This window comes from Seriola aureovittata, chromosome 8, assembly GCF_021018895.1.
Source record: "Seriola aureovittata isolate HTS-2021-v1 ecotype China chromosome 8, ASM2101889v1, whole genome shotgun sequence".
NCBI lineage: Eukaryota > Metazoa > Chordata > Actinopteri > Carangiformes > Carangidae > Seriola > Seriola aureovittata.
Window position 1 is genome coordinate 12497006 of NC_079371.1, and position 537995 is coordinate 13035000.

The 537995-nt window shown below is 40.1% G+C and overlaps 33 protein-coding genes and 8 non-coding genes across 71 annotated transcripts in view; 20 read left to right on the forward strand and 21 right to left on the reverse strand.

The window, feature by feature from the left end:
- Nucleotides 1-33136: 33136 nt before the first annotated feature.
- Nucleotides 33137-42143, reverse strand: ubl3b (ubiquitin-like 3b). 2 transcript variants are annotated; one of them, XM_056383355.1, is made up of 6 exons: nt 41985-42143; nt 41300-41410; nt 37349-37457; nt 36730-36816; nt 35058-35135; nt 33137-34684 (listed from the first exon to the last, which is right to left on the reverse strand). In XM_056383355.1, the coding sequence occupies exons 2-6, from the start codon at nt 41324-41326 to the stop codon at nt 34632-34634; spliced, it is 354 nt and encodes a 117-aa protein (XP_056239330.1). In that variant the 5' UTR covers nt 41327-41410; nt 41985-42143; the 3' UTR covers nt 33137-34631. The 2 variants fall into 2 exon arrangements, with proteins under 2 accessions (XP_056239330.1, XP_056239328.1); XM_056383353.1 differs by lacking the exon at nt 41985-42143 and adding an exon at nt 37585-37725.
- Nucleotides 42144-44892: 2749 nt separating this feature from the next.
- On the forward strand, nt 44893-53826 carry foxo4 (forkhead box O4). Its single transcript, XM_056382266.1, has 3 exons — nt 44893-48547; nt 49748-51275; nt 51935-53826. The coding sequence occupies exons 1-2, from the start codon at nt 48107-48109 to the stop codon at nt 51245-51247; spliced, it is 1941 nt and encodes a 646-aa protein (XP_056238241.1). The 5' UTR covers nt 44893-48106; the 3' UTR covers nt 51248-51275; nt 51935-53826.
- Nucleotides 53827-56898: 3072 nt separating this feature from the next.
- sesn4 (sestrin 4) lies at nt 56899-69895 on the reverse strand. Its single transcript, XM_056382267.1, has 9 exons — nt 69687-69895; nt 62625-62822; nt 62204-62386; nt 61624-61869; nt 60598-60712; nt 60280-60404; nt 59329-59495; nt 59055-59199; nt 56899-58913 (listed from the first exon to the last, which is right to left on the reverse strand). The coding sequence occupies exons 1-9, from the start codon at nt 69750-69752 to the stop codon at nt 58824-58826; spliced, it is 1335 nt and encodes a 444-aa protein (XP_056238242.1). The 5' UTR covers nt 69753-69895; the 3' UTR covers nt 56899-58823.
- A 4641-nt stretch (nt 69896-74536) lies between these two features.
- Nucleotides 74537-78143, reverse strand: zgc:92907 (uncharacterized protein LOC436733 homolog). The gene is made up of 4 exons (XM_056382187.1): nt 77954-78143; nt 76421-76583; nt 74896-75034; nt 74537-74800 (listed from the first exon to the last, which is right to left on the reverse strand). The coding sequence occupies exons 1-4, from the start codon at nt 78032-78034 to the stop codon at nt 74689-74691; spliced, it is 495 nt and encodes a 164-aa protein (XP_056238162.1). The 5' UTR covers nt 78035-78143; the 3' UTR covers nt 74537-74688.
- Nucleotides 78144-82016: 3873 nt separating this feature from the next.
- Nucleotides 82017-86005, reverse strand: rap2c (RAP2C, member of RAS oncogene family). Its single transcript, XM_056383397.1, has 3 exons — nt 85002-86005; nt 83899-84184; nt 82017-83315 (listed from the first exon to the last, which is right to left on the reverse strand). The coding sequence occupies exons 1-2, from the start codon at nt 85272-85274 to the stop codon at nt 83906-83908; spliced, it is 552 nt and encodes a 183-aa protein (XP_056239372.1). The 5' UTR covers nt 85275-86005; the 3' UTR covers nt 82017-83315; nt 83899-83905.
- Nucleotides 86006-87000: 995 nt separating this feature from the next.
- Nucleotides 87001-120106, reverse strand: mbnl3 (muscleblind-like splicing regulator 3). 8 transcript variants are annotated; one of them, XM_056382919.1, is made up of 10 exons: nt 119824-120106; nt 111369-111711; nt 110685-110931; nt 103343-103507; nt 102617-102820; nt 102281-102523; nt 100981-101134; nt 97921-98031; nt 95557-95651; nt 87001-94007 (listed from the first exon to the last, which is right to left on the reverse strand). In XM_056382919.1, the coding sequence occupies exons 3-10, from the start codon at nt 110856-110858 to the stop codon at nt 93990-93992; spliced, it is 1164 nt and encodes a 387-aa protein (XP_056238894.1). In that variant the 5' UTR covers nt 110859-110931; nt 111369-111711; nt 119824-120106; the 3' UTR covers nt 87001-93989. The 8 variants fall into 8 exon arrangements, with proteins under 8 accessions (XP_056238894.1, XP_056238896.1, XP_056238895.1 ...); XM_056382921.1 differs by lacking the exon at nt 119824-120106 and adding an exon at nt 112085-112189 and having other exon boundaries at nt 110685-111711; XM_056382920.1 differs by lacking the exon at nt 119824-120106 and adding an exon at nt 111802-112057 and having other exon boundaries at nt 110685-111711.
- A 44-nt stretch (nt 120107-120150) lies between these two features.
- Nucleotides 120151-132222, forward strand: zgc:153018 (Transmembrane protein 179-like). Of its 2 annotated transcripts, none has more exons than XM_056382927.1 (5): nt 120151-120284; nt 127370-127898; nt 128874-129011; nt 129395-129473; nt 130180-132222. In XM_056382927.1, exons 2-5 carry the CDS (start codon nt 127576-127578, stop codon nt 130375-130377), a joined length of 738 nt encoding a protein of 245 aa, XP_056238902.1. In that variant the 5' UTR covers nt 120151-120284; nt 127370-127575; the 3' UTR covers nt 130378-132222. The 2 variants fall into 2 exon arrangements, with proteins under 2 accessions (XP_056238902.1, XP_056238903.1); XM_056382928.1 differs by lacking the exon at nt 120151-120284 and adding an exon at nt 123863-123999.
- On the reverse strand, nt 121437-123927 carry hs6st2 (heparan sulfate 6-O-sulfotransferase 2). The gene is made up of 2 exons (XM_056382918.1): nt 123350-123927; nt 121437-122861 (listed from the first exon to the last, which is right to left on the reverse strand). Exons 1-2 carry the CDS (start codon nt 123925-123927, stop codon nt 122033-122035), a joined length of 1407 nt encoding a protein of 468 aa, XP_056238893.1. The 3' UTR covers nt 121437-122032.
- On the forward strand, nt 124492-124564 carry trnaf-gaa (transfer RNA phenylalanine (anticodon GAA)). Its single transcript has one exon. It is a non-coding gene; the product is annotated as a tRNA-Phe (tRNA).
- Nucleotides 132223-132887: 665 nt separating the features above from the next.
- Nucleotides 132888-138244, forward strand: si:ch211-107m4.1 (heterogeneous nuclear ribonucleoprotein U-like protein 2). Its single transcript, XM_056381980.1, has 11 exons — nt 132888-133516; nt 133745-133821; nt 133945-134169; nt 134302-134414; nt 134521-134787; nt 135362-135484; nt 135600-135701; nt 136025-136193; nt 136947-137174; nt 137262-137314; nt 138074-138244. Exons 1-11 carry the CDS (start codon nt 133023-133025, stop codon nt 138149-138151), a joined length of 1929 nt encoding a protein of 642 aa, XP_056237955.1. The 5' UTR covers nt 132888-133022; the 3' UTR covers nt 138152-138244.
- Nucleotides 138245-138340: 96 nt separating this feature from the next.
- Nucleotides 138341-142609, reverse strand: nudt22 (nudix (nucleoside diphosphate linked moiety X)-type motif 22). 2 transcript variants are annotated; one of them, XM_056381982.1, is made up of 7 exons: nt 142526-142609; nt 141774-141944; nt 140580-141285; nt 140406-140504; nt 139650-139747; nt 138816-138909; nt 138341-138665 (listed from the first exon to the last, which is right to left on the reverse strand). In XM_056381982.1, the coding sequence occupies exons 2-7, from the start codon at nt 141860-141862 to the stop codon at nt 138519-138521; spliced, it is 1233 nt and encodes a 410-aa protein (XP_056237957.1). In that variant the 5' UTR covers nt 141863-141944; nt 142526-142609; the 3' UTR covers nt 138341-138518. The 2 variants fall into 2 exon arrangements, with proteins under 2 accessions (XP_056237957.1, XP_056237958.1); XM_056381983.1 differs by lacking the exon at nt 142526-142609 and adding an exon at nt 142347-142482.
- Nucleotides 142610-144140: 1531 nt separating this feature from the next.
- On the forward strand, nt 144141-149932 carry dnajc4 (DnaJ (Hsp40) homolog, subfamily C, member 4). Its single transcript, XM_056382284.1, has 8 exons — nt 144141-144225; nt 144753-144814; nt 145428-145549; nt 145695-145785; nt 146190-146371; nt 147063-147239; nt 148412-148498; nt 148626-149932. The coding sequence occupies exons 3-8, from the start codon at nt 145458-145460 to the stop codon at nt 148720-148722; spliced, it is 726 nt and encodes a 241-aa protein (XP_056238259.1). The 5' UTR covers nt 144141-144225; nt 144753-144814; nt 145428-145457; the 3' UTR covers nt 148723-149932.
- A 994-nt stretch (nt 149933-150926) lies between these two features.
- vegfba (vascular endothelial growth factor Ba) lies at nt 150927-167291 on the forward strand. Its single transcript, XM_056382283.1, has 8 exons — nt 150927-153273; nt 157740-157791; nt 157881-158077; nt 158170-158243; nt 158357-158392; nt 160680-160760; nt 162313-162576; nt 163052-167291. The coding sequence occupies exons 1-8, from the start codon at nt 153196-153198 to the stop codon at nt 163071-163073; spliced, it is 804 nt and encodes a 267-aa protein (XP_056238258.1). The 5' UTR covers nt 150927-153195; the 3' UTR covers nt 163074-167291.
- Nucleotides 167292-172361: 5070 nt separating this feature from the next.
- stx5a (syntaxin 5A) lies at nt 172362-179953 on the forward strand. 3 transcript variants are annotated; one of them, XM_056382281.1, is made up of 12 exons: nt 172362-172457; nt 172948-173191; nt 174762-174832; nt 175227-175282; nt 175389-175459; nt 175590-175706; nt 175973-176029; nt 176158-176239; nt 177502-177588; nt 177739-177842; nt 177947-178068; nt 178549-179953. In XM_056382281.1, exons 2-12 carry the CDS (start codon nt 173129-173131, stop codon nt 178706-178708), a joined length of 990 nt encoding a protein of 329 aa, XP_056238256.1. In that variant the 5' UTR covers nt 172362-172457; nt 172948-173128; the 3' UTR covers nt 178709-179953. The 3 variants fall into 3 exon arrangements, with proteins under 3 accessions (XP_056238256.1, XP_056238255.1, XP_056238257.1); XM_056382280.1 differs by having other exon boundaries at nt 172368-172457; nt 172974-173191; XM_056382282.1 differs by lacking the exon at nt 177502-177588 and having other exon boundaries at nt 172368-172457; nt 172974-173191.
- A 1474-nt stretch (nt 179954-181427) lies between these two features.
- zgc:162144 (RD3 domain-containing protein) lies at nt 181428-182988 on the reverse strand. Its single transcript, XM_056383628.1, has 2 exons — nt 182613-182988; nt 181428-181805 (listed from the first exon to the last, which is right to left on the reverse strand). Exons 1-2 carry the CDS (start codon nt 182918-182920, stop codon nt 181433-181435), a joined length of 681 nt encoding a protein of 226 aa, XP_056239603.1. The 5' UTR covers nt 182921-182988; the 3' UTR covers nt 181428-181432.
- Nucleotides 182989-188693: 5705 nt separating this feature from the next.
- On the forward strand, nt 188694-207867 carry si:dkeyp-115e12.6 (centromere protein F). Of its 2 annotated transcripts, none has more exons than XM_056383013.1 (17): nt 188694-188855; nt 189142-189338; nt 190043-190146; nt 190446-190510; nt 191282-191546; nt 194086-194279; nt 195126-195251; nt 195483-195611; nt 197656-197778; nt 198680-198815; nt 199274-200781; nt 201593-202432; nt 202745-203067; nt 203247-203346; nt 203852-204443; nt 204762-204893; nt 205738-207867. In XM_056383013.1, exons 1-16 carry the CDS (start codon nt 188694-188696, stop codon nt 204878-204880), a joined length of 4983 nt encoding a protein of 1660 aa, XP_056238988.1. In that variant the 3' UTR covers nt 204881-204893; nt 205738-207867. The 2 variants fall into 2 exon arrangements, with proteins under 2 accessions (XP_056238988.1, XP_056238989.1); XM_056383014.1 differs by having other exon boundaries at nt 191285-191546.
- Nucleotides 207868-208068: 201 nt separating this feature from the next.
- kcnk4a (potassium channel, subfamily K, member 4a) lies at nt 208069-228845 on the forward strand. Of its 4 annotated transcripts, none has more exons than XM_056383501.1 (8): nt 208069-208696; nt 211290-211490; nt 212651-212971; nt 221204-221321; nt 221955-222124; nt 223214-223400; nt 224493-224629; nt 224734-228845. In XM_056383501.1, exons 3-8 carry the CDS (start codon nt 212783-212785, stop codon nt 225811-225813), a joined length of 1881 nt encoding a protein of 626 aa, XP_056239476.1. In that variant the 5' UTR covers nt 208069-208696; nt 211290-211490; nt 212651-212782; the 3' UTR covers nt 225814-228845. The 4 variants fall into 4 exon arrangements, with proteins under 4 accessions (XP_056239476.1, XP_056239477.1, XP_056239478.1 ...); XM_056383502.1 differs by having other exon boundaries at nt 212664-212971; XM_056383503.1 differs by having other exon boundaries at nt 212685-212971.
- A 6621-nt stretch (nt 228846-235466) lies between these two features.
- tgfb5 (transforming growth factor, beta 5) lies at nt 235467-245423 on the reverse strand. Its single transcript, XM_056383475.1, has 7 exons — nt 241833-245423; nt 240038-240201; nt 239203-239335; nt 238991-239101; nt 237739-237919; nt 237190-237343; nt 235467-235969 (listed from the first exon to the last, which is right to left on the reverse strand). Exons 1-7 carry the CDS (start codon nt 242188-242190, stop codon nt 235811-235813), a joined length of 1260 nt encoding a protein of 419 aa, XP_056239450.1. The 5' UTR covers nt 242191-245423; the 3' UTR covers nt 235467-235810.
- Nucleotides 245424-245766: 343 nt separating this feature from the next.
- trmt112 (tRNA methyltransferase activator subunit 11-2) lies at nt 245767-249638 on the reverse strand. Its single transcript, XM_056383477.1, has 4 exons — nt 249450-249638; nt 248749-248850; nt 248372-248464; nt 245767-246185 (listed from the first exon to the last, which is right to left on the reverse strand). Exons 1-4 carry the CDS (start codon nt 249522-249524, stop codon nt 246084-246086), a joined length of 372 nt encoding a protein of 123 aa, XP_056239452.1. The 5' UTR covers nt 249525-249638; the 3' UTR covers nt 245767-246083.
- A 223-nt stretch (nt 249639-249861) lies between these two features.
- On the reverse strand, nt 249862-274090 carry atg2a (autophagy related 2A). The gene is made up of 42 exons (XM_056382268.1): nt 273577-274090; nt 273013-273175; nt 271881-272030; nt 271577-271679; nt 268369-268513; nt 267595-267816; nt 267319-267418; nt 266429-266593; nt 265823-265965; nt 265475-265553; nt 265149-265398; nt 264668-264809; nt 264338-264436; nt 263840-263995; nt 262884-263157; nt 262324-262396; nt 261919-262093; nt 261669-261811; nt 261236-261357; nt 260931-261088; nt 260594-260726; nt 260273-260457; nt 260111-260191; nt 258796-258902; nt 258602-258694; nt 258348-258418; nt 258107-258183; nt 257644-257814; nt 257189-257315; nt 256085-256308; nt 255732-255961; nt 255487-255622; nt 255028-255255; nt 254769-254870; nt 254221-254305; nt 253802-253955; nt 253481-253550; nt 253254-253336; nt 252938-253059; nt 252666-252820; nt 252113-252271; nt 249862-251884 (listed from the first exon to the last, which is right to left on the reverse strand). Exons 1-42 carry the CDS (start codon nt 273745-273747, stop codon nt 251648-251650), a joined length of 6063 nt encoding a protein of 2020 aa, XP_056238243.1. The 5' UTR covers nt 273748-274090; the 3' UTR covers nt 249862-251647.
- Nucleotides 274091-275425: 1335 nt separating this feature from the next.
- nxf1a (nuclear RNA export factor 1a) lies at nt 275426-289320 on the reverse strand. Of its 5 annotated transcripts, none has more exons than XM_056382271.1 (23): nt 289170-289320; nt 288874-288964; nt 287031-287090; nt 286253-286463; nt 284367-284541; nt 284192-284275; nt 283862-283966; nt 283525-283605; nt 283044-283113; nt 282644-282732; nt 282374-282481; nt 282161-282270; nt 279655-279691; nt 278688-278756; nt 278448-278503; nt 278171-278278; nt 277883-277941; nt 277367-277482; nt 277222-277264; nt 277042-277120; nt 276058-276240; nt 275901-275961; nt 275426-275804 (listed from the first exon to the last, which is right to left on the reverse strand). In XM_056382271.1, exons 2-23 carry the CDS (start codon nt 288938-288940, stop codon nt 275766-275768), a joined length of 2010 nt encoding a protein of 669 aa, XP_056238246.1. In that variant the 5' UTR covers nt 288941-288964; nt 289170-289320; the 3' UTR covers nt 275426-275765. The 5 variants fall into 5 exon arrangements, with proteins under 5 accessions (XP_056238246.1, XP_056238245.1, XP_056238244.1 ...); XM_056382270.1 differs by having other exon boundaries at nt 288874-288975; XM_056382269.1 differs by having other exon boundaries at nt 288874-288985.
- A 912-nt stretch (nt 289321-290232) lies between these two features.
- si:ch73-22a13.3 (inositol-trisphosphate 3-kinase A) lies at nt 290233-295778 on the reverse strand. The gene is made up of 8 exons (XM_056383565.1): nt 295691-295778; nt 294613-295532; nt 293647-293731; nt 292886-293099; nt 292093-292297; nt 291852-291953; nt 291390-291461; nt 290233-291190 (listed from the first exon to the last, which is right to left on the reverse strand). Exons 2-8 carry the CDS (start codon nt 295486-295488, stop codon nt 290939-290941), a joined length of 1806 nt encoding a protein of 601 aa, XP_056239540.1. The 5' UTR covers nt 295489-295532; nt 295691-295778; the 3' UTR covers nt 290233-290938.
- Nucleotides 295779-295992: 214 nt separating this feature from the next.
- LOC130173602 (seipin-like) lies at nt 295993-301232 on the reverse strand. The gene is made up of 9 exons (XM_056383016.1): nt 301155-301232; nt 300093-300348; nt 299901-299979; nt 299585-299728; nt 298581-298715; nt 298379-298476; nt 297616-297745; nt 297359-297437; nt 295993-297219 (listed from the first exon to the last, which is right to left on the reverse strand). The coding sequence occupies exons 2-9, from the start codon at nt 300341-300343 to the stop codon at nt 297074-297076; spliced, it is 1062 nt and encodes a 353-aa protein (XP_056238991.1). The 5' UTR covers nt 300344-300348; nt 301155-301232; the 3' UTR covers nt 295993-297073.
- A 738-nt stretch (nt 301233-301970) lies between these two features.
- On the forward strand, nt 301971-304632 carry rnaseh2c (ribonuclease H2, subunit C). Of its 3 annotated transcripts, none has more exons than XM_056382520.1 (5): nt 301971-302079; nt 302867-303021; nt 303224-303336; nt 303648-303767; nt 304382-304632. In XM_056382520.1, exons 2-5 carry the CDS (start codon nt 302868-302870, stop codon nt 304403-304405), a joined length of 411 nt encoding a protein of 136 aa, XP_056238495.1. In that variant the 5' UTR covers nt 301971-302079; nt 302867; the 3' UTR covers nt 304406-304632. The 3 variants fall into 3 exon arrangements, with proteins under 3 accessions (XP_056238495.1, XP_056238493.1, XP_056238494.1); XM_056382518.1 differs by lacking the exon at nt 301971-302079 and adding an exon at nt 302125-302153; XM_056382519.1 differs by lacking the exon at nt 301971-302079 and adding an exon at nt 302125-302153 and having other exon boundaries at nt 302867-303012.
- Nucleotides 304633-305560: 928 nt separating this feature from the next.
- Nucleotides 305561-311104, reverse strand: zbtb3 (zinc finger and BTB domain containing 3). The gene is made up of 3 exons (XM_056382514.1): nt 310968-311104; nt 309473-310299; nt 305561-308899 (listed from the first exon to the last, which is right to left on the reverse strand). The coding sequence occupies exons 2-3, from the start codon at nt 310294-310296 to the stop codon at nt 307843-307845; spliced, it is 1881 nt and encodes a 626-aa protein (XP_056238489.1). The 5' UTR covers nt 310297-310299; nt 310968-311104; the 3' UTR covers nt 305561-307842.
- A 370-nt stretch (nt 311105-311474) lies between these two features.
- trpt1 (tRNA phosphotransferase 1) lies at nt 311475-315231 on the forward strand. Its single transcript, XM_056382517.1, has 8 exons — nt 311475-311573; nt 311692-311772; nt 311971-312052; nt 312943-313112; nt 314076-314253; nt 314348-314404; nt 314510-314620; nt 314730-315231. The coding sequence occupies exons 2-8, from the start codon at nt 311713-311715 to the stop codon at nt 314750-314752; spliced, it is 681 nt and encodes a 226-aa protein (XP_056238492.1). The 5' UTR covers nt 311475-311573; nt 311692-311712; the 3' UTR covers nt 314753-315231.
- Nucleotides 315232-315452: 221 nt separating this feature from the next.
- fermt3b (FERM domain containing kindlin 3b) lies at nt 315453-330951 on the reverse strand. Of its 3 annotated transcripts, XM_056382510.1 has the most exons (15): nt 330756-330951; nt 329230-329402; nt 327335-327568; nt 323157-323273; nt 322528-322696; nt 322033-322135; nt 321802-321909; nt 321057-321191; nt 320449-320495; nt 320087-320211; nt 319420-319526; nt 318733-318954; nt 318279-318403; nt 317508-317649; nt 315453-316204 (listed from the first exon to the last, which is right to left on the reverse strand). In XM_056382510.1, the coding sequence occupies exons 2-15, from the start codon at nt 329351-329353 to the stop codon at nt 316025-316027; spliced, it is 1938 nt and encodes a 645-aa protein (XP_056238485.1). In that variant the 5' UTR covers nt 329354-329402; nt 330756-330951; the 3' UTR covers nt 315453-316024. The 3 variants fall into 3 exon arrangements, with proteins under 3 accessions (XP_056238485.1, XP_056238486.1, XP_056238487.1); XM_056382511.1 differs by lacking the exons at nt 327335-327568; nt 329230-329402; nt 330756-330951 and having other exon boundaries at nt 323173-323273; XM_056382512.1 differs by lacking the exons at nt 327335-327568; nt 329230-329402; nt 330756-330951 and having other exon boundaries at nt 323099-323215.
- trnaw-cca (transfer RNA tryptophan (anticodon CCA)) lies at nt 323717-323788 on the forward strand. The gene has a single exon. It is a non-coding gene; the product is annotated as a tRNA-Trp (tRNA).
- Nucleotides 324092-324163, forward strand: trnaw-cca (transfer RNA tryptophan (anticodon CCA)). Its single transcript has one exon. It is a non-coding gene; the product is annotated as a tRNA-Trp (tRNA).
- trnaw-cca (transfer RNA tryptophan (anticodon CCA)) lies at nt 324448-324519 on the forward strand. Its single transcript has one exon. It is a non-coding gene; the product is annotated as a tRNA-Trp (tRNA).
- trnaw-cca (transfer RNA tryptophan (anticodon CCA)) lies at nt 324797-324868 on the forward strand. The gene has a single exon. It is a non-coding gene; the product is annotated as a tRNA-Trp (tRNA).
- On the forward strand, nt 325152-325223 carry trnaw-cca (transfer RNA tryptophan (anticodon CCA)). Its single transcript has one exon. It is a non-coding gene; the product is annotated as a tRNA-Trp (tRNA).
- On the forward strand, nt 325501-325572 carry trnaw-cca (transfer RNA tryptophan (anticodon CCA)). Its single transcript has one exon. It is a non-coding gene; the product is annotated as a tRNA-Trp (tRNA).
- trnaw-cca (transfer RNA tryptophan (anticodon CCA)) lies at nt 328459-328530 on the forward strand. The gene has a single exon. It is a non-coding gene; the product is annotated as a tRNA-Trp (tRNA).
- A 1296-nt stretch (nt 330952-332247) lies between the features above and the next one.
- On the forward strand, nt 332248-442483 carry macrod1 (mono-ADP ribosylhydrolase 1). 2 transcript variants are annotated; one of them, XM_056382516.1, is made up of 11 exons: nt 332249-332814; nt 333779-333877; nt 335203-335310; nt 397792-397821; nt 408976-409092; nt 427272-427393; nt 429989-430019; nt 432526-432599; nt 436242-436323; nt 438423-438452; nt 442001-442483. In XM_056382516.1, exons 1-10 carry the CDS (start codon nt 332397-332399, stop codon nt 438425-438427), a joined length of 1086 nt encoding a protein of 361 aa, XP_056238491.1. In that variant the 5' UTR covers nt 332249-332396; the 3' UTR covers nt 438428-438452; nt 442001-442483. The 2 variants fall into 2 exon arrangements, with proteins under 2 accessions (XP_056238490.1, XP_056238491.1); XM_056382515.1 differs by lacking the exon at nt 438423-438452 and having other exon boundaries at nt 332248-332814.
- Nucleotides 356145-391162, reverse strand: flrt1b (fibronectin leucine rich transmembrane protein 1b). Of its 4 annotated transcripts, none has more exons than XM_056382508.1 (3): nt 391047-391162; nt 363065-364172; nt 356145-360107 (listed from the first exon to the last, which is right to left on the reverse strand). In XM_056382508.1, exon 3 carries the CDS (start codon nt 360086-360088, stop codon nt 357890-357892), a length of 2199 nt encoding a protein of 732 aa, XP_056238483.1. In that variant the 5' UTR covers nt 360089-360107; nt 363065-364172; nt 391047-391162; the 3' UTR covers nt 356145-357889. The 4 variants fall into 4 exon arrangements, with proteins under 4 accessions (XP_056238483.1, XP_056238482.1, XP_056238481.1 ...); XM_056382507.1 differs by lacking the exon at nt 391047-391162 and adding an exon at nt 385084-385623; XM_056382506.1 differs by lacking the exon at nt 391047-391162 and adding an exon at nt 384716-385054.
- Nucleotides 442484-454182: 11699 nt separating the features above from the next.
- On the reverse strand, nt 454183-496018 carry ccdc88b (coiled-coil domain containing 88B). Its single transcript, XM_056383500.1, has 28 exons — nt 495841-496018; nt 494478-494626; nt 492879-492987; nt 486335-486404; nt 486084-486142; nt 485121-485204; nt 484130-484270; nt 482222-482367; nt 481728-481809; nt 480593-480751; nt 478461-478607; nt 477931-478117; nt 477576-477691; nt 477151-477219; nt 475250-475936; nt 474515-474694; nt 472345-472685; nt 471980-472139; nt 471120-471518; nt 469316-469477; nt 468150-468427; nt 467739-467882; nt 466080-466266; nt 462928-463073; nt 459056-459163; nt 457418-457569; nt 454742-455086; nt 454183-454400 (listed from the first exon to the last, which is right to left on the reverse strand). The coding sequence occupies exons 1-28, from the start codon at nt 495898-495900 to the stop codon at nt 454363-454365; spliced, it is 4905 nt and encodes a 1634-aa protein (XP_056239475.1). The 5' UTR covers nt 495901-496018; the 3' UTR covers nt 454183-454362.
- A 2211-nt stretch (nt 496019-498229) lies between these two features.
- rom1b (retinal outer segment membrane protein 1b) lies at nt 498230-503097 on the reverse strand. The gene is made up of 5 exons (XM_056383566.1): nt 502951-503097; nt 501456-501698; nt 500765-500952; nt 499877-500123; nt 498230-498460 (listed from the first exon to the last, which is right to left on the reverse strand). Exons 1-5 carry the CDS (start codon nt 503095-503097, stop codon nt 498230-498232), a joined length of 1056 nt encoding a protein of 351 aa, XP_056239541.1.
- Nucleotides 503098-504985: 1888 nt separating this feature from the next.
- On the reverse strand, nt 504986-513498 carry si:ch211-276i12.4 (uncharacterized). Its single transcript, XM_056383567.1, has 7 exons — nt 513422-513498; nt 511922-513350; nt 509984-510012; nt 509341-509469; nt 508504-508570; nt 508148-508255; nt 504986-507307 (listed from the first exon to the last, which is right to left on the reverse strand). The coding sequence occupies exons 1-7, from the start codon at nt 513496-513498 to the stop codon at nt 506642-506644; spliced, it is 2505 nt and encodes an 834-aa protein (XP_056239542.1). The 3' UTR covers nt 504986-506641.
- Nucleotides 513499-525238: 11740 nt separating this feature from the next.
- Nucleotides 525239-535087, forward strand: scyl1 (SCY1-like, kinase-like 1). The gene is made up of 18 exons (XM_056382952.1): nt 525239-525431; nt 526061-526201; nt 527185-527307; nt 527443-527669; nt 527924-528014; nt 528416-528571; nt 528924-529082; nt 529292-529399; nt 529831-529944; nt 530069-530224; nt 530360-530548; nt 531099-531174; nt 531394-531585; nt 531746-531894; nt 532031-532120; nt 532282-532602; nt 533097-533175; nt 533476-535087. The coding sequence occupies exons 1-18, from the start codon at nt 525324-525326 to the stop codon at nt 533598-533600; spliced, it is 2604 nt and encodes an 867-aa protein (XP_056238927.1). The 5' UTR covers nt 525239-525323; the 3' UTR covers nt 533601-535087.
- Nucleotides 535088-536798: 1711 nt separating this feature from the next.
- LOC130173564 (phospholipase A and acyltransferase 3-like) overlaps nt 536799-537995 on the reverse strand; it is a 2644-nt gene continuing 1447 nt past the window's right edge. For 2 of the 3 annotated variants that reach the window (XM_056382954.1, XM_056382953.1), the window contains exons 3-5: nt 537870-537995; nt 537296-537576; nt 536799-537031 (exon numbers count right to left, since the gene is read on the reverse strand). The exon at nt 537870-537995 is cut by the window's right edge. In XM_056382954.1, the coding sequence (XP_056238929.1) occupies nt 536894-537031; nt 537296-537576; nt 537870-537995 (545 nt within the window). In that variant the 3' untranslated portion in view covers nt 536799-536893. The remainder of the gene's footprint in view (nt 537032-537295; nt 537577-537869) is intronic. The other variant, XR_008828453.1, reaches the window with a different exon arrangement.

Here is a 537995-nt window from a genome sequence, read left to right on the forward strand (position 1 = left end):
TTTTATGCCTTACTATACTATGACTTTTTTACCTTACTGTACTATGCCATTTTTTATGCCTTACTATACTATGACTTTTTTTGCCTTACTGTACTATGCCATTTTTTATGCCTTACTATACTATTACATTTTTTTTGCCATTTTTAAGCCTTACTATACTATGATGTTTTTTTCCATTTGTATGCCTTACTATACTATGACGTTTTTTTTTTTACCATTTTTATGCCTTACTATACTATGATGTTTTTTTCCATTTTCATTCCTTACTATACTATGACGTTATTTGCCATTTTTATGCCTTACTATACTATGACTTTTTTTTTTTTTTTTAACCATTTTTATGCCTTACTATGCTATGACATTTTTTGCCATGCTATACTATGACCATTTTTTCAATTTTTATGCCTTACTATACTATGACGTTTTTTGCCATTTTCTTGCCATACTATACTATAATGTTTTTTGCCATTTTTATGCCTTACTATACTATGACGTTTTTTGCCATTTTTATGCCTTACTATACTATGACGTTTTTTGTTAACCATTTTTATGTCTTACTATACTGTCAAATTTTTTTGCCATACTATACTATGACGTTTTTTGCCATTTTTATGCCTTACCAAACTATGACATTTTTTGCCTCACTATACTATGACTCTTATTGCCTTACATTACTATGATGTTTTTATGCTTTACTATACCATGACTTTTTATGCCATAATACACTATGACTTTGTATGCTTTACGATACTATGATGTTTTTTATGCCTTACTATAATATGACTTTTTATGTCTTACTATACTATGATGTTTTTATGCCTTACTATACTATGACTTTTTTGCCTTACTGTACTGTGATGTTTTTTTATGCCTTACTATACTATAATGGTTTTTTTTGCCTTACTATACTATGCCATTTTTTATGCCTTACTATACTATTACTTTTTTTGCCTTACTGTACTATGCCATGTTTTATGCCTTACTATACTATGATGTTTTTATGCCTTACTATACTATGACTTTTTTTGCCTTACTGTACTGTGATGTTTTTTATGCCTTATTATACTATGATGGTTTTTTTTGCCTTACTATACTATGCCATTTTTTATTCCTTACTATACTATTACTTTTTTTGCCTTACTGTACTATGTTTTTTATGCCTTACTATATTGTGACTTTTTTGCCTTACTGTACTATGCCATTTTTTATGCCATACTATACTATGATGTTTTTTATGCCTTAATATAATATGACTTTCTATGTCTTACTATACTATGATGTTTTTTATGCCTTACTATACAATGACTTTTTATGCCGTAATACACTATGACTTTTTATGCCAAGCAACAATATGACTTTTTTGCCTTGCCGTAATAAACTATGACTTTTTTTATGCCTTACTATACTATGATGTTTTTTATTCCTTACTATAATATGACTTTTTTGCCTTACTATACTATACCATTTTTTATGCCTTACTATACTATTATGTTTTTTATGCCTTACTATACTATGACTTTTCATGCCGTAATAAACTATGACTTTTTATGCCTTACTGTACTATGATGTTTTTTATGCCTTACTATACTATGATGTTTTCTATGCCTTACTATACTATGACTTTTTATGCCATAATAAACTGTGACTTTTTATACCTTACTATATTATGATGTTTTCTATGCCTTACTATACTATGACTTTTTTGCCTTACTATACTATGATGTTTTTTATGCCTTACTATACTATGACCTTTTATGCCGTAATACACTATGACTTTTTATGCCGTAATACACTATGACTTTTTATGCCTTACTACACTATGACATTTTATGACTTACTATATTATGACTTTTTAATGCCTTACTATACTGTGATGTTTTTATGCCTCAATAAAGTATTACTTTTTATGCCTTACTATAATATGACTTTTTTTTTTTTTGCCATTTTCATGCCTTACTATTCTATGATGTTTTTTGCCCTTTTATTGCCTTACTATACTATGACGTTTTTTGCCACATAATACTGTGACGTTTTTTGCTAGTTTCATGCCTTACTATACTATGACGTTTTTTTTTTACCGTTTTTATGCCTTACAATACTATGACGATTTTTACCGTTTTTATGCCTCACTATTCTATGACCTTTTTTTCCATTTTTTTTCCATACTGTACTATGACGTTTTTTGCCATTTTTATGCCTTACTATACTTTATGATTTTTTGCCATACTATACTATGACGTTTTTTTCTATTTTTTTCCATACTATACTATGACGTTTTTTACCATTTTTATACCTTACTATACTATGACGTTTTTTGCCATATATTACTATGACGTTTTTAGCCATTTTCTTGCCTTACTATACTATGACGTTTTTTGCCATTTTTATGCCTTACTATACTATGACGTTTTTTACCATTTTTATGCCTTACTATACTATGAAATTTTATGCCATACTATACTATGACGTTTTTTGCCATTTTTTGCCATATTATACAATGAAATTTTTCGCCATACTATACTATGACGCGTTTTGCCATTTTTATGCCATACTATACTATTACGTTTTTTGCCATTTTTATGCCTTACTATACAATGATGTTTTTTGCCATTTTTATGCCATACTATACTATGACGTTTTTTGCCATTTTTATGCCTTACTATACTATGATGTTTTTGCCATACTATACTATGACGTTTTTTTCCATTTTCATTCCTTACTATAGTATAACGTTTTTTTGCCAATTTTATGCCTTACTATACTATGACTTTTTTTTTTTTTAACCATTTTTATGCCTTACTATACTATGACATTTTTTGCCATACTATACTATGACGTATTTTACCATTTTTATGCCTTACTATACAATGATGTTTTTTGCCATTTTTATGCCTTACTACACTATGACATTTTTTGCCATACTATACTATGAGGTTTTTTGCCATATAATACAATTATGTTTTTTGCCATTTTCATGCCATACTATACTATGATGTTTTATGCCATTTTTATGCCTTACTATACAATGATGTTTTTTGCCATACTATACTATGACGTTTTTTGCCATTTTTATGCATTACTATACAATGATGTTTTTTGCCATACTATACTATGACGTTTTTTGCCATTTTTTGCCATACTATACTATGACGTTTTTTGCCATTTTTATGCCTTACTATACAATGATGTTTTTTGCCATACTATACTATGACGTTTTTTGCCATTTTTATGCCTTACAATACTATGATATTTTTTGCCATTTTCATGCCTTACTATACTATATAATTTTTTGCCATACTATACTATGACGTTTTTTGCCATTTTTATGCCTTACAATACTATGATATTTTTTGCCATTTTCATGCCTTACTATACGATATAATTTTTTGCCATACTATACTATGACGTTTTTTGCCATTTTTATGCCTTACTATACAATGATGTTTTTTGCCATACTATACTATGACGTTTTTTGCCATTTTTTGCCATACTATACTATGACGTTTTTTGCCATTTTTATGCCTTACTATACAATTATGTTTTTTGCCATACTATACTATGACGTTTTTTGCCATTTTTATGCCTTACAATACTATGATATTTTTTGCCATTTTCATGCCTTACTATACGATATAATTTTTTGCCATACTATACTATGATGTTTTTTGCCATTTTTATGCCTTGCTATACTATGATATTTTTTGCCATTTTTATGCCTTACTATACTATGACGTTTTTTGCCACATAATACTGTGACGTTTTTTGCTAGTTTCATGCCTTACTATACTATGACGTTTTTTTTTTACCGTTTTTATGCCTTACAATACTATGACGATTTTTACCGTTTTTATGCCTCACTATTCTATGACCTTTTTTTCCATTTTTTTTCCATACTGTACTATGACGTTTTTTGCCATTTTTATGCCTTACTATACTTTATGATTTTTTGCCATACTATACTATGACGTTTTTTTCTATTTTTTTCCATACTATACTATGACGTTTTTTACCATTTTTATACCTTACTATACTATGACGTTTTTTGCCATATATTACTATGACGTTTTTAGCCATTTTCTTGCCTTACTATACTATGACGTTTTTTACCATTTTTATGCCTTACTATACTATGAAATTTTATGCCATACTATACTATGACGTTTTTTGCCATTTTTTGCCATATTATACAATGAAATTTTTCGCCATACTATACTATGACGCGTTTTGCCATTTTTATGCCATACTATACTATTACGTTTTTTGCCATTTTTATGCCTTACTATACAATGATGTTTTTTGCCATTTTTATGCCTTACTACACTATGACATTTTTTGCCATACTATACTATGAGGTTTTTTGCCATATAATACAATTATGTTTTTTGCCATTTTCATGCCATACTATACTATGATGTTTTATGCCATTTTTATGCCTTACTATACAATGATGTTTTTTGCCATACTATACTATGACGTTTTTTGCCATTTTTATGCATTACTATACAATGACGTTTTTTGCCATACTATACTATGACGTTTTTTGCCATTTTTTGCCATACTATACTATGACGTTTTTTGCCATTTTTATGCCTTACTATACAATGATGTTTTTTGCCATACTATACTATGACGTTTTTTGCCATTTTTTGCCATTTTTTGCCATACTATACTATGATATTTTTTGCCATTTTCATGCCTTACTATACTATATAATTTTTTGCCATACTATACTATGACGTTTTTTGCCATTTTTATGCCTTACAATACTATGATATTTTTTGCCATTTTCATGCCTTACTATACGATATAATTTTTTGCCATACTATACTATGACGTTTTTTGCCATTTTTATGCCTTACTATACAATGATGTTTTTTGCCATACTATACTATGACGTTTTTTGCCATTTTTTGCCATACTATACTATGACGTTTTTTGCCATTTTTATGCCTTACTATACTATGATGTTTTTGCCATACTATACTATGACGTTTTTTTCCATTTTCATTCCTTACTATAGTATAACGTTTTTTTGCCAATTTTATGCCTTACTATACTATGACTTTTTTTTTTTTTTAACCATTTTTATGCCTTACTATACTATGACATTTTTTGCCATACTATACTATGACGTATTTTACCATTTTTATGCCTTACTATACAATGATGTTTTTTGCCATTTTTTGCCATACTATACTATGACATTTTTTGCCATACTATACTATGAGGTTTTTTGCCATATAATACAATTATGTTTTTTGCCATTTTCATGCCATACTATACTATGATGTTTTTTGCCATTTTTATGCCTTACTATACAATGATGTTTTTTGCCATACTATACTATGACGTTTTTTGCCATTTTTATGCATTACTATACAATGATGTTTTTTGCCATACTATACTATGACGTTTTTTGCCATTTTTTGCCATACTATACTATGACGTTTTTTGCCATTTTTATGCCTTACTATACAATGATGTTTTTTGCCATACTATACTATGACGTTTTTTGCCATTTTTATGCCTTACAATACTATGATATTTTTTGCCATTTTCATGCCTTACTATACTATATAATTTTTTGCCATACTATACTATGACGTTTTTTGCCATTTTTATGCCTTACAATACTATGATATTTTTTGCCATTTTCATGCCTTACTATACGATATAATTTTTTGCCATACTATACTATGACGTTTTTTGCCATTTTTATGCCTTACTATACAATGATGTTTTTTGCCATACTATACTATGACGTTTTTTGCCATTTTTTGCCATACTATACTATGACGTTTTTTGCCATTTTTATGCCTTACTATACAATTATGTTTTTTGCCATACTATACTATGACGTTTTTTGCCATTTTTATGCCTCACAATACTATGATATTTTTTGCCATTTTCATGCCTTACTATACGATATAATTTTTTGCCATACTATACTATGATGTTTTTTGCCATTTTTATGCCTTGCTATACTATGATATTTTTTGCCATTTTTATGCCTTACTATACTATGACGTTTTTTGCCACATAATACTGTGACGTTTTTTGCTAGTTTCATGCCTTACTATACTATGACGTTTTTTTTACCGTTTTTATGCCTTACTATACTATGACATTTTCTACAGTTTTTATGCCTCACTATACTATGACTTTTTTTTTTTTACCATTTTTATGCCTTACTATACTATGACATTTTTAGCCATTTTCATGCCTTACTATAGTATATAATTTTTTGCCATGCTATACTATGACGTTTTTTTTTTTAACCATTTTTATGCCTTACTATACTATGACATTTTTTGCAACATAATACTGTGACGTTTTTTGCTAGTTTCATGCCTTACTATACTATGACGTTTTTTTTACCGTTTTTATGCCTTACTATACAATGACGTTTTTTTCCATTTTTTTCCATACTATACTATGACGTTTTTTGCCATTTTTATGCCTTACTATACTTTATCATTTTTTGCCATACTATACTATGACGTTTTTTTTTACCATTTTTATGCCTTACTATACTATGACGTTTTTTTATCATTTTTATACCTTACTATACTATGACGTTTTTTGCCATATATTACTATGACGTTTTTAGCCATCTTCTTGCCTTACTATACTATGTTATTTTTTGCCATTTTATGCCTTACTATACTATATAATTTTTTGCCATACTATACAATGATGTTTTTTGCCATTTTTATGCCTTACTATACTAAGAAATTTTATGCCATACTATACTATGACGTTTTTTGCCATTTTTTGCCATATTATACTATGAAATTTTTTGCCATACTATACTATGACGTTTTTTATCATTTTTATACCTTACTATACTATGACGTTTTTTGCCATATATTACTATGACGTTTTTAGCCATTTTCTTGCCTTACTATACTATGATGTTTTTTGCCATTTTTATGCCATACTATACTATGACCTTTTTTGCCATTTTTATGCCTTACTATGCTATGATGTTTTTGCCATACTATACTATGACGTTTTTTTCCATTTTCATTCCTTACTATAGTGTAACGTTTTTTTGCCAATTTTATGCCTTACTATACTATGACTTTTTTTTTTTAACCATTTTTATGCCTTACTATACTATGACTTTTATTGCCATACTATACTATGACGTATTTTACCATTTTTATGCCTTACTATACAATGATGTTTTTTGCCATTTTTATGCCTTACTATACTATGACATTTTTTGCCATACTATACTATGAAGTTTTTTGCCATATAATACAATTATGTTTTTTGCCATTTTCATGCCATACTATACTATGATGTTTTATGCCATTTTTATGCCTTACTATACTATGACATTTTTTGCCATACTATACTATGAAGTTTTTTGCCATATAATACAATTATGTTTTTGGCCATTTTCATGCCATACTATACTATGATGTTTTATGCCATTTTTATGCCTTACTATACAATGATGTTTTTTGCCATACTATACTATGACGTTTTTTGCCATTTTTATGCATTACTATACAATGATGTTTTTTGCCATACTATACTATGACGTTTTTTGCCATTTTTTGCCATACTATACTATGACGTTTTTTGCCATTTTTATGCCTTACTATACAATTATGTTTTTTGCCATACTATACTATGACGTTTTTTGCCATTTTTATGCCTTACAATACTATGATATTTTTTGCCATTTTCATGCCTTACTATACGATATAATTTTTTGCCATACTATACTATGATGTTTTTTGCCATTTTTATGCCTTGCTATACTATGATATTTTTTGCCATTTTTATGCCTTACTATACTATGACGTTTTTTGCCACATAATACTGTGACGTTTTTTGCTAGTTTCATGCCTTACTATACTATGACGTTTTTTTTACCGTTTTTATGCCTTACTATACTATGACATTTTCTACAGTTTTTATGCCTCACTATACTATGACTTTTTTTTTTTTTACCATTTTTATGCCTTACTATACTATGACATTTTTAGCCATTTTCATGCCTTACTATAGTATATAATTTTTTGCCATGCTATACTATGACGTTTTTTTTTTTAACCATTTTTATGCCTTACTATACTCTGACATTTTTTGCAACATAATACTGTGACGTTTTTTGCTAGTTTCATGCCTTACTATACTATGACGTTTTTTTTTTACCGTTTTTATGCCTTACTATACAATGACATTTTTTTCCATTTTTTTCCATACTATACTATGACGTTTTTTGCCATTTTTATGCCTTACTATACTTTATCATTTTTTGCCATACTATACTATGACGTTTTTTTTTACCATTTTTATGCCTTACTATACTATGACGTTTTTTTATCATTTTTATACCTTACTATACTATGACGTTTTTTGCCATATATTACTATGACGTTTTTAGCCATTTTCTTGCCTTACTATACTATGATATTTTTTGCCATTTTATGCCTTACTATACTATATAATTTTTTGCCATACTATACAATGATGTTTTTTGCCATTTTTATGCCTTACTATACTAAGAAATTTTATGCCATACTATACTATGACGTTTTTTGCCATTTTTTGCCATATTATACTATGAAATTTTTTGCCATACTATACTATGACGTTTTTTATCATTTTTATACCTTACTATACTATGACGTTTTTTGCCATATATTACTATGACGTTTTTAGCCATTTTCTTGCCTTACTATACTATGATATTTTTTGCCATTTTATGCCTTACTATAGTATATAATTTTTTGCCATACTATACTATGATGTTTTTTGCCATTTTTATGCCTTACTATACTATGAAATTTTATGCCATACTATAGCATGACGTTTTTTGCCATTTTTTGCCATATTATACTATGAAATTTTTTGCTTTACTATACTATGACGTTTTTTGCCATTTTTTGCCATACTATACTATGACGTTTTTTGCCATTTTTATGCCTTACTATACAATGATGTTTTTTGCCATTTTTATGCCTTACTATATTATGAGTTTTTTTTTTTTACCATTTTTATGCCTTACTATACTATGACTTTTTTCTGCCATTTTCATGCCTTACTATACTATGACGTTTTTTGCCATTTTTATGCCTTACTATACTATATCATTTTTTTCCATACTATACTATGACGTTTTTTGCCCTTTTTATGCCTTACTATACTATAACGTTTTTTGCCACATAATACTGTGACGTTTTTTGCTAGTTTCATGCCTTACTATAGTATGACGTTTTTTACCGTTTTTATGCCTTACTATACTATGACGTTTTTTGCCATTTTTAGCCATATTATACTATGAAATTTTTTGCCATACTATACTATGACGTTTTTTATCATTTTTATACCTTACTATACTATGACGTTTTTTGCCATATATTACTATGACTTTTTTAGCCATTTTCTTGCCTTACTATACTATGATGTTTTTTGCCATTTTTATGCCATACTATACTATGATGTTTTTGCCATACTATACTATGACGTTTTTTTCCATTTTCATTCCTTACTATAGTATAACGTTTTTTTGCCAATTTTATGCCTTACTATACTATGACTTTTTTTTTTTAACCATCTTTATGCCTTACTATACTATGACTTTTATTGCCATACTATACTATGACGTATTTTACCATTTTTATGCCTTACTATACAATGATGTTTTTTGCCATTTTTATGCCTGACTATACTATGACATTTTTTGCCATACTATACTATGAAGTTTTTTGCCATATAATACAATTATGTTTTTTGCCATTTTCATGCCATACTATACTATGATGTTTTATGCCATTTTTATGCCTTACTATACAATGATGTTTTTTGCCATACTATACTATGACGTTTTTTGCCATTTTTATGCATTACTATACAATGATGTTTTTTGCCATACTATACTATGACGTTTTTTGCCATTTTTTGCCATACTATACTATGACGTTTTTTGCCATTTTTATGCCTTACTATACTATGACGTTTTTTGCCACATAATACTGTGACGTTTTTTGCTAGTTTCATGCCTTACTATACTATGACGTTTTTTTTACCGTTTTTATGCCTTACTATACTATGACATTTTCTACAGTTTTTATGCCTCACTATACTATGACTTTTTTTTTTTTACCATTTTTATGCCTTACTATACTATGACATTTTTAGCCATTTTCATGCCTTACTATAGTATATAATTTTTTGCCATGCTATACTATGATGTTTTTTGCCATTTTTATGCCTTGCTATACAATGATATTTTTTGCCATTTTTATGCCTTACTATACTATGACGTTTTTTTTTTTAACCATTTTTATGCCTTACTATACTATGACATTTTTTGCAACATAATACTGTGACGTTTTTTGCTAGTTTCATGCCTTACTATACTATGACGTTTTTTTTTACCGTTTTTATGCCTTACTATACAATGACGTTTTTTTCCATTTTTTTCCATACTATACTATGACGTTTTTTGCCATTTTTATGCCTTACTATACTTTATCATTTTTTGCCATACTATACTATGACGTTTTTTTTACCATTTTTATGCCTTACTATACTATGACGTTTTTTATCATTTTTATACCTTACTATACTATGACGTTTTTTGCCATATATTACTATGACGTTTTTAGCCATTTTCATGCCTTACTATACTATGATATTTTTTGCCATTTTATGCCTTACTATACTATATAATTTTTTGCCATACTATACAATGATGTTTTTTGCCATTTTTATGCCTTACTATACTAAGAAATTTTATGCCATACTATACTATGACGTTTTTTGCCATTTTTTGCCATATTATACTATGAAATTTTTTGCCATACTATACTATGACGTTTTTTATCATTTTTATACCTTACTATACTATGACGTTTTTTGCCATATATTACTATGACGTTTTTAGCCATTTTCTTGCCTTACTATACTATGATATTTTTTGCCATTTTATGCCTTACTATAGTATATAATTTTTTGCCATACTATACTATGATGTTTTTTGCCATTTTTATGCCTTACTATACTATGAAATTTTATGCCATACTATAGCATGACGTTTTTTGCCATTTTTTGCCATATTATACTATGAAATTTTTTGCCATACTATACTATGACGTTTTTTGCCATTTTTTGCCATACTATACTATGACGTTTTTTGCCATTTTTATGCCTTACTATACAATGATGTTTTTTGCCATTTTTATGCCTTACTATATTATGAGTTTTTTTTTTACCATTTTTATGCCTTACTATACTATGACTTTTTTCTGCCATTTTCATGCCTTACTATACTATGACGTTTTTTGCCATTTTTATGCCTTACTATACTATATCATTTTTTTCCATACTATACTATGACGTTTTTTGCCCTTTTTATGCCTTACTATACTATAACGTTTTTTGCCACATAATACTGTGACGTTTTTTGCTAGTTTCATGCCTTACTATAGTATGACGTTTTTTTACCGTTTTTATGCCTTACTATACTATGACGTTTTTAACCGTTTTTATGCCTCACTATACTATGATGTTTTTTTCAAATTTTTTCCATACTATACTATGACGTTTTTTGCCATTTTTATGCCTTACTATGCTATATCATTTTTTGCCATATATTACTATGACGTTTTTAGCCATTTTCTTGCCTTACTATACTATGACGTTTTTTGGCATTTTTATGCCTTACTATACTATGACGTTTTTTGCCATATAATGCTATGACATTTTTTGACATTTTTATGCCTTACTATACTATGAAATTTTATGCCATACTATACTATGACGTTTTTTGCCATTTTTTTGCCATATTATACTATGAAATTTTTTGCCATTTTTATGCCTTATTATACTATGACGTTTTTTTGCCATTTTTATGCCTTACTATACTATATAATTTTTGCCATACTATACTATGACGTTTTTTGCCATTTATATGCCTTACTATACTATGACGTTTTTTGCCATTTTTATGCCTCACAATACTATGACGTTTCTTGCCATTTTCATGCCTTATTATACTATGACGTTTTTTACCATTTTTATGCCTTACTATACTATGACGATTTTTGCCATTTTTATGCCTTACTATACTATGACGTTTTTTGCCATTTTTATGCCTTACTATACTATGAAATTTTTTGCCATACTATACTATGATGTTTTTTGCCATTTTTATGCCTTACTATACTATGACGATTTTTGCCATTTTTATCCCTAACTGTACTATGAAATTTTTTGCCATACTATACTATGACGTTTTTACCATTTTTATGCCTTACTATACTATGAAATTTTTTGCCATACTATACTATGATGTTTTTTGCCATTTTTATGCCTAACTATACTATGACGATTTTTGCCATTTTTATGCCTTACTATACTATGACATTTTTTGCCATACTATACTATGACCATTTTTGCCATTTTCTTGCCATACTATACTATAATGTTTTTTGCCATTTTTATGCCTTACTATACTATGACGTTTTTTGTTAACCATTTTTATGCCTTACTATACTATGACGTTTTTGCCTCACTATACTATGACTCTTATTGCCTTACATTACTATGATGTTTTTATGCTTTACTATACCATGACTTTTTATGCCATAATACACTATGACTTTGTATGTCTTACGATACTATGATGTTTTTTATGCCTTACTATAATATGACTTTTTATGCCTTACTATACTATGATGTTTTTTTAATGCCTCACTGTATTATGATGTTGTTTATGCCTTACTTTACTATGACTTTTTTTTGCCTTACTGTACTATGATGTTTTTTATTCCTTACTATACTATGATGTTTTCTATGCCTTACTATACTATGACTTTTTATGCCTTACTATACTATGACTTTTTATGCCGAAATACACTTTGACTTTTTATGCCGTAATACACTATGACTTTTTATGTCATACTGTACTATGATGTATTTTTAATGCCTCACTGTATTATGATGTTGTTTATGCCTTACTTTACTATGACTTTTTTTTGCCTTACTGTACTATGCCATTTTTTATGCCTCACTGTACTATGATGATTTTTATGCCTTACTATAATATGACTTTTTTTGCCTTACTGTACTATGCCATGTTTTATGCCTTACTATACTATGATGTTTTTTATGCCTTACTATACTATGATGTTTTTTATGCCTTACTATACTATGACTTTTTTTGCCTTACTGTACTGTGATGTTTTTTTTGCCTTACTATACTATGCCATTTTTTATGCCTTACTATACTATTACTTTTTTTGCCTTACTCTACTATGTTTTTTATGCCTTACTATACTATGATGTTTTTCATGACTTACTATAATATGACTTTTTATGTCTTACTACACTATGATGTTTTTTATGTCTTACTATACTATGACTTTTTTGCTTTACTATACTATGCCATTTTTTATGCCTTACTATACTATTATGTTTTTTATGCCTTACTATACTATGACTTTTTATGCCATAATACACTATGACTTTTTATGCCTTACTGTACTATGATGTTTTTTATGCCTTACTATACTATGATGTTTTCTATGCCTTACTATACTATGACTTTTTATGCCATAATAAACTATGACTTTTTATGCCTTACTATACTATGATGTTTTCTATGCCTTACTATACTATGACTTTTTTGCCTTACTATACTCAGATGTTTTTTATGCCTTACTATACTATGACTTTTTATGCCGAAATACACTATGACTTTTTATGCCGTAATACACTATGACTTTTTATGCCATACTGTACTATGTTGTTTTTTATGCCTTACCATACCATGATGTTTTTATGCCTTACTGTACCATGACTTTTTTGCCTTACTACTCTATGACCTTTTATGCCTTACTACACTATGACATTTTATGAATTACTATATTATGACTTTTTAATGCCTTACTACACTATGACATTTTATGACTTACTATATTATGACTTTTTAATGCCTTACTATACTGTGATGTTTTTATGCCTCAATAAAGTATTACTTTTTATGCCTTACTAAGGTATGACATTTTCATGCTTTATTATACGATAACTTTTTTATGCCTTAAAATACTATGACTTTTTATATCTTATTATAGTATGCCTTTTTTATGCCTTACTATACTATGACTTTTTTATGACTTACAATAATATGACATTTTTATGCCTTACTATACTATGACTTTTTTATGCCTTAATATAGTATTACATTTGATACGCCTTAATATACTATGACTTTACTATGACTTACTATACTATGACATTTTTATGCCTTGCTATACTATGACATTTTTTATGCTTTCATGGGGGCAGTACTAGGACGTTTTATTCCTTACTATCCTGTGACTTTTTGATGGAACGCCACGTTAGTAGAGTTGTTAGAACCGTTGCCTCACAGTGAGAAAGTTCTGGGTTTTAACCCCGGCTCTGGGCTATTCTGTGTTTAGCATGCTAATATATGCCAATTAATACTAAACACAAAGTACAGCTGAGGCTGATGGGAATGTTATGTGTTTAATCATTTGGTCAGAATCAACCATGTTCCAATAATACATTGGTGGAATCAACATGCTAACATATTAACATGTTAACATTCAAGATACTCTAAGTAGGTATTATGTTTACTCTGTGTTCCCATGTTCATGAGATCATAGGTTAGTGTGTAGCATGTCAATGTTAACTGCAAATCTGTGAACTTATAGAGCAAGAGAAACCCACAACCATTTATTAATGAATTACCACTGTTTATTACTGCATTGCATCAAAATATAAAGGATACAAGCAAATGGGATTTTCTACAACAGGGCAACCCAAGGGTGTTTTCGTGTTTTTAAATGCTATATCATTAATACATTTTCAAATTGGAATTGGTTAACTCTCTGTTAACCAACTCACTAGTCAGCTTAACTACATATTAATTTATTTAGCCAATTTAAGTTCAATCACTGGGTTTATTACAGAACTTTTACCTAACTTCAACTTGTTCAAAGCTGCAAGAAAACTGCTTTTCTTCCGAAATGTATCATACTAATGCATGTTAAAGGCATTATACTGTCATACTTTGCAAATTAGGTCTCGAGCCACCGCAACATTTTCAGTTTTGCTCCATTATGGCATAAAGATTTAACACCCAACACAATAAATAAGCATGGCAGATAACTGCTTTTCCTTCTCGGTTACAATTCATAAGTGTTACGTTTCATCATATCAGGCATTTGGCACATACATCATTAGCCTAAGGTTACTCCCAAGCAAGAAAAGTCTTGTTTCTGGCAGTAGTGCATTCCGATTATCATGTGTGCCAAGAGTCATAATAGATACAAATGACAACCAACCCTTAGCTGGCAGGCAGATGGACTGTTGGGGCTTGTTCGCCACAGAGTTTCCCTCATCCTCTGCTGCCTGACCTTGATCTCCATGAGGTCTCTGCTCTCTCTTTCAAGATCTCTGAGAACCTGTGGAATTTGGAAAGCCTTGCAGTGATGCTCCCATTGGGTTTGTTGCAGCTGCAGGGGTGCCGAAACAGAGCTCCCAGTCACAGCGATAGTGTTTTTAGGAATGCTGAGGAATCTCCCAACAAGGACACAGGTCAGGCTGTCAGCACAGTGTGACCACTGTTGTCTTCAGAACAAATGTCACCCCAGAGGGGACACCTACCGAACCTGCTCCTCATCCCTGTAATAAAATCTCCACTAGTAATGTTCCTGCACTGTGAATGGTGTAGTGTTGACAGATTAATTGTAAGGCATATTCCCTCAGAAATACAGAAGGAAATCATTGTGGATGGGAAGGAAGGTAGCAGGCAGAACGCCAGAGAGGTGTAAACGTGTAACTCTGTAAGCATGCTGTGCGTGATAATTGTATCACTGCCTGTCTCTGTGCTATAGGGAGTGAGCACAAGACATTTCCTTTGTTTGTTGGCATGAAGCAACTTGGCCTCTGTTTCTCTGTGGATTCCTCTCTTTCCACTCTCTTTTCACTCTTCCTCACAAAAAGTTCTGCTTCTTTCCTCTATGTTCTGCTTAGGTTATTCATTTAAAGCCTGTATTTTGGCAAACTGTATTAAAGCGTCTTACACAGGATGGAAACTTTCCAATACAATTTGTCAACCTGTATGAATTGATGTGTATATGGTAATATGTCAAAAGAACAAAAAACTTTCATGGTACAAACGGTCCAGTGCTCCACCTGCTTCCTGTCTGTTGTACGGTAAATTAGCAGTTCCTTGTCTAACACGTGTTTCTAGGTTGATTCATGTCTCAGTTTTCAGAAGAGGCACCTGTAGTATATTTGACTAGCTTAAAGGAGAAAATCTGCTTTAAAACTGTGAAAAAACAGCTGTTGGTAGTAAATCTTTCATTTCCAAAACCATTTGTTTTCTTTGACAATGTTCATTCAGTTGTTCAAGTCCCAGGTCACAAGGGGCTAGAGCTTAGACGCAGGTTGGTGGAAAAGTGTAAATAAACACACAGTCGCAGACAGTTTCTACCACAGGATTTATGCAGACCCTCACAGTCCACACTTGAATTGCATGTCTGTGGCATTTGGGATGACACGCAATTGAACTCAGGGAGAACATGTCAACTCCAGATGAAACAAAATTCCTGGACTGGGGATCGACCCCGTGACACTGACACACTGCTGCCTCTGTTTGATGGTGTGATTTTTTCCCATTGCAGACCACGCGCTCCACGTCAAAAATTCTGCTCATTCATACATGGACACCAGGTGGGACAGTTTTTTTTATTGGTCACCCTTTGGCGATTTAGCATCTGGTCAACTGAGCAAGCCTTCTGGTTGTTGAACAGGCCAGATGTGGACATGTGTTTTGTACTTATTTAGCAGCAATCCCGGGAATATAAAGACTTAGCTTTCCCTGCATGATGATTATAAGGCTGTTATTAAATGGCTATTACTTTTAAAACTGTTCATCTTGAATGATGAAAGCACAAATGTTTGTGTCCAATAGTCCAGATGACAGCTTATGTGTAAAACTAAAACTACAAGACTAGGAGTCTACAGCTATGCTTGCAGATAACTGACCAAACATAAATGACATGATGCTATATTTACATATTTCCAGTGCATGGATGACACTAAAGATATGCAGAGTTTTCAGTAATGGCATAAACCAGAGATGAATACTACAACTTCACTGCTGTTTTCTCAAGGTTGTCAAAAATGATTATCAGGAATGTAGACAGATGAGGCATGTTGATGAGAAAAAAAACTAAACAATACCTCTTCACAAAATAACTCTGGGAACACACTGAATAGTGAACAGTGTGTATTTTCTCAACGTCATGCCTGTCTCTTTAAAACTAAGGTCCTGAAGGTCATTAACCTTCCTGCTAAACCTCCGACCCCCCAGTCCTCAACAATCTCACTCACTTTCTCTGACCCATACCCACACTCACACTTTCCAAGATGATTCATTTAAGAAAACAAAAAAGTGGCACCAAGACCCCCCCACCCCCCACCCCCACTCCCCCCTGGAGAAATGGCTGTCGTGTTCATTAACATCTGACCACTTCTCACGGGAGTGAATTATTAGTCTGTCAGTGTATAAAGGGCAAGAGAAGAAAACAAATGAGGGAAACTAAAAATGAAAGCCATCGGGTTACTGGCCATCTGTGTCACTTGTGTTTGACGTTCCTCATAATTATTCAGTGTTTGTGCAGGATTCTCTAATACATCTCATAACTGGTAGCTTTCTGGGCTGTTCAGCCTGGAGGAAACCAGTGTGGAGGATTCCAGATGAGTGAGTTCACGCTGGGTCTGTGTGAGCAGACATACCTTAAATTTCCATGGAAATGTTGCTGTGGCACTGAGCACAAGTCAAAGCCTGTAATAGCTCCATTGTACAAACAGAGTTCATCCCTTATATATGTTTCCTCATGTGCAAATTAGACTGAGTTAAATACATCTTTACATTAGGGTGTTGAACAAAGACGTGGTCCCTTCTGCCCATTATAATGCCAACAAGGTGGGCCTGGGGATCATGACTTGTGTGACCATTCAGCTGACAAGCTGCGAAGGCTCCATGGCAGTTTCTCTAAGCAAAGTGGGATTTATTAACAGGATCACTGGGCTTTCTCTGGACTCTTTAATCTGATAATTGGCTTCAGAGCCTTATAACAGGAGAATAAACCTTTGGTAAGAATCCTGTTGCTCTCAACCCACTGTCGGCGGGACCCTCTCGTCACTTAGAAACTGCAGAAACTGGAGCCTTTTTAAAGTGAAGTTCTTTAAAGAGCAGGACCGTGAACACAAAGAATGTCCCCTTTCTTCTCTTCAGCTTATGCCTGAGTGTTTTATGTCCCCCTTTTTTCTATCTAGATATATTTATAGCTTCTTCACTCTGTCCCTTTTTTTCAAAGCCCTCCTGTTCCATCTGTCTGTCCTCTATCTCTCCTCATCATCAGGTCAAAACAGAACAGATATTTTCCACATTTGTTCATCTGTCCCAGAAATGACCTTTTCAGACATTAGATTTTCCTCTCGGATAAATATCTCATCCTCCTGTTGAGCAGATACCGCTCCTGCCTTTGGTCCCTGGTTCTCCTGCAGGGCCTTGTGGGTACGTATTCAGCCCGGCTTCCCCTCAGCATGATGTCATTTCAGTTTGGCTGCATGAACTGTAAGAAGAAAAGAAAAAAAAAAGAAAAACACAGTTAGCAAAAACAGAACTAAGGAATGCAAACTGACTGACTGAGATGAAATCCATCAGGAGAGAGGTGGAGAGTGTGTCTCCTCATATCTTTAACCAGTCTGGGCAGAATGAAGTGTAGAAAGGAGTCTGCTGCTGAGATTAGAAATCGTCCCAAAAGGTATTCTGTTGCTCCAACCTCTGGCCTCCCATAACAACCTCAAAACATCACCTTGGCCTGGATATATGGAAAGGAGAAGGGCATCTGTTTGCTTAATCAAATGATTCCTAGGAATTATGGTCCCAAAAAGCAAAATAAAAACTGGCATATAATTTTTAACTTGATCCAGAATCATACATTATCTTGAACTATCTTGTTTGTTTTTAGTTGAACTTTTATCACTAACATTATTCTTGTTACATTCATCATGACCTTGAACAAAGCTTGACCCTGGAAACAATGCCATCCAACAGGGAAATGAACAAAAGCAAATAAAGTTTATGTCCTCAGTTTCTCATGAAAAAATACTTTCCTTACAGCCTCCCTGTACAATGAAAACATCAATGCCACAATGCCTCATAGAAATTCAAGAATATGCACCAAAGTGTGGATTCAATATTTGGGTAATGGCTAAGTGATAGCAGAGAAAAGAAATTACTTAAGGAATGCTAGAAATGTTGTGATATATGAGTTGTTTGTTGAGACCAGAGATAATACAGATTTGCCACTCCATCTGTGATCAACAGTAACAACTGAAGTGTAAGTGTCTGCAGGCAAGACCCCCATGCAGCTGTTACACATTGTGGAAAAATGCAAACATGTGAGCCTCCAGTAGACTGACAGGCCTGATCACTGCAAAGCCTCCAAAAAAGCAATATGGTTTGAATATCGAGAAATCATCAAAAGAGGCTATGATAGAAACACAACGCCAGCGACTGCAAACTATCCAACCACATGAGCTAGATTAAACTTCCTAAAGCTGTTTCTGTGAAAGCGACACAGACAAAAAGCATTCAGGTCATTTGAGCGGAGGAACAAATCTGCTGTAAAGGAGTTGGTAAACAGACCCAAATATTTACAGCCTCAGAGCGAACATTCCCGCTGACACTCGCCATGTGGTCTCTCATTCGTAAGAGACAGTTAAATTTTATTGATGAGTTTGCTACTAAAGATATCCTTACCTCTCACCTGCATATCTTTGTTTGACCATTTAACTATGTGACTATGATTCTCTGGCAAATCCCAGTGTAGTTGCACTAAAAGCTGGAATCTTCCTCCCATCCAGGAAAAATTCTTCACCTATTCTTTAACCACCTTTGACCACAGATTTTTTTTTTATGGTTTAAAAGAAAACTTTAAAAAGTTTTTAAATAAAATCCATTAGTCCATGACAACCTAACTTGTCACCTCATCACAACTGTAATCACTGATGTAACCCCAATCCCAATTAATAACTTTCATATCGATTAATCATATTTTATGTATAAACATCTTTCACATAAAACTTAAAGGAAATTGTGTTATTTAAGGCTCAACTAATTGATTATGTGGCCTCTTGGAGGCAGCATATCAAGCTGAAATTAAGTTGTTAAGGTTAATGTGTTAGCAAACAAGTGTGAATTTACAGTTATGGAGTAGCATCTATTTTGAGTTGTGTTCTACCTGATGAATGTAAGTCCATTCACTCTAGCTCTAGTTTGGTCTCCACCAACTCCTGAGAAGAATATGTGGTTTTTTAGCTGCTAAATGCTCCATTATGTTTATAAGCTAGCTAGCTTTGTCTGCTATTTCATGCTAGGATGGTGGTGTACAGTGGGTTTCTTGGAGCTTTTTTGATGAAAACAGCCTGCTGCAGCTGCACACAAGTGGGCTGAGAACAGATTTGTAGATACCAAAACAATAAGCTAGAAGACGTCACTACCAGTGACCATTTTCACATTACCTATAGTAATTTGATCCATTGTTAATATAGAAAATATCAGTTAGTGCAGCTATAACAGATATAGTTTTACTTTATATTTTATTTTACACTATGCATGTTGGTTATGATAAGATTTTACTAACCTTCCTCAATAATTTTTTGCACAGATGTCACATCCAAATAAGACGTTTGGATAAAGGTATCAATTTAAGACAGGCTAGTTTGATTAAAATTTTTGCTCTTTTGCCTCTTGTATCAGAGTAAACAGCTCTACACACAATCAAGCCTGAAGGGGCCTGAATGGAATGTTCAGGAATGGTCTGGAATGTTATCACCACAGTTCTTTGCTACAGAGAAATGACAAAGGCCCCACCCACAGGAACAACACGGTTGCCAGGTAACAAAAAACCCTTGATAGTGGCCACAGTGTAGTATGTCTGTGTGTGTGTGTGTGTGTGTGTGTGTGTGTGTGTGTGTGCGCACGCGCGTGTGTGCGTGCGTGTGTGTGTGCGTGTGTGCGAGAGAGAGATAGAGAGAGAGAACATTGACCCTAGCCCTTGAACACAACAAAAAAAAAATCACCTTTGAGGAATAAAGCCGTTGCACCAGCTATTCATAAACCCATCACTAAGATTGAATCTAAAGTTTTTAGTAAGTATCTAGTTTTGGATTAATTCACTAAATTAGGTTGCACCATTAAAGTTTAAGAAATGTCTCTGCTCGTAAAGACTTCAGTGACATGTAAGTTGCTAAGAAACATTTATAGCAGACTCCTGAAGAGCATTGGATATTGTAAACAGCTGCAAAAAATTTGTCTTTTCTTTGTCATCTTTTATAAATATGGTTATTATTTTGTTTTATTTGTGCCTGCATACATAGTGAAATATGGGCTCAGAGTAAGAAGTATTCATACAGTTTAGACTGAATCCGAGAAATGTCTAATTGACATCATTTAGGCATCTTGTGAAATACCTTTGGCATAATGTTTCATAAATTTTATGTACATTGTGTTATTTTTGTGAAATATAATTTAAAATCTTCAAGATAAGTTGACCATATTTATATTACCTCTTTTAGTTTTCATTCTAAACGGGTCAGTTAGACATACAACAGTTACACTGGACAGGGTGTAAATATTCCATCACAGCTATTTTCTACTTAACAACATAAGAGGATTGTGTGGCTCATCCTGTTTCAATTTAGTGACACTAACTTACTCCACTTAGTAAACACTAATGTTAGAACTAGGCCGAGTTTTTTACAAATAGCTGGTGGAACTTGCTCCTGGCAGGAAAATAGTATTTCAGATTATGGCCAGTTTAATTTGTGTGTTTATTTGTATGTTTTTTATTTGATTATATCATTGTTTTTCTTTAATTAACCCCTAAATTTGTGGCATTCGTGTCCGCAATGCCCCGCATGAAGTTAAAAGATCCAGAGACAGCTCTGGCAAACAGAGCTGGGAGGCAGCAGGCTTCCAGATCTTTTCACTCTGTCCTTATCTGCAGCTGCTAATCCTCACAGTTACATGCAGTCTTGATTTGGTGGTACTGCTCCTCAACACAAAACAAATAGCAGTGTACATAATCACTGTCAGGCTCACTAAACAGACACTTCCTAGGCAATATCCTAAACAACTTGTCTGTGAATAAAGAGAAACAAGGCTAGCTTTTTCAGCCAGACACACCCTGTCACTCTCTCCAAAAAACAAATTGAAGATCCTAAGAAGGGGCTAAATAATAAGTTCATTCCCACAGTGAAATTAAGGCATGTTTCCCCTGCTCACTTCTTTCCCAAAGACATCCAGGGAGCTTTATGATTCTGAGTCTGCCAGAGCTGTGCAAGTTGAATGAGGAGCTGAGCAAGCCAAAAGAGTGCACTGGAAGATTTTCATGGTTATGAAAAAATATCTAAAAAGGACGGGAGCGTGGCTTCTCTTGCTGCATTCTTTCCTTCATCAGGAATTCACTGAGGTTTGGCCACGCACTTTTTACTGGAACCTTTTCCTGTTCGCCTGGGAATAACAAGGCCGTCCATTTTTTTTGTCCCTGTGCACTTTGAACAGAGAAGCCGCAGACTGTGCTTCAGAGCTGTCCAAGTGCTCGGAGCAACTCCACACCCACTGTTTAATCCTTTAAACACTGCATATCACACAGAAACAAAGCAAGCCCCCATTCCCAGTGTCCGAAACTAGACCCAGAGAGCCGTAGAGCTCATTTTCCTGAGAATAATGCTTTCCATGCAGATCAGCCACAAGCTCCGGTTCAGGGTTTTGTCCCCTTGACTGGTTCTCTTTTCAGCTGCGGACAGATTGATGAAGCAATGACACTCATAATTGGATTCCAGCATGGCACATCTCTGCTCTGTGCTCAGCTGGAGCTTATTGTTTTTGACCAGCATTTAATCCACGGTTGATTGGGGTCTATAAATTCAACAGACAGGAGATGGCATGGGGATTTACAGCTCCAAAAAGACATCAGCGCCCAGACAAAACATTCCAGTGACAACTGTTTAATTGTAAACTTATCTAAAGGTTATCCACAGCCAGATGAACAAAAAGCCCAAAAGATATGAGTGCCTGTGAATCTGGGATGATCACAAAAGCTTTGCAAACGCATGTCTGTTTATAATAAATGGTAGAATCGAAAAACACCTCGAGCAGAGCCAAGGAAAACTTGGAGAAAAACTTGCGTGATACCAGAGAAGCAGTTGAAGGATATTTAGAAAGAGACGTTCTGTACCAGCAAAACCAGTAAAAACAGTTAATAAGAAGAAGTCTTTCTTCTGTTGGCTCACCAAACATCTTAATCAGAAAGAAAAGATGCACAAAGGAGGAAAAAAATACAGAGTGAAAGGGAGGGATGTACTCTTTTATTTAACAATTTCACTTCTGCTTTCACTGTCCTCTCCTACCTCACTCATTAACTTGTTGAGAGAATAATCATTGTGTAAATCCTGATAAAAATTACAACCCACTGTAATCATTTTAACACACACTAATCCAGCGCATCTGACATCTAGCACCAATTGTTCCTGTTTTTCCATGAAGCACGTGAAGAAGCACAAATGTCTGGCGGCTCAGATCAGCAGTGGGATGAGCGACAACAGTCTGTAATCACACACAGTAAGAGAGAGAGAGAGAGAGAGAGAGAGAGACATATGAGGTGGCCGAGGTGGCCAAAGCCTGATCTCAGTACAGACGAGGCTGCGCTGCAGCTGTGTGTCCTCACATTCAACTCCCATCTAGATCCAGATTAGTAACACCATTACTCAGCCAAGACCTGCTCCCTCTGACTCTTGGACATGAGTAAACACAAGGTCGAACCCTTTATCTTTTTATTGACGCATTTACATACATTACATTACATCATACATCACATCTAATCACATAATCACGGGTCTTACGTGACACACATTCCTGCCAAATGCCAAATGCAGAAGACATTATTGACAACTGGTAATATTACAACATACCATAACAGGTGGCAGAGCACCATTAAAAGAGGAAAAGCAGAAGACCACAAGCTACAGCTGGGTAATAATTTAATATTATTAATTATTGACCTTCAGTTGATCTGATTCCAAGCAAATTGTTTTGTCTGATTTAAGTCATAATGTGCAAAAAAGTGCAACAGTTCACTGAAGTGAGCGTCAGTTTGAATTTAGCGTGAAAGGTCATTCAAATAATCCTAAATACATCTTGTTGTCTTATCATACAATATGATTGAAAGCTCCAGAAAGAAAAACTGTGTGATTAAGCACATGGTGATTTATATTGTTATCAAAATAGTGTAGAAACTTATTGCATATTATAGTGTTTTATTACATATAACATTGATTTTTAACCATCACCCAGCTATATCCCAAATCTAATGTAAACAAAGCAGGCTTAAAAACATTCAAAAGAAGTCTTGCAATGTTTATGAGGCTGAGAACTCATTCAGTATGAACACAAGGCCTTTAAAAGCAACTGTCACCTGTAAATCCTGTATTTGCTGACCTCGCTCAGTGATGTAGAAGTGTACCACAGGTTGCGCAAAAAAAAATGCTTTTACTGTGTTTAAGTTGTCCTTTCAGGGTTTCCGTGAGAAATGTTTATTTTCAATAAAAAACTTCCCAGGGTACTTCAATGTTATCTGTATATATATTTTCTCTTTTATATCTCTCATAAAGTCAAGGCCATTTAATGTCTCTCTACTAGCGCCTGTGCTGCGTACAGTATTTGTGTTGCTGTCACTTTCTCTTCGCCTGCAGGGGCCATGTAGCCAGAAGGTGTTATTGAATTATGAGCCTGTGACTTGGCAGGGTGTTGAATGACTGTCAGCTCACAGAGCGTCGGTTCGCCAACTCCACCGCAGAACTAAAGGAACTCTACTCAGCCGCCAAGTCCCAGATGCCCTCTAGTCACCCACAACAAACACCCTGAGGACATGTGAAAACCACAGAGGGTTTAACCTGCTGTCATTGGGTCTCCTAATATTTAGATTTTTTCTCACTTCCTACAAAAAACAAAACCCTGCACCCTTTTATGATTGCATAAAAGCTTTACCAAGAATGTGCTTTCTTTTCCAGCACACTGTTTCACAGTCACAGTTTTTACATTTTACAGCTGCTTATTATAGCTCCCACATGCAATAAGGAGCTTCACTGGAGCAGTTTGAGGGAGAAGTGCCTTGTTCAAGGTCATTTCACATCTGACCACTGATTTTAGAGATGCAAACCAGCAAATCTGAAACCACAAATCTACTTCTCTAACTTTTAAATGCAGTTGAAATAATTAATCGATTAATCATTTCAAGTAATTTTACAAGCAAAAACGCCAAACATCCCAAGTTTCAGCTCCAATGGAAGAGAAAATAATTAATCAATCGACAGATTTATTAATAATAGAAAAATCAGCATTAAAAGCTGCAGTGTCCTCAGATTACATTTGGTACAGAAGTAAAAGTAGTGGAGACTGTGCAGGACACAGGCTGCTGTTGGCTGTTTCCCATCTAAATCAAATCTGTCCCTTCCTGTGTATAAAACAAAAATATGGAAACAGTGAGTGGGTTAATGCACCACAAACAGTGTGAACCTGCTGCCCATAAATCAGAGACCGGACAGCTCTGTAACAATGGACTGCACCTGACCTTTCCTTGTTGCTGTTCTCAGCACTAGAAGCTGCTGCTGCTGCAGGGCGGTGTGAGTCTGAGGATCTGTACGACCCAGCAGGACAAGAGCACCACTGTTACAACACAAAATAAGTAGAAAAACAAGTAGCAGTCACTTCTAACTGCATGTCTGGGTGTGCTTTATTATATCTGTCTGTTTAAGTTGGCATTAACACAGAGAGGATGTACAGAAAAAAAAGGTGTGTGGGAGCAGCAGCAGCAGAAGAGGTGGTACTGGTGGTGGAGTTGATTTCATGCGGCCTCTGGTTACTGAGCTGTGTTGTTGCTTTTACAGAGTCGCCCAGATGCCATGTGACAGACAGATGGAGCGTGAAGTCATGACTCACATTGATACTCGGTTTAGCACTGCAGTGACCAAGTGTGACAAAGGTTTAAAATAGAGGAGAGTACAGAGACCAAATCTGAGACCCTACACTTTCTTTTCTTTTATAATATCTTCATTTTCTAAGCCAGTCTCCTCCTTCACAGTTTTTTTCTCACTCCTCTCTTTTTAAACACCTACACAAAGAGACGTGGAACTTATTCCACCCTAAACTTTTTATTCACTCTCCAAGTTAAGCTTTTCTCACTCCGTTCTCTTTCTTCTACTGTTGCTGTAACGCTGGGAAACTCCAAAACATATCCAACAATGCCACTCAAGTCAAGCAGGGTAGAAAGTTAACATTCAGCGACGTCTCTCAGGCCTGAGCGGCTCCCAGCTCTCCATCATCTGATACTCTCTCACTGAGTTGCAAACGGTGTCAGATTCAACTGGGTCAAGCCGTGGAGGGGCAGAAATGGTGCGCAGAGAAGGTGAATACAAGACAGATTACTGTCAGTCTGGGTGTGAACACATGTTAGTCTCCCAAACACAGATTTTTGTAGTTTCTTTGAGTATCTAGGGATGTAAAGTTTGCTGCAGCAGTCTGGGCATGTGCAACATATTTGCTGCGCCCCACATGGTAAACGGCGCGTGGGAGCGAGGCCAGGTATCTTAATCCCCATCACCCTTGGGATTCCCCACCAAGAGATCCCATTAGTGAGGATAAAAGCTGTAATGTAGTCCGGAGAGGCTCGGTGTACTTGTGGTGTGCTGCAACCCCCACAGGCCAGCAGTGACCTCCATCTGATCCCTCACTAACTGGAATTACAGCTCCGGCTCCAACAGGCAGTGTAAAAGAGCAATGAACTGTAAAGCATTTTGATGTCTTAATGAACAACATACGCACAGCAACAAGTCCAATAAAGGGCACCTATAAATTGGAAAAGAGCAGCAGTATTTGCAGATGCCGTAGAAACCACTCCAAACACTTGGGGGCTTGCAGTGTAAAGAGAGGATGGAGTTTCACCCTCAGAAACACTTTAAAAACTAGTGTCAGTTGTTTGGAAAACGGCTGCACGATGCCAGAGTGTTATAAACTGGCAAGAAATAGTAGTAACATGTTTCTAAATGTGAGTCTCAGATATCAAAAACAAAGGAAATTGAAAGGAGGAACCTTGTCTACATTCTTCTCGGACATACAGTACAGTACATAGCCCTGGGTCAGCATCTGGTGTCACTGAGCAATAATCACACACAACGAGAACACGTGAAATAATTCCACTACCAGATCCGGAGATCAGGAAATTTATTCACTTTAATGATGTCTGGAGAGCGATCAGAGCAGGTGTCAGAGCGTGAAGATGAAGAAATTGGAGACACCTGAACATAAATCGCAACCTTCATCCTGAACGTGAGCGAGGAAGCAAAGAGAAACGGACTGATCACGTGTTGAAGCAGATGGAGTCAGTTAATGATCAATTTTCATATTTGCAAAAAAAAAACAAAAAAAACACTGATTGTAATGTAATGATCACTGTAATAGGCACGAACCAGATCCAATTTGTTATATCATCACAGGTACACAAACAAAACAGGTCTGTAATCAGTAGGAGGGAGTGGGTAATGAGCGAGCCTGAATTCCTCTGGACTGCATTCACCACGATCTGGCCTCAGTTCTGTCTGTAATTACTTTAGTATGTTTCCCTTCATAGTTTATTTTGTTCTTTTCGTTCAAATTGAAACTCGAGGAGGAAAGTTTGTTCAGAAGTCATTGCCCTCAAGTGACCACTTGCCCCATAACTAAACAATGAGGACACAGTTTACTGAACAGAAAAACCTGACTGTAATTTTTTTTTTTCCAATTTGTGATGTGTATGCATCATGTATGAGTTATGTGTGTAGAGAATTCGCAGCAGAGATTTGCACTTTACTGCTGTTCCTGTCACCTTTAACCTTTCAGACTTGAATCATTATTTTTGGTAACGAGTAGGTACACTAGGAGAAATATGTAGATATGGGAAGGGTCTGTGTGTTTAATAGGGATTTGTACAACAAGTGAGTAAATTACTGGAATATATTACACATTTAGTACCTTTTTTAATTTTTACAAAGCGTAATACTATTATTACTGGATAACAAGGCAGTAAAAATGGGGTAACAGTGCCAGTACTGCAATGAAATTAGTTGAGGTATCATTAATTTCAAAATCATAATATACTCAGATTATGTCTGGGAAACGAGACATTAGCTTTTAATGACCTAGCTATTGTGAAAGGATGTTTAGACCTGATTAAATATGTACTGGGTAATTTACACTGTGGTCTAAAGTGTTTGCCTATTTTCAAATTCTTAGCTCCAAAATAAAATTCTCCAACCTCTGTGTCCTACGGCAGTGCTAAGGGAATATGGTGAAAAAAGAAGGATTAGAAAAAAGAAGCATGAACATAACAAATACATGTTTGAAAAAAGGGCCCAAGAGAAAATATATACAATAATGAGGGCAGTGCAAAGTTATATGTTCTAGACCACGTTGAAAATGATGGCCTGAAAAAGAAAGAGTCTCCTGAGTCTCTATGTGCCAAAACGCAGATAGAAGCTGGATTTATGTATTGCTGGGTTGGTAAGGTAATATTGACACTTCCCGGCTTCGGCCTCCCGGTTTCTTCTTCACAGGAAGCAGTGGAGGTCTCCGATAGCAGTACATTTTGTTGCAAAGGCCCTCAGTTTTCCACCCCTGCTCCACAGTAACGCTGAGAAATATTTGATCTTGGGTATGAACTCTAGAAGTTTCCATTTCTCCCTCTCTCCAGTGCACAGAGCTGATATTGTTGTCATAGCCGCGGCTCTTTTACAGTGGCACGTTACAGGCAACAGGAGACCATCTGGGAAAATAAACCGTCAAATAAAAAGAGGTTAACAGACCCCGCCCTCACTCCTACACGCTCCTGTTGTAGGTTGATTATGGAAATACTAAGGCTGTAACACTTCCTCCTCCTTTACACACACCTGGTCAAAAGTCCACATCCCTGGCCCTCCTGGTTATGATCCCTTCATCTGGAAACAAACAGCCATATAAACCAGTGTCATTTTCCCAATTAGGAGAAGAAAGGAGGTCTGGAGATGAAGAGAGACAGCAGCAGCTTCTGGAGTCAGCATGAAAGCTGCTCATTTGCTAACACCCTGCTGGGTTAATTCAACCCCTGCATGAGTGTGTATGTTTTCACACTGGCCTACTGAACTCTTTCATTTCAGGCCATCGAAGGACCTCTGGTGTGGACAAATAGACTCAAAGGAATGAACACATGATAGAGCCGTGACCGCACATTCACACCATCTTACACACAACAAAACATATCATGAAACGCAAATTAAAATGTTCATCTCTATTGCTTTTGTTGTGCCTTTAGATTCCTTTAGCTTGGGGTATTTTCAGTGATTTAAAGACATATATAGGCACAAGAATGAGTCGCAATAAAATCACTTAAAATATAAATAGACTTTATTATAGTTTTATTTCTTACATTTTACTGCTGTATTTGTGTGTGTAAGTAGTGAAACAATATTTTTTACAACCCTGAATTGTACCATAATGATAATTTGATCATGTGGGTGAGGACAGTTTAAAAGGTGCTAAACAAAGTTAAAATGATAGACAGGAAGTCAAAGTCAACCTGGACTCCAGAGAGTTAAAATGACAGCAGTCAGTAGTATCAGTAGCCTTCAGTCTACTGTATATGCGTTCCTTTGTGTGTGTGTTCACAGCTGGTTTCAATATTGGAAGAACTGGCGAATAAGAAAATGGTCAAAAGCAGTGAAGGGAAAAAGGGATTTGGAGCTAAATACCATAACAGAAAAAAACACATATGTTACAACCCCCTGTTGAGATAGGTATTTGGTATTTTCTATAATCAATCCATTCCTGTCTCTGTATGTGTTTACACTGAGAGCTGAGACGCTGTGAAGAAACTGCAGCTTCTTCACTTTATCAACGTTTAGCTCCTTAACTACGTCTCACATTTGTTCTGAGCTATATTTCAAATGAATGCATGGTTCCATCCATCAACAGGTTTCCACTCATCTCATACAGTATGAAAAACAATGAGCAGATTGGTGTAATCCACCACAGTGAACATCAGGTCTGCATTAAAGTAACTGTCTGACATTCTGGGAAATAATAACAGCATAGTTTGCATTGTTTTTATTTTTGTCAAATATCCCAAAGAATTTCAGTTCACTGCCACAGACAAGTACAAAAACCAACAAATATTAACATTTGAAAAGCTGGTTCTAGTGAGGTTTTTTTTTAATTTAAACAACTAACCAATTAAACATCTACTCAGTGCAGGTAGTGTAAGAGTGATTAGGAGAAACGAGTTAAAACATGAGAGCTATGGTCCTTTAACAAAATATTGGAGAGCGTTGGTAAGGCGTAAGCATGCACACACGTTAGTGGCCTATTCACAGTGTAGAATTAAGTATCGCTTAGTACAAGCTTTTGTACTATAATTCAACAGTTTTTAAACCCAAGCAATCCTACTTGAATACAGTTTGACTCCACTAAGGGCACGTCTACGTGCTCTACACAGCAGGACATACTGCTGTCAGAGTGGGAGTTAAGACCTTCATGTCAGGACTAGTGTAGGCCAGGTGGCTGAGAGTGCAGGCCGCCCTCCTGGGACAGACAGACCAGCAGTGTATGTTGGTTGGACCGCAGCCCACCCATGAAACTGGCTGCACACGTGCTTTGAGTCATGTCGACGGCAGACAGCAATTCATCCTGCAGCAGCAGCTCTGAACGCACTGGACTTAAGTAGCAGAAATTTCAACAGCTTCTCTCCCTGGACTCTCAGTTAAAGACTCCTGATCGCCTCTGCGGTCAGCTCGACGCTTCTGTATAGACTTCACTTTCCACTAACCTCTGTCGAACCCCACTGACGGCATAACACGGTTCAGATAAGAGCAAGTGGAAAATGTGAAGAGACACAGAAGGACAAATAGTTTCAGCACAATAGCAGGTTTTGGAAGTAGTGTATGTTGAGAAAGATGTGGGTTGACTGCACTTTTCCTAAGGTACACTGCCAGTGTCAACTGGAAACCTGGACTTCTTGCAGCTACAGGTCAGGAGCAGACTCCTGAGAGAGATGGGGGGAGAAAGCTGCTGAAAATCAGCTCAACACAAAGTCATGACCCAATCATAACAACAAAATGACTATTTCATCTGAACTGAGTGAGGCTGGGAATCTGTGTCACTAAACTGTGCAGAGATATATCTAGTTTCCTTTTAGCTTTGACAGTTTTAAGTCAATACCTGGTGTTGAAATAGTAGTTCACAAATTATAAACTTATGGTTCTACTTTAGTTCCCATCAATGCATTAGGCACAGCCAAAATAAACTCACATATTCCCATCCGCTTTGTATTTGTACAACACTCCAGCAGCCCATGATTACCCCCACTCATTAGGCTTACAGAGGAACACTGCCACCTGGAGGTCAATGCATAAAACTACATGTAGTTGGATCATTGTGGGCCTCAGAAATAACAGTAAGAGAAATAAAATTCTTTATTCTCTTGAACACTAAGTGGATTTTGTGCTACGAATGTTTTCTCAAAGTACATGCAGTTCATTTTAACTGTGCCCCTACTGCATACTTTTTTTAAATAATTCTATGCAGGTGTTGACTGCGTAGTCCCCTCATGTATAATTTATAAGCAGGACATTTAACACGCGGTTTATAACACACTGTAATGTAGTTGTAAGCAGATATAAGTGTTTATTAATATATTTTTAACACCAGTAAGAGGAGGCTGATGTATCAACAGAAATTAATGTCAATATAATAAAACACAGTTGTAATAACAAAATATCTCCATAGAAGTTAAATTGTTAACAAATTCTGTACACTAATAAACACTTACATGTCATTTTAGCTGCATACAATGACATTATAGTGTTATTAACCATTTATATTTTTTTTATATACTGCTCATAAATTATATAACTAATAGATAGATAATACATAGAGGGACTTTACAGTGTTAACACGAAATTAATGTTCCCCTCCACTCAAAAACATTTTATTTATCATTACTTGACACGGATGTTTGAGCTTCAGAGTTTGTTTTCACATTGATCTGCTGAAGGAAAGTTTCTCTACACTCACTTTAAATCTGAGTTTAACTCATGAACGTACAAGCACGAATTCTGAATCTGGCATCACAACTAGTCATGGTCCAATATGAAACTCATAGACAAGTGTGACCTCTGGTGCACCGACACTGAACATGGACTTCCCAGTGAAGAAAGAAACATTATCTACAGTAATTAAATAAACAACTTATTTTTCAATGAGGCAGGAGAACACCAGATGTAATTTTAAGATCATTTAACTTTTTTTGTGGCAAAACCATGAGACCTAAATTACTGTTCAAAGCACAGTGTTCGTATTCGTCTAGAACATGTGTGGACAGGATCTTGTGACTTAAAACAGAACTAATTTAGATTTTTGAGTGTGCTGTTGATGAACACTTCTGTCCCACGATGCCATGCGCAGAGGAAAAGTTGTCCACAACTAAAAAACTTTTTCATAAATTATGGACGGAGGTGAGAGAAGTACAGAAAGAAAACAAAAAATAAGTATTAAATCTGTTCAGAAACTCTTTTGCTTTCTCTTTGTGAAGTTTAGGTCACAACAAAATCACAGATTCTCTTGCATATAACTGCAACTGTAGACCACTGATTTATTTCAATTATTTAATTACAATTTACATGCATGTAATTACATTTACCTGCAACCACTTTGATCATGAATTTAACATTTGAGCCAATTTTTAAGTAAAAAATACAAAAATTCTGTGGTTTCAGCTTCTTAAATGTGAATACTCTCTAGTCTTTAGTGTTTAGTGATAGAAAATTAAATATCTTTGGGTCTTTGACAGCTGGTCAGACAGAGCAAGACATTCGAAAGTGTTACCTTAAACCTGGAAAAAATAAATGAGTCTATAATTAAAATAATCTTTAGTTGCAACTCTGCAACTTCTGTCTTTTGTTGCCTTTTGAGAAATAGTAAAAATGAATCAAAAGATGTTGCCTTATTTAAAGATTTATTAATTTATAATACAAGCTTTTATGTAGACCACATTGCATTTTAGTTTTTACATTTATTCATACTGAGCTAAACTTCATAGCAGTGACATTGATTGACAAAAACACAAACCAAATGGACACTCAATGGAAGGAATCAAAAGGTTTCCGACTGTTTCTGAAGAAACCGCAGCCCATCAACGCTCCCAGTGCACCACCTTGTTTTTTAAGACCACATGCCCTCACTAGTCTTCACACAGTATGCCACGTGCATCACACACCCTCAGACACACTCACACACAAACTCACCCACACTAAAATTCAACAAATACCTATACACAAGATAAAAATTGATATATTTAAATTTCAATATTAATGATATTACTGAATTCCACAATAAAAGGCAAACAAGAAGTAAAGACAGCATCCAAATGAAAAGGAGGTGAAACACCACCAAAATTTTCCTTTTTACTCTTTATCCCAGTGGGAGATATCTCTCCCCCTGTCTTGTTTTCTGTGTCCAGTAGAGGAGGGTCTCACACCGACCACACGCCTCCCCTCCCATCTTCAACCATCTCCTTCTGTCTGCGTTTAACTGGCCCGCCATGTTGGCTCCCATTACGAGGGAACGTTGACAGTCTAGTCAATAAAGTCACCACCACAAGTGTGAACATGACACCCGGTGGCACACAAGCCAATCCATCCTCCATCTTTGCATGCCTTGATGGGACTCTGTTCCTGTTGCTCGTGGACCTGTGCGTCCCTCAGGTGTTTATGCAGATCCTCCTATCAAAAAGTCTTTTCTCCATTGGTCCTTTGCCAAGAACAAACAGGGTGTAGGTAATGGCACTAACGCCACTGGTGCTGATACAGACCAAACGGTTCAGTTAATAAGAGGCAGAAACAGTCTATGAGGAGGATTGCACGTTTTCTACCACGTGGGGAATTAAGGTCTGTTCAAAGAAAAATGTCATGAGGGAAGTCAGGATGACACAATAAACACTTCTGAATGAACAAACTGGTTAAGTGCAATGAGAGGGTTAACACCATTGAGTAAGACCTGGGGAAACATCCATGTGACTAGGAGGGAAGGGTTAAAGCCCACGCATCCTTTATAGCACTTCTGTGTCCATGAAGAGCGACGAGTTCCTGGGTGTTTTTCACTACGTACGACAGCTCTTTAAAACTTGTCCAGCAGCAAAGGGATTGTTTAATGTCATGATCTTCAAATAAAAAGGAGTAACAACAGCAAATTCTGTCGATAAAATAAAAGTTTGGGGGCAAAAACTGAATATATTGGCACAAAAAAAGCCTCAGATTGGACAAGAGTTCAACCAAAGCAGGTAACAGCCTCCAACCAGACTTCCTGTGATTTAATCCAAATCCACAGCTGATAGGACGACGGGCAGGAGAGAGCAGAGTGTGTGTATGTTTATATTTGTGTGTTATGTGTGTGTTACGTGTGAGGTCATGGTTGAGGGGAGGGGGCCGTTTCTGTTGCTTTACAAGAGGAGACAGCAGTTACTCTCTGTGGTTTTTTCTCTGTTCCGTTGACCTACAAAGACAGGACACCAGAGACGTGAGGTGAGATAAAAACAACCAGCTGAAACTAGAAGAAAGCACAGTTACAGGCGCTGTGTGGGACGAGGCTGACGTTGGTGGCAGAAGCGACAAAGGCTCACCAAATGATATATGCAGCACGTCACGTATTTGTGACCTAATACGTTGATATTCGTGGCTCATTTTACTCAAATAAATGTAAGAGCAGGAGAAGGCTACAACATTTAAAGTACATCATGAAATGTTATAGTCAGGATCGACCTATAATAGGGCTAGTACAATAGATACTACACATGATAACTAGTTTATAATGTCTGCAAATAAATAAATAAATAAGTACATAAATGAGTGAAAGAAAAGATGCTCACCATGAGAGTTGGGCTCTGGAAGAGTCTCTCTGGCAACCAAGTGCATGACGGTCGTTCGGCCCGGTGGCAGCTTTAGAGCTTTAAACACAGAAATATACCTCATGATTCATCATAATTTCTTTGCACTGAAGAAATTTCTCTGTTTGTCTCCCTCATCAGAACATTTCCACCATTTCTGCATTTCTGTTATCATTTACTTTTATTTCGCAGTTTATTGTTTTACAATTTTGTGTTATAGTACTATTTTTTAACACTTTAACACTTTTTATTTGTATACTACTGTTTCCCCTGTACGAATAACAGTTTCCAGTTTAACCCAGTTTAAATGACTGAAGGAGAACGTCAGCCAGTTTGAGAGACGGGGTGGGATTGACCTTCATTTATTGATATTTTTATTTAATATTGTTTGTTTATATTCTTTTTTTTATAAATTCAAGCAGCAGAAAAGAAAGGATGCTGAGTGGCTGCAGTGAGTGTAAGGACAGCAATAGAGGTAAATAACAGTCAAGTATCAGATAAGAAGCTGTTTAATTAACAACAGCTGTCAGCCTGCTAACAAAACTGTTTACGACCTAACCCACTCTATTTCCTGTCCCACCTTGTTTTCATTAGACCACGTGAATTTCGGTCTGACTGCAGCTTCAGAAAAGAAAAAGAAAAGCGTTTTGTGCACCAGTGGTTGGCCCACGTAGTACTGAACCACTGAACCAGCCCATCTGATTGGTCGTCGGTAAATCCCAGTTGTTGATGGCACAAGTGCAAGCCAGGTACAGGGCAGAGAGTCCATGAGGTCAGAAGTTTAACAGGATTAAAATAATCAAATCAGACGTGGTGCTTACACTGCTTTGTTTTGACTCAGCTGCTCATTTGTCAAACTGTGTACACGTCAAGTTTAGGAAGACTGTGAGGTGAAGGGAAATGACTTCACTCCACCAGCACCTGTCACTATGACAACAAATGTGTTAATTTTGTCATATCGTGAACCTGTGATTCTGGGTTAGGTTGTTACTAATGTGGTTGAAGTTACGCTCTATTAGTGCAGTTATTGTGTAAATGTATGATGCAGTCACAAAAGGAACTTAGCTGCTAGTAATAAGTACTTTTTAACTGGGGGAGGACTTCTGGTGTGATTTGAAGTACAAACAAACAGTGTGACCTGAGTTTTGAGAGAGTGAGTGAGCAACTCACTCAAAAGTATTTGGCCAGGAACAAGTTTCTCTCTCAGATTTTAATTATTGAGGCACACACGTTTCTTCCATGATATTACTACATGTAGTTTATAACATCTCAGAAATAGTAACTGTCTAGATCACATTGAGTAAAATAAAATTCATATTAAGTGTGAAGTAAATAAGACAGAAATGTTTCACAGTATTGTAAGAATCTACAGAGCTGAGTTTGAAGGTTCATTATTTGTCTTGGAAAAGGCAGCTTCACAAATTATCCTTTGCACAAAGTCCACTTACTGGAATTTTTTCTGGAGCTTTCAGCCATATCTCACAGCCTTAATGACAGGATAAAATTACCTTTTAACTTGCGATTGAAATTCCATGCTTAGGTCACTTGATAACAACTGAACCACATGATAACTGAGCAAACTTCATTCACAATGTGGCTGAAGTTTGGCCAGAATTGTCTTTGTGATGGTGTCTTTGTTCAGAGACGGTCTTACCTCCCAGGGTAACATTGCCATGAAGGAAGCGTCCCTGGAAAATGAGGCGCAGTATACTGGGGCTGCTCACCCTCTCCTCCTCCCATCCTGTCAGAGAGCAGAGAAACAAATGTATCACTTAATGTATAGTCACATTATGTTTCTGTTCAGCCAAATTCACATGCACTCAGCCCTGAAAATTCTTATTCTTCTCATTATCATCATCATTATTGTTGTTATAATCATTATTTGGTAATCCAATCATTGTTGCTGTTATTGACTGCACGATTACACCTGTGGGTATTACTATTATTTTCACTATAACGATCAACAGTATATACATCATTTCGGCACTCACTGCAATGCCTTGTTACATATCTATCAATGGCAATGTATCTGTTATAAGCTAATATTGGAAGTGAAGCCTGGCCTATTTATCATTCTTCACCATAATACTGTTATAACAATGATAATAATAATATAAACATTGTATACAAGGTTTTCATCACATGCATGAAGTAGTGATGGGCCAAAATAGGAAATGAAATGAAAAACTATTGGCAGAAACTGAGAATGTGTGTCATCAAAGACTGTGACTGAATCAAATGGGCACACACAAAATAAATCCTGCAAAACATACCTGCAGGCCAGTTCTCAAATACATGCTTGGCGATGTCTGTGGCCGAGTCATTTGGGGAGAAAGTAAAGTCTTGCGTTTTCCCACTGACCAGGATGAGGCGGAGGTGCACCTAAAACAACAAATAACAACAGTCTAATGTTAGTCCATTGAAACGCCACATCAGACAACACAAACACCAAACTTGCATTAAAATTCTTCTTAATAAGTTGTGGTGGAATCCCTCCACATACTCTAACCTCTTCAGACATGAGGTGACCTTCAGAAGGCTGTGAAGAGACGGGCATTCCAGTCTAATTAGATTTATCCACACCAGATCTCCACCCTTTGACTGGGCGACTTCATCCACTGAGGGCTTACACTGAAGTGAGCCCCTGTTGCTGGGGACGACAACAGATAAGGGTGGGGCTGAGGGGGAGAACACTGGCCCCTTAGTTCCAGGGTGCTGCGAGCTCCTCTCCGGGCTGTCGGCCTAATGCGATAACCCCAGGTGTCCCAGACAGCTCTGGGCCATGTTATTAAATTTACATGGCCAGTGCGTAGCCCTGAGGGCGACTGTGCATATGTGTGTGGGAGGATATTTAACAATGGGGCTTCCTCAAAATTTTATCCTCTGAGCAAGTACGCAAACCAATCTGTCTGAAAAAAAACACTGAAAATAAAAAGGAGCTGCTTGTCTAAGATGCCTCGAAGGCCTAAATATTACACTAACATCAGGAAATCCACATGGGACACTCCATACACATTCTACAAGATTTTAAAATTTCACAAACATAATTAAACAGCCTATTCAAGTAGTGCTGACACAATAAGTTGATCAAATAATCAGCATAAAATGATTCTGCAACTATTTTGAAATTCAACATGAAAGTAAAATGCCAAACATCACACCTAGTAGCAGCTTGTCAAATGTAATGATTCCCTGATTTTCTTTGTCTTACATAGACTTTTCACAGAGGAAAAAAACAGGTGATATAAAGATGTCACATTGACTTTAGGAAAGTGTGACATTTTATAGACTAAATAATTAGAAAAAATGATTGGTAGGATAAAATCATCAGTTGCAGCCCTATATTACCATACATGTATAATTGTACGTATAATGTATATAACATTAATGATTCATAACATGACAGCAACAGAACACAACAATGTGTTTATCTTCTTTGCACTGAAAATAAACACTGACAAATGTACAGACTTTCAGCCGTAAAACTGGATTTATACTAGGAGTCTGCTTTTCAGTTCTTTCAGTTCTATGTGTTATCAGACCCCATCAGGCTTTATATTCCCCTGTGTTTACATTCTTTAATTTACTTTCCAATACAGAGCAACAGTAAGCTACAAACTTACATTTATAGAACTGGATTTTCATCCAGGTAACTTGTTATTTCACTGTGTCTCATCACTAAACAGTGTAATGTTGTTACATTCATTCATTTATACAGAGCAGTGATCACAGTGAGCAGAGGGTTTGCAGTGTAATCAATTTGTTAGATGTTAGTGAAAAGGGAAGACCATTGAAAGCCTGTCTTTAACTTCCTTAATGTTGTCTTTACTCTCAACAAACTCAACCGGCATCAAAACATGTAGGGGGAAACACAAGCAGCCAGTCACAGTTCTTGCAGTAGCCACATGGCATCTCCGTCTACACCATAGTCCAGAATCAATCTCCTGACCTTAAAGAAGCTGAAGACCAGTCTGAAGACAAAATTCCCCTGACACATGAAATAAGTACAAACAGTGTCAACTTGAAGATGGTGGAGCATCCATCAAGTGGATGTCTATGGGTCACAGATTTCAGATATTGATGAAAAGAATAACGACCGCACATTGACTCCAAACCTCTAATTTATCTGAATAGACCAGGTTTCGATCCCAGTTGGATTTTCGTCAAATTAAAGTGTCTAAAAGTGGATGCCACACCCATGTACGTGCTGTACCAACAGGCTAACAGACTCTATGATGGCAGGAGTGGTTAACCAGACAATCAGGGAAGGGTGATAAACATCATCATTGTTGATGTTAATGTTACAATTATTCTGAACATTTCTATTCTAATTAGATGTTTCTCCTTCTCGCAGATTTCAGGCAGTGAAGGATTTGAAATCGTGATATAATGATAATTTTTCCACTTATTTTATATTGCCTGCAGGGTCAACTCATGGTCAGGAGTGATACATCAATCTGAACTGAATTATTGATCAGTTTTGGACTTTAGCTGTCTAATGTATGCTACAGCAAGTACTGTTCCTTATTAATCCATTAATCTATCATCTCTAATCAATCATGTTGGTACTCCAAAAAATTACTCTGGAGGAAAAAAAATCCAATCAACCTAATCTTTCTAGTAGGCCACCTCTCCTCAAGAGTAAGAATTGATAAATCGGAATTAATTTTCACCGACATTTGCCCTTCCTAAAAAGGTCGAAGATGAACTTTCTTTGGTTCACAAATCACAGAGGAAAGAACAAAGAGACTTAACCACGAGGTGTGACGTCAGTGAGGGACAACCCCACTCTCTGATCTGTTTACAAATACAATCCTCCCTCGGTGGTCCTCTTCCCTCCCCTCCCCCATCTGAACTGAATAACCTCAATGTGGGGTTACATACCCATGTCATCATTAACAAGCTTTGTCTCCATCCCTTTCACCCCCGTACAAAATAAAAACAAAGTCAAATCTGCCTGGTTACCCATGGCAACATCCTGCATCACAACTGTCCTCTAGGTTGTCCAGTCCAAGGAAGACATTAAATTCTTCAAACACTGTTATGACTTTTTTAAGGGTTACCATCGCTATCGAAGGCTTATCCATTCTTAATGTTGGTCAAGTTTCCTAAAAACTTAACCAACCACAAACTAATGCCCCAGAATAGTTGCCAAGAGGGATGATCCACCAAATTGCATTTTGCGTTGCTGTGGGCTTTTACTTGATGTACGTCTCCTACATAAAACATTTAACAACATTCTTGTTTAAATATTATTTTGATGTGTACAACAAATACAAAGGTGCTAGTGTTTGTGCTGCAACTATAAATTCTATATAATATTGGGAATGATCTGAAAATTATTTTCACAATCAAGCAAATGTTTGGTTGCCAGAAAATAATATAAAAACATCCATCACAGTTCCCAAGGTGACATCTTCAGATGTATTTTCCATCCGACCAACAGCCTACAACCTGATATATATTCAATTTATAATTATATAAAACAGAAAAAGATGAAAATTGTCAAATAGGGAAGTCATAGCCAACAAAATCGAATTATCACTCAAAAAATGAATTAATTGATCATCACAATTGTTGCAGAATAATTTTCTGTCTACAGTAAATGCTTCCCTATTAGCACTAAAACAATTGATTGTATAATTGTCTTTGAAAAGTGATTAAATGGTTAACTGTATTAATCAATTACCAAGCAAATCCTCACAAAGATCTGCTTGTTACAGCTTCACAAGTGCAAAAACTCAGTCACCTTCCTTTGTCCAACAGTACTATACAGTGACTATTTGCAGGTTAGAAAGCCAGCTGCCAGGAAATCTTATTCTCTGTAGAACTTATACTAACATTTCTGATCTAAATGAGTGTTGTGTTGTCCATTCCTATGGTTGGAGGAGGGGGTGGGGGGTAGTAAGAGGGTACAATCAATTGGCGTCTAAACCTTGAAAGGAAAGTAGGGCAACGTTTTAACTGAGATTAGACAGATGGCGTTCACAGGAACAGCAGTCACTGCCCAAGCTAAGTGTTTGTGGTCGTTGGCTAATCCATGATCCCCTTCCTACTCCCACCCCTAACCCTAAATCATTTTAATTTGGGGAAACGTTTATGTAATGTTATCAGCATGATAATATAATGTCTTAGTCCGTAGCTATATCAAAGCAGCAGCAATAGGTGTGACAGACTCAACGGTTCTTTGTGACATTAGAAAATAACTTCAGACCCTCACTCACCATATCAAGATCCCTCTGGGTGGTCATGGCTCAGGGACGAGGACGGCCGTGGACGTGGAGCAGAGAGGACAGGACTGGTGTGCTTCAGCTGCTGGAGACGGGGCCAGAGCCCTGACACAAACAACACAAACACTGTGAGGCTGCTTCCCACAGCCTGGCACCGCAGTGGCACCGCACATCTCCCCTGATCCATCGAACTGATATGTCGCTAACATCAACACCTAACAGCACAGCGATATAAATCAAACGCCAAACATGCACATGATTGATTAGTTACCTGAAGCTATATAGGCAGTGAGCAAACTGGTTCACTTCGCCGTGGTTTAGCTAATTAAAAATAACAAACTGAGCGTAGCAGCTTCAGCTTTTCCAGGTTAACAGTTAACGTAAAGCTAGCGGGCTAACACTGCCTACATTTGTTAGATTCAACCACCGCTGCTAATGAGCTACCATGTAGTATTGAGGCAGTGTTTGTTGTTAAATAGCTAGAAAAAATGTCTCCCACGAACTATCATCGAGTTTCGTTTTGACAGATGTCGAAACTGAGCCGTGCTAATAGAGAATGCTTATGCTAATGTTAGCATTAGCTGCTGTGTTAGCTTGTGCCAATCCTGCTATCGCTGGCCAGTTGCGGGCGAGCTAGCTAACTAAATGTGCAAAGGCGATTTTTGGTTGTGGACCTCACCTGCATCGGATGAATATGATGAAATTTTGCATTCAGTTGAGTTGACGAATCAGCAGGGAGCCCTTTTCGTGGGGAAAATATCGAGTGTACACGGATATCGTAGACTGTGGGTATCGGTGGCTAATGGACGGGAAGATGCCGGATGTCAGCTGGTTGTAAACACAGAGAACGACCGCAAACACTTCTGGGAGTTGAAGTGCAGAACGAGTAAGCACCTCTGTGACATCATGGCCTATATAAATTAGAAAAACCTTTATGTCCATTAAATACTGCATTCAGTATGACACATAATTACTAATTTGATGTAGTCCCCATGTATTTATGTCTGAGAGGTTCAGGGGTGGAAAGTAACTATGTACATTTACTCAAGTGATGTAGGCTATGTAAGTATTTACATACTTGTACTTTTGCAAAGAAAAAAGAAAACAGTCCATAAAACGGCCACAGATTTGTGTAGCAGTTTGTTTTTTCTTCCTGTCAACCCTCATTAATCATCTCATGGCACCTCAGATTTATCTGGTGTCCCTTTGGAGGGGCCCAACCCCCAGGTTGTTAACCACTGAACTACCAAACTGTATATAAAGTAGTAAGTACTCCCTCCGCCTCAACCAACTAACTACATCAGTAGAATGCTGCTTATAAATTGATGCATCTGTATTAATAATCTAATACGTCACATATATCACACAGTCTTCATCTGTAGCTTGAGTTTGCTCAGTTGCCATGGCGATGATCTTCATGGCAACTGAGCAAACTCCTACAGTTGAGATTGTTTTGTCAAAGGCCGAATATCGTTCAGAATCCACAATTGTGGACAGATCGTGAGACATGGGGCCCCAGGACACAGACACGGCAAGGCCCCCACCCTCCTACACAGGATCAAAACACTTTTTGTTTCTTTCTTTGTTTCCGTTTTTTGTGTCTCTTTGTGGATGATAACATCTCTTTGTGGTTATTTTAATTTTCATCACATTAAGGTTGTTTTGTATCTTTTTGTGGTAATTTTTCATCTCTTTGTGGCTGTTTTGTGTCTCTCTTTGATTGTTTGACTTCAGAGCAAGAAATGGGAACAGCCACATTAAAGACAGGCTATGGTAGGCCGACTCACCAACCTTTCCAGGCCCACAATGTTGTGATGTAGCTTAAAAGCAATGACTCCAAGATTTAACATTTTACTTTACTCATGTACTGCACAAAAATCCTTCACTAGCAGTTGACACTTAAAAGTTTATGCTCACACCAAATACATGAATACACAAGCCACATCACACACAATGTAGTGCACACACACAGTAAGTGCCTTGACTTCTGTGGCCTTTTCAAGATTAAACTTACTGACTCCATGTTAGCATCTGAGGAAGAAACACAGGTGGTTTCTGTTGTCTGCAGGTCTATCGGCTGTCACGTCATCCACCCACAACATTCTTGTGGTTTCAAAATGCTCCAAAACTCAGTCCTCCTGGTCTTAGTCAGGTTAAGTGTGAATCCCAATCTAAAACAGTGCTGTTTTACAAAAATTGCCTTGCTGATGCAGTTTGGCCAGAGGCATCATTTGTCTGGGCTAATGATAATATGATCATTTGTATTGTAGAATGAAGTAAGAATATTATTTGTTACACTTCACTGGGAATTATTTGCCAGGAGACGTGTCTGAAATTTTTGCGTCATGAGTCACAAAAGTTATTCTGAATTATATCTAAATATATAATGAGGGACAGATGGCTTATGCATTGTGCAAAAACAAAAGGGATTCAATAAAATGGCTTTTGACTTGTTGCTATAACCTCTCGCCATAAAGAAATTATTTCTAAGATAAGATCTGAATAGTCTGGGTGATTAATAAGTTGCTTCCATCCAGTTGCACGAATCTTCATTTGCTACTCCAAATAAATAAAGTTGCATCAATAGTACTTGTATACATACAGTATATATAGGCTACATAACATCAGTACAATAAACAGTTTAGCAAACAGATTGAGAATTTAGACAAAACAACCAAAAGGTTCAATACACTTGCAGCATTTAAGCATCAAGACTGAAATTTCCTGCTCAACCAGGTTATCAGATTTTAGTCTTGTGCAATACTGACTGGCAGTAGACCAAGGGATTAAAACAGGCGGGATAGAATAAGTTCAGGACAGGATGAAATCTCACTGAAGAGCCTTTTCTGACTCCTTTCATGTGCACCTTTTAAAATAAGCTGCAGGCTCAAGGCTCAGCATCTTCATCAAATCCGTTAGTCAGTTTAAGCAGCTAAATTAAATTGTTTAAATCTCAGTGTTTGTCTATTTAACCTCAGTCTAAAGCCACTGATTTTCACCCAGCCGAGCCCATATCACCTGATGTCACATATCAGTGCCCATACAACGATCCAGTTCTGGGGACATGAGTGCTAATCAACACAGAGGAGACCGCTGCAAAAACACCGCACAGCATTGTGGTGGGTCCTGCCTAGTTCCTGGTTACCTGCAGACAACACATGCTCTCTGGTTCCTGATGTTGATCCCACACCCTGAGCCATCAGGTTAGTCATAGTGGAGCAACAGGAAAATTGGGTCCACACTATCAGACACCTGGAGCCATTGCAGCATTTTAATCACGATGCCAGCGTCTTCTTAATCTTGACTCAGCTAATGAGGAACAGTGCCAGACTGAAAGGCAAACTTTAGAGCTTGAAATAGAGATTCAGGATTTATAAGCTTGTTTAATAAATGGTTTACAACATACTAATGTAACTGTATATAGATGTAAGTAACACCTAACTACAACTACTACTAACCATACTTAGAAAACCACTTAATGAACAATAAGTTAACCCTTTGCTGTTGATACAGTACAACGGTTACTTAAGTTTCAGACATTGAACAAGGGTTTGTTTCGGTCCAGGTTTTCTCATTTATTTTTCATATCTGCTGCATATTTTGATTTCACTGTTCCCTGTTCATCAGGCCCCGGCAACAAAAGACAACATACAGAAAATCATGGGAAACCCTGTCAGGTCTGAAACACTGGTTTCTGGATAAGACCATAATTAACTGACAATCAAGTATTACGAGTTGACAAGTTAACAGTACAACTAAATATCTGGAGTCCTTCAGTGAAATTAATATTTAGTAGCAGATTTAAGTTTTTTTTATTTTGCTCGCACAGTGCATTTTCCAAAATATCATGCTTAATCAAATTACTGTAAATTAAAACCAGGACATATCCCTGGACCAGCAGTATGTGGTTCCTTTCTGGGTCTCTTGGTGATTATTTTTATTTATTTTTTAAACAACAACAACAATAATAATAATAATAATAATAATATTAATAATAATGGGAGGTGGAGATTGATTTCTCTACCTGAGTTCAAATTAAATTCAGATTTTCCCTCTCAACTCAAGAGGTCAAATTATTCAATATACACAGTTTAGAGAGAAGTAAAATGCTACTTAGTGAACATATTAAAGGACAGGTTCACAGTTTTCCAAGTCTGTCTAAAAACAATAGTCAGGTGGCCAAACAAACAAATTCTTGCTATAATCATTCCTCATGTTCAAACTGGCCCTTCCCAATACCCCCTCAATGGAAGTGACAGGTGAATCCACAGTCCCTATGCATTTAACAGGTATTCCTAGTCTAAAGTTTTTTAGATAATCAGATTAATTGGATGTCTTCCAAAGATACAGTCTTTTATTAAATTATGTAATATAGTAGGATAATTTAAAGCAGGAAATATTGCACTTAATTTGTCTGATGACTAAAGCTTCATAGACAGACTTGAAAAATTGTGACCCTGTGACAAAGTATTGGGGCTGGTGTGTGGATAGAGTGGACAGTGACGTTATAGGCATTACTCAAGACATGCGGGGCGCTATATTTAGATAGTCTGACATAAGATAATACACATCATCTTTTTAAAGTTCTGTGAGTGGTGGCCAAGGCATCCCCCTACTCTGAAGCACGGGCTGGACATAGCTGAAGAGATATATGATATGGAAAAACACACACATGTTCTGAGAATTGACAATTGATTAAAAATGGGGAAATTAGACTGCTTCTAAAACCCATGGCAAAGGCACTACTAAAACCTTTATATGGGGACTGAGATATTTTAAGTTGTGTGCCTTACTTACGACAAGTGTTTTTGTTCTGTAATAATTATATGAAAGACAATAAAATAACAATTTGAAATACAAAAAGAAAAAGTGTAAACTTATCCTTTAATGCAACAGTACTACTAATGTAATAATTCAATATATAATAATATATCAATTAAAGGGGACGGCAAGTACTTTTGCTGGTGCTAATAATATGTCTGTATTGTTAGGCCTTCTTGAGTGGGATTTTGAATGCAGGACTTTTACTTGTGCTGGAGTTTGTTTGTTTTTTTACATTGTTTGATACTAAAGTAGAAGGTCTGAGTACTTTTTCCAGCGCTGACCGGTAATACCTTAAATGTACTAAGTGTACCTGGGGCTTAGCACACATTCATAAACCGTTACATAATGCCCCACAACAGGTACATGTTGACACCCTGAGCTGCTGATTTGTTTACGCCTGTTCGCTGTCACATGAATTACTCGGTTTCCCAGAAGTCCTCTCGGCGCAGGCGCAGAGCGCGTTGCCTGACAGTGGTAAACAGACGTCAGAAGGGAGTCTTCGCCTCGAGTCAAAACAAAACAAAACAAAACAAGTCAAAAAGACACTGAAGGAGTGAATATTTGGACAGCAACGACGACAGGAACTTCTACAAAACTCACCACTGATCAAAAACGGCAACTTGGAGGGAGGTATGTGCGGGTTTTCGCGGACTTTTTCACGGATTGTAAACTCTGGAGTAGCAGGAGCTTAACCAGCTAACGTTACGGAGGCTGTCGTGCTGTTTTCAAAGTGCTGCGAGTGGGAGCCGACAGACCTCCGAGGCGACCCAGCTTCACCCAGCACCCGGGGATCCGCTTCGTAGCTCGTCTAACGAGACTTCGGGCCGACGATCGGCAGAGCTGCGGGCCGCGGTGGAAGGAGGGTTTTTATAACCGCTTCTTGGAGCATCGTGTGCCGCGGCCGGAGTGTGGAGAAACATGGCAGATGGTGACATGCGCCTGGCCGCAATGTGGCGGACCGTGCAGACCTGAAGCACGGACTTTTCTTCCCACATTTCTCTCGCCCCCACACTTTTATCAACTCAAACACTATTAAGCCGTTACCTAAATCTATCCACACTTTAACTTACAGGCCACAGCGTTTCATTCCGTTTTTGTTTTTTTTTTACTTTTAGACAGTCGATGAACAAAACCGCTGCTTGGATAATCTGCCGTTTTTACACTTTGATCCACCGGACTGGTTTGTGGCTGTTTGGGGGTAATTTAGGGATTTTTTAAAAACTTGGGTGGAGGTATTTTGTCTTGTGGAGAGCCCAGACATCACATTGTTTACAAGTGGAGGCGGACAGGGGCTCTCTTGAGAAGCTCCTTTGTAACCATAGCCAGCTAATCCCTGTTTGTAGCCTTCATAGCGTTACAGTAAAAAAAAAGTAGGTTTGAATCAGAAAATGTATATTTAATTTGATAAATTTGGTACGAAATAAAACTTTATATTGGTTTTTATCTTAAATCATTGCCTGGTTATACTTTCAGAAACAGTTAAAAGTACACTTTTGTGACATTTACTCTTTGACAAATATTTAAATTGAGTGTTTATTAAGAGGAATGGCATTATTGTATATCCATATACATTAATGAATTTGTAATTCATTTTCAGGCGAGCCTAAACCTCTGTAGATCCAGATGTTTTGGTGCTCATTGCCACTCTGCCACTTTTGTTTTTATTTCATTCAAACAAAGGGGCTCTCGTCTCAGCCCTCCTTCATTCTATATAAATCGGAAGGTTTATGATAGTTACTATTAAGGAGATTATTTGGGTTCCCTAATCTCCAATCTGAGGATTAACCGAGGCTATTGGTGTGTCCAGATTATTACGTCTCTTTTCTAGGCCCCTCAGTGGGTGAAGACTTGTTTTTGTGTCAGGATTTTTTTTTTCAACGCATCATCCGTTCAAAGTTAGACTAACTTTAAAGTTTAAAGGTAAATGTTTTAAGTGGTTCCCATCTCTGTGGTTAAGTGGAAGTTAAGCGGACCGCCATGGAGGAGTCATCGGTGCCCCCGATTGACCCAGATTTTGAGCCGCAGAGCAGACCCCGCTCTTGCACGTGGCCTCTACCGAGACCCGACATCTCCGCTGTCAAACCGGAGGGGGGCGATGGCACCGAGTCCGCCGCAGGTACCCCGCCCGCCGACGAGGATAAGCCCGAGCCGCAGCAAATCACGTCCGAGCCAGAGAAGGCTTCGGCGGCGGCCGAGGGCGGGGTCGTGGCCGGCGTGGGCGGAGCCGGTGCGACGCCCCGCAAAGGATCATCCAGGCGCAACGCGTGGGGGAACCAGAGCTACGCGGACCTGATCAGCCAGGCCATCGAGAACTCACCTGAGAAGAGGCTGACTCTGGCGCAGATCTACGAGTGGATGGTGAAAACAGTGCCTTACTTCAGAGACAAAGGAGACAGCAACAGCTCAGCTGGCTGGAAGGTGAGTATGTGCGGTGTGTGCATCTTTACTGCATCTTTACTGCATCTTTACTGCATCATTGAACAAGGTGGATTGTAATACTTTGAGTGCCATAAGTCATACATTTATAGCTTTACAGTTCATGTTACATCATAGAAGCACCGATTTAAAAGCCTAAAGTGGTGGTGGTGGGGTGGCTGTATACATAACATCTGTTGCACTACTTATCTCCATGTAACAATGTTTATCTGTATGGTCCATCCTAAAGAAAATATCACAGCAGCCAGAGGAACTTATCCCAATATTAAAGTATATCACATTAGTATTATTAATATTACTTTTATTACGATTATTATAATTACTTTATTTTAGGTTTGAAAAATGATCTCATTGAATCATCACGCACATCTAATATGAAGAACGTCAAAGAAAAACTTTATTGATGAATCTGCCATTTATTTTATTAATTGTTTGGTCTAAAAAACATCAAAAGATGGTGACAAATGCCCATCTCAGTATTTTACGACGCCAGGTGACATCATTAAATGTCTTGAATTGTCCAACAAACTGAAACCCAAAAATATCAAATTTACGTAAGGCAAGAAGACTCTACTATAGCAGCGCTTTGAAAGTCTTCATTTGTCTTATGTTTTTATTGTGGTCATGCATTTATCTTTTTTTATGTCTTGTGGGGCAATAACGATCTGATCTGAACTGACACAGTAAATACTTTTGTATTAGTTCACACCAGTGGCTCCCAACCTTTATTTAGCTTGTAACCCCAAAGCTATAACTGCTTGTGACCCATCGTCACAGTTTGCATTTGTCTTTTACTTTTTACCCCAGTTTTGAGATACAAAAACAAAAACTTATTATACTGTAATTTAAGAATGTAAAATTATCCAATGCGTCACAAAAAATAAGTAAACATATGAGGAAAGTCTGACAAAAGTGTTTTGTGTTTTCCTGTCCTTGGGTATCAGTAGTTTAGACGACAAAATTCTGTGTCATGATTCTCCAAAATGAAAGTATCTTTTAGTGTAACTTATTTCCAGGTGCATCCGTGATTTAGTTTCAGTAGGATAACTTAAACTTAAGCAGTATGTTTGCTAATAGTGATGAATCAGTAATTTAAATAATGTTTAATGAATAGAAGTCGACTCTTCATCTGCATAACCTACATTTTTCACAATTTCCTTTTTTCTTTCTCCCTGTTTTCAGAATTCCATCCGCCACAATTTATCACTCCACAACAAGTTCTTGAGGGTACACAATGAATCGACAGGAAAGAGCTCCTGGTGGATGCTCAACCCAGAAGGAGGGAAGACCGGGAAAGCTCCTCGCCGTCGAGCCGCATCCATGGACAACAGCAGCAAACTGCTGAAGAGTCGCATGAGGGCCAAGCAGACCAAGAAGCAGGCGGGAGCGGCCGCCGGAGGGTCACTGCAGGGTGATGGCAGCACGGGGTCAGCGGGCGCAGACAGCCCTAATTCGTCCCAGCAGTTTCCCAAATGGGGGGTCAACAGTAGTAGCCCTTCATCCCGTGGCAGCCTGGACGACACTGACATGTGGACCACCTTCCGTCCACGCACAAGTTCCAACGCCAGCACCCTGAGTGGACGCCTGTCCCCCATCGCTCCTGGACAGGAGGACGACGACAACCTCCCTGAGGACGGGCTGCTGGGAAGATACACTGCCAGCAGCTTGACCCCCACCCTCACCGAGACCCTCATGGAAGAGCTGGATCTGATCGATGGCCTCACGTTGATGACTGGGCAGCAGGGAGGGGCCAGCCCCAGCACAGCCCCACCGGCACCTCCCACTCCGCTGCCCTCTGCCTCCACCCTGCTGCCTCGAGGCTCCAGCTTCTCTTCCTTCCATCAGCTGCAACCATCCAGTCTCCCGCAGGCCCCCACCCACAGTGGGACCCAGGCCTCCATCTCTCAGTGCGGACCCAGCAGCAAGGAGCCATCGACCTTCAGCAACTCCCTCTTCAACCCCATGTCGAGCTCCGGGTCTCGTGGGAGTGGCCACTACAGCACACATGTGCCCTCCAGCCTGGAAGCGCTGCTCACCTCTGACTCCCCTCCTCCCAGTGATGTCATGATGACCCAGGTGGACCCCCTCATGCCCAGCCCTGGAGGGGTTGGCCTGATGGGTTTGGGCACATCTGTGGTGGGTGTGAGGTCCAAACCCAATCAGCTGCTGTTGGGTAAAGGGCTGGAGCAGAACACGGTGGCCCCCATGGCGCTGCAGCCTCAGATGCAGCCTCAGCAGCACCACCTTCACCAGCAGCAGCAGCAACAGCCACAACAACAACACCAGCATCACTCTCCGATGGGGTTGGGGATGATCCTCTCAGGTATGTCTCAGGACCTGTCGCAGCTCTCAGCTCTCAAAGCCCAGCATGCCACGGTGCCGGCTGTGGGCTCTCATCACGGAGGGCCCGTCGCCTCAGCCAATCCGGGTGCAGGTCTGCAGGCGATGGGTCCGTTTGGAGCTCCGTCCTGCTTCCCCACCGGTCAGGACCGACTGCCCACAGATTTGGACATAGACATGTTCACAGAAAACCTGGATTGTGACGTGGACTACATCATCAACAGTGACCTCATGGACGGAGACGGCCTTGATTTCAACTTTGACCCCATACTGCCTGGAGGCCAAGGTTACACGGGCCCGGCCACCACACAGGGCTCCGCTCACAACTGGGTCCCCAGCTAATTCCTCAGCTGACCACACAGTTAGCCAGGTACGCTGATCACACAGAGATACTAACATGCAACTAATGACTATTTTCATTACCGATTGATCTACTATTGATTATTCTTTTAGTCTGTAAATGTCAGAAAATTGTGAAAAATGTCCAGCACATTTCCCAGAGCCTGAGCTGTCGACTTCAGATGTCTTGTTTTGTCCGTCAAAAACCCAAAGATATTTAATTTACAGTTATATAAAACAAGAAAAAAAGCAAATCCTCACATTCGAGAGGCTGAAACGCAGAGAATATTTGGCAGTTTGGCTCAATAAACAACGTAAATAATTTAGAGCTGAAAGTTGTTTAGTTCAATTTTCAACAATTTTAAGCTAAATGTTTACTAAATGAGTACTTGTTGCTTCTCACTGTTTTATATCATTGTAAACTAAATGTTCCAAAGTTTTGGACGGTTTGTTGTTACATGTTTGAAGACGTGACGTTCAGCTGTGGGAAATTGTCGTGAGCATTTTTCCAGACACACCAAGAGAGAAAGATCGATTGATACTGAAAAACAATTGTCTTGTGTGTTCTAGCCCTAAAGTGATTATCAAAATATCTGCTACAGCAGGTGGTTTTGATTTAAAAATGTAAATGTAATTTTATTTTTATTTTTTTTACACCAATTACATAATTTCCATCGTCTTGTCTTGCAGGAATTGATCTCCAATCAAGATGACCTCACTATATTACAAAATAACCGGTGCATTCCTCCTCCCTGCTGGCTGATTTTCAAACACGACACTTCTTTTGGACTTTAAAGACAAAACCAGACCTCACTCATGTCATGTGCCAAGGCATGCAGAGGACAGGGAGGAGATCCAGGCTACTATGCACAATTTTTCTCCCTTTTTAAAAAAACAAAAAACAAAAAAACAACAACACTTGCAACAATTTGGCTGCTAGCCATTTTTATCTTTTAATCCAAACTGATGATTTTTTTAAGACGTGTGAAATAATGTTTTTAGAGTGAAAAGACAAATCATGAACTCCCCTCTGCTGGGAGTTTATATCACAGTTATGTTTCACCAGAATAGCTTTAGGGTCGATACGGTACCCCTGATCTCGATGGCTTTGGTAATGAAGACTTTTTTTGGAGAAATGGCCAGTTTTTCCATCGTCACTTGCCAGACCAAACGCTGTGTGATCGTCTGAACGAGGTGTAGCACTCTGCTGCGCCAGCGCCTCGCCTCAAGAGGGAAAGTTTCATCGTAGAAGTCGGTAAAAACCTTGAGGACTGCGAGTGTGTTGTGGAGAGGTAAAAGATAAAGACTGGACGATTGGAGGTATAAAATGTTAGATTGAACATCGGCTACACATCTTGCCCAATTGTGTACTTGGACTATGATTATATGTACGATAAAATTTCTCACTTAAGAGAAAAAACCTTAAAAGATGATGCTTTTTTTCAGTTATATTTGGTGATTCATTTAAGAGGGTATGTATTTGCAGTTTGGCATTTTTGACTTCAATCCAGTGTGTTATGGTAGATGTCAGTTAGATGGTGTTTTTTTTTTTTGTTTTTTTTTTAAATCCCTGATGTGCAGTTAAACTAACAAAATGAAGAAATGTGATTTGTGACATACACAGGGCATTCAAGGGTAAATTTATTTGCCAACAAGTGATTGGTTGGCCAAGTATTATATTGTCTTCGACAACAATATGCCTCCACTGTCAGTTGGTCTACCTGAGTTTTTTTTTTTTTTTTCCTTCCTTCCTTTTTATTTTCTTCTTCTCGAGCCTGTGCATTTTCAAAGCACTTAGGTTTCCTGCGACACAGGGACCCCAAACTAAGAGAATACATCCACATTAGGGTTACGCCATTTCATTATAAAAGAGTTTAAATCCTGTAAAAAAAAAACAAAAAAAAAAAAAACATGTAATGTACACGTTGCACATGTACATGATGACACACTATGCAGATTTATCAGGAGAACAAAATGAAATCTTGAAGGAAATTTTAAAAAATCACTTCTTGAAGGGTTTTGCTATTTAACATTTTCCTGATATTTTGTCGGGGGGGGTGTGGGTGCTTAATGTCAGAAATCCTCTCACACTTTAATTATTCAGTACTAACATTCAAGAAATTAATTCAGTGTGAGAAGTACAAAAAAGAATATATTTGATTATAGTTTTAATATACAATTTAGATGGAGGTAATAAATGAGATATTAATACATATGAATATATTACTAATGACAAGTGATGTTTTTTTACATTGGAGGAAGCATTTTCAGATAATTTTTAACGGTAATTTTCTATACGTTTATTTTTGTAAAGGATGAGATGCATGTAGATTTTTTACATAACCAAAGGAACACTAATATTTGCATTCGCATGGCATTTAGGGAGCGCTTGAGCCTGACACAGTATCTCAGTGTACATACGCTTTGCAAAAGACGCCTGTAACATGAAATCTGACTTTGAACGAGGCAAAGTGCATCAATACTTGACCATTTTAACTAAAAATTCCCAATGATCTGCCTCATCATTTTCTGCATTAATTGTGAATCCAAGTAAAAAAAAAAAAAAAAAAAGAAAAAAAAAATCTGCGCTGAAACGTGGCACGAGGAAAAGAAAAACCTCCGTCTTGCCGCTTTCTCATCTCAAAACGAGACTAATGCAACCGTTAACCTCTCAGGGTCACTTGGAAGAAAAACAACAGGAAAACAACTCTGCACAGGCGTAATCACAAAACGTGGCAATAGCAAAAAATGTTTATATTACACATTTTTCTCTGTTTCGACAGACTGGAAACCAACACGCCGCATCTTCGTTTTGTTTTCCTGGAGTCATTTCTGTCATGAAAAGAGTTGATCTCAAATTTGACTTCCCTTTCTAGAGAAAGTATTTTAGCTCTCCAGCCATGTTTATCAGTGCTAGCCTTTCCTTTGTTTTTGTTTGTTTTTTTGTTTTTTTTTTTGACTGCCAATATTTAAAACACTATAGCATGATGTTACTCTGTAGCAGGATGGACTTATTTTGTCATCTTCCCCCCTTAAAATTCTGTGTTTTGTGTTGTATGTAATTATTTCGTTCATAATCGTCGACTTTTTTGTGATCAGAAATAACATCCCAGCAATTTAAACTCGTAATATTCATCATTTCACTGTAGATATGTGGATATTTTAGCCTCTGATTTATATAAAGCACTCTTTTTTTTTTTTCCACAAATATTTTTTTTTATTTTATTTTTTTTTATTAATGGTGCTAGATGTCATTTGAGACGTATCCTGGAGTACGCCATGATGCAACGGGTGCATATCAGGGCCCTTGAATCTTTGAATTTTCTGTATTCAGCACAAGGATTTTGATTTATTGTTATGGCAAAAGTTAGCACACAATCAACTGTCCTTTCCCCTCTTTTTTTATGTATTTATATACATGATAATCCCCCCCAACCTGGTCACTTGAAAAGATCTGGAAACAAAGGACCACCTTGTTAAAACTGCATGATTTTTCTTATCATTTTAAATCATAACATGTAATTATCTTAGGAAGTTGTATGTGCAACAAAGCCCCTGTTCTTCACTAATGGTAAGGTGTTGGAAAAGTTATTAACAGTTGATAGTACGGGCTGCAGCATGTAAAGGTGGTTGGTTGGTGAGAATCGGCTGCACCAGGCTTTGATGTCTCTAGTTTACTTTTACCGCCTTAAAAAGGGCAGGTGTGGTGTTATTACTTCCCTTATATCTCCCCCTCTATGTAATTACAACTATCTACATATTTTTTCTTCAGTTTTCGTTAAGTAGCTGTTAGTCCCTCTATGTTTGCTTTGAAATTTAAAATTGCCCCATTTGATACAGTATTTTAGTATTCAGCGAGGGTTATTTTGGGGTTTTTCTCCCATGGGGAGGGTGGGGTGGACGGGGAATGATAAATTGTGCATAAGCCAATTGTGTTTATGATTTTTGATTAATGTCGATAGTTTTTCTTATTCTTCTCCCCCCTTCAGTCTTTTTTTTTCTTTACACATTGTAAAGTCAGCCAGAGATGACAAACAGTTCTGAACAGCAGAAATAAATTCAATAAACTGTTTAACCCACTTTGTCTGAGCTGTTGATGCAGAGTTAAGAGTGTTGATGCTTCAGACTTGAGGTTTTTTTTTTTTTTTTTTTAAATGTCAGACTGTATTTGGTTCTGCAGGTCTGCCACTAGGGGGTGCTGCTGTCCAGGAATACTGCTGCTAAGTATTCAACCAAACACAAATACACTAACTACATATATACAGTCGCACATTAATGTACTTTGTACTGTATGTTATTAAAACATGTTAGAAATTAAACTGGAGCATTCAAGTTCATTCTTGGCTTTTGAACTCGCGGTCCACTTACTAGCTTATTTTCTGTTTTAGGTTGGTTCAAACTCCATCTGCAAAGTAAGACTGAGATGTGGATGAAAGCTTGAGAAATGTTACTTAATAGACTGAAGTTGTGAAAATATAAAATTGAAGTACACTTTAAATATTTCAAGTTTTCCTCCTACTACATGTGCTGTATGAACTCTACTGATTATACACTTTTTTTTTGCCAGTTTTGGCTTATTTACAACAAATCCTATATATGTTACATACTGACAAGTGTTTAAATTTTTAAGGACAGGTTCACAGTATTTTCAATCTGTCTTGAGACAATACTCATGCTCATGTATACAGTCTTTGGTTGCTATGATTGTTCCTCCTCTGTGAGGAGATCTTTTCCTAATGTAATTTCGGTGTCAACGATAGAGGACAAAATCCTGTTTGTGCAAAAACGTATTTCAAAAAGTTTTACCAAACCTGTGATAATGCCTCAGCGGTTTAATTTAGTCAGATCAAATGGGAACCTTCCAAAGTTACTGTGTTTTAGAGCAATATTCTCTGTTTCTACTGTCACTGCAGCTCGACAAAGAAAAGCTGAGCAAACATAAAAGACGTTTTGAGTTTTGTGACTTTGAAAGAAACCCAGACTGCTGTAGTTAAATTAGAAGGGTTCCCCTCACAGCCAGTGTGGAACAATTCATGAATCTCCATGTACATATTGGTATATGAATACTGGCTTCAAGCTGACCTGAAAAAATGTGAACATCCTTAATACCTTTTGTCTGTGCTCTGCAGGCAGTTCCTTCCTCCTCACGGTTGGTTTTTGCTCAGATATCCATTGTCAGCTTTCAGACCTCATACAGACAGGTGTGTGTGTCATGTCCAATCAACTGAATTTACCACAGGTGGACTCCAATCAAGGTGTAGAAACATCTCACAGATGATCCAGAGAAATGGGAGGAAGCTGAGCTAAAATTCAAGCGTCACAGCAAAGTGTCTGAATATTTATGTCAAGGTGACATTTCAGTTTTTCCTTTTTAATAAATTTGCAAAAATAATCTAAAATTCTGTTTATGTTATGGGGTATTGATTTATGAGATTAATGAGGTAAAGAAAATTATTTTTGAGTGAACACTTTCCAAATGTGCTGTAATTGTAAATCGCTGCCTATAGGCTACGAACTCAGTCTAAAAATGAAGGGATTGCTTGAGTCATAATATAAAAGGTTTATATGATTTTTACATGAACAAAAACATGAAAAAAATGTTGGTATGGTTCTTTAAGGTATCCTGTAAAAAAAGAAATGACAGTAGGCAGCAGTTATTTTCATAGAGCATCTTTATAGAAAACATTTCTTCACATTTTCAAAAAAACATTTTTTTTGTCTTTTCACTTGTTCTCTTTTTTTGGTCGTTTTATTTTTAGATACTTGTCCATTTTTTTTAATCTGCTAAAGTTGAACATTTTTAACATCCATCTGTGTCAAAGGCTCTGACTGAGTTGCTGGGGCTTGTAGAAGGTGCCTGATAGAAAACACGGGCATTCACAACCGTAATATTTATCAGAAAGCGTGCTGACCAACATGAGGAAAAACAGTTCCCGTTCATGCAGGAAAAACCACAAGTTTTCCACTCGTCAGGTGGAGGTGTTTCTCAGTTGCAACCAAAGCCCAAATTCAACCTCCAGTAGTCACATCCCTCCACTTCAGCAGCACTCCAGTTTTAGCCTGAAGGCACCTGTGTTAACAGCGCTTTTGCTTTTGTCGATATGCACTTGTTTCTTTTCTAAATCTAATCTCTAAACAGTCCGTCACACCTCTACATCTACCCAGGCTGCAGCACAATAAGCAGGTCCTACTGTCACACCCAGAAACAAAACACAAAAGAACTCTATAGTTTACAAAAACCGTAAAAATAAAATAAAAAAGACAGAGAAAAAGATACAAGTGATTTAACGACTAGTTTGCACATTGTTCTGCTCTGCAAACTGTACCATGGATTTTGACTTGATAATCAGCCTCGATACAGATCACACAAAAAAAGCTTTAGCATAAAGCTTTGAGCAAAAACCCGAACTTAACCTCAACTTTTGACCAGTGCACATCTACGTTTGTGCACTTTTCATCTGTCCAATTCATCACTTTACTAGTTTTTTTGTTTTTAAATGACCTTTGGTCTGAAATTCAGTCTCTGATTTGATTCATTTCTGAAGCACGTCAGTACAAAAAAACAAAACAATCATTCTGCAAATGGCTCAGCTTTATCTTCACTGTAGGAAACAGCTCACTGACCACTTCAGTTTAGTTTAGTTTAGTTTAGATACAAATTTTCTTATCAGGTGTAAATTCTGTGGTTTGCAAACATCAAAATCCTTCCAATAATTCACTGAATATCTTGGATTAAGAAGAAACTTCACTCAGGGGTTCATCTGGGGTTGAGCACAAAAGCAAAATCTGAAAGTTTGAGGACAAACAGTCTAAAAATGTTCGTTACACATCATACAGTGACAAGAAAGGCGTCAGACCCACACTCTGTGTGTCTCAATGTCTACTAATGAGCTACCTTGCATTATAAATATATAAAGTTTTAAAAAGTGCTTATTAAAAGAAACTATAGTGATGTGATAACTTCCAGCAGTGTCACCGTTGTGTTTGTTCTTGACCAGCATTAATACGAAATGTCAGGGAGAGCAAAGCGGTCGTCCTTCACAGTCCACTTAATGTCCTCCTCCAACACTGACTAGGATTGTCCAAAAAACAAAAAACAAAGGCCCTGGTCTCCCATTGACATTCATTCAACTTGTACAAAAAGATATTTTTTGGGAAAGCATAGTTAATACAAAAGGAGACTGATTGAACTAAAAAGGAGAGCATTGGCCACTGTAACACTCTGCTACAACCAAGCAGTTTCTCACAGACGGAGCTGGAACACATGACAACAGGTAAAAATTAAAACAACGCTAATAATAATTGCACACAACCTTTTGAGAGCCGAGATGTTTGATAAGAGGACTTCACAATAAGAGAATCTGCAGAAAGGGGTGAGGAGGGGACTGTGGCACACTATGGTATAAATACATTAACTCTGAGAAAAAGAGAAGCACATTCATGAGGCACAGCCACAAAACAATGGAGCTCTGTGTCCTTAAACGTGCCGCTCTCGTCCCACTTCACTGCTTCTTTATCCTCGTGTCTCTGGGTCTCTCTGTACCGGCGAAGAGTTTTGACTTTGTGCCTTTCCAAGCACTTAGGCAATCATGTACTGAGTGATGGCTCTCAGAGCATATAGCAGCTCCGCCTGCAGCCGGGCCTCCATGATTAGTAAATTCACATGTATCTGAGGAAGAGAAAATGAGAAATGGGTCCTGAGGGTTGACTAGGGTTAACATGTTATATTTATCTAATATTTTATATCTCTCGTTTTCCTGAAACATCATATTTTTCCTATGAAAAAAGGTCAGTTAAAAACCCTTCTTACCCTTTCTGAAGTTTTAAGTACAGCCCAACTCAGCGGACACACTGGAGTTTTGGTGGCATCCGGAAAACAAGCCACAGCCTTGATGTACAGCTTCAAATCCCGCTCCAGCAGCTGGTTCACTTCACCGTAATCATAATCATCATAGCTGTAAACATATTTGTTCAAAACATATTTATTTACTAAAACTTAAAATGAAGAGTAGGGCTTTTGTATGAGTAAAAAAGGGTGTGTGTTTTATTGTTAGCACACAAATAAAATGAGGTTGCAGTCTCACCGTATTCTTAACACACAATGGATGTAATTCCAGATTGCCCTCTTCAGGTCGGGGCTGTGCAACGAGGGGAGGGTGGTCACGCTCCTGAATCGGTCGTCCAAGAGGTGCCCGATGTCTGAATACAATCTGTTCACTAAGGAGAAGCCGTGGTCTTCCCAGGAATAGTCCTGCAGAGTCAATACAACGACATGTCTGCTGTTTTAGACTTCTTCAACCAAAGAATTATATAGTTTTTGCTTTTCTTATTTGAATAGTTTTTAGAGGTAAAATGGGTCGGAAGAAGTAATGTGTCAAAAAATAACTATAATTCTATTTTACTACAGCATGCAATCACTTCAATGGCACTAAGAACTGGCTGACAGAGTACTGGCATGTTGGCAGAGGAACAGTGAAACATGTTAAACCTAATTTAATTAACCAGCCATGTGCACTGCTGAAAAAAACACATAAAAATTGCAAATTTATGTGGGAATAAACAAACGCTGGCCCCTGTAATTATTTGTAATGTTCTCTTGAGGAACTCATTTGAGTTTGGGAGCCAAACAAATGTATTAAAATGTCAAAGTCAGTATTGATAAACCTGCTATGCCTGGGGCTGCCTGACTTCAGACGACTAATTTACATCTTAATTTGGTCGCTGACCACTTGGAAGTCCACTCAAGCTGTGTCTGACTGAATGGCTCACTTCCAGACTGCATCAGCTCACACGACTACCAGATCTGATAAGTGTTGGCACGTGATAGAGGGTTATATCATACACGTGAGTTTGCTGTAGTTAAAATCGTAAAGCATGTTGTAAAGCATTTGTTGCTCATGTGACTAACAAACACATCAAGACCGTGACTTTCACTTTTCACCTGCCAGAAAATCAGGAACAAATATTCTGTGGCCATCGCACAAAAGGGACATCACCACCTGTCTGATGATACATGCACAAACTCCATGTCGTACCTGAACTCTAAATACTTGGAAGTGGTCTTCCTCCCTACGAGCAAACTCCTCATAGCAAAAGTCAGGGTCTGTGATAAAACGTGACAGATCTGCGAAGCATATCATCTCCTCCTCTTCTTCCATATCTAAAAAAAAGAGACGATGAAAGCAAAGGAGGTGGAGAGAGTGCGTCAATAAGTGCAACTGATCAGTGGTAATTGCTCAAGTTTCACACCATGTGAATGAAATGTTACGCTCAAAATACCCATCAGAAGTGAGTGGGAAAATCTAAGCAGTGTTTGTGTGTGTGCTTCTGTGTTCGTCTGCCAAGTAGGTTACCTGTTTGTTGGAGTGTCTGGGTCTGCAGAAGGCGCTCTTCTCTCTTCTCACGCTCCTCCTGGGACTTCTGAATCCTCTCTTTTAGACAAACCACATCACAGCTGGAGTCCAGAGACTGTTAACACAAATATCAGACTGATGAAGTTAAACGAACATTCATGTATCTTACAAGGAACAGAAAGCAGCAATTACTACTGCGGAAGGAAATAAACTAATCATACATGTATTAACTTCAGGTATTATCTCATATTCACACAGATGAGCTCTTTAAAATCAAAGTGAAGATAAGTTTGTTCAGATTTAATGCAGATAGATCGCAAATTCGTGGTCTAAATTAATCCTCTATTTCACACCACAGTATGAATTATAATTTATTTCAGTCTTTTCTGCAATTACAAATGCATCTTAGTAAATATCATATTCTCAAGCAAAGATAAGGCAAGCTAAAATTCTGCTGTATATATTGTATTATTATTGTTGTCATTAAAATCATGTATTATACAAAAATGCCAAACGTCCACGGGCTTCAGCCTCAATAATGTGTTCATTTCCAAAAGCCAAAACATGAAATTTAAAGAATTGGACTATTTTCACCATTTCAGACATTTTATAGACTAAAAGAATAGTTGTCAATTAATTGCGAAAATAATTCTGCAATTAAGCAATAATAAACTGAACATTAGCTACAGCCCTTCTGTATAAGCCTTCTAATTATAAAAGCCTAATGAATTCTTTATGAATGTCTCGTCAGCTTATATCAAATGGAGCAAGGAAAAAACTATATTGAAATAGTGTTACATTAAACATAAACCTTCATGTCCATTTCCACAGCATATTTTCCACATAAGAAAGTTACTGTATAGACACAGCATTAAAGAAACCAAAGCAAATGCAGTTTGAAGGTTTCTTGGCAGTGCAAATGTTCAAAAGGCAACACAAGAGGAATTTGTTTGCAAAACAGATTGTATTTCGTTCTGCAATCCTCTATGATGCTTATGATAATAAAAAAGAGTGCTGATTTGTTACCCGTCGTCGTGTTATGTGTTCCGAGGGAGTGGCGAGAGACTGAGGCACGTTGGTGTTGCCGTTGGCAGCATCAAAGGGGCAGAAGGTTGGTGGGGTACCGTTGGGAGATTTGGAGAGAGGGACAAAGTCTGAATCAGTGTCGCATCCAAACACAAAGCTGCAGAGGGCGTGGCAGTGGGCCAGGATCACCACAGCTTGCACCAGCTCAGCCAGCGACCAGCACTGTTCGCCCGACTTCAGCAGCGTCTGGAGGGAACAGAGACGAGAGCTCAGGGTCACACAGGTCAGATCAATCAAACACTTCAAGAAATAATGATAATTTTCACTGTGAAAATAAAAACAAAAACACCAAAGAAAAATTACATTTTACAAATTTAACCACCTATAATTTAATGGCTTTTTTTAATTTTTTTTTTATTTGTTTATCTACATCCTGAGTGGTCTAAAGAATCATAACAATAATGATAATAAAAAATTCAGTATCTGTGTAATCTATAATAGGTTTTCATCTCATACTGTCCTGTTACAGCTAATGAACATTTTGTTTTGTGGGGTTTGTCTGTGTTTTGCTTTGCTGTACCTGGATGTGTGAGCAGGCTGTGAGCCAGGGTTGGTGAGCCAGCACCTTGTTGATGTGGTCAAGGAGGCGAAGGCGAGGGGGCGCCGCCTCCAAGCCCTGCAACCACAGAGGGTCCCCGCCCACCCTCAGAAACTGAGCTGAGTGCAGGTACACCAAGTAGTTGCAGTGATGTCGTGCTGCAGCCTGGAGGTCATGGGAAGAGAAAGTTGAACAGATTTGGAAAAATGACAAACTCAAACATTGCATCTTGTTATTCTTTCATTTTGAATAATACTAGTATGATCCCTGGTGATTCTTGCTGCCGTAACAGACTGTGCAAGAGCTTCCCAAACTATTATGTGTTTGTTTAGCCTCATGTACTCTAGGATGACAACTGATGAGATCCTGGGTACGCATTAACAACAGCAGCCAGGTCACTGACCATGATGGCGATGTAATGGCGGTATGGCAGCGGCAAAGGACCGTCCATGTGCAGGATGTAGTGCTGCGTGCGCAGGAAGCTCTCCAAGTACTGAGGGTGAGAGGCCATCTGCTGAGACACAGCGTCCACGCTCCCCCTGCTGACCAGAGCCTTCATGAATAGCAGCGACACTCGCTCCTTCTCACCGTTCACCATCACCTACAGAAACCAGGACACAGAGGGCAAAGAAGGTTGTTTCCTGATGGGCTGTTTGTTACTGCAGTACAAGCTGAGGATGTTGTTTTCGTGAAGTTCATGTTCTGAAAAGTCAATTAACTGATTAGTCAAGCGACAGAATTAAATCAGCAACTATTTTGGTAATCGAATATCATTTGGGTCATTCTTTAATCTAAACGGACAAACATTTTCTGGTTTTAGCTTCTCAGACGAAGAGTTGATGCTTTTCTTCGTCATACATGACAGTAAACTGAGTAGCTTTTGCTTTTTGACTGTTGGTTTCACAAAATAAGTCATCAATGTCCAGCATTTTGTAAAATTTTGACATTTTAAAAGACAAAATGATTAATTGACTAATCAAAAAAAACCAAAAAAAAAAAACAGGTAGTTGCAGCGCTATACTCTATGATTTGTTTTAGTAATTAAAAAATTAAGTCAACAAAATGCTGGTTCCAGCTAGTAGAATATGAAGATTTTCTGCTTTTCTCTGTTACGTCACTGTAATGAGTATCTTTGTGTTTTTGGACAAAACAAGCAGTTAATTTTTCTGTCTGTTCATAGACAAAACAATTCATCAGTTAAATGCGAAAGTAATCAGCAGATTAGTCAAAGAAGAAACCAGTAATATAGACCGTCCTTTGGGGAATTACTGAAACTCATTTGGTAGCCAAAGCAGTCTGTCTCAAGATAAGGTTGGACTTCAGTGGCCACTCTTTGTGATGACAGGCTCAGGCTGTGCTTTGGACTGGACTCATGTTCCACACCTTAAATCAGCCGAGGAGAGGCAGTCTTGGAAGAGTAGCAGTCGTGATGCTGTGATACCGGCGCCACTGGCAAGTGAGTGCATTCCTTACATTATTCTTACTCCAAATAAAACAAGCAAACAACGGTGCTCAGCTGGGAGCTCAACAGACACACAGACACCAACTCATGTTGGCTGCAGCAGGGTCTGATGCTTCATACAACTCCTCTACATTATCTTAAATGTAGATGAAGCACCATGCATCACTAGGTATTCACTTAGGTGAAATGAAAGTAAACAAAAACAAAAAAAGCCTGATACACAGCTGAAACCAGAGGCAAGAAAACACCCAAAGTTGTCCTTTGAAAAGGGGATTTACATGCTGGGAGGAACCACAGATGAAGGAACTAATGTGAATGTTGGGCTTAGGAGGCCTTAAAGAGGGAAGCTGAGCAGCAGCAAAGAAGCGGATGAGACCAAACACACAAACATAGGAGTGACTAGGCTGAGCCCGAGGCCAAGAGCAACAGACCCATGTGGAGAGGGAAGCTGGCCTACCCTCATAGGTACAGCCATTTATTACCTCTCTTGCCGTCATACAATAGCCTCTAGGAAAAGGTGTTTGGGAGCTCGGCCACGGGTGAGGACTCAGTTCCCCTGTATGTGAAACCTGAGAGCAAGGCGCCGATCAAAGCCAAATGGTTCACTGCAGTTTGAACTGTATGAATGTTGGCAAAGACTTCTCCTTTTAACAGCACAGTCTGCTGTCTAGGATTATTACTGGCCTGTCAAATCACAGACACCTCAGCTTATGTCACAGGTAGTCGCAGCAAATAGCGTCAAGTGGGCCTTTTTACTTAATTTTAGGCCAGTACAGCTCAGTAGCATTCAGCACCATGTTTATCTGGCTAGTAGCTCCATGTGATATTTCTCTTCTCCCTGCAGTGAATGAGAGTTTCCTCCTGATCCTGAAACAAGCCCCACCTCTTGACCTATATAACGTCCAAGCTTGGATGTTAAAATACATGTTAATATACTACAAATTAAACAAATCTCGAGTCTCATTCGAATGTTCATATTTCCCTTATTTCCTTATAGTTTATATAAAGCAACAGAGAAATTGCTCTGAAAGGAACAGGAGGATAAAAAAAAGGCAATGAGTGGACGAGGGGAGTTTTGCACCAAATGAAAATCGGACACAGACCCTGACCCATTCTCACCTGTCAACGTACATCGGAAATGGTGAAGGAGGAATGTAGAGCACACAGGTGCCTGCCAATCAAAGACCTATTGACAATAGCATGTTCACACAAGTATCTCTCTCCAAACACAAGAGCTACTGATTAGTATGCTGCACTGCAGAATCTAGGTTACTGCTCCATCAAACAAGGAATAAGGCTGTTTAAATAGCCAGCATTTCAGAAGCCTACACCATACAGAAAACATGTTTTGAGTGCGACTTATTAAGAGCTTTAAAGACCACTTAACCTATTTTTCCCCATCTATCACTGTAGAATAAGCTAGGATTGTAACATTAAGTGATTATACTTTCATCTGATTACAAACAAGCCATGTGAAACTGTTCAAAAACTGATCTCTCTTCAGTTTAGCCAATACAGGATTTTTAATGGCAGATACAGATTATCAGATTTTTTTTTTTTTTTTTTTAATTTTGATGATAATATAATGAGCAAATATGATTCTTTTTGACATGAGCACTTTTGTTAAGGATCACTTACATTTGGTTGTTAAAGAACTGTGGCCAAGATATATGAACTGTGCATTACTTTTTATAATAGAAAAATGTGCTCAATGGGACAAACTACTGTAAGTACTGGCAACAACAGAGTTTATAAATGAATATAAAGATATGTTGTGGTGGTTCAATAAGAGAGAGAGAGACTTTTTAGGCCAAACAATTACTCAATTAATCAATAAAATAATCAGCAGAATAACCACTAATGGAAATAATCATCAGTTGCAGTCCTAATAGAATCACAGCCAAACATACAATGTGAATCCAAAACAATAAATGCATTTGGCTTTTAGGTTTCATACCTGCACCACACTTCTTAGAGATGTATGGAAAACATTTCAAGCTGGAAATATGCGAGATGAAAAGTCAGACGACTAATATCCCACCGGGGCTTAGACAAAACCTTATCAAAGTCGGACATCAGGGACGATCAGGTGATGTAATGAACCTGGGTACAACACTGGCTTTCACCCTGCTGAAGTGTCCCCTAAGCAAGGCACAGCCAGCTCCAGTATGTCTGTGCCGTGGCTCCTCGTACAGAGAATAAGGGAAAACCCAATTTCTGTATGACAATGAATTCATTAATAGGTTACTGCTGTTTTTAGAGCAGTAAAAGCTGAAATGACAGTCTTGTGTATCATACAGGGAACCCTGTGCCCACAAAGGACACTGTCTGAGACTGCAGTGCCCACACCAGGCTTCACAGTCAGGTGATAAACACACTGCAGTTTTCATCAAGAGAAAAATACATATAATACCAGCAGAGAAGAAAAGACAAACACAAAAACACAAAACACAACAAATCTCAACAGGCCAGTCATTAAACTGACTGGTTCTGTCATTTATTGAATCTTCAGCCACTGTAAAGTCCACAGCTTTGACAAAGACAGTAAAATAAGTAAGTGACAACACTTACTCTTACGCAGATTTAACAGATGGGGTTTGCCATTACTGGCCTCACACAATCAAAGAGGAAATTGGTATTTTGTGTAATCCCACAAACATGTCTGGACAAATACGACAGCAAAAGTCAAACTGAAACAGGAACAACAGCTGACGTGCATGGTCGTGCAGCAGGAAATGACACATCCTACCCTTTTTTGCAGAGTCTGCTGACACTTAAACAAGAAAGCAAAATTAAAACTCAACTCAACTTCCTATTTAAGATGACAAACAGTATGTTTATAGCAATGCTTTTTGTCTTTTTGGTTTTTTTTTTTTATTGCGAATTCCCCAGGAGATTTTCTGAGCTCTTTTTAAAGGTTAGGCTCAGCTGAAATGACACATTTTCCCTTTTTCATGGTTGCCAGACTCAATTAGAGAGGCAATTTTTACCACAATGATTTACCACAAAAGTGATCCATCCCACATTACTTAATTTTCATCAGAACTGATCAATACTTGTGATTAATATACACTAGGGGAAGAAGGTTTAGGCAGACGTCCTTTGTCAAATCTGTCCAGACACTCATCCACACTGCTTCATCTCTGTTGCCTGAAAACAAGCCACAAAAGCTGCACACAGGAGTATTTTTGATAAGGCGATATAGTCCTTACTATCCACCCACATGAAAAAAACACCCGCATGAAAAGAAAAAAAGCTGGTAACAAGCATGTGTGGGTGGAGATATAGAGGAAAAAGGAACACATCATCATTTAGGCAACGATGTATGGTATTACAAAGCATATTTTGGTTTTACATAGATGCACAGTCTCATAAAGCACAAGCACATTGAGGCTTTGTGCACGAAAACCTATTAATTCTACTTACAGTACACCCAGCAGCAACTGATTTTGAAAGAGAGCCATTTTTTCTAGAGAAAAACAAGCCTGAGGTGACAATCGCGAGAAAGCAATGTTGATATTAGAGCTGCTGTATTCAAATCACAAGATGAATTCAAACTTGTGGCCTGGCTGCAAAAGATAAATAACAACAGCTCACAGAGAGTCTGTTGTGAGCAAAAATTCACAGGTGCAGATCATTTGACATTCAAAAAAAAAAAAAAAAAAAAAAAAAAAAAAAATCTCCTTTCCCAACACAGGAGAGGTCATTTGTTTATTGATCACAGAGGACCAAGAGGCAGGGATGAAATGAAAAACAGGGGTGACGTCAGTGAGGGGAGGAAAGGTAAATGGAGACAAAGACGGGCTTTGATAGCAGGCTGACAAACAAAACAGCAGCACTGTACAAGCAGGAATACGAAGGAGAGCGCAGGACGATGACAGACAAAGAAGTGGAAAAATGATGCCACCAGTCTTCCAAGGGTAAATGTGTCAGCTCGAGATGAGACGTGCATGTGCGCATGTAGTGTGTGTGTGTGCGCATGTAGTGTGTGTGTGTGTGCGCATGTAGTGTGTGTGTGTGTGTGTGCATGTAGTGTGTGTGTGTGTGTGTGTGTGTGTGTGTGTGTATGTGTGTTTGTGTGTGTGTGTTTGGTAGTATTGGTGGGCTGCAGGAGGGGGGCTGCTGCAGATACAGGAGAAGGACATTCAATCTGCATTCCGACTGAGCCTGGAAGGGGTCCATCCTTATCATGCACCGGCGTCCTGATGGCATTACACCCCCCCACCCCTGCACCCACCCCCACTCACCCCAAACACCAGAAACACAAGCAGCTGGGGCCGATTTTGGCTCTGCAACCTGAACTTAGGGAGTAGCACAAAACAAACCAGCTGCAGCCCAAAGAGGTTTGGGGAGAGAAGGGGGGTGGGGGGGGGTGGGGGGGGCAGCACATGCAACACAACCAAGACAAACAAAACAGCCCAACAGCCAAACCCACATACAGTTGATGAGTGATTGGACCTGTCAGAAAACATGGCAGGCAGGTAGAGCGAGAAAGAGACGCAGTCACAAAAGACTTTGACTGATAACTGGTAATTCATTACTTATCTTGTTCATAAACAAAAATATCAGTCAGGTCCTCAAATTTTGTGGTGCTTAAATGCCTGACAAATACGTGCTGTTTATTTTAAAAGACAGCTTTGGGTGTAAGTTGCATTATTTGCCTCTGCAACAACGTTTGTTTCAATACACATACTGAATGTTTGTCACCAGTTACAGACAATTATGTAGACAAAAACACAAGAATAGAGTAAATGCAAGCTAAATGAAAATGATGAACTGCAAACAGTGAGAGCTGGTGGTGAAAAGTAACACAAATCTGGAGTTGAAACCACAGCAGAGGGTTTTGAATCCCTTGCTGCTCGCATTCCTCCCTGTTTTGCTCCATTTCTGGACTCTAATCTGCAGCAAACATGCCTTTTTGGACTGGACCTGAGACAGCGCCCCCTATCTGTTGCAAAATGAAAAACAGCGACAGAGGAGAAAAACAACTTTGATTGGCAGTCCAGTTCAGCCAGCAAAAACAGCACAATAAAAGTCGCCAACCTTTAGCCGGACCGCAACCAGGAAAAACGGAAAAATCCCCGTCAGTCCTCGTGGATTAAAGCATATAGACTGCTGTGTCTTTTCGACCAGACCTTATATCTTATTTATAAGTAAATAAGTGACACTGCATTACTTGAGACACATCTCTCCCAAATCCTCAGATGATGTCATCCTCACCTACAGCCGTCTCCTCACACAGCAACGACTTCAGACCCTCACTGCATTATAATGATATAATTTGGCAAGAAGAAATCGGTGGAAAACTTAAATATATCCGCATATTACAAGGAAGCACTTAAAATCAACGCTGGTGGAAGAACAAAAGCAGAGTCTATGTTGCACTGTTAGAGCAGTCGTTGTGATGTTAATCTCAAGAACACACAGCTGATTTTAGTGAAACTGTTCATATTTAGTTGCACTGACGTTAATGTAGCTTAGAAACGTTAGCGGTTTAAAGACTGACGAAGTGGTTTGCGAGCTTTACGTGACATTTTAACGGCTGGGAATGGAAACAACAAAAATGTTTCCTGATGGTGAGGAAATGTGGCAGCTCCTAATCTTGAACTGAATCACGAAAATCATCTTTTGTGTGTTTTCTTTCATACCGTTTAAATACCAGTACGTTTGCTCGATAAACCGTTAGCTGAGTTAGCTAGATGGGAAGTTTGGTTGTTTGCTAGCTTACTCCACTGGCTGACACTATGATGAAAAGTTTACAGACTGAAAAAACTATTAACCTTAACTTTTATCTAACACGTCGTCCCTTCGCTCCACAAAGATTTCAATTAAAACTAAAACAGCAGCAAAGCAAACAGCTTGTGGGGAGACTAGCTTTTTTCTTTGATATAAAATAATCGCTTCGACAAATGAATGAACGTTACTCAGGCTATTCGGTTAGCCGCTAGCTTTAAATGCGTTAAAACTGTGTTTCAGCTTCGTCTAGTGTCAGCTTTAACCTACCTGTTTCTGGACTCGCTGGCACTGGGTTCTCAGGGGGTACTCCATTTTATTCGCACAGATGATCATTTTCCAAAAAAGTGTGCTATTGCATGGAGGCGGCTCTGTCTTTTCTTGCTGCTTTCCAAGCTAGCTAACAAAGGCAAATAGCCTGCCGCTGGCCGAAGTCAGTCCGTCAGTCCTTAGCTGAAGAATGGACTGCGAGGAGAGAAAAGCTTCCCAGAGCAGAGCTGACAGCTCCGGTAACAGTGTGCCCAATCAAAGCACAGGAGGCGGAGCTGGCTGACTGAGGGTTATATCCAAATGCTAATGAACATCTGCAAACAACAGCGCAGAGGCAAAACAGGCAGACAGAGCAGGACTCACACAGTCAGACTACCGACTTCATACAAGTTCATTGAAACAAGGCCCCAAAAGCCCCAGATTTACTCTATTTCTGTCTAAATAATTTGATTAATCGCAAATTTGCACCACTTCAGTACAATATCAACTATACCAGGTCCCGCATCCTCCATCTTGTGGACCCAGTTTTGAAGAGGGACCCTGTGTCAGTATCTATTTTTAAGACGTTAATTGATTTAGTTTCTATTGTGGTCGTTGAAATGCTTTATCAAACTGCTTTAATTATTTGTGTCAAGTCATTAACACAGAGAACATCAGGCAAGGTAATTTTATTGCATCTTAGATATGAGCAAATCACAGGAAAATGGGCTCCCTGAGTACAGACAGGTAAAAGGCCCCTGCCTCTCTGAAAATATGGTCATTTTTCATCTTTGTGGATCTTTTGTGTCTTTATCATCTTTTGTGTTTCTGTGGTCATTGAATGGCAATATGGGGTTGGTTTGCATCAGAACCCTGATCTCAAACCAGTAAGATTACAGCATCAATCTGGATTAAACTATTGAGGCTAAAGCAGTAATACAAATGGAGTAAGGGTGGATTGATATCTGACTTTTCAAAGCCCTAAGAGGTAGTAAACAGGAATAAAACCATCAATAGATCTCATCGATAACATAAAAAAAAAGGTGTCTTATCTTTTTTGAAATACATCCATCCATGTTGTGCAAGACTTAACAGGAGAAACAATCAAATCTGTCACACATCAAATCATTTAAATGTCCTAAAGGCAAAGAGAAGACACGTCATTCATGCTTGTTTGTTGATCCAAACACACAACAAGCATTGAAAACAGTCCATCTTCCCACGTGATATCCACAACTGACCACTGCATTCAGGCTGGTTTGACTAACCCTCTGCTTTGTCACTTCTTGTATGGACTTATTCAGTCCATTCCTGTCTTAATGAATGGGGAGTTTGTTCTTTATCAGAAATCTTGGTGTTGCAGTGGTTCAAATCAGGTTGTTTTCTCTGTCTGAGTGCAGGAGTCGCGACTTTATTTCAATTAGTTACACACAAGAGTCCTTTCTGTGTTTTTGTACTTTCTTAATAACCCCTAGGATAAGATGATCAGCTATATACAGTTTGTTATTAACTGCTCAATACTGCATTATGTTCCTGTGAAGAGCGACCACGGACCAAATAAAGTTTGCTCTGTTCTTTGGAAACTTCAGTTTTGTGAAAACAAAAATCAAAACATGCACAGAAATGAGCAAAACACACGGAAAGAGGTTAATTAAATATGTAAATTACTGTCAGTGGGTTCTATAAAAAGCCTTCTTAAATTCATTTTAATGCACCAGTTTACACTTCAGATAATGTGCCACCCTGACACAGTTTAATGTGTTGGTACACTAACCTGACTTGAAGTTAAATGTCAGCTGTGAATTGATGTGCAAGGCAATCATATTCTCTATATTAAACCAGATAGAGACGAGAGACGAGGACTGATAAGATATAATACAGCAGTTTTAAAGACTGCATAAAAGCAAATGAATTTATGCTACATTAAGGTACCTGACTATATTATTATTGCAGGAAACTCGGTGTATCAAACAACACAAGTTTAAAATGAAAATAAAGCTGGAAGAGATGCTTCAGTGTGGGGGGAAAACAAGTCAAACTAGACAAGAGTGTCCATTTCTATTAGATTAACATGCAGTTTGGACAAACATCATGTGAATCACACTGGAGTGGCAGGCAGAACCAGTCCAAACCAAATAACTACTGCTGAATTAAATTAAAGGAAGCCCCACGAGGTTGTGGCTTTGCCTAAAATAATTACACTATTTAATGGAGACATTGAATTTTAAAGAAAAATCATAGGACCAGGGTTACTTGTCTGGGAAAGCGCTAATAAGTTAACCAAACTACATAATGTTATTTTGTGTCCACTGTGAATTTAGCTGGAACCTGTTCAGTTGTTTAAGTCTGACTGTTGTGAAATCAAACAAATCATTATCAACAAATTATAATGCATACAACATTCAGAAGCAGCATTATAGCATAAAGGCATTCCAGTAATGTATTCTTGAGTGCCTTGTCTTTAATAAAAATCACTATGTGTTGTTATGTGAGCCTGTACTTTCTTTTCTGTTGTTTGTTAAAGGCAACCACTTCCTTAATCAAGCTTAGGTGGTACAACAGCTGACTGATGTTACCACAGATCAGAAACGAAAGCTATTACGCCTCATTTATCACACTCTTCAGAAGGAGATGTTTTATGCTCTTAAGCTGTAACACATTTGACTAAAGGAAGGAACTGAAGAAAGTCATCTGTACCAGTGAGCTTCCTATCCCATTTACTCTTGCAATCCCAAAGAAACAAACAGGGGGGACTTTCCTAAAAAGGAAGTCTGCCAGTTTTCACATTTATTCCTGATGTATGAGCGATGTGAGATTTGACATATCCTTATCAAAATGACTGCTGTCTGAAAGCCCACCTATACTCGAGGCAAGTGAGGAAACTCACAACAACAGTATCCTAACAAAATGTTGGTGAAATCAGGTTTTTATTCATTTTTTTCACTAAAAACAGCTGATTGGTAAATCAATTAAAGTTCTGCTGAATCTTTCTGCCTCTCCAGACTTTGTAGCAGAGGAGAAGAAATGTTTGGTGTCATGACTAAACACTGATCAGAGGATGAACCAGAATACGTGCTGCCTTTCATTTCCAACATTTCCTGTTTAACAAAACTCTCCTAGTGAAGAAACTGTAACTCCAAGAAATGATGAATCAACAGAGTTTGACCAACATCAGCACTTATAGCAGTGTTGCAAGGATTTTTTTACAAATAAAAAGAAGAGTAGTCACTCCACACCAGATGAACAAGACTGAAAATAACCTTCAAAATAAAAAACAACAAAACCCCTAACAGAGTTTCTGTTCCTAGGCTGGTCCAATAAACACAGTATACAAATCTTCGCTGCACCTTCGATGATTTATGACTCCTCTCATACACTGATCACTGAAGCAGATGGTGGCACCTCTTCTCCGAGCTAAGATACATATTCTCTTTGGCTGCTGTGCAGGGACACACGAACAGTGAGGTAGACTTTGTTGAAAAATAAGGTCATGGAACATACAGAGGGATTTTAGGCAACGTTGTATTAATTAAGTACCATTTGTAATCACTGTGTAAAACATTTAATAACATGTGTAAGTATTTATTAATATATTTGTCAACAACTACAACTCCTCCTGTGGGTGGATGCTGGTGTATAAACATATAATGAATAACAATACAGTAAAACACATGTGTAATAAGACAAAGTATGTCTTCATAAGAGAAGTTATAATTGTTGACATATACTGTACGTTAATAAACACTAGAAATGACGAAAAGAGGATCTTAAAGTGAAATGTTACCAGATTAAACTTCAGGTCTGAACAACGGCAGCTGGTAACACATGGTAAGTGGAGCACTGGGTGCATACTCCACTACGTGCTTGAAGGACAAATGATAAGAAACCTACAAGGTCATGGATTTAAACATCATCTCACCCTTGTGGCAAGAATTGGTACAACTTAACTCATGGTGATGCAGCAAATTCCTTTAGTGTCTCTGCAAATCAGGACCATTTACACCAAACTGGCTTTTTGTCTGCCTTTTAAATAACTAGAGAGTAGACGGAAATTATGTAAATCTATAATCAGAAATCCACGTACAGAGTCGGTTGGATTATTCAGATTTTACTTCATAATAGACACCTTTGATGAAATATACAGAATGACCTCTATTTACATAAATTTACATTTTGGGTTCCTCCAGCATGTGCTCAGCTACAGCCTTTGGCCAACAGGAAAAGAACAGCCTGCAGCATAAACTTAGAAAGAAACAATAGAATTAGAGAAATGCAAAATGACAGACTTACAGGCTGAGCAGGTTTGGTCTGAGTCGAGACGTCGGTCCTCTCGAGAAGCGAGCCGTCGAGACACCACTCTATGTCACACACAAATACATAGCAGACCGTATATGAATCATACACATGGCCACATACAAACCAGTATAAATGGATAAAATAAAGCAAATAAGCTACACAGAGGGACATTTTATACTCGCTCTCTACTAGTTGACAATGAGATAGAGATAAACTTTTGAAGAGCGACATGCTTGTGTAGTGACAGCTACAGTGAATGCTGGTACCATCCTCAAACAGATGCCATAAGTTGTTTTGTCTAAAATTAGAGGTTGACATTAAGCATAAATTTTCCAGCTCTAGATTTACAATCCAGCTGTCTGGAGGAGGGTTTGAAATAAAAAAAATCAGAATATAACAAGCGACATAACAATTAAAAAAGAATCCAACAGCAGTCACTTACCTTGAACTCTGATGAGGATAAAAATCACTGAGAAAACCTGAAGCCTGTGGATTATCAAGGTCAACAGTTTTCAAACCAATGCAGCGTATGTTTACCCCACTTTAAAAGAAATAACTCACAACAAACAGGAATGTGAAATTAGACAAATATTATTAGACATATATTACATGTATTACATTATTACAGAAATAGAAAAGACTCCAAAGTTCGGCAACGACATGATATTCTGAAAATCATCACACTTTAGTGTAACAGGAAAAAAACCAGTGCTGTAAAATTAAAGTTTCACTGAATGCCGAGGGCTTTGTCTAGAAAGTTTGCAAAATATTTCGGCTGTCCAGGCAAGAAGGGCTGAAGAACAGAGAGGTCCATGGTCGTCAGCGTTTCTGTCAGTGTTCTGAAAGATTTATCAAGAGAGAAAACTTTGTTACTTTTCTTTTTCTACATAATCTCTCATGTATAAACTGTAGCAGCTCTGTGAGGAACACATACGTGCATGTGCAGTACAGCAGGTGGGAGTCCGAGTGTAGCTGCCTGGCCAGCTCCAGTTGGTGGTTGTTCATCAGCTTGTCATTGACGACGACCAGCAGCGGTCTGCCTGCACCGAGCGCCTCCAAACAGCTTCCTGCCCCTGAGGAAAAAAAAACAAGATCAAGATCTTTATTCATGTCTGGAGCTGAGGTCAGTCTGTATTTTTGCAGCTGCTGGCTTCTATTGATTTTACAAAAATATGCAAACCCTGATATACAAGCTTAAAACTGAACTTATTATCTACTTTTTTTTTTAATGTTGGTTGCATTAATGAAGGAATTAAAAAAGGTCTTTTGGTGAATTTGTAGCAGTGTGATGTTGCTGATCTATGTCATGAACAGGACATTGTACATCCCTGTAAAATACTGTGTGGATTATGCAGAGACTTTATATTTCCTACTTTTTCCTATGTTCCTAATAACATTGTTAATATGATATCAATATGTTTTGATGGGAGTAAAGGTTTAATGTAAAGATTGGACACTTTACTATGACTCATCTTTTATTTTATAAATTATACTCATCACATTTCATTATGGACTTTTCCAGAAGACGGTGCATTTTCTTCTGCTGTATATGTGACGTTAAGTTACTTTAAACAGGTGTGAAGTCAATGTATTGACATTTTTCAGTTTTATATCTACAGTCGTATTTAGTAACTTCTTTCATTATATGCATAAATGTGCTAACTGGGGGAGAAGCGGGGCTGCCGTGTAGTCTGCAATAATAAAGTGAACTGACCATGTTTTTCAGCCTGGGGTATTTAGTGATTTTGCTGATTATGTTACACAGGTGCATTTATCCAAGAGAATGTTTTGTTTCCTCACAACTACATATATATGAGTTTATAAACGTGTGTGTGTTTCTTTTTGTGTTATTTTTCTGAACAAAAGTATTTTGACTTTTTATTTATTTATGTAAGTTGCATTTCATTCATCCCTTTGTAATGCTAGTGTGCGTTATGTATCTTTTCCTTATGGACTTTGCAGTGGGAGGGCACAGAAAGCATCTGTGCAAGAACAACCCTGTGAATGTTTTTGTTACAGGGAAGTGTGTATGTTTTATTAACTGCTTGAATATCATCTTGTTTTGAACTCTCTGCTACATCCTGTCTGATGCCCTCATGTTGTATCCGTCTGCTGCTGATGCTCGACTGCATTAAACATCACTTCTGTGTTTAATGTTTGCACACTGCTCACATACCTGTATTTACATCTCCTTTGAATTCTACATAGTCATGATTATCTTCAGGACAGGCAATGAATACAGAAACTACCTGTTTTGGCTTGACACAGACTGTTAAAATGCATCATGTTTTTCTTTAGAAAACCTACTTTAGACAGTATCTTTGACTTGTGGAACGGCACCAGATGAGTGTGACAGAATAAAAAAGATGTTAAACTAATGTGTATCCTCCATTTACACCTGGCAAAGTCAACCCTGAGTGTGTTGTGTTAAGAGGAGGAAGTGTCCAGGTGGGACTCACCTGCGTGGCTGATGACGAGGTCAGCCTGTTTCATGTCCTCTGCTATAGAGTCTTTGAATCGAAAAGCCTCCAGTCTGATGTGAGGACAGCTGTCAGCATCTGGAAGGAGGGATCCTCTTCCAACCTGAAGAACCAAACGCTCATATCCACGAGCCTTTAAAGCCTGTGGGGGGAAGAAAAATAACTGGTCACTAGTTGAAAAAAATTCATCCTTTGGATAATAAAGCTATTTGCTGCCATTTTCAGGGGGAAACAGGTTTTAATTCAAATATTAAAAACAACTATGAATTCTTGAACATGTTTCATGAGAAAGAACAGGTGTGACACAGCTTCAAAACCTGATACATCATAAGATTGGTCATTTTTATACACATTTCTCCAAATTCAACTCAGCAGAATTTGCTATGTTTGGGAAATGTGGGATCTCCATATAAGTTAAAATAAAGTTGTGGCCACATTTTGTCAGAATATAATACAAGAGATGCTGAGAGACGTCAATGAAAGTGCGACTCTGACACACTACTGCCAGTGGGAAATTTATTTAAGTTGTTTAATGAATTTTTAATTTTCTTGAGTAGTTCCTCAATTTCTCATGTACATTACAATGTGGGACAACTTGTCCATCGATACCAAACCAAAGGAGAAAAAAAAGTCTAACTACTTAAGTATGCGTCTTGACATTTTCAAATATAAAGGACCATTCTGTTGGCAGACATTTTGACTTCGCCATCGTCTTCATCAATCACAGTTGAAAACATAATTTATGGCAAAATTCCTTGTAGTTCCAGGGTCCTGGTAATGTGCGTACCGACAAAACTAGATGCAGTGGCGCCATCATTAATCTTATTAGTTACACCTGCATCTGTAGTGGAAACATACTAATTCTATGACACTATGATATATTTGATATATATATAGTGAGTAGTTAACAGTTTTTTCGTGATTAATCACTTTCATGATAAAATGTAAGAAAATACTGAAAGATTCCCGTTACAATTTCCCAGAGTCCAAGGTGATGTCTTAAAATGTCTGTCCAACCAACCGTCCAAAGCCCAAAGACATTCAACTTATAGTAATGTTAAGACAAAGAAAAGTGACAAATTCTCACATTCAAGAAGCTAGAACCATCAACTATTTGGTATTTTGGTTGGAAAATGACGTTAAATAACCGGTTAAATATCAAAGTAGTTACACTTGTCAATTAATCAGTTAATCATTGCAACTTACCCAACTTCAACTATTTAAAATACTGTTGGCTAGTTTAATAAACTGCATATTGCTCAACATTTCCCTCTGATATGTGCTGGAGTAGAAGTATGAAGCATAAGTACCTCATGTTTGTACTGAAGTTGAGAAAAATGTTCTTAAATTAATTTACAACACCGATACTGTCAATAATATTTGGGGCTAATCAAAGAAAAAATTGAACAAAAGGCAAAACGATAAGAGTGACACAGACATACACGACAGCATCATATACACAGTAACAATTAGCAACGAACTGAACCTACTTTACTCTCTAACCTCCCTCACCTGGACGGCCTCTGAGGACGTGATGTTTGTAATGAGCTCATCAAAACTCGTGGTGCCGACAGTCACAAACACTGTCTTCATGTCTGCTCGGTGAAAACCTGTCAGTGTTCAGCCTGTTTGTTGAGTTTCTTTTTCAAACACTGTGCAGCTTCCTCTCCATCCTGCAGCCACAGATCTGACAGCTACTTCCGCTTCACGCCACAGTCCTGGTGAGAAAACACCTCGTGCTGCCACCTGCAGGTCTGGAGGTGAAACGTCCTCTATGCGCACTGTAATGTGTCTGAGTTTACACCTTGCTGTAATGTAACAGTCCACCTATGATCACTGTTTTAATGCTGCTGAGCTTCACAGTAATACATGAAATACAACAGTAAAGCATCATGACTCCTCTACAATATAATACAAATCTAATATCCCTTGAGATAGAGACATTAGCTTCAAGAAATGTTCGATATACAAAACAGTCACTTATAAATAAAGAACCCAAAACAAAAAAGAAATCTAAAATTTTAAATATTTGTAGCTGATGTCACTTAATTTGTGGTTTCTTAAAAACATTTAAAATTGCAGTTAGCACAGAGGGTATATGGTGACTACACTGTACTGACAAACAGAAAGTCCTACATGAGTGAGATCAGAAAGTATTCAGATGTTGCCTTTGAGGACTGTCAGTATTTGAGCTGATATTTCGCTCAAATAGTGCATATTCATGTTTAATTAATTAATTAATTGATTGATTGATAACAGACTGATAAAACAAAGCTCGGGCCAGGTATGTCACTAATGGGGTGCTTGCTGGTTCCTGCAGCTCTTGGCAAACTGCTGTGTACTGTGTGCTCGACTTGAAGGTGACAGTACTTACAGACTGTAGAGATAATGGCAGGACGGAGGCTCACATTGTCCACGGCTGACAAGTAGAAACACAAGACAAGTAGGGGGGAAAAAAGCTGGAAGAAAGTTTCTGAAGTTCAGGAGAATACTGAAATTCATCCACATTATGAGGAATTTAAGGACACACCAGCGACTGACTGAGACGAACTGTCTGCCACTAGATGCATTTGAGTTGAGCATCTGCTCCTCATTTTGAAGTGACAGCGAATAAGAGTCTTTGTCTGTTTCAAAGAGTTGCTATGCTTTCAATTTATGCCAAGCAAGCATGCCTGCAAATTGAGTGTGGGCAGTATGTGATGTGAAGACTTTGTGTAGCTGGAACATGCAGGTGTACGGCAGCGAACCTGCTGACGGAGCGCCACAGAGGAATCAGAGCATTAAGGTTTGTGTTTGACACTGAAAGCTGGGCTACAGGGGCACATCATCACCGCTTATAATAACTTTCACTTCATACGCCTTTGGTGTGCCTTAAGTATCAATAGTAAAACTGTTCAATGTGCAATAAAATGGCCCCTGTGGCAGATGCATTAAAATATATATGATATTATTAGATTTTTTAACACTAATGCGCCCATCCTTAAGTGGCATTTTACTGTTGTAGCTGCTCAAGTTGAGGTAGGGCGAGTTTTAGCCACTTTATATATAGAGGTCAATAGTTTAGTGTGGTGGTTCCCAACCTCGGGGTCAGACCCCTCCAAAGGGTCACAAGAGGGCTAATGAGATGATTAATGGAGGACAGAAGAAAAGTAGTAGTTGTGACACTGTTCACACATTTGTATTCATTTTTTGGAGTTTTCTCTGATCTGACCTGAGAAGTTCAGTGTATTTAATAAGGTCATGACAACCCCTTTTCAACATTTTCACTTTGTCATTATAGAGATAGTGATTATAGCTGCTTTAAGTAATTTAGTCTATTTATTTATGAATTAGTTCAGTTGCAAAATCTTTCATTAATTCCTGTTTTTATTGTCCAATTAGAGTTAATTAAATGGTGATAGATAGATAGATAGATAGATAGATAGATAGATAGATAGATAGATAGATAGATAGATAGATAGATAGATAGATAGATAGATTGATAGATAGATAGATACTCTATTTATCCCCCAGGGCAAATTCAGGTGTCCAGCAGCTCATTAGCGATAATGATAATAATAGTTAATAATAAATAATAAACAATAAGTCAAATTAGTCCAGTTCATGAGCCAGTTCCTTTGGCTGAGGTGTTACACAGGCGTTACTATATAACTAACTCTAACTAACCACAGACAGTGTGAAGGAACAGGTTGGAACTTTTCTCTTCACTGCTGACAGGCCATCACACTCATCTTCTTGCCTCTACAGGGATACAAACACTGTTTTTCAAGGTATGAGCTCTTAAAGTGTCTTGTTTAACATACTACCCATATACACCCACACAGCAGCTGCTGCCAGCTCAGTGAAGGATGCAGTGGCTCAGCGAGAACCCAGCAGCTCCACCTGACAACTGCAGAGCGAGAGGAAGAAGAGCCAGATTTGTGCTCCGTGGGATGTGAAATCTACAGCGGTACCATGTGACAAATGCGAGAGAAAAAAAAACTTGCAAAGCGCACATCAACTGCGTTCAGCCAGGCTGGTGCATGAAAAAAACAACAACACACACACACACACACACACACACACACACACACACACACACACACACACACACACACACACATACACAAATACACACACAAACACACAAAGCTACAAGGAAGTGAAAAGTGTGGTGGTATTTTTAGACAATGTAGCTTGAGAAAAGGTTTTAACTGTTTCTCTGACCAAGATTTTACCAGAAACATCACGTCGCTACGTGGGCTCATACTACATGAGATGAGGATTTACAGTTAGGTTGCTGATAATTACAAAACTGCCCAAAAAAAAAGAAAAAAAAGAAAAAGAAAAAATGGGCACAAGAGTTTAAAGGTTCACATTTTTTCAACTGTCTTAAAACAATCATCATATGTACACTGATCACAGCACTTATCTCTGGCGTCTATCCACCTGTGGATTGGTCACTTCAGATCGTGATTCTAATGAATTAAGTGATGGCAGTTAAAATTCACAGCCCTCGTTTACTGTGAAAAGGCATCATAAGGCTTAGCTGCAGCAAACACGAGGCTTGAGCAGAGCTCACCGTATTAAATGCATATCTTCCTAAAAAGAAAACCTGTCTCCCATCACTTACTTTGGCATTATGTTATGAAGTGGTTTTGACAATGGGTATGGACAAGAGGAACAATTACACCAACTAAAAGCTTTTATATATGGGCATGAGAGTATTGAGTTCTTAAGAGGAAACAGGTGCGTTTCCCCTACACTAAACTTTACTTGGATGCTCTGCCTCTAAGAGCAGTAACCTCTTCTGAGCTCACAAACCTCTACTCCCAAAAACAGTCATGCCTCGTGTTCATAATTTGGGCAAGTTTTTTTTCCAGGTCATTTATTGCAAATAATAAATAAAAGATCAAACATGAGGTGACTGTTTTGCTGTTTTTAACATATGGAGTGTTGCCTTTTCTCCTGACAGAGAAACAGGTAAGTATTGTTTTAAGAAAGCTGAAAAAAATGTGAAACCAACCGTTACTTTATCTTTCACATTGGCACAGCCACATACATACGGCTGCAGCTGACAGTTGCTTTCATCCTCACTTCATCTGACGATTATCTCCTCTATTAATTGATTAGTAAAACAAAATGTCTGAAAATAATTAAAAGTGCCCTTCATGAGTTCCCAGAGCCTAAGGTAAGATCTTCACATGCCTTGTTCAGTCCAACCAACAGTCCAAAACTCAAAGACATTGACTTCACAATGACATATGACAAAGAAAAGCATCAAATCTACAAAATTGAGGAACTGGTACAAGCAAATGTTTGGCTTTTTTACTTTCTACCTTTCAACCAATCATTTGTTTCAGCTCTACATTTCATTTAAATCAGGGTGACCACCAAAGTCTCTTTAGAGCAACGTGAGGGTGCTGTGGAATTGCACATAACCAGTGGGAAAAACGAGGCATGAAAAGGCAAAAACTGAGCTTGGTTCATTTTGTTACTGGTTTCTGAAGCTAAAATGAGAAATTGTCAGATCGAGGTCAACAGGAGGAAAACTAGCGTTGGTTGTGTATCAATCAAAGATAAAACTGTAACTATGTCCCATGACAAAAGCAGGAAGGGCAGCATGTTTATTACCAGATGACAGCTGTGTCTTTGAGGACACAAAAAAGAAACATGAGACCAGGGTGCAACAGAAATTATTTAAGGCTCTGTTAAATTCTCAGCTTCAAAAAAACAAATATACCATGAATCGTGAAAAGTCACAAAAAGCAAAAACTAGTATAAAATTAAAAGTTTAAAACTGGCTACCCATGTCATTAGTTTTTAATAAATAGGTTACTATAAGAAAGAAAAATACAAAGTTAAATCTGATTAACTGTGCCAGAACTTTTATCAAACCACATTGCGGCGGAAGTTATTTAATGACATGAAATCAGCGTCTCCTGGATTTAAAGCAACACACATCATGTAGTCAATCACAAATATGCAATGTGAGCTTTCTTTGGTCGTTCCACAATCATTCTCCCACCGAGACTCCTCGAGAAAATTGAAAATGGAAGACCTGCGTCCACGCGATTCATGCCTTGTAGAGACTGACAGAATTCAGGCTAAAAACAGTAAAATGGCTCTTCCTTATCACTTCAAGTTGATTTAGTAGAACATTTTAAATTTTCAGCATGCATGTTTTCAGATGAGTTTAGCTGCTTCAGGCTACTACAAGAATAAAAATGGTAAGTTTTAGACCACAGGGCGACAGAGTGGACTGGTGGATAGTTTAATCCACAGTCGTACATACTGTCCAAGTGTCCTGAAGTTAAAAAACTCTTAATACATAGTGCTGTTGTTTGTGTCAGTTAGAGGAACTGTCGTTAAAAAGATTTTCAAAGTAAAGCCAGCAGTATACCTGGGCAGCAAACTGTTTGAAGTATGCATGCTTAAAAGTCAAAATGTTTCAATATTATGAAATACTTTGTCAAATTCCAAACTTGAGACATAATACAAGTAATAGTAATAAAGTATATAATAGTGATTAAAGCAGCTTTAAAAAGAAGCTGCAACCTCACAAACACTCCTGTTTATTATTTCTGGGATACTTCTGACTAAAAGGAGAAAAAAAAAAAAAGACAGAAATTTTCACAGATGGCCAAGTCCGTCTGTCTGACTCCATCGTGGGTCATCACAAAGGCCGTTGAGGTTGCAGCAGAAACGTCTTTCATCAGTTGTGATATCAAAAATAGGACTGACGTCTTTCCTGTCAGATGCTCTGTGATCGACAGTCAGAAACCACCGTGAACAAAAACATTACCAGCTCTGGTAAGTTTTTGTCAGTAGGGTCAAAGTCAGGTTGTTCCACGGTTCATCAAAATGCTTGTGGTGATCCAGACATATGATACATCTGTTAAAAAAAAAGAAGAGAAAAATACAAAATAATAGATTAATACAACAGGTTTAAAGGGCTTAAAACTGGCATCTGTGTTGCAGTGGTTAACACAGGCAACATCTCTCACTGAATCTGAAGTGAACTTCCTGTTTTGGAACATAATTTCTTTTTCAGGATGTTACATTTTCCTCTTTCTATGGGTCGGCTCACAGGACTGCCAGCTTCATTAGTCTCTGCTCTTTGGGGTCTTTTCCCTCTCCCAGCCCTGAGCTGTTCAGACAGTTGTGTTCTTCATGCCGCATACTTGCTGCGATCTTATGATAACAAACTAAACCAACCGTTTGCGCGGAGCAGCACCACCCACTTGTCTTTCGCACTTCCAGCCGAATCTCCTCTCCCTCACACTACACGGAAACGCCACACAGTCATCCATGTGTCACATTTCTCCTCAGTTTGTGAACCATTTTTACACAAGCACTGGAGGGACATTTTATCACATTTAGTAAAAAATTAGAGAGTGGCCAACTGTGCTGTGCTTGTGAGCTCTTTGGTATGAATTCAACCTTAAGAAAGAGGATGGCACTCGCAGCACTCGTACCTCTTCCTCACTGTACCACGCAGGCTGTGCAGCACTGTTCCTGCTTCTCCGGCAGTGTGGAATAATTCATCTGTCGCACGATCTCTGCAAACAGCTCATCCACCATGGTCTTGCTTTTGGCAGACGTTTCAATAAAGGGGCAGCCCCACTCTTGAGCCAGAGCTCGTCCATCCGACCCAGCGACCTCACGCTCAGACTCCAGGTCGACTTTGTTCCCGACCAAGATCAATGGCACCTTCTCAAAGCGCTTCACTCTCACTATTTGGTCTCGCATCGGTCTGATGTCCTGAAAAATGAAGAGGGAGAGGAGCATGAGAGTAATTTCTCTTGAAAACCATAGAGGTTTTAGAATGACACTATAGTTGTGTCCTAGTTCCATACTACGTATGATTTCTTATCAGATATTCAACTGTGAAAAACAGAAAAACTGAGTATAAACAAAAAAGGTCTGCATGCATACTTACACCGTTGATTACCCTTTCCCACAACACAATACAAAAAGGATATTTAATTGTACAAATATGCCTTAGTTGAAACCCTGTAATAAACATAGCATTGATTCCTCCTTTTCAGAATTATTTTCCAATTTTCTCACTACATTTGGAAAGACAGGATATAGTCAGTTATTGTACACAAGGCACAAAAACACAACTATATAATGATGCCAATTGCTCATTTATCATTAAGAGTTATCTTAATAATATTAATCATATAGCAAAATCGGTTCAGTCATACCAAACATTTGCTGGCTCCAGCTTCTCCAGTGTGAAGACCTGCTGCTTTTACTGACCACATATGATGGTAGTAGAAATAACTTTTGAGTTTTGGATTGCCGTTTTGACTAACTGACATTAATTGAGAAAATAATCGTTAGTTCCAGCCTGCTGTAGAGAGCCACTAGATTATAGGTTTCCATTTTTGACCAAAAGTATTTCTGTTTTTGAATAGTGACGTTACATGTGGACGGTGCTGGGCTTTGATTAGCAGCACTTACTACATGAGATGCATGCAGTCACAAATTACCGGATTAACTACCTATAGTTATGAACCATTTCCACGTAGGGTGGTTTAAGTCAGATAAAGTGACCTGCATACACAGGTACCTGGAATGACTGCTGGTTGACCAGGCTGTAGACCAGGATGAACCCCTGCCCGTTCTTTATGTACAGATCCCTCATGGAGGCGAACTGCTCCGTCCCCGCCGTGTCCAGGATCTCCAGCACGGAGGGCGACGAGTCCACCTCGATCTCCTTGCGGTAGAAGTCCTCAATGGTCGGGTCGTATTTCTCGATGAAGGTGCCGGTGACAAACTGGACGGTCAGCGCGGACTTGCCGACGCCGCCGCTGCCCAGCACGACAACTTTGTACTCTTTCATTGGGGCGGTGGAGGTAGGCTAACTTAGCAGCTAACGATTTAGCTACAATGCTGTACTCGCTCCAGAAACATTTATCAGGCCTTTACAAGAGCAAACAAGCGAACTGATAAATGTTACACGGTAAAAAATAAACCCTCTTCATTCACTAAACCCAAGTCTACCGCTCATACTTGTGGTTTTTCTTACGCTGATAGCGAGTAAAAGTTGATGTCCGTTAACTCCGGTGTTAGCTAGCGGTAAAGCTAGCTCGCTGTCCCATGCTCGAGCCTCAAGCCTCTACATCCACCACCGGTACCGGGGACTTGCTGCCTAGCTACAGACAGCAAGATACACATTACACTTCCCCTACAGACAGCATGCCAATTCCAACACACACATACATACACACACACACACACACACACACACACACACACACACACACACACACACACACACACACACACACACACACACCAGCCCGCCGGCGTCGCAGAACGCAGCGCTGGTTATGTCTGTCCGTCCGTCTGGGCCTGGTTCTGGTTCCGGCCCAACGCCTCGGCACCTGGGCGTGCTATCGATGGACCACCCGCAGATTCTGTATTACAATCCGGGGGTCCATTGGCTGGAGTTTGTTGCAGCTCCGGTGTGTGTTTGACTCCGTGCTGGGCAGGTTTGATAACAGAAAGAAAAGCTTTTCTCCACCAGCGGGTTTCCTGAAGCTAACAGCCTGGTTTCCGTTAACGAGAACAAGACCTCCGGTGGGATTCCTTTTCAGAATAAAAGCCTCCTCTCTGCGGGCCTAAATACTGGCAGAGCTTTACTAACAGTGGTCTGATGCAGTTGTATACAAAAGTTTCAAAGAAGTAAATACAACCGCTGAAGGAAACAGACACAAAAAGCTTCCCCAAACGTTGTATTGTGCACTGCCCTTGTTAAATTAATAATAATTAATATAAATTAATAATTGTGTTAATGCGCAAATTACTTAATGGACACCCCTGCTGTTGCCTGTTAAGCAGTCTTGTTATATTTCATTTCTCTGTTTTGTTGACAAGTTGCTCATTAGTGCTAGACACTATAGTAAACTGAACATAAAAAATATTACTTGGTACATGTAGTCCTATAATATTATTATAGATTTAAGAAATACTTTCTCAAAGTATTCATTCAGCCAACAGTAATATTTTTCTTATAATGCTAATAAAATTTTATTATCGCAGCCGGGTGTGGTTACAAGTGCAACAGTCTTGACACAGAGGCTGGTGAAACAATAATTTTCAACCTGTTACTCAACAAAATTAAAAATCTAAATTTAGAGTGCAGATATCAAGGTATGATTCATGTTTTTGTGTATTCTGGTTTTCCTCGCAGAACAGTTGATGCCTGGATAAGTACTCCCAAAATTATATACAATTATTTTGACACTAAAAAAGTTTAGGTTGGTCTGATATGTAAAGGCCATAATCTAATCTAAAGATTATAATCTGGAACGGAAGGTGTAAGTATTGGCCTGCATCTTTTGACAAGTGATAATCAAAACACTTGTTTTAATTGCAGTAGAATTGAAGTTTCGCATGCAATATTTCAATATACTGAAAGTCTATGTTCATTAAACATCCATGACTTCAACTGTAAATCTTAGGTTAAGTCGTCAAAATATCAGGTCATACAAAAGGTAAAAGGTAGATCTCTCTTTAAAGGTGACACAAAAAGATAATAAACAACAAAACTCACAACAAGAGGATCACAATTATGTGTTTTATTAAAGGTCAAACAGAAATCGCAGAACTCATCATAGGCACAGTAACTTACTCTTAATAGCGATACACTGCAAAATAAATTGGCATGTAGCACAGCAGCACATACAAGCACCACAAGCAGAAAACAGAGTGAAGCGATAGGTGACTAAGAAACAACAGTCACTTTCAAGTCTGTCCTAGAGTGTCAGAGAGAGTTTTTCATATGGCTTAGTCCTGAACAGTCTTTGGCCCTCATCACCTTCCACAGGTTGCCACTCAATCTGCGACTGTACCCAATGTCATAACGACTCACCAACAGAAGATTTTAAATAAAGGGATAAGTTTTATACACACTCTACACGTGTGCTGTTTTAAGTCAATTCACATGTAGAATGTATAAAGTAAACTACATTTTGCATGATAAAGGCACAATCACAACTGAACTGTTTTGAAATAATGGTAACAATAAATCCATTTCAGGGGTGCCTCTGTGGCTCACCTGGTAGAGTGCCACGTAGGCTTAGTCCTAACCACAGCGGCCATGGGTTCGAGTCCAACCCACAGCTGTTTGCTGCATGTCATCCCCCCTGGCCTTCCTGTCTCACTGTCATGTGACTATTACAAAAAATAACTTAAAAAAAAACAACAAAACAAAAAATCCATTTCAAAACAAAATTGCAATCTTTTCCTATCACCCTTATTGTTGACTGAATACCCACAGCATGTTCAGACAACTTCACATGTACTTTTTCCCATCTGTACATTGACACTGCAGTGATTATGGGAGCTGGTGAGTCACAGTAGAGAAGCTTTGGTGAGTTTTGGGTACACGTCGTACAGAGATCCATCTCTGTGAACATACACTTTAAAGTCAATATTCAACAGTCGGAGGGCTGTGAACCGATTCACCAGGATGACTCAGTCAGTCCACCACTAGGACAAGTGCCATGGCAACAAAATTGCTGGCTTTGAGAGCAATTGAAGAGCATCAAATGTCCAAATCTGCAGGAACACAGTTGCGTAAGGATGTTGCTGCTGCTGCAAGAATAACATTGGAAAACCAGGTTGTTTGCAATTTTGACTAAAATCCTGAGGAGAATTCAGATTTATTGTTGTTTTGGATAATGACAACAAGGGAGCAAAGAATAACTCATTCCACAAAATGACAGAAATTAAAGTGAATTTAAAACTTTCTGAAAACATCTTACATCTATGTCCCTCTAAAGTCTGATTTTTATATCTGCTCCTCTTTTTTTCCTGGCTGTTTTGCAGCCTTCAGGTGGAGCTACCCTGTGCTTTTGGTGCATTACTGGAGAGAGGAATGCACCTGCATTTGTGTAATCATGATGAGCATATAATGACAAGGTTAGTACTGGTTTATTACATATATTCCAGACTGACTATTTCTTCAAATCCACCTCTATTCCTAGATGTCAGGCTCAGATATTATTGAACCAAAAATGCCGCTGTAAATAAACTCAAAAAGCTTTTTTAAAGCAAACTATTGGTATGGTTTACAGCAAGGCAATGTCATGCTTGGGGAAGAACAGGGCTCTAGCAAAACAAACAAACAAAAGAACAGATCCCTCAAAGCGATCTTTTTATACTGTAATAAAATGATAGACATATCATTAACAATACATTGATTTGATTTTTAATCAACTCTTTTATCTATATTTATTCAAAATAAATTTTGAGTATTTTGACATAGTTATGTACATAAGTGCAAACAAGGTGAACGTCACACATTCATATACACCTCAGTAAGGATCGACATCACCCAGCACAGCTGGGCAGGAAGAGACTTCTGGACCACATTCTTGGCCAAAACAGAAAGAGAACTCACTAATGAAACCTCAAACCTCCATACAGAGACAACTGAGCGAAGCCTTCCAGTCTGCAGGCAGGAGGTGAACCGTGAGCATTGCTGACTAGTTTGACTTTATATAAAAAAAGATGAAGATCTTTCAATTAGTCCAAAAGCCTCTTTACCTCCCTGACAGATAGGTGTTTGCTTTAAAAGCCAAAGTCCATTCTTATTTCTCAAAAACACCATGTACAAGAACAAAAAATAATTAAGGTCAAATAAACAAAACAAAATAAACACCTGATCTCCCCTAAGGACCTTTGGATATTACAAGGATTTAAGTTTTCCATACAAAATATTTAATCATGTCGCAATAACAAGACAAACTAATTAGACATTCCCTTCTTGAATAAGTTAGTGTTGTATGTTATTTCAATTAATGTGAAAAAATTCACAATTAGGATAATAGAAAGGTAGCCATGTTGTCATTTTGTTGCCATAGCAACAGCAACTATTACCAATGACTCCATCATTGTATACAAATGATTTTCATATTATATCTTTTTTTCTTGTTGGTCTACACAAACTATTAACTATATATAAATGAGTTTTTTTTTTTTTCATGCTGTTTTTTTTTTTTAAGTCAGATTTAAAAAAAAAAAAAAAAAAAAGCTTAACTTACCATTAATACATGTCATGTTCATACACAGCTATCACATCTTTATACAGTGATCGTGAGATAAGGCCCTTTTTTTGTGCCCCGGAAAAAGTATGTTCAGGACTTAATTAAATGTCCACATGCTAAAGGATCTGATCACTGGACACAATGATCAGAGCATTTTGCATATAGGGAAATAAAATACAAAAGAATGAGAAAGGGAAAGAGGTAAAACGTAATTTTTCTCGTGCCACACTGCAGATCCCCTAACTAACACACTCTTGTGCATCAATACATACGTCTACGTGTACTTTAAAGTTCAAATGCCCTCAAGAGGCACCATTTTTTAATCAAGTATTCTGTTTTTTTTCAGCTGGACAGCAGTTAGTAAAGGCATAATGATGTGATGGGGGGAAGAAATGAAGGCTTGAGGGAGGGGTTTTCTTGGCTGGACAAACCTAGTCTTCCAAAGCTGTAAAATTTAGACAAATTGTCTGGACATTCTAATTATCAATTTCATCAAGCAGGAGAGGAACATTACCATTCAAATTCTTCAGAGACTTGTATGTAGCTGCTAAACACACTGAAAAACAGAGGTAAAGGAGAAGTGTATTTCTGTAACAAAAAGTACATTGCTGTACGACACCAGGCATATAACAGGCTACATACTGTTTGATACACATGTAGATAAAAAGTAAATGATAGTTTAAATAAATACTTCAGCTATTTTTTTTTAATTTTATTTTATTTTTTTTAGAAAATACACATATTCATTTGTTTTTGAGGGTTAGATGAGAAGATTGAAATCACTCTCATGTCTGTATGGTATTATGAAGCTCGAACCATGAAGACTAGACACAAGGGAAATAAGGGAGGGGAATAATATTATGTTGGCCAATAAGTAGCAAGAAACTGCATTACAGAAATGGGTTTAAAGTCATTTAGAGACCGTGTAAAAATTACATAGTTTGTCCACTAGAGAGCGTTGACAAGTTGATTTTGTAACTGTAAATGTCGCATATATATGAATCTTGGTCACAATTCTTGCAAGATTGTTTAGGTCTTAAAAAATTACTATTGGCCTATTTGCTCATTATCCAACCACCCAGGACTTAAGTCTCTAGCTATAGTGCTGGTTGCCTGGCAACCTTACTGTGACAACAAGATTCCGGAATGTCACTGCTCCTGGCTCTTGTGCTGGTTGCCTGGCAACCTCACTGTGACAACAAGATTTCCAGAATGTCATTGCGCCTAGCTGTTGTTCACCAAGTAGTAGATCTGACTGAAACTACAAATTGTTTTTACATATCTGTTTCTGTACTGATGAAAAACAAAAACAAAAAAGAAACAAGACACGATGTGTTAATTATTGAGTTTCAGAGTTAGACAAATCCAGGCTAGCTACCTCCCCCTGCCTCTAGTTTTTGTGTTAAGCTAATTGGCTTTATATTTAACACACAAACATGAGAGCAATATTCGACTTCTCATACGACTTCAAAAGACAGCGAATAAGCATACTGTTTCTTTAAGGGACACATTTATACCAATTCAGCTGAAGTGTTGTTTCCAACTTCCCCTTGAACACAGATGTGTTAATGGGTGGGAAGCCAGTAAGGGATTACATCCCTGTTGCAATACTAGAAACTCCTACTGGATGGTCTTACTTAACTGTTACTTTTGTATGCAGTCTCTAAGACCAACAGTGGGAGTTAGCAGAAACAATTTTCTCAATTTTGCCCAATGATTATATCATTGTTCGGTGCATTTTGGGCACTTTGGGTACTTTCAAAGGTTGGGGTACAAAAACTGACTAGCAAGAAAGGGTACTGTAATGTACCTGTAGGGTGTACATTTGTACTTCAAAAAGTACAATTCAGCTATACCTTTTCTGAGAGTGAAAGATATTTCTAAAAGTAGTCACACCACCCACTGACATTAAATATAAATCTATATAACAATACACATACTTTAATATGTCTTAACACAGTATCAGCATGGTACCTGTGTGACCTCAGAATTAGTCTATATATAGTGAATCATTACATTTCAACATGCCTGTCTTTTAGAGGGGCATGTATAGAGTTTTTGCATTAGATACATTCACGACACAATGACATTATTTAAAATGAATAATGTTCAGTGGGAAATGTTGTAATATCTGCAGCATTTACAACTAACCAAATATGTGATTCATTGTCTCTTTCAACACACTTAACTATGCACACAACTCACTGATTTATTTACTTTACATAAACAATAAGACAGCACAGCTGTCTCAGAGAAGAAACTAGTACAGATATGATTTACTATTATAATAATGTACCAAATAACACATCTATCTTTGAGCACTGGTCTGTTCTTACAGTGTATTGACAGCTGTGGTTTGAGGAGACTTGAAAGAGGCACATTTGAATTTGGATAAAAGTTATTTCAGCCCAATTTCCAAAGCTGTTACGTTCAATTTTACACGCCTACAGAGCAATTCCTTAAAGACATTTGAAAACCAGGAATCCAACTGATTTGTAATTTTTTTTACCAACAGACATCAAACGGGTGATTTATTCCTCCATCTCCTGACTTTGCCACAACTCAGTTCTGGTTATAACAACTGTCGCTGCAATATTTAGAGTCTGACGACTTTTGACAAAAAGGACACATCAGTAGAAAAGACGACACATTTTAAAGTCAGACAGGACATTTTCAAGTTCTAAGCTTTCTCCCTGAAGAGCCATAAAACATAAAAATCTTGTGCCACTCATTCAATCCAAGATTCTCCACTAATGGAGAAAATTACACGAACTGCCTTTTTAAAATACATATCTGCATTTAAGAGGGAGACATTTATTAGGAGGAGTTATTCAGGTATTGCATTAAATGGGGAAGCTCCTTGCATATACCACCACTTGGCACACACAGACTTTAGGCACAACATCAGGAAACAAATCCAGCTTCCATCTCTGACATCAGGTGTAAAAGTTTAACAAGTGCCAATGATAAAAGTCTGTACTCTTAGATCCAAACCTCACAAATATCATTTTGTCTTGATTTCAGCTAAGTTGGACACAGGAAATCTGGGTTTGTGACTGAGGCCAGGACTCATTGTTGTAATAGGAGGTCAACATGACTGCGCTGGTAGATTGTCATTTTTTTAACACCATGTTTGGCTATGAAATCATGGTGAAAACGGGACGAACAAACCTTCCTTTTCAGTCAATAGACAATTACCCAGCGCAGGCAAGAATCACTGATTAGATGTCATGATGAAGATACTTCACTCAAATTCAACAGTTTCAATCACTTGAGCTGAGCCTTCACACAGAGAACTCACCTGCTTTAAGGCAGTTTGTGTCTTAAATCCAGAAATTAAGAGCCACATTAAGAAAAATCTCAGCCTCTTTAGTACAGAAACAATTGTATCCTAATTTTATGTCATTCTTTCCATTTTTTGGGTGGTTGTATTAAAAGTAAGTAATGAGAAAAGTAATGTCTCATTTGCTGCTATTATTATAGTAAGTACCAGATACTGACTTGGACACCGGGGGACAAAAAACTGTTTCAACTGTTTTCCTTAACATTTATGAAACAATATAAAGTTGTGATCACTGTAATTACTAGATTTTCTTACAATAGGAACTATAGGCTAATACACAGTATTTTTGTAACAACAGATATGGCCTGTAATTGCAAATAACAACATCTTTCTATGTATGCTGTTAAATGTTTTGAAATATTTTGGGAAACTAAGTCTCCTCTGCAGCCGAGCTGATAAATCAAAGGCACAAACAAATTAACAACAACTCAATGGCGTTTCATCAGGCAAGATGAGACTGAGAACAAACTGAATGGTATACATGGTACAGCACGAATGTTACATTTGTAGCCATCTTGAAACGTAAACATGACATGATATGAAACACTCTTTCATTTTGACAACACGTAATGTTTGTAGACCAGTGGCAGGTCCGCAAGTGCCACTTAAATGGTCTGAATTTCCAGAATTAACTTTTCAGAGTTTCTGACTTTGGAACAGTCAAATGTTTTGGGTCGCCGCATATGATGGCTCCAACCCATAAAGGGCTTTTAGTCCCAAATCTGTATGTGTGCATTTGTGTGTGTGTTTGTATGCATATGTATGCTGCACTTTTAAGGTGTGGGCATGTATGGCTGTAAGAACGAGGGAGCTCTATTGCTCAGCCTGATCAAGTCAGTATGCATCAGGATGGCTGCTTTAAAGCAACGGTAATACGTCCAGGCTTGTATTGCGTGAACCATCGCAGCTTTCCTACTTTCATAATATCGTATAAGAAGTTTCACATTGCCACTCAGTCAGTGTGCACTGTAGGTGAGGCACATGTTTGCTGCATTCAGAAAGATGACCGCCCTGGTACTGCGCATGTTTCAGGGGCTTTAACTGGGGTTTCGGGAAAGGCTTACTGAGTTTAGCGCCACTGGAGCCGCCACCAGCACTTTAGGGATGGGACAGAAATGAGTTTCCATGGGAACGCACTGAAGCTCCACTGGATCAGAAGTCAGAAGCTCCGAGGGATCTACTGGAAGCGAGAGAGAGGGCGGAGAGAGAGGAGGAATGATGATTTCAAACGGACACAAACATCTTTTAATAACCTTCAGTAGATTATTCTATAAGCTAAAGTTAGTGTTAAAAATATTTATTAAGTAAAGCCAGTATTTTTCAGATTTTAACAATTCAGCTTAAACATGACAATATTCATTTTTAAAAATTACGACAGGTCATGGATAAGTACTGAATAAGTGTTGTCATCATTGTTCGACTGAAGCAGCAAGCAACCAACATTTTGAGCTATTTTGTACCGAACTTTAAAGAAATGTCAGATTATTAGGATTCAGATACTTTCTTTATTCTGGGTGCAAAATCATCAGACCTTAATTGGACAGAAAAAATTCTGAAATATTTTTTGCACTGAAACTGGATTAGAGGTTGTAGTAAGCACATAAAAATCCTTATTTCCTGTGGTTCTCAGGTCATTTGCAGGAAGTGAACATAAGTGCGCATTGTAAAATAATGTGTGAACAGAAATACTGGCAGAACCAAAATGATGCTCATGTTTCCTGTGATATATCATGGAGCTTGGCCAGTGTTTAAGTCTGTGGAAGTTGTCATAATGAACAAAAATGAACAGCAGAAAATGTTGTCTTCTAGATGGTGGAAAAAACTGTGTGTTCAGAAACCAAGACAGTGAAAAGAGACAAGCACAAACTAGATAAACCACTGGAATGTTGTGTGGCAGCAGGTATGTTTACAGGTTTTTCTTTCTGAACAAGTTTTATATTTTCCACTTTTGAAGCTTTTGATTATACTCAAATCTTTGATAATGAAAACTAATATTGGAAAACTAATATATGTAATAACAACCAGTAGTCGGTGACATTAATAATTCATAAAGTATTTTACTGTAAAAAACTACGGTTACATTATGATTATTTTATATCAGCTTTAATAACCAATAACCAATCACAATCATTCTCCGACTAAACTGTTTCACAAAAAAATAGCAGGTGTTTCTTTTGGATTCTTGCATCTCATTTAGGAATGAATGAATAAGATGAAGTGAACGGTCAAAGGCATTTGTTGCTGGAGGAAAGTAATATCTGCTATTTTGAAAAAAACTCCAATAAATACTGCAGTGAACAGACTATTACAAAGTAACTCAGATGCTAAATTCTCTTGCTGTTTGTAAATCACCATGAAATGATAAAGACCGTATGTAGAGGGAAATTCACTGAAACAGGAGGAGAGTCATCGTATTATTGTTACAGCAGGGTTGCCACACCACATACTGTATGTCCATAGATGACTTAGAGCAACAATGAACACAGGGACAGACAGTGAGTAATGATATGGTTCAACACCAAACTAAGGCATTCAGATGAAAACAGTCACTTATCTTAAGATTCCACTCAAAATAAATTCTGTTTTCATTTGCTCACATCAGTGAAGACAGATGAAATGTGAACATAATACATGTGACGCTACGAGCAGGCGTTTCTTTAAACTGATGAAAAGGACTCAGAACCTACAGAGCTAAAATAAAAGAGAACTGAAATGAAAGAGCAAACCTGATTCGAGGCGGCAGATTCAGCGAAAGGAACATTGGTGACTGGGGTCGAGGCCGACGAAACAGTGGAGGTGGTGGCACCGTGCATCATGGGAACTTTTATTCAGGCGAGTCAGACGAAAGACAGAGGACGAGGATGTGGGCGGGAAGGAGGGGGGAACAGGAATGATATGGTTACCATGGCAAAATGCGTAGGATCAAAAGTCATGGCACAAGTCAAGTGATATTGCCAGGATGAATTTGAACAAGTATCACGACACATGCAAACAAAATAAGAGATAAAAGAAAATTACATATTTAATTAGCCAACCAGTTACAAAACAAAACAAAAAATTGTCCACTAACAAATGGTAGGTAAACAAACAAGGCAATACACAGTCATACAATCTAATCAGACTGGAGTATCTGATAATTGTATTCAATGGACAGAGCATGTGTATGGAGGGAGCAAATGATCCATAAGAGAACAAAAGCTTTTTCAATAATGTCACAGGTATAGTGTGACACTAGTTTATCTCTTCTTTAGAAATCGTCCTGTAACTCGATAATCATAATATCGATTGAAATCTGCAGATGAAATGTAACTTATTTTCATTGATAATTTTGTGATTGTGCAAGATTCAGTGACTGGCTTTGCAAGATAAATTTTAACATCTCACTCTCACTTTGCATGTCCTGTGGTGAAGGTGCTGTGGACAAAGACAACACTAATACATTAATTGCACTATAAGATATTTGTATAATTTTATACTGGTGTGATCTGATCTTATCAGCATCTTTAATTACTATCCAAATCAGACAGGTAAAACATACATACCAAACATAACACGAGGGAAAATATTTCTCAAAACCTTCGATAAAAGGATGTGATATTTAACATTTATTTTGTCAGAGTCATATCAGCAATATTATCATTCCCATCAAGAAGAACCGATTGTTAATATTATGAGACAACCATCTGTACAGGTTTTGCTATAATTTTGTTGTGTTTGGATATGAACAATTATAGTCACACTGAATCCAACCTGTCAGAAATTGTCTGATTGTTTACAGGTGCATTACCTCCAGCAACTAGACTGGTGTGACCCAGTAGACCTTGGTGAATTGAAGGAATATTAAACATTAAGTATGGGTTAAATGTACTGTGTCTTGACATTTTTCAGACATGGGACAAACTTGCTGACCTGCTGCCACTTGAACATGTTAAAGATGTGTGAGTATTCGGACAGACCTTTAATATCTGTTAAGCTTGTGAACACCCACACATCTGCTTTCACTTATGTTGGCTAATTAGACCTCTTCTCAGGACTGTGTGAGCCTGTACACTGTGCTTCATAGTCATCTCACTCACACCTGCTGGTTCTGTTGTACCTGTTGGTACATACATTATCATTTATTAGTACATAGAGTTTGGAGACATCACATTATTCCCAATCCCAGCACAGCGCCACCCAATTTATGCCTGACAAGAGGCCTAATCAAGCAGATGATTGTGTGGGTGTGCAGAGGCTTTAGGCATGTGTGTTTACCAGGTGGGAAGGATCTAATGAAAAGTTGCTTTTAGTTGCATTATGGGAAATGTAGGATCTAGTTTGTTAGTGTGTTCAGTGTGAGATCCCTATAAGGAACTAAAAGTCATGATATTTCAACCTCTGCTACTTCAGTTGTGTCCTTTTTAATTTCTTGTGAGTCCTTCAACATTACGGAAGTGCAGTTCTAATGAACTGGAGGACTAAACCTTTAAATTCCCAACTGGACCAAAGGAAAGAAATGTTTTTTCCCACAGCAGCACAAGGCAGCCTGGAAACTTATTTCACTAACAGCAACAAACACATGAAAACATTTTTTTCTTCATTCTGTCCCCTGAGTTTCTCCATTTACTGACCCTGAAATTATTTTCAAAATGCTGTATATTACGGTCATAATATCAGCATGCAGCAGTGGTAAATGCGCTATGGATGGAGAATACAAAGTCATGAAGTGCATAAAGAGTGGTCATACACACACTCAGATACACACGTGACAACATCTTCAGGAAAACCTTCATGATTACATCCATAAGATTTGTGACTGCAGTTAAGATCTGCATCGCCACAAATGACACTGTCTTCCTTTTCTATGTGTGTGTGAGTGTGTGTGGGGGGTAGATTCTTAATTCTAATAGATCTTGAATATTTCAGTATAATATATTTGTAATGAGTCTAAAAACTAGCTTTATTTTCATCACACACAGCTATAATAAAAACTGGGAAACACTGCTCTACACACGCTCTATTCAGACCTGTTTATCTTAGATTTTGGGAAGTTAAAGGGGGCTGGTACAGGTGTTGTCTAGACAGGGATAACCTACAGGGGGTCCCCTCACCACTGAATCCAGGTACTGACAGGAAGCGGCTGGGGTTTTGCCTGAAGCTGCTCCACTCCCTCCTTTCCCAGCAGCCTTCCGCCGGCAGCGGGGCCGGGGTTTTCATAAGCCCTACAAGAGACGGGAGGAAGGCTTACAGCAAGAGCATCGACTTCTGGCCCTTGTCCTGCTACCCTGAACTACCTGAGCTGGCTACACCTGCACACACACATATAGGGCACACACACATGCACACACATGCACACTCACCACGCATGCTCGCACAGAGTTGAAATTAATTAATGAACTGCTAACACAAAACACGACTCATTAAACAAATCATGTTAATGCAACTGCAGATGGACAGACATGATGACATACGGACAAGATGCGATGAAAAAAACAGTCTGAATGCTCCAAAATGGATGATTATAATATTGTCTCCGCAGATGATACAGTAACGGTTGTACGTTCTCCCGAAGCCTGAATGAACATCTATATTGATAACCTTCACAGAGCTCAGGTGTCTGAGCTCATTATCTGAAAATTTCATGTACTTCATACAGCTGCAGACCGACTACTGTTTTTTTTCCAAAACTCGATGGTGTAAAAATCAACATAAAGAAACTCTGTGTTTGTTAGAGAGAGTTAAACCATCACAGCGAACATTTAGTCACCTTCACTCACTCTCCTTTACTCCCCATCACAGTAACATTATTACACATAATGTAGTTGTGAGCAAGGACTGCTTTTAAAACTCCTCGTTGCTGGTTTGTTGAAAAGACCTCTGACAAAAAAGACATGACAGCAAACACCAACTTTTCCCAGGAAAGAAACTACCACATCTGCATCTGCATTTTAATGCCATGTCATTTTCTGAGCTTCAGATTCTTTTCAGCAGCAAAATTTAAATTTTTACTGTCAGAACTTCTTTGTATGCATAGGAGAGAGTTTTAAAGATATTATCTATCCTTGTAGGGCGCCCTATTGGCGTAATTGTTTAAGACACTGACAATGTAACTGCAATGTCACTGGTTCTGGGTCACCTTTCTTACCAAGGCCCTTTTCCGATGATTGCCGACTCTGGCCAGGTAGCCTGCTATAGGAAGAGTCCTGGTTGTTCCAAGAGAAATGGGAGACACTTGAGCTGAATTTCAAGTGTCTGAAAACTTATGTCAATGTGATATATCAGTTTTCCTTTTTGATAAATTTTCGCTTTGTCATTATGGGGTATTGAGTGGAGATTGATGAGAGAAAAAAATGCATTTTTTTTTATTTTAAAGGCTGCAACATAACAAAATGTGAAAAAATTGAAGGGGTCTGAACACTTTCTGAATGCACTGTACTATGACTTGTTGGCAATACTGCAAAACATACATGATTTGTAGTTAATTGGCTCAGACATACTATCCAGTTCAACCATGTTGTCGTCCAGTTAATCAATCATTCACTCAATAAATTCTTCTGTGCACATGCAGTATAGTAGCTGATTCCCAGCTGTAATATAGCTGGCGTGCCAGTGGCTCCAGAGGGCAACATGCACAGAACAGAGCCTGTCACATTATTTACAGACACGTACTAAAAACAGAGCAGAGCAGACGAGAAAGACAGCAAGAGGAAAACAAAAATAAAACAAGGACAAACACTTGTGGTAAAGAAGAATAACTGGCAACAGCAGGTAAATGCAAGTGAACAGGTTCAGGTTAAGTGCAGACAACACAAGCGACTCCGAGGCTGTCACAGTTGGTGCACATGTGTGCCGATACATAAAGATACAAAAACAAGTTGTTGATAAGTGAAAGATAAGAGCACAAAAGCCAACTGCTTTCAGCTGATGCATAGACAAGACACTGAAGCTCTGATCAGCATTAGCATTAGTGTAGAGGTGGGACTGTATATCCAAGCAGCAAGAAATTAAGATAAAACGAATGTGTAATAAATATGCATGAGTAATCAGTGTTATTCTCCCTAAAGAACAGAGTATGTGGGTGTTTTAGTGTTTCAGTGTATAAAAATTTAATCTGGGGCTGCAACTGATTATTTTCATTGTCTTTTAAATTAATCAATTAATTATTTAACCTATGACAACTCAAAAGATAGTGGAAAGAAACTGCATCATAAATTTTGACATTTCAAGGCAACACCTTCCAACTGTATGTAATTTATGACCAACACAGTCTGGATACTCAAGTTAATTTCTACTATACAAAAAGGAGAAAAGCAGCAAATCCTCACATGTGAGAGGCTGTAACCAGCAAATATGTGGCATTTTTACTTCATAAATGAGTTCAGCAATTTTTTAAAAACTGGTGGCAACTACTTCTCTGTCAATCAGCTAATCAATTAATTGGCTAATGATTTCATCAATGAAATGTGACTATACATTTCCAGCCATAATGTCCTTATTTCAAATCTAAATGAAACCCTTAAAATCAAGTCTCTCCTGATCTTAAATTACAACTAAACGTCCAGTTTATTTCACAAACACATGAGAACCACGGACAAAATCATGACATTTTTAAACTTTTAATATTGTTAGGAACAGCAGGGCTTGTTTTGGCTTTGTACTTTGTTCTGTCTTACCTTCTTTGTTTGCTTTTAATCAAAAACACATGCAACTTTTTAAATAGAATGACTGCCAAGCTCTCTGATTGCATGCAAAGCATGCACCCAGCAATCCATGCACGTACCATGTTTGTACTGATACTGTAACATGTGTCCTCTAACTTTGTTTATGGTTTCAACCCCTCTCATCACACATCAAGCCAGAGGGAATCAAATGCAAGCAACACAACGACAGTTGTAGGAAGGGAAGCATGCTGTGATAGCAGAGCAAGAGGCAAGCATGTTACACAGTTGAGAAGCCTTGCACGGACATAGCATGCATACTGTTACCACTACAGCTGTAACTTCCCATATCCCATAATATCAACTAGTCGTCTAACATAAAAACCCTTGTGTTTGTCGGTCCGTAGCACTCTTGAATCAATTCCAAGGGTCCTAGACCAATAATTTAGCCCCTATATGTTTATACAATGGATGGACTATGTCTCAGTGTTGCTGATGTGTTCAGAGACTCACCAGTGGGGATAAAGGCTGGCTGCTGAAGCTGCATGTTAGCCAGGGCTTGCTGGTAGTGGAACATGCTGGGGTTGAAGACGGCGGCAGCGGCTCCGTTGCTCTTCTCTAAGATCGGCCTCTTTGGCAGCGGCTGCATGACCCCTGGAGGCAGAGCCTGGCCAGCAGGAGAAAAATAGAAATGTTTCTTCATCACTAGCTCCTGCAGGGGCAACAAAACCTGCCCTTGCCATATATAAACACTTTCCCTGCAACAAACAACTGCATTTTCTGTTTTTCTCTTAGAGTAAATATACTGTGGTATTTTCTAAGTGCTCTTCAGACTCAAAATTGTGTTGACGTGGATGTTTCTGTTTACCACCACAAGAGGACACTGCAGCATCTAAGATTAGCTGAGACGATGTGGGACAATCCAGAGGTCAGGCCAAGAGCAAAACAGGATTGCTATGATTTCATTCTCTAATGGGCCCGGTGCTGAAACATCAAACTGCAGTGGAAGATAAGCAAGACAACTTTGGACTTATGTTAGCAACATATAAATATAACATGAGTGTGGGAAAACAAATGGCACAATATGGCATTGTAGGATGTGATCCCAGGCTGATGCAGGAATATGATTTTAACTATACAACCTTTGTCTCAGATTAAATATGTGGAAATGTGAAGAGCTGGTGACTATACAGAATAGTAGTAACAGCAACAGTTCAGCATGTCAATAGCATACAGTATTAGCACCCACAGCAGCAAAAACTGAATAAATGCCAGAATGTATAAACCTTGGACCCATTTTGTTTCTAATTGCTTTCCTTTTACGACTTCATTTCATGTCTTTTTCGAATATTATGTTTCTTGTTTTTCTGCATAAGCACTGCAGATCAACCTGATTAAGTTACAGCTGCTCACAATGCTAACTTTAGCCCTTGTAGCTTGCTTCACTGATACAGGTTCAGCAACATTCACAGTAGCAGACATTCATGAAAAACATAATCCGCAGACTACATTATCAAATTTCAAACTAGCTGAGGGATACTGTGACACCCTGATCCTTCATTGCATCAGTGCAATATCAAAGTCCAGAACAAGAAAAACCTCTACTGTTTCACTGCAGTTTAAACAGATATGATGAAAGTAGATTTTGTAACTTTTGCGAAGGTGAGTGGTGGCTTACACCTGTGTTTTTCTGTTGTACGATTTTTCATATCAGAAAAGCAGTTGATAAAATGTTCAACCCCTTGCCTAATGTTTACTTTTGGTAAAAAGAAAATAGAGTTCTGTTCCTGTCACAGTGTTGAGAAGGACTCACCAAGCCTGTGTTGGTGATTGTGTTTTGACTGGCTTGGTGCTGTGCGGCCTTGATCCTGGCCTGCAGGTGAGCAGGAGGATGGAAGTACTTGCACTTGTCTCGGCTGCAGCGGCCCTTGATGTAGTCCATGCAGACGATGACGGAGTTCTCGCTGCAGTCCACCATGCCGGCCTCCAGGGGGTGAGCGTAGCGGCAGTCGCTCTCACCCCGTGTGCAGTTACCACGCTGGAATTCTCGACAAACCTGGCAGGGCCAGCGGGAGCACTGGTCAACATTTACCTGTCATCATACTTTGGCCAAACATAGAAACACAACAACTGCACGCAGGCTGCATACCTCCAGCTTGTCTGTGCGCACATGTTTTTGTGCGGAGGTGCCGTTGCCCATGGCTGCCAGGCTGGTGGGACTCCCAGGGACCAGCAGGGGAGTACTGGGCAGCAGCTCAGGCATCAAGCCCATGCCTGGGCCCATGTGGCTCAGATATGGACTGAACGCCATACTGGGACTCGTTGCCAGGGAGGGTGTCACCGGGAATGTTGTCTGAGGGAGGGAGGGAATGGCAGAGACAAGAGACACAAGACAACAAGTTACGGCAGAGCTTTCACCAAAGCTAATGAAAGCTAGAGAAGATTTGGCGGTAACATAACCGGTACTATGGGTTTTTTCAAAGTAATGAGAACAAGAACGGTCACTTTTGACATTCAGGCAAGTCCACACTTCCTTTTAAAGAATTGAATAAGGCGCACAGTAACCTTGACCTTTGACCACCAAATTCTACTCAGTTTATCGTGAAGTCCAAGTGAACAGTTGTATTAACAATTTCATTTTATTTAGAAATACCCAGTGGTTGTATTTGGCAGGGATTTCTAAATATAATTCTCATTGTAAATGAACAGAAAGCTAAAGCAAGTAAGTTTAGCTTTCATCTTTAAACAGTCAGAAGAATCCTCTTTTTCCTTTTGTTGAGAAAGATTCAGCTTCTGCCGGTAAGCTCTGCCTGCAGGCATGACCGGTGGCACTTGCATTAATTAAAAAGTCGTTGTTTTAGAGTGGGCCGCTCACTATGGGCTGCAGCTGTGTTCCAGGCAGCATGAACTGCATCTGTTGAGCCAACATGGCTGCCGCGGCCTTCTGCTGGATCAGGTTGTTCCTCCCGTTAATCTCCAGCTGGGTTTTCAGGTGAGGAGGTGGGTGCAGGTATTTACAGTTCTCACGTGTGCAGCGCCCCTGAGGAGGATAGAGGAGAGAGGGTAGATGAGTGTGAGAGCAGACAGATGGAGTGACACTTTATAGTGACTCTTAGTGAAGGGAGATGAAGTCACACAGCTGGGAGATGAGAATAATGTGATTGAGAGGCTAAATCAATAAGGGGTGTGCCTTTACGCAGACGACAATGACCACTCAATACCAAACATAAAAAGCTCACCTTAGTGCAGCAGCTGATCTAAGTTTAGTAGAGGACTTTACAATCAAGTGCAATTTGTTAAGATAAAAATCAAGAGTCAAGTGTGTTTTCCCAAACCGTCTAAGAACTATGTCTTGTAAATCATGTTGAAATAAAGTACTAATGAAGTCCCAGAAGATCTTATGTTGCATAATTCATGCAACACTTTCTAAAAGTGTTCATCGCATTAAGAGTATGCTATGCTGGAATCAACAACAAATTTAACCACCACTCATTTAAAGTTGTTTTTTGTTTCTATGGACAGTAATTACACATTTTCACATTTCATTTGAAGATAACCTTTTGTAACATTTAGTTTCAATCAAACTATACATTTCATTTGATTTCATAAGTCTTTTTCAATGCAATGTGGAATGACAGGTGTAGTATTTGAGCCAGCTTTGGATTTTCCACAGTGGCACAGCAGAAATCAAATAAACCACACTGACAAGAGATAAAGCTGGAGAGTGAAAACATATGCTCGACTCTCACCGTCCTGTGTGACCGATTCTGTATCTCTACCTGGTAGCTATCAGCCCAATAAATAACCTACTTTCTAGAAAGAGAAAAAGCAAATACTTCAACGTATTCGTGCCTAACTGCAGCACACACTCGATTAGTTCAGAGAAAACCTAAGATGGGATTAATTGGAGAATAGGGAGTAAATTTACTCTTTTCATAATAATATGGTATATTATTATATTAGCATAGTATTTTTTTTTAGAAAGACTTAATGTTCTCGCTAATCTAGCTGGAAGTAATTTAAACAATTTTACATACTGTTGTACAGTTAAATATATAACAATGAAACATATTTTATTCACTCATCATAAGTTTTGTATGTAATATCTTGATATGTAATGTAACTAATGGCTAAAAATGTCAAACAAATGTAGAGAACTAAAACACATAAAGTGCCAAATAATATCTAAGGACAGTATTTGAGTAAATGTATTATACTGTACTGTGTGTGTGTACATATATATGTTGGTTTCTGTTCGTAATCTTTATCAGTCCTCGCCTTCAGGAGGTCAGAACAAGGTTAAACAGCACACCTGAAGCCGGGAAGAAATGTCCTGCTAAATGATACATAAGCAGGGGGACTGCTTGCTGAGGTTTAAACTGCAGTCATATGAAGGAGTTTTCAAAACGCATACACACACAAACGGCTGTGGTAGCTCTAGTACTAGATATTAAAAATACCTGCTCTAACATGACTTTGTCAAACATGCTAATCTAACGAACACGGCACCATTTATGAGTGTGCATTGGCAAATACATCATGAAACATGTCGGTTGAACAGTCTGTATTCGTCTGTTGCATGTGTGCGCATAGTCCAAGCTTTTCTATTTGTCCTTTATGCAAAGCTTCATTCAACACATGTAGGCTTAAACAATAACAGCAGACAGATAGTATGACTAAAACCAAAGCAATACGCATATTTGAGCAAACTAGATGCCCTTTATGATAAATGTGAATGAAACAGCAGGAAATGGTTATGAAAAACATTTCCAGAGGTCACATAGATAACAAATGTTTCGGATTATAAATTAAACTGGTTATTGAATGAAAGCTGAACAATGTAGGACAATGCAGGATGATGAAACTACAACTCTCAGATTTTCCAGTGATATGGGAAACTGTACTTAAAGCCTGTAATCAATGCAATGTTATTATGGATGCAACTAATGATTAAGACATTACCCAGTAATCTGCTGATTTTCTTGATCAATCAAAACAGTTAAAATTACAATTTTCCCAGACCAAACAACCAATCCTCAGCTGCTTATTTTGTCCAAACAATAGTCCAACCCCCAAACAAAAATCTGTTTACAATCATTTGAGACAAAGAAAAGCAGCAAATCGTTACACTGAGCCAGAGAATGTTTGGCATTGGCTTGAAAGGTGACTTAAACAATTAATCAATGACCACAGTAATTGCTGATTCATTCATTCTGTTTGTTGATAAACTAATCTTTTCAGCTCTGAATGTTTTACATCCAAAAATGAAACTATGGATCCAAAATAAATGTTTCAATGAATGAATACTATCTTAGGTTGATATAATTCTGTATTTTAGTCAGCTGAAGCTTTTCCTGCATCAGCAGTCACTGCCACAAACCATTTTGATCAGAAGTAATCCTTCATACTCCTTTTTACTTGTCACTTTTGGCTGCTTGACAAATCCTAAATCAGATTTTGAGCCATGTATCTAAAAGCAATTCATTTTGCCCTAGAATGTCGTTGAAGCAGTGTCCTTCGTCCCTGCCAGAGTCTGTGGGGAAGGTGAAGATGGTGCTGCAGGAACACTGCAGGTCAACACACACTCAGTGGAGGAACTGCAGTCTCCATTAAACCCCTGGGCCGACAGCAGCTGTCTGCCCCTGCAGATGAGCTGTTAACCTGCTAAACTACCTCTACTGAGCATCAGCCACATGCTTCGTAATCACCACACCCACACAAGACAGCTCGCATTAGGTGATCACGAGCATGCTGCACAACTGACAGAGCACTAAAGCATCAGAAAATAAAAACTCTAAGGGCAAACTGACGTCATGGTGCAGATACTCTGACGGTGATGGATGATGTCATGCTGAGATGAGGACACATAAAAAGCATTTAGCAGCAGCAGAACTACATATATAGGGCATGAAGAAACCTGTCTCCCATACCAGCACCCAGGAGAGATTCACATGACCTCACACACCAGACAGAAAGCATACAAGCTTACAACATGTAGCAGCTTGAAAAATGTTCAGGATGGTTCACAGGCTTACACAAACACTCTCGCCTACACTGGAGATGCAAACTAGATTTGCGTCAGCAAGCTGCGTGTATAGGGATGAGTCTGTAATGAAGAGTGAGGCCCATGGGCCCAGCAACCCTGCTCAAGCTCAGAGGGAAAGAGAAGTAGCTATTAATGGGCCTAATGATGAACTTAATGCATTGCGTGCTCCAAAACAAAAAAGCTTGACCAAATTACTGTCTGAATTTTGTGCTCTGAAAGCACAAATATTGAGCAGCTTTATAAAAGCTATACAATCTGCCGTAGAGAAAGAGGCCAGTGAAAAGTGGTGTTGAGGAGAGTATTGGGTCAGGAATCTCCTTTTGGTAACCATAGCAACGCACTACACAACACAGAAAAAGTCCCTGTAAGTACAGTAGTGTGTTGTCGGTACACTCAGTGAGAGGAGAGAGATGGAACATTGATAGACAGGATCACTGCTTGGATCTAAACCTTTACACACATTTTTAGAGCCATATTATTTCCATTATTAATATGGGTTTTTTTTCCTGCAGTTAAAGATTCACCACACTCAAGTTCAGGCTTATTCTCGTATGTGACAGTGATGAAGAACTCAAAAAAGTTTTGCTTAATCAATTAGTTGAATATGTCAACAACTATTGGATGATTAAGATGAAATTTTGCAGAGACAGTCATGGTTCTCAGGACATGACTCCTACTGACTTTGAGTTTTCATCTTATGTCACCATTAAGGCTGACATTTGGGTATTTTTTGTGAAATATCTCAACAAGTATTTGGTATGACATCAGGTGCTCCAATGATGATGTTTCCCTGACTAAAAAAAAGAAATTTAGTCATTACTTTGGTTTATGGACAAATACCTGCAAAATGAACGGCACTCTCATCATCCTCAGCTGTACTTTCTGTTTAGAACTAAAATGCTAACATGCTAACACGCAAACCTTAGATCAAAGCACTGACGTACAGCCTCAAAGAGATACTAGCATGGCTGTAAACGCTTTTCTTCAGATTAAAAGGCTGAAAATTTTTGGTATCAGCTTCTCAAATGTGAAGGTTTCAATTTCAATCTCGATATGAGCTGAGTATCTTTGGGTTTAGAATTGTTGGTTGTTCAAAAGAAACCTTTTAAAAGTGTCTGAGAACTTGGATCTGCCATTTCTTTAAATCTATTTTCTGTCATGTCATAGACCAAAAATTAAATATCTGTGGATTAATTGATAAGGAAAATAATCATTAGATGCAGCCCTTACCGTCATGTCATTCAAAATCGACATTGCTCTTAAATCTACTGTATGTTGCGCAGATGTGATGTCCACACTAATCATGTGAGATGACAGCAGCACTCCAGTTAACAAGGTAAAAAGAACTAGGCGGTGAGCTCCCCCCTCCCTCCCTGCAGCAGGTTCAGACCAACCAGACAGAGCTAATGGAGGAGAAAGCGGGAATGACAGCGGTCGGCTCGGACCGGGCTGGAGATGCCAGATATGGGAGGGACAAGTGAGGAGGGAAGCCATTAGCAGATAAATCCATGAAATTAACAAACACCCTTCTTCGGGCGGGGAGCAGGGGGAAGGAGTGATGCTGTAGTGCGGCTCTGTTCGGGACACCGTTTGGTGCTTCTTTGTTTTTTCTAGTCAGTGGACCAAAAACAACGACTGTCAGCTGAGTATAATCCTGAACAACAATGAGGACAGAAACACTGTTGTAAAGAGGTGGTTGCTGACACACTGTGCTGGCACCAAAGCCCTACTGCAGCCCCTGATAAATAAAGCCGCTTTGACCTTCAACTGTCACCAACTTCAGTTCTTTTTCAAACTAACAACATGACCCCAGGGCTTCAAACAGCCAAACATGGCCTTTAATGCTTGTTCACTGCCTTTGGTACAAAGCAGCTCGCCTCTTTCTCCCATCAATGCAACCAGTACAGAGCCAGGCTGTTGCTCTGTGCTAAAAACAGCCGTGCCACTCAGGAAGATCAAACTATCCAATGGGTACGCACTCCTGTGCTGTTGCTAGGCCCCCTCTCTTTTTCTCTCCCTCTCTCTCCCTCTCCATCTCCCTCCTGCTCTGGAGAACATAACACAGAAAAATGGCTGAATAATAAATTCTAACTCAATAAACGAGGAGACAGCAGCTGCACTCAGACAGAAAGCCCCTTGTCTGGGTCTCACTTTTTTGCTGCACGAAAGCTGCTCGAGCAAAACCTCTCGTAAACACACGTGCATCCAGACGCATATGCACACGCCGACACAGCAACCGTCTATTCTCGATTTCAGCACAATCGGCCATTGATAGTCGGAGCTCTTCTAAAATACAGTAAAGCATCATCACTTGTCAGACTGTTAGTTTTTCTGCTGTGTATGAGTAGTGCTAGTGTTGTGGTTCTGTGCCGGAGAAAGGATGAGAGTCAGGAGAGCAGCTGCAGCGATGTTGAAGCAGCACAACCGACTAGCCCACATCAGTGGTGGAGAACCAGACCATCAGCAGAGCAGCAGATTATGTCTGGGCATAATACTAACCATAAATATCTAGATAACAGAGGACATTTTTCTGACATTGTAATACGCATCTATATGTGTTTAGGTATAGAGGTTGGTCTACGTGAAAATTTATACCATGGCCACTGAGAATCCTTCATTCTGATTGGCTGAAAGGTGTGGACTGACCTTTAGTGAACAGAGAGTATGAGTGGACACCTATGATGTACGTTTGATTTCAGTTCTAAATTAATGTGACAATATTAAATCATAAGTAACGATAGCAACAATGAGGCTTAGCTAAAGAGCTTAGAACTAGGTTATTTGTGTAACCAATAAAAAAATAGCTTAATAGCTGCACAGTGAGAGCAATGAAAAATTAATTTCAAACATGTTGTGAGTCAGGACATCTAAGTAGACTAACAGTAGGAGAAGAGAGAAGACTTCTGAAATAATGTAAGCTATTCCAAGGCAATTACAGACGTACAACTTGTTGGGAGTTATCCCTTACATGTACCATGAGACAAAATTTGTCCACCATTTTTACAATGGTAACTATTCCATTAATATATGTGCTTGTATTACTAATCATTATTATTACTATCATTGCAGGTAATGTTGAAAATCAGTGAGCAACACTGCTTATTGGCCATATTGGATTTACAGGATTTTTAATTGGTGCAATGAAGTACCTTGATTGGAAACCATCGTAACCTAGTGGTGCAGGACACGTACCGTGTAGCTGCAATGTTGCTGGTTATGATCTGGCCTGTATATCATCCCCCTGTCTCTCACATTTCCTGCCTGTCTCTCAACAGTATTCTGTCTGATGAAGACAAAAATCAGCTCAAAGAAAAATGCCTTTGCATTAGATATTTCATTTAAAATTTTTATACATGCTATGACAGTAAAATATACTGCTATCATGAAATAGAATTGCTAAACTGTGATATATTTTTTTTTATTATATCCATATTACCTACACTTAGCTGAAATTAACTGCTTCAGACTGCACGATGACAGGTCAAAAATGTAATTTTCAGCTGGTATTCTCAAGAATTTAAAAATCATTCTGGGCTAAATGTGACTTTTTAAATAATAAACCTAGATAACAAACATGTTCATCATAATTCACGAGATTTAAAAGTAACAACATAATCACAAGGACATAAATAATGATGAACACTCCTGTAGTGCCCAGTCCCAGAATCACAAGAACGTATAAGATTCTGACAAAAATAGTGTTTAAAAATTTTAGTAGCAGTAAAAAGGGTGGATCAACTGACCAACTGACATAGTTTGCAAGGTTTTACCCCAGGAAAACGTTGAGCTTATTGTGACGCATCTTTCTCACATTTAACTATCAGATGACACCGCTAACCATGGTCACACTCATTAAATATATGGCTTTTGATATGTGAAATACAACCTCTGTTGTTTCCTTAAATCTGGGCTACTTCGACTGAAACAAAGACCACCTCCAGTATAAAACACTACAGGGAACTGTGGTTTGTGTGTGTGGGCCTATATGTGGGTGTGTTTGTGTTTAAGTGTTAAATAAGCGGGCACCACCTTAACTTCAGTATTTATACAATACTACGCAGAGCCAAAAGGAACCAACTACCCTGACATTAACCATAATGCATGTGTCTAAACAAACAGGATATAATATGGCAAGGACTGGTGGTGAGTGAAATGTCTGTTGCATTGTTACCTTCAGTGAGTCAAAGCAGGCGATGACTCGGCCATTCTCCACATGGCAGCTCCGGGAAGGGTGGGCAAACTTGCACTCTGCATCAGACCTTGAGCAGGTACCTCTCTGAAACTCACGACACACTTCCAGGGTCAGCCATTTGGTGTCCCGTCCCATGGTCATGCTGACAGCCATCAGAGACGCTCACAAACACGGAACAGTGGTGGGGATAGATGGACGGAAAACTGTCTGATGAGTGCAAGGGTGACTAATAGTGATGCAAGAAAAAGAATCCCCAGCAAAACAGAGAGGAAGAACAGAAGCAAAAAATATATTCAGTTTTCCTTCAGCACAAACAGGCAGCGAGTCCTTTTAGTCGAAGTATTTTGGGGGATGTTTATTAGTTTTTCCTGGGAAATGTGGCAGCTGAGGTTTCACTGGGGTGAGATAGAGGGGCTTGGTTGTGAGCAGAGGCCAGCTCTGTCTCAAAAAAAAGAGAAAAAACAGAGACTACTCTGAGGACATCACTCTAGAGTGCTTGGATATGTCGCTGAGCATCTGTGCCTTCACCTGAATCAACTGACACCCACCCTAAGTCACCGTTACATTCAAGTCAACATGGCCAAGGCTATGGCAGTCTCTGTAGAGCTAATTATGTTTCAAGAGCCTGAAAAGGAAGATTTCTGTAGAACAAAAAAGCAGAACCTTATAGGGATGGTTTCCTTGCGCTGATGAGACGAGGTGGCAGCCCAGCTCAGGGTATGTGGGGACTGCAGCTCAGCAACATGGGATGGATGACTCTGTGGCTGTCTGGATAAAATGTAGCCTCCATTCAAGGCCAAACACACACTGAGCCCCGTCCTGCTCTCATCCAGCAAAGTCAGACAGCAGCAGCAGACAACCCCTCGCAGTAGGCACTTCAGAGTTCTACTTCCTCCTCTTACTTCAGTCTCTTTCTCATCCCTCCTTCGCCATCCTTTATTCTTCTGTTGTCATCCTCCTCACTGACCTCTCTTCTGCATGTCCTTGCTTGTTGTCTTGCTGTGGACTGTAAAAACAGAAGGGCAAACATTAATCCAAGGCATTAACAAACCAGCAGCCTGTTGAAGAGAAAACGTTGTTAATGTAAAGCTACAACCTCGTGTGGAGCTTGTTTAAACGGAGGGTGATGAGGACCACGAGGCAGGAGGGTGGAAGGGAAAGCGCCAAAGAGAATAAAGCGAGGACAAACAAATACGGGAGCAGAGCATACGGGAGGGAGGGAGGCAGCAATGAACGGCAAAGGGCAAGCTATGTCTTGATTAAGTGATACAAGAGAGAGAGAGGGAGAGGGAGAGAGGGGATGGAGGGAGATTGCAGGCAGGACAGAGACGTCACTTCAACTCCCCTGAGGTCCACGGAGCAGAAAGTAATTGACTAACTTGATATGAATCATGCTGCAATATACTGTGAAAAGCGGTGTCCTTGAAGTGGCACGTGTGGTCGACACCAGTGATTCCCAGACAGTTATTAATGTGAAGGGAAGAAGCAGGAAAGAGAGAGACAGGGTGGAAAGAGAAGAGGTAGTTCTTCACAACTGCAGCTGCTGTGCTCAATGCAGAGCAACAGCCAATCGGGAAAACTTTTGCAGGCAGGCAGTACACATCACCAACCAATGACATCGCAGTTTCCACAGCAGCTCCTCCCTCCACAGAGCCCGTCCTTGTTCCTCCCAGGCTTTTTTCACTGGTACAGCACAGTCATGGCTGAGCCACATGGTAATATTCAAACTGTACAACAACTCTGAGCTGACTCCAAACAGCTTTGTTTCCTCACAGACAAGGAGGAGTAAGTTATGTCTTATTCAATCAGTGGATTATACTGCAGTGTGATGCAAGGAAGACGCGTGCTGTGAGGAAGCAGAGTGACGTGTCCGGACACTAACTGAATACAGATAACAATCAGTGAGGTGGCTCAATAAAGATACACACAGAGGAGAAACTACAATTTAGCTTCCCAGGGGAAGGCAAAGTCCAAACTGCATTTTGGATGTGAGAGATATTAAAGAGAAAGGAGGGCTACCCTTTATGATACATGGCGGTACATGAATGCACAAAGTGAATAAACAATAGGCGAGATGCAGGAGAGGAGGAGTAGAAAAAAATAGAAGGAGGAGAGGGGGGTTGGAGAAGATATTATCAGTCCCTGTGTCTGATGGCGGCAGACACAGACGGAGGAAGCGACGGGGGGGAGAGTGTGAGGGAACGAGTGTGTGTGTGTGTGTGTGTGTATATGAGAGCATGCAGCTAGACAGCCCAGTAGGAGCACACTGCAGTGGAGTGGGAGAAGGAGGGATAAGGGGGAGGTGGGAACTGAATTGATACACCCACCTTCAAACACAAGAACAAAGACACATCCCAACCCCAAAAAAAGAGGCAGGAATGAGAGATGAGCAGGTACAGCAATTGCTTTGCTTGCTTAACCATTATGCCTCCTCCTCCTCCTCCTCCTCCCAGCCTACCTACAGATCGATAGAAACTTTTCTCTGGGGGGACGAGACAAGCACTCCTCCTGCAGCTTTGCCTGTCCTGCATTCACGACCACATCAGTGTCAAACGCTCTTGCTTACGCACGCCCTGACGACGCAGCTCAGCAATATGCAACCCGCATCATCAAAATGCTCCTCAGCAACGCTCCACACTTCCTCTCCTCGCTATTGCCACACCAGACACCAAATGGCGCACAGTTGCCATTACAACCATTCTTGGAAAGCTACGCAGCAGAACTGGCTCTCCTCCAAAGCCATTCCAGTTTATACTGCATCCTGTACCTTTGAATATGCACAGCAATGACCTATCACTGATACATGCTTTCCAGGAGTTTCACCCTCCTGGAAAATTTCACCAACTGTTTAACCAAGCCTTTCCTTGTTAGCTTTTGCCTCTGGCCTCTATCAGGGCCTTTACGGCTACTGGAAGACAATGGGGACAGTTAAAAATAGAGAAATCATGCCATGGCATAATGTGTAAGTAGGTTAAATGTGACATGCCAACTTGGGGGTTGTGTTTGTTACAACATGTTCATGAACAGACAGAGCGACCTGTGAGAGCTATAAGTAATTAAGTAAATCAGACATTCAGACAAGACAGCAAGTATGTTTTTATTAATTAGTTACTCATAAGTGGTTGCAGCCTCTTTATTCCCGAATGCAGAAATGTAGGGACATGAATATGGACAGATGACTCACAGTACAAAGTTCCTACTAAGGATTGACTATCAACTATACTTAAGCACTTTTGGCAAAATATTAATTTCAGCATGCCAACATGCTGATGTTTTGTGCGTTAACGTGCAAATATTTGCTAATTAGAACAGAAAAATACGGCTGAAGCTGATGGGAATGTCATGTGTTTTGCAGGTATTTGGTCATAAACCAAAGTACTGGACATAATCCAATTTTGATCCGATGGTGACTCTAGAGGAAAAGCCAGGGGATCATCAAAGTTATTACAGTTCATCCTGAGGGAGTCATGAATGTGTGTACCAAATTTCGTAGCTGTTAAGGAATTTTTCCTTCTCTTAGGTCTTTAGTAGTAGTAGTATTAGTAGTAGTAGTAGTAGTATTAGGCAACGTTTTCACAGGTCATTTACAAGTAAGCCCTAAAAGCAATAGTTCATTGTCTGTCTCATGGATAACTGTGAAGACACTGATAGAGTCAAGCTGGCCCATTCCACAGAAGCAGTTGCCATGAGCAACCAAGGTCATAAAGATATGATGGACCGAGCCTCCGGGAGAGGGAGTGAACAGTCATAACACAGGGGCCCTCCAGCTCCAGGATAGGCTACCGTGGTAAAGTATTGCATGAAATATACAACATGTCTTAGGGGAACATGATTCAATGTTGAGGATTTGGTACCCAACAGAATCTTCACACACGTATGGATAGGTGCTGTGGTCCCATGAAGAATATCCTTATTTGGACATGTAGTGATTTTGTATGGGCTAAAATATGCTCTGACACATAGTTAACTGTGTAACTTATCTATCGTATCTAACTTATCTATATTCTCGTCAATCAAGCTTCAATAAATGCAAAAAATAAAAAACAAAAATATGAACTGCATGTTAGCACAAGAGGAACCGTCTGGAGATCACCAAAGTCGATGTGATTCAACATCTGGGAACCATGAATGTTATGAATGTACCAAATTTTGTGCCAGTCTATCGAGTAGATATTCCACAGGATATCAGAGCAAGTCAGAGTAAAAACTCTGAGTAAAAACTCTGTCTTGCGGGTGGCGCTAGATGAAAAGTCAGGGGGTCATAAGGGTAATTGGGATTAAAATGTCTGAGGACAATGAAAATTTCATGGCAATCCATTTGAAAGTTGCAGAGATATTTCAATCTAGACCAAAGCAGACTGACAGACCGACATCCATAGAGCCATGACTCGAGCGTGTTTAAAAAGCAGTCAGCCCACCAAGAGTTTTGATGACTCCACTGTGAAAGTACACCTTGTGACTAATCTGTCATTAGTTGATAAATGATTCAGCACCAGCAGAAGGCAAATATAACCACCAGGGGTCAATCCAACAGTACATTGCATAGTTACCTAACATTCAGGGTTCAGGATAAAAAACATACAGATGACCGTCTTTGAAGACGTCACAAACTTTTAAAAAACCCAACAAATATAACCACAGTTTCCCAAAATGTACCAAAACAGTCACATGAAATGTGTGTATTAACAACAATATGCCTAATTGCATTTATTTTATGTTTGATGTGCTGTCATCAGAAGTCTTTTTTTTTTTTTAAAGATAGCACTCTTTAGAAAAAAAGATCCTTCAGACATTTACTGCCAAGCTGAAATATTGCACACCACTACCTACCACAGCAGAGATAAAGCATAGGAGGCCAGAAGATACAAGACCTTAGCAAACAGCCGAGGAGCAACTAATTAAGGTGCAGATGAAGAAATGATAGGAGTGAAAAAAAGAAAGATGTAGAAGTTTTGCTTGAAGAACTGTTATAGCTAAATATTGATCAAGAACTGTTCAAAAGACAAGGTTTTGATGCCACATGCTTGAGGCTGCATTACTGTGCAGTTGCAGCCCACACAACACAGCTATCTCAGTGACTTGCAAGTCTGATGAATGGATTAAAGCACACAATTAAATGTTGTTAGGATAGTAAATTAACAATTAATATATTAATAATATTAATATAAAAATGCCTGTTCTAATTTCCTATTATAAGCTAAAGGAGACGTATTCAAATAGCTTGTTCAATCAACCAGCTGTCCAAAACCTCAAAATATTCAGTTTACTGTGATATATGACAAAGAAAAGCAGCAAATCCTCAAATTGGAGAAGCTGGAACCAGTGAATGTTTGTTATTTTTGCTTAAAGAAAACACTTAATCAATTAAATGAAAACAATTAATCCAAAATACCAAAATTGTTGCAGATTTTTGCCAGTACTGGTAAATATTCTCATTATTTCTTGATGAATCAATTACTCATAATGTCCGGTCAGAATTTCTCAGAGCCCACTGTAATGAATCCAAGTTGCTTCTTTCGTCTGACCAAGATCTCAAAATCAAGATTTTAAATCTAATATCACAAGATAAATCATAAAGTAAATGTAGCAAATCCTCACATTTCAGAGGCGAGAACCAGAAGAAATTTTATATTTGATGAAATAGCCACCAATTAATTTTCTGTCAATCAACTTATAAATTAATGAACACATTGTTTCAGCTCTAATTCACAGATCTATTTAGAAATGCCACCAAAAGTCGAAACTGTATTCCCACTTAATCTTAAATCCAGCTGTATTAAAGAGTCTACATTCTGTACATAATTTTGGTCTACTTGAACTTGTACGACCTTTACAGTAAACAGTCAAATGCAGGGATGCAGAATGGTGAATAAATATAGACTGCCCCAGTTATAACAGCCCTTATGCTGCTGCCTGTCTTCCAGGTGTCTGCAGGGAGAAGAGGGGCTCCAGCAGTCAGTAGTCAGTAGGTGGGGGTCAACATGTGGGTGGAACAGGATGTGGGAAAGTATAGGAGGACAGATGGGGCTGGCTGCTGTTGACTCCAGCGCACTGCGTCCCTCATCAAACACAGTGCACCAAAGGGCTACCGACCGTGTAACCTTCACCAGAGCTCTGACGTCTGCATTATGGCTGGTGAGTAGGCTGTATGCCACCTAGACAGACTGCCCTGCACCTTATCTGCTCACACTCACAGACAGCTTTATACCAATAAAACTGGAAAGTGTCAGACATGCATTCAGTGGAAAGCAGTGTTACACAATAACACTTGTGAGGAAAATATATCCCTTTTATTTCTAATTTTAGATTTTTTTTTTTTTTTTTTAGTCCTTTCTTTTGCACAATCATTCTATAGGCAGGGGGATATTTTAAGTGCCTTGTGTGATTATCTGCCAGTGGCTGATGGCAGTTTTGAAGTTTTAGCTTGCTCTGCTGTTGCATTTATTTTGAATTCCTCTAAATTAAGAGCAATGAGCAAATGCAATAAATGGGAATGTTAAGTGTTACAGGGTAATACAGGAAGTGTGCTCGCTACAAAAAACTAGAAATACTGGAAATAGCTGAAATGTTGGAAGTGGTAAGTGAAATACAATTACTGTGTTTTAAAAAGTTGAAATGACATGAGTCCTGGGTAAATTTGACATTAGCTGGAGTGAAAATGCAGAGAAGAGTTAACCTTTCAGCTGAATTAAAAGCAAGTTTAAATGTTACGTAGAAATTTAAGCTTGCCCCACTGGTGAACTTGTGAACTGCTCTGTATTAATTGGGAATGTGAGGCATTATGGGTTAACACCTCACATTTGCTGGAAAATTTGAGAAAAATTAAGATTTGCAGTTGAAATATTTGAAATAGTTGAGATACTGATTTTATTTAGGCTGAAGCGACAGCCTAAATGCAAACACTGGAAGTATTATATTGACATGACAATTAAAATGGAAGAGCTGACAGTGTCAGTTTAAGTGTGAGCACTGGCTTTAGGGGAAGTGTCAGCTCAAGTGAAAGTGCTGAAAAAAAGTAGAAAATTCAATTGAATTTCAAGCACTAAAAGTAGGAATTTAAGCTTGCTCTACTGTTACACTTGGTGAATTGTTTTAGATTATTGTGCCAATGTGTAAAATGGGAATGTGAAGTGTTATAGGCTTATACAGTGGGTCTCCAGAGGGGACAAAAGGACCCTAAAACTGTGGACTTCAGTTTTCACAGACTGGGGAAAGCCAGTGAGGGATTTTAGTATTTACACACTGGAAAAAACACTTGAGCTCAGATCTTTGTGTCAGTTTGGTTTCACACGAGAATCTGTGGTGTTTCCTGTGGGAATGTTTTTTTAATGTGGAGTTTCCCCATTCTCGAAGGTCTGGTGAATTCCATTTTCAGAAGCACAGGTAGTTTAATAACGAATACTGAAGTTGTGAAAACACAACTCTGATCGCTGATGTGCTACAGTTCACTAAACAGACAACTCTTCTGAGAGCTGTGACAAGGTCAAGTGCGAAACAGGATAACATCAATGACCAGGTGATTGATTAAAAAGCACAAGGTGAAAGAACTATAAATCACAGTGAGAGTGAAAGCCAGCAGCCTGAAGGGAGGGAGCAAAGTAATTAGGTTAAGTATCAATAATCCTTTCAGCTCATTAAAGCACCACAGCTCCCATTCAAGCAATCATACAACAAGCCTATTCCATCATACAGGACCATATAAACTACACAAAGCATGAATACTTGGAATGATGCAGCATAACTTGGGTGTTGCACTTAACAGTTTTACTTTAGAAAAGACTGAATGAAGTGTAGAATTCATTTTACTTGCTGTAATACTGGTTTCAGCTTGGGGGTTTCACATCCCTGTAGTGAAATAATGAAAGTCAACTGTGTGGAAAAGCAGTACATATTATAGCTGAGCCAATAATGCATTGTCAGCTAAATATTTTTGATTTGTTATTGCTGCTACATTGTTAGTGAATGGTTTTATTTGTACCATAAAATATGGAGCGTCCCAGGCAGTTGTCTGTGTCAGAGGGGAAATGAAAACAGGTTATGCGGGAAATATGACTGTATGCTTGTGTCTTTTTGTGTGTGTATACACGTCTTTCTATGGTTGTGTGGACAAATTTTAGTTCAAACCCATTGTTGTGAGGACATTTTGTCATTCCTCAGACATTCTGGCAAATTCTCACAACTTAAAATGGCTGTTTTAGGGTTAAGATTGGGTTTTAAGAATAAGGTTGGCATTAGGTCTAGACTCGGGTTAGGGTAATAGTTTGGGGTAGGTATTATGCCAACAAGTGTCCTCATAACTATAGTGTGAGTGTGTGTCAGTTTATCTGTGTTTATATTAAGTAAAGAAAAACAAGCTCCACTGGTGGTGAGTCTACAGCCTGGAGGGAGTGTGAACTTGTCATGACTGGCTGTATTGTTAACTAAGACATGATGTTGGCAATACATCCACTGTAAATGCATACAATGTGTGTTGGCAAGTAGTGACAACACAGCATGGTGGCTCGAGTGTCTGACCCCTTAAAGGTAAACCAAGGACAAAACTCAAACCCCTGCACTGATTGCACACATGCATTAATATTGTCTGCAAAATCCTGCACACATACATAGATAACCAGGGGGCAAGCTGCAAGTGCCCCTCACTTAACAGATTTAAACCCACTATTACAGTGAACTGAGTGACCCAGAAAGTAATTTAACATAGATTTTTTTTTTTTGCTCTTCCCTCTCTGGCATGATATCAAAAGCCATCCAATAAAATCCCAAAAATATTGCATTCAATCAAAACCTTGTGTGCAGATACCAGACTAAAATATGACAGCTGCTTACAGCATTATTTACATCTTTACAGAGCATGGCCGCCAGCTTTCAGCAGACCTGCCCAGTGCATGTTAAATGTGAATACTGTTACAGTTTTGCCCATGTGTAACACAACAATTACGCCCTTATTAAGAATAACAAAGGCGGCTTTGAGCTTCTGTGCAACAGGCAGACTGTAAGAAGCATTTTAACTGATATGGATGAAATATAAAATTCACGGCTAACCTTAGTTATTTAAATGCGTCAGGTAGCATTAATATTGCTGCAAAGTCAACTGCGCCAGACATGCTCAGCCTCTTACCTGTTTGTAGTCCAATCGGATTGAGACTCAAATGTTTTCTCCTAAATGAACGTCGGTTAAAATGTTTATTTGGTGGTTATTTTCCACAAAGGCGCGTTGCTGGTCTAGTGTACACTCAGCATTACCTGGAAGTGAAAGAAGAAAAAGAAAAAGCGCGTTATCGCTAGCTAGACATAATAAAATCGTAGCAGGTAAGAAAAACGTGTTGCCGTCGCGAACTGAAAGAAAGAAAGAGGCGAGGGGTCTAGCTTGCAGCTGAAATGTTAGCTGCAACTAAATATGCTCGGCTGCAACACAGCAGAATGACAGATTCAAAAAAAAATCAGAGGCAGGGCAAAATGGTGAGGGAGGAGTTGGCAGAGAGGGCGTGTGTGTTTGCTTACGTTTATAAGATAGCATCATTAGCATTGGTGGAAATGAGAGTCACGACAAAAAGGTAGGCTGCCGTGAAGACGTCGCAGGTAGGTACAGTTTATGAGGTATATATACATCATATGTCGCCTTGTGCCAACCTGGTAGAACAAACGAGAGTCAAAAGATTCAGCCATTATGTTAGTCAAAGTACGTGCTGCCGTTTTAAAGATTAAACTTAAAGGCGTTGCATCAGGATAGCGGTTGGGCTAAAATGACCCGTTAAAGTTAACGTTTTGCAACAGCCAACGTTAACTAACAGTCAAAATTTTAAACTTAACGTCCGCGTAATTGAACATTTCAGCAACCGTTCAGAATACATGTAAACAAAGACGGGGGTGTCTGTGTTTCTCGATCTTTTAACATTTTAAAACACATTAAATCAGTACATAGTTATTTTTAGTATTTACATATAAATGTCAGTCAAAATATGACAGTACAGGAGCGCTCTTCAGTTATTCTACCTGATGCTAGGACGTTGCTTTTATACCGACTCAGTATTTCCGGTCGCCGTATGGTTTTTCACAATAAAACCAGCAATCACTTCTTTGACAATTTGGACAATGAGTACCACTTTCTAATTTATTGTGTAGAGGGTTTAAAGCTATAATCAATGGCTCTGTTACTGGTTAATAACATCAATTTCTAATTGTAACAAAAAATGTATAACAAATCTGTACACGATTCACTTTTCTCATGCTGTAATCCCAATTTAAACATAGACTGAAATTTAGTTTTCATAATTTAGTATAATGTAAACAATTAAGACCATATACAAAATGTTATAATCCTTCAACCATTTCTGGCAATACAACTCTACTGATAAAATAATCCCAGCTATTAACAATCCAATAACCTCTATAAAATTTTAAGCATTTTCACTACATTGCAGAATAATTCTTCAAAATTAAGGCGCAGCTGTCAAATCTGATCCCTCTATTAAATCCTTTGAGGATCAGACTTATAAATGGTTCAAATCCTACCCAACCAAATTTAAGAATAAGCTGTGATGTCAACTATCACCTCAGTATCCCCATTCAGTAACTTTAGATTTCATTAAAAGTACTTCAGCACTCCCTGCTGGTGTTCCAGAGGCTTGCAAGCGCAACACAAAAGCTTGCAGTCTTTTCTGCACATGATCAGACAAAAGAACATTTACAATAAGAAGATATCTGTGTGGCAAGAATAGAACAACAGTTCGGTAAATGTAAAAGGATTTTATATAAAGACTTGGGACACATTCAGTAATTTTACAACATTAGCAGTTAATGCAACACATTGAGGTATCTATGAAAATTCCATTCTCCTCCGTAACTTAAGAGACACTTAAAAACACAGGTACATTTCAAAATGTACATATTTCATACAAGACAACAATCTGGCAAACATATAGATTGTTAATCACAAACAGTAGCATATTTTAAATAGAAACAAGTGTCACATTGTTCCTTTTGACAAAGAAAATTATTTACCCTCATTTCAAGCTACATCACAAGTTTTCAGATGTGTTTAAAAGCCAGGAGAACAGTCTAGAAGGCTTGTGTGAACACTAAAAGGTATGGAATATCGGGTAACTAGAGCAGCCTTTTTCTTGTCAAGAAAATGTATCCATTATGAATGTCAGTTGTGACAAAGAAATACAATTGGTATCAATAAATAAATGTGTCATTTTAAAACAGTTCATAGTGACAAAAATCATAGTGGAAGGCAAATACTAAAATTAACTTGGATTAATTAACAACAGACAAGGCAGAACTTGGCACACTTAGTATTAAGACCCTACTGCTTGTTCCCGTAACTACCACTGTTCAACGTTGTCCATGTAGTCCTCAATGGTACTATTCTCATCCAGATCCCACCACTCTGGGAGAAGCATTTCTGACTCCACACTGTCTTCACCAGCCTTCTCCCTCTGCTGCTCCTCACTTACTACAGAGTGGCTGTCATGTTGATGAGGTGTTTCTGTGGGCTTCAGCTGCCTCCCTTGCTTTGTTGTGAGCCGTCCACGGAGCCGCCTCCTCTCCTGCTGCCGCCTCTCTCTGGCCTGCCTGCGCTCCTGCTGCCTCGCCACCTGGAAACGCTGCAGGAAAAGGTCACGGGCGTACTCATATAGCTCTACGTCCCACTGGTTTAGCTGGCGGATTCTGTGTTGCGTCTCAGGAGGTACGTCAACACTGGAGGCACGTGTGCCATTGAGCTGTGTGAAGGGTGCAATGAACTCCAAGTTGAAGGTTCGCTCAAACAGGTACTGGGTCTTACGCTGGTACTCAGTTAGCCCAAAGAAGGCCATTCCCCGAAGGTTACGTTTAGCACTCTCCAGAAGTACTGCCCAGCGCTCTTCCTCACTCGTACCAGAGACGTTGTAGCACCCCACCAGGCTGAGGTCAGCCAGCATGCGGGTCTGCCGGTTGTTGGCCAGGTTGTAGGGGCAGTCCATGAACTCCTGCAGGGAGCAACCTGACCAGTCGTCTCCTGAGTAGCAGCTTGGTAGCTCAGACAGTGTTGGTGAACGTCCATCACACACATGTAAGGAGGCTTTCCATGTGGCACCACGCTGCACATGACGCCACTCGCTCAAGTAGCGTGACACTGGGTCTCTTAAGATAGTTATATAATAATAGTTCCTTCTGGAAAGAAAAAGAGGACGTTAGGTCTGCAATAAAGTAATTAAGTAACTAAACTAAACTAAGTCATTGCAATTTATGTGTTCAATGTTCTTTTCAATTATTTAATAGGTAGACTAAGCAGAGAAGGAGGTGTTAAATACTAGAAACTGATTCATATTCAGTTGGTTCTGATATGACAAAAATTACAAAAAGAAACTGAGAAGTCCTGCAATTACGTGGACTATTTATTTGCTGTGTGGACAAGCACTTGTGTAGTAGGTTTAAGTTGACATAATACACACACACAATTTTTATGTAGATTTAAAAAAATAAAATAAAATCTCTCTACTCAGAGATCGTGTTAAAACCAGGTCAAACGGGCCAGGGTAAACTGTTCCACAAACGTTTTGACTTGTATTACATATTAGTTTACACCTTGGTACATTCCTGCATTCTATACATTTGTGCAGTTACATAATCATTATTAAGAGAAATGTGAAGTCACCAACCTGGGCAGGTTCTTGGGAGCCTCTCGTGAGTCCATGCGTGACGGGACACAACTGGTCAGCTCAGTCCAGTCCGCATGAAGCCCGCAGCTCCAGCCGGTGGAGAATCGTGAAAAGAGCCAGGTTTCCTTTTTACCTGGCCGGTAACAGGTACATTTCTTCTGACCTGCGTGGCACTCGCACGGCCTCTCCAGCTGAATATTCCGCACCAGGTGTCGACCAAACGTCGTGCCACCGGTTTTTTGAATGTGCAAAAAAACTATAACATCATCCCCTTTGATGTTGAAGTCTACAACACGATTTAAATCGGCTTTGGTGAAGTTGAAGCGAGGGACAAAGCGGACCAGAGCGCCGTCTTCTGCAATGTACGGATCCTTTAAGAGCCCATCTTGGACTTCATTGCCACTGCTGTGGGAACCAGTTGTGCCACCGACCTTCAACCAGGATCCCAGCTGGTGCAGCATCTGGCACTCAGACCTGCTCGGACACACGTACTGGATCATCATGACGCCAAAGAGCAACGCCATGAGAAGGACGATCAGAAGCCGGTGGTGGCTGCTGCTGCTGGATTTCTCATCCATTGTCCCGGGACGGACAGAAAACCATCACTCAGGTAGTCCAGGCCCCTGTCTCGGCTGAGGAACCTCTGTGAGGTGTGTATATAATGCCCCAAAATAAAGCGAAAACAATAACAATGCAGCTGCTAGCCAGCTAACGTTAGCTATTGAGCCAGAGTGCTGTATCGGCGGCCGAGTCACACAAAACCGTGCGATAGCGTATTGTAATTTTGCGGTATTGTTAGCAGCAAAGCGTACAGGTCTCATTTAAAACAACAGACTAGTTTTACCTGGAGTATTAGATAATCTTTGTTGCAGCACTAGATCCGTGTCTTCAACAGCTTGTGATTCTTGACCTTTCTTCCCATCAGCCTCTGCGCTCGCTGAATGTGGGCGTGAAGTTACGTCATCATGTAGGGTAACGTCCTGCAGACCAAGAGCCATGGAGACACAAAGTTACCCCAATTACCGGCTAGGGCTTTGTCACCATTTATGCGCCCCTCGCTAATTACTAAAAACTATTATTCACAGTTGTTGTCAGTTTTAGTGTGTAATTAAATATGGCATGTACATCTTGTTACGTTCACCGCCGAAATAGCTCAGTTGGGAGAGCGTTAGACTGAAGATCTAAAGGTCCCTGGTTCGATCCCGGGTTTCGGCATTTTCGTTTGGAAACAAATATCATGTTTTTGAGATCAACTGTCGTTAAATCGTTTAATTAGACAAATTATAAGGAGACAGATAAATATATACAGTTTGGTAGATGAACATGTAGAGAAACTGGTTTCGAAATGAATACATTAAAAAAATTTGATAGTACAGCGGAAATCTTTAAACATTAAACGTCATCATGTATTGAAAATAGGTAGATAGTTTTCTGGGGTAGATAGGATTTTTATTTTTTATTTCTCTTTTGATATAGATGTAACAGAATGTAACAAATTGCAATCTACTGTATAGTAATTTTGTGTTGTTGTGTTTTGGTTGTGGTTGACTTGGGTGAGAAAAAAATTCACATATTTTTTAAAAACATTGATCAATGCATTGATTCAATGCATTTTGTATCAAAGCAATGAAAAGTGGTCCACAGTTAAGTCCACATTGACCTCTGTAGTGCTGACTGCTCTGAAAAAGTTAACTCAGTACAGAAAAAAACCCAACAAACTGTAAAGCCATCACAAATTATTATGTAATAAACTGACCAAAGGCCATGTAAATTGCACAGTTATGTGCATTTGTATTAATAAATACAAATCATATTAACCTAACATAAAGTAATATAATCTATTAAAAAATCCATCAATTGACAGGTTGTTAACAATTCAACTCAATCCACTATTCCTTACTTCTCAGCTGACTTTTTTGATACAGCTATGTGTATTGGCCTTGTTCTAAAATGGCTGCCTGCCCTATATAACAACCTATGATAACAACCTCATGAGACTCCCTTTTGTTAAACAGACATCATGTTTAGTCAGTTCTGTGTTAATTCAATCTGGAAAACTTGGCTTGCAGTAAGTTTCCCATTAAGGTCAACTTGAGGGTGACCTTTAACTTGTTTGTACTTGCTTCATCAATTTGCCCAATTTTTGCATATTTCATGATTGATATGGTCATGATTTTCACAACTGTTCCACATAGTGTAATTTTGTTAGTAGACTTGGGCTGTGGTTCTTGGCATTAATAAACTCTACATTATCAGTGGTTACATTGTTTATTCAGTGTAATAAAGCTAAATAAAACTAAATAATATCAATAAACAGCTGCTATTTGTTACCCTAAATAGCCTATAGCCATGGATGGACCATGAGGTAATAAGGTCCTGAAAACCGATATGTAAAAGGCCTCCCACACCTCCTGTATGAGATGTGTCATTTGTGGTAATTTTCTTTCCGTGTGTATTTGTTTTTCATTTCTTTGTGGTTCTTTTGCATCTTTTTCTGCACGGTATATGCATCTCTCTGTGGTTATTTTGCTTCTGGCTTTGTAGTAATTTGATTGACTTTCCAATACATAGTTTACAGAGTCTTTGGTCTTGTTTAGTAATCCACCTATCATGCTAATAGGCCAACTACCTCGAACCCTCTGACTCTGGTGGAGGGGACATGAAAGAACGATCAGTCAAAGTGAGAAGCTTTTTCAGAAGCTGATAAACACAGATCCAAGGGGTGGTGGCTTCGACCACACCTCTGACTGCTCCTGAATTTATGTTTTTTTTCAGCCACTCTCAGTTGCACAGTTTGTGTTGTGTACTTCACTCGGTAATTTTGAGTGCTCTGGTCTGCAACATTGTGAAAACAGAAGACATCTCCATATAATTTTAGAAGAATATGCATTAAAGCTTCACCAACTGTTGTTTATCAGTAGGATGAAGGGGGTGGGGGCGTAGTGAGTGGATACCAGTGTCTCTCCTACAGAGAAGAATTTCACCCCAGCTCCACCTCACATTCCTCTCTACTAAACTGTGACATCCAAATTTAAAAGACTTAAAATGCAGTGTGGACCTGTGTTCTCTCCAGTACCATGGTCAGTTGTGGTCCTCTAAACCCAGAGCACCTTTGCTATTCTGTCCTACCAGATTCTTTAGCTGGAAATTGGACTCACATGGTGACCCAGTATGTCTGTGTTAGCAGTGAAACCAGCATGATTCCCTGGGATGCTGGGGTGGGAAAACATTGCTTGTAACAGATGAGTCGCTGTATGTAATCAGGATTATAAAACACAACATTAACGTGAGCAACCAGAGAGAAAGTCCAAATGTTTAGTTCATGATTTAATTGTACAAGTTAAAGTACAAGAAAGCTGGTTAACTAATTAGCCTTTTTTTAATGTTCATTTAGTTTTTTTTTTAAGGTTATTGCAGTGAGTTCTGACTGCTGTCAGGCCTTAAATGTAACTGATCAGAGTTTTCATCAGTGAGATCATCCACACATCAATCTGCAGGTTGATTAAATCCTCTTCTGCGTGAGCTGATATAAAGAGGCCAGCTGGTGAAAACAGACGTCAGGTCCTCGCGACTACGTCACTAGTGGAGGAATTTGTAGTCCAAACGATGGCTTGTATAAACAGATATATCACTCTGCTCAAAATTAGCCGAGCAGTAATTGAAAAGGGAGCTGTCCTCCAGGTTTGCCACTGGAAAGCTTTCAGCTAATGACAACTAGATCTGCCTATCATGCCAGTGATTCAAAAGGGACCTCACTATTGAAACTGATCTGTGGATCATACAAGTGCCCATATTTGGAATTTAAATGCATTAAACAGGATTAGTTAACTATGGTAATATCATAATATTCTGGATTTAATATACTATTGTTCTATTCTTATATTCTGATGTAATCAAGAGGGGACATGAATTCTGAATTTTGCAAATCTATCAAATAAATTGAGTTTTATTGATAATGTTACAACTTATTATTATGTAATGATGACAATAATTATGATGAATCTTCTTCTTTCTTTCTAGTTCCTGGAGATAGCTGCGGAGTGAGACCTCTCGGCTCCTCTTCTGTTGTGTAACGGAGGAGTCGGTCCCCGCCCTTACTTCTTTAAATACCCACCACCACGGTGAACCGTTATATGGGACATAAACAGGGATGTGCTGATATAGCTTCATACTTTTTTTTAAACAGCGTGAATACTTTCACCGTTTAGTTTAGTTTGACTTCTGATATGGAGCTGGACCGGAGATTGTTGCTGGCCCACTGTGCGGTTCACGCCCTGTCGATCGTGGCGGGCTTGCTGGTGGTCGTCCCCATGGCTCTCAATGGCTCCGCTTTTAAAGGCCGCTGCGCACTCTTCTCCACCGGCTACTGGAGGACCGAGGACCGGGCCGAGCTGACAGGGCAGCCCGGAGACATCTCTCACCTGGTGGTGCAGCAGTGGGGTCCACCGGCAGCCTGCCAGTTCGCCACATTTGTCGGTATTTTCACGGTGCTGTACGGTGCAGCGCAGGGCTGGAGGTGCCTCTTTTATCTGCACGGACGACATGACGAGTGAGTTCGCTGACACAACATAAACAACATATTTACACAGAGGTGGGAAGCACAGTAGTACATATACTCAAGTACTGTACATAAGTACAGCTTTGAGGTACTTACTTTACTTGAGCATTTCCCTGTTATGTTATATTCCACTACATTTCAGAAGGAAATAATCTAAATCTTACTAAACTATTATCTGAATGCATCTTCCACCACAAATATACACGCAGTTATTATAGAGGTAACACTAATGACTGCATTGTTGATTACTATTACTGATATGATGACTGTACTACCGACCTAATTCTACATACTGCGGCAGTGGTATTTGCTGCAAGCATTGAACTAATATAGTAGTAGTTGCAGCTTTAGTGGGGTTTGCAATGTTTTGTCTATGAAATGAAAATTAATTGTAATTAAGTGCATATTAATAATTCTCAGCCAAAAGGGTGATGTCTTCAGATTCCTTGTTTCACCCAACTAACAGCCCAAAGCCCAATCATATTCAGTTAATTATGAGACAAAGAAAAGTAAAGACAAAGAAAAGTAAATCCTCACTGAAAAGCAGGAACCAGAGAATTTTGTAGCATTTTTGCTCAAAAATGATACAAACAATTCATCGCTCATAAAAATCATAAAAATGGTGGGTACACTAATTGATTGTTCTTTGATACTAACCGACAGAAAATGTAGTATCATTTCATTTTATCACTCACATATCAACGTGCTCTTAATCACAATTTATTTGCATTTTATAGTCAAAATGATAAGTCATTGGTGCGCTAATACCCACTAAAGTTTTGATGCAGATGTCACCTTGGGATTTGGCTTTTTTTGTGATGGGGATTTTTCACAGTTTTCTAACATTTTATAGACCAATCAGCTAGTCGCTTAATCAAGAAACTTATCAACGGATTCATTGATAATTAGTGTCTGTTTGTTGTTTGCACAGTGTGTCTAATATCTGTATTGTGTGTTTCTGCTCAGCACCTTGTTTTCGTCCTTCCTGACGGTGCTGCTGAGTGTGTGTGTGCTCTTCCTGTCTGGAGGGGCCAGTGTCATCTTGTCTCTGGGTCTGGTCTCATGGTGTGACACAGTGACTGATGACAACACACGCACATACAGGTAAGAAGTCTTGTACTAAACCTCTTTGATACTGTCCTGGTGGATCATCATACTGTAAATGTTGCAGGAGTGATTTGGCAACAAGATGGTCCAAAGTGATGTTTTCAAATTTCTGGTTTTGTCCAATAATCAGTCCAGAACTCAACTGTCATAGACGACTAAGAAGACCAGAGAAACTTTGACATATTTGCTTTAAAAAAACAACTGAAATTGATTATTATAATACTTACTGATTATTGTTGTCTCGATCAACTAATTGATTAACTGACTAATTGTAACAACACTAACTAGGTAAAAGCTTCTGTATTACATTAATATTTGTTACCATATTGTGAGTGTGGCTGGGAATCTTCTTTCATTCCCTCATGTTTTTTTGTGTTTAGCTGTGCAGAGTCCCAGTCTGTTCCACTTTACCTGGATGTGGATACTTCCTTCTTCTACACAGAGCTCAATCTGGCACAGGTAGGAGTGCTTACAATTGCACACAAACATACACATTGTGCACAATGGATAGCCAAGGTCACACCCACTTTTCAACCTAGCCTCTATTCCAGTAGCCTGAATCGGACAATGTATTTGTGAATTTTTTTTTCTTTAATGTAGTTCTAAAATGCTGAGGCATGATGCTGGGATTTTCTGTCTATATAATGTTTTATTTTATTAACATTCAATAGGTCTTACCTTCACTATGTAAGTCAGTACACAGATTCAATGATAAAACAAATTGAATGATAGGTGTGGTACAATAATTAGCACAGCCACAATTAAACAACAATTGAATTATTGTCTGACTCATATATTCTGAAATGTTCATCCATGTAAAGTACATCCTACTACTATAAGGAAATTTTGAAGGAACTTATTTCTTAATGAGGCCTTTCAAATGACACCAGGTTTCCCTGGTTCGATTGTTCTCGCTCCTCATTATGTCGTTCCGTTCTTTTGTTTCTTTTGATATATGGTAATGCAGTGAAGATGCTCAAGGTTCACGACAACTAAGGTGCTGATTTGTTGTCACTGAAAAACTTGCAGTTCTGCAGACACAGACACACACTAGCATCCCAAGCCTTTACTTAGTGTGCACATACAGTAGCTCTTTGGTTTATTTTGAAGTTTTCTTTGTGTCAGTTAACTGTAAGACGGACTCAGTCACACCTTGTGTCCTCAGGCGTCTCTGTGGTGTGTGACGGCTCTGTGGCTGGCTCAGTCCATCCTGGCTTTCCTTCGGCTCTACCACTCCCACAGCCAGCACATCAGCGGGCCTTGTCTTCCCCGAGAGAAGGAGCTGCTGCTGGGACACAGTACATCTGTCAGCAGCTCCCCCTCACCTCCACATCCTCCAGCGACACCCACCATCTTCGTCTAACTGAGAGTGAATGAGGTAGTGATATTAGGTGTTACACTATAAAAATTAAGTTTTAAACCTCTATTTTTCCCCTTATCACTACTGATAATGTCCACTCGACAGTTCTTGATCCTGCATGTAGAATGTGAAAGTTTTACGTATTGTTTACAACATAATATTAAAGGTATCATCATATTTTGATATAATTCTGCAGCTTATATAATAGAGCCTGAGTGATAAATCATATTGGAGTTGGTATCAGCCAATAAGTAATGATAGATTACAGAACAGGCAAAGACATTTTGAGGTAGTTTGACTTCCAGAGAGCCGTGGCAAGTTTATGTATCAACTGTAAAAAAGGTCAAAATTCTTTGATAACCAAATATGAGGAATACTCATGAGAATGTTTTTATGGTGTTTGTTCTCTGCAAATTAAGAATCTGTAGTCAGCTGAAAATCTGGAATACTAATATCAGTATCTGCCTCAGAAATCCAGTATCAAACAGGCTATATTATATAATGATATGATGTTTGAGCAGGCCCGACATCACTTAGATTACATAACACTGCCTCACTCAAGTACCCATCACCTCATAGTGACACCATGACTTAGCACTAGTTTGTACCTCTTATGTATTTATTACATTTTTTGTCACAGAATTAAGCATCCATTATTCTGATAAATATGAATTGATCCTTCCTGAACACTCAAAAATCCATTTCTAAAACTCTTAAAGATTCTTCTAACCATCCGGATGGGAAAATATTCTGTCCCCTGCATGATAAAAAAAGATTTTTAAATAATTTCCCCAGTTGTGACTCCTGGATTTTCTATTCATATTCGACTGATTTTTTTTTTTAATCTATGTGGCTAGAAGAGTCTTAAAGGATTCTGGAAATGTGAGGCACAAACTGGGACTATTCTCAAGTCTTTCTTGGGATAAAAGGGATTTTACAGAAGAAGAAAAATGCAATGAAACACACACTGGAATAGCTGAAGCATCTGTATGATGAGTGATCTAACAACCACAGTGTTACTTTGAAGCTATTGCTTATCTTTGTCATCTGATCCTGACTTTGTGAATTCATGCATTAGACGTATGGCACTACACACAACCAGGTGGTGTTTATCCTACATTCTGTTTTCAATATATTTAATATGCATGGTTGTTTACAGTTCTGCTGGGGTCTTGACATTTTGCACAGTTGTGTCCTCATCAGGGAGAATACATTTGTTGACTTGCTCTGAGTGTAATATTCAGATGTTAGTACTGAGGCGCTTTTATTGTGAAGCATGTGGTGAGAGTGTGACTGAGCCACCGTGTACGTGAAACAGGCTCACTGTGTGAGCATGACCTGAATGTTCTGTTGCGCAACAGAAAAATTGCTGCTGACCTGCTCTCTTCTTTTGACGATTTTTATTATGATGCTGTTTGTGTGGACACAGCCGCTCTCAGGGCGTTAATGAAGCAATGAACTCTTCTCTAATGATCTGTGTAGAGTCCGCAGAGAATAATTAGGAGGTAAACTTTCAAGGATCTGTGAGAGTTTCCAATTAAGAGGGATTTATGTGGAGCGCAAAAGGGTCATTGAAGAGTTTTTTAAACGAATGATTCTAAGTTGTTTTTAAGGTTTTTCTCTTTGACCCAAGTGGTTGTAATGACACACAGGCAGCGGAGCAAGAAATCTGAAGTAGAGATGAGCCAGCATTGTCACTTGAATTGAATTGTAACATATGAAATGTTTTTTGTATTATAACTGATAATGGTCTTGCTTTTTACCTCTTATACCTGTTTGTGCTTATTCATATTCATGTATTTGCATTTGTCTTGTTCATTGAATAAAGAGCTTCCCATTATAAAAGAATGTTGTCCTAACTCATAAGTAGTGAACAAAGTATATCGGAAAAGTTTTTATTTTAAAATATGACTGCAACTAAAGATTATTTACATTATTGATTAATCTGCCAATTATTTCCTCGATTAATGGTTTGATCTAAATTTTAAAAAATTGTGAAAAACGCCTATCACAACCTCCCAAAGTCCAAGGAAATAATGAAAACATCCATTAAAAGTTCCCAAAGCCAAAGGTGACATTGCATTTTGGGTCAGGAACCCAAAGAAATTCAGCATGCAGTGTTTTAATAAAATCTTGTATTATCAGCAAAATGTACTTAAAGTATTAAGATTAAAAGTAAATAATTCTGACTTGCCCCACTGTTTTATCCTGTCCCATGCCCCATCCCTCCACCAAATTTGGTGCAAATTATTTCAGTGCTTTTTGTTTAATCCTGCTGACAAATAAACAGACACAGGTGACGACATCACCTCCTTTTAAGTCTTGCAGCTTTAATGAAATTAAAAAGAAAAAGATAGTCAGAAAGCCTAAAAAAAGGGGATCCTCGTGATTCAACGAAAGGTGTAGTATCATTTCTTTCCATTGGTGGCAGTAACGAGTCCTGTGAGTGTTTAACCTGCCAGTAATTATAAGCGTGAAGTAAAGTGTTCCGAATCCAAGCGGCCAATCACAAACCGAGGCACCATATTGAACTGTTGTTTTGATCCGAACATTTACTCTTTTACTACAGTTTTCTGGGGGATTGTTTTCACTTAAAGAAGTCACAACTTGAATAAGAGAACAACTGAATCCATTGCCACACGGCAACAATGAAGCTAACGGATATCAAAAAGTTAAAAGTGGCGGAGCTACGGTTCAGACTTCAAGAAGTTGGGCTGGACAGTAAAGGACTGAAAGCTGAGCTGGTTGGCCGGCTGTGGTCTGCTTTAGAGAGCGGACACACCGGGGGACACGGTGAAACACAGGTAACACTACAACGTGTCAGCTCACCGACACCTTCAGCAGCGACGGAGACGGTGGAGGCACGCGCTCAGTCCCCGTCACCACCGACTGAAGCGGGTGTCATTGCCCCATGTAGTCCAGACAGCACCAAGGAGTACACAGACGCCGGTACACAGACTGAGACTGATGCCGGTGTAACTACACTACAACACTGCTCGGAGTTTGTGTCAGAGCGTGTGAGGGGGAGCCAGGCTGAGGGGGGGGAGGTGGATGGTCCCGGAGATGACAGAGCTCTGTCATCAGAGGAGACGGGCAGGGGAAGAGCTTACTACGAGTTCAAAGAGGAGATGCGATATAAAAGGTAATGCAAGCTGCACAGTAGTTAATAGTATTGTGAGAAAGCAGCTGCAGAGGAGATGAAGGCTTCAGGTTCAGATTACAAGTACATTCTGTGCCCAAATTTTAGAAAAGAAATTGTGAAACTTTCCTAAGCTTGGGCTGTGAATATCTCATGAGAGAGTTTTTATATCTTTCTATGAAATGGGTATTATAAAACAGCATGCCTCATGGTGTATCTCCTCTCAACCAGAGCCAAGTCACCACAACCTCCAGTGGACAGAGAAGAAGTACAGGAGAAGGATGAAGATAAAGTTAGACTAGATCCATGTGAGTCTTTGGAGAACACCCACCACCTTCCTGGTGGAGAAAAATGAAATATGTAGTTTCTTGGGGAAAAAAATTAAAGCAATAACAGCAGTATTTTGAATCTTTCTTTTTTGTTTCTCACAGATGACAGTCACATCCATTTTGAGGTGGGTCCTGATGGATCCTGTGGGCAGCCACGGTTCTGGGCTCAGTTCCCTTCACTGTGGTCAGGCTCCAGGCTCACCCATGGGGTGCTGCAGGGTAGGGTGAGCTTTGAGGTCAGGCTGGACAGGAAGTTGGAACAAGAGGTCATGGAACCCTGTGGTCTGAGAGTCGGCTGGTCGGTGGCCGACACCTCTCTGCTGCTGGGTGAGGAGGATTTCATTCTCTTTCTCAGGATAAGTCCGTTGAACTGAGGCCCCATTTCTGGAGTTGTTTTTGTTCTTGTTAATATCTCGTTAATGGTAACATGCTCTTGGTTTTCAATCTGTCTCACACCAGGTGAAGATGATCTCTCTTTTGCTTATGATGGGCGCAGTAAAAAAGTATCAGATGGAAAGGAAGAGGAGTTTGGAGAACCTTTCTCAGAGGGGGATATCATTGGCTGTTACGCTGTGAGTTACACTTTTCTCTCTATAATCTCTGTAATACAATTGTAGGGTGAGTTTCTCTGATCTAAGTGTGTGTGCGTGTGTGTTTGTGTGTTTTATACCCCCACAGTCTTTCTCCACAGATGGTGCTGTTCAGCTCTCATTCCATAAGAACGGTCATTTCATGGGTGTGGCCTTCTCCCTGGGCGCCTCTGTGCTGCAGGGTCGTGCTCTCATCCCTCACGTCTTCTGTAAGAGCTGTTCAGTCAGACTGCTCCTGGACCCCACCACTCCTCCCTGGTACCCTGGGCCTCCAGGTTTTACACCGCTGGCAGCTCTACCAGCTGGGCAGAGGGTACGCTCAACATTGGCCCCTTCTTCTCGAACACATTGTGAGGTGAGAGATGGGTTAATAGTTGGGTTTCCATGCAAGGATTTTTTTTTTTTTTTTTTTACAAATTTAATTAAAATGTCAATACTTATACAAAAGACATACATATAAATGCATCCGCCCTGTTCAGCCTTTTGAAAACAAAACATTAACATAAACAAAACAAAGGAGAAGGTAAAGTGATCAGGGTGATAAAAAGTAAAGTTTGTAAGGTTTCAAACAATTTGGTTTAATCAACAGATAACTGGACACGAGTTCAGCAGATTCTCAGATTAACAGTTGAGTTTTGTAGTGAAATGAGCTCCAAGATAATTTCTATCTATTGGAGACTCATAAGGATGATCAGGGAAACAAGGGGAACAAGTTGTGTAATGGATGTGTGTGTAAGGTCCACCAAAAGGATTTCTGAAGGATGAAAATATTCTGTTGCTGTAAAAGGTTTCTCCAAAGTATTTTTATGTGTATTATGGAAAGGCAAAATGGCACAATATGACCAAAATTCACATTATCACATTAAGGAATTTTTATTTGTGTGCACAGTACAGCCTGTAAACATTGATGTTTCTCTTCTTCCCTCCAGGTTTTGTTGATGGTGGGTCTTCCTGGTTCTGGGAAGAGCCACTGGGCCAGGACTCACATGAAGCAGCATCCAGAGAAACAGTACAGGCTTCTGGGTACAGAGGAGCTGCTCGCATGTATGATTGTCAGTCAAACCTCTTGTCTCTCTATTCATGTTTTATATCCACATTCAAAGATCATGTTCAACCTTTGATCAACTGATCCAAATACATTGTGTGTGTGTGTGTGTGTGTGTGAAGAGTGGTGGACAGAGGGACAGCAGGCAGCGGCAGGCCTCTCAGTGTCTAACTGATTTAATCAAGTTGGCTGCTCAGACTCCTGGTAACTACATCCTGGACCAGGTAACCCTTCGCTTCGAAACATGTATCAGTTTAACTCTGAAAACTCTGTTAATTCACATTGTTGTCTTGTGAAACTGACCTGTATGTATCTACTTATTATCATCATACCATTTTCTTAATTTCGTACCTCAAAGCACCTGAATGTCAGCTACTGTGTCACATGACTATGAAAGTGACATCACTGTGCATGTCCTCATAAGCATGTGGAATTAAAGCACTGAAACATGTTTGGACATAACAGCAGTAGGTTAATTCAGGCCAGCCATTATGTTGTACTCTGCCCCCTCAGTTATTTTACCCTCCTCTCTTTATCGTCTCTCCAGTGCAACATCCTCTTCTCGGCGCGCCGTCACAAGCTGCAGCTGTTCACAGGCTTCAGGCGGCGGGTGGTGGTGGTTTTTCCATCTGCAGACGAGTGGAAAAAACGACTGTCACACCAGCAGACGAGTGATGAGGAGCAGATCCCAGAGACGGCCATGCTTAAACTCCAAGGTCTGACTTGTGCACGTTTTATTGGAAATTTAACATCTAAGTGATTAATGAGAGGATGGCTCATTGCAGAACTGTGAAGTGAGGTAATCGTCTGTTGGCAGTTGATCGAAAGTCTTTTCCATTAGGTATGGAAACTTTTCTCCTGTTTCTCTGTTGCTTTCTCTCCGTGTGAAGTGGGTTAAATGAGGAAATGATGTTTAATGATGACAGACCAAGAACTGATACTTAACTTCATTAGGTACTTATGTAATTCTGTGTAATTTAGTGACTGGACAGAGGTGGATTAGCCTGATAATCAGACTGAATTACTGATTCATTTTCCAGACTATCTGTAGTTCTCAAAAAGTCTTCAAAAGCTTTGAATTTGATTTCCTTAAAAAAGCCCTAGAAAGTATTAAAAGGTCTTTTAATTTAATTTACAAAAGTCTTTACAGTGCTCATCAACACTGGCCCCTTCTTTCCAAGCACATTGTGAGGTGAGAGATGGGCTTAGTAGCTGGCTTTCCATGCAAAGTATGTTCTATGTGATATTAAAAAGTCAGTTAAATTTTACTCTGAGAATCTTGCAGAAACCCTAGTTTTCACTGAATTATTCTATTATTTATTAGTCTATTTAGAGAGAGTGGAACTGCACTACAGACTGGAGCCTCTGGTAACGCAGACAATTAGACACAAACCTGAAACAGCTCAAATGAGTTCACTGCAGGCTAAGAATTACGCTCTGTGTAAATGCCTCTTCAATTGTGACTCCAGTGAGCTGCAGTCTTCCAGAGCAGCAGACTGACCTGCTGGAGGAGCTGCAGTATGTCGAGCTGCCTCAGGAACAGGCACAGACACTGCTGCAGGAGTACAAAGACTGTGCTCGCAGGCTGCTCCCCCCCATCCCCAAACAGGAGAAGAAGAAACCCAGACTTCACAAGAAAAGACCCCACCCTTACGGCCCTCCACCATCGCATAGGATCCAGGGGACTCAGATAAATGGTCAGCATGAAAAATGATGGACAGTCTTTTGGGAGACTTGGTATTTTAAGATGATAGTTGACGTGATTTTCATTTCTGCCTTTGTAGGGTGGAATGACCCAAGACTCAACATGCAGTCATGGAAACAGCACCCAAGATATGTGAGTACCCTGCAGCAACACAATGCACCAAACAAGCCAAACGTCTCGGTAACATCATTTCTCTTTGGGGGTTAAACCTGTGTTGGACAAAATCACGTGGTCTCTTAAACATCATTGCTTCTTCCTGTGTCACTGCATCTGTTTCACTTGCAATGTATACTGTTCAGAATTCAGCAGGTGACAAATATGAAAGCTCATTACAGAACAGTAACCCAGCTGAACAGTGATGTCTGTGGGGATTATAGTAATATAATCAATAAATAAAATAAACAAAGGTTTATCCTTTTACTCAGGTTTTACTCAAATCAAACCGTCACTACAACTAGGGTCAACTATTAGAATGCTAATCATTTACATAACAGAGGAAACTATTCAGTGAAGTCTTTACAGCCTCTTTCCCCATTAAACAGAATCAAACACAATTTAACTTTGATGCTCACATGTCGATTGGACTGTGTAAAAACACACGAGGGGTTACAAGCTCATTTTGCTTATAATGATCAGGGCTATTGATATGTTGATTGACAGAGAGATAGACCAATGAGTTTGTGTACAAGTTTCACAGCAGTGAGTAGACTGATTAATTAGGTTAATTACCATTTCTTCTTTATTATGTAGTCAGTTGCCAGTTTATAAGGTACGCCTAGCTGTATCTGGTTTGTTGAGTCCGTTCTGAACCTCAACTCAGCTTGTGAGACGTTTAGTGACACAGCAACAGCCTGTTGTTGACATTGTCCTTTTGTGTCATTTACATTTCAGTGGAACGAGGCTCATCAGGACCAGAGCTACAACTACAACAGAGACTTTGGTTACAGTGGTTATGAGGGTTACTGGTGAAGAAACCGATGCTGCTGCATTACCTGTGTTTACAAGGACAAGTCTATTGATCAGTCATTTCATTTAAAAATAAAGAGCTGGTTAAATCATCAAGAGGACTACAGAATGTGTGTTGTACTTCCTGCTTTGACCAGTCAATGATAATCAGTGTTGTAGTATTTAATAATTTTAACAATAAAAAACAGGTCACTCTTTTAGGATTTTTATTCAAAACATTTAAAAAACTTTATAATTTGTTTTTAATGTACAAATGATTAAAAATATACAGTATTTTTGCACAGTTTTAACAGCAGTATTGGTCAGGAAGTGCTTAAAATGTTAATAAATCCCTGAACACTAATGAAAAAGTCTGTGGTTGTACACTGGATCAATTGTGCGTCAGCTGAGCGTCATGTCGACTGCACCGGTCTCGCTCTGCGTCAGGTTTCACTGTCTGATAAAGCAGCACTGCTCCTTTAGCTGAAGGACAGAGCTCCAACCACAGAGGGCTGCTCCTGTCCAGCTGCAGCACCTCCTGTAAAAACACAGACAACAAAAATGCCAACTACTACTATGGTGTGAAACTGAAACTGTACTCTCCTCCTAATGCAGCTGCCAAAACAAGAAAGCTCATTCTGGAGTTGCTGTGCAGACATTTACACATCTGTTACTTCAGTTTACTTACTGTTCTGCTGAGGAAGACGATGTCTGTGGACTCATGGGCCTCTGCTCCTCCTTTCCAGTACAACTTTCTGACTTCGTCTGATGTCAGTGAGCAACTGAGGACACGCAGATACAACTGACTCAGTATTGCATTGCACTGATATCAAGTTGATGGGTAAAGATTCTGACATTACTTTAATAATAGGTACAGCTGCATTTTTGACACTTAATTCTAACCAGATGGTGTGTTACAGGCCAGAAGGCAAGATTACTCATATTATACTCATATTTTCATATTATACACCCCTAAGTAGAAATACATTTGCTCACAACCTCCTTTTAACATTTGTTTATTTGACAGGAAAATTTCTACGGTGGCCCTGAGATTAAAAACATTGGAGAAAACAGTAACAGCAACAGAACAAAAACACAACAATAAAAGTGAGAACAACATTACACAAAAAGGATTTGCTAGAAACAATAATCCTTGCTCATGACTGGACAGAACCTGAGTAATTTCAGAGTTTACTCCTTTAATTGTTTGGTTAAATGTGCTTTCTTAAAGTATGTTGTTTCCTGTTGTGTTTTCTAAAATGCTGTTTTGTTTTCTAATTTATTATGTTTTCTAAAAAGTTGCACATTCGGTTTTGTTGTTCTGCCTTCTGAAATATCATTGTTGCTGCTGTGTTTTCTATTTTGTTTCTGTGTTTTGTTCCAAACTTTGTTGTGTTTTGCACCCCGGGGCCACTGTACAATACAGATTATACTCACGGTTCCACTGTGAGGAAACACTTTCACCTTAAGTGAAAACAGTGCTACAGTTCGCCATCAGGATTAAAATGGGAGGAACAAGTACCTGACGTAGAACTCAGCACTTGGTCTTCCAGCACTGGTGTGATTCAGAGCGACACCCATCAGGACAGGCTCTCCGAGGCAGCTCAGAGGAACATTCACCTGGAGGATGACGGAGGAAGTGAGAAGTGAAATGTCCAACACTTCATTTCCAAAGACTTTCTAAAGTGAATATCATGACTTTAGTCTTGGCTTTCTCTTCAAATGCTGACAGAGCTCCTAAGGATTTTGGAAAAAGCTAATTCAGTGAATATTATTTTCCATTTTCTCTGTGTTAATTCAAGATCTGGTTGATTTATTAACGTTACGTAACATAACCGACATAGCAGAGACACTGTCGGGTATATGTGGTGACAGTGTTGAAATGGCTATTACCAAGTATTTGTAAATTCAGATTTTTGTTTTTATTCTGTCAAGTCATTTTGCCAAACTCTGCCTTTTTCAGAACTTCAGAGAAATATAAGAGTGAATACTGCGTGATTGTAACCTCGCTTGTTAACCTCACTGTTTCACTTTTGTCTTGCAGGTGAGTCGGGCTCAGCTGGTCCCAGCCTATAAAATTATGGCAATCTCAGATTTACTCTGTCTGTCTTTGATGTGACATTAGATCTACTCGTTGTCCCTTTTATTTTATGCACATTGCAGCATTCACACATCCATCTCATCCTTAAATCCAGCCAGACAATAACTCCCTGCAGAGCTAAATATCAGCCCTGGATTAACAGGTTGGCAGTTGACTTCTTTTGGCAGACAAACCCACCTCATCTCTGATCTCGGCGCACACTGACCCGAACAGCTCCGAGACGACGGCCTCCTGCCTCTGCTGTATCATGACCATGCTGACCTCCTCACACACCGCCTGAAGAGAGCAGTGATGGTGTCAATAACACAACAATCATTCACATGACATTCATTTTTTCTTATTTCATTTCACCTTTGGCTCTGGGTGACCTCCAGGGATGTCCAGGAGCCCCCCTGCCTCTGCCACCCTCTGGCTCCTCCTGATCAACACCACCTGTCCGTCATCTGTACACAGGACGCCGCCCACACCCAAAGGCTGAGCCAGCAGCGCCAGAGAATCGCTGAACTCCGCCTCCCCGCGCTGACGGAGCTCTGCCACCCTGCAAGACCAGTTGGTTCCCAGGTAGTCCTTGTAGCACGTAAGGCCAAGCCTCAGAGTGAGGAGTGGCCCTGTGTCTTCGTCGTGTGTGTTCTGATCAGAGTGGGAAGGAAGTTGAGCTGCTCTACAAATAGAGGAGTCTTGTTCCAATGAACTAGCTGCCTGTTGGATGACATCCCCCATATTTTCTGTCTGATTTATAGACGTGTTTCTAAGGTCCAAACTGTTTTGAGCACCATTATGCAGAGGATCCAAATTGCACAAATCCTCCTGTCTCTGTCTGACAGGTAATTTTCCTTCCTGATCCTCCACACAGACTACGGAGCATTCTTTGGATGATTGAGTGCAGGGCGGATGTTCAGAAGCAGCACAGGATGATGAGGGACACTCTAGGGAGGCCAAGCAGAAAGAGTGTAGCCTGAATTTGGCCCCATTGAAAAGCCACGGCTCCCTGGTCACTCGCTCTGTCCACACCTCCTCTATGTGAAGCTCTAGAGCTGGATCTGTCTGCCTGTTAAATCTGAGGAGGGGAAAATGGAAGATAAACAAACTCATCAGATTGCTGCAATTAAATTTTATCCCCCTCCAACTTCCATGTTGAACTGATTGTATATAATGCAATTCTGCAACAGTTAATATGTAAATCAAGAGAAAATTATTCTGCAACTATTTCTACAATCAAATAATGCAAAACATTTCTTGTTTCCAGGTTTTGGACTGTTGGTCAGACAAATCATCTGAAAATGGGAAATTATAACAAGCACTAGGGTTATCTGACATTTTATAGACAAAATGATTAATCAAGAAAAATAATCTACAGATTAACTGAGAATAAAAATAACTGTTGTAGCCCGAACATAATATGTGAAGTATAGTGTCTATGAGCTGTTTTGCACCTTCTTTCCTTTCCCTAATACAGCCGCTCCTCACTGACTCAGTGTCACTAATGATCAAAAAGTTACACTTGACTTTGTTTGAACCCAGTCCAGAGGCCTTGAGTTATTTTACCTTTCACAAAGCTCCACTTTTACTTGGGACTCCAGCAGCCCCCTCCAGTCTGCGCAGTGCAGCAGCAAAGAAACCTCAGGGTCCATCATCTCTGCAGATTATCATCAAAGTCTTCGCTTATCTCCTCACTCCTAGCATTGCACTTTTAATAGTTTCACTTCTGGAGGTTCCCTTATGAAGATGACACACAGAAAATATAAATAAATTTACTTCATCAGAGAGCACATGTAAAAAGCACAATCTGTTGTGATCAGCAACCAACAGACACATATGGAAGTAACTTCAAAATAAAACAGGATGGTGTTGCAAGCAGTGCAGAAATCTTGGACATTTCAACATTTACTGGAGCGGCAGAATGTGGTTAACTGCTTATTTTACCTTTAAAAAAAAAAAAAGATAGTTCAAACAGCTTTGTGGGAGAAGAAGTGTTTAGTTTTGTGAAAAGATCCAACATGTGACAAAAGTGAAATGAGAGACACCTCACGTTATCGCACCGGTGACAGTGACAGTGCTGGCGCTGTTTGTTAGAGTTGCTTGAATTAGTCTAAATGTTGTAAACTTCAGGACTGTTACCTGATCACAGACAACTTCGATTAATTCATCCTGGACCTTAGCGTTGACAGAGAAACCCCAGACTATCATTATGTAAACCCGCCAGTCTTTAGTCGCGTGCATCATTACAGAAGTAGTTTAGACAGCGATTATCAACGGTCAGATTTTGACATAAAAGCTGAAAGAAATGTTTTACTCACCTTCCTGGGTGGAAGTATTCGCAAAACAACGGAGCAGTTTCTTCCTCTTTTTTGGCAGATTGCACGGTGTGATACTTATCACCACCTAGTGACAAAGAGCACGAACTGCAGCGGTGGAAGACATTCAGATCATTTACTGAAGTAACACATCAGTTTACAACATTTAAAATGATCTTCACTTCAACCAGCAGTAACATGATACTTTACATTAATGCAACAGTGATGATAATATAATAATATAACGCATAATACTCACTAGGGCCATTTTTCTGTATCGGGTACATTTAGTTTTAATACTTTAAGTACATCTCTTTTTATATACAGTCTATGGTAGAGCCCTGCTAACAAAGGAAAGTTCAGGAAAGTTCAGGAGGCAACGAACGTTCCGCGAGCGGGAACTTGGGATTTTTATACAGATCTTGTATTTACTGTTGAGTTTTATTTACAACAAATTTCAGGTTTTGTAAATTCTTCATTTTGGATGTAAAAATCTTAATTTGTAAACCAACTAACTAAAGCTGCCAGTTGAATGTAGTGCAATAAAAAAGTAGCCTAATGAGTTTCTCTTTGAAATATAGTGGAGTAGAAGTATAAAGCAGCATAAAATGTAAACCTTAATTATTGTGCACGTGTATTTTAATAATAAGATTACCATATAAATGTGTGTTGTACATTAACTGGTGTAATAGTATTTGAGTTTATCATATTATTCACTTCTATTAGATAAACATGTCTTGCTAAGAGAGCAGAATAAAGCTGTGTCAACTGTCCTGCCATGTCGGTGGTGATTGTAGAAGACAGTTCAAAAAAATTCTAGCCCGCTTGTCACCCACAGTCCGGAGGGGACGGAGAAAGCTACCATCCAAGATATTGGGGTTACACTTGGGTAAATGTAGTAGTTACATCCCACCTCTGCGTCTGTGTAAAATGTAAATGAATATGCATATAGCACCAGTCAAAAGTTTTGACACGTGAATGAGAAAGTGCGACCAAACTTTTGACTATTTTAGAAACGGTGCATGTGTTATGTTCAATTCAAGGTATACTGTTTTTTTTTTTTTTTAGGACTTGGCATAAATCACACTCTATAGGTGAACACGGCAACCACAGGGTTAAAACCCTGGAAAAACTTTTGTTAAAATTTTGTTAATTTCTGAGTGGAAAGAAGTAAACCCTGCTGCAAACAGATATTAAAAATGAGCTTTCACTTCATTCCCATCCCTCCACATCCGTGCAATGTGTGCTGTGCTACTGGCTATCTATGCATAACATTTTTTATTTTTTCAAGTTCACGAAACAAAAAGTAACAGTGCACTAGTATTTGAAGAAAAGCTCATTCTACGTATGTTTGCTGCAGAGGCTGTATTTTCATCTGTTCACTTGGAAATCAACAAAATATGTCATTTGAGTCCAAACTTTTGCTTTTGTAATCTTTGACAAAGACAGTAATTAAACATAATTAAAAATAAATAAATATATATATATATATATATATTGAGATATACAGATATATTCGGATGAATATTGTGTTTTAGAGTTGTAGTTGTTTTCGTTAATGAACATTTATTTTATTTTTTATTTTATTTTATTTTGAAGGAAAGTCTCCCATCTTCCGGTTTAGTTTCCGCTAGCTTGAATCTGTTGAGTTTATGCAACGGTCTCGCTGTACAACTGTACTGTTGTGAAACTGAGCGTTTGTGGTATGTCACTCTTCTTCCTTTTAATGGTGGTTTTATACTTGAACCAGTATTGAATTAAGATCTTTGTTTGTTTTTTATATTTACCAGAGCCATCACTTCTACCTTTATTAGATAATCATTAGCATTTAGCAATAACAGTAGCAGAGACTGACTTCAAGCTAACCCCGGCTAACACTAGCCTGTCCGTTCAGGTAGCAGAACAAAGTGTTCCTCCTGGAAATTCAAGAGGCCTGTCTACTTTTAACTTGACTACTTATATAATCAGTCAAGCCGGTCAAAGCCAGCAGCCAGTTTGTAGCCGTCGATAGCTAATGAAGGTGCTTTTTAATCTACAGTGTATAAAACTAACTAAAATTTTACAGGATGAACACGCCCCCAAAAACATAACTGCATTGTGTTAGATTGAATGAAAAGCTGTGTGTGTTATCTCTCAGCAGATTATGACAGAAGTAATTTTAGTTGGTTAGTGTTAAAGTCCTTCTTTTAAAAAATATTTCACTCATCTTCTCATCTGTTGTGGTCCCCAGACAGGTCACATGTTAGCGGATGAGCTGCTGACTCCACATTTTCAATGGAAACACACTGAAAGGTATAGACAGAAAAACAGCCTTTTTCTCCACCAACAGCTTACGTCTTTATTTAACTCTAATTTTATCAATATGTTTTCAAACAAACTGGTTGGGTTGACATGGTACAATGATATTTAATTGATATCTGCATTGACAATTGAATTCCACTTGTACACGGTTGGGAGATTTGCTTGAAACTATTTCAGCGACATGGCTTTGTTTCTAGCAGCCAAAATTATTTAAAAGAGCCATAATCCCCACTGTAATATAGCAAAACACAATCACTTAATATAACAAATAATTTAATTATCTCTATGGTGACCTCTTGTCAATATGATAAAGTTAACAGGCAAGTCTAGAAAATATGAAAATGATCAGCCATTGTTTAAGCCCACTGCCTCCAACTTCAGAGTCATAAAACATCAGATTATATCCTTCCATATGAAGTACATCTCTAAGATTTGTATACTTCAAGTGCAACATAAACATATCAAAAAATGCACCTTGAGGCTTTGGTCTGGAATCTGCCCACTTAGTTGTTAATATTTTGGTTTAAATGTCCTTCTGCTTTTCCTATAATGGTCTGTCTTTGTAACATTGCAATGTTAAAACAATATTAAATTCTATGCACAGGTCTGTGTGGAATCTTAGAAATTTTCCATCATGCAGTTGGAGGCTCAGCTGCGACTATGTCAGAGTTGCCTTTGGTGCTGCAAGAGCGGACTGCGTCTGCTCTCTCAGAGCTCTGCACACAGGTGTGTATGTGTGTGTGTGTGTGTGTGTGTGTGTGTTGAATTTAAACAGAATTCCTGAAACAACTGAGTGATTATGGTGATGTACTCTGCTTTGAACAGGTCCGAATGCATGTTTGGTTTTGAGTTACTTCCTTTCTCACCACAGAAAAGCTGTGAACTACTACGATCTTCTGGGAGTGAAATCTGATGCCACCTTGGAGGAAATTAAAAAAGCATTTTTTGACAAATCTAGGAAGGTATGGTTCTTGTTTGTTAACAAGCTGTGCATTTAATATAAAATTACTGGCCACTTGAGGGCAGCCTTTAACAGCCTGGTTTCTGCTTGTTAACTGTTCCCACAGTGGGCTTCCTGACTGTTTGTTTTCATGTTGTTGCTTCCAATGTAAATATGGATGTGACATGTGTATTTACCTTGTGGTTGAGGCAACTCACCCTTCAGAGAAAAAAGCTTGGTTGTGAGTGCAAACCATATACAGTATGTGCATGCATTTGTTCAACAGAGGAAGTCAGAAGAGTTTTGTATGTTAATGCAAGTATCCATATCCGGATAAATTTATAAGAGCACCAGAGTATCCTTCGGTTGAATGGTTTTCTTTGTACATGTGATGATCACTGACCCACTCCTCCCATGTTACTGTAGCTGCACCCAGATAGCGACCCATCAAACCCAGCGCTGCACGGCCAGTTTGTGGAGCTGAACAAGGCCTACCGTGTGCTGAGCAAAGAGCCAAGTAGGAAAGAGTACGACTTCAAAATCAGACATAGATACAGTGGGGGCCAGACCTTCAGATCTTCCTTCAGTCACACCACCTACAGAACCAGGTGAAGATACAGACAATCTCTCAGTTTCCACACTCTGACACTGTTAGGGTGGAGAAGAAAAAATACCTTTTCTGATGTTCTTCTGAGAAGATGTATAATTCATTTCAAGACAATGAGCATGTGGCTTATGTTTGCTTATGTAACACACTCACAGGACATGATATTCTTGAAAGTACTGCACACCTGAAACCTCCACCTCTGCAGAAACACAGAATGAAGAATTCGTCTTCATTTTGTAGAATCACTCTTTAGCAGATTGTGTGTTTTTGTTTAAATTGACTGTATTTCAGGGTAAACTACTTGAGATGTACTGTCTCGTTTTTGAGGGAAACCAGAAAATCTGTGAGTCTTTCAACAGTCAGGTGGAAGAATAAGAAGAAGTTATTTGTCCCTCACAGCGCAGTGGAAAAACACACAGTTCAAATCTAGTAAAAACATACAGAAAGAGTCCAAAACAAAAATATACAGATGGATACAGATATGTACATTGTATGGTTGCACAGCAAGTAGGATTGTGCAAAAATGTAGTTGTAAAATGCATAAAAGTATTTATTGGTAATACTTTTACCGAGTCTTTCAGGCTCGCCACAAGAATTCTTCAGTATAGTCTGTTTTTTACTTTGTACCGTCTGTCCCTCCTCTGTGTTTAATGTCACCAATCACGATCCCTCTTCAACTACTTCATCCTCAGTGCCAACAACCAGGACAACAATTATTATTGGGAGCAGTTTCATCAGTCTCATCAGTCTCATACTGCTCAGATAACGCCAGAGGAGAGGCAGAAGAAGAGGAGGAGGAACTTCCGCCTGGTGGGCTACTGTGTCTTAACCATGGTGCTCAGCATAGGAGCCCACATAGTCTTCTTCAGGTAAAAACCCTACACAATGTGGTACGCACCATGTTTTCATTATTTTATAAACAGAGATGATTAGTTTTCAAAGATGAATATCACAAAATACAAGATTAGTCAGAAATAATGTAACATTAAAGTATGTAATAATCGTTCTTGAACTTGAACAAATTATGAGAATTACACATCAGATAGATAAATCCTTGTAACAACTGAGAGGCCATCTGACCTTTGAGAGTCATGGGTTTTCATGGGCTGCTGACATAATAGTCCTATGCTTAAAATGTGAATATTTACTTTTTCAAAAATGGTGCAAGCACACATTTTTATTTTGTGTGCACAAACAAAATGACATCTTCCCTACAGAAGTCAGAAATGCGATACACCATCATAATATCTGTTTAATCAGACGCCCAATCTGCCCATTTAATGCGAAATGTGCAGGTATTACAGAAGTGTACAGAATAGGCTGCACAACGGTGTTAATACGTACAGCAGCTTCACAGAATGAACTGGTAACAGTAACAATCACTTCACCATGGACTGTCAGAAACATTTATTTTGTTTGTCTGGTTGGTCATTAGGAGGTCGGTAGGTCTATCTTTTTCCGTATGCCGCTTCTCCTGTGACGTCCCTGTGTGCGTGTATATGTTTGTGCATGTGTGAATTTCTATGTGGGTCTGTGATAAGGGTCCCCTATTGGGTCCCCTTTGTTTTAGCCCCAATCAGCTGAGCACAGTGTAGAAAGCACACGATGCAGTTGTTACGTTTCATTGTGAATATTAAAGAATCAGCAGCGGCACTCATAATGGATGGATATAGGAGAAACACTACAACCCCTTCATCTTATTTCCTTAATGTATGTTTCCCCCTTACTGCACTCCTGACTTTTCCTTGCTGCACATTCACACCCAGATGAATGAGATTGTTTGTGGACACGTCCCTCTGCCATGTGTCTTCACACAACCTCAGGGCTTGTGTCGTCGTATTTGTTTTCACACACTGACTCTGTGCCAGTTCTGTTTGTAGAGATTCACTTCTTTATGGTCTGAAGAGCTGTTATAACAGCTGTACAAACTCGTAAATACAACTGAGCATACAGAGCGCCTGCTGAGCTCTGAGTTTTTAGGTTAAGCAAAGTTATTCTGTTAAGATTGTTGTAAATCAAATGTCTCTCTCGACTCTTTCAGTAAATTGGAAGACATTCACACTAACTTCATGGATGAGAAAGATAGAATCATCACAGAAATCTATAATGACTCCAAAGAGAGAGCCAAGTAAGTCCTCCAAATGTTTTCTCTTCTCTTTCATGGCACATTTGTCTGGTAACAGTACATTTGTTTGAGCTTTGTGATGCCTGAATATGAAGCTGAGCCTGAAGGTGTCTTCTCTGCTGTTTTCCAGGATCAACGGTTTTAAGAAACAGACAGAAATCCTTCGGCACAAACATGCAGAGTTCCTGGAGAAATACAAAAACCAGAATAATGGAGAGGACAAGTAGGAGTCTCCAACTGTGCTCTATGATGAGGGAGTTTGAACTGTCAGCAGGTGGAAGGTGGCAGAGTGAATGTGGTATGAGTTTTAGGATTTAAAGGTTTTTCTGGCGTATTTAAACATGACAAAGAACCACAGTCTGTCTTCAGATGTGATACTGAGAAGCTGAAGGTGGACAAGAGCGTGGGTGTGATGTAGGAGGATTTCATTTGGTCACAGAGGTGTGAACGCCTGACCAGGCTGAGCTATATATCAGCTTGGACTGAACCATTTGTAGTTAATAGCATCGATTGTACTGTTGGAAGAATGTTCTCAGACCTTGTCCTCTGTTTGTCCAATGGAGCCACAATGAACACTATCAAATTACCTCTAATGAACTCACAGGACCATGTTATTTATTGTTCTCAGCCTCATGTCTGTGTTAGTGGTACACAGCATGCAGGGCTCACAGATAACAGTGACTAATGGCACATGACGGCGAACATGTGTAATTGATTGTAACACCAATACATTTCTTGGTGCTATAAGAAACTGATACTGATTAAAATCATGTCTTGGGTTGCACACAAGAGGACACAGTTTAATGTTCTCCTGGGTTTTATGAGCCTCACTGGTTTAGGGGGACAGTTGTGAAGGGTGCTTTATAACACATGCAAAGTATTTTAAGCATTCATCTTCTTCCAGGTTATGTGACAGAAATATGAAAAGCTACTTGGCCTGAATTTTGGGACATTGCTGCCCAGCTCCTCATGATAAAAGTACGCATGTGATTGAGACAAAAATTATAATTGATCAATATTATGACTTGAAGAGCGACACTGCGTCATTCAATTGTAGACAAATAATATTAATAACAGTACTGAGATTATGAAAATGTACAAATTGAATGAAAGTTATTTCAACCTCCATAGCCAACATTTACCATTTGGCCTTTTAGTTTTTAGATATTAAAGTGTGTTATGTTCCTGTTCTTGACTGCCTTGTCTGTTCCCTGGGGGGATGTCAGTGAGAAATGATTAAAAGATCAACTTTTTCTCATCAGTCATTACTTCCTGTTACGGTTTGTTCCATCTCTCATTCTCTCATGCTTTGGTTTTGAGATACAGAACAGTCTGCGGTTGTTCCGTTCCAAACTTACTGTATTCCTTTACATTTTTGCTTATTTTCTTCCAATAAATTTAAGGTTATTTTGGGGAAATAAACATGATCGTAACATCTTTGTATGGTGAAATTTGTTAACTGCATGGCAGCATTAACGAAAGGCTTCAACATCCAGCTGTAGACAGATCTTTTAATGAGCAACCACACAGAAAAGATAATTATTTATCTGCTTTGCTTTAGAATTCAAATGTTTATTTTCCATTATCTCAGTGGTCAGGATTTGAGAATTTGAATAGCTCTTTTAAACCTCTAAACTCACATCTGGAGCTGCAGATGTGATTCTCTGAAAACTGGCTCTGCTGATACAGAACATATCTTGTTTATTTACATATTTAAATTCACATGAAAGCTGTGATTCATGTTGGTTATGAAGCAATTCAGAAATTTTCCCTGCATACATGGCATTTGTTTGCAAATGACATGGAAGAAAACGCTCAGTTTATAGTTGTTTTTTTTTTTTAAAGAGAGTATGGACTGAACTTAAAAAGTCCTAGACATGTGTGCAAACTGTTTATTGCCTTTTTCCTTCTCACAGTGAGTCTTGTCTTCTTGTCACCAACGGCCCCTGTCCTGAGACTTCAGCAGGAGATAACTTATCCCCGCATAGCATACAGACACCCTCACCCTCATGTGGCGTGTGAGTGCCCTGTCATAACCCAAACACACCATAATGACTGAGACTCTGGTGTCAGCATGCCTACACACACACACACACACACACACACACACCCACACACACACACACACACACCCTGGTGGAAGACAAGGCTCATGGGAGAGGGAGCTATTACACAGGAAAACCAGCTATGAAGACAATTTCAATTGATTTTTATCTAGATTAATGTGCTGCAGAGGAAAACTGTCAAATCATGCACTGACATAATACTCTTACATGCCCTCCGATTTATTATTTGGGAAAACAATAGACAGTGATACAGAGTGGAAAAATAAATCATTGACTTGGTCGACAACAAATTGACCCTCAGACTGTTACACCATGCTGTCTTATTTGATGTGATTCTGTCTCAGAAAAACCTGTGAGAGCTGAATACGTTGATCGGGGGCAGGATGTTCACATGTTCAGAGTCTAAATATAATGCACATAATAATAATATTTCCAGACGAGGGCTGTAGTCAGGATGTATGTATGCTGAAGTCTCCCCAACAATAATAACAACAGCCCACTTCCTGACATCAAAAGGTTAAACTTTATTAATTGGTTGGGTTTTCATATTTCAACTTGGACAACTATATTTTCTATAAATTTTACAAAATTTATACAATTTTGTTTTATGGGTCAATTTCCTGATAATTTCCCTTGAGGTTTCCAGATGTAATTTGATACCAATTATAGAGCAAACAGGCCTTTTTTTTATACATGTGACATTTTCTCGTGTCACAGTAGAAAAAGCACAGGTGTGAATAATTAAACTAATGAAGGCTGAATCCCATTTAGCAGATTCAGGGCCGTGGTGTTGTACATGCTGACTCACTGTCATGTCTTACAGGGACACGAGTAGAACAGAGCCATCGTTAATGTTATTAGTAACACCTGTGTTTTTACTACTATGTCTGCTGTGAATAAAACCTACGGAGGCAAGGTGCTGCTATTTCACTACAGTCTGGTTGATAGTTGTATTTAGTTTATAAGTTGGTGTTTTCCAGAGAAATGTCTTTTTAACAAATGACATCGCATTCTCCAGAAAACTTCCTTGGGAAATGATGTTATATCAGGAAAACACAAAGTCCTACCAGATTTCATTACTTTGAAACAGCCTTCCTGACACTGCCAGGAATACAGCACAGAGTCCTTTTTTAAATTGTTTGACAATATGTAGTCGAATTTAAATATATTCATAATGGGCTCCAACTAACAATTATTTACTCAATTAATCAATTGGTCTATAAAATGTCAGAAAATATGGACAAATCTTCTTCACATTGCTTGATTTTTTCTGAGCAGCAGTCTAAAAAACATATTCAGTTTACTATTAGAGAGTAAGAAAACCAATTAAAATGTCATAAAGTCAATGTCATAAAGAATTAACCTATTATCAAAACATCAGTCATTTGACCAATCAATTATCTATATTCATATTTAAATACGAGAATCAGCATATAAAATAACCATCCTAAACCCCCTGAATTTTACAGAGAAATGCCGGGAACATGACCTCAACGTCCTCGGTGACAGCTGCAGCCTTGTGCCCCACTTGTAAGGGGTCCCTGGAGGCCCCCCGACCCCTCACTTTGGGACCAGAGGAGACGTTACACCTGTATGCAGTGCGCCTGTCCCGTTTGGAAAAAGTTGGCAGCGCAATGGTTACGCCGCCTGCGTCTCAAGGGCAAAGGAAATGAGGAAACCGATCACAACAACAAATGAAGACTCCCACCTTTCCAGACCTCTCTCTGTCTGTCTGTGGGCCACCCTGCTTTGCTGTAGCGGCGCTGCCATGTCAGTGGAGGATATCAATCTAGGTTTATTTATAAGAGGATAAAAAAAAAAAAAGAAGATGCGCCTGGGGAGGAAACGTCACATTTTCAGTGGGAGCGACAGTGTGGAGAGACTGTGACCGAGCCGGGAAGAGGAATATGCGGCACTGTCACTCCGCACGTCGGCCCAAAGCGTCGGATCATTACCGGATGAACGTCCGATAGCTGGATAATGTGATTTTTTTTTCAGCCGCACAGAGGATTTATGATCGCACCACGTTTCAGTGGGAACCTGGATGATCCTGCAGTCACGCCACCCCGGACCCCATAGACCAATTTCATGGGATCAGGACCAATAGACTGACGGTGCCCTAAAATAAATACAGGGAGGCATCACAAAGTTTAAACAAGTGTCACCAAAATACCAGGATTTTGGGGATATGGTGCCACGGTTAGATATTAAATAATGACTTAAGAAAGGCGCATGTTGTCGGTGTATATGTTAAAATTACTGGATGGATGGTTATTTTAGACAACCGCCTCCAGTGTCTCCTTAATTAGGCTAAGGGAGTATAACAAACTATCATTAGAGTTCATATTGGGAGCTGTCTCCTTGTACAGTTCAGATCGTCTAGTGTCAAACGCAACAAAAATAAAGTTATTATTCTATCACTGAGGATGCCACATGGGAGTCCTGTCAAGGAAGGGAGACCGGAGCTTGAAAGCGGGATTTCTGCGTCTTTAACCGGACACTGAAGCGAAGGAAGGAGACACCCGGACAAACCACCTTCTTTTTTTCCTTTTTATCTTCTTTTCTTTTTTTCTTTTTTTTTGGATTGGTCCAAATTTTAGATTTTTTTTGGCGTGCCCCTTGGACTCCTGCACAATGGGGATTATGCTTCAAGTTATTCTAGGAATGTTTCAGTTCCTGCTGCTGACCAGAATACCGACGTCTCATGCCAAGGTATGAATGTATAGACCATTTGACCTCAAAAGACTGCAAGTCTGAAGTGGTCAGCCTGCTACCAGTCATGAGCTTTATTTCTATTATTTTGTAGTCACGAGATTTATTTCTAGTTTATGTAGATTTGCATTAGCCTGAATAACATGCTTTTTGTATGAATTCATTGTGTTGGAGATCATGTGGGGCTTTGTGGAAGTTATCCCCTAGGTCAATGACACCTGTCACTTTAGGCCCCGTGACAGGAAAAATCAGTATAATAGTCGGATTGGATGCTACGGCTTGTCTGTGTCGATCAGTAATTACTTTATAGTCACATTTTGTTGTTTATTGTCTCCTGTCACTATCACAGAGTAAATCAGCACTACTTTCTAATGAGGGACTTTTTATAGGCTAAAGAGTTTATACCTGTAATAAATAATTTACTGTTGCTTTGTAGATCAGTTACAAACCATTGGTTAGACCAGTTTTTGGGTTGCCAGGTTGTGAAAAATCCTCCTCCAGCATGGCATTTGGTTATTCTTTTTAGCTAACTCATTGGGACACCTCAAATGGGCTGTTTGACCACTTTCTTTTAGGAGAAAATAAAACCGCAGGGCTTTTGGACCGGAAATCCCTCTGACATAACGTTTTTCACAGGGATAGATGTGAAGATAACATTCCAGTTAGCTTAGCTTAGCATAAAGACTGGAAACAGGGAGAAACAGCAAACCTGGCTCTGTCCAGAGGTGACAAAATCTGCCTACCTGCACCTCTAAAGCCCTGTGTTACCGTTTTTTGTATCGTTTGTTTAATTTATACAAAAAACAAAGTATAAAAATGAGACATTTTGGCTCGGACCAGTAACCTGCTGGTTGCCTGGCAGCTGTTTCTGGCCAGGAATAGTCCAGTACATAATCACCTGTAAAACAGTGAAATGTTGTTTTTACACATAGGTTTTGTACAGATTAGAATAGCATGTTAATTAGTAAGCGTTAGAGGTGCTGGTAAGAAGATTTTGTAACATTTGGGTAGAGCCAGGCCACCCATTTCCACTTGTTTTGAGTATTTGGGCAAAGCAAAGCTAACCAGCTGCTAGCTGTAGCTTCACATTTAGCCTACTGTACAGAAACAAGAGTAGTACGTCTTTTCTCATACTCTTGGCAAGAAAGTGAAGAAGACCGAGCAAGTGTCCCGCTGAAAGAGGTTTATCTACAACCTGGCATCCCAAAAGTTGTACTTATTAATGACTTTGTTATAACTAATTTACGAAGCATTGGTAAATTATTTAATAACCAGTAGCTAATAGAGCCATTTATGGCTGCAACCAACCATTATTTTCATTATTGATTATTATCATCTATAGATACATTAGTCTGTGAAATGACTGAAAATAATACAAAGAAACCCATTGCAATTTTACAGAGTCTGTAAAATGAGAGGGATAGTCTTCTGATTGCCTGTGTCAGACCACCAGTTTTAAACCCAAAAGATATTCAGTCAGCAGTGATATAAAACAGAAAAAAGCAGCAAATTCCCACATTTGGAAAACATAAATGAGAAGAAATGAGAAGAAGAAGATGAACATGAGCAATTCAATTAATTTTCTTTCAGCTGACTAATGGATTAATAAACCAATAATTTTAAGTCTAAAGCCTCTAATTACCACTCTTTATGATTTATAAAGGGTGCCTTGTTAGAAAGTGGTTCCTATAATTCTTCATGGCCTTGAAGTTTTGCTTTGTGTAATTTAAATAGATGGTTATTAGAGTTATAATTCACAAGAAATGTTCATCAATTGTGCTGTCATGGTCCTTGATGTGACAAATGAGCTCATTTTTCTACACACACAGACCTGCATGCACTGGTTTTTTATTTATGTCTGGAGACTTCTATCAGGAACAAGCAGTGCCCAGAGGCGCTGTGGGATCCAGCCCCGACTTCGTGCCGCTGTATACTGTATGTTTTAGTGATTTGTCATCCTAGACACTACATGTTCACAGTTGCTGTTGCTGTCTCACACCTGAGACTCTGCTCTCATGCCGTCTGCTTCTCTGACTGCTTATTTGAAAAAGGGGTCATCCTTTTGCCTCCTTGGTGTGGGTGTGGGAGAGGTGGTGTTTAGCTGTAGGGCAGGGTCTCTTTCACACACACACACACACACACACACACACACACACCACACACACACACACACACACACACACACACACACACACAGGCCCATCTGTACAGTGTGCTCTGGGAGTGGCTGGGAGCTCAATGTGTTAGACAGTAGACAGACAGCAATGCCAGTGCAGATGGCACTGGGTTGGCACTCAGGAGTGTGTGCATGTGTGTGAGTCAGTGTGTGTGTGTGTGTGTGTGTCAGCTCCTCACAGTTGTGGCTGCCAAAAGGAGGTAATCTCAGCCCAGTCTCAAAGACTGATAGGCCTACAGAAAAGACACACTTACTTCAGCTCACATCCTACTAGTCACAAAATGGCCTCGGTCCCAGCTTAACTCAGAATCTGTGTGTGTGTGTGTGTGTGTGTGTGTGTGTGTGTGTGTGTGTGTGTGTGTGTGTGTGTGTGTGTGTGTGTGTGTGTGTGTGTAAAAGGGGGTGGAGCAGTTAAAAGGGGGCAACTGAACAAAGTCTACATTCCCTTACAAGTGGCCTTGGTCTTCACACACATAAGTCAAATAACAGCAGTGTGTGTGTGTGTGTGTGTGTGTGCGTGTGTGTGTGTGTGTGTGTGTGTATATGTGTGTGTGTGTGTGTGTGTGTGTGTGTGTGTGTGTGTGTGTGTGTGTGTGTGTGTGTGTGTGTGTGTATTAGAGAGAATTGAACTGAGGGCTGTAAAATTCAGTTTCTCTTTTTTTGACAATTTGAATGGTGGGAGAAGTACTCAGATTTACTTCAGTAAAAGTACAAATGTAAAAATATTTCATTTCAGAAGTATCATCAGCGTAATGTACTTAAATTATCTGAAATCTAGTGGAGTAGAAGTATAAAGTGGCAGAACTTGGACATACTCAAGTAAAGTACAAATACATCAAAGTTGTGCTTAAGTAATTAAGTACTTAAGTAATAACTTGAGTAAATATGACTATGACTATGACTAAACTATGAAACTAAAGGAAAAGACGTTGGATTAATTGTCCTAAAACCAATAACAAGCTGCAGTCTGTTGTCTTCCATCAGCTCATTTTATGAAATAGTAATATTTGTCCTATTTATTGACTCCCAGCTTCACACTGACTGTGACAGCTTACTGTCAAGAAATCCAGTGGCAGATTCTCTCACTATCTACCCCTGTGGAGCTACTGAAAATGTTTCAAATGTTATAATCAGGTGATAGATTTGAGGGCAAAGGTTGCAGGTCCAGCTTGTTAAGTAATCCAGCAGCTCACTCCCTCAGACAGCGGAAAATATGGTTGGATTTGAATCGAGTCGGGACGAGAACATAGACAATTTCAGCTGACATACTCAAATGGCGCATGTTACCCTGTCTGTGCAGTAAATATTTCATAATGGAGCCAAATATGAGGCTTGTTTAATTTAACTGTCACCGCTCTTACCCTCTTGCGTGTGTATCTGTGTATCAAAGTTCAGAGTATTCACTTCCTGTCACTTATCACCATGCATTATAAGCTTTTCATGCTCAGATACCAGGTGTGAAAGACTGTGGTGTTCACTGACAGGTAAAACTCTGAACTGTAGATAAGCACCAGTGTGCATTTACAATAGTGTCAAACTGGAAGCTGCAGGCAGTAGCTCAGATGTTAGATTTACTGGTATGGTTTCATTCAGGAAAAAAACTTGATCAATAAAACAAATGTATGCAACGTTATGTTGTTGAACATATTTGTCAGATGAACTTTATTTTTTTTTAAAAGCCTAAACTAAATGTAAACATTGAAACTCATTCTCTTTAGCATCTGCAGGCAGTCTGGGGATTTTCATGTAGGCTACTTCAAGTGCTTATGACATTTGCTCACATTTTTTGACAAAAATTTTACTTTAATTTCATTTTTTTATGTTTTTTTTCGTGCTCTTATTTTGCAAACATGGTTATTATTGGTTTAATATTAAATAATTTGGTGGAACTTAAAGTGGAAAGCAACACCAATTTTAACTCTTGTTTTGCCTCTATTTCCATCACTTCTTTTCTTCTACTGAAGTTAGCATGCTAACCAGCTAGCCCCAAAGCTGTCACCTCATAATACTACTTTGTGATAGTCACTGTAGCATCTGCCCACAGTTCAGCATGATAGGATGAAGACCTACCAAAGCACTAGTTTGTTTAACTTTAGACTGATTACGATGCATCATTTTTCACTTTCCCACACTTTTGAGTCAAGTTTTTGCTAAACTGAAATTAAACCAATCGTCATGATTCCAAAGTGCTGAATGCTATCAAACAGATCAACTTAATAATGGACCCATAAACTTACTTAAACAATGCTTTCAACATGAACTCCTTCATTATTTTTATTTCTCCCAACAGCTTGCCCACTGGCGGCCAGCAGACTCCCCCAAATCCAGAGAAGGTCGAGAAGGTACGTCCCCTGTTCCTACAAAGATTCCTCCTCCATGGAGCTGAAAGAGTGAAATTTAAACACATTATTTGTCTGTGTCGGTCCACCAGTGCGGCGGTGGTTGGAGGTGTACTCGAGGAGTGGATGTGAGCCTCGGGACACTCTGGTGGAGGTTTGGCGGGAGTTGCCAGGGGAGACCCACCACCTTTTTGTCCCGTCCTGCGTGTCGGTGAGGCGATGTGGCGGCTGCTGTGCTGACGAGGCCCTAGAGTGTGTGCCCTCGCTCACTCACACGCTCACCATGGAGGTATCCATGCAGGCACACACACTAAATCCCTAGAAGTGCAACAGTGAGAGGATGTCTGTGGTTTAACATGATATTTGCCCATCTGTGTGCAGCTGATGAGGACCTCCTTCATGAAACATGAGCTCATTGAGTTGCCCTTTGTCGAGCACAGCCAGTGTGAGTGCAGGTAATACAAACACTTTCAGTGTCTGTGCACAAAGGTGGAGATGCAGGGTGTAACTGCTATCATTGACGTCACTGCACCTTTATACTGACATTGTCTATTTTATCTGTGCGCAGATTAAAAGAACATTTCCAGCCAACACCTACGACAAGGTAACGCACTTTGTTTCCCCCCCCCTTTTTACCCTCTGTCGTTCTGAATTTGAATCTTTCTGTTTTTGTTTGTCGCTAACTGTATCTTAGTGAGCTGTTTTTGTGAGATCTAATGTTGATTCTTATCAAATAACGTTATCAAACCCTGTCTCTAAACTCATGTCCAAGCTCTGCACTAATGATGCTGTTATTAATTTGCTGATGATGCTACGAATGAGGAGGAGGTTTTCATCCAAGAACATCACAAACCTAAGGAACCATAAGTAGCTTAATAGTGTTGAAAAGAGGTTACATTCATCAGCTACTTGTTTTAGTATTCATCATCCAACGCCAGCATGTGTTAATCGACACTTTGTTGTATGAGTGGATTTGACAATTTTGGAAACTCTTCCTGGCTTAGGTTAAGTTACAGGCCAGTATTTCCCATTTTAAAAGCACAAACTTACAAAATTCATTCAATTCATTCATTAGATGGTTCCTGACAACAGCAGGGAACATAAAGAGGTAATGTGGGGAAGGTAGAATCACACCAGACACATTGTGGCTACATAGTATGGGTCTTAGAGAGCTGGCTTACCATGATGCAAAATAATAATATTGGCAAATAAAAAGTTGTGATAAATTTGACACTGTAATGAATTACTTATCTCTCACAACTTGATTTTAGGGTTTCAAATTTGCAGTGCTTGGACTAAAACATAAGAGAAGCTGTTAATCTCTGACTTTAGGTTAATAAATTCATGAAAGTAAAGAAACTGTCCAGGAGATAGACACTGTGCTGTTCAGGTTTTGTTCAGTGTCAGCTGGGACTGACAGCTGTACACTGTGAAACAGACACTCCTGTTGGGTCCCTGATGTTTGTGTGCCTCATACTGGCAGGTCCGACCAGGCAATCATATGATTGCATCTTTAATGTTTATGTCCCCCTGCTTCCTGTTAGGATGTGGACATAAATAAAGGATTCCAATGTATGTGTGTGTACATTTTAAAACTCAGTAAGGAGTGTGTGTGTGGTTTTGCTGAATTTCTACATGTACTTGTACACATGTGTGTGTGCTCTGTGTATTAGTATAAATGTATGTTAGACTTTTAATGTGTGTGAATATTTGTTTCTGTGTGGTTCGTGTGAATGTGTGTTTGTCCCTCAATGAGTTAGCATCTGTGTGACTCTCTCCCAGCATCCCCTGGGATGGCCCTCATCCTGTTGTCACCATAGTGATGATTTTATCTCCCCTGCCATGTGCTCTCTCACAGACTGACAGGGCAGAGTCACGCATTCATAATAGTAAATTAGAGCTCCAAAGACAACAGCAGCAGCAGCAGTAGCAGCAGACTCTGCTAATGATGTCAGGACTAAGCTGGTAAACACTGTCCCCATAATAATTTGATATAGTTTAATAGAGTTTACAGCAGATGGGATTAGAGCAGAGAGAAACAGAGAGGTTAAAAGTGGAAAACCAGAGCTGAAGGGCAGATGCACTTTGCTCTGAGGGCACCAGCATACATTAAAGTAAAACTGATTGTGCTCAATAAAGGTTGGACAGTGGCATGATAAGGAGGGTGGGAATCAGCAAACTGTAGTGCAGAGAGTCATGTAAACTGTGTGGACAAAGAATGCAAAGCTATTTTCTTGGGAGTGTCTCTCTCTTTCTCCCGTGATGGCCTGCACTGATGTGATTGTTTCGCCTTCTTCGCTGATTTCTGTTAATGTCAGGGGATATAATGAGATGGTAATCCACACTTTTTGGAACTTTCTGCTCAGTGATCCGACTGAGACACAGTGGTGGGAGAAGTTCTCAGATCCTTTACTTAAGTAAAAGTGCCAGTACCACTCTGTTAAAATACTCCATCACTAGTAGAAGTCCTGCATTCAAAATTGTACCTTGTATCTTTGCAACAATAAGTACAAACAGCATAAACAGACTAAGACAACTGTCACACTCTGCAAAACAATAAACACAATGTCCAATTAGATGCACCTGTGCACCACAAATATAAACATTTTTCCACAAACCCTTCTGTGACTCAACATATCAAATATTAAATGTTGTCTAACAAACTGGCATTAGATACTGTCTGATCAGATTGACTATTAGTTGTAATGCGTATGTGATAGAAATCTTAACAAACATTGAAAGGGGACATGCAGTACATTGGGTTCATTTAAGGATATAGTCAAAAAATATTCACTCCGTAGATACAGGGAGACTCATTTTAATTTGATGTTTGTTGTTGCATACAAATTAAAAATTGAACTCCTCACATTTTGTGTGTCTGATATTCTCAGGCTGCATCTGAAGCCACCAAGAAAAGACAAGAAAAGGGAGAGGGGAAAGTCCAGACAGAAGAGCGGAGCCACCAGAGCTGCGTATGTTTAACATTCACTACACACTTTTGATTTTGTTTTATTTTAAACTCAGTTATGAACCTTAAGTTTAAGTTTTTACTCATGTCAGTGTTTTTCAGATACTGTCAGCCTCAGTGTGAACGTTTGGATTAGAAAAACAAACTAGGTTATCTGGTCTATATTATTACTGAAGGACAATTTGTTTTACAGCCACACCAGTCAAGGTCTATCACACACACACACACACACACACACACACACACACACACACACACACACACACACACACACACACACACACACACACACACACACACACACACACTTGTAGGGGTCACCTCTGTTTTGTAAGCACATAAGACTGCCAAGCCTCTTAATAACAACGAAACAGTATACAGCATATCAGTTATTTGTGGATATTTATCGTATACTGTGATCAGTACTTACTAAATAATTATCAACTCAGACTGCTAAGAAGGTCAGTTAGAAATATAAAAGGACAATAACAACATTTTGAGATTATTAACCTGCTACACTGTGATCTGAGAGGAAGAGGTGCAGCTAGATGTGCCATGATTCCCGTGTTTCAGTACAAATCAATGAAGGACAAAGGGGTTAGCGCTCTTTTCCCTACAACTTTTTTTTTTTCATCTGCTTCCCCTTCACTTTGCTGTCAATCATTTCTGTCCCCTGGGGGCCAGAGGTGGCTTGGTTTGGGTGTGATGTCCCTCGGCACCCATCCATCACTCAGAACAGGCTTTATTCAGACTCTGGCAGGGGTGAAATCTGTGTAATTTGCTCTCAAATGCCACCTCCTCTGTCCATGCCAGTGGCAGGCGTGGTCATCGGGATCTGAACAAAGATGGCCCCTCTCTGCCTCATTAAGTAACTTCATTAAGGCCGCCAGCCTACCGAGAAGATGGAGGCAGAACCAGCTCCAGTTAATAGACCAACTGATGCAGGCAACTTTCTCAGACGCAGAGAAAGTACAGAGAGTCTGGAAGAGTAACCGAAGGCCTCACGGGCAATGAAGCCATGGTAACGGACAGAGAGACTAGACGGACAGAAAGAGCAGAGAGTTTGTCAGCAGCTCAGGAAACAGTATCCCACATTAGTCACACATCTCCCACACACTGCATTGTGTGGGTTTGATTCAGACTGGCAGGGTGCATGTTTAAACAAGCCTTGCATTTAATTTTTCACCATGCTAGTGATGTGGTACGAGATCAGCAGCAAAGTAGCAAAATCTTTTGGAGCCTGTATTGATCCCAAAGTTGGTTCAGACATTCATTGTTCCCAGACGATGACGCCTACAGACAATCAGTGGATGGATGATGAAATTTAGTTCAGACATTCATTTGCAATAACTTAAAAACTTTGGTTGTCCCCTACCTTTCCGTGTTGCACCACCATCAGATTAAAATTTTAATTTGTTCAATACTTATATTAATACCTGCAAAACTAATGACATTCCCATCAGCCTTTGCTGTACTTTAAAGTGCAGCCGTAGACTCTTGTTAGAGTGAATTAATAAATTCTAACCACATTCTTCTTACATCCCTCTTCCCTCCAGGACCCATGCTCCCCCAGCTCTGCCTCCCCCATCCTCTCCTCCTCCTCCATCACCTCCTCTCACCATCTTCCTTCCCTCTCTCTCTCCCTCTCCCTCTCCCTCTCCCTCTCCCTCTCCCTCTCCGTCTCCGTCTCCGAGGCCTTGTTGCCGCCCCTGTAAGGGGAGGAAGTGGGCATTGGATGCAACGTCGTGTGAGTGTCGCTGCACCATCAGAGCTGAGAGCTGTAGCCAGAAAGGTCGGAGGCTCAACCCTCACCGCTGCAGGTCAGTCCACACACAACTAAAAAATAAACATTTGCTGTTTGAACGTCTCCTTATTGGTTTTTGAACATACAGATGTGTAACAAAAAAGTTCAATTCAGTTCAGGAAAATGCACTTGAGTGAAGCAACTTGAACTGCATCAGGCTCTGCCTTGTACAAACTAAATCTGTATGTTCTCACCAAAATTAATTTTATATACAGATTTTGAAACATCTAATGTTTGAGATTGTGCTCAGTTGATGCAGTGAGAAAGCTATGCTGGCAGCAGCTGTAACTGATAAAGGGGGCTGTCTATTAGTGGTGGGGTCAGCGCTTTGACTCCACACATCAAAGTGTCCTTGAGACAGACACTGAACCCCAAATTGCTCAGGATGTGGGTGTATTTGATGGAAAAAAAAAAATTTAATTTTGGACAAGAGTTACTGCCAAGAAAAGTAGATGCTAAAACCTTCCTCTCATTATTGTTTCTTGTCCCAGGTGTGATGCCATAAGGACTTGATGTGACCGTCCACTTTCTTTTCACCTCCTTCTCTCCAACTACCCCTGCTAATTCATCGTCCACTCTCAGCATCACTGCCATGGAGCATACAGACGCTTGGACATCCAGTATCTCAGATTGAAGGAAATATTAGCAGAAGCACACACAAGAACCTGTAGTAGCATTCTAGTAAAGCAGAACATGCAGCATTACAGCCTCAATATACTGAAGATCTACGTGTGTGTGTCTGTGTGCAGCCAAACATCTTACCGCCTCCTCGCTTCTGTGGAAAAGCTTCCATCAGTCCACATGTACATGCCTGTACAGACGTGTAGAGTCACACTACTCACCCAATGAGTGGAGGGATGAAAGTGGCAGAAAAAGGGTGACTTTGAGAGACGTGGAAATACCCAGAAAAAAATCTTTCTTGGTGGACACAAGCCAACAGTTGAACATGCTCCTGTCCTGCTGTGGCTTGGACATTGGACCCAAGATATTCCCCTTCCCTGCAGAGAACAGTGGAGACAGGAATGATCACACTATACAAGAACAACAGAGATGAACTGGACCGGTCTTACGCAGGTGCCCTGAGTTTTCATGCTTCAGTGGAAGTTGTGACTTGCTGCTCACAAGGAAACTACACATGGAGATGTTAAGTGAAGGCCAATGTTTGTGCAGAGGATTTGAAAAACATTGGGAACAGATTATTAGAGGACACATACTCACTCAGACATACCAGAAGGACATAAGACATGCACATGAACTGGCACCCCAGTGTGTGTGGACCTATAGTTTAGCTGAATGCTGGAAATGGAGTGTATCTGTGTGGTCTCCCCTCTGAAAGACCCAGATGGGTTATCCCTGCAGCCGTTTTCTCTCATTCAAAGCATATGACCACAGGCTGGCTCTCCAAGCCGCTTTCCGGCATTTGTTTAATTTGGGCCTTTTGTCTCCATCTTTTCTCGGCACCTCGATTGAAAGCAGCCGCTTTGCCTCTCTTTGCCTCTCTTTTAGGCAGTGAGGAGAATGACAATAATGAGGCCTGGCGGCTGTCCACTACTTCACACACAAACATTCACACTTATAACACCAGGAACAGAGACAGCACTGCAAATGCAGACACATACAACCTCACTCACTCTGTGCTATAGCAGACAGACACACACACACAGATATATATATATATATATATATATACACACACACACACACACACACACATGCAATGTGAAATGAATGCAGGTAGCCATAAGCTTTTGTTCGCGCCACACTAAGTGTGCAAATAAATGTCAGTTGTTTATATTTGCAATTTAATGCAAAGTCGTCATTAAGTATTGTGTTATATGCCTGTTTTATATTTTATTATAATTCTGTCAAGTTGATTGAAAAGATATTCTATATTGCAGAATGTGTCTTTGTTTTGTTTTTGTTCATCCTTAATCCATCTGCATAAAGAGTCACACTGGGTGGCCGGCTACGTACACAGTCAGCAACTAAACCGATACGCAAATGTATTGAATTTAAACAGAAACGGCTCACACGGGCCACAAATGGGAGACTATATACATTATAATGTGTAATTCAAACAATCAGTTGGTCACTGTTGTCTGCAGCACTCAGAAACCAAGCAAATAGCAGTTCCCAGTGCAGTGAAAGGAAAACATGGCTGTTGTTGTTGCATGTGCGAGCTGGGATGGAAAGAGTATTATTCATTTGGAACATAACTTGTTTATATTCTGAATGAATCTCACGGTTTAACTCCATGTTAGTTCACGGCTGCTTGGCTGCTGGGTGGGAACTGGGATTTGAACTGTGACTGGTTCAGAAAGGATGAGGTCTTGAGCAACATGTCAGTCAGCGTGATGGGCTTAAGCCAGGGGTCCGCTGTCATGAAGAAGACTCGTAAGGGCAGGACAGGGAGTTGAAACCCCTTTCTGACAACCATTCAGAGCCTGTGTCCCATGTTAAATTTTACCAGTGACGTCTTAGCTCCATGAGAAACAGTAGCTTTGAAACTCTGTGATTCATGTTTGTACTCTCCCCCCGATTCATGCCATCCTGCTGATAGAAGAATAGTCACCCAGAAACAGCGTGCAGTCCAGAGTCTGAATTAATTATGTGTCAGCCTTGAAGCAAAGGAACTTCGTTTCAGTGGCTGGTGTGATAAGCTCTGTATTTATACTCTCCTGACATGAGATTATTTTTTTCCACGCTCAAGTCCATTTTTAAGTGTTTGTTATTACTGTCAATCAATGCTTCAATCACTACCTCTATGTCATAACATATTAATGACCAAGTATTAGAGCATTGTTGTTACTTTCTCTGTGTTATTTCAGACCTCTTTTAAGATAATGATATTTTTATTTACAATTAGCAATAAGCACAGTCTCCAGTGTAGAGACTCAGCGCTGCAGCCGATATGTAGTAGTAAGCACCGGTTTGGAGGAACCTATAGGAGATTTCTTAGCAATCTGAAGAGCAGGATTTTTCACAAGAGCAGAGCTGAGCTGGTCTTCTGACTGTAGACCAGACACTGTGTGATAATGTGGAACAGGAGATGGTTTCCCAAAACCTTTGTAGCCTCAAACTAATGGTGACCGTTCTTGGTTTTAAGGGAAATACACTTATTCGTTCTCTTGCTGAGAGTTAGATGAAAGGATTGATACAACTGTCATGCCTGTACAGTAAATATAAAGCTGAAGCCAGCAGTCGGTTAGCTTAGCTTTGCATAGCGATTGGAAACAGCTAGCGTGGCTCCGTCCATGGGTAACACAATCTATGGAGCAGCACTGCAAAAACTCACTAGTTAACATGTTATCTAGTGTATCTCCTTTTTTTAAATCCGTATAAAAACCAAAGTGAGAAAATAACATGCTATGGTTTTATAAGAGTTACGTGCCAAATTATCTGTTGGTTCTGAACATTAGAAACCAGCAAAGACTCCAGGAAGTCACTGCTCCCAGCCAAGAAATATTTTGACTCATAGCCATCCATAAAATGGCACATTGATGTCTTTACACTTCCTTTTTTAAATGGATTTAACAAGTAAGATATAACAAATTAATAAGTGAGCTTTAGAGGTACTGGTAGGCAGATTTTGTTCCCTTTGGACTAGCCGTTTCCTCCTTTTTCTGGTCTTTATGCTAAGCTAATTTAACCGGCATTTGGTCATTGCTATATTTACCATACAGAGAAGATCGATACAGTTGCCACAACTGTATCAATCTTCTCATCTAACTGTGCAAGAATGTGAGTAAGTGTATTTCCCAAAATCTCAAACTGTTCCCTTAAGTTTCTCTTACTCGCAGCTATTTCTACTCATGCATTTATTATTTGTGTAAACTGATACACTTTCCAGTCTTCTTTTCTTAACAATATTGCATTTTGTCAACAAGCAAACAAATGTTTTGGGAAACTGTGAACCTCAGTACAGATTGCATTTGTGTTTGAGATTGCAAAGCACATACTGAACATTAGTCCACTGGGTCAAAAAAAAAAAGAAATCTGTTAATGGCAGAACTGAAGAAGCAAATGGAGTTGGACCGAAAAGCTCCACTCATGCAGACATGCATGACATCAATTACATTCCACCAAAAGAGTTGTGGTGCTGAGATGACTTTTTGGGGGCTTCAACTGTTACTTCTTGTGACCAGATTTTCTTATTTTAAAATACTAATTCTGCATCCCAACTCTTAAAGCTATACAGCCTGGACATATTAATATCCTATTCAAATGTCCTGATCTTGTGTCAGTATCAAACATCAGTGTGCTTTGTATCCGCACAGTCTATGTTGTACTGTAGAGGTAGCCCTGTTCTAGCCTCCAGTGTCTTAGTAGCCTATAGAGACCCCTTACTAACTATATAACATTTTATAATCTCTAATATCCAGCCATGACCTTGTGTATGATGTATAACATACATTAGAAATGTATTTGTAATTTCATTTTAGCTATACTTTGCAATGAATCTCTTCTCTGCAAATACATTGTACTACTGTAGCCTATGTATAAAGAAAAACCTACACTCTTTTTTTGCTGCTACACCATTTGTGCCCTATTATGATGTCTTTGTAGAAAACAATGCAGTTTTATGTTGTATTAGTATATAAATGCCAATTAATCGATTCAATGTCCACATGAAAATGTATACTGCATCGTCAAATATATTGAAAATGATACCAGGATACAACCGTGATGTTACAGATGTTATTAAAGGAAATGTCTTATTTTTCATATAAACCTCTCATTTTCTTCCTGTCGCTGTTTATCCATGCTGCTGTCCCTGTGTGTGATGTCCCTCTGGTTTGACCTCAGCTCCCCTCCCTCTCCTCCATCCCCCGTTTCTTTTGTTTTAATCTCTCATTTGACGGTAATGAAAGGCAAACAGGCATTTTTGATTACGGTGCCACCCTGTTGTGACGTGTTGTTATGGGACATAATATTGTTCCCTCTCCTCCTCTCATCTGTGTTGCTGAGTCAGAACTTGTCAAGTACAAAGGTGTGCAGCCCCACACTGTGTGTGTGGAAAATTACTCATTTTCTCAAATACAGTTATGAGGTACTGGCCCTTACTTGACTTTTTCCATTTTATGCCACTTTATACTTCCCACTACTTTTTTTTTTTTAATTTGAGAGCTATACTTACAAAGGCAGTACAGCACAATGATTACAGAAATAGTGAAGTTGAGAATTCATGCTTTTTATGCAAATTATTAATAATAATCACAGACTTTATAAAATAAAATAAAATAAACATTTAGAGAAACTGCAGCCTATGGTTGGATCTAAAGGGTGAAGGGAAAACACAATACCTACGAACAAAATATAGTATCTTCTTATGTCTTTTTCAGCTTTCCTGTACACTTGCACAGAGGAGCTACTTTAATTAATTGAACATCAATTAAATACATAAAAAATGTGATTTAAAGGTCCTTCAACCAAAAACAACTGACTCCCACTGCAGCCAGAGACTACTCTGCTGAGTGAGGCTAGTTAGCTTACTTAGCTCAATGGCTACTGTTCAATAAAGGTTACTGTGTAACACACACACACACACACACACACACACACACACACACACATTTGTGTCCTCACATGACAGAGCAGACTTCAGACCAAAGTCAGGGATATAATGTTAATAGCAGCCTATTTTGGCCACAGTTACTTGTCATAAATGGATAAGCATGAGTGACAGTATTATCAATGATGATTGATGAAATGTACTGTATATCGGCCGTGGTTTTATTTGGTCATCATGACCATAAATACTCCTTAAATTGTATGAGGGTTTTAGTGTGTCTATTTGGAGGAATGTGAAAGGAGAAGAAGGAAGAGGGGAGACAAAAAAGAGGAGAAGAGAAGAAAGTGAAGAAAAAAAAGGGACATGATAAGAAAGGAAAGGAAAGATGAGGAAAAGAGAGAACAGGAGCTAATGCTGCTGCCAAGCTATCTGTCTGGAAGGGCATTATGCCAGTACTAAATATAGCTGCAAGATTAGGGAGACGGCGGGAGAGAGAAAGAGAAAAGGACATAGTGACTCATCCATCATGTTACAGAAAAGATCTCTTTACTCCAAAATCTTTTTAAAGCTCTGTGCTCGTCAGAAACCCCAAAACTGTGTCATCATACGGGCAAATAATAATAGAGAGACAAAAACGTTGTCTCTGTGTGTGTGGCTCTTGACAATTTCTCTCTCATTTCATGCATTTATCTGACTTGTGTATTTTCAGCTAGCAGCTCTCATGTCTCTCTCCTCACCTGCCTCCCTCCATCCCTCTGCAGACCTCACTTCATCATCCATCTCCCTCTGTCTCGCTCAGTCTTTGCACTTGTATCAGGACTTCCTGTATTTTTCCACCTTGCTTTCTCTGCGTTCATAGTCGTGTTTTTCTAATAACGCCAGCCGTGGTTTCCTCCCTGCTTTTGTAGCAGCAGCTGTGTTGAAGCAGGTACTGTACGCTATCTGGCCTGCGAGCGTGTGTTGTTAGATGGTATCAGCACTATTCTGTGTGTGTGTGTGTGTGTGTGTGTGTGTGTGTGTGTGTGTGTGTGTGTGAGTGAGAGAGAGATAGAGGGGGTTAAAAGCCTGAGACAGAAAGAGAGACTGAGTTCATTATGTGCAGTGTAAAGAAGAGCCATGTGTGTTTGCTGACAGGAAAGTGAGTGTTTTTGAACGTCTCTTGTGAACACAGAACTTTTTCATTTTATTTTACAGAACAAACAAACAGCGTTATCTCCAACAGAAACATGGATCCACAGGCTTCGTCTGTCTCAGTCCACTGAAGGACATCAACCTTGATGAAAGATTTTACGGTTCTCTTTAATACATGGGAAACAGTATCTGTAAAGTCAGCAGGTTGAGGATTCAATGTGAACATGACAGCCTTTATAAGGAGATTTAATCCCCCCCAATCCCCCTTTGAAAAAAAACAACTGTTTTGCATCCTTGGCATGACCACGATAGATCACTCAGTTTTACCAAAGTTTGTTGTGCGATGTTTACAACATGAGTGTAATAATTCAGAATGTAAAAAATGGTTTTACATTACTACACTAACATATACTACTATATTGAAACATCACGTATCATCACCAAGACTGAAAGTCTACAGCCATGCTTGCAGTTCTGTGGGGTTGTATCAATGCATAGTTAAATGCTCATGTCAACACACTGACATGCCCACACATGTTCACAATCATAGTTTAGCATTTAACAATCAGTGATTAGAAACAGACACAAAGTGCAGCTGAGACAGGTGTACCAAATTTCATAACAATACATCCAATAGTTTCATTCAAAACCACAAATATCAAACTCATGGTGGCACTAGAGGTAAAGTCGAAGGATCATCAAAGTCAATAGGATTCATCCTCTGTTGACTAAGAATGTCGGTATAAAATTTAATGGCAATCCATCCAATAATTGTTGAGATATTCAATCTGGACCAAAGTATTCACTGGACCAACCAAACAACAGCTCATGCCTATGCTCTGCCATTCACAGGGCTTTGCTGCTAGCATGGCTAAAAAAATAAACAGTTTAAGAATAAATATGATAAAAGATATGGTTCAACAATTGAGTTAAAAGAGCTAAAAGGAAACTCAAAAAGAGCGGGAAAGGTTGAAGGAGAAACTATTCTTTTCAGTCCTCATGTGGGTAATTTTGTTCATCAGACTGAAACATTGAATAACGTGTGAAAACATAAAGAGGAGTGTTTTGATAAAGAGATACGTTTGGTGGTTAAAGTGGGATATAAAAGGTGAAGGAGAGTGTAGATGAAGGGTGAGGGGTGGTGCAGGGTATAGGGGGTGGGTGGAAGGCTGGGGGTTTTGTGGTTGGGGGTCTAGCAGGTAAATAGGTGAGGGTGTAGTTGTGGTCTGGCATGCTCGGTCCTGTCAGCCTGGAGGATGCGGGTACCAGTAGGAGTGAGAGGAGATCAGAGAGCCTGCTGAATGTTATCTCTCTCCCCATACCATACCATACCTGCAGGTTGACTCACCTGAGGCAACAGCCAATCACATTCTCTCTCTGTCTGTCGGCTCATTCCTCTACTCCCACTAACTTAAAGTATAATTTCTGATTCATCGGCACAACATCACTAATGACACATCATGTTTTTCTTGCAGCTGGCATCCATCTGAAGTGACCCAATGATCTTCTAGCTTTTTTATTATGGTGATAAGTGCATTCTGTTCCTCGGATGATAAGATAGGTTTGATAACTTATAATATTAACCCCAAACGTCAATATTCTTTTGTCTTCCATTTTTGCAACATAAATGCTGATGTTTGTGCCATCATAAAGCTCCAACAGACTCAATATTCTCCTGTTGTGGTTGATGTTCAAATATTTGACCTGAAGAAAATGAATCATATGATTGTCCAATGTAACATAATCTAATTCATGAATTTTAGATTAATACTTTCAAAGCATATAATCAATAATATTACATTTTGCTTACCTTCAATATAACTTTTATGCAGACTCTTGTAGGTGTGAATGTTAGCATGAATGGTTGTTTGTCTCTATATGTCAGCCCCTATGATAGACTGGGGACCTGTCCAGGCTGTACCCCGCCTCTTGCCCAATGTGAGCTGGGATTAGCTCAAGGCCCCCTGCGACTCTCGAAGGATAAGTATATTGAGAGCTACAGAAAACTAGAGTCAGCCTTGTTTCTGATTCTTCGTGTGGAAGACATTTTACCTCCCATTTCATCCTGATGAAGAGATCCCCTCACCACTCTCCTGGGTTTGTCAACTGGTTTGCACTTATTTCATTTAAAATGAGTTTGTGAATATGTACCATTAAAGCACAATATCAGCTAACAGTCTCAAGGTGGGCCCTGCTTCATTTCCTAATCCTGAGGCCCTAAATTGAAGAGGATGAGGGATTTTATAAGCTTTGTGCTCATGTGTTGCATATCCTTAAATTAAGATGTATTTGTTCAAATTTCCATGCATTAAAACTGGCTCCAGATGGTATTGCACAATGAACACAGGGTAAGGGGAACAAGGGGGTTAATGGGGCCCACAAGCCTAGTTGGGCCCCTGGGTCACATAGTAGGTTAATCCAACCATATATAGGACATAATGTACCTTTTCACATCAAAAGTAGTTAAATACCACACATTTATTCACATGGAGTCCTGCAGCTATACTCTTTACTCAGAAAATCCAGAATGGAAATACAGTAATGTCCTAGGAATTTAGATGTTTAGATCCTTATCCATGATCATGCAGAACCATCAGGGAGGCATCTGGTCAGTCCAAAACTCATTCTGCAGCATGACAATGAGCCCAAACCAGAGTCCAAGACCTATCTTCAGAGACAAGAGGAACAAGGAGTCTAGCAACAGATGGTCTGGCCCCCACAGAGCCCTGATCTCAACATAATGGAGTCAGTCAGGGATCACATGAATAGACAGAAATGAGACAGAAGAACTGTGGCAAGTTCACCAAGATAGTTGGAATAGCTCACCTGTCAAGTTCCTCGAAAAATGTGTGCGAGAGACCTGGTTCTGTTTCAAGGACAGAATGTGATCACACAAAAACAGGTTTTGATTGAGTTTTTTTCATCTTTGCTGCGCTTTACTTTGAAACTACTTCACTGCGTTATTTCCTAAAGCATTCTCACTCCACTTTTAGTGGCTAAACGTTTTGCACAGTACTGTAAATCCCAGGCTTTACTTTGGCATCCTAAATAGTGAATAACTAAGTGTGAACTGGGGACAGGGGGACCCCTGGTGGTGATGTATTGCAACCGCAGGGATTTTCCACATCGGTAAAGTAGACGTGGCAGTGACGTCAATGCCGGAAATGACCCGGATCGGAACTTTAACTCCTGGGTTGATTAGTTTTTACCAGAAACATCGGGAGCTCTCGAAATATGATCTAATATCGATTCAAGTAAGTTGGAACTAATCGATTTTTGTCTTTTAAATAAATTGAATCCACACAGGTTGTTTTAGGTCGAATTTGACCGAAGTAAAGCAGGACAGACCGTACGGAAAGGCAGGTTAGCATTCTGGAGCTAACGTTAGCCTGTGGCTAGCCGGTAAGGCCACAGTCAGCTGTGTCGTGATGGGCGGCCTTCGCACACTGAGCTGGTTAACAATTTGGATAATCATTCTTACCTAATAATGTGTATAATTAGCTCGCCTATGGCTTTTTGTGAGTCGTGGCTGTTGTTTGCCATTTGTCGTCTGGTTATTATAGTTTAACTTAGCCCCTGTCTTGTTGTCGGTGTGAGGGAACAGAGCAGTGAGCTAACGATACCAGCTGGGTTTTTAACTCACAACTCAGCCAACCTGATCAAATTGTGTGCTTTATCAAGTAAAGTTGAAGCTGTCAGCATGTGATAGCCTAAACGTTTTATTTCGACACGTCCCTTTTCCAGACATGTTTGTACATATGTCCATGAAGGATACCCCGCCTTGGATGTGAGTCTGTCCGCACACCGGGACTCTTCATATTTATCCATCACACGGGGCACAGCAGGAGGACCCGGCACTCCCAGGTGGTTTCTGGTCTATAGTGGGTACAGCTGGTGCGGCTGGTGACCCTTTCCCGGCGGCAGGATGACGTGCCGTGACAGAACCCTCGAGTTTCAGTCAGCCTGCAAGTCTCTCCAGGGCAGACAGGTATGTTGGGACAGTACACCTGATCACATCACAATGATAAAGGGATCATTTCATGTAAAATTAATGATTTAGTCTTAATTTCTCAGCATTTACATTCTACAGTAAATTGATGTGTTTTCACTTTAGCTTTTTGTGACGTTGATGAATTTTGGTTTGGTTACTTTTGGTTTTGGTTCCTTTTTTAGTCCCCTTTCCAAAGTCTTTGATTTCTCCAGTGTTCACCAATGACATTTAAAACCTTTTTTTGTACCGCATGGAATTCTATTTATGTCATACTGATTTAAGAATGACATAAGGTTATTTATTAACTTCATGAAGTTATTGATATTTATACAACTTTTAAGATATATATATATATATATATATATATATATATATATATAGCTTAAAAGTTGTATTTAATGATTACACTAAATTACACCAGCCCCTCCTGGGCCAGCAAGCTTTAGTGATGTCTCTAACTTGTAAGTCACTTTGGATAAAAGCATCTGCCAAATAAATGTAAACGTATTTCTTGCTTTAAAGTCACAAGGTTCAGTTAAAAGACAACAGAGACAAGTAGAAGTATCCCAAACAAACACAAAACAACAACCAGAGATGCAGAATGACCACAGAGATCACATGTTTGCTAAAATCAACACTTTCTTTTATGAGCTTCCTAGTTCTCCTAAAAAAGGTCGCTATAGGCACTCCTTAAAAGGCTCCTATAAAAGGTTATGTCTTACGTTACTGTCAACAGAAAGGAAGAAAAATATCCAAGGGTTTGTAAATAAAATGTAAGACTTTTTATACCTTCTGGGACTTTTTTCAGACTTTTGTTTTAGGCAATTTTAGGTCAAGTTACACACAAATTCGTGTTATTGTTGTCTTTATCAGCTGTGTTGAGTCCTCCGTTTTACTGTAAATCCCCAATTGGCACAAAATGTCATTCCCAGTCTCAAGAATAATGGTAGATAGAAGTCAGTCAGCAGTGTGAATGTATTGGCCGATATTAGTTATCATAGAGATATTGATATTAGTACCGTATATATGACAGATAGATATGTTGGAGGCAATTTAGAAACACACACACCACAGAACACTAACAAGTCAATTTTTCAACTGCAAAATGTCCTCGGTACATATCTTGGTCTCAGTTCTTTAAAAGACAAATTTGAAGGATTCTCATCAAAAAGGCTTGTTGAGTTATATGTTAAAATGGCAGTATTGTCAATGTATTGTAATCAGATTTTTCTTTCAAACCCTTAAACCCTGTTGAATCAGTCTCAATCTAGTATCACATTATATTTACAAGTTGGCAGTGCACATAGGGCACCATGACAAATGTTTACTTAGTTTGACCAACAACCCAAAAGCCTGTTGCATAAATTGTGCACTAATAATAAAGTTTTAAAAGAAAGCATATAACAGGAAATATGTGGAATTTTTACTTAAGAACTGACTACAATGTTTAGTAGTCCAAAGTCAATGTTGAGGAAACCTGTTGTCATATTTCCACAGTTGCTCCTCAGCCCCTTATTTTTGATTTCCCTTCCCATCTCATACTCTGTGCTTTTTACCCCTCTGGCAGAATGGAGTCCAGCCCAGTAAACCAGCTCTCAGCGCTCTCAGGCAGCGCAGTGACTTTACAGTTATGGCCAAGTAAGTTCCTTATAGTCGGTTTTCTCGTATGTTTTAACAGCTCATGGATATTTGCAGAATGCACTTGGTCTTTTATGTTGATTTTTGGGTGTTGCATTGTTTGTATTCACACATTATTATCCTCCTCATCCTTACTGCATATGAAATACAACTTTATTTTGCTTGTAAGGGATACATGAAAATACTGCATTTGGATCACTGTGAGTGAAATGAGAAGATTGATGTAAATTTTTTGTGGAAACATTTGTCCAGGACATATAAAATATTCTGAGTAATGAGACACAGACACAGTATAAATTGATCTTATCAACTTATCCAACCCTTGGTAAGAATCAAAACCAACATATTTCCAAGAGTGACAAAGAATGCTAAATCTGTGTTTGTTTTCTTGTAGGAGAATTGGGAAAGACTTGAGCAATACATTTGCCAAACTGGAAAAGCTCACTATTTGTAAGTCATCCATTATTGTTTTATTAGCATCAATTAAAATGTTATGAGTTTGTGTGTGTTATGGTCCAAAGCTCTGACTCTACATGCTGTCATTTGGATGCTTTAGTGGCAAAAAGAAAATCTCTGTTTGATGACAAGGCAGTGGAGATTGAGGAGCTAACATACATCATTAAACAAGTGAGTTGAATGGTTAACATCCCATGAAATGTGGTTTTGCAAACATGTTATTTATGAATAGAGCAGCTATCTACAATCCTGTAAATATCAATTAAATTGTTTTCTACCTCTCCCGTGTTTGTGTTTTTAGGACATCAACAGTCTAAACAAACAGATAGCACAGCTGCAGGACTTGGTGAGGTCCCGTGGAGCTCCGGGTGGCAGGCATATCCAAACCCACTCAAACACTATCGTGGTGTCATTACAGGTATATTCAATAAGGTCTAATTCATATTATATTCTATATTTGCACTAGAACAATCAAAACGTGAAGTTTGTTATTGTAAAATAAAGTGTATGGTTTTAAAGATAAAAATTGTTTTCCATTGAAGTAGTTTTATATCATAAGAAATACAAAACCATCAGAAAATGTTTGTGAAAAAATATTGTTCACACTGGTGTCCTGTAACAAATGTACCCAGCTGAATTAAACAGCACTTTGTTTAACTTTGCTGCATCTTTTGTTGTCTACAGTCCAAACTGGCTTCAATGTCGAATGACTTCAAATCAGTCCTAGAAGTCAGAACAGAGGTGAGGTACACTTTACATTTGGTAAACTTCATCATTCAAAGTCAGAAAATATTAAAAACTAAAGTTGTTGACACAGGTTTTGTCTCACTCATGTTCAACCCCTGTGTCATTTGTCTGTTTTCCTACAGAACCTGAAGCAGCAGCGCAGCAGGAGAGAGCAGTTCTCCCAGCCTCCTGTCTCGTCTTCTCCTCTAATGGCCAACAACTTCAGTAAGTCTGTTCACATCTTAGCTTCATGCTTGTAGTCACTCACTGTGATTTTTTTTTTTACAAGGGTCTTGCATTAAAGTAATGGCAGCAACAGGTAAACAAAGCATGTTGTTGTAGATTCTTAAGGGAGTGTTCACTCTATACCGATGGGAAAAGTTTTGCCTCAGACTCATTTTGTGCTGATTAAAATCCTTCACAAGGTTTCAACTTTGTCAGTACCAATGAGCAGCTGTCTTACATTCAAATTATAAAATAAAAATCATTTCCTGCAGCACAGACGAGGGTTAAAGTGAATACTAAGTTTCTGTTGTTACATTCTGGTTTCATATCGACTGTAACCAGATATGTAGCATAAACTCTACCCTCATGAATTATGTCCTGGTTCATGTGCATTCCTCTAAAAATTTCAATAGTTCCCAATTGTAGAAATCAGTCTTTTCCCGCTCTTCATTTGTTCATCTAATTCATAAAATCTGTGCTGACAGTTTCAAGAAGTGTAATAGAGTGAACACACCTTTATTATGTCTTTGTTTTGGCTTTGTGGCAATATTCGACATGTCTGGCTCCTGCTCAGTTTATAATTTAGCTAAACAAATAGCCAAACAGGCTACTTATCAGAGACCCTCTATTAAACATGGGGAGCTCAGACGCTTCCTGTGCACGTATTCACACTGCCAGTAAAATGTTCATGAACAGCCTGTGGTATTTCAGTATTTTTGGCAATTTCAAGCGAAGTGCTCATTGTAAATACCTTAGAATTATAAACACATTCAAACACATAAACATATATTAGATGGAAATTCAGAATGTTTACAACATTTTGTTTTATTGAAATAATCTGGGTCTAATTAACTGTTGAGACTCACAGTAATGTCCAGTACATCTGACCTTTTGTGTATTGTGGTCCCATTATTACCAATGTGCTTGTCAACAATAAGGTACTTAAATAGAGATAAGATATTTGAAACCAAAACATGTTTCCTCATGACAAAGTAAAAACAAACAGTTATTATTACCATAATATAATGTTTTTCAGTGCACACATTCCTTTATATTTTCTTTCGTATTTTCTAATTTTAGGGTATTTACAATGGGCACATTGCTTGAAATGTATTCAGAAATGGCATGGGTTGAACAGAAACTTTGACTGCCAGTGTACTTCTCAAACAACAGCTGTTGTGATAGGGAACTGCTCTTAGTCCTTGTGAATGATTATTACTGTATTTGGTCCTCTATAATGCAAAAATTAAAAAATATTTTAGGGAGCCGCAAAAAAGGGGCCCAGGAGCCGCATGCAGCTCGCGAGCCGCGCAATGACTACCAGGGCTATACAACCTCAAATTTAAAAGGTATTTCCCTGGAACGTTTGACTCTCCCAGCAGGTATAACTAGCTACTGTATGTGCCCGCTGTTCTCACTGCTTTTCCCCTGTACCATTGAGGATTTCTGTCTAATCTTGTTGAACATGCGTTTGTGTTTTGCTTGTTGTCTCTCTTCAGAGAGCTCAGTCCTGATGCAGGATGAGTCCCGGAGTCTGGGGGATGTGGCCATCGATATGGACTCTCAGTCCAATCCCTTGCAACTCCAACTTATTGATGAGCAGGTAGACTAAGATGTTTGGTGAAAACTATCACCAAATATGTAAACTGTCCATTTATGTGCTCTAACATGGCCCTTTTTGTAATCCTACTGCCTGTGTCATTACAGGACTCATACATCCAGAGCCGTGCAGACACCATGCAGAACATTGAGAGCACCATTGTGGAACTGGGCTCTATATTCCAACAGCTGGCACACATGGTCAAGGAGCAAGAGGAGACGATCCAGAGGTAAGATGGAAACACATACTGTAAATAAAAGAGGCATATGGAGAGAAATAAATGCAACTAGTTTGTGATGACAATCTTGAACATGAAATTCTGTCCCTTCAATAAACTCTGGGAATAATGAATCAGGGCTGGGTGATATGGTTTAAATCATTATTACAATATGGGATATAACTAACTATATGGGAAATATAGGCAAAATCACAGTCACTCATCTTATCAAATTACATCAGATTGTTCATATCAATAACTGTTTTTGTTTGTTTCTACAACTTGCTCCATGATAAGATCGTCAAGATTTTGACTAACAATTTTTTCATTTTGAATTAATCTGAGTTATATAAGTGATTAGTTGACTTGTCTTTTAGTCTCTAAAATGTCAAAAATAACTGATTTGAGAGAAAACTGATGAGGTGTAATGTAATTTGCATCTGTTGTTAAAAGCCCAGTGTCACTGATCTGCCTGTCATGTCTCTCTTACAGGATCGATGCAAACGTGGAGGACACACAGCTTAACGTGGAGGCCGCCCACACAGAGATCCTCAAATACTTCCAGTCAGTCTCCTCCAACCGCTGGCTGATGATCAAGATCTTTCTCGTCCTCGTCATCTTCTTCATCGTCTTTGTCGTCTTCTTCGCCTAAAGAAATGAGGAGTGGCTGAAGGGAGGGGAAAAGCACATCGAATGAGGGGAAGCTGAAGCTAAAACTGAAGCTGGACTGAGACCACATGTCCGGACGTCTTATTTGAAGGACAGACTCCTCTATCAAAGTGACGGTTTGATGGAGGCTTGGGATCCACTCAGAAATAATACAGACTTGTCGGTTATTCCCAAGCCACAGACTCTCGATCTTAATTCAACAATTCAGTGAAGAAAGAAGATGCTGAACTCTGTCCAAATAAAAAGAATAAATTATCTAAAATCCCTACTTTGTATAGAGAGAGCAGAAAACTGCTCTGTATTGTACTTTGACCAACTATTCATAAACATTTAATCAAAAATGGCTAATTTAATGGTTTGATTCTGCAAACTGTCTTTTTAATTTAGATTTTTTTTCCTGTTTACTCCCTTTGCCACATCATCATTATTATTGTTATTTCAAAGCCAAACAACAGAACTGGAGTTTATCCTCAGATTATTTTGCTTCTTAGTTTACTTGCTTTTTATTGAAGAGAAAGCCTGTGTCTCAGTCATTAGCAGTTATTCACTTGCCACCATTCAGTTATGATGTGAAGTATTTTTTTTTTTATCCATTTACATTCTGTTTTTCTTTCAAAGTCTATTTGCCAAATGGGTACTTTTATTGAACTGTGACACATTACAGAGACACTCGCTGTGGTCTAGCATTTCTGTCTCCTGAAGGCATGAAAAGGCATTAAGAGCCAGCTGAAGGGAGCTTTGCTACATAATTCAGGCATGAGCTGTACGAATGTTGATAAGTAGTGTAACAAAAATGTTTTAAATTAAACTGTGTGGTTAGCAGCCACGAGGCAGGTTGAATTGTTGAGAAAGTGCAAGCCTCACACATTGATTGCTGCAGCAAGACTTCAGCTTATGAGTCTCTGAACAGGATCCAGGTTCGACATCAGTGCTTATGAAGGGGTTACACTGGTTTGAAGGCCCACTGATGAAGTGACTCAATCAGCCAGATTCCCTGGAAGTGTCTGGTTGGATGTCACTGTTGTAGTTACTTTCCCTCTTTATCTAATGTACAGGATGTTATTTAAATGACCACAGCTTTTTATGAAGAAAGAAAGCATTCTTCCTATTTTTCCCCTACTGTTTTTTTTTTCTTTTTAGCCAAAAGCCTTGACTTCAATGTACAAAGTGCAAATAGTGATAATGATGTATTGATAAGAAAGTGCATATTAATAAAATAATAATGGGGTGCTGGCAGTGATGGCTGAGATTTTCTTGGGATAAGAGGATTAGTCAGCAGTGATATTATTAGCCATGCTGGACTATGAGACTAACCGACAGAGAGGTGCTAAACAGTGCCGCGCTGCAGTTTCACACCACAAAGACATATGGTATTTATTTTTCCTTCCTTTCATGTATCATAGTACTGGCCCCAGATAGCTGTACATATAAACATTTTGCCTTGTCAACCACAAAAAAAGTGAGAAAGGTCAATGCATCTCGTATAGACACTACTAGATATTAAAAGTTTACAGTTTAGTCTCAAATGTCAGACAGCTGGACTCATTTAAACCACAAAACACATATTTGTGAAAAAAGCAACGTTTTAATCACAGAAGTGACAAGAACATTGTATTTCATTGTACATTGTATTTCCCCAAATAAATTTTATATTCACAATAAAAAAAGATTACAGATGATTCTAGTTATTCCATGCTTGCAAGGATTTGCTTAATGGATACACTAGGAGAGCAGCCACTAACTGAGCTGAACTGTGGCTGCTGAATATCCAGACAAGTGGCCTGAGCTGAACTTCCTGTCATCTACTGACAGCTGTCCTGTTGGTTACACAATATGTTTTTAAAGGGACAGTTCATGAGATGTGTAATTGACTCATCAGGAACTGTTGTTCAGGGAGCATCATTCATTTGGTTTTAGAGATACCTGAAGCATGCGAAGGTTAGCCATTTTACTCAACACAGTACAGACTGAAATATCTGAAAAACTACTGGAGGGACGGCGGTGGAAGTTTGTCCAGACATCCTTGGTCCACAGACGATGAATCCTACGGACTTTTTCATCTAGTGCCACCATGAGGTTCACAGATTGTGTTTTTCAGTGAAATGTCTCCACAACATTTGGTTGTATTGTCATGATTAATTGTATTAACTTTGTTGAGCCTTTAACTTTTCATTTAGGACCATCATCAGGTCGAAATATGCCCAAATACCTGCAAAACTGATGGCATTCCCATCAGCCTCAGTTCTAAGTCGTGCTTAGCACTAATTAGCAAACATTAGCATGCTAATATGCTAAACTAATATGGTGAACATGGTAAACATTATACTTGCGAAACATAAGCATGTCAGCATTTTCACTGTAGCATGTTAGGATGATGCTAGCAGTGTGAAAGAGCAACTAGCATAGCTAAAGACTTCGACCCCTCAGCATAATAAAACAAAATGTTAACCTTTCTGCTTCAGACATCTTAAAACCAGAACAGTAGTGCTTTTGGGATGGACTGAAGACTTCAAGTTCATTAGCAAGTAGACAGGTTTCCTGAAGGGGAAGAAATCCTTTTAAATGAAAATCTTTCAAATCTATTCTGTCTCTTTTTTTCCCCTGAATCCTACCATCCCTCCATTCTTAACGTTTTCTGTTTTTCTTTCCTCCCCATATTTATGCTAGCCCTCCCTCCTTCCTCTCCCCTGACTCTCCCTCCTTTCTCTCACCCCTGGGCGCTTTGCTCCATTGGGGTAATCTCTGGCATGCTCTTGCTCCTTCCTTTCCTTGCCCTGGCCTTGATGGCTTCCTCTTCTCTTTCTCCATCATCTTCCTCGTCGGACCAATCTACCTGCTGCTGCAGATTCCCTCTGGAACCTCTCATGCTGCTGCCCTTGAAGAACTGCCCCGTGCGAAACTTTGAGCGGAAAGTAACGAAGGAGAGGCTCTTGCTGCGCTGCTGCTTCTCGATCACCGTGTCCTGGGTCTGAACATCTTCGTTTCCATTCTGCTCTTCCACACATTCGCGCAGTACAGAGCGAAACAGCCGAGGAACCTCATGAACCTCAGGCTCCATCTCAGACACCAGCCTTCTGAATCTACAGAAGGAGGAATAAGGAACAGTGAAGATGCAGACCAACCGATCTGGGTTAACAAGACAGGAACACAGTCTGAGGGCAGAGACAAACAGATGTAGTCATAAGAGGGGTGCCATCACAGTGCAGTGTTTTAAAGGCGTCCAGAATCTCTAGCTACGCCCTTGGTAGGATATGAAACCTGATTACACTAACGTGTACTGGAAGGTGGCTGAGACCAGATAGAACCAGTAAAAAAAATGAATAAATAAAAGTAAAATGAAACATAATTTAATGGGAAATTGTTTGCAGAAGTTAGAAGTCAACCATGAATTCAGTGACGACCCTTGACCCTTGCAAGGCTGCAACTAATAAATATTTTCATTATGGATTAATCGGCCAGTTACAACAAACAAGTTGTGAGCAGGATAGAACAGGTGTTTGAGCCGTATTTAGGCCTGTAACGTTTAAATGTCAGGCACGTAGTCTCCTAGAGAAAGAATTGGGTTATGAAATTATCAGCTTGCTCTCTGAGTTATAGTTAAGGATGTTACAGGGATTAGATTGAAACCCTGCAGCTCTCTTCCTGTATACCCATACCTGTATCTCATACTCTATTTCAACTTACCTGTCCTCTGTTTTAGTCTCTAACATTTTCTCTGTGGCTCTCCATCTTTTATATCTTTGCATTATCCTGCATCTCTCTGTTTCAGTCTGTTTTATACTCGCTCAATTGTAGTAACACTTATACCTCACTCTTCCTGCCAGTTTGTATCTAAAGTATGTCTGCCTCTCTGTATGCCTCCCTGTCTTTCTTGTTGTCTTCCTCACCTGACGATCGCAGGGCCACACTGTGCAGGAGGGATCTTGGCACAGAGGTCCTGCAGCTCCAGCAGGTCGTTGGGTGTCAGCTCGTAGGGTTGGGGGGTTGGGGTGTTGGCCAGCCAGCTATAGTCAGCTGTGGAGGATGAGCTGCGCCGGCGGCGCCGGCCCTCTGTTGCCCTCTCTAAACGGATGCGTTCAGTGCGTTTCACCATGGCCCCTAGCTCCAACATCAGAGTATTGGTTACCAACTCCTCAGTGGTGCGCTGGCCAGGCACTTTAGGCTCAAGAGAGAAAACAGCGGACCAAGGAAACATCTAGGAAAGGTAGAAAGGATTGATGGAGAGTTAGTTCATAGTTTAAGGTAGAAAAAAAAAGAAATTTCCCTTATAACTGGATGTGGCATTCATGACAGCAAACTTAAAGCAAGTTCATATTAGAGGTTTTACTATTTTAGAATTATAATGGAGGACAAAGACAAAGTAAAAGGTCATAGAAACATTTGAGACCATAAAAACACATAAACAGTCGGTCTGTAGAAGCATTTTTGTAAATTTTAGATGCACATAACTTAATCACAACTACTGCAAATGTGTAGAAAATGTAATATTTCATATTCTCAGACAGAAACCTCTGAAGTAACCTTCATGCCAGATCTATTTCATCAGTGTGAAGACTGTTAAAGTAAATGTGACTCATTATAGACTTAACAGTCCACATGTAAATGCAAACAGCTCATACCACTGGTCAATACAAATTTTTCTTCAGGAGATTATCACCTGTTATTGTCTTGCTCTAACCAGAACACACGTTTAATAATTGTCTTACCTTCATGAAACTGGATTTACAAAACTGAAGTGTATTCTTGTCTAACGTAAATCCACCTGTTGTCCAGTAAAGCCTCTTTTAGCAGCCAAATGAACACCAGGCCTCCATGGGCTTGTGGCATTCAAAAAGGATGAAGCTCCCCTGACTCCAGCTGGTGGTGCACAACTACCTGACTGCCTTGCTACCTTTGACGGTCCCTGGCAGACAGTGTGTGCACTTTTGTGAGGCTCATGTGGAGTGTGTGTGTGCGTTTGGGATTGAGAATAAATGTAATCCTGTATTAATAAAGAATGAGTGACGAGATGAGCTTACCTCATGACATGAGCATACACATGGGTGAGGAGTGTGTGTTTGTGTGTGTGACTGACAGAATTCATGTGAAGTATTTACATAATCGCATGCATGGCTTATTAAGCTATTTTCATTTCATCTTAACCACTTCTTTCTTTTGCATGTGTTTTCCAATTTCATCTCCTTTTTATGTGACTGTTAAAGCTGTAAAGAAGGTTTCAGCTTGAACACACAAGCAGGTTGGATTCTTCCTTGCTGAAAGGTACTTCAAACCACTTACACAGACAGATACTTAACTGCGCCATCATGAATTTTAACCAGTATACTTTCTGGTCAGGCTACTGCCATTATACCCAGCTCAGTCCTTGAAAATAACATACTAGAAGTCTGAAAAATGGTCTCCCAGTCAAACTGTTCTGGCCAAGTATTACAGTAAGATTGCATAACCACTTATGTAATCTCTCGTTCTCACACTTATAAACTCTCAAGTGTTAGCAGTGTTTCTCACTAGCATGCATATAGTATTGTATGTAAAGTAAATGCAGGCTAGTTCCTGGGTTTCCACACCACTCAGCACTGAGCCACCAAATCCCAGATTACATTCAAATCCAGAGCCTACCTGGAAGAATGACTGGTTGTAATGACTATTATAATCTAATTACAGTTGTCTACAGTGGATGCTGTTATTGCTGTAACTTAACCGGAATAGCTATGTATTACTGTAACTTTTGAACCAGTGATTGACTTAAGTTTATTTGATTAAAAAAGACTTCAACTCTACATGGCTGTAGCCACAATCACCAGGGATAAAACACAAAAAAAGTATACTTTCATTGTTGCCCTCCAGCATCCGACAAACAACAAAACACTAGTCAAACGCACATTCACACAGTGGCAGAGCGGCTAAGATTACATGTTCCAAGCTTTACTCAAAGTATAAATCAGGCTACAAAGGGCTGAGACGCCATCTTTTCAAGGCTATTTTAAGATCTTCTCTGATTTAATCAACTTTAGACTTGTACGAAGATTTATTCCTGGTACTGCTGCACAATATATAATGTTTTACCCATCAAACTGTTAAAATGGAGGCAAATAGGTAAATTTACTTTTTATGCTTTTGCTTTGCAGACCATGATTATTAATACAAAGTATAATTAACAATTAAATTATAGTGTATTTATTATTAATTATGTTATCATATTTGATGCTAATACTCAAGAGGGAATCAGAATCTCCTCTGCACTGTCACTCAGTGGATTAACCGGCAGATCAGGTCACCCAGATACAGCATGGACAGGCAGCTAAAGGAGGTTATTATAAGAAAAGTAGATTAATAACTATCTGTTCACCAGTCAGTAAAAGCTGTATCTTGCTTAAATCCATTATTTATGTTGTTAGACCCAGTGATATGCAAGGTGTAATGATAATGGTGTTCAAGATGAGAAAACTACAAATGTGAAATGTATTGCTATGTTGTTTTCATACACCGTATTCCTATTGCCGAATGTGTTTCTGTCAGTATCACTTGAGTTTATCCCTAGGAAATGGGTTTGGTATGGCCAATCAAATTCTTCTTGATAGCTCCAAAAACTCTTGTCAAAATCAAAATCTACTCAAAGTTTTCAAATATTAATACCAGAAAAGCAAAATACATCAAATAAATAACACAATAGGAGCAGCATAACTAATAATAATAGTAAATAATAATAGAATGTACACAAATATATTTAACAGGAATTTTTCAAAAGAGCTGCAACTTTTCATAGTTTTGACATTTTTCGAAAAGACTTAATTGAAACGAAATACCTCTTCAGCTCATTATTAAAACAAGGAAGGACCTTTTGTATTATGTATGTAAAATGTATGTATGCCTATATGAAATCTATAAAAAATATTAATTTAAAAAATTGAAGACATTTATTTGAATAAAGTTGAGTACATTAGACCAGAATTTGTCAGCAGGCTATGAGCCCAAAACAGATGCAGGGGCGTTTCAACACTGGTTTCACAGCAGGTGTCACCATACCTTTTGTATTTAAGAAGAACTGATTCTGTTGTGTAGAACTTATGGACCAGTCTAAAATTGGCATGTCTCTCTCTACCACTTGAAGGGCAAAGTCCTGACTCTCCTCCAAGAAATATTTTCCACGACACCATCCCAGGTATTATAACAATATCATGTTGAAAAGGAGCTCCAGTCTACTTGTTGTTGTTGCAAGGGAAAGCTGAAAAAACAGAGTTTAACCACAGCAGTTTCACAACAAGAATGAAGTGACAAAAGGAAAATGAAAAATGAATGACAACTCTAGAGGGGATGGCACAAGCTGCAAGAAATTCTGAATAATTATACATTTGACCATTTGGTTTAAGCAGCTGGTCAGTCGATAGAAAATTATTCTGAAACCAATAAATAAAGACTCTTGTTATTGTGTGGATGTTCCAAATGAACCTTGTGTTTGAAGACGAGAGGCCAAGAGAACATTTGCCTATGAAAGTCAATGAAGCTATAGACAAACAGTATATGAGGTGAGGAGTTGTCGCTAGAGGTCATCAGAGGTTCACGCCGCCGCGAGGACTTTAGCTCCCGCCCCGCCTCGTGTCACAGCAACTCTGGTTCGGCTCGTCAGCTGCACTAGACGCGCGGCATCTTGTGTCAGATATGAAAAAACTGTCAGTTAACGTCAGTTGTTACGTCGGTTCTGTTCAAAGCGACTTCGTTGTTAGTGAAGACCTGGGCACTGGTGTTGCTTTAGACAAGCGGTATCAGAGCACCGTCACCGCTGCCTGTGGGAGCCTGCCCGGCGGCTGGCGGCTCTTTGTAACTCCCTCAGACTGAAGGGTAAGTAGCTTTAAGTGCGGGGTTAGCTTGTAGCATCATGGCTAGGTTAGTTGTCAGTCACTGGCCGCTGATGGACCAAAACACTAACAACCGACAGAAAAGTGTGTGTCCGATGGTCGGGCTACGGTTCTTGTTCACTCACTGACACTGTTCATGGAGGACGCTAAACTGACATTCAACTTTTTGTTCTCTGAAAGTTGAGTTGTCTTTTGTTGTTTTTGAACCTCGTGATCAGACATTGGTTCAGCACAGGCCAGCGTCCAACCTCTGGATCTCTGCCTCCTCCGTCCACATCTACCAACCCTGCTCTTAACTACTTCATCCTGCTCTTAACGTTTATAAGAAGGAACTTTTAGTTTCCTTAGTTTGATTGAAGGTGAGGGAAGTTAATGGCCATAATACCAGAGCCAGTGTGGTAAACATAACGCAGTATAGAAAGACTTATGTAATGTCATTAATAAAACTAGTAAGGCTGCAACTAATACAGCTAATATTTTCATCACTTACTTTAACTTTATTTCAGAAACATAGGTCCATACCAGTAAAAAAAACCCAAAGTATTTACACACACAAATGTATATGTGTATCAGAAACAATTAGAGCAAAATCAATTAATCAATCAGAAGTACAATAATCAGCAACTATTTAAGAACTGATAAATCGCATCATTTTGTGGGGGTTAAGGGCTTAAGGACTGGGGCACTTGTTGATGACAGAAAATTAATTGGCAACAGTTTTGGAATTTATTTATTTAAGTCAGTTCTCCAGGGAAAAATGCCATATGATCCAGTCCATGCTTCTCACTAATGTGAGGATGTACTGCTTTTCTCTTTGTTACAACATTGTAAATTAAATAGGTGAAAGTTTTGGACTGTTACTTGGACAACATAACCAATTTCAATATGTCACCTTGGGCTCTGGAAAATTGTGACAGGGATTTTTTTTCACATTAAATTATAGCTTGATGAATAATGAAAATCATCAATAGATTAGTAAGTGAAAACAACAGTTTATTGCAACCCTAAATCAAACCGAATACTTCTTTTTAACCAGAATTTTGTTCTCATTAATGCAAGGCTTACCACATCAGCCTAATGAAATCACACACACAGTTGAAAGAAGTCCCTCCACCAAACTGTTATTGTATTGTCTTTTTAGCAACTCAGAGTGTTTTATGAGGTGTGTATTTCACTAATACATCATCAGACTAGTTGAGTATTTCTTCCATTCTTGTTTGCAGCTGCAGGTAAACACAGCGACACAAGCTGTGAGCTATGACAGAAACTGTCTTACTGGAGTTATGGTGTTAATAGCCTTGAGGCTGGAATGCATGTCAAAACCAAGTCCAGAATTAACCTTACATGATTGGTCAGGCTTTCAGGCAGGCTTTTCTTCATTCCACCACTCTCACTTTTAACACTACTTATGTGTGTGTGTATATATGCATTGTTTTCCTATATATATACACAGTGTTGGCAAATGCAGTATTTGTAGATTTTTGTTCAAAACTGATGTTTTGAACAAAAATATTATGTTTTATGTGAAACCTGAACTGTTATTGCAGAAGTCTGAGAGAGAAAGGATTCATTTTCAACTTGAAGTGCTGTTGGAACATTGCAGGCACTCTGTGTTGGAAAACACTGAGTCACAGCTGCCCAGTGGTGACAACCAGCGTCTCTCTGAGGGATCAAAGCCTTAGCAACATAACATATTCAAGACAGGACACAGCCAGAGGCACAGATGATTGAAACATGTTTAGATACATGTGGTATGGATTGGATCCTCTGTCACAACCTACCTGCACCTTATTTAACAGGCCTATACCTCCTCTTTGTTTCAGACTGTGTGTGTTACTGGTTTCTTCATTCCAGCTAGTGTCTCCCATGGCTGATTCTGGATCTGTCGAGCAGGAATAGGACAGGTCAGCTGGCACATTGTCTTGTGGATGCCAAACAAAATCATCTATCCCCAGTTCTCAGAACCTGAGTGGCCTTTTAGAATAGAAAGGAAACGCTTTCTCTGGAGTGTCTTATAATGCAGGAAAACTAAAAATCCTGAAGTAGAAATCAGCTTGTATTTGAGTTTTTGTGCTCATGTCATTTTTCCACCCTGTCAGGCCCAAGCAGAGAGAGATGAGTTGGGCAGAGGAAGACTGGACGGTGGGACTGTCAGGACGGGTCTTGCAAAAGGTGAAGGAGCTGCAGGTCCATCAAGACCGACTGTCAAGAGAGAACAAGCAAAAACAACTGCAGCTGGACAACATCCAAACTAGCCTCGAAAAACAGACTGTAAAGGTACAAGCAGACATGTTTGTTTATGGCTATCACTCATACGGTGCTGTTCTCCACAAAATTGATCAGTATGACAAGTAACTATATAACATATCATGAGTACATAGAGTATCAACTTTTAAAAAGCAGTCAAAAAAGGTTACACATGAGTTGTATAAATAATTGATAACATGTATAATTTTGCCATTCTCATAGTCAGGCATCTCTAGCGGGATTTGTATTTTCAGTTTTTGTAAATCTAACATTCTTACCTTTCCCTCTCCTCTTTCTCCTCCCGTCACCTGACTAGTATGAGGAGGTGCGTGGGGAGCTCCAGTCTGCACAGAGAGAGCTCCAGAGTGTTCGCGAGGAGTCCAAGGCGGGAGTGATCGCCAGGGAGCGCTTGTCCCAGGAGTTTCAGACCAAGCAGGCCCAAGTATGTTCTTTAGAGGGTCAGCTAGATGCTTCTCGCACTCTCAACAACAAACTCAACCAGGAAGTCAAAAGGTTAGTGCTATCATCTTGGACATTGAGCTTCTTTGTCTGTTTTTGATGTGACTGGTGTGTTGGTTGTCTTTTTTTATGGGGACAACAGACTTTTGTACCTAAAATGAGAACACAATTATTATTAATCTAGTACAATTACCCTTGTGGATATTTGTAGCAGATGATAGTGAAAGAACAGAATCTTAAAGCTATGTACAGCATTAAAAATAAGAGGATAGAGAATTCATTTTCTGCCTTGTTTTACACATGTGGAAAGCTATTTAAACTCTCCGGAAGAGGGAAATTGATTACATGTTAGTTGATGATTGAGGATGTCCAGTACATCGAAAGCTATTGTAGCAATTCAGTGAAAGCAACAGATTGGCATCAGTGGTATGAAACTGAGATTAGTTCACACTTAATGTAAAAAAAATTGTTTAAACTGAGGCTTTTATGTGCAGAACGACATTGATCGATGCCAATAAAAATGCCCCATTGTATTCTTTCCTGGTACTTTGCCTACTTGTGAGTTTTGTTTGATTTTTAGTTGGCAGGAAACCAAAATTGAAATCATTCTTGTTCTTGAATAAAGCTTACTGTTGCCATATTATAAGATAAATCATTCATCTGTTTCACTGGACCGTTGTTGTTTCTTCCTGAACTTTCTCTGTGTCCCTGCCCACACTCGACTCTCTCTCTCCGTTTCTCCTCCATCTCTCTGGCAGGTTGGAAGCAGAGCTGGAGAAGCTGCAGAACAGCAGTAGGTCAGCAGATACAACTCTGTTTTCTACTCCCTGCTGGAATTCAATCTCTCCCTGGGAACAAAATGGTACAGTCCTGTAACTTTATGACTCCTATGTGTATTCTCTCTGATGGTTTTGTCACTATCTTGTCATTTGGAAAATTTAATGGAAAACCACTAGCCTCCGAAGTGAACCAAGAGGCTGTAAATAAACTCCCCCAGCCCCTATCCTTTCCAAACCATTCACCCTCTGGGGACTGTTGTATTTCTGTTTGCTCTCTTGTCAGTAAACCACTCAAGTTATTCGCTGCTGTTGTTTCTGTTCAGCTTTGGTGATTGGTTTTAGGTTGTAAGTCCAATCCATATGCTGTGTTTTTGGCCTGTAGGGAGCAGAAAGGAGGAGAGGCCGGGACAGCGAGATGAAGGACAGAGCCGGGCCCTTAACATCCGAGTAAGTACCAGCTTCTGCATAGGGTAGTTCAAGACAATGTTGGTTTAAGCTTAAAGTCCTCTTTAAGCTTAAACCTAACTTCATGTCAGACTGAACATCCTTTCTTATTTTACTTACTTCTTTGCTTACTAATTAATTAGAATTGGTGGCTTCTTGTTTAACAGAAAGGAACAAATTCTTCAGCCAGCCAGGTCAAAAGATGAAGCTGACATTAGAGGATCAAATGTGACAGTCAGATTCTTGGCTGTCAGACTATGGGAAATCACACAGTTGTTGCGAGTAACTGTTACTTGATCAAACTAGTGTCTGTCAAGCTGAGCCAATGACCAGTATCTCAGGAAAAATTCATGTCAGAAAATTGCAACACATCTGGCTTTTCACTGCAGACAGACAGAACTCTAACTGCATAATTTTAAAAGACTCATGAATCCTGGACTGTTTGTTCACAGGTAAGAAAGAAATAAGAAAGTGTAGCTATTGTTGCAGTTTACCTTTATTCTTCACACCTGATCTGTGACTTTTCTCTCAGCTCCCACACGCTTCTTCCCATATTCAGACAAAAGTGTAATTATCACAGATAATTTCTACTCCACTCGTCATGATAGTTCCTAAGTATCATGAATACAACAGGAAAGAGTTATTCTTCATTAAAAGAGCTTGAGTCCTGTTGTTTGTAAATTCAGGTTAAATGTTCTGTCTGGTTTGACACCCTGTTCAAGCTCACGCCCTCCTTTTGCTCTTTATCTAATTCTTCTTGTCTCCTCCTCTCAGCAGCGGCTCCAGTTCTCAGATGTGCCCACAGATTCGTTGCCACGACAACAGCACAAGAGCACACCCCACCGCCACCCGTCTGACCAATCTGAGTCCTTCTCCACTCCCTTGGCTGCGTTTCCGTGGGAACGGGATGACACGAGGCCAGCAGGCAGGAGACATTCCCCATCCTCTCCCCAGACATCCAGCACTGATGTCATCAATCAAGGCCAGTCAGAGCTGGGGATTTGTGGGAAGGAGAAGGACCACAGGACCGTGACAGACAGTGAGTCTGGATGTCAAATGATCACCTTGGTTACATGGCACAACTGGATTTCGTCTATTTGCACTTTGAAAATATTCACACATACAGCTCAGTCTGGCACGCTGTCTCTTAAAGCAGGTTTAGTGAAGTTTGCTGGGTAACAGTATTAAGTTAGACCGGGACCCAGCATGAACTGAAGACAAGTGCTTGGTTTTACTCCGTCCTGTTGAGAGCACAATTCGGCAATTAATCAATTTTGATTTTGATTGACTTCTTCTATATTCAGTTAATTGTTTATGTCATTTTTAAGCAAAGATGTCAAACATTTGATAGTTGCAGGTTGCAAATTTGCTGCTTTGCTTGGCATTACATTACAGTAAATGCAATATTTTTGGTTTTTGGAGTCTTGGTTGAACGAAACAAGATTGTTTTTTGTTTTGTCTATGATTTCAGACCGAATGATTCATTGAGAAATTAATCTGCAGATTAATTGATAATGAAAATAATTACTACTTGCAGCTCTAGTTATATTTTTAACCCAGTAATCCTGTGTTTTTTTTTTTGTTTTTTTTTTGAGACAGGCAGCATATTTTATAATTTGGCCTTTAATTTTAGAGGTTTATAACAGCTCTGATACAGGGTTTTAGAGCTGTCAATAAAAGCTCTGTCATGAAAAAAAGGTTAGAAAAATGTTTTCAGTTGCTGAAACACAGACAACATTGTTGACCAACCATATATCAATAGGAAGGGTGTTCCTGAGCCCGGGGGCCGCAGCCGCAAAAGCTGCATCATAGCTGGTTTTGAATTTTGACTGAGAGATGACCAGCAAGCTCTGGTCAGAATGAATTAATGCTGATTATTGCTCATTAGCCAGGGTCTGATTTTGGTAGTCTTGAAATGATGAGGCTGTTGTTATTTTATATTTTGACTACTGTCAACAAATCTCATGAAAAGAGGAAAACCAATAATGGGTTGGTCTCTCAGTACTTACACCTCACTACCCGTCTTTGTTTCTCAGTCCTGAGGCTATTTTTTCGCTGCTGAAGACAAAAATCTTTAAAAATTAGTCACAAATGTATAGTTTCCTTTTTAAGAAATGCTCAGTAATTTCCAAAAACAGCTAATTGGTAACTCAACTGCACTTGTTGGTTGCTAAATTAACTAAAAACTACAGTTCCCATTTTAATGTTCAGCACTTCTTAGTAGGATCAATTAATTGTTTGTTTTGGGCTTTTTATTGGTATTTGCTGAATAAAGATATAATATGATTATTCTTGAACCTTTTAAAAATGGCTCAGATTTTCATATTTACATTATTCAGCAGTTTTAGATTGGCTGGTGTGTAGTTGTTATTGTGATCTTTGGCCAAAAATAATGATGAAATGTTTTCCATTTTGGTTTGGTTTTCAGCTCTAGTGAGACTACCTCAGCAAAGTAAAGCAATGTGATCATCCTGAATCTCATGTACTTTGCGTAACCTCAACAACACTTGTTACATAAGAGGCTGGCTCAGCCGGAGACTCCTCTGCCTGCTCCTGGGCCAGCTTCATGATGTAGAGTGGCTCTTAGTACACTTTATGGTTGTGATATAACACTCCTCTTTCTCTCAGCTCCACTCAATGCATGTGTGTTTGCTCAGAGGAGGAAGGGGACAGTTCATTGTGAAATAATAAATGCTTTTTTTAGCTGCTGGGACAAGGAGGGGGAGGGACAGTGTATTGTTTATTTTAGGTGTGGTTTTCTTTCTGTTTTTTTTTTTTTTTTTTTTTCTATGCTGCTCTCTACTATAATCATTTAATGTTCCAGGATTTTATTCAGATTTTCTTATTAGTGGGGTTGTATGGTAAAGGTAGAAATAGTAGAAAACAACAGTATGTTCTTTTTAAATTGTTAATACAACAAATTATGGTTACAGTTATATCTGATTATGATAGATATAACTGTATGTGTGTGTGTGTGTGTGTGTATATATATATATAATATTTTTACCATCAATTATAAAACTTTATATATAAAGTTTTATAATTGATGGTAAATAATATTTTAGTATATGCTTTAGTAGCAGATGCTTTCATTGTGGTGCAGCTCTTCAGTTAAAAAGTTGAACAGTGCAAAAGTAAAAAGATGGGAAAATTATACATATTGGACAGACAGAAAATTGATTTCATCCCTGACTTTGGAAATCAGCAGCCTGACATCCACAGGACTGGTGGAAGTGAGTCATACAGAGTGTGAGAGCAGCTGTGGTTGTCAGTGAGCCAGTCTGTATGGATTGACCTCATTTTTGAAGACCCCAACTGTGTGTTGCTGTTGTGTCCCTGACCGTCGGTGTTCATTTGTAAGAAATCAAGAATTTGCTGATAAAATCAATACTCATTCGGGGGGGGGGGGGGGATGATAGTTGAAAATATGTTTTCCAAGTCATCTGATGGTTTCAAACTGCGTTTTTTATATTTTATGTTTCATTTTGTTTTTTCAAAATTAAGAGATGTTTGGGAAAGATTTTTTTCCTGAGACCTTATTAACCAGTATGTCTCTCTGTGTCTTGTCCATACACCAGAATCTTTATCAGAAATGCAGAGTCGTGTGTCTTGTCTGGAGGAGGAGCTGTCTGTGAAGGCTGGGACATTGAAGTCGATTCAGAATGAAATGGTGCAAAGCAAGAAGGAGCTCACTGCCAGGGATCTCAGCCTGCAGAGAGCTCGCGACGAGCTTAGCCTGGCACACACACGCATGACCCAGGAGAGTGAACGGGTAAAAACATACACTTCAACTGCTACTGATACTGCTGGTGGCACTACTACTACTACTACTGAAAACAAATGTGTTGCATACCAGTGCGAATTTTCAAAATTTCCCTGAAGCTCTGCTGTTTTGTCAAAATATGGGTGTTGGCCTCATTTGTCAAAACATTTCTCTTTGACAAACATGTTGGGAATATTTTGCTTGTTACACAATCTGTTATTATCAGGAACTTTGAAAATGTTGAGCACTTATTCTGTTCTGTGCTGTAAAACCTCCAGCTGATGTTTTGTGAAATCCAACCATTTGGCAAACAATGTACAATGCTGAGGATAGACTGGGAGAGGCTGCCATTTCTCCCATTGTCTTGTTTGTTAGTAGCTACACAGCTCTCAAAATGTTAATGCTTTTTCTAATGTTGGAATATCAAATGCAGAACCTCAATCAACACACATTACAAAACAAAGTGAAAACAATAAAACAAATGTGTTAAAACACAAAAAAGGCGATAAAACAGGTTTAAGTGACTTATATATACAAAGAAACAAACATCCCCACAAATTTGACCATTTACATGTACACTTTAGAATAATTGAATATGTGACTAATTGCTGCACGGTAATTGCAATATCTTTAGCAGGGTACACTTGCTAAGCCAATGATGGTAACGAAGATCATTCATTCAGACCTTTATTTATACAGGGAAGGCCATTGAGAGCAAGCTCTCTTTTTCAAGGATGCCCTGAAACAAAATATACAATACAAGAAACAATAATCCAAATATATAAACATAATACTGACACCTGAAGTCTTATTGTCAGTTTTAAAGGGAGTGTGTTGTGTGTGTTTGTGTGGCAGGCATCAGGAGCTGAGCAAAGGCTGAAGCAGTTACAAGAGGAGCTAAAGTGTCAGAGGCAAAATGCAGAGAGCAGCCGACTGCAACACCAACAGCGCGCTAAGGAGCTGGAGAAACAACATCAGAGGGTAAGACAGAGACAGATGGATGGAGAAGCAACTAAAGGAAGAGAGAGAAAGTAAAATTTCCACATTACAGTTGAATTATAGTGACTCACATTTAGTTGTGTGTGTGTGTGTGTGTGTGTGTGTGTGTGTGTGTGTGTGTGTGTGTGTGTGTGTGTGTGTGTGTGTGTGTGTGTGTGTGTGTATATGTGTGTGTATATGTGTGTGTGTGTGTGTGTGTGGCCTCGCCTCTAGGACTTGACAGAGCTTCAGAAGGAGAGGCACTGTCTGGAGAAGCAGCATCAGCAGGAGGTGAATAAGCTCAACCAGGAGCTCCAGCAGGCCAGGGCGCTCCACAATGCCCTGCAGGCCCAGGCTGACAAGGTACACAGTTTTGCACATAATCGTACACGTGAACAAGGCGAATAATCCCTCTGATATGCATTTTCATACAAATACATTTGCCCAGCCTTTAAATAAGATTTTATCAACAGTGGAAACTGAGGACCAAAGTTATAGTGTGTACATATACTGTTTCTTCAGCTATTTCCTGTTTCTCTTTTCCTGCTTTCTCTGTTGCTATCCCCTCTCCTCTCTCCTCTCTTTCTCCTGGGACTTGTACTATTTGTACCAAAGGTCAATAAACTTATCTCACTACTTCTCCCACGCTTGCTTCTTGTCCTTGTTGTTTTCTCCCATTCTCTGTTTCACTCTCTTGCTCTCTTGTTTCTTTTTTCTTTTTTTTCCTCCCCACCCGTGTCCTCTCCGCTTCGTCCTCCCCTCCCCTCGGTTTCTCTCCAGTGGACAGGTTGAGCAGCGAAGGTAATGACAGTGTGACTGCGTTTGACGGTGCAGAATGCTTTGGTTATGGGAGCATGAAATAATCTCATAACTTGTAACTTGTGTGTGAGAAACAGTCCAAGTTCTCATGGAGAGAGGCGTGAAGGCATGGCTGCGGGATGAGGGTGAAGAGGGAGGGAATATTTGTGTGAAGGTCTGTATTTGAGGCAAGATGCATGAATGCAGAGAAGAAAGTGTGTTTGTGGTTTAAGACATAGTGTTGTCATTTTTTCCCCCCTTTTTATTTGGATTTGTTTTACATGAAGGAATGCTGTGGTGTTTATTTTTATCAACAGAAAAGTGATACAGATTTTAGTCTTAGCACAGGGGAGAGCCTCTTAACAAGTACAAAAAAAAATGCCTGCACTTTTAGGCATGGTGTAAAAATTCAATGACCTTTTATTCTACCCACAATGCCTCTTAAAACCTTACTGTAAGCCCTTTGTAAACCACACAGATGCTATCTCGTTATATCTGATAAGGTGACAGGGAGTAAACACAACAGAGATACAGTGTGTGTTGAATCAAATCACATACAGCTGCTGATAGTGCACATTTCATGTGACTCAAATGACCAATTTACACTGCCTTTTGTGGAATAGGTGCGTACAGTTTCAGTCATGGGTAACCCATAGAATCTCAATAACTTTATAGACTCTCTTTTAAGTATTTCAATGCAGTAGATGGACTAGCATTGTGAACAGGAGATCATTACAGCCATGAGGAGACATTTGAATAAAATCTTCCAAAAAACTGATCTGCTGATTTGATTGGCAGGTAGATATAATTTATGAGGATTGTTGCAGTGTTGCATTTACACAGCCCCTGCTTCTTCTCTCAATAATAATGAACTACTTCCGGAAAAAAGTAGTAAGTTACACTGTTTATGACATTAACATTTAATTTCTTAGATTTCTAAATGAATTGTTCTGGGCTTACTTAGAATGATGGGGTCAATAAATATTATAGAACAAACTCCAAACTAGTGACAGAGGTTGTTTCACTTATGACCATCACAAACACGTTCTCTTTATGTTTATAGTAAGAAATTTCCACCATGAGCTTTTTTTATCAGCTTGTTCACTGGTTCATACACTGTACTGTTTATGTTGCTATTTCCAACAATGATGTGAAGGTAGCATGACAGTAACAACTAATTTGTTGGATTAGTAATTGTAATGTGAGCACTAAAATTGGAACAGCAGCATTGTACACTAATTCACAGTAATGCTACCAGCGTACTGCTCGTGTGCACAATGACATGAAATAACGTGCAGAATTTTATATGAGCACTGATGGGAAGCCGATCAGCTTGTTAAGTCTTCATTAGTTTCCCCGGAGAGGTAGAAAAATACATCAGACGCAGCTTATGCTCGGTATTGATCACTGATTGCTCTCCTGCTTCCTGTTCCCTTCGCTGGTCCTGATTCCTACGCCTACAACAACAGCCATCCAGTCTTTTATTTCTTCTTTGTTGTTTTTACCCCCTAACTTGATCTTTTTTCTCGTATCCCTTGTCTTTGTCATTGTCTTTGATTTCATTTTCCCTGTTTTCTAGCAGCTGCTGAGTCATAATATCCTCTATCAGTTGTCTCTACAGAAACAAGCATTGGACAAAGAGTTGGACACGCTGAAAGAGAAACTGAAGTGGACGGAGAAACAGCTGCAGGATAGCCAGAAGAAAGAAGCACAGACACAAGTCAAACTGACGGTAATGCACACATACATGCTAGTGGTGGTCCTGAGTCTTGTGCGTCAATTATTCATTGGCTGAGCAGTGGGTATGTAAGGAACTCTGTAAATTTTTAAAAAACATCTCAATGTTCCATATGTCAGTCTAATTAATTATGAATCATGCATTTAATAAAGGTGTAGCATTGGGGGAAATTTCACAGAGCCAAAAAAGATGCGGTGCCTGATATTGCCTGATGAAATATTGAATCTTTATGGTAAACTGCTGAAATTGCACATAAGGAAAACTGGTGTCCTTATGCATTAGAAAGCTTTTGCTAAAGCTTTGCATTAAAATACCAGACCAAATTTTAATACAGCCACACTGCAGAGGAAGTTTAACACTCCAGAGTTGTTTGTTTGTGGAAGCTAATTACATGTATACCAGCTTTCAACATCGATACTAATGCTGCCTTTATCTGTGGCTTATTTGTATATGGTTTATTGCTATTGTGACGCTATTCTCTATGTAGCTCTACATGCATACGTTCTTAATCAGTCATTCCTTATCTGGAAGTCCTGCTGTGCAAATACAAATATTGCAGGTGCAACTAATAAAAAGGCACTGCTGGCAGAGGTGGTATACTTTCCTTATCTAGTTATTAATGGCCAAGTTTTAAAATGTGAGAAATTAAAGATGTCTTATCTGGAAGAAACACTCACAAGAAGATGTAGATGTTTTAAAGTCAACACACAAACCTTCCTGTATAACATTTACTATCTGCACGACATTTAAGAGGCCAATGTATATTGATAAGTTTCAGCTGAGAGCTGATCTGTCCAACGTATCTGAACCTTTTGTACAACCTTTTTCAATCCTTACGGTGGAGAATTTGAATGTGTTTAAATCACCTCATTTGTATTTTTTACCCTCGTATTAGGAGGCAGTGCGCGAGGCGGAGGGTGTGGCACTGAGTCTGGAGCAGAGCAGGAAGAGGGAGCAAGGTCTAGAAGAAGAGGGGAGGAGACTGGCAGAGGAGAAAGCCGACGCCCTGCGTCTCCTCAAAGAAATACAGGGTGAGGAGCGAGATGTGGGAGAGACGACAAATCCATCAGTCATGGAATCTATACTGATAATAATTATGTTAGTTTGATATGTTATCGAACTAGACATCAGGTAGAGAGACTTTCTTTTTTCTCTCTTCTCCCCCCACAAGGGAGTTTAGTACAGAAAAAATAAGTCATTAAGACTCATCCACTTACATAATCAATGTCCAAGTGCTTGACATTCATGTATGCTCTACAGTATTTGCTGTGTTAATTCCCTTTTAATGTAGAAGCCCCGTGCTGCCACCTGCTGGTCAATGATATATCATTTTCTGTAATCAATTCCAGTAATGTTGGTGTTCATTCAAAAAAAAAAAAAAAAGACAGATAAACTCTTTATTTACTGCTTTTCATCCAGGTTATTATTTCTCGGTTCTTGTGTGGTCTCTTACAACTCACTATTTGTATCTCTTTCATTTTAACTCCAGAGCAAAAAGCTGCACCAGCACCCCCTCTACAACCCGTGCAGTTTTGCCCTGTTGGCCAGAGTTTCTCCCCTCAGCCTTCTTACACTCTTCATCCTCGACCGTCAGCTCACACCAAGAGGCCCACCGCTACCACCCGAGCAGAGCAGAAGAAGGAAGAGGAAGAGGGCGTGGATGAAAGGAGGGCAGAGATTACAGCATCTTACCCTTCTGACAGAGAGCCAGGAGAAGGCATTGACTCTGAACACATCACTGTCCTTATCTCCACAGAGTCTGAGAGTTTACAAAGGGGAGGACACAGAAGAAAAAGAAACGAGGAAGAGAACAAGAGCAGAAATGAGGAGATAGAGTGTGATAGCTCTGGGATGAAGAAGCACTCCACATTTGATCATGTACCCTCAAGTTCCTCTCATTCTACTACTGATGTTCTCAGCAACACCTCTATGGACGAAACGACACCTTCGCTCAAGCCCAAGCAGGGCAAAGCCTCCGAAGACCTCCAGAGGGAGAATGCCATGCTGCGTTCAGAGATAAAAGATGTGCGTGAAGAACTCCAGAAACGACTGGAGGACCTTGAAGCCCAACGACGGGCTGAGGCAGAAGCCAGGACCCGGCTCAAACAGCTCAGCCGCAAACATGCCAGCCAGGCTGTGGAGAAGGAGGAACAAGACAAGGAATGGAGAGCAGAGCTGGAGAGTGAGAGGGCTGAGACAGAGAGGTTGAGGAAGGCCATGGCTGCTTTGGAGACAGAGATGAAGAGCAGAAGGGAGTTAGGAGAAAAGAAGGAGAGACAGGAGCAGGAGGAGGAGAAAAACAAAGTGCTACAAGACAGAGAGAGTGAAATGATAGAGCTCAATATCCAGATGAAGAAACAGCTATCAGAGGTGAAAGCCCAGTTGGCTTTAGAACGAGAGGAGAGAAAGAGAGAGGAAGAGGAGAGGAACCAAATAATGAACACAGACATAGATGTAAAGAAGGAGCTGAGCACAAAACTGGCAGAACTTGAAGCTGAATTGGAAGAATTAAAGCGCAACAGAAAAGAAGACTCACTGGAAGAGGAGAAACTCTCAGTTGCCAACAGTCCGCTGACATACCTGACTCTCCATGATGATGAGCTCAACTCCAACATTGTTCACTGTGGCAACAAACTCCTCCATTCTCCAGAGCAGCACCTCCTCTTCTGCCAGTCCACCAACCAACTCAACATGCTTGTTTCTCAGGCGACAGAAAATCTTATTCAAGAAGGTCAAACAGTGATAGATCCTGAACGTTCACCTCTGCTAGATGAGGGGCGAACAGGTCAAGTGGCCTCTGACCTGGAAGACACCAGACAAAACTGTATGGGAGAGTCTTCTCTGTCAGACCAGCAAGAAGCTCTTTCTGACCTCCAGAAATGTGAGTCTGCCCCCTCAGGTTGGGCAAAAGAGGTGGAGCGTCTGCAGGAGGAGAAAGAAAAGGAGACAGAACGTGCTAAGCAGTACCAGGTTAAACTAGAGGCCCTGCAGAGCCAGGTAAATAATAGTGGATATACATTGATATATGAAGTTTGTCCAGCCCTGGTAAAACAATTTATATTTATAAGATGCAAAGAAAACAATTTTACATATTGAATCATAAGTAATTGGTTCACAAAGAGGTAATTATAGCCAAATATAAAATGTCTAGATGATGTATAGATGATCCCCGGTTCTATAACACCTAGAAACTGCACACGTGTAACTGCATGTCGGTCACTGTATTTATGTCACTGCTTATTCTGTATGTCACTTATTGACCATGATACTTTGGTTTTGATAGAAGAGTGGTATTGGGATGCAGGAAAACATTATATATTTAGGCATTATTAAATAGATATCACTGATTAAAAGGGATTTATTTACATATTGTTCAAAAAGCCGATAGCTGATGGAATGGAAATTTGTGCCTATTCTAATGAGGTAAACCCACTGTTCTGATGAAAGCACTTTCAACTCTTTTTGTAAACAGCACTAGGTGTCCAGTAAGTTGACATGAGCTTTCTGCGGGGCTCTGACTTGATATAAGTGGCAAAGATCATTTAAATTTCGTTCCCAATATCTCCTAGTACACTTTTTGTTTTTAGACTGAGATTACCATATCGGCAGATAATGGCAGACGCGAGAATTGACTAAATAAAGCAAGTATGTAACTCATTGAACACTGAAAGTTTCCATAGGAACTGCCATCTTTGCTCTGTGGTGTGTAGCTTTTCTTAAAACACAGTCAAGTACAGGGTGTAGTGGTTTATTGCATGTTTTTTCTCTCTTCAGCTTTTTTTTTTTAAATCTTTTTTTTTCTTCTCAGGTGACACGTCAGACACAGCAGCTAACCATGGCCTTTGAGAAGCAGAGTCAGCACATCTCAGGCCTTCTAGCTGAGCTACAGGAGAAGGAGAGTGCCCTCCTCAGCCAGGGAGAGGAACTGCAGCGATGCAAACAAGAGCTGGATGCATTCAAGGCTGAAAAAGAGGTCAAAGAGAGAGATGAGAAGTTGGCGGACACCATACAGCTCCATCCGAAGGTGGAAAAGGACTGCGCTGTCACCTTTCACACTACAACCTCACTGGCAGTCGGTGACTCTACTGCACAGAGAGATGCAGATCAACCAAAGACTGTGACATTTGATGCTGAAACACCAACACCTGTTGGCAGTGAAGAAGACAGTGAAGCACTATTGTTAGGGGAACAGCGTCCAGGCTCTGTAGACTCAAACAAGACTGACAGTAACCATGACTCCGCTTGTGTAATGGAAGACGTTGAGTGCGTTCAAGATGGAGCAACAGAAGACGTGGTTGTAGAACTGCTCGCTCTGCAACAGGAGAATCGGCTGCTGAAACAAAAAATGGTAGGCTTCACCGTCTCAGACACCAGCAGCCTGGCATTACAGACTGTAAGTGAAAACCAAGAAGATCAATTCAAGCAAAGCCAAAACGCAGGAGATGCTGTTGTGTTCTGCTTGACGGAGCAGAGGCCACCTAGTGAGCAGAATGACATCACCGCTGAGGGCCAGGAGTCGCTACTGCAGAATGAGAGGAGAAGGAGGGAAGATGAAGGAGGAGATTTAAAAAGGGAAGATAAAAGGACAAGGGATGAAGAAGAGCTGGATGAAGTATCTCAGCTTCATGTCAACCACCTAGAGGAACAGGTAGTGACCATGTGCTACATCTTACTATCACAGCAGTGATGTGATATGTCTTATTGAAGAAGAGAGACAAAAATATGTTGCTAAGTTAGTCAGATAGGCAGGAAAATTAAATTTATGATTTAGTTTACAATGTAGATGTTTATAATCTTTGCTAGGAAATTTAAATGTAATCGATCTACAGTATATTAAATCATTTATGAAAAACATTAATCCATTTTCTTTTCAACTGAATGTTGAGACATTCCAAGTTATCTGAATTACTTTACTTTACTATTTTTATTCAGTCCACCCTGTCTTTTCTGTCCTGTCCAGGTGGTGGCACTGCAGAAGAAGGTTCGGGCTCTCTCTGAGAAGACCCAGCAGCAAGCTGAGGAGCTTGTACTGTGGAGACTGGCCTCCCAACCAACTCCAACATTTGACCCGTTGCTTCCCAACAAAGATAACCAGGACAGGAGCTCTGCTGTCAGACAATCCCACTCAAACCAGGAGCAGACTGATGAGATGACCCACAGCCAGGGTCTGTCGCCCACACAGGGTATTCAGGAGAGCCCTGGTAATGTAACAGTCATCAGAGAAGATGAGGTACTCCTCTCCTCCTCTTCCAACAAGCTGCAGGGCCGCCTGTTATTCTCCAGGTAACACACTCTTACAGAAGCAATGCAAAATGTGGCAGTAACATACATTTGAGTGTTAAATGCGTGTATTTAAGGTGATTATGTATATTTGTACTGTTTAATGTATGTCTATATAAAGGCTTCTGTTGTCTTCCTGTGTGTATGCTTGGAATAAACATTTTTTCTTGTTTTACCACAAGACTGCAGCACAGCAACCTTCCTGAACCAAAGAGTTTCCACTCCTCTAAAAAGACTGCAGCACTTCAGGAATACAATCAGGACACTGCCAAGATCGACAAGGTGATTTTTTTTTTTTTAAAACTATCACTCACTTACATACCAGACCATTATGCATCTGTGGCTCTTTATAACAAATAAATGCAGTCCATTTAAAAGGTGTGAGGACTGAATTTGTTTTTCCAGTGACATGATTTACTGTTTAATTTAATCACTGCACAGCAGGGCAGCTGAATCTGTCTACAGGGAAGCATGCAGTTCAGCATGTGGAAAGTTTCCAATAATAAATGAATAATGACTGAATATGTATTTATATAGAGCTTTTGCTACTTTCCTACAGTGAATTCCAAATTAGAAAGTTGTAAATCTTTCCCAATGATTAGGAAATTAAGCTCCAGTAAAATAAAGTGTCATATGTTTTTAGAATTCAAAGCACCTGTTTGTCCTCAGTGCTTGTCTTTAGGTGGGAAAAATGCTACAGTTTTCAGTTTAGACTTACAGTTATATGCATAAATTTTTGTCTACATGTTGGATTAACAGGCCTGCTGTGTTTTGTGTCTTGATGCAGGAATCTGAAAAAGAAAACCAGGAGATCATCGTATTACAATGGTCAGATACCTGTCCAACACATCACAAAGAAAAGAGAGACAATGAACTCATCCAAATGTCATCAGAGAAAACGGGTCAACAACACGTTACCAAAGATCTCCATAAAGTCTCAGGGCTAAATAAGACCAAAACAACAGAGTGTCACCCAGGGAATCCTGAAGCCAAACCCAACGCTTCCAGAGCAACTAATGAAATAAACACCAATGATTCTTCAGGCAGCGCTGTTAGGACAGAAATGAAAAGTGTCTGCAGTCAAACAGAGGAGATATTTTATTCTCGCAGTGCTCCAACGGCATCTGAGCTCCACTGCGCTTACACACAAACGGAGGAAGAAGTGGATGAAGATATAGTGGACTCCCCTCCTGTCTCCCCTGTCCCACTATTGGAAGGAGCAGAGTCAGCAGACAAAATCTTGTTTTCAGGTTCCTTCCCCATCCCTGCTGACCCAGCCCGTCTGGCTGAAAGAATCCGCCGTAACAGGACGCAGCTGTCAGCCGCCTTTGACGACACAGAGTATGAACCTTACGGACTGCCGGAAGTTGTCATGAAAGGTAACTATTAGCTGAAAAACTGAAACAGTCAGTTGGCAAAAAAACAAAAATAAGCAATATGACATATTTCCATTTATGTTCCCAGGCACTGCATGATACTATGACAAACTTCACAGTTCAAGTTCTTACCAGACAAACAAATGACAAAAAACTGACTTTCTGACCCTGTAATGTACAGAAAACAGAAGTTCCTTCTGCCTGTGATCTTTTCTCTCTGTCTCCTCTCTTTATTTATTTTTGTGCTTTGACACTTAGTCCTTCATCTACTGTCCCTTAATCCTCTTATTCATTCCTTCTCCCCCTCTTTCCGTCCTGCAGGTTTTGCCGACATCCCAAGTGGTGCCTCATGTCCTTACATTGTGAGAAGAGGTTTGTTAGGGACAACTGTCGTATCTGCTCCTCAGAAAGACCTGAGACAGGAGGAGGAGACGGATTAAAACGCAGCTACAGGTAACCTCCAGAGCCCACCGAGAAAATTGACGTAGACTTTAAGTAAATTACATGTCCCAAGAACTGAGAAATTCAGCACAAGCACATTAAGTTATAATAAGTAGCTTAACTGTACATATATTTTCTGAATAGGTTTTTATATTTTAAGACGACAGTATCATGGTGTTAAAGGTCCTGACAGGACACATTTTACAAATGATATTATTTAGACTAAAAGTGTTGACTCATACAAATAAATGAAAGTAAGTGTTTAGCTTTGAACTTCACCATATTTGAACCTAAACAGAGAGCGCACTGGAGATGAATAACTTCTGCCCACAGATTGTTTTATGTGTTGTTGTGTTCAGTTTACTGTTTTATCCTCTTTATCATTGATAATATTAGGGTTATATAAGGTAATACGGATATAGATGATGTGTTAAAATGTGTCTCCTTAGGAGACTTTAAAACAATCTCAGAACTTTATAAATCATTAATTTTACAAACTTTGTTATGTAATTCATTTGGCTTCTGAAGCAAATCATCTGGTTCAGCTGTTAAATAAAAGTGATGGTTTCTTGCCTCCAGTGGAGTGATCTGACTTTATGGACAAACCTGTTGTTATTCTGTATTTTTGTTGTTGTCAACAAATCACATTAAAACACCAAAACCAACAGTGTGGATTTATTGACAATACAGAAAATTAAGAATACCACCACACTTTTAAAAAATATAGTCTCAAAATTACTGTGTTACTTTGCTGAATTGTTATTGGAAGATTGTTCCTTTTTTTTTTATTTGGTTAAGATTTTGGCTCTATTAAAGACAAAGATAATCTTACTAATTACATGCTGGTTGTTTACAGGTCTGGTGGGACTGAACTGAACAGAACTGATCACTGTGGCAGATCCACAGGGACACTCCAGTCACCAGCAACCTGAAGCAGCTCAGACCTTCAAACCAACACAGGATCAGTTAAAAAAGTGCTGTAGTCACCCACGGACCTCTATACACATGTGTTCAGGTAAAGGGTCCTGCGCTGGCAGAATAAACACCTCCACTGTGGATCTAAAATGTCTTAATGGTCACTAGTTTATTCTCTAATTGCTGTGTGGAGACTTTGCTATCCATCATGATTCAGTGACTTTACACCCACCTGAATATTTAGGTGCAGAGGTGGTGATTTTAGTGATGTTTCTTGATGTTTCTTGAAGTTAACGACCACTGTTCCAAAGGGACTGTTTAGTTTTTAGTAACTTATGGGTCTAACCTCAGCCTTCTTTGAATGAAACAGTGCCTACTTGACCTTTTTCTAAATAAGCACTTGTCTAGATAAGTTTGACTTGTTGTCAAAAGGAGTGACGCCAAGACAGGCCTGTTGTGAAAATGTGATGTATATTTCTTTCATTTTAATTCTTGAGGTGGCTTATTTATGGACACTTGAATGTGTGTTATTAGAGGACAACTGTTTACAAAAAATGTGTGAAACCTTAGTGGACGAGCGTGTGAGACTTTAGCTGTGAATATGAACATGTGTGTTCTCATCTTGATGTTACTGTTTGTATACCCGTGTGTGTGTGTGTGGGGGAGACAGAGAGAGAGAGAGGGCCGAGCACGTCTATGACTCAGTCTAACTTCCATTGGTTTCCGCTCCATGTATGGTGATACACACTGCGCTCCCTCTCTCGTCCCTTTGCTGCTTTGCTTCTCTGTCTTACACTAACGAGTGCTCATTAGTCATTAGCTCTGTGATGAACTTACCACGAACTAAACATGCATTTACTTTATTTTATTAGCAGAGCATGAGATGAATTCTGTTGGTTTCTTATATTTAATCAGATATAATTTATTTGATTGATTGACCATTTTTGGTAGATTTTGTTTCTTGCACATTTGTTACTGTGCCAGAGACAACAGTAGGACACATGTATGTACACTGTAGATTTTGTAGATGAGTTTGGAGTTCATGTACAGTTTGTATTATGCCCTATATCAGAGGATAATGACCACTCTGCTTGCCTTTAACGTTTGACTGGTTAGTGAAAGGATAGGTTCACATTGTTCCAAGTTCTAGTCAATAGTTCTAGTTCTACCATACTCACATGCCCATAGGTATGTTGAAAGGGCTACTGGTTGTTGTAATTGCCTCTCCAGTCTCCTGGCTGCAAAGAGATCACTTTCTAAAGTTGTTTTGGTGTCAGAGAGAGGGGACAAAATCCAGTCTTCGTTCTGTATAGAAACACACTCTAAACTTTAGTCGCTCATTTGAAACTTCAACAGTCTGAGTTCAGGCCTGGTCACACCAGAAAGTGGTACAGTGACTGATCTGCATGTCTGCAAGATATTTGGTTTGGAAGTTTGGTGACGTAATGACTATACTGGCCAGTATATTAGTCACAACAGCTCCTGGATTTTCTCTATTTTCCCTACTGTTCTGTTTATTTGACATTTTCTTCACCCTTGTACACCATTTTGTGGACAGGAGGAACAATTAAAACAACCATTTTTTCTTTTAATATACGTAATAGCACATGTGCATTGTTTTAAGGATTACTTACAAAAATGCGACCCTATCCATTAAAACCTTGTTGTGCTGTCTTTAAGTGATATTTGAGATTATTTAATATGAAGGTTTGTAGACACGTATGTGTTAAAAGTGTGGAGTGTTTTTTTTTTTTTAAAAAGAGTTGTTCCTTTCTGTTCTTGGCTTGTGATCTCGGTTCAGAACAGAGTGGACTGTTACTACCATGACTCGATGCCATTGCCATGTTGACACATACACGAACACACACACGCACGCACACACACACACACACCCTCCCTTTCAGCTGCCTTCATATCTCTGGGATCTGTAGTTTTTTGGCAGTGAGGTGGGAAGGTCAGACTTTGGGCAGGGAAGCTCACTGTATATCTTGTTGCCTTGTTTTGGACACTTTGATGTGAATGTATCTGAGTTATTTTTGCGGCTAGAATAAAAGGCTTGCTTTTAATTTAACTGTTGTCTCTCTTTGGATTAATTTATCTTTGAGCACCTTTGAGTCAATAAGTCAAGCTGTGTTCTTTGTACTTCATATTTCATGTTGTCATGGTGTTTGACCCGCTGTCAGTTACTAATGAGTGCCATGGTCCAATGACGAGAGCCTCAAAGTGTCTAACTGGAATATCTTGGTTAAATCACATCAGCATTTCCGCAATTACCAAAGTCCTTTCCCTTTGCCTCTTGGTCATGAAGACATTGTTGAGAAGGTACCGAAAGCTTTTAAGGAGCAGACTTAGATCAAAGAATCAAAGGGTGTATTGAGGAGTTAGGCTTTCCAACTTTAGAGTCTGTTTTATTTCATGATGCAATTCCTCCTCAAGCACAAGAAAAATTGTGTAGATCATAACTCTGACTTTGAAGAAACAAGTGTCTGTTTTTACTTCCCAAAAAGACAGAAGTTGGAAAGGCGAAGGATTTACAGAACTAAGCCCCCCCACGTCCAGCTCAGGAAACTCCAGGCCCTCTGCTCTTCCTCTGCAGTGACGGTAGTTAATCACACTCACTGCACTGTAATGGACTTCACAGTCACTGACGCCTCGGCCCCTTCCTCCTCCTTCTCCTCCTCCTCCTCGTCCTCATCCTCCTCCTCCTCCGATCTGCTCTCTTCTGTCAGAGTGATGTAGGGTCACGAGAATAGGGAAACACCTTCCAAGGAGAAAACACACATGCACTTTCACAATATACACACACACACATGCCGAGCTCCTCGCTGAGTGTTGAGTGGTGACATATGGCACATACTGCATGAGGCGAACTTGGATTGCAACATTTCTCCAATCTGAAGGTAAGACATGCTAAATGAATTTCTTTCGGGGGGGGGGGGGTACTGAAAGTTGTAACAAGTATTTTTGTAAAGAGACCGATTGTGTTTATTTTCACTTTGTAGGCTGCTCGGATTTTAGAGTCGGTTTGCATGTGAGGCTCTTGGGCCTTTTCTCCTTAATTAAAGGTTACCAAGTGTAGTAGCAGACTATCATACTGATTTAAAAAGAGAGGATCAATCCCTTGCTCCAACATTCCTGCCCATATAAATTCTCTCAACTCTGACACTATGGTAAACAGTAATTTAAGTTCAGAATTTAGAAAGCTATGTAGCTTAAATCTATATTTTAGAATTCATGCATCTGTGTTGGAAATATTCTTTCTTGGCCTTGTAGCCTCAGAGCAAAATGTCAGCCAGTTTTTTCTTTTTCTATGCTACTTCTGTTGCCCAAAACAGTCCTATCATTATTGCTGAGGATCAGTTTTTCCCAGTGTGAAACCAAGGAATAGGAGTTGTAACATGTGATCTCCTACTGACGTCAGTCTGGAGGCTCATTGTAAAAAGAAGCAAAAGGGGGGTAATTACAATCTAAAGGAGCTTTATTTTTTCTCAGCACTATAAATTCTTTAGTAGATACTACATCCTCTTCCACACACTGTCATGTTCATCTCTGGAGGCTCGTCGGCTTGTCGGCACTGATAAAGGGGTGGGACAAAAATCAACTGCTCCTCTGCCTGTGACAGACTGTCATGAACACAAACAGGCCTTTTTGTTAACTGGCATACAGTAAGGAACAAAACTCACTAAAATGTAAGTGTGAGCCTTTAACCTTTTGTTGACATTAGCTTTGTTTCCTCATTGGTCCACAGCTGTATATTTTGATATAATAAAAGTAATGCCAAAATCAGCTCAATTTTTTCCTTACCTCTGACCTTTATTAATACCCATGTTTCCTGTAAAAAGAAGTGACGCTTCCCTTTAATACAAACTACAGAAATGACCATTAAGCATTGTTGTTAAACCAAATAAGGTATTTATTTGTTATATGGGCTATATATATATATATATATATATATATATATATATTACTTCTGTTTGCCAAAAAGTCATTCATAGACACAGAAATGAACAGCATGCTATCCTACATAATGATGTTACCTATGTTTGAGGTTAATTAGATCCCAGAGTGGTCTAAATGCATGTCAGACCTCTTATGAACAAACTCTCATACAATTAGAAAAAGGTGATAGAGGTGATAAAACAATGTTAAAGATCCCGGACATGTTTTAAGACGTGTTGGATAAGAATTTCTGTGAATATGCAAAGGCATTGGAGATTGCTTATAGTGATCACGTCTGTCCAAGTCAAATTGATCACTATAAGCTGATAATTATTATAACTTTATAACCAAAGTTTTTTCTTTTTCTGTATTTCTCATGCAATTTACTATCTAATTGACATTTGTAAATATAAAGTAATGGACAGCTTTGCTTCACTAGACAATCATTCCTCCTTCAGCAGATCAATGTGAAAACAAACTGCACATACAGTACATCATTCTGCACAGTGAAGGTCAAACATCAAAGTGAGGTAATAATAAGCAAAACACAAAGTATGTTTTTTGAGCTGTTAAAAAGGGGCCCGGGGTCTCCAGAACCACAAACAGAACGTGAGTCTAGTTACAAATCGCGTTGAGAGGAGTGTTTATAGCTGCTGTGGATTTTTTTTAAGTTTCTGTTGTTCATCTCAAAGTTTGGTCAGATTTGTCATGCACACCTGCCTTAAATGTAAAACCTAAGAATAGCACATGTACATCTTCTCCCAGCCTTGTGCTTCTTTTCAAACAGCTCACCTCATGATTTATTGCCCCACCTGCCCCACTGTTTAACTTAAGATTAGATCACAGTCTGTCAGCCGCAGCTCTGCTCTTTCTAAGTCCTCACTCAATATCTTAGCAAAATATCAAAATATGCCAGTGTAGGTTTAGACAGTGATAACTAATAATATCTGTCAGTGTTGAAGCCAGGGGCAGAGAACGAGACTGTCCACACAAACCAAAGCCAGCGGTCCATTAGCACAGAATGCTAACAGTCAGCCAGACTCTGGGAAATCTCAGAACATTGTCAAGGTCCGTGTGGAGACGACCAGGGCCGACCGACCCAGGACAAGAAGCTCCTAAATCCCAGTCCTATCTGTGTGTGTGTGTGTGTGTGTGTGTGTGTGTGTGTGCGTGCGTGTGCGTGTGCATGTGCGTGTGTGTGTGTGTCTATCTATCTCAAAGGTAAACACAGTTCAAAGAAAACATAAAAAGCCAAATGAAGATAAGCGATTAAACATGTTTTCAATTAATGTCAAGATGTATGTTTGGACTCCTGGCAGAGTCTAATCGTTTGTGAGACCACTGGCAGGGCGGCCTGGTGTGTGTCAGTCCCTCCCTGGTTATTATGACAAACTCCCAACAATGTGAACATTCATTTAATGCCACTCATAACCCTGCTGAAACAGAGAGAGGAACAGGGAACTGTTCTGTTTAATACATGTCCATTTCACATACTTGGGTTTTGCCTGCATGTTTTTAATCTAAAGCAATGTGTATTTTGTCTTCCTTAAAAAGTTTTCAAAAGGCTTGTAGGAGAGAGAAATGGACCCTCAATCCTCCACTCCTGACTGGTCCTGAAGACACTGGCAAACCAGAGAGGAAGCAGAGGAGAAATCTGCGAGAAATAGTGAAGGGGAAAGAACAGTCAAAGAATTCCCCGTCACCTGATTTGTGGAGCTTTAACATGGGATGAGCTCCTGACATTAGTGACTTAAGGTACTGTCATCATCATCTGCTCAGTTATAAAACATTCTTTATCTATCACAAAAGCTGTCATAAAAGAAACCACAGAAAGCATCGAAAGTGAAGAATAGTTCCTTTCAATATTCCAATAAAGCTGCATTTGGCAGTGATCACATTGGATGCACTTATTAACACACTGCATCATCTGTTCAGTTTTTTGTTCAATCGTGGACAGAGCATATCTCCTCCCTAACAGACCCAAGTTTTTGATATGGTTTGTGTTTGGAGCGTTTCTGGGGACGCTCCAAGTTAAACACGCCTCAGCTTCAGTAGCGCCACACACTATGTCAGCATGACAAAGAGGGAACAAAAAGCTCTATCTGGAGGGACATGTTTGTTTACCTGGTCACTTAAAGAGCCAGGAATTCTGCTCAGCCTGTGAAATCAGTTATTTAATGTCTTCTGTGGCTCTGAGGAGTCCAAGTAAAATATGCCTCAGATCTCTAAAGCCAACATGGAGCTTTAACCCTTTAAATATAGTGCTACTTTAGGTGTGTTTTGGTCTGTGCTGGACTCAATCTTTAAACAACCTTGACAAATTATACATTGTTTGAAAGGTCCAAATCTCCCGATTCTATCTGTGCAAAGCATTTTTGCATTTTATATGACTGCAAGAGCTGCTGACAAAGAATGGGTTCTAACTCGTGACCATGGCTCCAAAGCCTTTTCCACATAAAAGGGCAGTAATACATGCCTTAAAACTTCTTATTTTGTGCTAAAAAAGATGAGGTAAGGTGACATTCATACCAAGTTCATGCCTCTGTAACTTTGTTTCAGTACCTCTTCTACTCATTCTGACTTTATTATAACTAATGTAATGACAAAATCTACTGTCCTTGTTCTGTGCAAAAATGCATTCAGAAGACAATTTTGTACAAAAACATATGAAACTCTGGAGGGTACCCACTTGATTTGACTAACATAATATGGGTATCACTAAATACTAAATGTTTGTACCATATCAACTCTTCTTCCCTTCTTCTCACTTTTCCTTTCAGTAACTGTCTTTCCATAATCCCACTCAAACACTTTGGTTCCGGTTTGACGCACAAATGTATAAATAAAGGTTGTTAATATATGTCACCCTTCCAAGAACACTTGTGTTGTCTGTTTACGTTTCCATTCTCATACAGTACCTCTCTAAAGGAACTTCCTGTTTATGGCCAGCTGTGCCCGACTGTATCCTGACTGAGAGCCCGACCAGATCCTGGCTTCTGAGATCTGACCTCTAACCCTGGAGGGGCCGGGGGGTCGACAGGGTGAAAATGCGGTACACAACCCTCTTGGCCCTGCTGACAGGGGTCATGCTGTACCTGGTGATGGGAGCGCTTGTTTTCCGCACCCTGGAGTTCCCCAAGGAGAGCTCAGCGTTCGAAGACCTGCTCAAAGCCAAGCAAAACTTCCTTGGTAATAACTCCTGTGTCACAGAGCTGGACTTCCACAATCTCTTGAAGGTATAATCTCATTACACAATCCCACTCAAGCACTCTGTATAACTGTGGTTACAACCCTGAAATATTACACAACACACACACACACACACACACGTCCATTTCAAGGCAGACTATGTTAACGTCCACAAAAACAGACCTGTAATCATTGTGTGTATGTAAGTTTGATATGGTACACAGGAAATCTGTTGAATATACAGCAGTTGTAAAGTACACTAGAACATAACATGTTTGGTCAAATATGATATATGCCAACATAATGCTAAAGATTCCTAGCTATGTTAGATATGCAACAAATGAAAACTGCATAAAGTATGTAAATAATGTTTATTTATATTCTACCATTTAAGAGCATTTTCATTTCATAAAGCAATATTATTAGTCAAAACTTACTTGAGGAAAGTAAGTCTGAACTCAGTTACCGAGGAAAATTATCCCTCCAGACCAACCTGTTCCTCGTCAGGCTCAATTTCAGGCTTAGCTTCAGGTCCGTCCCAATACCCACACTTGCAGTATCTGCAAGTTCCTACTTGTGCACCATATTTCCAGTTTTTGCCACAGAGCCAAAGTGCCCATTAAAAGTGCACGTGATAGTTTATCAGAGCTTACTTGGACACAATTTGTTGATAAGGACATCCTGTCACTCCCACAAATACAAATATTGTACATGGCACAATGAAGATAAGATTATTTGTTGGGAGTATCAGCCATACAGTGCTACTGTTACATTAGGAGGACAGTAAAAAACACACTCAGGGGCTGAGAGGATTGATATGATACAATAATATTATACAACTAGAAAATTCCAGGGAAATTTTGAGTGCCACGGGGGCTACTGCCGGGATGAGTACATGATTTATTTCCAGTGTTCAAAAGTCACCCTGATCATATTCTGGTTTTGAGAAATGTCTTGATATAAAAGACTCTGATACAAAACAATGTCACATCCCTCCATCATGTATTATGTGGGAAATATCTCATATTCTGTCTTGTTTTTTTTAATAAAACAAGAGGCAACATGTCTTCAAACGGGCATTTAAAGGGTTAAAATCCTGAAAACGAATAATCATTTGGTAGGTTTGAGCAGAACTGAAGTGGTTTAAGAGATTTATGCAAAAAAAGCAGAAAAAAATATTGATATATGATAATTTTATAGCATTTTCTTTGTGTGTCCTTTTTTGGACGCGAGGAACCCCAGACGGTACAAAATGTGTTACCAGTGTATAATAGACCTGTAACAGTAACTGACATTAGATTTTAAAAATATGTAAAAAAAGACACTTTCTTGCAGAAATCCATACCTTCAGCTGTAACACAGCCAAAATGATCAGCAAATCAAAAAAGAAAAGTAAAGAAAATGTCCAAAAAAGGACAGAGGGACCCCTGAGGGTTAATAAATCCCATGACGTTTTTTGGCATTTTTATGCTCTACTAGAATATGACTTTTTTTTGGCATTTTTATGCCTTACTATACTGTGACGTTTTGTGCCTGACTATACTATGACGTTTTTTTGTCATTTTTATGCCTTATTATACTATGATGTTTTTTTTTAATTTTATGCCATACAATACTATGACGTTTTTTGCCATTTTTATGCCTTATTATACTATGATGTTTTTTTGAAATTTTATGCCATACAATACTATGACGTTTTTTGACATTTTTATGCTCTACTATAATATGACTTTTTTGGCATTTTTTTTGCCTTACTATACTGTGACGTTTTGTGCCTGACTATACTATGACGTTTTTTGCCATTTTTATGCCTTATTATACTATGACGTTTTTTGAAATTTTATACTATACTATGACGTTTTTTTGTCATTTTTATGCCTTAGTATACTATGACATTTTTTTAAATTTTATACTATACTATGACGTTTTTCCATCCATACCTTCAGCTGTAACACAGCCAAAACGATCAGCAAATCAAAAAAGAAAAGTAAAGAAATTGTCCAAAAAAGGACAGAGGGACCCCTGAGGGTTAATAAATCCCATGAACCGCTATTTAAATTACCACTATTATGTTTTTTTCTGTGCTAAATTTAACATTACTGCGGAGGAGAGCAACGCGACTAGAAGTGACAGCGAGAGAGGGCTAGTAGCTTCTCCTCTTCTCTGTCTCAGCGGAGACCGTCACAACTTCATTCACTCTTTTAACAAAACAAAAAAAAAGCAACGAAGGAAGCAGTAAATGGGCTTACATATTTAAGACCTAACTAAATGTAATTTAAGACCTAACATGCGGCTAATGTAAAGCTAGCAGAGCTTGGAGAGTTGGTTATCTGGTTGCTAGGCGCACGCAGGCACGCACACAGGTCAGGAGCTGCCGTTGCCATAGCAATGTGAAAATCTGCCCAGAATTTGGCTTCTACATGGCTTCAAAACAACTGCAAATTATGAGAAAACCGTTACTTCTTTTCATAAACCGAAAAGACCGTGACAGACACTGAAGCCAGAAGTTTCTACAGTCTCTATTTTATTCAGATATTCCTTTAAGGAAGGCATTTTTTTTGCCTTACTATACTGTGACGTTTTGTGCCTGACTATACTATGACGTTTTTTTGTCATTTTTATGCCTTAGTATACTATGACATTTTTTGAAATTTTATGCCATACAATACTATGACGTTTTTTGCCATTTTTATGCTCTACTATAATATGTATTTTTTTGGCATTTTTATGCCTTACTATACTGTGACGTTTTGTGCCTGACTATACTATGACGTTTTTTTGCCATTTTTATGCTCTACTAGAATATGACTTTTTTTGGCATTTTTATGCCTTACTATACTGTGACGTTTTGTGCCTGACTATACTATGACGTTTCTGCCATTTTTATGCCTTATTATACTATGACGTTTTTTGAAATTTTATGCCATACTATACTATGACGTTTTTTGCCATTTTTATGCTCTACTATAATATGACTTTTTTTGCCATTTTTATGCCTTACTATACTGTGACGTTTTGTGCCAGACTATACTATGACGTTTTTGCCATTTTTATGCCTTAGTATACTATGACATTTTTTGAAATTTTATGCCATACTATACTATGACGTTTTTTGCCATTTTTATGCCTTATTATACTATGATGTTTTTTTGAAATTTTATGCCATACAATACTATGAAGTTTTTTGACATTTTTATGCTCTACTATAATATGACTTTTTTTGGCATTTTTTTGCCTTACTATACTGTGACGTTTTGTGCCTGACTATACTATGACGTTTTATGCCTTACAATACTATGACGTTTTATGATATTTCACGGAGTAGTGTACTGATATTTTACATACCTTGCTATACAATGAATTAGTGATCCAGCAGCATGGTGGTACGACGGTTAGGACTATAGCCTCACACTGAGAAGGGCAAGGGTTCAAAGCCTGTTTTTAGGCTTTTATATGCTGTGACATTTTTGCGCCATCCTATACTATGATGTTTTTTTACATTTTTATGCCTTACTATACAATGATGTTTTCATGACATTGTATGCCTAATGGACAATAACCTTTTATGATATATCATGGATTAGTATGCTAAGATATTCTTAATATCTTGCTATACCATTAAATTGTGATGCAGCACCATCGTGGTACAATGGTTAGAATTGTTGCTTCACAATGAGAAGGTCATGGGTTCAAACCCTACTTTGAGGCTTTACTCTCTTATGATGCTTTTTGATATTTTCACACCACAGTATACGATGAATTGTTTTTCCATTTTTATGCCTTACTATACTATAATATTTTATGCCTCACAATACTATGATTTTTTATGATATGTCACGGAGTAGTATACTGATATTTTATATACCTTTCTATACAAGGCGTTCATAATGCAGCAGCATGATGGTAAAATGGTTAGGACTATTCCCTCACACTGAGAAGGGCAAGGGTTCAAACCCTGGTTTCAGGCTTTTATATACTGTGACATTTTTGCGCCATCCTAAACTATGATGTTTTTTGATATTTTATATGTCTTACTATACAATTATGTTTTCATGACATTTTTATGCCTAATGGACAATCTTTTGTGATATATCATGGATTAGTATGCTAAAATATCCTTAATATCATGCTATACCATGAGCTTGTGATGCAGAAGTATTGTTGTACAATGGTCAGGACTGCTGCCTCACACTGGCAAGGTCATGGATTCAATCCCTGGTTTGGGGCTTTACTGTCCTATGGTCCTTTTTGATATATTTTTTGCCTTACTATACTATGATGTTTTTTGCCATTTTTATACCTTATGATACTGTGATGTTTTTGGGCGTTTAATGCCTTACCATACTGTGACGTTTTTATGACCTTTCATGCCTTTATATACTATTATGTTTTTGTGACATTTTTATGCCATACTATACAATGACATTTTTTGACATATTCAAGTCATGCTATATGATTACGTTTTTTGCCATTTTTATGCTCTACTAGAATATGACTTTTTTTGGCATTTTTATGCCTTACTATACTGTGAGGTTTTGTGCCTGACTATACTATGACGTTTTTTTGTCATTTTTATGCCTTAGTATACTATGATGTTTTTTTAAAATTTTATGCCATACTATACTATGACGTTTTTTGACATATTCAAGTCATGCTATATGATTACGTTTTTTGCCATTTTTATGCTCTACTAGAATATGACTTTTTTTGGCATTTTTATGCCTTACTATACTGTGAGGTTTTGTGCCTGACTATACTATGACGTTTTTTTGTCATTTTTATGCCTTAGTATACTATGATGTTTTTTTAAAATTTTATGCCATACAATACTATGACGTTTTTTGCCATTTTTATGCTCTACTATAATATGACTTTTTTTGCCATTTTTATGCCTTACTATACTGTGACGTTTTGTGCCAGACTATACTATGACGTTTTTGCCATTTTTATGCCTTAGTATACTATGACATTTTTTGAAATTTTATGCCATACTATACTATGACGTTTTTTGCCATTTTTATGCCTTATTATACTATGATGTTTTTTTGAAATTTTATGCCATACAATACTATGAAGTTTTTTGACATTTTTATGCTCTACTATAATATGACTTTTTTTGGCATTTTTTTGCTTTACTATACTGTGACGTTTTGTGCCTGACTATACTATGACGTTTTATGCCTTACAATACTATGACGTTTTTATGATATTTCACGGAGTAGTGTACTGATATTTTACATACCTTGCTATACAATGAATTAGTGATCCAGCAGCATGGTGGTACGACGGTTAGGACTATAGCCTCACACTGAGAAGGGCAAGGGTTCAAAGCCTGTTTTTAGGCTTTTATATGCTGTGACATTTTTGCGCCATCCTATACTATGATGTTTTTTTACATTTTTATGCCTTACTATACAATGATGTTTTCATGACATTGTATGCCTAATGGACAATAACCTTTTATGATATATCATGGATTAGTATGCTAAGATATTCTTAATATCTTGCTATACCATTAAATTGTGATGCAGCACCATCGTGGTACAATGGTTAGAATTGTTGCTTCACAATGAGAAGGTCATGGGTTCAAACCCTACTTTGGGGCTTTACTCTCTTATGATGCTTTTTGATATTTTCACACCACAGTATACGATGAATTGTTTTTCCATTTTTATGCCTTACTATACTATAATATTTTATGCCTCACAATACTATGATTTTTTATGATATGTCACGGAGTAGTATACTGATATTTTATATACCTTTCTATACAAGGCGTTCATAATGCAGCAGCATGATGGTAAAATGGTTAGGACTATTCCCTCACACTGAGAAGGGCAAGGGTTCAAACCCTGGTTTCAGGCTTTTATATACTGTGACATTTTTGCGCCATCCTAAACTATGATGTTTTTTGATATTTATATGTCTTACTATACAATTATGTTTTCATGACATTTTATGCCTAATGGACAATCTTTTGTGATATATCATGGATTAGTATGCTAAAATATCCTTAATATCATGCTATACCATGAGCTTGTGATGCAGAAGTATTGTTGTACAATGGTCAGGACTGCTGCCTCACACTGGCAAGGTCATGGATTCAATCCCTGGTTTGGGGCTTTACTGTCCTATGGTCCTTTTTGATATATTTTTTGCCTTACTATACTATGATGTTTTTTGCCATTTTTATACCTTATGATACTGTGATGTTTTTGGGCGTTTAATGCCTTACCATACTGTGACGTTTTTATGACCTTTCATGCCTTTATATACTATTATGTTTTTGTGACATTTTATGCCATACTATACAATGACATTTTTTGACATATTCAAGTCATGCTATATGATTACGTTTTTTGCCATTTTTATGCTCTACTAGAATATGACTTTTTTTGGCATTTTTATGCCTTACTATACTGTGAGGTTTTGTGCCTGACTATACTATGACGTTTTTTTGTCATTTTTATGCCTTAGTATACTATGATGTTTTTTTAAAATTTTATGCCATACAATACTATGACGTTTTTTGCCATTTTTATGCTCTACTATAATATGACTTTTTTTGGCATTTTTTGCCTTACTATACTATGACGTTTTGTGCCTGACTATACTATGATGTTTTTTGCCATTTTTATGCCTTATTATACTGTGTGAAAATGCCCAGAATTTGGCTTCTACGTGGCTTCAAACAACTGCAAATTATGAGAAAACCGTTACTTCTCTTCATAAACCGAAAAGACCGTGACAGACACTGAAGCCAGAAGTTTCTACAGTCTCTATTTTATTCAGATATTCCTTAAAATGAGTGAGGAAGCTCAGTGTGAAGACAGAGTGAGATTCTTTTGAAGAAAAAAGACGATTACATTAGGTGTCAATGAGAGTGAGACAGGTATTGCTGCCGGACTCGGCACCCCCGTTTAAATTTTGTCTGTCAAAGTTACATTTTATGAATCCCAACAACTATGTCTACATTTTCAGAAAGAATTATTTGTCTCCTTTTTACGGTTTGGCCGCGAGCTCGAGTTAAAAATAAAAATAAAGGTTATTTTTTACTGCTTCACGCACTCTAGCCAACTGACGCTTTCACTCTAACTTTGAAGAAAAAGTGATTTGCACTCCTCCTTTGAGTGCTCATAGTTTGAAAAGTTTACATGTTATGTAAAAACAGTTCCTGTCTTTTTGAGAGAGCAGAAGTTGTCCTCCGTTTTATAGTTTGAATCACATTTCTACGTGCAGGTATGAGAGAGCTGGGTGACTCAGCAAAAAGGTGCCATTTTGTCGAAAAAAGGTGGGTTTCTAAAGAAAATTCCAATGCATTTCTAATGCATTATTTATTCCCAGTTTTTTGGGAATAACTTTGGGAAAAATTGGAATTTTAACACCAAAAGTCATAGCACCCCTTGCGGGATCAAGACGCACGTTTTGATGTATATATTACCGGGGTTTTCTCAAAGCTGCGGGACGAGCTACGCGCCGAAATTTGGCGGAAGAATAATAAACCCGAAACAGAATATTAATAGATGGCACTCCTCTCAGCTATTCTAGCTGTAGAGGAGTGCCTCGGTACTGAGCACCCGTGGCACTAATTAATACATTAATTACATCAAGTTATCTAGATGCATATATACTATAGTGTATATAAAAAATGACATACCAGTATTTTATTTTGAACTGTTTTATTTATTTTATTTTTTAAAGATGGAACATATTTCTCAAAATCTCTGATAGAAAGAAATGTGATACTTAATATTTATCTTTACAGTGTCAGATTTGTGATGATATTCAGAAGAACAGGGATGTTGTTTGGCATAAATAAATAATATTGATGGTGAACAGCAACAACATTTCATAAATTTAAACTTCATATCTGTTGATTATTGTCAGTCTGAAAACTAGCTTGTAGGTGCACTACCTCCAACAACTGGACTGGCGTGGCGCAGTAGACTGTGGTAAATTGCAGGATAAACTTTGCTCTGAATACTGCTTTAAAGGCAGTATTAGGAAACTTGCACATCAAGTATGTTGTCTTGTATGTTAATGTTTGGCACAACAAAAAGAAAATTGACATTAATCAGACTTGAACCTATGATGATTATGATGTAGAGGTGATCTCTACTTAAGTCTGAATTCACATACACACAAGAGTAATAAATAAATCAGAAATGAACAAATAAAGCTAAACAAATCTATGTCAAAGCAGGTACGAGCTGATATTGTGTACAGATTTGTGTTAGAGGATGAATCTACAGTTAAATAACCTACATCCCCCCCTGCAGGAAGTGGTGTCTGCGGTGGACGCAGGCCTGGATGTGAGCAGCCTCCCTGCCAACTTCACCAGCCGCTGGGACCTGGCCTCTGCCTTCTTCTTCTGTGGTACCATCATTACCACCATAGGTAGGTGGCTAGTTCATTTTGTAAAGCACTTTATGACATTGTTAAGAAAAGTCATATATAAATAAAGTTTATTTATTTTCATTTTGATAGACTTTGAGTAGGTCGTGGTGATTAAGGAGTCCTCTGGTCTGCCTCTAAGCTCTCAGAGGAGTTTTAGTACTGAAAGGCTTTGTGAATTGCTCTTTTTATTCCTCCTACTTCCCAAAAAGTAGGACTGACACATCCCTTATTTTATGACATTTTTTAGTCTATTAATGACTGCTATTCAGTTTACTACATTATTATCTACATATTGTCAATATCAATATAGTTAACATGTCCTTTGTTTCTCTTTTTGGTCTTTGTGTGTGAACTGGACATTAGTATTAGTAGTCTGTGTGAACTGATGACCCCATCATACTCCTCATGTTAGTCCAAAAGACACGTCAGAATGGGGCTCTGGTTGACTGTAAATGGAAATTACCGATACAGAAAATGTTCACAAACTATAGGGGCACAGTCTATGTACAGTATACTGTATAAAAAGCTCTCCTAATTAAAATATCTTCTTAAAGAGTCTCTTTAGAACTTGCAAGCATATTGACACATGTAAGTAGCTAAAGGCCTTTGTGTTGTTTTTGTTTTTTTAAACAGGCTTTGGGAACCTGTCTCCTCGGACATGGTATGGCCAGCTGTTCTGCGTGTGCTACGCCCTGGTGGGCATCCCCATGTTTGGCATACTGCTAGCTGGAGTGGGTGACCACATGGGCACAGTGCTTCGGAGAGCTGTGGCCAAGATTGAGACCCTCTTCCTGGTGAGAATGGTCTGTCCTGCCCAGGAACCAAACCTCAGTGTGATTTACACCTGTCTGAATCACAGCTAAGCACCTTTGTGTATGAGGCCTGGACCTTGTGTTTTTTTTATTGCTGTCTCAGCAGTGAATAATTCTCAATTTTCTGATTATAAGAAATGCAAGAATTTAATCTCATTTACTGTTCAACTGGAATGAAACCATTAATCTTTAATAGTGTAGAAGCGTGTTCAGACTTGTGTAGTCTTGAAGCATATCAACAAAATTGGAGATTAATGCAACTAAAGTAGCTGCTTCCTCGACAAAAGTCACAAAACATGAACTGCAAATAAAATTTCTACAGACTATAATTTATTTTAAACCTGTATTTATACAGGGTGTGTGGCCATTACCAGCACTGCCTGCAGACTTTAACATTGTGAAGGTGACACACACTGCAGCTGCTGCCCTCTGCTCACCACTGAGCAACTGAGCCTGTGTATGGCAGCAATAACAAGGTCACATATTTAATTCTCTATTCTCAGATGTTACCTGCACCTGTAAAGCCAAGGATCTTCAACCAAGAAACGTAAATATTTAAACAGCTTCCCGAAAAAGCTTACATGTGAAAGTTCATTTTTGACCATAGACATAGTAGATTCAAGGTCCATGGCTTCTTTTTTTTTTTTTTTCCTTTTGCATTTCATCAGCAAATGAGGTTTTTATTCAGAAGCACGGCAGGGAAAAAGGTGATTTTTAGTTCAGATCATTTTGTCAAAAAAAGCTTATTTAATGAAACTATGGACTGATCATAGATTTTACAGGATATAAAATAACTTGTTGGTTGTACTTAAATTAAATATAGATTAATGGAATTAAAGAAATGACTGCAGGATACACCAATAAATTGCACAAACACTGGCCATGTAAAAAGTGTAGACATGATACAGTGTGTTTAGATACAGTGTGTTTACATCCACATTTTTCACCTTTTGTTGTTTAATTTCAATTTTATTCTTGTCCTCTTTTGTTCTGTTTTTAAATCACAACAGTCTTAAGTAATAATAATTATTTATTATTTATGCTGCCTCTGTGTTTGCTGTTTTCTTTCTCCCCCTGTAGAAACGTAAGGTCAGGCCAACCACTGTGCGTGTGATTTCAGCGGTTCTCTCCATCCTGATTGGTTGTCTTATCTTCCTTGCCGTGCCGACAGTCGTGTTTCAGAAAATGGAGGAGTGGTCGTTTCTGGAGTCACTCTACTTTGTGGTCATCACTCTCACCACTGTTGGCTTTGGAGACTTCGTACCAGGTACTGACACACAACCTCATGTGTGTCTCCTTTCAAACTGGTCAAGAGCAGTGGTTTCCAACCTGGGGGTGAAAACCCCACACAAGGAATAGCAAGGTGATTCTGAGAGTCACAAGATGATAATCAGGGAAGGAAATAAGAAAATCTAAACACTGCTTCATGAAATCCCCCCAAAAGTTTTTCCAAACTCTGCCAGTCAGAAGCTGCTTTTAGCCTTACGGTGTTTTGTGAATAAGGTTCCAGGTTTGTAGTTTTTGCTCTGTCTGTTTTATTTTTTTTTAGATTTAGTTACACCAACATTTCAAGGCAGCAGTGCTGATCTGGAAACAAATATTATCTAATTGGTTGAAAAATAATCTATAAGTCAAAGAATCAAGTTGTTAAAATTGAAATGTACATTTTTTAGTCTTTTGATGACTGTTATTCAGGATACTATATTATCACCTACATATTGTCAATAACAATATTGTAATATCATCACATTCCTCATGTTAGTCCAAATGATACATCAGAATTTTTTATAGCCTTTTGTGATCTGGTCCAACTACCTGGAGAAATGACTTTTTCAGAGACATGCAGGCTTTAAAACGCACAAACAACCCCATTGTAAGAAATGTCAGCTGAATCTGTAGGCTCATGCCACCCTGCAAGTTTTATTTAGTTTTGTCTCAGTATGATTGTTACTCAATAGATCCATTTAGAAATGTAACTTATTAATTTATCTATGTTTTAATAGTCTGCCACACCGAAAGTTCAAATTTGTTGAACTTTGACCTCACAGTGGTGCACTGCAAACTTTAACTCATTATCACTGCAGCATAAACAATTAGTGCTGAAACCATTATTTGATTAATTAGTTAGTAGTTAGTAGATTAAGTAGTTATTAACAGATCTCAAACAAAAAACGTCACTAGTGTTGTGGTTGTTGTTGTGTTAAAACAACTTCCATAGACTCAGAAACAGTAACCTAGGATTTCTGTGAAGCAGACCCCTGACGACTTTCCATTTTGGGGAGCAAAAGAAAACCGATTATCTCTGTGGAAGATCATTGGAACATCACAACACATTCAACCCCACTTTCTCTGTGTCCAGTTGGTGGTCCTGAGAGTGGCTCGTTCCTCAAGCCTCTGGTGTGGTTGTGGATAGTGTTTGGTCTTGCCTACTTTGCCTCCATCCTTACCATGATAGGCAACTGGCTGAGGGTGCTGTCTAAGAGGACCCGTGCTGAGGTGAGAGATATATGGTGCAGGAATTTATAGCAAGAGAGGAAGAGCTGCAAGTAATCTTGTTTAGACCCTTATCTTTTCTGTTCTCCTGCTAATGTCTCTCTTAGATGGAGGAGTTGAGGGCCCACGCCACAGACTGGACCCAGAACATCCAGAACATGTCCATGGATTTCCGGATCCCAAACCCTCTGGAGTTCAACGACCCTTTCCTCCTGCAGCGCCGGCGCTGGAAACGCAGTGAGCGCCGTCGCATCCGTCGGGGTGCCCAGTATACTTTGGGACACTGGGTTCGAGGGGGATCTGAGAATGGACACCTGCCGAACCGCTGGCCCGGTCTCTCCAGCTCCATGAGCCAGCTGGAGGCCCATTCGTCTCTCGAGAGGGCGGAGGTGGCTAAGCCCAGGCCACGGGTCAGCGTTGCTGGGCCCGGATTGAGGGTTAACCCTGATGTGAGTCTGCAGGTGGAGGGCAGGTCCTTTCCTCACCTGCTGGCCCGCTCATTCTCCCTCCCTGTGGCCCGCTCCACCTTGGAGCTGGACTCGGCAGGTGCAGCCATGCAGGGAGAATCTTTCTCTGGATCCGAGTCTCCTTATGACTCCAGATCAGAGGGCTCCTCGGTCTCCTCGTCCTTCATGGCGCTGCACCAGTTCCAGCACTACTGTGCCATCAGCACCATGGAGAGAGGAGGAACGAGAGCCGCAGACATGGGCACAGCACAAGAGAAAGACAAACTGATTCCAGCAGAGAAATATGGATCTGTAGCAACCAATAACCACAAACATACACCTGCCCCTGGCTTTTGCACAGACACCTCCCCTCCTGCCCCACTTTTCCCTCCTTCCTTCCCCCCAATCCTCCTTCCCTCCCCTCCCCTCAACACTGCCTCCTCAGCCAGCTGCCAGCTGCTGGATTTCTTCGGGGAGAACCTGGCGTACATCGACGAGTCCTCAGACACGCTGAGTGACCGTGCCCAGCCAGCAGCGAGCGAGGAGAAGAGGAGACGGCCACGAAAGCCCAAGAGGAGGAGCATGAGGAGGCAGCTGTCACACAGGTGGAGCCCTCTGCGGGTGAGGAGGCTCAACAGTGACATACAGCCACCATCCAATCCCCCTACACCACCTCCAGACTCTTCTCTTTCAGACCTACCCCAACCAGAGAAGCAGACAAATTCAGCTCCTGCACTCTGACGACCGCCACACTCGCAACATGGTGCCAATGTCGAGACGTGACAAAATGTAAATAGTCCAAAACAAGACTGTGGGTTTACAGCACACCTGACACTCCTACCCACACACAACATGCATAGCATATCCGAATCTCACTTTACAAGTCAGGTATTTATGGTTAGCCTTGCAAAGTCAGCCCACGAATGTTGCTTTGTTACTTTGTGATCTGGCAAAGCTCAATAGACGTTTGCTCAGGTCAGGAATCCCTTTAAATAGACTGTGCAACAGATGATTTACAACGGCTTTCCTTCACAGAGACAACAACATGAACAAAGCATTTGTGACTCAATAAATGTTCTATCAGCTAGTCTGTCCTGAGACAAATATGCCTTTCAAATAAAGGAATTATATTTTATTTTGAAATCGACCCCACCTGGTCAGGAACTTTAGAGGTTTCAGTATTCAGTGAGTCACATCATTATCCAGACATCATTATACATAATTAACTTCTTTGTTGATCTGGCTTTCAGTCACTGAGCTCAGTTGATTCTCGGCAGACGTATTCATCAGTAAATGTCAGATTTAAGCTGGCTTTGTGAGGCTAACTTTTAGCGACTGACTAATAGCTTTAAATTGAGCGCAGGGCTTCCCACAGTGTTTTTCAGCTGAGGTGGGCCTCCTCGCTTGAAACAACACCACTTCTGCTAATGTCAGAAAAATTAATGCACTTTTAGGAAATATAAAATTAAAAGGGAAAAAGAACAGGGAAAGAGTAAAAGAATGACTTTATACAGCAAATGCCATATATATTAATAAGTGCAACTGTTGTTTAGGCCGTCATCAACTAACTAAACTGATCGTAAGCCTCGATGCGTCAGGTTCTGGGTGGCTTACCACCTTGGCTAAAAAAATTCCCGGGGGAAAACCCTGCAGTGGGTGGAGGAACTGAACCAAAACAACAGTACATCAGTATCAAAGCACAACAGGGCCATTATTCACCCTCAGACCAGTGTCTGTTGTCTGTGTAATGCCGTCAAACAAGTCCTGCCTTGAAAACTCAAGATTGAAACTGTCCATTTGTTTGAGGGATAAAACAGGCGGCGAACTACTTCCCTTAAAGGTTCTTTGATCTGCTGCTTCATGAAATGTCTCTTGAATGTTTTAAGTGTTAAAAAGGGTAAAAAAAAATAATCAGTCAGACCAAGTTACAGTCCACTGCTTTGTGTTGAAACGTTTGTGATCCTTACACCATGAAGAGCATCTTTGTGTGCTCACTTTGGATATAAGTGGTCAGAGCTTTTAAAGCAATGCTAAGGTTATATTTATGTTTGTGGTGTTTAACATCTGTACGATCAAATGTCCTTCAGTCATTGTTGGCAAGATTCTGCTTGTGACCACGTTTTCTCTTGGCTGACACAGTTTTTAATGGGTTTTTATCATTTTTAAAGACTTGACCTCTTTGCCACATAAATAACCATGCAGGTTTGTAAACATCTGTACACGCTTTTCAAGTGCTGTTTGTTCTCAGCTGAACTCTAGTTCCTCATATTGTCTTACAGTGACACATTGTGGTGATGATTATCAGACCTCTTAACACACACTGATATTTGACACTAACATGGCTCGTCTGTGCAGATGCCTGTTAAAAAAAAAATCATTATAACTGTTTTCTTAAAGGTTCCATGTGGAGTTTTTAAAGGTTATTTTATTTATTGAATTTTTTTCTAATGAGTGGGTCCGTCTTACTTTGCACTTGATGACACAATACACATCCAGCCAATGACTTCATACTATTCCACTGATCAACAGGTCACAGCTCATCACGTGAAAGAAGCACTCTAATGCGCCGATAGAGGCGGCGAAGAAGACTGCAAGCTACTAAACCTGCATGTAAACAATGCAGATGTCAAACATTTAAGAGAAAAACAAGCTTTGCAAATGTTTTACGAGGGAGGTTTGTTAGACTTCAGGGATACACACAATGCCATTTGGTGCGTAACAGTGAAGGTAAACAAAAACTTTTGCCTGGAAGAAAACTCCGCAGGGCACCTTTAAGTTGTACAAAGCCTGTAGCGCCTATGAAGTGATGCTGGGTATTTTTAAGTGTGTTCACACTGGAAAAAGTGACAGAATTTCGTACATGCAAAACAGTGATGGTGGGACAGTTCCAGAAAGATCTTTGAAGACACATTTCTCTTTGTAAACTTCAACTGGCATTTACATTTTGAAAATGCATTTTGATTGATGTATTGTTTCCTTAGTATATAATGGTAAAGTATGTTAATTTCTTAATAATAACCCAAATAAGAGTAAAGTTTAGTTTATAGTACACACTGTATACAGATAGTATAAAGCATAAAATTGGGACACAGTCTGTTATTCCTAAACCTCTGTAAACCACTGGAGAGCGGTGGATGTGAAATGACCTGATTCCTGAACTCTGAAAGCCCTGGATGAACCCAGCTCTTGGTTACTCAGAACCAGGAGTTACTACATGAGGCTGTCGTGGCATTATGCCCTCTGCCAACGCCAAAATAAGTAACTGACTGAATCCACACTCAAATTCAGGCTCCCATATATTTTGTAATTTGTTGACAGAGGGCTGGAAAGAGAAGGATATTCACATGGTACTGTACTGGTGAGCTGACCATGGTCCATCAACTATATTGTCATTATGAGTCTGATCCCTGACCCACATGAAGGATGTTTTTTCCTCTTTCTCTACGTTTCTTTTAATCCTTCTTTGTAAGCAATAAAAAAAGAAGGTGGAGAGTCAGGATATTTGAATTGTGTCTCGCTGATGACTCATCAGTTTCAGACTAAAAATGTTGCCTTAAACTCTAAACTAAAATTTCAGACAGGGCACACGGTTAAGTGTAACTTAAATCGACAGCCAGTGTGGCGCAAAATAATTTACACATGTACAACAGTTAGAGTGGAATTTGCAGACTTCTTACATCTGTTTGCTAAATGTGTCTTACTACTTAATGCCTTACTACAACTTTCACATTTGCTTTGCTAATCCAAGTAATAAATTGAAAAGTGAATTTAAATTCTAATATCACTTATGCATCTTTGTTAAATCTAAACCGCCGTGTTATATTCTAAATCCCGTGATCCAGAGATTCATTGATCGGTAGAAAGCTGACTGGCAACTATTCTGATAATTATCAACCAAATGTTTCATGTTTCCAGCTTCTCAAATGTGATAATTTTTTGCTATTCCTTTTAACTATTTTAATCATTTTAATTTCTTTTCAATCATTTTATGGTTCAGACTATTGGTTGGCCAAAATAAGCTATTTGAAGGTTTCAGCTAAAAATTACCTCCACGTCACCCAACTACAACAGTAAAATGCTTTTACGCTACTTTATGAGCAACACAATAGTGCAACAGCCACAGGAAACATTTTTCTGCTTTTACTTTTAATACTTCAAGTGTATTTAAATCTAAGTAAGTTTGTATTTTTATACCAAATATTTGTCCCATCTCACATGGAATTACAAGACACCACTGTGTATTAAACAAAACATCTTTTGATAACACGTATCTAAAACAAGAACATCAATCATAATATTATATACACTTATCTTTCAATAACATGTTTTGTTTCATTGTTCTCTGAATATCAAAATAAAGGAAAAAAATGCAACAATCCTGTTAAAGGTCTTTTTCCTCATCGCCCTGGATTTCTTTAATTAGCGTATACATATTTAATATGTATATTAATGATAAAACTCAAAAATATTTAAGTTGCACATTAAATAGTTATATTTAACATTTATGATATTTATGTTTTACATAAATTGAAAAATAGATATAAAAAGTTAATAAATTTAACTTTAAATATTGTAAATTTGAGACAAAAAAGTTCAGATTGCCTTTTTTATTTTTAACCAAAATGTGACGGAAATTGGTTGTTAGTTTAGTTTGAGGGCTGAACGATATGCAAAGTGCATTTTTTGGAATGGTCATTTTTGCATTTCATTTTCTCTGCAAAAAATATAAAAATGATTATCCGATTTTGATTGGGGCTTGCACCGAACAAGCATGTTCCCCTCGCATCTAAAGAATATGATTTGTAGGCCGGAGCATCTCTGTAGCACTCTACACCTTGAATCCAAGCAAATGAGCCTGACGTGACTTTAAGGAAAGAAATAACAGAAATGTCGCCCTCGTCTGTTTACAAAGAGAACAGCCAGGCCTCTGTGGGTTCGGCCTCTCAGCTGTTCTGTCCCAACAGGGGCCTCAAGTGCTTCTCTGCTCTCCTAGTTTGACTGCTCGAAGAATATGGCTTCAATAATGCTGAGGCCACAGATCGGTATCTCCTGTTTACTCCTGTGTCTTGTTACTCTGCAGCTTGTATAACGTTTTAGTTTGTGTTTATAGTGTCCTGTTGCCCCGACAGCACTATTTTAATTCAGCCGCCAGAAATAACTAGGAACAATTTCAAAGTTGTTGAGAGGAATAAAGTATTTTCAAAACCTGTAATATGAGCTATATTTGACACGGACCATAAGGTGCATATAAGAAAGAGAGAATTGTTTTTTGCCTTTATCAAAGGCTCTCTCACATTAATGGTCAGTATGGAAAGTGAGGGAATGTGTCAAGAACCAGAGCCATCAATCATGACACATTTTTCTATAAGGAGGCTATACAGGCCGGACCCATGTATGTATGGCTTTGGGTGTGCTCTTGGTGAGGGTCTACATACATTCCCTCTCAAGGTCAAAGACACGGACAGAGGTGTGTGTGTGTGTGTGTGTGTGTGTGTGTGTGTGTGTGTGTGTGTGTGTGTGTGTGTGTGTGTTAGTGGGGGTCGATATCCACAGCATACTCCCCTCCCAAGGACAGTGGGACCCAGTGTGAGACAGAGGAAGGCGCTCTACCGTGGGATAAGTACAGGTTGGATATAGCAAGAGGTAGTTAAGTGGAAAAGACTAACAGATGCTGGGGCTAGTTTACTCAGGGGGGAGGGAGCCACACCACAGCTCAGGCACTAGCACCCCGACACACACACACACACACACACACACACACACACACACACACACACACACACACACACACACACACACACACACACACACACACACACACACACACAAAGTGAGGCTGCATTCTCACTGTGGCTTAGAAAAAACAATTTTTACGGCGATGGCTGGAGAACAGTTTGTATCTCTTTAAGCTATTTTAACAGCAGAAGCAGCTCGGATAAAAACCTGACTCTCTTCAGTGAAGACGGACGTATCTCCAACAGCGGCTGAATTCAATTTCAGAACATTAAAGGCTCAGTTCACCAAAATTACAAAGGGAAAAAAATCTTTCTAAATGTACCTGTTAAGGCATCTAACCATTCAGATACTTTTGGTTTTATTTAGGTTTTTATCAATATCTATGCGATTTCTGCCTCTTTGCCAATACAATGGGAGTAAACTTTATTTGGGGTGCACAAAAATATCAGCTGTTTTGATTTGGGGCCTTTTCATTCCTTATTAAAAAATAATTTCAGTGAACAGATCCTTTAAGAAAATCCCAACTGCAAAGCCTCAAAAACTTTCTTGAAGAGAAGACAAAGCCAGACTCGTGCAACTTGCCAAATTATTGTAAGTCATTAAGTAGTCTATGAAATAAATAAATAAATGTATCCTGCTTTTATTACGTAGCAGACGAGGCGGGAGGCAAAAAAACAAACACACGATACAAACCAACACAATGACGTAAATTTCAGATCCTTTACTGAAGTAAAAAGGTAAAAGAACGAAGGTATCGGCAGGTAAATGCACTTAAAGTTTCAGTAGCCTATTTGTTTACTTTTACACTGTATCACTGGATGTTTATCACTGATGCACTGTGTGTATAATTAGTGTACTATATTAAATATAGACCCCTGCATAAGATTAAATTTGGGTTAATACCAATGGAATATCTGACATACAGGTTTAAATGTTTAAATGTTTTTTAAATACTTGGAAATCTTTCTTTAAATTATACAATATGTATAATATAAACACTTGCATTAAATGTAATGACAGACAGCGATACTGAAAAACAGTAAACTTTTGATTTATAAAGTTGGATATTCAATTATATTATGTTTTCTTTTTTTTCCAGATTATAATAATTATTTTTAATAAATTATTTTTTTCCTTGATCCACAAAGTGGTCTCAGACTTTTGGACTCCACTGTATGTGGCCTATATATAGATATTTCCCCATTTATACTTGCACTACGATATAACATATATATTAGCGCTGTTTGTGCAAATATGCAATTATTATTATTAGTGTACATCATGTATCATGGGTCAGATCTTTAGTTCTTGTGGCCATTGTGTCATGTTTGTGTTGTTTATGTGTTTATGTGTTGAAACCATAATAACACTGTTTTGTATTGAAAATCTTAATTTGTAAAATAACTTGTTGCAGTAGTAGAATTAGAATATTTGACTCTGAAATGAAGTGTAAATTCTCCTTGAACCTCAAAACTGCATTTAAGTACAGTATTGGAGGAAATGCACTTTTACTTCCCACCACTGCTTCTGTGTTATGACTAGTTTGACAGTAAACACTGAGTGTACTTATCGGGCTTTAACCATGACACATACCACAGGCAAAAACAGATGCTGTTTAAATCCTCATCTACTTTTTAAAGTGTGTTTGTAGTTCATTTTCACCAGTGTGAGTTTACTGCCAACTATGACTGCAGAATAGCGTTGCTATGGTGACCGACACTTTAAAGGCTCAGTTCATCCAGATTATAAAAAACCCCACATTGTGTTTCTTACCCCCAGTGGTTGGTCTAGCTAAATAGTTTGGGTTTTTATACGCCCAGATTTCCAGAGCCAAAATGGGTGAAAGGAATTTTGTTTGTTGTGTTTGCAGCAGTGGGAAATTCAATAACAATGTGTCTCTGCAGAAACAATGTTTATGCCTGGAATAACTGAGTGTGAACACTCTTCTGGAACTCTTGCAAAGAAAATGTCTGTATAAAAGATGCAGATTTTCCCTGCTGTGAGTCTGACTCCAGATCTCTGAATTCTCTGATTTGTTTCAGGGATTCAAACAGGTGTTGTGCACGCTGAGGGCTGGTTCCCCTGCTGCTGGAAAAACAACTGAGCCAATCAGCATGGAGAATTAAGAATGGGGGGGGGGGGCAACATCTTTATGAAGTGAGGTTAATCCAGATTCAAGAAAACTTAATTCAAAATCCCATTGACAATTGAAACTAATGACTAAAACTCCAGCCTTGGAACAGAGCCTCTCTCTACAGCATGTTGTGTGTCTCACTTCATTCGTGTTGCCCTCCTGATGTTTTTAGCAAACGGTTCACAGCTTTAGTATTTCGGGTCAGATTTGACCCACGTTTGAATTCATTAGCGAGCACTTAAATTTTGTTTTAATCTGCTTAAGAAACTTATTATTCAATTGAATGTTGGTGAGTTTTATGGAAACCAAGTTATGATGACATCCACGATGCTGCACTGGCAAATATAAAGGGCAGAAATTGTTTTTTAACTTTGATAAAATCAGAGAGGTTTCAGTTTCTAATAGCTACTTATGTAGTGTATTTCAATATGTCTAATAATATGGAAAATAAACTACAGGAACACACACATGAGAGATGACGTTGAGTTATCTATGTTCTCTCTCAATCACACAAAGGCAAGCCCCGACATGACGCCGTGGCTTCAACTCTCAACAGGCACAGATGTGTTTACAGAAGCAAGACCTCAAGGTAACAACACATAAATCGTTAACTTCTCCTAGCAACTGCTGCCACAAACCACGTCTGTTTGACTGAAAATGATGATGGGACAAACAGAAAATGGTTAAAATGAACAGAGACTGAGTAATGAGCTGAAAACATAAATACCACTCTGTCTGATTGTCAGACTACCATAAACTACATTCCATTTACCTCCACTGAATATGAGGAGGCGTAAAGGTCAGAGAGTCAGAGACAAACCAAAACTATCTGTATGACTACACGGCATTAGAGGTGAAGGAGAAAATACGCTTTTCTGTGTTCTGTCTTTGGACCAACCTTTTAATATTCTACCTTAAACATTTATATTTAGATTGGTGGTAACTTAAATGTTTGCAGTGTCCAGTTATACAGTGTTATTCTAACCACCATTTGTCAGCCAATCAGAAACAAGCATTTCCTGTTGCCGTGCCATAACTTGAGTATAAGCCACTGGCTGCGTTAACACCTCCATGACCGGATGTTGTGTGACAACCTTGTATTGGTCACACTGGACTGCTTCCTATTCGGGTAAGACTTTACTGTCAACTCCTCAAAATTAAATATCCACGTCACTTTCAGCAGGGTCTCTCTCTCTCTCACACACACACACAATCACAATAATCACAATCTGTGCTGTCACACACACAGACACACAATCTCACACACACACACACACACACACAATCATACACACACACACACACACACACACACAATCACACACACACAATCACAATAATCACAATCTGTGCTGTCACACATGACCTCACCAGCCACACACACAACACACCCAACTGCCCTCTGTCTCTTTTCTCACTCACACACACACACACACACACACACACACACACACACACACACACACACACACACACACACACACACACACACACACACACACACACACACACACACACACACACACACACACACACACACACACACAAACCACTGGCATACCAGAGAGCCTATATTTAAAATGAACCCTGGGGATGTTTTTTATTTTCAGCATTTAGACATTCTATCAAAAGTGGTCAATGTGGATACTTGGGTGTAGAGAGAGAGGGACTCTGTGTGTGTGCGTACGTGTTTGTGTGTGTGTGTCTGTGTGTGTGCGTATGTGTGTGCAAGTGAATCAGTGAGACTGATGGTAAACATAGGTATGACACAATATAATCATAGCATAGGGACAGCAATGAGTCAACAGCCTTTTACAATAAGATAATGAACGCAAATTCAGAAAATGAGCCTGAGAGTGTGATTATGGAATTTTTGAGCCAGACCCAAATAGTTACAAATTTGCTAAGGCTGCAAAATACCACCTTCCAAACTTGTAGCCGTTCCAAATACAGCCCTGTCATCCCACGTCTCATTTTCAAAGCCTCTCTTTTCTCCCTCTCTCCTCCCACCACAAATCCCAGAACCTCGAGCAACAGAGAGAGAGAGAGAGAGAGAGAGAGAGAGGGAGAGAGAGAGAGCGACAGAGAGGGAGAGGGAGAGAGAGAGAGAGAGAGAGAGAGGAGAGAGAGAGAGCGAGAGAGAGAGAGAGAGCGAGAGAGCGAGGAGATGAGGGGAGCATTTAAATGTAGCGTTCCGTGAGTGGTCGGGTCGGTGTCTGGAAATCTTTCACATCCTGTTTACGCCGGGGCAGATTTCAGCCCGGGACCGCAGAGAACTGGCAGGGCCTCCGCCTGGACACAGCTCCTCTCTCTCTTTTCTATCTGCTCGCTGCCTCCTCCCTCGCCTAAAGATCGGCGTCTGCAAACCTTTCCACACCGCCTCCTTCCTATCAACACCTTCAAACCTAAAGCAAACAAGCACACGTCAAGCTGCCCACGATTGAGGTGGAATCAAAATCCTGATAAAAAGAATCCTTTTTATGCAGCAGGCTGACCAAACGTGGCCAAATCACACAACACCCCCTTTTTAATATCCAAGTACAGGTTTAATACAGCTATGTTGTCATATTTACAGTGTCCTATATCAGACGGAAAGTTCCAGAGAATGAAAAAAAATGAAAAGTTTTCATGCCTGTAAGTGAATGTCAGCAAAGTCTTGATATTTGGGTCACGTATGGTAAAAAAATAACATCTCAAAGGTCTGCTAAAGGTGATCAAACAGTGAAGATTCATGAACAAAGGATCCATCTGTCCTCTCGTCTTTATTTTCACCCTGAGTGAAGCAGTTTGAAGTTTCAGTCCTGTTAATCATTCTCCTCCTCTGTGCCCCCCCCTCCCCCCTCACCTCTTCCTCTGAACTTGCTTCCCTCAGCGGCACTTGCAGGATTTGACGACCATGTTGGAGAGTTGCTCAACGCGTGGTGTGCGGCCGATGAAGTACATGATGGTGAGGGGCTCCAGGTCCTGAGGAACGCAGCAGGGCGAGGCGGAGGCTTCAGGGTTCAGCTTGTTGTACAGGGGCAGGATCTGACCAGGGAAGAGAAACAAAGGAAAGTTAAAGGGCTCTGAAAACATATTTTCAGTTTCTTGCTATGAATGATGAACACAGTTTTTCCAAAGTTACAGTTTTGGTTTCTCATGGCGGACTCTCTGTGTTTGTGTTTTGTCTTTGTGCTAAACTCAGCTAACCAGCTGCCGCAGGTATAGATGTGAGAATCCAGAATAGATGTGAAACTCTGCACAACTACACATCTATATTACAAGAATGGATATGAAAGAAGAAAAAGTAAAACCAGAGGGATATGTAAGAGTCTGTGTGACTACAGCCCAATGAGCTATGAGACAATGTTGTGTAATCCTATATGTTCAGCACTAGGCAGGTGACAGGTGAATGCCCATTTATGACGTTGGGATTGACCAATTTTAGCAGCCGAGGTGTTTCACCGTGAGAAACAATGCACATTAAGCACATTTAAGGGTTTAAAGTTTATGTACATTGAAGTCTGGCTGAAAGTCGACCGGAGTTTGGTCCAGACCACAGCATTTCACCACAGAGACAGAGGAGTGACCTTTTCTAACATTTCAGAAGTTGTTTTTGTTTGGAACGGAGCAGCTGTTTGTAACTGATCAGGCACAGATGATTTCTGTTTATACAATTGGCTGTTGGTGTCTCACGTTGAGAGGTCTGTCACCGTTTCCATTCAAACTATTAAGAAAAAAAAGGTCATGAATCTCAAGATTGGAGCAAAATACAATTTGGAAAAAAGAGCACATTTGTTTTCGCTTGACCGTATTAGAAAGGGTAATCTGATTTATTCGTCTGAGTGGTTAAAAAATATATTTTTGTGGTGGCGTGTTTCACAGTGGCCAGCCAGACACAAAAGCAAATGCAGATTTTTTGACAGAGAAATAGCAGTTGTGCAAGAAACCAAATACATGTTTTTACAAAATGTCAAACAATTCCTTTAAATTTTTTTTTTTGTACAACCCCCTTTTTCCCCCCAACAACAAAAGAAGACAAAATGTTAAATGCTGCCTAAACACAGTCAGCCATATGAAAACTTTGCTTTAATAAAATAACTCCATACAGAAAGTGGTATTTACATCAGGAAGTACCTGATGGAAAAATAAATAACCAGATTACAAATCAGGCCAGGCATTAAGTTCCATGAACGTTGTTTCAGTCTCTACCAATAAAATGTTTAGGTTTGATTTCCAGCCCTAATCATATATAAATACCCACTCACCATGTTGTAGTGGTTGTTGGCACTCCAGATGTAAGGACAGTTGCCAGCACAGAAGTTGGCTTTGTAGCCTTTGGGCTCATGGATCCACTTCCAGTTGAGGTCACGCCTGAAGTCGATGTAGAGCGAGCGCAGGCAGCAGCCCTGGTCTGAGCCACTGAGACAGACAGAGAGACACACCATACACATTTCAACTCCCATCCTGGCCCAAAGTTGGGTCATGGGAAAATGACCACGGGTCACCGTTGAAGAACCAGCCATCACAAGGTAATGACCATGCAAGGCTGCCAGAGTTTTCCCCTGCAGCGTGAGGTAGTCTAAATACAACACTGCATGCCTGTTGGCCTGCAGTCTAAACACAGGGTCAATAATGTTTGTTTTGTCACACAATAGTCTGCAAAGTAAGTTTTGGGTCAAAAAAAAAGAAAAAACTGAAATCCAACGCCCACCACAAATTCATTTCAGAATTATAAAACTACAAATCCTGGAACAGTGTCGGTGCTGTCAGTCAGTCACACATAACCACACACATGCGGCTGCTTTGCGGCCTACCGGGAGCAGGTTGTGGTGTCTGTGGCGGCTGCCCTCTTCTTGCGGTTCTTCTTGGCCGGGTTGTCAACTCTGTCGCTGGGCAGCAGGGTGAGGATGAGGTGTGGCGTCTTGGTGCTGAAATCCGCCTGGCCTTTAACCTGACCGGGTTTTCTTATCCGACGAAGCTGCTCGTCATCCACACCTGCGGAGAGTAGAGTGCAGTGGTGAAAATGTAGCAGTAAAGAAGCTCATTAAAATTAGCTCCAACTTTACCAGCTGAAACATTTAAGTTTAGTAACATTTTAAATGTAGAACTACAGTAATTCTACACTCTGGCACTGTTACTAAAGTAAAAGATCTGATACTAGATAGTTGTCCCTCTTCAGGATTGTAAAACCTTTTCAAATGAAACAATCTGAGAGCGGCACATGAATCATTAGTGGAACTGAGATATGCAACCTGTTGCAACACTGCTTTGTTTTAAAGCCAAAAAAGTTGGGAAACACTGACTTTCATCAGTTTGCATAATTTGAATGGCAGAAAGAGTAATTACCACAAATTCACAGATTCTGTTTGTGAATTTCTTCTAGCCATGGTTTTTACACTTCAGTTTGTTCACTTCGTTATTCTGGACTAATCTTGAAGTCCTATACATGAAGTAGTTGTTTCCAAGGCTACGAATGATGTTTTTGTATCTGATTTTTCTTTCTGAGCTTCAGGAGTAAAAGTGCTCAAAACAAGCCCTTGCTTGTTTCACAGCAGTATCAAAAGTCGATTTTTTTTTTTCCAGGTGTGGAAAAAAAAAAACCTGACTTGGCTCAGCTGAGTGTAAATCATGAGGAAGGTGCCGTAATTTGGGGCCTAAACGAAGCAACACAGACAGTCTGGTATTCAGTAGTATCACAGTGTGTGGAGGAACAGTTTCTCCATTGTTCAGTATCATAGTCTGCGAGCGAGTCATGAATCATTTCTTACAGAAGAGGCTCCACTTCGTCTTCACATTTAGTGACCTGCAGGATTATTGCTGTGCCAATTAATCTTCCACAAGTGCTTTTAATGCCCTTACAAAGAAATTTACAACCAACCTAATAAAGCTACATTTCTCATCTGTATGGCTACTGGGATGAAACTGTTTAATTACACTTATGACTCGGAGGTGACCTGAGCCTTAAGAAAGCTGCTCTAATCCTCCACTACACATATGCAGATACAGTGTGTGCCAAGACCTGGCGAACATGATGCGCAGTGACAACAAAAAAGAACTGCAACAAACCTGCAAACAGGGCCTCCAGTTCCTCACTCTTGTTGGGAACGATGTTGTTGGTGGATGGGACGAAGGTGCAGCAGGGACAGTGGACGCCCAGCTTCAGTCCGAGATTATTCTCTGAAGTAGGAAAAAGAAAAAAAGACGCATGTGAAGACGAACGATACAGACACAGTTGTATGGATCATCATGGGAAATGTGCATCTGGTGCTGAAGCTGACCTGGATCTGACACCCAGTCCTTAACAGTTTCCGTGACATCCACAGAGATCCAGGACCCCTTCGCCCTCGGCTGCACGGTGCGGGAGTCAATGTAACGCTGAGTGGAGGTGCTCTCTTCATCTGGCTTCAGCAGCTGACAGAAAAAACACAGAAAAACAGCGATGGAGCGGAGGTGCAGATACACAGTCCGACTGACACAAGCAGCGCATTGTAATGTTTTGCTTTCTTCTCCTCTCGCGGACAGTAAATGTTATCATTTCCACTGTGGAGGCAGTTGCGCAGAGCGTAACACTGTGTCATTGCTAAAGCAACTAATAACCTGCACAACTTTAATCAGGCATGTAAATTATGTTACTTCACTTTCCTGGGGATAACAGTTTTATGTAAGAGGTGTAAAATGTCTCCCTGAAGCCAACATATAAATTCAGCTGAACTGGTGAAGATTTAGTGTCGTAACAGTCTTAACGGCCTGATGCCCAAAATCCTGAAAGGAGAAATCTATACAAAAGACAGTTATAAATGGTTTTATTGATCACATCATGAACATTATTTTTCACAGAGAAGAAACAAGTGAGAAATATTTTTTCAGTGGTTTTGACAAGACACAACCCCTGGGTCTAGTTTGTTGTAATAAAACGGGACAAATGGAGCCTGATGTAATTTTGAAGAAGCATAGATTTAGTGTCTGATTCATAATTGCAGGTTTTATTTGGATCCAAAAGCTTAAAAAAAGGCAAAGCAGTATCTCAATGATGTTGCTGATTACATACTAGTTTTGTGTTTCAAGGTTGTGCTCTCACTTTGAGCCTCATCCTGGTGTCTTACTGTTGTTTACCTGATAGATCTCCACTCTCTGCTCTGAGGCCCGGGCCTGCGGGTTGGGAGCTCTGAAGATCCTGAACTCAGCCTTGACCAGGGTGCTGTTGGTCAGGTCGACTCCACTGACGTCAAAGTGGACCACTCTGTAGTGGGGGCTGGGTGCTACTGGCTGCACTGCATCTGGATGGAAACACAGAGGATGACTAATCCAACAACATCTCCTGCCTTCTTAGACAATGCTTTATTTATACTATTGGTTAAAAGATCACTGTGGGACTGGTGCATTGTCTCGGACATAATTGCTGCTGATGAGTGCCTTGAGACTAAATGACAGGTTTAGGTACAGTGAGTAAATGTATTGCACGCTTAATATACGGCCAATCATTGCATCAATGTGTTTTACTAAAACATCACCTACCACTATATAGCTGCTCTGAAGGCCGCAGAGAACTGAGCACCTTGCTCAGACGTACGTCTATAGAGGCTGTTGAAGGACAGGGGCAGGATAACTTAATTTCTCCACCCCTTCGTCATTTTCCCAAACCGCTGCTTCTGTTTTTATGGGCAGTAGTGCTGCAGCTCCCAGCAGCACTCCTGGTTTAAACAGGCTATGACAGGTAGTATTTCTGTTGATGTACTGTCTGTGCAAATATTGTAATTAAGCTAAATTCTAAAGTACTGATGCTTTATTTTAGTATTTCCATTTTATGAAACTGTACTCAATTTCATTGGGAATATTGTACTTTTTATTCAGTTTGTCGGCTCTGAGAGCTTCAGATATTAGTTTAATAAATGTACAGACTATATTTTAAGTCCCACTATTTAGTATTCATAAGCAGGACATAAACATTCAATAAAGTCTTTAACACACTATCCATTCAGGTATTTCTGAACAACTACAAATGACAATAGTAAAATATTGTAATCATATAAAATATGTCTACTACATATATGTTGTAATTGAAAAATACTGTACATTAATAATAAAAATGTCAGTATAGCTGCTATTAATGTGTTATAAATCATTGCTTATAAATACTAAAGAGGGGGGCTTAAAGTTAAGTGTTACCCACATGCATTAACCATATGAAATGTAGTGCATCCCAACAGACAGAGCTACACAAACATGTATAAAGTAAACAGAACCAACTGCATCAGGTACAACATTAAAGTGGTGCTCATGCATCAGTTCATCAGCAATTTAACCAGCAGGAATGGACCAAGTTTATTTTTCAACAAATCAGTTTTGCTGCTAATGCTTGTAAAATGGTGTGTTTTACATATTGCTACTTTTTCTTAAGTAGGATCTGGATACTTCTTCCACCACTGAGTACTTTGAAGACAGCATGGAAGGTAGTACCAATGGAAGTGAAGTCTGTGTCTACAATTAACTCAGCTCACTTTATTCTTGACGTGTGGCCCACTGAGGTAAGAAGATAACAGTGATTAAACATAAGTCTATAAAAATAGACTACTGCTACATATCAGTGGTTCCCAACCTGGGGCTCGGGACAACAGTGGGTTCCCAAGGTGTATCTGAGGGGTCACAAGATGAACAAAGGGATAAGAAAAAATATATTTGCCACACAAAATTATAGAGTCTTTCTTAACTTCACTCCAGTGTTTGATTGTAATGAAGCAATCTACGAAGGAAAACTTGCAGCGGCTGCTCACAAGTTTTAACTTTAAGGGGCCAGAAGCTAAAAGGTTGGAAACCATCATTGCCTATTCTACTTAGGTTCATTTTGGGCCCTCTGAGGCCCCCGGACCACACATTGAGAACCTCAGCCATACCTCACTCATGGACTCACTTGTGTCGGTGCGCGGGGGCAGCATGTCAATCCTCTGCACTTCTTTGGCATAATAGTCCTCCTCGCTGCTCTCGCGCTCGCACGCGGACTCGGTCAGACGCGCGCGCTCCTTCAGCAGCTCCCGCGTGCTGTTGTACAGCAGCATGACCTCCGGGGGCACCGGGGCAGGCGGTGGGGCCTCCTCTTCTTCCGGCGGGCTGCGGATCCGGAGTTTACTGAGGATCTGTCCGCGGACCGCCTCGATGCGCCGGGACTTCTGTGCGTCCAGGTTGATGGACTGGCACGTGTTGAGCCCCTCCACCAGCAGCACACCGGAGAACCGGAGCAGCAGCAGCAGCGCGAGGCGGGGGAGCCACATTGTCCGGTGAGGAGACGGAGAGAAATCCAGCTGAAAAAAAGGAAGGTCTCTGCGGTGGACTGCAACTAAAGCTGAGTCTCAAAGTCAAGCACCAAGAAATATGCGCGTAAAGTGATTTAAATTTTAACCTGAGGGTTAAACCAATGCCCCAAAACCAAAAAAATCCAATATCCACTTCAAACAGGGTATTTTAGTCAAAACCGCTTCATGTGGAAAAGGAAACCCACATCTGCTGACTTCACATTTATTCTGCTAAGGTAATTTTATAACATACACGCGCCTGCTTATTTCAACACCAGACAAATAAAGCCGCATCGTCACTAATTCTTTAGAGATTACATTTAAGTTAATTAGTCTGAAAGGAACTATTCTTGTAAAATCCGTGCTTGATTGCCTCTAAACACTAAATGATATCACACAACAACCAAACTCCACTGGGAAAAGCTGAAATTTAGTGACTGGAAATTTGGCTGACGCCTCGGTCCCAGTCTGGTGCGCTCAGAAGCTCCGGTGTTATTCCGTGCCGGTGTGCGCGCGCTTTCCGCGTGTAAAGGTGAAGAGATTTAACTATAGTCTGTCCGTTAAATTATGGTTTTATCCGTCTCCGTCGTCCATCCTCTGAGAATTCAACAGCCTTCAGGAGAAAAGAGTCATCACAGGAGCTCAGCCCATGTCGCAAGCCCTGCAAAGAAAAACCTGAGCTACTCACTTCATCTGAAGCAGCAGGGTTCCTCTGCTTTTACCTCCGAAAGACCCATTTGTCGAGCAAAAAAACTGGCCCATACCCGCTTCCAGAAAATCTAGTTAGAGCCTTTAAAAAAACTAATGAGATCCTCCCATTCCCTGTAATAGGTAAACAGAAAGCAGCCTGCACCAAAACGTAGGAAAGAAACTGTTGATTTATGTTGGAAAAACCATGGTGGGCCTGTTAATCCCCCTCACATAAACATCAAAACACGGAAAAAGTCAGACGACATAAAAAGACATGACGCAGAAAAATATATGAAAGAAGTCCTTGTGCTGTGAATAAAAAAAAAAAAAAAAGAACTTTACAGTAAATTACAGATTCCCGGTTTAAATGAGCTCCAGCCTGATGTCTGCTGGGCTGAAAGCGCTTTTGAAAACACTGAGACCTGCTGCATGATGTGAGTCCATTATTCTGCAGATCCTCTGTGAGAAATGCACAGAGCCTCAGACAGAGGGAGTCTGGGAGGGAGGGAGGGACTGGATATGGAGAGAGGTGGTGGTGGAGGTGGGGGCGGGTGGCCACCAAAGTGAAGGGAGTGTGTGATTATGTAGGCAAGAGCCATCTTCCTCTCACATAGAGGACGCACGCGCGCACAAGCACACTTGCATGCAATTTCTTTTCCCCACAAAAATGCCTGCACCACCCTCTGTCCGCAGGTAAACATCTCCTGACAGAAAACCAGGCTTAAAGGACTAATTCTGCATTTTGGGAACTATGCATTTAGCCATCTCTGTCTACATGAACCAGAACAGTATTTCCATCAAATTAATGTAAAACTACTGGGCGTCATCATGATACCAAATATTATATACATTTCTCCCTTTTGGCGTCTGATCACAGAACATGTGATTTTTGCTATGGCAGAAAGAAACATGCAATTTAATCATTTGGGTTTTAAAGCCCAAAGTTCCTGAGAATATTTATATGCTGCGTGTTTTTGTTGCACATCCGGGTCCAGTGGGTTCACACCCCTCCAGGACTGTCAGGAGCTGTGAGCTTCACTCTGCTGGGCTTCTGTTCAACAGTGATTGATATTTTCGGTGTTATTCAGTCTTTAACGAAGGTGAGAGAAATGCCAAGTTCTTGATGATTACTGGATTGATAATTGCAGCATTTCTTTTTTAAATTTCCAGATACAGGTCAAGAGAAAGAAGTGCAGCAGAATGACGGTCACAGTTTGGGTTATCAGAAAGTGAAACTAAATATGCCGCATCTAAATATTGTCAGGTACGTGGTTTTTGTTTGACCAATTTTAAAGACTGATCAGTGTTCATAGCAAAAACCACTCCTATAAACATCCAAGCAACATGCTGCGTTCATGACAAGTAGGAGTTATCGCACTTATGATTCAGTGTTCCCACCAACTTCCAAGTTGTAGCCGACACTGGAAAACTGATTTTTCTGAAAGCTCCAATATGTTTACTAACACAGAAGTGCCTGAAAACAAAACAAATATGAATGACCAAAAAGTATATACAAGTTTCATCAAAACTCATTCAAATAAATTAAATATTAACACTATTACAGTGAATTCAGCTCTTTTTTGAAAGAGCAATAGAATTTCATGTGGTTTCACTTGGTAAGAAACTGGTTACTACAAGGTTAGCATTGTGTGAATGAAGCATTATGTTGTCGACCCACAACCCTCACACAACGGCCTCTGTGATCGCAACAAAGGGTCGAGTTGTTGGGTGACGTGAACGATCACAAGTCGTTAACACGAGAATCTTTCCCATGTCTACCAAACACTCCACATGACGCCAGTTATAGCTTCATACTTATGCGAAGACGACCGTGGGTTTCGATCTTTGCCAGAAAGCCAAGAAACACATTTCCCAAAATATCAAACTAAAATCTTTAAGCATCAAAATGTTAAGATAAAATTATTAGTCCATTCCAGCGATTTCCAAACGCAGCTTTAGTCAGGATCTCTCTGGGATTTCCAGCTTCGACTCACTCATGCTGACAGTTAAAGGCTTATCCTGATTTTATTAAAATCACTCCACAGAGAGCCCATCCCTTTATATCTTTATCTTTTCAAGCTTTCAATCCAGCTCCTTTCTTTCCTCTCTGTTCCTCTTCGGTCTCATTGTTAATTACAGTTCAGAACTTGGAGAGGACTGTTAATCTGTCAGGGGTGGCTTTTATTGCTGCTCTGCTGCCATCCCATTATACCGTTATTATAGTTGCGGGTGGAGGCCTGTAATTGCTGTAAGTAGAAGGGAAAGGTAGGAGAGACTCAGGCTGCCTCAAGGATTCTGGGTCAGGGCAAACCCCCCCCTTCATCGTCTGTCCTGGCAAGGTTTCTAAAAATGATAACACTGACTGCGAACAAACAAGCTCCTGTTCCAACTTGACTGCCGCTGCTGCACCATCTCACACAGGCAGAAACTACTGGAGAAAACACTTCATTTGTCTTTGCGGACCTCAACTCTTTCTTTCAACAATGTTCTTAAAAAGATCAGGCACACTGTGGGGAATCTCGGATCACAGGAGCCCGCCCAGGTAGAGTGGTGTGTGTGTGTGTGTGTGTGTGTGTGTGTGTGTGTGTGTGTGTGTGTGTGTGTGTGTGGCTTAAAAGAAGAAGAAGAAAAAAAAAAAAGAAAGACTTCCTCAAAAACAACTTCTAGCCTGTCTGCTTTTTATGCTTCTTTTCCTCAAGGCCAAATATAGACAAGCCACTGCCACGTCATCTGGTCCTCAGCACTTTCTTAAACCCTGACAGAGGGCGAGATGGGGTTCAGAGCCTCAGCACACACAAGCGGGGTTATATTTTAGCATGTCTGTAATATAACTGAATCCATATTTTCCACAAAAACCTGAAACCATTTTGGCTGTCATGGAAATCAGGACAGTTTTATTGAAAAAGAAAAAGAAAGAGCCCGAACAGTTACAAAAATAAATACAGATAAAAGCACTGGGGGTTAGTCTCTGGGAACATTTCCATCCATTACTCTTCAAATCTTTTCTCTCCATTGGCAGCATCAGCCACTTAAAATGTCATAACTACAATCAACCAAACAGTGTGGCCTATTTTCTCATGGCACCAACTCAAACCAGCGTCCAGCCTCCCTCCTCTCTCTCTCTAAATACACACAGGCCGATCTGAGTGACAGTTTGGGGAAAGGAACCATTGGGCTGCCGTTTACACCTCGTCTTCGTTCAGCAGCATGTTGGGGATTCCTCTGGAGATGGGGAACTCTCGTCCGGACTCGGGACACTGCAGACAGCCCTCTACCACCTCCACCTGTAACACAAACGGACAGAAGGTGTGAGACCACCACTAGATATCATCACACTCTACTATATGGCTGAAACTGGACACCTCTGCTGGCACGCTTTTGGTTTTTGTCTGGGTTACATGGTTTGGCCTCAGCCCCTTGGTTCCAGTTAAACGAAATCTTAATGCTGCAGCTTACAATGATATTTTAGACCACTGCTCCCAACCCCCGGGTCATGGTTTAATGATAATTATTAACATAATTAAAAAGGGCATTTTTTTTCCTGTAATTATCTTGAACTTGGTGCTGTCTCTGCTTCATTTTTCTGCATTCATCTCCACACTCCCAACAACAATACACTGATTTTTAACTAAAATTCATCTTCTGTATCCAAGGTAACCATGGGCTGGTTACATCAACACCTTTCAGCATTCAGGACTACATGAAATCCACCACCACCTGAATCTTACGAAGAGGTTTATCTGAATTTAGATTTTCATCCAGTACATAACAAAGACCAAATAAAATTAAAGGTTCCCTGTAGAGTTTCTGGCCACTAGTCGAGCTATGGAGAAGTTTTTTCTTTTTTAACCCTGTGAAGGCCACGAGAGCATATGCTTAATGTGGGTCAGAGAGGGTCAAGAGTGGACCCTTGTTTTGATAAATGGTCCAATCACTTTACACTATTCCAGTGATCCACCCCTGGCAGTTATATGTCCTGAAATGCAACACTTTGCTAAAAAAGTAGTATAGTATAATGAGTATAGTAAACACTGATGTAAACAATGCAGGACTGAAAATAAATCTGTTTATCAAACTTTTTGTGAGAAAGAAAGTGTATTCAATGTGTTTGTTAGACTTCAAGGATACACACAATGTTTTTTCTCCACACGCCACCTTTAAAGTTAGTTTCAGTTTAGTTTCATTTAGATCCTCGTCCATTTTCCGCTCTTTTCTTTCTCTCTCTCTCTCTGTCATTTTCCAACTTGGTATCAAGGCCAGTCTGCAATGACACTGTCAGAATAAAAACAGTCTACAGAGTAAAAAAGGTCACGAACCCCTGCTTTAGACAGTGTGCCTACAACTTTGTGGCAGCAGTTTGGACAAGCTCCTTTCCTGTTTCGACATGACGGTGCCTCCATGTATGAAGCTAGCTCCAAAAAGAAATGCTTTTCTGAGTTTGTTGAGATGAACTCATGATCAGAGTTGGACCTCGCTGATGCTCTTGTGACTGAATGGGAGCAAACGTCTGCAGCCAGGCTCCAGAATATTGTGTAAAACCTTCCTGGAAGAGCCGAGGCTGTTGTAGCAGCAGAAGAATGCCCACGGGTTTGGAATGATGTGTTCAATAATCACATGTGTAATGTTTTGGAAGTCAACATGCTTTTGGCCATGCAGTGAGCGCACTATCCTCGTGTTTGATCGCTACAAAAACATCACTTTCCTCCCCTGAATGTTGCAGTAATGAAAACAAGACAGTGAGCAGGACACGACCACATTAAAGCTTTGTTGCCAGTAATAGAAACAGGATGTCAAGTACACACTGTAACTTTGTACGCTGCCACGTGAAAGTGAATATTATACGTGTTCTACACCAAGATATCCCATAATTATCATAATCATTCACTGTGCTGAGTGAAACAAGAATAGGAAATACAGCTGGGATCCACATGGTAAGAAATATCCAGAATGGAAATGCGGTGTTGATTTGACTGAAAATTAAAAGGAGCTGAAACAACGTGTGATGTTAAATTAGAACAAATGTCCCAAAACAACATCTTTGTAAAAGTATAGCTGCAAATTAAAAATGTATCTGAATCTATTTTGATCAATTTTAAGTCATTTTTAAGCATAAAAGCCAAACTGTCTGGTTCCAGCTTCTCCACTATGAAGACTTTACTGATTTTCTCATTTGTTTTCAATCACTATAAACTGAATCTCTTTTGGTTTTGGACTGTTGGTCGCACAAAAAAAAAACAAAAAAAAAAAACATTTGATGACGCCACCAAAGCTAATGGGAAATTGTGACAGGCGCGTTTCACTATTTTCCGAAATTTATAAGACAAGCAGATCAATCAATTAATCGAGAAAACAATAAGCAGATTGATAATAAAAATAGTTGCAGCACTTAAGAGAAAACATTCACATGCCAGAAATATAACTCCATAGTAATTTGTGTTTAGTTAAAACACATATCCAGCAGCACTTTTACCTCTAATAGCACTCTGTGAACTTTCTTCAGGAAGTCCTCGTTTGTCTCGTAGTTTGGCACCAGCTCACCCGGCAGGTCTTGCCGATGACCCAGCTATAGAGAAAAATGGACAAGAGCAAGAATTCAAACTGCACCACTGAACCTTCAGAGATAAGCAGGAGGCTCTCAAATGGACGTTACTGGTTGAAATCCTTAAACTGAATTTAATGGGAAGAAATGCACAGAGTGATCTGAAACCCAGCATGTCAGCAATGAGTAGTGGATGCTTATTGGTGACACGAAGTGAGCTCTGGTTCTATCAAGGTTTATAATGAGAAAAATTCAAAGTAGCATATCATATCACACTGGCACACAGTCTCTGGTGCAGTCAGACTCACCTCCTCTGCAGCCTGGACAAGAGCACCCCACTCCAGTTTGGGAATCATCCGGCTCACAAACTGAGAGTTGAATTCCACTTCATTCACCTTCACCTCAGTTGCCTGTGCAAAATAAATAAAAATAGAAAAACACAACTTTGTAGCATCAACATTCAGAGTCCTAAAAAAGGATCTTGTCCCCTTCAGACATTGCAACTTTAAAATTGAAATTCATGCAATCGGTTCTCAGAGATCTTTGTTGTTATAGGCAAGAGACAACTAAATAGATGAGACATTTGGAGCAAAGGTCGATTACTCTTGTCACATTATATCAGGACAAAGTTATGGCACAGGGTAAGAAATGCATTATCATACATTAGCTGCTGGCGAAAAGAGCAATCAAACACAAACAGCTGCAAAACAAACTGTCAAGCGAGAAGACTGGTTTGCAATTGTCAGTGGAATCACATGTACCTGATCTTTACCATAAGACTTGAGCAGGATATACATTCACCACTTTATTAGTAACACTTTTAATCTTCATAGAGGGACTGTACAATTATTGTCAACACAACAAATATCAACAGAAAATGTGACACACTTAAGATAACTACACCCATTTCTGTGCCCGACGATACACAGCACGCAGCTTTAATACCATACGATGTCGTGTAAAAGTTAGCAGTGTTAGCAGTGATGCTAGCCAGGTGTGTTCGGTTTACCTTGATGAGCAGCGGGAAACCTTTGGTGACTCCCTTCACGTGAGACGTCAACATGTTGTGTGTTAGCAGCTTCATGTTTACAGTGGTAAAAGTACAGAGACAATCACGGTTTAGCCTTATCTACATGTAAGTCACGCCGTAGCGTTTACATGCGGACCGGAAGTGCCGCTGTTGCGTCGTCAAATAGTTCCTCGTCGCTTTGGCCTCATCACCGTTGGTTCCTAGGTTACAGCGCAATTTAAATATCGATGTCACTTTATAGGAGTCTCTGGAAATACGGACGTAAAGCACAAGGACCACTAAACTGTATTAGTAAATATACTTGGTTACAATCCACCACTAACAATAACAAAATATGTTGATTTGTGTTAATTGTGTTGATTAACAGCAAAAATATCAGGCAAATACAGTGTTCAGTTTTTATACCAAATTTTTTATTTTTTGTATTAATTTTGTATACTCCTTGTCTTTGTAATATACAGGTCATTCATACAGTTTATGATATAGTAAATAGTAATTACACACAAGAGGTGTAACAAGCAACAGCCTGACAACCTCACAGACATGCATCATGCGCGCACACAAACACACACTCTCTCACTCACATACACACACACACATACAAACACAGAGGGACACATATCCCTTACGCTTATTAAACAAAAAAGATAAAAATGTAAAACTTTTTTAAAATCACAAAACCCTAATTATTCTTCCTCCATTATCACCAGATTTCCATCATCTCAACTCTTGTTTTGAAAATGAGACAATATTAATGTTTCAACAAAATAAAAAAAACAAACAAAAAACAAATAAAGAAACTTAAAAAATGCAAAAGGGCTACTAAAGAAAAGGGCAAAGCAATTCTGAGGAGATAGTAGGTTAATTCAGATCGCAGGCTCTGGTCCTAAACTCCTCATGGGAACAGAAGCACAAAAGAGCTGTGATATAGGTAAAAGAGCCATTGACTGTCATCAATTTGTAAAACAATTAACAATTCAAATCCAACTCGACTTTGTGAAGCTTTAACAGAATCCAATGTACTACAGAATTTAGAGACTTCATGTGACCTGGTGTTTTATTCAGTTAGTATCAATATGAGCCAGGGTGTGTTATATTTGTATTAGAGAGGGTACAGGATTGAGGAAGGCAACAAACACACTAGTCAAAAAGGGCACTCTGCAAGGTTTATGGCACAAATAACAGCACTGAGAGTAGTGGGCGCGTAGTGGGGCTAAACCTGAACCAGTCACACAACGTGGCTTTGTGAAATCAGGGTGAAAGCCCTTTGCCAACATCTGGAGGGTGTTAGCAAAGGACACTTGATTGATATATCCTCGTTGTCTCCTCTATGAGCATCACTGAACAACAAGTAGACCAAAGCTCAGGTCACAGTACTTGTCGATTCATCACATGCTGCAGCCAAAAACGTGAACTGATATTAAACATGATGGTCTTACAATACAGTTGTTCTTTATACTGTTGCTAAGTGCTGCTGGAGTTGTGATACCCTAAGACTTTTTTGCTTCCACATGAAGTAGGTAAACTTACATCAAAATCCCTACTTTAAATTAGAATACAAACAGGTTAAAGCAGAAAAATTCAGAGTACATGAAATGCCCACAATCTGCATCTTTCTTACAAACAATGAAAACCTTGAGAGTGATAATCCTTCCTTTGAAAAGAAAATGAAGCCGGTTGAGAGTGATGGTGATATGTTAGCACAGACAGCACAGAAAATCTGCAGACTAGCATATTACTGAGAGGAGGAATATGAAGAGAGCTCCTGCTGAATGCAGGACAGAAGAATTAAATCTAGTATGTCCATGTATGATGGAGCCGCATAAAACACTGGATGTCAGTAACTGCAGTAGTAGTAGTTAGTTGTTGCTTCGTTTTTGCATTGGAGCAAGCTGACACATTAGTCCATACACACATGCAAATACACATTCAAACCCCGGATTCGCTCCCCTAGCTGAGACTTTCCCAAATCATAATTTCACACACACACACACACACACACACACACACACACACACACACACACACACACACACACACACACACACACACACCACACACACACACACACACACACACACACACACACACACACACACACACACACACACACACACACACACACACACTCTCTCTCTCTCTCTTTCTCTCTCTCACACAGACACAAAAAGCAGTCATCATTCTTGGCCGTCCTCCGTGCGCCACTTCAGGAAATCCTCCTTTCGGGCATCTGGTTTGATCTGGTTCCTCATACCACCAAGCAGATTGGAGGTGGCTTCAGAGGCCACTATCAAGGGTCGAACTACGGTGGGTGGGATCTGCCGCAGGACACCGCCCACAGCACCAGGCAGACCCTTCTGTTCGTGGCCGCGGGATGCTACATCGCACAGAGTCTGAGCCGTGTCAATCACTCCCTGGAGGAGCAGACAGAATGAACATCACACACAGATTAGAAACCTGGTTATGTCTGGCAGAGAGATTTTCTTCAAGAGAAATCTGGCTGCAGAAATCTGGTTTCTCTATTTCCCCATCCTGATTATGTAACTGGGTTTTACATATGAGATTACCGCAGGAAGTCGACAGCACAGTTACTACAAGAATGTGAAAAAGTGACTCAGCTTTGGTTAAGTTTGGGCACGCACCTCTCTGACAGTGTCGTAGGCCTTGGCCACACCTTCTCGGAGGTCTGCAGGCTGGGCGGCTCTGCGGGGCCGGCTGGAAGGGGCCCGGCCCTCAGTGATGGCATAGCGATTCAGGGGAGGCGTTGGAGAAAGGATGTCATACACTGTTTCTGCTGTGGCCTGTAAAAATAGCAGAAAGAAACCACAAGTTAGTTTTCCTTATTCGAATCAAGAGTCTAAGGATAGAGTATGTTGTGTAGATTGTAAAGAGCTTTGAGGCTAATTTGTTATTTTGGGCTATATAAATAAAACTGACCTAACAAACACCTGAGGCCATGTTTATTCTGATATCCTTCAACAACAAGTGTCCATGCAGTTGGACACAAAAAAAATTTCCCGAGGATTTCTCAACCTCATATCTTCATTGAGTTAAATTGCTTTGTAACAGGCATTTTTCCTCTTTTGCAGAAGAAAATTGATTCCCAAAATGGCCCTTATGACAGCCATGTAATACATCTTTTATTCACAGTCACCAGTCTTAAACTACAGTGAAAAACCTTCCCAGACTCAGTACCTGTATGGCCTGCACCAGCCTGTTGCTGAGCTCCAGAGCAGCTGAAGCTGTTGAAGTGCCGAAGGATGCTGCCCCTCTCTGGAGACCTCGAATAATGCGTCCATCTTTCCTGTACTGCTCGATGGGCAACCAGAACAGATCCCTCACTCCATGGACTGGAGAAACACAGAGATGGGAAAGAGGGGATAAATGAGAGTGAAACAGAATAAAGAACATGTACATGTTAAGATGACAGTATGTGTTTGGAGCAGACACAAGCAGTATCAACTCACACAGCTGGACAACCGAGTGCATGGGGCCAACACCTCCCAGAATGCCCGGCAGCTGATTCTTCCTGATGTCGGTCAGCCACTCTGTGACAGCGTACTGGATCACTTTGTCTACACCGAGGAGACTAGGAAGTGTTGCAGAAGAGAGAGTGAGAGACAAACAACTGAAGACTCTACTGGTATACTTTTCAAACATAAAGATCTGCTCTCAAAAGGTCACAAACTACAGAATACTGATGTGGGGTAGTTGCAAATTGGATAGTCTCTCAGATAACAGTAATGTATCCACTGTAATGTAACGTAATGTTTGTTTTTCTACCCATGTCTGCAGCACAGCCTCTTTAGCTTCAGCTCAGAACAGTTTAACTGGGCCAGGCCGATCAGAATCCCTGCAAACGTTCCCTGTGAAACAAAGAGCAGGATGGAGGGAAGGTGTGAAAGTACCGTCAGCTTGGACAATTACTTCCTGATCCAACACACATGAGTACTACAGATTTCTTTTTGATAAGCTTTTGGTCAGGCCAGGTGACAGATGAACTGTCTCACCTGTTCAATGACGACATGTTTGCCTTGATAGTCCAGCCAGATAGGCACTTCAGAGGTGAAACGAAACTCCCTGAAAAGGACAGAGGGACGGAATAGAGAAATTATCAATCAATAACTCAAAACCTTTATTCATCTGAGACTAGCTGGCAAAGTGCACTCACTCTTATTTTAGCAATGTTCTGTTTTCCTTGTAGGTTACAGTTTACACATATTTGAACTTGTTGAACACAAGTGTCTTCACAACACAGAAAAACCTCCTTCTCCTTTGATTGCAACGCTCTCGATGCCTCCTGTTGAACTACTGTCAACATGTCAACATACCGGAAGTAGATTGGCTGGTCAGAGGAAGAGGTGGAGCCGGCAGAGGAGGAGCTTTGCTCGCTGTAGGTAGTTTCCACAGAAGCTGTGAGGTCAGGTCCCAGACCAGCAGCTGCCTCCGTCTCCTCAGACACCTTCTGGGAGGGGTCTACCTTCACTGAAAATAATGAAATGGAGACAGATATAGAAAAATAAATATTTACCATTGTGTGTCTAAAAATAAATATATAAGAAATGTTAAACATGCTCAAAATTAGCTCAACTCCACAAAAGGTAGCTTAGCAAATGAGAGAAGTCTACGTGATGGATCTTGTATAAAATCTTAATATTTATTTCAAACCCCTTCACATTAAGTATGAAAGACAACTGATGAAATATGCAGCAAAGAACAAAAAAATCATCACCAGACATATGTAGCTCACCTTCAGTTGCAGGGTCCACAGGCAGGTAAGGGTTAACATAGGAAGCTAGATTACTGAAGAAGTCCTTCAGGAAGAAAAGTGCATCCTGAAAAGGAGATGTGGAAAAAACAGGCTGGTTAGAGTGATCAATAAGCCACAAAAATTTCTGTGACGTGTCAAAGAGCTTTTCTAGGCAGATCACAAAGACAAAGTTAAATTACTCTTGGCTTTGAGTTGCCTATTGCCAAACTGCTGTAAGTTAAAATGTTTTTCATTTGTAATCAATTGCAAATGAAAATCAAGAATAATTATCAGGAGTAGTTACATGTTTTCTCTAATCTAGTTCTCTAATCTCAGCTCTAATGCTGGCAAACATAGCTGTTGTTTCTCCTAGGGCTGAAGCATTCACACAACAGCTTTGAATAAAAGTCACATCAGAGAACCAGGGTCAGTTTCTTCATTTCCTACACAGTGCAGATCTGAAGACTCTACTCTGAGACTGGGACTGAGTCTGGATGCACACGATTACACAGTTACTGTTAGTGTTCGGTTTCTGCTGCTGGAGTTACCTGGTCGATATTCAGGCGTAACGGCAGCAGGCTGACACGAAGACAGCACTCTGGACCACCCAGGCCAGACTCCGGACACACCTGCAGGGCCTTCACTGTCAGCTATAAAAACAAAACACACAGTCAGTGTCATACATAATCACATAATCATAATCATAATCATAATCACAGAAAACCCCTCATCACATCTTTCATTTCAGTAGCTTCTAAATCAAAGAGTCCCTCTGTCTGTCCATCCCCTGCCTCTGTGCTGCCTCACCATGTTGGAGTGGGCTCGGCGGGGCATGCTCTCGCTGGTGTAGAGGTAGAGGAATTTGTTGATTTGCGAGGAGGCCAGTCGGTCTCGAACCTCCAACTCCTGGACGATGAACACCTGCCTGGAGAGGGGCTGCTCGCCACTGGGACCAACTCCGACCACAGCTGCCATTGACCCCTCCCCATCCTGCCCCGCTACTACCACTGGATAGGACTCATGCTGGAAGGACACCTGGAGGATGTAACAGAAGGAATGTGTTGGGGAATGCGTTCCTATACTGCAAAATCAAATTTATGTTGAGGTGAACCAACTCATACTAACTCTTCAGTCTCAATCAATGTCAATACTGCAGAGTAAAAATATGTAGTGGAGTACAAGTATAAAGTAACAGTTAAGTAAAGGGCATGTACCTCATGAGAACAGCACTTGACCAAGTTTGCTTATTATCATCCACCACTGTACCTTAGTGAGCTGGATTTCCATCAGCAGTGTGTGCTGACGCCCGCTGCCTCCTGCCCACCGCCAGGAGTTCTGAGGACGAGAGGAAGCGACGCAGCGAGACGGGGACCCACGAACACCAGCGGGGACTGAACGGCCTCTGCAGGGAGAAGAGGACAGAGAAAATAAAAGAGAGCTGTAAAAGACTGAACAAATAATGAATAATATATAATAACGTAAACCTACTTGTGGCCCTGTGTGTGTGTTACCTGTTTGTCTGCTGGGCATGTATGGACATTGGCTTGCCGCCAAAGTCCTTGCCACCGTACAGATGCCAGACCACAGAGATCTCCCGCAGCACCACCCTGCTCTGGGGCACCGGGAAGCGGCTAGGGGCTCGGAGCAGGTCTGAGCTGCCTCGAGGCCTCGAGAAGTGACTGTCCTTCACCTTGATGGGACCCTGGGACAACACCGTCACCACAGGCTCCCCATCCCTGGGCTGTAACAAAACCAACATATGGAGATTTTGTAAAAAATCTGAGACGGAGTCTTGCTATGTAGCTAATGGGGAAGAAGAGAAGACAGACAAAAGAGGACCATAAAATCAAGTAGAGAGACTCACAGGAATGCCCATGCCAGGAGCCTCCAGGATGCAGAAGTCATCGTTGTCGGTGGAGCCCTCCGAGCCTTCCTCTGACATCATATCTGCCTGAGCCTCTGTTGCTGTGGCAACCAGTCCATCAAGCTCAGAGTCCTCCCCCTGCAAGACGGAGGGGCTGCGTTTCGGGGCTTCACCAGGGAACAGGTAGACGGAGACAGGCGAGCCTCTTGCCATGGAGGGTGAACCTGGAGAATCCAACAAAGTCCAACATTGTGCAAAGAACTGTGGGCCAACCACGCTGGTACTGTAAAAACCCTCCACCCTTTTCTGCAGTGACTAAAAGCCTCCTGAGCAGGTGTATGCATACAGTTGTAAATTACACTTCTTGTCTTACGTCAGAACTTATTGTGTTAGTTGGAAAAGAAAACTAAAGAATCGTACGCACTGTCTATCACTTTAACTCACTTTATTAATACAACAATTTGTTCCTAAGACCTTCACCAGGCAAAATCCACACGTCTCAACATACATTTAAAGGGTAAAAGGGCTCTGAAGGCAATCTCCTAAAGACAAGAGAATACATAGTGTAACATGGGATTGATTTGTAAAAAAGTGTTCTTTTATTTAATGTCTCTAGAGGGCTTTACTGGCAGTTATGCGTTTACCATTGTATGATCTCAGTGTCATGTTTTCCTTAATTTGAATGCATGGTGGGAGGTGCTGCCGGTGTCCTCTGGTGGGAAGGTGAAAGCCTGCAGCCTTTAACATACATCGTACTGTTTGGCTTTATGAATTTTTGCCTGATGAAAGTCTGAGGACTGAGACATTGTGTTAATGAAGTGAGTTCAACTGATGAACAGTGCACAGGATTCTTTGGCTGGTGAAATTGCGACCAATTTCGTTGTGTTAGTGAAATCTGGCAAACCAGGGGCTGAGCTTCATGTTTTTTTTCCTGAATTCAGTTCAATGTATGACAATATATTCCTCTATCTGTCAAGCTTCATATCATGTATGGAAATCAATTCAAATCAACCAGCCCACAGTCCTCTTCCTATACACAAGGACACTTGTCGTCATCACAGGATTGAACCGTGTTCTGTTCTCATGAGACAAACTCTGCCCTACCTGGGTCTAAACTTTCTTCTCGATGGCTCTTCTCTGTGTCAATTAAGGCATCAGCCAGATCGTACTGGTTGATCTCAGCGGTTTCAGCTGGAGGGCAGGGCAGCAGAGAGGCAGGACTTTCTGACAACTAACAAGACAAGGCAAGACAATTTTATGGTATGTTTATACCAAATATGTTCATATATTATCGACGTTTCATCTGAAATTGATCATCCATTCACTTTTACTTATCTAGGAAATTATTTGCAGGAGTCTTTATACTCTTCAGGCTGACTCATCTAATAAATGAAGTTCATTTAAGTCACATTGAGTAAGAGAATCCACTTAATGCATAACATTTAAGTTGTACTTTATATGTATATGAGTTAATGGAGTTGCACTCACTTAACACAAAACAATTATTATATTCTTATCCATCCATTATCTTTATTCTCTAGTGAATACACGGCCCTTACTGGTAATTTCTGACCAGCGATTTCAGTGGGTGAGGCGTGTCGCGGCGGGGGGTGTAGGTCACCCTGGGAGACCAGGTACTGCAGCAGATTGACAAGGGCAGCGCAGGAATCAGCACAGGTGTGGAGGTGGACCACATTGTTGGAGCAACGGAGCTCAAAGAGAGGCTGGGACTGGAGTCAGAAAAGATTTATAGGCAGACACAGGAAAGAGGAAAGGTGGTGACAGAGAGTGAGGGAATAAGAGGAGGGAGAAAAAAATATAAAACAAAAAAATATAAACTGATCGAATCAATGCAGCTACTGCAGGATTCTTTTTATGCATTTGTACTTGCTCATTTGTTTTCCTCTTTTACCATGCAATATATCAAATGCTGATCAAGTCTGTGTAAATCAAAGATTCTTGAAAGGTAATTTTTACACAAACAAATTAGAGTGAAATAGTAAACAGATTGCGAGCACTCACAAGTTTGCCTGAATCATTGCCTTTCCATGTGGTGATGGCGAGTTCCAGCAGGTCGATGTCCAGAATACACACATAATCTATGTGAGACAGAGACAGATGATGGTTTTCATTAGACTAATCAGTGTCACTAATCAGTAATCAATCAATAATTCAGGCTTGGAACATTGTAACAAATATTGTTGTTACTATTGTACAATTGTACAATTCGGCAGCACACACACACATGTATCACGTGTCTTACCTCTCCTCAAGTCAACGATGTCAGTCTCACATTTGTCAGAGAGGTAGAGAGCAGAGTCATCCAGGATGAATCTGACCACAGCGTAACAAAAACACAACTTACACAAGGTTCTCACACTGCGAGTCATCAGTTCATTTAATGTGATATAATCTGACAACATTTCAGACATCATTTTATTTACTGTGCTGATTATCATTCCAAAAATATTTTCAGTAAGTGTTTTATTCACACGGACAGCTGGTGGTGAACTGTACCTAAGGTGGAAGGTGGCAGTGTCTACGATGATATTACTGGACAGAGAGAAGGACTCCGCTGTGAACAACACTCGCAGTGGCAGATACAGAGGTCTGGCAAACAGAATAGCAGAAGATGAAGGTGAAAAAAATAGAAGAGAACGGCATCATTTACACTTGCATTTTAAATTTAAATCACTTTCTCAGGTGCATACCTGTAGTCGACGGCACAGGTAACGAGGTGTGTGTGGAGGACAGTGATGACGGCAGGTGCTGTGTAGCCCAGAATGGGATCATCAATAACATCCAGGAAGTCAACCAGCTGCAACAAAATGACACAGACAGACTCACTTGGCAGGAGATACAGAAAGTCAAACATTTTCAATTCATCCACCTAATTTGATTTCAACAACGAGAGAGGGTCACATTTGTCGGCATAACCCAATTGGTATAACTGGAAAATAAAACAAGCCAAATTGCATTTGATGTAATGAGAGCATAGGTCTGCAGGTCTATTTGATTTTGCAATTACTCATATAAAATCATACTTTACTAAAATGTAATAGTTTATACTTATTATCTTTGGGAGCAAGAAAAGTTGAGTTGTTGGGCTGGTGATTTAATACCGGTGGGTCCTGTGAGGAAAGAGCTACCAGCACGGACAGGATGATGTTCCTGGCCAAGTCATCTATGTCCTAGGATTTTTCTTTAATGTTTTTTTATTGTCTGGATGGAAAGATCTGCAGACATTATTCTGCTCTGTATAATCAGTCTGTGATATCTGATTGACCTCTGAGTTATTCTGTCATTAACTGTAATTTACCCTTTTTTGTGTCCCCACTTTCTCTAAAGCTGCTACATCTACATGAGTGATTTACAACTCCTCTGAAATCACCTTCAACTCCCCTAAAGCAAGCGCTTGAATGACAGTTTATGTAGTTGGAAAAAATGTTGGAATATTGTAAGCAATAGCACAATGAAGATTTTCTAGTTTTCGAGAAATCGGTATCTCCATCTCCCTCTTTCTGCACTCCACATCTTTTCACATTTTCCAAATGTCTATTTCTGTATGAATGTGGAATGTCAGAAATGTTTGTCTAGAGACAGAAAAAGCCATTTTCTAACTCTTAACACTAGATCCTTAAATGGCTCAGCCGTTCCCCTGCACTGTAGTTGTTCTCCAGACATTCGATGCATTATCATACTTTCACATTAGGCAAGTAAAGTGTGCAGTAAGCAAAAACAACTCAAAATGCCAAGAAATTAAATGATAAAAATACAACTGTTTTTACAACTGTTATTAGGTGCTTTCAAGGTCAAGGTAGAATTCTATTGTCATTCTGTGAATATAAAATACTCAGTATACATGGGAACAAAACTGCGTTCCTTAAGTGATTCAGTGTACAAAGACAGTAAAGTGCAAGTAGAATGAAACTGATGTAAAAAGAACATTGCAAGACAAGAAAATAGCAAGAAGACTCTATGATCTGTAACACGACTTGTTTTTAGCTTTTTTGTGCTGCTTCTCACCTGCTCGTGCCAGCTCTGATTGGTCTGCGTCATGTAATGTCGCATTGTAGCACCTTGAAGTCGAAGGGCGACTAGGAACTCCTGCGAGGAGGCGCAGAAACAAATATTAATTCATTTCAAACTTGCACCAACACCAGAACCGGATGCACGAGGAGGACGTACCTTGACATTCCTCTGGAGGTCCAGTGTGATTTTGATGGCTGTAGATAACATCTGTAGCTCCCCCTCCCTGCCGCTCACGCTGCTCACACCCACCTCTGTGGGGTAGATGGTGGGGTCCAAATGTTTTGGTGGAGTGAAGCTGGGCATCTCCAACCGTTGTGGGATGGGGGTGTCTTTCACCACCGCTGCAGTGGTGTGAAGATGACCAGAAAGATACATTAACATTTTCTACTTGGCATTAGATCTACTTCAACATAATTTGAAGAGGAGAATATGAATTATGTTGCAATTAAATGTTGCAAACAACAAGACAATGTGAACCTCGGTGGTAGAGCTCCACTCGTCTGCTCTCCAGACACAAAAAATTGAGATTAGGGTCGTTCTGGTGCTGCGCCACGCTGAATATCTTCCCTCCTTCCAAGTCGAGCACAATCTCCCCATGACTCTCGTCCTCCTGAATCAATGAAATGCAGTGAAAATGGTTAAGAAACACAGAAATGATTTGATAACAACGGACACAGGAACAAAAATTTTAGATTTGACTAAGCAACCTGACAAAACAAACAACATGCTCAAGAGCCGATGCAGTTAAACTCATCAGAGCCCTCTTTAAATTCTGTGTCCTCCTAATATTATGGTTAGCAACCACCTGGCACACCTTCTTGTCTGTTCTGGCTTGAAGGCGTCCTTTGCCAATAATCACAGTGAGGGAGAGGAGGCTGAGGTTGTGGTTTGGGCGAAGAGCTGACTGTTGTGTCCTTCCAGATGATTCGCTGGCCAAAAAGAACTGAGGATCGTCCTCTTCTGAATCAGAGTCTATGGCACAGATTGCAAGAAAACAGAGGAAAAAAATACTTTATCTGTTTATCTGGAGGGATAAACCTCGTCCACATACAAATAAAATATCAAACTTGTGTATGTAATGTTAGAATTATGTGTAATAGATCTACATGTCAAACTCACCCAGTCTAAAGGCTGACTTGCAGAGCTGGAACTCATCGTGACGATGGCGGCCATGATCGGGGCTGTGGGCCGAGGGGGGAGGAGGGGGAGGCGGCTCCCACATCAACAGATCATTGTTGATCCTTTTGGAGAAAGAGGTGGGTGAAGAAAATTAAACATTACTTCTGATGCAGTATTTAAGACCAATATTAACCAGGACACCACTACTATAAAAAAGTCAAGTCAAGAAAATCTATATGTTTAAAGGCAGATAAAATGCATTTTGTAACTCGACCCCGAGTGAACTTAGAGAACAATACAATCTTGAATAGTGAAAAAGATCTAAATTTATTTTTTTTAAATTTAAGTAATTCTACTGAAGATAATTTAACTTGTGGGGGGATTCCTGGATACTGTGAGGACAGCACTCACATTTACTCTACTCTTGACATACCTGTTGTAGACGCTCTGGAAGGCCTGTTTGCTGGGCAGGAGGATGTAGGCCAGTGGCAGGCTGATGTCCACAGCACACTGACACTGAGCGACGCACTGCGCCTGAAACTGACGCATCTCCTCCGGGTCGGCTGGTATCACCATCTAACACAATAAAGGAGGAAAAGGGAGGAGGAATGAGTTAGGTCGGGAAGGTCGATAAGACAGGTGATGAATGCGATGTGCCATTTTTTTTCAGTGTGTCAACACGCCTCCTCAGTCTCAAACATGGTGCGGTTGGAGGAGAACGGCGAGCTGGTTTTGTTGTTGAGTTCACAGTGACTTTCAAAGAAGGCGGATCCCAGGTCGCCGATGAGGCCCAGGTTCATCCCACTCAGACCTGCTGCTGGGCCCTGAGCCTCACCTCCACGCACATGCACTGATATCCTGTTCACAGAAACATGAGGACAGATTGATTGTGAAAGGTGATACTGGTTTGTAGTAGATTATATTATAACAATATTATCCGTCTGATTTCATGAGCAAGAATTATTCAATTTACAAGCAGAAACTCCAACTTTATCTTGGGGAGCATCAGATTATAGCATGTAGCTCAACAGCTAAAAATGTTTTCATGAAACATGTATCTAATTATTCTCATGATCACCACTACTGACCTGGGCAGAGAGTCACAGTTCTTCTTCACTCTGATACAGGGGAAAGAGCCGCCCTCCCAGCCCTCATACGACCCTGGTGATAAACAACACCTCAGTTCTCTACTCCACATTTCAAATTAGGTCCCTGATGCATCATTTTTTAATCAGTTCTTACATTATTAAGGGGAAATAAAGTAATGTGTTACTGAATTGCGATCTAAATTTCCACAGGGCAGGACTACATGCAACAGCAAAGCATAACAGAGCTACAGTCAGTCTTACATATCAAGCCCTTTAGATACATCTTCCACCACTTCTATGAGCAGCTCATAATAAAACTAAATACTAATGGCAACACATTAACAAAAACAAGGGTTTTGTTGTCATCAGCTGAAATAATTACAGTTAACTGATATGTTTTAATTGTCTTATTTTTTTATTGACTGTTTTTGATTGACTTCTTGTTTAAATAAAGACAGATAAACACTCTAGATTATCTACGTTGAGCCGTTGGCATTGGTCGGTATACTGTGTGTCTGTTAGTAAAAACAACAGTAATGTATATAAGAGTGTGTTCCCACCATGCAGGTCGCTGAAGGAGGCCTCCAGCAGCTGGGTGAGGCAGGGAGCCCATGGCTGTCCTGGGGCGGTCTGGCCGCCCTGGAGGTCTGGGGCCTCCTGGTGCTTCAGTTCCAGCTCCATCAACTCCAGCACCAAGGTCTCCTGCCGCACCGCCCTCTGAGTTGGAGGCCGGCGCTTAGGGAGGGGCCGCAGGTCGGGTATGGGGAAGCGAAGCTTGAGGATGGCGTGTGGGGAGAGGAGGGTGAAGGAGGACCACAGCTCACTGCTCTGGGTCTGAGAGGAAAGACAGTGAGAAATCTCTTAGTATTTATTTATCAACAGAAAGTTAGCTGAACATGGATTTGAGGAGTTACAGACAGTCACACCTGTAATTAGTGTTGACCAGTGAGTAGCTTGACTAAGAGCTTAAGGCCAATTTGAAGACTACTGAGAAAGTGCTTATTTACCCTTATGCCTGGCAGTTTTCTTCATGGTTGCGTCAGCACAAATATGATCAGTCAGACATGACGGGATTACCTTCTCAAGCTTTTTCCAAAAAGCTTTGTCTATGTTTGGTGTCCTATTGTCATGCTGATGTAAAAATCCATGACTCTGCATAACAAACAGGATTACTCCAACGTTTTACTGCTAAGCTATGAGCAGTCTGGGTTATTTACAGATGGGCTGCTGTACAGGAGAAAAGCTCAAAACCATAATTAAGTACCATCAGTGAACAGCATCTACCCCAAATTAAGATAATAATTCTGTTTGTATCGGGCACATGTATTTCCACCTTTACCATCCATGACAAAGCAGGTGTAATAACATGTCAGCTGATTTCCTCTGTGCGCCATGTTTCGTGACATGACTGTTACCTTGGTTACTAATCATGGTTTCAGGTGAATTGTGGTTTACATTTTTAGGGCTCTTTGTATATTTTTCCTTGATGATGGGATGAGTGTCTGTGGGGCTGCACCTGTGTGAGTCCAGGTCCAGCAGTCTGTGTGGGGCAGTGGCTGAAGGCTTTGCTCAGGCTCCCCAGGCGACTGAGGATGTCGAGGTCCAGCTCTGCACTCAGCTCTGCCAGCTCCACTCGCACCACACTGTCCCGCCGCACCACCCGCTGTTTACCCTGGCAACACACAAACATGCACACACGACATGTCTCAAAGACTAATGTATCCATTTTCTGATAAATTATTTTTATCACGTCGTCATCCAGTTGCTTACTGTTCAGACTCTACTATGATACAGTTTGTTAAATTACAGATTTTTTTGTAGAACTAATCAATATTACACTAAAGGAAACATTTCACTGATAAATCTTTGTAATACATTTTATTAGATATAAGAGATTCAAGTTGGCATGAATATGCTTATGAGTTTTAGCATTGTCACAATCCAGATTTTCAATGTTCAGTTTTACTGCTACCAGAGTGTGTGTGTGTGTGTGTGTGTGTGTATAAATGTGTACCTTACGCAGGTGTTTTTCACTGAGGCTGTAGTGTAGTTGGGCACATGGTCTGGCTGCTGCTCCAATTGTGAACAAACCAGATTTCTGGAACTGAAGCAACTGGAAAGAGACAGAGGGAAACATGTTGTACTATCAAGTCTTCCTTTTCAGCTTGGTAAGAGAACAACAAACATAAACTACTTTCAGCTGTGACAACAGTATTTAGACACCTTAGACCTTATGTGATCGCTTATCGCTGCTAATGCAATCACCATTGGCCCCACTGAAAATATAATGACCTTATGTGAACAGCCAGTCAGTTCAAAAGCTACACAGACAGAAATTTTCTACCTCGCTGTACTGAGGCTTTCCGTCCTCCCAGAGGCACTCTAACAGCTCCATTCTGCTGAAGGAGAGGTCAGAGGTCACAGCTCGACTGTGGCGTCTCCCGCTCTTCATCTCAAAAGCAACCTGCACTGCTGCTCCTGTCAGTCTGGAAGAGAAGACAACAGAGAGAATTGGACACAAATTAGTCACTCTCACTCTCTAAGAGTAGACTGTACAAAGCCAAAACAACAGTGTTTGGCAAATTACATAATGTAAAGTGTTTTTAACTTTTCAGAAATGTACCACATTCCTCAATACATACAGGCTATTTAACTTCACCAAGGTTTATAGTACTTCTACAAGTTTGTTTCCACGAGCTCCTTTATATATTTCTTCTATATCTTCTGCAGGCCATAAATAAGTACCTTCAAACCTGCAACTGTTCTGCAAAAAGTCCACATGAATTATAATTCAGCAAGGACAAAATATACGTGTGTTTTTCTACCTGAGATGAGAGTGTGGGCAGGCCTTGGCAAAGCCACCTCTCAGATGGTGGAAGTCTCTCTCGCTGAACATGCTGTCTTTGAAGAAGGCCAACTCCCGGAAGAACACCTGAGACACCTGAGCCAATGACGAGGCTCCATCGAGGGTAGAGGGCAGGTCCTCCTGCAGCAGGGTTAGTGTGAGCCCGCCAAGCGTCACGCGCAACAAAGCATCAGGCTTCAGCTGCTCTGCCTGGCCGCTGTGTGAGCGTCCTGCAGGGAAGAGGGTGAGAGTTCAGAGAGATCTGAGAATAGTTCAGTACTCTGCACTGCTGATAGCTCATTTTACCTCTGGTCCGGCTGCTGGCCTGCGGTAGACTTGACAGGCAGCCCGCTACAGGATATCGCCTGGAACAGTTCACCATGCCCTGACAGGGGAAGGTAAAGCGGAAATCAGATTGATAAGTACATTTACAGGCTCCGGTTCTGCGTTTGTTGTTGTTCTCTGTAAGTAAGTGAAGAAAGACGACAAATTAACATAACATTAATTAATCAATTAATTAATTAATTAAAAATACTAATATTATTCTTGGCAAAACTAGTACTAGATACCAATACTAATATTGACTCTCAAGGGCAATAAGCTTATTGTGCATGCTGTACCAGACATCTGCCAACAAACACACACAGGCTGTACCTGTGCAGTCAGTGCTGCAGGCTGCGTGAAGCTGGCTACACTGTGTGTAGAGGACTCCATATCACTGTCTGACATCTCGCTGCCGGAGCGCACAGACGTCACACTACTGCTCATCCCACCAGGACCCATAGAGTAAAACATTTCTACACACACACACACACACACACACACACACACACACACACACACACACACACACACACACACACACACACACACACACACACACACACACGTTATTTACTACAATGTACACAAACACTTTGTGGCAGGATTATTAATTAGCACTGTATTATAAGCATATGTTAATGCTGATTGACAATTAATTGCTTGATTTATTATCTGAAGATTTTGTTTTACAATTAGAGCAACATTTTCCACCATCCAAAAGAAACCCCATTTGTTCAATTAATGAATGTTATTTTTGCTGTTTTCAACAGTGTCTTTGACTTATTAAAGTCTCACTTTGGAAGGAAACTCTTCATATGTATATTACACAGAAAAAAGTCAGTGTCTGACATGATTAAAAACTACACTACACCTTCAGGAGCAGGCCGGGTATCTCAGACAGATATGTTATAAGTGAACCTTTGCAGCTCTGTATACCTCCATTCTCCAAACCGGTGACATAGGGTTCCAGGTCAGCCTCCATATCCCACTCCCTGTCTCTGGGACTGGAGCCCAGCTGCTTACTGAGGTCCTCCTCAATCATACGCAGGTCGTCTGAGTCTAACGGGCGGCTGTGTATTCCACCACACTTGGTCTCTAGCTCTGGGGGAGAGAGGACAGAGAAATGGATTCATACATGCACAAAAGAGAACCAGACAGAAACCAAATTGTGTGACGTCATGTTTATGAGGCATTTATAGATGTCTGTGACCTTATTGTCTGGCTGTGAACTACAGAGAAAACAGCACAGACTTCTTCAGGCTTACTATTAGTCTGCATTTCAATGTATCTGTGTCTGTGTATCTAAAGCTTGTGGACACACAATCACCTTGTGGTTCCTTGACACATAGGAAGTAATGAATAACCAGTGAATTTGTGGTCTGACTTTAGTGCATGCATGAATGTAAGTATTAGTACATTTTACTCATTAGTATTTGTCCTTCCTCTCTCATTTAAAAGCAATTTTATTTGTGGACAGAAAATCACTATGAAGTCTAATGCCCATCTGATTATTTATAATGTTATCATAACGGGCCTCACTATGACCTGACTATACCTTGACCGGTTTTTGCTTTCAGCTGACCGAATCACCATCTTTTAAAATTACAGAGGCACATGACATAATCACTGTGATATATTAAACACATGCTGATAACAAGGATCAGAGGTTCAGTTTCAGACTTAAAATTTTCATGAAAATGTCATTAAACGTTGGGTTTTTGATCCGTGTTTGGATCTTGAGCGTTCAGTCATATGCGTTAAATTGAAAAAGCAGTAACCCTGCCTTTGCATTGTTTCATGTACAGTTTATCAATGTTTTATTGTACCAGTGTCTATGCAGAGGGCTGCCAGCAGGTCTGTCAGATGGGTTATTTGATCTGGAGACAGCAGCATGTGGACACAGCCTACCTTCCCATCCAACTCCAACTGATGAACAGAGAGAAAGAGACAGGAAACACATGTCAATACGAGAGAACAGTTGCATTGTCTAAACCTTCAGTGTGTTACAATACGCACGCACACGCACACGCGCACACACACACACACACACACACACAAACACACACACACACACACACACACACACACACACACACACACACCTTTGGTCCAGGTAGCATGTCGTTCTGTTTGATCTTGACTATGGTCTCAATGAAACCGGAGCAGCTTCCTATGAGCAGTGGCTGAGATGGAGGACAGTGAGGGGCTGCCAGGGGCTTTGCCTCTTCCTCTTCCTCCTCATCTTCATCTTCCCCCTCCTCCTCCTGCTCCTCCTCTCCTTCACTTGCTGCTGCTGAATCTTGGTGTTCCTCCTCAGGAGGACTCTGAGAAATGAAGTCAAATCTTTGAGCATTTTTGGTTATAGAGCTACGTTACCTAAGAGACCACACTGGGGTTTTTGTCAGGATTGTTACTGTGGAACATTTCCTCCTCCTTCACTTATTTGCTGCCCATTTATTCATGTACGAAATGAAAGTCAGTTTTGAAGACAAAGAAGGACCACACCAGTATGTTCCACTATGTTGACAAATTAACTCAAGCATGTATTTTTATGTTGCCACTGACAACCAATAAACTTGTTATTTCTGTTTATTTCTGTTTGGCTGTGGCGCAGAATATTGTTGAAGCCTTTGGAGTTTTTACCCTCTTCTTCATTTTCATCTTGACTTTTTAAATGTATTTTTTGTGGTTCCTTTACAATCATTCATAACATCATTAGTTATTGGGTGAGTGAGTAAACTGAATAAATGATACAGAATGTCAAATTATTATTCATGTGAGATAAGTGTGATGGAAAAAGGTAAAAAAAATAAACTAAATCAGACATAAAGATTAGTCATAAAGAGTCCTTAGTAAGTCACTATGGTGTCCGTCACCTGTACTGTGCCAGTGCTGTCATAAAACAGCTGAACAGCGCTCAGCTGGAGGATCTTGTGCAGGAAGGCAGGCGGCTGGTGGATGTCGACAGGCACGGCAGTCTGGCTAGCTGGATCTCGCACCGCCTCATCAAAGTACTCCAGCCTGGAGCGACACGTGCAAACAAACACACACATTACTTAGCGCTGTGACAAAAAAATTCAGAACATGTGGGAGAAAGTGTAAATATTAAGAACTGAAAAGAAAAGGGCTGCTGTTCTTCTGGTGCATATGAAGTAGCCAAATCTACATTGTGACAGCAAGAAAATTTGTTTATGGTAATGTAATTTCCATTCGGAGAAAAGGTTCATAGTTACTCTGACACACAACATAGAATTGTTCATGGAAATGATGCTACAGTTTTAAAATCAATATACCTTACAATGACGTACTGATCAGTACAAGCAGTACTTATTATTTTGTCTCTGTTTACTGACTCAAGGTCCGTTTCACTGAAGTACAATTACAGTATACTGCACGTGCCATGATCTCAGAGAGACAACAGGAGCCGAAGCTTCCCGTTTAATAAACACTACCACTCTAACATGCCTCATGGGACTCAGATCAGTCGTTCTGTTAAAAATCAGGAGATTTGTTGAGACGCCAGGGCCTTCTGGTTACTGACCCCAGATCAGGACAGCCATCCTGAGAAGCTTTGTCAATGAGCCAGGAAAACAAAAAGGGTTCAACAGAGTCACAGTAAAATGCCAACAGAGTCATGGAACATGTGGGACATACAAGGACATTGATTTGGTTTCAGACGTGGGGGCATTGTATTCTAATCCTTCCTAAGATGATTTTAACTTCCTTTACTACAAAGAGTCCTGTGCTTTACTGTCTTTTTCTATGATGCTAAATTCTATGTATTTTTAGGACAAAATAAACTGTAAATAAAAAAAAAGGATTCTATAATTTATTAAATCTGAAAAAAAAACCCTGAGTGTTGTCGACAGCTTTTCCTTTCAGGCAACATAAACTCCCAACAACCCAACAATAAGGTGAAGCAGCCTGGATGTAGCATGAGAGATTAAACACAGGGCAAAAAGTATGAAAAGTCAATGGGAGAGTGCAGCAATTTTTAAAAATTTTTTCAGGCTCGGGGTATAAACTAAATACATTAAATGCATAACACATATACATAATAAACAAATAACAACATTCATTTAAAATTTAAATTCCATCACAAAACAATTGATATTAACATTTACCGTTAGATAAACATTACATCGACATAAAATTTACATGTTTTGCTTGATGCGTAAATTTAACAACAATGAATGAATTCCAAAGTCAAATGTCCTGCATGCCTGTGCAGACAGCAGCTGCATACACCACTTCAGCTTGTGGGTTGCCCTGTTGTGGCAACAGATGGTATGAAATTGTATGTATGTGTGTGGATTGTGTGTCCTGCTTGTGTTTCATATGCAATCTGGCAACTTGGACAACGTCAGACAAACATGCAAAACAAATGGATCTGTGTATGACGATTATTCATAATAAAGATTGTGGGCCATGCAAGTTACGAGTTTCCCAGGAGAAACAAGAAAACGGGAGGGCACCAGGAAAGTACTTTGAATTACAAGGGACTATCGGGAGAAACAGGAGTGTTGCCAAGTATGCAAATGTAGTACTAATAATATTCTCACGTGAGCAATAATAATATGTCATTTGATTAGGATTGAGCACTGCATTTTCAAAATAGTGAAGATATTATGTCAACAATGCAGTAAAAGCAAAATCAACCATTAAAAATCATAATCGCTTTCAATAAATTATGGTTGCACAATTCATGATTATTATTTTATCTATAGTCATGCAACCAGTGTACTCCCTAGCTGACCACAGCAACAGCGACTGTGTCAACATTACACTTATCCATCAAGATCATGCTCGAAGACTCCCTGACATCCCACATGGATGTCACCTTAATTGCAGCCTGCAGTTATTTAAAAACCCTGTTCAGGTGAATGACTTTGTCAATATTGACCCTGTGTAAAGCTTCACACTGAGGCTGTCTGACAACACAAGTCCAAGTAGTGCAAGTTCATAATGGAGCACGGGCCTCTGCTCTTATCTGCTGATGAGCAGAGAGAAGATGAAAACTAATTATTGGCTTCCATCTGGCTTTCCCTCTCCCCTAACAGTAATATAAGTGCTGATGTTGTTGAGTTACAACATTACTGATCACAGACATACATTTAATTTGTCTGTTATCAACTGTGTGATAAACTGTGACATATGGCAAATAAGAAGCTGTGGGAATAAAACTGGATAAGTGTATTAATATATTTGAGGAGATGTAGAAAATGCTAACCACTATGTGTCAGGTCATTCTGTGTAGTTTGTTCTTTGCTTTTGTTGCCTGAAGTGCTTCAGTTCCCCGTTGTGTTTCAGTTTGTATCTCCACCAACAAGGGCTACAGAGCATTTTTATGTCCTTATAACCATGGCCAATTTATAAGCACACCTGTTCACACGTGTACTTTGACAATAATGATGCACTGATTTCAATACAGTAGACAAGATGTTGGATAATTTTGAGTTGAAACCACAACTACAACTTATATGTTTTTGTTTTGATCAGGCCCAAAAAGACTAAATAAATAAACTGTTCACTTGATGAATACGCCATAATTAAAGAAAACTAAAAACTATACCAGGAAGCCCATCCCGTTAAAGCTATAGCTGGTGTTAAAATGAGAGTGAAAATTACATGTTTAGTGGCTTTGCATGGACTATGTTCTTTTGTAGAAGAAATCATCCCGACTCATTTGAGCTGATCCTCTTCATATTTCTAGGGCAGTGTAATTATTTAAAAAGGCAACTCAGGTAGGATTTTCTATAAATATATTATTTCCAAATGAACCATAAAAGTGACCTTTGAAGTTGCATTTCTAAAAGCCCCATGAGCTGCTTTCTGTCACCATGTTTCAGTAACAATAGTAGCACCAGTAGTAGTAGTAGATGAAAATGAATTAACTACAGTACATATAAATCATACACTTTTTGTAGTATTAACAAAGAGAATACATAGAATTTTAAAAATACGAAATAATGGGCACAAAAACATGAAGGTGGAGTAAGAACCAAAAGGACTTTGAGTGGACATAACAGTCCAGTTTTTCTTTATTTACTTTAAGTGAATCTTGAAATGTTAACTCCAACCTACCGTTTGATGTGCACCTCTAAGGCAACGCCTGTATCCAGGTCCAGGGGCTGGTGCTCGATGCGGACAATAGTGTCTAGAAAGGTGACTTTAATACGACGAAGGACTGCAAACACAGATGAGATGACAAACATGCAAAGTTACATTAGTGCTTATCTTTCAAATCCTCTCTTCTTAGTTATGAGTGTGTGTTCAGACTGGATTTTCACTGGAGAAATATTCCCACTAATAATTGTCATACGGGTGTTCATTATTACTGTGGGAGAATTTTGATGTCTACACATTGACACACACAGTCTTCACTCACCCGTCTCAATGGTTTGTGCAAACATCTCAAGCCCCTCCAGCGGGGCAGGTGGCTCCTCGGACGCCTCCGGGGGGTCCTTCAGGCACTCCTGAGCCAGCTGCATGCTGGAGGTCATGCTGGATGACCAACCCTGGGAGTCCCAACCCCCACCTGAGTGCAAACAAAACCACATGGGATTCAGTGATTTCTGTACTTCAGGGTTGCTGTGTAAATGCTGATTCACAATCAGCCTTGAATTGGCCATTTAAGCTCTTTAACCTATATTCTCTATGTGGTTTGACAAAGATGTAGTGCAAGTGACATGTGCACACTGCCTTTGTGACTGGGACACTTAATACACCCAATGCAATATTGTGACATAAAGTTAACAATTTACACATGGAGATTGTGTTGGATCTCCTGAGTTCTCTGGAGACCAGTGCAGAGCTGAGAGGATTAATTAAGTCAGCAAACTAATTAGCTTGTTGACAATCATTTCAGTCGTTTTTAACTAAAAATGCAAAACATTATCTGGTGCCACTTACTCAAATGTAATTATTTTCCATAGCTCTTCCTCATGTGACAATTAACTGATTACTTTTGGGGTTTTGCTCTGACAAAACACTCTGACTATGTCAGTTTCGGCTGCAGAAAAACATAATAGGCTTTGAGTAACTGAGAAGAGTTAAGAAATTGCAGCTTTAGAGAAGTGGTTGGATTAAAAGCACACAAAGGTCTTTGCAAATGACAAGTGGACTTGTGGTGAAATGAATCTGCCTGAATGTGTGGAGCCCTCCACCCTCATTCACATCTTGATGTGTGCATCTTTTTCTATATTCTTTCTATATTCTATGTATTCAATATTTCTATATGCACTTCAGTATTAAATCTTACCAAATGGACACTTATCTCAAGAACCAAGAGACAAAACAAGAGATTTACTGCAGGAATAATTGTGGTAAAACAGTAATGAAAACAGGGACAACATAGTCCTAACATTAACCCTGCACTCGTCAAATTTGGACAGCATGAGTCTAATAAACCCAAGAAGATCCTCCCTCACTCAACCTGTGGCTGACTGATGTGTTTGGTAGAAGGGAATAGGGGGAAATCCCAAGGGTTGATTCAAGAAGTTGTTTATCAGTGAACTTACTGGTCCGGTACTTGGGTCGACATGTTATCTGAAGACCAGAAACTTCTAAGGTGCAGTGATCAGTCAGGAGAGCTTGCCAGGGGATGGTCACTGCTATGCTGCTCACGAAGCCATCCACTATCTCCAGAGGAGCTCCCAGAGACTCCAAAAGCTCATTGACCGCCTGGAGTAAAGAGGAAGCAGTGAATCAGGAGAGAGGGAAGAAATGCAAAGTGAAAGAAATGAGAATAACTGTTTCATATCCATCCTATCACTCTGGACGTAGCCTTATAAAGCAAAGAAGTGCATAGTTAGCATAACAGAGGGAAATATATCTGTTCAGAGTGTTTGGACACTAATGAGAGATACAGCTAATCTGGTGGGCTGGTGATACGTTTCCCAGGAGTGTGTTTCCTCGAAGAAATGCGAGCTAGGCTATGAGCATGACGTTGGAGATTGTTGTTGAACTCGAGTGCAGTTGCGAAACAGTCAAGGGTGCACGAGTCGGACAAAAACACACGATGACTGCTGCTGTGGTGGTTGGAAAGTTGACAACCACTCTGTCCTCTCTTGATCAAAACTCACCCAGACATCGAGGTTGATTTCCTTGATGACACCGCTGCCGTTGTACAGGTCCAACCCCAGCTGGTCCAGGCTCAGTCGTTCCTGCAAAAAGTGACCGAGGTAGTGCTGCAAGAGGTATCGACAGGCCCGCTTCTTGATTGAGCCCGACCAGGGGAAAAGCCAGCGAGACATAGGGCCAGAGAAAGCGGGGAGAGGGAGCGAAGAGGTGGCGGAGGAGAACGAGTGCGACTACAGTCCACTGGCAACTGCATAACAGACTAACACAAAGTGTGCAAAAACAAGGAATGAGCCACAGCTAGCTACAAGGGGCTAAGGAAGGGGTAAACCGTAACTCTAGTTCCCCCCTAGGCTTGACACAAAAACTAGAAAATCCTTTGTGTCAGGACCGACGAGGCTCCCACGCTTCTTGACGAGAAGTTACTCCAAATGTCTGTAGCTGTCTCGGCTCATATTTTCTATACGTTTCAGTCGAAGCGGAGCGACAGGTCCTGTTGGTGCGTATCTCCTGTTTCAGGGTTGTTTATTGTTATCATACGCCAACTGATGGTATGGTGGACGTACGTGCGTCATGCGTAGCCGTGACGAAAGACAAGACCCGGAAAAGAGATATGATTCGCTCCAGGCTCCATCTTGGTAAGGTCAATAAGTATAATAATCACATTTTACCATGGATGTATGTGTCTTATAATACATCCATGCATTATACTCCAAATTGAGAAGATAATGTTTTTCAAATGTGGTCACAAAGGAACTTGCAGTTAATGACAAGGGAACAACTTCTGTACAGTCATTTGGTTAATTCTCAAAAAGCAGCTCAGCAACACTGAAGACAAAGTAAAGTGGATGATTCTCTCCTTGGTGAAAAACAACCCTTCACAACATCTAGCTCGGTCAAGAACACTCTCTGGGAGGTAAGCGTAACATTGTCAAAGCCATTAATACAGAGGATTTACCACAAGATGAAAACCACTGGTATCATTTACGAACAGAAAGGCTAGATTAGACTTTGCCAGACAACATCTAAAAAAGCTTCCTCAGTTCTGAAACAAGATTCTTTGGACAGGAGAAACCAAAATTAACTTGTACCAGAATGATGGAAAGAGAAGGAACTGTTCAGTATCCAAAGCATACAACATCATCTGTCAAACATGGTGGAAGCAGTGTAATGGCATTGGCATGTACAGTATGGCTGTCAGTGGAACTGGGTCACAGGTTTTTATTGACGTGACTGCTGACAGAAGTAGCAGGATGAATTATGAAGTGTATCTGCTCAGATTCTGCCAAATACTGCAAAACTGATGGGACAGTGCTTCACAGTCCAGCTGGATAATGACCTAAGCCATACTGAAAAAGCAGCCTGAGAGCTTCTCAAGGCAAGGAAAAAAAAGAATATTCTTCAATGGCCAAGTCAGTCAACAAACCTCAACCCAATTGAGTATGCCTTTGACTTACTCAAGGTAAGGCTACAATTCCTTAACAGTTACTGCAATATTTTTGTTAACTTCTTTAAGCTGAAAGTCTACACTTGAGTCATATGTCGATGCCTGTTTCACATCCATTGTGGTGGTGTACAGAGGCAAAATTACAAAAACTGTCACTGTCCAAATACTTATGGACCCAACTGTAGTGCACTTGATCTGTATTTTCTATTCAAGAGCTTGCTCAGCTATCAGGAAGATAAGTGCCTAACTTCTATATATGCTGAGGTAAACTGTGAGAACTGGTCAAAAGCTCCAGCCAGTAGCTGGAGCTTGAGTTAGGATTTTCTCCAAGTATTAGTATTTTCAAGCTTAAGAATACATTTTCACACTCAATATTTTCTTATTGTGGCAGAAGTGAAATGTAGCAGTTGTGTGACAAAGTACTTTTATTGTTAAACACAATATAACAAATTAAGATGAACAAAGTTAGCCATTCGTCTTTATTCCTATGAAAACATGTAGTGATTTCTATACAAATGATCAAAAACTGAGATTACGATGACAACCAAAGATGGTATCATAACATCAGTCTTTAGATCAAACTGTTGACATTTGGCTGCTAAAACAAAACAGTAATTAAAGTAATCAGATCAAAGAAACTTGATCTACATTATTTTTAATAAAACAAAAGTCAACAGTGAAGGATAAAACAAATAGGATAAATAAAATTACTGAGGATTTTATTTCACATATGTATGATTCAATTCTTCATTTTATGAAAGCAACATCAGGGATCTGGCCTTCCGTCTGGAAAGAGAAAGAAAAAAAAAACATTTTAGGGACTTACTATAAAAATGATCACACCTCTACAGAAATTACATTAATCAATATAAATCATTTTACCTTTAACTGAGTGAAGATTTGTGCCGCCCTGTTGAAATCCCACTCATTGTCTTGCAGACACCTGTGACAGAGAACAAGTGTTTAGATATTTTAAATGAAGTGAATAAATTATGTCATGCATCATTGCCAACACTACACGCACAAACACATGACTTACTTCTGGGACCATTCCAGGTTCATGCCAGACTTCTGTGAGAAGGCTGTAAGCATCTCTTGCTGCGGTGCAGTGAGGGTGGGGACGGGGCTGGAAGATGGAGTCGGGGCGGGAGCCACAAAAGCGCGGCGGATCTCCTCTGTTGTGGCCATACGGATGAAGAGCTGGTCGTTCACGATGCACAAACTGTGTCACAGGAGAAACACAGTAGACAGATGATGAAGTTTCAGGTATTCCAGGAGGGGGAGGACTTCCTCCTGACTTATGTGCACAATTTACTGCTGGATACACCTGCATCGCCAGGTTACTAGGTTCGCTAAGCTAAAACCAATGAAATCCACAACAACTGCTGTGCAATAAATCCTACCTTCATGAAAACCACAATATTAGTTTTTTATGGTTTAACAGAAGTTTTGGTATTAGACTTTATTAGATAATAAACTGGCAACTTGAGTACTTTTGGTTAATCAAATACCAGCAGCAAAAATATCTTAAATTCAATTAATTTTATTTTCATTTAGACCTCTACTGCTCATGAAAAGATCTGGGCACCTACATGTTTGAGAAAATAATTTATTTGAGACTTCCAGGAACTGAATTTAGGACCAATTGTGGAAAAAAGTATCAGCACACTGAATCACAGTTAGCTTTATGAAACTAACAATCTGGTGCATCAGGTGACCTAGTGGTTAAGATGCATATCATATAACCATTCTCCGTCATATCCTCTCTCTCGCTGCCCTTCATAGTCCACATCTTCATGGTAAACTGTCAAATCTTATTAAATTGGTGATTTTAGTACACAAGGCTTTTTATTCATGGCTGTTAAAGCAGATATGATAAGGATGTTTGTCTTTATGTCAGTTCATTTTCTTGATCCACAACTGTTGTTAATATGTTTGTACTTTGAAACAGGCACTTCCGCAAGGGAAAACAAGATGGACAACAGGAAGGTGATAAAAACCACTGGGAGCTCACTAAACTTACCCAGAACCCCCTGCTGGGACTGTGATGAAAACTCGAGAGAAGGCCATGGTGGAGTCTCGGGATTTACCATCAACCGCAACTGAAAAACGGACATGACACAAATTAGTAACAAAATCAACACCACTCATCTTTGCACTGAATGAGAACCACATTTAAAGTCATGATGAGCAAACACCTCACCTTCTTTGAAGACTCCACTCACTGTGAATGACAGTAGTGTGTTCTATAAAAGAAAACATTTTAGGAGAATGAATACAGAAAAATGATTCAGTGACAGGAAGAGACTAATGACAAGTGCTGGCCAACAGAACAAACATGAACTCACTGTGTAGGTGTTTACGTCGACAGTAAAGGAGGCGATGTCGTGCTGTGTTTTGGGCAACTCGTTGAGGAAAGCCACTACGTTCAGTCGCGTGTGCTTCAGGAGTCGAAATCTCATCGCTAAAGGAGGCGAGGTTCAGAGAGGGAAAACATCAAATCACAAAAATATCCAGACTTAACAATTCAGACGCATTGACAGGTCAAAAGCCTGATATGTAATTTGGGAAAAGTCTCACCAATAAAAATGAGGCTGTCACTGTTGCTGGGTAATTGCTGGGATACAGCCTTAATAGACCTGACTAAGAAACCCCACCTACTCACTGACTGAAACGTGGGTTTGTTTCTTTCTTTCTATTTCACCCTCGGTGGCTGATGAATGTTCAACAATGTGTTGCCACATATATATATATTTTATTTTTTTATTTTTTTCTTGCTCGATTTCAATTGTAAACAGCAAGCGAGGATTAATAAACCGATACCCTGCAGGAGGTAAACTTTCCCCCATGAAAGATAAACTCACTGGAGTCTTTGATCCTCTTCAGGTTTCGACTGTCTTTGTGATACTCTCCCAGACTGCTCCTAAACATAAGAGGAGAGGGACAGATGAAATCAGTGTGAATACAGCTCAGACTAATATAGGGTGGTGTCAGGGATAAGAGCAGCTAATGATGGGGAAACTAAGCAAAAATCTTGTACATGAATTACTTCATTAAATCCTACCAGTTGAAAAACTGAAAAACTATGCACCCCATTACTTCATGTCATGTTACATGTAAACAGAAGTGTGTGTCCTTTAGTGCGTTCTTACCTGGAGGGATTCTGGGTGGAGTAAGGTGTTGTGAGCGATAAAGATGCTCCATCATGGTAAGCATCCAGAAGCGGCTGTCTGTCCCCAGAGTCGTATATACTGTAGTACCTGCAACGCAGTCAAATTAACATTCTTGCCGTCACAGATTTTTTGGGAATAAGGTTGTATAAAAAGCCATACAGGTTAATGAACCGCTACTTGGGTCACATTGCCAGTGCAATTACCCTGGGAAACAGCCACCAATTAGATGACTCTTAATAAAAATGTAGAAACTCACTGTTGCAAGAAGCGAAGGATGAGAGCCTTGATTTCATCGGAACCAAAACAGCTGCCCTGGATTGTCAAGAGGTAAAACATTTGTCAGGTACATGAAGAAGACATTTCTAAAATTAATTCATTAACAGCATTAACACCTTGGAGAGGTTATACTGAATGTCCCGTATTCCTAGAAGATATCATGGACATGTCAGTTCGAGCAAAAATATACTACTGTAAATCACAAGTTAAAACAAGTAACCTTGCACGGAGGGATGGTGGTGGGTGTCTCCACATCAAATCCAATGGGTGGGGGGAGGTCATGACCATCCTAAAAAGGAGAGCACACATGAAGTAAAATACATGAGAGAAATCCAGACTGGTGGATTGCTTGACCAGTTAAAGATCAAAATATACATCAATTAGAAACAATATCTCTCCTTACACCTCAAAGCAGCATTTTGTCCCAGTAAGGATCTGATAATGCTCATTTGCATTCAGCTTGTAATTTACTGCCCTCTTGTGGCTGCAGTAGGTTATTGTCTGTGGAAGCTAGCTCGGCTACCAGCTGTTGCATTTATCGTTTCTGTCATTTTCACACAAATTTGGCCGTGTCCTGTTGACAAAGGCGAAGTGATTTTTTTTGGATACAGCGGGGAAACATTGGCGAACCCTTTGGAAGTTTCCTGCATTACTTTGTCATAAAATGTGATCTTCTCTTCATCTAAGTCACATGGGTGGACAAACAAAAAATTTTCCCAGTAGCATTGGGAAGTTGCTGTCTGCTCTCTCTTCCTCTGTCCATTTAATTTAATATAGATCAAGATACTGCAACAACTCACGAACAATTGTCTAAATAAAAATTAGTACTGTATAATACTAGAATGCATTGTTAATCAAATAATGAAAATGTAACAGTAAAGAAATACAGAGATGGAAAAGGTAGTAAAACTATGAAAACAACACTATACCATTAGGTGTATGTTATTGTATGAATACAAGTACACCTAGCGGGCCACAAAACCTACAGCTCTTATGCCTTTTGCAATATTGACTAAAAACACAGTAAATGGTTCAACGTCAACTTATCTTTGAAAAAATACCTTCAACCCATGGTTTTTCATTATGCACTTAATGCTGAGTGTGGTTCGACTGCCACCAATGTAATGTACCATGAAAGAAAGGAGGCTGTTGGGAAAAGATGAAATGAGATACACACGGGGACTTACCAGTTTGAGAAGCCGGGGAAACCTCTGCCGCACAGCACTGGTATGGGAACAAAAATCAAGAGCAGGAAAGTTACCATCACAAACCACATCACACAAACACAGATAAATCATGTTCAATACATTGATACCACTGTCAGTCACACCTGCTGACCCTCTTATGTCATTTTGTGCCTTTCAGTTGCTGTAATTTTAAGGCATTACACTGTCAAGAACATTTGGGAGAATACAGTCATGTACAGATACATGGAAATAGTGCAACTACAACCAGTGTCTCAAGGGTTTTATTCTTCTTTGTATTCAAGTAAATCGACAAATGGACTATCATACACACTCTCATCCTCCCTTAAATTTCATGCTGTGCTCTTCGACAGTTCTCCCACCCCAAAGTGTACTTACCAGCAGGTATACTCACCCTCTCCCCCAATATGGAGATATACACAGATCTGACATGGGGAGGCAACACAAGCACACTTTTGCAGGAGCACACACATACAAACATGCAGAGACCCACAATCTACCAGACTGTGCTGGAAACCAGCAAACACATCCAATTTAAATTAGTAAAATAAAGAGGTTATGCACGGCCGGGAGAGAGGTGGCTGACGGTCTCATGATAACTGCCCCCCTTCAAACTCTGGCCAAGATGTTGGGGAGCAGATGAATCTCACAAAACAGGGTCTGGTTTAAAAAAAAAAAAAAAAAAAAAAAAGTAAAATGCACACAGACACAAGTAGTGTGACATTCAGGAGAGGTGCCAATCGCTATTTGAGTTTGTCGGTGTCTGCGCCCATGATTATCAGCAAAGAAAGAACCTGAGAACAGAACTGAACAAAAAGGACAGCAGGCCTCAAACTGAGCTGGACCCAGCAGTCTCACCACTCATCCTATAGCCTTCCCCTGCTGTGCAAGCAAAGCAGTTATCAGTATCTCACAGCCATCATCAACTCTGAAGAGATGGGTCTTTCTGAACTAGTAATTATAGGCTTTAAATTTTATAGCTTAATTTGGGCCCCATACCTCTGCTTACAGAGGGACTGGAATGTCATTAAGCTTTCGACTGAAATGATAATTCTCTACTCTGCACTCTCTGCTTGATATTTGAGCCTTTTGTACTGGTCACAGCTATCAGAAACTGGAAGAGGAAGCGTTTTCACGTTTTTTCATTTGACTTACTCCGGGCAAAACTGAACTTCAATTTTCAGTTCGGAACATATTTCCCTCAGACATTAGTTAAGGGTATTTGCCAAACTCTCCACTTCATTCACTGAACCACAGAGGCCCGTCTAGGCCAAAGAGAACCAAGAGAAGAGAGAGACCGCCTTTGATCTTTGGCTCATCATAGGTCATTGATAATGACATGTATCCCCCTCTGTCTCAGCCCAACGGCATTTCCTGTGGAGTCCCGTCTTCTCAATTTCTTCTGGTCACATTTTTAGTGAGTCCAAGCTCACGGGGACTAAGGCTGAGTAATCGTGACTGTGCCTGCCTTAGGTTGTCCCAGGGTTTCGAGGTGGGATCTTACCCGTCATAGGCTATCCAGCCTTCCATACTCGCCTGATACAGGGGGCCAAGTGGGCAAGGGTGCTATGAGGGGATGGGAATCATTGGCTGTGGATTTTCTTTGTTTCATCCAAACAATTGTCAACACAACTGTGGGTTGCCCTCTCTCCAATAAACAACCTACACTGTTATACAGTACTGCTCAAGAGATGGTTTTGGCATTGTATTTTTGAAAGCAGTTCACAGCAGATTGTGTTAGAAGTCATGCTGAATGTCTTCTTTCAAAAAAGTGCTTCTTCTCAGAGTTATATATCTGCAGCAGTGTGATGGTGTTTTGCAGCAGCTAATGGGATAACTAACGAGGATGGCAGCAGAGGAGTGCTGGGTGCAGCATCACTGAGTACCATAAAAGAGACCAAAGCATGAAAAGATGTCCCACAAAAAGGTGAATAACTGGCAGACAGAAGATAGCTGTTCAAACTGTGGAGAATCTAAGCAAGCTGAAAGGAAAACGATGTGCCTCGTGGTTAGATGGTCCTCTCAGCAACTTTTAGAATAAAGAAATGTTTAGTTTGCAGTGTGAAAAGGAAATATTAATCATCAAGTGTGAAGGAACATGTAAAACAAAACGAAAAATCTTTCGATTTTTTTTTCAATTCCAAATGAATTTTTGCATTTCTTATCTCCCCCTTTCTTTCTCTCATGCACAACGACACACAATGTACACAAATACAGGGAGTTAACGGTGAATGTCAGCTGGCTCTGCTTTGTCCTTTTGTCCTAGTTCGCCCTTGACTGTTGGGGAAACGGTTTCAGTTATCATAGTTTCAGACATCTCTCTCTCTCTCACACACACACACAAAAACACAAAGGCCTGCTTGACCTTCTTTTTTAGCACATTGCCGCCTATTTTTGTTATACAGGAAAGACCCGTGGACAGCCAGTCACACCACTGTGTCCCTTCCATAAAAGCATCTCCACTCACCCCCCAAAATCGCTGACTGACCTGATGTATGACGCCTGATCCTTGAAGTAGAGACACAGAGGGTTCCTGTTCAACCACAGCTCCACCAGCTTCAGGCCTTTCACCTTGTCCAGCTCCCGGTCGGACTTCAGCTGGACGACCCCACAGTAACAGAGCAATATGGTGTGAGGGGAGGATTTTTTTTTTTTTTAATGTCTGGTTATTATACTAGATCAACTGAGCAGCCAGTCTCACCTCATTGTGGGAAAGGTTAAGGGTCTTCAGATTAGGCACCTTGGTAACCAACTCAGCGAGTTCATCCAGTTTGTGAATACGGTTGTTGCTCATGTTCAAGCAAGCCAGCTGGTAACAGTCAAGAGGAGATATGTGTAAGCACATGCACTTTGACACATCACCTGATTAGAAAGCAGCTTGGGGTGTGGACCTCCAACATGACAACAGCAAATAGTTCATCAGTTACTTTCCAAAAAATAACATTACAACCATCCACTGTATGGATGTTACCTCTGGAATGTTTTCTTCAATGATCCTGATGACAGCTTCCATGTGTGTCTTCCGATTCAAGGTGACTTCAATTTTGTGGGACACCAGGTCTGCGACATAAAATAAAATTAGGAATCAAAACACTCAAATACTCCAAATTGGAAAATCATTTAGTATCATTTTCAGTGACCACATAGTAATCAAATAAAGCTCTGCAGGGTTCAAATCCATCACCAGATTGCCTGCACCATCTTTAGAAACCTCAAAGTAAAACAGTGACCAAAGCAGTGACCATTTGCTTACAAATACAAAGACACATAGAAGAAGAAGAAGAAGAAGAAGAAGAAGAAGAAGAAGAAGAAGAAGAACAAGAACATACAAACATTAGATGCCTGGGAGAGGGGTGAGAGAGAGTAATTACCAGGGTCTGTTCGGATGTTGTTCAAGTCAAGTGCTTGCTGGGAACCATCAAAACGTTTTGCCATGCATTGCTGTGAAAGATAACAACGCTCAACATGAGAAGCAAGATCAGCAAAAAAAAAAAAAAAAACTTCCTCGCATTCATTTTGATGAACAACAACAACAACAACAACAACAACAACAACAACAATAATAATGAATGGGCATTGCGCTTTACAACTGAATTCCTAGAACACCTCAACAGTCTGTTCCTGAGAAATCCCCTTTCCACGAGTAAATGTAAACGAACTTGAGGGCCCTCACTGCAAAAATCACTTGATATTGATCTAATTTTTAGTTCAAGTATTACTTACACTCATCAGAGAGACTAGATGAAATTTTAACCACCACGGATCTGATAAACTAAAAATCTTAATCTCAAAATGTTATTACTGTCACAGCCACATCCGCAGGGTTCAAACAGTTTACTTCCTCTAGCTCACCTTCAGCTGCTCCAGGTGGTCTGGCTTCAGGTCAGAGAGGAGGAAAGATGGTGGAGCGCTGCCGTTGACGTGTACCTCCACCTTCAAACATCAGGTGGCATGAGAGAGATCAATAAAAAGCGATATATCAAACACGTGTACAGTTTTAGATTTAGTGGGATTTAAAGTTGTGTCAAAGCAGATAGGATAAGAACGTAATCTAACTGTAGCTATGTTCTGCAAACTGCAGATAACAGTGTAGGATGTCACCATAATCTGATAACTGATCATTAAGAATATTGAACTTTTGACACTGAAAGATTTTCTGTTAAAGAGATATATAGTGACCCCAACATACCTTATAACCATCTGAGTCAGTGATCTTGTGAGAACATTTGCGTAAAGCATTGGCAGCAGGGGAATCATCCACGTAGAAATGCGCCCTGTCATGGTCAACATGGTACTGGATAAATGGGGGAGAGGGAAAGACATGAGGATCCATCTATATGAAGACAGCCCCTTCCTTAAAACCTTCAGCTTAGCAGTTTGTCTAGATAAAGATATCTTTCTTACAACCTGGAAATAATCCTTTTAAATTACTATTAAATTGAGAACTACACAAAAGCATTTTTCAAAATCTATTACTTTGGTAATAAGTAAACATTGATAAGACAGTGTTGAACCTCACCTGTACAGGTGTGAAGGGGACTGAACAGATGTTCTGAAGAGCTGTCAATAACCATTTTTTGTCATATTTTCTTCCATGTGGAATCTGTCAAACAGAAAAAAAATTATAACATGATCTTATTTACCAAGTTACAAGGTAACCTGACTGTCTTGTGGCGACTATTAAGAATACTCACTGTTACTTTGGACCAGCCTGACTGGTTTTTCCCTCCTCCACTGCCGCTTCCTCCACCTCGGTCTCCTCCCCTGAAGCCGCCGCCTCCTCCTCTACCGCCTCCTCCCCCTTTGCCTTGTCGCCTATCTCGGTCAAATCGTCCATCTCCTTTCCGAAAAGGTCTTCCGTATGGGTTGCTAAAGACAAGCCAAGGACATACAGTGAGGTCTAAGTCTGAGACAACTTTCCCATTTCACTTGAATCCAAAGCACGTAGAAACAATCCTCCTTTAGCCAGTGTCTACTGTCAGAACCTTTCCAGGAACATTTCAGTGCACTATGAAACTTCACCAGTGTTTTGGACAGACAGAGGAACGAGGGTCTAAATTAAGTTCCTCTGCCATGCGCCCTTCTCAGACCTGGCATTAACATGCGTCTTGGCTGATCTGATCCCAAGTGGACAGCTCTGACGATGCTATTTTAGACCCGCCATTAACATGTGTTTAGTGACCACTTATGATCAGATCTCATTTCCCCACTCTATATGCAACTAAACTCGTATGTATTATGAAGGGTTGAGCGAATCATTGCGCTGTGCAAAGCTCTACAATGGAATATCCATTTTAAATAGTAAAATACTTTCGGTTCCTTGTGAAACTGCAGCAGAACATCATTTGATTAGGCGTTCCTTCAATGTGGCCAACGACGCATTTGTGTTCACACTGCTGAGAATTTGGCCATACGTGGCCCAGACCACCTCCGACTGTGGCCGGAGTGATCAGATCTCAAATGCGTCCTCAATGAGTCTTGGGTGCATTCACACCTGTACTTAAGGCTGTCCACTTGTGATTGGATCATCAGAGATGGATGTTTATGCCAGGTCTGAACGGGGCCATAGTTGCTCCAACAAACCTCCTGCTCTGTGGGCTGTGGGTAATATTTCTCAAAAGCCCAGGAACAAATAAAGCAGAGTTTCCTGTGGTGTTTCTAAATGTCTCCGTAACTAGCAAGTCTGAGAAGTAAATATTTTTTTTGTATTGTTGTGATTGTTTATCTGAGTAGAGTTCCTGTGACTCTTCATCACAGATGTACTAGAAAAGTCTGGAAGGTGTATTGAAAAAAAAAAAATCCTCTTTTAATAATTGGAAACAGTTTTATTTACAATAAATGTTTCACACCTGACCTTAAGGGTTAACATACATTTTGAATGTGATTCTAACTGACACTTCCCCCCTCCTCTTTTATGATTGTTTTGCTAACTTTAAAAAATGAAACTGGCAGAGCACCAGGTAATTTTAATAAATTTACGCACTGGGAGCTGATAAAATTTAAAAGTTTGCTGGCAAGAAATCCATGAAAGTAAAACTGTAAAATGCATGTATAGTGTCACCATTTAGTTAAAATAAAACAGCATTAAGATAATAGCCATAAAACAGACGAACAAAATGACTGAACTGAGCTCCATTCACTTTCACGGTTTCACTTTTGTTCGTTACCCTTGTGGGTAGACAGAGGTTTTCATATTCTGCATTGTGCAAGGAATGCTGAAGATGAAAATGATCAGGCTTGTTATACTTTCTCTTCCTGTGACTGACTAAAGCATAGTAGAAACTCCCTGTGTGTTCAAATTAAAGCAATCTCCCAGCGGTTGAAACATTTTATTTTAAACTTGTCATCCTTGCACTAACATGAACATATTTGAAAGTTTCTTTTGGCTTCTACACAAACACAATTCTCTAAGCCCCTTTTATAAAGTTTGTTTTAGAGCTCCTCCATGAGTCCCACCATAGCAAACATGATGACAGTTAAATTATCAACAGTCATGAGTTTCCCCTAGGGGATAAATAAAGTATCTATTTATCTATGTCTGTTAATCAACACACTGGCTTAGTCAGTCAGCCACACTTACAATCTGTGCTGGGAATTGTTGTCCTGTGCGCCATCACTCATAGTGACATCTCCATCAGTATCATCAAGCCTAGACCGTGGTCCAGGACCACCAAAGCCACCTGGGTGGCCTCCCCGTTGGCGGTCTCTGCGGGACCTGTCATACGACCGACCTTTGTGGGAACCTCGGCCTTTACGGTTGCGAAACTGTGGTGCGGTTCTATCATCATGCTCTGAGAAAAAAGGAACCAAAAACAAATGTTAGTCAGTTTAACATAAATATCACATCACAAATATACATGATCGAATACAATACATCAAGTCCAGCCAAAGTTATACAATTCTATCAGCACATAAGACAAAAGATGAAAGTTAAATATATCAAATAATGGACTTATTATGAGAGACTGGGAATAACCGGAGCCACAATGTCGCATTTATTTTTTTCAGTGTATAAACTGGAAAGAAATGTACACATCTTCCATGTTATGGTTTCATAAACAGAATCTTTAGAGGATCTTACTGAAACCTACGCATATGTGTAGACATATTTCAAAACCTTTATCATATTAAATAAAAAATGTCTTCAATGCAGACTGGGAACAAAACATACTAAAGGATAGGACCTTGCCTTATTGACCTCTGCAGTACCTGTATTCTGCTTTAAGACTATAACCAATAATCTGGTATTGTAATAATAATAAAATAGTAGTAATAATATTGTACAAGGTAAATATTTATGTCTGTAAAGTGACATAATTAGACCTATAGACTGCCTTACATAATATATATACTTTTACCTCCTAGGACCATGAAATCAGTGCTTCTGACCTCTCTCCTCGACAAAAAGTCCTCATTGTCTGAAGAAAAATGGTAAAAGTAGCAGAGAAAGTGTCAGATTAATGCTGTGGTGAACAGGTTTTCTTACCGTTGTAGTAATGCCCGCCATCCGCCATATTTCTCAGACAGTGTTAGACTGAAAAAAAACAAAAAAAACATACACGCACAACTCTGGGTGGAAAAAATAATATCCGCAGGGCCTCTCTTTCATGAAACACAAAGGCAAGGCTGTGGAAGAAACTCCGTCATCCTTAGTGGGTCAGAGAGAAAGACAAAGAAGAGCACGACCTGGTTGCAGGGAGTGCTCTTTAACTAGCTGTTAGCTTAGCTGGCTAGCTCCTCCGACTGCGCGTTGACGAGAAGACAAAGGAAGTGCTTCGTTCACACTATTTAAACTTCCGGGTCAAGACAATGGCGCGTGAATGGAAGGAAGAAAAGCTGAGTCCGTGGTCGAAACGTAAAACACTGTAAGATGAAAGACAACACAATATAACTAAAGTATAGCTTAACAAAAGGTTGTTAGACGTCGTACTAAAAGTCTTACCGTTGTGTAAATCCACTGACAATTTGGTGATACCTTTGTTTTATCCGTGAAAGAAAAAAATGTCGAATATAACACTGACGGAGCACACTGTTTTACATTTATACATTAAGTATATTTTGCTGATAACACATACAGACAAAATGTGCGTTTACCTCAATAAGGTTTTGAATGCAGGACTTCCATTTGTAACAAAGTACTTTTTTTTTTTTTTTTAAATGTGATATTTTTACCTTTACTGAAGTGAAAGAAATTTATATTTCTTTAATTTAAAGAAAGAAAGAAAATTAATATTTATTTCACCCCTGTAGGGAATAAGGTACACCTTGCCAAAACTGTAATTATTCGAAAATATTCCAGTAAGATAACATTCCTTGTGCACTTTTTTTTAGTACTTTCATTTGTTTTTATTTTTTCATGTACCTTAATACTACTTTTTAAATACTTCTTAAGGTACTTATACATCAACAAAACAACTATAGAAGCAGGTCGTTGTCCAAATGTTTTCTTGTTTCAAATATATTAACCTAAACTTTCACTAATAAAATAATCTAATATGAAACAGTTGTATTAGTTTGGTTGTCTGCTGCTGTCGTGACCAGGTGTTGCTAATCCTCCGATTACTGAAATGTGAAACAGTTACCACAATTACCTGAGTGCTGAGAGTTAATCCCTTTTAGTATTCTTACAAGGATTTTCAAACGATCTTGCGGTCAGGGTTGAGCAGTATAGAGCTCAATAGGGATAATGGTGTATTTTAGGAAAGTCCATTGGTGCCTAAAGAAATTTTTGCCAAATTATCATTAGTTTTGTTTTTCTCCAGGCATTCCTCATAATTCATAAGAATAAACTGCATTTATAATTGAAATCTAATGCAGTCAAAAAGAGTGTTTAGATGATAATCAATGTGTTGTGCTGTTATATCAGACTATCACCATAAAGTTACACTGACAATGCCACAGGTTTCAGTAAGGTGCTGTCCTTGATTCTGCCAAGATTTCTCCCCGATCGACACACAAACAATCTGACAAGTTCAATTTTGAGAAAAGTTGAGTAAAAACAGGCGAGAAAAGTAATGCAGGTAACAAGCTAAGCTTTGTTTACTTTCAAATATCATCCCCATCAGACCTCTCCTTGTCCAAGCATATTCTAACACCCAGGCTTCAATCACACCTACGTGACTTACCTGCCCAGGAAATGCTACCTAAAGCGAGTCAAAAGCTGGCTAGCCCACGTGTTTGTGATTAATGAATCAAACTCACCTTCATCCAGTACACGTGTGACCACAAGGTTGGGGTAGCTTCTCTGACATACATTCACACGGTCCATCCAGAAAACCTCGTCAAACTCAGCCTTTGGGGAAACTGTCATAAACTTGTCATTTGGAAAACATTCAAAAACAACAGTGCCAGATGCTGAATCGGTTTTGTTGAGGTGAAATGTAAATTTGAACTTTTCAGTCAGCTAAGCAGTAAATTGTGTTAGCTAAAGCTAACTGTTAGCGTTAGCGTGGCGGAGCAACTTGCTAGACTCACAGACATAACCCGAAAATATTTACCGATTAATTTCTTTTTCCGTGGTAATATATCTTCTGAGGTATTGTGGAGCACCTGCCTACTGTCTGTTGTTCAGGATAGTGTCAGCAATCTCCATCCCGCCTGACTTCTCCAGCACGAACAACAACAGGGCGCCACCAGGTGGAGGTACTGCACCTGTACTTCGCACGTGTCACCTCCATGAGGTTCTGATGGTCTGCGGCGCTCAGTCAACTCTGCGGTCATTTGTAGTTTGTGGTCCTGCTGTAACATTAGTGTTACATTAGCATAGGCACTTTACTTGAGTGTTTTTACCATTTTACATTTATTTGTAATGCTTTATTTCCTATTGATTTCTTGAAATTTTCCTGGAGAGAATAAACCACGTGGTTATAATTTGGTTGCAATTACAGGAAAAATAGTTCTCAGACTTTTATTTTTGTTGGTTCAACTAGTTGTGTCGATCTTATTATTGACCTCCAGACGATTTTCCCTTTAAGAATTGTCTCTATTTAAACAACAGTGAATTTATTGCTCATTCATTTATTATTGGAGACTTTCTTCATTTATGCTGAAATGTATGTATGTCTCTAGACCCATTTCGAAAGTGTAACAACTGATCACCATCTATTTTATCCATAATTGTTTCCAAATGATGTGGTTCTTTCCAGGATTCTTCTTAGATTATTTGGAAATAATTTGGAATTTACAAATCATTTGTTTGACAGTAGGTTTCCAGTTATTTAAGATTAAGTTTATACATAAAACATGAGAGCGAAAATACAATACATTGTTATATTTGGAAAAGTTGGGATTTCCACTTGAAGTTGAATAAAGTTCTGCAGATATGAAAAATATTTGGCAGCATATCATGAATTTGTACCAAGATTGAAGCTGTTAAAATCTTAGTCAGTCCATGGGAGTGTGTATTTATATACTTTAATGAGGGGATACATACTGTTTGCTTGCTTTCCTCTTTCTCTTTTTAGTTCATATGTCTGTAACCTGTTGGTGTTATATGAAATGACGGGTGCATTTTTGTAGTGTCAGGGATGTTGATATATGAAGACTGAGCAGATCAAGGCATTCACTGTTTATTTCACTTAGGTTGCACCACATAATATGAGAAGGTGTTTTGTATCATAAGCTGTATTCAGCCTATAAGACAAGGAAAGCATAACATTTCAGCTGCATCATATGTAAATAATTCAAAACCCTGATAGTAATATCACATCTGTTTAACCAATATATCTTCATTCGTGTTTCAGGTGTCTTTTTATAGGCATGATTCATTATGAGTTTCCTTTGCTGCTATAAACAAATGAGCTTATCATGTGTTGCAACACAGGTGAGATATTTGAGTTTTCACAGACCAACCCAATGAAAAAAACAAACAAAAAAACACCAGCGTTGTGGTAAAGCATCAACATGTACAGGACGGACATCTTTGGATTTTTGACCCTTTACAAATGATAAAAAAAAAAAAAAAAAACAGCAAGGAAAGGGAAAAAGGTCATGTAAAGCTTAAATCCTTTGAGTCCATAACACCAGCACCGTCTCCACTGTTACACAATGTACATGCCAGATGTACCACATCACATTTTCTATGATTTTAGCTGAATATTACTCCCTTGTTCTTCTTCAGCCTGTGAAGACAGATTCCTCCTCTGTTGTCTCTTCCAGTGAATGAAATGAGGCAACAGTTTAATGTGTAACAGCATCCGTTTCATCCACCTGCTCCTGAGTTTGAGTTTTCTTTAAGGGGCGTCTCAACCACAACCCTCAGTCTGCTTCATGTAAAACTCTTCTCATCTCCACCATTGTCCTCCTGTTGCCAGGAGACCACACTGATGGCCTGGCTCAGAGAAGTGATGAGGGAGGTCAGGCCTATGAGGTAGCCGTCCTCCCTGCTCCCCTCAGCCCACGGGACGTTGTGTTGGAGCTTGCTCGTGTCAGGCACAGGGATCGTCTTCCCAAAGTCTATCATCCACACACTGGCCTTGCTGCTATGGTCGTGGACAAAGAGAAGCGAGCTGCCAATCACCTGATCAGGTCAAACATATATTTATATGTAGATTAAGCAAGGATGAATTTGAGTGAGGTGAAAAGAAAATAAGAGACGAATGAAGATAAGCAAAAAGACTGATTCACTGATATTTCAAATCCTCGTTCTTCACTTCAGATAGAATTATTTAAAGCAGAATTTAACAAAAAAAGGGAAGGATTTGTCTCTGTAAACCAACCTCATGGGTTCTGAAAAATGATGAATTCATTAGTGCATCACTCAGGGCCAGGAGTCTGGAGTGGTATGCTTTCTGAGGGCAGAGATTGGAGGACAGAAGAGATAAACACTTGCAGTTTAGCTCCAAAAAATAGTGTTAACACAGGGTAAAACACTGAAATACATTGAGGAGATGGGACATAAAATGTATAAACAACAATGGCAGAGATTAGGGAGATAAAACTAAGAGAAGAAAGTTGTTTCAATATCCATTTCTTATTAGGTTTTGTTGTGTTTGACTTTTAAACTGACATTTAAAACCTTTCTATATGACGTAATATTTTTTTTTAACTCACACAGTTACATACAATCATGTCTGATATTATATTTACTATCTGCTCACCATAGTACGATGAAGGACAGCTTTTTTTAAAGGTGAGAGCAGCGTAATGCAATTACTGTTTCTAGGATAGACAGAACTGACCAGGATGTCCAGCTCACTCCTGGTGAAGTAGAGCAACGCCTCTGTGACTTGGGCCAAGGTCAGAATTTTTCGGAAGTCCCGCTTGACACTTCCGTCCTCCATCTGACTCACACACACATGCAGAAACACAGCGGCACAGACGTGGCACATTTGAAGACTTTTATGGAATGAAAAAGGTCTGGTAAATAGGTAATTATGGGTGACATGAGTTGTGCAGTGATTTACTGGCCTTTACTCCTACCATGATGCCTTCTATCCTGAAGCCCAGTGTCGATGTAGAACTGGTTGTATCCCTCCACTGAAGGTAACGCCACTTGGTCACACCTTTCTGTGCATGTTCCTCTGCTGATGGAGCTGACGGGTCTACTTTCAGCATCTTTTGGTACATGTCGCTTCGCAGGGTGGCTTTGGTCCGAGCTTTGGCCAGTTCCTCCTCCTGGTATGTCCTAAAAAGGAAGCTCCCATATAATTCCTTGTGTAGAAAAACATACTGCTACATGGAAAAACCTGTGTTTATAGTGTTAGTATATTCCCTTAATTGTTTTAGTTTTGACCACCCTCACCAGAGGCATATTAGTTTAATTACACAGAACCTCACCAATCAACACTTATCAAGCTCATATAATTATCAGGGAGAAAGCAACTCTTTGCAATATAAGATCTATGTGAATTACATCCCTAATTTAGTAATTAAGGACGAAAAGGTGAGATTGTTTTGCCAACTGCTCAACATTTAAGCCAACATGGACAAGAAACCTTTAAAGTACTCAGTAAAATGGAAATTTGAACATCTACAATAGCGTGAAAACAAGGCAAAATCCACCTGACAAAGATCATGTAATATGGTCGAAAACTGCAGGAAAGCTAAGTGGATCTCCAGTTGACATTTTTGTTTTTAAATCAGTTATTAAGGAACTGTAGGCAAAGAGGTTTAAGGTGAATCAGAATGACACAAAGTGGTAAGTTAATGAAAAACTGGTGATCAGAGATGACCCTACTCCCACTCTGTACAATCAAATTTCTCTCAAACCTACCTGACTCCCATTTTGCAGTCCATGATAACAGGTCTCCTCAGGCCGCTCAGCAGGTCCTCCAGTCGGATGTAGCTGTGCTCCCCCCTAGTGACCATGCCATGGTACTGTGGGACAAAGGGTCTCAGCGAGTCTCTCATCAGGCAGTCCAGGCAGTTTGCTTCCACCTCATTGTACAGTTTCAGCACCTCCCCTCCCTCACTCAGCTGGAAGTTACCTGGAGACACCGGCAATGAAGGGACAAAGATTAAGATAATTATGGTTCCACATTGTAAATAAAATAAGAAGGCAGGATGTGGATATTATCTGATTTCAGGACCACTCTTCCAATTTTAAAAAGTTTTGTAAAGTTATAGCATGAACACCAAACTCCTAATCACTAAAATGATCTGTATGGAGTGGTGATGTCTTTTTCATGACTGCCTGAGAAAAATCAATACCAACTGTGATTTAAATTATCACTGAAGCTTCAATTTTAGTGATAATAATCAGGTAAACATGTTGTAGTCCTCTTTGAGGTGACAGGCCCTTACTTAGAGATCCTGACCTGATGAAATCTGTTCTAAAACCCGCTGAATGAAATCAAAATGGACGGTGGTCAAAAGGTGTTTTTCATAGTTCCTAAAAAGGTCACTCTGTGGAGATAAAAATAGTACTATTTACTTATGGAGCAATGTTGGCTTTTTACAGTTATCAGTAGTGTAGAGAAACATACACACTAGTTTCTGTTAGTGTTTGTTTTGGTTGAACTGTAACACACATGCCTTGATGTCCAGCCAGCTGGACCCAGGAGCTCTGCCGCCGCAGCGACCAGTGCATCATGGTCAGGTATGTTCTCCAGGAGCGACACTGAGGCACAGAAGAAGAGCAGAGTATGTTGTTGTTGTCGTTATGCTAAGGAGGAAAACCTGATAAAACATATCAAAAAGAGAGAGAAACATATGTCCGGGAACCTTATACAGTATTAACACCTCCTCGGTCATCAGTGTAGTCAACAAACAAATGTCAGTACATTTTGTGTTTACAAACAATGCATTCCTGGACAGTTATAAGCTGTTTTGTATATACACAAAACAGCTACCACACTAGACACAGACATGGCATTGAAAAACCAAAAAAAAAAAACCAAAACAAAACATGGGAAGCTAGAGTCGAAACTGAGCATGCTCAGTAGAGACACTGTTGCAATATGACAAGTTTGCAGTTTGAAGAAAATATCTATGTTATAGGGCTTCATCCTTCTAAATGAAAATGTTCGCATCCTAAACGTTACCATTTTGATGGGATGGTGATTCCTCTGTAAAAGTCTTCACCTTTGATTCATACATTATGGATTACTGCTCAATGTCCGACAATGTAAACAGACAGCATACACTGAGAAAATGAACATCTACTCCCTAGTCCTCCTGCAACTGTCTGCTCCAACAAGTCCTCCAACCTGAACAAACATATAGGTCGTTCTACTCCCATATCTGTAGCAGCAGCAGCAGCAGCAGCAGCAGCAGCAGCTAGGCATGCAAACACCATTCAAATCTATCCTTATCAAAGTCCTCTTTCAAGCTCATGCAAAGCACCAGGACCACAGGTGCAAAGAACAGTTGAGAAATATAGTTTTAAGCCTCCCATCAACGACCTGAGCAACCAATGCTCATACTGGGATAGCAAATGCCCAAACTGAAAATATAGTTTTAAACCCCATCCATCCAATCTTCTGTCTCTGGCATTCTCACCTTCCTGAACGCCTTCCTCTTTTTGCCAGCATCCTCTCCTTCGCTGAAGACCTCATCACTCTCTGCTGAGGAGAGGTTGATGGAGGAGCAGGAGGAGGTGGAGGAGGATGAGTGAAGAAGCTTTGAGAGGATTGGATGTGGGGAGGACCACTGATGTGTTGTGGAGGCCCCTCTCAGCTCCTCAGCTTCTTCATTCTTCCCCTCAAGGGTTTCCCCGCTATCCTCGTCCTCTCCCTCTGCTACTGAAGTCGATCTCTTCCTCTCTTCACCCCCCTCTTCTTTTCTCTCTGACTCAAAACTTGAGTTTCTATTTCTCCAGTGTTTCCAGTCACTGCTTGTTCCCCCATCCCTTCCCTTATGATCAGGCTCCCTTTCTCCTCCAGTCTCCTCCACTCTTCTTTTCCCGCTCCACCTTCCTTTCTCCCTGTCTCTGTCTGTGTCAGCTTCACAGCTCCCCCCTAACTTCTCCTTCCTCCTCGTCCTCCATTTTGCCCTCACTTCATCCCTTGCACACTTTGTAGTCGGTTCTGCATCTTCTTTCCTTTCTGTGGCTTGAACAGCCTCATCATGTCTGAGATGCTGCTGGTGAGGAATGCTTTCTTCTGAATTGAGCTCATTGTCCCACTCTCCGTCGTCTCCGAGTCCACCTATACACTGGCTGTAAGGCGGGAAGCTCATTGCCAACTGGAGTCTGGGTCTGGATCTCAGTCTGACTTTCCTGCAGCTGCTGGAGGGCCCCTCACCGATCGTCAGGTGTTGGTACGTCTCGTCCGATAGTTTGGCAGAAAAGTCATTATTCATCATTTGCTTATTCTCTATCTCCATCTTCATCCCTTCTATGTTGTTGTCATCTGTTGTGTCCGTCTTTGTATCCATTGTGCGGTGTAGAGAGTGAATCTACTCCATGAGTCCGACATGTGCTTGTATGAAACAAACAGGAAATGTTTACAAGAGATGCACAGTTTTGAATATGTTTGAGGAAATTAATTTACAAGTCTAAATGCCCCTCTAACAAAGCCTCAGTGATATACTAAGCTTTCTCAAAAATGACACCTATGTCCATGTGTGTCCAACTTACCTCAGCTGTTAGTTTTCAGTGACAGAAAACTCTGTGCATGTCAGTGTGTTACATCTCTCTCCCATTGTCTCTGCTGGTGCCATATTTTGCATGTAGTGACGTCATTAAGTTTCCAAACCTTCATAAAGAGGCGTGTGCCACAGGCTAAGAGGACATCTAGGAATGATACCCGCCTGTGACGGATAGCAGGACAGAAATAGAGTAAGGTGTCCTCCCACCAAATATGAGTGTGTACTTTGTGGGTTAACTGTTTTAGGGCGGTGTTTTCTGACTTCACAAAGGATTAAATAAATAGTATGATGAACATTTTTTGAAGGTTTTATTGCAGCAATTGAACAGATGATATTTTAGAATAGATTTGCAGCTAAGCAAGACACATTTTGGCTAAAACTCAGTCAATTTAGAATATTTTTGTATATTAAAAATGCACATCTTAATCATAATGGTATATTTTGCTCAAGTAACAGTGTTTTAAAGTAACATTTCAGCCAGCATGACAGTTATAACTTCCAAGAGAAACAGCTCTAAAATCTGTTCAACACTAAATGAATAAAAAAGTCATTTTGAAATAAATATTCACATGTATAAATGCTGACAAAATATATATGATATAACCATCAAAATGTGATGTAATTGAAAACATTTTTAAAAGTCAGCTCATTACTAAGGAATGTTATTTCATCCTGCTTCTCTTAACAATAATGGATTATTGGTCATTTTCATGTAACACAAATTTTACCAGAGAGTGTTTCATTTAAAAAGCATTTGTCTAACAAGACTGAGACAAACTGGCTGTGCACTCATTCAGACCGAAGCAACAGCCAGTCACATAACTGACTCTGTCTGTTTGTCTTGAGTGTGTGTGTCATGAATTAAATGGTCATTAGGAAAATGGGATTGAAAGGTAAAAACTTTGGGACTTTGGAAAAGGGACATGAGTTCTAAAATTGTTTTCACTATCTAATTGTCACGTATTACATCTTTTTCTCTGTAGTTTTCAATATGTCTCTTTATATCAGAATATATTTTGTATTTATTTAACATGGAACAATGAAATAGTAAACATCAGGTCAGTGCTAAAAAGGAAATGACAATGAGAGATTTGAATGAAATGCTGAGGTTTCAGATGCGTCAATCTCATAAATCAAACGGTGTTTCCATTAAAGGTAAAATACCAGTGTGAATCAGAGTACATGAAAGAGAAATTGCTACTTTGAAGATCTACAGCTCAAACAGAGCAGCTCAGGTCATCCCTCGGCAATCTGTCAGTGTTGCACGGCCTCTTTCTGAGTCATTTTCAACCACATATTGCTCTTAAATCATCATTACATCTCAGTATGAGGGTCGCTCTCTGCACTCTCTCGCTCTCCTTTATTAATGTCCTCAGGCTGCCTCTGTCTCATTTATTTCAACCTGACTAAGTGTATGTCTGTTCTGCAGCTCTGTGCCGTTGCCAAAGTGCAATTGGGGCCTCTCCCGGCTCAGATTTGTGGGGGTTATCTGGAGGGGACCCAGCAGCTCTGCAGTACCTGTCAAAGAATTTGTTTCTGCAGTCAAACACACTATAACATACTCAGGTTGTCAGTACCAAGTGACTGATGCTAATAGCTCGAATAAAATTACATTTCTGTGTGCCTTTGTGAATGTGTCTGTGTTATTTCTTTGTACCCGCAGCAACATCTTTTTCATCCTCTTGCTCGTTGCTGTTCATGTTCTCCCTCTCTGACACCGATCCATCTGTTCTGAGCTGTAAACAACAAGGAAAACAAGCAATCAGAGGCAGTTGAGTTTGAGCTATAACCCCTGAGAGGATTTTGGCAATAATACACACTTGCGTAAACACAAACTCATGAAATGCAGTCTAAGACAGAACGCTGTGAGCAGTAAGTTCAGTGCTGTCTGTAGTAATATGCCCGTATTCTTGCCTGCTCTGGTTTCCATTCAACTCTCAGCAACAGCCTCATGTAGCTGAGGATGAAGAGGACACTGAGGAAGATGAAGTTACTGGAAACACCCACCAGGGCTGATGAGACAGGGAAGTAGAACAACAAGTATCTGACGAAAGGACACAGAGAGAAACAAAGAAAAATGTCATTTTGACATACAGGTGTGGTACTATGATGAGAGCTTTGTCTCAGTTTCAACCTCAGGAGATGATTTCCTGTAGCCATCTTCAACAACCCATAGAGAATACATCTGAACTTAATGTGCTTGAGCTGTGATTGTAGTTGGAGTCACTTTTTCCATTTAAGAAAAAGTGGCTTTCTATTACTCAAAACAGAAAGTGTCTGGTGGTTGTGGCCGTTGGTCTCTTGAGGCAACTGCTCATCCTCCACAACAAGATGTTTCTGTTCATCATCGTTAACTGTTGTGTTGAGTTGTATAAATGGAGTATAACCAAAACCTGATGTTTAACAAGACTGCTGCTGAAACATGTTCTCAATCATGAGCACTACACATGTCTTAAGGTGATGGCACATAATCAACATTTGGACAGTTATCCACAGGGAAAAATAAACTCTATGTGACTTCACTTTGAGCTGTAGGTTATAGAATATGTGAATTTCACACTTTTCTTCCTCATGTTTCATCAACAGAGAAATATAAGTGGATCTATGTATTGTTTCAGTTTCATGTTATAAATCCATGCTTTGACTCAGGTATGTGCAGTATATGAATGATTCTCACCTTATGCCAGTGAAGTGAGCGTGAACGTACAGCTGAGATGAGTAGATCTGCACCTTATTGGACAGGATCTCAATGACGGCTGTGACCGAGGGGGCATACTGAACATGAAGAAAAACTTATTGGATACACTTAAACAAAATATTTTTGGTGATTTGCTGTTCCAGCACACGTACACATGCTCACAAAGCAGTGTACTACTCACAGGGTCGTCAGTAAAGTCGGAGAAGAGCTCCACCTCCAGCATCTGTTTCTGTTCAATGGCTCCGCTCAGAAAGGCTGGGAGGAAGAGCAGCGTTCCCATGGTCCTCAGCAGGTCTGAGCGGTATCGCAGCATGCTCTGATCACAACACAACAACACCGTCACCCTGGCAGCACATTACCAGAAATGATTTTATTCAGTCCTCTGGGGATTCATTAATCTTCTCTTTCATTACAAATGTGTGATACCATATCCCCAGAAGATGTTCTCAGTGATGGGATGCTGAATATTTAGGAAAGGATGACTGAGTGACAGGGTTGTGTGCTCAGTTTAATGAAAACCAACAAAAGCGGATTTCAGTGATGCTTTGTGGCAGTGGATTAGACTGAAAGGTGTTTCAAACAGGCCAATTTATGAAGGTGATTAGTATGGAGGTGCAGGAATATTTGAAAAATCTTATATTTTAAAGAAAACACCACAAAAAGTACCATATCAACACCTCTATAGTATAGTGTTATTAGGGGACTGTTGCACCCAGTTACATTATAACACCAATAGGGTTTCTGTTTTCCGATCACTCAGTGTTTAAGTAAGTGATCTCTACATCTGAATTAATACTAAATAATAATACACTGTATTAATATAGGCGCCTTACAAGGCCCTCAAGGACACCTTACAATGCACAGCAAGAAGAATTCACCGTGTATCTGTATCAGTCATTATTTCATATAGTCATCCCATCACCTCATTGCAGTGGAGCTCTGCAGCAAGCATAAGCAGCTCTCATCTGGCTCTGACCAGGTTGTGTGATTAAGAGGTTATTGTGCGTCAGCGCTGTACTCACAAAGCGAGAGCTGGAGGTGGACAGCAGTTGTCTTGCCTGAGAAACACACAGCAATGCAATACAGTGAATCACTGGAGTTTGCAGGAACTAGTAATGAAGCACTACTTGATTGTACACATGAGGCCATCCATTAGGAGCGGAGCAAATCTTCAGTGCAACTCACTGAACGAGCAGAGGAAGCAATCTGGCCTCCATCCCGAGAGAAACAGGTTGTCTTGACCATGAACATCCCCAGCTCCTGATTGGTTGGGGACTCAGGCAACTCCAGCTGCAGAGAGATCTGATAGGCCTGGCCAAATGTCAGCACCTGAAGATACATTTTAAAAAGATGATAATATGAATAAAACAGATGGATGACTGAAACATGGACAGAGATAGATACATAGACCAGATACATAGATAGAGGCGTATACACACACACACACACACACACACACACACACACACACACACACACACACACACACATTCATACATACATGTTTCTTGTTCCTCATGAGAGAGATGTTGGCCACTGGGTAAGAGCACAAAAAAGAGGAAGGAGACTCACAGTCTGTCCTGCACACAAAAATGTGAACGACTGAGTGTGAGTAAAAGCAAGAAAGAGGGAATAAAACACACTGTAAGTCTGTGTTTTTGTGATGCACCTGCTCATCATTTCACCTACACACCTGTAGTAATAGTGCACAGGTGTCGAAAAAGCCGCCTTGGGCATGTAAGAGTAGTAGAAGCTCCCATATAAAAAGGCAGCGAGCCAGAGGAGCAGCAAGATGACAGAGAAGACAACAAAGCCCTGCAAAACCTTCTTGCGGGTGTGCGACATCGCTGTAACAACAGCATCCTGCAGCCTCAGCAGTGAACGGCCAATGAGGACTGACAGTTCTTCATCATGTTGTGAGCGTAGGGGACTTTCTTGATCCATAAAATCTGAAAGTCCAACAGACAATGAAGATTATGGAATTCTTTTGAAAAACAGATTAAGATGGGGTTAACCAAGAATATCTACAAAACTAAGACAGATAGTGTATTAAGGCATAAAAAATAACATAGAAAGATAAATACAATATCATTACAAGCATGTTTTAAAAAGGTGATTGAATAGATGTAATTAAAAGGAGCATAACGACTCAGTTAAGTTGAGTTACTGAAATGTGTCAACAGTTTTCTCAAAAGTTATTAGGGCCACATTTTTCTCAGAAAAGAAACACTGTGCACTGTATACAGTCACATGAAGTTAAAGACACAAGCCATCACATTCATGATACTGATAGCTGAAAAACCACTGAGTCCAATCTAAATCACAAGCAGAGGCCTTTCACATCAGATGACACCAAACTGTGTCAATGGCCAACTGCTACTGTGGCAGTATTACATGTAACAAGAAGCAATCATTATACAATGTACTTTGCAAAAATGCAGGAGGATTAAAGGTATTTATCAGTGCTCCCCACTAAACTTCTGCCTGTATAATTAAGCTGTTTGTTTTCTCAATTCATGAAACTAAAGTTTTGATCATATTTGATCATTAAAAGAGGAAGGGAAAACATAAATGAACATTAATATGCAGATTTTCAGAACAAGAGTTATGTTGGAAAGAATTATTGTGCAGGGATACTAAAGCATTTTAGCTCAATATCCAAATCAAATCTTGAAGAAAACAGTTTAATTGAAATAACAATGTGGTATCCAACAACAGCATGCCTGCAACAGTCTCGCTATAAAAAAAAACTCACCTCCGCTTTCAGTTTCCCAACTATGAGCTGTTAGGAAATCACTTCTCCTTTCCCTCAACTGTCTTGGTCCACAGTGTCTTTATGAAATGTTGTGAACAGAAATAAAAAAAAAAAAAAAACCTTATCCCTAGCTCTTAAAAAGCTGCCATTGGACAGGGTTTAGTCCATCCCACATGAAGAGAGATGCTGGTGCCAACTGGAACAGAGTTCTTGGTGTTGAACATGACACTGACAACAGGGGTGAGGCTTGATGACTTGAGTTTATACTTTGAAAATATTTACCAGACAGGCTACACAACAGTATTATACTATGTCCTGCTGGAATGTTTTAGTGACACCACTGGACATAAAGCCAAATTATGTAGTTTATATTTAGGAGAAAACAAACAAAAGTAACATTTCAGAAAATCAAGGCTGCTGGTATAATATCATAACTCTCTATAATATAATATAATAATATCATATAATAAGAATACTTATATCCATCTTAACAACTGATATTTACATCCATGACAATGTTAGATGATAATTTGACCTCAAGGGCAGCCTAAAAGCTTATTCATTCACTGTATTTGATTGCCTAATCCAAACTTTTATTTTACTTTTATTAATTAGTTTTTTTTTTATTATTCAGTTGCTTAATTGTTTGTTTTTCTGCATTGCTGCTAAGTGTACTGCAAAGGCCTAATTTCCCCCATACTGTATACCACTCCTCGATAGTCTGATACTGTCCAATAGCGCCCCTAATGCCAAATATGTTGATGACCCCAAAATTTTCACATCGTCTCTCGTCGAGAGGGGGCGGCATCCTCTGGCAGAAAGGAAAAACCCCGCCAAAATAACCTCCAGCGTAGAAGAAGACGAATTCCTCCGTCTCGTCACCAATCACACGCGCGACTGTTGCTAACCAGAGATCTACAGAAAGGTAACGTTGGAGTTGAACTGTCTCTGATCGCTTAGGAAGTCGCTAAAAACGTGTTAAATGATGTTTATCAAGGAGTGAGAAAACACGCTAATGTGACAGTAGATAATAGTGGTTATGTGATAATGTTGTTTATATTTGGGAAAGTGTGCACTGTTTGTTGTCATGTCATATTTACAAACTGCCTGCACTGTAATTGCAGTTACTACGATTACTAAAGCTGCGACCCACCATTGTTTACTTTTTCAGTTAATCTTCTCAGTATTTTGACGATTGATCGTTTAGTCTATAAAATAATGAAATAATAGTGAAAAAATGTACATCCCTGTTTCTCAGAGTGCAAGGTGGTATGTTCAAATATGTTGTTGTATCTATCAACAGCTCAAATCCAAAAGATATTCAGTTTAATATGACACTAAACAGAGAAAAGCAGGAAATCTTGATATCTTAGATTCTTAAAATATTTGCTGATCATTTTTCTATTGATGGACTAACTGATTAATCGTCCAATTATTGCAGCTCTAAAGATTACGCCAATGGACACAGTCGATCAATCAAATTATTCGAATAACAGTTGTTCTACAGTGAAGGCTGACAATATGATGAGACAATATATATGTAAACACTAAAACAATTAGAGACTATTGCACACAACACATTATGTCATACTAAAACCAGTAAAATACTGAAAAACTTTTCATAGTTATTTCATTTTGGAAAAAATAGTTCACTTCAGAATGTAATGTCTTGTTATTCATGTGTGTTGTCCTCTCCTGTCGTCTGGTTGCAGGATGTCCTGTAATACCAGTGTTACTCGTGTTTGTGTGTCATCGGTGGGCCAGGCACAGCGAGCTCCAGTCCACCTGATGCCCTGTGAGATTGAACACAATGGGCCCGCCCAGGTCTCACAATACTTCACTGCTACCACAAAAGACCGTAAATATGGTACACTCAGAATATGTTTAATCTCAGACAGATTTTTAGTTTTTCAAAGCCTCTCTACCAGGAGACTAAAGCTAATCGTTACTGGAGAAGTTTGCAGTTCATAGAAAACACTGGTGGAGATACAACCCATAAAGAAGTAATCACACTGGGACACACTGGTGATTCTCTAACAACTATCCTTTGTGCATTTCTCCCATTACAGAGAAGACAGTGTCATTCAGAGGCCGCGGGCTGAAGGGGCAGGAGCTCAGCTGTCCACAGGGCTACACTGGCCTGGTGCTTAAAGAGATCAACAAGTCTGGCTCCGACCAAGAGGTAAACACCACTGACAAGTGGTCTGGGTCAGTCAAACATACAGCAAAGCACTGACTGCATAGGACATAAAATCAGACATGCAGATGAGTGGGTGAAGAATAGGTAAACAAAATTCCTAAAACAAGAATAAAAGACTCTTTGCTGCTACAAGTTGCTGCCATAGGGGGTTACCAAGGACAGACTTAGTGCGAAGTTCATGAAATAAAAAATAACAGTGCATTATCATTTCATTACTGCTGTTTGCTGCAGGGGTTGAATTTATGTCTTTTCACTTCAAAAATCAATTTTCATGTGCTTGTATGTGTGTCCAGGACAGGACAGTGAAGGTATCCTCTGTGTTTGACAAGCTGACTTACTGGAACCTTGAGACTCCTCCAAACTCCGACGACGCTGTTGTGATGGCGATGGATTGGCCGGAGCTGGCTGAAGCGGTGAGGTGTTTTTTTTCTTTATGTAGACTGTAGTTTAAGATAAGTTCATTTATTCAATGTGTAATATTTAACTGATCAGTGGCTTGTATCATTAAGCAGAATGAAAGTTATCTGGTTAACTTAAGTTGAGTAAAGCTGCTGCGTTTTTTCTTCATGCTATGTTCCATATTTGATGGGGTCCATATTTCACTTGGCAAATCTACACTGATCCCCTCACTTATTTTCTTGTGAGGAGAATCAAAGCATAGTCCAGCATACTGATTCACTAACAATAATTTTAATCAAACCACTAGTTTCTGCCACAGAAGCAAGTGCTATTAAAATGACTTCTACAGCATAAACAATTTCTGACAGCTTGTCTTTTACTGCGCATGTAAATAATCTGTATGACTAGCACATACAATATGGTTCAATTAAAATTGGATTTCTAGGTAGCAGCTTTGCTGTTGGAGCAGTATTGTGGTACCATCCTTTTAATTGTTTCTCTACAGTTTAACAGATAGTAACAAAACTAGTATTGACAACAATATTTAATCAGAATATTTGGTTGGAAATACAAGAATACAGAGGCAGACAGATTTGTAGGTGGAAGCTGATATTTTGTCTCTTCACAGATCCATGGGCCAGTAGAAGACTGAAGAGACACAAAACTTCCTGCTAAAAGAAGGCAGGCTGCAGTCACCTGAACATGTTAGGATGAAATGTACAGTTTGCTGGTTACTGGTCACAAAGATAACTTCAGATATGCTAACCTGTTTAAAACTACTGTTTCATAGCAATAGGTAACAGGTGAAATGTTTATATTTTTGTATATGTGCTTTTGTAGAGAAGTAAAGAAAAGTAAAAGATAATGTTGACTGAACAACCTGTGAATTGTGTGATTCACTGAAACATTACAACATATACACATTGTTTGGTCTGAACAGTGTTTATTCACAAGGTAACATTTAGATTAGGTAGATCATGAAACCTAAATAACCAATGACTCAACTGTCCCTCATGAGTATCCACTCTAAAACTCTTAGGTTTGTATGGTAGTACTGATACTAATCAATTTTCATTAGGTCAGCTCCCAAAACGTGAAATGCTGCAGAACAATAAATTCCAAAGAGTAATTTAGGCACATTTAAAGTTTAAATCTAAACATTTAAAGAGAAGGCAGAAGTACTGCATCTGTTGAAGTGTGCTCATAATGTATATTCAGTCTTCTACATGAGAAACACTACAGAATACGCAAAGCCAAACACGTAAAGAGCGGATCCCAAAAGTTATTCACCCCTCCCTCACTTCCACTGCTATCCTACCAGGGAATGTAGGCTCAGACAAATAAAACCAGTTTCTATTCCTAACAACTTTTAATTCACTCGGATGGGAAATGTCATGTAACTTCAATGATTTCAGGAGAAATCATAAGGACAAGACATGCACAGTGCTAAGAGAATCCAACTGTTTACTGTAGGCTACTGTATTGTTTGTCATTTAAATACTGCTAGATCAGCCAAGTTGGAGCAGCAATCTTCATGGTAAGTTTGTCCTTACAATAAAATGAAATACTTTTCCATAGCATTTAGACACTTTAGTTAGTTTGTACAGCTGCCACATTGATATTTATGGTCAGTTGCCTTATTTAGGAATCTTCCTAATCAAAGACTTTTTACTGCACTGCTAAAGGAGGTGAAGAAACAAGGCAAAGTACAGGCCATATAGCACCCATGATTTCCTACTTCATCAAATATACTGTATACATCTGCTATTGATGATGTGACTTTATGAAAATTGAAGCAAGGAAAAGCTCATATTTTAAGTTTTATAGGTTATAAAATGGCACAGTCTGAATCTATTTCTAGAACGTGTGTAGATATTTGCTGCCACATGAACAACTCTCGTGGTTGCATCCTGTCAATATAACACTAGACAGTACAATGCTACTACATTTATCAGTCAAAGGTTGCTGGCACAGATTCACACTGGAAAGGCAGTTGTACAAATTAAAACTGATAAAATTCAAAACACAACAGCTTTCCCTTATTTGTGTTTTAAGTTGATATAGTAAACAGTAGGTGTAGGTAGGTGTCACAGAAGTCATTCAAACATACATTTCCTGAATCATCCCCTCTTCCAACAATGAAGTTTGTGATCATTTTTATACTCATACAAATGTATAAATAAAAGATCAAGATATTAAAACAGTACAAACTTAAACTGTAAAACACCTCTTCAATTTTACAAAGAGTAGCACAATAGCACAGGTGTCAGCTCAGTTTTAGGGTTCTACAGAGACAATGGTCATACAGTAACATTAAGTGTTTGATGAATGAGTGCCAATATGACAGCCACATGGCTGGTGTTTACTCTGTGTGTGTATGAGTTATTGTATTTCTGTACTTATGGGGATACAAATGTCTGCAAAAGAATAGACAACCAGGGTATCTGAGGGGTGTTTACAAATGTAAAAGTATTTGACAATGTTCAGATAAGTTGAGAGAGGCAACTTTTTGAGATTTTGATCATCTGATCACATTAAATATATATGCCTTATACTAACATAGAAGTGTCATATGTAAGTATGTCGCTTAAATCAAGTTTAAATGGAAGTAAATTATGCAACTGTCAAAATAAGCAGATTGGTTTTGGTCATTTTCTCAGTTTATTTCTAAAAAAATAACATAGTTAAATAATAATAATAAATAATAGTTAAAGTCTGACTGAATTTTTAGCAAAGCCCGAATTAAAGACCATAAATTCATGGCTTAATTTTCTAAAATCTAATTTCAGAAAATGTAAGACTTTAAAGACTTGTAAATACCCTGGAAACATTTCAAAGTCATGTTCAACTATGAATTTAAATTAATCAGCGACTATACTATTTGATTACAGCTTCGCAAATATTTTCTGATTATTTTTGTGTAACAATGTTTGAGTTTTAAACTATTTTTCTGGATGAAATAAATAAATAAATCATCCCCACAAAGGAGATTATGTTTTTGCCTGTGTCTGTTTATTTGTCAGAAGGATTACGGATCCAGTTAAAGGGCCCCATCCAGGAAATCACTTTCCTTGACAATGCCAGATAGGTCAGTTCCTCTGGAAATAATGAATGGATCTTGATGCAAAAGAAATCTGACATATTTATGGTGTTTACATGTATGAATTTGTACAATTTGAATAGATCTAGATAATAATGCAGATCTGGTGAAATAAAATGCTGAATCTGCATTTCACACCGATGTGTACTTATTATTATTAATACCTCTGCCAAGGAGGTTATATTTTCACCCACATCCGTTTCATGTTTTTTTTGTTTGTTTATTTAGCAGGATGTGTGGAATTGTTTGGTCTTAGCAGAGGTATGCGCTCTACTGAGTGCCATTGTAGTTGAGAAAATAATCAGTAATTGCTAGGGATCGACCGATATGGTTTTTTCAGGGCTGATACGATACCGATTATTGGTAATCAAGGAGACTGATAACCAATATTTGGAACCGATTTGCCAACACAAAACAACTGCTGTACAAGGACACTCACCGTGGCGTCCAGATGTTTCTATTATTTTGTCCACCCCATTCATATCAGTGAAAGTAGGCTAAGTAACAGAAACACCTCTGTATAATGTAACACAGCTCCAAACACTACATCCTCCACAATGATAATCAACAACTTTCTAAAACAATTTGAATAAAAACTGAACATTAAAACCTTCATGAAGGAGGATTTACTGCAGGACTGTTGTATTAGACTACATCAGTTTTATCTAGATGTTCCTAATAAACTGACAACTGAGTGCATATTAGTAATTATCAGTTATATGCACAGGCTGCAAAGAGCCTGACTGGAATTAATTGGTTGATTTTGGTGTTTTGGTTAATTTAATAGTTTTATCATATATTATTATTATCTGGAAATAAGATGTTTTACCCCCCCTCCCCCCAAAATGTAATGCAGTAACACGTTTACTCGGTCGATCCCTAATAATTGCAGCCCCACTTGTTTTAGGGTTGAAGTAGAGTCAGAATATTCAGTTAAAGTTTAGGTATGAGTGTTAAAGTATAGAAATACCACAGTGTGCCTGTTTGTGTTAGCTAAGAGGTGGTGGTGGCTGTGGTGGCTGGGAGGGCTCCACATCTGCCTTGTTGCGTTTGGCTGGCAGCGTGTGGTCATGAGCTTTGCGAATGTGCCGGTACAGGTCGCCTGATTGTGTGTAGCTCCGATAGCAGTAGCGGCACTCATAAGGGCGCTCACGTGTGTGCACAATGGCGTGACGCCTTAGTGTGTACGTGCATGAGAAAGTCTTCCCACATACGCCACATGTGGGGACATCCTCCACAAAGTTCCCCATAGAGTCCTGGAAGTCCTGGAAGTAGGCGGGAGGGTCTGAATGCTGCTGGGCTGTGGACGGAGGAATGAGGGAAACGGCAAAGGAGGAGGTTTCCTGGGAGGAAGGGGCAGCACCAGAGGAGGAGGAGGAGGGGGAGAGAGGGAAGGAGTAGTCATGGGAGGTCATCTGTTGGAGGCCTTGCGGGTGAGAATGGAGAAACTGAGGGCTGTTCAGCTCCTCATCCTGGATGTCATCTTCAAACTCATCCTCCACTTCCATCACTGGTTCTCTCTCTCTGCTTCTCTCTTTCACCTCCTCCAGCTCTTCATCAGATATAACAATGGCCTCCACTTTGACTTTCACATTCTCTCTATCACTATTGTCTGTCCTCACTCTGCCCACATTTCTAGTGGTAGGTGAAGCTCCCGTATCCCCTTCAGGTCCCTTAAGGGTTTGTGTCTGAGGTGCAGTGTGAAAGTCAGAGCTTTGGCGTTGGAGTGACACAGCGCTCTGGATTCGGATTTGGGGAGGTGCACGTTGAATCGGCGAGTGCGTCGGGTTGGTCTGTAAGTGTGAGGTGGGTACTGACTTTTGGATTAACATGACCATTTGTTGTCCTCCGCCTAATGTACCTCTGTGGTCAGTCTCTGAGGGTTTCCTACTAGAGTCATTGTCATGGAGCAGTCGTGGTACTTCCTGATGTGGGCTGGGGGAGAGGCTGGATTCTGAAAGAGCAACCACTGACCGACCTCCAGCATAACTCACTGGGACCAGGGAGGAAGAAGATGAGGAAGAGGGCTGCTGGTTGCTGCTGTGGCTAGTGAAAGAGAGAAAGAAAGGAAGGACGGAAGATAAAAACTACTTTTTTAGTAACAACAAACAGTAAGAATGCCCATCAGTACATGGAGGTGTAGCAGGTGTACAGGTGTACAAGAAGCAGGCCTACAGGCGTTCCTAATAAAGTGCTCGGTAAGTCTATTTCCTGAGTTCAATTTCAAATTAACTTTTTTACATACAATGCTATTTCCCTACTACACAGACTGATATATCATCTATCACACTCCACTGACCTCTACTATTCCCTGTACTTAGTACTTTATGTTCACAGTATCCAAATACTTGTGCACACTATGCATATTTGCCATGTGTATTTTACTGGAACCTCAATTCCACATTCCTCTATTAATGTTCTTGGCATCTTTGCATGTGGATTTAACTATGGTTTTGTTTTTGTGTTATTGTATACTTTCTTAATTCTTAAGTGATTATTAGCGTTCGTTGACTTCTATTCAACTGTTGGGACAAGGATCAGACTAAAGATTTCAGGATGCTAACAAGCTTGAAAACACTGGTCACAAATCTCATATTTAGTCTATAAATTTACACAGACCTGTATGTCTCTGTGGTGCTGCAAGGGCTGCAGAGTGCAGACCCTTCCCCGTGACCTCCAGTCCCCAACCTGATGTGACCAGGGACAGACTGGCCAGGGATGAGGCCCTGCACCAGCTCTCCGCCTGGGGGCAGAGGAGGGGCGTCCATGCCTGGTTGGGTGGTATCAGCAAGGTCAGGGCTCAGAGGAGTGTGAACTCGTGCCTCTGATGACCCTCCACCAGTCCTCCGCTCAGACTTCACAGACTCCAACTGCCTCCTCTCAGCCACTACAGACACTGGTGAGAGTGGCACTGCCATGGCAACCGGATTCATGTTATCTCCTGCCATGGCCATCACAGGCTCAGCTCCACTGTCACCGCCACCTTCTCTTCCCATCTGGAATGCCTTCCTCACACCTGCGCTCTCCTCAGAACGAGTGCTGTCTGCCTCAGCCAGAGGCCCTCGTCTCTGCAGTCGTCTCTTGCACACTCTCACCACCTCATTCATATGCAGAAAGCTTGCAGCTGCCAATATGTCCTCCACTGGTGGAGACTCTTCCAGCTGCAGCACACCTTCATAGACAAAATCCAGGAGCAAGCCAAATGCAGCAGCTGTGACAATGTCGCTGTCAAGTGTGACAGAGCTGTTGCTGCCGTTACCACCATTGCCCCCAGGGGAATCTGAGTAAAACATGTGGAAGAAAGGCGAGCAGGAGGCCAAAACAGCCCGGTGAGCCAGGAAACGGGATGAGCCCACCAGGACAGTGCAGTCACAGAGGAAGCCCCGCTGGCGCTGGGAACGCAGAGCTGACAGTAGCTGCTGGGAATGCTGGGGGAACTCCATCACCTGAGCAACAGAGAGGATGCAAACAAGAGAAAGCAGAGATATAGAGATAAAGAGAAATTCTGTTACTGAAATAAATCACCACAGACAGCTCTGTAGTCAGCTGCATAAAGTATAATGAAAAATATTTTGGCACTTCTCTTACGATTTCTTCAGATAAATAAAGGCTTTCACAAATTTAATGTCAGTCATCTCTTTTGGGAAAATATCGATAAAGGGTCAGGTCACCCAAATTACAAAAAGTCCATCCATTGTTTTTTTTCTTAAAAGAAAAATTTTCCCGTTGAAAAATAAACAATGAGGTATATGGATCATTCTCAGTCATAACGATAGAGTTTATAGAAAGGCACATTGCTATCAAGTTTCCCTAGTGTTGATTTTCAAACACCACGAATCAAATTCTATTCACTTTTATGCTGTTCAAATTATGGCAGAAAACTTATCAAGGACCTCAAAACGCTGGCATATAAAACCAAAGCTATGTGCATGGATAGGTACAGTATCACAAGGGAGAACTGGCCTTCTGAAGTTAGGTTACAAAGTAAATACAGTGTTATCCCTTAAAACAGGAATAACGTCAAAACGTAACAACTAAAAAGAAAACATTTCAGTTGTAAACAACAACACAAGCTGTACAATTTCATTAAACATTAGAAAAGCTGGGTACTCACGGAAAGCAGGTCTGTTTTTCTTTAAACTCTGTTTATTGACATTTGAGTTTCCGGACAACTGCCATCCTCTAACATATCTAAATGTACGTTTCCATGGTGATCTGCTCGAAGTCCTCCGTCCACTGTCACGGTCTTCGTCTAGGACCTCTTCATATCTTAACATGTAACGCTACATACAAACAACACAGCCAGCTGCAAGCAGGTGAGGATGAAACATGGCAAACAAAATTAAATGTACTATGAAAATATTGTTCCAAATACCAAGAAAAACAAGCAGCTCCAGCTCAACTATGCTAACAGTTAGTTAGCCAAGTTAGCCCAACCTCTGTGTAAAATTTCAGCACCGGCAGCTCCAGTGGCGCATCTATCAGCATGAGTTGTAAGTTACCCTGAAATAAGAACCACCAATTCCCATCTGAGGTACCTCATACTTTTGCGATTGTGATGAATATTTTGTCACCAACACCTGCTGGCTGTCTGAGTGTTTTCCTCCCTGACAAGATGCAGCTTTTCCTCTGTGGTGGCTGGCTACCGCAGCTCCACTCCACCCGCCACACTGCCACCTACAAGCGGATAACGCGAACAGACAGGAAGTGGGAGCTAACTGTACGTTTGTTGACAACAGTTTGTTGACCACAGCTGTGATCTTGTGTAACGTTTCGCTGAATTAAATTCACCACACTATATGATACAATATCCAACAGCTTCTGATTATGATCTGAAGGTCTGAGCTGCCTGCATTTCAATGGACAGTGATAGGGGAGGAAGAGGAGGCAGAGGAGGGAGAAGAAATCGTGGTGGAGAGGTGAGAGACTTCAGTCGTATAAACTGGGATAGTGCCCCTTTTCTTTAATAACAAAGACTAATTTGTGACCCATGACATGTCTGTGATTCAAGGCAAGCAGGGTGAATTGTTTGGCATGGTAAAGCCTAGGTCCTATTTTTAAACTATAGCTATAATTAGAGATGAAATTGAGAGTGTCTGTCTGTCACTCTTTACCAGGACAAGGATGTCCGCCTGTCCAAATCCATATCCTATGCTCTTCGCCATGGAGCCAAGCAGATGGGTCTTCAAATGGGTACAGGTGAATTGCTCATAGTCTGGTCTAGGTAATACAAGTGTCCCTTTACTGATACTGTGACAGCTTCTGACAGAACTTTGATAGCAAGTATTGACTTTTTATTTTTCACAATTGCTAAAACATGTCTTGAAACTTTGCATGCTTTTCTCAAAACTGTAAACACAAAACCCAGATGTTAAACCACATTTACAAAACCTCTGACTCGCTTCAAAACTGTGTCATCAGTTCTCAAAATCAAACAGTTTTCAGGTCAGACACAAAGCCAATCAAAATAAAAACACTACGTACTGAACATTCATTGCACACTACATAAAAAATGGAAAACACAGTGTTTAGGGCATGTAGCTTAAGAAGTTTAATACTTCTAAAGTAACACACCTCAGTAACAGTTACAGTATTGCCTACTCTAAGTACTGCAAGCACTTGCATACAGTAAAACTTCAGTACAGCAAAAGGCCAAAAGGACAAAGACAAATGAAAAGCACATTACACTTTATTCAGCCTCAGCATCATGCCTTTGTACTGGGTCAGGCCAGAGCTTCATCTACATCAAAGGCTATATTCTCCTTTGCCTAGCAATGAAAGAAAAACCCTCTGGTGTGCCGCATTCAGTCTTGGCAGAGCTCAACAATTATGTCACCACCAAACTTACATTGACCATGTGACATGATTTTTGATCTTGTGGTAAATTAGCATTGTTAAACAGGTCTAGAAATGGCAGGGGCTTTCTTTCTACATCAGTCATAACATGAACATCTGTATTGTTCGTTTCACAAAATGCTTGCAGACTGTAAATGTATTCCAGTGCAGTGTACAGTGCAAAGAGGTGAGTTCAAGAGAGAAAATCCGTTGTGGAAATGTGACCATAGCCATAACAGTTCTCATCCTCACAGATGGCTTTGTGTTTGTGGAGGAACTCCTGGCTCACCCGCAGTTTCGCTTATACTCATTGGAAGATGTCGAGAGAGTTGTGGCCACAAATGACAAACAGCGCTTCAAGCTCTCTCCCCACCCAGAAGATGGACGCCTGCAGATTCGAGCTAATCAGGGCCACACAGTGCAGGTAAACAGAGTAGTATATTTTAGATGAGGTGTCTGTGTTCCTGAAAAGAGACATGTGGACACCTACAAATGGCACTGGAAAGGGGATATTTGTTTTCATCAGCAAGCCAGCATGCGAGGATGCGTATCTGTTGTATTCAGTGTTGCATTTGTACAGTATATTTAATTTACACCAAAATTGCTTTTAGACAGAACAAGTTTTCCTCTGGACTTACTAACATGATAAATGTACATGAGGTCTGGGTAATGGAAAAATTGTGTCATTTCTCCAGTCACTCAGAGATATAAAACCAAACAGCAACATGAAGTATACGAAGATTTCAGAGGCCAAGTCTGTGTTTTATATTTGTACAGTATGTGTGGGAGAGTCTGAATGAAAGACAATGTAAATGACACTTCTATTCATTTTTTCAGATACAAGTATATAAACTGTACATTTACATTTTGCAAAATATTTACTTCCTGTTAAATGCGCTCAATTCTGTCCCACTGCAATCTAATTTTAAGATGACATATGTCTTTAGTCCTCTCCATCACTCTAATCATTTTTATCCCCTAAAAGAAGTGTAATCAGTTTTAGGTGATGGTACAAAAAGACACTGGAAATAGCAGCACCAACTCTGGTGCTAAGGTGGCTCTTCAAGTTTGATTTGGTGTTAAGTTTTGTTTGTTATGTGATTTTAGCCACCTGAATTGTTGACAGAGGCATTTGTTGTAAAGGCTGACATGTCAGCTGAACACAGGTTACATATAAACACTCACTGGTGTTTGGTTACATTTTAATCGAGTCCTCAGTTTTTCTCCTAATCTTCCCTTAATCTTCAATTTAACTCTAAGACCTTCACAACTAATTAAGCATCAAAGCTGTAGTTTCAACAGAACTCTGTGTATGAATCTTAATGTGGTCCAAAAAAGTCCAGTATACAAAATGCTGTGTTAATACTAGTTCCATTGCTGAGGTCAGGTAAGGGATTTGGAGCTGAAACCGGTCCTGGCTGGTTCTCCAGACTGCCCAGCTGAGGCTGTTCATGGCTCCTACCTGTGCAAATGGAGCTCCATCCAGCAGCAGGGCCTGAGCCGCATGAAGAGGACACACATACACCTGGCATCAGGCCTCCCTGGGGAGGATGGCATCATCAGCGGTAAGCTGTGTGTGTGTGAGAGAGAGAAACAGAAGCAGGTCTGCTGAATATTAAAGTAAATTGGTACTACTGAGTTATTTCGTTTTCCCACCAGGCATGAGGAAAGACTGTGATCTAGCCGTGTTTATCGATGTGCCCAAAGCTCTTGCCGGTAATCTTATCCACTATCGACTGTTGCCCAATACACTCAATTCAGTCTATATGTTTAGGCAGAATCTCTCTTACATGTATTTTATGTGTATATTTGAATATACAGAAGGTATTGAATTCTTCTGGTCAGAGAACGGTGTATTGCTGACTGCAGGCAACACAGAAGGAAAACTTCTTCCGAAATACTTCAGTCGAGCCTTAAGACTGAGGCCTACAAGTAAGAAAAACTATCACATGGATTCATTTAATATAGATTATGTTTTAAAACAAAGATTGAGTGCCAACATTTACTTGTTCACTGAGGTCAGTCTTGTCCTGTGTTTCAGGGAGCATCCTGCCGCTGCAGTAGCCGCAGGGGATACTGATTTGTCATTGGTCGCAAGAAGGCTCACCTGACTTTGCTAGCATCCCATGGTTGGTTGATACTTATCCTAGTTCCCTTGGTAACATTTGTTGTTTGGCAGGAACATCCTTGTGAGGCAATTTTGGTCAGAAATAGGAGAGTGCATTCAGAATTTATCCTAAATGGGACTAAATTGGAAAACTTTTAATTTTTGTGTTATTATTGAAAGGATCAGTATGGCTGTAGAGAAACCTTATTTTTATATGAGAATTCAACCAGTTCATGTTGACAATTGTCACTTTTTATTTATAAGTATAGAGGCTTTGTTTTCTCTTTTGCATTGTTTGTAATAAATAAACTTGATTGACTGCCAAGACAGTTTTTACCAAGCAGCTGTAAAATATGTAATAATGGTTACAATCAGATACAATAACTGTTGGCAACAACCAGCCAGGCCTTTAAATAAACGAAAATGAACATTTGAAGACATATTGCATGTGTGGTTAGTCACATGACTAAGTATGGGAAAACAGAGGATGCAGACACTGTGGTTTTCGTTAACAGGCTGCCTTAACAGTTTCTTATGAAGATATGGACACACGCAGCATGTGCGAGGAGATAATTGGTTTGAAGCTTCCTGTGTAAGAAACAACAGAAGTTATCACCATATGTCACAACGACAATGAGTGAAGACAACAACAGAGAATGAAAATTTGCTATATTTATTTAGTTAATGGTAAACATTTTATATTGGCACGCATTATATCATCACTGTTTTTAATTCCTAGCTTTAATAATAATGTGGCTCTTGTAATGTGTTAGTCATTTCTAACATAAGTCTGTGACAGTAAGAATACAGCTCTGCGCAAAGTAAGGCTTTGCATCCTGGACGATTCTGATTATAGTTCTGTACAGATGGAAAGAAAAAGTAGCTGCTGGCTTATCAAAGTGGTTTTACATTTCCATGAGTTTGATTTAGTCCTGCTGATGCTGAACCAGATGACCAGCAGTTTGGCCCAGCAGCAGTCCATCCTGGAGGAAACTGGAAGTCACAACGAGGACCACTGTCTGAATATTTAAAGTCTTCCAACCTATGATGTATCTTACGATTAACAGCGTGTGTGTGTGTGTGGAACAAAGGCTAGATAAGAACTTAAGTGGATTGACAAGGTGGGTTTTCATATGTACACACGAGCAGATTATCTTATTTTAACCCTCATACTGTTCTGACCATTAATGGTTGACTGAACGCAACAATAAATCATGTTAAGATCTGTCTTAGAGAGCTTCATGGCCACCAGTCAGCTTGTGGAAGAGTTCCTCATTGAGCGTGTCGCTCCTCTCACGACTGCGTGTCGACATGAAAATGTAGCCTCCAATAAACTCGTGAACAATTTTGCAGTCCGCAGTCACACAGCTAAAAGCAATGTTGACATTGCCTTCAAATTCAATGGCCATCTGGAGGGGTCAGAAACACACACACACACACACACACACACACACACACACACACACACACACACACACACAGAAGTGAAGTAAATTATTTTAAGATAAATGCATACTATAAGGGTTGAAAACATTTTACGCGGGTGAAATTGCACACAGCTACAAAATACAATGTTGATGCGATAGGCTTTGGTTATAGGCTGTCTGAATTACATGCAATAGGCCAGGCTGTGCACCTTTCACCTTCTCTCCCCCTCTCTCTGTCCCTTTCTCTCAAACACACACACACACACACACCATAAGGTGCAGGTCCACCTAATGTCATGGTTGTTAATAATCTGCATCATTGAATGATAGCGTAATTTATATCTATCATATATTTCAATGCACCCAAGACCATAATTACCTCCGCCAAGGAGGGTATGTTTTCACCTGTATTTGTCAGCAGGATTATGAAAAAAGTACTGAACTGATTTGCACCGAATTTGGTTGAGGGATGGGGCATGGGCCAAGGTAGAACCCATTAAATTACCATGAGTTTGAATTTTTTTCTCTGAAGTCTAGTGTATGTTGTTTGACATTGGCCTTGGTGGAGGTCTGTATTATCTGTGTGCCCCTCTGGTTTATAATACTTTAGGCAGTTTGCGGGTCAGGTTGAGTTTGGGTGGTTGATTAATGCATGTTTTTGGGTGGTGTGTATTGGCTCTCACAACGAGCCTGGTGGTTTGCGGGTATTAAAAAACCCTGACCTGCATAGACAGCTTAATCCTTGGAACATGTAGACACATGCACTGATGATGAAAGTGCAGGCAGGGGGAGTGCGGGTAGGGAGAGAACAACTGAGCCAGTGAAGTAGAGGAAAAAGCACTACTTTCAAACACAATAGCATGATGCAGCACCGGTGCTGGAAGGGCACCAAAACAGCCTGATGATCATACACATGAAATTTTAACTCACACACACAGGTCTCAGTCTGGAGTCCTGGTGTTAATGAGGTCACTTTACTTCCCATTACTTTACATTACCTTCCCTTTACTCCCATTTCAGAAGTTTTATGGCCAATGATGCTGCCAGCATTCATTGAGGCATTTTCTGTGTGTAGCTGAAGTCATACCTGGTTTGTAGGTTTTCAAAGTCTTAATTGAGTCATATTGACCAGTTTTGACCTTGAATTAAGTTATCACAACAGCATAGTGACATAAGATTTTGTGAATACTAGACACGTGGAAACTTTTCTTGAGCTAATTCAGCAACAAATATATCATGCAAACTGTCCTCCCTTACAGAAGCCTGATTAAAGAATGAGTCTGACCTGTCGTATGTCCCAGTTGACGTTCCACTGCTTCATGTTGTTGTAGCGCCAGGTCTTGACCACGTCACCCACCCCCAGGTCGATGCGGATCAGGCGGTTTGGAGCGATGCCCATGACCTCGTCTTTTCGGCTACCTTTGAACCTGTTGGTCAAAAACGTCTTTCAGCTTCCTGTATTTCAAAATCCTGACAAAAGCAACTCTTTAACCCTCCAAAATTTTGAAACCTAACTGAGTTGAATGCTAGCTGAATTGGATACCACTTGTTTTCCTATGTTTTCTACTCTTATCAACACTCATATTTACAACACTGCTACTTCAGGAGCAGGGACTGCCGACACACAGCAAATTAGTTTCAGAAAGTTTCCCAAAGGAGCACTATATCAGAAATTCATCTGCAGAATTGTGTCTAGCAGATAGCAACTGAGGACTAAAACTTGTTTTAAAAAAATCCAAATTTTTGCCTTTTAGATAGATTTGTTTTTTAGTCTTAAATGTAATTTTACAAAATTTGCATTTTCTTAAATTACAGCTGCTAGTGAGATCTGATCTGAAAAGACTCTCAATACAATCTCAATATTTATGCTGTGTATGAGTAAATGTTTTCTTACATAATACTTACTGTATATATTAACCCATTTTAACCCAGTTACACTATATGTGACTTTTGTCTAGTTTTCCCACCTTTCATGTTGTGAAAATTAGGGCTTAAATCGATGCTAACTGGCATTCAATGAATTCTGAAAACATTTAAATTAAAATTTAAACTTAACCTGACAACGATGTACGAGAGGCCAAAGTCAGGCAGAGCCTGCCAGATCTGCAGGAAGCGCGTCACTGCATCCGTCAGTGAGAGCTGAGCCACGTTCTGGTACGCGTCCAGAATACGAGGGGTCAGCTGGAGGAACAGGCACAGGGTAAAGATCAGATGTAATTTTATGTTGGTTGCTTTGAGCACAAACTGGGTACGGGTTTCAGCTGCAGAACTATTCAGTCAGCTCAATTGTTCAAAATCACTGTACTGTTGATGTTGAATGATTAAATTCATTTCCATTGGAATTTTGCACATTGTTAGATGTCATACACAATATAAAGGCTCAATAAAGGAGAGACTGGTGTGATCCAGTAGTCCTGTGCTCTGCTGTAGATATGAGATGTCACATCTACTATTCTGATCTTTTTTTGTGTGTCTGTGTGCAAATTCCTCCTCTTCTGTGGCTCCTGTACCTGTTTTGGTTTGTACTTCTTATGGTAGCGTGGCGATACCAGACTGTGTGTATTGATGCTTTCATCGTTGGCAGGTACGTTGCCATGGGAACTGGAGTTGGTCTTTTGCATTGCCAGGAAGGAGTGGATGCTCTGTATTTCACTCTGGTAACTGCTGTCTGCGAGGCTCTTGCCTTTGGAGGCCAACCGACATGCCGCCATCCACTGAGCATATTGCTGCTCCTGGCGTGTGAGAGACAAAGACACAGAGCAGGTTAAAAGACAGAGAGAGAAAGCGTGAGAGAGTGATGCGACTGTGGTCAGAGATGTGCGATAGTGGGACAAAGACAGAGGTATTCAGAGAGAGGTGGTGGAAATGACAGGATGTCACATACAGAAATGAGGGGAGACAGGTGTGTGTGTGTGTGTGTGTGTGTGTGTGTGTGTGTGTGTGGTGTGTGTGTGTGTGGGTGTATGTGGCTGTGTGTGTGTGTATGTGGTGTGTGTGGTGTGGGTGTGTGTGTGTGTGTGTGTGTGTGTGTGTGTGTGTGTGTGGTGTGTGTGTGTGTGTGTGTGGTGTGGGTGTATGTGTGTGTGTGTATGTGTGTGTGTGTGTGGTGTGTGTGTGTATGTATGTGTGTGTATGTGTGTGTGTGTGTGTGTGTGTGTGGTGTGGGTGTGGGTGTATGTGGGTGTGTGTGGCCTCACGTTTTCACAGCGCAGATAAACCTCGTTCATGCCCTCAGGTGCTGGTATCAGGAGTCTGATAAGGAACTTCTGTGCGGCCATGTTAACGTCTGGAGCCACTTCACATCCTGTGTGTGAGATGGATATCAAAGCAACATTTAATACTGAAATGTGACATTTATCGGTTAGACAGAGATACGATGGGAACAGATAGATGAGCAATATGAGCACTGAGTCAGACTTCCATGACATCTTGAGTACATGGCCCATGCCTGAATCACACTTACAGTTAATCTTCTGTGTCTATGTTGTCATATACATTAGTGTTGATATTCTTCTTTGTTAAAGTTCAAGCCCTGAAATTTGTTTTTAGACTCTGTCTCTGACTTTGACTCTTTACCATAAATGTCTCTCTCTCTCTCTCTCTCTCTCTCTCTCTCTCTCTCTCTGTCTGGGTGTGTGTGTGTATGTGCGTTTTCTCATTAGCATTACTGTATACTGTAGTATGTAGTAATCTTTCAGCAGTGATATTACACAGATCTGAATAAACATGTTGCTAAGCAATGACTGCTATTTCATTGGCTACTAATTCATATATACTTATGGTTCTATTGATAACTGAGTATATCATTGGTTACATAGCAGGGAAATATCAAAATGATGGAAAGTACAACAATATAATAAGTACCTTTGAGGTTTATCTGCTGAATCGGCTCCCCAATGCTCTCCTCTTTGCTCTTGAAATAAGAGATTGAGGTATCCTGGAACTTAAACCAGTACTGCTTGTATCCCTTCAGTGTCAATCTCTTTGGCCTGAAACATACAGTCACATAGCTCAGTTTCACCAGAACACTTTGATCGTTTTTATCAAGACGTTTCCTCCTCATATATGGTAGAAAATAAAATAAAAAATTTCAGAAAACTGCTGCTTTCCTAGTCAATGGATTAAATATCTATTATATAGCAGATGTTTATATATGTTTATATGGTTATAAAGAAAGAATCTTATTAGTACCTGAGAGGACTGAGTAACTGCAAAATGAATCTCACCTGAATATCTTCAGATAGTCGTTGAGCTCTGGAGCAGTCATGTTTTCCTGGATGACAGACAACAAAGACAAAGACCTTTCAGTTTATAAATTAGCTCCCCTTTTCACCATCTTGTTTCAGGGAAGCAGCAACATAAAATTTTCTTGAGTATCTTCTGTTCTTTCTATGCAAAATCCTATAGAAACTTATACATCACACAAAACTGAACTGAGATTTTCTGTTCTAGTTTTCGAGGTAGGAAAGTGAAATGCATGATGATAACCAAGGTAACTGCTAATCATGAACCCTCTGATTGCAAAAATATAACATCTTAAATGATGTAATTGCAGCTGATGTTTTAACACAAATGAATAGATAGTTTTAGAAGGCCCTCATGTGCTGTAACATTTCATGTAACCTTTATTGACAATTTCTCTTATCACTGACACCAAGCTGTTTTAAACATTTGAGCTATCAAAAAAACAGTTGCCATTTCTCCCATTTCTTTTTCACCATTTGTGTTGACCTCAGGCTTGCCGCTACTGTCAACTGCTTCAGCCATGATAAAGTTAAACAGCTGAGTCAAGCGTAACAGTAGCTGACATACAAGTTAAACCAATATGTCTGACCAGCATCTCGGATGCGGAGCTGCTCTCTCCCTCCATCTTGACTTCCAGGGACTGCAGGGCTGACTCCAGGTCGTCCATGGCTGCACTGGAACTCATCATCTGCGGCTCCGACTGAGAAACCTTACTGATGTGGTACTACATGAGTTTGAATATAAGAGAGGAGAGTGACAAGCTTTTAACCTTATATGAGATGTTAAAGGAGAAAATAACTCAAACTGTGTTGTAACTACTTGTTTCATCTGGATACTAAAAATTGTAACCGTAAATTAGAATAGTCTTCAAGTGCATTTTAAATCCACTGAGTGGGATTTTGATTGTGACATAATTGTAACCTTAAAGCAAAAAACTAAACTAAATAAATAAATAAAACACAGATATAATATGTATTATTCAAATCAGCAGACAGATGCTTTCCTATCCCTCTTTGAATGTCTGTTTGGTCCAGTTTTTATGGTTCTGTTATCAAATTATAGTTTTCATGTATTATTTTATCAAACAATGTATATTACTGAAAGTGTAATTTATTGACATAATGTGAAGGCAGACTCTGCTCACAGTTGGTTTCTGACTGACTGGTATCTTCATTAGATGTCTTTGACCATGTTTGCATATAAATAGTGAAACTTTTCCTGTAGTTATGTGATAAGAGTTTCATGAGGTTATCGTCCTCTTCCTGTAGAGTATTTTTAACGTGATGTCTCCAACGTGATGCACTTATTTCCCCTTCAGCAGTATTGTTTTCTACCTGCAGAGCACCAAACAGCATCATCTCCTCCTCTGTGCAGTCGATGTCCTCCAGCAGGATGGCCCAGCGAGCCTGTTCATACAGCTGGGTCAGACGCACAACATCGTACTGCAGGGCCAGAGAGGAAGGGTGGAGGTCAAAGAAGGGAAGGACTGAGAAATACAAATACAAAAACATACACATACTCTATCTGTTAACACAACATGTACACACACACGCACACACACACACCTTGGGTTCTATGTCATAGAAGGAAAAGTATTTGAAGCGAAGCCAGAGTCGGTCATTTTCTTGGATGCCCTGCTGCATAAGACTACGGGATGAGTCCAACCACCTGAGGAAAAAAAGAGAATAAGTCTGTATTTTCTCAAACATATACTCACAAGTGGAAGAAAACTACCACAGTGCCTCAGAACTTTACTGTCTTGATGTTCCAACAGAAATCAGAGAGATTACGTTTAGATAACACATGTTGTGAGTAAGTATGACATCACAAACTAGCACAAAACAACACCCAAAAAACTAAATAAATTAATAAGTTTATATGCAAACTAAACTAGTAACCTAAATAAATATATTTATAGATATATCTTCCATTTGACTTTTGTTCCATTTGTGAATGACTAATTATAATTATGTTAATCAACAGTTTCTCATTGTCATGTTTTTTAATAAACTTTTTTAATACACTAAACTTTTAGCATGCATGTATGTGTAAAGGCATACCTGCCATTGATGTGGGCCTTGTCCACCACACTGGCTGGGCGGTACTGCTTGGCTATGACTTCTGGGGCGGGGGGAGGCTGAGTAACTGACAGCATCTTGTATATGGCCTCCATCTGAGGTGAGTCAGCAAAGTGAGCTGGCATGCCGTTATACAGACAGGGCCGGGACACTGTAAGAGAAGAGGGAGTAAGAGAGTTATATTTAAATTTTACAGGGAGTTAACTTCACAGACACCAAAATAAAAGTCTGGCCTCTGTAATAAATGTCTCCATTTCTGCTCTAAATTGCACAGTAGCTGCTTAAGAAAACAGTCATGGCTGTCAGATGAAGACTGCTGTTAGGTGTGCTTAAGACTCTATGATTAATCTTCTCCACTGTCCCTCAGGTTTACCTCTGGATAATTTTCAGAAAGACCACATACGACTCTCTGTGTGTATGAAGCCTTTTGAAGACAACTATACAAAATACTATAATCCTTTCTCAGAGACAAAACAGATGCTACAACAGAAAGATTTTTCAGTGATTATTGTTACAACCTCATTTGCTTTTAAATATTTTTGCTAAGACACACCGCTTATAATATGTGTGAATTTGGGGCCTGGAGAGTGAAGGGAGTGTGATGAGTGTACCCGAGGAGAGGGGCACCTCGGTCAGGTCGTAGATCTCCTCTGTTGAGTCCTTATCTTTCTTCTTCTTTTTCTCCTCTAAGGGCCGAAGGAGGGAGAGCTCCTCAGGGCGACGGATGTCTGCAGAGGTAAAAAAGAGGGCATGGATGTAAATGTAAAATGGTAACCAATTTTTGGTAAATGTTTACTCCAAACTGGATCATGGCTCTGTGAAAGGGCCCAAAGATACTCTGTGACGCAATGGTAGGGTGTCTGACCCCAGATCAGATGGTTGTATATTTGAATCATGTCAGACTCAAGTGTTCTGCTGTTGGTGTATTAGGAACCTTCTAGTGCATATAATGTACTAGTATCCTTAGCAAATGAAGATCATCAAAGTCAAACTCTCCTCCTGACAATTAAAAAATCAGTATCAATTTAAACTCCCAGTGAACCAGTGTTTGGTTTGTCATATCACATCAAGCTCAAATGGACTGCTTTAAAATTTCTAGAAAACCACCATTTAACACCGACCGGGGCTTGGTTCATCAGCTGATGTGTTGACAAGTTAGACACGCAAAGCAGACTCTGTGGCGCAACGGTAGCGCGTCTGACTCCAGATCAGAAGGTTGCGTGTTCAAATCACGTCAGGGTCAATTCTTCTGCTCTCTGAGAACATAAGGAAGCTTCTAGTGTATTATAATGGACTTGTCTCCTTTGCAGATGAAGGTCATGAAACCCTGCTTTTTAGTTTTTCATTGGTTTAGTCGATTGTCGGAAAGCTCTGAAGATACTCTGTGGAGTAACAGTAGTGGGGCTGAGTCCCTATCTGAAGGTTGCATGTTCATATCACATCAAGCTCAACTAGACTGCTTTTAAATGTCTAGGAAACCTCTATTTAACACCTACCAGGGCTTGGTTCATCAGGTGATACGTTGACAAGTTAGCCTGCAAAAGCAGACTCTGTGGCGCAACGGTAGCGCGTCTGACTCCAGATCAGAAGGTTGCGTGTTCAAATCACGTCAGGGTCAATTCTTCTGCTCTCTGATTACATAAGGAACTTCATAGTATATATAATGGACTTGTCTCCTTTGCAGATGAAGTTTATCAAAATCCTGAGTGTGCATCTTTGGAAACCCCCGAAGATCCCCTGTGGGTTATTGGTAGTGGAGCTAACTCACTATCTGAAGGTTGCATGTTCCTATCACATCAAGGTCAACTAGGCTGCTTTTCAATGTGTAGAAAAACCTCCATTTAACACCGACCGGAGCTTGGCTCATCACCTCATCTGTTGAGCAGTTGGCTAGTGAAAGCAGACTCTGTGGCGCAACGGTAGCGCGTCTGACTCCAGATCAGAAGGTTGCGTGTTCAAATCACGTCAGGGTCACTTCTTCTGCTCTCTGAGTACATAAGGAACCTCATAGTATATGTAATGGACTTGTCTCCTTTGCAAATGAAGTTCATCAAAATCCCGGCCTCGGTTTACTGGATCTTTGGAAAGCCCCGAAGATACCCTGTGGGGCTGACTCCCTATCTGAAGGTTGCATGTTCATATCACATTAAGGTCAACTAGGATGCTTTTCAATGTTTAGAATACCTTCATTTATCATCTACCAGGGGCTGGTTCATCTGCTGATCTGTTGAGCAGTTGGCCATTGAAAGCAGACTCTGTGGCGCAACGGTAGCGCGTCTGACTCCAGATCAGAAGGTTGCGTGTTCAAATCACGTCAGGGTCAATTCTTCTGCTCTCTGAGTACATAAGGAACTTCATAGTATATATAATGGACTTGTCTGCTTTGCAGATTAAGTTTATCAAAATTCTGAGTGTGCATCTTTGGAAAGCCCCGAAGATACCCTGTGGGTTATTGGTAGTGGGGCTGAGTCACTTTCTGAAGGTTGCATGTTCATATCACATCAAGGTCAACTAGACTGCTTTTCAATGTGTAGAAAACCTCCATTTAATGCCGACCGGGTCTTGGTTCATCAGGTGATCTGTTGACCAGTTGGCCAGGGAAAGCAGACTCTGTGGCGCAACGGTAGCGCGTCTGACTCCAGATCAGAAGGTTGCGTGTTCAAATCACGTCAGGGTCACTTCTTCTGCTCTCTGAGTACATAAGGAGCCTCATAGTATATACAATGGACTTGTCTCCTTTGCAGAAGAAGTTCATCAAAATGAAGAGCTCGGTTTACTGGATCTTTGGAAAGCCCCGAAGATACCCTGTGGGCCTGACTCCCGAGCTGAAGGTTGCATGTTCATATCACATTAAGGTCAACTAGGATGCTTTTCAATGTGTAGAATACCTTCATTTATCATCTACCAGGGGCTGGTTCATCTGCTGATATTTTGAGCAGTTGGCCATTGAAAGCAGACTCTGTGGCGCAACGGTAGCGCGTCTGACTCCAGATCAGAAGGTTGCGTGTTCAAATCACGTCAGGGTCAGTTCTTCTCCTCTTTGAGAATGTAAGGAAGCGCATAGTGTATATTATGGACAGGTGTCCTTTGCAGATTAAGGTCATGAAACCCTGGTGTTTAGTTTTTCATTGGTTTACTGGATCGTTGGAAAGCTCTGAAGATACTCTGTGGAGTAACGGTAGTGGGGCTGACTCCCTATCTGAAGGTTGCATGTTCATATCACATCAAAGTCAACTAGACTGCTGTAGAAAACCTCAATTTAACACATACTGGTGCTTGGTTCATCAGATGATCTGTTGACCACTTAAACTGTGGTAGCAGACTCTGTGGTGCTACGGTAGCGCATCTGTCTCCAGATAAGAAGGTTGTGTGTTCAAATCATGTTAGGGTCAAGTAAATTCAAGTTCATATGGAAGGCGATGGTACCTGAAGTCAAGCTATTTCCTCTGCATCTGACACCAGAGCAGGAGAAACACGAATCCATGTTTAGAAGAAAACAGTCTCTTTAAAACATGTACTATACAACCTTGTGCACCTGTCACATCTTAATGAGTTTGTGGATTCACATTAAAACTTTTACTATATGTGACTTTCATTCAGATGGTTATTAACAGTGCTGACCAGCAATATGTCACAAACCTTTATTTATCTGCTTACCAAACTGATTTTGATTTATTCCTTAATTGTAGCTGTTAGGTATTAGTGATTATTGTTAGAAGTTACAGTAGGATGCACTAATGTCAGTCTCTTGCGTCTATTTACTGTACTCAGTGAGTACTTTGCATGTATCAGAGAGACACATAATCACCGAAGGGAACAGTCTCTATTCTGTAAGGTTGCCTCTGCCAGTAATGAGCTTCCTGTTAGACTGAAAACCCTGGAATACACAGTATATAAATCCACTGTGAATAACAGGCTAATGGAATTATTCACTTTCCAAATGGATTCAACAGTTTTTTGTTTTTAAGTAGCAAGTATCGTTAAAAGCTTCTGTTTTAATCTGCCCTTCAGTAGAAGTGGCTCTTTTGTTTTGATCCATAATGGGATTTAACAGAGGTTTATCTGTGTTTCTGTTCCTTCTCTTCATGTTTGATCTACCTGCTGCATGGTAAATTTGATACAAATCAGAGCTTTCTTAATCTATACCTCTGCTCCCTCTAAGCTGCTTTTCTACTGACAGATTTTATTATTTCTCCTCTGCCTGCTGCTTTTCAAAACCTTTCCAGTCTGCTGTCACCTCCTGGGGATTTCTGGTGAGGAATTGAGACCAAGAAGTGCCAAAATTAGACTGAATGAAAGCATGAAGCAGATGGCGAAGGTCTTCTTTTCTGGCAGTGGTGTGTGTGTGTGTGTGTGTGTGTGTGTGTGTGTGTGTGTGTGTGTGTTTGTGTGTGTGTGTGTGTGTTTGTGTGTGTGTGTGTGTTGATACATCCAATTAGACTGCAACATATTAATGAGACACTTTTACACATTTTGAAGAATAATTAGGTTGTGAACAACTATTACAGTGTGAGTTCTTACAAGCAGCAAGATGACTGCGAGGGAGAGGTAAGAAAAGGAACTGAAGGAATTCATACTGTGAGAGGAAAAGTAATTTAAAACCCACTGTTTGATTTGAAAAAATGAGTTAATGCATCTTTTTAAAACAATTCATTACAGTTTTAAGTAATGATTTTCTGTAAGTATACTTTTTTCAGTTCTAATGCCTTAAGGATGTAGAGAAGCAGAAAGAAAGAAAGAAAGAGAAAAAGAAAGAAAGAAAGAAAGAAAGAAAGAAAGAGAGGCTTACTTAGCATTCTGCAGATGCCCATCACGGTCTGGAAGACAGGGCTGGAGAAGCAGGCATGGAGCCTCAGGGTCATGCCACTGGGCAGACCCAGCTTCAGTGGCTTGTGCTGGGGCATGTACAGCAGCCGGGCATCGGCGTGGATGCCATATTTCTCCAGACTCCAGGCTGTCCGAAGCAGCCACTGCTGCTTCTGATCCCACCACAGTGCATGGTCCGACCAGTCACGCTTGATCTCTGCAGAGGATGGAAACAAAACAGATGTCACTAAAAAACCAAAACAGAGTTAACATTCATTCATTTAAAGCAGTGATGTGTGAAAGCCATGTGGTGAATTTATAATTTGTTATGCTTCTGAATCACTTGTCATGTGAACATAAATTATTCTCTTGACCACTAAAGTGGCAACTACATAAAAGTCATCAGTTTACCTCTTTCCAAAAGTGTTCGATTTGTCACCAGATTAATGATTGAGTTCAGAGACCCTGTGGCATAATTCAGCACATCTGACTCACTCAAGCTCAGAAGGCTGTGTGTTCAAATATATCAGTCAATTTATCTCCTTTTTCATGCATAGTTTTCTTACTTGAATCCTTGAATCATTTATGTGGTATCAATTCTGTGTAGCTTTACTGAATAATAAAGCTTCTGTGGATGCACACACTCACTGTTCACTTTATTTAGTAGGCTACAATCTACTGCAATACAATCCAAAACAACATTCTGCCATTATTACTACCTTTATGAAGCTTAGAAATGTTCAGTTTTGCTTGACAGTCATAAAGGTGATAGTTGTACTTGTTGTTGTTGCACTGGATTGCATTATATTCAACTAGTAGTCAGCAAAAACTTCACATAGGCTTTTTCATACAAATCATGGTCGAGGTGTATGGGATTGCAATAGATTGTTCAGATGTAGGAATAGTGTCCACTAAGTGTATACCGTATGCATTGACAACAACACCCTTTGATTTCCGTGAAAACGTTACTTAATAATGTGTTTTATTTTTTCAGTAATGTTTATTGTAAGGGATCATTACTACATTACATGGCCGCTTATAACATTGCGGTTAAAAAGTCACCACAGCAGTGTTATGTACTCCCTGTCCGCTCTGCTTAGCATCTAAGACTCTGTGGCGCAACGGTAGCGCGTCTGACTCCAGATCAGAAGGTTGCGTGTTCAAATCACGTCAGGGTCATTTATTCTGCGTCATCACGCCGTTTTAGTAGTTATGGAAGAAACAGACTCTTCAACGTGAAGTGACTTCTGAATAAATGGACAATGAAATAATTCAACAAATAAAACGACATTTAGAGAATCGTACTGCCGATTAAAGATGATGTAGAGAAGTAAACACATATTTTTGAATGTCACTGTGAAATGCATTGCTTGTCTTGTCAGGAGCCGCTTCACATAAATCACAAAAACAGTGAGGCAAATGTACGATATACCATACGTATCATATCGTATATGATATATACGATAACCAAATAAAGTATAGAAATGAAAACAGAAAAATAACAGGAAAGGAAATACAGACCAAAGATAGACCCCTTGCTATACTAAGTGCTTAATATACAATGTACAATGGTTTTAATATACTATACTCTACATTAGTGCAGGTCGAGTGGATATTCTGAATATAAAGCTGCAGAAACCTTGAAAAATCTGATTAATATGCTGTTTTATGTTTTTTTCAATCACATTTACAAACGAGGTGGTGGAACATACGTTTTGTGTCTAATTATGACATTTTTTATGTTTACTGGAAGAAGTGGAGGAAGAGAAGACCACACTAAAACCAAAAACACCACATACGTCCATGCAAATAATCAAACTATTTTTAGTCTGTGTCAGAGAGAAAGACTGAGACAAACAGAGGCAGACAGTGACCTACGTGTTTTTTCCACCAGCTTGAGAATGACCCCTCCGACGTGGAGTTCAGAGGTCACGCTGAGGGTGACAGGTGGAGCGTCAGACCCCAGGTCCTCCACTATGACTGACAGGTCCCACGCCGCCATACTGGGAGAAAGAGAGGAAGAAAGAGAGACAGAAATGAAGGAGACAGGTCTGACAGAGCAGAGTAGACAGACGCCAGGAGATGAGGTGAAAACAGGAGAGACAAAGATGGAGAGAGTGAGAGAATGAAAAATATGATAGATTTAGTAACAGTGTCAAACTGATAACAAGTTGCTATGAAAGGCCGCTCAGCAAATGCTCTTTAAATGATCTATTATGTGTGACAAATGCAATTTTTTTGTGTTTTTGTCTAGTGGAAATATGTGACAGCTCAGACAAAACAGTCAAGGACAAGAAGAAGATGAACAAGACTGATAATTAATCACTTAAATGATTTGTTGTTCCACCACATTGATTAAACTGCCCACACCATCTTCAGGTCTGACATGAAATATGGTCAGATGATTCTTGATGCCAAACTCGGTGTTTTGGCCATTATTATTTTAGAGTCCTATATAAGTCAGGAGTGAGAAATTACACACTTTTATATGTGAATAAATTGTTAAAATGCCTGAGGAAAACATTTTAAAACTCTGTAAAACAAAATCATAACATGACATGCCTAAAATATGAGAGACAATTTCAGTTCCACTAAATATTAATGCTCTCTGCTTTATTTCATATTCGTGCATAAAAATCATTGACACATGCATTTATAATTCATTTTCAAGAAGGATAAAAGTGCTGTGAGAAGGTGAGTTACATATGCTGTAACTGTACAAGAACTACCAAACTTGACAGATTTGATAATACAAAACCTACTTCAGTTTTCCATTTAAGGTATTAAATAAGAAGAAGAGATGATAGATGACTTGCTAATCTTCAGGGTTCAATATCACATGATACTGACTAACATGGACACACACTTATAAACTGGATGGGTGACTTAGTTCTGATACGTCCAGTTTGAGGAGCACTTCCTGTTCTGCCTTGAACTATCACCATGGAGGCACACTTCCGCTTTCAGATCCACCCAAGTCAAGAAGTTCATACAGGGCCAATATACTAAATTACTATGTGTGTTTGAAAGTATTTAAGCCCATTTTAAAGCTAAACGCTTTAAACGTGTTAGTGCACCATGTAACTGCATTTTCAAGGACTGGTATCACAAACAATGCCATTACAATGAATAAATGACATGACTACACCATTCTTCGCCTCTTTTGGAGGTCTAAAGTTTCTTTATCTGTATATTTCTAAATGTAAGCTCTGATCTGTCACCAGTTAACCTCTTACATTATATTCTATAGAGTGATGCGACCTAATAAATGACCCCAGATCTGAATTTTTAATACAGAAGCCTTACACATACATACCTTGTCCTAACTTTCTCTCTGTCCTTATGCCCCCCCCCCCCCCACACACACACACACACACACACACATATACTTTCAAAGACAATACCTTTAGTCTCCTCTGTCCAAGGTTTTGAGAAATTTAATCGGGGGAACCTGTGTGCCTCTGTCAGATCGCTGAAGAAGTTTCCTTGGTTTTGTGCAGCAGTTTTTGCCCCTCTCGATTTGGGCGGGTTGTGGTCTGTACAGCAATGCTGCCTTTGTCACTTCTATCAAGATGGCTTGTTCCTTTTTTTCATGTTTGTCAGTTTCCGTCAAGCGGAAATGAGTAAAGGGCTCAAATTGACAGGCAGTTTGAGTTCCGCATATGAGGCAGTGTGTGTGTGCATGTGCATACATATGTGGGAGCTGAGACAAGAGATATTAAATGGGCAGACAAAACACATTATCACTGTCCTCCATTTGTCTCCCTGTTCTTCAAAATAGCAATCACACACACACACAGCTCATGGCAGATTAGTCATCTTATTTTTTTTTTGTTTTTCAAGATCAGCAATGTGTAGTTTTAGGGTGTGTATTACTGATTGTAGTTTTTATGGTTTTCAACATTGTAGTGATAGCAGTTGTTTGTTTTGTTTAAGTATAAATTGCAAAGAAGAGTAAAGCCTGATGAAGTCTTAAAAATGTTAGTCACTAACTTGCTAAATTGCTTCTAAAACTGAAAGGTTTAATGTACTGCTATAGCCTGATAACACTTAAGTTTAAATAAAACTCAAAATCATAGGTGGCCTCATGCACATTTTCTATGTAGCAAATCCAGATTATTATGATGTCATCACGGATTATTCCAGAATTTACTGTTCGGGGGAAAATAACCCTACCTTCAAACACCTAAAAACATGGACAAACTTTTCTGGTACTCAATTACACAATCCGCTAGGGGGCGGCAAAATTTATATTAGTGGCTATAGAATAATGTTGCATTCAGGGGCCTTTTTTTTTTTTTTTTACAGTCTATGTTGATTGGGATAACACAGTCAACCATCCTCTATGATGAGGAGACAACTATACAACTCTATCCTACGACAAGATTATATGTGCAACCCATTAAGAAGATTTTGTTGTTGTGTAAGTATGTGTAAATGCCCAAAAACTTGTAGAGTATATACATATATTATATAAATATATTTTCCTGTAATAGTCCTGCCTCCTTCACGAGAAATATACTGTAATTTACCTTGGAATTAAAACTCCAAGGCATGTCTCTAATTCACATAACGTTTAAGAAACTTTTTTTTCTCGGCACAGGAATTGTATTTATCACATTTTGGTCGGTCACACCGTAAATTCAATTTTTCGGTGGTTCTTGAAGGAGGCTTGGGCTCTCCCATGCATCTGAGTCAGGGTTTACGCTCAATGTAAAATTTATGAAAAAAAGGCCAACGCTTGTCACATTGTCGCATACGGATTTCATTGATAATAGCATTGGCGCATAAATACTGGCACTAGACACCACATTAACACTTATTAACACTTATTAACACTTTAGCGACAGTCAACTAACACCCCCTTCCTAATGGTACGTTCCACACGTTAACGTCCAAAACGAAAATGGTACAGAGGCGCTCGCTGTCAGACGTCCATCATATCAAGTGAGGTGTGCTCCTACCGAAAACGAAATCTAACAAGTGTAGCCGACATTAATCTCTGGAAAGCTTCAGTAACACGAACCGTTAGCCCCTCCGGTGTAATGGCATTACAAATGTCAGCTCTATTTTCATATGTTAGAGCCCTCCCCCGCACCACCGGCCCTCTGTCCCGTGTTTGTGCTGACTTCCAGAGAGCCAGTGTCAAGTTCAAACACATTGTAGTTCCTGGAAGCCCCCGGCCGATAGAGAAGCCAGCAACAAGTCTTCTCCGCGGCCATATTAATGCTACCCGCCGAGGCGAGAAGTTTTCAACAACAATAGCACTTCGGGAGTACAGTCAGGTGAACGGTTCCTCCTCATCCCGAGAGAGGAGAGGCTGGCTGGGCAAGATCGCCCTCGGTGCAGCCCTTGGAGTGAGTACAGTCGCGCTTGTCCAGTCTCTCCACACCGGGACCCTGGCCGCCATGGCCCGCAAAGTTGACCTGAACTCCGCTAAGGGAGACTGGAAGGAGACCAAGGGTGAGACTGCAAGCAAACTCGCGAAGTTTCTGGTTTTATGTTAACTTACTACTCACGTGCAAGGTGCAGTGTTGTCACATGAGCAAAACACCTGTCCAGCTGTCACTGGTTTATGTAGCCCTAGTTACCGGTCAGTTGTCACAAGACTTAAGCTAGCAATCCATGCTTTTAAAATGGATGATGATAATACAAAAAATTATCACATCTCAGAGGTCAGTACACACAAACATGAGACACGAAAAAGTAAAATTACTATTGATATTTTGTCTCCAATATCAAAGTAGAGCTAGTTTACCAAAAACCAATATACACAATATATGATAAACACAATGTAAGTCAGTGACTGCAACTAATGATCATTTTAATTGATTATTGACATTATTGAAAACCAATATATATTATTTTAAGAATAATACAAAATGAAGAAAAGCAAGCAATTTATTGAATTTGAAAAACTGCCACTATCAGTTTTAACTTAAATGAGTTATGCAGTAATTAGAAATTATAGTCACTTGACTAAGTAATTAATTTATAATTTTAATTTATATTTATCACCACTTTGGCCCTGAATCATATTTTTGATATTACGTATAAGCTTATGAAGAAAAAATATGAAATGGAGAAATCAAACAATTTATTCAGTGATATGATATACAGAAGCTTATCACTTTTAGTATTTTGCTATCTTCATAAGATAAATCTGTACTTGAACAAACTGGAATACGAATACTTTTGAGGTACTTGAATCTCACATTACACTGCACTTTGTTGGGATTTTGCTGATGATTAGATGTTGATGCATGAGTTTTTTTGTCGTATTCTTTCTTAGGCTTCTCTTTAGTCTGGTATGCAATAAGTACCATATTTCTCTGTTTTTTATCGCAAATAAATATTTAACAAAATATCTAATTTACATCTGACACATTATTCACTGTCTGGTCTCTTTCTCCATTGTCTCCCTCAGACTTCTTGCTGTCTCTGTCAGTGAAAGACAGGCGTCAGTACTACAGGACATCTGAGTTTGTTTCACTCGACAACATCCCAGTGTGGACTCCCACTGCAGGTCAGACACCCAACATCAGTCAAAGTCACTGTCAAGTTCATTCAGGGTTGGTTGGTTGTGGTGGTGAGACTTTCCACTAGGGATGTGAAGACATGTATACTAGTGTTATCAGGCATTTGGCCACATTGCATCAAAGAACTTTATTGCATATATGTAAGTTTCTGATGCACTACATTTTATACTGGAATCAGCTGTGAAATAATATTGACTTTATCAATTTCTTTAGTCTTTCTACGAATTTCTGCAGTCAGGGTTGCAAACATTGCTGGTGAACAAAAAGTTCTTGAAAAAACAGCAACATACAAGTGATAAAATAAAATCATTCAAACAGTGAACAAAGATAACAAGTTAAGTATCTTTACATCTCAGATTTATACTTGGATCTATAAACTGGGTGTTGAATCCCGTTTGAAATGGATGTCAAGACTAGACCAGTCATGCAGCGTAAATTCTTTTCACTAGTAGAGGTATCATAACATTGTGACCCAAACTGCTGTGATGACAGCTATTATTATGTGAATGTTAGTTTGGCTAAATTTTGCTATTACATGTTCTCTTTAACACTGCTCACCCATAAACCAAGAACATTTCTTCTATAATTTCAACCATAAATCTTTAGATGCTACTAATATAAGAATATTTAATGTTGTATTATGTTAATAGGAACAAAACAACAAAACATATACCTTGAGCAAATTTACCAAGTAAAATAAAACTGATCCTGGGGCTGATTGTACTGTACTGTACTGTGTGTGTGTGTGTGTGTGTGTGTGTGTGTGTGTGTGTGTGTGTGTGTGTGTGTGTGTGTGTGTGTGTGTATGTGTGTGTGTGAAAGAAAGAAAGAAAGAAAGAAAGTCACTGAAAGTTCACTGGTCAAAAGAGAAAAGAGCAAGAAAGAGTGCGTGCATGTAAGAGACACTGTGAGGGTGACTGCGTCGCTGTTGTGTGTGGAAAAGATCTGGACAACTTTGTGTGTGTGTGTGTGTGAGTGTGAGTGTGTGTGTGTCTGTGTGTGTGTGTGATGTCCATTTTAGGAAAGCAGCTGCTGATCAAGACCAGTGGCACACAAACCGTGCAGGCACAGATCTGCGTTACGAAGCCGCTAATAACACACTGTTACGATGAAAACACATTTGTTTTGACATTTATGAGCACTGACATTTTTTTCCTCTCAATGTGAGCAACAATGTTAAGTGCTGTCATTTTCGGTGCGCTTCCTGAAATTCCTGCGCTTATATTTTAAGGGATTTAAAAAAACGAAAACAAAAAAAATATATAAACAACACCACTAAGGAACGAGATTTGTGTGTGTCTCTCATTATCAGGTGGTTCTGAGCCAAACCAATATCAGAGGAATGAAAAGTTGGACCAGAAGATTTCTGTCTACACCGGCGACATCACCAAGCTGGAGATTGATGCCATTGTTAATGCAGGTATGTGTGTGTGTGTGTGTGTGTGTGTGTGTGTGTGTGTGTGTGTGTGTGTGTGTGTGTGTGTGTGTGTGTGTGTGTGTGTGTGTAAATGAGTGAGTGTTTGTTTTCAGTCATCTAACATGGTCACTAGCGATCCATTTCCTCCTCCTGATAAAATAAAATGAAAAATCACATAAAGAATAATTTTATTTCATTTATTTCATCTGTTTGCAACAAAGTTAATAGTATTCAGCAGGGAAAAAAAGAGACTCATGCACAAGAACAAAATGAGGAAGAAAGCCATCCAGTTGGAAATATGAGAAAGGATTAGGGATTTAAAAGCTTGGAGCTAAACTGAGCGCAGCCTCCAGTCCGTTTGTGCAGTGATGTGCATGTACTGTACATAAATTTAGCACAAAGCACCTATGAGGGCGGTTTGTGCTGTGATGGTTGGTATGATGTTTTCTCAGTGTGTGGGAGGGACAGCTGCAAGCTTTTGTATGCTCACTAACATACTGTGAAGTTTTCTTTAAACTAATGTACGTACTGTACAGAAGAACAAAAGACCAACAGAATGGTTGAGAATCAAATGGACTGCTGACTGGCTCCTTGGAAAAATCAGAAGAAGGCTAAGCAACACGAAAACAGAGCTGGTGTTTATGTGATGTCTCAGTACTAAACAGATTATCGACAGACTCCTTCGAAACTGAACAATATAAAATATGACAGTTAAACTGATGTGACTTTTAAAGACCCACACCAACTCCATAGGTTAAATCTAGTCATAGCTGCTGGTGTTTTGTGAAGGCAGAAACTGGTCATAGTTTTATTTGGGTACTACATTAGATGCAATTTACTATACTACAGGCAAAAAATAAATGATTTGGACGTAGTAGTTTATGGGTTGTTAAGGGTCACACCAAACACATTGTTTTTGTCCTGTTTATGTTGTATTGCCTAGCCATTTGTTCTGGGACACTAAATCTGTTACTACAAAAGAGACCTCTGATTTGTTGCATTAACTGGCTAGTGTGGCAAGTATTTAAATCATCTGTCAACCTGTTGATTATTTTTTTCCCAACGAATCAGTTTATTGTTATAGTCTGTTAAATGTCAAATAACAGCGAACAATTACCATCGCAAGTTTTCAGAACTAAAAGGTTCAAATCCCAAAGATATTCAGACAAACCAGATATTTGTTTTGGGCTTTCCATAGACAAACCAATGTAATACTGATTAGTTAAATAATACATCTAAGAAACTGTAATTTCAACATAACCGTCATAACTGAGGTAAATAACAATGACAAGCCTATAGCCAATATGCCATAAAAAGCTAATAATTGCAAGATATGTGCAGTGTTAGTCTAAGCTTAATACATCTTGATTCAAGGAGTCATGTAGTCTTAATAGAAAATGTATCTATTATCATCCTGTTAAAAACTTTTTTTTAAATGGATGTTTTGCTTATATTTCCTCCGATAAGTTATTGTTGTTTTCCAGCAGCTACAAGTAAGATTAGAGTTTTTCTACTGACCATTAGATGGAGCCAGAAGTCAGTTCATTCAATGAAGACTTTTTCCCACAAGGCTGTTTGGGCATTTGGGGGAAATTTAATCGGTGTCTTGGCACAGGCGCTGCATCAGGAGAGAGTGAGGCAGGCCAGCACGCCTAAATGATGCTTGATGATGAGGCTTTAGCAGAAAATGATAGATTTTTATTGGCAGCTGACTGTCAGCAGGTGTATGCTGTGCCAGCATCCAGTGAATATGCTGATCGTTGACTCTCATTTATGACATTACTGCTTGTGTCTGTGTGCTTGCAAGCATTCATGCATTCATCTGCCTACAAATCTCGAAGTAATTATGTGTCTATATCCAGTTAGTAATTGTAATTTGTCTCTGCGTGGCTGTACACGAAGACTTTGTCTTAGGATGTTTGTGTGTTTTACAACAGCTTTTACAGAGTCGCACGATGCAAAGTAGCCTGGAATTAACAAGAGGAAACAGCTAGTAAAGTGTCATTTACCAGAGAGGACGAGGCAAGGTGAGGGAGGGAGACTGAAAAACACAACAGTGCCAGAGGAAACATGACTGAGAGACGGAGCGTGAGAGTCAGTACACCGGCTGACAAAAAGCGAGGGCAGATTCTGGAGGAGTGAAAAGAAGAAGATAAAAGAGAGGCGGGGAGAGGACACAGGCTAGTATTTAAATCTCGGACTGCATTGCCATGGCAACAAGCAGGTACAGGGTACCCACAAAGGAGTTTTGGGCAGCAGAGTCGGATCATCCTTCCCTGTCTGACTGATTGGCTGGCTAGCTGACTGTGTCCATGGTCATTTTGTTGACTAAGCGGCTGACCTTTTCATTCGATGACTAACTGAACTTACTGATTGACTAAGAGGCTTTTGAGAGATGTCAGTCGCTCTTAAAGAGATATGAGGTTAAAATATAAAGAGGGCAGCAAACAGACATTGAGGGACAAAAGAACAAATATAAACGAGATGCTTAGTTACCTTCATGTAGAAAGTTAATCATAAACCTGTTCTCTTGTTGCAGATCCAGCAGCAAAGCTTTAAGCATCACAGAGCAGCCAAACCAGTGCCTGTGGTTTTTGACATGTGGAGGGGAGTGTTGTGGATTTTTTCTGGCTGCTCTGAAAGGCCTTGAAGCATCAGTTAGCCCCTAAGGCAGCAAACATTCAATTGAAGCCAACTGTGGCCAATTATACGCTATACTGGCAGACTGGTAGGCAGGTTGGGGGGGGTGGGGGTGGGGGGGCTTCCTGGCCTGGCTGGTGGTGAGCAATTGACTGCAGACACACGAGAACACACACATGGACGCATACAGAGATGCACACACACTTCTATGTGTGGATATATTGTAGCTACAGATGTAGATGCACCGGGGGGCCTGTGAATTAACAGGTGGAAACTTGGTTTTGTGCTGCTCCACCCTCTTTCTTCCTCCCCTCCTTCTTTCCTTTCCTCACTCAGAACTCATTGATCAGGTAAGCAGGGCGTTGCAGGGAGGCTGGGCGCGCGCTGTTTGTCGTTTGTGTCGCTCTCAATAAAGATTGGATTTACAGTAACTCTCCACTCCTCCTCCTTCTCCTCCTCTTCTCCTCCCCCCCCCCCCTCCGCCTCCCTCCCTCCTTCCTTCCACACTTTTACAGCTCCTGGCTCCTGCCCACTCCTATAAAACACTACAAACATAAAAACCCACAAGCACTTAAGAGCCGTCCTGGTGAGGGGGCGGGGGGCAGAAACATCCTCGTCTTTACACCCCTCAATCACTCCGTCCGGAGAAGGAGAGAGAGATGGAGGGGAGGATATATTGTCTCTGATGGGCTAGCTGATTAAGATGGATTGCACAATGAAATGTCGTTGGAGTGATGAGTTCTTGGAGTGTGTGTGTGTGTGTGTGTGTGTGTGTGTGTGTGTGTGTGTGTGTGTGTGTGTGTGTGTGTGTGTGTGGATACGACGTCTCAGCAACTAACTTTGCATTAAAACCTTTTTTCAAATTGATTAAATGCAAATTTGCTTAGCTCTACTGAGCTGCATTTTCACTCGCTAAAGTTTTATTCCTTATTTCCATTCCAGCTCTTACTTTCAGTCGCCGTAGTGTTTATCGTGTCTGACATTAAATGCCATTTATTTTTGGCCTACCTTGGTCTCTGCATAGAATTGGAATTTAATTGAAAAAGATTTAAAAACTAGACTGATAAGTCCTCCCAGTATTTTTGTGTAATGTCCTTTTTTCAGTGGAGCTGAGTGTGTGAGAGTAAATGCAGCGACAGAGTAGGCTGATAAATCTTTCAGGCTAGACTATAAAAAACTGTCCCTAAAATTAAGCCATGCACCGTCAAGTGATAAAGAATATTCTGGTCCTATCTCAGTCTTTAGAGCTGAACCACTTGTCATCGTCACAATTTTTTGCTTGCTGAGAATCTGTGTGTGTGTGTGTGTGTGTGTGTGTGTGTGTGTGTGTGTGTGTGTGTGTGTGTGTGTGTGTGTGTGTGTGTGTGTGTGTGTGTGTGTGTGTGTGTGTGTGTGTGTGTGTGTGTGTATGTGTATGTGTATGTGTGTGTGTGTGTGTGTGTGTGTGTGTGTGTGTGTGTGTGTGTCTATATACAGGCCTATGAGTGTGTGTCACACCTTTGCACATGTGTTTAGATGTATTGACAAGATTACATACGTATGTCTGCATGTGTACACCTGTGCACAGCTGCACCTGCTTGTGCCAGAAACAGGCAGCACACATAATCCTGACTGTGACTGTGTGTGTGTGCAGTATGTCTGGTGAGGTGGTGCATTAGTGCTGTATGTTTGTGTGTGTCTCGTGTGCAGGTGTCCTATCGTGTGTGTGTGTGTGTGTGTGTGTGTGTGTGTGTGCGTGTGTGTGTGTGTGTGTGTGTGTATGTGTGTGCGTGCGTGCGTGCGTGCATGAGATAGGGTCTCCCAGGTTTTCCTCTGCAGGTCAGAGATAAAGCTGTTGGTTGGCACTGGAAACCCACTCACTGTAGCGACAGCTGAGAGATACAAGATTAGAGCCAATAGTTTTCCTGGCCCGCAGGTGACAGGCAGGATGAGCGAGAGAGAGAGCGTCTATAGACTCTACTGTAACGTCAACACAGATAAGAAAGAAAGAAAGATAGAAAGAAAACACTGATGGATGGATGAGGAGATGGATAGCAAGGACAGTAGGTTGACAGACAGGAAGGTAAAAAAAGATCAGAAAGTCAGTAAGCAGGTGAAGGGCAACACGCTTGATGTCTCACCTGCAAATTCCACAACATATGTCATGTTACCATCAGAGTGGCGTCACTGTGACGTAGGTTTTTAAAAATGAACATGCGCATTTCTTCACAGAAGTCTGTTAATTACACGTACAAACGAGCCTGTTATTATCGAACAACAGACTCGAAAAGATGAGTGATATTGATGAAAGCCTCAAGCTCATCTTTAATGATAATAAAAGTTTGCATGTGCACTCGTTCAGAAGAAAGACGGAGATCAGAAGCAGACTCAGCTCAAAGTCAAATGACAGCATCAAGTAGCACAAATCAAGCTTGGGATCAATATAAGAAGCAGAGGACGGCCAAAACAACAGCCAAACTCGTTACAAATATTACATTTGCTGTGTGAAATAGTGCATCTGCTTTTTTCCCCAGAAGATAAATGATTTATTTCTTAATAGTGCGTAGGTTTTTTTTTTTTTTTTTTAGAGCTGCAACAATTAGTCGAATGACAGAAAATTAACCAGCAACTGTTTTGAACGATTTACTAATTTTTTGATTAGTCATCTCTAAGAGTCACTTGAATTTCCTGCATCTACACTGTTGGTTGGACAAAACAAGCAAATTGAAGCCATCACTCTGGTTGCTAAGAAATTCTGAATGACATATTTTTCACTATTTTTCAACATTTCATAGACCAAACGATTACAGGATGAATCAAGAAAGTAATTGGGAGATTAATCATCAATGAAAATTTGTTAGTTGGTGCCCTAATTTTTGATGACGTTAGTGTAAGGTTGCATGTTTTCATTATAAAGCCTGATATGGTCGTCAGTTGACATTATCGTACTTTGGGTAAAACGTGAAGATAAACTCATCTGAAACAAATTAATTAACAAAAGCTTTCTTTGAAAAATATGTCTCATCTTAAATCGAAATAATCAGTACAGCAGAACCTTTCTAATATCAACTTAATTTTTTATTATTACAATGCTTTGTATGAGGATGGATGCATGCGTAGTCATCAATAATTAAACATCAGTGTTTTTTGAGCTTGGATGCTTCCATCGGGTACAATATAAATTCAACCCAGCGGTGGAGCATCTTTTATTGATTCCAGTCCATGGCAGATGATGGCCGATAGCTGCAGTGGGGCAGGTTGTGGGGCTTGGGGGTTATAGAGGATGAAGGGACTGGGGTGTTGGGAAGGCATGGATGACTGGACTCAGACAGACAAGCAGACAGGCAGAAGGACATCGGCTGGAAGGGTGAGAGGGATGTGCTCAGTGATCCTGTTTGGTGATTTCAAGAGGATAAAATAGGCGAACCCTTGGCTCTGCAGGTAGAGCCCCTTACAAGAGCATTACCCTACGCTGGCACAGCGTCACACTCCTTCTGCAAGGCTTCACTGATTCTTAGCTGGCTTTGTCAATGGGGCTTAGTGCCGTGCTTAGCGCCGAAATCAGCCTGGCAGACATCCCTGCTTTCGCCATGCTGCTAAAGTGTGTATGGAAGATTGTCAGGCCTGACTTGTTGTTTTAAATCGCTTCAGAGCGGCTAAAATTATTTCTCAGATTTCACCTGAGCTAATTTTCCTCATTTGACCAGAGTAATAGGGAACATACAGCGGGAATATTTGCATGCTTAACCACTTTATAAGGGATTTTCCAGCATCAGACCAAGGATTAAGTGATTTTTTTTCTCAGATCTATTTTAAATGCCACAGTATCTACTCCAGTTTTTAAGCTGTTGATAGTCTGTTTGTTTTAAGTATGTACATCATGTTTCTGTTATTAGAGGATAATCAAGTTGTAGCCAGCTGTAGCATTTTTTTTGCTTGAGGAATTAATGTTTTCAAGGCAACATTTCATCTGTAGATGCCACTTTGTCATCAAGTCATTTATCTGAGGTGTCTTGCCTGAGGTATCTGAGGCAAGTTGTTGTGATCCACCCAGCCTCTGTGGTAGAACCAGAGGTCTGAGGAGGTGATGGAAAGCCCAGAACAGAGACTCCTCCTGCTGCTGAGGTCCCACAGGCTCCGTACTGTGTGCTCTCTGTCTCTCCCTTTGCTGCAGTTACCATGCATCTACCCTAGAGCCCTTGTCAACTTCTCTTAGGACAGGCTCATATTACAAGATGCAAAATGTCACACCAAGTTTTCTTTTTCAGACAAATATTTTACATGTGTGTGTCTAAGAAGCATCAAAACAGATCAAATAAAATGGGCCAGAGTGCACTTATGTGTGTGTGCTTTGATGTATTAGGGGTTCTTAAATTAAAATAAAAGATAAATGAAAGTCTTCTTCTTCCTCTCAGCCCACCTTTCATCTTCATTAAAAATTAATTTAGCTAGAGTTGTATTGTTTATTCAAACATAAAATCAGTTCTTCTGATGATGTTATGAAGCAGAACATGTCACAGATCCCTCATGAACTGCACTCTTTCTCCCTGCTGTAGTAACTACTTCCTTAGCTCCAGTTCCTATAGTAGTATCCCCACTGCACTGACTGTGTTTTGTGAAGCAGCGCTAATGGACACGTTCTCACAATATGCCCATCAACTGTCAGTACATGCAAGCACTTACAGAGGCAAACTGGCATTACTGAAGCAGCCATAGTTTCAGAGCCCTGTCACGGCCACAACTCTACTCCACCAACTACTAAACAGGACAAAAAGTACAGTGGTGAGCATCAAGCAGAGAGCGCCAAATGGAGACGTTAACATGTTTTTTTTGTGGAAAGAGGATTTGCTGTGCAGAAGCCAATAAAAGAATGTGAGGGGAAAATCCATCAGAGTAAGTCTGATCTGTATGGATTTTAATCAGTGAGGTCAACAGTAAGCAGGGGTAGTGATAGGCACGGTCGAAGGCGTGGCCTTATATATGTGGTGTACCACAAAGAATACTGAAGGTTTATACAACAAAATCACGTGTTCCTGTGCAGGTAGATATTTTTTGTTGGCTGTTTTTTGTGTTGATTTAGACGACTCTCAAATTGATAACATTTCCATTATCTTATAGAAGGGCTGCTACTCAACTTTTTTCACTATTGATTAATCTGCCAAGTGCTATCTTAATTAATTGATGACTCATTGAGTTGATAACATGTCAGAAACAAGTTCCCAGAGCCCATGGTCCTGTTGGCAGTGGACACAAGTTAAAACAAAGTTCTCTTTGTCCAAAGGGAAAAACAACTTCCCTTACTGGGTGGTCAGCAGTGGTGAAAGAAATACTGAGATCTTTCACTTGAGTAAAAGTAGCAACACCACACTGTAAAAATACTACACTAAGTAAAATAATTATCAACTGAAAAATGTAGTTAAAATATCAAAAGTAAAAGAATTCATTAGGTAGCAGAACGATCTGTCATAGTGTTATATCATTGTATAAAATTGGATTATTATTATTACTGATTCATTAATATGTTAGCAGCATTGAAATGCTGTTGCTGGGTGAGGTGAAGCTGATTTAATTACTTTATATAATATTGTGAATCTCAATCTTAGTTTTTGGAAGTTGATCTTTTTTTTTATGTAAAAGATGATATTTAAAGTAAATTGTAACTCCTGCTGTCAAATTAATGCATTGGAGTTTAAAACAAAAAAGAAATGCTTCATGACATGTAGTGCAGTAAAAGGAAATGCAGCATGATAAAGTACCTCAAAACTGTACTAAAATACAGTACTTGACTCAGTTATATTTCACTGCTGGTGATCAATCGTAACATGCAAACAGAGCAATAGAGTAGACAGGCATTTTACAAAACAAAAAGAGGCAGACAAATGGGCACAACAGACAGGTGAGAACAGGATGGCTGGATAATGAGGGAAAATACCTTTCAAATGTTATTCCTATTTGGACTATTTTTGCTTGAAAATTACTTAAATGAGTAAATGCTTATCAAAATTGCTGCTGATTCATTTTTTATTCAATTGACTGAAAATGAATCCAAAATTTGAGTCCAAAATTTTAAAGCTTGAAAATGCTTCAGGATGGATTTAGGCATTAGGTCAGAACCACTGGGTGTCATCTTTGATTTACAGCCACAGAGAGACAGACGCTGTAAGCACAGCAGCTACGGTCTCAATAACAAATGTTCTTTAATATATATTTTTCTTCTGAAGGTGAAGACTGGACGTTATGGAAGGTGTGTATATTAAAGGTTTCTTTATGGACCTGTTGATGTGAAATTGAAAATTAAATTTAGATCTTTAATGTTAGTAGAGTAGCTTGTCACAAAGGAGACACGGTTGCTGTAATTACCGTGGTCCCTGTACAGTAATATTGCTCCTGGAGACAGCTATATTTAAGCTGTCGTAGTTTCTCCACATATTTGTTTTGAGGATTTTCAATAAATCTTCCTTATGATTTAAAAATACCTATCATATGAATAGGAAATTACTCTAACACACCCTCTTAAAGTGGATTGTTTTTGATGGTAAAGTAAATGAAAGGCTGCAGGCGTATTTAATATCTTGAAGGCTTTAGATGATCTGAGCCCTATTACTGTAAAGAATCAGTCTATGTGCTTTATATTCACTTTAGAAGTAGCTTTTAAACTGTATTGTGACTTACATTTTGTTTTATGTTCAGCTGTAGATTTCTGCAAGTTTTTTCTAGTCTCTCGACTTTTATAAGGTTTGCTTACATCCACACGGCTGACCCTCGTCTTTTTATAGCTTAAATCTAGATGATTGTATCTCATACTTTTCATCGTGGCGCTGAAGTCGTGTTGTTATGTCCTCTCTGTCATCTTGTATCTGTGTCTTTGCCATGGGCGAATTTTGGAGGCTGCAGTGGCTATGCGAATTGGCTGCCGCATGAATTTAGACATTGCTGCTGCTCTACTTTTCCAGTCCAGATCTGTCCGAGTTAATTACGGTACAACTGTCAGAAAGACCACTTTACTGGTCATTTGGGTAGCGACATTAATGGTCTCTGTGTACGGAAAATTTTGAGCTTTCAAGGTTCAGTGCCACCGAGTTTCCGCGGGATGCTCCAATGTCCAGTTTGTGTCTCAATTTGAGTGCGGAGATGGCAGAAAAGGTTCACTGCTGGCTTGTGCATCTCCAGAGTTTCGTCTTCTCCCCTCCCCCCCATCTCTCTCTCTCTCTTCCATTTAGACATCATCGCAGGGCTGTGACCTCAGAGGAGTGAGACATTGGCATTAGACAAACGGGCTTCAGTTTACAGCTTCAGATTGATTTACACCCTGACACTGAGAAGTTAACATACCCTTGGAGAGTTAATCCCTAATGTTGTCCGGGTCAGTAAATAAGCGGAGAAAGAAAAGCCAAACTGAAGGAGTTTGCAGAAAGGCTCATTCGTGCTAATTATTTCTCTCCCACCCCTCCCTTGTTAAAAGCTTTCCCACCCCTCCAATCAATCGCCACTTTAGCAAGCAGGAAGGGATGGAGGAAGTGCGAGCCTCATTAGGCTGATTGGGCCGATGTGGGAGATGGAAAGAGATCGAGTGAATGAGGGAGTAAAAGAGAAAAGGAGTCAGCTTGATCATCAGCACTTGGCCCATCAGAGCTTCTGTTATCAAGACAAGTGCTGCGTTTAAACGTGTTTTGCAGAGTTGTGACCCCTGGTGGGCTCGGAGATGATCTTCTGATGGTACCTGGGCTCCATTGATAGAGTCAGATAGTTTTCCCTTTCTTTAGTAAAGTTGAAGATCACCGGTATTAAAGCTGATGCACAGAAGGTAAATTTCACAAGAATGATTGAAGGTTTAAAGTCTTAGCATGCTTCAAACAAAGGTTGTGCAGTATGTAATCTGACCATGTGTACAAGCAGAGGTGTGTGTTCCTCTTCTTAATGGCCACACTCTTGCGAGGCGAAAAGCCTGCCATCATAGCTTCTTTATGGCTACATCCCACTGCCCGCCTGAACTCTGTCCAAGAAGTAAATGGCGTTGTACAAATGTGCGCTGCAGATTTCATATCAGCTCCTGAACTCCAAGATGCACACTGCAGGTGAAGAAGAGCTCATAAGTGTAGTTGAGCGGTGAGATTTCTGAGGCCAACAAGCTCAGAAAAGAAAGAATAACATGGATTTTCAATTCAATTCAATTCAGTTTTATTTGTATAGCGCCATGTCTTAACCAACATTATCTCAAGGCACTTTACAAGGTTAGGTCAAGACCTCACAATATTATAGAGAGAAACCCAACAGTTCTCACAATGAGCAAGCACTTGGCGACAGTGGCGAGGAACAACTTCCTTTTAACAGGAAGAAACCTTCAGCAGAACTGGACTCTGGGGTGGGAGAGAGAGGGGGAGAGAAAGAAAAAGAAAAGAGAGATTAGAAAGCATATACTTCAGCTCTGATTCAACTCCACCTGAGAAAAGCTGTTACTATTACTCAAAATATTACTTATTAATTTATGAAATCATAATCTTTAGCATATATGTAAGTATTAATACATTAGCAGCAATAAACAGGTTCAAAGTCAGGTTTGATGAACACAAACCACAATTACCTGACCACCACTATTTGTTTCTGTTACAGTTATCATACATTGTTTTCATTAATAATAACCTTTGCTTAATTTTTCTTTTGAATAATCAGTTTTTGTTTATGATCATGTTTATTTTTCCGAAGACAACCCTTCTTGTGTGCTCTGTGTATGCCTGGTCTTAAAAAGCGGAGAATTTATCCCTGTAAAAACTGCATGACCCCAGTAAATCTAGAAGCATATAATCAACCTATGTCAACATATGTTCTCCTGTTATTTATGTGATCCTCCCATAAATGCATATGCAATGAGGGGAGATGCGCACCTTGCAAACACTTGCACTAATGACATGTGTCACCGGCCTGCTGTGACTTTTTGATAAATACAGCACATATGTTTTGGGCAGAATGCATCTTATCTGTGCCTGAAGAACTGATGCGACAGGCTCAGTAAATGTGGCAGTGCGTCTGTTGCATGTCGTTGTTGTCTTGACACAATAAGTAAATGGACACAATTGGCGTTAAGTGTGTACATGTTCGGATAGTGCACCCTTGATGGTACTTGGATTGAAGTAGTTATGTGAAGAATGAGACTCCTCTGCACACCTGGCCAGTTAAGTCAGGTATCAGTCAATTTATAGATCACATTTATAAAGGGATTTAAAAGTGGTGATAGCAGGGGGAGACCTAACAGTTTAGTAGCGGCAATGGAAAAGTGGCTGAATGGTGGAATGGCGACGGTGCATTGATCTGAGGAGATCAGAGATGTAAGCCGGTGCAAGTTCATGCAGTGCTTTACAAAATAAATGATCTTAAAAGGTGCTAATAGTTGATCTGACAGGCGCTCTGTTGGAATGATTCTGAGGCCACTTCGCATTCAGTATGGTTAACTTAATGTGACCAGGGCTATTGATGTTGTATAAAGCAAGTCCACTGAGGTTCTGCCAGTGTCACAATAATGTGGAGATTGTAAAACAGCCAGCTGTCAAACTTGTATGTCTTTCCTCGTGTCGGGCAGAGCTCACTTAATGCACTCCTTAGTATAGCTATAATCGTTTGCATCCCCAGTTCTTTATGACAATAATAGTGTGCTGCCTGCCCTTTTTTTCAAATATTGCTTTTAGTGCCAGACAAGTAATCAGTCTAGCATCAAGGCTTTGGCTGAGCATCCAACGTCCTCGTCTCCTTGGCTGCTCAGGTCGAATACTTGAGCAGTTCCAAAAAAACACACATTAAGTACGGCCACAATCACCTAATAAATGGCTTTTTTTAATGAGTTTATCAACCTTTGATGATTGATGTTTTTCATTTAGACTTTTGACATTTAAATTCAACCAAGTTTCACTGAACCGGCTGTGCAAATAATTTTGACGAGAACTGAGACACACAAAACGGAATGAGAAAAAATTAGATATGGAAATTAAAAGCACATTGGGGGAAGATTATCCTCATTGCAGACAGTGTTATTTGAATAATAAAGTATAATGCAGCCTGACAAAGCCTCCATTTTCTCTCATCTTTGTAATCATAGCTTAGTGAACAAAGTACAAAGGATGTATCATTGTAACCTCCAAAATGTGCTTTAAACTAACCCTGTGTCCTCTTCCCCGCTCTCCACCAGCAAATACAAGGGGCGCTCATTGTCTGCTCACATGTCCTCATCACAGACGATGCTTTTGTCACATAATCACACACATGGACAGGCAGAGAGTACAGGGAGTACACACAGTGCACACTGCACACAATTACAATCTTGTAATTATCTATCAGGCGTTGTTGTGAAGTGGTGCCCGATGCACACACTGTCGGCCCTGCTGCATTATCAGAGCTTAGGAAATGACAAGACTATTTATAGGAGCTATTTATCCACTTATCTTGTTGTTGCCATTGTCCACAGGTGGAGTGGGCAGCCCTGGTTAGAGGCAGACTGACAGACAGGTTGATCAATCAGTGTGTACAGTGAGCTGTCACAGGCCAAAAGATAAAGATAGTGTGTGTCTCACACATCCTGTACAGTTTCTAATGATGATGCCAGTTCAGAGGAGAGAGAATAAACACTTTGTTGTAGCCTATAATGCACAGAGCATTTTATATTCACCGTTTGTATAATCCTAGTTACATGCTGTTACCCAGTGTATTGAGATGTTTAAGTGGTGATTTATCCAACTGTTTTATTTGAATTATTCCAGATAACTAAATCATTTTATTTTTTAAAATCTCAAGACATTCATTTGTTTTTCCGTGCAGAACATTTACAATTTGATGTTTGGTTCTTGATGCGTATCAAGTAAGAAAACTGCAATTTTGTCAAGGACATTATGATGTATTGCGATACAAACGATGCCTGAATCATGGTAATGTCAAGCAGTGAGAAGATTTATTGCATCCTTTACTTCCTCTATCTTCTGTAAGATCGACTTGGGTTTGTTGGTCCACACGTGTATGAGCAAGCCCATTATCCGTGTGCACATGCGTGTTGTTGATCTTTGCACATTATTTTGCAAGTGTTTATGGTGAAAAATGTGTCTCGACATTTTACCTCAATGCTAAATTGAATTTAATGTAAAAGCTGCTCATGATGGTTTAGTCTGTTTGTGATCAATAAGACGGGTGTTTTTCTTAATATCATAAAATCCCATGAAAAGGCCAGTTCTTTCTCTCAAGATTACCTCCAACATACAGTATTTTCAGGATTTCTCTACCGCAATTTTTTTGTTACTTATTGGCCGACATATGTACCGATGTAGTACGTCTCCAATAACCAAATATTGGCCAACAGATTGTGTTTAGTTTTTTTCCTATTATAGTACCTTTGGGTATTTCATATCTTTAGTACCGTGGTTCATAGGAGGGATATGACGGGAACTGACATGCATTTAAGGTCTCCAGGATGAATATTTTCATTAACAGTAAATCTTAAGACTATTTTCTTGATTCGTTGTTTTAATCGATTTAATGTTTAAATTTTTAAATGTTGAGACCCGAGTCCAACGTGACTTATTTAAATAGTTTGTTTTTATCTGACCAACAGTCTGAAATCCAAAGGTATTCAAAATATTGTAATATAAGACAAAATGAATAAAATCTTTTCGGGACCTGGATACAGAGAATATTTGGCATTTATGGAAAGAAATGGTTAATTGATTATCAAAATAGAGGAATTTTCTGTCAATCGACTAATCAATTTATCCTGTAATTATTTCATTTGGGGTTCATGGTCTGGCCTTAACCACTGGGCCACCAGGGTGAATTGATTTATCATTTTTTTAATAGCTTTTGGACAACAATGGAGGTCCATAGAGGAAAAAGACAGAGAGTGCAGTAGTTTTTAGGACAAAGTCATTGGTTTTCCTTTCCTCTTCCTTTCACTGGATTTATTGACAAAAAGAAAAATGTATCACCTACTTTGTCACTATCCAAGTGAGCAGTTCAATCATTTTTCTCCTTGATTTACAGTAGATTACGAATGATTCATGTTGTGATTCCCTTATTCTGCTAAATATTTGTTGTTGATGTTTTTTCATTCCTAATTTCCCTTTAATTAGGCTGTTACCTTTAAATGAATGGAATGTACGCAGCACATTGTGTGTGCTGGACCTCTGGTATGATCACAATCTACTTCATTTATTTTTTTGGCTGCGATCTGTCTGCCTGAAGAAAGGCCGAGAGTCAGTACTTCAGAGAAATCACAAGTTGCCATAACTACAAGTGCTGAGGTCTGTGAGCTGTAGCATCGGAGAGGTGGGCAGTAGGCAGTAGGCAGTAGACCATGAGCGAAGGCTGAGAGCTCTGGAAGACCACATCCAGCAGGAGCCTGCCACCTTCACAGTTTGCTCATGTTGGCAGCAAATGAAACTGAATTACTGATGGTTTATAATAGAAGAAAGGGATTCTTTAATGTCATTCTAGGACAGATAATGAGGGTGACAGCACAAAGACTTAAGGTTATAAATGCCTTTAATTGTCTTCAATGTCAAATGCTCTTTTTCCTAACAATACAGTTACAGTGGTATACAGGCTCATAATTAAACAAATTAAAAGATAAAACACACAAGGCTGGGAAATGGAATAGGGGACTATTGCAGTACAAGGAAAATTTAGTTATCTTTTTGTACATGCTTTCAGTGTGGTTATGGCAGAAGTTCTTTTGGAAGATTTTTTTTTCTTCCCTTTCACAAGAGGCTTCTTGCAGTACCACCAAAGTGGCTATCTCTCTGATAGACAGCCTAATTCATACAGTTGGTGTTGTTATAATCCCCTGGAGGCAGTCTTAGTTTGCTCTCTGTCTTGTTTATTCCAGTGACGTCCTCTCCATCCATTGCTACAAAGGAACCCAGACCACCACAGCTTAATGTTTTGTAGCTGTTGTAGCTGTTGTTGTTGTTGTTGTTGTTGGATCACTTCATACCTCTGAGGTATTTCACTGGTTTCTCGCAGTGTGTCTGTCTGAGGAGAAACATGTCAGTGCTTGTTATCTAGCTCCATCGAGGTCCTTCGGGACCACAAGTCCCCTGTCACTCAAAGGTGCACAGGTGTGTGTCAGACAACAGTGACTTTTAAAATTAATTCAGAATTCATGTATATGTTTGTCTTGAGTTGGATTTACAGCTGAAGTGAGGGTTGGGGTTAGAGGTTTATAAATCTGTATCTGTATATTTGTAATATTATTTCAAGTTTAGCCGTGATTTGTTTGCGCACGAGTATGTGTGTTTGAACTTTTTGACTGATTGTACGTGTGTTGATGTTTATGAACAGTGTACCTATTTTATTGTGTTATTTCAAGTGAGTAAGTCCCTGAGCTCCCATGTCTGTATATTGCATCTGTTTATGTCTTCCTCCACTGTGCACTTGACTGCTGTGAGTTCAGTCTGCTTCGGGAAAGACACATGAACCTGCCGTCAGTCCTACAGTGCTGTCTAATTTTTAGTTTGCCTTCAGTAAATACCTGAAATTTGTGGGAACATTTGTAGAAAAACGATAAGTGCGAAAACATGGCATTGCTGAAATATATTCTGTTGATTGTTCATAGCTGGGGAGATGTGTATATGCATACATACATTTGCCAAATGCATGCATTTATAGGAATATATTGACCTTTTGCTACGGGAGCTTCTAATGCATGCAAACACTGGAAGACATTTTACTATGCAGTGCAGATTTACATCACTCTTGACAGCACTGTGGTGGAGAAACTGAGCATGGCGTTCATAACGCAGCTGACCATTTTATCGCACATCAGTGAGTTGAGATCAATTTGTTAAAGACATAGAGGCCAAGTCTTCAAAAATGCATTGCATTAGAAGGCGATGTGCTTGTGTTGCTTGTGCTGTTGTGCTTGTATGCATGACATGTATTTGATATCTTGAACGTGTTTTGATCTATATATATATATATATATATATATATATATATATACAATTTCTTAAAATTTCTAATACATTCACTGGATTTTGTTATTTTCCACTAAAATAATAATAATAAAACAAACATATAAACAATAGTAACATAAACAGCTCTCAACTAACATATACAGGAAATAGTCTGTTGCAGGTAAATCACAGGTTACATAATTCAGATTCAGGAGACTTCTTGTAAAAATCAGGTTCCAGATAATGCAGACAGGGCTGCCAGACTGTTGAACTGATCTGCTTTTGTACGTATAATACTTACTATGTGTCAAAGGAACCAGCTTAAATATAACTTTACACCAAACCTTAACATAATGTCCCTCATCACTGCTCCACTGGTTCACTGTCATGATATATTTTTTCCCAAATTCCCATATTTTACCTAAAATCAAACACATTAGATCCATTTTTAAATCTTTGTCAATTATCTTTTTCAATTTCACAAATGTTTTAGACCAGTACTTATGTAATTTACTGACCATAGACAACGGCTATTTTGGTTTTGCATTTGAGACACAGAGGAGAAAGTGAGAGGTTAAAACAACGCCTACGATTAGGGGATGTATGCATTCTATGTATAATTCTAAACTGGATTGGTTTTGGTCAAGCACAGATGGATTTCTCTTTTGAGATCTTTTTTGGTGCAACTCTGAATATCCTCCCATGTCTCCTCATCAAAAGTCATTGACAGTTCCTTCTCCCATGGACCTTTAATCCTCTGTGTTAGTAGGAGACATCCCATTAATAACATCATAGAACGAACTAAGAGACACCTCTTAGAAATCTCAAGGTGATCTGTAGGGGTCGTACCCTAAATAATTATTTGCAAGAAATGAAAAAAAGTCTTGTTTTGGGAGTTGGTATTTCTTTATCAGTTATTTCAGATGAAATTAGACTATTATCTGAGAATAAGTCTCCTAATTTGGTTATATATTTGTTATCCCATTGCTGGAAGCTCAGATCCAACATTCTTGGCAAAAATTCAGGATTGTTAAACATTGGTGTAAATGTTAATTTGAACCTCCTCTCCAGATGGTGGACTGATCACCATGCCTTCAGAGCATTGGTTGTTATCGGATTGTTATCATATATTCTTCAAATTCTTAAAAAATTGTGAATTTCATAATCTGCAGTTCAATAATGATGATTCAATGTCCAGCCAAACAGAGGAGGCTTTGTTCTTTACCCATTAAGATATAAACCTCAAGTGGGCACACAGCTGGTATACTGGAGTATTTGGCACATCTAAGCCACCCTTAGAACCTGGCAGCTGCATCACTGCCATTTTAGTCTAGGGCCACGCTTACTCACTGTAGAGGAGCTGAGGCAAGTAAATAGATAAATGGTAAATGGACTGCACTTATATAGCACTTTTCTGGTCTTAGAGACCACTCAAAACGCTTTATAATACATGCCACATTCACCCATTCACACTCGCATTCATACAACATACCCATACACAATGATGGAACAGTCACCTGGGGGAATTTGGGGTTCGTCATTTTGCCCAACGACACGTTGACATGCGGACTAGAGGAGCTGGGGATTGAACCATGACCTTCTGATTAGTGGATGGCAACTGATGAAATGATGAGGTAACAAAATACCTAAATGGGCAAAACCTGAGGGAGACCATTTAAAAGGAAAGAAGGACATATTGTGAACGTCTGATTTGTGTAAGTCGATCACATTTTATAAAAAAAGGTTGACCATCCTATTGAGAGCTGAGGCTGATGTCTCTGGGTTAGATAAAAGCACTAGTCATAATCATACAGGTACAGAGTTTTAATCAATGATTTAAGTACATTTCTTTCTTCTGAGTACAATATTTAATTCCTGAATAGATGGTGCACTAGTAGATTTAACTTGATGGAAGCATATCTGAAAAAAAGATCCACTTTGGTTCCATTTGATACTGAACAGAAATAAAATTCAGACTCAGCAGGTACTGTATGGACTTGAGTCTCTGAGTATACATCTTTCTGTTGGGAGTAATGCGAGTAAGAATAATTAAGATGGAGGGTTAGAAGCTGATAATGGACATACAGTGAAAGGCCTCCATAATGACTGATGAAAACTCAGGGCATTGCTGTTAAGAGCTCAGATGTGGAGATACAGCTGCATCACATTCACAGTATGTTACCTTCAGATGGATATTCATATGAAGTGTGTTCTCCGTCCTTATCTCTTTATCATCCCTCAGACATAGACAGTACACACTGTACGACAAACCACTTTTATATACATATACAGTATATTTGCCTCTACTTCACAAACACCCATCACAAGCAGTTACTCCAAGATGGACACTTATACACTCCCCCGTTCGTTATATTGATCCATGCTTACACAAGCATTAGCACTCACTTAGAATGAGAAGCATGTATCCACCCAAACACAGAAGCACAGAATAAATACATGCAGACATACACACACACACACACACACACACACACACACACATACACATCTCAGGATAAAATCACATGTGTCTGCTTTTGGCTGGCAGATTCTACCAAACTGAATTGGAGCATGCAGCAGCTGATGTATTCATCCAGTGTGTGTGATTTAACGAGGGCCGCTCCATCTCGTCATAAATCATATTAATAATTTGAGCTTCCCATTGATTTTTATTTTTTTAAAGACATCCCAGTGTATTATTTGATAAATCCAGCCTTTGTTTCTGATTTAATGAACCCCACACACACACAGACACACACACAGACACACACACACACACACAGACACACACACACACACACACACACACACACACACACACACAGAAGCCATGAAACTGCTTTTCCCTTTAGAAGTCTTTATTCATCTGCGTAGAAAAAAAGACGACAGACCAATAAACGGAATAGCGTTTTGCACCCATTTTTATGTTTATACATAAGAGTGTTTTCATTATCACATCTGAGGGTGACATTTTTAAAGGAAAAGGATTTCTACACAGAATGAAAGGAAGCTTCAGTGCTCTTTAAAAAAAAAAACAAAAAAAAAAAGAAAAACAAATGCAGACATAAATAATAAAAAAAACTCACATCAGAGCTTCCAATATTACCGGTGCACAGTAACACAGGCTGGAAAAGAGAAAGAGAGCTACTGAAAGTAAGAATGGGTTTCAACACTTGCAGGCTCTATCTAAATCACGCCTCCCCATCCTCCATCCTCTACAGCCTCACTCTTTATTTTTCTCTCTCTACCCTTTCCTCTTTCTCTATAAATCTCTGGCTGTTTGTGAGTGTTTTCCTTTGAAGTTCCTCTTCACTTAAAGTATATTAGCGGGGTCAGTGAGAGGCAGTCAGAAAGCAGGTGCCGTATGGTTGGTTTGTGTGTTTGTGTCGAACTGCACAGTGTAGTGGTCAGGCTGCGATCCCTCTTAACAGAACTGTGTCTGTGCTAAGGCCTATAAAACTGGACGACCAGAGTCAGCTAATGTACCTCATCTACCAGAATGCATCAGATCAAGTTTGAAATCTCAGTTGTTTTAAGTACGTCTTACATTTAACTTTGACTTAAATTTAAAATATAAAAAAATTAAATATCCTTTTATAGAGTGGGAAACCATGAAATGATCCAATTTTGTGGGGCTGAAACTAATTATTTTCAAGATCAGTTCATTTATTTTTTGAATTTGTTGAAGAATTACTTGGTCTATAAAATGTCAAGAAATTGTGAAAAGTGTCATAATTTAAATATCACAATTTCTTGCCCTGGGTGAGATCTTTAAATTGCTTGTTTAATCTGACTAAGAGTAAAAAACTCAGTTTACTATCACATAAAACTAAGGAAAGCGGCAAATACTCTCAATAAGGAAGCTGTAACGAGGAGACATTTTGCATTTTTTAACCATAGTACAACGATTAATTATCAAAATTGTTGCAGATTGAATTTCTATCAATTCATATAACCAACTAATCGGTTCTGCTCTACTACTTTGTCAGATATTTTGCTGTACTGTTTATACCGTGGAAGCTCTCACTTCAATGTTTCTGATTTTATGAGGCCCCTGTGTCACAAACAATCAAGCACAACTACTTTATGGCAACACTGGATTTTCATATGATGTTTGCATCAATGTGATGAAGTACTAAAATTTGTCAGGGTTTAAATTTACTGAATTAAACACGCACAATCCTGTCTGGAAATTTTATCTATAATCAGTTACCCAATCAATATATCCCACTTAATTTATTCCAATATATATATATATATATATATATTATATATATATATATATATTATATATATATATATATATGAACATCACAATATAAAATGACACATACTGTGATAGATATTTTTATCCACATTACTCACTCACACCCTCCTGTATTTGAACCTTTTCCTTTAATACCAATAAAAACAGTTAGAAATTTCTTAATAACATTGAAAAGATAGTTTGTTATGAGGGAATTTTAGTAAACAGTAATTTGACCACAATAGTTCTGACTTCCACCAAAAGATAAGCTGCTACAGCATTTTATTGAAATTTTCATTGAAAAGAAATTTAACCAGCCACTAGAACATAATGGGGTTACTATTATAGGATGTATGATTAAGTTTCTCTCTCTTCATTTGCAAAGGTAATTTAGTAATGAGACCAGACCACAATAGAAACTGGGTACATGCAGCAGCTTTTTCTAAATTTTGAGAGGGAGATTTTTTAAATAGCTGTTTTTGTCAGGCTAGTCATTTGACTTTTTTTTTAAATGTGTTTCTCTGATTGTCTTGCCATGCCTCTTCTCCTTGTGTTGTTCTTTTCTGTAAGTCTTTCACTTGTAATGATCACAATCTTTGAAGGAAGTCTGGTGCCTGTTATCACTCGGTTATTTGCAGAGTGCAGTAATGGATACACTGTGGGTAAAACTTGAGCCATTTTTTTGGATGAAGATGTTACATTACTCCAATTGTCACCCCTCTTCTTTACCCCGCCCACACTCTTCTCGATCCCCCATCTTCTCCTTTTGTCTGCTTTTTTACCTCCTGCCGCTGCATTTGTCACACGCCCTTTTTTCACTTATCTTCCTTTTTTCTCTCCTTTTCTGTCCTTGCACTCTGCCTTAAGCCAACACACCTCTCAGCATCTCTATGCCCAAAACAGCACCCTTCTTTCTCTCCCCTTGTCTTCTTTTATGTTCTCCCCCCCATCCATCCATCTATTCATCACACCCCACTCTCTCGCTCTCTCTCTCTCCCTCTCATTAGTCTCCTCATGCTGTGGTTTGTGTCTCCCGTCTCTGTCAGAACTGTTATCACTGCTGTCAGCTCCCTTGACGAGAACAAAGTCGTCCTCTGCTCACGGCACCACAAAAGACATGAGAGAAATAAAAGGAAAGAGCCTCAGCCAAAAAAAAGAGGTGGAAAGGAGGAAAAATTAAAAAGGAGGGGAGTAAACCAGAGGAAAGGAAGGGGGCTAGGAACACATCTTTTCATGTCAACCATGATGCATTGTCATCTGTGGGTTATAACAGCCATTGATTTCTCCCCCCGTCATCCTTTTTATCTATACAGCACAGAGCTTACAGTTGGTAGGAAGATATGAGCGCTATCTCTATACACATCAAGTGCCTTTTCCTCATATTATAAATATATCTCCCACTAAATCAGCTAAGCCTAGTATATCAACCTCAAATAAGTTACTGTGTATTATTATGAGCTGAGAAGAACAGTAGGTTTGAAAGACACTGAGATATCCAAAAGAGAAAACGTAACCATTTATAACTATAAGTAGCGCCGAAAGAAGGGCCCACTGTATAATGTCGTATACAGTAGCAGAGTATAGTAGGACTGTAACTTCTGTCACTCAATAGCAATGTCCAATCAATAAAGCTGAAATCAGTCTTTTCTACTTAGCAAACCAATCAGAATTGAACCAGCAGAGGCACAGAGGGTACTTTGGAAACCAAGGACAAAATAGCCACTAGCCAAGGGTCGTCATCCTTAGAAATGACGTCTGGCTTTCATGGCTCAGGGAGTGTGTCCCTGTATCATCACGTGTAGGCATAATCTATGTCGGGAATGCCACCCTCTCTGTAGCCACGGTTGGTGCCATAAGTGACATGATGGTGGCTGGTTTGGCTGAGGATGGTGCCGTTGAGGCTGCCCGCTCCGTGGCTGCTCCGGTAGGTCCCGTTAGCTTGGGAAGAAGAGGAAGAGGAGGGGAAAATGGTGTGGATGTAGGTGACATCCTCCAGCTTCGGCTGCAGTGGCTGATGGGCCATAGCAGTCATCTGAAACCCTGCAGGAGGGGCCCTGATCTCTAAGATGGAAGTGTCTTTCTTGGTGCCTGACTCTACATAGTCATCATAATGTTTTCCACCCCGACCCCTGCTGTATGAGCCTGAGTCCCCGGACATGTAACCTGCTCTCTGTCCATACCAGCAGAAGATGCCAAATATTAACAGCAGGCTTACCAATGCTGTGGCACCCCCTATGATCCCAGCCAATGGCAGGGCTGTTAGCTCTGAGTCCTGTCCCTCTTTATCTGACCCCTCCCCTCCTGAGCTGACCAGAGCCTCTCCAGTCTCTATCTGAGCACAGGCCGGGGCCGAGTCTTTACTGTCCGTGTCCATGCTACTAGCTCGAGATGAACCCATGCTGGAACCCCCAAAGGAGGGCTCCTGTCGTAGTGGCAACAGACAGATGAGGTAATGTGAACGTGGGGTGAGCTGGGTAAGGAGGTACTGTCTCCTCTCTCCAGGAACCAAAGTCTCTGTTATTGAACCAAGAGCTGCACTGCTACCCAACCTCAGCCATGACAGGCGGAAGGAGGGTGCCGGCTGTGGGCACAGCCAACTGACCAATACACTGTCCGAAGAGAGAGGTTTTACAGTCAGCTCCAAGGCCTCTCCAGATACCTGTCCTCCTTCACTGGGAGGCAGAGGCATAACAAGGCCCGGCCGCTTGGCTCGCAGGGTAAACAGGGAACCTTGTGTGGGGACCAAGAGAGAGGTAGTGGTGGTGCTGCCATGGGGCACTGAAGCCACTGCCTGGCCCCCTCCAACACCATCTTCACCTCCTCCATCTTTTTCTGCTGGGTTTACCCCGACTCCAGCACTGGGACCTGCAGGGGGGCCTTCGCACTGCTCCATGAGGGAGGTTAGGTCTCTTAGGATCTGGCCCCTTACAGGCTCGGGCCCCTGACAGGTCAGACCTCTGACCGTCACTGCTGCCCCCCGGCCGTGAAGCCAGGCGTGTAGCCAGCGAAGGTTACAGCCGCAGTACCAGGGGTTTCCTCGCAAAAGTAGCATCTCCAGGCTTTCTGTGTCCTTCATAAGTCCTCGGGGGAGACTGGTCAGATTGTTCCCTGACAGGTCCAGCCTCTGTAGCCGCCGCATCCCATCCAGCGCACCCCTTGGTATGTGGGTCATTCCGTTGTCTTGCAAATGGAGTCGTACCAGGTGAGCCGAAGGCAGGTTGACAGGTGGTGACTGCAGGGCATTCCTCACCAGTGACAGCTCAGTCAGGTTGGAGAGACGAGAAAAGGTGTCGTCTGCAATGCGTGTGTTTGCCAACAGGTTCCCATCCAGGACCAAGCGTCGCAGCGAGGAGAGCCCCCGGAAGGCATGTGTGGGGATGGTGCTGATCCTGTTGTCGTCCAGTCGCAACTCTTCCAAGGAAGCTGGCAAGCCTGCCGGGATGCTTGACAGGTGGTTCCGAGACAGAAACAGCAGTCGAAGCCGTGGAGTCCCAGAAAAAGCTCTCTCCTGGATGCTAACTGTGGATATAGAGTTATCATCCAGGTGTAAACGTTCTAGTAATGGTAACTTGGCCAGAGCTGACCGCGGTAACGTTCGTATATTATTATCCTGCAAATGGAGCTCCCGTAACGACGGCGGGAGGTGTATAGGGAATTCATCCAACTGGTTGGCATACAGGTAAATCACTCGTATGGAGGTGCTGCGTTCCAGTGAGGGAGGCAGCCCGGCGTTACTCAGCCGGTTGCTCTGCAAGTAGAGGATGGCAGCCGTTAACGGTAGTGGAGGAATTAAGCTGAGGCCACGGTCGTTGCAGTAGACAAAACCCTCATCACAGCGGCACACTGAGGGACAAACAATGCCCTCATCTCCTTCGCCTGTCTCCATGGCAATTGCCGCTGCCGCCAGTTCCAGCACCTCAGCCAGTAACGTGAGGCACAGGAGGAGCAGAAAGAGCCAATCGCGGAGCTCAGCAAGACTCTCAGCTGCCATGTTGGTACACAGCTCCTGACTGAAAGAGAAGAAATGGGAAACAGGATTAAAACAAGTACAAGGATTGTAATTTACCGATTCTAAAATCAAAGGAGGAGTAACTCATTACACTCAAAGGAGGAAGTAGTAAGAGTTGTTGGCAAAATGACATTAGTTTTAGATAAATATAGTGCGAGACAAACCACACAGTTAACCTCTTTATCTAAAACAGTTTGACTAAAGTGCTGCATTTTCCAACTGCCCTTAAAAGTTAAGTTATTTTTATCTCTAAAGTGGAGAAGATTTGTGGATTGAAAAGTCAGACGTAATTCAGAAGGCCTATCCACTATTATATGGGTCAGAGCAACCAAGCAGAAGACAAATGGACATTTAGAGGCGTAGAGCGTGTGAGTGGGCAAGAAAGATTACAAGAATCAGAAAAGGCAAAGGGACAACAGAGATGGAGAAAATTGGACAGTGACAGTTGCATGGAGTGAAAATAAGTGAGGAAAATTTTTTTTTCCGCGGAGATTAACTGAAATGCAGTGAGTGAGTGACATGGAACTAAAATGGAGACCAGATCGGGCACAAAGAAATCCGATTAATTGCCCACAGTGCTGATGATTGCTTTGAAGACAACAGACGTACTAAACCTGTGACTGCACTACATCTAACCCTCAAATGAAATTCTAAAGAGAATACATGTGAATGGAGAAATGGAAAAGCAGACATTCACAGGTTCCTGACTGTGTGTTCACAAACACAAGCCGTCTGTTTGAGGTTATGACCAAAGCACACACTGAGAAATGCACATGCATATAAGTAAACATACGGAGCACAAAGCGTTCACAAACAGAACAGAGTCTCAGTACAAGCTGACATGTATAATGCATGTTTTCTTCCTGGTTGTTATTGTTCGTGAAATTTCTATAAATTATTCAAGAAAGTGGTCCTGAAATCCCCAGAAATGTTTTAGTGAGATGTTTTACAGAGAAGCATTTTTCTGCAACATTAATATGTTCCTTGGTCGATGTTTTATGACTTGTCTCCTAGCGAATCCCTGACACCAACATCAATAACATAAATTTACAATTCAGATAACATGATCTGTGTGCACTCACATTCACAGCACACTTATTTATAGAATATGAATAATATACAGTAGTGGAAGTTGTGGAAATTACATTGTGGCACATTCTTGTTTGAGTCCTTTCTTTTGGGTAGCCTGAGGCTGGAAAATGTGCCCTGACATGAAATGCCTGACATGATTTGACAGCACATTTGATAAACAAATCCTCTAAAGGCAAGTGTTTTTTTTTTTTCTTTCCCCCTTCTGTACACGCACGCAAGTGTATGTGTGTTCGTATGTGAACTCAGTGCTAGATGCAAAATTGCCCCTTGGCTGCAGTCAAAATCCATGCAAAGCAAACAAGAGATGGCAACAATAGAAGAGATGGAGGGAGGGGGGGGGGAAGAGGGAGAGGGATGGAGGCGAGGAGACAGATGGAGAGTTGGACAGTCAGTCAGAGGAGGAGAGGGGAAATGAGTTCCTGACAGTGGAGACTCAGTCAGCTGAGTTTGCAGCAAAAAACAATGGTTCCAAAGATTGGTCGGGTTTTGTTTTGGGTTATTTTTCTGAAAGATGTGTGTAAAAATAGCTACGCTTAGTTTACCTGTACATGCTTGTGTGTGCATCTAGGTGTGTGTGTGTGTTGTACAGCCAGCTCCTCTCTCAGCTTCACACGCGTGGTATTTGATATATAACGGTGAAAAAGAGTGTGTGCCGCACAATTCAGCACAGACCCAGAATTTTCCTCTATTCTTAATGGTATTTTTTTTAGCTTAAATTGGGACTATTTCTAAGCATTTCCAGCATTTGAGAGACAGAAAAAGTAAGGGAGAGGAACACATGCACACAAGAGGGAGTGTCAAGGTAGGAGCAGAGCGTGCACTGGGAATACTAATGAATATCAACTAGCATATGCTTCCGTGCCACACTTTCCCCGCTTCCTTTTCATAAATATCGTCTTGGCACAAACCTTTATGTGTGTTTTTGCCTACATGCCAGGGTTTCCTATTGACACGTCCTCTTAACGATCCTTAGATTTTCTGTCTTCTCCTCTCCCCGGCTCGTTCTCTCACTCTTTCCAACTGTTGCTCTCTCTCCTCCTCTCTCTGCATCTTTGTCTGACACGCCATCTACCTCTCCCATCCGCCCACCATCACCTCCTCTCCTTCATAATCTTTCATTATATCCACTCACAGATTTGTTTACAGAAGTGTCCGTGCTGTCATCCTCCAACTCTCCTCCCCTGTCTCTCTCTTTTCTAATCCTCTTTTATTGTTTCCTCTCCAGTCGTTCCTTGATTCCTTCACACTGAGATTGGATCAATCAGCTCCTCCTCTCCTCTCCTCTCCTCCTCTCTCCTCCTCTCCTCTCCTCTCCTCCTCTCTCCTCCTCTCCTCTCCTCTCCTCTCCTCCTCTCCTCTCCTCTCCTCTCTTCTCCTCCTCTCCTCTCCTCTCCTCCTCTCCTCTCCTCTCCTCCTCTCCTCTCCTCTCCTCTCCTCTCCTCTCCTCTCCTCTCCTCCTCTCCTCTCCTCTCCTCTCCTCCTCTCCTCTCCTCTCCTCTCCTCCCCTCTCCTCCACGGCGGCTTAGTTTCTCTTTTTCATTTAGATGCAGCAGACCCCCCACACCTCTCTTTCTCATTCCCTCTCGGCCTCAGCTTTCTCGCCTCCGCATTCGCCTTCCTTTCCCTTTGTGGCATCTTGTTTTTTTTCCCACCTCACATTTTCCCCCCTAACATTTCAATCATGGTTTGAAATAAAAGGCTTTGTCGGAGCACAGAGCCAGTGTGTGTTTATTTTTTTTTCCTTTCATGTTGCTGAAAGCAAGATGTAAGTGTAGTGTTGCGGTGAATGTGGGAAATAAGCATGTGTGTTTGTGTGTGTGATCAGGTCTGATCGACCCAGGGTGCGACTTCTGAGGGCTTGCTAACCTGTTCAGTCTCTGTGCCTTTCACGTCCGCCGCAGCTTTGTTTTTCCTGGATCAAGGATTTGTGGGGAGGAGTATTAGTGTGTCTATATGTGTGATTGAGGATGCCGCTGTGGATCTCTGTGTGTGTGTGTGTAAGCACAGTTTCCCAGTCGTCTTTGAATCGTTCAGAAGTGTAGCCTTGTTCCTTGGGGCCGTTGAATCTTCCTCAGCTTGGGTGAATGATGATAGGGATGATGATAGCCTGTACTCCAGGGCTCCACGAGTAGCAACACCAGCATGGCTCAAAGCCGCCTCGGCACCCACATTTGTGCGTCGTGTGTGTGTGCCTGTGTGTCCTGCTGCCAAGCTCTCTCTCTCTCTCTCTTTCTCTCTCTCTCTGGGTAAGGGGCTTTTAGGCCTGCCAACTCAAGTCATCTTCAATGAGTGTCCAGAGGCCTAATTCTGAAACAACCCCCCCACACCCAACTGCTACAGTTTGGCAAACAGTCAGAAGATGGTTGAGGGCTCAAGGGTCCTTCTTGGAAGTCAAAAGCAATCCTGGATATTCATGCAAGCAGTGGGTCATGCAAAAATAGTCCTGTGCTGTGCTACACTTGCTTTGAATTGCCAGGTAGCGGTCTTAATTAACGAGCAGTGGGCTGACAATCAGTAGGATTTCCACAGCTCAGAAAAATCCAGCAGAAAGTCCTCAGGAAAATCTGATCTGTTATTACTGGTTGTATTCTAACAATTATTAGAACATAAATTTCACAGCTCAGTGATGGTAATGAGCACGTTTGGAGGCTGTGATGGACAAGTTGACCTGGTACAGACTACAGGCTGTAAGATTTGGATTCCCTCTCAGTTTCAGCCTCTCGCTCCTCTGCTAAACGTTTGATCGCTTCCTTTTCAGTACACACAGATCATCTCCAGAGGCAGCAAAGCCAGATGACAGTGTGTACTGTATGAAATCCACTCTAAGGAGCGCAGTGCTGGCCAGTCACGTGGCGCAGTGTGAAAGGTTCCCCCACAGGTTAGAAGAAATGGACTGCCGTCTGTTATCCTAAAGGTAGATCTCAGTGGCGTTCGCTTCAGCAGGATAGCAGGCTGAGTGTTAGTCAGCACCAACCTGAAAAGAGAGAGCAGACAAGCACAGTCTTAGAATTTTCATTTGGGATTTGGAAAGGATTTCTGCGATTTAGTAAAAAATACACTCTACAATTTGGCTGTATGTTGTCAACTAAAAGTAATAGATTTGTTATTGGAATCAGTTGGTGTATGAAGTGGAAACATATTGTTGATTATTAAATTGCTGGCACGTATTGGATGGATTTTTTTTCTGCTCAGTTTTAGCTGATAATTTGATGATGGCTGTTTTTACCTCACTGTTAAAATCTAGTAGGACTACTTTACTATAATGAAAATGCTTTCCGTAATTGTTTCACAATTTAACATGTAATTGGACAAACTGTAAGCATGGCTTAGTAAATATGCTACTGGTGAAAAGTTTTAGAAAGCCACCCATTTTTCCAGTTTTATTTAAATTTCAGCAGTTCAAGTACAATGAATCACCTTAAAATGGTGTAAAGGTAAGTGGTAAATGTCCAAAGGTGAAAAAAAGTTTTGGTCACCAAAAACATTTTCCAGGATCAAGAGATTTGTTAACTTACATCTTTCCTGCAGAAAAGGAAGTAAATGAAGCCTTTTGCCTGTACAGAGGAGTGATGGAACAGACTGTGGTACTACACACTCTGATTCATTATTGGGACAATATTATACTGCAGGAAGTAGTGCTGTATGTTGCTATCAGAATGATGAGAGAAAAGTACAAAAGAAAGACAGTCTAGTTGGTCGGGTTCATCGTACAGCAAGATAATGACCCAAAACATTAGAAGAAAAGAACCAGACAGCACAGCACAGCCTCCAGACTTAAACCTCATGGAGCTGGTTTGGGATGAACTGAACAGAAGGTGAAAGCAAAGCAAACTACAACAGCAACACATTCTTGGGAACTTCTGCAACAGATCTGGGATGAACTTTCTGATATTTTCATTACAGAAAGAACGTCTCGAGTGTGTTTGCCTGCTGGATGAGTCGAAAAAATTAGATGAAATTTAGTTCAACAACAAGATTTCTTCTTTTTAAAATCTCCAACTGCTTGTTTGTTCAATCCTTTAATTTCAGAAACATTGAGACTCTGAATTATGTAAATTTAAATAACAACTGGAAAAATTGAGGCATTCTTTTGACAAGTAGTGTGTACTTGAAACAGAGCTACTGAACAGCATGATGAAGATGCGTAAAAAATCGTCCATTGTGTTGGTCTGGGGTCACTTTATTAACTTCTCAAGTTTAGGGGGAGGATTAAACTGAAACTGTCAGATATAGCATTTCTTACTGCAGGGGTTCTCAACATTTCCTGCTCATCACCACCCACTTGTGTGTCTGCATCACCGGCTGAACACATCATACAGCATGGTAAACTTTAAACCAAAGAATAGTGTTTCATAACTTCAAACAATTCAGCACAATTTCTATAGATAGATACACAAGATACATTTTTTCCGATGCTATGAATTATTATGTGACACCTACAATGATCTCACAGTGAGTGCTGTGTCAAGTTAGATGACTTCTTTTTCAAGAGGTTAGAAGAAACAGTGACTAAAGCCTTCCTCTAGGCTGACAATCCCTCTATTTCTCCAAAGGATCATTATCTCTGGAATGAACTGTTCGGATTTGTTTACCGATTGAATTTGTGTCATGGGCTTTGGGGTCAGTAAAGTCACTTCATTTGTTTAAATGAACTGTCTTACATTGCAAGAAAGGACTCAAGTTTTCACTCGTGTATCCAAGTATTTAAAAAGCCTCTCAGTTTAGAGCCAATCTCTACTCTCTAATATTAATTCAAACCAAGTTGTAGGGTTTTAATTGCAAGGAATTTATTATTGCCAGAATAGTTCAGTAATCACACATATCAGTCACGTTTATTACCTTACAACTTCAACTTGTATACTTTACTGCAAAAATATTCAAATATTGGCACAGCAGCTTGTGTGTTTTTATTGCTAAAATAAATAAAAAATCTGCTTGTAAGGGTGTGCATAAATGAAATGATTTCTCGTCTTAGTTTTTTTTTTTTTATACCAGCTTTCTTTAAATGGCACCAAGATGTAATGTTGGTCTTCAACGCTGGCACAGTATGGAATACTAAAAAGCACGAACTAAATAATTATCCCCATCAGAACGGTTATACCTTTTAAAATTAAGTACCTCGTGAAAATATTCCTGAAGGTCAACGCTGCATATGCGCAACACTAAGCTCCCAACGGACACAAACCTCCCATTAAGGTAACTCCATGTTTTATATCTGTTTTTTTTTTGTTTTTTTGTTTTTTTTCTTCACACAAAACTTTGGAGCTTTCATTAACCACCACGTGCTAAGTGCCTGTATCTTGTGTGCAGAATCAAACCCCTAGTGAACACTGGCTTTAGAAATATAAGGTTTTCATCAGGCATACTGAGTGTACAGAGACAGATTCATCAAGGCCATTAACTGCTCCGCTGCTCACATTCGCCTGTTCACTTCATCCCAGAGTAAGTAGACTACATAGCCACCTGGGAAATTATCATGCACTTTGCTTAAACACAAATAGAGACAAATAAAGCCGTCCTCATTTTCATTTTCAAAGAACACATGCTGTAGCTGGGAAGAACTTGGTGGACAGGCTGATGTCTGCGCTCGTATGAATCCTTGAAGGACATTTAAAAAGTCAGAGTGAAGTGTGTGTGTTTTCTTTTTAGGTTTGGTGTTTTAACTGGTTCCACAAACAGAAAGGACTGTGTTTAACTGGATGTTCCCTTTAGAGGGTTAGATATGTGGTTGCTGTGGGATAAAGTTGGGCAGTGTGTGGTGAGATAAATTGCCCTTTTTATAAAACGGCTCCAGACTGATATCCAGTTTGTGGCATAGTAAACTGATTTATATGTGCAGAGTGCGCCTAACATGCGTAATGAAAACAACTCGACGAGGGACAGAATGCTAAACAGACATTGTTTGCAAAACACGTCGACTTTGTGATTGGCGTTTAAGGAGAAACAAGACAATGGTCTATTCAAGGACAGTGGAGATGTATAGAGAGCTTTATGTTTGATGCTGTATGAACATTATGAAGTGCTATACCCATCATCATTCCATTCATTTGTAATCCATTGATTGATGTGTAATACTTCAAAAATAATGAAACCCTCTTGTAGTCGTATTTTGGAGGCCAAGGCTTTTAAGTGGCTTAGAAGTCAAATCATAATTCAAAGGAAGACTTTTTAATTGGATGTCATCAGTCATGTATTAACAGTAGATGTCACCCTTAATAACAGTAACTGTCGTTTTAAAACACGAGCCCTTAATTGGTTGCAATGCCTGGTCCAAAACCACCCTTACACTCTGCACTAATCTTTGCACACCACAGGCAAAATGTCTGCCTGCATTGGACAAGATGTGAATATTGAATATCAGCAGCGTTTCCACAGCTCACTGCCATTGCCCATTAGACATCAATATGTGAAGCTCTATCTGTGTAATGTTGTGGCTGTCCCTAAAACTTTTTGTGATGGATTTTCAGAAGCAAGTCTAGCTAGGGGGAGTGTGATGCAGAGGGGAAGGAGGAAATGGGGAGCATTAGGGAGCATGTATCAGAGCAGGGATTTATGAGGCAAAAGTTAGACACTAGTCATTTAGGAGAAGGGAGTATCTGAAAATGATGTTTGTCAGATTTTACAGAAGGTTAGAGAGAGGTAGAGAAAGTTACTGGCTTCTTTTAGCCATAACAGTTCATTGTTGCAGAATTTTTTACCACTTTTCAAAGGAAATATCTCAGTTATTATTTGTCAGATTTGATCCTAAATCTGAACATACCTGCTAACCTCCAAGAAAGAGCTGCAACAAAAGGATGATGCACCTTGACATGTAGCCAGCTGTCTTTCACTGGATCACAAAGAGCTTTGAGTGGCCTTTGAGTTTATTGCATGTTTCATATAATTTTTCAACTCCTTGATGTTAATAGGTGCGGTTTTTTAAAGGTCACTCTTCCAAAATGTATAAAAATTTATATTTTCAAGTGTTTAAGCAGCACACTCATTCACATAACAACCAACATGAAAACAAAAATCTCTAATCCATGTGAAAAATGTAGGTAGTTAATATCAATGAGAAGTCAACAAGTGAATGTTATAAAGGTCCACTAGAACTGCACTATCAGACTACAAGATTACATAATCAAAGATAAAAACGTCAAGGTCAACGACTCTCATGGCAATGATAAAAGAATAAATGCAAAAGTGATGAATCATTTTATAATATTCCTAAGATTCACAGGTTCCATCTTCTAAAATGTGATTTTTTTCCCTCAACTTTATAACTTTTCCATGAAAGCAAATTGAATATCTGCACTAATTTAGAAAGGTAGAGTTGTTCCATAATGAAGTGTAAAACTTTTAGTATTTTCCTTTTGAAGAGGTAAAACTTTGATTTCCGTACAAAATAATTACAACATGTTTTGACTATTTTATCACTTACTACTTTTTCATAACTCTCACACCATTAGTGAGGAATAGACGCAGTAATAAAGAGAGCAGTTCCCACACTTTGGGCAAACAACCCATATAGTGTTGAGGTCAAAAATATTTCTGACTGACCCTCCACTGTGCATCTCTGCTGTGTATTTATTTTTTCTGCATAACAGGGAGCACAGAGAACGTCTCATTCCTCAGGGGGACAGAAATCACTCTGCTCTTGTAAGCCAGTCAATGACAACTGTGTAGCCTACAGGCACGCTACAGTATGTGACTTTCACTGTGGCTTCTGTGCCGCCAAAATGCTCTCGTTGTTTTGTTTTCCTCTTTCCTTTGTAGAATAATGATCAGATATTCCCTTTTTTTCTTTGCTTGATGGGGAGACCAGTAGAGGAGGCTGGTGATAATAAAACTGAGCAAACTACAAATATTATTGTGAATATACAGTATATCCATACAAACATGTAAAGATAACATATCTGCATCTGATTTCCGGGCTACTGAGGACTGCAGTATAACAATGTCATACCTGTTTTTTATTTTGGACACTCTTCATGCGACACATCTGTTTGAGAAAATTTCACAGATGTGCAAATATGTGAGGTTGATTCATGTTGTTACAGATTTACAGATGGAGGTAACATATGTGCACAAATGTGGGCAGAGCATTCATATATGCGTTGTCACCTTGTACAATTTACAAATGGAAGTAAGAAGTACAAAGGAGAGTGTGCTGCTACAGATGTGTTTACCTGCGTACGTCTTTGTTCTGACAAGAGGAAATGGTGGCAATGAGACTTACAAGCCTCTAGTTAAAGCACCAGCAAACTAGGAGTGCACAATTGAATGTTTCTTACCATTCCATCAAAAGTTACAAGGAAAAAATGAAATCTCTTCTTCTACCAAATTCTCCTCCAGATGACCTTCTAGCTGCATTATCATAAATTTGACACACTGTAGCGGGTGATGGCAGCAAATTCTTTTCCATTGCCATCCAGCCTTTGCTCCATCAGGCTGTTCAGAATAATTTGCAAAATAGAAAGCAAAGAAAAGTGACAGCTGTGATGCTTGGCACTGTGCTCAGTCTATGCACTATAGGGAGCTGTATAGGAGCTAGGAAGTGAGGGAGTAGGAGCTAGGGATTAATAGTTACGGGGCTGGGGACCAAAGTCTGAGTACTTTGTAATCATGTGGCTGCCTAACCCCAGTGTTAGCGAGGTTGATGAGCATGCGTCCCTGCTGACACACACTCTCTCTACATCCACTCTGCTGAATATTAATATGGAGGAGAGAATTCCTCTGAGCCCCATTGTCAGACGGCCCTATTGTTCTCTGCTGGCCTCTGTCTTGGCGCGTGTGTATGTGTGTGTTTAGTATTAATGCCTAAGTTGGTGTCTACATTGTGTGCTCATGCATATTATGCCCGTGTCTTGATCGCGCGTGTGTGTGTCGGTTGTAGCAGAGCAGCCGTTAAAACGGAAGTGAGGGAGATGAGGGGTGCGTTTGCGGCCCACCATGGCCAATAAAGACAACTGGCCTGAGAGCACTTGGACCGGCCATCAGGGCCCAACATTGGCAATTATTTCACCTAGAGGCACTATCTGAAAAATGAACACTCTCATTAAAATGGCAAAGAGTGTGCACATGAGTATGGATGTAAATGTATGTGTGTGTGCACACAAGTCAATTTAGAGGCACAGCAAATATATGGCAGCACAAATGCTTGTCTTTCAATCAAAGCGTAATGTGCAGTTTATGATGTTTGACTGTGGATGTGCGCTCATATATGTGTGTATTTACACATTTCTTTGTATATGTGGGCACATCTGTGACTGTGTGTACATCTGTGTTTGTGTGGGTGTGCATATGTATCTGTATGGATTTATGTGTGTGTGTGTCTGAGTGTGACTGTTTAACTACCCCACACACGTAACCTCCCCATCGCTGCCTCCCAGTTTCTCATTTACTGAGCCAGAGTGAAGGAGTGTGGGGAAACGAGAAAACAAGTGATAGGGGTGGGGGTGGGGGGGGTGAAATAGAGGCAGGGCGGGAGGGAGGGAGGGAGGAGGGCGGAGGTTTATACAGGAAAAATGAAGTGAGGCTGGAGTAAAAGGGAGAGAGGAAGAGAGGGGGGACGGCAGAGAAGAAGGGAAGATAGAGAAGCAGAGGCAGGAAGACGGGGTAAAGAGACGGAGGCGGAGGAGGCAGCAGATTTATGAAGCCATTGGAATGTAATTTGGAGGCAGAAATTACTGTCAGACTGAGCAAGGTTTAAAGTCAGTGAAGCCTGAATCCAGGGCCTTGCCTCTGTGTGCTTGTGTTTATGTGTGTGTGGCAAGTATCACAGACAAATGGATAGCAAATGTGATGCAGAATAATACCACAGAAGCTCTGCAGTTACTTGTCATACACACTGAACGCCGTGTCTGTGTGTAGATGTGCATGCACATTTTTACTACTCCGCCATGCATGAGTGACGTGACTACATGGCATCAGAACATAACCCAGCATTCATATTTAACAGCTCATATTTCATCTACGCTTGAAGACACAGATACACACACGCGCACACACACGGCACCGAATTCTTGTCAGGCTCTGAAGGCCGTGACTCCGGCAGAATCAGCCGAGGGTGTCGGCGTGGACAGAGCGAAGGCTGGAGGGGGCATAGTGGGAGAGAAAAAGACAGAGAGAGTGTCAGGGATAGACGGAGAGAAAGGTAGAGGTGGGAAATGAAACAGAGGGAGGGAGAGACTCTAAGAGAGGCTAAAAAGAAGAGTGAGAGGGATGTGACTAGCTTTCTAACACAGCTACACACAGCTTCCATTTAGCATGAGAGGGAGGGGCACAGAAGAAGAGAGATGAGGGAAGCGGCAGAGCAGGGATAATCAGCAAAGATCTGAAGGAAGGGAAAGGCTTAATACACTGATTTTTTTTCATCACTTCTAGCATCTCTTTGACACTTGGCTGTAACACACACACACACACTGGGGGTTGGCTTTAATTTTGCTGCTAATTTCTACTTGGACTCCTCATCTGGTCTTTGCAGTGAGCAAACAATTAAAGGGACATTTTTTCATGTATGTTTTTTACAGTTAATAAATCCCTAAGTGGCTGTGGCGTAGAGTAAATAGGTAATAGAGTAATTTTTAGGGACTATTTTCAGTTGTGGATTACTACACATCTGGTTCTCTAGTGAGTACTTACGGCAGCAGGACGGTGTTTGAGGGACACACTCAGTATAAACTGATGTCCACGTTCATTGTAATGAAAAAAAACATGTCACTCAATCTACCTGTGCGACTCATTTGTTTGTATATATAAATAACATTTTCGAGGACGGATGCTGAATGAACGCTTCCAAAATGAATGTGATTGAATGTAAAGGTCTGTGACACAGAGGAATGTGGCTGGTTGGCTTTGCTCTTCTTATGTCATTTGTGGACAATAAAGAATTACAGAATATGAATATTGCCAACCTTTGTAATGATTTCTAACCTATTCCTTTTCTTAGCAATAGCTTCCTCTGCAAAAGGTAACAGTGGAAGTCCATGATTGGCTGTAGTCAAAACAAGATGGCTGTCCCAGATAATTTTACTGGATGTAAAGACATGCTGCCTAAACTGGAGCTGCTTAGTGCATCATCCAGATTTGGAGCAAAAAAAAAAAAAAAAAAATCATGCACAACAAGCCTTACAACACCCCTTCAGTAAGGTGAGCATTAATCTGCCCCTCAGTCACTCAGAAATGGAACAAATGTATTTAGAGAGATGTAAGTGCACTGCTTTAGCACAGCAGTAAAGTAGCTCACAAGTGGCAGTGATGTACTATGTTTTTATCACTTTCATCACATATTTGATCCATCTCATGTGACAAAACCATGTTTTTTTGAGGTTTTATCTTGGTGGTAAAATGTAATCTAAAGTGAAATCTTGTTCCTTAGTGGTGTTGTTTTTATATATTTTTTGTTTTCGTTTTTAAAAATCCCTTAAAATATAAGCGCAGGAATTTCAGGAAGCGCACGGAAAATGACAGCACTTAACATTGTTGCTCACATTGAGAGGAAAAAAAATGTCAGTGCTCATAAATGTCAAAACAAATGTGTTTTCATCGTAACAGTGTGTTATTATCGGCTTCGTAACGCAGATCTGTGCCTGCACGGTTTGTGTGCCACTGGTCTCGATCAGCAGCTGCTCTCCTAAAATGGACGTCACACACACACACACACACACACACACACACACACACACGCACGCACACAAAGTTCTCCAGATCTTTTCCACACACAACAGCGACAGTCACCCTCACCGTGTCTCTTACATGCACGCACACTTTCTTGCTCTTTTGACCCGTGAACTTTCAGTGACTTTCTTTCTTTCTCACTGACACACACACACGCGCACACACACACACACACACACACACACACACACACACCAGCTATCTGTTCTTTGTTCTTCTAGCCAGTGTTAATGATAGCAACACCATTATGCACTGTGACAACACTACCTCCCACTTGTATGGCAGTTCACACCATGGTACAATCTCTGCTTCTGTCTCTCCCTGCTTCCCTCCATTTCTCCCCTCTCACTCAGAATAGTGTTGAGGTCAATTATCTCTGAATTTGTTTATACAGTAGGCTGACTTCTTCAGGCTGCTTGAAGGTGTTAAGTGGCAACTGTAGATTATTTAGACGGTTTTGGCATATTGCTTTTTTGACATTCATCCTCCTTCAACACCTCTTTCTGTTTGTTATTCTTCTTTTTCTACTTAAATTCTGTGTTTTTCTGCCTCCTTTTTTTGGTGTCTTCATCTCTTTGCTGCCCCTTCTTCTTGTTGTCTTTTTATGTCTTCCTTGCCCTCTTTTTTCTGTCTTTGTCCATGTCAGATTCAATATGTTTTCTCTCATTTTATTTTACACGACCTCAGCAATACGTCCTAACAAGCAGAAACTACAAAGTAATGTTACAGTTTGTTAAGAGTGTTTATTTCCCTGAGAGCCTCTACTGCTACTTGTTCCTGGGTTTGGGTCTAATTACTGGTGAGAGTGCAAGCACTTGCAACTTTGGGTCACCTTCACCTTCAGGTTATTTTTGTGCTGCTTCTCCTTCCTTTGTTGGAACAGGTTTACAGCCTCATTAACAGTATACATGTGTTATACGTCTGAGCTTAAGTAAAGTCAGCCTAGGCCAATTCGGGACTGTGTCGTCCACTTTAAGAAGCCTCACACCGCCGACGCCTTGTTTCTCCTCAACAGCTCTTTACATTTAACTTGTTGTAAGTATTGATCTGTCGCTTCTGTGCCGACTTGAAAAGGTTTTCTCACAGGCAGCAATCCTCTCTCCTGTCTAACTGTCTGACTTTTGATACACAAGTTCTGTTATTTTGTTGGGATTGGGTTATTAGTACTTTTTCAAGCAATGCAGCTTATCAACCGTATGTTGTAGTTTCTAATTTTCTTATCGTAAGTGCTAATATCATTTCATCAGCATCATCACTCAGCCCTACCTTTCATGCGTATGTTCAGTTTATTTCAGTTCAGCTCTGGTGTATGGGAGGGAATCTGTGCAAAGCAAGAAAATCATAGATAAGCTTTTTACATTAAATCCTTTCCTGCTACCTTATCTGTGTGCGTATGTGTGTGTTGGGAGTGCTCCTTGCTGTGTTTCCTTTTTTCCCCTCTATATCCCTTCCTCTCCTTCCTCTGAAAAATAAAGCCAGGACAAAACTCCAGTGGTGATAAGATGAGAGCAAGCTACTGAGAGGCAAGCAGTGCAAATGGGAATTTTCAATAGATGGGTCCTGAAATCTATTGTCAGAGGGAGAGAGAAGGTGAAAAAGAAGTGAAAAAAGGAGTGAAAGAGAGAGGATGGGAGAGGGGAGCATAGATGGAGGCGGACAGGGAGACAAAGTGAGCTGTGGAGTTTTTGCCCCGGAGGAAGCCGGTTTCCAAAGAGGGAGTGAACAACAGAGGAGAGAGTAAACCAGAGTTTGAGAGAGAGAGAGAGAGAGAGAGAGCTCTGCTGGAGAGAGGACAACAGAGCAGGAGAGGAGGAGGAGGAGGAGGAGGTGGGGACGGACTAAAGAGTGGAAACGAGGAGGTGAAAAGGGAGAGCAGCAGCGGGGATGAGAGAGAAGTGGGGAGGGACAGGTAGTCATGAGAAAGAGATGGGCGGACATACACACACACGACACCCAGAGTAGAGGTGTTGTGCATTAATATGGTGCGAATAATGAAAATGCTGGCGGCTTTATTTTAAACACAGCAGCTAATAATTAAAAGTCAGATCTCACACTGTGGGCTACAGAGACAGCACACAGATTTTTATGCATAAGCGGTAAATAAACTGTATTATCTCTCAGGAAGCTGCAACCTTGGGTGCTGACAATATATTCACAGTGCTGTGAGCTTGAGTCCAGCTTCTTCACCCACTTGCTTCACCTCCAATTAGGGTTAGACAAATATGCAGGCTTAATGATGAGTGTTCACATTTTCTGACGGAAGCAGTGGCTTACCAAATATTCCCCGTCTTTCAATTAAAATTTGAACATTTTAATGGCAAACAGGAACTCACATTTAAAATGACTCACTGTTTTCCCCCAGCATGTTATTCTTGGAAGGACAGAAAAACCCTTCCGCAATGGCAATTACGCCATGGGACACTGAAAAGCCAGTGAAACTCTCACAGATGAAAGCTTTTAGGTGGGTTGGCAGCTCCTTAAGGCAGGGTGAGGCAGGTTTCATTGCAGGTTTTTACAGACTGACAACCCCGAAGCTGTGTGTAAAATCCTCCCACACCATGCTGGAATGATTTCTCTACTTAACCATCTGCGATAAAGAAATAATATTTATGAAAACATATTCACTAGATGCGGTAGGAGAGGAGCCTCCGTCACATCACGATGTGGCCAGGCCAGTGTCTGAATGAAACATAAACAGCTTTAATATTGGCTTTTTGTATCAGTCTAACACTGAAAGACAGCAGCAAATTTATCTGCAGCAAAAAAACAAAACAAACAAAAAAAAAAAAAAAAAAAAAACTACACACCCATCTGCCTGCAATATTATGTGCCAGGAGATGCTATGATATACCTTATTTCTCAGGAAAACACACATTTCCACACAGCCCAGCATGCATTAACACCGTCTCACGACAGTATGTGGATAAATAATCCCATTAAATATGATTGAGGGTTTTTCCGGCTCTCTCTCCATCTCTTTCCCCTTTCTCTCTCTCTCTGTGTCTCACTCTGAATGAGGTATGCACAGGAAGTACCAACAAATAGGCAATTTACGGACCGGACACACACACACACACACACACACACACACACACACACACACACACACACACACACACACACACATCCTCGTGCAGACACAGCAGTCCACCAAAAGTCACTCTTAGATAGGTCATAATAACTCTCGCGAGGTTGAACTTGCCACTTATGCCTTTGGAGCAGAATCCCAGGAGTCTTTTGTGTGTGTGTGTGTGTGTGTGTGTGTGTGTGTGTGTGTGTGTGTGTGTGTGTGTGTGTGTGTGTGTGTGTGTGTGTGTGTGTGTGTGTGTGTTGTGTGTGTGTGTGTGTGTGTGTGTGTGTGTGTGTGTGTGTGTGTGTGTGTGTGTGTGTGTGTGTGTGTGTGTGTGTGTGTGAGATGACAGACGAAACAAGTCATTTTAAATCCAATAAGATATGAAGTACGTGTGGCCTCCTGGTGGCAGACTAAGGCACGTTACTGAAGGTTCAAATCCAGCTGACAAGCTTTGTTACCTTTCACACACCAACACTCTCTCTCTCTCTCTCTCTCTCTATTATTTCATGTCTCTCTCATTTCATTATTATCTCAGAAAGAAAAAAAAGATTCTACTGGAGCTAAGCTTTTTTCAAAAATGGAGAATAAACGGTGCAATACGCTCTTGCTGAGTAAAGTGAGTGAACTAAAACCAACACAGCTACTGGCAGCCTGTCAGTCAGCTGTCACTCCCTTTTCACTTTGTTTACCTTTGTTCCTCATCATAAAGAGACAATGAGCTCGATCCAGAAAAGGCTAGAGGGTGATTATCAAGGCTTACTCAAGCACGGAGTCAGGCGCAATCCTTGCATACCTGAGAGATGTATTGGAATTCAATACATCAGGTCAAACACATTCCTGCCAGTCGCCCTCACAAAGAAGCACCACCTTTTCATGCTTTGAGTGAGAGTGTAGCACTCTCTGAGCGTGGCTCGCTAACTGGCTTGTGTATTCAATCATTTTGTTCTTTGATTAGCTCAGATAGTGTGGCAGTGTTTGCTTTTCACTCTTTGTTGCCATGGTAGTTGGTGGTAATTTGGCATTTGGTTCTACTTAGTCACTTGTGTTGGTCCAAATGTAGAGATTTTGGTTCTTGTGTAGGTTGTAGCTCTGACAAACAGTATTAGCGTTATTATGCTTAATTGCTGTGATATTTGGTCTAAATCAGGCGTGGGTATAAAAAATTGACTTTTTCTTGCCATAGTGGTTTAATGGTTTTGAGGACGTTTAAACATGTGCTCACCAAGAGATGCAGACAACTACAGAAATACAACTGATCCCAGAAAAGCCCCACGATATCTAGTTAACCTAAATACGTTGCGACACAGAGCAACAAACATGTCAGGCTGAAATTGGGTACTATCTTTTATATAAGCTTCTCAACAGACACAGAAAGGTTACATTTGAACACCCGCTGTTTGTCATAAGCAGTGGGCTAAGTCAGAGTCACAGTTGGTGCAAGTCCCGAAATCTAAAAATTGAGCTTTTCTTTCTTTAAAGAAAAAAAACAAACAAGTTCCAAAGTGAATTTTATGCACCACATGAAATTGCAACACTTATTTTTGCTGCAGGCGACGCGCTCAGACTGCTGTGATGTGAATTGTGGTGCAACTGATACGAAATTGGAAAATGTAACAATCTGAAGCTTGTGGGACAGTGATGCCACAACCAATGTTCTGCATGTCGGGCAAATATGAGAGAATCCGACTGTTGCACAGCAAAAAAAAGGTTGGGCAGTGGTTTCTGATTCTGCATATCATATACATTTCATTAACAAATCCTGGTTTCTTATTGTTGGGGAAAACAGGAACTCTTTCATTTCTTTATCTTTTTTCATATTCTGAGTAGTTAGAATGCAAATAAACTGAAAAAAACTTCAGAAATAAGATGATGAATGGTTCTTTATTCCCCAAATAATCAGTAACCCCAGGCAATAGGTGCTTGATTTATTCACTAATACTTTCATATCTGTCCCTGTCCATTAGCTTTCTCAGCCTTTGATCCACGAAGGATCAAAAAGAAATCACTCTTTGCCTCAAATGAACTCCTCACCAGATGATCACATCTTTGCTTTCCTTTATTTTCTATTCAAACTTTTTCTTTTTACTTCTATTTTTGGCAAAGTCTCCACTCTCCAACAACTGCTATTTGTCAGAAATCTCTTCTGTCAATGGTGATGTTTGATCATTTGTAATTATATTTAATTAACCTGCAGTATAAAAGATTAATGACTAGTGACAACGGCTGATTTGTGTTTTTCTTGGCTGTGAAGCTTTAGTGACAGCTGAATCTGTTATCTTTCTAAAGGTGTTTAACAGTGAAAACTGTTTATTCCCTCCAGTGGTGAAGTAGTTTGTTGGTTAATAAATTAGTTGATTGACAGCAAATTACGAGCAGTAATCCTGATTATCAGTTAATTTCTGCAGTCATGCCTCAAACTCAAACGTGATGATTTTTTGCTTGTTTTTTGTGATATATTATAGATAACAGAATGTTTTGGGATTTTGAACTCTTAGTTGAACAAGAAGCAATTTGAAGACGTCACCTTGAGCTCTGGGAAACTATTATTGTCTAAAATGTAGACAAGATGATTGATTGATTGATTGATTGATTGATTGATTGATTGATTGATTGATTGATTGATTGAGTGAGTGAGTGATTGAGTGAGTGATTGAGTGAGTGATTGATTGGGAAAATTATTCAATTTTATTTTAATCCTTTATTTTTTCACATTAATGTGATGGTGGATTAAGACTTTTCAGGTTGATAACCAAACGTCCCTCTTGTTTTTTAGCATACCTTTATATTAAAGTTATATAGTGTATGAAGTGTGTAAAACATATGCTTATATAACTATAACTAACACTTGGATTACTCGTATCAGTCATTATTTGCAAAACAGCATGTCTGAAAACCCTCATTACAGAAGACATGGCTTATTGAACAGCTTCTCTTCAGTGTCTTCCATATGTTGCTTAACCTCCTAGGACCTGGCGTCCACATATGTGGACCTCACATTTTGGGTTCTCTAGACCACAATACTAACTTTTCTCAACAAGGGCCTGGTGACCACATATGAGGATATTATACTGCCACTCAGTAATCGAAATTTAAAACTAATGTCCTCATATGTGGACATCATTTTTCTCAGGTCCCAATCAGCCTATATAGCAAAGAATAGAGCTCGGGTCTTAGGAGGTTAAATACAACATCACTTTAATATTTTTTTTTTTCTTAAAAACAATAAAGGGTCTATTTGTGTATTCCTGTCTGTACCACAGTCTCTTTTTGTATAAGTGAGAATAATCCCATCAATTTTAATTGAACAGAGCAAAGCTAATTTCTTGTTTTTACAGTTATTCAGCTCATTTTAACCGCCACTATTAAATCAAAAGTGCCACTATTTCTGTGACTTAAGTCCAGGTAAGGGAACTCTGAAGTCGTCTCTGCAGCTCAAACAAAAGCTCATCTCTGAACTTCTTTCTGTGTGACCGTACTCTCAGAGCATCACTCACACTATTCCTCTGCTTCAATAATGGACTGACACACACACACACACACACACACACACACACAAAGCCATAATGCAATATAACAGCATAATGCAAGGCCATTGTGTTTGTCATTGTGTGTGTGTGTGTGTGTGTGTGTGTGTGTGTGTGTGTCTGTGTCTGTGTCTGTGTGTCTGTGTGTGTGTGTGTGTGTAGGTATGTTCATGCCTGTGTATGAGAAAGCCTCTCATATAGTTAAAACCTTTCCTTGTCTAATGCATCTTTCTTATCTGAAATCTAGCGTGGGATATATTTATCTCAGTTTTCTGGGGATCGTATTTATTATGTCCTTTCGGGACAGTCTCAGCCAAAACATGGCATAACCTCAATTATATAAAAGCAGTTTGTTTCAGTGCCATACTACCTCCTACAATGGATTGCGTAAGACATCAACTAAGACAGTAACTAGGCCTACGTAGAATCCATTTTACATTGAATCCATTTTGTAATGTCTGAACACTACAAATCTGTTGCTCCTTTTATTTGAGCTCTACAGATTGTTCCCTTTTTCAAACCAGGAGGAAAGCAAAAGGGAAAAGTGGATTTCGCTCTCAAACTTGACACATATATTTGTCTTTTGTGTAAAGTTTAGTCATGTGTTGTAAAGTCACCTTATAAAACTTTGTTGTATGTTCAGCAGAATTTTCCCTGTTAGTTCTGAGGTCTTGAGCTGCCTGTATTAGTCCAATTACACCTGGTTAACATACAACATGTAACATACTATATGTATCTGGATGTCTTATCTGGATAAGGTAAATGCATCTTAAGCACTCGTTCGGAGGTGTATGTCTGGCTAATGTAATTCACTCTCTTTTAGCTCTGTTTCTGGTCTCTACAAACTCCAGAGGGAAATATCTGAATCTTTAGCAACTAAATGTTCCACTTCACCAGCTAGTCTGTGTCTGTCTGCCATTTGGTGCTGAGCAGGTTGTGTACATTCGGGGGTTTTTGTAGCTTTTTGGTGAAAACAGCTGACAACAATGCTGTGAGCGATGAGAGTGAACCAGAACAGTAAAGTTGTTGTATGGACAGCTAAACAATGAGCCGCAACTCGCTATGAAGCTCCATAAAGCCGAGGAGAGCTGCAGATTCATGTTATAATTATTTGTAGGTTAATCACTGAAAGCAACCCCTTTCACATTGTCATGTATACATTGTAATTAATAAGTATAAGTATAGATTATAGCTGCTTTAAGTACAAAATAAACACTCAGCCTTTTCCTTTTAGCTCAAGCAAGCCTGGAAATAGCTACAAGTACTAGCAGTATCTAGCACGTCTTCACTCACAATACAGCAACTTAGAAATGAATGACCTCCATCCATGGTGTTGCTTTCCTTTACTTGATTGTACCTGGTTGTGCTATGTTTGTTGACAAGTTCACAGGCCCTATCTAACTAATTTACATGTTAAGAACCAATCACAATATGGGCAGAAATTAGATAATGAGCACACTTATTAATACAAGCAGTGAATGCAAAGGCATGTGGATCTGATGTCATTATCTAGATGTACATCGCATGGTAATAACAGGTGTTAATGGGGCCTATGTCATTTAGTGAGCCGTCTGCTCTGTATTTGCAGATAGGATTGTTTCTTCCACACATTTTCAATTCTTTTTTTCAGTTGATATAGTGCAGAGAAACAGATCTAAGACATGAGAAAGGTTCAAACCCATGGCATATTAGAAACACATGATACGTGCCTCAGCCTGCAGACCCACCATTTACATTATGATTTTCTATCAGTTGTATAAAGGATAGAGCTGCATTTACTAATCAGTTTTTCTCCCAGTGGCATGACAGAAACTGTGAATCTGAAAGCTATGATTAGTCTACGCTGACACGGAGAGAACAAGTTCAGATCGGAGATGTTGACTGACTATAGATTCAGCCGTTGTCAGTTTTGAGTGTTTACATTTAAATGAGCTTTGTGTTCCACTAGTGTTTGTTAGGGATGTGAAAATGTGCCGTAATCCTCAGTAAATCATCCTGGGTGCTGTCTCAGTCTGAGTATCTGTAAATCTGTTCAGGACACTGTTATGAAATCATTGTTTCGGGGGCGGGTTGAATTCCAAATCTGGCTACAAGTGCAGTGTTTCCCACACACAGGCTTTAATAGGGTGGGGTGCCTGGAAACGTTAATGCGCAGGTATATTTGGAGACCCATGCTGTATATATATAGCAGGCACTCCCCTCCCACTTCTCTTTATTTGCTTTGTTCTACTTGTATGAGGAGGGAATATATATTTTAAGCCACAGGGTCTTTTATTTCACTTCTGTATTTTGTTTATATATATTAATGAGAGCTGTATTTTTCGATCTGATGATAAAGATGACAAGACAATTACTTCTGTCACAAATCAATAAAACACAACCTGATCAGGTTGAATGAATCTAGCTGGTCGCTGGACTTAGCTATGTCCATTCCCGACAAAGTAAAAGCTTTTGTTTTTGATAAAACGACATGAACACACAAGCCAGTTGAGGGTAGCGTGGACGTCATCCATTTGCTACAATCGAGTTTGGATGATTTGGATGGGTAACAATTCCAATATTGAATCATTAATAAAAGGAAATATTAACGGCATGCCAAAGTCGACAAGCATTGATATGCTTAGTAACAGTCCAGTCCTGGTTTCATACTGCTCAATTATTTACATTTTGCACTGAAATATTAATACTGAATGTCATGACTGTAGGCATGAAAATAAAGCCGTGGACAGTCTTGTTATGTAAATCTATCGCTAATTGTAATAGAATCGACAGCATGAGCTTATACAGATAATGAAGGTAGGTTTTGTGAAATGTTGCATGAATGGAATCAGAAATCATTCAGGTAGTAGTAGTCAGACGCCTCAGGACAGCAGGGATACTGCTCAGACACATGAAGCACAGAGAGTCATCTCTTCCTCATGACACCTGCTCTTACTGACCCAGGCTTGTGAACACTGCTCACCACTGAACAAACTAAACAAACTGCTGCCAGGGAAAACTGCCCTCACCACTGAAGAAAACTGGGGGTAGTTTTAACTCCAGGGGTCACACTAGAAGCAAACCAAAAGAAAATTATAACATGACTCTGCACCTCCCCTCAGCTGTGTGAAGCGTTGTACGGCCCACAACTTTAGTATTTTATGATAAACATACGGACAGATGGTATCAACTCTACAAAGTTATAATATGTCAATGTTATGTTTCCAGCTTGATATACTGCCCCTGAGTGGCCAAAGAAAATCTGTTAGTGCAGGTTTAAGAATCAACAGGATGTCAGCACATCACAAAATCAGGATTGTTTTGCATGTGATGTTGAATTAAGTGTTTTTTCTAATAAATCTCATCAGCTTCATCCATCCATGCCCCCTTTCACTGTCAGTGCAGATTCAGTACTGAGTCCCTGTATCATAAAGTCCACACAGAGAATTAGTCTATACTGTCAACTGTAGCTATTGCTTTGGAAGATTATACTCTCATGGGGAAGATCTAATACCTTATTCGTCATTTTGGATTATATTTTATTGGCCTTATACTGGCATCAGCACCCTGATTGCACAGCTAAGTGAACAATCGTAATACAAAAAGACTCAAAGCTTTAACGCTTTAAATCTGTCAGAAATAATTCTTCGAGTTCAGTTAAGGACCACACACCTACAAAAGTGTTACCAGCCAACACATGCTGTGGCGAACACGTCGGCGCTTACTTGTCTTTTAACACGTATGCTGTTCAATACTTAAGAGGTGACCTGTCAACTGAGTTTCACACAGGTGCCGAGCATTTTAAACAGACAAGTAAAGCGTAAGCACGGGCCCTTGTTAGGATGAATGATTCCTGTAACAGATTTCAGGAAATTAAAATATCACCATTCAGATGCAGTGACCACACTGATGTCTCCTTGAATGGGAAGACCTCTGTTCCGTGATTTGATTTTTTAATTTTGTTTGGCAATTTAACGATCTGTAAGGCGCCTGTTGTGTTTTTTTTTTTTGTTTTTTTGTTCAAACCCTCCTTGGCTTATTGTGTTTCAAATGGAGAGTTATATAAGCAGCGCTCCTCTCCTGCTGTCGGATGGGTGAATAAGAGGAGATCAAAAGGGAGGCGATAGAGAAAGAGTGTCTGCTGCCTTCTCCTCTTCTTTATTCTTGCCACATTCTGCCAATGTGCGGTTCCCTCTAACTGCATGACTTGCCCTGGATTCGCGCTTTCTCTCTGCCTCTCTAGGACATTACACTTTAATCTCATGTTCTGTGCTGCTCTCTCTCTCTTTTTCTCTCCTGCCCCCCTTTTGGTCTCTTTGCCGCTCACTCTCTTCCCTTGTTCACTGTCCATCACTCCATCCATCCATCCCTGCCTTTCTTCTTTAATCCCATGTTCTGTAGAGCTTTGACCCGAGGATCTCATTCTAATCTACAGTCTCAATATGGCAGTATGACTGCTAATCCTATGCTTGTATGTACATATGTGTGTGTGTGTGTGTGTGTGTGTGTGTGTGTGTGTAGATGTGTGTGTGTGTGTGTGTAGATATGTATGTGTTTACATCCAGTGAGAGATGTTAGGCAGTTTTGCAGAAATGAGTAGGATGACGCAACATTTTGTTTGTTTTTAGTAGCTGGTGTCCTGCACGGAGCACCAAAGCACATATTCCCGTGTGTGTATGTGTGTGTGTATGTGTGTGTGTGTGTTGGGGGGGGGGGGCAGACATTGTCATGTAAGAATGGCATGTCCATTGGGAGACAGTCTTGGCATTTCTGATGAGTGCAAACACACACACAGACAAGAACAGAAAGACCACACGCAATTACACACTTATGTCAAACACACTACTGCTCACATGAGGGATACAGGGAGGGAGGAGGAAAGAGCGATGGGAGAGATGAGAGAAAACATGCAAGTGGGAATTCTATCTCTTTACAAAGTATAATCTCTCACTTTAATCTCCCTCTGCCTGTAACTCTCTGAAGCCCTGCTGTTTAAATCTCAGACTTTTTTTTTGTTCCATTTTCCTGTGTAAAAGCCTGGCCCAGCAGCTAGCTGCACAAATGAACACACATCCATATAAACACACACACACACACACACACACACACACACACACACACACACACACACACACACACACACACATTTTTCAACAAGAGTAAAAGCCTGTTAGCATTAACATGCCTATGTGACAGAGTAAAAGCTTGACAGTCTCTCAGCCAAAACCTGGAGGTAGTCTCTTCCCTACGAATGCACAGTCATCAACCCGAAACAGATCGTACCTTTGTTATCCATTTTCTGCCTCTCTCCTGCTCGCTTCTCTTCAAGCCACCCTTGTCAAATCGTCCTCTCAAGTTAATAGACATTTGTGCGGGTCCGTTAAGTCCCGGTCAGCAGCCTCTACAGCGGGGCAAACGCGCCGCGGAGGGACGGGGAGGATGTACGGTCTGCCCGCACCGAAGCTCCGCGATGTGCACTAGTTATCTCCCACCCTGTTGTTTCACTCTGGGGCTCTACTGTGGGTTAATGTGTTTGGAGCGAGCGTGTGTGTGTGTGTGTGTGTGCGTGCGCGCACGCGTGTGTGTGTGTGTGTGTGAATGAGAAAGAGAGAGAGAGCGAGAGAGAGAGAGAGAGAGAGAGAGACACTAACCTCGGATAAAGTCCCGTTTTTTTCTCTCCCACGTCTTTTTGCTCCCGGTTCTCGCTGTCAGTCAGTTCCCGTCAGCCAACATCTAACCTGCGTCAACTTCAACTCCAAAACGGCTTGTCATAACGATAATGCTACACTCTCCTTTTTTTCTCCCCTCAAAAGGCTCCGTTTCTCTCCCCTGGGCGCAAAACAGCGGCAATAGGTGCGACTAATCTCTATTTCCACCTCGGGTTATCCCCAAAGTCTTCAGGGCGCCCCAGTCTGTTATAAATAAACCAACTGTGTTTAGTAACGACTTGACAGGTGTCGCCTCCAGCGCGCGCTCTGTTCTCCTCTTCCTCCTCTTCTTCTCCTTCGTCTTGTGCCGAGGCTGCGCGCGGGGTTGTTTTCTCTGTCTTTCTCTCTCTCTATGTGCGTGCGTGTGTGTGTGTGCGTGTGTGTGGTGGGGGTACTCTATACAGCGGTTCTCTGAGCTCCGTTACAGGGGTTCAGCAGGTCACCACGGTCCAGCAATTACCGACAACTCACCGAGAATTAGACTGACAGGTACACACACACACACACACACACACACACACACACACACATACACCCACCTACCCACACACCCACCCACACACAAAGCGCCATAGACTGTAGCTGGTGGAGCTCCGGGCCGCCCACATGCTGCAACCCCGCAGCCCGTTTTGAGGCCCTTTTAGATGGAGGATGAGTGGATTTCAGTCCTTAGTGGAAGGAAGGATAAAGGTTTCTCACACTTGGCAGTGATGTAGAGAAGAAGCTGGGATCCATATGTCAGAGTCAGTTTTGAGTTTCACAGGCCAATAGAACACAAATAATGTCACTGACATCACACTGTATCGAGAAGTCTGGGACTTAAATGACAAGGTTACTCGACTTCTTTAGGACTGAGAGTCTGCTCTCAGCTAATGACTGGGAGACAACACTAGTTAAATTGATATTGACATGTCTTAATTCAGACTTTGTGACCAATGATTTTTATTTACCTAGGAGGCATACCTCACAATTAATTTGCATTTATTACCTTTGGGCTGTTCTCTCACAAAACGGTTACCACAGTTAAACCCTTTGGCAGCTGCATACACAGTTCTTCAATAGAAGAACCTGGAAATAACAGACCTGCGAAATGCTGGCACATCCCTACCCTGTCCAAACACACACACACACCAAATTTATGTGTGCAGCTCATCAGCACACAGAGCATCTGTAGAGGACCCCTGTGGGCCACTTGGGGCCCAGGGTCCGGGTGCAGCTGCACCACCAGCACCCTCTGGCGCTCTTCCAGAGATAACTTCCCAGGATTTAGTCGGATTCAGTTCCAGCGACTACCGCAGCCAAACTCACAAGTAGTTAGAATGAGACAATTATTACTGTTGACAACAGAAACAAGAGCCTGGCCAATACTGAATTTAAGATACCAGTACTGATATCAGTAGGCCTATTTCATAATTACAAAAAAATGAATAATGGGCAGTATTCATTTTTTACTTGAACAAATAACATAAACGTTTTACATAAAAATCCCCTGAAGTTGTTTGACTTGTGCCCAAGGTATGTACTGAGCGGGAAATTATACAGTTGCAAAATAAACTTGTCAGTGTGCTCTGGTGGAGAAACACTGTTTCTGAAGGGCTTCAAACATCCAGTACCGTTGGCATGTCTGTAGCCTACTATCATTACCTGTTACTGATGAGTTGATAAGTTGACAGTGATATGATGCACTGAGGTAATATAGTCTGATTTATAATATGGATTCTACTTCTCGAATAACACTGTGCTGTGTGTAAATGTGCAATGAGGATGGACACTTTCAATTCTGTCCGACATTCCTGCCATAAATACGACCTATCATAGTGAGTTTTTGTTAGGACTATATCAGGGAAGTGCTCATCCATCTCTACGGTGATACATGCCTTTGAGGTCATTGATTGTAGTGCTGTTGTTTTGCATATCGTATTATACAAAGAGAGATAGTGTTTCAAATGATCTGTTGTTAAATTGAAAGAGGATCATTTTACAATCAGTTTAATGTTTTTTTTTTCCATTTTGTTTTACAGTTTCTTTAATGAAAAATAGCAACCATATTCCTGCAGGAACTATTAGTGCATCTGCAGTAAATTACTGTAATTTATGGTCTGGTTATTCCTCATGGTATCAGTTTAATAGCCCAGTGCAGTTATTATTGTCTAAAGTAAAACTAGGTTAAAGCATGTTAGCTGCACAATCCCTTTAATTTCCTTGAAAAAACATTGATAGAAACACTAACTGAAAAGAAAATAGTCTAATGATACAGATGAGTGTTTGAAAAAACAGGTGTATGGGCAGAACTTAAGATACAATGTGAAGGTTACAACTAATCAAATATCAATGTGATGTTGATGAGACTTCTCATGATTTGATTCTGTACTTATGTCCTTCTTAGCTCTTTAGATAACAATGTTTAATTAGAATTAAATTTAATGAAAAGAATGTTTCATGTTTATTTAACCAACAATGTTGGTTAAATAAGTAAATATTTCATATTTCAGTCCCTCTATATTAAACTGTAGATCTTTTGCATTTACGACTATAAGTTTGTAAGTAAAATCCTGTGGTTGCATTGCACCTCACCTGTCCAGACACGACCTGGGTGTTCACCTCTAATTGCTAAACTACTTAAACCATAGATGGCAGTATAAAGTCTTTATCTCCAAGCTCCAAGCCTATGCAACCTGCCTCTGTGACATATTTAGATGTTGGTCATATTTGCAGCATCTTGTATGTCTGTGCTACTGAAAGCAGCAACAAAGTCTCTTTCTCTGAACGTTACTGAAGATGGAAAAAAAAAGCTTTTTATTTTGTTAAAGGTTTAGTAGGAGATCTAACCTGTTGAACATCTGGATGATGTGTGGTCAGCTCAGCGTATTTGTTACATCACCACAGCAGTGATGCAGCTTTAAAGCGACTTAAAGTTCTTTTGTCCCTTTATGCTTTTAAATAGTAAATGAGCAAACTAAACTGTAAGACTGTCAGGCTGATATCACCTGCCATTGTGTTACATTGTGAAACTTATTGTAGTGTTGTATTAGGATTTACTGAATTTATACAGAATCGGAAACAATTAAATAAAACCATTATGGAGCATCTTTTTAAAAATAAAAATCTCACCGCACTCTCTTTCTATTCATCGATGGAATCACTCTTTAATAGAGATTTTATCCGTGGAGCTCTCTGTTGCTAGGATGAAAAGGGCAGGCTAGGTCAGGCTCAAGGCTAGGAAGCCACTAGACTCAGCTAGAACCATGATAGGACTATTTATTCTTATTTTATTGCTTTATTTAGCAACAGGCTTTTTTGAAATATCCTCATGTTCTATGTAATTTAGAAAAAGACCCACGGTGATGGTGTAGGTTAGGGGTTAAAGAGTAAGTGCAGGTGTATGCTTTATGTTACGTCTCTCTCTTTGGCATTTGTCATTGTACCTTCTATCTTATGTTATATATATTATGTTACTGACAGAGGTTAAATGTTGATGTACACTTGTAATCCTTGTGGGGAAAAAACACAGCCAGCCCTTTGTTTACAGGTGGAGGTTCAGGGCTTTATGAATGACATGCATGCAAAAAAAAGCACTAATAACACCACAGAGCCGCAGAAGGACAGTGCTGTATCTTTGAGAATTGCTGTACAAAAAATTGGCTGCTCTCATTGAGTGAGCATCTTCTTTGTGTCTGTAGGATTATTGAGACACACTGGCTAATAGACAGAGGAACAATAAACAGAGGAATTACCAAAACAAAGATGCAATAATTCACTAGAGAGTCCTATGTAGAATAACAAGCTGTGAAAATATTAAAAATAATGATGAATGCCAATCACAAATCTTCAAAGACCGAATTTATGCTTTTGAGTTATTTGCATGGTCTCACCAATGGCTAAAAACACAAAAATAAATTGGTCACCTAATCAATACTGGTATCAGCTATTATTTTCTTGATTCATTGATTGATTGATTGGTCAAATATAAAAATGCAATCTTCACAGAAAAGAAAAAAAACATCTTCTTTGCTGCCAATCAGTTGTCCAAGGCTGGGCGTTTAAAATAATAATTGAGGTTAATTTTAAATGTTATAAATGTTACAATTCATTGATTTTTGCTACATACGCTTTGACTGACTTGTTGTTTGGTGCCAAGTCGCTGAGTATCTCTTAGATCCAGCGTGCCTGCTGTTGTGAGCGTTTCTGTTTGAATTGGGAAGTTGTTGAGGAAGTACGTAAACGGTAGCCAGCTGTTGTAGTAACTGTATTCACAGGGTTTACAGCGGAAGACATAAAGTGAATATATCTACCCTTCCGTTTCTCCGATGCCTCACTGCTCATTTGAATGAAGTTGAACTCTGGTCAACTTTCTCCTGTTTCTAATTTGTTTGACATCGCCCTGCCCTTGTCACTCCTTGCCATAATGAGTGTCTACCAGCTACTTTGTGTATTCATGCAAGTGTGAAGGCATGGTAAGAATCTAAGGGTAAATAACAACGTTTGGTTCATCACATGTCACTTAGAAATCTACTGTCACACCAAATCAGATCCAACCAATAAAAACTTAGCTGTAGGGGTTTTTTTTTTTTTTGTCACACCTCAAATATAAAAATTTTAAGAGCAGCATCACAAATTCAAGTTTGTGAGATGTTTGTGTTGTAAAGATGAAACCATGTGTCTCTGTTCACCCTATGGTCTTAGTCACAACCTTGAGCTTGAATACAGGTCTTCTATAAGACTGTGGGAAGCTCGAAAACAGACTCTGGAGCTATGTTTGCTGAAAGGAAGGAAATCCAATAACACTCATGTAAACACAGATGCAAACAGAAGGAACTGCAATAAAATGCATTTCTCCTCAAAATTCTTCTTAGTGTTTTTTTTTTTTTTACAGTCGTTGTTTAATAATGCAGCTCTATATTTGTCCAGTTGCACTATTTTATATGTGGCAGGGTGGGGCAGCCGCTAGTTAACCCTGACACTATGTCTACATGTACATAATCAGTTATTGGATGGTTTGTTTTTAAAAGAAAATGCATTTCATTTTGTGTTGTCCTGCTTGTTGCAGGTTGACTTTCTTCATTTAATCTTTATACCTTCCTCTGCTGAGAAAGGGATGTTTTATTTCATCCTAGGGATCAGTTTATCCGCACTATAATCTTATTTAATCGCAGATAAAGTTGTTGAACCGTGTCTGCATTTATCCAGCGCCATATCAGTATCTTTGTCCTTTTTTCCATAAGGACATCAGCAAATTGATTGGCTTTCTCAAGTGGACCAACTAAATGATGGCTGGAAATTAAGTAACTGAAAGAGGGTATAATGGTTGTTAGGACAAGTGGGTATAGGAGAGAGAGGGATGGAAAGGGAAGCGGGAGAGGGAGGAATACACAAACAGGTTGCACTGGGGCTTGGGGAATAAGGGGGTGAGGGCGCGGAGAGCAGAGGGAAAGAAAAATAAGATGGAGGGCCACAGAAAGCAAAGACAGAAGACTGGTGGTTTAACTCCAAGCTTCATGTAAAGATTTGAGCCTGTTTTCATCATCATCATTACTCCTGACTTCAATCATAAACCCACACACACACACGTACACACACACGCACACACACACACACACACACACACCACACACACACACACACGCACGCACACACACACACACACACACACACACACACACACACACACACACACAGGTGGTTAAAACCTCATTTTTATTCTGAGTCAAACAGCAGATGAGTGCTCTCGCCCTCTCTGTGTTCTCGCTGTCACAGCCAACTTCTTCCTCCTCTTCCTCCTCTGTTTGGCCAGGTTTTAAGCTATTAGCTCTTGTCCTTCACTGATGCATCAATCTAACCAACCCTCCATCCTTACCTCTCTGTATGTGTCTCTCTCCCCCTCTCTCCCCCTCAGTGTGATTACTTACCTCCCAAGAAAGAAGAAGAAGTACACTCCATCTTGTTGTTTTATGTTCCCAGCAAATTTAGTCCTGCATCTCCCTTCTCCACCCTCAACTCTCTTTCACTTCGTCTCTGTCTCTCTCACTCACTCACTCTCCGTCACCCCTCCCTCCCTCTTTCCCTCTCTCTCTCTCTCCCCCTCCCCGAGCCCTTCCTCTGTTCCCTTGACACCTAGCACTCCCCTCCTCCTCCGCTCCCTCCCTGTCAACTTGCCCCCCGCCCCCCCCCTGCTCTGTGTAGTTGTATAACTTATCACCCTTATCCCATCCCCACTCCGATAATTGGTGTGTCTCGGCAGCAGATGCTAGCCCGCTTTATTTAGCTTTTCAGTATTAGCTATTCCAATTAGTCATCTAATACCAATAAGTAAAAGTAACTGTTAGCCTCCATGTATTCAGCGCCATGGGAGAGGGGAGTTATGTGTGTTTGTTTTTGCCCATGCAGCAACTGTGTCCAGTATGTGTACGCGCCTCACAAACACACACACGCAGTTACACTCAATCCACACTCGACCGGGTAGAGGATACATGTGGGTTTTAACAGATGGTGAAACACTTTCCCTCGAGTATCGACATTACTCTCCCTCCCTCCCTCTCTCTCTCTCTCTCTCTCTAATTAACTAGGTTTCAGTAACAAACCTTTGGGCTTTGGCGTCACCATGGTTACCCAAACACCGAAACACCACTGTCTGCATTTGTATCTGTGTGTTTGTGTGACTGCCGGCAACTATAGTGTATGTGCGTGCACATGTCTTAGTGTCTCTTCCTCTGTGTGTGCATGTGTGTATGTTCCTATGTATGTGAGCGTATGTGTGTGTGTGTGTGTGTGTGTGTGTCCTCATCTTTGCAACTGCATGATTGTGCATACACATGAGTATTTTGGTTGCTTTGATGTCTTTGTTTCCCCACAGAGCTCATAGTCTGGTTTTGTCTCAAGTACCTATGTATCTACACAGAGAACAGCAGTATTACATGGGATCACTGATAATTTATCATAGGTCTATTGCACCTTACATAAGACAATCTTCATAATTATATAACCCCATGAATAAAGATTACTTGCAAGATGAGTGTAAATGGAAAGAGAAATTGTAAGTTGAATTACGCACCTGCAACAGGGAAGGTAAACTTGAATTTGCTGCACGTTTCTAAAAGGCAAAATAAAATTAATATAGGTCGTGGGATCAAACCTTTTGAATTGCCTGGGCAGCCACCCGTGTATGTGATTATAAGCTCAGTTATAAACTCTATAACATCTATAGTGACTTTAGTACCTATAGGAAAAGTAAACCGTAACACTACAAGAAGGTAAGCAGTCGACCCCACAGTAGTGTTTGATACATGTAGGCAGTGAAGCATAGAGGCAGAGAGCAGAGAGAGGAGCATTGTTAAGGGTTCAGTATGCTTGAAACAAACTCGAAGGTAACACATGTCGTCTGACCACATCTAAAGGTGGAAGTGTTTATAGCTGTTTAGAAACTCCACACACGAAGGTGGGGTGGAAAGCTGGCTGTCATAGCTTCCTTCTGGCTGCATGACACTGCCTGATCTCTCTCCAAGAGCTAAGTGTCAGCCGCATGTCTTTGTATCGATTCATTAGATGCACAAGTGGGGATACCGGTGCTCACTGTCAGACAGTCTCTCCTCGAAGGCATTCATGGTGTTGGACATCCGTTTGTTTATCAGATACATTTATGCTCACATTCCTGGTAGAATACTTTATAAAGTGAGCTGTATTTCCACTGTGTACACCCTCATTGTCACAATAAAAGATGAAATTACAGCACCTGGATAAAAATAGTCACACAGTAGCTATATGGTCATATTTATACCTGTATGGAACACCCAATGGCTCCCTAAGTAACTTAGACGGCATACAGGACAGTGCAAATTGTTTGAATGCACTGTTTACTAAGCACCTGCCGCTGCCAGGTGCTTGTTAATGCCGCTGTAGCAGAAAGGCTTTAGAAAGTAAGGTAAGAAACAGTATACAGAGCGACAAAGTCTGCATAGGGAGGAGGTCGTTGTGGATGAATGGGTCAAGCACAGGACTTTCCCCCAGGAGACTTGACCCCATGTGACTCATTTCAGTCCAGGAGAGCCTAAAACCTGGGTGCAAGTAGCATTGTTGGCTACAAACACTTGGGTGCTTGTCTCTGCCATGCTATATGTGTAAAAAGCCGCATTGGATATCCACGGCAGCAGCAAGTGTTTTTCTTTTTTATACGTAGAACATGACAGTAGAACATGACATTGGGTGTTCTGGAGGTCGCTGCTCTTCAAACTGATATTTATTTCAATAGATAAATAAGTGTGGAAATGTATGGAAATGCAGAATATGCTGCAAGCAATGCACCCTGCAATTCTGGGGCCATTTTGTTACATTGGGAGTGTATTTTTCTTATTTCTGAAGATAGCTGTCCAAACACAGACAGTGTCAGCTCTCACTGAGTCATTTTCAGCAGCTACAATGGAGTGTGATTGCAGAAAAAAAAAAATCAGCAATCTAAAACATCAGTTACCGCCAGGTTTCGATGTCAAACCCTCAGTGGAAAAGAGAGGCTCTTCTTTTTACACAACATTTTTCAGCAGGTATTCATCTGTCTTAATGGGGGAAATGCATGGCAGAGGGGCCAGAGTTACAGTTTTCTACACTGATGGCAGCCATGGTAATCCAGAGGGTGATGTAGCTATAAAACAGGGTGGGTTTTGAGAAACATAAGATGCTTTTTATTCACTGGAGAAATTTCACTATCACTTGGAGTGTGTTGTCTGGGTTTTATTGCGATAACATTTTGGGAAATCAACTGTCATAGATGTAGACAAGGTAGGTAATAGGAAAGCGGCCGAAAAAATACATTTTAACTCTGCATCACAAGATAAGACCTGAAACGCTTTAAACATCATAAGCTAATACATAACAGTAAAAGCATCAGGGGCTGTATTTTTCATTTGAAGTGCTGTAAAGGTAAAGGTAAAGCCTTAGTTGTGTTTTTCTGATATCTTGGGCAGGATTTATCCACCTGGTCCAGGTAGTTAAGCTGTGACAACCTTTTAGCCTTGTCTCTGAGTGTGAGGCAACCGCTGGTCCCCTGTGACATCTGTCAAAATATTTCATTTCAAGTTAAAACCAGTGTTACTTTGTTATAAAGCCAAAGAATACACAAATACAACAGAAAATCACAAATAAAATTGCAATGGGCATTAAATGAAAAACAGCTTCGCCTAAATTACCAAAGAGCATTGGTTATGTTTGCACAATCTCTAACACCTCCCAATCACTGTAATTTCCATTAATACTATTAACTCTGAAATAAACATATTTGTCTGTGAATGCAGATATAAATGAAACAAAGTATTAGCTATATTTATAAAGGATGTTTAGTTAAGTTTGATATGTTGCCTGGTCCCCTAAACCTTTTGGACATTAGTGCAAATATTCATGTAAAAAGCTGATATCCACTCGGTAATGACCAAGCCTCAAATAACAGCTGGGGGCATGGCCAGAAGGAACAAATAAAGCCAGTGTTTAAAAAAAAAAAATACAGAGGAGTGTGAAATTAACTGTAGCTGCAGCAGCAAACATGGTAGATTTAGTGCAGTGCACATGTCCACAACACTAAATCCATCAGTACAACAGTCATGCTGTACACACCACTCTGCTGCTCTCACTTTCTCTTTTTAAACAGTAATTGTGTTTTCATACTACATTTTTATTTCTTCTTTGCCTTTCTCCTGATTGATGTTGTGCTATCGTCAACAAAGCTCTTCCTGATGTTTTTCTTTTCACATTAAAAGCCTACCTATAAAAGTATGGCTGCAAATTCTGGAGGGAGTTTTGCTCGGTATGCGATGTGACTCTGTTGTTGTGCTGATGGAATTAATGCTGCGGAAGTGGATGTTAAAGTGAATATATCGTGACAAAGGTAAACCTGGAAGAAATTTTGAGTTTTCTTTCACTGGGGAACTGGAGAAGTTAAAAGTAGAGCCCTGTCTGTACAATAAATCCAAATAAAAACCTGATTTTTATTCTCTAAATTTACAGTGTGTTACAACCTTGTTATGCTGCAGTGTCTTACTGTTCACACAGTTGATTGGATGGTGCTACTGATGTCTCCTAGCAACCAATTTACACAGTATGCACAACATGATTTAGTAAATCACTAATAAGTAACAGAGGACTTTTACACAGAAACGTATTGATGGCTTTATGACTAGATGGTGCGACCTAGTCCTGGTGTCTCACCAGTTCAGTCCATTGACATTTTACTGTGAGTAAAATGTGGTTTCGTAGCAGTGTCTTTTTTTAAAAAGAAACCCTTTCAGGTTTAGTTCAGATGTACTTCATATGGCCTAGAGCGTGTTAGTCAGCATGGACTAGTATTAACAAGACCCAGTATGTGATATTACTCTTATGTACAGCCTGCAGCTAATCAGAGGATGAATGGGAGACATTTTATTTGTCTGCACTTTTACACCCGAATGAGTTTTATTTCAGTTCATCATAAGATATATCAGCTCTCAAACAAGCTGTGCAACTGAAATAGTCTCACAATGTCACATTAAATAGCTTCTTTTTTCTTTTCCAATTCACGCTGTATGGAGCTGCTCATTTTCCAGTTAGAGAGTGGAGGTATTCACATTGGGAGATGTTAGTGAAACTGTGATTCACACATACAGAGAGATATAGTGTGTTTAAAGACTGGAATGAAGTGAGATTTACCATTAATGAGGCAATGGGGGATGTTGAAGGGTATAGGATTCTTTAGAGAGAGAAAGACAGCTGTGGGATTTAATCTCTATATTCCTCCCTCTCTAAAACCAACTTGCCTGATACACTATCTGAGCGCATACTCAATTGGCACAATGCCTACTGGCAAAGAGTAACTAAAATGAGAGCCATCCCCTGTGTGTTCGGATGTAACTTTGTAACTGTCCCTTTTAGACAGATTATGTGCTTATCCGATTTTCCTAACATGGTCGCAGCAACCAAAATTTGATCCATGAGCAGAGGAAGAATAGAAAAACTGGATTTTTATGAGTTTGTGGTCAGGTCTCAGTTTTGTGAACGCACTGCAGATGTCCCCGGGCTAGCACTGCTGACTCCACACGTTTATGGATATGTGGGTGAGAAAAAGTCTTGGATATCGCATATGTCAGCCGCAGCCAGCCTTATCACCCTGCCAGCAATTTACACTCTTTAAACATGCGCAGTGACTTGATGCAAACTGGGAAGGTAATGATTTGGAACAGACTGGTCAGGCTACTAAGATTAATGTACTACTGTCTTTGCTCAGAAAAAAGTAATCATTACTGTATATTGTTATTTTATTTAAGCTACAGTCACCTCTTGTTGTCCTTTTAGAAAATTGTTGTATGATTGACTTTTTTCATAACTAAAAGTCTAATTGCACCTAATGGGTTTCTTATCACAGAGTTGTTTATTTTCCTTTGGACTACAGCCACAGCATGAGTTTATACATTAGCTTCTCCGGCAGTGAAGCTACTTGTTCTTATTGTGCAGTGCTTCTGAGTCCTCAGTGATGGGACTCAGAGCCTGCTGGTTCCCATTCTATCCATGTAATCAGGGGCTGAGTTACACCTGCAACGCCAGGTGAATGCAATTAACTTGCTGGTTGGCAAAACCAGCAGAACTGTGACCCCCGAGGACTTGGATTGAGAACCACTCTTGTAGAGAAATGCTGACACCATTAACAAATTATGTTGTGAAGGACAAATGTGGAGCATGTTTATGCCCCCAGTAAGTAAATATAAGCAAAAGCCGCACGTTGTTTTTACACCAAAAGTTCACCAAGTTAGAAATAACATATGATGAAGTCTCGGGGGATTCTGACCAGCGCGCACACACACACACACACACACACACACACACACACACACACACACACACACACACACACACACACACGCACATTGCAAATGAAGAAATGTTGTGTTAATGAATATAGTGATGAGTTGTTGTTTTTTAACATTGTGGTGCAAGGTCAAGTTCGTCAATGGCCACAAAAAAAGTTTACACTGATTAGAAAGAGTGAAGTCTTGATTTCTCTGTTGCAAACAAATGATCAGAACCACCAGTGAATTCAGCAGTGGTTAATATTGCATTTTACATTATATGGGCTGCAACTAATATTTTCATTATTGCTTAACCTGTTGATTGTTTTGTCTGGCCAACAGTCCAAAACCCAAATATATATTATTTACACTGAATCAGAAAAGCAGAAAATGGACGACCTGGAACCAGAGAGTGTTTGAGCTATCAAAAATAGATGTTGAATAATTTAATTTTCACAAATACATAATTAAAACTAATGTAACTTTGACTGAAGCGGTGGTCAGTATTACATTCTGTGTTAGTTGTGAGTAGGGCGGCATCATTATTAATTCATCTGTTCTGATTTAGTCAGTTCATTTGTGAAAAATGGAGATCACATGTTCTCAGAGCCCTATGTGATTTCACGTAGCCTACATTTTGTATGACCACCAGTCCAATACTCAAAGATTCTCAGTTTAAATGAATCGACAACAACAACATCAAAGATGCTCGAACCAGAGAATTATACCAGTATATAAATGACTAATTTTCTGCCCATCCAGCAGTTGATTCATTTATTAATTGTTTCAGCTCTAGCTGCAATGTTTTTTTGACGTCATTTACATGAATATTTCTTCTCTTCTGTTTTTCTTTCAGCCAACAACACTCTGCTCGGCGGAGGTGGAGGTAAGTCACAACCCGTCTGATCCATTGGTTGTGTGTGTCGGTGCTTGCCAAGATACTTGTAGGCCTCAGCTGTTATTAATAACACAGCTTTGTGGTGCAAATAGTCTTCTCTGGGCACAAAATAATTGGAAATGTTGTGCTTCTTTTAATCATTTAATCAGATGATGCAGTGCGATGTACTAGCCAAAGAGTGTGTGTGTGTGTGTGTGTGTGTGTGTGTGTGTGTGTGTGTGTGTGTGTGTGTGTGTGTGTGTGTGTGTGTGTGTGTGTGTGTGTGTGTGTGTGTGTGTGTGTGTGTGTGTGTGTGTGAGAGAGAGAGAGAGTCTTTTATGTTCTATGTGTGGTGTGTCCGTCTGTATTTTCTTTGTGTTTGGTAGCAGGTAGCTCTTTGTTGTGGCAGGTGTTCAAGGTGCGTTTGCATGCTGCACAGTGTGTCTGGCTGCCTGTGTTTGTGTGTGTTTGTGTGTGTGTTTGTGTATGCGTGCAGGTGCAAAGTCGATAGTTTGTAATATATGGGTGTTGAGTGCTGTGGATATAAACAGTCATTTTTCAGTGTATTGTTGACTCAGTGCTTTGCTGCGTGCATGTGATGTCGGACGTCCGTGGTTAATCGATACTTGTAATAAATCTGTACTACTAATGCAGCAGCCACATTTGCTCAAACATGCATACACACACACACACACACACACACACACACGCACGCACGCACGCACACACACAGACACTCACTCTACTCGACCTGTGTGTGTGTGTGTTTGTTAATGGTTGCAAATTTAGGTGCTAGTGCATTTGCCTGTGGTTGTTTTCTTTTCCTTCATTTGGACAAACAGCTTTAGCCTTTCAGACCATCTGACTTGCACTGCCATTTTTAACCTCCCAACTTCTGTCTGTGTGTATGTGTGTATGCATGCATGGGTTTTTTGCCTCATAGTCTCCATGGTGACATATCTAACGGCACACCTGTATGCGTGTATGTATACGTACATAATGCATTCGTATGTCAATTTTTAGCAGTGCATTTGCCTGTCTCAAGTGTTCTGTTGAAAATGTAAGTCCCGGGCGTACACACACACACACACACAGGCTCCACCCTTACTGATATACACCAGCTGAGCCTCAAACCATAAAAATGGACTGCACGCTCTTGTGTCCTGTGGTTTCACACACACACACACACACACACACACAAAAACATGCAGTCAAGCACCTCGAGATCTACAGCATCGTTTGATGTTGTCCTGAAGTCTCTGATGGCTCTACAAAGACAGATGGTTTCTAGAGAGGCCATGAGTGTGTGTATGCATCAAACTGTGTGCATTTGTACCAATGTAAAACATGTTTATGTTGTCTGCTCTTGTTTAGTTATTTTAATTTTTTCATTTATTTTTATCCAGTTGAATTAAACCACATCTGTTTTGTCCACTGACTGACTGGAGGAGGCTACAATATCCAACAACCACCATCTGCAGCTGCCTTTTCATCGGTTTCTGTTTCGCTCTTTGCAAATTCCTGTCTTGCTCAGTTGAGTTCTCTCATCTCTTTCTTACTGTATTTATTTCCCTCTCTCAGTCTCTCTTTCCAGCTCTGTCCTTGGGGGTTTGCTAAGGCAGATAGAGCCTACCATAGGTGTTAATTAGAGAGAGAGGTAAGGGTAGAGACATGGAGAAGAATAGAACAAACAAGAGCGATAGGAGGAAGATGATGGTTTGAGCGAGAAGACAAGAAAGAGAAAGCAATGGAGGTCCAACAGTGTTTGGAAGGCAGTCACTGGGGAGAGACAGATGCAAGAAGAGAGCCGAGTGGAGAAAACACACAAAAATCATTTGGTACACATCTCCATTCGCTGAGATACCCACTCTGCACTGAATAACCAAGCGTTCATTCAGCTTTAGTGAGTGTTTTTTTTTCATCAGAGGAGAGGCAACAAAAGGTCTTTACAGTGCTTTACTACTCAGTCTCAAGGGCACCTGGGTAAATGTCATTCAGTTAGATCAAACGCACACCTGCCGACATTGTTTTCTCACTTCAATCTGGAGGAGTGCTGAGCTCAGGCAGCGCATCAACAACAAACTCAAGGGCAGGAAATTAACCTTTTTTTATGTCCACTGGCTGCAGTTGCTCATTTATTCCAGAGCTTATCTGTCATTTCAACGTTTCACTGCTTTGATTGATTTTCCAAGTAGAAAAGAAAGCCCAGATGATGATTGGAGGTTCAGTTGTCCAGACAGTTACCATGAGCTTTGTGCATATATATATATCTATATATATATATATATAGATATATATATATACACACACACAAAGCTCATGGTAATTGTCTGGCAGTTAACTTTCTGTATTGAACTGAACCTTGAATAACATCGGTTTCGTGCTTTGTTAAGGAAGGAAAATGTCAATTCGTGCTGCTGAGTCATAAAGTATTTTGATTTGTACATGAATGAGCACTGGCATTTTACCCATTGAAATCACCATTGCAACGACAGACGCGTGTATTGTTCGTCATCTGGCTGTAGCATGCTTGAATTATTCCCCCAAGTGTGTAACTGTGTTCAGTTTTTATTCTACATTGTGATGCTGAGTGATGGTGGGCTCTAAAGTGCTTATATAAGTGCAGTTACATCCATGTGACTTCTGTTTCGCCTTGTCTCATTACTGAATAGGAGACTGCTGCAGTGCAGAGTGTTTACACTCATTCATTCACTGTTACAGGGCAGTGATGGCAGCTAGTAGAAGGTTTGCAGTGGAGATGGCTTTGCCTGATGTGTGTTACTTAGTCTTTCGACTTCCTCAGCATTTCTACTTCATCATCAGAACCTTGTAGTAAACAACACAATTTTTGGTTTTTGAAGGGTATAAATACAGCTCAAGGCTTGAGGTTTTGGGATACTGTGGCAGTTGCCAGCTTTTCAAGGTTGATCATTTAGCCTTGGATAAAAGGGATAGATATAGCACCCAGTAGCTCTTTTAACATTGTAGTAAGATTTAGATTAGAAAGTCAGAACCTGTCCTTGCTGCACTGTCCCAGCATCACATCTGAAATCATATTTGCAGCAAATGGCATCATCTATACAAAGCCCTCACCTGCTGTGATGTGCTGCATTTGTGTAACAAGTTCCTGATCAAACAGAGACACACAGTTACAAACAGGCAGGAACAGGCAGCTGGTATCAGAGATCGTGCTCTGGGTCTGTGGGGACGCAGTGCACAGGATGTGAACCAGCCGCGAAGACACTGCCTACAAATGATTGGTTTAGGTGTTTTAAGAAACCCAGAGCCAACACACAATTGATGAGCACAATCCCAATTAAAATTTCACCCACTTACATTTTTTTTATTTGGTAGAGATAAAAAAGAAACAAAATCCTCTCACACTGGATTTTCCTTTTTTTTTTTTACAGAGCTAAAAACCCAGGGTGAATTTGTGTGTGCTGACATCTATAATCAATCCTCTAGAACGGGGATGAGGTTTGATACCCTGCACTCTCTCAGCTGTGGTCCCTGCCCTGTGTGTCTGCACCTCTCTCTCTCTCATTCTCTCTCTCTCTCTCTCTCTCTCTCTCTCTCTCTCTCTCTCTCTCTCTCTGCCTTCTCCTTGTCTGGATGAGGAGAAAAATGCAGGCACAGGATAGGCTTGTCTGCTTCCCTTTCAGAACAAATGAACAAGAGAGCATGTATTGTGAATGAAGGGAGTGAGCAGAAGATTGGTTTTAGGGCGCAGAGATGAGCAGAGCGGCAAAGAGCACTTAGTGTACCTTCCACATACAGACAGTACTGTCACTGTCTCAGCTGCATACATAAATACGCCTGTTCCACCACTGTTAGCAACAGTCATGTTTTTGTGTGTGTGTGTGTGTGTGTGTGTGTGTGTGTGTGTGTGTGTGTGTGTGTGTGTGTGTGTGTGTGTGTGTGTGTGTGTGTGTGTGTGTGTGCGTGTGTGTGTGCGCGTGTGTGCGTGTGTGCGTGTGTGTGTGTGCGCGTGTGTGTATAAGTTGTAGCATTTAACAGGTTGCTGTGTGTTCACATGTTTAAGTGTCTGTGTATACAAGTGCATATATACAACTGTGTGTGAAGCAGTGTGCATGTGCATGCGTGCATCCACCACCAGACCCATCCTAAATGTTGCCTTGGCAACAAGCTGACTGAAGTAAATGAGTGTCCTGGCTCTGCTGAGGGATTGTGGGAAAGCAATATGCCAGCGTTCCGCCCCATTAGTTTGATGGACAGCCTGTTTGGCCTATAAGAGGTCAGCTGGCAAGGGCAGCCATATTAGTATTCCATAGGAGAGACCTCAGGATTGGTTTTACTCTAATGTCACTCTACCTGTATGTGTGTGTAAGTGTGTGTCTGTGTGTGTGTTTTGTGTGTGGTTGTGTTTGTAAGAGTGGGTGGTGGGTGTTGGCAGGAGGTAAGGCTTGCTGTGGCATATAACATTGCAAGCAGGTGTGTGTGTGTGTGTGTGTGTGTGTGTGTGTGTGTGTGTGTGTGTGTGTGTGTGTGTGTGTGTGCGCGCGCGCACATCCGTGTTTGTTTGTGTGCCCTGCTGGGGGATGCAGGCTCTTCGCCAGGTAAGCATATCGGCAATTATCACCTCCCGGTCCCCCTACTTCTCTGGCTCCCTCCCTCCCCCTCTCCCCCAGAGTTAGTCAATATAGAGCCTGTGAGGGTGACGTGATAACACCTAAACTTGTCAGCCGCCTGCTTAGCTGGCTCTTGACTAGTCTAAAGAAGCAAAAACACTAATTTCTACCCCCTTCCTGCATCCATCCATCCACTGCATCCTTTTTATCCTTTCCCCTCTCAGAAACCTTGTTTAACATTCATCTCTTCCCCTTTTGTTTTTACCCTCCCTCCTCCGCTTCTCCTCTTCAATCCCCCATCTTGTATTTCTCTCTGTCTCTTTCTCTGTGTCTCTCCAGCTCTCCATTCTTTTTTTATATCTCTGTCCCATCTTTCTATATGGTAATGAAAGCTAAATAATGAATGTTTTTTTAAATATGGAAATGAGTTTGACACTTTCTAAAAGATCTTTTTAGTGTCTAGTAATATAAATTAAATTCATGACTAATTCATTATAATCTGTTGATGTTGGTTAGTGGCATTAGGTGTAGCCAATTATGTCTGATTGTTGAGTAGTTCAGGTACTTTATTTGCATTCGACAGAGTCAGTGGAGTATGAACAACATGTATCCTTTGACACCGCAGTGATGCTAATTTGGTTAGGGCTTCCTGTGTCTCCATAGACTAAATGAGGGATACATCGATACTGATATGCAGTACTATATCTTGAGCTGATATAAGTTTGGCTTTATTATCTCCAAAGGGAAATTTAATTGGAGTGAAGCAAACACAAAACAATCATACCCAATGAAAGAAAAAGAAAAAATTAAAATACAAGTCACAAGCAAATCTGAGCCATACTGGTGGATAGTCATAGAAAACGAGACTAAATTCTGTCTGAAATAACTCCAACTTTATCTGAATGTCTGAATTCTATGTGTTTGATTATTGCACTAAGTAGTGGCCTAAAAATTCACACAATGAATAGTAATTAGTGATGCGGGGATCGGCTCTGATGTCATCCTAATCTGCATGTATGCATAAGTAATCCACCCGCCACCCACCGAGCAAATTATTTTCCACAATTTAGAGACCCACACCGATCACACATTACCATTATTTCTTAGTGGGATATTATGCATGATGATATAGTAACATTTTGCACTGAAGTAGGCTGGTTTTAGATAAACAAACCTATTAAAGTAAAACAACGTGGCAAAGTGTATTTCCACAATAGCCTGAACACAGGCCGACAGTTTTAGTCCACTCAAACTACAATTCTGAACAATTTAAAAGCTCATAATAACATTTGGCCACAGCTTAAAATAAATAACAAATCATAATGACTTCAGCAATCCAAACACAGTGTCTAATTTGTACCTGACAAAATTGAAGCTTAAAATATGTTCACATTTAGAGAATACAGTGAATAATTTCCTCATACATTATACCCGCAACCCATCTGCTATAAATCAGAACATTTATTTTTATGACTAGGTCCACCCGATCTGCAGATTAACCACAGGCACTGTGGTTATAACTGTGATCTGTGCACCACTACTATATACAACATGTATACTACAACTACTGATACTAATCTCAAAACGCAATTGTTTCTCATTTTAAGAAGCAAAAATTACAGTTGTGCGACTCGGCAGCGACGACACAAAATGACAAGGAGTCATCTAGTGTCCAAAACCTCAGTTTACTGCTCACTGCTAGTAAACTACTGGATGTCTGTTAGTGAGTGAAATAGGGAGTGAAGTGTAGCAGCTCGATGACGATATCATTCTAACATGCTCACAATGACAGTGTTAACATGTTTACCACGTTCATCAGCTCGTCAGCATGCTAACAGCTAATTAGCACTAAATTACCACTGATGGGAAGATTGGATAATTGACATGATGTTGTTGATGATGATGTTGGAAAAGCTAAAGAGATCATCTTTAAGAGACCAGTTATGAGAATTCATTGTGAGGGATGCATGAATGTCTGTTCCCATGGCTGTTGAGATTTTACAGTCTGTGGTCTGTCGTCCCTAAAGCCATGTTGCTAGTGTGGCTAAAAACAACAAAAAAAAAGTCACAAGCACATCACCAGTACCAGTAAAAAAAACAAAAGGGCCAAAATAAGATACCAATATCCTTAATACAAAACTCTGGTACCAACAGCATGTGTGACACTGTAGACATCACTGCAGAGCAATTCTTAATTTTTCCCTTTTTTAAAAAATTAATTTCAAAAAGTTAAATATTTAATGAAGAACAGTTTTAATTCAGTCATTTCACCCTTTGCAGCGCAGCCAGATGGACTCAGTTGATATTGTTCCGTGGAAGTAATAAGATAATATTGATACTTTGAGTCACAGGCCGTCCTTGAGCACTCATTATGTGCCTGCTCTGAAGAAATGTTGCTGGTGCAGCTTTCCATCAAACGCATCTTTCATTTTGCACTCCCCTCTGCTCATGAATTCCCCCTTCATATTTCGGACTGCATTGAAGTGACAAAACAGTGTCTGAATCTACTCAGTAGCATGCAGCGCTCATGCTGAGCTATTACACCGGCTCCCACAGAGTCAGAAGTTACCACAGTCTGAAAGAAAGCTAACATGGGCTGTCTTCAGTGAATGTAGTTGGAGGGACCGCGCTCTTCATTAGAAAGGTGGGAGTCACTGAGAGACTGAATAGGTGTATGGATATTTATTAGCTCTGCTCAGCGGGTTCGGGCTGTGTCCAAAGAGAGTGAGAGAGCAGTCTATTCTGTCTCCGCTCTTCTCATCTCCATTTGACAAGGAGCAATCTAACTTAAACATGAGAGCATCAAAGGCTTGTTCAGCTGAATGCACAAAGCGTGATTCGTGTGAAAGCGAATATGGCGGAGATGTCGTTTGCAGCTAAAAGGACAGGATGTGTTGGCTGCGGTCTGGAGCTGTTCACCACCTGAAATTTAAAAAAGAAAAACATGAAAGACACTACTGCAGTAATGTTTCAATGTGCCTCCAAGAATGCAGGTGATAGCGAATAAAGAAATTAGTTAATAGTTTGGGTCAGTTGAATTTGACGACTGTAACTCCTGCAGGCAGCCCTTCCCTCCTCCTAGTTCTCTCTGTGGACATGAAACACAAAAACTACAAGAAAAGACAAGAGAAAAATGTGACTGTGTAACTCCTGATCACCAACCCTGAAGGGTCAGGGACATGGTAGGGCGAGCACTCACCCAAAGATTTTCTGTATAGGCTGTCATCATAATAGTGTGAAAAACATGGATGCCATGGATTGTGCCTCTTTGAGGTTGTTTCTCCAACTAGAAATGTTCCTACAGTCGCTTCATACATAGGCTGGCAACATAGGTCCAGGGGTGGCCAGTCAGATTCAAGGCCAACCCTCTGGCTCCCCCCATGTTGCTAGAGTGAGAGGACATATGCATTAAGCTGCACAAACTGAGCATTAATCAGGTTTCTGAGGGTTATGGTAACGTGCAGGGATTAGGGGTTAGACATCTTTATGGTCACATTCCCTTGCATGAAATGTCATGTCAGTAAACCCCTAAATTAACTGTCTTCCAAACAGCTTTTCTATGCTACGACACGTGTTACTTAATCTGGGAGTTTAGTTGTATTTACAGCTTGTGTGTGTTGTTGTGTACGTGTGAAAGCGTCGTTGTGTATGTTTGTCAGCTGTATTTGCAACCGTGCATTGCGGTACTGTCGTGTATGTGTGGGACTGAGAGGAACGTGGTAGTCAGGTCAAAAGGCATCCTTGTAGCTCAAGGCTATGCAGACCATTCATAAAGACTGGGGTAAATGTCCAGTTCTCGCCGCTTCACACACAAACACAGACACTTGCACTAACAAACCTTACACACAAGCGCAGACTCATGTATCTGTCAAACATGAGGCATGAAAGAAAACAAAAAATATTGTTGGTTTATGTTTCAGTTCAATTTCTTTTCTGTCTGATTCTGTTTTTCTTGCCTGTTTCCTTATCTCCCTTCAGACTATTTTTACATCTGCTGCTCTCCCTTATTCCCCTCCCTTCCTTCCATCTCTCCGTCTTATCACACTTGTTCTCTATTTCAGAGTTGGGCTGCTTCAAAGTTAGTGCGTGCAATGTGTCTGTGTGTCACCTCAAGTACTCTTCACACACACACACAACAAACACACAAAATATATCTGTGCACAGTAACACATATGCTTTGCCAAGGATGTCCACCCCAGCAATATTTCAAACACACGCGCGCGCACACATGCAGCTTGAGTACGGTTTCTGAGCTTCTGTTTCTGTGCACCCCGAGGAGGTAGCCAGTGTTCAGAGCTCGCCTTTCACACCCTCACACTCGCGCTTAGCTCACAGTGAGGCCCGGTTCGGCATGGCACAGCATGACATGGCACACTACAGCTCAGCACCGCATGTGATATGCCAACTAAACACAATAACGTTCAGATAACACGAGACCCCTGCCTGGAGTTACTCAGTTTGGCAAAACACACCACTGTAACATCTGGTCTGTGTACAGTCAGACAGAGATAAGAGCCACAGGCCAACACGCTGAGCTGTGACATATGGATGGGTGTTATTGTACTATTTGCACCAAGTGCTGACAAGTCTCACAGTGCTGCGACAAACTCATTCCTGACAGATGTGTTTTATTCTGGGTTAATTATGAGTTGTTTACATCAGACTCCGACATTAAACCTCGGTATGCTCTCAAAACAATAGTTGAGCCGGGATATTTGAATATATACAGTCTTTCAGGCCTATCATCTAGAAATGACATTTATACTGTGGTGTATGCTAATTTGTTTTGCCAATGACATTTTGAGGGAAACATAATTGTTGAGTGGCAATGTTGTTTTCAAATGAAGGAAGCGCTACAGTTATGTACTGCATGCAAGTCCTAGGGGGGTGGTCAGGGCCGACGGTGGGTTTACTGAACAACTCTGTTAAACACACCCACCCTATCTTGTGCTTCAAGTCACTGTTGACTTTTTCATTATTTAACCAGGAGGACCATCTTTCCCAAACCTTGACCAAGTGCTGTGAGTGCACAAAGATAACCATATAAAACACTCTACTCTGCGCTTTAAGCTGCTAGGCACTGATATTGTTTTGCAAAAGCGGATATTGTAGGGAAAACAACTGAAATACATTGTCAGATTATGTTAAGTGGGAACATGTTTTTCAAAGGTAAGAGGCGCTACAATTATGAACAGTGTGCAAGTGATAGGAAGGTAGTCAGAGCTAACAGTGGGTGTCCAAACTCTGCCTGCATTTTGCAGATACTGTTATTAAAAACATATCCTCAGGGTGCTTTGGTGGCCCAGGGGTTCAAGCTAAGGACCATGAACATCTCCAATTTGTTCTTGATCTTTGTTACGTGTAATTTCCCTTCTCTTGTGTCTTTCATTTTATTTCTCCGCTTTCAACCTTCAGATAAAACAAATACTTAGAGAAATGGGACAGCAATGACTGCAGATTATTAATACATAGGCATCATTTCTAGGAGACAGGGTTGAGTCTGTAGCTTTTGGCTTTTCTTCTTAACTTTGCTGACCATCAAAGCACCTCTCCGACCATGATCCAATCAAATTTAATTTTTTACACTGTGTGGATGATTACTGTAACTAACCTGACTAAATGAAACAGGTGTGATAAGTGTGTGGTTTTCCCTCCTTACACTGATGTCTACCTACCTCAGTGGAATATGTGTGTTTTTTAATTTCTCCTTCGTTGAAGCATAATGTCATCTATAGTCGCTGATGAATTACAAAATTCCCTTTATACAAGTGAGTGATTAAATAGATTTGAATGATTTTTTTTATGTTTTTCTTTTAATGTAATGTATTGGCTTAGAAGAATGATTCAGTGTAGGTAAATCCTTTTTGTGTTTGTTGTTGCAGTTTGTCACTCATTATTTTTTTTGTTTCAAGTAGGACTTAGTTTAAGTTAAATTCTGCTTTCTTGGGTCCATAATGCTGAGACTCATAATTATAAAGCTGTTGAAATCAAGATTGTATGAATAGTAACTTTGAGGAAATGTGTCTAACTGCAAGGGGTGCAAAGATTCTGACTGAATCTGTAATTGGCACAGCTGTAAAATTGCTTTTCCTGCATCATTGCCCTCCTGGAAATGAACACAGTCACGGTCTTTAGATGTGGTGTGGATCAAAGATAGATACACATTTCTGAATATTATGTAGATTTATGAAAATGTAATTAATAAAGACTAATTGACCAAAAAGTCAGAGTCAGCTGAGTCCTTAATAACACATTAAATCGAGCAATTAACCACTGCAGTAGCCTTAAAATCCATTAAATAGACTGACATATACAGAGAGACAGATGCTTTGACTTATTCAAAGAAAAAAAAGCAAGATTTGGGGTGAAAAGTTAGCAACCTGCATAAGACAGGAAATCCAACTGTTCAGAACTAATATCAGCATTATCCAGGTCCTTTCAGCACTAAGCTTTGACACCTGAAAATGTGTCTGCTGGACTTCAAACAACATTTTGACTCCCTGTAAGTAGTCAGATTGCAGGGGATTCACATAAGTAGGCCAACTCTCTGAATCTCCTGTCGTCTCCTCTTCAGTGGACGGAGCGATCCACAACGCTGCAGGTCCACAGCTAAAAAAGGAGTGTGCTTCCCTCAACGGATGTGAGACTGGAGAGGCCAAGATCACCTGCGGCTACGGCCTGCCAGCAAAGTGTGAGTATGAAGTGTGTGAGTGTTTGTGTGACTTCCAGCTACTCCAGTGAGGCTGCTCAGTGTGGTTGTACTGGCCTGTTTCCAACTGTGAATATATGGGAGAGTGCGACAGTAATGCAATGCGTTGCTTAAAAAGAGCAAACTGCACAGTTTAGAAAAATAAAGCTTAAACAGCCTCATGAACAACACTTTTTTTTTTTTTTTTTCGCAATAAGGCCTTAAAGTAGATCAGTTTTACTTTTCAGCCCAAACTCAAACACCAGCAGAAACTCATCTAGGTATCCATTTATAGCAAAGTAAATGGCACTCAATTATTAAGTGGCACTCCATTGCAGCGTGTATAATGTGACGAAACTGAAGATTCAACATGACAGGAAAAGCATTTCTAGGTGTTTTAGTTGTGGGGGGAAAAAAATGCTTCTCCAGCTTTCCTGATGTCTAAAAACCCAGTCTGCGCAGTGCATCAGTCCATGATGTAGACATTAATAAGAGGGACTGAACAACAACTGCATTTTGATTCTGAAAGGTCAAAACGGACATTAGTGCAAAACATTTGACTAAGGTTTAATTTCAATTAAATAACACTCTGAAAACTTCAAAATTACCAGGAGAATATCTTCCTGTTTCTAGACACTGAAAATATAAAAGGTGAAGTCTTTGGGTCAGTTTCATAGCACATGCATGCGCTGATAGGTTGTTGTATTTGTCTTGTCCTTAAAGCTTCTTTAACGGCTGAAATACCACGTCACAATAATGTGAAAATCTGTCTAAAACTGTCAGTGACAATTTTTTAAGAGTACAATGTTTTAAATTAATATAACATCTGGGTTAACATGACAGTGTCCATCATGAAAGACTTTCTCACATAGTATTAATTGTCTCATACTGTATAGTGTATTCATAGTGTTATACAAAGCTCAAAGCGTTCACATGCCACTACATGACACTCAAACAGTTTCCACCACCCACTCCTCCATTTCTGAAGTCTGAAGGAGCTAATCATGATATTGCCTGCCACTGTGATGGCAAACACGCAGCCTCACACAAATAGGTATTTCAATAATGTAGTTGCCAAGCTTTGTACATTATAATGACCACCCAGGTGTGTGTGTGTTTGAGTGTGAGTGTGTGTCTGTGTGTGTGTGTGTGTGTGTGTGTGTGTGTGTGTGCGCGCGTGTATGCGTGCTCGAAAGAGATTAAAGTAGCACTGAGTCTGTGTGATATCAGCTTATGGTTCCATGGAGAGTTTAAGTTCACGGAGGAAGGGAGGAGAAAAAAGGCGAGAAAAAAGGAGAGAGAAGCGATAATAAAGGCGAGCTCTAGGCAGAATGGAGAGCAGGAATAGAAGAGATAGATAAGGAAGGACTGGGAGAGTGGTTAAGAAACTAGGCAATGTGGGGGAGGGGACGGATGTGAGTGGAGCTGAAGACAGGAGGGAATTAGGAGGAGATGAGTTCTTACACTGTCTGTTCTCCTTTGTTGGTTCAGTTGTTTAACTTCGAAGATCTTAGCAGTAATTTTTATGTGTGAGTGGATGCTGCTGCTTGTTACAGTGCATCCTTAAGTTTGCACATTTGTGTGTGTTTGATAAGGGTGTGGTTTGGTTCAATAGTTATGATATTTCATATTTACAAAATATACAGCTTGTCCTAACTTTAAATAGAATAATAATTTGGTGATTGACATGTGTTATAGTGTTAATCGTGAAATGAAAAAAGAGTTTTGTTACATTGGTTAAGTAAAGAGAGCTCAACAGGCTGCACCTGCGGTGGGTTGGGGGCATCATGGTTCTGTTGCAGTGTCAAAATAGTTACACCCCTAGTGTTGTTTATTTTTGTATTGTGTATTATTTAATTTACATTGTGTGCATGTGTTTCTCTCTCTTGCTGATACAGAATGACACTGTGTATATACATACTGTACTGTCTTTACTTGTGTCTGTGTTGCATTATGTGAAGTGTATCAGTGTATACAGTTCAGGCTGCCTGTCAGGTCCTATCACGCTCTTACCTGTAACTATCTGTCAGTGTCATATCCGTATGACTGACTCTCTTTCTGATTCACTGACTGACTAACTGCGTGTGGGTGTGTGCCTTACATTTGTGTGTGCATGGCTGTTATCCGCCATGTGAACTGGAGACTGGCTCTCTCCCACCAGACAAAATATTATGTCCCAAGAATAATTCAACATGTATCTGCGCCAACACTTAAACACTCTCAACAGGACTTGATTACCTCTCAGCAGGAGGGAGAGAGAGGTGAGACAGCAACAACACAGGGAAAGCAAAGGAGAGATAACAAAGCAGACAGAGCACTGTGAAAAAATGTGGGAAAAGAGCAAGAAATGAAAATGAAACTCGACAGGAGATAGGCAGGATGGTTGAGAGACAGGTCCAATTTCAAAGCCAACACTTTGATCTTGATTTGTATGGGCTTGCCACCAGATGTGGGATTTCAAGAGTGTCTGACTCACAGGTTTGCCAAATGGTCCGGCGGACCTGCTGTCAGCCCTCCATGCAGAGTGCCCGTCGATGATCCCGCAGCCACTTAGCCAGCAGCATCCCAGTCCCGTAACCTAGCAACACCCAGAGCGCATGGCACACTACTGTTGCTGTTTAGCAAGAGTCGCATGCAATTTGGGATGTTGACAAATGACAGCTGGAAAATTTCAAGCAGGCCCTGCCTAAATTCACATATTAACCAAAACTTAAAGGCAGTTAAATCAGCAATCTGTCAACTTTGGAGCATATGAGCCACTGTAAATGAGGATTTGATTAAGAGTGGAACACTTTGAGATCAGTCTGTCTGTTTGTGCATAAAATTAGCGTGTTGCTCACTTGTGTGCCAGATGCATGCTGTAAGATCCATGCGCACTTGTGTAGGTGTGTGCTTGTGTGTGTTTTGCGGTTGCCAGACAAGGGAGCGTGAGCTGAATGTGTTGTCCAGACGACGCAGCGCCCAAGAGCTCACCTGTGTACCGATAAAACACAGCTGTAACCCTGCTAACCTGTTCCCCAGTCGGCCCTCGCTCCCCTGCCAAACACACAGGGATACAACATTGTGATACACTGGGGAGGAAAGGAGCCGGGGGCGGGTCTAAAGAGAATGAGGGAGAGATAGACGAGATGAGGTCAGAATTATAATCACTATTCATCCAGTAAAGGAAACACTCAGCTTTAGTGACGTCAGCGCTAACACACTGATATATAATCCCCACAGAGACAAAAACAATGCAAAAGCAAAAGAGTGAGACACACTGTATAGTACAATAGACAGACTGTTACAGCTTAATAGTTTACGATGAATATAATAGGCTACAGATAAGTTGTTTGTCTGGCAGCTGCAGTTTTTGCTGGTAAAAATGTTAACGAAAAATAAATTGATCCAATGACTTATTTGTGTTGGTCATGTAGGTTAAACACAAACACCTAGGTCAGCCAAAATGATTTGGACGACAAAAACAAGGTGAACTGTGAAATTATTACCCAGATTGTCTCCAAACAACTTGCTGTGGTTATGCCCACTCACATTTTTCATGTGCAGCGAGGGATCATTAACTACATTAGGCATGTGCTCACTTTCCGTTTTACCTCCAAATTAAGGGGTTGATAATTTGGCTAGCCAGCTTGGATAGCCAACCTTTATAATTGTCTGACCACTCACATTTGTTGCATGATGACCTTTTTTTTTTTTTCAGCCACTTTGGTGAATACAATACAAAACTGATCGTTTAAGATCGATCACTTTAAATCTGCAAATGTTTGCAAACTGTGAACCATAATCACCTATTAAGTTGATTTTTTCAAATGTGATAAAAAAACAAACAAAAAAAAAACAGCTGCCCAAGCTGAGGGGAACTGCAGTCGGGTCTATGTGCGTTCATCACCTGTCAGATAATAGTCATGTGATCTATTGTTCATAAGAAATTGTTGATTATAGCAGCTTTAAGATGAGTTAAAGTATAACTGTATTTTAAAACTGATTCTGTATCTCTGTGCAGCTTTCAGATCTTTCCAGGATAATTGTACACATTGCTTTGTCTTGTCTCATATGCCAAACACCTTACAGTTTATTTGCAGTCGACTGTATTTAGGGGGAAATTGGCAGAGAGTGGGAGTAACACGGTTGGAGGTGGAAGAAGATGTAGGGAAAACAAGATGGAGATGGAAAGGCCCATATAGAAAAAGTGCTGAAGGAAATAGAGAGGTACAAAGCAAGAGAGATATCAGTCTGTCAGAAACAGGCTGCTATGCTCCCCTCTCTTCCCTCCCTGCCTCACGTCTCCCAGTTTCTGTTCCCTCGGTGGCCAATTACTGCTAATTAAAATCCTCACTGCAGCTCTACCAGACTCCCCCTGTTCCTCTCCTCCAAGACCTCCATCTCCCTGCCTCGCCTGTCACCCTGTCGCTCTCTCTTGTCTGTCTCTCTTTCTTTGAAGACATGTTGTTTCTGCCCATCGCGATCAACAACTTAAACACCTTGTTTCCCTCCGTTCCTCTCATCCACACCCTCTCTCTTTTTTCTCGTCCTCACTCTTACATTTTGTCTCTTTCTTTCTCCCTTGTATCTCACTCCCATCCTCCCCCCTCTGTTCCTCTCATCATCAGCAGTAAGGTTTCTTTAGTAGTGCCAAGAGACTTGACAAGGCTCTGGGCTAAAGACTGTAGCACTCAGACTGTGATACCTTGCTAGTTGGGGAGTTTTTTTACCATCTTTTTTTTTTTGACAAGGTTGTCGACATCTTTGCTTCTTCCTGCCTCAGCGTCAGCAGTGCGATCCTTCTAGGTGTTAAAAAGCTTCGTCAAAGCTGCTGCTGCTGATGAGGAGGAGCGTGATGATGATGATCATAGCAGCAGCAGCCCTGGTGTTAATTCATTCAGTTAATTCATTCGCCTTGAAGGAGAAAAAAGAGATCAAAAAAAAAAAAAAAAAACTCCAGTGTGTTGCTTTGCTCAGGGAAAGAGAGTTGGAGAGTGAGAGGGAATAAAGAACGTCTTTGCTGCTGCTCTCAGATGAAGAGAATTATGTCCGCTCCTTTTAGCTTCGGCATCTTGTTCCCCCCTTCGCCATCTACTCTTGTCCTCCAGTTTAGAATAACTGCCCTTCTGTCTTTTTCGGAGAAAGGTGGAAAGAGATAGGGAGAGCTGTAGGGGCCTTTACAAGACCCGAGCCTTCCTTTTGTGCCAAAGCCCGGGCCTGGATTTAAGAGCTGTGTCCGCTTGGCTGAGCATAAACTGAGGCCGGACACACAAAGGACCAGCTAGTCTTTTTCCTGCCTCCTGCTTTAAAGGCAGATAAAGAAAGGCTAGGGACAGATGGAGGTATGAGAAGAGAGAGGGAAAGGGGAGGGGAGGGGAGAGGACGGACGGATGGATGGCCGTTGAGTATGAAAAGCAGGAGCAGCGACTCGTGGCCTCCCAGGTAAGAATGGTGGGAGGCCACAGGGGGGGCGGAGGAGAGGGCGGACAGAGCCAAAAAAAAGAAAAAAGAGGAGTAATGACAAAAAGCAGGAAAAAAGCTGGAATGGCAGACAAAAAGAGAAGACTGGGCGGGTGTCACCGGATGGCACTCAGTCAAGTTCTTTTTAAGGCTCATGCCAGTGTGACGCCCACTTTTGGGAGAGCACATACACACACACACACACGCACACACACACACACACACACACACACACGCTCTTTCTCTCTGCATCTTTGCAGGACTGCATGTGCAAGGCAAGTCAGGTGTGTGATGAATATAGTTTGAGCAGCACTCAAGAACTTATTTAGAATTTATTTCCTTTCATCGTGTTGTTGAGCGTGTTTATTATTGTTTTCCAAGACGATCATAGCAAGTAATGAAGACTTTGTTAAACGTATAAAGCAGTTTGTTTTATAAAAAAAAAGTCTCACTGAAATCTTGTTAGAAACAAGCCTTTGTGTTATAATTAGGTCAGACTGATTTGTGCTTTTAAACCCTGATGAAAGAGGCTTCTTAGCATCATGTTTTAATCGATGTGATACGTGCTACAGTATTCTTAGGTGTAAAACAGGATAAACCCACAGAGGACAGCAGCTTTTTGTGAGGACAAAGGGAGTCTGAGAGAGAATAACTGCCATAAAAGAAGAAGACTGTGGCAAAGGTTTCAGAAGAGACTGAAGACTAGTCAATGTCAGAAAACTGAAAGTAAGAAGCCGATGAACAGTCTGCACCTGACTTTAAATCATATTTTTTATACTTACATTTATTACATTTTTAAGCGCATGTTTCATTCAGGTTGATGTCAGATAGAGGTGGAACCACATGGACTATTTTAATTGTATTAATCTCCTTTATTTGAAAACATCCTTAAATTCACGTTCAAGGCAGTGGTGGAAAGTATCTAAGCACATATAATGACATATTGTGCTCAAGTACAATTTTGAGTTGTTTGTAATTTATATTTATTGTCTTTTACTTTGCACTTCAATTTCTAAATCACTGCGTTTCAGAATGACTAATGCAATCTAATCCAGTGATGTGATATATGAAAATATAAGTGGCAGGAGCCATTCTACCTCCATAATGAGTGCTTTTTACTGTTGATCGTACCTCTCCGAGCTTTTACTCAAGAGAGACTTGTGGGCGGCTGTGGATCAGGAGGCAGAACGGATCGTCCACTAAACAGAAGGTCGGTGGTTTCGATCTCTGGCTCCTCCTCCAGGCCGCGTGTCAGAGTGCCCTCGGGCAAGATGCTGAACCGCACATTGCCCCTGTCGGCTGTTCCATCAGTGAATGAGTGTGATGTATGAACGTGTGAGTGAATGGGTGAATGTGGCAAGTATAGCAGAGTGCTTTGGTCAGTAAGACTACAAAAACGCTATAAGTACAAGTCCATTTACCAAATAGTTTTTACGCTGTAGCATGTGTTGAGATATAATATCATTTATATGGAGTACATGGTTGTTTTTGTTTTGTAATTATTTGTAATACTCTGACATAATGTTTGAAGAGACAGAGATAAAAAAGGTATTTGAAGCATCGCATAAATATTAAATTGAGCACCAAAGGTTTATACTTAAAGCAAACAGACGTAAAGGATACTGTATATAAACATTACAATGTCGATTGTGTAACTAGCTACGCTAAACAAAGTGATTTCTTAATTGGACCCAAGGGCAGAAATCGATATAACATCCAAACCTGGTTGGAGCCTTAAAGAACTGTTGCCTTAAATAAATGTGTAAGCAAGAGGAGAGGGAGAGGAAAGAAAAATTGGACATCCAGTGAGAGAGCCGCACAGCTAAATTATGTGACATTAGGCCACAGTCACATCATTGCTCAGAATTTGTTATTACGATTTGATGAAGCCTGTTATTCAGAGCTTTTGGAAAAACAGTCTGCAGGGTAAAAATCAAAAGGCCTCACATCGGTTTAACAGTGGGCACACGATTCCCTCCTCTGTGTGAAAGTTCAACCTTTTTCAGCCGCACAGAAGCAAAGATACAGTGCATCACTGAAATGCAGTCACAGGGTAATGACAGCCATTAATTCCTATTGAACGCTAATGTTCATCTGCAGGCAGTTTTAAATTTCTTCTCTTCATATCGTAACCTACCGTGATATACATTCAACATGCGCACACATTCACGCAACGATGATTTGGAAATATTTAACCCCTAGCAGGATGATAAAATGTGGCCATTACATGCATATTTTTGCACTGTATGCAACTACCACAATGAAAGCTGCTGTTAGGTAGCAACATAAAACTGCCTGTTGGAAAAAAAAAAAAAAAATGCTTGTGCAAAATCAGCATGAACGAGCTGGTCTGTTAAGTTTCTCCCTCATTAATCAACAAACAGAGCCAGAAACTGAAAAACATTAGGAAAAGGCCAAAGCAGTGGCAGATATGATGAGGTTGGTGCAATTTGATTAGTCCATGCGAGTCCACCTAACTCATTTTAGATGGTTTACAATTTATCTGAATAAAACCTGATGAAGGTCTGTACGCCATAACATTAAAGCAGTGTCAGCTGTAATTGAAAGGTACAAGATTTTCTTCCTTACAGTAGTTGAATAGTTGAATGCACTTAGGCCTATAGTCACCTGTCCTTGGAATATTTATATGTGGAGACATTTCATAATTTATATTTTCAGAATACAACATTGTTCTGAGGATACATTTCTGTTATGACCTCTTATTCACTCTGGATCACCTCATCAACATCGGTGTCTATCATCCAAGTGTAAAGTGTAAAACCCCCTCTGAGTTTCTTTTTTAGTTTGGACTGAGACAAGGTTGCATCCTCACACCGTTTTTCTTCTCCTCACCACCGATTGGATCATGTCACAAAACCACAGCACATAAACTCAGAGACATTCAGCAGAGCTTTCTTAGGCAGCTCGAAGATTTACCTGACTGACAAGCTTGGCAAGTAAACAGGTCTCAACATTAAGACCTCCAGAACCCTGACCCTTAACATTTTGTGGAGAACTTCGCCTATTTAGACCTAAACAACAAGGACAGCAGGACACAGAAGAAGAAACAAAATCCTAAAGAAAAGCTGCAAAACCAAAAAGACCCAGTGTAAAACTGTGAAGGAGGAGTTAGCGAAGATGAACTTAGAGGCTCAATGTGTTGCCAAAGATAAGATAATTGTGGGAGCTCAATGTGGCCTTTTTTTCTACAGGAGACAAATAAATAGGACTAAGTGATATTTTAGACATCCTGTAGGCTAACAGATGGTGAAGGTCCTTTCCTGTTTCAACATGACAGTGCTCGAAGCTAAATCCATAAAGAAATGGTGTAGGAAGAATATGACTGGCTGTACAGAACAACAACCTCAACCCCATCTAACACCAACTGTTCACCCGGTCTTATTGCCCAGTAGCGGTGGCCGATCGATGGTTCTTGGAATATGCTCAATAATCACATGTCGTTATAACGTCCACATACTTTTGGCCATGCAGTGTAATAGATACGTAATTTGTTAGCAGAGCAAAAACCAAACAACAGCCTCATGCACAACACATTGGGTGGTGTTTTCGGTATTTTGAATGTACACACATATACAAGCTCGTACAGTCAAGTCACACACACTTTCACAAGACACACATCCACTCCCTTTAATACTGCTGCTCACACACGCTCTATACACACACTATCCACAACACACTGTCTCCTTCACACATAAATCCCTCACACATCCTAACATGCTCCGCTAGCTTTCCATCTCCCCATCGAGCCAACACCCACCACCACCCCTCACCACCCTCTGTGTTTCTGGGTAATGTGAGCTAGCAGCCGTAACATTGGGGTGGAGGAGGAGGAGTAGCAGGGGGCGGGGGGGAAGTTGATGTATGGTGGAACTAAAGCAACCCTGCCGATCGATAATGTAAACAGGAGCGAAGAGAGGCGGTAAATAAGGCCGACTCCTGACAAAACCGTCTACCTCAGGTGACAGAGAGAGAGAGAGAGAGAGAGAGAGAGGGGAGAGGAGAGGTAAGGAAAAGGAGGGTGAGGGGAATGTCTAATAGGGAAAGGGAGGAAGGAAGGGAGAGAGAGAGAATAATGCAGAGGCAAAGAGGAAATTGGAGAGAAAAGGGGAGGAGAGAGAGGGATGAGAAAATGAAAGAAGGGATAGAAAGGAGGTGATGGAAGGATGGAGGAGAGGGTAATGGGGGTGAGGTGGTATGAGTGGATGAGGTAATGGTGATGGAGGGAGACAGGAGGGTGACGACGAAGGACGGAGAGAGTGAAACAAAGATGGAGTGAGAGGAAGGGAAGAGATGAAGAGACAGAGGGGAGAGGAGGTGAGAAAGGATGATGGAGAGGAAGAAGAGGAAATGGCCCTGGTAAACAAGAAAAAAAAGAGAGAAAAAAAGGGCAGAACAACAGATGATTGGGTTAGGAATGAGGAAAAATCACCATGGCAATTATAGATTCCAATTCAATTCTAGCAGAAACAGTGAATAAATTTGTTTGCGTGCGTGTGTGTGTGTACGTGTGTGTGTGTGTGTGTGTGTGTGTGTGTGTGTGTGTGTGTGTGTGTGTGTGTGTGTGTGTGTGTGTGTGTGTGTGTGTGTGTGTGTGTGTGTGTGTGTAGCAGTGACATTTAGCAGATGACATGCAGATGAATGACCACCAAGTGACCCACTGTTGAACCGAACCAGCATTGCACATACAGTACTACACACACACACACACACACACACACACAGACACACACACACTCGGCCGAGTTGTGAACCTGGCCACCGCTGAGTGCTGCGTTGATGCATTGGCACGGCTGAACGACTTTTTGAGAGCACACACTCACCCTGGGCTACTTGACTACTGGAGTAGTTCAGACTGAGTGAGAGAGTAAACACACACGTGACAAAATAAACAACCACACAACTCACAGACAAACACACATGGAGAGCAAATATGTGCCAAACTGTCTTATTGTGATCACACTGTACTCCTTTGTGTTTGTGCGGTTTTTTTTTATTCTTTTTTTTTTTTAATATGCTCCTTCATGCGAGACTTCATGTTTGACCACAGTAATTAAACTTGTGTCAGTGAGTGTTTCATCTGCTGTGTATTTTAACTAATTCTCATGTTCTGATCTATCTCTGCTGCTATTTAAAGAGTCCTCTGCAGCGTTCTCGTAGCCTATAAATAAAATTGTTGCCTCTCACCAAGTAATGAATCACAATAGTGATTCATCCTATAGTCAGTTCTTTGATGCTCTTAAACTCGCAGTTTAAACCAGTGTTTTTTCTGACGTGAGAATAATACAGGATTTTCTGATGCTCTTTCGGCAGCTACAGGACTGTACACAATACAGCATTAAGTTTAATGTATTTTGAGGTATGTTGATGTGACGTTGTTTGGGCCAGGGGTCTGTGATGAGCTGTGACTGAGACTCATTTTGCATCAGCACATTTTGCTGATAAGCAAAACTCAAGATAAAGCTTAAAAAAGCCAAATGATATGATCTTATAACGTTATCACCCTATGAATTTCTGTCGTCCAAATTAATCAGTAGCGAGCTACAGCTAGAAGTGTAAGCTGTGATTAGAGAAAAAAACTAAATTAATCCAGAAATAGTCAAATATGGGCAACTATTTTGAAAATCTGTTAATTGTTAAAGTCAACCATTATTGGTACAATTTCATAAATGTTTTGACATTTAATAGACTGAAGGATGAACTGATGAACCGAGGAAATAATCAGCAGATAGTCAAAATAATAATGTTAGCTGCAGCCCTAGTTTTGCTTAATACCTAAATGTGATGCATAGCAGTGGATTGCACGTCATTGCTTTGAATATCAGTTTGATTATTTGATTTGATTTTGCTCTCATGTGCCATAACACAATATATTGGAAAATATCCAGATTAATATCACGGTAATTATTTCAACCATGTCGCCCTCACATCAAGTAATTCAACAGTTGTAAATAAAAACAGTTTATAAATATATAAATTGTGCCTGAATGCAGATTTTGTTTATAGTCACTTCTCCTTCATTGTTTTTTAAGAGGTCGATCCACAATCAAAGTAATTGTTATTTTGTCATTTTAGATTGTTCATGTCCTTTTGCACTCACTGTCTACGTTGGTGCACAGACCGGTGAAGCCACAACAGAATATAGTACATTATAATACACTGTTGTAGGTGTAAGAGAATAAAATGTAGCTGGTTGATGTTGTGGCACTTAACGTCGCATCAGCCAGCAGCCAGCACTCATTGAGAAAACTGCAAACAGTGTCTGGTGTAGAATTAACATAGACATCTGCGTAGACACTGAGCTGAACAAATGTGGACTGAGAGGAGAGTCAGGCAGTAGGGACGGAGTCATAAGGTTTATCAAGTGTGATCCTCCCATCGCTGATTACAGATGTTTTTCTGAATTAGCCCCATGACACCTCCAGAAGGATCATCACTGATGAGAGGCTGAAGCAATGATTCGTCACTCACATACAGACACAAAACACTAACACACACACGCTGTTGCTCTTAAAGAGCCAACTGTTGCATCAATATGGCCTAAAAATTGCATAAAATGACTCATACACTGAATGCACAATGAATATGGACAATTCATTAGGAAAATCAGGGAAAAATCATAAAGTTGGAGCTGGAGAAACATGAGTCAGAGAATAATTTTTACACTTTGACCATCATTAAAATGTTCTACTGTTAGTGGTCTGCACATCCACCTCACATTACATGTGATATGAAAGAAATTATACAGCATAAACCTTTGATGATCTATGCAATTGGAGAATATTAGTGTCTAATAGCCATGTCAATGTCTAAACAGGCTTTGATTGGAGCACTTACTATTCTTTCTGTGTGGGTTCATGCACTCAGACTAAGTGATTTCTCAGGGACTGCACTCTCCTTCATCATCAGTGAGCAGTTCAGTGAAGGACTATACGTTATTCAGACCAAGTTTCTTTCAGTCCATGTCTGTTGACTCCGCTGTAAGCAGTTCTCTTTCAGACTTTCTTCCACACACTTGTGCTCTTAGGGGGACACTGAAGCATCACAGCATATAGTTTTTGATGAAGTTGACATTAGAGCAGAGCTCCTTGTCTTCTGTTTAATGTTTGCAGGAGGACTATTTTATTGAAACTGTGGCTAGATTTAAAAGAGCAGTGGAAATGTGTAAATACTATGCTAAGCACAGCACACAATTTCATTTGGTACAGTCAACCGTTAAAAAGAGTTCCTTATAAGAGATACCAAAACAGCACTAAAACTTAAAAACTAGCCGGGGAACAAAGTGGATCATTTATCAGCTAAAGAGCCAGATATTTTCTGCAGGAGTTGGTGGAGACCAAAAACGAGCTAAAATGAGGTGTCCAGAAACACACCTTCAGATAAACGCTAGTGTTGCTCTGCGTCTGCTGGGTGTGTAAATGGGTAAGTGTAAGCTTCCTGCATGTTCTCGTATTTCAGTCACCGGAAGTTTTCAGCGAGCTTCAATTTCTATGTATCAGATAAAGTTATGTTATATTTCCTTTTTCGCAAGACATTCCTCCCTATTAGATTTGCATCTCGTATACTTTGTTATATAGGAAAAACACAGTACAACAGTTTTTTGGCAGCAGGAGCTCTGTTCCACAGGCTGGGAATAATGAGCACATCCTACGTCACTCACCAAATGTCCATCTATTGATTGTGGTTATGTGGCAGAATTTCCTTGTGAATGGCCACAACTACAGCGATTTCTAACAACAAACAAGCCTGCACCGGATATTGGGATGTGAGAACGCGTTTCATGCCTCTGCTATGAATTTCTGGTTTTGAAACAGGATCACCAGATCATGTTTCAAAAAGTCCCAAACACTGTGTTAAGTCTTTCTGTCTAATGGCCTCCGATCCACTGAGGGTTGGATTAAAGAGTGTCTTCTGGGCTTCTTCTGTGCTTGTGCAATCTGCAGCTTGTTAACTGTGTGTGTGTGTGTGTGTGTGTGTGTGTGTGTGTGTGTGTGTGTGTGTGTGTGTGTGTGTGTGTGTGTGTGTGTGTGTGTGTGTGTGTGTGGTGTGTGTGTGTGTGTGTGTGTGTGTGTGTTGTGTGTGTGTGTGTGTGTGTGTGTGTGAGTGAGTGTGAGAGAGAGAGAGAAAGAGACAGACAGAGATAGAGAGAAAGTGCTCTATTAATGTCGATCTTAATATAATTAATAATTAGACTCATATTGTTTTGAATTGTAGTGAGGTAATTTCACTATCATTCAGTTCATTTTATGAACTTTTTGGAAATAAGGTCAATATACTGAAATACAGCAGCTGTTGCCAGATCAGCAGCGTTGCCAAATTGGGTGGTTTTCCTCCCAGCAGGCCAACTTTTTATTTGATTGGGTTGTTAAAAATGGTTGTAGGTGGCTCTTGGGCTGTGGGGTGCCTCTTCTACCATTTGTGTTGTTTTAGCCATTGAAAAGTTGCGAGGCGATATTCAAATGAACAGCTGCGAGATGTGAGGCAACAATACTGCATGAGGTGAAAGAGACAGGTGCATGACAGCGTTATGTCTTAACAGGAAGATGGTTATTGTAGTCTGTTGGCGTGCTGATGTGGCCCATTTATCAACACGGTCAACGGTTGCATCAGTGGCAGTGACACACAGCTCATGGCGGCAGTTATAGTACCTTAAAACCCTGAACGCCAGATAACCACCATTTACTTCAAAAAGTGCGGTCTTTCTCTTAGTTACACCTCTGTCAAATCTGACCACACAAAATGATACACGTATTTTTAGATTTACTGTGACTTACACTTTTCTGAGGATATGATTGTCTCCGATGTCCATCACAAACAATCCTCCTTCAATCCACTCAGAAATGATAGAGAGACCTTAAAAAGAACTGTTTTCACCTTTTCTTTTCATCTGTTACATCAGTTAAATGTTCTGTTGTCCAGAAGAGTTAGTGGATCATATTTTGGTTCTTGGTTTATTTAATCTTATACTATTACAAGTCCATACAGTCCCTTATTGCACATAAACTACACTGTAATAACGGCCTTAACTGATGAGATATTGCAGTTAGTGATGCGATTTCTTTACTGATGGACAAAAATCCCTCTTATTTCACTCCATGGGATCCTGTTAAGAAAAATACCAGTCTCAATACTAGATTAATGTATTGTTGAAATGGAATTTTTTTTTCCGTGTGTGTAGAGGCGCTGGTCCGGCTAGGTTTTATCACAGTGTTGGGATTCACGCTGAGAGCAACATGCTGAGCCTCATCAGAATGTGTGGTGGAGTTGGCGTAGGCGTGTAGAGGCTGGTTAAACCGCATCTCGACTGCAGCTCTCTGTTCCTCACTCAGCTTCTGTTTGTTAGGTGTTCTTTTTCATTCCCCACCTTCCTTCCCGCTCTCTCGCTCTCTCTCTGCCTTCAATTCAATTCAGTTCATTTAACCTTTATTTAATCAATTCTTCCAACTGAAATAGTTTTTTCAGATAAAAAAAACAGTCATCAACTTGACAAAGAAACAGTATGAATTAGTCAAGTGTTCCAGCTGCTACACAAGAGAAAAACATGGCAAATATATTGTACAAAGCAATTAGACACAGTGAAAGACATCATTGCTGTAAACTTGAGAGACAAAGGAAGCTCTTTTCAATTATTGTTGTTCGCTACAAACTGGTAGTAAAGCATTTACGTGAGAGTCATTTCAAATAGAAAGTAGAGAGAGCTTCTTTGGTGATATGACGCATCGTCTGGCAGCCATACCGGATGTCATCAGCTCTCGGAAACAGTGGCAGCTCATAGGCCTGTTTGCTTAGGTAGCTTGCAGGCTAATTGGTCTGCAACACCAAACTAACCAGCAGATTTCTCGCTTTGGACACAACTCTACTTTTTCAGACTGTTGACTTATTAATTAATGACAAACACCCAGGGACAATTATTTGTATGTAGTATTTAAACCAGTGACAGCAGTGTTTTTATGGCTGCACAAATGTGCTGCTAAAAACACACATTAAATTATACTTGTATCCCGTATATGGGAGGTGACAAAGAGAGCAGTTTCTGTAGCTTGATTCCAGACTTGTGAATCGCTGCCCACAACTCAACTTTGTCAGCTGTTCAGATGATGAATAATGACGTGAAAACGAGATGTAAAGTCAATCTGTTACTGGATGAAATGTTAATGGGAAATGGGAAATGTGAAAAACATGGCCTACCTTCCACCTAATGTGCTCACAACTGCAGAGCCTGGCCTGCAGTTTTGATGTGAGGGTGTTCCTGTTTGTCTTCTCTTGATGTAAGTAGTTCAGATTTTATTTTATGGGTAAAAAGATGAACAGCAAACTTCAGAGCTGCTCCTCAGCCCAGAACAACAAATCAAACAATTCTCTCTGCAGTATCACCTCAGGATAACACTCACTATCTGCACTTGTTGTCTTGTTCCCTGTCTTGACTTTAGAATTTTATATTTTGCAATTTAAAAAAAAAACACACACAAACTTTCTCTTCTTCTTTTCATTTTTCACTGCTTGTCTGGCCTCTACCAGTATGTTGCATTAACAGCAAATAACAAGTTCAATAATGAGTCAGACCTGTGTGAAGCCACTTATACTCTCTGTCTCCTAAACACACACCCTAATCTACAAGCAAAGGACAAGAAGCACACTTCTTTATGATGTAGATTTTCTATGGATTAAATTGTCATGTTTGCTCATCAATCTACACATTTATTAAAAATCAAGAACTAAAATCTCTAATTCACAAAAGTAATCAGACCGCTTGCTGTGGCAGTCCAAATTGTGATCAGGTGCATCCTGTTTGCTGTGATTATCTAGACGTTGGCTGGGGTCCACCTGTGGCTAATTGAATTGATTGGTCTTAGAAAGGCAAACACCTGTGTATGGAAGGTCTCACAATTCAAACTGCATGTCAGGCAAAAAACAAACAAACCATGAAATCCAAGGAAATCTCAGTAGACCTCTGTGGTAGAATTGTGGTGAAGGCAAATATATATAAAAAAAAAAACTTTGAGTTTTCTCAGGAGCACAGTGGCCTCAATAATTGGGAAATATAAGGAGTTCAGACCCAACAGGACTCTTCCTAGAGCTGACCGTCCGGACAAACTGAGTAACCGGGCGAGGAGGACCAACAGTCACTATCAGCCTCAGTCACCCTCTGCAGAGACGGGAGAACCTGTCAGAAGGACGTCCATCTCAGCAGCTCAGCAGAGGCTTTTATGTTTAAAAGACAAATTTTTTTTAAATTTCAGTATTAATAATATTCCAGCAAATGGAAAAAACACACAATTGTTTGTCTCTCTGTTGCTTACATAAGACAGTCACCCAATCACAAACTGACAGACCTTAGGAAAAGATAAAGTCAACATCGGTGTCGACCTCATGGAAACCTCAGGGGACCACAAGCATCAGAACAAGATCACATTTCTGGGAGCTCCTTTTCAGGAATGGGCTGAGAGTGTCTGAACAGCCTGCATGTGGTATTTTCACAGTAACACGGTTATAGGGGGCAGGGAGGCACTTCTGAGGATAAATAAGTGAATAAATGATGAACATTTTATGCTGTCTTACTTTCATAGTCACTAGATGGAAGCCACTTTGGGTAAAAGGCATATGATCGCTCGCTTGGAGTTTGCCAAACGACATTTAAAGGACTCTGAGAACATGAGGAAAAAGATTCTCTGGTTTGATGAGACAAAAATTGAACTCTCTGGGCAGAACTCCAAACATTGTGTTTGGCAAACACCAGGCACTGCTCATCTCCTGGTTGATACCATCTCTACAGTGCAGCATGATGGTGGCAGGACAAGTCTGTGACTGTCCTCGAATGACTTAGCCAAAGCCCAGACTTATAGACCGCCATAGAGCGTCTGTGGACAGACCTGATGATGGCAGTTCACAGACGCTTCTTATCCAATCTGATGGAGCTTTAGAGGATCTGCCAGGAAGAATGGGATAACTTGCCCAAATCCAGGTGTGTGAAGCTTGTATAGACTTACCCAAGAAGACTTGAAGCTGTACTCGCTGCCAAAGGGTCTTCTGCAGAGACATGAATTATAGCTCTGAATACTTTGGTAAATTATCAATTTCAGGTGTTTCAACATTTCTAAAACATGTTTTTCACACTGTCAGTATGTGTTATTGAGTGTCAATTGATGAGCAAAATGGCAACTTCATCCATGTAAAATTAAATCTACAACACAATGACTTGTGCAGTGGGCCTGAATACTTTCTGAAACCACTGTATATCAGGTCTGATTACAAGGCTATGTAATCTGTTCCAGATTAGAGGATTCAGAGTTTCACAAAAACAGATTTGTAGTCAACACGAACAACAGCTTTTGTTTCTAGTGTTCAGCAGTCTGCACTGGGGATGTTTTTGAAAGCAGACAGTGTGCCATGACAAGATCAGATATTTGGGAAACACTCTTCAAGACCACTGACCTCCATGATGGCTCCAGCATTGTTTGTGATGACAAAGGTGACATGTCTGCAAAGTTTTCAGGAGATTTATAACATGGCAGAGATGTGTAGTGCCATCTACTCAGCTCAGATGTATAAGGACTGTTTATGTGGGACTAAATTAAACATGGCTGCAATAATAAACACTCAATAAATGTGGAATTTAACTCTGGAGAGTGTGAACTCAGGACGTGTCGATTGTATTTTACTCAGTTCTCTCACACTACATAAAAAAATGCTTCGTTTTCTCATCTCTCTCTGTCTCTCTGCAGATGTGATCCACACTGTGGGGCCGATAGCAAAAGGAGGAGTTGGAGAGGAGCAGAGGAAAGCTCTGAGGTCGTGCTACAAGAACAGCCTGAAAGCAGCCACTGAAAATGCTGCACGTTCTGTGGTGAGAAGGGAGGGATGAGATGAGGGGATGATGGAGGACGCTGGCTATAGGACAAAAAGGAAGGGAGAAAAACAAAGAATGAAGTGATGAGTTTTTGTTGCAGAGAGAACAAAGGAGGTTATGGTAAAAACGAGAAAGAGAAGGTTAAAGGAAGGGAGTCGCTGAAGACTGGGAGAACAGGCAGACAGAAAAGAGGTAGGGATAAGTGGAAAGAAAGTACTGCAGTCAGGACTGTGTGACGAGATTCCATAGGTGTGATGGCCGACTCCAGAAGGTTAAAAAAAAAATCTGAGCTAAGAGAGAAGAGTTAGGAAATACAGATTTTTCAAAGGAAACTACATTGAAACTAAAATAGATGGAAGGAGGAAAAAGGGAGCTGCAGGTAGGAGCACTGACTTGAAAGAGGATTGTATGAGACACTCCAGGCAGGAGGTTTCACAACAGAACCAGGTGTGAAAGTCAAAGAAAAACACCAAGGCAACATCAAAATAAAGTCAGAGGTAGAGTAAAAGAAAGGACTCATGGAGTCTGTGGGAAGATAAGCGCTGAATATTTAGAGATTCTGTTCTGTACAGAGTAGAATTTAAAATAAAATTACATTTTACTAATTGCAAACAATCTGTATTTGTTACAACTACAGTTACAGCAAGTAAAAGCAAATGTTATTGAAGACTGAAATTAGATCTTCGCACAAGCAAAACTGCACGTTCATAACCAAACATGAGACATTGATTGTGCTGAATGCGTCACACAAACTTGTTGATATTTTTTAAACCTTATTTAACCTTTATTTCAACCCAGCAACAGAATTGTGTGTTTCTTTACATTAAGCCCTTTAAGTTTTTTGTTGTTGTTTTACTTCCATCGATTGATATGTTTACCCTTCGTCTTGAGGAACTTGTGAGTCATGTCTGCTCTCACCCTGAGTTGCCTGCTCCGCAATCTGGTTAAACGAACAGATCTGGAGACACAGCGAGCATCTTGGCATCTGCTCATAATTCAGCATTTGACAGCAGGTTGAGAATCTGTCAGATTTGTTTTATTTTGAAGTTTACTTGCTGCTTGACGCAACTGAGAACCAGGGATGTGGCATGAACCTGCCTGACATTGATTTCAATGACTTAAATTTACAATCCTTCAGATTTTCCTTATGTAAAGCCCCATCTTGATACTGTTAAGCCATTCAGTGTTTCTACATTCTGTAACTGCCTCTCTCTTTAGTACTTTTCATTGTTTCTGGTGTAGTCTGCCTTTCCTGAGCAGGTTTTAAATTACCAACTCACTCAGGAAACGATGCATGCATGTACTTAAATGTTACTGTTTGTAATTTTATTGAATTGAAAGGAATCTCATTATCTACTGATGGTTCTCCTAGACCCGTATCAGAGGTGTCTTAAGTTACTGCTAATGCAAACTGAACATTTCTTACTGCTGCTGCTTCAGACTAATAGGTTCACATTTGAACAAGTCTGTCTTAGAACAATACTCCCATGCCCATTTGTACATTGAAGAAGTTGTTTCTATTTGTACTGTAATTGTTCCTGCTGTTTATGCTGGTAGTGACGAAAAGAAGGAATTTGGTAAAAAAAAACAAAAAAAAAACACCCACTTCATTTGTATTTGAATTAGCTTTTTGCTCAACTGGAAATAATTGAAATTGCCTCAGGAAAAGCAGCCAGTAAGCAAAGGGACAATTAAAGTGAACACCAATGCTTTCAATGTCCATATAGACATGTAAGGATTGTTTTATAATCATTTTTGGGGGCATTTTATGCTTTTATTATATAACGAGAATAGAGAGGCGACAGGAAACGACTGAGTGAGGGATGCAACAAAAGTACTCAAAAGTATTGAGATCAGGATCATCGTGGTTCATGGTCGGCATCTTAACCCGTGAAGGAATCATTGTAAGTCGGGGAAAAAAATCTTTGAAAAGCATTCAACTGCCGAGACACAAGTGGCTTTTATTATAGAATAAACACAGTGAGCTGTTAGATGAAGAGCAGCGGGCGACTGGCTCTTACTGCCATTTTTGAGGATGAGCACCCCTCCAACATGTTATCAATATAAAAAACAATTCCATTGAAAAACTTAGTCCAGGCTCTCACGGCAGGATGAATAAAGGCCAGTTGTGCAGTTGGTTCGCGCTCAGTGTAGATACCCCCAGTTGTTGTTTTCCAGGTATATGCATTATTTTGAATGTAACTCTGGAACCTGTATTGTTCAACCAGGACTGAAATGCTACATATTATAACTTGACCTTTTTGTTGCTAGAATATAATACCTTACAGTATATAAGTGATTGTTTTCTTTGTTATGATACCCCTCATAATACCCACCGTTAGAACTGCTATAATAATGCCTGGTTAGAGCTGCTGTACATGTATGTGCCAGGCCTCACTGTCAAAGGATAATCAACAGTTTGAACTTGGGTGGATGTAAAAATCAAGGGAGAAAAGAGGCTGCCATAAAAAACAATCAGGAGAAAGACACCATCAAGATCCCGTAGAGTGTAATTTTTCAGAGCGAGAGAGTTAATGTTATGTTTTGAGCAACAGACTATAACTACTTTGTTTGCCATTTTTTTCTCCGCAGGCTTTCCCTTGCATCTCCACTGGAATCTACGGTCAGTGTCTGTGTTTATGTGTGTGTGTCCTCCTCAAACCAGAACAAATGCATGACATTTTTATATGTTGAGCAGTGTGGGGACCTAAATCTGTTTAAACAGTCACATTATGGGGACATGTCATCCTCATGGGGACAAAAAGCAAGTCCCTGTAACATAAATTGTTAAACCTTAGTTAGGTTAATGGTTTGGCAAGTACTAGTTATGGTTAAGTTTAGAGAAAGTCTCCAGGAAATGAATGTTAGTCAGTGTAATGACCCTGACGTCATGGAGACACGACTGTCCCAACATAACAGAACATAATGAGGGAATGTTCTTTAGGAATATATTTATATATATTATATATTTTTAGTTGTAAAATGCTAATAATGAGTAAATCAGCTAAATGTTTACTCTCATTTGTTTTACAACAATATCCAACTAAACCATGACAATTGTGATTTTTTTAAGGTTATGTTTATGTAGCTCAAAGCTCCAGCTTAATGTTAAGGAAAGATGACTCAAGTGACTTGAGGCACAAGTCGTCAGGAAGAATTTACATTTTAAATATTTAATCAAAATATTTCCCCAGCCTTTACCAAAGTGTTTTAGTAGCACATACTAAACCACACGTGATGCAACGCGCAAACCACAGTGTCAAATCCTGCAGTTTGTAGTCCCACCATTCACCCTGACCACCTACTCGTAGTACTGTGTTGTCCAATAACATAACCTTTCCTGGGCTGGGGAGAAAAAGTTTCTGCTGAAAGTAATCAAGGCAGCAATTACATTCCCCCAAAACATATTTGCTATTCTTATCATTAAAGTAAGTCACCTCACATAATTCCCAGCACGGGTCTGCTCACCTAAACTCTAACAAGGTCTAATCAGCTAGAATGATTGAAACTGCCACTGTGACTGCGTATGTCGGCGAAGTGGTAAACATTGATGACATTTTTTTTTTTCCACTAAAAGTTTCTCAGTTTCTTCAAATGGTTTTCAGCACTTGAATCAAATAGGTCATCTGTAGCATTATCGAAAAATTACTATTGTGACTGGTTGGAAGTCATTTTGGCACCACTTCTACTTTATTTTTCAATTTCTTCACATCCCAAAGTGGGTGACACAGTGTTGATTACCACCATCCCACTTTAACAGCAGTTAAGTCACATCTCTACCTGTAAAACCCAAAACAATCCTTGATTCTTTCAACATCTGTTATTTAGAAGTTCTCTAAAGCTATTCCTAAAAAGACGATGAGCAAAGTAGCTGCAGAGTTTAATAACTGCTTATATCTGGAAAAAAGCAGGTATCCTTTTGTTACTCTCCCAACTCCCCTACTGCTACAAAACACTCGGGGAGGAAAGAGACAGAGAAACGTGGAGAGGAAGACATGAATACCTCACTCAGTAAATCAGAACTTTAGCCTTTTCTTCTCTCTAGCAATGGGAAACAAGCGTCGACAACCAGCCCTCACAGCCAAACCCACCCCGGGGAGTGTTTAAGCACTATCCTTAACTCTCCCTCCTGCCAGTGTGAAGGGGGATTACAGTCAATCTGACACAATCTCTGGCCTAATCTATCTTAATCTGCCGGTCTTAATCCAAGGCCTTAATCTGAGAACCACCTCTGGGCTGCAGGAGATAATGTGACAAGTGGCACCGAGTGGCTCAGCACTCTGGTTAAACAGAAAGACTGATACTGGAAACAAGCACATGATGGAAAACACAGCCAGTGTGTACACCGCATAAACACAGGCACACAGATGTATTGTTGTTGTTGCTACCAATAAACACATAAGTAAAAAAAAAAGTGAAAATCACACACACACACATACACACACATGGGTCCGTGTTGTTTTACTACATTCATGGGGACTTGTCATTGACATAATGCATTTCCTAGCCCCTTGCCCTCACCTTAAAGATCAAGCAGTGAAATGATTCATATAACAAACCATAGTGGGCAACACACATTATATTACATCCCTTTCAGTGTGAACTCTGCATGTGTTTATTTTGATGCTACGCTGAAACAATATGTTGTTCAGTGCTAATTTGCGCCTCCTTGTATTCCCCTATGTTCTGATGTTGAACAGACTCTCTTGATGTATGGAATAATTACTATATAATCACACAGTGTGTGTTTGTTTGGGCTGTGCAGTTTGACCAGATGATGAATTTTCACTGCCTTTGTGTTGCTTTTCCAGCAGTGGGGATATTTTTCTAGCAGTGAAAGGTCTCTGCAGCTGAATGAATAAAGAAGCAGCACTGTAGTCTTTCTCCATCTGTCTCCTCGTAACCAACAAGTGTGTTGTGTCTGCTTCTTTCCCAAATAGGCAAGTAAGGATGAGAGGAAGTGAGAAAACACAGAACCCTGTGTTAGAATAGTGGAAAGAAGAACACGTACCTGTCTGAAAAAAAAAACGTGCAGACGACGACTGAACGCAAACACACAGATCTGTCACCGCACCTGTTCCTGCAAATTGTGTGCATATTTTTGATGTTGTGTGTGTGTGTTTGTGTAGGATATCCACCCGAACAGGCTGTGCATGAGGCGTTAGCAACAGTGAGGGAGTATCTGGAAGCACATCATGACAAGGTGCGTATGTGTGTCTGTGTGTTTGTGTCTGCATGACTGTCAATTTTACCCCACCATTTCCTCTAGGTATTATTCCTTTCACAGCTGTTGTTTTTGTTTTCTGGTGAGAGCGAAGGAAAGGGTGTATTGAGAAAACACACACACACACACAAACACACACAGTGACATATACACACACACAAACGTACATCTAAACACACACGCCCAAGTTCTGGCTCTTATGCTCATGGCAAAGTCTGCGTTTTAATTAGCTCCTTGCGGGACTAAACCACATACACGCACACACACTTTCTCTCCGGAGGAACTGCGAGCTGAGAAAAGACAAAATGATGGAATAGATGACTGGAGGGGAGGGACGAAGGGGGAAAGGGGGGTGATGGGACACTGGAACAAAGAGGAAACTTTCCAATCAGTCGTTTACATGCTTTAAACTCTCCTCCCCTCTTCCTCCTTCTCCTCTTAGGTCTCCTCCCACTCCTCTTTTCGCTCTCCCTATCTGTAACCACCGCGCTGTGTCACCTCCCAGAGAGGGTGTTGACGATGTTATTGTTAGTGCTGGTGTCTCCAGAGTCTCTGTAGCAATACCAGTCAACTGATGCCGTCAGCTGCTCCGAGCCCAACAAACGAACATTAAACGTTATATGTCTCACCATAAAGACAGCAGTCAACAAGCCTTAAACGGCTGAAAATAAGACCAGAAAGCCAAATCAATGAGACATGTATTTACATTCTGCCCAGAAATAGTTCCACTGTGTGTTTTTTAAGGGGAGGGGGGGTTATTGTAAACAAATGAGGATGTGAGACCTAGTTAATTTGCATACATATAAAGCAAGAATGCTCACCAGAGGAAATTGAGTTTACTCTTTAATTGAACTGCCTCCATTTTACAGCGTGTTTTGCCGGGCTTGCTCTGGCTTGAAGGGCTGTAATGTAGAAAATGAAATTGAAAATTGCAGACACACTAAGAAACAAAATGGACCCAAGACACGGGGCGATGTGCCAGCATGCTGCATCAGGGGTAATAATAAAAATGCTGCAAGAAAGTAACAACCAAGTTTCATAGTTGTTATATGTTACATATAAGAGTCAAAGTTGATCAGAAAGTTTCAATAAAAGCAATGTATGACATTTGAGAAAACAGTCCCATGATGAGGACCATTTACTAGCTGTTGTGGAGATTTCAGTTAAATCACATGATCTTCATCACCATCCCCCAGGTTCCTGCTGATGCCCCTGTGAAGTCTTCTGTTCTGTACAGATACAGCTTATTATTATCTTTATTTTCATGATGATAATAATGATAACATTACATAACATTGTTTTTTAATAATGGATCCTTGATTTCAGACAGTGTCAGCCATCGATTTTATCAGGTGTAAATAGTTAGATACAAGTGCTTTTTGACAGGGTCATAAATACTGTATGTATTGATGATTACACACGTTAAAAGGCTAAAGCTAACAGGTCCCAGGCCGAAATCAGCAGCCTCAACCGTATTTAAAAGACAGTGGAAATTAAGAAACATAATTGTTCTTGTATTGCAGTGTAGAGCTAGTTAACCCTGTTAAATAACCCTGTTTGACTTATGAGCAAACAATGTGTTTTCAGGAATACGTTTGGCAAATGTAACACTACCTCAGGTAACCTTGGCTGGGGTTGCTGGAGTGTAAACCTTCCCAAATCCAACAAAGAGCAAGACAGAGCTTCAAAGGTTAACCTGAAATCTGATACCATCCTCATACAAATGGGCAAATACTGCAGTGCTGGTTAATACTGCTGGCTGTGACAGAGCTTTTGTTTTTCTTTAAATGCTGATACCGGTTGCTGACGGTTTATAACATTTAAAACTTCATCTGATTAAGAGGATCCTGTGATACAATTGAAAGCTCCAGAACAGCTACTAAATGGACGTCGTGGTGAGATTGTTTTTCTCAGCTGCTGTTTCCAAAATCAAGAAACAACTTTGAACCTCAGTTGGTTTATGACAGTTTGAGAACCATTTTTATTTTACATTTATTCAATACAAACTAAAAGCCAGTAAAATACAGCATCACATGTCAGGATGGTCAAGTTGAAGCTAATGTGTGTTTAAAGTCTGCTTGTGTCGGCGTGTTCTCCGCAGCAGGTCAGTGATTACAACGAGAACCATGCTAGATGTGAAAAATAAACTTTGCTGTAGACTGATTTTCTGTTTGAGAGGGGAATATTTACAGGAACTGTGCTTCCTTAAAAGACAGTCAGTTCGGAGAGAGCCCATTACATTCACTTGATGTTATTGTTAGCTTTAGCATCTCCAGGGTCTCTGTTGCAGTCGTATCAAAATGAGCTCCCCACTGCTGCCATTTTCTGGAGGCCATTTTGTATCGCTCCTCACAAGTATTTGCTTTAATTTGAATGAGGGAGGCTGCAAAATGGCGCAAGTGGAGGCAACTCAGCGTGGAGGTTAGAGATTTCGAACCTTAGCCCAGGGGATGTAGTTACTTACCGCACATTTCCATATCTTCCCTTTTAGCCTCCATTCAAATTCTGGCGAGTGATGGTAATTGTGCAACAAGCTGTTACTGAAAAACACGGGCTGCGGGCTACCAGGCTGCTGAAATGACTTTGAAAGCAATGAGACTTAAACTCCCACACCAGGCAGAACATGATAGGAACAGCCTGGCTATAAATTGCACTACCTCGCCCAGAACAGAAAAATCAAAAACCTGTGTGGAGACATTAGATGGTAATAATGTTTGTCAGGATCTGAGAAATTAGAGAGTACAGTGAAGTTTATATCCCTGGAAGGATAAAACCGGTAGTGAACAGGCTGCATAGTGTCGAGTACTGTACTGTATGTCCAGTTATATAGGGCATAGTGTAAATATTATAGACTGTAGAGCCAGAGTCTAAAGAACACAAGAGCAGAGAGCATAAAGATTGTTGTAAAATAGCCTCACTCACACAACCAGTGTCTTAATATTATTTGAAAGCTATTATGTTTATGGCTGTGTGTGTGTGTGTGTGTGTGTGTGTGTGTGTGTGTGTGTGTGTGTGTGTGTGTGTGTGTGTGTGTGTGTGTGTGTGTGTAAAACTGACAACCTAGTGCCAAAAACACTCACACAGTATAACACTCAGGGGCATGCACTAAAACACACAGTTACTTTTCTCTCTATTATACACACATGCATAGACACACACACACTTGTACAATACAAGTACTTATAGACCTACACAGAAGTCCTTCCTCTGTCTAACCTCTTCCTTTCTCTCTCTCTCTCTCTCTCTCTCTCTCTCTCTCTCTCTCTCTCTCTCTCACACACACACACACACACACACACGCTGTCTCTCTCTAGCACTCTGTCCCTGGCATACAGTGGAGTAAGCGCTGTCTTGTGTCATGATCATAATAGTGGGCTAATAGGGGAGTAATGGACTGATGCATTAGCTGCGTTCTCCAGATATCGCCGCCGCACAATGTCACACACTATTACATTGTTCCCCCTCTGCTATTGATGAATTCATGCTTATTGCATATGCTTGTAATAAAGGTCATTGTTGTGTGTGTATGTGTGTGTGTGTGTGTGTGTGTGTGTGTGTGTGTGTGTGTGTGTGTGTGTGTGTGTGTGTGTGTGTGTGTGTGTGTGTGTGTGTGTGTGTCAGCTGGACAGAGTCATCTTCTGTGTGTTCTTGCCGACGGATAAGGAACTGTATCTGCAGAACCTCCCGCTCTACTTCCCTGCTGGTGAGTTGTCTTTCTCTCTCTCTCTCTCTCTTTCACAGACACACACACACACACACACACACACGCACACACGCCTATATACAGTGTTGGCAGCTCAGCCCAGCTCAATTGAGCTGCACACACTAATAGAGACTTACACAGTGGTGTGATAAATACTCTGCATCATCCACTGTGTGCTATTTGCACATTCAGTACATTCACACATACACAAGGCCATTAGACACATTGTGTGTATCTGCAGCACACTTAATTGTGTTTAATTACAGTAAATAAACACACACATCGCTACATATACACACAATGCAGTGACAAAAAAGGTAAATACACATAAACATGCACAGTGGGACAGGTGTGTTTTATCAAGTTATTTTATTGCACAGTGACACACTTGAGCACATTAAGAGGTGTAATACTGACATACCGTACATGTGATGCATATTTTCTGTTTATTGGCTCAGCCTTTCCCATCACTGACAATCTGAGAAACGGCCTTGTTATTCTACTCATGAATTTATTTCATTCATTTATTCAATCAGTTCAGTTCATCAGAACACAAATTCAGATTGATTGTCAGACGTTCTGGTTCTGGGGAGTTAAGGCACTGTGTCAAATGCAAATAGTGATCTGTGTTACACAAGCAGTATGTCATGTAAGCTATGGTGTGGAATAATTTCAGTGAGAGACAACGAGACGTGATCTGCAAAATATTTTTTCTTTTCATATTTATTGCACCACTAAAAATCAGACAGTTGTTGTTTTCCTTTTCTGACGTATTTATTGGAACAGCCATTCACATGTTTTATGAAATGCAAGAACAAGACTAAGAACAATCCACATAACCAGGTTGAGGGACATGATTAGGACTTTAAACATATTCATTATCAACAGTAGCCTGTGTGTGATGCAAACATTAAAAGGTCAGCACAATAAAAAGATTTAAAGGAATGGTCAAACATTTTGGGAGATACACTTATTTGCTTTGACAACAACCTCATGTCAGTGTGTTAAGAGCTGGACTCAGGACATTGATAGCTTAGCTTAAAAAATCTGTCGGCTCCTTTAAAGTTAATTTACATGTTGTATCTTTTTCTTTTTATGCACTCACAAACATTACCACAGTTAACTTTATACATAGCCACTGTGTAAATGTATGTGTGAGAGAGCATTGATCTGTGTGGGTGAGGGAGCATCATGAGTGCGTGTTAGTTTACAGATAGTTCTTGGAAGGCTTTTTAAACTGTTATTGTCACAGCTAAAGTGCACAAGTGATTCCTCTGGTGTTTAGTTGTTACCTAAAAACTTCAGGTGCATTGCCACCACCCTTCTGGACTGGAGTAAGAACCAACCCTGATTTACATGTAGCTCGGGAAAACCAAAATGGATGCAATAACATTTGTATTCTGGCTAACAGAGACACATGTGCTAATGAGGCAAAAAAAAAACTGTGTCCACTCACAGATGAAGTGAAATTCGTTGGTTATCTCTTAACAACGACGCATGTGGCCAGCGTATTGGACGCAGGAGAAATGTGAAGGTGTAAAGATATAAGCGACTCTGACAGGGACTACCTTGCAACTAACAGGACTTAAAGGATTTGCTGCTAACATCTTGGTGCCAGATACCACAGAGCACCTCCAACCCTCAGAGGTCTTGTAGAGTCCATGCCTTGGCAGTATGCAGCGGGAACCAACAGCATATTAGGCAGGTTGTCATAATGTTTTGGCTCATCAGTGTATACATACAGTATGTGGCTAAGTGTAAATGACATTACACCTGGATTTTCTCAGCGTATTAGACACCTGATGGGAAACGTGTGAATGGGGAAACTGTGAGGACCACACTCAGGGAAGCTACACACAGCCACTACACTCAGCTGTTGTTCTTCTCATCTCACTCTGAGGACAAAAGCAAAAAAACAGTGTATTTCCCAAGATGCTGAACTATTCTTTTAATGGTGTTTAAGACCTTTTTTGGCCAAAGAAATGTGCAGACTGTTTGTGCGAGTGTGTGTGTCTTTTATTTTCCAAGTTCAGTGTTGGAAAGTTGATTCTTACCCAGTCATCTGTGTTTTGCTTTCATTTCTGTGCCCACCCCTTTAGCCTGACCAATGACACCAGCTCATTGTTCAGGTAACCAACACGGCATGTGTCAATGTGTATAGTTTGCTCCATTAAGAGAAATAACTACATTTAGTGTGTTTGTAGTTGGGCAGCCCTAACCCCTGTGTGAATGCTAAATTGTTTTTCATAGAAGGGAACCCTAACATTTTCTCCAACCAGCACTTGTCATATTTTGGGAATAAATTGCCTGTTTTTGTGCCTCAGTTAAATGCAAATGGCTTTTTACATTCTGTGCATCCCTGAATGAAAGTAATGGGCACTGCTGGCCTCAAGCTGGCTAGTTTACAAACTTTTGCTGAGGGAGAAAATGTTAAAAGCATTTTCCTCTAAAGGTGAAAAGTGTTGAAAAAAAACAAAAAAACAGCCGCGCTTTAAACCTCCAAGGTCCTTCTTTCCATCTGCAAGTTCTGTCTCACATGCTTTTCAAAATAGACTAAAAAGAAAATAGTGTGCCATTATTGCAGATTGATCTGTGTGGTTAAATGAAGTTTGGTAAATACGTAAATTTTATGTTGGCTCAAGCTGTGACATGATGACTTCACCCATTTGTTTTGATTACACTTGTGATTGATAGTGTTATAATGCCCAGCAGTCTGGGCTCCTAAGCATGATCAGTCATTCACTCAATTATTCAAATTAAGCATTGGTATTACAACTGCAGCCATAACCTCTAATGACATGCTTTACCACTGCTATAAATCAAACTCACCTCTCGCCTCCAAAACATTTTGAGTGCAAGGTCTCAACCAATCTCATGCTTTCTGCTTTCATAAAACAGATAGATATTCTTTTCATTTGCCTCCGCATACATTTACTGCTACGGCAACAAACTCAAGACCATCAAAACAACCAGGAATTGCTGAGGACAAATCCTAGAAATGTATGGCTGCACAGCTCTACATCTAATTTGGTCAAAGTCTAGCATATGCGGGGGAAAAAAGAGAAAAAAGTCTTTTACCTGAATTATTCAGACAGTACAGTCACTCAAACTCATATTCTTAACACACAGTAAGACGTTGGCAGTGTAAACAACTGTGGACCTGAAATAGAGCTTTTAAAACTTACCCCTGTCTGTGCTATTAGACTTTAAAAAGCAATTACAATAATCAGGTTTTATTAATTTTAACAAATCCACTTCCAGAGTTATGTGACAAATGATAGCAGCAATGAATTAACTGAAATGAGAAAAGTTAACACGAAAGATTAACCGACAGGCAACCCTTCACTCACTCTACTGACAACACAAAAGAAAAGCCAACACTGTGAGGCAAGGTTGATGCTGAAACACAGTGAGAGCTGTATTTAATTTTAAATGAAAGGAGACATTTCATGGTTCTAGTGGCAGTAAAGTCAATGCTACAGAGAAATGCCCCTTGGGTTTGAATATATCACTCAGTATAACATTAATATGTATGTTACTCAATTACCTTTACAATTCAGAGCATGTTTTAATACTGGTTAGCCACAACGGCAGCACAGAGTTTCACATAAAAACGTACACAGTTAAAGAAATAAGACAAGATAAAAACATACCATAAACTGAGGATTTAAAGTATTTCACTTACATGCCCTGACAGACAAGGAGTTAAATAAGAGTCAGAGAGAAAAGAGGAGCAGCCTATTAAAAATAAAAGCAGAATCCAATCAACTTTGCAGCTGTATCTCTCACATAAGCTTTAAACTCAGACACTGGGTTAAGAGTCTTAATTTTTTTGATCTTTTTGCAGACAGTAGTGGCTGATACCAGGAAGGATTTCTCTCTCATTTTGTTGGCAGCCGCAGGGAAGATCAGTTGCTAAAAAATAATGGGATCTCAAACTGTGATGCCCTTATACTCTCTGCTCTATACAAAAAGCTAAATACCGTGTGTAGGGTTTGAGTTTACTAAGGAGTGTTTTGTAGATGAAAATGTAACAATGACTAAGAACAAATACCTTCCAAACCCACACTACCAAACAGTATGAGTTTAACAGTTTACAATAAATGTTGGTTCCTTGAACTACACAGACCCCCTAAATTAGGGGAAAAAAAGTAAGCCTTACCATTCATACTCAACTGAAGACAAAAATGGAGCAGAAGCTGATTTCTATTTGACCTCAAAGAAGAGAGTTTGTATCTAAAGTAGAACTTCAGTTTGTCTAGTTGGAGAGAAAGTCTGCCATCATTCACAGTCTCCAAATATGCTCTCATTGGGTGGCGACACCAAATGTTTATACAGGCTTAAAGGAAAATGAATTCTTGCAAGAATTTAGACAGTAAAACAAATATATTTACATTCTACCGAACAAGCTCTTTAGCTGCACTAATATTCACTTACCACTAATATATACTTTATATTAACAATGGATCAAATTACTATGCATAATGTGAAAATATGTTGATTATAGTGACAAATCCACCTGCTCTACACAGCGCTTTAATGTCTTTAAGCTCTTTGTTTTTGTTTTGTGGTCTGCATACAGGAGTGGTACTAAACGGAGGGAAGGCAACTTAAAGTTAGCAACTAGCTGGTGAACATAGTGGAGCATTTAGCAGCTAAAGTGTCAGATTTATCCCTCAGGTGCTGGTGGAGATCAAAACAGAGCTATATAGAAAGAATAATACACTGCAAATGAAAGTTAATATGGTTCTGCATCTATGTGTTAATAGGGAAAGGTTTTCTAACATGTTTGCCACAATTACTTTTTGAGGTCATAATATATGAGTTTGTGTTCAGAGTTTGTTCCTGTTTCCCAACTGGTAAAAAAAAAAAAACTGTTAATGCTGCTTCACAAGCATAATATTAGTTTTGATTTCATGGTCAAATTGTAAAGTTATTTTATATAATGAATAATGAAACATCCAGCTTCAGAGTTATAGGGCCTGTTTTCGCACGTCTGTGATGAGGCAAAATCTTAGCTTCCGCTCAACACACTAAAGTTTCAGCAGCTTCACATGAAGCCTGAAATCAGCACTTTCTAATCTTCACACTGGGTCAGTTGACTAAAAAGAGGTTATTTTCCAAAAAGGCAGGTGTGTCCCTTTAAAATGTCTGTGCTAGCTGTTGGTGTCTCTCTCCCCTAATGGATGTGCAGCAGATTTTGTAGCAGCAGTGAGCGAGCAGTAGCGGTGCTTGGCTGGTAGATGGACCGGAACTGTCTGTCTGTGTGACAGAGCTGCTGCAGGCAGGCCTCCAAGTCTCCGCTATAAACCTTATGTGTCTCCAACAACTGGCACTACCCACACTAGCTGTCTGTTTGATGTGTGTGTGTGTGTGTGTGTGTGTGTGTGTGTGTGTGTGTGTGTGTGTCTGTGTGTGTGTGTGTGTGTGTGTGTGTGTGTCTGTGTGTCTGTGTGTGTGTGTGTGTGTGTGTGTGTGTGTGTGTGTGTGTGTGTGTTTGCGTTTGCATGTTTTGAGTGTGTCTTTAGCCATGTTGCACTGAGAGTGACTAATCCTCACTAACAGATCCCTCTGAAGCAACCGGACGCCCCAAAAGCCAAAATGCTATTAACCGCTGCATGACCAAGGTAAAATGCTCTCTTCCCTTGTTTTACAGTGTTTTTTTCCCCTCTCTCAGCTCCCACAGAAGCTGCTGTCAAGAGTAAACTCTGAGAGAGTGGATCTGTCAGATTTTGCTGCTGTGGATACACACCGCTACGCTCAATATCCAGATTCCTCCTCCCTGCTGTTGATGCAGAGCAAGACCTTCCTCAGCCGGAGGATAACTCCTAAATGGATGATAGCTTTTTTTTGAAGTGCTCGCTGGCCTTCTGCAGATTTTAATTCGTTTCTGTTTTTCCCACTAATGGTTGAAGTGAAGAGGTGTCAAGATGAAAGTGTGAAATGATGTTGATAATCCTCTTGAAAAATGGACTGTGTGCACCCTTAGCTGCACTCCAACTTGACCTTTATTGTCTGTGATCAGTGGTAGCTTTGCATCAAGCTCACAACCTCCTGTGAGTTATGTGTCCCATGTGCTTTATGAGAATATTGGGAGTTCACTCTGTGTGCATGTGTGTGAGACAATGACAAAAAGCTTATTAAAACGAATCACACAGGCCTCTGGTGTGTGTGAATTGATTATTTCTCGGGATGCAATACGAGTCAGTGAGCTGAGCATCACAAGGGAACACTTCACATGAATATTTCCTTCCTCGTTTTCTCTCGTCTGTATGTGAAGGAGACAGGAAGAGGGAATTTGTTTATCTGTCAGCAGTGGTGGAAAGTAAATTTATTCTGTACTTAAGCACAGTTTTAAGATAGTTCTACTTTAGCATTTCGATTATGCTTCTTTATACTTATCCTCCACTACATTTCAGAGGGAAATATTGAATGTTCTACTGCATTATATTTATTTGACCTCTGTAGGTACTAGTTACTTTGAAGATTCAGATTTTACACACAAAGGACGTCTGCTTTTAAAATTATTTGTTAACTTAAACTGCATATATACATATATAAACAAGCATCAGTAAGGCTGGGTCAGATGGTTAATATCAACATGATATTTATAGTTTGTTTATTGTTCTTCCAACAATAATATACAGTATGTCATAATAAAAAAAATTTAAGATAATAAGAGACATAAAAGTCTCCATCCATGTAAGTCAAGAACTTAAGTGACTAGTTTATAATTAAAAGATTTGTATCTCTTAGAATGGTAATAAAATCCATTTATATTGTGACCATACAATTCCACTGAAAGTTGATAAGGTATGATAATGAATTATCACTGAACCGTTTTCATCATAAATATCAATGACAAGCAATAATTTGACAAATATAACAATAAAACATACATGTAATATGCAAATCACTCTCAGAGGGCCAGAGGTACTTTCACTAAAGGTAGCCGACTTTTAAGGGGCTATTTCTAAGTTTTCTCTGACAGGAGCTTCGCCATTATAGTCTTTATAATACAAGAGGTTATAAAACGCCCACTGAGCTGAACCACGTGTTGAGGGCAGATTGGAGGCCGCAGTGAGACGCCACTGGAAAGCGACGACAGGGGCCGGGGCTGGTTGGTCAGCGAGCTCACTTCAGTAAGATGTGAAAGACTCGACATTGGCGTTGCTTTCCACCTCTGGAGACAACTCCTGGTGAGTATAGGAATAAAGTCTGATGCTGAACTCGCAACGTTTCTTCCAGACTGGTAAGTAAACAGCTGTTAATGCTAAAGTTAGCTATGTGGCTATAGCAAATCTATGGTGAACTTGTTAGCAAACAGTTGCTTATTTTATATTTCATTTTGTAGTCCAGTGTCCACTCTGTTTTTAGCTGTGTTTTTGCTCTCTACCAAATCCCCGAGGGAGATATTTGGCTCTTTTGCAGCTAAATGCTTCACTGTGTTCAACAGCTGGTCACTACCTGTGTCTGTCCGTCATTTGGTGCTGAGCAGGTCACGTGCAGTGGGTTGTCACAGCATTTGCCTGCTATGTTTGAAAACAAGTGAGCAAAGTTGTGACTAAACAGGATGAAATTAATATATATGTATATATATATGTGTATATATATATATATATGTGTGTGTGTGTGTGTGTGTGTGTGTGTGTGTGTGTGTGTATTATTGTTAAAGTATGAGTATGTTAGGTAGCTACATTGTGCTTGGCTCTTATTCGTAATAAAGTATTATGTTGTAGTGTTACTAGTTTTACTGGAGTAAAGCATCTGAATACTTGTGCTACCAGAAGTATCATTTTGCAGTTTTTCCACTTTCATAGCTTCTCTCTCTTTTTTTTTGATGACTGTAGCACCTGTTAATTTTTAACAACGATCATCAATCCTCCCCCCTTCTCTCCTCCTTCCTTTGTTTCCTTTTTGTCTCCATGCTGTCCAAATCCCATCTACCCTAGCTGCCTGTCTGCCTGTCACAACACACCATATGTGTATTTATCCAAGCACCATCATGCTTCTCCCTGCAGCGCATCTGTATGAGGTTTTAATTGTTTGTTGCGGGATGTGGCCGTCACGTGTCGGCGGGACGCAGGCGGTGATTTGTGTGAAGCGAAATGAGTGTTTAGCGAGCCACCGTCCCGCCCCATGACTTTCATCTGCCAACAACCATCTTTATTGATTCCAAACAATCTGCCACGGTGGCGCAGACGCACAGGGAGGAGGGAGGTGGAGTGCTGGGCCAGAGGAAGGAGAGTGGTTGCAGGGGAAAAAATAAACTACAAAGAATAGCAACAGGAAATTGGGAGAAGCCCCCTTTTTGTATAAAAGCATCATCTGTCACAAAGGGGATTGTCTTTTCCTCTCCTGAGCTCTTTGATTCTCCTCATGTCTGGGCCTCTTCTGTTTCTTCTCCTTCCTCCTCCTCATCTCTCCTTCTCGCTGTTTTACTCTACAGGATGGTGGAAAAAATAAACAGATGGAAGAGGGAGGGATAGAGAGACAGAGAGAGGAAGGATGTAGGAGTTCAAACTGAGAGAGGGGAAGGGAAAAAAGGTGGGGATGAAGGGATGAGAGGATGCAGAGCTGGCGGGAGGATGAAGGGATGGAGGGAAAAGAGAGATGGAGAGCCTGATGAACTCATCTAAAGGCACTCTGGCTTTTTTAATAAGCAGCAGACTGTGAAGCTACTCTCCGACTAGTCACTCTGAATAATGAGAGAGATGGGGAGAGAGAGACAGGATGGGAGGATGAAAAGACAACTAGACTCATTATCCTCCGACCAATTTTCATCACTGTCCCGTCAGTAATCTCTCCCTCCCTCTCTCTTTCTTTCTCTCTCGTCCTCAAACAGTCCACAGCTCTGTTTGAGATGACAGATGAAGACCAATTACGCTAACTGTTTCGTTAACTTGAAGGCTTATCCCCTGCCATCTTCCTGAACATACACTGATAATCCTGTTGGCCCTGGAAATTACTCACTGCTCACGGCCCGCTAACACACCTGTGTGTGCGTCGGATATGTGTGTGTGTACCTTTTTAATACCTTCAATGGCAAAGACCTCATGTGCAAAAGGCTGTGGAAGTGTGTGTGTGTGTGTGTGTGTGTGTGTGTGTGTGTGTGAGGGAGAAAGTACTGAGTGTGTGTTGGGAAATGTCAACTGCTTGTTCCGTTAACAGTATCTGAAGGCAGTGAACTCTCAGGTGTTTGATGAAGAATTATTTCAGGCTGATGAATGCTGTTGCTGACTTTGTTCGTTGCAGTCTAGTAGGTTACTGCCTTGTCAACATTTCAACATTTTCTTGGCACTTAAACATATTTGTTGCTGCTCAGTTTGAGTTTCTTCCAGCAGGGAGACGTGGAATAAACTTCAGATTGTTAGTCTGTCTGTTTGTTTATTGCTTTTGCATTGTGTCATTTTAATCTAAGTGGGTCTTATTCAGAAGCTGCATTTCTCTGCTGTTGCACTGTTTCTGGTTTGGCTGAAATGCTCTTATATAAAATGAGGGAAATTGGCGGTTTTGCAATTCCGCTGAATGGTTTTTATTGTGGCAAGCTCTCTGAATGTGGTTTTCATTATGCTGTGTCTCAGCTGTTCATTGTGTTGTTGTTGCAGGCCTGGGTAGTGCAGTTAATTGCAGTGTGATAAGCTAATTTATTTATATGCAGGTTTTGTCAAATACAGCAATGTGTATCACATAAGGTGTCAAATCTTTCTCTGAGTGTGTGTTGTAGATAAAGATTTATTTATTCAGCATTTCTCAAAATAAAAGTTGCAAAGTGCTTCACAATAAATATATTTGTATCGATAAAATCTGCTTCTACCTTACAGCAGCCATTATAATCATTCAATGTGGGAAGATTGTCACTCTGTTAACTCTTGTTGAACTAAAATTATGGGCGGAAAGAAAGGAGGGGAGAGCTGCACATTGTAATAACTCTGATGCAGTCTTTAATTTAAAGATCTACGTTTTGGCACATCTTGCATTCTTAAGGGCTGAATTCATTGTCTATTCCCTTTTTACTACCACAATTGTGAAATGTGTGCTCTATAGTGCCCAAAAAAATCCTCCACAGCCAAAACAAATCCTGTTCATGACATGTACACTGCTTTCTGCCAGTAATCCCACATTGGAATGTGTTGCATTGTACAAAAATTAGTCGTGTTACTCCACAGCCGTCAATTATGATACATAATGAGTCATACACTACGTGTTTCCTGCTTAGTATAGATAAAACTAATGACTGTTTGTTATATAAGAAGCAGTGAATGGGGGTGTGATTTCAGACACAGCGCTCCTTTCATGACTGTATAGGGGTGTACAGCATCATACTGTATAGACAGTACTGTGCTTGACTCATGTCTTTCTGATTCCCCTGTTAGCTTTGTTGTGCCACTCTGGGAAGGACAAAATACAACTGTTTTCATCCTTAAGCATAAGTGGAGTCAGTTGACCTCACATACACAGCTCCACCAACTTCCCAGCTGAACATAGCTCTAATGAGACAGTGACTGAAAACACCTTTGTGTGTCTGCAGGATCTTTGGCGTTTGTCCTGGACGCACCAGAATTTAAAATGACATTTCAATTATTTCTAATAGAATCATCACAGTCAGAGGACCTGTGTACAGTTCAAGAGCTTTACCACGGCAAGCTGTCTTGATAGTGCTGACCTGTGAGGGAACTGGAGAATCTAAAATAGAGGAAGCTATTGTAGATTATTAGCTGTGTGACAACTGAGTTCACTTTTATGTTACCGCCTCTGTTGGAGTAAAAACTGTCCCACAAAAGAACAACAAACAACAAAGTGGTTTGCAGGCAGTTATCGAACAGGAGTCGATGGTGCAAAGATGATTTTCTGAATAAACCGTGTGGAAATTATTGTCCCGTTAGAGACCAGGCAAAGCTAAGCAGCCTTGTTAGCTCTGACAGCTCTGTTTTCCCTCTTCAACAGCAGGTTGTGGACAAGCAAATGTCACTTTGTGGTTTGACGGGCACTTAAGGATAAAAGTCAGCAATCAGAACTGATACACAGCACATAACACCGAAATATGTCACATTCACGTTGTATTGTTTACACCATAATTACAAATGGGGGGGGCACTCATGTCAGTTTCTTAGTTGTTATCCCGAGTTGGCATCATCCGGAGATTCTCACAACTACGACTTGGTAAAAAGAACTACAACATACAACAAACAACCCTGCGGCAAAATAGCTACAAAACCACATCACTGTCAGTTACTGTACTAAACAAAGTAGCTAGCTAATTTAAAGGAGCTATATACAGTTTATTTGTATGTGGTTTCACCAGTAAGGAAGTGTCCCAAATACTTACAGCAAAGTAGCTAATGTTGGCTACTTAAGTGACGTGGCTGCAAGGGTAACACTGGCTAACATATTGGAAAAATGCATGAACACAAATTGGTCTAATGGGAGGTTTTCCCGTTCTTTCCATTCTGCTCGCATTACATGAATGCAACAAGAGAATTCATAGAAGTCATTCATATTTAGGACAGATCTCCATTCGGGTTGTCTCACATTCAAGGTGGGAAACTGATCTGAGAGCTTTGAATCAACTGCTTTACACAAAACACAAATGGTGGTTTAGGGCACTATTAATCGCAATTACTTAATCACACTTAATAATGCTTAATGCAATCATAAACACTGCTACAAAGGTGGCTATCTTAGAGTAAATGCCAGTTAACAGTGACAGTCATCACTGTGGGAAGTGTGTTTTACAAGCAACATGAGAAAACTGACGGAGCTCCACATTTAATATATGTCAAGAGAAATCATGACAGCATATCCCAGACACACAGTGCTTTTCACAGAAAAACAGTGGCCACAACTTGAAATGACTGACAGTTTTGATGGACACACTCAGTGGCTTGTGACATTGCAACCATTTTGTAATGTTGTGGCTGATCAGTGTATATGTGAATACACTGGATAGCTACTCCTTCCGGGTTTAGAGATAAAGATTTGTGATGTTTGCATGATATTAACACAATAGCAACTCTGGGCTGCTTTTTCTCTCGTGTTTTCCACATTAAATAAGGCTTAGATTAGAAAACTACCTTATAGACAGAGAAACCTGTTAACAAAGTAGCCCTATACATTTCTCAGTTGTGCTGATGTCAAAGAAATGATAGAGAAGCGAAATTAGAGTTGGACCTCTTGGAACCAATTCAAGGAGCCCAGCTGTGCTGTGGACCCTGGTTGTGGAAGAATGCAGGCACAGAGTATAAGTGTGTGTGCAGTCAGTATCTGTTAGTAAAATGTTTCTAGCCTTTCAAGGTATTTCTCTTGTAAGAAAATTGAAAGTCGGCAGCAAAAAGTGTAAGGAAAATAGCCACACTCAAGAGAGGATGGGGATCTGGCAGTTAGGTGAGATGGGTGATGTGTATGGATGAGGCCATGATGGAGAGAGCGAGAGAAGAGGGAGGAGGGTGATGTTTACGGGTGGGGGGCAGCGAGGCCAGTAAACTGCTTGTGAAATGAAAATGGCTCTTTAGCAGAATCCAGGACACTTGGGCGCTGCGCTGGATCAATGTCTCTGATTTACTGTCTGAAAGCCTGTCAGAGGGAAAGAGAGGCAGAGGGGGGAGACGAAGGCCGCAGGAGGGGGAAGGCCGGACAGAGAGAAGTTAGAGCTTGGAGGTAGGAGAGTCCTTTTAATGGAAGGAGAAAGAGGAGAGACAGGGAGAGGTAAGGATGAAGAGGGAAATTGTCCGTCTGAGTGACAGTGCTAGGGAGGCAGAATCAGGGAATGCTCCTCAAGTCCTCATGGCTGAGATACAAAATCAATCAGTCAAGACAATGGGGAAGGGCAATCTTGTTTTGTGCAGGGAATTGGTGCAGTCATTTGGGGTAAAATCAATAGGGGACACATGGTGCTTCTTAAATCCTTACTATCCCACGGAGGCCAGCTGTATTGACAAACGGGAGTGTACATAGGCAGTACACAAATCCTTAACTTGACCTGTCTGAAAGGAATCTATACTCAGTTGGTGGCAAAAACATTGGTGGGGTCTGTCTTGTCTAACAAAAATCAGCAGATTATTTTCTCAAGTAATTGTTTAGTCTATTTCCTCTTTTAAATAGATCTTTCTATATTGCTGTAGATCCCTCATTATGCCAGCTTTGCTTGTTTACACTGAACCAAACAAATGCCGCCCCAGTGTGTGATTTCAGATAGCATGCCAGCGTTTCAGAATCAGAAATGTGTCGTGTAACACAATAGTGTTGGTGTCCGTCCCGCCGTGCTGGCTTTCCATTTTACATAGACGTCCCTCCGGCTCTGTGACTATCTCTGCTGCCGTCATAAAGGCCGAGCTACAATGATTTGATTAAATGACGTGACTGGTACAATGATTTTTGCAGGTTTGTGGTCAAAATCAAAGAAAATTTAATTTTGACTTGATGGTGGCACTAGATTCATCATCTATTTTTTAGATAAAGAAAAAACAAAAACACTAGATGAGATGGTGGCAATGTGTGCACCAAATTTCATGGCGATCCATCCAATAGCTGTTGAGCTATTTGACTGATCCAAAGATCTCAACCTGCTGGTGGCGCTAGAGTAAAAGTCAGGGGATCATCAAAGCCATTAGGATTAATCGTCTAAGAGCCATGATTGTCTGTCCACATTTTGAACTAATTTGCAGATATTGATATATTTCACAGAATAAGCGAAAGCTTTGACCCTTTGGCTTTCAGTCTGGAAAATGACAGACTGACATTATCCCTAGAGCCACGCTGTTACCATGGCTAGAAACTAGGAGGAAAATGCCCAAGGTGACGACTTCTAATGTCTCATTTTGTCTAACCAACCCCCAAATCCAAAGACCTTCAGTGAACCATGATATCCTCACTTTTAAGAGACTGGAACCAGTGAACGTTTGGCATTTTGCCTTTATACAGTAGGTCACTAAAACGATTTCTTTACTGTTGATCAGTTACTTGTTGCGGCTCTGTCTATTGTTGACTGTTTTGGCCACTAACATTAGTGATTTCACATTGTGCATTTGTCACCCTGTGTGCATTTCCCTGTGCTTGATGTGTCTAACCTGCATCTGACACACACACACACACACACACACACACACACACACACACACACACACACACACACACACAGACACAGACACAGGTGGAGTTCTGGGGCCCAGGACGACAGGCCGGACGTCTCGACAAGAGTGTTTTCCTGCACCCTCAGGACACGGGGAGTCTGGATGGGTGGGTGGGGGTTATTTTATTTTTATTTTGAGTGTTTAATGTATTAAAAGGGGCTGGGGTAATGAATTATAATCTTTAATGCAGAAACCGATCGATACCACCCAGAGAATAAATCAGCTTTTACTGAGAGCGTCAAAGCCCCTTAATACACTAGGAGAGAGAAAGGGAGTGCATGAGGGAGGAGGAGGAGGAGGAGAAGGAGGGGGATGGGAGCTACAGGGACAAACTGTTAGGAGAGGAGCGATCCTGAATGAAGCAGAGAGAGAGGAGGATGATGAAATAGCAGAGAAGGGGGAGTGTGGGGTAAAGAGGAAGGGATGGAGAGATAGATGGAGGCAGAGGGAGAGAAGTTATAGATGAACAGACTCACCTTTGGACTAACCTCATTGAGTAAAAGCCCAGTGAAAGCACAGAGATTTTGACAGTTTTGTGAGGAGGCGAGGTTGCAGGGTCAGCCGGTGTGCAGGCACACACTCTCCACTTGTTATTTTTCCACCTAGTTGTACTGTGCTCCCTCTCAATGATCCCCTCCCTGACTTCTGTTGCCTGGAGCAAAATATAATTAATTGAATTACACCACCACTTCCCGATCAAAGATCACCTCACCGCTCTGTTGTCTTGGTGCCTGCCCCACCAGGGGCCTCTGCTGGGAGAAAATGACTAACAACAAACCACAGATTACAACTTTTTATTAACCCAAATTGAAGTTTCAATGGCGTGTGCTGATTCTAAAGCAGCCGGTCTGCAGAGACGAGCCTGGGAAGAGTTGAGGAACAGCTTGATTTGGATTCAGTTGATACTTACACAGACTCATCTCACGCAAGCACCACAACTGAAGAAAAATCTAATGCACCTCTAAGTATTTAGGATTCCCAGCCTGTTCACTTAGTGGACTAAGTGGTTTAAGTGAGGTTTTTGGTCACTGGAGGCTCTTTAGTAAGACACAGTCATTAAAATTTGATAGCACAAGCAAGGAATGGAGGTAAACGGGCGGGCGGGGGGGGAGAGAGAAGATATATAGAGCCGCAGAAGTAGACGGAGCCTTCGTGGTTAGAAAAATGGAGGGGGAAAAAGGGAAAGACTTTCATTGAGAAACAGGAAAAAGAGAGAGAAGGCTGAGATGAAAGTCTGCGCCAGAAGAAGAACCCCGAAAACACTGAAAAGCTGGGTTGGTTAAGTGATTTCCACAGATAGCGTTAACAACTCTCAGGTGCTCAATAACTAAACAGCTGAGCAGACTCTTGAGATCCAGCCATGATGTCAGCCGGGGCAGCCATCCATCATCCATCGCTTCAGAAATCAGGAGTGGAGATGGCACTTAATCACTAATTTTGTGCCAAGACTTTTCTCACTACTTTTTTTTTTTTTTCCCTTCAAGGCTTTTTTTGACTGATTTGATGTTACTATTCCTCTTTATGCTCACAAGGACAACCCCATCCTTAAAAATAATGGTTTATTTCAGCAAGAGATCATGCTGAATAAACAAGGGTCATTTTGCTAAGGAAGCACATTCCTGTTTTTTTTTGTTTTTTTTTATTCCTCTTCCTGTTCAAGTGCTCCTCTTAAAGAATTTCTTGATAATGAGCAGAGGTTTGTAAGTGGAGAAAAATAACTTGTGTTACACTCGTGCTGCGTGTTCAACCACAAGGCTCCTCCGTTGAGGATTTAAAGCCTTACCCTTCACTGTTTGTCTGTGGGCGCTGTCTGTCTGTGTGCCTGAGGGCGTGTGATTGTTGCATTGCACTCATAATAAGCCTCTGAGTGACTGGCAGAACCAATATCTTGCTATCGCTTTGCCCTGCGCTCACTCAGCCGGCTCGGTGTGCAGCCCCCGTCATGCATCTCAATTCCACAAACACAATGTTCGGAGCCGAGAGAAGGGCCCTACTTTTTGATTAATGTCACCATGACAACTACATAATTCATGAATTGTATTAGCGATCCATTTGTCATTTGCAAATCATAATTCAGGATGTGTGTTTCCGGGAGGGAAGGCTGGAGAAAAAGAGCTACGGCCTTCTTTTATCCTTAGAGCTGTCTTCTGCGCACATACAAACTCAAAAACAACCCCTGCCGGAAATGCTGACGTATCCTCGTCCTAATCTGGGTGGAGGAAAGCTCTTTGGGAGCTGCATGTCTCATAAGAGGGCCCTTTTAGTTTCATGATGAACTCTAAGGTCTGCTCATTTGAAAAGCTGCATGCTAATTCCCCCCTCTTCATCCGTCTGTCTGTTTCTCTGTTGACAGAGGCCTGGCCAGCTCCACACTGACACCATTTGGTGCAACAGCAAAAGTAGTTAAGGACGATTCTCATTAAAGCACGAGTGCAGATCATTTGCCATTAGATCAATGACTGGATTTCCACAGGAACCCTAAAATGAAATAGGTTTTTCAACCATATGTGAGCCAGATGGCAAGGCTTCTCCATGCTTATCCTGCTGTACACAGATCAGATCCGGGGGTTACAAGGAGGTTTATCATTAGATTTATGTATTTATTTTGCTTGCTGCATCAATCCGACCTTCAGAGAGATGCCTCAAAATCGACTGCAGGCAAATTAATCATTTTTTTCTTCGTTCTTTACTTAAATAATAATCTTAAATAGATTTGTGTGGCACCTTTTGTTTGGTATGTCAATTCCAGAGATCTTTATGCTCTTGGTTCAGCTTGTTTCAGAACTAATATTCAACATTTCAGTACCTGGTATCTAACAGCTTCTCCTTTTTTTTCCTGGAAGCATGTCTCAGAAAATATGTGATCAGCACTTAAAAGTGATACTTTTTTGACTTTGAGAGAGCCAACTTAAGGAAGAGGCAATCAGAGGGAGCAGCAGGAACACGAACATTTTAAGTTAATCCTATAAAGGTTTATGGAAGACAAGATGAAGCACTGAACTTTAATGCTTAAGTGAAATTTGCATATGAGGGCTTTCACTTCTATCTGCTATGCTCCACTTGTTTATTCCTTCCACCATTGAACTACATGTTTACATTTATGATGTCCCTTATGAATCTACTTCCTGATTTCTTCTCTAAGCATCTGAAATTGAGTGTTCCCATATACACTGTAGAGCTGCGGGTCTCTGCTGAGTGTACGTACATGTAGAGCCCCAAAACTGACCCAATGTAGTAGAAGGCTGGGTCGAAAACATCCATAAATAATAGTTCAGGTCACTATTTAAAGAGTTTATACAGAATATGGATGATTAACATCACATGGAGCAGCTGGTGTAGATTTCTGACTGGTTTGACAGTTAGGGTTGGAAAAGATCATCATTTGGGCTACAATAACTTTTCTGTTAAGGTTAATAGTTGCAGCTAAAATGAAAAGAAATCAATGTTAACTTTAAAACAGAATAGATAAATAATTGAATTTGTGCTAAGACAAAAAAAAAAAAAAAAACAGGAACTAAGGGAGTTAGAAATTACATGAGCTCGTTAAAGATAAATGCAGAACTTATATGAACATACCAACTAATTTGTGGTTAAAGTAAAAAATATTATTTATTGATGTATTCAGTTTTATTTCTGACTTGACTAGAAACGGTTTAACTACATTTTGTCAGTTTCAGTCTCCACACTGGAGAGATGGTTTATTTCATCACAACTCGGGCAACACTGAGAATCAGTGATATAAGTATTTATTCATTTATGTATTCAAAAATACTACAAGGACCTTTATATTTAAAATAGTCACATACAAAAAAGCGGCATTAATACAGTTTGCTGGAAGCACATAATATAAAAACATTTGATTTTTTTTTTTTTTTAGTTGAAAGTCGACTGACGACTTTATTAAGGTCTTTCAGGCCGTTGCGGTGTCGTCACTGGAGTGTTGATTGTCTGGAAGGCAGAGAAGATCACAGTCTAATAAGCACAACCATGTTTTAATCAAAAGAATATTATCTGCATTTTGAGTGATTGTAGATGTTGACTACTCTCTTGGCACAGTTTTACTTTACAGTCCAATTTTTCTTCAGCTTGACATTTAACTTGTTGCCCATAGATCTATTTCGACGAGCTGCACATAGCACACTGGCAAACATACACACTTTAAAACTATCCATCCAAACAAGTAATTTACATCTTTATTTAACATTTGCACAGACATTTTGCAGTATTCTTTCATTAATTGAAAATCAGTGCACAGACATGTCTTCCTCACTCCACTTTCTCTTCCTCACCTTTCCCTTGATCCTCCTCAACACTCCCCTGAGTTGTCAGTGCTGTGTCTGCTGTCTGAGGTGCGTTTGTGTCGCCCCTGTCTCCCTCCCAGAGGACAGTGGGGGTGTTCTGGCTGGAGCGCAGACGCTGGCGGGGAGGTGTCTTGTTGTCACCAGGACTGAAGGATTGGGAAACTCCAGAGACTCCTCTGGCCAAGCCCAGCCCCCAGCCGTGACGGGATCCCAGCTTACGACGGCCCCCGGAGCCAGAACGCAAGGTTGGAGTCCCTGGAACTGAAATGTCTGGTTCTGTCTGGGATGGAGCTTTTCTCAAGAGAGAAGGAGAAACTGGAGCGCTGCGGGGATCTGGAAACAGTATGAAATTATTTCAAGGTTGAGAAATGGTTATTATTAATTAAAGACAAACAGGCACGGACATCCCAAAAAACTTTCACAGTTGCTGGATCAAAAATCAGTTGGACAATAGGTGATACACTGTGCTAATAGCTCCCAGCAATTTTAATAAAGCCAAGTTTCGATCTACCAGAGATCTTTGTCAGGCACCGTCAGATCGATTTGACAGTTGATTTGCTGGGAGCTATTAGCACAGTGCACTGATCTTTTGTCTGACCCTATAATTAGTAAAATCCCATGTTTATACAAAGAGGATGACAGTAATGTTATACTGTAGGTGATCATATTTTGACATCATTGGCTCATTCATTCTAAGATTTGAGTCCAACCTGCTCAATTACTCTGCAGCACCAACCAGGAAGAACTTTTCTTCCAGTGCGACCGCAGTCTCAGCTACAACGGCAGGTGCGGAAATTAATTAAGGAAATGTGATAACTGTGGCTCAGGTGGTAGAGCTGGTCTGCCATTAATCATAGGGTTAGTGGTTTGAATCCTGGCTTCTCCTGTCCACATGTCCTGTCCAAGTGTCCTTGGGCAGCAGATTAAAAACCCTGAAACCTGCTCCTGATGGCCAGGCAGCTCCACCTGCCATCAGTGTGTGAATGAGAAGCACTGTGAATCACTTGGCTCTGCTGACGTAGAAAATAACTGTGAAGTCAGTGCTTAACCTTTTATTTTCAAACCACCTGTTTTGCAATTATAAGCAGTATGTAAACAATTACAAATACATGGTTTGTGACCCACATTCATGTAGTTCAGTTGAGCGCATATGTTGAGTATTTATTCATTCATTTGTAAACTGATTCCTCCTGAGATGCATCAATATTTGAAATATAGCAATCTCTTCATTTAATTTCCCTTTGCGTTTGACATTTAAGACATTAAACTCAAAATGAAACAACATCTTCAGACTCAAGCTACAGACTGAGTTTAATGCCTGAGTCCTTTTCAGTAATATTAGTGCTGACAGTGTGCAGTTCTCTCTCTCTCTCTCTCTCTCTCTCTCTCTCTCTCTCTCTCTCTCTCTCTCTCTCTCTCTCTCTCTCTCTCTCTCTCTCTCTCTCTCTCTCTCTCTCTCTCTCTCTCTCTCTCTCTCTCTCTCTCTCTCTCTCTCTCTCTCTCTCTCTCTCTCTCTCTCTTTTATTTATTTATTTATATATATATACAGAAAGGCATTTGAAAAGAGAATTATGATGATAATAGAGATGATACAGAACTAAAATGTGAATGGTGAAAATGCTGCCTAAAATGTGTAAACAACATGGTCTCAAATCGGCAATCCAAACCTCTTTAACAGTAGATTATATCAAAAGCATATAACTGAAAATGATTCATAAAATCCGGCTTTTAGTTTAATGAGATGAAGAATTGCTGTGGCAGAACTAGGTCTGTTCAGAGACTTGTATCACTAGACTAGAGCCTATAAACTGACCTGAGACCAGTGGTTAAGGTCACGTTAACCAGCCATTAAGCAGGTTAGTTTCAGGGTTAAATGCAGGTGTTACGGAAAAGGTCACCACAAACAAAGAAAATAGGAAGGAGTGGAGTTTTTGTGGGAAATGTCTTGGCTGGCTCAAACAATCTCTCTCTGCCTTTTACGTCAAAAACCATCAATCATCGTGTTTAGTTTGGGTAATTAAACAAGGATTTGAATTAGTTTTAATTTGACATACTTTGTTTGCGTCATGCAGCATCTATTTAATACAACCATTCAAATCCACTTTGGAGAGATTTTCTGCTGCTTCTTCTCTGGGATGCCGGCCTAATAAAAAGAGCCAGGCCTCCCAGTTTGAGTCATAACATTTTAAGAAAGCAGGGGGGATAATAGGAAACACAATAGAATGGAAAATAAAATTAAATGGACGCACTAATAGTATGTTGAAAAGAGAAAAGCATGACATGAATGCAGGTGGGGGCTTAAATCTTGGCTTTGAAAGTGTCTGCAGAGAGTTTTTCCCCCCGCTCTCTGTCAGTAAATGCATTCCACAGTCAAGGTGCATAAAAAGAGAATGAAGCCTCGCGAATCTTTTCCTTTCAACATTTGGTTAGCAGAGAAAGCCGGCCTCAGTAAGTCTTGGCACTCTACAGGGAGACATCTAAGGAGAAGAGAGCGGTATCAATGCCGACCACACTTGGTAGTCATGAGATGATTTGTATGCATGCCTGTAGCCTTGCTTGATGGGTAGAGCATGTGAGCATATCTTTGTGAAAACCAGTCAGCTTGTGTTTGTGTGTGAGAAAGAGAGGGTGTGTGTGTGTGTGTGTGTGTGTGTGTGGTCTCACCAGGCAGAGATGTGTGTGCGTCTGATGTAAATTCAGTGCTGTCGGCCAGGTTTTCCACGCTGCCCGCGGCGGTGAAGAGGGCGCGTCCCTCTCTTCCTCCTCCGCGGGGTTTGATTAGCTTCTTCATCCTGTCTGCAATCCAGTTAGATTTCCTATGAGGACACAGAGGACAGGGACCATTTACAAACAGGGATGAGCTAAGAGAGCGTGTGCTTGTGTGTGTGTGTGTGTGTGTGTGCTTTTTTTTTTTCCAGAAAAACACTAGGAGGATGCCAAGTGTCAGTAGTTCACATCTTCTTCCCAATGATATATTGTGCATCATGCAGTGTTTGTTCCCTTAGATGAAATTTCAAAATGAGAGCAAAATGTTTCCTAAGGGGCCAACTGTCATTTATTATGCCAAAGAAAGAACTTTGTAACATGACATCAAGAAAATCAGTTTGGAGATGTCATAATTAAAATGTCATTAGCATACTAATTTGTAGCACTAGGGGAAAAAATGTATTTTTGTGACAGACAGTTGAGCATTTTGTACACAACAATGCTAATCATGAAAAGTTACATTTATGGTACAAAATGCTCGTCAGATGTGCAAGACACGCTTCCTTGAATTGGACGTTCTGGTAAACCTACAATTATGAACTGAGATAGCTGTGCTCCAAATACACAAAAGAAGGCTCAATACTATGACCTCTGTTTAGCATTTTATTTTCTTATTCATTTCTTCAAGAGGCCTTCACGAGAGCATCGCTATAGTGATATGCTCCTCCTTTTAATGAGCGGTACCAGTCTTATTGTAGAGGAACAGAACAAGACCATCCTCCAGGTTTTAGAAAAAGGTAACAACTGTTACCATAATGGACAATTATATATACTAGAAACTTTTCATCCAAAGGATTATAGAGATATATTGTAACCTCAAATCCTGCTCTGAAACCTCAACAACTAGAACAAATTCTTTAAACAAAAGAATAATTTTGTCAATAGTACTCATGGGCCAGAACGTCAACATGTTGACGGGTGTTGCGGTTGGTGTGATCCCATCGCGAGACGGCCTCTAATTTCTCGTGTTTTTGGAGTAGAGCTATCTGAGTTTGCCAACAGCTTATCAGAATGAATAAAACGTAATATGGAAACAATTTTAAAATACTATTGTAACAATTCCAAACAGATTTTTGTAATTTTTAATTCACAAAATCTGTTATGTGATTAAAAATAAGTAAAAATACATACAAAGTTGCCATCTCTTTAGATAGATATGTACAACAATGACATACAAAAGCCCTGCAATGAATCCTCAAGTTTATGGTATGTAGTTTTTGTCAGCACTTTTTAAGATTCAGTGTGGTGTTCCTAGTATCATGTAGAGTGTACAAAATATAAGGAATATCTTTCATTATAATGCAATAGAAGTAAAAGCAGAGCTGAATTAGCTCCTCTGACAGAAAGATCCATTTATAATACACTAGCCTGTTGTGAGTATGCAGTATATTACTGATAAATAAAACCTGACAGAACTTGACGACCATGATAAAACATTTTTTTCCATTTTTAGAATTGCAAAGGCTTATACAATAAATTGGCAGCTCTGTGTACAGGTGTAGGTGTATATATACTATACATATAAATATATAGTACTTGGCCTTGATGTTTGGAGATTGCATGTTCGGCTCGAGGACTCGATACTGATCCATAATCTTCTCCACCAACTTCTGCTTCTCCCGACGGAGCTCACTCAGCTTCTCCCTGAAGGAAAACATACGAAGCATCAGAAAAAAAGCTGAGAAGAGGATAAAGGGGAAGAAACTGAGTAGGAAGGTCTGTTTGATTTATTTCATGCATTCATTATCTGCATGAGTAGATGGGATTATTCTGCAAGTGTGTATGTAATGTGGCTGATGGTGTGTGATTCAACCCCTTCCTATAAACTGACTACTGAGAAATGGAGCCTGCTGTGCTGTTTGAACTGGATTCTTTTTAAACCATCAGATCAGAAAAGAGACTGTGGATGTTAATGGTTATGTGCTGGTGGTGAGTAGAGGGTTCGGGGTTTCGAGCTTTGTGGACAAACACGAAGCAGGACATTGTTCAGAATTCGCCTGCACGTTTTGCAAACGAATAAAAGACATCTGACGATAAAAATACTGAACACAAAGTCACTGACTGTAACTGACTGTTGATTACTGAGACGCAGCTGTGGGCGGAAAAGATCAGGGATGTTGGTGCAGATGAGCAGCAGGCAGGGATGGAAAATGAGACATTTACTTAAGGCCTGTACATTTTTAGTGAGCAGAATGACTCTAGGGATGGCAATGTTGGTTGTTCGATCAGTCCAAGACTTTGGCCCGGACTGAAATTTCCAGTAAAGGCTTTTCTGTTGTTGTAAGGTAGAAATCATGGAAAACAATCAGGAAGAGTTGCTATAAAACAAAAGAAAAACATCTTCATGGTGCATGTTTTTTTTTTTTTAAATAATACACAAGCAACATTTTATGATACTGTGTTACATTCATTTAACTTTAATTTGTTTGTACCCAGGTTAATAGCATGACTTTATGATTCTATTTTTGACCAAACACTCACAAAACTAATGACTTTCCAGCGGACTCAGCTGTACTCTCTGTTTAACACTAATTAACAAATGTTAGCAATCTAACACAGTAACTAAGATGGTGAACATTATTCCTGTTTAGCATTAGCATGTTAGCATGCTGACTTTGGCATTAAGCTCAAACCTCAAATGACCTCAGTGCCTTTGTACAGCCTCAGAGCTGCTAGCTTGGCTGAAGACCTCCTTGTTTTCATATTTGTGACTGGCTTATTGCATGTTTTCTAATTTAATACCATGGTCATTGGCTCTGGTTATCTTTGCGTCCTTCAGATCTGTGCAGTATTACCTTTTCAAAATCCCCCTCCTTCAGTATGTGCATCAGCTACAAATCAAGTCATCCAGCTTGCAGCAGATCAGTATCAAATTTATGAAATAAGGCACAGTTTAGAGTCTGATGAAGCACCCTTGAAGGCCAGTTTGATTCATTTTATGAAATCTTGCGATGCTTCTTCATGTTTTTTCACTGGATTCACAACATTTCCCCCAACATTAGTCTGGAAAGGCACAGTCACTGCATCATGTCTCAGTGTCACGCGAAAGTGATTTTTTAATCCAAACTATATATATTGTGTATATATATATATATATATATATATTTAATCTGAACCAGAGTGGACATGTTACATTGGTGTATTTTGTATTTATATTTGTCTACATGTTAGATCACTGTTATGCCATTCTGTTTGAAATTTTATCCTTCCATGATGAATTCATCTTTGCTTTTCATTCCATCTACAAACACAAAGAAAAAGCTGAATATGAGCCTCGGCCCAGCTTGTGATTTGCCTTCACTTCATATCTAATTCCTGTTTTTCCAAGCAAAAGAAACTGCCCGCTATGAGATAATAACATCCGTCCCCTTCTGTCCTATTTGGACTTGTACCCTGGTGTTAGTTTGGATTACATCCTCACTCCTAATGAACCACACCACAGTTTACTGGCTCAGGACAGAGACCTGCATATCCTGCTCAAATAACCTGAACTACAGGAATGAACACTCCAGTTTGAATAAACTGCTCTAAAATGCACTGAACGCCCTTGGATTTAAACCTCAGGTCTTGGGATGATAAAACCTTATTGAATAACTCAGAAGGGAAATGACTGATCAGGGAATCTGGTGAGGTTTAATTTTAAAGTTTTTCTTTAGAGAGAGGGGATGACATACAGCAACGGACAGGTTGGATTCAAACCCAGGCCGCTGTGGTCAGGACTAAGCCTTCATGATACACACTCTACCAGATGATCCACACACCCCCCCCCCCCCCCCCCCCCCCAAGTATAAAGCTTTTCAAACAATGCACAAATCTTTTTTTTTCCTACTGGTTTTGAGAGCCCTGCTGTTTGTGTTTTTTTGCCTCTTCCCGCTCTGAATGATAATTAATGTCTAAAAATTGGCACTCTGTACAAATAATATGTTCCAATAATATTTCATCTTTGGGAGTGGGTAGGTCAGGTTTGATATGGACTCAAGTCAAACTATTATTATACAAACTTGGCAGGGTCTCACTGACACCCTGAAGGTCGCCTCCGCTTGTCCACAGTGATGCAACAGCATTTTAAACAAGTCCCGTCTTCACCAGTCGCGCTTGATATTAAGAACACCTCGCTGATTGTGTCACTCCAGCCAATTAAATTTCAACAGTGTCAGTCACCAGTACGTGCAAACCCACGACCTGGGGGACACTGACTTTTATCTGATGAGGAATGTTTAACAATATTGTGACTTGAAAACAAATTGTATTTTGCATGTGCTGATTTTTTTTAATTTTTTTGCTCACAACAAGCTAAACACACAACACTAACATCTTATCAGCTTTTAAGCTGATAGGATGAACTTAGCAAACACTTTCTTATTTACACAACTAGTAACTACAAAACTGAATCAGAGCAGTAGCATGAAGCGTAGTCAGGAATATGTATTGTGCCGTCATTTACTCTTCTCCAACACGTGTTGGTCAAAAACTCCACTTTAACCTTTAGCGATCTCAATGTTAATTGTATGTTAATGACAAATAAGCACATTACACATGTTCTTCTTCTGCTTGTTCCAAAGAGTCTTTGAAGTGATATCATGCCATAATATATGAACTCTAATGGTCAAAACCAAGATTCATGCATTCTACCATTTTCTATACTCCGATATCCCAGCATGCATTGGGCAATGTGGTGGATGTACTCTGGACAAGTCATCAGCAATCCTACGGAAAGATACCAGTTTCATTTGAGCATTAATTAAGGTTTTTGTGTAATTTTGTGTGACTTCTGTCTTTTTTATGATGATATGCTGATATGGACTAAAAATAAATTGTATGAACAACGGATGGCTATTTAACATTACATTTATAATATAAACTCACCAGTGTTACAGGTGTAAGAGGCTATAGAAACTGAACTGAAATGTGCCGTGAAACACTCTGAAATGTGAAATGTTAACAGTGACATTTTAATCTGTAATTTCAGAGGGAGAAAGCAAACCTGAACAGGCAAAAATGATCTTTTCAACAATGAAAGCTTAAAATTAAGCTGCAAAAAGGTATAATTTGTGAGAAATTTGGCTCATTAGACTTCAAGGGTGAAGCCAGCTCTGCATGCTCACTATTAGTTCTGGATTAATCTGCTACCAGACTATTAGTCATTTAAAAGGACTACTGCCGAGTGCTGTTTTACTGTGAAATTGTTGTCTCACAGTCTAAAACCTTTTACATAAGTGCTATTTCATGTACTGGATATGAGTTCAGACTGTTATTTCCTACAAAATTACAAATGGTAACCAACTGCATTTTCTCTAACAAACATAAAGCTTGCTCCTGTATCTAAATACCGTGAAGAAGCTTCTCAGGAAAACCTATGACCTGTTTCGTGGTTGTGTGTGTGTGTGCGTGTGTGCGCGTGTACTGACTGGTACTCTCTCTGCTGTGAATAGTGCTGGTCACGGCGCTCCAGACTCTGCTCCAGTAAGGCCCGGTTCTCCTTCAGCAGACCCTGGGTCTGCTCTGCTAACTGTCGGTTCTCCTCCTCCATGTTCCCCTTCAGCTGGGTCAACAACTGCACAAGCAAGACCATAAGTCAAAAAACATGGCTTGGACAGATCATATATAAACGTGTGCGTGTGTGTGCGTGTGTGTGTGTGAGTAAGAGAGAGAGAGAGAGAGAGAGAGTTGGTATACAAGTTGAACTTTTCCTTTTAATCAAAGCTAAGAGCCACCACCTTTCTGCTACTCCGTCTCCCTCTGCAAAACAGCATAATGAGATGCCTGGGTGTCTGATTTCCTAACTACCTGTCTAACTATAGCACTGTATGGGGCTGAGTGAGGTATCCAGTGTGACATGTGAATGCAGATACTTAAAGTGTTTTAGTTTGGGCTGGGTGATACCACAGAATTTAATTTTGATCTGATACCAAGTAACAGCAGGACCAGGATCACAGATACCAACACTGATGTTCATTTTTAAAAGCTGCTGTATCACTGAGGTATTGGTCACAAAATCTACAAATTTGTTTAACAAAACCAGGTAAAACACTGACTGACTGCAGCCTCACAGATGACTAAACAATTCATTTAACTTTGTTCAGCTTTTTGGAGCTGTCTGAACAAAATCTAAGCATCACAAGTTTCATGAAGATGTAGTTGAAGGAGTTAACACAGCTAAAACACAGGAACACATCACAAGATATATGGAGCATATGTTAGGCACAACTAGGCTTGAATAAAGTAAAGATGGCTCGTCTTTGAGCCTTTTTCTACATCTGAATAGATTTTTAAGCTTAAAAACTGTGTTCAAACCACAAACCTTTTCTATAAACTGAAAACTTTTATCATGCAAGATTATAAAAGTGTCTCAAGAAGGTACGATCACACCTTTACTGAACATCTCTCCTCATTTCCTATTTGTGAATCTGTTTCCAATTAGTTTTGCCTTCCTACACACAGTCTTGTCTAATCTATCCCTGTAGTTCACACAGCAGCTACAACAGGTTAATTGTGAGCCTACACAGACTCCAAGTTGAACTTTTTCCTTTTAATCGAAGAAAAGAGCCACCACCTTTCTGCTACTCCGTCTCCCGAGGCAAAACAGCATAATGAGATGCCTGGGTGTCTGATTTCCTAACTACCTGTCTAACTATAGCACTGTATGGGGCTGAGTAAGGTATCCAATGTGACATATGTGAATGCAGATACTTGAAGTGTTTTAGTTTGGGCTGGGTGATACCACAGAATTTAATTTTGATCTGATACCAAGTAACAGCAGGACCAGGATCACAGATACCAACACTGATATCTGTACTTTTTGTTTTTAAAAGCAGCTTAATTACTGTCACGTTAGGACAAAAAATATCTCATGATCATCGGTATGATTAGTATTGACACTTTAGGTATGGATCCGCCCAACCCTATTTTTAGCACTGTTTTGCATTAAGGGACAGTTTAACTTCAGTAGACGAAGAACTGATGCAAGAAGAAATAACCTGGAATAATTTGTGGAGAAAAAAAAAAAAAAAAAAAAAGGGCTCATCAGTCTCAACAGCAGAAGGCAGTTCTGCATGTTTCATCATTAATCTGGTTAAAGGTCATTTTGGGGAAAACACTCATTTACTTTCTTGCCAGGTGTTAGATGAGATGAAAAACTGATTCCGCCCTCATGTCTGTACGTTAGCTATAAAGCTACAGCCAGCAGCCTGTTAGCAATCCACCTACCAGCACCTCTGAAGTTCAGTAACTGACATGATTTGTTTGTTTATTCTGCACAAAAACTTACATGTAAAAATGATAATTCATTGTTTTATGGAGGGTAATGTGTTGACTTGTGTGCATTTCTGCTGCTCAAAACCAAAAAACACAAAAATCACATAATTATTGAGCTTTAGAGATGCAGCAAGGTGGATTCTGTTGTCTCTGGCTCATCTGGATCTAGCTACATATTTATCGTACAGACATGAGAATGGTCTCAATCTACTCATCCAACTTTTGGTAAAAAAAAATAAATGAGCAAATAACTGTTCCTTTAAAAGGTGGGAACTATCTTAAATTAAAACTGTGAGCATGGTTTGACCAATCGACAATGATCTCAATAAACAGTCTGGTCTGCACATGTCTTGAATTTTGTGTCTCTGCCTTTTCTTGTCCAAACTTAATTTGTACACATGCTGCCAAATGTCCTTTACCAGCTTTTATAGGAACAGATGATTCAGCAGTGGTTTCATGAGCAGCTGGATGAAGCAGCAGAACCAAACATCTGCTGGTTGACTCCTTAAACCTTTTACAAGGAAGTCAATTTCCACCTGTTTCATCCCTCAGACAGACTGGAGAATCTCCCGCGTGAAACATGTTTTCAGTATTTAGCGCCTGTCTGACAGCATTACGCAGCTGACTAAAGCTCTTCTGAAGGCAAAAGATGTCCCTGCTCATTATTAGCTGCTTGGTATTCACTTTCTGTTTGGACCAATGCATCATTGTTTTTGATATGTCAAGCTGAAATTGGATTTATATCAAGTGCTAGAAATCAGCCAGTCACTGTTCCCCACTGCTGATATGATAGTTGTTTGTCCCCAACCACAACAATGTAAAGTACTCAATAAAACCTGCAATGAAATCCTAATAAATTTTGTTTAATTGCCCAATAACACTTTAAATAAATAAATCTTTATTTCAAGAGGGTAATGTATCGGAGTGTTTCCTCTGTGAAGCACCGAATCCCTTCTTTGCATGTAAATAGTCGACCTGCAGCTTGAATACAAAACACCTGTGTGTATCTGCAGCTGCATTCCTGTGTGTGTGTGTGTGTGTGTGTGTGTGTGTGTGTGTGTGTGTGTGTGTGTGTGTGTGTGTGTGTGTGTGTGTGTGTGTGTGTGTGTGTGTGTGTGTGTGTGTGTCTGTGTGTCTGTGTGTCTGTGTGTCTGTGTGTCTGTGTGTCTGTGTGTCTGTGTGTCTGTCTGTGTGTCTGTGTGTGTGTCTGTGTGTGTGTCTGTGTGTGTGTCTGTGTCTGTGTGTCTGTGTCTGTGTGTGTCTGTGTGTGTCTGTGTGTGTCTGTGTCTGTGTGTCTGGTTAATACCTGATACTGGCTGGTGAGGCGGGCGTTGCTGAGGTCCAGGCTCTGGTTGGTTTCCCTCAGGGCGCTGAGCTCCCCCTCCAGTCGAGTCCGCTCCAGCTGGGAGGCGCTGAGCTCCCCCCGCAGCACAGAGCCCTGAGCCAACAGCTCCGCCTGCGACACCAACCACTCCTTCTGGTGGGCCTGCAGCCTGCAACCCCGACACAGAACGGCTTTACTCATCACTGTCAGTGTTGTGTATCTCTTTAACTCTCCAACTAGAACTCATTATTATATTATTATAAAACATGATGAGTTGTCTCAAAGCCAAACAATAACCAATAGGTAAATCATCTCAGACAAAATAGTTGAAGAATACGTCATGGAGCAGCACCGGAGTCTTTCAGTGGTTTTAGACTATTGCGTACAAATAGTAGCATTATAGAGGTAAGAAATAATGTTTGTTTTATTTTATAATGAGAACTGTAATGAGATGAAATGAAACTCATAATGATCACGGAGGGGAAAATTTCTTAATATTCAGTAATAAACAGTGGAAACTTTATTTTCCCAATGTGGATTCAAAGTGTTCTGGAATAAAACTTTTTTAATGTACATAAATTCAAATTGAACCAGTGTACAGAATGGTTCAGGGTTAAACACATCGACCTCTTTTAAGGCTGCAAATAAAGATTAATTATCGGTTAATCCACTAATTATTTTCTAGATTAAAGGATTAAAATATCAGCAAAGGTCTTGTTTTGTCTGACCAACAACCCAGAGCCTCAAAATAATAATAGTTACAATCATAGAAGAGAAAAATGACCAGAAACTATTCACATCCGATAAGCTGGAACTACTGATTTTTTTAAATAAATTTCATACATCAATTTTCTTTTGCCACGATCATCACCACATCCTGCTTTATCAAAGAAATATTTATTGAAGCCATTACTGAAAATTAGTAATTATTAAATTGTCAAAATAGTTGATGGACTAATCGATTTAGGTCTAATCATTCAAGTCCTAGTTTCATTAATTCAGTTAAAATACCAAATTAAACAGGTATAAGGGACATTCTTAAATGCGCTGGCATGCATATTCTATATTTAGATGTTTTCGCATCTGACAACCGGAAAATGAGACCTTCCTGATCCCAGCTTGGAAACCCAGCATTTGAGACCAGTCAGTTGGTAATCAATTGCATCAATGTGATAATGAAAACCTGGCTGATGAACTAATTAAGCTACACAAGTATCTTATGATTATCATCATCATCATCATTATCCTCCACCTCCAAGATGAAATTTAATCAGAAGCACTCGTAACTGTTCTCAGCCTCAGATTTTAGTGAGCCAGGTCTGAGGCTTAACTACACAAAGATGTATCCAAGATGTTTACTTGTGGCTCCTCTGTCCTGTTTTTGATGTCTTGTGCGTTGGGGCTTTTCTTGCTTCCTGAATTCTATATTTTCCTCTCATACATTTGTATTCAAACTGATGCCCATGTTGCTCCTCGTGATTCATATATATATAGTAGATAATACATAGGTGTATATATATACAGTAGGTAATGCTGCTGTTCCCTGTATTCAAATGAACATGAGTGCAGTTAGAGGAGTGGGGAGAAAGAAAGATCTGATCTCATGAATATGACGCTGAAGAAGCTGATTTGATTCGTTACCTCTCGTTGTCGTCTTTCAGCCTCTCCAGCTCGCGTTCTCTCTCCACTCTCCTCTGGGCTTCTGCCTCCATCTCCTGTCTCTCCATCTTCATCTCCTGCTCTCTCTCCTCCAGCTGGGTTTTACCGTCCAGGAGCTCCTTGTACCTTGAGATTGCAAACACAACATTCACCCTCACCTATAAAAACAGGACTTAAAATGTAGGACAGAAAGAGACGTTGTGTATCTTTAAAGGATGCAAGTTGTGTTAGTGTTTGTGTGTTGTTCTTTTATGTATTTCCATTCTTAGGAAAACTTAAAGTCCTCACAATGATATAAAAATAATCAAATTTCTCTATAGTGAGAATGTAATGTTTTTCACTATATAAAAGAGTCTATTTAAATATATTTAAATAGTCAGTGTGTGTTTGTACCTGGCCTCCAGCTCCCTGTGCTGGGCCTCCAGGCTACGATTACTGCTCCTCAGCTGAGAGTGTTTGTCCAGCAGCTCCTCTAGCTCCACCTCCTGTCGCTGCTGCAGTGCCGTCATCCGCTCGTGATCTCGCCTCAGAGCCTCCATCCTGGCCACCGACTCCTCCCGCTCTCGGGCCCACACCTTAGACTCGGCCTCCAGAGACGCACACCGGGCCTCGCTCTCGCTACAGCGGGCTAGCGCTGCTGAATGCTGAGAGCTCAGAGATGCTTGGTCCACCTGTGTGTTTGGGATGTGGTACAGAACAGAGAGACCAAGTCCGTCATTTTTAACTACATTTTAAAGGTTTAACAGAAAGCCGACAAGCTTTACTTTAGGTTTATTAACTTTCTAACGCATACTGCTCCACCCATGGGATGCTAGGACCATGTAGAACATTCATGTACATAAAAAGTACCATGGATATGAATGTGTAATATGTCAGAACAGATTCATCAGCAGTCACTTTCAAACAGCACACTGTGTTGAAAAATTAATCCAGACACAATGCAGAGTGTAGTCTTGAAACCTTCAAGGAATAGTTTGACATTTTGGTAGTTTTCACTTTCTTGCTGAAAGTTAGATGAGAAGAGTGACACCCCTTTTATGTCTGTGGAGAAAATATGAAGCCAGAGCAGTTTGAAGGCAACAAACAGACTCCAGACTCCAGGAAGTCACTGCACATAGCCAAGAAAAAGTCTTATATATACATTTATTTTTTTGTACACAAACAACAAACAAGTGTATTAGTGTGTTTTGGAGGTGCTGGTGGGTGGTTTTCACTTCCTTTGGGGACAGCCAGGCTAACTGTTTCCCCCCGTTTCCAGTTTTTATGCTAAGCTAAGCTAACTGCTTCAGATACATATTCACCATACAGACATGAGAGTGGTACTAATCTTCTCATCTAATCGTTTTTGTCCATATGACAAACTGTTTCTTTAAAAATACGGCATCTCCCCTCCTTAAAAAGTTAAATTCCACTGCAAAAAGAGTCACTGTGTTTTAATTCAGGAAAACCAAGGGTGTAAAAAATGTGAGGTCATTTTCTAAAACACCAATAAGTTCTGTTTCCAAGTCTAACAGATCATTTCAGACATATCCATGCTCTCTGTCTGTGTGTTAGGTCACCTGTAGCTGGGTGTTAAGCGTCTGCAGTCTGGTGCAGGAGTCCTGGAGGCTGAGGGAGTTCCGGCGCAGAGCCTCCAGCTGTTCCTTAAAGTGCGCACACGCCTCCTGAGACTGGGACAACCGTGACTGCAGAGCCTCCTGTCCTGTAATCGCCACTGCTTTCTGAGGGAGAAAGCAGTGCATTGAGAGAGCGTCACCATCCGTGTACAGTAGCGGCTGCATCAGAGGCAAATATCTGCAGCTGAACTTTCAGGCAGGTAGCAGCTTTATATGACATTTGTGTAAATGTATAAATACAGAGATTAAATCCATCCTCTGAACTGAGTCTGCTGCAAAATCTGAACACTTAATTGTGACCTGACTGACAGTGCAATCCGCTGTGATATATACAGGAATATGTTGATTGGTCATTGTATTGGATAGATTAGAAAATAAAAATAAAAATGTGTTTTGCGAAACTGCTGAAGTTTAAAAAAAAAAAAAGTGTGTTGTTTTGTTTCAAAAATGAACTTGCAGCAAAACACAAGTCAGCTCTCCTCCCACTACACAGGAAGAATTTATTTGAACATTTTTGCAAGTATTGGCAGAACAACAACACATTTCATGTGGGCATCGTCTAAAGAGGCTGCAGCTCATTTCACCTGACTGAGTCACTGCTACACAGGGGATTTTTACTTCTCTGCTTTCTCACGATAACATTCTCCCAGCCACTGTCAGTAGTGGAAAGTAATGATGTATAGTTACTAGTAGTACTATAGTGCCATACTGTGGTGTAACTAATGCTTGTAGTGGTTCTTTATGTAGGTAGATCTACCATGAAAGCAGCTGATGAGTGGCTCTGCTGAATGTTGCTAATAGTTTAGCATTCTGCTAACCGTAGCCAAAGGCTCACGGCTGCAGCTGCGTTGCTTGTGTTGCATGTGTGTTTGAGGCTTGTGCATAGGGCTGCAGGAGGATGGAGTATTTTCATTTTTTTCCCCTCTTGATTTCTGCCTAGCTTTAAGCCTTTTACATGGGCTTATAAAATACAACACTTTGTTGAGGATTGAACCAGTGGTTTTCAACATTTTTTGGCTTTTTACAAAAAAGCAGTTTCTGTTTGTCACTTTTAAGATCAGTTCTGCCAAACACTCATTTCCCTTCTAAACTTATCAGATGGTTTTATTTAATAACAGCTTGAGTCCAAAAGAGGTGAAATTATCTAATATTTCAGAAAACAAGCAAAACATGAATACAAATTTGCTGTAATGGTACTTTTACGTGAATAAAGGATCTGAGTACTTCTGTATTAACCAGCGCACCCGCAGTATGGGTGGGACCAGGAATTGAACTCTCAAAGTGCCTTGCTTCATCCAGTGATAATGCAGTACCATACCTACTGAACAATGCATTGAATGAAATTCCTGACCTTGGCAATGCTGGAGCTGCCCCTTACAATTTGATGTTAGAGTTTATGTGTGTGTGTGTTTGAGAGTTAAAGAAAGAGTGAGAGCTGAAGCAAGAGAGCAGCAGAGGAGATAAGGAAGATTAACAGTAGCCGAGGTGACATTATAAAAACTGATGAGCAGAGATAAAGCAGTAGTTCTCGAAATAAAGTGCTGCACTTGGGGAGGTGGCCGTCTACTGTGAGTTGATAGTCGTCAAACATCCCTAGAGCAAGAATTTCAACATAATATAGATCATCTCCCTCGCACAGAAGTTGCACTGAACCACATAGACATCCTGTAAATGAGATTCACACACACGCACGCACACACACACACACATCATATTCATCCATCATTATATTCAAACAGAGACATACCTCTTTTTCAAGCTCTCTGAGCCTCTCACTCAGCAGCCTCTCTGTCCCTCCTGTGGAATAATCATGGCTAATGGAAAGGTCGCGACCTTTGCTGGCTTCAGGGGATTGATTCAGAGGTGACGTCTCCTGGGTGTGTGTCTGACAAATGTGCATTTTGTTTGACGAGTCTGAATCCGAAGTAGACGTAGCTTCCTCATCCACGCTTCTTCTTTGCTTTTCCAACTGGAGAAGAGATTCACTTTTCTTAAGGCACTTGGAGAGCGACTCTATTCTCTCCTGTGATTGGTTGAGAGAATCTGTGGCCACTTTTTTTTCAGCTTCGGCTTTTTGTAGTTTCTGGCTCAGACGTTCGACCTCAGCGGACAGTTTCTGAGAACATGCCTGCTCATTGGAAAGGTCCTGATAAAAGAGAGATAAAGGGCAATAATGAACACTGTGCACTAGAAACTAAATAAGGCATGATCGCAGACACTACTGTTTTGTTCCTAGGGCTGTTTTAATTTTTTCCACCTCTGAGCAGCGACTCCATTTCCCATGCGCACTGCATTTCGGGACAACAGTGTCCATCAACAACACACTGAAAAATCCAGCAAATTTTGTATGCAAACTACATTCTCTGAAGATACAGACTTTTGTCACTTTCTAATATGAACGGACTGAATTAGTATCATCATAGAAAAACATCATAGAATGGACAATAATCACTATGATTTTACATCATGAGAAGAGATCTCAGTTTAAAAACTACTTTACTGTCTAGATAAGGTAAGAAAGCTGAGCTTAGCCTCCACTACATCAGAGCAGCAGTGATTACTGTCAGTGACTAAACTACCATGTCACACACACACACACACGCACACCTGGGACAGTGAGCTAATCTTGGCCTGAGCATCTGCGTACTGCTCCTGCAGCTGCTGTTTACCCTCCTCCATGCTGGTTAATCGAGTGCTGAGGTCTTTCTCCAGGTCTTGCAGTCGAGTGCAGAGCTCCTTAGACTCAGACAGCTGCTGACAGACACGTCTACACACACACACACACACACACACACACACACACACACACACACAGGTCAGACAGGAGGTTGAATGAAGAGAGAGTTGACATTATAGATAAATGCACGGTGCAGCCAAGTAGCTCCCTCTGATGCCTTGTAAAGTTAATTGCTCACCTCAGCTCATGATCAGCTCATGATCAAGGTTAAGTGTGTCTACAGGAGTGCGTGTACCTGTGCTCGGCGTCCAGCGCCCGAGCTCTCTGGTTGCTGTGCTCCAGGGCCAGGGTCGTGCTCTCCAGCTGCTGCCTCAGTCTCGCTGCCTCCCTCTCTCTCTGCCTGCCCTCCTTCCGTTGGCCATCCAGCTCCGACTGACACACCTCTTTCTCCTGCTCCAGCCGCGAGGCCTCCAGCGACGCCTGGTCCCGCGCCCTGGCCAGAGATTCAGCCTCCAGGGTGGCCTCACGGAGCTCTGCCTCCAGCTCCCCCTCCCGACGACGAGAAGTCTCCAAACTGCGCCCCTGACGTTCCAGCTCTGCTTTGAGAGTTTGGGTGGTGAGCTCTAACTGGTCGCACTGGGAAAAGGGGAAAGATGGATGATTAAAGCTATTTTAATTTGTACCGGTCACTTTTCTACATTTATTGATGAATATATTTTTCTTTTACTCCACTACACTTAAAAGACAAGTATTGTACTTTTGTCTCCACTACATTTCTATGAAGTACTTTTTTACTTTGAGGAGAGCTTTTAATCAGTGGAATGAATGTAATGTAATAGACCATACCAAAATTCATTCAAGTACTCCAGTAGTTAAACTCAAGTAAATTTTGACTGATCAACTTTCACTTGCATTGGAGTAATATTTGACCAGGAGTAACTATCCTTTGACTAAAGTAATGGGGTTGTGTACTTTGTCCACCTCTGTGTTTAGTAGTAGTTCAGTAAACCCGAACAACAACAGGGAAGCAAAGGGGAGAAAGAGGATGTAGGTGAGCTGTGGTTTCCAGTTTGGGTTTAATCCTCCGCTACAGCTGAAAGAAGTGTTTAGTTTACTTCATGTTTCATTTAACACGCACTCTTATAATCTCCATTAATTCTGACTCTTTGCTTCTCGTTCTTTTGGTCTGAATGTGAAGTCTACTTCAAACACAACAAGAAATATTTCTGTTTATTTCCTCCACTGTAACATTTAGAGAGAGGATTGCTCTTTTAGTGATTACAAATTAAAGGAATACTCTACTGTTTTTCAAAGTTATCTATATCTTTATACTGTGTTTGATCATTGACAGATCAGTGCAATCCCTTGCACTAAACAGTGTCCAAGGTTATTGCACTTCTTTTCCATGCTAACATCTAGATGTATTGAACCCAGTTTCTTTGGCTATATAATCATAGCAGAACACATTCATTTTTAGCATGTTCATTTGCATTGAATTGGAGACTGTGCATTGTACAGTCGAAACATGTCTGAGCTTGGCTGTAAATAGAAAAAAGGTATTTCCTCAGTTAATACTAGCGGTATTTGAAAGTAATGTGCAGTAATGTTTGGGTTACGCTATTAGATATACAGTGCAGGTACGACATAAATAAATAAAGGCTGGATTTTCTCTTTATAAAAAGAGGGTGGGTAACACAATAGAATATTACAACATCAGAAGAGGGATTATCTACAAGTCTTTCTGAATGGGAGGTATTCATGAATCCCTTTTATGGTATTTCTTTAATGCTGACTTAGCACTGCTCTTTTCCTTAGCTTGCAATTTCTCTGATGTCTCACAATTTTACTGCAAATAGCAAATTAAACACAGAATTCACAAAGACTTCTGCAACCTGCAGTGGAGTTTCTGAAAAAGGAAATACACTAAATAAGTTGTATCAGATCATCAACCTATGGTGTCTCGTCTGAGTGTGGAATTACTTTTTTGTTCATATGTGTTCAATGTGTACAGTTCAAAACAGACTCTCTTGCGCAGTAGTGGGTGTGTGAAGACATGTTGTGTCACCCTCAGACCGCTTTAATCATCTGATTCACTCCATGCTGTTAAGTCCACCTCCTGCTAAAAAATTTCTCCATGCAATAATATAATTAATTTTCAGAGATGGTGAGAGAAATTTATTTGGCAAGGAGAATCCCTATCTGATGTAAAGTATCTAATGTAACCGAGTAATTATTTAAAGAGATTACAGAATAACGAGATTGGCTGTTAAAAATGGAATGAAATGTTGTCACTGAGGGTTTGTTGTTACATCAAAAAGCCTCTGCTCCCTTTCATTTGGTCTGTACATGTATTTTTTATCCACCCCTCGTCCATCCTCACTAAAGTGACATCTGCTGCGGTCATGAAAATGTCCGGTGTCACAGCTGTCATAACATCATGTGTGTGCGTTTCTATGCTCGCCAACCTTGCGCTGGGCAGTGCGCAGGGCATCCTGCATGCTGCGTAGCGTGTCCCTGTCTCTCTCCAGTGCAGCCCTCTCTCCCTCCAGGGTGGCGATGACCGTGGTTTGCATCCTGTGAAGCTCCGTTTGGCTCCGCAGGCGGCACAGCTCCTCCTCCATGGTCAGACTCTCAGCCTGAAGGACCTGACAGAAAAACGGTGGGAAATTCGTCGAACTGTGCAGCTGTCCATCTGTCCATATAGACATCTGCATATACATTCAGCTGTCAGTTTATTAGGTGCTGAAACTGTTTGAGGTCATCTTTATGGTCATTTTGGAGGCTGCTGGATAATTTTCAAAACAACCTATCCAATAGTTGTTGAAGTATTTAAGTCTAGAACAACAATTATTTCAAAGGAATTTCTCTTAAATGCTTATAAACTAAATATAACTACTAACTAATTTGTAGTAAATATTGATTTTCTCTATACACACGTTATTAAATGTTATTCAGCTTATTTATTGAATCAGAAAATAGTCTCTTCTTGGCTTCTCTCACGAATGCTGGGTGTTTCTTGTTGTATTAGATATTTTATCCGCCCAGCCATTCATCACCTGCTCATCCATCATCATTAAACATCCATAATCTTAATTTCTCTATTAGCATTTCACACAATCTCCAACTTAGTCACTCATCCATTCCTGAGTTTCCTTGACTCACACTTCCTTCCATCCATCCATCCATCCATCCATCCATACCTCTATCTGCCTGCGGGCCTCTCCCAGACTCTCAGCAGCTTTCTTCAGACGCTGCAGCTCTGCCTCCAGGACCACCAGCCTCTGCTCAGCCTCCCAGGTTTTCCTGCTCTGCTCTGCCAGCTTGGAGTGCAGGTCCTGGGCCACAGTCGCCTGCCTGTCAGCCTCTTCCTGGGCCTCCTGGAGCCGGGTTGTCAGAAGCTCCACATCAGGAGCAGGCAGGGCACATGCAGCCTGGTCTGCAGCTGAGGTCTCTGTGGTATCTTGTGTGCTTTTTGTGCTTGATGTTAATGCAATCTGTTCTTCCTTTAGGTCACTTTCTTTCTCTTGTCTCTCCCTGTTTTTTTGCCCTCCCTCTGCCTCCCCCCTTCTTTCGGACTCAGTCTCCTCATTACACGGTTCACCTTTTCCCCCTTGAACACGGAGCACCTCCTCACCAACTCCTGCTTCCCTCTGGGTCCTGATGATTTCTCCTCTTCTCTCCCTTCCCTCCATCATCCTCACCCTTCCTTCCCCCTCTCCCCGGAAGGATTCGGATCCCTGGACTCCTCTCTCCCCCTTCTCCTCCTCCGCTCTGTCTGGCTTCTTCATTCCTTCCTCCTTCGTCTTGTCTTCTAGGAATTGCAGTTTGGTCACAAGCTGTTCTAGGTGCTGCTTCAGAGTACCATTTTCATTCTTCAAATTTTGAAACTGAAAAGAATAATGGGAGAGAAATTTCTATGCTTGTCAGAGCCTTGAATCCACAGCCTTTTTGCTTGTTTTTTTTTTCCTTTTCTTTTCTTTCGGTGCTTACCTGCATTGAACATGAATGAACTGGAATCTTTTGTGAGCAAAAAGACTGGAACTACCTCTTGTTCTTTTTTTTAAAAAATACATTCATGTTCAACACAAGTAGCAAAAGAAGTAAAAAAAGGAAGGATAAATACCAATGAGGAAATCAGAGATTGATTTAAATGGCTTTTCAGTTATAAAAGTAGTATACAAAGGTAATCCTCTGCACAAATAAACACAGAGACATCTGAAGAGTCCAGACTAGGCAGCCTGAAAATAACATCAGGCTGCGGCTATCACAGATAATAGTGCAAATCAGACAATAGAGGGGATGCAAAAAAACAGCTTTTGTACATTTGAACAGGTCACCCGTGTTTTTCACTGATCTGTAGATTCATCCATTTTGATCCAATTTGCTGGATGGTTGATAAGTGGCTTCTGCGGCTGTTTGTAACTATTTTAAGTCAGAAACCAAATATTCGTTTGCAGCACTGAGACTTTCAGCTGTGAGTCGATTGAGTTATATCCAGTAACCAACTTCACTTCTTCTTATCAACTGGTAGTTCAAACAACAGGCTCTGAGTTATTTCTACCTCATATTATTGTCCATTTATGGCGCTGCACTCATTTAGTATATTGATTACTTATGTTATCTACAATTACTTCATCATAAAAGTATCAAAATATCAACAAACGCCCATCACAGGTTATCAGAGCCCAAAGTGTATAAATATTCCCACAGACATTCAACATAAAATGAAGTGAAATGGGATGTATCTTTATGTCCTAACGTGTCTGTTAAAAAATCAATTAATGTTAATAATAACAGTAGTAAAAATTGGTTAAAGTAGTGAATTACTGAGTCTGATTTCTACTTGTTTACCACACAAAACTACCAGACATTTCCACCTAGTCTTTATGATTACTGAATATTTTATATATAAATGTATATATTTATTTATACATAAATTTTCATTTTCTTACTTTTTAGACAATATTACTACTTAAATATTCTTAGCCCTCTCTCATTGAACATTGTGTCTGACAAAGCAAATATCCTAAAAACCTGGTACAATTCAGTTACATCTGTTAATTTGGGGTCTAAAACAACCTTTAGGTCGCTCTCTGCTCACCTCTCCGAGTATCTTCTGATGCTCCATCTCCAGGCAGGCCAGCTCATCCTTTGCATCTGGAGTATCAGCCTGCAGCGAGAGGAGATGGATGGTTAGCTCCTCCAACTGCTGCTTCCTGCTTTTCCTGATTCATTTGCATCTGTAACGGCTCAGGCAGACTCAGAGATGCCAGGTCTACTAGTATTTTCATTAAACATGCGAAAGGTTCTTCCTCATGATCAAGATACGTAAGGGTGTGGAAGCATGTGGAAACTCTGTTTGTGCTCTGCTTGACTTGTGCTTCTCTCTTCTGTCTCCTCCCTGTGTCACTGCAATCACTGATCCCTACAATCCATTATTTATATGCATCCTGTAACATGGGGAGAGATAAACTGCTATAGAGTATGTAGACATAGAGTCATAACCTTTGACCCCTGAACCCTGACCTCCTGCTGGGCCTGCAGCTCCTCTAGTCGTCTCCTCAGCTCCGCGTTCTCCTGCTCCGCTCCCAGCAGCCTCAGCGTTGAAGCCTCGCCCACTTCCACACTCAGCGGCTTCTGATCTGGGTCAGAGGAAGGGAGAAGTAAAGAATAAAGCATGGAAAAAGATGAAAAAAGAGGAGAGAGAGAGGCAGATAGGCAGAAAATGGAAATGGAGAGAAAGAGAAATGGATACGTGAAGAGATTCTTTCGGTTATTGTTGATTGATAACCTGTGGGCCAGTATTGCCTCAACATATTTTCTCTTATCAGTTATTTAAAATGTCTTAAATGACAGGGTGCAGAGAGGCAGGTGCTCTGACCAATCAGTTCGCTCAGCTCCTCGTCAGAGTCCAGTTCTGATTGGAGGAAACTTTGGTGAACTGCAGTGACCGGAGCGGGAATGCTGCCGCCGCCGCCGCCACTGCTGCTGATGTGCCTCAGGTCCGCCTCAAGGCTCATGTTCATCTCCAGCAGCTCGTCAACTCGCTGCCTCTCGGTGTCCCGCTCCTACAAACACACACACACACAGGTACTTAGTCATTCATTACAGGAAAAACAGATTTCAAGGGGCACACACACAACATACATAGATATTTACAATACAATCAATACAATCATGACATACAAGGTTCTTAAGGAATATGGGTAATTTTCTCGCAGTTGCTTACATAACTGTAACTGTAAACACACATGTACATACACAAAAAAACCTGCACATTAAAAAGCATGTCCAATAACACACACATTTAGACATACATGTACACAAGCACACAAACATACTGCACAAAAAGACACATATGCTTACTTATATGCAGACAAATACAAAAATACACATCATAGCTCCACCCACCGCTTCCACGTCCATGACTTTCTGACGCAACAGATGATTGTCCCTCTCCAGCTCCCTTACTGAAGAGCAGCGTGCCCGTGCACCTGCCAGCTGTTCTTTCAGGAGAGCTTTGGTCTCCTGCAGCGCCGCACACAGCTGCTGCTGCTCCTGCAGGGGGCGTCACGCACAGAGAGAGGAAACATGAACTGATATGACGAGGTGGAGTCGTCATCACGTCAATCAGACTTCAGGAAGGCGGAACCTTACGCCAAACATTAGCTGAGAGAATCACATTTGTTTCTTTATGTGTCTACGGTAGCTTTTAAAGCTCATTGATCTTTAACCCACACGTGTCAGCACTAGCACACAAGATAGTATGAACAATGTCAACATAGCCAGGACTTCATGCTTTCTGTGAGCCACCGATGTAATTTACGTTGGAACCACTTCCTCTAACCTGCCCACTGCTATTAGTTTTTTCTATGAGCGTGACCAGCAGTTTCCTCTATAATTATACGTCTCAACAGCAATATTACAGTCCAAGAGTTATAACTATTTATCTGTTTTACCTTTATTAGACAGTTTATAAAAGCGATGCAGACAGAAAATGGTGAGGAAAAGAAAGAAAGAGAATAAAGTGCAACAAAGGTCACCAGTAGACCAGGCGCATGATTACAAAGCACATTATGGTATGTAATATGTGTGTTTGCAGAGTAAGGTATTGAAAACTGTTCTATAGCTTTTTAAATCATAACTTTTACTTTTTATTGCTATTCCCTATTTAGGTAAAGTTAAGAAACCGAACATGACTCATGGCTGCTATACATCCTGATCTTTTGCGGCAGAGAAAAGTAGGATCTCTTCCTTTTCGTGAAAGAAACTTTTGTTCCATAATTCTGAGGGACAACCACTAAAACTTGATATTTGATCATGATTTCTTCTTAACAAGATAAAAACAACTGCAACAAAATGGGCTCAGAACTACGACAAGCAGCATCAATACATGTTTAACTGTAATTCAAAGTATAATTCAGGTTTTATTTTGTAGTTTTCGCCTTTGTCTCTGTCGGTAATGATAACATGTGCCCACCAGATTAATCACTTAGGTCTAGAAACACTGCTACCAAAATAAACACAAGCAGTCAGACAATCATAGGGTAAACAAGGCAACAATTTAGCCCGATTATCTAAACCACTTTATTTTGGAGGTAAAACCAAAAGTGAGCGAGCACATAGAGGTCTGATTATCTGACTTCCTTTTCGGCACATCACTTTCATTTCTCACCACGTAAGGCGAGCCATCAGAGAAATGATGGTCAGAACTATGAAAATAAGACCAAAATTGTTATAATCCAGAGAGTCTTTCAAGTGTTTTGCACGGGATATTTTCTTTTAAAGAGACAAACACTGCGTATAAACATTTAATGTTAGCTGTTCTGCAAAAACTGCACTGTCATTTGTCAAAATTTGTTATAAATCCAAACATGAGAAAAATTCATCATGCCAGCTAATTTGCGCTAACGCGGAATAAATCAAATAAGACTGAGAAGGTGACAGCGAGGACACTGAGATGTTTTACAAGGATATGAGCACATTTTCTGACACAGAACAGTTATACTACCTGAGAATAAATCTCATTTGGGTGTAAAAGCTCCAATAACTGAAGCCTTACTCCAGCTCTTTTTCAATGAAGCAGCCCCCGGGCTGTAAATCCTGATGACATCACACAATATAAACTCATTCTCTGACTTTGTTCATACTCAGTCTTGATTGAAACGCTCACAGCCGTGAGACAGAATATATGGCCTTTGAGATTAAGTGGTACTTCTATTTTTTTAAATAATAGCTACGCAGAGAAAGGTTTTAAAAGGGGATCTTCTTGATGTGACCTTCGCTAGTAATGTTTACGTATATGAGGGCTTTGCTTTGTAACGTGTGTGTACTTTTGGGTGTTTATGTATATGAAGGCAATGTTTGATGTTGCACTGTATGGGAGATTTCTATATGTAACTTACTGCCAAAGCACCCTCTTATGTATTTTTTGGTGTAGATGTAGCCGTGCTTCCAGTTGTCTTTCTGGTGTAAATGACTTATTCAGAAGTGTGTGTAGATAGTTGTGTGCTTGAAGTGTGTCTGTGTGTGCATGTGTGTACCTTCAGCTGAGTGCGTGTGAGCTCCAGGCTGCGCAATCTGTGTTTACAGCTCTGAAGCTCAGTCTGGAGCTGCTCAGCCCGTGCAGCTCGCTCTCGGGCGCAGTCCAGCTCATCCCGCAGTGCACGCATTCCCCTCACCTCACCCTGCAGAGAACGGTTCTGCAGACAAACACACACACACACACACACACACACACACATACACACACACAGTCACACGGACACACACACATACATACACATTAAAATAGCAGAGGGGATGAGGTCAACAAAAGGTTGTGCACAGATCTGGGATATGCAGTAGAGCAAATGTTGACAAAGTCTGATACAGGAAAGAGGAGAGGTGTGTGTGTGTGTGTGTGTGTGTGTGTGTGTGTGTCTGTGTGTGTGTCTGTGTGTGTGTGTGTGTGTGTGTGTGTGTGTGTGTGTGTGTGTGTGTGTGTGTGTGTGTGTGCATGCATGCTTGCGTGTCTATGAGGATGAGAGAGAATAAAAAACACACCTCTTCTATAAGATCTCAGTCAAAAGTAATAATCAGGACTAAATTCAGATTAAGGTAAGGGTTACACAGTGGGAAGAAAATTAATATACCCAAACATTTTATTGGAGAATCAAAAAACCTTCCAAAACCCAAAGAGTTTGTGATTTTTTGACACTATAACAAAATCTGTAACTGTTAGTAAATCTATCACTACAAAAGTAGAGGAATACAAGTAAATGATTCGAGGAAGGCGTCTTCAATGAAGGAGCATTATACCTTATATGACCTATGATTATGCATGTAGTTTTGCTCTGGATTACGAGTATTTAAACTGTACAGCTGGGACAGAAAGTTGGCTGCAATGTGTGCAGCCTAATTGCTGCTAAAGACACAACCAAAGAGGAATTGACTTACTGGTTATTAAAAGACACCTGTGTATTGTGCTGTTGGCTGTGCTGTATCCTTTATAAGCCTAAAAAAGTTTTACGTTTGATAAAGCTTTTCTGTGTGTCCAAAGTGCTTAGAAAATTATAACAAAGACTAAATTAAAAACTGTATCATTAATATTAATATCAATATTATGAAAAATATTAATGATATTATTATTACAAAAAAGCCAAACATCTCAAATTTGGTAGTGCAAGTCATGTGTACCTCTTTCTGAAATTTCTTCAGCTGTTCCTCCATGGTTTGTATCTCCTGCGTGTAATCCAATAACTGATCACCTTTGTCTTCCCTAATAAAGTCAAACATAAAACCATCGACAATCAAAAAAGCAATCATACATTTTTTCAAAACAGATCATTTTCAGTTTTTTTATTTGGGCCTTGTTTATGATACATTGGCTGATAAAAGTATAGAGATATTTTGTTTGCTAGAAATAGTAAGTAGTAAGAAAAGTAAGAAATGATAAGTGGCCAACAGTGACCTTTATGATATAGTCTACATTAAATACACTGGGAATTGGATTCCAGCACTGAGTACCTTACTTGTTCTTTACTTGTTGCTGAGTAACAACTGACAGTTGTGTGTACTGTAGTGTAACAAAATCGTTTGCACATTTTTCATGTTGACCTTTATCACTACTTCCCTAAAGGTTCTCTTGAGTTTTTCCATCACACACATAGCCTTCATTCACATGCACTCACAGTTGCTGTTTAAGGCGGCGGAGTTTGGCCTTGCTGTCTGCCAGCTGGAGTGCCAGACCTTGGGGTGGCTCCTCGCTGTGACCACCCAGGGGCGCCGTGGTTGAGTCAGCCTGGGACTCCCGCTCCCGACACATCTCTGCTATCCTCTAGGAGGGAGAGGGGGAGAGAGAGAGAGATGGGTTGAGAGACATGGCAAGGGACAAAGAGGGCTGAGGATAAGAAGGGTTTATGGGAGAGTTACAGGAACTAAGAAGAGATTGGTAACAAAAATTAAGAAGTGTTAGGTATTCAAAATTTAAAACCCTTAAAGTGTAACAGACAGTTTGGTAAAGTGACTAAAATTCTGGTTCATTTTGCACTGACTGCAGGTACATTATTTTTTTATATTTTATTTTTAAACTATTTGTTGTTCTACAGATTAATGTAAAATGACTTTTCTTTGTTTGTAATCGTGCCTCTGATCTATTTGACATTTTCTATGACATTACAGCAATAGAAAATTCTGTTTCCATGTAGTTACACTATTCAGAACAGTAAGGTGAGCCTTTGTTTCATGAGCCTTATTTGAATCAGTGGAAATTATCTGATCAAAATGGATTACCTTATGATGTGCTGATCTCATATGAAGGTTGTTGCTAAAGGTTTAGAACATTTTCAACATTATTCACTGTTCAAAACTAAAATGCCCTTTTATCCAGCAAAAACTGGTGACAGATCTCAGTGGAACAAGAGTCAAACTAAGAAAACATGCTCATACATTTGGTAATAATTGGGATCTAGGTCTTAAAAAAGAAAAAAATGACCTTGCTCTTCATAGTACCTCTAAAATACTATTATTGTAGTTTGTTTTTGAGACAGAGTAACTCCAGTCCAGTGACATGTATTTTTGTTTTCAACTTCAACTTCCACAGTATGCTCATGTTTTCTGAATGTTAATCTATCCTACAGCACTATCTGAAATACCATTTTAACACCAGCTTTTGTTGCCTAAAAGGAAGAATTGCTACAACTGTGGTAAATAACAACTACAAACTGAATATGAGATTTGAGCAGCATAAGATATAAAATGTTGATCAAATATCTGAAACAATGCTTTCATTTTCCTCATAACCTCATAAAAACATCATGTTCGTGTGATGGCAAACATTGTACAGGTCTGAGACAAAGACATCTAACACATTTTCTGGGGGTATTTTTTCCTTTTTCCTTTTTTGTCCTTAGTAGATGATTTTCAGTGGAGAAGTAGAAAGCAAACAAAGGGAGAGAGAAAGAGAGCTATGACAAGCATCAAAAAGTCCCCAGAAGGAATCGAAACAGGGACATTGTTGTTATACTATATTTTAATATGTTATATGTTATATGTAGTTTTAAACTACTAGGCCCAAAAAGATTTACTTTGAAATCATTTTAAGGCCCAAAAATGTGTAAGAAAACATGTACATACTCCCAGAGCACGACAGTTGCAGCCATACACGCCATGTTGGAGAAGCTTCTTTGAAAGCAGAACTTTGCAAGCCACCAATTACTTTACATGGGAAGAAGTTGAACTCCAGCAAAGCTACACCAGGGAGAAACCTCATATGGTTAACTATAGATACTTAGAAAAAGTAGTTCAAAATACTCTGTACACAAAATGATCCAAGTAACAATGTACATGTGGTACGAAATTATAAGATAATATAATTTATGTTTTCATGGGCAGATTTTGTTACCTTTGGACAGACTAGCTGTTTCCCCTTGTTTCAAGTCTTTATGCTAAGCTAAGCTAACTGGATACTGGCTGTTGTTTCATATTTAGTGTACAAATATGAGAGTGGTATCAATCTTCTTATCTAACTCAGGACAAGAAAGAAAATAAGTGTATTTTCCAAAATGTCAAACTATTCTTTTAAGTGTGCATATGCATACCTCCATGTGTGTGTCTCTATTTGCCAGCAGGCTTTGGATCTGCTTGGCCATGGAGCTGAACACCAGCTGTAAGTCTGCACCTTCCACCTCCATCAGCTCCTCCCACTGCAGCGGCAGCACCACGTGAGGATCCTGAGTCACCTGCAGCAAGGACAGTGTGTCATGTCTCTATCATAAGATCAATGTGCGTCTGGGATAACCCGACACAAAATGGCAGATCTGGGGACGAACGATCCAGGCAGCAGGAAGATTGTGTGAATACCAAGCAGAAATGCATCGATGTGCAATGGAAAAATAATAATCTTCCTCACATTTGTTTTGGGAATATGTGTCCAAAAATACCTGACTAATACATGCAAAACTAATAATCATGCAGACAGGTTTGGAATGTCCTCGAGTGGAAGGCATATGAAAAGCGGGCAGGGGGTGCATCCATCCACACAAGAAGAGCACCTCTCACCTCTATGATTTATGAGACTGAGAAACCTGGCACAGAAGAGGCTGGTGGGCAACATGCTGTTACTGTAATTCAGACACGCTGGTATGCAACATGCTGTTTGTATAATGCTGGCAATTACTCACAGGGGGTATTTTTAAAAAGAGCACAAATTGGCCTTTCTGCCTTATTGGAGAGGACAGCGGAGGATGACAGAAAAGAAAAAAGAAGACAGGCTGATGTGACAGAGGTGGACATGAGGTGCAGGATCCATGCTACAGTAGCAGAGAGGGGCACCCAGAGGTCCTAAAAACGCAGCCAGCAGCATGATGAGTAGTTAATTTTCACACTTACAGGGAGCACCAGAGGAAAGTATAATAGTTTCACTCTGTCAGCCTTCAGGCCAGACAGTGAAGAAATTCTTTGCTAAATCATATTTAGGGACAAAAATCATTTTAGAAGTGTCTCCCCTGGACAATATCTCCTCATACTGATGACCAGTTGGTGAACGCCTTTTATATGTGGGGCGTTAATTAATTTGGCTCTTGAACATACCTGTTGAATGCAGCTGGCAATGGCTGCCTGGGTCTCAATGTCCAGAGATTGGATCTGCTGAATGAACGTCTCCTTCTTCTCACACTGCAGACAAAGAGGGATGAAATGGTGTCAGGTGTGTGTGTGTATGTGTGTGTGTGTGTGTGTGTGTGTGTGTGTGTGTGTGTGTGTGTGTGTGTGTGTGTGTGTGTGTGTGTGAGTGTGTGTGTGTGTGTGTGTGTGTGTGTGTTTGGTCCGTAACTATTTTGATAATCAGTCAGTGTGTTTTTTTTTTTCAAGCAAAACTAATTTGAGGAGTTTTACATCATTATAAACTAAATATCTTTGGGCTGGTCATATAACGCATTTATATTTAATATTTAAATTTATTTAAATAATTTTATTTTAAATTATTATTATTCATATTCATACTAGTATTTTAAGCATTTTACATGTAAGCGTGTGAAAGTGATTCTAACATTTCGCATGTTACCAGATCAATACTTTTAGAGGGTTTGCATTAAATTACTTTACACTACAGCGCATTTATTAGGATTTCACTTGCATTTCACTTCAGCTTTCAGACGCCATCAAAATCCCAATATTCATTCATTTTTCACTGGAAATGTTTATTTTTCTCCAAACACTTTTGCAATGAGATAAATTTGAAAGATGCTATGATAGGAGCTGTCCTGTCATGAAATGTTGGATAAGCAGAAATCTGGGCCTTGATTTAAAAAAAAAAGTCTGGCGATCAGATGAGTCATTAATATTTGTTCTTTGAGGGCCAGGGATTTCTGTGTTACATTTCATGGCTGTGCATCCAGTTTATTTTACCCTGGACCAGGGTCCTGGACAAACTGACCACAAAAAATGTGAAATATTGAATCAGTACAAATTCTGGGTGTCTGCAGGTTTGGTGAACAACACTGGTGTCATTATCAACCTTCAAAAAGCGTGCTGGTCATGTGAGTGTGTGATCACCTGCACTGCACATCCTAGTAAGAGGAGCAGCAGTCGCCTGAGCTCTTCCACAGCTGCCTCTGAGGACACAGAAATAACTGTCATCATCATCATTATCATCATCATCTTCCACCCCCCACCACCATCCTCCCTATCATTATCACCTTAATGTGTTTCACAGATAGCCGAGATATGGACTCATATATAAAGTATAATTACTTTCTTGCTGCTGAGAGACATGGCACTGATAGGATCATGTTGTTATCTTGTACCTGTTAGGGGGTCCTGCCCCAGAATGGCAACGCTTGGGAGAGGCATCAGTATCAACTGCTGCAGGTCTTCCTAAAGAAAAGAGTGAATGTAAAGAGCCAAGTGAAAAAAAAAAAACAGTGGAGGAAAAAAAAGGTGATCAGCTGGTCTATCCTGTCTGTCTGCCCACAGCCTGAATAAACAACAACAGCAAAACTTTCCACCAGCCTGCTGCAGTTTGTGGTGTAAACAAGGAGCTGATATCCGATAAGAGGACATCCTTTTTTTGTTCTTCCAGGGTCAAGGAGGCTTTACGCTGATTAGGTTTAGTATATTTCAGAATTCTCTTAAAGTAATAGAAATAGTAAAAAAAAAAATCTGATGAATGGATTAACAGTCCTGTAACAAAATCCCTTAAATGCTTCCATTGTTGCTCTTGTGCTGTAAAGATATGGGTAATGTGGGTAATCCAAACACAGCACATTAGAAACGTACAGATCCACAAAGATCACAATAGACGTCATGCACAACCCTTTACTAACAACAAAGCGGGTAACTACAGCAAACAAGCTCCTTACAGAGTCTGATCCGTACATTTTCATGCCCATTATTATTGGCTGACTTTAGTTTGTCACAGACATATCAGGGTTGTAGGTATGTTGGGTTATAAATAACAACAAATTATATAATATAGAAATTCCAATGGTATGATGAAATTTAGTAAAAAATTATGATGTTTGTCTCCCACAGATTTGAATTTGCGGATCATATACTTGCAATTTACAATTGCAATGTTGAAGTCAGTCTGGATTATTTTGTTGCTTTTCAAAAATTCAAAAAAATGTGTTCATGTTAAAATGACAAATATAGGCCATGTGTCACAGTAGACACTTGGACATCACAGCAAGCAAAGCAGAGAGGCCTTACAGGGACACTTGAATAGAACAGAGCCACTGTTAACATTATTAGTAATAACCCTGACACCCCCACCCACTTCCTACTATGACAAATCAAAATGTCTGCTGTTAAAAACACCTACTGGTGAATCAATATTGTTAGCTGATTTGTTTCAACTCTCAAATATCTCACTCAAAAATCCAACCAAATCTCTAAAACTCACTCACTTTTTAAATGTATTTAGAAATAAGTTGAATCTCAGCCCATAATGATCTAAAAGAGAATCTGTCAAACATAAACCTGGCCAGGGTTGGAACAGCTTAATTGGAGCTTATGCTGAATATTCATTCTCCTGTGGATCTGGGGCTTCATAAATCCACATTTTTGGAGGGAACAGGTTTTCATAACTCAACATAAGCAGTTTTGCCTTATCATGAACACATAAACATCAAGTTGAAGCATTTTTGTATTTACTTTTGATGTGATTGTTTTGATTTTTTTAAATGCAGCTTTTAACAAGTAATGACCTTACATTGCTAGCTATAGTCATTCATTCACTATATTCACTATACATTCACTACATTTATTAGGATCCTGATTAGCTTCATCAGAACAGAGGCTACTATTCCTGGGGTCAGATCACACACTCTGATAACAGACCACATAAATTCAAATTCAAACACACCGATAACGCCCACTCACAGCTTTCAAACTAAACAGGCTTAACTGTCTAACATTGAATAGACATAAACAATAAAACACATATCTCCAATAATAGATAGCTTAGAAGGACATCTATAAATAACCCAACAAGACAATTATTACAGCAGTTCAACAAAATAAGTGCAACTGATGTAATGCCTGGGCGTAAATTATAACTACATAAAATTATAAGGTGAGGAGGAAGATTGTGTCAGAAGATGCTGTTTCAGGACAGATTTAAATGTATGTTTTTCTTGTTTCCTGAATTGCACGTACAGACGGAGAACTCTCTTTTTCAATACACCTGCCTGATATGATAATCCTGGTTATTTGAACTAAGTGAATAAGTTGTTTAAGCAAGATGTCCAACAACTTGGTAACAGAAATAACAAAAATAATGTGACTATAAACCTGTCGTTGACTTTATACATGTCACAAACATTTATTCTAACTGTACTATGATCAGGCAGTCAGATACAGAGGGGAAAAAAATAGTGTTATGGTGAAATATTGATGAAAGATATGGTGAAAAATAGAATTTAAACATTCACCAAAGACGCTAAATCTCAGAAACGAGATGGGAAATGCTTCCTCAAGTTTAAAGGCGATGCTGTGGACAATAGTGAGTAAATTGGTCCTATATCCTCAATCGGGATGTTTCTTGCATGGTCCTGTGCTTGAAAGCATTTATGTGTTACATGTTAAAGGTGAGCAAAAGCCCACTAACACTGTGGTCAGCTTGTTTCAGCAAGCTGTAGTTTCCGCTCCAAGATCTTGGACAAACCTCCTGACAAATTCTGAATGACAATGAATCAAGCTGGACGACAAACGCTTCAGACATTCTCTGTCCAAAGACCTGGTTTTTCTGGCAACTAAAAACAAGTATTTGTCATGTGAAGCTGCTGTGCTTTGCCCTTCCTATATTGCTATCTAGTGCAGCACCAGTGTAGCAGGTCATCAGCCTGTTACTTTCCTTATACTAATTGGTCTTAAACTCAGAAAGGACCAGTTAATTAAAAAATGTTTCTGTCAAAGAGCCACACGCTGACGTTGGCTAGCTCTTTTCCCAACTGTTCTGAAAGCCTGTTCATATCCTCCCGTGATCCATCACTGCAAAATCACCAGCCTACAGAAGCAAGTCACAATTACAGCTCTCTCTCTCTCTCTCTCTGCGGCTTCGTGTAATTTATAAACTGTACAGTGAGAAAGGCAATGTACCAAGAGGCAGGCACTCCCTTCAGCAACTCCATCGTGTGCGAGTTTGGCATCAGAGCCATGTGCAGCCAACCTGAAGTTTCTGCTCCTTCAGGGCATATAGGACATTATCCACTGCAGCTCTGTGTTGGTCTTCGTTCAGCCTCATAGTTCATAATGCCAAACACACTCCTGCAGGAGATTAGCCAGACTGGAAATTATATAGAAGCTGCCTGTTGTTGTTGTTGGCATGCTCAAGTCCTCTCATGAAGTGTTCCCTCTCCAGCATCCACGCAGCCAAGATACATACTGGGTTGTATTAGCTTAAATCACTATATTTCATACATCATCACTTAGAACAATAATATACCCTGCTTAAGTGAGAGATTAACAATATGAGTAAAACATGGTGCAATTATCTGTTTTATCCTTTGATTTCCAGCCTACTTTCTCTCTAGGTTAATTCTAGTAGCATCATGGCGAAAAGAAAAAACAAAGAATTAGCTTTTATCTCTCAATGAATGAGCCCTGAAAATGATCTACTGTTGTATATAATACTACTGAATTTGGTAAAACATTTTTCATCAAGCTGCTGGCTGCAGTGGTGAAGAGAATTAAAATCCATCTGCAACTTTATCTTTTCCAAATTCCATCTTTCTATCAGCTTTCTACAAGTTTTCATTACAATACTTCTGCTGCCTCGCTTTCACACTCTGTTATCTTCATGAATGTATGTGTGCAGATCACATTTTTTATGTTAATTCAAACATCATTTATTGGATGTTCTTAAAAATGTCACAGTTTACTGGCGACAGAGAACTTTAAATGCGGTTAATAAATTAGTAGGCAAGAGAAATTAACATTTAAAATCCCATTAAGAGAAGGTTGAAAACAAAGTGTCTCCATTCAGCAGCATTAAAGGCTTTTAGGGTGGAATAGAATAGAATAGAATAGAACAGAACAAAATAGAATAGAATAGAATAGAATAGAATAGAGTAGAACAGAATAGAATAAAACAGAATGGAATAGAATAGAATAGAATAGAATAGAATAGAATGCCACTCTGCACTATGGAAAAGTGCAGAAGCAGATAGAATAGAAAAGTACAAACAGAATAGAATAGAACAGAATACAATACAATACAATAGAACAAGAAGAGGACATACAATAGCACAGCACAACACAGAATAGAATAGAACAGAGGATAACAGAAGAGAACAGAACAGAATCTAAACTGTGGAAGTTCTCTGCATTCACATTTGTTTCATTGACACAAATAGCTCAGTCACTGTGTTAGAAGAAGCTGAGGTCACAGCAGAGAAAATTAAGCCTTGCCAGGCTGCACACTGTTGCTGTGGCTCACCACACTCGTCATCGTATCTCACAAACACACACACGCACACATAAGCACATACCCAGCAAACCAGCATCAAAAAAACGAGAAGCGAGAAGTAAAAGCCTGACCAATGTGGAAATAACCGTCCACAGGGATAATGGAGCCTATTCTGAGCACACCTGGTGAAATTCTAGTGCAACGCCGACTGATATGAGCTTCCCAATTATTGCCGGCGTATTGTCCTGCTCTGAGCTTTCAGGGGACATCTGTAATTCACTAAAAAATTAGGAAGTGAAACCTTGTAGACTTGTGTTCTTATTTTGTGTGCATGCTCAGTCCACTTGAGTAATGATTGGGGGAGGCTTTCTTTGCTGAGAACAGAGGCCTTTGAATCATCCTCCGGGGGAAAGAATTGTGTCATTTCCTCAAATGCCACAGGCACCTACAATGCACGTTATGAAATGCATGATACTGAGAGCTATTTGATAGATTTTTATTCTCTTCCCTTCCTCAACCCCCTAACCATAAAAGATTCAGCTCGCCACTCCTCCACTTTTTCTCACTCCATTTGCCTGATAATAAGCAGGGACACGTCTACTGAGGATGGAAATTTTCTGTGTTTCATCTTCTCTTTTGTCCAAGTCCTCCGTCACCCGATGCATACACTTCAAACTTTCCACAATATTCTTAGGCGAAATATTCGTGTCGAGACTGATAGTTGAGCTTAATCTTGTCCTGTGTTTTTACTACCTCACAGCTAGACAACTGTTTCTCCAGCCCTCCTCCATCACTTCCTCTCCCTCGCCATTTGGTGTGGCCCTGAGTTATGTTTTAGAGGGATATATCAGCGCTTTTACAAGACTTTTCTATTTATGATGAACTGGGAGTCATTTCAGTACAGCCACAAAAAAGCCATTACACCAGTGTTGTTGGAGAACTTTTTTGCAAGAAGTGCTAGAGAAAGTGAAAAGGGCTCAATCCAGTGTAAGACCATTTCCAAATGACTGTGTATGTATCACCATGTCACAGGTTTACCTCAGCATTACTTTTCTGTGCGATGACAGGTGGAGATCAAAAGAGTTTGAGAAGGTATCAAAATATCGAGTTAAGCTTTATTGAGGTCTTACTTACACAGAGGTAAAACTACCAGAAAAATTAGTCAAAGAAATAGTTTGAAACTTCAGAAATTACACAGTCACTTTCTTGCTGGGAGTTAGATAAGAAACTCGATACCACTCTCATGTCTGTATAGTAAATACTGGCTAGCTGAATTAGCCCACCAGCTCCTCTAAAGCTCACTAAGCAACACTTACAGCTTGTTTTCTTAATTCAATTAAAGCTGAACTGTAAAAATGACAAGTTGTGGCTTTACGGGGGTATAGTTCTGGCCCGGGCACAGTGTCTACAGAGACCCCACAAATGTGCTTTTACACATTTTTTCAACGAAGAAAAACAAACAAGATATAATGAGCTGGCCCTTTCATGCACGGTGGTCACTACAGTGGACAGCAACTCAAAAGCCAATTTTCCTGTATATATCTGGGCTCGGATGGGTGCAGCTATATATCAGTCACTGCAGAGAATAGTCCTTGAATACACCATAAGCAGCCACCAAGTTCCAATAAATGCAAATGTGGATAAAAACCCCATCATCCAAGATCGCCAACGAAATATTGTTAAATTTCTCAAATATTTATTTTACACATGCAGAGAATTACGAATAAACTGTGTCCATTGAAGTTGACATCATGCATTACTCATAATACAGCTACAAATCAGATTTATCATTATTATTTTTTAAAGGTTATTGTTAAGAAGGCCAGTATACACATCCTGCCAAGACTTTGTTCAGCAATAAAGGTCTCCTCATTAAAACCTCTGGACTATCTGTAGTCGCTTCAGTGGTGGGCTGTCTCTTCTCTGAACCCGAGTATATGAGAGAAACCACTGTCAGTCAATCTCTTTCTTATAGTTTTTGTCTTTTTACAGCATGTTGGATGAATTAACACAAAGGGTAATAGAAAAGAGCGAGAAGCAAGAAAAGTAAACAGAAAGTTTAAAACCAAATTCCCACAACTTTGAGGCAAACTGACAATTCTTAAGTAACATTAAAATTTCTCATTTATAAAGTGTTGTTTAAAAAGAGAACAATAATGCAATTAAATTGAGACAATACATCAAAAGAGAGACTATGGTATTTCCATTGTTGTCACAAACTCTTACAAATTGTATCTCAGGGGTCAAAAAACAATGCAATGCTTAAACAGACTGAAACTTCATTGTACATTTCACCCACTTAATGGTGGAAATGTTTAAAACTCTTTGAGAAAGCCAATGCATGCTCTGTTGATTCTCAGCACATCACTCCTGATTTCCCTCCTGATGATCTGATCTAACTCCTCGACCTCCCCCTCCTCCCGCCCGTGACCCTCCCCTACCTGGTAGAAGGCTCTGAGGTGTCGATTTAAAATAGAAAAGTTCTGTACTCTCAGCATGTGATCATCTCTCCCACTGTCGTACAGCCGCTCCACTTTGGGGTTGGGGTCTCTGGGATGAACACAGAAAAGACAAGGCGGGTATTTACTGCAGCTTGATCAAAAAGCCTAGCAACACATCTCTCCTGATGAGAAATTCTTATGCAACGGTGCATTTAAGCAGAGAGTGAATAAAATTTTAATGAGCCTGAGAAGCAGGCAGTGAGAATCCTCATGTAATTATTTGTTGAAATAACGTGGCTTGGGTCAGGCCAAATTAATCAGCTGTTCGCCAAATACTGACTAGGATCTTGTCTTGCCAGTTGAGGGAGAAAAGGTTTTATTCTGCTGAAATTTGAACATGGAGATAAGGAATTCAGCAGAGACGACTAACACGGTGCCACGTATGCAGAACCCCACCTCATGATTCACTGGAAATTTGTGGCAAATATTAATGGGTCATACATTCATGCCATCCCTTCACATTGACTGCAGAACAATGTGAGTTTACAAAAGGGAATGTGATCCAGGTTATATCAAATTTTATGCAAGAAAAACATCAGGGTCTACAGCTATGCTAGCAGCTATGTGAGGCTGTAAAGCTGTGCTTTTGATGTAGACATGCCAACAATGACAATGCTATGTTCACTGTCTTAGCCCCTTTTACACAGAGATCTTGCTATATTGCTGTTAAGAAGACACCTAATTATGCTGGCTTTGCTTATTTACACAGGACCAAACAAAGCCGACACATTGCCTCCCCTGTGTGTGAGTTAAGATAGCATGCTGGCTCTTCATTTTACACGGATGTCGATCCAGCTGTCTGACTACCTCCGCTGCCGGCCTACTGCTAGAGCAACAATGCCCCCTCAGTCCAAGGCGGAATAAAGGCGCAACATTCCCACCTTGAACAGGCTGTATAAAAGGGACTTTTGTTTATGTGTTAGCATGCTAGCATTAGCTAATTAGCAATAAACAAGTGTAAATGAAGTGTCATTAGTTTTACAGGTATTTGGTCATGAAACAAAGAGCTTGACAAATAAAAATGTTAACATGGTGATGGCATCAGATAAGATGTGAGGGGACAAAAGTGATTACAATTAATTTTGAGGAGTACATTACAATTTGCCATCCAAAAGCTACACCACTAGCAAGGTTAAAAATCAGTCATACTTACTTATTACTCTTACTTATTCAATGTTTTTAATGGATTACACTCTAGAAGTAGCCTTGGAGTTTAACTGGAGAATGGGTTTCGGGCCCATTTCCACTTTTTAACTTATCAATAAAGACCCATGGCCAATTTTTGCAACTAACCTCAAGGTTACAGTAGCTTTTTTTCTTTTTTTTGTTTTCAAATTTCCCCACAAAGGCTCAAAATGAGCACTTTAGACTCTTCTATATTTTATTTCTAATTTAAAATTTAAATGCTCCTCTAACATTACCAATTCACTGGAAAATGCCCCCACATTCATCAAATTAGCTCATATTTGTCTAGTTGTCAATTGTATTCCAGTGTAAAGCTGCAAGGCAATGAAGCAAGAAAATATAAATCAATCTTACATGACCCTCATGACCTCATTGAGAAAAATCCCATTGGTCAGCCTGAGGTAGCGATCCCGGGCACTCTGGGAAATTGAGTTCACTTCCATATACTGACTGTAGAGTGGGACGCCGTCCTCACTCCCCACCATCTTCTCAAACAGCTGAACCTGTGAGAGACAAGGAGCGATTATCTTGTATGTCTGGAGAAAAGCATGAGTGGACAAGGAAGTGGACAAGACAAGGAAGACATGAGATAGGAGCAGAAAATAAGTACAGAGCAAGCGACAAGAGATGGAGAGGCACAAACATTTTCACACAGGAAGCCACTTGAGTTGGTGCACCTGTCTGGACAGGTGGGATCTGTGCTCTCACACTGGGAAGCACTTCACAGTGACAGGCAGCCAAGCAGGACTGCAGCCAAGGTCCCTCTCTCCGCTAAGAAGAGCTGTGCCAATGCAAACTGCAATATAATGAGGTTTATTCCCACCTGCACCTTCTAAAAACTGCACTGTGGGTAAACAGAGTAACAACCTCGAGTGGGTTCAGCTGATGAGGTGAGGCAGAGGAGCTTGTGACCCTGTGCGACCGGGTAGACATGGTAGCAGAGCAGTTACAGTGGATGTCCTTCAACATATGTGACGCAGGGTGAAAGTTCTCGTGTCAGTGAATAACCGCCCTGCTGAAGTGCCCTTGAGCAGATACTGACCCTTTGTCAGCTGCAGGCATCCTGTTGAAATTGATCTTTGACCTTGTATTTGGAGGAGGACAACAATAAAGACTATCCTCATAAGCTTCAGCAGAGTATCACACTATAGCATAAATACTGTTCATTGACCAGAAGGGGGAAGAAATCCCCTCGGGCCGATTGGTTTCCCATGTGGAAAACCCAGCTGGAAATTCAGTCTGTTACTAAAGCAACAAATCCTCAACTGATTTTAGTGAGACTATATTCTCTTGAATGCACAGTAAATAACTCTGTATTATTTTTCGAATCTGAAACTGCCCATTGACGTGGAAGTGTCAAAGCTAGGAGAGAAAAAAAAAGCTGGTCACTAAGAGGCAAGGGAAGCTGCCAAAAGGAGAAGTGGAGTTTGTTTTGTTGTACACAAAGGCAAAAAGACACTCTCTAGTCTGTTTTTCGCTGTTTATTCAACTCCTGCTTATTTATTTGGGTGAATAGGAGCTACTGGAAAGCAGGCTGCTCTAAAATATAAAAAGTTATAAGTATTTGTGACTGGAAATAATGTAGGATTTACTACAGAACTGGTCACTGTCCAAGCTCTACACAGTCTTTAGACAATCCTGGTTTAATCTCCTCTCTGTGCCTCTAGAAATGATGACCTTTTCTCTAGCTCAAAGTGATAAATGATAAATGACGTACCCATTGCGCCAACGCACTTTCCATGAATTCCTCAATTATCTCCATAATGTTAGAGTCCATTGTTGTGTTGGGAGAGCTGTGAAACACTACAGAATATCGCTAATTAAAAACATTATATGAGTAATGAATCAAAGAGAGAGAATCAATCTCCCGTCAAGTGAAGTAGTTTGACATTTCTGCGGCCTGTCCCCTCCCTCCCTCCACCTCGCTGTCTCTTCCTCTCTGTGTGTCAGTTTCATTGCAAAACCACACCGGAATTTTCAAAACTCACATGTTGCGTTTCTCTCTCTCTCTCTCCTCTCTCTCTCTCTCTGAGCAGACATCTTCACACTCCACACAACGGCTAAGCTACAGAGATGTTCCCGATACTATGACTAAGAATGAAGCCTGCAAATGTGACAAAACGTGCACTGTGCTCTTAAATGTAGATGTATGAGTCTCATTTCCTGCTGTGGGCTTTAAACAACATGAAACAGGTGTAACAACTGATTATGTGCGACATCTCTTGAATTCATGATCGAGGCTACACGGCGACATGAAAATGTTTGATGATATAAAACCCAGATTTGACCCAGAACTGGCTGTTTCCATGAGAAAAAACACGTGCTACGGGCCTTGGTGTAAAGTCCTACAGCAAGCACCAGGGTTTGAATGAACTTATTATTACCAACAAGTTGCCAGAGCTGTAGTGGTGCCAGTGTTCCTCAAAGTCCTCAACACAACACGGTCAAGACCTATTCAACGACTGTGCTATGGCGACCCCTGGTGGTTTAAAATCAAAGTTCATATTTGCCCATTTTAAAATTATGAATTACATCATTATTTCCATAACAAAAACACCGGGGGAAGTGTAACCAAGCAGCCTTTCTTTTTATGTATGTGCTGCACTTCCTGCACAGTGAAAACTATTTTTAGAGATTGTCTCTATACCTGCACTTCATTATCTTTTCATATTGTATTGACTGATTGTAGATGGCATATGGATTTATTGCCATTTAAACCCCTTTCTAGCTGAATGTCTAGACAGCTGCATATTGTTATTCATGTAGTATGTATGTCCTTGTACACAGGTGTTTTACAATAAGTCTCCTCTTTCACTTGAATGCTGGGAATCTCAAATGTTTAAGGATTGACAAATTAAAAATTACTTGCCAAATTTGTTTGTGTATTCATCTATTTATTTTAATTTTTTTATTCTTGAACAACATTTTAATTTGCTTTGTTGTAATTATACTAGAAAACTAATTATTGACTAACCCAAAACCAAACCTTTTAACCTCTGCTGCCTGTGTTTTATAATTAAAGAACGTGTCTTTCTGCAGCGACTGAGAGCATCTTCATCTGCTTGTTATGAATAAAATAAAACATTCCTTTGACCTCATTCTGTGATAGAGTTTTATTTAAGAAGAATGAGCACACATAGGATATACCTGTAGTTAGGACAGATCACCATCATATATCCTTTTGCGAGTAAAAAGCATTTAAAAACGGCTTTGCTTTATAAAACCACTTCCAACGTTGTTGTATCAGTGTGCTGTTTCTGTCTCTGTGTGATGGAGTGTGTTCGTGTGTGCTGTCAGTGTGCGCTGATACTGCTTGTGCAGCAGTTCTGGGATTAACTACACCAGGATTATCAGATTGTTTCAGAGCTGCCAGAATAGACTAGATGACAGCTTCATATAGGGCACCACACTCACATACACATATACACACAAACACACACACTTAATCCAACTCTCCTTGCTGAACTCGGATAACCCACAGTCAGTTTATACAATCCTCTATAATATTACATGTACAAAAGGAAGCCGACACTACAAAGCAGTTAAAAACTTCTACCTTTAATGTATAATTCACGTGCGTTGCCATTTTAAGATCCCTAAGCATTTCATTGCAGTTTAGTACAAAGTCTACAGCTGTGAGATGAATAAAACAGTGCACATGGGATGAAATTTAAGCATCATGTGATAGTGACTGTGTCAAATTTAATTCAAAATGTCAAAACGTGTTAAATATGTGCCTGTGTACGCTACATTCATTTAAAGTGAATGTACACTCTTCTAGTTGCAACAAAAAGTACTACACATCTCCCGAACAGATTCTCTGATGGTTACACATTCATGAGCTCCTGCACAGAGGAGATGTTTGTTTTGGTGTCTGTGCAGGGCCCGATAAGATTCCCTATGTTTTCGCCTTGTTTTGGCCATGTGCGAGGAAGCTGCGGCTGCTGCACTGGTGGAGAATAAATCAAGCCTAACATGTCATAACCCAACAGGTGTTTTACCCGCCATCAGCCAACTCACACAACCAAGAAACCACAGACACACCCCTCCCACCCCCCTGCATCCTTTTCCTCCTCAACTCATATTTGAACTTTTTTTGTTCCCCTCTAGCTGGCAGGAGATGGGGAGGCAGCCTTCTCGGCATCCTCAGGGGACCCTTCGGTGGGATCAACCTGCCCTAACTTTAGCATGTTGAGGACATTGGCTTTGACATCCTCAAAGGTTTCTTTCACTCCCTTCTCCAGAAGATAACCCTCACTGTCGCCCTCTGGGTCCTCCAGAGCCATGGCTCCTTCCACAGCCGTCTGCAGGTACCGCAGGCTCACAAGCACCGAGATCTGGCCGGAAAGAAGAAATGAAGATAATGTAAGAACTGCATCTAAAATGTGTGTGTCTGTCACCAAATTAGATGCTCAAATGGTTTGATGGGCTGACACAAACGTCCATCAGGTTACATCACAAATGTATCAACAATGATATCATGTGAAGGAAGTCTTGGCAACTTCTAGCCACAAATATGTTTTCATTTATTCAAACCTCCATTAATCTGATAAACCAAAGACTAATACATGCTCTTATTTTCACTTTGGTATTTCCTGTACAGCTTTACTGTTCTTAACTCATATAGACATTTTTAATTTAGTGTGTTTTTTTATTCTGTGTATACTGTGTGAACCTCTTCAGTCTTCATTGCTTTGTGATGGACAATAAAATTGTAATGATAGTAATGATAATGACTCATGTTGACCATGGACGCATCAGCATGATCATTAGAAATGCAGGACTGGGTAGCCTACATGAACATTTGAAATATTCACACTCTTATGGAATAATGGTTTAGGGAATGGAAATGGAAAAAGTTTTTGTAGGCCTATCGTAGTTTTAGGTTTGTTTGTTTACACAAGTCTGTAGTCTGCAGTCAAGAGTAAGGTCCAAATAAAATATTAATTATGTAGATATATTATTACATTAATGGAATACTGATATGTTAATCATACAAACACTAATATTATATATATATTGAACAAAACATTGATAATAATGTGCAGGATCTTACTTTTTTAAAAAGTGAAATCCCCACCCTGATAACTTTCATACAGTCCCTTCACATCACCAAACTTTTATGTCCACAATACAATGACTATTCATTGTGACATAGTCAGTGCTGCACAACAAATTTTCAGTTTTATCACATGCTTCCTCTTCCCTCTTTTGTTTGAGAACATCGTTTTCACTCTTCACGTGGCCCCTGTCATCTGCCCCTGACATGGTGAAAGAACTTCACACTAATCTGATATAGATTCTTTGATTAGCTGTAGGCAGTGTGTGAATGATGCTCTGTTAAACACATGTATGAGCATCCAGTTCCAGCCCCAGGTCTTGTTTGTTATTTGAAGAGAATAAGTCATCAATAGTCTTATTTGGCAAAAAGTGAAAGTGCGTGTTTGATGAAAAGACAGAAATAAATATGTGTCAGGGGATTTTTCTGTTTTGTTGGTCATCATGACAGTGTGTGCGCAAGTAGAAAACTACTTTTTGCATGTGTGTGTGTGTGTGTGTGTGTGTGTGTGTGTGTGTCTGTAATTTCTTCCCACACTGTGTTTGGTGCCTGGAGAAGCAAACATCTCAGAATTTTAAATAATCAGTTAAAAACTAAATCCTATTAATTAACACTGTGTGCCTCGGATAAATACTGCATTTCCTCTATTTTACCACAATTACATTATCACTGGAGAATTGTTTGAGTAACCCACCTGTACGAAGATAACTGACAACACACCAGGACCAGTTGAATTCATCAAGCCCATGTAGTAGTCGATCAGAGCCTGCCTACAGCCGCGGCTGTACAGGTTGAGCTCCTCTGCTTGGTACTCGTAGTTGTAGTGGGCACTGTTATCTGTCAGTTGGTACTGCAGGCAGGGGCGAGGGGAGGCTGGGTTACAGCAGCTGAAAGGTACACCATCCAACAGGTAACGGCCATCCACATTACTCCGGATACGACTGGAGACAGGAAGGGGGGGCGTAAGAAAACAGGTGATGGAAACATTAAAAAGAGAGAGAAATGGGAGAAGAGTAAGAGGAGAGTCAAAGAAAGGAAGGACTGAAAGAAGAGAAGCAGAAAGTATGTTCATCTTCTGGGAGGTAAAGCAAAGAAAATGTTAAATTCAGTCAAGTTAAAGGCCTGACTTTTATCTCAATACATAGTTCACATTAGTGAGAAATAAGCAATTTCTCTATACATGTGTCATCATGTCATAACCTTTCTGTTTATTCATTCCTTTTTACTTATTTTATCTTTGACCAACCTTTCTCTGCTTGCATCATGACCAACCTTTCCCTCCATTTCAGTCGTTCGCTTCAAAAGTAAAGGCCAGAGCTATTTTTAATGCACTCTTCCTCTGCCCTCACATCACTCTTTTTCTCCCAGCGTCCCTCCATCCTTCCTTTATAACAGATTGTTTGACCTTTTTAGATATGAAGTCTATTTATCCGTCACTCATCTAGACCTCTATTTCCTCCCTATTTCCCTTTCTTATCTTCTCTGAATACCCCTCATAAGTCCATTTTCTTCTCTTTCTGGTTCATCATCTTATCTCCCTGCATCTCATAATTTGTTTATCACTGTACTGCAATTCACTCACTCCTTGACATCCTTGGAGGTGAAGTCCAGGTATCTGTTGCTGACCCACTGAACCTCAAACCAGTCCTTGAAGTTGCTGTTTCCACAACAACGGAACTCCATCTGCAGACGATCGATGGTCTCTTTCTGAAAACAGCGGCCTGGCACATCTGTGTCCTTGTAGAAACGAATGCCATTCCTCAGGCCCACCTGACAGTGGGGAGAGAACAGTGAAAATCTAATTTGATCCCTATTTGTCTGGTTTGTCTGTGAAATTCTTCCACATTGTCAATGAACTTATTGTCAAATCTTAAAGATTTTTAAGTTTTATTGCTACATTTAAAGAAGGATGAGAGTTCCCTTCTTTCAGAAAACAGATGACAGAAAATAGTTGATGTTTTCTGTTTTCTTAAATAGTGATAAATGCATGTTATTATTGTTATTATTATTATTATTATTATTATTATTATTATTGTTGTTATTATTATTATTATTATTATTATTATTAATATGGAATAGAATAAAATGGGACAGGCCTCTTCCCTCTAACCCAAACACTCTGAACTCTACGGGTAGCAGACTCTTTCAGCCACATCAACTTAAGGTGGAGCATTTTGCGTTTGACTTGAGGATTAGAAAACACCATCTTGATATGGGACATATCTCCTATCACCTATTCTACCCCCAGTCATTACCCAACCTAATGACCCCACCTTCAGAGATTCCTCCAGGCTTCCCTGCAGGGCGTAGCTGAGCACCACAACAGCGAGGAGCAGACAACTGAGCAGTGCAGCTACAGCAAACCAGGCCAACAGGAGAACCTTCCAACGGGGGAAACGAGTTGCGTCCAAGGAGTCCTGACAGACACGACTGGCCACCCAGTTGGTGCCGATGGAGGCCAGGCCCACCATCATCAGGATGTTGGGCACCACGTGGATCTCTGTGTTGTCCATCACCTCAAGAAAGGAAGAGCACAGTCAAAGATAATAATAGCCACAAGAGCAACAGCCAACTGCAGGTCACATTGTCATTTCCTCTGCCCACTTTAGCAGGTAATAATCCTGAATTAATTTCGCCTTATGGCCCTGGCTGCCAAGAGATTCAATTAGCTGCTGATATGCTGGATGCAAAGGCTACTGTGGAAATATGATGACACTTTTAATTCATTGCCCTGGTTACAACAAAAGTCACTTATGAACTGAAATTATTACTGGCTAATTTTTCAAAAGCCTTTCAGCTGTAAAGACAATTTGCCCCATTGTTGTTTTAAAATGACCATTAAAAAACTAAACCCAGTACTAATGCAACCTTCTAATATCGTAACCTACTAACAACTGTGCAGCCATATGTGGCTTAAATTTAATTCAGGACAAATAATCTCTGTCTCTGGTTCCCCTCTGAGAAGGAATCCATTTTGATTCATTCAAATAATCAGTTTTGTCTTTGATCTGTAAAAAGTAAAGTGCCAAACAAATTGTCTAAATGAGATGACATATGAGATTAAGTGTTTAAATAACAAATAAAAGAGGATTAAACTCATGTGAATCATTCTGAAAGACCCTTTTCTTGTATTTCACTCATTTCAGTCATCTCTATGCCAACTCAATAACACTTTGTTACACAATTAAGAGACTAGAAAATCAGATTCTCACACTGGTGATCAATAGATGAGTAAAGGCATGCATACATGCCCTGCATCTTTCCTGTGCAGCCCACTGGATATCAATGCTTCTAACCTATCCAGATCAATCAGTGATCTATTAAGCCTGATGTCATGACCGTCACCTGCTGGTCATGTTACCTATTCAATGCACATTGAACAATAATGATTTTGGGTGCGAATGTAGATTTTACTAAAAAGCTCGCAACATATTCTATCCTCATGATTTAACATGCATGGGTGTGCCTGAGTGTCGCTGTGTGTATATTTACACCAGTGTTTTGAGTGCTGCGTGTTTGTATTTGTGGATTAAACTGCAGAGCTAACTTTAAATAAAAGCCACTGATAAGCGACAGCACAGCAGACTCAGTAAACAACCACGAGCAAAGGCAAAACTCTGAGCATATAAACCAATGTTTGTGTAACTTTGACTGAAATCATTCCAGTGTTTTCAGACTGCAGCCCCACTTGGCCTTCCAGTCTTCAAGTTGACATTGCATTTGTGTGTGTGTGTGTGTGTGTGTGTGTGTGTCAGTGTCCCTCTCTACCTCGGCTCTACGGAGCATCTCTATCTTAAGGTAAACCCCGAGACAAAAGATGAAGGCCCCCCACAAAACTGCCATCCAGGACAGCAGCCACAGGCCCTGGGCGAGACGCACCCGCCTCTGCTGGGTGAATTTCATCTTCAACAGCATCTTGAACGGCTCACTAACACGCACCAATCAAATAAGGAGAAAAGAGTAAGAGGTGGGGGGGGGGCAGGAGAGAGGAAGAAGGAGTTCAGTGAATTCTGGTAAAAAATAGAGTCGATCCAGAGGTGGCCAGCTGCATGTAAAAAGCAGATGGTTGGTTCAATGTTGCAGAAATGCAGTGGCCTTGCACTTCTTGTTTGGTGAGTTATTAGCAGGTTGAGCTCATCTAAGTTGTTCCAGGTGGAGAGGATAAGCAGGTAGATCCCTCAGATGGTAAAGGGCACAGTCAACCTCAGAGGATAATGCAAAAGCTTTCACTTGGATGCTGAAATTGTCCCAAAAAGATTCTTTATAATCCAATTCAGTATCGTCTAACCCTGGGAAAATGTGAAATGAAAACTGCTGATGGATGAAGAATGGAGAAAGAGATATTCCTTTTCCCAGAGATGACGGGTTTTCCCCTGAAGTTAATTGGTCAATCCGCCGTAGTCCTCCCTTCAAGCTGAAACCAACGATTTTTTCCTCTTGACGTGATGTTGTCTTTTGATGGCGCCCCTCTGGGTCTGTGATTGTGCGGCGCCCCCCTAAACCGCTGTACCCATGGTTGGAGGACACAGAGACTGACCAAAGTCGAGAGTTTGGAGCCGTAATCCGCCCAACAGAGTCCCTGGGATCCTATTAAACTCCAGGGGCCAATGGGAAAGCAGGCCAGTGTCTGATCAGCAAACTTATTCTGATAGACATGTAGTAACCTGTGGGAGGGCCTGATGGACTATTATGACAGGTGGACTTACCTGAAATTCATCAGCATACACTGGAGCACTATAGATGCCTCAGAGAGACAGAGAAAATACAGTATCATGACTGCTAACTGAGGCTAGGGATATCACCAGATCTGCGTGCGAAACTAAAACTAGGTTACTGTCAGCCTCACTTGATGTTTGTATAATTAGACAAAGATATAGTATGTAGTTAGAGGAAAAACATCTAAGCCTGTGTTGAAACTTGCCCTAAATATCAGCTTTACTTCAAACACTAGCAAATGTTAGTTGGCCTTTAATGAACCCTCTGCTTGGACTGGTTGTTCCAATTCAATACGTAGCTTTAACCTAAACCCAACTAACTAATCACTTTACTTACTTCAACCCAACTCAACTCAAACTAAAGTTATTTGTGTCAAGTTTAAAAAAAAAAGTTGAAACCTACGATACAATGATGCACCTGAGTGTAAGAGAAATGAATGATATCAGGGATTTTGGGGGATTGGTCAGACAGAGGCTTGTTCATGTGAAGTGAAAGTAAGACAACGAAGGGGAGAGTTATGCTTGTATGAGATTATGAATACAGTAGGGAGGGAGGTTGGTGGGGTTGGATCAATAGGATTAAACTGTTATTATAAGTATTTATGACAGCTTGAGTCAGAGCTATAGCTAGGTTGAGGCCACTCTCACACTACCAGTTCTTACAACACACCAAACAGAAAAACAAACACTCAACCCCTTTATACCAAACCACCATTAATCACATCTACAGTGGTGCGTTTAAACAGAGAGATTGGTTGACACATTTGATGATACTGACATAATAAGCAGACTTGTTTAGCCCTCTAGTGGTAGAGATGGTCCGTCGGTGTGTCCATAATACCATTGTGTTATGAATTATCAGCCATATTGCAATTTGGTATAGATATTCAAGCCCCCCAGGAGAAAATTCTTAGTGATTTTGGAGATCCCAGACACTCAATTCTTGCACACAGCGAACAAATGTTACACTTGTTTGCCCAGGTAATGGTAGATTAAGGCTTTGAGAAAGATAATGCTTACAAGTTTACAAGAAGACAGAGAAAGAACTAATGACTAATGAAAAGACGTCTGTAATATGAGGTGTTGCATTCATTTAATATGAGGATTTTTATTGGTGGAACAGCTGCAATGACACAGTTACATATTGAATTGATGGAGCTGAGCAGTATTCATAGCTGCATAGTGTAGGGGGGTATAGTGTACACTGATGAGAGGTGAGGGCTATACAGATTAAAACAACATTAATATGTTGCTGTTGCACATGATCTAATCTACTTTGTCACAACAACTCTCCATTGTAACAACTTTCAATCTTAACTGTACATTTTTTCTCTGCCTTCTAAAGCACTTTAAAACATCTACCCTGAGCATCGTATTATTTCCAAAAGGTAGGACCAGTATATTTTATGTATTATATATACACATACACAGATAAAATAAACATTTACACACATGTAGAGTAATATTAAATTCTATATGTTTTTTTTTTCTCACTTAAAATTATTTTTCTAACAAATAAGTGAATGATTTTTTTTTTTAATTGTAACTTCATATCAGTGTATGAGCAGTTTTCTTTGGTGTGTTCTGAAAATCAGTTACCAATCTGCTTCCTAAAGCTCAAGAGTTATTCTTCACAAGTATGAAGTACAACTGTTAAAATGAACAATGGTTAGGAGACAAATGAGATTATTTCTGTGCAGAAATAAACTGTTTCTCATTAACACTGATATTGATGGTACAACAGGCTGCTGTTGAAAGATGACTATTGTGAACTCACTGGAGTGTGTGAAAAGAGAGTAAGTGGCTCTCTCAACACGGTTCTGGATTTGAAAAGGCTATATCTCTCTTTGTCACTCACCAGGCATGTATTAAATTATATGAATTGATAGCACGGCCATCAAACATAAAATCACATTCAGAGAAGAACTACCCTGATAAGAGGCTGGTTACTGAATAATCCTGTACGCTGACCTCAGCCCTGTTATTCTTATTATAAGTATACAATTACAGAAGTCGTTGAGGTCTTGTACTTTTAGAACCTTTGTCTTTCATTTTACTAATAAGATCAAACTGGTGAGCTCACCTCTGAATGAAGAGCTGTTTGAACTATTTCCATCAATGTCAGTGATGTCTTTTATCAAAGATAACACTAGATGTGCTTTTCATTTCTTCTCTCTACAATAATGGCTATTAAACACAGAAGCCATATTCTGACACTCCTTGTTGTCAATAGTGGCCCTGTAGTGAATGTCACAGATAACATTGTATGTGATCAATATGCTCTTCATTAATTTGGGAGAAAATGACAAGGTAATAGGGAACAGTAAAGACTAAATGACACATTATTACAAATATCACTTAAACAGAAAGACATTTATAAAGCATACTTTGAAATTGGGTACTATAATAAAATGTATTCTATTACTGCATGTTTTTTTAATATTTAATTGCTGTGCTGCAGGTTTCATTGATGCTGTTGCTGCAAGAATGAACGTTTTTCCTTTCAGTATAAATATTGGTGTTTTCTGTGTCTTGTACCAGCAATGCAAGAACTTCATTTTCCTGTATTCAGGTTTATGAGAGTCTAAAAGTGCATAATATACAAACCAAAACAGCAACAACAAGAACAAAACACAAAAACATTCCCTCAGCCACAGCATTTTGGAGGAACAATATTTGAATCAAATATCAATAACATATATGAATAAATAAATATTTCAATGCAATAAGATGAGAATATAGATTCATCCTGCCATATTGTTGGAAGAAATTTTCCCTCTGCCTGTTTCTTCTGCTCCTCCCACCCACTCCTGCCCACCCTGTGGCTCTGTCCCTCCACCCGCCTCCTTATGGGTGTGCAGCTGCTGCATGAAATCATCCAGGATTTGCTGGGCTGACAAGGAGGTCACATCCACAACGTCCTTCTCCAGAAGTGTTACCTGTACCCCTGCCTTCCCACCCCAGCTGTCACCACCCACATGGGCCTGCTGGAGGTTTGGAGGGGCGTTAGTGTGGTTAGTGCCCAGGAGAGGCTGCTGTTGGCTTTGGGGATAGAGAGGTTGTGGTCTGGCAGCGTAACCAGCAGCCATTTTCTTATAGATAGCAGTGCTGATGTCAGCTACAGAGAAAGGCGGGCTGTGGCTCGACTCATGTCGACTTGAGAGACAGGCTTCAGTTCCTGTTGTTGGTATCTCCTGTTTAAACGGCATGAAGGCTGTGACTCTCTGCGGCTCTGCCTCTGATTTTGTCGACCAATCATGTGCTGCTTTCTCCATTTTAGGAGTGTGGGATTTGCTGTCCCCTTGCGGAGAGGTGGCAGAATGGCTGATTGGAGCAGAGGTTGTCAGAAACTTTATGGCCTCAGCTGAGTTGAAGTGCTTCTCCAATAAATCCTTTATCAGGCATGGTACCTGAGGTTGAGACACCAAACACAGACATTAACTCTGATTTCAATCTATGCAAAACAAACAGGAGGAGGATCTCATTTCTGAAGGTTGTTTGACTTATAGTGTAATTTCAGGGGAGGAGTGCATTCTCCATTACAACACTGGACACAGGTCACAGATATAATATGGTATGTAAAGTGCTGCTGTTGATTGAAAACTGCACTTTAAACTTCAGTATTTTGTTGAGCTTGCAGTACAGGAGAGACTGTCTGACTTGTTTTAAAATGTTCCTGCCAACAGAAGATCCACATTGACAATAATTTCCCAAAATATTATTTTAAAAAAACACTATGGGGTACTAGACAAAATATCAGGAATATAAGAATGGTGTGAGGTAGATCAACTTTCTTTAAAGTAGATCTATTCTTCTGGCAAACAAATTTAAATAGCTTTCCCAATCTTCTTTTTTTAAGGTTTTTAGTGGTTTACATAAGTTCTGTGCAGCTGTAATTTGTAAGGAAAGAAAGACGAGTGCAGGCTAATTAGAAAAAAAAAACCTGACTTAGGATCAGCAGATACTCAATATCAAAGGACCACAAGCAAAAAAAAAATGTAACCAGGACATCTATATTTGGGACTGAGCTCTTTGGCTTTCCAATGAGAAATGGTAATAATAGTCACTTTAAACCGAGTGTCTTGCCATAGTACGGGCTGATTTGAAGCAGGTTTGATTGTGGAGTGTGTTTACTCTATAAAACTGCACAACGCAATGGAGAATAAACGGAATGGATCTCTCTCATTTTATAAAAATGTTATCCGTCTGTTGACATCTACTGTACGTCCAGTAGATGGCACTGTGCTCACATTGATGTTCTCCAGGGCAGCAATGGTCCTGTGGGCGTCCTCCAACTCTGAGCTCAGCTGGGACACACGGTTTAGCAGGTACTTTCTTTCACTGCTCAGGCTCTCTGACTGCACGCACACACACACACACACACACACACACACACACACACACACACACACACACACACACACACACACACACACACACACACACACACATACATACATGACAAGACAGAGACATAGAATGAGTTCACATTTGCATGAAAATAGCTTGTGGGTTGTGAACGCATTGTGTCAGGTACAAGATAAGAGCCCTCTTTTATCATTTTGCCCATGGCTGCCCCGTCCTTATCTCCATATGGGTTTCTCACCGCTATGTGAAGGTGTTCACCCAGCAGGTTATTGGCCTGCTTTGTTCCAGTATGGGTCTCCAAAAGGCTGTAACAACACAAAAGGGACAAAAAGACAACCATAAAACTTTGGATAATTTTAGTGAAATGCCATAAGACATATTATTTTTCAACCTTTCACTCCATTCTCTCTGCATGAGCTTAATGTAGAGATAAGGACAGTTGTTCGTCAGGGCAAGCGGCAATCACAACCTCTCCTAATGACTCTCCTAAAACAACTGACACCAAAATGGAGCCTGGAGTGAGGTGACCATTCACTCCAGTTGCTCCAGTTGGTTGTAGAATGTGTGGTATGTGCCTGGTGGGCTACAGCAGTCATTTGGGGATAAATACAGGCCTGACAAGACCCAGGTCACAACAAGGTTCTCACTGGTGAGTTTGAAGGGAAAAGACAGATGCCTTGAGTCCCCCCTGTCTCTGTCAGTTGGGGAAAATGGGTTACAGTAGAACCAAACCACCCACAGGAATGCACGGGGGGGGGGGGGGGGGGGGGTATGTGTTATTCTGGTCATCCAATATGTTCCATGGATCAATTCATTTACAGAGACTGTTATGTAAAGCCATAGGTTGGGTTTTATTGATTACCAGTGACTGTGGAGTCATTCTGTGGGCAAACACCACAGCAATACCCTCTCATATGAGCATAACCCTCCATGTATTACATCAGACTACACGTAGTGGAAATGTTTTCGCTGTCCCATGTAATTTTGAGTATTTCTTTGTGTATACAAGCAAAGGGGTATATGCAGTGTTAATCCATCATGCATATTGAAATATGTTCTGTTTATAATTCCAGACCTTTTATATTTCTCCTTGACGTGGCTGAGCTCCTCCCTGGTCCTCTGCAACTCTGCCTCTAGGCTCTCGATGCAAACCACCGTCTGCAGCAAGTTCTGGTGAAGATCTGCGTTCTCCTCCTGCAGCGCCCTGAACACACAGGGAGGATGGGAAGTTTTGCTTTTTTGGATCAAGACCAATGCCGTAAATTGCTGTGTTAATATATTACATAAATATATAGCAGGTTTGAAATCAATAAGGCCTCCTCCTCCTCCCATTTTATAAAACCATTCACCATGCATGGTCAGACAGTTTTTCTTTTGCTTGGGGTTCCACATTTTATGTCATGTTGATATCAAACTGTATGTCAAAATTATATTAGAATGTATATTACACATCACATATGGGAGGTGTCCAATGACAATTGGGTCTGAACTAAGATTTAGTGGTTTAAATGAAAAATATCCTTTGGAGGTGGTTATGTAAATAAGTTCCATAACTCTTCACCTCTTCCTGTTAAAACAGGAGTGGAGAGAGAGAGGATGCTCATTAACGAGATCAATAACCACTGACCCATCACAAGATAGACAGAGAGCAGAATGAGACAGAGAGAAATGCATGAAAAGCATTCAAATGTGAAATGGGCACAAAGAAAGACACTTACTGGAGATGGTCAGCATCACACAGCGTGTCCTAGAAAAAGAATTAAAGAGAGATAAGAGAGAAGTGAATAATACTCATGAGATACAGGAGACAGTAGGTCGATTAGGATGTGATATAAGTGTAGCTGACTTTTCATACAGTGGAGTCGGTAAGTATTTGGACAGTTTTGTTTTGACTCTGTACTCCAGGATGTTGAAATGAAAATGAAACCGTGACTTTCAGCTTTGATTTCCCAGTGTGTACATCCACATTCTGTGAACTGTATAAAACGTTTTCTACATAGTCCTTGAAGACTAAAATGGGTGTCACCTTCTTCATTACCAATACAATAGGATTGTGAAAACTCCCTAAACACCCAGCCTTGTAGTCAGTGTTTCATTTGAATTCCAGTGGGCTGGACGGCGTCCAAAAGAACGAAAAAACAAATCACTAATTAAGGATGCAAAGTGGAGCTCTCCAACAAATCCATTTAAAGGAAAAAGGGGAACATAAAATGAATTGACTGAAAAGTTGCTGATTTGAGTCTGTAAAATCTGCAGCAACATTAGCAGTTCAGGCCTTATTCCAGGCTTAGTGCTACAGGAGAAAAGGCACAGATATAAAAAGATCAATAAACAGTAAGAATGAGGACATCACATCCATCCATCCACTTTTTTTTATATACACTTATTACTGTTTAGTGTTGTGGGAGCTGGAGCCTGGCACAGCATGTACTGCTGAGGACAGATTGAATAAACTATTGAGTTATGGCAGTCCCGAGTCCGGAAATGGAGTCTGCGAGAATCGATTAGTTCTGTGAAGCTAAACTGTAGCCAGGACCTTCCCCTTTTTATGGTTGTGATTATGTTTATGTATATATATATATGTGTGTGTGTGTGTGTGTGTGTGTGTGTGCGTGTGTGATTTCACTGAACATTTACTTGACCAGACAAACTAAGTGAGACCACATCCCTACACAGAAGCAACACAGAAAAAGGGATTGTTATGTAATATTGTGTGTGTTTATTAGTACATAAGTGTATGAGCCTGAGAAGATTGTTACATAAGAGCAACGTGATACTAGCTCTTATTCAGCCAACTCACTCTCACATTGTACATAGTGCTGGCTGCTAGTGTGAGAGATTTGTCTCAGTGGATGTATGATGTGTGTTGTTAACTCTCTCGGTCTACATAGTTGATTCATACAACATACAGTGACTCAGGGCAGCACTTTGAAAACAAAGTATTACACCATTTAAACTGATACATTTCCAAAGAGAGTCTCCCCTAAAAGCACAAGACTATTATCTGCTGCATTGCTGAAGAATGACTCAGCTTGCAATGCGTAGTTTGACACATCCCACACAGCCTGTGACTCAGCTGCACTGCCTCTGCAAGAGAAGAGCAACCCTCTTTCTTATGCTCATCCTGTTCCTTCTATGCAGTGATACTGTCCCTTCATTGCAGTGCTATGCCTTTAGGTCAATTACTGACTTGTTTTACAATTGGACTGATGATTCATCTAATGCACCGGATTTCTTTTTTAAGAGAATGACTAATAGCAAAATACAGTATATAGAATATAGACATTATAATGGTAAATATGTTATGTAAAGAGGTAGTTTTGCAGCAGAATTTGAAATAGTTTGTTCTTGGTTTATTTGCACCATATACATGTCTTGAAGCAATAAATTCTCTATTTCAAATGATCATAACTGTTTGAATCATCTTCTATCTTTTCCTTCTTTTTTTTCTTCTATCTTCTATTCTATTTTAAACTGAAACATGTTTTGATCCATGTCTCCTGACTTTTCTCAACTGAAATAAGGTACGTGTGATGTACTAGCGACATTTCATTTTCAGGATTTAAGGCCTTAAACCTCTCGTCACTCCTGTCTTTTCTGTCTCATTGTATTTTACCCTATTAAAAAGAGCAAAAACACTATTAAAGTAAACTCACCCTGTGTTGTTTAGAGTGCCCAACATGTTGCGAATAGTGTCTTCCACTCTGCTCTGAACTGTAACTGTTAGCTGTGGAGGCTGTGTCTCTGGCCTTGGATGAATCAGATTTGGTGGACGAAGACTCGGATCCGTGGCCTGCTCCTGCACCCTGGGCTGAGGATGGAGGGGAGCTGGTGGGTCCTCTGGGCCCAGAGCCCGGGTGCACTTGCTGAGGTTGGTGCTTGTGGAAGTGCTGGGTATGTGAACTGTGTGAGGCAGTGGGCTGCTGTTTGCGGTGGTGGCGTTGTTTGGGTTTGCTGGGTTCAGGGCTGGTGCTGGTACCGTCAGTAAGGTGAGGGCCACATCTGCCATGTCTGTCTCCTGACACAGAGCCTCCAGTGGGCGACGGCCTCCTGTCTTTACGACTGCTTCCATGGCGAGTATTGTGGCTGGTAGACTGGGGGTGATGATGAGGCGGGGGGCTACCATGGTGGTTCCTAGCTGCATACGAGATCAGTTTGTCCGGATCGGAGCAGACTGAGGGTTTTCGAGAGCTGCTGCGCGCTGCTTTCTCCTGTCTGCTGTGCTGTTTCGGATGCTGCTCCCTTTCCTCTCCTGAGCTCTCTCTGTGCTTCTTGGGTGGGAGCTGAGGTTTGACTGGGCTAGGTGTTTTGGGGGCTGGGAAAGGTGTCTTCCCAGTAGTTTTATTATTGTTCACACCCAAGATGGTGAGGTCCGATGCACTTATAACCTGTTTTGTTATCTCATCTAGAAAGGCTGAGAATTGCACCTTTCCCTGCACAAAATTTGACTTGGCTTGCTCTATCTCAGCTTGAGTGATCCCTTTCCCTTTCCGTCCACTCGGATCTTGTTCTTTGGAAACTCTTGGCGACAGCACCTCCATTGACTTAGCCTTGCGAATGTCAGTATGAGGCTCCTTGTTCTTGAGGATCCCTTTGCTGGGCAGCTGGCTGGAGGACACTGCTCTCTTGGGGCCCCTGGAGACCCCTAGCAGAATGTCCTCCTCGCTGAAAGCCAAGCTTCGGTTCAAACTAGCTGTCTTATACAAAGGCCCATAGTTCATGTGTGGTGCCCTGGATTTTTCTCTTCCAAGATTACTTTCATTACCCTGCAGAAGGCCTTCTTCACTTCTGCTGTGACCTCGGTCAAGAGAAGCAAAACCTTGCTTTCCCCTCTGTTGTGAGCTTGCCTGTATCTCACTACAAACACTGCCTTTTTTGCCATGATTCACTGTGGCAAAGACAATGGGCTCACTGCTGTCGTCTTCCCGAAAACCTCTGCGTGCATCTGAGATGTTGGAACAAGACAGGGAGTGCTGTGGCCGCTCAGCATGACGAAGAGAGAAGGGATCATTTGCGCTCGCCTCTGTGTACCAGGAGGAAGAAGAGAAGGAGGAAGAGGATGAAGAAAGGGTAGAGGAGGAGGCCCTGGAAAGAGTCACAGGGGTGTGGTGGTTGAAAAGTATGTCATCCTCTTCGCTGTGGTGAAATTGCTGTGCTTGATGATGATGGTGGGCATCATGGTGAGGGCTATCATGGAGATAGTGACCATGATGGTGGTGGCGTGGGTGCCCATGGCTGTCATCTGTATTTCTGTCTGTATCATCAAACATTGTGTATCTACAACAGAGGGAAAAAAGGGGCAAAGGAAAATTAGCAACAACTTAAATGATGTATCTGCACCAATAAGTGCACATATGGAACTGCAATTTTGCACACTTATAACCACTACCAGCATCTGTATTTTTAAGTCTGAGAGGTTGATTAGAAAAAGCAGATTACTTTGTTGGCAAATTTCAGAATGCAATTTTTTCCCGCTAAATCCCCATTATAAATTCAAATATACCAAGAATACTAGAATGTATCCTACCTATGTGAATGAGGGTCTTGGTGATGGTGATGGTGAAGGTGATGATGGTGGTTGTGCTGCTTCCGCGGCTTGATCTCGTCCATATCAGAGGGGCTGTGAACAGGCTTAAAGAACTTCTCCATCACCTGTCTCTTCCCTGGTGGTAAGCTGTGGACGCCGTCCTCGCTGGGTTGGCTATACAAGGGGTGCTGATGGTGGTCCGTGTTGGTACTCAGCTGTTCCCTCTGCTCCTCTGCTTTTTTTCTGACAATATTTGTCTCTATAAAGCTGCAACTTATCTGTTGATATCAGCTGCAAAGATCATCACTTCAGATCACACAATAATCTGCTGCTGTTTAAAGCCATTCTGACCACAAAAAAATGGATACAGAATGTGATCTAAGCTAGGTGATGTATTCAGTACTCAGAACATTTACTCACAATAGTCTCTAAATCTCCAAGTGTTTCAGGAAAGTATCCAGCTGTGTATCTACCTATGAATAAGTTTGTCTCCCTCAGCGTCTGGCTGCAGAATAATGGAATCACAGCTCATGAGCAGGAATGTATGAATTCCTGAATGGTGGTTTGATTTTGCATCACGCCTGATGTAACAGCTGGGTGCTCACTGAACCAGCTGAAAGAGCGGGACCTTTGTCCTCATACAGGAGACAATCGAACTGAGCCCGTGGGACAGGATCTATAACGGTGTTCATTTAACCCACTGATATAACCTGCAAAAGTGAGGTTTGCTCATATGTTTGTGCTGCCTCACATTTCAGCTTGTCTATGTCTATATCCTATTATTTTGTGTAACATTGTTATGTTTACTTTGTTTTCACCAGTATTGTTATAAGTCAGCCAAAGTTACTGAACTGCCTACAGTTGCCCCATTGATTTTAAGAAGTTTCCTGCAACCATTCAGCTGAAGCCTTTGTAATTACATTTACTAGGGGTGGGTGATGTGACAAAATGGATACTGTTGGGATGATATACATTTGTCAGCTGTCAGAGGTTATATCATTACATTTTTATTGTGGCAGCTATCCGCTTTAATATGTTAGTTTGTATTAAATAATTATTGGCAATATTGTAAGTCAGTGAGTGAGACTTATGAACTTGTCATTTGGTCTTTTCAAAGATTTTTCCATCAATGTGTAGTACCTTCAGGTATTAGTAGTAGTCAGGTATTTAATTAGCTGGATCAGACTAATTACTCCTCTTTGTCAGGCTATTTCAATAATAAACAATTGATATCCAGATAAAAAATTCTTTATTGTCATCAATATTGATATAAGGTCATAGATACAGATGTCCACATTATTTCCATAAACTTCCTACTTATAATTAGACTTGTTTATTCTTCACAACTTCTAACACAGTCCAGTCCAACTCAATGCAAATTGAGGACAACCGCTTAATAATGACTTTGATTAGCAAGTACTTCACATCAAGGTCTTGATCAGCCCATAGAAGTAAAGGCCTTTGTGTAGCATTGTTATCATATGAAAGGATCCATGCCTCTTTTTCTAATGTCTCCGTGGCACTAACTATATCCTGTCTAACAACCATGAAAGAGATCAATTCATTGAGCCTGGGAGGGGCTGAAACTCATGCAGAGGACAACTCCCTACAACAGGGTGCTGCTGATCAATGAGCTATCATAAGAATAGTTGCATAAGGGAGGTTGCCCAGACTTGTCCAAGTTACTGTAATCAATGTTAAAAAACAGCCATGCACATGAAAACACAAGGGAGGGATAGGCCGATTTCATGTTTTGGTTCAGACGTGACAAATGGCATGTCTTTTTGCACTGCACCCCCTGCTGGTGATCAAAAGTAACTCACAATATTACCTTTTAGTACTGGTAATTTTCCACTGCCACAGCAACACACTTCCTGGGACTAGATGTTTCTGGATATTTCTAGTTTTATCACGTACATTCTTCAGCCAACTATAACACAGTAACAATTTAGCATTTAAGTTCATGTTGATGACATTGAGCCTACAGTAACATTATGAAGGCTTGTAATAATGTCTGAAACTACATGATACCACCTGATATATTTGTTTAAGAAACACTGCAAACACCAGCGCCAGAGAAACGCGTTATTGACCGTAGGGGATCCAAGTTAAAGGAGATGAGTTGGCTGTTTTCTTTTGTTCGTCAATCACAAACAGCATATCATTGCAGTAAAGAGGAAGGAGGTCCGGCAATTCAACCATATTCTAGTTTGATCCGGTTTGTAGAACCGTGTTACACACAAGTAAAGATTAATCCGCGCAGCCATTCCTGTGACGTCAGCTGTTTTGACCGTTACTTATCTTGGTACAAAAGGATGACAATGTGTCTGTCTACTGAAAGTTTCTTCACTGCTTCGTGTTTCAGACATTTACATATATTAAAAAAGAAACTAGCAATCGTAATGAAATCACACACACCCCTCTCTTTTGTCTGAGTAACCCATTTCATAAAATACCAAAACTTCGTGTATTAGTACAGTATGAGTATCTTTAGTTACAATTTATCTTCACGCATTTGATTAATTTGTCACCCCTAATGCTTTGAAGTAAACTGTAAAACTATAATCAACATATGTAAGCGTTCTTTGTCCTTTGAATGCGGGACTACTTTCTCATCGGAAGAGTATCTCCTCTTGCCTTAGTCGAATCACCGAAACAGTATAAAATCTCCAGTGACGCCGTCTCAGCTCACACTGCATTGAGACCGTTTCGGCGTAGCGTGAGGCGCGGCAGGTCAAACCGTTCTTGTTTTTCTTCCTTTTAATACTTCGAAGTTTAATCGTTAGGGATGAAGATATGTCGATTTGCTTTACCTAGTTTTATTTTTTTGTGAAGTATTTGAATTTAGCTTGTTTTGATGAGTCAGTAAGCGTTAGCCACTGCCTAAAGGGTAGACATGTCTTAAATATCAAGATACGCATTTTGCTTTCTTTCGTACTTTTCAACAAGGCTTTTTGACATCAAGCTTGACAAATTTATACGTCTCTGCGAACAAATGTCAATGAAAACTAGCCTTGATCGAAACCAAAGCTTCAGTTTTTTGACGATTAGCTACCGAGCTAACGGCAGGCTAAGTGAGACAAATATAGACTGTTAATGCCAGCATTGTCAGAACGTCAGAACTTTTTAACGGTCGCCTTGTTACTCTAGCAAGTTAAATTAATGTTTTATCAAGAGTCAACATGATAAATTGACGTTATGTATTTTTTAAAGAATGTAATCCAGGTCACTGTTTTTTATGTTCGTATTTGGCTCAAGATGGGGGCCGTGACGTAGTACCTTAAAATGTTGGCTATTGGTCTATTTAAACAACGCGCTTGCGTGGCCCATGCTATTTTCCCAGTCGTGACGTATCCACACAGAAATGGAAAGGGAGTGGTCAGGATTTCACAAGCGCAAGGCTGGCAATGGCCGCAAGGCGACATCCAGCGACCGCAAGTATTTGAGTTAAATAACTCACTGTACAAGAGAGAGCGTTTTAATACCAAATTTAATTGTATACTTATATAAGCAATGATGTTATGTATCCAGGCAGAGAAGTTAGACACTGACTAGGGTCCAGGCGAGTCAACTGACTTTGTCATAAAGCAATCGCTCAAAATAGAAAGTTTAAAATGTTACTGAAGCCAGTTAATAGCAGAAGTAAATCAGACTGCCTTTAAGATTCATCATGAGAGCAGCTATCAATAATGAGAAATAATATGAGAATCATCCAAAAATATTCTAGTATTTAAATTATTTAAAACATGCGCCATATCTAATATCATTAGATAACCTTTGGAAATGAATAGAGCCAAAATAGGAGACAAAAAAAAAAAACACGAGTCTGTTACAACAACAAAAGAAAATAGCGTGTTTGAAAACCAAAGAAGCAATCAAGACAATCAGTCTCTTTTGTAGACAGTTAAAATGGTAGACGAGGCCCTGGCCTCCTCAGTTTATGCCGTTGTTTGGGCAAGCATCGTGAAATGCAACCAATTTTAACTTTTTTTTTTTTCTTTTTTTTCATTTCTCAAGTTGCACTCAAATGGTTTGTTTCTTAGTAATATTTTAAGAATCTTTTGAAGGAATCAAAGCTTATATTACCAGAGCTCTAGCTGTAGCTTGAGGAATCACAGGCTGATATTCTATATGGACTTTCAGTTATCAACTTTTTTTTCTTTTCTTTTTTTTTAAAATTGCTTAGAGAAGACAGAAGATTTATTTTTTTTATTTTTTATTTTTCCTCTGGGGGGGGGAACATGGACTGAGTTATCGATGGGAGGAATGGACTTAGTTATTGTGAGGAAGAATGGACTTAGTTATTAGAGGAAGATCACAGGACCCAGCGTGGAGCGAGGCCATGGGACGGGGAGGACCAGAGTGGAGCCAGGCAGTACAGGACCAAAGGGCGTAGGAGGACCAGAGTGGTGCCAGGCAGGACAGGACCAGTGGGCTTGGAGGGAAGAGCAGAGGGGGCCCAAGAGAGCAGGAATCAGCAGAAGCAGCTGTCGGCGAGTGTACACCAGAGGGAGCCAGAGGAGCAGGGCAGGGTAGCGGCACAGAGTGGCCATTGCTGAAGCGGTTCCAGAGCAAACCAGCCAGTGATGAGAGGGTGGGACGGGGCGCACAAGTGTCTTCTAGCTTCACAAGTTTAAAGCAAGGCGTTGGTTTGTATATTGGGTAGAGGTATCTCTGTAACATTCTCTGGCATCTAGTTTTTTAACTACTTTCTTGAAACAACTGTTTTAGAACACAATTTCTCGCACAGCTCTCTCTTCCTCTTTTCAGGCAATCCATGTAAATCGTTTTGTACCGTGGTCACCCCTCCTGTTGTGCGCTGACATGAGTGTGGTGGTGTCTGCTGTGATGAATGCCTTGATAGTGTGCTGGCGAGAGGAACATCTTATCGGACTTCCCGACCCCTGCAATCAGAAGTAGTTCCCCCAGCCGGAGAGAGGCAGCTCCTTGTTGTTCGATAGGTCTTCCCCAGAGAAGCTTTCAGCATTGGAGTGTGAGAGTGGATGGTCTCCTGTGCGGCCGATTGATGTGTGTATTCAGCAACCCTTCAGTGCTTCAGCAGCAGCGCCTCATTGGTACAGATCAGCTACATCTACCTCTTAACCCAGCAGTGAGTTAATGCATGAAATGTACATGTGGGTGTAACTATCCGGTACATTAACTCATCATTGCCTATGCTGTATAGTATACAGTAACTTTCCATCCCAAAAAATTGTACTGAAATAGTAGTTGATCCTAGATGGTAAATAGTTTTGGGTTAAGGGGAGGGGGAGGGGGTATTTAAAACGTGTTTCGAGTTCTTCTTTTCACAGGCCTGGCCCCCTAAAGCTGATCATCGAAAGAATCCCCCTGCGCTAGCTGCTCGGTACAAGTTGAGCTCATCTTATTTACTATAGTGCTATGGATCGGGATCGGGTGCATCCACTACAGATAAAAAGATGTAGGAAGGTATTTGGTATTGTTTAATAAATCCATTAGATTAATTTATTCTACACCATTTGGAACATGTTGTAAATGGGGTTTCATGCACATCTTTTGGGTAATGGGAGGGTGGGTTGTGGGGCCTTAATCAGTCTCTTCCTAGACTTCACAGCTCCATGTTACCCAAGGCAAAATGGCTTGGCTAGGAAACATCCAGGTGCACCCAACAAGATTCAAGTGGACACTTTGCTTCGCAGGATAGCAACCCCAATACTAGTCTCCTGGTGTAGCAGGAAGTGCGGTAATGAGTCTCTTTACTAGAAGTCATTGTAATTTTGTGCAGGCTTCAAGTTGCTTTGTGGGGTTGGGAGGGGGCTGTGTATTTGTGACTCTTGCAGATTAAGTTATATGGCCCGCCCTTCAAAATCTACATTCAAGTCCACGTCTACATTTCATAAGGAAGGAATCCCTCGCGTTCAGGCCTGCGGTATTTAAATGCTTCTTCTGGAAATAGCTTCCAATCTTTGAATTGTATTCATAGTCAAACAGTTGTGTCTTCACTAAGGCAGTTGTACTTCTGATTACTGTAATGCAGTGATTGTCTTATAGTTGTGTACTGCTTCATTGTATTTGGGGAAGGGTTTTGTGGGAGAGAGGCTTTTTCCTTTGCATTTTTCAGTGTGCTGTGTCCTGTGCGCTTTCCAATACCCGAGACCATCAGGAACTCTCCTAACTCATTGTATGTACAAGTTTTCTTGCGCATCGAGCATCACGTAAGGTCACTAAATGTGTTCACATTTCTCTTAACATTCATTGTCTGGCTAGATGCCTCCATTGCAATTCCTTTGCAATTAGTTACTATGCCTTGTATTGACAATACAATGAGTGAACTATCTGTAAAGGATTTTCTTATTGCATAATAAATGCATAGCTTGTTGTGATTGAATACAGTTTTGGTATGCATTTGTTCTTTTGGGGGCTTGTGTGGGGGAGCTTTTTCTTGTGCTTTTTCAGGTATGACAAAAGCTTGGAGCTTTGTAGAGCACGGATGTGACCTGGGCTCGAATGACATCCTTTTCAAAGTGGATATTGAAGGCAGATAAGTTGAATCCATCAAATATTGATGTTGGAAAGGAGAAAATTTTCAACCCTAGAGGGGTCACTTATCTTGACTGGGCTCAACTGCCCTCATTGTTCTTGAAATGAAAGCAACTTGCTATACTGACTGTAGAAATAGCACTGCTGTGCTTTCTTAACAAGATTCTCTTGTGATAACGGGAAGATTTGATGGACCTTCATTGATTCTGACGTTATCTGCAGTAAAGCATTTGGGTAAGGATAACAATAGTCAGTTCTACGATACTGTGAGGGGAGGGGGTGGGTGTGTTTCTTGTCTGCCTCTCTGATCTTACAGAACAGTCCAAGGAAGAATGCAGTCTACCTAGGACAACACAGGAATCATCCTGCCTTTTTGAAATCAACCAGCATGCAGTTTGAACAAATGGAGTCAGGTTGTTTTTTTTTTTTTGATGCATATGGATTGGAACTATTAGCCCTCAGCTACTAGCCCTTGTGCAACTGTGCAGGTGGCAGGTTGGTCGAATTAAATTACTTTGAATCGTGCAACTGTGCGAGGTTCTCAAAATTTAAGTGGCTGAGGAAAGCTGTGCATGGTGCAGCTTGAATTTGGTCTGAAATGCAGCGCAAATGTGTTGCCGTACTTTATATTGTGCATTGGTTTGGTTGGGTGTATCCCTACACTTCTCTTCACAGAAATCAGCGTGCAAGACTGGTTCAAGCACGAGTGAAGTCCTTTAACCTGGAGCGTGTAATAAGGTGCTGGCTTAACTTGTTAAAAAAACTTCTGCAATGTTGTAGTTGGAAAAATGACATCTTGGAACTGGCTTTATGTTAACCTCAAATCATCAGTAACAACAATGCTTTACTAGCATATTCCTCTTTGGCCACGGGGCCCTATTGCTTTGCATCTTAAACCATAAGATGAGTAGAACTCGAATCTTTGAGTATTGTGTGGTGGGTGTGTTGTGTAGATCACTCTTTGTTTCAGATCATTCTCGTCTGTCCACTCCGATCTCGCCTGCCTCTGAATGCAAAGCCATCTGTGGAAGCTGTCAGCGAATTTGAGTGTGGCCCCTGAATGAAGTACCAACCCCCTGTGCGCTTGAGCTTAAATCTGAACCCTTGACGTCCTTCGCAGAAGCCCCGCTCTCTGTGTTTGTGTGTGCCTTTTTTCTTTTCCCTTTGGTTTCTCAGGTCAAATTACCTAAAAAAAAATTGTCTATTTGTCATCTGGGATGGCCTAACCTGTGATGGAACTCTGAGAATCCAGTCACATTAAGATCAAGAGCTGCAAGCTTGTCTCGCTAATACTGCATCACTTCAGTCTCATGGGTGCTAAGTTAAGTAATTTCGGTTCCCTTGATTTTTTTCTTTAACATACCATGGCTTAAATGTGTAACTCAACATGTTGCATGCACATCAGCTCTGCATAACATTTTATTCGTAATACACAACATAATGTCCATGAAGTCGTTGTCAAACATTGCAGTAGTATTCGGTCAGGGGTTTTCTGGGGTGGGGCAACACTTCTCTCTCTTCCTTTCAGATTTCTCGTTCAGCTTAACTTGCTACTGAGCCAGGCGACTTAAACCGCTGCAGGGAGTCATGGGATATCTTGGTACATCCCGCTTCTAGGGTACAGTCTTTATTACTTGGAAGAATTGCGCATCACTGAGGAAGAATAGCTGTGGCAAATGCTGCTTCGCCACTTGCGGTAAACAATAACCATATTGACAAACTTTGTCATATTGGATGAGTATTGGTATTTCAGTGTGGGGTTTATGTGGGAGGGGGGGTGGGGAGGCTTAAATTGTCTGTCTTCTTTCCATTACAGCCGTAAACTTGGCAAGAAAGCCTTCACAGTTCGTTTGACCCGCGAATCCTGCTGAATTGCAATGGGGAAAACGGCTTTGAGTTTCACCAGGGATGCTGGTATCGTGGCTTTGTTAATATGGATAAAAGGATATCGAGGAATCAGTCATACACCAATGCAGTGTTGTTATGGGGAATGCTGGGGATTGGGGAAACCAGTTGTCTCTTTCTTCTAGTTTCAGCCTCGTGACCAAGAGAAATCCCCATGTGGTGACAGGATAATATAGCAGCAGGTGTTTAGGGGTTTTCTTTTCCTGGAGGAACAAACTCTTTGGTTTTGTTCCTCCAGGTTTTGCTTTTGCCCTTTATTGCAGCAACAACAAAAGCAAAAGACTCCGGTGGTGGCACTCCTGACTCTGTCGGGACGGGGTTCAATTCCCTGCGGTGTCTTGCTTTTTTAGTATGCTGTGTGGGGTCGGGGTGGTAAGATAAATGTGGGTTTACAGACCTTCGGAAACAAAAACTAGCTGCAAGATGAAGTCAACTGGTCATAATGTGTTCACAGGCGTAAAAGCCCTGCTCAGTAACATGCCAAAGCTTTTGAAAAGAACGGCAAAACGGGACAATTACAGGTAACAAGGTTATAATTAAAACATTTTTGAATCTTAGATTTGTTTTTTAAAAATAAAGGGTTTTCTTACTTTTTTTTTGTAAGACTGTTACAAAATCTTGTATGTGGTGTAAAATACACAATAAGTGATGTTAATTCATAAGGATTTATGAAGTTGAGTGGAAAAATGGAAGTTGTACCAAAGAATTGTCAATGGCTGTAGAAGATGTCTGAAAATTTGTTTTTTCTTGTATGTGGACACCGGCTGTTAGGAGACAAATATCCATAAACTACAAGAGAGACTGGACTGTTCATGTAGGAGGCAGTTTAATTCCTGTGTGGAGTTCAAATTGTTTATTTTGGTACAAACTTAAACACATTTTGTACTTGGTTAATCCATCCTTTTCCAAGTTTTCTGCCACTAATGGGCCAATGTCACATTAGATGATATTAAATTATGTTTGTATATTACCGAATGTTATATACACCTTGGATAAAAATGTATGTACTTAATATTATACCCTATACTGTACCTTAAAGCATTTAAGAATCAATTGTTATTGATGTTTGCATGTCATGCAAATTTTAAAACTGAGATGTTAATGTTATATGCCTCTAATAAAGAGAACCTATTTGTTATCCCTGTCAAACGTGTTAACATGAGTTAAAGGCTTCGAGAGGTTAGGAGCCAAAAACATGTTGAATAAAGGTGTCTGGTGTTTTTACATAACATACTTGCAAAAACAAATTTAGAACATGAATTTTGCACAAATGGGTGACAAATGAAAGGAACAAGAACTAAGTCAACACAAGTCCCCAGAACAGCTTCAATAAACCTGCAATTAAGACAAGTCACAATGTCCTCTGTAACTCACCTGTATTTGTACAGTAAAACACTATATAGCATGAGATGCAGTTAAGATGTTATGTGTGAAAGTGAAACACAAAAAGCAATATATGGCAACGTATTTTCATTGTAGTGTCTTGATTGGCTTCAGCCCTCAGTTACAGATCAAATGTCATATGTGACGTGTTATCTTGAAAATTACCACTAATATTAAACTGAAAAGCAGTTGCACAGAATCTATAATCCTATATAGTGATCATCTCAACACTGGCCCTTGGAGATAAATACTGAGGAGAAGGACTCTTGAGCTCCCACAGGTCTGATGTAACTGATCAATTTACTAAGACTACTCACTGCAAATTGACCAAAATCCTAAAGTGAAACACTGACGGCGTTCTCAGATGGAAATATGTCTGATGTGCTCCTCAACCAAAATAGCTTCACGTCTACACGTCTGAAATCATCTATCACAGAATAATGTGGCTTTGCTGCACAGTTGTACAATAGTTGGTCTGGCAGTTATGAACAACCAGACCCACAGGGTTCCCAAAAACCCAGACCACCAGGGCCCTAAAACCTACTGCTGAGCATTCAGGTATGTCTATGAAACAAACAAAAGCCCCGACTGAGGACATGCTCTGGCGCAGCATGGTGTTCCTACTGAAGTTTTGAGCAGTTTGTTGATACATGTCTAAATACACAGCAGACAGTATTGATCACTGGTTGGGTAATTTAGGGTCCTGTCATGCTATTTAGAGATATAATGAATATATTGGTCCTGTATGTAAGGTCAGATCATAAGTCTCCTATACATTTTCATACATGTAGGCGACTTTTAAGTTTTTTTTGTGTATTGTTTTCTTAAAGAATTGTTCAAGTTAAGATTTGTTTTATCAATTTCAGTCATTTGGAACAACTTATTTGTCCTCTTTGCCCATGTTTAGAGAACCCTTATATGCAAATTAAAAAAAAAATACTCTTAAACAATGACTACCACGTTTGTGTTGATCATCCACTACTTTGTCTCTGCCTTTTATTTTCTTTTGGTTGTCATGTTACTGTCTCCAGTTCTTATAAGTTCTCCACAGGCAAAACTAATATCTGATATTGATATAACTAATATCTATTGACCCCTGTTGGAGGTTGGTTGATTAAACAAATTTGTTACCATTTGAATGTAGGTTATAATGTGGGACCTGCATTAAAGCCTAGATCATTTGAGTTTATATTCTGCTTTAGTGTTGCATTGTACTGGGGACATTTTTGATTTATATCAATAAGGGGCGTTTTGTGTCTGTAGCCCTCTTGACCATGTGGATAATCTAAGTGGAAACCAGCGGCCCATTATCTCATAATCCATAATATTTAAATGTCATTCTTTGGTATTGATTATGCGTCCATGTGATGAACAATTTAATGTTATGGAATCCAGTTGTCCTTTGCTACAAAGAAAAATAATTTTTCTAACATACGAAGTCTCATCAAAAATGCTTCAGATTGTAACCTTAACTAGATATTGAGAGGAATTTATCTGCATTAAATCTTATCTAGATTCAGTTTTTACTAAGAATACTTCTGAATTATTGAATAATGAATTTGATTAGGTTTACTGACACCAACCTAATGTGGAACTAAAGGGGAGAAACAGAGTTCCCACGGAGCCATTTCACATCCGTGCCATTTGCTAGCTAGCCTCTTACAGTAGTCTGTGTTGTTCGTCGGTCTCTGTGTGTGTTTGATGAGGTGTGGAGGAAAGAGGAGATGTGGTCCTTTTTTGCCAGGGATCCTGTCAAAGACTTTGCTTATGAAATTCTTCCAGACACCCAAGAAAAGTCTGGAATATGGACTTTACATCGGGGGAAGCGAAAGGTAAAAGATGGAGAGCGCTGCCGACTCTCCGCTAGCGGTTAGCGTTAGCTCGCCTTCGTTATGGAGGCCTGTCTGTTAATTAGCCTCCAGATACGTTGTCCGTTGTTATACCGGCGTGGTAACGAGTCAGTTATACCTGTATTGGTCTCTTCTGTCTGGCGGAGTGCATGTCAGTACTGATATAAATGTTTCTGGCTGCTCTGTTTTCGCTAACGATGTGAGCTTAGGCGTTGTTTACTCGCTGAGACAGACACGTATTTCTCGCCACGTCACCCGGTTTTAGCCGAGTTAACAGCTCTTATCGCAGTCGTGTTCAGGCTTCATCACACGGATAAAGGTGTCGTCTCTCATCGCTAATAGCTCCTCACGGAACAAACTGCCTTGATGAATATCTCTGAGAAGCTGAATCCAGACAGTCATCCTCATCGCTGCAGGGCCACATAATGACAGCCAAGCAGCAGCTTCCTGTTTTCATTGTCCTGAATCACCCTCTTTGAATATGATGTGGTGATATGACTATACTTGATTTTTCAATTCATGTCTGATTTGTTTACACAAAGCACAAACGTTTAAAGTGTGGCATGTCAATGTATGTGAGTGAGTCATTTTACCCCAACCTGTCTCCTCAGACCAGTGGAGAGCCGGTCTCTGTGTTTGTGTACGAGGTAGCACAGGGTACAGAGCTGCAAACCCAGCTGGCCAAGGCTGCCTTCAAGCGTATGAAGACCCTGCGTCACCCCAACATCCTGGCCTATGTGGATGGATTAGAGGTATGTTTGCTTTTGTGTGTTAATTTGTGCCCACTGTCATTACGTCTGCACACTCTGCCATTGTCTGTAATGTTTAAAAGAAAAGGTCATTGTGCCTGCTTTGTGGCATGTTGCAAAATTATGAGTAGCCCTGTTTTGTCATGTAACTATAATATAATTAGTTGTGTCTCATCTCCACCATCTGCTCTTCTCTGCCTGTTTACGTTCAGATAGAGGTGAGTGTGAATATGCCACTCGAGGCCTTGAATATTTGTACAGTAACTGTAGTGAGTAGTGTTTTCACAGTTTTCTCAGTTTTTGTGTTTCAGATTATTAGATTACTGTTATGCTCGAAATCGGTGCATCTATGACATGATATGACAAAACCAGCCTGTGTATTAATCGTCTTCCACCTCATCTGTGTTTGTGCATAATTAAAATTCTGAAAATGCTTATTATTGATCACACTTACTAAAACTGAGCAGCAACTAGGACGTTGCCCAAGTCCTTAACTCAGTAAGATTCCTGCTATAAAGTCTTTTTAAATGTTAGTGTTTGTGCACGGCTGTGTTGTCCAGGTAATAATTCAGTATGAGCTTTTATTGCCTTAAAGAAAAAACCTATGCTGATGAAATGATAATTTAATTTGTTTCCTGAAACATTGTAATATTATATAAATGGATAATTAAAACAATATTAGTTCATATATCCCAGAAGTCAATATCTAAATACTGTTTTACTGTGTATTGAGTTATTGTGTTTACTACCTGTTATATTACGATGTAGTACACAATGACAAAAATTAAGTAAAAGATATTAACATGTAATTTTAACTGGCAATTTTGTTGCTATTGTGTATATATACTATATGTTAGGTGTTTTGTGTTTTAATTATAGATGACATTATTTTTAATCTTTTCATTCAGCCTTCTAGTTCAGTGTTTTTGCAGTGGTCAATAAAACAGCCACTAAATGATAATCAATCATGCTTGTGGTTGTTACAGACAGAGAAGAGCCTGTACCTGGTTACTGAGCAGGTGACACCTCTGGCAGTCCACCTGAAGGCCCAGGCAGAGAAGGGCGGTGTTGGGGAACTGGAGATCTCCTGGGGACTGCACCAGATAGTGGTAAGGAGGGACAGTGTGCCAGCTGATACTCTCAGGGCCGCCATAGTTTAGCCATTTCTGTCACTATCCTCTTCAAGCCCTCTCTTGCTGTTTAACTTTTTTTGCGCTACCCCTGCCGTTTGCCGTCTACCACAGAAAGCTCTGAGTTTCCTGGTCAACGACTGCCACCTGCTTCATAACAACTTGGGCGTGTGGGCTGTTTTTGTGGATCGAGCTGGAGAGTGGAAGCTAGGGGCCCTTGACCATGTGGTCCCTGAGCAGGGCGACCCAAGTGGGGTCACACTCCCTGCCCCGAAGGCTGTTTACCCAGACATGGAGAAATATGACCCACCAGAGATGTCCAACAGCAGTGGAGAGAAATGGTAAGACAGGGGGATTAAAAAAACAAACAAATTGAGAGGAACTAGTCACAATAATATGTTACACAGGAAGTAAAAGGGAGCAGCAACAAGAATATTTGGAGAAAGTGCAGAAATGTCAGAAGAGGTTCGTTATAAGACCATGTAACAATACCTGAGTTAAGTGCTGATGAGATGATGTTAAACCTGGCCCTTGCCACTGCCTAGTTTTCTGTTGTAACTTTTTTTTTATGGAACTATGTGCATGTTTGTTGCAGGGCAGGGGAGGTGTGGCGGCTAGGCTGCCTGATCTGGGAAGTGTTCAATGGGCCACTACCTCGCACGTCCTCCCTCCGTTCACTAGGAAAGGTGCGTCACCTTGACCGTTCTTTTGTCTAATTACTTAACCATTGTTATTGATACTCGCCATATTTCCACTTGATTATTCTAAAGATTCTTCAGGTTTTTATAGGTATTGAAAAAATATTGTCTTACCAGTAAATCAGTTTCCATGCAAAGGTTTATCAAAGGTTATCAATTTAAATGCAAATTGATGCTTGTTTCCATCCACTGCTGTTACTGCAATAGCTGGTGATGCTGGTTTTCCAGTCAGGTGCCATTAAACTTTTACAGAAGAAGAGGGCACAGCAAGATGATGTAATTAAAAGAGTGCCAGTTAAGAAATCTGCTAAAAGGAGTCTTTGTTTGTGACCTAGAGTAGTATTGCTCACAGAGTTGTGTTCTCTCTCTTGTTTCCTTTGTGCTCACAGATCCCCAAGGCTCTGGTCCCTCATTACTGTGAGCTGGTGGGGGCCAACCCCCGGGCTCGGCCCAACCCAGCACGCTTTCTCCAGAACTGTAGAGCCACTGGGGGATTCCTCAGCAACAGCTTTGTGGAGAGCAACCTTTTCCTGGAGGAGATACAGGTCCGGAGACTTGAATAGAGACACAACTAAGACCTCAGAGCTACAATCAAACTCCACCAGTATACTCACAACCTAAATTATTAGATAATAGGACAAAAGCTGAACAAACTCTGGTGGACCTATTCTGGGTGTACATTGTTTAATTTAGTGAAGCAAACACCAAACTTTGCTGTCTCACAGCAATGGAAACTATACTATATTACAGCTCTAGCATTTACTCAATTAATATGTTTCTCAGAAGTCTTGAAATCATGAAAATCAAGTCATAATGTTAGCATAATTATTATTGTGTACAATAGATGATAAATATCAGTAGAATTTGAAAGTATGTCCCTAAATTCGCCCTGTCTAGATCAAGGATCCAGCCGAGAAGCAGCAGTTCTTCCAGGATCTGAGTGAAAATTTGGACTCCTTCCCCGAAGACTTCTGTAAACACAAAGTTCTGCCTCAGCTGCTCACCGCCTTTGAGTTTGGCAATGCTGGTGCTGTCGTTCTCACACCGCTGTTCAAGGTAAACCCCTCACCTCTCACCCTCACACCTTACTAAATAGTAAGTAGGAAGTAAAAACATTCACAAAACCATTGTTCAAACTAAGTCAAAGTAAGACGTGGTTATGCTTATGTTAATATTCAGTGCTTCGTTTCAGGCTCGATTTGTAAGTTACACCTGTACCCACTTTTTAAAATCTCTTCGATCTTCTCCATCCGTCTGTGTGCCAGGTAGGGAAGTTCCTTTCAGCAGAAGAATACCAACAAAAGATCATCCCAGTCATCGTGAAGATGTTTTCCTCCACAGACCGAGCCATGAGGATACGACTGCTGCAGCAGGTGTGTACTTACTACAGGCCTGTTTTATCTGCACTCATGGAGGTAGCTTTACCTCCCATGCAGCGCTGGAAATGGATTTCAGAAATGCCTTCAAGCTAAATTCTGCATTAAAAGAAATGAGCATTTGGAGCAGGATTTTCTGAATGTGTAAGCTATAACCAAGTGTGATCTGTGTGAAGAGAGGTGAATGTTTTACAGGGAATTAGTGCATATGTTATTCCAGTTTTATTTCCCTACCTTTGCTACCCATTTAAAATTAGCAGCTCGTCTGTTTTATAGCTGGGAATGAAAAACATCAGTAAAAAGTAGGATAAAATAGATGAGCAAGACATTTTATCTGCCTGTGCTGTTTGTTAGCCTGTGTTAAAGGACACAAACATTTATTCGCTCTACCGTTGTTCCTCCTTTCTGTGTGTGTCTCTGTCTCTCAGATGGAGCAGTTCATTCAGTATCTGAACGAGGCAGCAGTCAACTCGCAGATTTTTCCCCACGTTGTTCACGGCTTCACAGACACCAACCCCGCCATCAGAGAACAGACTGTTAAGGTAGTTTGCACAGAACAACCACAAACCAGGAGGTGTCATCACATATTACATATTACCCGTGTACTAGATGTTGTCAACCTGCTGTAGCCACTGCTCTCCTCTTTTTCTTCCTCTCCCCGTCCAGTCTATGTTGCTACTGGCTCCCAAACTGAATGAGACCAACCTGAACCAGGAGCTCATGCGTCACTTTGCCCGGCTGCAGGCCAGAGATGAACAAGGCCCAATCCGGTGCAACACCACTGTCTGCCTGGGCAAGATCGCCTCCTACCTCAACGCCGGGGTAAATCACACCCACACCAATGTGCAACACTTAGTTCATTTAATGCAACCCCCCCAAAAAAAATAAAAAAACACTTCTACCAAAGTTCAGCAAAGAATCTGCTCAAGGCTAATTTGGTTATCCCTCTCTTCACAGACTAGACAGCGTGTTCTGGTTTCTGCCTTCTCACGAGCAACTAAAGACCCGTTCCCAGCTTCACGCTCCGCTGGTGTGCTGGGCTTTGCCGCCACTCACAACTACTACAGTGTAACGGAGATCGCTGCCCGCATCCTCCCCACCCTCTGTGCCATCACTGTGGACCCTGATAAGAGCGTCAGGGACCAGGTACACATGACTTACTTTACTTAATACTGAATGAAACTTTATCATGAGTACATAGATTATTATTAATTCAGTAAAATGCCTCATTCATTTTTTGTCACTGTGGCTCATATTAAATAGTAAAGATTCAGCAAGTGCAGCAATCACATAGTGTAGTGGAATAACGCCTGGTCACTACAACCGGCAGCTATTACAAAAAAACGTTGGAGAGAAAATGTAGTCAAGGTTATTTAAGAGTAAAATGAGATAGATTCTTTGTAATGACCAGCAGTTTAATGAGGTTTAGACACATAATCTCATATACACAGTTGGACTGTTTATTTGTAAACACAGCAATCCCAGGTTAAATTCTTGGATGAGACAGGGATGTTTGAAATGTCAGTGACAAGCTGTAGTGTTTAGCTGGCTTGTGATATGATTAGTTTTTACTTAGGCTAAATATTTCTGTCTGGCTTATGAATGATGGTGAAATGAAATTATATGAAATATGGTGTTTATCCCGTGCTGCTGTATTTCTGCTTAGGATGTGCTCTATCATCTATCTCTTTGTCAGGCATTCAAAGCCATCAAGAGTTTCCTTTCCAAGCTGGAGACCGTGTCAGAAGACCCCACCAAGCTGGCCGATATAGGTGTGTAACATATTGCACTGAGATGCAAAGTCTGCTGTCTATTTAAATGATTTCATTCAGCAAGGAATACATTTTACCTTTTTGTTTACCTTGCTCTGTTTCTGGGGAAAGGAAAGCAAATACTTCTGCAACTACCTCAAGTATAGAAATTTCTGTCAGTTATATTTCTGAAATTCTATAACTAAAAACTTGAAACGATCGCTCTTGTCCGTCCTGCAGAGAAGGATGTATCGTCATGTGCTCAAGCTGCAGGTGCCTCCTCTAGCTGGGCCGGCTGGGCCGTGACTGGCATGTCTTCGCTAACGTCTAAGTTGATCCGCAACGCTCCAGGGACAGAAGGGGGTGCAGCAGCTGAGGGCAGCGGGCCCGCCACCAGCCCTACTAGTGCCACAGACACAGCACCTGCACCTGGTAGAGTAATCAAATTTGATTCACTTGAAGTCATGGAGAAAGGGTTTTTTCACTCAGTGTGTCCTTATTTTGGTCTAATCCAGGTATTATTTAACCAGGACTGATGAAGTCTTAGTAATGCTGTCTAAAACCATATCTCTTGTTTTTCTTTCTATCTCAGGTTCTGAAGATAACGCTCCGCAAGCCTCTCTGAGTCACCACGCTGCCTCCAGTAGTGCCAACCAATCACAGACTCTTGAAGTAACGGACAATGATGATGAGCCAAAAGGGGACCGCTGGGATGACGAGGAGGACTGGGGAAGTTTGGAGGTCTGATTTCACTACTTTTCACTGAACAAGAAAATTACTAATTATTATTTAGACACACATGTATGTGTGATTATGTTAATACATAACTGTAATTTCAAATCTCATGAATTGTTGATTTTTTTTTTTTGCCTCAAAGGAGCCAGAGAAAGCTCATGCAGAGCCCGATGATTGGAGCACTGACTGGTCAGGAATGGCATCATCGAAAAAGAAGGCCAGTGACAGAGGAGTATGAGCCTTTAATTTGGATCCATTATCCACCTGTCTTGTCTTTACGGAGTCCAAGAACTTTGTATTTAGTGTTCTTGAAGTGGTTAAAATTTTAGCTTTTTATAAAAAATTTTAATTAGTCTTTATTTTAATCTTTTTTTTCATCTCTTCAATATCAAGGTGGGCCGGTCGTCCTCCTCCGTGACAGTGAAAAAGCAGAGCTCTGACTGGAGCAGCTCAGGCTGGGACGCTGACGACAGCTGGTCTAACGAGAAGGAAGGCCAGGGTCAGAGCTCTGCGGGCGAGGAGGGCTGGGGCAATGACTGGGGGGAGGAGGAGACGGACACAACCTTGGTCAACAAGACGCTCCCCCTGCCTGATGGGGTGCGGTTAGCCAGCGAGTACAACTGGGACACCAGCAACACATCGAAGGGAGCCAGTCAGAACGACCTGTTCGCCAGCGTGTCCCAAAGAAACACAGCCAGTACTGCTGCCACAATGGTGAGGACAGAGGGAAGCAAAAAGACAAAAGAGCAAAAGATAGACAGATTAAATTAGTGTTGATTAGATTTGAAATGATCAGTGTGTGAGAAATTGTGACTCTTGAAAGTGAAAAAACACATCACAGAGAAAATTACTTCTATTAATACGGAAAAAAATGCTGCATCCTCACTGATCTGTTTTACATGTTTAAAGTGTTCCAGTCTGCAAAGTAAGCTATTCAGGTTGCTGCTGAGCAAAAGGACTGTGATCAAATGTATGTAACTGTAAACATTAGATTACCATCAGATTTAGAAGATAGAGGTAGAGGGATGAAAAAGGACAATGTGGATAAAAAAAGAACCATCTCCTTTGAATGTGGTGAAAATAAAATACTACGTTCTCTTGATGAGAAGTTGATCACTAGGTCAAGAGAACATGAACATTTAATAAGAAAAGAAAATAGTCAGGGATTTCTTGACAGTCCAAGGATTTCAGTGTTTTCTCCTTGTCAGACCGGAGACAGCTGGGGTGCAGAGGCAACAGGAGACTGGGCAGCGGAGGAGAGCTGGGAGTCAGTGGATGGAAGCCAGGGTAAGTCTCTCAGCTGGTCTCACTCGTCAGAAACGAGACTTTGGAATTTCTCAAAATGAGCTGCAAACAGATGGTGCATGTCGCATCTACACTTGCTCTGGCATTTAATAAAAATCCAAATTCTGTGCATGTGTTGTGCTATGCAGCTTCACTAGCATTTGTCCCATCACTAGACCATTTTTACCTCCTCACTTGAGCTGCTTCTGTGTTCACACTAATACCCAAGTATTCTTGTTACCTGACCGTTAATTACTTAATGTACGTCTGTGCATTGAACTCCCTGTTTTTATTGCTGCCCAGGTCTCAGCAAGGCCGAGTTGTCCAAGAAGAAACGGGAAGAGAGGAGGAAAGAGCTGGAGGCAAAACGGGCGGAGCGCAAAGCTGCTAAAGGTCCTCTCAAACTGGGCGCACGCAAGCTGGACTGACGAGGGTGGAGATTGAGAGGGAGGAACATGGACCGCAGTCACTGATCCCAGAGCAGTAGATGGACGCTCAACATTCCACAAGTAAAGGACCAGAAAGAAGTGTTAGAAGTGAAACTGTGAGAAGTTGCTTCTGCTGAGTAGATGATCAGCCTCTAAAGAACTGACAGAGGGGGGAAAAAGCAACAGTCCAGTTCTTTATGAATGCAGTGTTGTGGATGGAAGAGCTAAAACAATGGAAAACAAAAGCAGAGACATAAGAGTGGAAAACAAAACCCAGAGAGACATGAAGCAGCACAGAGCAGCAGCAGTTACAGAAGAAGTGATTTAACAACATGTCACTCTGGTTGTTGTTTTTTTCATTACTCATAAAGTTGCAGTTGTAAAGTAAATGTATATAAATGGTGCATCTTGTCCTAAAATGACATGAAGAAATAACACTTTTTAAAAAAACAGATAAACATATATAACAGAATTTCAGAATCAAACTTATTATTATACTGAAAGTTTTTCAGTACACACACACACACACACACACACACACACACACACACACACACACACACAGTGGATATGAATGTTTTAGTTCAGCTTTCACTTAATTACAGATTTAAGATGTAAAATCAGTCCATGCATGCACTTGTGTATTTGTACGGCATAACACGCTCCATAGCACGAAATTACAACTGCTGAGTTTACTTTGCACATACCACACTGTATTTTATTGTACTGAACTGGCCTGACAGGTGAGTTTTTGGACTGGTTTCAGATCTGTAAATGAGAAACATGCACTGCAGACACATAACAGAGCAGCTGGGACATGGACATAACATTGTTAAATAGAAGCTGGACACCAGGTTTCAAGGGGAAATCAATTTGTGCATTTACATGCCGTTTTCTGTGTCCCATGAGCTGTAGTGCTGGGGTGGAGGGTTTATGAAATCAGAGTTTTATTTGGAAGGTCTTGTTATATATTTATACCTGTATAATCCTACAGATCTCACCAAAACCCTTTGGAATCATTTGAGGATATTAATATTTATCCTGCAGTTATTTTAGTCAATATTGGGTGTGGTCTGGGTAAAGGAGACGTTTCTTTTACTCTTTTATTTGTGCCTTTATTTAATTACAGATCTGCTCCGTAGGATCATAAGAACCCCCCAATTTCAGCAGAAAATTTCAAAAGTGGACCTGAGATGCCTCAAACCAGCAGATTCTGTTTCCATCAAACCTTTCAGTGTGACCCCATATCTCCTGTTGTATATGGTGTTGTTAGGTTGGGTGTTATAATACAAAATGCTGTATAGATAAGCCAAGTGACGCAATCAATAGCCATCACCATTGGAGCTAATGTCCTGGTATGGGGTGGTCAGGACAGGTCAGGAACTATGCTGCATTATTCTGAAGAAAGCTGGAGGGGATGTTTTTCAGAGAATCCAAATCATGTAGCATGTGAGCTATTGTAAAATAAAACGTATGTTTCTTCCTTACATTAGAGGACTGTTTGTGTGTTAGGTCATCCTCACTTCTAAATAACCACAATTAAAATCAAATAAAATGCATGACCTCAGCTTGTCAAATGTACAAAGCCATTTCACAGGTGAGATATACATTAACTGATGGTGAAAGGAAGCGTCATGAAGTACTGAGCCATTCAAGGAAAGAGGTTCGTTTCTTCATGCTTCATGATAACAGTTCGGCATTCACAGGCCAGAATGTAAAACAGGCAAATACAAATGTTTGTATATAACAAATTAAATATCAGTTTAAGGGAAACCATGAATGTATTTTTTTATTCAAAGAATACGTTTATAGTAATTACTTATATTTATATAAGTTATATTTAATAATTATATATTTATATATAGTGTATTCAGAAAGTGTTCAGACTCCACCTTTTTCACATTTTATGTTACAGCCTTATGCTAAAATCCAAAATAATGTTTTCCCTCCCACCCATACCTTATAATAACAAAGCAAAGACAGAACTTTAGAAATTTTAACACATTTTTTAAAAAGGAAAAACAGAAATATCACTTTGACGTAAGTATTCAGACTTTTTTCTATGACAATTAATTTAGCTCAGCTTTTTCCCATTTCTCTTGATCATCTTTGAGCCACACCTTGACTTGAGTCCACCTGTGGTCGATTCAAATGATTGGACAGGATTTAGATAGGCACACACCTGTTTACATAAGGTCTCACAGCTAACAATGCATGTCAGAGCAAAAAACAACAATGTGGAGGAAGAAACTGTATGAAGTTTTGTCAAAGTGAGCGATCGGTGTCTGCAGGAAACCAGACATGATGCTTGTCCTTCTGTTTCTGAAAAGTTTCTACCTTGTCCACACAGGATCTCTTACAAGATAAAAGGAAAATCAATAAAAAAAACTGACAAAATAAAATATGTTCAGTTACATTCCTGGGTTTAGTTTTCATACATTCTTTATTTCAATCATTTACATTTGCAAAAAATATCTGTTTGCATGGTTAATATGAAGCCCACTTTGTTAAGAATGATATATATTCTTGAGATAGGTTTATTAGTAGATGTTAAATTCTACAGTTTTTCTATTAACTTGAACAAGCAGTTTGATTAACCTCTGTGATATAACGGCCAATTTCAGGTGTAGATATTCCAGATGCTGTTTATCCCTAATGCCAAGATTCAAGATCAAGTACTGGAAAGTGGTAAATTAGTCATCATGAAAAACCTGCTCCAGGTGTCTGATACTACTGTAGTCAATAGTGGATCCTAGGTTGGTTGTTAATTGATTAATTTGAAATTCCTGAAAAGGTTTCATCTTTGAGTCCAAGTGAATGTTTGTGCCAAACATGAAGAACCTTTGATGCTGGTGTTTGGCAGATTGATGCTGGTTGTGGTTGAATAAATATGGTGAAACATTAGAAATAGAGAGGATGTCCTTGCCTGCTTTCATCACCACATTTGGAATAGGATGTGTGTAGCTATTGCTCTATTGTGTTTCTAAACTGACCAGGCACAATGTTAGTAAATCTAATCTACAGCATAATCCATATTAAAATGAAGTACATCTTTGTATACCTTTTTCATAATGGTAAATTGGGATTATCTGGGGTCAAAACATGCCCTTTAAATGAATAAGTGCAATTAAACATGGGGTAGCTACTTGCTGTGAATTGACATAAAAACAAATTGAAACAAATACACACACTTGCAAATTACAAGATATTTTTCAATTTATTTCATGTATTTCATTGAGTAGGCAACTGACGGAGAAATAAGTTCAGGAGGAGGACGACACTGAGGAAGTTATCTAGTCCAGTTTATCCAGCAAAGCCTTGGTGTAAACCGCTGCGCCGGCTGCTCCTCCCACTGTCCCCAATGGTCCTAGTAATGTTCCTGCTGCTCCTCCCACATATCCTGCTCCTACTACTAATGTATACTTTAGCACCTGTACCAGAGATCAATCACACACACACACAGTTGTAAGAAATGTTTTTTCCAGTATCAGGATTTTTTTCATCACTTGTCTCGTATTAACATTTGCAACTCAACAAATCCTTCGACCTTAATGAGAATACATCATGAACCTAACCAAACTGTGATTGTTGCATGAGCTTAAACTAACTCAAAAGCAGTTGAAAACAAACAAATTTATGGTACAGTTTGGAAATCTGCCTTCTAGAGATAGATTTGAAATTTTGGGTCCACCTACCTGCCAAGATCTGCGTATGCCATATCGTAGCTTGTTGACAAAGTGCTCACAATTCCACTTGGTGACATCGTAATTCATGTCCTGACCCACCAAGGAAAGGGCCTCCTTCACAATTTCCTGGGCTGGCCGAGGACTGCGTTTGTTGTCCAGTTTGTTATTTACGCGCCACTCGTCATTGCCTGCCACATCCTTGAGTTTTTGTCTCTTTACTTTGCCTTTGCAACCCTTAGATTTTGTTTGTGGCTTGGACGAGTTGGACGAGCTGGAGAAGCTGTCTGAGCCTAAGAGTATGAGGAAGAGGGAAAGACAAATAAGTTAGACTTCATATATCATCTGAAGGTTGTAACATGTTTTATGATGAGTTTGAACATTTATGTTGAGATTTGTTTTATCATTCGATTTGTGGAAGTTGAATAAAATGTTGGTTGGTTTAATCAACTAAATAATAATGGTCTGCACTCTCTGGTCTGCACAGCATTGCATCTTGGCTGCTAAATGAAGGTCTTTACTGGGAGTGGCCAGTGTTTGGGAGCATCAGTCCAGACTCTGTACAGACGGTAAAGAAATGACTCACCGAGGTTCACCAGGTGAACAACGTATCCATCTCCAACGTACACAGCCCAGTGCTGATAATCTAGCAGTGGCACTCGCACACCCGAAACGTTTGTACGGAAGATTTCGATCAAGTCCCCAAGCTTTG

What these genes read in the sequence shown, in the direction of transcription:
- ubl3b (XM_056383353.1), bottom strand. Translation starts at nt 37,632, where the DNA reads ATGCCCGTCTCTTCACAGCCTTCTGAAGGTCACCTCATGTCTGAAGAG. An exon ending in TGGCAATGTTACCCTGGGAG is followed by an intron (nt 35,136 to 36,729) that starts GTAAGACCGTCT and finishes CTGTGTTTAAAG; the next exon opens with CTCTAAAGCTGCCACCGGGC. An exon ending in TCCAGAGCCCAACTCTCATG is followed by an intron (nt 34,685 to 35,057) that starts GTGAGCATCTTT and finishes CTGTCTTTGTAG; the next exon opens with GTCAACGGAACAGAGAAAAA.
- foxo4 (XM_056382266.1), top strand. Translation starts at nt 48,107, where the DNA reads ATGGAGGAGTCATCGGTGCCCCCGATTGACCCAGATTTTGAGCCGCAG. An exon ending in ACAGCTCAGCTGGCTGGAAG is followed by an intron (nt 48,548 to 49,747) that starts GTGAGTATGTGC and finishes CCCTGTTTTCAG; the next exon opens with AATTCCATCCGCCACAATTT.
- sesn4 (XM_056382267.1), bottom strand. Translation starts at nt 69,752, where the DNA reads ATGATCATCTGTGCGAATAAAATGGAGTACCCCCTGAGAACCCAGTGC. An exon ending in AACACATAACACGACGACGG is followed by an intron (nt 60,713 to 61,623) that starts GTAACAAATCAG and finishes TTGTGTTAACAG; the next exon opens with TCTCTGGACTCCAGCTGTGA. An exon ending in TACTTAAAACTTCAGAAAGG is followed by an intron (nt 58,914 to 59,054) that starts GTAAGAAGGGTT and finishes TCTCTTCCTCAG; the next exon opens with ATACATGTGAATTTACTAAT.
- zgc:92907 (XM_056382187.1), bottom strand. Translation starts at nt 78,034, where the DNA reads ATGAAGACAGTGTTTGTGACTGTCGGCACCACGAGTTTTGATGAGCTC. An exon ending in CGTCCTCAGAGGCCGTCCAG is followed by an intron (nt 76,584 to 77,953) that starts GTGAGGGAGGTT and finishes TTCCCCCCACAG; the next exon opens with GCTTTAAAGGCTCGTGGATA. An exon ending in CCTCGTCATCAGCCACGCAG is followed by an intron (nt 75,035 to 76,420) that starts GTGAGTCCCACC and finishes TTTTTTCCTCAG; the next exon opens with GGGCAGGAAGCTGTTTGGAG.
- rap2c (XM_056383397.1), bottom strand. Translation starts at nt 85,274, where the DNA reads ATGAAAGAGTACAAAGTTGTCGTGCTGGGCAGCGGCGGCGTCGGCAAG. An exon ending in TCAACCAGCAGTCATTCCAG is followed by an intron (nt 84,185 to 85,001) that starts GTACCTGTGTAT and finishes TTCATTTTTCAG; the next exon opens with GACATCAGACCGATGCGAGA.
- mbnl3 (XM_056382919.1), bottom strand. Translation starts at nt 110,858, where the DNA reads ATGGCTGTCAGCATGACCATGGGACGGGACACCAAATGGCTGACCCTG. An exon ending in TGCGCACAGACAAGCTGGAG is followed by an intron (nt 102,524 to 102,616) that starts GTATGCAGCCTG and finishes TGGCCCTGCCAG; the next exon opens with GTTTGTCGAGAATTCCAGCG. An exon ending in CAATCACCAACACAGGCTTG is followed by an intron (nt 101,135 to 102,280) that starts GTGAGTCCTTCT and finishes CCTGCTGGCCAG; the next exon opens with GCTCTGCCTCCAGGGGTCAT.
- hs6st2 (XM_056382918.1), bottom strand. Translation starts at nt 123,927, where the DNA reads ATGGATGAGAAATCCAGCAGCAGCAGCCACCACCGGCTTCTGATCGTC. An exon ending in GCTCCCAAGAACCTGCCCAG is followed by an intron (nt 122,862 to 123,349) that starts GTTGGTGACTTC and finishes TTTTCTTTCCAG; the next exon opens with AAGGAACTATTATTATATAA.
- zgc:153018 (XM_056382927.1), top strand. Translation starts at nt 127,576, where the DNA reads ATGGAGCTGGACCGGAGATTGTTGCTGGCCCACTGTGCGGTTCACGCC. An exon ending in CTGCACGGACGACATGACGA is followed by an intron (nt 127,899 to 128,873) that starts GTGAGTTCGCTG and finishes GTTTCTGCTCAG; the next exon opens with CACCTTGTTTTCGTCCTTCC. An exon ending in CAGAGCTCAATCTGGCACAG is followed by an intron (nt 129,474 to 130,179) that starts GTAGGAGTGCTT and finishes TTGTGTCCTCAG; the next exon opens with GCGTCTCTGTGGTGTGTGAC.
- si:ch211-107m4.1 (XM_056381980.1), top strand. Translation starts at nt 133,023, where the DNA reads ATGAAGCTAACGGATATCAAAAAGTTAAAAGTGGCGGAGCTACGGTTC. An exon ending in TAAAGTTAGACTAGATCCAT is followed by an intron (nt 133,822 to 133,944) that starts GTGAGTCTTTGG and finishes TGTTTCTCACAG; the next exon opens with ATGACAGTCACATCCATTTT. An exon ending in GGAAACAGCACCCAAGATAT is followed by an intron (nt 137,315 to 138,073) that starts GTGAGTACCCTG and finishes TTTACATTTCAG; the next exon opens with TGGAACGAGGCTCATCAGGA.
- nudt22 (XM_056381982.1), bottom strand. Translation starts at nt 141,862, where the DNA reads ATGATGGACCCTGAGGTTTCTTTGCTGCTGCACTGCGCAGACTGGAGG. An exon ending in GAGGTCACCCAGAGCCAAAG is followed by an intron (nt 140,505 to 140,579) that starts GTGAAATGAAAT and finishes TGCTCTCTTCAG; the next exon opens with GCGGTGTGTGAGGAGGTCAG. An exon ending in AGTGCTGAGTTCTACGTCAG is followed by an intron (nt 138,910 to 139,649) that starts GTACTTGTTCCT and finishes GCGTGTCCTCAG; the next exon opens with TTGCTCACTGACATCAGACG.
- dnajc4 (XM_056382284.1), top strand. Translation starts at nt 145,458, where the DNA reads ATGCAGTTGGAGGCTCAGCTGCGACTATGTCAGAGTTGCCTTTGGTGC. An exon ending in TCTCAGAGCTCTGCACACAG is followed by an intron (nt 145,550 to 145,694) that starts GTGTGTATGTGT and finishes TTCTCACCACAG; the next exon opens with AAAAGCTGTGAACTACTACG. An exon ending in GACTCCAAAGAGAGAGCCAA is followed by an intron (nt 148,499 to 148,625) that starts GTAAGTCCTCCA and finishes GCTGTTTTCCAG; the next exon opens with GATCAACGGTTTTAAGAAAC.
- vegfba (XM_056382283.1), top strand. Translation starts at nt 153,196, where the DNA reads ATGGGGATTATGCTTCAAGTTATTCTAGGAATGTTTCAGTTCCTGCTG. An exon ending in ATCCAGAGAAGGTCGAGAAG is followed by an intron (nt 157,792 to 157,880) that starts GTACGTCCCCTG and finishes TCGGTCCACCAG; the next exon opens with TGCGGCGGTGGTTGGAGGTG. An exon ending in CAGCCAACACCTACGACAAG is followed by an intron (nt 158,393 to 160,679) that starts GTAACGCACTTT and finishes TGATATTCTCAG; the next exon opens with GCTGCATCTGAAGCCACCAA.
- stx5a (XM_056382281.1), top strand. Translation starts at nt 173,129, where the DNA reads ATGACGTGCCGTGACAGAACCCTCGAGTTTCAGTCAGCCTGCAAGTCT. An exon ending in TCTAATGGCCAACAACTTCA is followed by an intron (nt 176,240 to 177,501) that starts GTAAGTCTGTTC and finishes AAAATATTTTAG; the next exon opens with GGAGCCGCAAAAAAGGGGCC. An exon ending in CAAGAGGAGACGATCCAGAG is followed by an intron (nt 178,069 to 178,548) that starts GTAAGATGGAAA and finishes TCTCTCTTACAG; the next exon opens with GATCGATGCAAACGTGGAGG.
- zgc:162144 (XM_056383628.1), bottom strand. Translation starts at nt 182,920, where the DNA reads ATGTTTCCTTGGTCCGCTGTTTTCTCTCTTGAGCCTAAAGTGCCTGGC. An exon ending in TGTGGCCCTGCGATCGTCAG is followed by an intron (nt 181,806 to 182,612) that starts GTGAGGAAGACA and finishes CTCCTTCTGTAG; the next exon opens with ATTCAGAAGGCTGGTGTCTG.
- si:dkeyp-115e12.6 (XM_056383013.1), top strand. Translation starts at nt 188,694, where the DNA reads ATGAGTTGGGCAGAGGAAGACTGGACGGTGGGACTGTCAGGACGGGTC. An exon ending in TCTCCTCAAAGAAATACAGG is followed by an intron (nt 198,816 to 199,273) that starts GTGAGGAGCGAG and finishes TTTTAACTCCAG; the next exon opens with AGCAAAAAGCTGCACCAGCA. An exon ending in TAGAGGCCCTGCAGAGCCAG is followed by an intron (nt 200,782 to 201,592) that starts GTAAATAATAGT and finishes TTTTCTTCTCAG; the next exon opens with GTGACACGTCAGACACAGCA.
- kcnk4a (XM_056383501.1), top strand. Translation starts at nt 212,783, where the DNA reads ATGCGGTACACAACCCTCTTGGCCCTGCTGACAGGGGTCATGCTGTAC. An exon ending in ACTTCCACAATCTCTTGAAG is followed by an intron (nt 212,972 to 221,203) that starts GTATAATCTCAT and finishes CCCCCCCTGCAG; the next exon opens with GAAGTGGTGTCTGCGGTGGA. An exon ending in CTTTGGAGACTTCGTACCAG is followed by an intron (nt 223,401 to 224,492) that starts GTACTGACACAC and finishes CTCTGTGTCCAG; the next exon opens with TTGGTGGTCCTGAGAGTGGC.
- tgfb5 (XM_056383475.1), bottom strand. Translation starts at nt 242,190, where the DNA reads ATGTGGCTCCCCCGCCTCGCGCTGCTGCTGCTGCTCCGGTTCTCCGGT. An exon ending in GGACTGGGTGTCAGATCCAG is followed by an intron (nt 239,102 to 239,202) that starts GTCAGCTTCAGC and finishes TTCCTACTTCAG; the next exon opens with AGAATAATCTCGGACTGAAG. An exon ending in GACACCACAACCTGCTCCCG is followed by an intron (nt 237,344 to 237,738) that starts GTAGGCCGCAAA and finishes TGTCTGTCTCAG; the next exon opens with TGGCTCAGACCAGGGCTGCT.
- trmt112 (XM_056383477.1), bottom strand. Translation starts at nt 249,524, where the DNA reads ATGAAGCTGCTAACACACAACATGTTGACGTCTCACGTGAAGGGAGTC. An exon ending in TTGTCCAGGCTGCAGAGGAG is followed by an intron (nt 248,465 to 248,748) that starts GTGAGTCTGACT and finishes TTTTCTCTATAG; the next exon opens with CTGGGTCATCGGCAAGACCT. An exon ending in TTCACAGAGTGCTATTAGAG is followed by an intron (nt 246,186 to 248,371) that starts GTAAAAGTGCTG and finishes TTTGTGTTACAG; the next exon opens with GTGGAGGTGGTAGAGGGCTG.
- atg2a (XM_056382268.1), bottom strand. Translation starts at nt 273,747, where the DNA reads ATGTCTCGCTGGCTTTTCCCCTGGTCGGGCTCAATCAAGAAGCGGGCC. An exon ending in CATCGTTGACTTGAGGAGAG is followed by an intron (nt 258,184 to 258,347) that starts GTAAGACACGTG and finishes TGTCTCACATAG; the next exon opens with ATTATGTGTGTATTCTGGAC. An exon ending in GCACTCGGTTGTCCAGCTGT is followed by an intron (nt 252,821 to 252,937) that starts GTGAGTTGATAC and finishes GTGTTTCTCCAG; the next exon opens with TCCATGGAGTGAGGGATCTG.
- nxf1a (XM_056382269.1), bottom strand. Translation starts at nt 288,982, where the DNA reads ATGACAGTTTCCCCAAAGGCTGAGTTTGACGAGGTTTTCTGGATGGAC. An exon ending in CAGGCTGGTCCAAAGTAACA is followed by an intron (nt 284,276 to 284,366) that starts GTGAGTATTCTT and finishes TCTGTTTGACAG; the next exon opens with ATTCCACATGGAAGAAAATA. An exon ending in TTGAAGAAAACATTCCAGAG is followed by an intron (nt 282,482 to 282,643) that starts GTAACATCCATA and finishes GACTGTTACCAG; the next exon opens with CTGGCTTGCTTGAACATGAG.
- si:ch73-22a13.3 (XM_056383565.1), bottom strand. Translation starts at nt 295,488, where the DNA reads ATGGATACAAAGACGGACACAACAGATGACAACAACATAGAAGGGATG. An exon ending in TCAGGATAGAAGGCATCATG is followed by an intron (nt 291,954 to 292,092) that starts GTAGGAGTAAAG and finishes TGTGTGAGTCAG; the next exon opens with ATGGAGGACGGAAGTGTCAA. An exon ending in GGAGTGAGCTGGACATCCTG is followed by an intron (nt 291,462 to 291,851) that starts GTCAGTTCTGTC and finishes CTCTGCCCTCAG; the next exon opens with AAAGCATACCACTCCAGACT.
- LOC130173602 (XM_056383016.1), bottom strand. Translation starts at nt 300,343, where the DNA reads ATGGATCAAGAAAGTCCCCTACGCTCACAACATGATGAAGAACTGTCA. An exon ending in TTGCTTCCTCTGCTCGTTCA is followed by an intron (nt 298,716 to 299,584) that starts GTGAGTTGCACT and finishes TGTTGTGATCAG; the next exon opens with AGCATGCTGCGATACCGCTC. An exon ending in CCGACTTTACTGACGACCCT is followed by an intron (nt 298,477 to 298,580) that starts GTGAGTAGTACA and finishes CTTCATGTTCAG; the next exon opens with TATGCCCCCTCGGTCACAGC.
- rnaseh2c (XM_056382518.1), top strand. An exon ending in CACAAAAGACCGTAAATATG is followed by an intron (nt 303,022 to 303,223) that starts GTACACTCAGAA and finishes CTCCCATTACAG; the next exon opens with AGAAGACAGTGTCATTCAGA. An exon ending in AGTCTGGCTCCGACCAAGAG is followed by an intron (nt 303,337 to 303,647) that starts GTAAACACCACT and finishes ATGTGTGTCCAG; the next exon opens with GACAGGACAGTGAAGGTATC.
- zbtb3 (XM_056382514.1), bottom strand. Translation starts at nt 310,296, where the DNA reads ATGGAGTTCCCCCAGCATTCCCAGCAGCTACTGTCAGCTCTGCGTTCC. An exon ending in AGCACCACAGAGACATACAG is followed by an intron (nt 308,900 to 309,472) that starts GTCTGTGTAAAT and finishes CTCTTTCACTAG; the next exon opens with CCACAGCAGCAACCAGCAGC.
- trpt1 (XM_056382517.1), top strand. Translation starts at nt 311,713, where the DNA reads ATGGACAGTGATAGGGGAGGAAGAGGAGGCAGAGGAGGGAGAAGAAAT. An exon ending in ATCAGGGCCACACAGTGCAG is followed by an intron (nt 313,113 to 314,075) that starts GTAAACAGAGTA and finishes TGCTGAGGTCAG; the next exon opens with GTAAGGGATTTGGAGCTGAA. An exon ending in CTTAAGACTGAGGCCTACAA is followed by an intron (nt 314,621 to 314,729) that starts GTAAGAAAAACT and finishes CCTGTGTTTCAG; the next exon opens with GGAGCATCCTGCCGCTGCAG.
- fermt3b (XM_056382510.1), bottom strand. Translation starts at nt 329,353, where the DNA reads ATGGCGGCGTGGGACCTGTCAGTCATAGTGGAGGACCTGGGGTCTGAC. An exon ending in GACTATCTGAAGATATTCAG is followed by an intron (nt 320,212 to 320,448) that starts GTGAGATTCATT and finishes TGTATGTTTCAG; the next exon opens with GCCAAAGAGATTGACACTGA. An exon ending in AGAAGTACAAACCAAAACAG is followed by an intron (nt 318,404 to 318,732) that starts GTACAGGAGCCA and finishes CTGTTCCTCCAG; the next exon opens with CTGACCCCTCGTATTCTGGA.
- macrod1 (XM_056382515.1), top strand. Translation starts at nt 332,397, where the DNA reads ATGGCATTACAAATGTCAGCTCTATTTTCATATGTTAGAGCCCTCCCC. An exon ending in AGACTGGAAGGAGACCAAGG is followed by an intron (nt 332,815 to 333,778) that starts GTGAGACTGCAA and finishes TGTCTCCCTCAG; the next exon opens with ACTTCTTGCTGTCTCTGTCA. An exon ending in TGGAAGCACATCATGACAAG is followed by an intron (nt 432,600 to 436,241) that starts GTGCGTATGTGT and finishes TGTGTGTGTCAG; the next exon opens with CTGGACAGAGTCATCTTCTG.
- flrt1b (XM_056382508.1), bottom strand. Translation starts at nt 360,088, where the DNA reads ATGGCAGCTGAGAGTCTTGCTGAGCTCCGCGATTGGCTCTTTCTGCTC.
- ccdc88b (XM_056383500.1), bottom strand. Translation starts at nt 495,900, where the DNA reads ATGGACTCTAACATTATGGAGATAATTGAGGAATTCATGGAAAGTGCG. An exon ending in TACTAGGATGTGCAGTGCAG is followed by an intron (nt 485,205 to 486,083) that starts GTGATCACACAC and finishes CTTTGTCTGCAG; the next exon opens with TGTGAGAAGAAGGAGACGTT. An exon ending in CGCTTAACACCCAGCTACAG is followed by an intron (nt 468,428 to 469,315) that starts GTGACCTAACAC and finishes CCAAACACACAG; the next exon opens with GTGGACCAAGCATCTCTGAG.
- rom1b (XM_056383566.1), bottom strand. Translation starts at nt 503,097, where the DNA reads ATGCTGTTGAAGATGAAATTCACCCAGCAGAGGCGGGTGCGTCTCGCC. An exon ending in GCCTGGAGGAATCTCTGAAG is followed by an intron (nt 500,953 to 501,455) that starts GTGGGGTCATTA and finishes CCCCACTGTCAG; the next exon opens with GTGGGCCTGAGGAATGGCAT. An exon ending in ACCTCCAAGGATGTCAAGGA is followed by an intron (nt 500,124 to 500,764) that starts GTGAGTGAATTG and finishes TCCTGTCTCCAG; the next exon opens with TCGTATCCGGAGTAATGTGG.
- si:ch211-276i12.4 (XM_056383567.1), bottom strand. Translation starts at nt 513,498, where the DNA reads ATGGGCACCCACGCCACCACCATCATGGTCACTATCTCCATGATAGCC. An exon ending in TGTGATGCTGACCATCTCCA is followed by an intron (nt 509,470 to 509,983) that starts GTAAGTGTCTTT and finishes CTGTGTGTTCAG; the next exon opens with GGCGCTGCAGGAGGAGAACG. An exon ending in GTGAACACCTTCACATAGCG is followed by an intron (nt 508,256 to 508,503) that starts GTGAGAAACCCA and finishes GTGTGCGTGCAG; the next exon opens with TCAGAGAGCCTGAGCAGTGA.
- scyl1 (XM_056382952.1), top strand. Translation starts at nt 525,324, where the DNA reads ATGTGGTCCTTTTTTGCCAGGGATCCTGTCAAAGACTTTGCTTATGAA. An exon ending in TACATCGGGGGAAGCGAAAG is followed by an intron (nt 525,432 to 526,060) that starts GTAAAAGATGGA and finishes CTGTCTCCTCAG; the next exon opens with ACCAGTGGAGAGCCGGTCTC. An exon ending in GGGGACTGCACCAGATAGTG is followed by an intron (nt 527,308 to 527,442) that starts GTAAGGAGGGAC and finishes CGTCTACCACAG; the next exon opens with AAAGCTCTGAGTTTCCTGGT.